General features: G+C 47.0%; 2 protein-coding genes across 4 annotated transcripts; one reads left to right on the forward strand and one right to left on the reverse strand.

Moving 5' to 3' along the window:
* Positions 1-125,476: 125,476 nt before the first annotated feature.
* Positions 125,477-378,395, forward strand: HAP1 (huntingtin associated protein 1). Of its 3 annotated transcripts, XM_069634511.1 has the most exons (18): positions 125,477-125,635; positions 180,353-180,639; positions 243,130-243,324; positions 331,159-331,235; positions 334,539-334,655; positions 340,147-340,247; positions 342,028-342,136; positions 344,376-344,454; positions 345,469-345,599; positions 348,197-348,271; positions 352,246-352,383; positions 355,030-355,100; positions 356,438-356,662; positions 358,858-359,147; positions 364,477-364,695; positions 367,752-367,854; positions 368,926-368,994; positions 375,221-375,358. In XM_069634511.1, the coding sequence occupies exons 1-17, from the start codon at positions 125,625-125,627 to the stop codon at positions 368,972-368,974; spliced, it is 2,277 nt and encodes a 758-aa protein (XP_069490612.1). In that variant the 5' UTR covers positions 125,477-125,624; the 3' UTR covers positions 368,975-368,994; positions 375,221-375,358. The 3 variants fall into 3 exon arrangements, with proteins under 3 accessions (XP_069490612.1, XP_069490609.1, XP_069490611.1); XM_069634508.1 differs by lacking the exon at positions 368,926-368,994 and having other exon boundaries at positions 125,478-125,635; positions 375,221-378,395; XM_069634510.1 differs by lacking the exons at positions 125,477-125,635; positions 180,353-180,639; positions 243,130-243,324; positions 368,926-368,994 and adding an exon at positions 309,263-309,697 and having other exon boundaries at positions 375,221-378,395.
* Positions 378,396-491,648: 113,253 nt separating this feature from the next.
* LOC138520643 (gastrin/cholecystokinin-like peptide) lies at positions 491,649-511,470 on the reverse strand. Its single transcript, XM_069632941.1, has 3 exons — positions 511,457-511,470; positions 505,649-505,864; positions 491,649-492,043 (listed from the first exon to the last, which is right to left on the reverse strand). The coding sequence occupies exons 2-3, from the start codon at positions 505,860-505,862 to the stop codon at positions 491,919-491,921; spliced, it is 339 nt and encodes a 112-aa protein (XP_069489042.1). The 5' UTR covers positions 505,863-505,864; positions 511,457-511,470; the 3' UTR covers positions 491,649-491,918.
* Between the last annotated feature and the right edge of the window lie 65,246 nt (positions 511,471-576,716).

The following is a 576,716-nucleotide window of genomic DNA, read 5'->3' on the forward strand; positions in this document are numbered from 1 at the left end:
GGTAATTCCCATAAAGTTAAAGGCAGCAGCAGTAAATCGAGAAAGGGTAGTTCTTGGGACAGATGATGGGGGAAGAGCATGGAGAATAGTAATAACCCCTAAGGAAGGATACAGACTGACAGATTTGACAGACGATGACTTGTTCAGAGATTGATATTCAGAAGATGAATTCATATTTCTTAAGTCTTACCTATTGGATGAAAATTGAGACAAGAGAAATACCACATAGAATGGCTTTGGTACAAAGTGCCAAGCATTTTATGGGCATCTATTGGGCAAGTGGGCAGTAGTCTGATGTTGTTCTCTGCACCTGGGTTTCGTTTTGCTTACGTGCTGCTAATGAGCCGAATGTCCAAAATTGGGAGAGAAGGCCAACCAATAAGAGGGCCTATGCAATGGTGAGTATACATTGTTGCAGGAGCCAATCCACTGTTGTGCTGCTATAATCTGTATTATACATAGTTAGAGGGAGGTTCAAGGCATGCCTGTCAGAAGTGGGGCAGCCAATGATGTTACTAACACTTACAGAAACTATAAGTAGATATGTACCGCTAACCAATCCCTCCGTCCGATAAGTTCGATTATTTGCCACATAGGATGACGTCATAGCTGACGCACATCGAGGCATTAAGCCTTTGTGTAACTGAAATGTGATCAGAGGCTGTGTGGACTACGATTTGTTGTTCACCAGGTCTACTTTTTTGAACTGATAATGAAGTAGTATTTTGCCATATTCTTTGAGTCTGTCGGTTATTTGGGTCTGAGATCATTTATTATGGTAATCCCACTCTGCGCATAAGAATGCCCAAAGGTGCTACTACACACTATGGGACATGCTCACTTCATAGGGGGGTGTTTACACCCTCTTGCAATGTTTGCAAAGGAAGGTTGGGGGTATTGCTTTCACCTTTTATTTTAATGAGGATGGGTTGTTTGTATCTGAACTTCTTTGGAACCAGATTGATTCCAGTTCTTCTTGCCTTTAGAGCAGAGGTCTTCAAACTGTGGGGCTCACTGCCCTAGGAGGGGCACAGCCGCATCCCAGGGGTGGCACAAGAGCCCAGCATGAAATGTAAAAAACAACATTTAAAAAAAAAGAATTGTTTAGTTTTTTTATAGATTGTGGAAATGGGCAGGGGCACCTCACATGGTCTGACTGGACCATAAAACGGTCTCAGGCACCAATGAAAAAGGTGGCCCGCAGTTGCAAATGGATATTCATTCCTTTAGTCACAGACTATTTAAATAGTACCCAGGAGGGTGTTTATTGTTAAAAATTAAGCAAATTGTGAAATTTAAAGAATATTTATTTTTCCAGCAACAATGGTAAAACTGGCCCACATTGGCCAAATAAGTGTCCCATTTTGACTAGCCTACCCTAGCATTTTGCATTTTTGGTGTGGGCATCGTCCTATTGCCCTAAAGGCCAGTCTGAGACTGGTGGCTCATCCATAATGGGCGAGGGGGTGTCCACCCAGTGGCCCCCTCACCCATTATGGAGGAGCGAAGGAGCAAGCCCAGTGAAACACTCAGCACTCCCTCAGCTGCTTTTTCCAGCTGAGGGAGTGCTCCTGGGCTGGTTGAACTGTCCAAGGGAAACACTGTTTCCCTTGGACAGTTCGGGTCCCCAGCCGCACATGCTCACTGAGCCATGCAATGCAGGGGGCATTTTGCTTCGCCAGCCTTACATAGCTTATTGAAAATGCTGGCTGGGGCACTGCATGTCTGTATGTGCGAGAGGGAGCTCCTGCGCCTCCTCTAGCAAATGGACAGAGAACCCGAGAGCATGGCATGTCAGCACCCACGCGCAGGCCCCTGCAGAAGGCACGATTAAGTTCAGTTAATTTTTATTTAAATAAAAATAAATATAGATGCATGTATGCTTGTGGTATGAGTGAGTGTATGGTGATGGGTGCTTGTATAAATGATAGTGATTGCTGTGTGAATGTGTGTGTGTGTTTGTTTTGGTCCATTGAGCTGAGTTTGGCGAGTGGGGGGTAGAGCGGGGAACGAGGGTTGTACAACAAAGGCATTTTAAAAATGCTTTTGTTCCACAATCCCCCTACCCACCTGCCAAAACCAGCTCTCCTTCTGAGGCACTGTGGAGCCCAAGGGACAGGGATGGTATTTTTTTTACTGGATATCTATCATAGATGTCCAGTCAAAAATACCATGCTTTCCCCCTTAGCTCCCAAGCACCAATTGCAAACTGGCATTTTACCCTTTTTTTTAAAGTGTGCTCTAAAATGCAACATTTTAACACATTATTTTAAAATAATTCCTGGGGGAAACCCCCCTGAATTCCCCTTGATTGGTTCGGGCTCCCTCGCTGCGCTCAGTCGCTATGGCATTTGTGTGGGAAATATTTATGCCCCTCCACTTTAAAAATTCACCAGTTCCCACTGGCTCTTGCACTGTGTTGGGAATAGAGTGGGGGGAGCACATGAACTGTGTTGGGAGTAAGATAGGCGAGAGCACGGGGATAGTGGTGGGAGCTGGGTTCAGAGAGCCCAAGGTCTGTAATGGGGTGGGGAGAGCCCAGGGACTCGGTAGGAGTGGAATGAAGGAGCCCAGCAACTGTGGTGGGGGCAGGTGGGGGGAGACCAGGGACTGTACTGGAAGTAGGGTGCAGTGACACTAGCAATAGTTCATAGCCATTTGTACATACTGTCCATTTGGCATTTTTGGGGGGGGGCGGCCTGCCGAAACTTTGCTCAAGGGGGCCAGGCCAAAAGGTTTGAAGACCACTGCTTTAGAGGGTCCACCACCCACCCGATCAATTCCCAGATTATAGAAATGGGGAGCAAGCCAAACTTGATGTAACGTGTGTCTTATTTCAGCTATGCTGTAACAATGTTAATATAGAATTCAGAATGTATATAACTTTGGGTTAATTATAACGTTTTCTACTTTAGTAGCACTAAAACCAAAGATTTGATGGGTGGAATGTTTCAGATGAATCTGAACCACTGGCATTGCTGTGGGCAACCTTCCACAACACCATTTCTTAGCCCATCTGTGCCATTGCAAAAGGGGTCGAGCCATATGAAAATCAGTCAGGTACTGCCACCAATGGGAGCAGCCCTGCCCGAACTTCTAGGCCAGGGCCCCTCTGCACTGAAACACAAGCAACCCCAGACATGCTTTGGCCTTGCTGGGCCTCCTCAGTGAGGTACAGCTTGGCTGCCTATGGCACAGGGAGCAAGGGACCCATGTCTTGGCATACCCTCTCTCGCTTAGGGAGACGAACTAAAACCCCAAAAGTGATGGGTGGAAGGTTTCGAATTCAGCTGAACCACTAGCATTGCACTGGGCAACCTTGCACACCACCATTTTTTAGCCCATCTGTGCCATTGCAAAAGGGGTACAGCCATATGAAAATCAGTCAGGTACTTCCACCAATGGGAGCAGCCCTGCCCGAACTTCTAGGACAAGTCTCCTCTACACGGAAACACAAGCAACCCCAGACATGTTTCGGCTTTGTTGGGCTCCCTCAATGAGGTGCAGCTTGGTTCCCTATGACGCAGCGAGCAAGGGAGCGACGTCTGGGCATACCCCCTCTCACATAGGAAGACAAACTAAAACCAAAAAAGTGATGGGTGGAAGGTTTCGAATGAATCTGAACCACTGCCATTGCTCTGGGCAACCTTCCACACCACTGTTGTTTAGCCCATCTGTGCCATTGCAAAAGAGGTCCAGCCATATGCAAATCGGTCAGGTACTGCCACCAATGGGAGCAGCCCAGCCTGAACTGCTAGGACAAGTCTCCTCTACACGGAAACACAAGCACCCCCAGACATGTTTCGGCCTTATTGGGCATCCTCAATGAGGTGCAGCTTGCTTCCCTATGGCGCAGCGAGGAAGGGACCCACAACTGGGCATTACCCCCTCTCAGTAGCACTGTCACTATGAATATAATTCTTCTGCACACATATACAATAATGTATCTCTTGTTATGCAGCAATAACTATGCTGCAAATGTGACAAAGTTGCTTTATTAACTGTGCAACTGGGCTGTCACTGATAACCTACCACACAGGCAACAATCTATTGTTATCTGCTGTGTTACTCTGCGATATCCGTACAGTTCTATGGATCTAACAATGTACATATACTAACTGCAACTATGCAAGTGCATTGTAAATGTCACTACGTTACATATGTAAGAAGAGTGTGGGAGCCTGTCTACTGAGAACGAGCATGGTTCCAATAATCTGTTAGATGGCATGTATTTCACTCAGGCGTGTCTACATCATGCTTTAGTTCACGGGACCCTTCAGAGGAGAAATATATAATTTGCATATCATTCTGGTCCCACTCACAAGTGCAGTCCAGCACCTAAATGCTAGGCAATACTCCTCTGACAGCATCCCCAGACACGTGTTTCAGCCTTGTTGGGCCTCCTCAGTGAGTGAAGCTAAGCTTCTCCAAGTTACCCAGGGTAATCCAGATGTGCCCCCCCCTTGCTCACTGTGCTGAGAGAGGCTCAGCTTCACCTCACTGTGGAGGCCAAAACATGTGTCTGGGGTTGCTGATGGTACGCTTGTTAAGAGGAAAATTGCCTGGCATTTCGGTGCTGGACTGCCCTTGTGCAGGGGGAGGGCAGATTCATGTACAAATGGATATTTCTCCTCTGTGAAGGGTACAGTGAGCTAAAACCTGATGGTAGACCCTCCCGAGTGGCCATCTTCCCAGACAACAGGTTATTTGGCTGTGTTCGTTCTTGGTAGATGGGCTCCCAGTCACTTTTGTAAATCTACATATTTAACTGTAATTGCTGCGTGAATGAACTATAAACAAGTACACAAATAACTTAGGTTACATTACAACTTTACTTATTTATAGTGTAACTATATAATGGAAATACTTATATAACATAGGTAACCTCGAGTATAGTAATTGTAACACTCGTATATAAGTAAGAAAATTACATTCTAACTTAAATAACTATTTTAATGTAGGGTACAGGTGAATATACATTAAATGTTTGTTGGTGTAAGTATGCTTAATTTTTAACTTTACAGTAAAGTTAAATATACTGCGTATATATACTAACTACAGCCATGTAATCAATGGAAAGAGTGTACTGAAAAAGGAGTGGAACTTTGGTCTTGGCAGGGGAGAGGGTAGGCAGGAGCATAGTGCAACATGTGACAAGGTGTTGCGGCCGCGGCATTGCAATAGTCTAAGTGATGAGTAACTAAGGATCCCATTACACCTTGACACTGGCACAGCTGGCACAGGGACATGAATGGACAGATCCTCTGTATAGAATGGTGAATATGGTCGTAAAAAGTAGAGGAATGGTAAACAGAAAAAAACTTAAAGTATATGAACACTGCTTCCGACCGTTCCTGCCCACTTTGATCACTGAATGTAATGCATTCAGAATGTATACTGTGGCAGTAAAATCACAGATTAGTCTCATTGAGCGTTGTCCAGGTGGTGTATAAGGTATGGTACCCATGCTGGGTGTCCAGGCCTTGGCATGTGATGAGAGGGTGGTGGCAAAGCAGGAGCAGAGAGCAGCATGGGAAGGAGGGGGATGAGCAAGGCAGGTAGGTGCAGGTAGGTGCGGGCAGGGGGCTTGTTCTAGCACAGGTGCATTTAGTCCTGACATTCCGTAGTTCGAGTAAGAGGTAGTGCAGAAGTGGTAGTGCTTAAGTTAGCTAGGCGTGCCTGAGCTGACCGTTTTGTTGTCATGAATGATGCTGCCCGTAAGGTGTACTCACTGTAAGAGCTGCTGTGGCTGATTAGCACAATGTCACCCTGTAAGTACAGCTTCGGTGTGACTTCATTATACGTGTAACTACATACCTAACAATGACAGCCTAAATCTATCAACAACGTCTTTATATTTTTAGAATATTTTTGTTGCTCTATTATTTGAAACTATACTACATATATGTACACATATATATGTAACTATCGTGTAACTATTCTGTTTGTGCAACTGTTAAAACGCAAGAATGCAAAGTGCAACTGTGCCGTTTTGCAATATATGTGAATATGCTAAATACCCGACTGCCTCTGAATATGTAACTAAAGGTAACTGTATCTTTAGTAGACGGTCAGCAGCCCCAGTTGTGTAACTTTAGTACATATGTGATTGTGATGGAGTGTCCCACGTAGCGTCGGACATAACACGTGTGCTTAATTTGTATACTAAATGAAGTACCAGGGCCCAAATGTTTTCTAGCACTCCTGTGACACTGCTTGATGGGCAGTTCCCCACCACTGCTGCCACCACCCATAGCTGCTCCCCGCAGTGTCCACATGTTTGGGGTGACACTACAGCTCACACCTGCTCATTGTGTTTGATGGATGCACCGACTATCACCACTTCATAACTAAAGTGAGTTTGAGACAATAAGTGCGGGGCTCTAAAATAAGTGCCAGGGCTGAGCACAGATTAGCGCTCTGCTCCTACTTTTTGGGAAAGGGATTTGAAAACGCTTTCCTGTTTTGTTTTTGATGGAACCGTCGTCTGAAGGCTTTGGAATGCTGTTGCTGCTGCACAGGGCGCACGCGCACTGTGTCCGCTTCAGAGGTGACGGCCTCAGCAGTCATTGGAGCACGGATGGATGGGATGTAGGGGGGGAGGGGTTTAGCGCTTAGGGTCAATTTGACAATCATTGACAGGATTATACTACGCCACCTAATGGGACCCTCCAGGAGAGGCAAGGGGTCTATGGGTATTGTTAAAAAAAAAAAAGTTAGCATCTTCTTAATCCAATACTGCCAATCATCGGAGTGGTGACGTGGGCCAGCGAGACTGGGTGGGGGACGGCTTCAGAATGCTGCTCGGCGTGGCTTCGAGCCTAGCCCTGTCGTCTCCGGCTTTCTGCAGCCCGGGGAGCGGGCTGGAGGAATGCAGGCTAATTAGGAGGAGTTTGGGGCATGCCCCCTCTTGGTTATCTGCATTGTACGGCTGCAGCAGGAGGCCCAGTAGCGGATGAGTCCAATCTTTGTGCCTGACACCGGAACAAATGTTTTGTGGCCTATTTTCTGTGTCCTTCTTGCCCCCCCCCTACCCCCCACCCACTTGCATTCCTCCCTGTCCACCCACAACAAAACAAACCACACCACCTCGCCCCCCCCCCCCAACCCTCCAGATGACAGGTCGTGGTATTTAGCTTGTGTGATGGAAAGGATGGCCAAGTGGTGACTCTGTGACATGCCAACTGATCGTCACCCTTTACCACTCCTGGACTAGTGGCCTTCCATTTTAGCAACCATTAGTATCCGGTGCTTGCATTTAGTTCGTTCAACAGAAGTTAGAGAGGACCACAACTCCCAGAATGCAATAGTATCTTAAATTAAGCCCAGGCTGGGAAAAGTGGTGTCCACGTCATGTGGTGCCACCTGGTAACCCCAGTCACTGGGGCCAGTGCTTTAAATGGGCCGGTCCTTCCTGGCCCTCAGTACCTACTCTTCTTATTTTTGAGCATTGGAGTGCCTGCACTTCTCAACCCCTGAAAAAGAGTACCAGTACTCAACTATGTTGTGGGGTGAAAATGAAAGCTTTTCATTTTACTTTATCGCAACTTTGTCCCGGGAGGATAGCTCAGCGGCAACGTGCGTGCCTTGGAAGCAAGACGACACGAAGCAACACGGGTTTGGTCCGCGCTTTGAAACCTCTGGGTGTTTAAGCACATTATAAATATGCAACTAAGACAAAACAATTACCCAACTAAAAAAAAACAATTCCTGTAACAGCGCCTCGATGCCCGCGGGCTGTGTGAGCGCTTTAAAAATGTAAAATAAAAAAAATTAAAAATTAAAGGACTACGCTTCTGTAGCATTTGCTGGGGAAAGCAGCAGCCCTCTCACTCCTCCTCTCCACCACCGGCAGTGCCCATAATGTCGCCTTCCGGGCCCCCCCCTGCAGAACAAAAGGAGGGACAAACATGCCGCCGCTGTGCTCTCAGCCCCCCCACCTGCTACCACTGGGGTCCTTTGATGGAGCTGGGGGTGATTTGGAAAGCCTGGGAAATTGCTTTTTTAAGATGTTTCTTTGTTATCAGCAGTGCCTATTCTACTATCTAAATGTTTAAGTAATTGGAGTTCTGATGGAACTTTTTCACTGAAAACTCGCACACAGCTGCAGTTACCTACCACATTTCTTATTAGGCAATGAATGTGACCAATAGTAAAGCTCCCCTTCTAAAGCTTAATTTACAGATATATCTGCTAGTGTAGCGGTTTATTGAGAAGCCACCCTCAACACGGGGAGTTCCTTCCTTCCCCATTCATGCGGTTATTTTATTTATTTATTTTATTTTATTTTTTTGCATTTAAAAGCGCTCACACAGCCCGGGGGCATCGAGGCACTGTTACAGGATATGTCTTAATTGCATATTTATAACGCACTTAGTACCCATAGGTTTCTAAACGCGGACCTGAAGATCGAACCTGTGTTGCTTCGTGTCGTCTTGTTTCCAAGGAAGCACTTGCCACAGAGCTATCCTCCTGCAACAAACTGTTTAACAGATTCTTTTTTCAGCCCTATCTCAGAAACATATAATGCCCCTTGGATCCCTCTCTCCTGAGCTAAAAATGAGCCAAGAACTAGGCCGGTGTACGGGAAATATATTGGTATTTATTTAAATTTAAAGAAATAGAAATTACCATAAAAATGTCCAAAACCACTTTTTCTGTAGCATAACACTATCAACTTCTCTCAGCATAAATAAATCACAAAAATGAATTAAAGAACACAATCACCATTGTTCACTTTCTGCACATTTCAAATCACAAAATAATTACACTGACCAATAATAACAGCACTTATCATGCAATGTTGTGCAATTTTGATTTTCCTGCAGGCTTTAAAGGCTAGCATTAGGATTTCTAGATTGGTAATGATGATTTCGCCCACACTTTTGGTTTAAAATAAACACAGGGTTATTTATTGGTTTGTTTTTCACCCCCCCCCCTTGCTTTGGTCTATGTGGGGAAGTCAGACAGAAAAATTGGAATGCTTTGGGGAATTTTGGATTTCAGACCCCCCCTTACTGAAAGGCCTGTGCTGGGGTCAGCTGGACAACAAGGATTAACCAATTAATGTATAGGCTATAGTTTTCAGCACATACTCAGAAGTGAGCTTTGTTAATTTAGAATTTTAACAAAATTCCCCCTCTACTGTTCTGCCAAATGGGGAATTCATTAAAATAATAGTTTTGGTTAAATAGGCTAAGGATCTACACAGTCCCCTCCCAACCCCCCACCCACTATAAAGGGAAAGGATTCAAGGCAAGCGGACTCCCCACCTTTTAGTTTCCCAGCGCTCAGTTCTGCTTACATAGAAAGCCTCTGTTTAAGGTTCAGGAAAGCCAGCTGCATCTCAGGACACACTGGAAAGATAGGGCGGGCATCTGGTTACTCCACTCTCAAAAATGGCCTCCCGCTCTCAACCATAGGACCCAGTCAGCTTGGAGGCCTTCCTAGGAAGAGACAGCTCCACCCAGATGCGCTCTCAGCAATCTCCTCTGGTGTCTCCTTACAGCTGTCAGATGGTACGTTTCAGCATCCTTCCTGATGGTCTGTCTCTCCTTTTTTATTTTGTGCGTATCCTGTCCTAGTGCAGTCCCCCTTATATAGCAGTGATAACACCACCAGTTTTACAATCTTGGGGAGGTACCCTGCAATAATCCCTGCCGCTAGGATTGGACAGTTACCTTTCTCTCTCCTACCAAACCCAGCCTCCAAGTCAGGATTGGTTTAGGGGTCTGGAGCAACATATGGCAATTCCCATTTGTCATCTCCCCTTCGTTCTCCTTTCAACTTTTTGGCAAAAACTAGTTATGTATCACAACTTCATAATTTTACTAGCAACTGCCATTCTAAACATGTTTTCTGTTTCAGCTAATCATGAAGAATTAGATAAGCTTACCACCAAACCCCGTATCATACAGCACGGCCATGTGGCATCTTTCTGCCGTTTTCCATAAAAAGCACAACAGTTATGAATATGTAAGTTATTAAGCATATCCCTAATTTCATTTTCCACCCGCTTACCAACTCTCACATTTGTAACATGTTCAGATCAGCAGGAAACGCATCTTAGATAGCCATTACAGTTCCATGAGTTGCACGTGGATGCAATTTATATCCCCAAAATTGCCTGCAAATTACATATAAAATGGTACATAGATGAAATCTATCCGCCTTATGATGGCTAAGAAAAAGGCCTAAATGATAATCGTCCTTTTAAATTAATTGTGAATCTTCATGTGGGACAAATGGCCATGACTCCTGCCTTCCGGCCATTTGTTTTCACTGGGTCAGCCTGAGCCCACAGTTTTTCTTATCAATCTCCTTTGTGTTGGAAGCTTGCCCTTTAAAGTGGGTGCCCCCATTTTCACACACATTAGTCGTGCTCCAGCCAAGGATGACTTTTCTTGAAGTCAATGCTTTCAGAGCCAGCAGCTCCGGAGAACACTGAATTTCGACACCTTTAGCAGAAAATGTTATTGTGGTTGGTCATTAGATGGGAGATGACATCCAGGCTGAGAGTGGGAGTTTTCCTTGTTAAGTTTTGCCTACAGCCAGCAAAAGGGTCTGCCTTGGACTGACATTTTCCATGACGACAAAGTGGCTCTTCAAATGTCGCTGGAGTTTTGTAGGTGAAACATAATATACATTGCTTTGGTGACCCCACACATCATGTTTTGTTTTTCTGAAATTTTTCTGTGAGCAGTGATTTTTTTTTCACTTTTACTTTTTAAAACCGTTTTTTTTTTTTTGCACACACATGTGCAGGCCATTTTCGTTTAAAACTCCTGTTTTCCATGTGACAGGGATCTTTGATTCGTCCTCCCTTAGTACATTAAAATACTGCTTGTCCATTGGTAATGACAGGTTGCCCCCCCTTTCCACATTGCTGTTGTTTTTCAAATAAAAGTAAATAGCTAAGTCCAGGCCGTTTTTGTTTCAGTGTTTAAAATGCCTGCCATTCATGTGAAAGGGACTTCGGTTTGGGGCCTTTAAATGCACCCCACACTAGTTTGATATGCAAAAAAAGAGTCTCATGTAATATAGATATTCAAACTTTCTTGATACAATGCACATAACAACAAACTGGAAGTTTGTATGAAAGGATCTCAGATACCCTACTTTACCAATATGTGTGCTCCTTGGCACACAATGTAATTTTACTGGGCATTGCCTGCAAACACGGTGTACATAAAAGTGTCCAAGGTGCTGCACCAAAACGTCTGGCTTCGTAGCTTGGTGAGTACCTGCACTTCTTTTTTTCCATTTAAAGCACTGATTGGGGCTCAGCCTAGTCTTCAACCATGGCCATGACAAAGGCTTGTGGGTGAATATGGCCCGGAAAAGGCAATGCTCTTGATCCATGCAAAGTGATGCAGGTGTTACTGGGCCAGAATGTGGAAGGGACCATTCAGTGAGTATTGATGGCGAAGGGATGGGGCCATTCAGTGAGTATTGATGGCGAAGGGAAGGTGCCATTAATCGAGTATTGAAAAAGAAGGGAGGGGGCCATTGGGTGAGTATCGACAAAGAAGGGAAGGGACCCATCAGTGAGCATTGATGGAGAAGGGACCATTCAGTGAGTATTGATGGAGAAGTGAATGGACCATTTATTGAGCATTGACCGGGAAGGGAAGGGACCATTCAGTTAGTATTGACAAAGGAGGGAAGAGGCCATTCAGTGAGTATTGACAAAGAAAGGAACAGACAATTCAGTGAGCATTGGTAGAGAAGGGAAGGGACCATTCATTTAGAATTGATGGAGAAGGGAAGGGACCATTCAGTTAGTATTGATGGAGAAGGGAAGGAACCATTCAGTGAGCATTGATGGAGAAGGGAAGGGACCATTCAGTGAGCATTGGTGGAGAAGGCAAGGGACCATTCAGTGAGCATTGGTGGAGAAGGGAAGGGACCATTCAGTGAGCATTGATGGAGAAGGGAAGGGACCATTCAGGGAGCATTGATTTGAGAAGGGAAGGGACCATTCAGGGAGCGGGCGGGTGGATATACGAATGCAGGAAGGATTGGGCTTGCACTGCACAGGTCTGTAAACTGAATCACCCCACACTGCCGCCTGTTGGGATGAGGGAGTGAGCAGAGGACCCATAAACATTGAGTTTTTTTGGTTGCTGCAGATTCCTTCTAAGTGTCTGGGGTCTTAGAACGATGTGGAACTTTCCCTTCCTTTAAGCTGTGGTGGGATCTACAGAGGGGGCGGGTGGTGCTCCAGATGACAGGTGGGCTGGTGCAGTTGAGTGGTATTGCACTCTGTTGCTGATAGGTTTTGGGCCTTTCTATGACTCTGCCACTGGGAGTTTTTCCAGCGCGACTCTGCGGTGCTGTCATAGTCCAGAGAAGGCCACCTTTCCCTTTCCAAATCTGCACTTAGTAGGAGGTAGTCATCCCCACGATGCCCTCGGGCTGTTGTGCACTTTAAAAATACGAACAAATAAATAAATAATAAATGGGTGCTGTAACTTGTGCTGTGTCTTTTTTTGGCCGGATTGTGTCTCTCTTGTGCTTCTGGTTGCCTGTATCACTTTATGCCTTTGCATCAGTGCCTTGAGCGCCGCATACAGTGGCCCCTAGGCAGACGAAATGTCGGGGTCCCCCGCGCAAATTATAAGAATGCTTACGCGGCACAGGCCGTTGCGCAGCAGCGCATCAAGGCCTCTGCCATCCCGGGGCCCCCCTGAAAGGGGTGGGGCCCATAGGCCAGTGCCAACTTGGCCTAATGGATAACCCGGCACTGTGTGCCTTTGTGAACGTGCCATGTCATTGTTTTTCTTTTGATTCGTTGTCGGTTTGCCTCGTGCCTCTGTTCTGAGTTTGGGCCCGATTCATGGAAGTGTTTTATAATGGCACAATGCCATAGGAAAACGTTCTGTGAATCAGGTCCTTTGTGCTGAGTTGTGTACTGCACAGCTGCTGTGTTTCTTTGCATCTGTGCTCTGTGTTTGTATTGTCTGCTGTGCCCTGTGTGATGCATTTGCCAGTGTTTGTGTGCTGCTTGGAATGCACCTTGTATATATGCCTGGGCGTGCTTTATTTGCGTTTACACGTCATTGTCTGGGAGCTCTGGCTTAGATGTTCACTGTTCCTTCGTCTGTGAGCGGTGCCTGTGCTGTGTGTGGGTTCTGTCATTCTTTGCTGGTCTGTATTTAATAACCTGTGTTTGGTCAACGCAAGTTACCCCCTTGCTTGCTCAGCGCCCCCCCCCTCGTCACGGCTGCTTTCCTTTCCCTTCAAGCACTTGAATTCGGGGGAATAACGTAGTTGGCTCTTGTAAGACCTCCTGCAAAGGTTGTGGTTGCTAAGAGAGACCCTGCTTCCAGAACGTACAGCCCCCTTTCATTATCCAGATGCGATCAGAGCTAAGAGAGAGCAAAGCGCTGCTTGTCCCCGAGAAACCAGGCTTCGTAGCGGGGCCATTGTCCCCACCAAAGAGGCAGGAGGTGGAACTTGGAGAGACGGAGAGGGGCCTGAGTCCCTTCCACGGCGGCGGAGGTTGGGGAACACGCAACAGCCATGCCCCTTCCATTGAGGCCAGTATGCATTCCACAGAGCCAGGAGGGACAGGGGCGAGGCGGCGACCTTCCCCAGATATGGGGTGCACTTGAAGGGAGAAGGGGCTGGTGCCCCTACCACAGTGGCAGAAAGGACGGAGAACAGCCATGGCCCCTACAGAGAGGCGGGTGGGACTTGGAGGGAGAGAGGGGTCAATAACCCCTCCCACAGAAGCAGGGAAGATGGCGCGAGTGCTGTGCCCCTCTCACAGGCACAGGAGGATGGAGGCGCGGCCGTGTCCCTTCCACGGAGGCAGGCACACACTGAAAGGATGGGGGGGGGGGCAGTACCTCTGCCATAGACGCAGAGAGGTCGGGGGTGGGGGGAGCATGGAGCACTTGGAGACGAGGCGATGCCCCTCTCACAAAGGCAGGAGGGCCAGACTAGGGGCGCCCTGTCACTTCCACAGAGGCAGGAAGAAGTACGCGCAGTTAGAAAGGGGTCTGTGCTCAACCCACAGAGGCAGGAGTGATGGGGAGGGAGGGCAAAACTATGCATTTCCCGCGTTCCCATTCCCTCATCTCCCCCTCGCTAATTTTCATTCTTTCATCAAACTAAGGTCGGAATACAATTTCGCGCGATATAAAAGCACATTAGCTTAGCATAGATGTATACCTATGTTGTCTTGTTTTATTCAATGTTTTGACCTTTTTGCTATACACATCATTATTCATATATACCCTGCCAGATTCCATTTATTATTCATGTACAGCATAACTAAACCGAAAATTAACCTCCCCCAAACCTGTGTATTTTAATGAAACATGTCCATCTTTATATGCGACTAAAACAAGCCCTTGGTTCAAGCCCCTCCCCACCCCCCCTCCCCGCAGGCATTGGAGTTGCCCAGAGATGGCCCATTTCCACTTAGGGCAGCCTTTGGTTACTGTTGACCTTGTACATGACGATGCGAAGAATCACTATCATTCGTTAATGAACCCCACTTCTGACGTGTTACCCAATGATTGGACCTGTCCAATGACCCAGGCATCTTGTGTTCCCTTTCCACTTGTTGTAAGTGGCACCGGAACAAGACAAGAAGTCTCGCTTCCTGCTTTCCACTACCCAATACTCATGCGTCTTTAGGGTAACCTACTAGCTGCCATGAGAGGATTTCCGGTTCGGCCTGCACCCGGGCCAGTATTATTTTTAAGGACCTCCGATTTCTAATGACTGGCAGATCAGGTCGATAAAGCTTTGTGGGATTGTCTGGCTTTTACTTGTTATGCAAAGCTAGCAAGGGGGTTTGTTCTAATTTGAGATATAGCTATTGGAAGCCATTACAATGGCAGTACGGTGCTATACAATACCAAGTAACATAGGTTTCTTTTAAATCCTAAATACTGGATTAGCCATGTCTGGGCTTGGAACATCTCTTACTTTGTCAGGGTCGTTTTCCAATGAGCTTCCTTGGTCGGTTTCTCCGGGTAGCCCGCCCCGCTGGATTCATCTGTCTAAAGATTTCTTATATCGCGCCACACGCCCGAAGGCCTCAGGGCGCTGCAATTCATGGCCAGTCATTATTCATAGGGCCTCATTCCCAGTTTTTGGTCATTTTGTTGTAATTCCATGAAATGACCACCAACATCATGTACTGGTAGCGCCACTAGGGCCTTCGGAATGACCATTGGATTATGAGTAGTGGCAAGGCACTGCACTCCATGGAGAATTTTTTGATTTTTGATTTACCATGAATATTCGGCCTTTGTAAATGTACAGATTTTATTTTTTTCATTAAAAAAATAAATATATTTTTTGTTCTTAAAGTTGAGGATTTACCTCCAGCATATTGGAAATTCCTAAAGCTCAAGAGCAAAACTGAGAATTCGGTGGAGTGGTCAAAGTGGGGAGTTATCCCGTTACCACCCAAAAAAAGTGTCCATAGGGGGAACAGCGCCACTTTTTAAGCGCACCGCTGAACTTGCAATGAAGCCCATAGGCCCTACCATATCAGCCACATCTGATCTGAACTTGCCTCATTAGCGGCACTGCCTCTTTAGGGGGTTGGGGTGGGGGGGAGGGTTAGTCAAAGCTCAGCAGTTACAGATAGGCCCCTGAGTGGACATGTATCGCCATCCTGCCTGTGTCCCGGCCCGCTCACGATTTTAATTCTTGTCACTCCCTAAGCTGCCTTTTTCCTCTAAGGCTTTTTTCCAGATGTGCTCTGTTGCCACCCGGGAATGTGCGCTCTTGCACTGTGATCTGATGTGAACGTCACCTTTCTCCTCTCTGCTGCCGCCTCGTACCGGTTGGACCCCATTTAAGGTGTGCTACAAAACCTTGGACCCCATGTAAGGTGTTCTACAAAACCTCTAAATAAAATCCAGTTGCTTTAAACAAGTTCACTTGTTTTTTTGGGGAATGTAGAAGTTTTTTTGTTTACTTGCATTTATTTTAGTTTGAGATATGTGAAAAGTTCTTTCGAACTATATCACATTAAATAAATAAAATAACAAAGTTAAGTAACTTGAATCTGTACTAAGGTAGTATCTTGATTGCAAAGACTCAACTCCAAATGCCGGGTGCTAGCTGGCACACTGGAGTATTCTCTTCCCCAGAGGTGTTGCTAGGGGGGTGGGCCGTGGGGGGCTAAAGCCCCAGGTCTTTTGGTTGTAGCCCCGGATAGATGCTCAGGGTCTACAGCCAATAGGCTAGCTAGTCCCCCGCCCCAACCGTACCAACATCAGCATAGACCCAGATCTTTTCCATACATACGTAGCAACACCCCTGTCTTTCCCTATAATTTCTAGGCCTGGCTGCAAAGCCTCTCCCAGAGCGGCGCAAGGGCCTTTGAAGCCATGGTCGGTTGAATGTTCCTATCAGAGCAGTTTGATTTCTTTGATGGATTTAGGTCCTGTGAATGCAGTCTACTTCTGTAAATAGGAATGGCCAGGCCGCTGTGTGACATGTGCAAACAAAGCTATAGCGTGCCCACTCGTCTACCGCAGTAGCAGTGCACGTACACCAGTACGTGGCGGGGGCCACGTCATATGGTCGTCATATTGCAGAGGATTTGTTCCCAGGTGTGGCTCAAGTTCGGTTGCTGCTTCTTTGTGGCTGGCAGGTTCAGAAGCTATATCCCAAACGATCAACTACTCCATGAAAGTAGTTCGCAATCTTCAGTGCACCAATATGGACTATATGTCAGGAACAGGACTGAGTGAAGATGTGTGCGGCCCATTTCAACATGATGATTGGGGCCCTCCCTCAGGGACGTCATTTCACCAAAATGCAAGGGGTAGCGGACCTGACATCACATGACCCTTGACCCCTGATGACATCACAGGAAGTGATAGGAGAGAACAGCTCAGTGGCACATCCACTGAGCTTTGGAGATGCCTATTTTTGGAGTAAATACTACTTCAAGTGTACTACTATTCAGAGTTCAAATTTTGTGATACTTCCTGTGTAGTCAATCGTCCATAGAAGTGATGTAATTTGACCCCACCCCAAAGTCATATCGTGGGAAGCGATGGAACATGACCTTTCACCTGTTGACAAAACAAAAAGTGGCATCACATAGCATTGTACACTACGAAAAATATGCTTACGATATCACTATAATGTGATGTACATTTCATACAAGACTGGATCGCCATATGTATAGTTAATATCAGTGTGTAAAGGCCCATATTACCAAATTACTGTGAATGCAAGCAGACGTCCATGACCAAATGATAATGATGTGTTATTATATAGCACTTACACTTAAGCGCTTTATATAGAAAAAATATACACCCAATATCACCCAACCTGTGTTGATACTCATTTATCGACCTCAGAAGTATGAAAGGCTGAGTTGAGGCGTTTAAGAACAGACTAAATCAGTGACTCACCCCCTAAAGTGTGCCTGAAATAAACCTTTAATGAGTCTAGCAATTATTGTATAGAATTCCAGAATGACACATTATTTGGTATTCCTATTCTTTCTTATTTAGGGCCAGTGCTGAAAGTGTTAGACTCGTGGCACTCCTGTTCTTATTTTTCTTCTTTTTTTTTTTTAAGGGGCCTGAACAAGAAAGCCAACCACTCTAGAAGTAAATAGCCACATGATACTGGCCACTGCCCAGGAGCTTGCTTTACAAAAAGAAAAAGTTTTTTTGTTGTTGTTCTTTTTTTTTCCTTTTTTTTTTAGAGGTCGCAAGTGAGACCACAGAGGTCGCGAGGGAGACCTCAGAGGTCGCAGTTGCGACCTCTGGCAACCCCTAAATGACATCCCTGCCCTCCCTTGCTTAGAGCTTGGCACATAAAGATCGTTCGTTTGTCAAGCAGTCCGAAACAAAAGAAATCCGTCATCTTTGAAATAGTAGGGTGAGCTGTGACACTGGTTTGCCACTGGCAAGGCTCGGGTTCGAATCCTCAGCATGGGACAATAACAAAAAGTGTCTATCCTCACTGTAGGGGTGGTGGTAGCCAAAGGGGTCCCTGCTAGATCAAAGTTTCTGGAGAATGCCGGGGCTCAGCTAGTCCTGGCCTACTTAAAGCCCTGGATGCAACAGACTCTGTGCTGGGACTGCACATTTTTGACACTCACGTGATGTCACGCGATGGCCCCTGAATTACTCCTACCCCATTCTTACAGCGTTTCCGACATCCTCTGCCCCAGACCTACCAGCCCGGAGCAGGACGAGTTGGCGCAGCCAGTTCGCCGCAGGGATGTTCGGGTGCCAGGATGCTTTGGCGCGGGTATTGGCATCAGAGGTGAGCTCTCCCCACAGTATCCCATGAGAACACCATCTACAGTGCCCATGGGTACCTTCTGCACAGTATCCCCTGAGAATGCAGTCCCCCAGCTCACCATCTACAGTGCCCATGGGTACCTTCTGCACAGTATCCCCAGAGAATACAGTCCCCCAGCTCACCATCTACAGTGCCCAGGGGTACCTTCTGCACAGTATCCCCAGAGAATGCAGTCCCCCAGCTCACCATCTACAGTGCCCAGGGGTACCTTCTGCACAGTATCCCCTGGGAATGCAGTCCCCCAGCTCACCATCTACAGTGCCCAGGGGTACCTTCTGCACAGTATCCCCTGGGAATGCAGTCCCCCAGCTCACCATCTACAGTGCCCAGGGGTACCTTCTGCACAGTATCCCCTGGGAATGCAGCCCCCAGCTCACCATCTACAGTGCCCAGGGGTACCTTCTGCACAGTATCCCCTGAGAATGCAGTCCCCCAGCTCACCATCTACAGTGCCCAGGGGTACCTTCTGCACAGTATCCCCTGAGAATGCAGTCCCCCAGCTCACCATCTACAGTGCCCAGAGGTACCTTCTGCACAGTATCCCCTGGGAATGCAGCCCCCCAGCTCACCATCTACAGTGCCCAGGGGTACCTTCTGCACAGTACCCCCAGAGAATGCAGTGCTCCAGCTCACCATCTACAGTGCCCAAGGGTACCTTCTGCGCAGTATCCCCTGAGAATGCAGTCCCCCAGCTCACCATCTACAGTGCCCAGGGGTACCTTCTGCACAGTACCCCCAGAGAATGCAGTGCTCCAGCTCACCATCTACAGTGCCCAAGGGTACCTTCTGCGCAGTATCCCCTGAGAATGCAGTGCTCCAGCTCACCATCTACAGTGCCCAGGGGTACCTTCTGCACAGTATCCCCTGAGAATGCAGTCCCCCAGCTCACCATCTACAGTGCCCACGGGTCCCTTGCGGGACAGCTGGAGAACCTGTACTCATATCCGCTACCCCACCCTGCTCAAGGGGTGGGGTGCAAGCATCCTGTACACATTGCGTCAACACAGCTGGGAAGGAACAGAGAGCGCTGGAAACTGGGGGGCGGCAGCCAGTGGGTCAAAGGGAGGATGCTGGGACAACGAAAGTAGTGACTCCAGGTGGGGTTCTAAATGCAAGAAGACCCCGTGACAGCCCCAATAATCCCAAACAAAGCCTGATTGCTCATACATTCGTCAGGCTTGATATAACTGGGGTGCAATGGGATGGCGATGTGGACAGTCTCCTTATGCTGGTGTTTGGGGCACGGGGGGCCCTCTTGGTTGGGTTTGCCGGGTTCATCTTCCCAGCCTGTGTGTCGGATGCTAATGGACATTATTCGTGCACAAGACCTGCATCTGCTATATCGATAAACGCCACCTAGAACCGAAAAGATGACACCCCCTCCTCCCCCCACACACACACTCACTAATTAAAAGCGTGCATATGCTTCCATCGCGTTGCAACCAGTGCATTCAAACTGCTCAGGCGACACCTGCGGGTACACATGTGTGGCCCCGTTAGTCTGCACACGCCCAGGGATGCAGCGCTGTTTGCTTTGGTGCATGTGGTCATTGTTTACCAGGGATCCCCCGCGTGTGGAGGGCGGGGGCTGGCCCATCAGGTGAGATGTCCACACAGTGATGGCCATATTAGCAACTGAGCTAAGGAAGGCGGTGGGGCTCGCCACGGTGCGCTGCACGAGGACACCCCCAACCCCCTCTAAACCCCTAACACTCGATATTCAGACCTGAAGTCACGTCCGTGTGGTTTCTTACCCCTTGGCTGGCCGTGGACCCGCTGCCCGTGCTCTTACAGAATGCACAGGACAGGTGTATGTGGCAAGTGGGTACCACTGCTCACCTGTTATGGGGCAAGCGTGGCGAAGACGCGTGCTAAGGGCACAGGGCAGGGGAGTTGCTAGGTCTGGAAAAGACCCGGGGCTAAGCTGATGTCGGAACTGTTGGGACTGGGGGATAGCTAGTCTTTTGGCTGTAGCTCCTGAGATTCTATCCGGGGCTACAACCAAAAGATCAGGGGCTATAGCCCCCTTAGCCCCCCCCCCCTAGCAACGCCCCTGGCACAGGTAATGTGGAGACAGTCAAGCAGTGTCCTGCACTGCCTGGCACAGGTAGCAGTGCAGCACTGCATCGGTACAAGTTATGTAGAGTGCCCTCTTCCTGCCACTTCCGCGTCCCTGCTGCCTCTGATCAGGTCAGCGCGTATGTGGCACTGGGGGCAGGTATGGGTGGGCTCTGGGCGGGATACAGCTGCCATCCACCAGTAGTAAGCATGAGTGGGGGGCTGGGCATTTGGTCCTTCCCGTGGGCATGGTGCTGCCACGGTCATACGGGGTCTAGTCAGCAGTGCCCTTGGCATTCTGAGTCCTCCCATGCAGGGAAGTGTGAACCGAGCAGCCACTCCTCCAACTGTGCTCACTCTGTGTCACAAGCTGTGTGATCCTGGTGCACTTCCCGCTGTGCCCCAAGCAGCGCACCGCCTGGGCAGGGTGGGGGGATGGCTTGCTGGCTCTTGCAGCAGTTGCTCACGCAGGCTCTGGTCCGGTCCCACACCCACAATTCTTGTCAAATGCAACAGGTTAACATTACCTGCCGTGCTGCAATTGAAAAGAATTACTCTTTTGAATTTGGCGTGAGGGAGTTTAGACGTGGCTGCAATGTCAGCTGCTTCCAAACGTCCCTCGCGCCAAATCGACGACGCCAGAAAGGCTTCTGCGCCAAAATGGCCGCGCCGAACTGGCCACCGCGCCAAAGCGGTCGCGGCAAACCGGCCTGCGCCGAAACGGCGCCGCCGAAACGGGGTGTACCGTACCACCGCTACCAGGCGTACAGTGGGCCCAGCTATTGTGTGTGGGGGTTGGGTGGGGGGGTTCCATTCGTTCCGTCTGCCTGCCGCTGATGACAGGACCTCGGCTGGTGCTCGAGGGCCCCTCTCTTTTGCCGCCGGGAGTCAGTGGGTGGGTAAAACTGTCAGTGTGGAATTACACGGATTAGGCCCTGCGTGCTATGAATGCGTCGCGTTGCCATGGGAGCGCACGGGTGCTTTTCTTGCCCACGAGGGGCACCGGGCGGCCCCGCTGGATGTGCCGATCCTCACGTATGCACTGGCGCGCTCGCAAACTCCACCTTACCAGGCAACTTAAGACGAGACAGTGGAGCACCACAGATGCGTGTGTGTGTGTGTATAATGTTTCTACAGCAATCCCGGGAATAACCGAATGTTTTAATTTACAAAGGATTCCTGAGGTGTCACTGCCCCTGATCACAGGCTCCATTGGGCCGTTGCGAGAACATAAGAATAAAAACACCGTCTTTGTATGTACACTCCTGGATAGCAGTTATTGCCTTCTCTCAACACTGTAAACGGCAGGTATTGAAATGACCACGTGTAATGTCCTCCGGTTATCGAGCTCTGTGCCTTGACCGGCGAAGTCTGATTTCAAAGCAGCGACCTGCAGGCCGGCCACAGCTGGCAGCTCTCTCGCTGAGGTTTATGGGGAGGGCGCGGGAGGCTGCCATGACGGAGTCCGAGCTCCGTGCCTTGCGTCGGGCGACGTGTGCGGCATGATGGCGAGGCGTGACCTGAAAGGGCCGCTTCTGCTTTCTCTTGGTTTGTGGGGTTGGTCTTCTGGTTTTCTGTACTTCAGTAGTGTTTTGGCCAGCAAAGGCGGCCAGCCATTAACGTTTAAAAGGAGCAGAAAACACAATATTGCCCAAGTAAATCTGAGATGTTGTGAATGCATCTCTTATTTCACTGGCACAGTGCCCTGTTTTGGGAGCCAGTGGAGTGCTTTCAAGGAAGGCTTCACAGGGTCTCGATTTTAGAGGTTGGGGCACACAGCGCTCCAGATACGATTTGGAAGTGGGAGTATTTTACTCCCGATTGTTCAAAGTTGGGGGAACAATTGTTTTTTAGGGAGTAACATGTACATCCAGTTCCCAAAGGGAGTATGTTTTTTTTTTAATTAAGGGCATTTGGTAACCAGATTCAACCTTTCGCACTAAAACAAAGCAACACGATATATATACACAATAAAGAAAATGATTATTTAAAGTCCGTAAAATGATCAATTTCCAAATTCATATGTAATGCGACATCGCAAAATAGTAAAAAGAAATTGCACATTTATTACAATAAAATCATTAATATATTACTTTTAAAATCCTAAGAAATAGTTTCTATATAAAGTAACATGCACACTACCAAGTGAAGTCAAACTGGCCTCATTACGAGGCTGGAGGTAGCCTTGCTGGTTTTACCCAAAAGGCTACCTCCAAAATCGCATCCCGGTCCGGCACCCGCAAATGGGCAATTACTGGGCTATTCCAGCCCAGCTGGACCCGGTAATTGCCCGTTCGCGGGTGCTGAGCCCGGTACATCCCCATTTGAGCCCCATAGGGCTCAGTAGGAACGGGGAGGGTGGTAGCACCGGTACCGTTAATATCCCCTATCAGGGAGTCTTCAAACTATGCCAGAGCAGGTCTAGCTATGTTGGGGATATCAGGGAGTCTTCAAACTACGCCAGGGCAGGTCTAGCTATGTTGGGGATATCGGGGAGTCTTCAAACTACGCCAGGGCAGGTCTAGCTATGTTGGGGATATCAGGGAGTCTTCAAACTACGCCAGAGCAGGTCTAGCTATGTTGGGGATATCGGGGAGTCTTCAAACTACGCAAGGGCAGGTCTAGCTATGTTGGGGATATCGGGGAGTCTTCAAACTACGCCAGGGCAGGTCTAGCTATGTTGGGAATATCGGGGAGTCTTCAAACTACGCCAGAGCAGGTCTAGCTATGTTGGGAATGTCAATGAATCTGCAAAGCCTGCCAGAGGCACCTCAATTCCACCAGTGTACACAATGCAAAGGGTCTGATTATTTTTCGAGGTGCGCTTGACGATGGAAGGTTGTTTGATTTTTGTCAAAATGACAAGATTTCCTTTCAGCGGAGCCGAGATGGCAGCTTCTTGGAGTTTAGTGAACATTGTGTAAATCGGAGGCGCACAGTCCATAATAGTGCAAGAAGGGCATGTGTCTTTTTGCGGTGCGGCCAGTGGATTATGGCCATTATTTGCAAGGTGCCCTAGTGGGGCAGATCTTGGTGTGAGACATGACTTTTGTGAGTCAAGTGGCAGTGGGTTAAGGTCTTCCATGGGTTTCCTTTCAAAATTAGCATCCCTCATATATGGCCCGGGGTCACAAACGCAGAGTGAGGGAGTTAACACCATAGTGTATTGCACAATACAGTCAAGACATATTCTAGGCACTGGTGACCATAGGAAAGGTCATGGTTGTATATAAAGCAGCTGGGCCTTCAATTTTAGTCTAAAGAGCAGCCTTTATGGGGTCTATTGGAGGCCACTGTTGATTAGTGGGGCTAGGGGGCTGGGGGGGCGGTACCGACCTCGTATAGCTGTGATTCTTTTGGGGAAAGCCAGGATTGAATAGGAGCACATAAAGAAAAGAGAGAAAGGGGTCAGAAACCCTATGGAGATATTTAATCATACAAAAAAGGCAGGGCACTTACAAATGAGGCAATGCCTACCGGGAGCAAGTAGACGGACTTAGAGTTTGTGGCCAAACCTCTATATTGAAAGACAGCCATTACAACTACCACAATTGTCATCTTGATAGTGAAGTGCATGGTACGTGTGTGACTGACGCTTGTGTGTGAGATTTTGCTGACTGGCGTCTCTTCTTTGCCTTGTTATGAGCGCCTATACCTCCTGCTCTCAGATAGACGTGCCTGCCTGTGTGTGTCTCTGGCCAACATTTGGCTTGTTTATTTTAACAACTTACCTCATCTAGCCACTATTTTTAGACCTAAGTGAGCGTAAAAAACATTGTATTAGAAATACTTGTACTACTCTGCTATTCTTTGAAGACAAAACTGTAGCTCCGTTCTGGTGCATTGTTTGTAAGCATCTAGATTCGAATTTATATTCTGCCTCTGAATTCACTTTGTCTTACTCTGCACCTATTGTTCCATTTGTGAACTGCTGCTTGACTACAGCGAGCGCATCCCGCTGACCGTGCACGGCTAGTCTCTGCTAGTCTCTGGTTACACGCTGATACGCTGTAACCAGACTCTACAGTAGTCCTTGGGAGCTCCATTTCCCAGATCTCCACAGGGTTCTTAAGACCCTCTGTGGCACTTCAGCACCTGTGCAATGGAGTAGGCATCGGTTTGTGCCAGTTTGTGTCTGGGAGTACGGGGTCGGACTGCCCTAGTGCGGCAAGGTAACAGGGCCACTTCTTTGTTCCCTGCACTGATTGTGTGTTGACTTGCCTCCATACTGTTAATTTCCATCATGTCTCACCTCAATGACCTGTTTGACTCACTGCACGCTGATCGCCTCCATAACATCTATAACGCGGACCGCTCACATAATCACCTTCTGCACCCCTTTCAGACCGGCTCACATCCTGGTATGGGAACAGAGTCTGTAATGGTGGCCCTAATGGATGACATGGCTCTGCTTCAGGACCGCGGAGAGGTGGGTGCTTTGATTCTCCTTGACCTCTCTGCGGCCTTTGATACTTTCTAAAATTGCTCCAATGTCTTCACTGGGTTGGAATCACAGGTGTCCCTTTGAGTTGGTTCTCCTCTTTTTTTTATCCAACTGGTTTCAAATGGTCTCTCTTCCCCCTTTCACTTCCTCCCCCACTGCTCTGAACTGCAGGATTCCTCAGGGGTCTGCCCTCTCCCCTCTTTTATTCAATTTATACATGTGCACCCTGATTACTAACCATGGGGTACACTTTTTCACATACGCTGATGATACAGATTCTCTTTCGTCTCAATGTCCCATCTTCCGACCGACTGAGGAGAGCGGTGTGTCTTCAGTTTAGGTGTGGGACGAGAGTCCCAAGATTATTGGCAAGCCTTCAAGGGGTTTGCATAGTTAATGTAATGCAAAGTTATGGGAATGTATACTGTACCCGGGTGTACTGTACCCATTACCATAGAAGCCAAGAAGCAGGAAGAGCTTTCTGGTTACTGCAAATACACAGTGGAACTGGAGCGACTGTATTTCAATGCCACTGGGCCATGGAATATGTGGAGAGGCTCAGGAGTGCCCCCTATGCACATTCGGCCCTGGAGTACACCAACCTGCATCCCCAATGGGTCATGCAAGGCCGAGGAAGAAAAATGCTTCCAGCCTTGCATGACCCTTTGGGCACAGGGCTGGGGTACTACTAGCACTGTGTCAAAGCCAGCACATGAGTGCATCCTGAACTGCAGCATGCAGCTGAGGAAGTGCTCAGTATTTCAAATGGGCTAGCTTGTTGGGTAGCCCCTCCGTAATGCATGCCGGGTCAGAGACCCATTGCGGATGTTCTGCCCCTGAAATTGTGCCCACAATGTTCTGACCTGGGACTGCTTTTATATGAGCTCCCATCACTAACTGCATGGATTAAATTTTCCTTGGACACAGGTCATCAACCTTTGGCTCTCCAGATGTTTTGGTTTACAATTCCTATAACAGCATAGCCATGGTGAGGGATCTTGGGAGGCATTGTCGTACATATCTGGACAACAATTTGCAAAGTGCTGTGATTCCAGCGGCTCTTGCTGAAGAGGCCATGGCTTTGTCAGGGATAAACTTGAGGCAGAAAGACAGCAAAGGTTCAGGGAAGTGCAAGATAGTTTATCTTCTGAGCACAGCACAGGTTGCATACTTTATTGGCTCAATCAATGATTTAAGATCAAAAGTTCAAGGCGAATGCGTACCAGAAAATACCTCTGTGCAATGAATATAAAACAGCACCTACCTAGGGCTAGACCAGAAAAACCAAATTCAGAGTGCTATGTTATGCTAGTTGCTTGCTTAGCATGTATGCCACCTGCAATCTGTTTCAAAGCCCCGATGAGGTCCAGAAGAAAAGAAAGAAGGTTCTACAAGATAGAAAAGGCATTGTATGAGGGGTTTGTTGGAAGCTACATAAGGGTCAGTCAGTGGTATTGATGCAAACTTTCACAAGATCCTGCCATTTTGAAAGGAATCTCGGAAGCAAAAATCTCTATTTGCACTAGTGAAGGTCCACATCACCAGCTTGTGCATTATGTGGGGAGTAATCAAAGCTCCCAAATCAACAGAACGGAAGGGCCCACTGGGAAATTGACCTGCCATCAGACCATGCCGGTGTCTTTCCTCAGGGGAAATCCATGGAGGGCTAAAACAAAAATGTATTCAGAGTGCAGATTGCAAAAGCACATCACATTGTAGACTGAGAAGTAAACACAGCAATCCTTTTTTACTGAAACTGCAACTCATCAAAAAGGGGTGCACTCTGACCATTCAGACCCACTTTTCAGCAGAAAAAAAGTGTATTTTGTTAATGACTGAAAGAAACAGCTCTGCACTTTCAGCGCAAAAGCAAAGTGAACTCTGTTCAGTAAAACAGTGTGTCAAAGAATAAAACCTGATGTTAGAAAATGCAGTATGTGAGTTTATTTCAGGCAAGGACAGTGCACAACATTCACAGGTGGCTTCCCCCACTGCCAGCCTGGTTTGTGCATCCCAACTGTTTGCAACTGCAATAAAGTGTACTGCCGGAAGGGTGTTCGAAAGCAAACTTTGTCTAGACTTGCTGTCTCTGCATGAAAATTGGCCCTGGCTGGTGCATGACCGAAGAGTAGGGGGGAGGTGTGAAAACTGGGGCTACAATCAAGGGAAGCTGAAACTTTGAAAGAAATACAAGAAATGGAAGCCTTTCAGACCTGAATGATCCCCTTCAGATGAGAGGACAGGCCTTGTGACATCACAGGGCTGGCCCAGCTCATTATCTGCAGTGGGAGATCTCTGTGTAATAAGAGCATCCCCCATTTACGATCTGCAGCCACCAACTTCAAACAACAAAGAGACTGATAAAAACTCTGGTGACATGCTGGCTGAGAGAGAGACAAATGGCTTGGAGGATGCAGAGCTCCTATTTGCATTAACTTAAAGATTTACTAATCATGTAAAAGGACTATTATAGCTTAGGCCTTTTGCCAGCAACCACAAGTCATACAGCATTTATTTATGTGTCATTTTTATATAATTTCCCAACGATTTTTGTGGAAATAAAATTCCTCCACCCGTGACTTAGGGAACTGTAATGCCATTTAAAATGGGTTTCTGGCTGATATGAAAATGTCCCTAATTCAAGAGTTGGTGAACTGGTGTATGGTAAAATTTGGAATGTGGGGAGTAAATTGCGTGTTCATTATTGTTATGCTTTTTGTGTAAACAGTGGAAAATTGCCAAATGGCTGTGCAACCTGATGTCATTTTATTGAATTTCAAGCAGAATATATGTATATTATGGCAGTTACTAATAAAATTATGAAGTTCTGCTACAAAACTAGGTTTTGCCCAAAACCGGACATAGAAACAAAAGGGGATTTCAAAGGAAAGTTGCCATATGTCTGTTCCAGACTATTAAACCAATCCTTAGAGAGGGGCTGGATTTGGAAGGGTAACTGTCCAATCCTGGGTGCAAGAACTCCTGCAGGGAGCTGCCCAAGGTTGTAAACTTGATGGTGTCATCACTGCTATATACAGTGTATGCACTATGAGGAGAGCTCCTAAAAATACCACTGTGAAAGGAGCTGCTAAAATGTACCATCTGACAGCCACAAGGAAACACCAAAAGGATATTTTGCAGAGATTGTCTCTGGGTGGAGCGGTCCATTGCTGGGAAGGCCTAAAAGCTGAATGGGTCCTATGGTGGAGAGCTGGGGAACATCCTTGATAGTGGAGCGACCAGACCCCTGCCTTATCTGTCGAGATGGTATTGAAATACAGCTGCCTTTCCTGAATTTTAAATCAAGGTTTTCAATGTAAGTAGACTTCAGCCCTTTGTAACCAAAAGGTGCAGGGATCTGCTGGCCTTAAATCCTTTGGGCGGGGGTGGGGGCACAACTGTGTTGATCCTTAGCCTATTTAACCAAAAATATGAATTCAATTAATTCCCCAGGGCGAAAGACCACAGAGTGATTTTGTTAAAATTCAAAACGAACAAATCTCATTCCTGGTGTGCACTGAAAACTATAGACTGTAATGTAATTCGGTAATCCTATTTTGCATGTTAACCCCAAATTGTTTTAGAAAGAGTAGTGCCTTTGTTCCTGAACCCTAATTCTCACATCATCCCAATGTTTACCATCCAACTACCCCAACACAGGCCTGTAAGTGGAGAGGGGATCTGAAATCCCAAATTCTTCAATCATCCCAATTTTTCTGTCATACTTCCCCAACCCAGACCAACGTGGGGGATGGGGGTCTTGAAAATCCATTGCTAAATCACCCTGTGTTTATTTTGAGCAAGGGCATGGGTGAAATAGTAATTGCCATATGCATTTGTCTATAAATTGTGTTCACTGACCAGCGCTAATTATTTCTTGAAATAAATTCTGTAGAAAGAAAAGTATTGTAGTTTGTGTTTTTCCAAATCCATTGGTGTGATTTATTTGTGTAACAAGAACTTAATTGTGAGCCACAAAGAAGTTGGCGTGTGTAGTTTAGTGTGATTTCTATTATCTATAATTCAAATAAATACAAGTATATTTCCTGTACACTGGCCTGGTTCATGGCTCATTGGCAGCTCAGGGGGAGGGACCCAAGGGGCATGATATGAGGCTGAGATAGGACTGAATAAAAGAACTGAGATTAACTGTTTATTGTGTGGTACTTAACTTGGGGAGGTGAGAATCTCCCTCTGTTGAGGGTGGCCTCTCAATAAACCATTACAATTACCTCTGGGGTGAAATCCCTTGACAAAAGGTGCATACATTTTCATAGGGAATGTATATTTACCCCGGTGCATCCATGCAGTAGTACCTGGAGCATTCCAAGTACCAGATGGAATTACCAATAACGATCTCAGACCTAAAAAACCAGACAGACGCAAAGAAAATGGCAAAGTACTACTTTATTATCAGCTCAATAAAGTAGGGAAAACTGTCGAACAACCAATCATAGTCCACACACTCACGATAATAATTTGATTATACAAAGGCTTTATACCTCAATATACATTAGCTATAACATTATCCTATGTGGCAACTTCAAAAACCTAGTGACAGGAGGGATTGGTTAAGGGAACATATGTACCTATATATCATATAAGTGTTAGTGTCATTATTGGATGCCCCTTACCTGGTAGGCATGCCTTGAACTACCTCTAAATATGTATAATACAGATTAATTGAAGAATAACAGCAGCAGATTGGCTTCTGCAACATTGTATAATGCACTGCTGCATAAACCCTTATGATTGGTTGGCATTCTCTACCAACCTTGGACTTTTGGCTCATTAGCAGCAAGTAAGCAAAACGAAAACCATGTGCAGAGAACAACATCAGACCACTAAAATTAGTCCATCATCTCTCATCGGTCAGGCCATAAGCAAAGGTCTGTTCTTTGTAGTTGACCTTTCAGATTGTCCTCTTCTCTGGGACTTTTAAGGGAGTGTAGGTACACCACTATCTTTATCTGGGCTTAATGAATAGACTTTGTTTTCAAACCCTGAATCATGTCTGAGGAGACAACGATTTTGTCTATGTTGACCTTTCATTTAGTGCTATTTAATTCAATTATGCTGGGTGCCATTACTCCTCTTGATGTCTGGAGACTTGGTTGCTCTACCTCACATATGCATTCTGCATCCTTGATTGTTCAATACTTGGCACTTGCAGATGTGTTCTTCTTTGCTTAACCGAAGTGAAGAGTGTCCTACGTACATGGCTTATCCTCTTGACTCCCTTTGTGCCTTGCAATCATTCCTTGATGTGGCATCCTTGATTCCAGGCCAATAGATATTCTTTGTTCCTTGCACAAAGCTGTTTTCCAGTGCCTCTTAGCCCTGCACCCCTGGTCTGTCTCTGAGGTAGGTTAATTGGTTTCAACAAGAGTCTGGCGTTCATTTTTTCATCATGGTGGTTTTAACTGCATTGTATTTTCTTCTGCAGCAAGCTTCTATATGTCTTATCTAACTTGCTTTACTGTGTATGTGCATTCACTTCATCTCTTCTCACTTATCTCTTTGGTGCACATGATTTCTTTGTATTTTTGATTGTATGTTTCTCTTTTTACTTCAGTTACAGCTTTTATTTTTTTTAGTATTCATACATCGTTTCAGTGCATCTTTTCGTCTTCTCTTCGTGACGTCAATCTGCCCTTGCCTGATTTCAATTACAGCTCTTTCGATATGCAATGGTGCATGCATTGTTAGCATCCTGGTCTGCTCGCGGGATGCGCTAAGAACGCCTGTTTTACCAGGCGTCCTTAGTGGGTCCCCGCGAGCAGACTCATGATGGGGTGGTAAGGGGTTGATGGCTCCGGCACCTTTACCGGCGCTGTTAACCCCTTACCGCCAAGGTCATAATGACCTCCACAGACTATCGGAAGAGAGAAATCTAACCCCTGGTATAATGACCACCTTCGATCCCTTCGCCCTTTGCGACGGCAGGTTGAGCGCATCTGGTGCATTAATTATTGTCAAATAGCCAGGCAAAATTTTAAACGTAGCACTGGCCTCTATCACAAAGCCATCTTAGAGGCAAAGTAGGCTTTCTATTCCAGACAAGTCGAAACATCTCTTAACCAACCTCAGGAGCTTTTCAAACTGGTTCATTCTCTCTCCTCTGTTCCCTCTGAAGGGGCTCCTGCGTCGCAATCTCTGTGCAACTCTCTTACATTTTTTTTTCAAAGAACATTGTTAACATTCGTGACACTATCCACACCTCCCGGTTTCATTCCTCTTGCAATCCTTCTGCGATGAAGGAGGTTTCACCTAGCATGATTTGGGATATGTTTCCGTTTTGTTCTTTGGGGCACATCGTGGTGGCTGCTGGAAGACTTAAATCTACTGCCCCTACCGATGCTATCCCGTTGTGGGTATTAAAGGAGATGGTGGGTCAGATGCCCCGCTGGTAGCACATGCAGTAATTGACTCCCTCAAATCTGGTCTTATTCCTGCTTCACTCAAGCACGCTTTGGCAATTTGTTTTCCTGAAAAACCCACTCTTGATTCCTTGGTGCTGGCTAACTATCGACCCATCTCTTTGCTACCTTTACTAATGAAACTGATTGAGTTTCTAGTATGCCCTCTTCTGATTACATTCTAGGAGAAATCTTCATTCTTTCACTCTTTTCATTCTGGGTTCCGGCCGGGCCATGGTACAGAAGGGTTTCTGGTCTCAGTGGTGGGTGATCCTGTTCGACTGCATGATTTGGGCCATTCAGGGGCAGTAATTCTGCTTGATCTGTCTGCTGCCTTTTATTCCATTGCTCATACAGTCCTGCTGAAACTCTTGCAGGGTTCATCTTCTGCGGGTTGGTACTGGCATGGTTCTCTTCTTTTCTGTTGGATCAGTTCCAATCTCTCCCTTTACTACCATTCCGCTTTGCCCCACTGCACTTGTTTGTGGGGTTCCTCAAGGCTCTGCCATCTCCCCAGTTTTGTTCAACATCTATGTTCAGTCACTGACAAGGCTCATTGCGTCCAACAGCTTTACTTGCTATGTCTACGCTGATGACACCCAGATCGTGTTCCACCTGCATTTAACATTAACGGAAACGGTTGTCAGGCTCAGGACATTCTTGGAAGCTGTGGGGGATGGATGTCCTTGAACTGGCTGAAACTGAACGGGGAGAAGCCATAGCTATTGGTAGTGGGTTCTCCTGATGCTGCTATTTTCTGGTCCCTCCCTTTTCCGATCTCCTTTGCTAGGCTCCTGCCCCATCCCTGTGCCTGTTGTCAAAGACATGGGGTGAAAATCACATCCTCATTCTCCATGGCTGCCCAGGTCAGCTCTATTTCTCAGGCGGGGCATCTTAAGCTTAAGATACTGCATAAAGTCCTGCCGTTTCTGCCCCCTCACTTTTGGGCACCAGTGGTTTTGTTGTCAGTGCTATCATCTCTTCATTATTGTAATGCACTGTTTTGGGCACAGCACGCGTATTTCATTCAGCGCCTTCAAGTTTTACAAAATTCGGCAACCTGGCAGAGCCAACATCTCCCCTGTGCTGCACTGTCTCTGCTGGCTAAAAGAGTGTAGTTTAACTCACTGTGCATGGTTTTTCGTGTTCTTCATGGGACATGAGCAGGCTGTCTGCAGGCTGGGTTCCGGTTTTATGTTCTTTCGCCATTCTCTTTGCTCTGCTGAAGTTTTTTTGGTAGAGGTTCCTCGCTTCAGATTGTTACCTCTTGTCGGTCGGGCCTTCTCGGTGGCGGGTGCCATGTTGTGGAACTCCCTCCCCCCGGCCCTGCGGAGGATTGATGATTATTTAGCTTTTTTGGAAATCTGAGAAGACCCATATGATTTAGCCTCTCTTGTGCTTGTTGGGTAGCACCCTGATTCCTATGGGCGACCATGCGCTCTATAAGGTTTGATATAAACAATTTGCATAACACACAGAGCAATCCGCGGCCAAGGAGCAGCATTCTTACAAATGAAAATCCCCATTTACCAGCAGACCAGAACTCTCAGATCCAGCAATGAAATTTGCTTGGAATCTAAACCATACACAAGGAAAAAACTATGTGGATCAGCATTCTCTTGCCTAGCTGCTAAAACTTGGGACTCCCTCCCGAGAGGAATACGAAACATGAAGGACCATCTAAAATTCAGAAAACTCAGAAAAGCCCTCAGAAGGAACACACAGATGGCGAGACAGAGGACAATACTAGACCAAGAAAAAGTGCAGGGAGGTTGCGAAACAGCCAAGTAGGAGGGAGACCCGGGTGCCCCCGTTCCCATGGAGGACCTGCCGGAGGCTAGGGAGAGAGATGGGAGAGAGATGGGAGCGTCCTAGGTTGTACCGCAGACAGAGGTCATTAAAGCGAAGGGGATAAAGTGGCAACCTAACAGATAAATCACAGGGCCCAGGGAAGAGGTCCCTCCCGGCAAGGGGCCCAGAGAGACGATGGTGGCTGCACACCAGGATATGCCAGGGGAAAAAGTGGTGTAGACACCCATTAGTCTGAACACGGGGTGGGGGGGTGGAGGAGTCCTGCTGACAACACACAAATCTGCGCAGAATATATTGTAGGGAGACCCCCCTATCAAACACTGGCAGGGACAGACTCCACAGATGGCCAAAGCGGAAGGGATACGATGGAGCTCCATCACTAACCAACCCACTAAATAACTCCTCAGTCTGCTTACACCACTCAAACTATAAATAAGACACAAGCATACCTATACAGCACAACAAACCACGCACATTTCACTGCCCCGAACAATGAATCAAACAATACACAAGCCCGCACAAAAGCACATGACAACTACCAACCGGAAAATCACACTTACTCTCAGCGAAGAGTGTAAACCAAACTGAAGCTGCCCACAGCTCTCTTGTGCTTTTTTCCCACTCAGTCCTACTAACCTACCCTGTTCCTTTTCAGATCAGCCAGAGCGCCAGGGGACGACTCAAGTGGTGATAGTGCGCAGTTTAAATATCCTTTAAAATAAATAAATAAAATTAGCTATTTGCCCAAATATATGGTTGACCATGCTGCCACTTGTTAACCTAGGCGCAGAATTATGACACAGGCAGGAGGATGGAAAGGGGTGGTCTATTTGAGAATTATTTTCCATGGGAGCCAAGCAACTGCATAACAGGGGCGATGTCTACACAAAGGTACAGGCTCTCCAGCGGGCTGCAGGCAAGGCCCAATGACTGTTCAAGCAGTAGCCTCAAAGCTATTCAAGGAACCTACTTACAAATGGACACCCCCCTTACAACAGCATTTCAGGGTCACCCAGTTATCCCTACTATACAAGTGGGGGATTGGGTAGGGTTGGCCCAGAGCCATCAGTGCAGACATTTTGACAGCCAGGTGCTTACTTTGTTGGTCTACATCCTCAACTCTGTTTCTCACCCTCTGTGCTGCGAGCTGGACTGACAGGGCATAAAGTGCTACACAAGAACACGACTTCTGTAGACACTCGAGATATGCACGCAGAGACCTATACAGGTGCAACGTTGCATCAGTGCACCTATCTCCACCTGGTTTTGATACCCGCATACATAATTTGGGGTCTCCTGTTGTTTCCTCTTAGTAAATTACTGTGTGGTAATTTACTTTGCGGAAATTACTTCGAAAATACTACAAAATGTATATGTGTTTGTGGGTTAATGGGTAAAAGGGGGTCGGGAGGGGTTTGGAATAGGGGCTTTAATGAAGGGGAAATGGGGCTTGGGGAGGGACCCCCCATAACAAAATTTGAAGTAACATTTCGAAGTAAATTAGCACAAAGTAATTTTCATCATGGTAATGACATGGAACCTAATTTACATAATTTCAATTAACTCTTTCAATTAACTCCTTCTGCAGTAGCTGTGCTAAGAGACGTGTCTTGAATGCATAGCACCGGAGTGCGATGTTATGTGCAGAGCACTTTTATGCCATCACCTGTCGGGGTAATCTCCCAGGGGCCGGCAGGGACGTCCGCGGTCCTCTGGGGTTGGGGAGGCCCCAACTTCTCCCACATCCCAACAGAGTATGAGACACACACAAGAGCAAAGAGGTACTTCTGTTTATTACATGAAACAAGCAGAGACGGGCTCACAGGTCATAGGCATCCGAGAGACCTCTCGGTCAGGGTGGGCTCGCAGGCCCTTTTTCTAGCTGTATGACGCGGCTAGGAAGACTGGCCCCAAAACCTAATGCCATCTCGGGTTGGCTCCCCGAGTGGTAGGGTCATTATAGGTACATATAGAAGAGACGGTTAGTGGAGGAGATAGGGTCAGGTGGTACGCTTGGGCCGTCTCTAACAATTGTTACACGAAAGTCATTACAAGGGGGCAATTAGTGATTGGCTAGACTATAGTGGCGTCATTATGAGCCCCTCGTATTCTGATTGGTTCATCCACGAGCCCCCAAGCCTGGGACCATCGCTGTTACCAGCTCGCAGTGTACCTGGTGCTGGCAACGAAGTATGACTATGTGTCAGTGGCGGACAATGGAAATGTCTGACTATTGGCTGGTGTGCATGTCTTTCCCATCGCTGTAGGTGTCCAATTTGTCACTTTATTGTTGCAGACTGTGTCCCAGACTTGAGACCCCAGCGCTTCTCTGGCCCTTGGGGCTTGGCATAGTATCAAGTCGGCCTGGTCACGTGTTGTGAGACCGTGGCTGGAGCAGAATTATGAGCATTTGATTTGTATTTCGGCTCTGAGAAGTGTTTATTAGTGGCAGGTTTAACCTTGGCGCGGGGAGCGTGGCATGTAGATTGCAACATGGCGGCCTTGGCTGTGGGCTCTCATTGGGGCTCGTTCTGCGTGATCAGCGCCTTGCAGTTTCATCTGAGATGCTTCGGCCTGGGGAATCTTGCTTTGCCGCCTACCTTGGCTTGGGTTATGGGTGGCGGTACATGGTCAATAATATGGGGTTCGCGAGGGGCGACAGAGTTTCATATGCATTAGTAGATATGTAAGGTTACATCTTCATGGTTTTAGTGGCAAGGAAGCGTCTGCAAGCATGTACACGCGCTCTTCTGGCGTCTTGCGTTTCTGTGGTTCTGTAGGTGACCTATGTGAAACATAACAACAATGCATGTGTGGGTGTAAGTGGTCCTCTGTCATAGCACTGAGTATGTTCTTCGTGTGGGTTGGTGTGTGGGTGTCCAATGTGCTTGGTGGCACGTGTGGTCTTGTCCGTCGGCTATGTCATCATGGCACCTCTAACGATGGCGGAATTTTGTGGTTACTGTCTAATCGAGTTGATCAATATAGTCGATGTCAGTTCCACCTGGGGTTCCTGCATGTGGTTTCATTGACGGGCAGGCTCCGTGGTCGTGTGGGGCATGGCCACAGTGAATCTTGGCATCTGGGGCAGCGGGGAGCAGGTTGAATTCTTCTCTTGGGGGGTGTTTGGGTCGTGACGTCCTAGGCCATGGTCCAGATGAGAATCGGGGGGGAAAGGGTCATCCCATTTTCCCTCTTCAGTCCCCCCTCTGGTCGACCTGTCGACCACAAAATTATCCAGTCTCTTATCTCCTCGCACTCGCCATACCTTTGTTATTCCTACCAAGCGTCCGTACTGGTCCACATGATCTTCAAATGACCAGTACATATAAGCGCATCCGCCGCCGGGTTTACAGTAAACCCGCTTTCCAACATCGCTTTTCGTGTTCCTTGGCTTCTCGACCTTTATTGATGGTGGGTAGAAGTCTGCTTCCACTATCTGCTGGCGCAACTGTTCATGTTCCTTAATAATGATGTCTGTATGTTGGTCGTCTTCAGCTGGCATTAGGACGTGCATACCTATCATTTCTTCAGTTGTTCGCCTTGATCTTTCCTTCCATACCTTTATCCCCATCATAAAAGCCATTCCTAATATTTTGCATCCTATCACAATCTTGAGACCATCTGAGAGCCATGATGGCATCCAGGACCAGATGTACGAGAACCAGCTACCTTCCTTCTTCACCCCCTTCGCTTCTTGTTCCATCCTGGCCAGTTGTGATACTGCCTCAGACAGTGTGCCATTGTCCTCGTTGTTGGCAGGAATGAACGTGCAACACGAGCTCCCAATTTTTGCACCAACATCTCCTTCCATTGCTGTCAGAAGGTCCAGCACATATCTGTTTTGTAGGGCAACCATCCTTATTGTCCTCAGTTCTTCCTTAATCGCGTTGAATACGTTAACTGTGGAGTTTATTGTCATCATTAGCTCCTATCTTGTTATCTGGAGCCAATTCGCATTTGCATATGCCTGTGCCCCTGGATGTACGATGGAGGAAAAGAACATTGCTGCTCTGCTAAACAGTCTGAGTGCTGGTGGGATGTCACTCAGAGCTGTTTCTGACCTTCCCCACAGGTAGTTTCCCATCAGTGGTTCTCCTTGTCTTTCCACTCTGGACATGCGGATAGTGTCGTTCCGTTGCTTGCTTCCTCCCATCTTTACTGACCTTTTCTTCCCTTCATACATATTGGGGAAGTTCTCCAGGTTGACGTGTTTTTGCGGTACTACCAGGGACGGCACGTTGATGTGTACCATAGTGCATACTCCATTCCACAACTGTGGCAAGCTGTGGTATGCCTTCACTCCGCAGGTCCAGTAGCGATCCATCAGAACTGCTGTTCCTGCACCCCCCTCAGGAATCTTTATCGTTCTTTTGCAATCCTCATTTCTCCCAACATCAATTTCTCTGTCATGCTGATAACAGTGTTGGTGCAGTGAGAGGAAGTATTGTTATTGGTTCCTCCTCCTTATCTAGCCATGTGACCAGTGCTGCACTCCTTGTCCATTCATTGTAACATTTATCGTTTTGTTCTTGAACTGTCATCACTGATGACCTCGCCAATGTCAACATCTTGCTTCCTACAACTCCGTCCACCCGTCCTTCTTTAGTGTATACTTTGCCATATATTAATATTAGTGGTCTTTCCCAGCATCCTGGTTCACCAGCAACTTCTTTTGCGTGCCACTCGCATGGTAGGTAGTTCAATGTAACCTCCTTTGTCTCTCCTTTGTCGGGTCCATCCGTTATGTACTGGAGCTCTTGTGTCAGCTGCCACTAGTTGTTGTACATTGGTAGTGTTTTGATAAAGTTGTCTTCATAGGGGTATGTTAACCTTGATTTCTATTTTAGTGTTGCTTTTTTCCCTTGAAATCGCCCTCGTGTTTGGAACAAGGCTAAGTATAGAAGGCCCCACACTGATGTTGCAGGTACCTCAGTTGCCACAAATGTTCTTGATGCGCTCATGGTGTATGGGATCAACGAGCACACATAGCAGTTGTCCTTAGTTGTGCCTTTACCAATTTTGGACATGTGCTTGTACCACATGTTGTTTGAGACGTGCGGATTCTGTGATGTATGTGTCCACCCCATGTGTATCAATAGAAACACTACGTTTATCTCTCTTTATGTTGGGCTCCGTACTACTTGTACGACCTGACACCATGCTCGTTGCAGCTATGGTAGGGGAGATGTTAGTAGAGGGGGATGCCATCGCATAGAAAGCATAGTAGGCCTGCCAGACAGCGGCAGTAATCAGGCCAGTGGTAAAAAATATCTCTATAATTTTTATTACAGTTGCTAATACCACTGGCATACCTCTCTTACCTTTGCTGCGGTCCTGCAGCTACTTTACCTTTAGATGATATAGAGGCCTGCCTGAAAATCTCTCCAAATATGCGTTATTTTGTTAGTATCTTTTAGTCAAGCCCTGTTTACCAAGTAATCGTTCAATGGCCAGGCGATAAGCTGTTCCCAGGCTTTCCTTACCGTCCTATCTCTTAGGGCGGGTAATGCTGCTTGAAGATGTGGGAATGATTGAACTATTATCATAAGGAACATGTTATGATATATGCTTCTGGGGTCTTATCGTGCACGGGCAGCATTTACCCCTGGGCAATGACGTATGTTTCAATGACGTATATTCCTTTCTCTTTTTATTACATATACAACAGTAATGCACAATACATGCATGTGCGAGACAAAAAGGAAGAAACATGCACGTGTTTACACAGTGTGATCTATATTGCAGATTGTTTGACAATGTTCTTTATTAGATGGTGGCTGGTGGGGGTTATTTATTTTGCCTGAGATCTCGTGACCATGGGTGGGTTATGGGTGGTTGGTCGTTTGTTCTTTGCAGTAGTTGGTGTCTGTACTGTGTCTTTATTTTTTTCAGTTGTCGTTGCTGAAACGTTGGCCCCTTCCCTTAGAGGAGGGGGGGTCTGTGCTTTGTAGGGCTTGATGTAATGAATGTGGGTCCACACGTCTTTTTCTTTTAGCTTAATAGCCCTAGGGGCTACTTTTTAGACCAAATGTGGACCTGTAAATCTAGGATTGTTCCAAGTTCTCCTATCATTTTTAAGGAGAACCCGGTCTCCCTCTTTTATTGTCCACTGTGCTTGTTGTTCCTGTTCCTTGTTGGTTGCTTCTCCTTGTTGATTGTTCTTCGACACACCCTGTGTCAGTTCAATCTGTTGAGAGACACATGCGGCACTAGTAACCAAGGAATAGACATACTCATGCATTTCTTCACTAAAAACAGTACTTGTGGCCTGGCAGTCAGTTGTGGCACTTGATGGTGGTGTGAGTGGGAGGTGCATTTGACGTCCTGTCACCACCTCGTGGGGTGTGAGGTGGTGATCTGACCCTGGCCTATTTCGCAGCTCAAATAGGGCTAAAGGGAGGCAGTACAGCCAACTCTTTTTTTGTTGTTTGTTGGATCTTTGCTATCGCTTTTTGCTTGCGGGTGATACGCGCATTCAAACTTATGTTTGATCCCCAAAAGAGCAGTTACATGCTGGAACAGTTCATTGGCAAAGTGTGGGCCATTGTCCGAATGCAACACTTTGCATATCCCCACCTCGGGAACACCTCCCTCACCAAGAATTTGGTTGCTCTGAACGCATCTGCATGGGAGCAAGGACCAGCCTCGACCCACCTTGAAAATGGGCACACCACTACAATCATGTATCTGTAGCCTTGACATACATTGATCATGTCAACGTAGTCAATGTGTAGGTGTAGAAAGGGTCCTTCAGGCCGGGGTATTGTACCTTTGATCACTTGCAGTGTGTGACCGGCCGTAAATTGTTGGCATGTGAGGCAGTTGCTAATAAAATTTGCAACATGTGAGTTTAGCTCAGAACCATGATTCATTTATTCGTGCAGCAATTACTTCTTTCCCTGTATGCGTGGGACAGTGTAATTGGGTCATGGCTGTTTTCAATAGGGCCAGGGGCATCACAACTTTCCTGTTATTATTCTGTCGCCATAATGCATCTGTAGGGGACATGGTGCATCCTCTTTTAAGCCATAGTTCCTTTTCAGCCATTGGTGCTGCTGCCTGTAATTCCATGATCTGTGTCTCTGGGATGTGTGTGTACCCATCCTTCATCAACATCTGTCTAACCCCCCCTTATCTTTTGTTTTTCTGGGAGGGTCCATGTATCGCCAAAATACGCAGCATGTTTTGCATGTGCGTCTGCTGTTTCGTTACCTCTTGATATGGGGTCATCCCCATTAGTGGGGGCCTGACATTTTACCAGTGCTACCTCTTCCAGGTAATTAATGACTTCAATTAGTTCAGCCAGTAGGAGAGCGTGTTGTACCGGGGTTCCGTCTGCTCTTCTTAACCCTCTCTTTTGCCATTTTATTAGTCCTGAGTGTACTGTTGATGTAACATATGCACTGTCTGAGTAAATAGTTACTCTTTTCTCATTGCTTTCTTTTAATGCCCGAATGAGTGCTACCAGCTCTGCTGCTTGCGCAGAGTAGTGTTGTGGTAATTGTAAGCATTTCACTGGAACGTAAGTGCAGTCTTCCCTCAATCGTACTACTGTTGCTCCTGTCTTTCTTATCCCATCGCTCTGATCAATTGTTGATGACCTATCTATGTACATTATCTCTCCCCCTTTTGGGCATTTTCTTCCACTTTCCTTGTGCTTGAGTACATTTCAATTGCCTGTGTGAAGTCATGTGCGTGTTCTCCATCTCCACTTCTTCTGCTATAAATCGGGCTGGGTTAACGTTGCTGCATCTTACTATTTTCAGCTCTGGTCTCGAGAGTATGATCTTGTAACCTGTAGCTCTTTGAGTGGTTAATGTGGATTTTGGCTTGTTCAGTATTGCAAAAAGGGCGTGCTCCACGTATAGTGGGGTGGGGCATCCCATAGTTATTAAGGAGGATTTTTCTACCGCAAATGCTGCTGTGGCTAGGCTCTGTTCGCACAGAAATTGACCCATCATTACAGGGTCCAAATGGCCACTGTAAAATGCCACTGGCTTGTGTCCCATGCTTGTTTTTGTGTCAGTACTGCTTTCATTACTGCAGTATCGCAATGTGAGAATATGTAAAATTGCTCTTCGTAGTTGGGGGTGGCTAGTACAGGTGCAGTTGAAATAGCATTTTTAATTCGTTGAATGCCTCTGTCATCTCTCTTGTCCACCCCAACTTCCTTTCTCCCCTCTGTGCTTCTCTAAGTGCTTCGAGCAATGAATGGTCTTATGTATGAGCTGTAGCCAAATACCCATGCCCTGCAGTAGTTGCAGAGGCCCAAAAATTGCTGCAGTTCTTACTGTCTGTGGATGTGGTGTATTTGTTATTACTTGTGCCCTTTGTGGTGCAATGTTCCTTCCCTTTTGTGAAATTATTTGCCCGATATAGAGCACTTGTTCTTGACAGTACTAAAGCGTCCCCTTGTCAACCTTGTATCCTTTGTCAGCCAGCACTGTGAGCATCTTTACAGTGTCCCTTCTGCACTTTTCCTTGGTGGTGCTGCAGATGATGTCATCTACATATTGCATATTGCAATGGGAAGGCCGGCAGGCTTGGCCGGCCCTCCTCACAAGGCCCACTCCTGGCCCTCCCCACTGCTCACTCTTCCTCACTATTCCTCTATCTGATGGGGATGCCGGAGCAGCTTCAGCTTTCCCCTCCACCTGACCTTCTCTTCACTCTGTGCACTACGATCCCGGCACCCTGGAAGGTAAGCCCTCCACCATTGAACCACTCCAAGATGCGCGAGGACGCTCAAAAACGAACATTTCCGCAAATATTTTATGCGCAGGCTTGTGCTAGATCTGTAAATTGCAGACTCTGTGAGCCAGAAATCGCTCTGTTTCGTTTCCTCTGCTGTCCTTTATGCTCCGTATTGATGTGGAGTGGCCTTTCCAAGATGGCCACTCGTTTTTACTCCGCACTGGAGTGCTGGGCCTGGTGCTGCTAGGGGGCATTGATTGGCTGGAGCATGTAACATCAGGACCAATGTGAAGGCCGGAAGGCTTGGCTGGCCCCCCTCACAAGGCCCACTCCTAAGGCCCTGTCGACCCCTGTCCACCACAGTACGCCACCCGCCCTCACTGGTCGCACGTGTCTGCCTGACCCCCCCTCCCCCCTGGTCGCACGTGTCTGCCTGACCCCCCACCTCCCCCCGGTCGCCTGTGTCTGCCTGATCCCCCTCCCCCCCTGGTCGCCTGTGTCTGGCTGACCCCCCTCCCCCCCTGGTCGCCCGTGTCTGGATTACCCTCCTTCCCCCCCTGGTCGTCCGTGTCTGCCTTACCCCCCCTGGTCGCCCATGTCTGCCTGACCCCCCCTCCCCCCTGGTCGCCCGTGTCTGCCTGACCCTCCTCCCCCCTGGTCACCCGTGTCTGCCTTACTCCCCACCCCCTCCCCCCTGGTCGCCCGTGTCTGCCTGACCCCCTCCTCCCCCCCTGGTCGCCTGTGTCTGGCTTCCCCCCCTTCCCCTCTGGTCGCCCGTGTCTGCCTTACCCCCCGGTCGCCCATGTCTGCCTGACCCCCCCTCCCCCCTGGTCACCCATGTCTGCCTTACTCCCCACCCCCTCCCCCCTGGTCGCCCGTGTCTGCCTGCCCCCCCGGTCGCCTGTGTCGGCCTGACCCCCCCCTGGTCGCCTGTGTCTGCCTGACCCCCCCACCCCCCTGGTCACCGTGTCTGCCTGACGCCCCCTCCCCCCTGGTCGCCCGTGTCGGCCTGACCCCGCCCTCCCCCCTGGTCGCCTGTGTTTGCCTGACCCCGCCCTCCCCCCCTGGTCGCCTGTGTCTGCCTGACCCCCCTCCCCCCTGGTCGCCTGTGTCTGCCTGACCCCCCCTCCCCCCTGGTCGCCTGTGTCTGCCTGACCCCCCCCCTCCTCGCTGGTTGCCTGTGTCTGCCACCAATGTTGACCTCATGCATTTCCTTGCTGCTGCCGCCTTTTAAGATGGGGCTGGCACTCATGTTTATGCCACCAATGTTATCCTCATGCATTACCTTGTTGCTGCCGCCTTTTAAGATGGGGGTGGCACTCATGTTTATGCCACCAATGTTATCCTCATGCATTTCCTTGCTGCTGCCGCCTCTTAAAATGGAGCTGGCACTCATGTTTATGCCACCAATGCTGACCACATGCACTACCTGTGTTGCCACCTCTTAAAATGGGGCTGGCACTCATGTTTTATGCCACCTATGTTGACATCATGCATTACCTTGTTGCTGCCGCCTTTTAGGATGGGGCTGGCACTCATTTTTTATGCTACCAATGCTGCAATGCTGTCCTCATGCATTACCTGTGCTGCCACCTCGTAAAATGGGGCTGGCGCTCATGTTTTTTTGCCACCAATGTAGACCTCATGCATTACCTTATTGCTGCCGTCTTTTAAGATGGGCTGGCACTCATGTTTATGCCACTAATGTCCTCATGCATTACCTTGTTGCTGCCGCCTTTTAAGATGGAGCTAGCTCTCGTGTTTTTTGCCACCAATGTAGACCACATGCATTACTTTGTTGCTGCCACCTCTTAAAATGGGGCTGGCGCTCTTGTTTCATGCCACCTATTTTGACCACATGAATTACACGTTGTCGCCACCCCATATGAAGGGGCTGAACTTCAGGTTTTACTACCGGATTTGACCACATGCCCTTATGTAACCAAGCAAGTATTCTTAACAGCGCCACGATGTCCATGGACAGCTGTGCGCACTACAAATACAAATAAATAAAAAAAATAAGAAATTGCAGCACCGTACTCTCCATTTCTATGTTTACTAAATCCATTTGTATTACTCTGTTAAAGATCGATGGTGACTCGCAGTACCCTTGTGGTAATCTGGTGTGTTTGCACTTTGTGTTGCGGTATGTGAAACTTGTTAAGTCTTGGGAATCAGAGTGGAGAGGTATTGAGAAAAAAGCGTTTTTGAGCTCGATCACAGTGAATCGTGACACCTCTGCTGGTATTCCACACAGTATTGTTGCTGGGTTAGCTGCTATTGAGTACTCTGCCTCTACAATGTTGTTGAGGGGCCTGAGATCTTGTATGAAATGCCAGGACCCTGCCTTCACCTTGTGCACAGGATACACCGCAGTGTTGCATGGTGAGTCTGATTATATCAGTATTCCTCTATTCACTAGGGCAGTTATTGTTTCATAGATCCTTTCTCAGCTTCTTTGGATAGTGGGTACTGTTTCACTCTGGGCAGCATTGCACCTTTCTTTAGCTTTATTTTTACTCCTCCAATGCTCTTTATGCAGCCTACGTGATATGGACTAGTGGTCCATATAGAGGCGGGTACTACTGCTAAATCTTCTTCTTAGAAGGGTACCTTGGTAGGGGTGGGTGCTTCTAGTGCCATTGCCATTTTTTGTGCTACCTCTGTGTAAGACACTCTCACCCAAATATAGACTTTCATCTGGAACACTATCTCCCCATCTCCTGCTTCATCTGAAAATAGCTCCTCATCTGACACCTGTGTTAGCCTGCATCCTTCTGCCAGTGCCATTACTGCTCTCCATGCCTTCCCCTCCCCATCTTGTGCGTGAACTGCTATGTAGTCTGTGGTTGCCACAATGCTTTCTATGTCCACTGATATGATAGCCCCTTCCCTTTCACTTGTTGGTGTTTCTGGAAAGGTAAGCTTCTGGTCTCCTCCACACCTTGCCCTCAATTCTTGGTAACCATGCTAGTGCCATGTCTGTCCCATATGGGAAGAGGTCCCCATCTACTGGCTCTGTCCTCTCTACTGTTTTTCCGCAGTAAGCCTGCAGTATGTGTCATGCTGTGAGCATATTGATGCCTGGTGTGGAGCACACTATTCCCTCATCAGTAAAGGATATAGTCATGTTCAACCTGCTCATAATGTCTCTCCCTAGTATGTTTACTGGTGATTGCTTTGAGTTTAGCAGTGGTAGAGACAGGTTGTGATCTCCAACAGATAAGGAGATGTTATCAGTAAAAGGAACCAGCCCTCGAGCCCCAGTGAATCCAGTGTGCATAGCTTCACCTGACAAATTGAACTTCCCTTCCCTAATGCAGGACCTAGTGGCCCCTGTGGCAACTAGGAATTAAAATATTTTGTCACCTATCGCCACATTTATGCGTGGTTCCTCCGCAGGGTTAGGTGTTAACGATAGGATGGGACACATCAAAGACATCTGTGGCCGGTCCTGTTGTGGGTATAGTGACTGTCCACTCCCTGTGTATGGGTTGTGACCTAGCATTGTCAGCCTCCCCAATTGTGTCTGTTGTATTTGTGTGTCCACAGGTAGTGATTTGTCATCCTGTATTTGTGTGAGTTGTTGTACTGTCTGGATGTTTTGTTGTGCTGTTGCCACTTGCTGTTGTGCTTCTGATCGTTGGTACTGTACTTGCTATTGTTGTGTTGTGTATGTTTGTAATTGTTGCTGAGGATGTGGTGGTGGTGCTTGCTGCTGTATTAGAGGTGGTGTTTGCTGTTGTATTAGTGCTCCTGTCCCTTGCTGCTGCTGTTGGTAAAATTGTTGTCCCTCATTGTAACCCTGTTGCCCTTGTTCTCCCCAGCCTGCCTGTGCCTGTCTTGCTCAGCATGTGCGTGACATGTGTCCTACCAGCCCACATGTCCAACACGTTGGTGACTCCCGTGCTTGCCATGGGTACCCTCATGTGTTGTCTGAATATCCCTGTTGCCCATATTGGTTCGGCCCCTAGAACCCTCCCCCTAGCTGTGGTGCTGCTGGCCCAAATCCCCTCCCTCTCGTGTGCCCACCCCTACCCCAGTAGTTGTTTGTGTATCCGTTCCTCATTTGAGTGTATCCGTCTCCCATCTGTGTTGTGTATTGTGCTGTGCATGGTGGGGGTGGTGGCATTTGTTGTGTCGTCATCTGTGCTTGCTGTAGTGATGCTGTTTGTTGTTGTGTATTGTCTGGTGTCGGTGTGGCCTGGGTGGGGCCTGTTATCAGTGCACCTTCCATGGCATACTTGGACAGTTTATTTTGTACTCTTTTAGCTTCTTCTGCCTTTCTGTCTTCCTCTTTCTGTTTCATCTTTTCTTGCCATAGTCTACAATGGTGTACTATGTTAGCTGTATGTCAGGCCATGCCTTTGCTTCCATCCCTACCAATTTCTTTAATTGTCTCTGGGAGCCCTTGGATCAGTATGTGATAAAAAAATTGCTAGTGTTTTGTCCCACGGTTCTCGTGTCTCCAGGTGCCACTTCTCTTGAATCTCCTGGATGTAATGAACAGGATCTTCATTCTCGCGCTTTTTGCGTGATGTTATCGCCCCTATGTCTGAAGTGTCTGGATACTGTACCCTCAGTGCCTGCCATAGTGCGTGTCTGCAATGTGCGAATGGTGCCCCTTCATGTGATGTGTCGCTTATAGTTACCCTTGGGAAACCCGCCCTCTTCCAAATGTCATCTGCTGTGTCGCCTAGTATTGATATTAACAACCCCTTTACGTCACCAACTGCTAGTTTTTGCCCTGCAGTGTGTTTTTCCATTTCATATATCCATTTCCCGGCCCCTCCGCTCAGTGATGGTAGTCTGCATTTGATGTTTTCTTTGTCTGCATTTTTCCATGGGACATGTTGTGGCCTTGTTCCCCTTCTCTCTAGTAATGGCATTATAGTGTACTCCTTCACTTCCCCTGGCGTTCGTCTGTGCGGGGATGTGTGAGTGTGTTTGCTGTCCTCTTCGATTTCAGAAAGTTCTTCAATGAAGTAATTAATGTGTTGTGTTACTCTATCACCCCTTATGCTCTTGCTCCTCCTATGTTCGCCCACTTTACTCTTCCTGTGTGTGTCCGCTAATTCTTCCGCCCTGGGAGTTCTATGAATCTGCTAACATATGGCATGTGCTGCGCTGGCAGTGTCAGTGGCCGTGGCGTTCTTCCTCCTAGTTGCCTTTTCTTTTCCTTCCCTGTGTCGCCTTCTTCCCGCATCTCGCATTCCCACGATGACCCACAGTCTGTGCGGGTTATGTATAATTTGCTTAATCCCTCCCTGCTTCCATCACTCTGTCCTGCACATGATTCCCTCCTCCTCCTTGCTGCAGAATCCATCTGAAAATGTCAATCCTGGGCCTAGGCATTTTCCTCCCACTGTAACGGTCCCTAAGTCTATGTCTGTGTACTCACCTTTCTTCTCTGTGCCATCCTCCTGCAGTGTTGTTGCTACCTCCTTATTGCTACACACGTACGTCTTGGCCCTGCGTTCCTTGCGCATTTCTCCTTGCGCTGTATTGTTTTTCTTGCCCACTCCACCACCTACCTCCATTCATACTCTTCAAAGTTCATTCATTATTGCGTCACTTGCCTGTTCTAATATCTTTTCTTCTTCCTCTTTGTTGCCCGATATTCCGCCCTCCTTTGCCAGTATACTCTCTATAACCTTCACCTCTTCATATTTTTGTGCGCTTTCTGATATAATCTGTTGGTAGCTCACTACTGGCGCATATGGTGGTGGGCTGTACACAGGGTTAGAATATCCCTCGGCAGCTGCAATCTGCTCGCTTCCCTCAATTCCCACATTGGATACAGCCCTTCTGCCTCTTTCTTCAATTCTTTAGTTATGGGTATCTCTCCTTCACCTTCCTTTTTTACCTCTGCAACTGTGAATGATCCTTCCGATTCTTCCTCACTTTCCTCAGCACTGTGTGTATTCTGTGGTGCTTTGCACCCGCCCTCTCCGCTCACCTTTTCCTTTGTTACTCCCTGCACGGTGAACATCCCTGGTACCCCGGGTGCGCACCCCTGGAACATTTTCTAGAGGTCAAAAACTTCCAGGTGACCTGCTAGTTTCTTCCCCTTATATGTGTTGTGTAGATATGCTAACAGTGAGTGTTGGGTGCACATATCAAAACTGCCGTTGGGCAGCCATGATATCCCTATTTTGTTGTCTGTACCTTTTGTCCATTCAATACTGTACTTTACTATTTTATCTCTGTGTGGTATTAGTGTTGCACAGATGTGTTGGATTGGTGTAGTTAAGGTGCTGGCCCTGAGCCCCAGCCCTGCTCCTCCCTATCCCGTAGTATGTAGACATTTTATAACTTCAATTTCTTAATACCACCGTTACCTGCCCCGTAAATTGGGGTCTTCCGACTTTCCGCTGCAAGGAAAAGCAATTTTTATTACAATAACTCGTGCTCAATGCCACCGCCCTCTCGACCCTTGCAACATCTCTCCGTCTTGTGTGCTTCCCCTTCTGGAGCTAGGGCCTCCTTTGACCCGTGGCGCATGGAGCCCCCTGCGGCTGTGTGCCCCGTGAGACGTGCTATAAGCTGTCCAGCCTTTCCTGTGCCGCCGCTGCCTTGCGCAACTACAACGTACTTCCAACTCCTCCTCCTTCTCCTTTGCCCTCACTGCCTGCGCAGCGTAGGCTCTTCTGACCCTCGTCCCACCGACCACACCACCTCCTTGTGCGGCTCCAGTTGTAGAGTACGGGCCGGTGTTCTCCATGCGCGGCCGCCTCTCCCCCTTCACCTGTCCCCTACCGTGGGTTCCTGTCCCTATTAGGAAAAGAAAAAGGCCGCTGTGTCCTATGCAAGCCCTATGGGTGTGGTCACCAATCACTACAAGAATTGTTACCGGTACGTAAAATTTCAGCAAATAATCAATGTGCGGCACCTTGTTCCCCGTTACCCCTACAGCTGTCTTCCCACCACGTCTGGAGTGGAGTATTCATCAATTACTTTGTTATTACAATCGTACTGCGCATGCTGCGTCACCTCGCGTGTGATACGACCCCTCTCTAGGGGAGCTTAACCAGCCAACTGTCTTCTGCACGGAGAAACAATCTAGCTACCTCCTGCGGAAATATGTCATCTATTCACAGAGCTAAAACACTCAATCAATAGGAATCTTCATCTATTCATTGATCTACAATGCCATCTTATAGTTATGCCACACCCCCTTCTACAGGTGTCTGCGATCTAGACCAACCAGTGCGATCCGTCAATCACACGTGGATGCTTAAAGCTCCACCCAGTCTGATCTGTGGCACTGGAAGGGACGGCCCTTGCATCAGTCCCTGCTACAACTTACATGCTAATCGCAGTTCAATTGCCAAAATATCTCTTTAACACCCTTTAACAACCGCCCGCCACCCAAATTACACATCCTCCCCCCTCCCGCATAACATTGTATTGCTGGTTGTGTGTGCCAAACTCACATCGGGCTCTCGCCTGCCGGTGTCGCTCAAATGTGGACACCTCTTCCAATCAGATCGCCGCCTCCCCTCATCTGGACCACACCTGGACACTCGCCAACCGTGGGCGGGATACTTCTCAATTCGGCTCCCGACGGCCAATCTCTGGATTGCGCTGTCTGGTCGTCTCACAGTTCCACGATGGTCCTGTAGTACTCCAAAGGGGGCAACGGTGGAGGGGGCTGCGTTGCCGGGCCATCTTGATGCAAGCGGCCTCGCTGTGATCTCGCTCAATCTCCGCAGATCTCAGCAGTGCCTCCAACTTGTCGGGGTAATCTCCCAGGGGCCGGCACCTACTTACAAATGGACACCCCCTCATAACAACATTTCAGAGTCACTCAGTTATCCCTACTATACAAGTGGGTGATTGGGTAGGGGGTGGCCCAGAGCCATCAGTGCAGACATTTTGACAGCCAGGTGCTTACTTTGTTGGTCTACATCCTCAACTCTGTTTCACACCCTCTGTGCTGCGAGCTGGACTGACAGGGCATAAAGTGCTACACAAGAACACGACTTCTGTAGACACTCGTGGTATGTACGTAGAGACCTATACAGGTGCAACGTTGCATCAGTGCACATATCTCCACCTGGTTTTGATACCCTCATACATAATTTGGGGTCTCCCGTTGTTTCCTCTTAGTAAATTACTGCGTGGTGATTTACTTTGTGGAAATTACTTTGAAAATACTTCAAAATGTATATGTGTTTGTGGGTTAATGGGTAAAAGAGAGTCTGGAGGGGTTGGAGTAGGGGCTTTAATGAAGGGGAAATGGGGCTTGGGGAGGGACCTCCCATAACAAAATTTGAAGTAACATTTCGAAATAAATTAGCACAAAGTAATTTTCATCATGGAAATGACATGGAACCTAATTTACGTAATTTCAATTAACTCTTTCAATTAACTCTTTCTGCAGTAGCTGTGCTAAGAAACATGTCTTGAATGCATAGCACTGGAGTGCGATGTTATGTGCAGAGCACTTTTATGCCATCACCTGTCGGGGTAATCTCCCGGGGGCTGGCAGGGCCGTCCGCGGACCTCCGGGGTTGGGAAGGACCCAACTCCTCCCGCGTCCCAACAGAGTATGAGACACACACAAGAGCAAAGAGTTACTGCTGTTTAGTACATGAAACAAGCAGTGACGGGCTCACAGGTCATAGGCATTTCTCGATCAGGGTGGGCTCGCATGCCCTTTTTCTAGCTGTATGATGCAGCTACGTGCGTCACCTAGGAAGACTGGCCCCAAAACCTAACGCCATTTCGGGTGGCTCCCCAAGTGGTAGGGTCAGTATAGGTTCATATAGAAGAGACGTTTAGTGGAGGAGAGAGGGTCAGGTGGTACGCTTGGGTCGTCCCTAACAATTGTTACACGAAATTCGTTACAAGGGGGCAATTAGTAATTGGCTAGACTATAGTGGCGTCATTATGAGCCCCTCACATTCTGATTGATTCATCCGCAAGTCACTAAGCCTGGGACCATCGCTGTTCCCAGCTCGCGGTGTACCTGGTGCTGGCAACAAAGTATGACTATGGGGGACATTACGACCCTGGCGTTATGGGTTTAACGGCGCCGTTAAACCCTTAACGCCTTATTACGAGGTCCCTTTGCGGGACCCGACCATAACGGCTGGTTTTACCAGCCGTTAAAGTAGGGTGCCGCAAAGGGACCGCAGTGCTAATTGCGGTACCGCAATTTGCGGTACCGTACTTAGCACCTTCCCCAGTCCCATTGAGCCCTACGGGGCGAAAATGGGGAAGGGCCATGGTGAAATGGGGAAATACTGCCTCGCCAACCTTGGAATGGGACGGTATTTCCCCATTTCACCATGGCGGACCCGTTACAACACCGGCACCAGCCATGGTGCTAATAGCGCCATGGTTGTAATGAGGGCCTATGTGTCAGTTGTGGACAATGGAAATGTCTGACTATTGGCTGGTGTGCATGTCTTTCCCATCGCTGTAAGTGTCCAATTTGTCACTTTATTGTTGCAGACTGTGTCCCAGACATGAGACCCCAGCGCTTCTCTGGCCCTTGGGGCTTGGCATCGTATCAGGTCAGCCTGGTCACGTGTTGTGAGACCGTGGCTAGAGCAGAATTATGAGCATTTGATTTGTATTTCGGCTCTGAGGAGCGTTTTGCAGTGGCAGGTGTAACCTTGGCGTGGGGAGCGTGGCATGTAGATTGCAACATTGCGGCCTTGGCTGTGGGCTCTCGTTGAGGCTCGTTCTGTGTGATCAGCGCCTTGCAGTTTCATCTGAGATCCTTCGGCCTGGGGACTCTTGCTTTGCGGCCTACCTTATGCTGGCTTATGGGTGGCGGTACATGGTCTATAATATGGGGGTCGCGAGGGGCGACAGAATTTCATATACATTAGTAGATATGTAAGGTTACATCTTCATGGTTTTAGTGGCGAGGAAGCGTCTGCAAGCATGTACACGAGCTCTTCTGGCGTCTTGCTTTTCTGCGGTGCTGTAGGTGGCCTATGTGAAACATAACAACGATGCATGTGTGGGTGTAAGTGGTCCTCTATGTCATAGCACTGAGTATGTTCTTCGTGTGGGTTGGTGGGTGGGTGTCCAACGTGCTTGGTGGCACGTGTGTTCTTGTCCGCCGGCTATGTCGTCATGGCATCTCTAACGATGGCAGAATTTTGTGGTTACTGTCTAATCGAGTTGATCCATATGGTCGATGTCAGTTCCACCTGGGGTTCCTGCACATGGTTTCATTGACGGGCAGGCTCCCTGGCCGTGTGGGGCGTGGCCTCTGTGAATCTTGACATCTGGGGTGGCGGTGAGCAGGTCAAATTCTTCTCTTGGGGTGTGTTTGGGTCGTGACATCCTAGGCCATGGTCTGGATGAGAATCGGGGGAAGGGGTCGTCCCATTTTCCCTCTTCACACCCACCCAAGCACCACTCGTGATACCAGTGGCAGATTTAAGGCAAAGGGCCCCGTGGGGAGCACCTGGTGTGGGCCCTAGGTGGGCGGGTCATGGAGGTGGAGCTTTGGGTGGGCGGAGTTAAGTGTGGTCACAAGAGCAGGACGATGGGAAAGAGGGGTGAGGGAGACAGAGAGGGGCAAGGGAGAAGTGAGATGAAGGGATGAGAACGAAGGAGAAAGAAATATAAGTAAAGACAGGGAGGCTGGGAGAGGTAGTATGTATAAAGTAAGTAAAGAGAAAGAAAGATGCAACATAGGATGGAAGAGGAAGTCGTGGGGGAAGGGCGATGGAGTTAGAGAAGAACACAGGTCAGAGAATGCTAGAGAAACATGAAAAACGAGATAGGGCGATGGAGGGGAAGGGAGAATAAGGCGGGCAGGACAAGAAAGAGAGAAACACACTCAGTTAGAGAGCCACAGAGGTAACGAGGTGGGCCCCTGAGGGCAGCCTGTGTGCTGCAGGGGAGCCGTGCAGCTGCTATACGCAGTGCTGCGGTCCTCTGAGCCGGGCCCTGAGTCTCTGACTTACCGGGCCAGGGATGGTCCCTCTCCTGGGGATTCCTTTGGGGCAGCCTCCAACTTCAGGGCGCACATCAGTGCAGATGGCACTGTTCGGGGCCGCAGCCTGTGTTCACTCCATCCAGCCAAAGGCAGGCATTTCCCTTCACTGGTGCAGGTCGTGATGGGGGAGTGGGATGGAGTGAGGCTTTCTCATTCATGACTGTCCCCAGCTCAGGGTGCTTTTCACAAGAAAAGCCCACCAAGAATGTTGTCCCCTTCACGGCTTTGGACTGTAGTGTAGCGCCTAGGGAAGGAAACCTCGGCGCTAGCGAATAAGACAAGACACTTGGCCCCTACTTGGTGTCCTGCCTCCAACACAGCCAACATGTAACTCATACCTGGTGGCCTGCCTCCCCATTCCCAAAATAACAAATGCACACCCTGAACAGTTCTGCTCTTCTTTCACAATTTTAGGCTAAACCTTTGACACTGTGAAAGAAGGGCAGAACAAACGCACACACGACTCAACTCGAACTGGAGTGACATCACAACAGAAAGGGCCTTTTGCTGTGTGGAAGGGGTGGGGCCTGGGGCAGGGGCCCCGTCGCCATTTGTCTGCCTGGCGACCGTTAGATCCGCCTCTGCGTGATACCCCTATACATAGGTAACCCCACCCATCACACTGGCATTCGGGTCAATGAGAGGAACCCACTATCGGAGACCTGGCCTGCAGCCATCCCAGTACACACTACTCACCCCATAGCCTAACTCAGTGCAAACCAGCCGCGGGGACAACCTCGCATAGCACGTTGAGAGCACCTCTCCAACCCCACCTTACACCTGCTAGTCACTGTCCAAACCCTGGTCAGATACCTGAGCTGCGCAACGCCTGCAATTCCCGACAAGGATACAGTGCTGCAAAGTCATGCCACTGGCGCTTCTGCACTATACAAATGCATTGCACAGCAGCACACAATTATCAAACTATCTTGTGGGAGGGGGTAATGGTGTGTGTATCCCAAAATGATTTGTAGGGCGCAATTTATCACCGCACACAATGTATCAAGGCACAAATGTCATTTGGCACAAGCCAAACCATACAAATAACAAATGCATTATACATAGATAAAAACAAAATACAAATATTAAAAACATTTGACATCCAGGTACACTCAGCACAACCCCACACCCCTCCCATTACAATCTGATGCTGCATCAAAACACAGTTTATATTACTGAGATGTCTAGAAGACAGTGGTCGAAGTGAGTGGGAACGGTTGGCAGCTGCGTTCCACTACTTTTTGCAACCATTTTCACCATTTTGGATCAGATAGCAGTTACAGCTTAACGTAAATCTGTTTCAGCATAAATAGCTGCCAACCAGCATGGCTGCAACCCTTGAAAAATGTTTTGCGTATTGGTCTCTTCCTGCCTATTCTGTCCCCCGCCGGGCCGCGGTTCCACTACTTTTTTGAGAAACTTCTAGCACTGCTAGAAGACCATTTCAGAGGAGCCAGGCAGGCACGGGGTGGGGGTGCTTCTCTCTTTGCGCATCCTCGTTCCCACCACACGGGCAGGCCTCCTTCCCGTCCGCGTTGTGCGACAGTTGAGTGAACGCTTCTCCAAAAAATGAATCCAATCAGGACCACGTGAGCCCGCCTGGCCAGAGCCGGCTGCAGAGAGCAGGAGCTGAAACAATAACAAGGTTAATTATTGACTCGTTAATCTGGCCCCGGAGTCCTGAAGCTGCGAGCCTTCTGTTCTGGGCTTTTATTGACTCAATGGCGGATTGAAGCAGCTCTCAAGCTGTCTCTCCTCGCGCGCCACTCTCCTTTTCACTGGCTCACAGGGGCATAGTGAGGAGACTATCGGCCTCATTATGAGTCGGTCGGTCTGGGATGAAAGTGCTGGTATTAACATATAGCGGCACTGCACTGGACCAGTCGACTACAGGTTTGCTGATGGGGCACTGTGTAAGGATAGTGCCTTACCTGCAAAAAACGTCATTACCGGCACCAGTATTGTCGGTGCCGGTTATGACAGCATATTCCCCCATGGAATCCTATGGGACTCCATGAATGGCACTCGTAATCATGCAGCAATGCCGGCGGACCAAATGATGGAAACAGTAATAGCAGTTCCCGGTATCCTGGTGCATTTACCACCAGGATACCGGCAGGGTCAGAATATCCTGCCGGCCCTCCCTCCACTCGGCTCCAGTGGTCGACCAGCCTACGGGGGAGTCTGCAAATTTCCCGGTGGGCCCCTGCACCATGGGCCCTTTTTTTAAGGGCAGTCAGTATTTTTTATATTGCTGCATGCAGCAAACCCAATTAAGATGCAATGTTTGCTTGCATGTTGCAATATGTGGACACTTTGGAAGTAAAATCCACGGCATCTTTTGTTCCCTGTCCACTGCTGCTTGGGATCCCGCCCAGAAACCACATAATTCACGCTCAGCCAGTAAGAAAGGCAGACACAATCAGGGGTCAAGTCCCAAACAAAAGGTGGGGGGACTCATTAACATACCAATTGAATGTGGCATCACCAGAAATTAGCATATCAAGGTGCCCTCTGAAAAAAGATGGGGTCCTGAAAAAAGTGGGGGGACTCTGTGCCCCCCCGACTTGATCCCTGCAGACACTAGGGGCTCTGTACATAATCTTGCATTTAAAATTAAGCTTTGATTACCAGATGCCTCTAACTCACTGGGGAGATCTTGTCACAGTCCTGACTTTCATTTGTCCATTAGTTGCATTCTGGGCATTGTAGTCTCAGGCCACCTAGTTCACGAACTGGACTCAAGTAAATCTACAGTAAAAGAAAAGCCAGGGCTGGAATAGACGTCTCTGATAACAGCCGGTAACCTCATTGCAAATAGCCTGCTACCGACTCTAAGTAACAGGGTAATCTGATTTAGCCACGAATACCACCTGATCTGGGTTTGACCTGTTTGCACCCCTCTGCAAGGTTGGAGGGTTGCCATTTGTCAATGGAAATCCCCACCCAAACACGTTTGCACGCTACCACCTCACGCTCGCTTGCTGGGTCACCAGAAGGATAGGGTGACCAGGCGTCCTGGTTTTGCTGGGACAATTGCCCTCTGTCCCAGGGTCCAGAGACTTTTTTAATTTAATGATCCCAGTTGGATGGGCAGGCGGCTGCGGGCCCGGTTTTTGCCGGAATCCGATCCAGAAATCCTGAAATCGGAGACCGGCGCGACTGTTCCTATGCGTGAAGGCTTTTCACGCCCCTATTTTCTTCCCCCATTTCCTCCCCTGGTCGCTCTCCTCCAATGACAGGAGTGTGCCTGGAACACAACCCCCTCAACAGGCCATCAACATAGAGGTAGGACTACAGTTTTACCTGAGTCCTGTTTGTGTTTTACTACAGTCCTACTTCTATGGACTGTCCCGTTTTTTTATTTTTTTTTATTTTTTATTTGGTCTCCCTACAGAAGAAGCCAACTTGGCTGTGCAGCTGGGTTGAAGGTAGTCAAATGCACAAAAGGCCCCAACATCGGGTACATCCAAATCCTGATTATGTTTGCACCAGCGGGTGACCAACTGGTAGTGTATCTTACCCTTTCACGAGGTTGCATGGGCCAAACCACAGGGATCACCCACTAACCCCAACTACTAATGCAAAGGAAACTAACCCCACCCACCCCACACTGCTGCAGGGCGACCACAGATCCCGGCTTTTGGGTACAATCCCGGTTTATCACACTATGTCCCCCTCTTCCTTCAAGCCCCAGCAAAATATTCAAATGCCCCACTTTTCACGTCAAACATGCAAGGGGACCCTCCTGTGAGGGAGATCCAGTGTAAAGGAGCGCATCTCTTACTGTTGCCAAAAGATCGGAGCGCTCAGAAAAATAAGAGAGACACAAATGAAAGAGTGTGGAGAAGTGAAGGGGTAGAACAGAAAAAAAAGCAACCACTAGAATGAAGAAATAAAGCATGAGTCTAAAAAGACCGTAGAGAAGTGATAGAAAATGTATGTGCACATAGTTCCCGAATATTGTTCCAAGAGGGCCATCATCCAAATGCACCAATAGTGCAGGAGCTTGCTCTTGAGAAAAAAGACCTCACATTTCTCTGTAAAGGTTAATGTTAATGTTAAAGGACATTTGTACCGCGCACTATCACCACTGGAGTGGTCCCCTGGCGTACTGGCGGCTCTGAAAGAGGAAGGGAGGGTCAGTTAGTGGGAGGAAGCGGGATAAGTACAAGAGAGCAGTGATGTGCTGTTGATGGTCACAGCCTGGTAGGTCAATTGGCTGGGCCTGGGGTGTTTGGAGCCAGTAGTCGTTGTGTACTGTTGTGGAGGTCTATGTGTGGTTATTGTTTTGTTGTTGCCGTGTAGTGAAGTTTGTGCGGTTTGTTGTGCTGTAGGTTTGTGGTTGTGTTTGGTTTGGAGTTTGAGAGGTGTTTGGAGAGGTGGAAATTGTTAGTAGAATTGGTTAGTTGGCATCTCTATCCTGAATTGAGGCGCTGGGCTTGCAAAGTCTCTCCTGAAGCTCCTCTGTTTTGAACTGGGCCTATCTTGCACTAAGGTCCCTTTCACACCTGACCCCCACCTCAACCAGCCTCCATCACAACCCCTCCTGCCCTCCTTACCTGCTCTTGTGGCCAGTGCACCTGCCAATGTCCACCACTCCGCTAGTGTGGTGATTGCCAGTGTTTCTGCAATCCAATTGATATTTTGGTACATGGTAGCAATTGAGGTGCAGTGAAGAAGGGATTGGTTGGGATAGTTGACTCTGTCTCAATGGGTGTCACCTGTGTTTTAGTCTGTCCTGTGTCACCTGCCCGGCATTGTGTGAGCTTCCCTGTCGTTTCTAGGGATGTAAGTGTCCTTTCCTGTTCCGTCACCCTTTTTTTCTGTTTCGATTTTTCAGGTTGAGTCTGTGGTGTTGAAGAGCCAGGTTTTTAGTAATTTCCTGAATTTGTGGTGATCTTCAGTGTTTCTGATCTTTTTTGGGATGTTGTTCCAGGCTTTTGTGGCTAAGTGGTAGAAGGAGGTGCCTCCAGGTTTTTTCTTAAGGTATGGTTTTAGTTCCAGGCGGATTTCGTTGCATGACCTGAGGGGTCTCGTTGGCTTGTAGATTATTTTCTTTTGTAGGAATTCTGCTCCTTGTCCGCTGATTGCCCTGTGCGTTATGCACATGGTTTTGAAGGTGATGCAGTGTTTTACTGGGAGCCAGTCTAGTGTTTTTAGGGCAGGAGTGATATGGTCTCTTCTGGATAGTTTGAGGAGTAGTTTGCCTGCAGAATTTTGGATCTGTTGTAGTTTCTTCAGGAGGTATTCTGGTATTCCGTGGTAGAGGCTGTTTGCATAGTCGATTCTTGACATGATGAGGGCGACAATAGTGAGTGTTTTGTGCGTGAAGGAGAGGAAAGGTAGGATTCTTCTTGCCGTATGGAGGAGGAAAAAGCATTTCTTCACTGTTGCGTTTATTTGTGGTTCTAAGGTTAGAGTATTATCCATCAGGACTCCCAGATTTTTTACTACCTTAGATGGTGTTGGTGCAGTTCCCAATTCCATTGGCCATGGGATGGCGGTTTCGTTCTCTTGGTCTTTGGATATGATCATGATTTCTGTCTTTCCTGGGTTGATTTTCAGGTTGTTGGCATTCATCCAGTTGAAGATTTTTTTCAGACAGTCGATTAGAGCTGAATGATCCGCTTTGGAATCTTTGATTTGGTAGATGATTTGAGTGTCATCTGTGTAGTTGTAGCAAGTAATTTTGTATTTTTTGAAGATGTTGCTTACCGGAGTCTGGTAGATATTGAAGTATAGTGGTGACAGTGAAGATCCTTGTGGCACTCCACAGTCAACTCGTGGAGTGGATTTGAAGGGTTTAATCCATACATTTTCTGTTCCGTCTGCTAGGAATGATTTATCCAGAGTAGTGCCATGTCTCTTATGCCTATATCTTCTAGTCTTTTGGTCAGGGTGTCATGGCTAACTGTGTCAAAGGCTGCGGAGAGGTCGAGCAGAATAAGGGCTGAGGTTGTGTTGGAGTCTGTGTTGGTTTTTAGGTCGTATCAGATGGATAGTAATGCTGTTTCCATTCCTCTTGCCGGTCTGAAACCGACTTGATCTTGGTCTAGCAGGTGGTGTTTTTCTACGTATTCTTGAGGAAGTTTATATACATAGGTTTCCAGGAGTTTTGCCGGGTAGGGTATGTTTGAGGTCGGCCTGTGGTTAGAGAGGTCTTCTACATCGCCACTTGTGTTTTTTAGAAGTGGCTTGATATATGCCGATTTGAAGATCCTCTGTACGGGTCCTGTTGCTAGTGATGAATTTAGAAGGTTTCTGTAGTATTCTGCTGGTGTTCCTTGTGTGAGGATTGATTTGTAGATGTCCGGGGGACAGGGATCCATGGGTGATCGAGCTTTCTTGCTGCGTTTTACCAGCAGTGCGAATGCCTCTGCTGAAATTTCCGGGAGGTTTTTGAGTTTGTGCTGTGGTTCTGTGTTAGGTTCTTTTGGTTGTATCTCATGGTTGGTTGGTTGTTCTTGTATGGTTTGTCGGATGTCATTGATTTTTTTCATGAAGTAGTCTGCCAGGTCATTGCAAAGTTTCTCTAAGGGGGTTGGGGTATTATCGCAGCCTGGTGGGTTTCTCATCTCTTTAATGATGTTAAACATTTCTTTTTGTGTGTTGGTGGCATTGGCGATTCTGTCATCATAATGCCTTCTCTTCGCCTTTTGAATTTCCTTCTTGTATGTGCAAATTTGTTTTTGGAACAGTGTTTTTTTGTCTGGGTTGGATTCTTTCCTCCATTCCAGTTCCTTCTTTTTGTTTTCCTTTTTCATGGTGCTTAATAGTGGGGAGAACCATTTTGCCGTAGCTCTTTTTTTTGATGGGGTGAATGGTTTTTGTTAGGAAAGATTTCGTAATTGTAGGTAATTTTCCTTCCATGTGGCAACCCCTAAACTTCTGCCGCACTCCTCTGGGCTTTCGCTCCTTTCTTACGGGGAAACGGACATGCCCTTAAGACAGTCAGTACCGGTGAACGCTGTTTCCCGTAGTTTCTTTTATCATGTTGCAGATTTCGTGCAACATGACACAAGAGGGCACTGTAAGCTAAGTTACAGCTCTCTTGGGTCTCTAGCCTTCTACAGGCCCTAGATACTCGTTTAGGATTGTATCTGATCGGTGCAAGTGATTCAGGGACGGGAATGGTGGCAGCGATCGTTTCTTGTGTTTTGAGCTCCTTTTGGCGTTCTAAGCACGTTTCTCGCGCTTAACCCAAAATGGTGGCCTGGCTCCCAAAATGGCCAGACCACGAGGCTCCTTTGTCCTGTCCGCTGACCGTCTTGCTCCCTTCACCTTCCCCAGGTCGAGCCGACCCGGGGCCTTCCTTATTTGGGCATGTACTTTCCCGCGAAACACGGATGCTTTCGCGGGCTTCTACATGTCTTGTGTGTGCCTCCAGGATGTGGGCTGGGATGTCTGGTCCCAATACACATCCTGGGTGCCAGAGAGTCTAGGGTGGTGTGAATGCCTGGGACCACCGTGGTCTGTGATTGGTCCACGAATGGTGTGAGTGTTGATGAGCGGATCTCCCATTGGGTCCCCTCCATTTTGGCGCGAAGAGAACCGTGGATAAGAGGGGGCTGGAAACACCACTACCATGTCGATCTCCTGAGTTCTCACGAACGAAGGAATACAGGAGCCAAGTATCCTGCAACCAAGAGGCTGGACCGAGGAATCGCTGGTGACCCGCTGAAGGACTTCTCCTCTGTACTGCTGTCGCCTTGTGAAACCCTTTTCACCTTTGATCGAACCAGAAGGCCTGTACTGGTACTTCGACCCTTGGAATAGCGGGAACAGCTATTCTCGGCATCTTCACCATCTCCTGCCAGTAAGCCTTCGGAAGCGTCTCTGGGCCATCCAGCTGACTGACCAGCTTACACGGGAGTCTTGCTCTGTAACCGCCGCCAGGTTGTGTAGTATTTCGAGTCCTTGTCACTCTCACACGCTTCGTACACTTGGCGTTCCCAGGTCTGAAGTGAGTAGTGTACATTTGGCTCAGATACACACGGCCGCTCCGTTGCCCTGCTGTGGTAACAAACTGTGCGGGTTTCTTCGATTGGGACGTCTTTTTACTCAACACGACGACGAGGCGTTCCCTGCTCTTCTGAACCTGCCAGCTACTGAAACGGACGCGGAGAAGCCTGAGTCTGCTTGCATCGGGGACCGGTGAGTAGCATAGCTAGGATCTGGTCGCCCTCCTGCAGGAGCCCATTGCTTTTCCCCGCTGTGTCAAACAGCACCCCTTTTCCGTACTCGCGCTCTGCTTCTGCCCACTGTGGAGGCTGCGCTTGAGTCGCGGAACTTGTTCTTCTTCTTTTGTGCACTAAACTGAACTGCCTGATTTCCCTCGAAGAGCTTCTCCTTTTGCCCGTTGGCACCAGCGCGTGCAGGTACTTTTGAGCACAAGGCTCCACTCTTCGCAGGGCTCGGACTTCCATCTAGTTAGGTGCCTCTGAAGGCGAACTGGGTCTAAGCATTATTGCGCACTGCCTGTTTTCCCTCCCTTTTAGGTGGACTACACATTTCGTGCATATAACGCTTGAGACTTGTTGTATTTGTATATATATTGTGTTGATATGGTATGTGTTGGTTTACTATTGTTATATTGTGATTTTCTCGCTACGGTCATTGTTTTAAAGGCCTTGAAATAAATGTGTATATATTTTTAATATAACAACTGTTTGGAGTAGTTTGTAAGTGATCTTGCTTTGTGTGCTCATTGCGGGCTTTCAGTCACCCTCACCCCTCTTGAGACCTAGTCTTGACCGCCGCGATCGCTACCTTGATTGGTCTGGCTCGTCCAGAGGTTACCCTGTTCCAAGTAATTAGGTTGGCCTTCTGAACTTCTGCGCCACCAGGACAGAGTTCAGAAATCCGTCTTAACAAATTGGTGTACAGCTGTGGGATACGACTGAAGGTATCCAGTGTTGCGCACGAGCTAAGGCATTTCAGGTTATTCCAACCAGGAAACGTAGTGAATTGTTGTAGTATAACTTTAAAAAGGCCATAGTCCTTTCTAACAGTATGGAAACAAATACCTTGTTAACTTTAAATGTTTCCAAATCAGAAACATTGAAAAAGATGTGTGCGGAGAGAGGTGTTTCCTCTCAAGGCACGAAATTGGAAATGATCCAAAGAATCGTGGCGTGGCAAGAAGCGCAGCTTGACACTATAACTTCTGAGGACAGTGCGGAAGGTGGTGGGGCTGCTCTCACTGGTAGAACCGACGGTTCTGCCGCTGCACTGATCCATCGCGACCACGAGGACAGGGAGGACGAGATGTCTAATGTTTCCTCTGCCAGTGCTGATGGGGAGGCTATGCTTGAATTCAAGAAGCAAGAGCTGCGGTTTAGGCAGTAGGAGCTTGGATTCAGCATAGCCAAACTAAAAATCGAACAGGCAGAAAAACAAAAAGACAGGGATCACCAGTTGGAACTGGCCAAGCTTCAGTTTGCAAATGGGTCCAAGGGTCCTGGACATGGGTCTGCGGCCTCCTCTCATCCACGGTTTCCGAAAGATCTGCTCAGTGTGTATGAGGAAAGGAATGACATTATGGACTGGCTGAATGCGTTTGAGTATGCATGCGAAGTTCATCAAGTTGACAATGCTGATAAGATTGCCTGGTTACTCAGCAGACTGCCCCATTCTGGCTGTAGTGCCATTATGGAAATGTCGAAGGCTGAGCGAGCTGATTTCGCAATGTTAAAGCAAACTCTCATTTTAAAGTTTGGGAAGACTCCGGCCCAATATTTGAAACGTTTCAGAGAGTATAAGAAAAAGGAAGGTGGTACTTGGGTATCTTATGTCACTGAGTCCTTGAAAAACTTAACTGGCTGGGTCGAAGGTTATAAGATTTCTACCTTCGAAGGCATGATAAATCTTGTCATGCTGGAACACATTTTTGCATCTTCTTCCCCGGAGCTTAAGCAGCATTTGGCCAATTCGAAGGAGATAGATCCTAAGAAGCTGGCCATTGCAGCCGACTTATGGGTGTCACATCGAGTGTCCCATAAGGACAAAACTCATCCTGGTAAGCAGGAGGAAGGGAAAAAGTCCAAAGATATGGAGGGTGGAGAATCTGCTAAATCTTCTTCTCATAAGGGCCACAAAAAGAAAAATAAGGGTAAGACACAAGAGAACTCGCAGTGTAGTGGAGGTCCGCCTCCGAAACAGAACTTTGGTTACAATAAGCCTCCCTATGTAAACAGACCCAATGGATCTTGTTTTGCTTGTGGAGCAACTGACCACGTGAAGGGGGATCCCCGGTGTAAGGTTAGACCTTTGGGGGTCCACTCCGCTAATCTGGCCTTCTCCTCCTACGAGGAAGAAGAGATTACAGGAGCATCCTTCTCCTCAGACTCATTTCCCAGCGGGATAGAGGCTGAGGTAGTTTTAGTGTCCCTGGGTTCCTGGGAGCCTAAAGTCGCAGAGGCTTATGCTAGGATTCCGGATAATACCAAGCACTACTTTAAAGACAGTGTGCTGATCAAAGGAGTAGATACTCCAGCTCTTAGGGATAGTGGGTGCAGTCGCACTGTAGTGGATTCTACCTTGGTAGACTCAGAGGAAGTTGCCAGAGCTACTCTGATGCCCACTAAGTTGGCTGACGGCCCACTCCGTATGTTCCCAGTAATACCTGTAAATCTTACTTTAAATGGTACAGCAGTCAGGATTCCAGTGAGCATTCAGAGAAACGTCCCGGGAAAGGTCTTGTTAGGTAATGATCTCAGAGCTTTAGGGCTCGTAGGAGACACTGCCGAAAGACCCTACACACGGTCTCAAGCACGGGCAGCATTGGCCAAGACCAATACGCTGCCCCAGCCGAAGGGGAAACCTAAGGCGAAAGGAGTCGACAAGTCAAGACGAGGGAAAGAGAATATTCCCCCGAGCTCGCCTAACCTGCGGTGGAGGAAGTTGGTCAATCGCCCGGGCCTGACGAGGAGGTGGTGATGCCTGAAGTATTTGACCCCAACGATCATCCTGAACTAAAAGACTTGTTAGTTGAAGGAGGTCCTGATAGGGACGAATTCAGTAAAGGCCAACGTGAGTGCCCATCTCTGGAAGGCCTAAGGAGACAGGCCTGCTCCCAGCTTGAGGGTGAACCTCCTGGGACGCATAGGATTTATTGGGAAGGTGGACTCCTGTATAGTGAGCCCACAGAGTCTACCGAAGGAGACCATAGGAGGTTGGTGGTTCCACTTGCTGTTAGGCCCTTCCTCCTGCAGTTGGCGCATGAAGTTCCCGTTGCTGGTCACCTTGGTATGACGAGGACCAAGCAAAGGTTATCCATGCACTTCTACTGGCCCAAGATGGGGGTGCAAGTAGAAAGTCACTGCAGGAGTTGTGCCTCCTGCCAGTTGTCTGGTAAGGTTGGCGCGACAATCCAAGCTCCGTTGGTACCGCTCCCAGTTGTGGGGGTACCATTTGAAAGGGTAGGGATCGACATCGTTGGTCCCCTTGACCCGCAAACATCCTCGGGCAATAGGTTTATCCTGGTGCTGGTCGACCATGCAACCAGATATCCTGAGGCCATCCCATTGAAAACTGTAACTGCCAAGTCAGTTGCAAAAGCTTTACTTGGCATATTTACTAGGGTTGGCTTCCCTAAAGAAGTTGTGTCGGATCGTGGCAGCAACTTTATGTCGAAGTATATGCAGGCTATGTGGAAAGAATGTGGGGTCACCTACAAGTTCTCTTCTGCATACCACCCCCAGACCAATGGTCTGGTGGAACGTTTCAACAGAACGTTAAAAAGCATGATTGGGGCTCTGGAGGAACCTCAGAGAAGATAATGGGATCTTCTTTTACCATGCTTACTGTTTGCCTACCGAGAGGTACCACAGGAGGGTGTTGGCTTCAGCCCCTTCAAACTTCTGTTCGGTCATCCCGTACGGGGACCCTTAGCCATCGTGAAAGAGGGATGGGAGATGCCCACTCCCCCTGTTGCTACCAACGTAGTTGATTATGTGCTAGGGCTCAGAAAACGGATGGTACTTCTAATGGGCTTGGCTAGTGATAAATTGAAGGCAGGACAAGCGCTGGTGAAACATTGGTACGACCAGAAAGCTTCCCTCATCAACTTTACACCTGGTCAGCAAGTCCTGATCATGAATCCCATAAGGCCTCAAGCTTTACAGGAGAAATGGTCAGGCCCTTACACAGTGGTGGAGCCCTGGGTGAGGTTAACTATATAGTGGACCTTGGAAGGCCTGGACAGGCTCCAAAAGTGTTTCACGTGAATAGGCTGAAGGCTTTCATCCCAAGAGTCAAAATCGCAGCACTGCTACTGGCTTCAGATGTTGAGGAAGAGGAGTCTGAACCTCTCCCCGACCTGTTCCAAAGCGGTCCTTCAGATAGCTCCTTTGAGGGTGTCCGAGTGGCCCCTCACCTGACTTCTGATCAGCAGGCTGAGGTGAAAAGTTTGCTTAGGCAGTTTTCCCCCCTGTTTTCACAGTCGCCTGGTTTGACACCTTGGTGCAAACATAACATTGACACAGGAGACAGTGTACCTACCAAAAGTAGGGGGTACAGGATGTCAGACAAAGTACGGTCTTATATTAAGACCGAGGTCAACAAGATGTTAGACCTTGGGGTGATTGAACCCTCTAGTAGTCTTTGGTCCAGCCCTGTGGTTTTGGTTCCAAAGGCAGGCACTTCTGAATTGAGGTTCTGCGTGGATTACAGGGCTCTGAATGCTGTCACAAAGACAGATGCACACCCCTTGCCTCAAACAGATGAGCTGGTGGATACTTTGGTGCCTCAAATACCTCAGCATGTTTGACCTCACTGCTGGCTATTGGCAAATAGCTTTAGCAGAACATGCCAAGGAGAAGACAGCATTTTCTACTCCAGACGGCCTTTACCAATTCCGGGTAATGCCGTTCGGGTTGAAGAATGCACCTGCTACTTTCCAGAGGCTTGTGAATCATGTGTTGAATGGGTTGGACGAATTCTGTCTTGCATATCTGGACGATATAGCAGTTTTCAGTGCCACCTGGGAAGACCATGTGAAACACCTCGGGATTGTGCTCCAGGCTCTTCAGAAAGCACACCTGACCATAAAGGCTAGTAAATGCTAGATTGGACAAGGCTCAGTGGTTTACCTTGGACATGAAGTAGGTGGAGGGAGGATACAGCCTCTTCCCAGTAAAGTACAAGCAGTACAAGACTGGCCTACCCCCACTACGCAAACCCAAGTGAGAGCCTTCTTAGGACTCACGGGGTATTACCGCAATTTTGTGGCAGACTATGGCACCATAGCTGCCCCTCTGACTGCCCTCACAACTCCGAAGAAACCCAAGAAGGTAACTTGGACCGACGAGTGTGAGAAGGCCTTCAATGGCTTAAAAGACTCCTTGTGCCAGGCCCCTGTCCTCAGGGCCCCTGATTATCAAAGACCTTTTATCGTGCAGATGGACGCCTCTGACACTGGGATAGGAGCTGTACTATCACAAGTAGATGAGAAGGGTAAGGAACACCCTATTGGTTTTATTAGCCGCCAGCTTAAGGACATAGAGCTCAGATGGTCCACGGTAGAGAAAGAATGTTTCTCTGTTGTGTGGGCCCTAAGGAAGCTGAGGCCCTAACTCTATGGGACCCACTTCACTGTGCAAACTGACCATAAGCCCTTAAAGTGGCTAATGAACATGAAGGGGGAGAATCCAAAGTTGCTTAGGTGGTCCATAAGTCTACAAGGCTTCGACTTCACTATTGAGCATAGGCCAGGTGTCCAACATAGCAATGCTGATGGGTTGTCCAGAATGTTTAACCAACCTGAACAAGAGACTCATCCAGGGGTGGATTACTTCCCCCTGTCCATAGTCTGGGAGGGGCGAGTGTTAGGAAAGATTTCTTAATTGTAGGTAATTTTCCTTCCATGTGGCAACCCCTAAACTTTTTGCTGTTGTTTTTCACCTTGTTCTTGACTTTGCCAGAGAAGTGCAGCCTTCTGCCGCACTCCTCTGGGCTTTTGCTCCTTTCTTACAGGGAAACTGACATGCCCTTAAGACAGTCAGTACCGGTGAACGCTGTTTCCCGTAGTTTCTTTTATCATGTTGCAGATTTCGTGCAACATGACACAAGAGGGCACTGTAAGCTAAGTTACAGCTCTCTTGGGTCTCTAGCCTTCTACAGGCCCTAGATACTCGTTTAGGATTGTATCTGATCAGTGCAAGTGATTCAGGGACGGGAATGGTGGCAGCGATCGTTTCTTGTGTTTTGAGCTCCTTTTGGCGTTCTAAGCGCGTTTCTCGCGCTTAACCCAAAATGGTGGCCTGGCTCCCAAAATGGCCAGACCACGAGGCTCCTTTGTCCTGTCCGCTGACCGTCTTGCTCCCTTCACCTTCCCCAAGTCGAGCCGACCCGGGGCCTTCCTTATTTGGGCATGTACTTTCCCGCGAAACACGGATGCTTTCACGGGCTTCTACATGTCTTGTGTGTGCCTCCAGGATGTGGGCTGGGATGTCTGGTCCCAATACACATCCTGGGTGCCAGAGAGTCTAGGGTGGTGTGAATGCCTGGGACCACCGTGGTCCGTGATTGGTCCACGAATGGTGTGAGTGTTGATGAGCGGATCTCCAATTGGGTCCCCTCCGTTTTGGCGCGAAGGGAACCGTGCATAAGAGGGGGGTGGAAACACCACTACCATGTCGATCTCCTGAGTTCTCACGAACGAAGGAATACAGGAGCCAAGTATCCTGCAACCAAGAGGCTGGACCGAGGAATCGCTGGTGACCCGCTGAAGGACTTCTCCTCTGTACTGCTGTCGCCTTGTGAAACCCTTTTCACCTTTGATCGAACCAGAAGGCCTGTACTGGTACTTCGACCCTTGGAATAGTGGGAACAGCTATTCTCGGCATCTTCACCATCTCCTGCCAGTAAGCCTTCTGAAGCGTCTCTGGGCCATCCAGCTGACTGACCAGCTTACACAGGAGTCTTGCTCTGTATTTTTTTTTATTTTTAAAATATATTTTTATTTTATATATAAACCAAACGACAATACAACTGAACATAAATAAACACATTTAACAACAAAAAGCACTGCAATCCCCATCCCTCCCCCCTATGAGCCTGTATGGTGTTCGCCATCGGTATCCGCCGTGAACGGGGGGGCGTCATCGCTCTCAGATTCAATTGGAGCCGACCCCGTTCCAAACAGTTCAGCTATCAACAGTTTCCATGCCGCGAGGGAGCACAGTTCCTCCTCTTCCCCTGCAATACTGGTATCCCGCCACACAGCCGTCTCGGCCTCTGCCCATTTTTGGAGATCCCTCCACCAGACCTCCATTCGTGGCTTATGATACTCCTTCCATCCCATAGCAATCCTACGTTTAGCAAGCACATAAGCCAAATCTTTCAATTTCTCGACATGTCTAAGTTTACGCGCTCTGGGATATCCCCCCAGTAAGCAGGCCCAGGCTGAATCCACTTTGAGCGTGACACCCTTTCCTGCCAGCTTCTGCGCCACTTCACCCCAATAGCCTGCAATTACTGGGCACGCCCAGAACATGTGTATCATGTCTGCATTCTCCTCGTCACACTTGGGGCACGCCTGGCGTCCAACATCCCGAAATTTGGATATTCTCAAGGGGGTCATGTATGCCCTGTGCGTTATATAAAGCTGTATTTGTTTAAACCTGGCGTTTCTCGATACTTTTTTATGATACCCCAGGGCTCGCTCCCACAACCCATCTGCCATCGGGGCCCCCATCTCCGTTTCCCATTCCAGTCTCAAGTGCACTAAATCGCTCCCAACCTTCGTCATCAACATCTCGTACAACCTAGAGACCTCATGCCCGCCCTCCGATGTGTCATATAATATCTCCACCGTGGCGTCCGGTTCTTCGGCCAGGGTAGTTTCGGGCCACCTATTCCGGATCTCCTGCACTATCCTGTGATATGTCATATATTGACCCCTGTGCAATCCCGACCCTGCCTCTAATTCTTCGCACTCCAAGATGGTCCCATCCTGCCAAATATCTCCCATGGTGACCAACCCCACTGACTCCCAGTATATCCGGATGATTACTCTGAGCTGCCCATCTTCCTTCGCCAGTGCGACCAATGGGAACTGCGACACACACGGCAAAGGGTTACCCATCATCCGGCAGGCCCGTTTCCACATGTTCCGTCCCAAAGCTAGCATTCTAGGCCGCTCCCTCATGCATGCATTAGTCACCCAGATCACCTCTCGCAGATAAAAAGGGGAGCAATCCCTCCCAAACAGCCTGTTTTCAGGGGTCTCGTCGTCAGAGAGCCACCTGGACACATATTGTAGCTGCGCTGCCACATAATATGCCTCAAAGTTCGGTAGTTTGACTCCGCCCTTCTCGTAGAAGTTCTGCAGCTTCCACAGTGCGACTCTGTTGCGCGTGCCGTGCCACAGGAATTCTCTGCAAACACTATGTAGCCTCACAAAAAACTTCTTAGGAATCATGTAAGGGATGTTGTTAAAATAATGCAGAAGCCTGGGCAGTACCACCATTTTAAGCATAGCTCCCCGGCCCATCATCGCTAGTGGCAATCTTTCCCAGAACCTCATGCATTTCTCGATCTTCCCCACAGCAAGTTCAGTGTTATGCTTGTGCTCTTCCACAGTCGTGTGATACACGTCAATTCCCAAATATCTAAAGGATCTCGTCGCCCACGGGATCTGCAACACTGGCAACCTCTCTACCGGAGTCCCCACATAGCCCCCTAGCGGAAATAGAGTGGATTTCTGGGGGTTTACCACTATACCGGACAACCAGGCATACCTCCCCATCACCTCTAAGACATACTGCAAATTTTCTTCTGGGTATCTTAGGTATAGCAGCATATCATCTGCATACAGGGATATAAGGTGACACTCTCCTCTTACATCGATGCCGACCGGGTCGTATTGCTGCCGGAGGTAAATCGCTAAGGGTTCTAGGGCCAGGATGTACAACATTGAGGACCAGGGGCACCCCTGCCTAGTGCCTCTGCCCAACTGCCATCTCTCTGACACCACTGCACCCGTGCGGACCCTGGCTAGTGGTGCACTGTATAACATCTCGGCCCACCTAACGTAACCTGGTCCCATCCCGTACCGTCTCAGAGCCGCCAGCAGCCAAGGCCACCGAACAGAGTCGAACGCTTTAACCGCGTCCAATGCCACTATCGCCATTTCGCCGTCATCACTGCAACCCCACTCGACCACCCTGTGGAGGCGTCTGTGGTTGTGAGTAATGTTCCTATTAGGGACATAGCCCGTCTGGTCAGGGTGGATCAACTTGCTGATCACTCTACGCATTCTAGTAGCCAGGACAGCTGTCAGGATCTTGCTATCTTGGTTCAGCATCGACAGGGGCCTGTAGGAGCCACAATCATGTCCCGGTTTATTTGGCTTGGGGAGCGGTATTATAATCGCCTCCCTAAGTGACTCCGGCAACCGTCCCATCTCGTACGCTTCGTTGAGCATTTCCAGCATGGGCGGGAGCACTTCCTCCGCATACACTTTATAAAATTCACTGGGGAACCCATCTGCCCCTGGGGCCTTGCTAGTGGGCAACTGTCTCACAATCTCCTTCAGCTCTTCCAGGGTGATCGGAGCATCCAGCTCCTCTCGCTCCTCATCGCTGACCTTAGGCAAGCCTACATCTTCCAGCACTTCGTCTATCTCCTCCTGGCTGCCCCCTCGCCATCTCAGTATAAGACCTTATAGTATTCCACGAATGCCCTGTTCACGCCTTCTTGGGTGTCTACCTCCTCCCCCTTTTCATTGGTTACCAATCTGATCAGGGATCGTGGGGTCTCGCTCTTGTACAGCCAAGCTAAGAGTCGGCCCGTTTTATCTCCCCCCGCATGCAGTCTCTCAATATACTTTCTATAGTTCAAATTACAGAGCCTATCCCAATATTCCGCACACTCCTGTTGCAATTTGGAGACCGCCTCCGCATCTGTCCCACCACCTTTCAACTCCTCCTCCAGCTCAGTCTCAGCTCTATGCAGATCCGCCAGGACTCCCCCCATCAATCCCTTAGACTTCGCAATGGCGATCCCCCGCATTACGACCTTAAAGGCCTCCCATAAGGTGCCAGCCGACTTAACGCTCCCTTTATTCACCTCAAAATAAGCAGTTATCTCTTCCCTCATATCCTCTCTGAAGGCAGGGTCCTTGAGCGCCTCCGCCCTGATGCGCCATGTTGGTATACGCGCTCGTGGGGAATACAGCTGCCATCGCATGACCAGGGGCGAGTGGTCAGAGAGGACTCTCGCCCTGTAGTCTATATGGTCGCACTCCGCAACTATGTCTGGCGTAGCGAAAAAGTAATCAAGCCTCGTGTGCAGTAGATGCGGAGCCAAATAGTGCGAGTATTGCCTCACGCCCGGGTGCTTCGCTCTCCACACATCTACCAGGCCAAAATCCGCCAGCAGCGTCTGCAATACCTTAGCCGCCGGACTGGGCTTAGCCATCTTGTCATCCGACCTATCCTCCCTGGGATTCAACACGCAATTAAAGTCGCCACCCCATATCACCATTCCCCCCATCCCGACACTGAGCTTGGTGCACAGCGTCCTAAAATATGTCGCCGTTTCCTGGTTAGGCGCGTATGTGTTTACAATGCACACTACTTTGTTCTCTACCAGCCCCCTCACCATAACCAACCTCCCATCCTCCTCCACAACCTCCTCAATTAGCTTAAATGGGACGTGTGGCGCCACCCACACCAGCACTCCTCTGGCATAGGCGGAGTACGTTGATCCTACCACTGTTCCCTTCCACTTCCTCCCTACCAGCTCCAGTTTCTCTCGCTTTAGATGTGTCTCCTGTAGCAGGGCTACGTCTATCTTCTGCCTCTTAAGATACAACATGACTTTATTTCGCTTAAGATAACTGTTAAGCCCTCTAACTTTCCACGTTAATATCCTGAGGTCTCCCATGGCCTATCAGTAGTTTCCTCCCCCCATCCGAGGCAATCCCTCCCCACTTTGCGAACACCCAATCCCGGTTTCACCCCCAGGCTCATACAAAAACTAAAACACCCCCCCAAACCCCTACCCCAAACAACTGCCCAGCTCCATCCCTGGATCTCAGGCATCCCTGTGTTCGGTCCTCCTTGGAAAACCCAAATAGAGAACCCGACAGGGTGTCACCCCACTAACAGTGACTAAACTAAACACAAAAAGGGGTGTAAAGAGCGGCTTCTGGAGGCTCCTCTACTTCGCAACCATGTCCGTGCTCACGGACCACGTTTCATAACCACTGACGCACGCATGTTCTCCAGCGAGTTCAATGACTATATTCAAGTCCCAATGTTAGTGACCCGACCGGGCCTACAGCGTTACTTATCTCGTCTTTTATTTTCCACCGGCCGTCTGAACATCTGACTCCTGAGGGCAGTTTTGTGCATCCAACCACTCCATAGCATCCTCCGGGGTGACAAAGAACAGCAGCTTGCCCTGAAAGAAAACCTTCAGTTTGGCCGGATAGAGCAACATGTATTTAAGCCCCGCTTCCCGCAATCTCCTCTTCACCGATCCAAAGTTCATACGACTGCGCTGTACCTGCAGGGTGTAATCGGGATAGGCAGTTATGTTCGCCGCTCCTCATTGTATTGTGCCTCCCTTGCGGAAGTGTTCGAGGATCCTTTCTCGGTCCCGGTAATTAAGGATCTTGGCTATCACTGGCCTGGGCGGGTTTCCCGGCGGCGGCTTCCTAGTTAAGGCCCTGTGCGCTCTCTCAACCGCAAAACCCTGCGACAGGGTGCCTCCCGTGATCTCCTGCAGTAGCATGTTTTCGATAAATTCCGTTGGATTATGGCCCTCAGTTCCCTCCGACAGGCCCACGATACGGATGTTGTTCCTCCGGGCGCGTCCTTCTGCCTCCTCCGCCCTACTCTCCAAATTGCCCACGCGTTGCACCAGGGCATGGAGTTCACGCTTATGCACCGCGCAGTCCGCCGCGGTAGGGCCCATTTCTTTCTCCAAAGTCTCCCTGCGCTCTGCCAGAGTACGCACGTCCTGCCTTAGGAGGTTCACGTCCTCCTGCACTGCCCCAACCTGGAGTTCCATTGCAGTCTTCAGTTCAGCCACAGCGAGCTGGAGCTTGGTCTCCCAGGTCGCTTTCAGGTCTGCGATCGCAGCGAGGACCTCCTGGTTCGCACCCCCGGCGGCCATTTCCTTGGCTTGCGTTTTATCTTTGCTTTTGGCTCCGTCTGGGCCGGGAGGCGTCTTAGCGTATTCGTCGAGCGTGTGCTGTTTGGTCTTCGCTCTCAGGGGCTTGTTAGACATGTCTCCCGTCCTTCTATCCCCGCTCGGATCTAGGGCAGGGTGTCACAGTGCGCTCTTCGGGTGCCCCATCGTTATCTCTGACACAAAGTTCCTTTGTCCTCCGGCTCCCCCGGCCATCTTGTCTATTACCTAGCTAAGCCAGGTCGCGTCTCACCCTTTGAGGCGCACTTTAGGCCATGAAGGGCCCGGGGCACAGTTCCAGGTCACACCGCACGCTCCGGTTACAAAGTATCTTCGGCCAGGCCCTGCTCCCTTCCCAGGTCCGCGCCGTCGGCCTCGCAGGACTGGGTGTCTTTAATGACAACGATGCACCCGAGTCATGCACCTTCACCACCACCACGCTCCAGTGCGACCGTCAGGCGCCCAGATCAATCACCCCTTTGTTCCTTCGTTAGGCGGCGGCGGCCATTTTCTCTTTCATCGCACTCTCGCCTCCAGGTCTTCTTTTAGCTTCTTGTTGCGCTCTCACGGTTCAGGCCCGTATCGAAACGTGTCCACACGTTCACCTGAGATTCATGTACGCAGTCATATCAGTCTCAGCCAAATTACATCGGTCCTTGCACGGTTTTCAGTCGGATAATGTACGGATCTTCGGGAGCCCCCGTACAGACACGTCCTTTCACATGGCTTCCTAGCCACGCCCCCCCCGAGTCTTGCTCTGTAACCGCCGCCAGGTTGTGTAGTATTTCGAGTCCTTGTCACTCTCACACGCTTCGTACACTTGGCGTTCCCAGGTCTGAAGTGAGTAGTGTACATTTGGCTCAGATACACACGGCCGCTCCGTTGTCCTGCTGTGGTAACAAACTGTGCAGGTTTCTTCGATTGGGACGTCTTTTTACTCAACACGACGACGAGGCGTTCCCTGCTCTTCTGAACCTGCCAGCTACTGAAACGGACGCGGAGAAGCCTGGGTCTGCTTGCATCGGGGAACTTGTTCTTCTTCTTTTGTGCACTAAACTGAACTGCCTGATTTCCCTCGAAGAGCTTCTCCTTTTGCCCGTTGGCACCAGCGCGTGCATGTACTTTTGAGCACAAGGCTCCACTCTTCGCAGGGCTCGGACTTCCATCTAGTTAGGTGCCTCTGAAGGCAAACTGGGTCTAAGCATTATTGCGCACTGCCTGTTTTCCCTCCCTTTTAGGTGGACTACACATTTCGTGCATATAACGCTTGAGACTTGTTGTATTTGTATATATATTGTGTTGATATGGTATGTGTTGGTTTACCATCGTTATATTGTGATTTTCTCGCTACGGTCATTGTTTTAAAGGCCTTGAAATAAATGGGTATATATGTTTAATATAACAACTGTTTGGAGTAGTTTGTAAGTGATCTTGATTTGTGTGCTCATTGCGGGCTTTCAGTCACCCTCACCCCTCTTGAGACCTAGTCTTGACCGCCGCGATCGCTACCTTGATTGGTCTGGCTCGTCCAGAGGTTACCCTGTTCCAAGTAATTAGGTTGGCCTTCTGAACTTCTGCGCCACCAGGACAGAGTTCAGAAATCCGTCTTAACATTTTTCAGGGGCGATTTTATCTATTGTATCTGCAATCCATTTGTGTAGTAGTTCCGCTTTCCCGTCTAGGTCAGCTAACTCTAGCTCTGCAGTTGAGGGCTTGGTTAATTCCAGTTCGAATAGGTTACTTTCTTTGACGTGTTTCCAGTTTCTTTTTGTGGTGGCTGTGCTTGGATGAATACTTGGGTGGGCATGGTGATCATGAATGGGATGATGAGGTGGTCGCTCCACAGTATTTGTATCGGCAGTGCCGTGGTGATTTTTTCATTGGCGAAAATTGCGTCGAGGGTGTGTCCTGCCGAGTGTGTTGCCCCTTTGACTTGTTATCGTAGTTTCATGGTAGCTAGTTGTTCAGTCAGTGAGTTATGGGAGTTGATGTGACTGTCTTCAAACCAGATGTTGAAGTGCTTTAGGATGATTAGGTGTTCGTGGTTGATGGCTATGTTGGTGATGGCTTCTATGAAATTGTCGACGAAGGTTGCATCTTATGTCGGTGGTCTGTACACCAGGATGAATGGAACGTTGGTTTTAGGGCTCGTTGTTAGGTGTATTACCATGGTTTCGCAGTTGAGGATGTTGATTGTTTCACCCGTTTTTAATTTCAGGTGTTCTTTGAATGCTATTGAGATGTCTCCTCCTTTTTTGTTTTTCCTGTTGATCTGAAGGCATTTGAGTCGGTTGGAAGGTAGCTTTGGAGTGTGATTTTGTAGTTGTTGTCCAGCCATGTTTCTGTGATGAACAGGATGTCAATGCCATTGTCATCGAGTTACTCGAAGATCTCTGTTGAGTGTTTTGACATGGATCTTGCGTTTATTAAATTGCAGTGTAGTTTGTAGGTCTTGTTGTTTGGACTTTCTAGTAGAGGTCGTCTTCTGATCGAAGTTGAGGTTTCCTTCCTGGCCGAGGTCTTGTTGCGTAGTCGGTTTTGGGGTGTCTGCATCTTTGAAGAGTTCCTCTAGGTTCTGTCTTGGATTTCTGTGTTCATCGGGTCGTCTTCCAGGGGTTGTGTTTGTTGATTGGAAGTTCCTCTTGTTTTGGTGATGTAGGGTGTTATCGCCTCAGTCGTGCGTTTGTTGTATTTTGTGTTCATCCCAGGACGCAGTTCACTGTGGTGAGCTAGATATGTGGGTTTGAGAAGGGTATCTCCTAATTGAAGAGTGGGTTGGGGGGGTGCTGCTAGGAATAACGCCTTATGAGGCGTGGGCCCCTACTTGGAGTATCACTCCACAGTGGATCACTAGTGGGTTTGTCTCACTTCGGGGTGAGTCGGTCAGCAAATCTGGGAGATCTTTATAGTGGGGGATGCGCCTATCAATGCAATCTACTTTCGAGCAGTGCTAATGGAAACAGAGCCCCTGCTAGATCTGGGAGGTCTGCAAAGTGGGTGAGAGGCCCAATCAATGCAATCTAAGTATCACACCATGCAGTCCGGACAAAGAGCGTCTTCTCAATTTGCGCGGCCTATGTAGTGGGTACAGAGGCCCAGCAGTGCAATCTAAATATAGTACAATGCAGTCCAATCACACATGGTGAAATTGGAGACAGAACCTCAGCTAGATTTGAGAGACCTGTATGGTGGGAGAGAGGTCCAGCAATGCAATCTAAATATCATACAATGCAGTTTGGAGGCCTATCAATGCAGTCTAAAAACACACAATGCAATTGGAGACAGAACCCCTGCTAAATTCGAGAGATCTGTATAGTGGGAGAGGGGCCTATCAATGCAATCTAAATATCGTACAATGTCATTTGGAGGCCAGTCAATGCAATCTAAACATCACACAGTGCAATTGGGGGCAGAACCCCAGCCAGACCTGGGAGACCTGTGAAGTGGGAGAGAGGCCTATCAACTCGGTCTAGATATCATACAATGCAGTTTGTAGGCCTAGCGCTATTGCGGGCAGAACCCCAGCTAGACTTGGTAGATCTGTTTAGTGGGAGAGAGGCCTACCTATGCAGTCTGAATGTCATACAATGCAGTTTGTAGGCTTATTAGTGCATTCTGATATCACATAGTTCACTTGGGGACAGACCTCCAGCAAGACTTGGGAGACATGTATAGTGGGAAAGAGGCCTATCAATTTGGTCTAAATATTATACAATGCAGTTTATAGGCCTGTAAATGCGGCCTAATATCATACAGTGCAATTGGGGACAGAGCCCCAGCTAGACTCGGGTGACTTGTATAGTGGGAAAGAGGCCTATCAATACAGTCTAAATAACACAGAAAGCAGTTTGTAGGCCTATTAATACAGTCTAATGTTGTACAATACAATACAGTACAATACATGCATACATGCAATTGGGGACAGAACCCCAGCAAGACTTGAGAGACCTGTATATTGGGAGAGAGGCCTATTAGTTCAGTCTAAATATAATACAGTGTCGTTTGTAGGCCTATTAATGCAGTCTAATATCACAGTGCAATTGGCGACAGAACCCCAGCTAGATTTGGAAGACTTGTATAGTGGGAGAAAGGCCTACCAGTGCAATATAAACATCATACAGTGCAGTTTGTGGGCCTATGAATGCAGTCTAGTATCGCACAGTGCAGTTGGGGACAGAACCTCAGCTAGACTTGAAAGGCCTGCATGTTGGGAGAGAGGGCTATCAACTCAGTCTAAATATCATACAATGAAGTTTGTAGGCCTATCAATGCAGTCTAATATCACACGGTGCAATTGGGGACAGAACCTTAGCTAGACTTGGGAGACCTGTATAGTGGGAGAGAGGCCTATCAATGCAGTCTGAATGTCATGCAATGCAGTTTGTAGGCCTATCAATGCAGTCTAATATCATACAGTGTAGTTGGGGACAGAACCCCAACTAGACTTGGGAGACCTGAATAGTGGGAGAGAGGCCTATCAATGCAGTCTGAATGTCATGCAATGCAGTTTGTAGGCCTATCAATGCAGTCTAATATCATACAGTGTAGTTGGGGACAGAACCCCAACTAGACTTGGGAGACCTGTATAGTGGGAGAGAGGCCTAACAATGCAGTCTAAATCTCATACCATGCAGTTTCAAGACAGGACGAGCAGGCCAGAATAGTCCAATATTAGGCAATGTTTGAATTTTTACTAAGTTAGAGGAAGACGGTGAGAGATGCAGTGCAGAGTCGTCCCCTTGCTTAATATGGGTTTAGGTGGCTTGGATTCTATTCTAGAGTGGTTGCTCTGCACTTGGCCCAGGGCCACTCCTACCTTACTGGTCCTTGTAGTTGATGGTTGACGGCTGGTTACTGGCTTCCCCTGGAGGACCTCAGCAGTGGAATCACCACGCACTAGCAGTGCCGGTAGCTGGCTCGGGAGAGGAGGCTCAGGCAGCCTATCACGGGTGGAGGCAGGGCTTTACGCGGCAGGAGGGAGGAGAGACCAAGCCCCAGGGAAATGGGAAGTGCCTTGCTGCATGCGGGTGCCCTGGCCCACTAAATACAATATTAAGGCAGGAATATGGGGCCCAGGGAGACCCTGGCACGCGCGTTCACCTGGAGCGCCTCAGCAGTGGAATCACTGCGCACTAGCAGTGCCGGTAGCTGACTCGGGAGAGGAGGCTCAGGTAGCCTATCACGGGTGGAGGGAGGGCCGTAGGCGGGAGGAGGGAGGAGAGACCAAGCCCCAGGGAAATGGGAAGTGCCTCGCTGCACGCGGGTGCCCTGGCCCGCTAAATACAATATTAAGGCAGGAATATGGGGCCCAGGGGGACCCTGGCACACACTCTCACCTGGAGGGCCTTAGTACCAGCTATGAGTGTGGCTCCTGAAATGGTTACACAAATCCTAAAATTGCAGTGATGGAGTCTAAGGATCCCTATTTCTAGCGGCAATAAGAAAAATAAAACCCATACGGCTAAACAACGTAGAGATTATCATAGCGGCACTCAGATAACGGATACTTCGTCCTGCGTTGACCAACAATACAGGTGTCTTCATCTGCCTTCCCGCTATCTGACTAACACACCCTGCTCCCCTTTCATACAGAGCCATTCAAGGGCACCAAATAAGACCACTTTACATAATAACTGGGTCGCCAAGCTGTACCCGGTGGTAACATCCCAGGAACCCTCGTTAAAGGGCTTTCCTTTGCTCAGGCCCTTGGCCATTACCACCAGGGACCCAATTATTATTGCTTAATTATTTAAGGGAACATTATACTGGAAGACATTCCAGGCATGGAATGGTTTCTACTGCATCTGGTTACGGTACATCTTCAGGGTCGCCTACTTATCCCTACTATTTAACTGAAAGTTTGTGCCTGTTTGGGAATGTCTGAATACTCCTGAGGGGGCAAATAAATCAACCTCCGGACCAGCCTGTGTGCTGTTAGACCACTACAGTGACGACCGAAGCAGTATAAAAAACTCTTAACGGAACACAACACAGGGCCCTTCCTTCATGGCTCTACCGGACACCAGTGGCCCAGCGGCCCTATAATGCGGAAATAACAGAGGGGGGAGCTGGAACTGTTGCAATAAGGGGAATAATGAAACCAGCAGGCCGGGGACAGACCTATCTGATCCCTTCATGAAGAAGGGTGAAGTGAAGAAAGGTGCTGGAAACCCTAAAAGATGACAGAAAACAGAGACTAAGAGGAGGGTTCGTGAACCTCGGAAGGCCCACAACACCAGGGTTCCAGAACCCCTTGAAACTTACAGTGAAGGACTAAGGAAATCTGGTCCCTGGCATATGAGAGACTCTTCTGTTAGGCACTGTCTTCCCTGAAAGACCCTTCCCTCCATTAAGTTGTGAAGACCCTGCAATTGTCTTTGAGTGATTATCCATTGTCATTAAGTGAATGAAGAGCCTGTTTGCTTGTTGTTTTGTCCATCCTTTCTATACTAACCCTCAAGAAAACTTTGTTTAAAAAAGAAGTTTTGGTCTGCCTGATCAATTGGTCCCATCCCCTTCTGTGACATGTGTTATGTATGTGCTTGAGGAGACAGAGGGTTGGAACTGCATGTTTGAGGTGGTGTTATGCACAAGTAGGATTGATCTAACTGGTAGGATATGGACTGCTATTCTGGGAGACCCTCTGACACTCCCCAAACTAGAATGGGTCTGTCTTGTCAGCTGGATGCTCATAGAATACGGGTGGCAACAATTACATTGGCTCGATGCAGAGCTCAGCGTCATTGTTGTCCTGCGCTTTCCCCCTAACTTGTCACGCGCTTAGTTGCCATCTTCAGATAACCACCCGTTTAATTCCCTTTATTGATATGCAACTGCCCCATGTACCACGGTCACTGAGCAGCAACAGGCAGTCTGCTTTTGAGACACTGGGGACTGTGTATAGCCCCATTGTAACCTTTCAACTTCCTAATAAGAGGGTCACGACCTCTGACCAATCACCAGCTCCAAGGGCAACATGTGTCATCACCTCTGCCCCCTTTTCTTGTCTAATGACTTCCCAGCAAAGAAACACATGGCAGAAATGAGCATGATGACATCACAGCTGGGGGCAGCAAAATGAGTAGAAGCTATGTGGGCGGCCAACTTGTACTAGGTTTCTGCAACAATGCATGCTGTTCTTTCCACTGCAAGCCATGACTTCTGAACTGCGATTGTTTACCAAACTCCTTATTATGAATTCAGTTTCCCTGATTAATATAGCATTCCCACAGTGTTTACTCGTGAATAGTGTTTTTTTTCTTTTTTCGCCAGATTGATAAAACCGCGTTGTGCAGAAGCACGCTACCACAGATAGAGGGTCGGACGGGGCCATATAATTGTCTCGGGCACCAATGAAAAAGTAGCCCACAGTTGCAAATGGCTATTCATTCCTTTTGTGACACTGAATAGTAACCAGGGGGGAGTTTTTTTTTTATATAACGTGTGATGCAAATTGTCAATTTTAAAGAATATTTATTCAGCAACACTGGTTAACTACCAGCCCCACCAAAAAAGTGGCACACTTTGACCAAAATAACTGCCCCACACTAGCATGCTGTGGCTCTGGCTCGGCCATGGCCGTATTGCCCTATAGGCCAGCCCGAGCCTGCATAGTTATGTTACTGCGCGCGGGAACAGATGGGCATTGATATGGTATTAGATGGGCACGCAGTGTTAGCAAGTCTTCTGTCTGCACTTAATTCGTGTGATACTGAAGTAGCCGAGCTCTGCTTGGCAGAGGGTTTTCTTATGGGTACAGGGCTCTGGCAGTGCCCCCCACTTATATGTGCGTTGCTGCTAAAGTCCTGCATGGCACACCTGGAAACATATAGTCCCGGGGACGTGTGCAGCTGGTTGTCCGCTCACTGGCAGAGTATAAAACTGTACCAAGTTTTAGTTTAGCAGCGTGTGCAGCCTTGGTGCAGTGTGAGAATGTGCGTAACCCGGGTGTCACCGAGTTACATAAATGGATAGATTTGAGCAGTGCCTTCGGTGCGCTGGAGCAGTGTGAGGCCGTAAGACCCATGCCTGGAAGCGCGACACGGGCCCGTGTCACACAGGTGGCATTCTGGGTGACAGTGCTACGAGTCCCACCCTGCACTGGAGTTGCGCCGGGCTGTAGTGGCTTTACCTGGCACAAGGTTACACGGGCACGGCACGTTCACAGTGCCCATGTGGGTGAGGGTCTTTTAAGTATAAGCTCACACACAGGCCTAGGGGTAAAGACAGTTGGTGGCGCCGTATCCACTTGGAAATTGACTTCCATAGTTACATTGAGCAGTTTTATGTCGGTCTAATGCTTCCTATCAAAACTGGGAAGTATTGATTGCTCACCACCCACCCAGGCCATTTTAACTACAACTTCCGTCCACGGTAATCTTCACAAAATGGCGCACTGTAAGGGAATGCCGGCTTTGTTCTCTCCACTTTTCTAAACAAGTGGAGTAACTTTGCTGAACATTTTGGGGGGGTTGTGGGGGACATGACATCTAAATGAAAGTGTCCCTGCCACATGAGTGGGACAAAATGGCATGCCACAAAAGTTGGCGTGCTCGTACACACTTGTCCCCCCGAAAATGATGCCCATGCTAAAAGGTATGTTTTTGGAATGCACTTGCTTTATCTGAGTCATACACACTTGTCCCCCCGAAAATGATGCCCATGCTAAAAGGTATGTTTTTGGAATGCACTTGCTTTATCTGAGTCATATGCATTCAAGTCATTTGCGGAGGCCCCAAACCTACACCAGCACTACACCAAGAGAAGCACATCCCATGGTGCTGTCCTAGACCCAGAGCTGGCTAGTCTATGATTTCGGGGGTCCAACCTGGGAATCCCCAGGAGACCCGCGATTTCCTTCACATTTTAATGTAGTTTTATTTAGCATGTGTTGTGTTCTCCCCCCAAGGACCTCTTCTCTTTAAAGTTTGCTGCTTTTCCTCCTAGCTTCGAAGTCACTGCAGTGAAGGGCAGTGAAGTTAAACTGGTGAACTTGATTCTGGACCGCAAACTAACCCTGGTGCCACAGATTTCTCTTCAGTAAAGGGCGCGTTCCATCACCTAGAAGTTTTTAAAAGAACCTAACCATTGCAAACAAAACAAGTATTGGCAATGCCAACAATTTGGGCTTTTGTGTAGGCATGGGAAAGGCACTTGCCACAAACTGCTGCAGTGGTATTTACTGCCCATTGTGGGTAGCATGTGCAAAATGGTGCAAGTACAAAGGTATCGAATAACAGTGCCTGGCAAATACTCCATACTTATGCAGCACAAGCCAAATCTGTTGACTTTGGCAATGTTTGTTTTAAAAGGACTTCAGTGAAGGATAAGCATGGTGCTTATAAATCGAGTGACTGAAGGCAGACCTGGTTGAGACATTTGTATTACACCATTAGCAGGTTTACAGCTCCAATTAAGATATTAACTCTCAGAAGACTGCTTTGCAACAGAAATGCCAGGGTGAATGACGCGCTTCCCCTGGCTTCTTCAGCACAAATCCTGGGCCTGTAGCAGGAGAAATACTCCCTTCTCCCGGTGTTACTTGCTTCAGTTCACAATAGGGCCAGGGGGAATGATGCCCTTCCCCTAGCATCTTTATCACAGCTCTTCGCTCGGTAGCAGGCTAATGACTCCCTTCTCCTGGTGTTATGTTGTAATACGCACGGGCTCGTGCATAGGCATCTTGTGGAATGTTGATCTACGCTCAGAATCAACATTCCGCAGCAGCCGTTGAGCGAGGGGAGCCGTAGCTAGAGGCTGCGGGGTCTCGCCAATAAAGAAACATAAATACAATTACCTGTGTCGATGTAATTGTGTCATTGGCGACGAGGATGGGATTGTGGTCGAGACCCTGTTCCACGCGTGTGCTAGCCTGCTGTCTGGCTCCCCATCGTCTGGGGCGCAGTCGGTGTGGACGGGGGCCGACTGGCGCTGGACCTTCTGGAGCTGCTGCTGCGGGCTTGAAGGCCGGGCGGGTGGCTGCCTGTGAGGTGTGGAGGTCGAGGAACTGTTCGGGCGAGGAACCGTTGCCCCGGATCGGAGGCCGGTGAGCGCACCTGCATTAGCTGTCCGACGGCGGCTGGCCCCGCATTCGTTGTTTGCTGGCAGCTGGTCCAGCCCCGGTGAAGGTTGAGGAGCTGCTCGAGCGCCCAGGCGGGGTGCTGCCGGGCTGCCGCCGGTTGCCTAGATCAGTGCGACTGGGCAGAGCGGGCGCTCACGCCGTCAGGTGCGCAGGACGAGGAACTGTTGCCGCCGGTTGGCCGGGGGCAGTTTGTGTGGTGCCCCGGATCGGAGGCCGGTGTGCGAGTGCACCTGCAGTCTGCCGGCAGCTGGCCCTGTATTCGCTGTCTGCCGGCAGCTGGTCCCGCCCCCGGGGGTGTTCCTGCGTTGGAGGCCCAGCAGGAGCACAGGCATTGGCAGGCACCAGCAGTTCTTCCGGCAGTGAGCGCCGCCCCGATAGTGTCTTCTGGCCCTGTATTCGATGTCCGCCGGCAGCTAGTCCCGCCCCCGGTGGCGTTCCTGAGTTGGTGGCCCAACGGGAGCACAGGCACCAGCAGTTCTTCCGGCAGTGAACTCCGCACCGATAGTGTCTTAGTAGATAACGAGGAGGGGCTGTGGTGACGTCTGCGTGCTCAGAGCTTCCTGCGGTCGCTCCAGGGAAGCAGGAGGGGCTGCAGGAGCAGGCGCAGTGTGCTTTATGAAGCAGCTGTCTGTGGGGCTGGTGGATTGGTAAAAAACAGGAGAACACCATCAGCTACGTCGCCTTTAAGGTGGATCTGGAAGTGTGGGGGCTGGTAAAGTTGGGACATCCCACATCGTTGGATATATTTTTGGTTGTGACTCACCCTGTGCCAGGATTTTGGTTGAGCTGCATATGCGTGGGGGTGCACGCTCACAAGGCCACAAGGGAAGACATCCGGGTGCGGTCATCTTGGTTGACGTGATGCCTACTGACTCAAAGTGTCTCTGATTATAAGGGGCACTTAAAAGTGTGTATGAGTAATTTTGGGTGGGCACAAGGTTTTGGCCAGTAAAGTTGACCATGTTGCATACAGCAGCTAGGCCTCCACCAGCATTTCTGCCTAACCCAGGAGAGCCAGTGGTGCCTTGGGAGCAGTGGGTAGATGCCTTTAAAGTATATTTGCGGGCTGCTGGTGGGGCAAAGTTTAACGATGATGAAAAGGAGGCTAAATGCCAGCATATGGGTGGATCGGCATCCTTTGCCAAATATTAATGAGTTGCTCTTGACGTTGGGTGAGGCTAATTATTTTTCGACTTTTGATTTGTCAACGGCGTATCACCAAATTGACCTACATGTTGAGTCGAGACCTCTTACTTCATTTGTGACTCCATTCGGGGCGTTCAGATTTTGTCGTATGCCTTTTGGTTTGGCTTCGGCTTCGGCAGTATTTCAGAGGCTAATGCATCAGTTGTTTGAAGGGGTGGTGGGTGTCAGCTACTTTCAAGATGACATTTTGGTTTGGGGCAGCAGCAGGGAGCAACATGATGAAAGGGTAAGGAAGGTCATGCAAATTCTTAAAGAGAGTGGTCTAACAGTAAAATTAACAAAGTGTCAGGTGGGGGTGGAGGAGGTCACATATCTGGGACACACTTTGAGTTCACGAGGTGCAAGTCCAAAAAGGGAGTTGGTACAAGTGTTGAGGGATACGCCAGCTCCGGTTAATAAGGATCAGCTAAGGGCTTTCCTGGGTCTTGCAGAGTATTATGTTAAATTTGTGTCAAATTACGCGGAAAAAACTGTGGCCATGAGAGCTCTTATGAGGAAGTGTGTAAGATTTGTATGGTCTGCGGAGTGTGCGGCAGAATTTGAGCTGGTTAAGAGGGAGGTGGAGAAGGCTCCATGTCTGAAATCATTTGACCCAAAAAATAGAACTGCGTTGACGGTGGATGCAAGTGAGGTGGGCCTAGATGTAATTGTGTCATGTTACTTGGTTCAGTTCACAATAGGGCCAGGGGGAATGACTCCCTTCCCCTAGCATCTTTATCACAGCTCTTCGCTCGGTACCAGGAGAATTACTCCCTTCTCCAGGTATTGCTTGGTACAGTTCTTTCTTACTGTTGGGGTTCCAGACCCTTCTCTGGTGGCCGGTGGTTTCCTCGCTACAACTGAGCCCCGGAATATTTCCACTGATGCTCTCTTTTTCACTCTTTGGGTGCCAGACCATTTTCTGATGGTCCGTGTTCTGTAATGTTAAAGGTTATTATACCGCGCACTGTTGCAACCACCTGCCTGGTTTCATTGTTACCACTGCGCAGAGGACATTTTCCTCTCATGCTCTCTTTCTCACTGTTGGATTCCCAGACCTTTCTCTGGTGGCTAGTGGTTTCCTCGTTACCACTGCTTTCTCCAACAGGACTGGATACTGCCGTGCTTGCCACTACTGTCTTTATTGTTACTGCTGCGCTCGGCTCCGCGGCCAGGCTTGACACTTCTAATAGTCATTTGTTCCTTTTTATACATTGTTTTCAGTTCCTCCGATGCGGATTGCATAAGTCCTTCTTAGTTAGTGACTTAATCCTCATGCCTCCCTGGGGCCACCTCGTACCCCTGTTATTACAATGATCATTATGTCTACTATGTTCTTCCTCGTCCTAGAACTTTTGGCTTTAGGCCCTATGTTATAGGTTTGCTGTCAATGTAGTGGCTCTGGACATTAGGGAGGGTTAAGGAATGTTGGGGAGTAATAACAATCAAAGGGCTGTACCCCAGGTGGTCATCCTTACCCCAGAGGGGGAGTCCCTCCCCATGAGGTCCTCCCACATTAAACCACCCCTAGAGGGACAATTGGGTAGCAGCCACACCTCCCTAGCCTCATGGAGAAGGGTTCCCCCGTGGGGAGAATGAACAACACCTTGTGAATCGTCACATCACCTAATAGCCCAAACTAAAACGAGCCGGCCTATTGCTCCACTTTCCACTCAGAGTATGGGCAATAATTGCACTAGTCCTATCCGAGGTGGGCCACACCAAGTGGGTGACAGAGCACGTCACCTACAGAGACTCGCAATGTATCAGTCCCACCTTTGGCTATGGAAAAGATTACTGTTTAAAACCATGTTAAAGATCTTCCATAGATGGACGTGTCTACTGTGAAATTCCATGCTCCAAGAAGAAACAAACTAATGGTCTGGCTCTTTCCATGTAGACTGCCAGACTATGGACAACTTGGCTTGGCAGCACAGGTCACCGGATCATGCATTTCCACATTCACAAGTACTAAAGTCTGGCATCCATCCACAATAATCCTTGAGTACATTCTGCAACCTCATTGTTATTAGCACCAAGGAGCTCATGTTCATCAGAACCATAACGTCAATGGAAGATGTAAAAGCCTTGCCTGAGGCAACCTGCACATCCACCGCCTTCCTTCCTTCCTCCCCCCATACAAATGCTCCAGAATTTGCACCATTATGGATTTTCATGCTGGCACAAATGCTGGAAATCCCTATGGGGTCTTCCGGCTTTATGCACCAGCATAAACCAGGTGGGCAGCAGAGGGATCCATTGTACATGCTTCCCGACATGCTCGCAAGTCGGACTGTGTTTAGTTATAACGGTGAACACTGCTTAACTGCTTACCATGCACTTATCATAAGCAGTGTTCACAATTAACTTTACACGCTGCCCGACATGTGAGCATGTTGGGCAGCATTTAATGGGAATTGTGAACTACACTTTCCATGCGAGCATGGCAAGTGGCGCTCACAATTAAAAGTCAGTTTACTCACTTTGCACAGCTGAGTGACAGTCAAAAGCGGCGTACACGGGTGTATGCCACCGTTTGCCCTGCAAATTTGCCCTCAGCAATGCAAAAGACACAAATTTGGCGGGCGGGGAGCCGTTTACATTTCAGTGCTAACGTAGTGGCTCCCAAGAGTCCACCTTGGTTTGTGGTCCACAAATCAGCTTAACAAAACAGCTGCACATGGGGGGGGGGGGCCAAGGAGCAAAGTGATGATTGTTCAAGTTTTCCTAATAAAAGACAGTCTAAAGAAAATAAGAAATTCATTTCTTTACCCATCTGTCCATCTTCAACAATCAATGATGCTGATTCCAGACACCCTTTGTTTAATGGGACCTAGATGGCAAGCATGATATCATTTACTAGGCTGCGTCTTCAATTTATATTCAGCTGTGATGTCAAAATACACTTTGTTCAGTTCTTACGTTAGCACCAGGTGTGGTAGAGCCAGCCAATCAGCTCCCTGGAACGGATGACTGAATCTGCCAGTATTATCCCTTGTTTTCCGGAGAACCGCCACAGTGCTTCCCCATGCGCCGGGTGCCGGCCTGTCTTCACACAAGTTATATTTTGCCATGCTGCTTCCCTCCCTCTTGCCCGCCCTCCTGCCGTGAGTCTGACTTACCTGTTACTCGGCTTTCTGGCACACCCTCTGTTATGCCGCCTCCCCTCTCTTTCTCTCATTGACATGGTCAGGTAGAAGGAACTCTCCCCCCGAGTAGGGGTGGAGCCGGCCTGGTGGGTCGATGGTGGTTTTGAAATCTGGTAATGGGTGGGGCCATTAAACTCATTGAGCAGTTGATATCCCCTCACCCAATCTCCCCCTTCATCATAGGGGGTCTATTGCTACTGCCTGGGCAGGCTTTTGTCCTCTGCCACTGTGCGTTTGCTGCTGCCACGTCATTTCAATGATTGTTGAAATGCCAGTAAATGCACAGCTCTCTGAGGTGAGAATTTTGATATGCTCTTGCCATTGGAGCCCTGGGCTAGGTGTCACAGCAGAGTGATGCCTTCTGCCTCAAAGTGGGAGGGATTCAGCCCTCCCAAGCCCTAGACTGGCGCCGCCCCTGCTCACGAGCCACACTCACATCACCCCGGTGGACATCTTGGAATGGGCATTGGTTTTTCTTCAATTAAATGGTGCACAGCTATGCATTCCCTTCGATCACAGCCTTTTTGTTTTTTAAGCAGTTACCACTTTCCCACCCTGGGCTGAATTCTTTGGCGCTAATAGCATTAATTGCATCTGCGTTGGGCACTGCTGGCTGATAATGGCCCTGAACCCTTGGGGAGTCCCTAGCTGTAATTGAACATGCTTTGCTTAAGGTGGAGGGCCGTTTCCAGACACGTACACCGACCGCCAAGGAACGTAACGCTGCGATATACAGTTTTCTACCTCAAATCACAAGCCGTAGGTTGATGGGAAGCAAAGCTGCTTACGTATTATCCCTGCACCTGTTTGGAATGTTTTAATGTGCCTTGTGCGCGCCCCCCCATTTTGCAGATTTCGTATAGCTGCCAAGTTGCCCTGTATCATGCTTGACTCCTATGTTTTTCCCATTACGTGCTGGGACTTGTTGGCCCATACTTACAATGAGGAAAGTAAAACTACAAGTCCCAGCATGCAGTGGGAAAACCCAGGACTGGCTCCAGGTGTTACACGTGATGGAGGAAACTTGGCAGCTTTGAATTCAGAAAAGTTCCTTCCAATTCAAAAAATGGCTCCTTGACTGATATCAGCACAGACCCTGTGCCTGGACCAAGAACCGAGCCTAAGTACAGGCCTCACACTCTAGGTGCCATTTTTACAACCAGCCAAGTTCTAATTCTGTCGCTCATTAGTAAAATCTACCAGAAGGCAGCATTGCTGTTGCCTGCTTCCATGCAGCCTGCTAGCCATGAGCTTGATTCCAGGCAGGGTCGACACAGCATTTAATCTTTTTTAAGGTGAATGAAAAATGCGCCATTGAGCTGAATGACAATAACCGGTTGCCCTTTTTTGGCACAACAAGACAATTTGTTGCATGACGGGTGCAATATAAATATTTACATCAAACCATAATGATGTAGGAGTAGGGCGAATGGTACGCTTGATATGTCGCAGCATGCTTTAAAGACAATGGGCCTCATTATAAGTTTAGCGGTCTGTGAAAAAGTGCCCGTAATAATGTTTACTGGCACTTTTTTCTGCCCGGCAAATAGTTGGCTGGAGGTAAATCACGTAATCCCCACCGGCAAAGAGCTGAAGGTACCTCAGGCCACCACCAGCATTGAACGGCTGGTATTTCCGGCACTGGTATTACCGGTGCCTGAAATACCAGCAATTCCCACCATGAAGTCTTATGGCACTCCATGGAATGGGGAATTACCGATATGCCTGCCGCTTGTAATAACCTGGTAATACCAGGTGGCGGAAATGGTTATAACTTTTAAAGTATATTTCACATAATACCGCCTAGAAACGAACATTGGCCTAAGCACATTCGCATTGCATTGAAAATCGCATTTGAATGAACCTGAATAAAACTGACTACGCCGCCATTTTAAAGTCATCCACCATTTTGATTAACTCCTGCTTTCTGTCTCATGTTAAATGTTGTGTTTTTGGCTCCAGCAGAGAAAAATGAACTTTGTACTGTGTCATGTTGCATGTTGAGGCTGCTGAAAGTGGATTTTTTGTCCTACACTAAGAAACCTTGGAGCTAAAGTAGAGTTGAACTGAACAGTAAATTAGATGTTGTCTGTATCAATAGCGTCATCCTCGTTCAAACAGTGGAACAGAATGTTGAATAGCTGAAACTGTGTGCCTTTGCAGAAATCTGTGTGTTTGTTTCTTGAAACTGGATTAACTTTAAGCTTGAAAACAAATGTTACCATTGTATCGTATGTGCAGAAAAACATGTCTAGTGTTTGAGGAAAACATTGAACAAAAATGTATAGTTATTTGAGTCTGTATTAGTTATGTGAAGTGGCTACGAACCCTAGTGAATGTGTAACACGAAGAGGGGCTGGACGATGAGTCCAGGATTATGAGAAAATGTATAAATACTGAGGTTTTTGAGATGTCCAGCACTCTCTCCCCTCACAGTGTCTGCTGGTACACACCGCGAGGCATTAGGAGCCAGATAGCTATCTGACCAATAAACTGTACATGTACTTTTGAACTCGTGACTGGCGTATTTCATTTTTTTGTGGTATTAATCCTTGATATTTCTTTTGATCTTTCAATACCGTTTGGTGGAATCCCTCCAGAATTACTGGTGGTATAGCACAAAACATAGAATGATGTCCAATGTACGCTAGAAATTTGTGGGCCATTGTTGAAAAGGAGTGTCTGCCACATAAAAAAAATAAAAGTTAATTGACCTGAATCTCAGAAATAAAAGAGCACTTTAAACGGCGAACAAGGCCCCATTATTGTTCTCTAATTATGGACCGGAAGCACCCTGACAGGTGCACTTACTGCAGCACCCCACACCAAGTCATTTCTTTCCGGTGCATCAGGTGTGTGTAATGTTGTTTTTTTTAATTTCTTTTCTTTTTCATGTGGGACTGACTTTTCCCCAGCCTCACTGGCCTTTTGGGAGGCTTCAGACAGACAGGGATTCTCCTGATTCACCAGCAGTTCTTTCTGCACAATCTGCGCCTAATCACAAAGGTGCAAAAAAGGACTACAATCATGGCACATAATTCTGTGTGTTGGCGGAACTCACGATTGCTCCTTTTAAATAAAGCACACATCTTGCCCAAACTGCTTCAGAATATGCAAGTAAATGTTTGCACATAAAATATAACATTGTGTGAAAGTATACACCATAAAAAATATATACCAACTACTTTCTCTTTTGTGTTTATTGGTCGCAGTTTATGCCCAGAAAGAGCACCGTGGAGCACGTGGAAGCTCAGGAGCAGGTGACATCATGCTAAGTGGCGAAAAGAGCAGTTTGGGATATTTCCTAAAAATGAAATGTCCTTGCATGTTCTTCAAACCCAGAGAAAAGATTCCAGTAGACTGAGGTCTGGGCAACCAATGACCTATTGATCACATTTCTAGCTAATCGAAGTTGCAACACAAATCGCAATCCGTCTGACTGAAGCAGGCGATGGGTGCACAGCGCTAGAATTTGTGTCTTTAAAAATCTTTGGCCTTTCTGGTGAAACTCAGATCGTAATACCAAAAGGTGATGGCTGGAAGGTTTTGAAGCAATCATAACCACGGGCACAGCTCTGGGCAACCCTCCAGACCATAATGTGCCTTGCGTAATGGCTTGAAACGAATATGCGGAACTACTAGAAACCCAGTTCAACCGTTTCAAAGCTTTTTAGGATAATTTGAGCAGGGTTAAAGCCAAAGTATTTTGGAGACTCTGCACTGTCTTCAGGGTCATTCTCGAAGGGCCTGTGGAGACAAATTCGCAATAGTCTAACCTGGATGTGATATACTGATCGGAAAGGGTCACCTGTGTAGGAATAAAAATGAGGGAAGCAGTCTGCGGAGCGGTCTAACTTGGGCCCAAAATGACTGCACACTCCGGTTAACTCAATGGTTTAAGGCAGGGACCATTGATTGGAGTTGGAATTCTGCGCGTTTTAGGAGGTTGCGCAAGTCGACATATTTTCGGTCTTTGAAAAGCTGACTTTAAGTCTGTTCTTGTCCAACCAGCAACTGGTTGCCGGCGTTCAGAAGGAAACAGGGATTGGGTAGATATATTGCGAGTTCAAACGTAACACAATCTGAGTGTCATTAGTGTAGATGTAAAACCCCTTTCCCAAAAAGGGGAGTAGTGTAGCGAGTGGCTAGAGATGAAGATTAAACAACAGGGTTGTGCATTAAATAATCGTATTTGAAATTATCTCGGAAGAAACAAACGAAAGTTATTTGAACGAATAACACCTTGTTGTTTGCCGCCGACTCCTCCATCCCTCTGCAAAGCTGGTTCCCTTCACTTAAAAACGTTATCCTATCTGCAGCGGGGGACCCCCCCCCCGCCACCCCCATTGCCATTATAGTGAAGAAGGATGCGGGGAACACCCCTGCAACCCTTTTTTCCCTTGTTCGATATAATGGTCACGAATGGTAGAATTGTTTGACATTTTCAGCTGTCCGTAATTTTGGTACAGTGAAAATCGAATAATTCTACCATTTTTCCCCCGATCTTTTATACAGATACCAAACAGCCGCAGGGAGAATATCAGAGCCTTGAGGAAGTTCTGATTATTCAGCTATTCTTTTTGTAGTTTACACATTTTACAATTAAAAAAATAGTATTATGTGCCCCTCTTTTAACCAGTTTAACTTGTCTAACTCTGTCCCCAAACCTTTTCTAGCCCCCCTTCAATCATTCACTACAGGGGTCTACAACCTGCAGTGTCCAGATGGTTTGGACCGTGACTACCAGGATCTGTCGCCATTCGCTATACTAGCCGGGTCTGCTGGGAGTTGTAGGCCAACATATCTGGAAGGGCTGCAAGTTAGTATGCACTTGCCCCTCTACTCTTCCATAGTGGGCACCCTGTACCCGCCAGGCTGCCCCTCCTCATACTTGGCATGGGGGACCCCCATATTTATAACCAACACTAGCCCACCCACAAAATACCCTAACATGCCTTTCTTACAGTCTGTGTTATGGTGGATTGACAGGTTTACCTTCTTGCAGTCTGTCTTTGCTGCTGATATTTTCAGTGGATACCAGACCTAGACTGGGGGGGCCGGTGGGGGGTGGGTGGGTGTGTGTGTACGTGTGTACACAGCACCTTAGGAGGCAGTAGTCCCTGCATGGGCTACCAGGCCAGGGAGGTTGGGTTTACATGGAGCATTTTGGGACATTGAGATTAGGAAAGAGTTGATTTCAAATATTAGGGCCACTTCATTTTACAATAGTTCTATTTCCCCCCATTTAGTCTTCCTTTTTAGTTTTGACTGTTAGGTGGCGCTGTACGCGATGACCATCGTCTGAAATTGTTGACTTGGGAAGTGAAGACACAAAAGAAATGGGATGTGATGAGGGACGCAGTCTTAGGGCGTTTGGGTTTTTTCCTGCGCTGTGACCACCCCTGACCATGCTAGTCCCTATTTCAATTCCCATTAGCTATTTGCGCCCCGCTTCTCCCCCCACCAGCTATGTGCTTTTTAGGTGTTGACAATGTTATTTCTAAGCAGTCTTCTGAGAGGTAATTATTTAGTTGCAGCTGTAAATGAGCTCTTGGGTGATAAACATGCCTGAAACACGTGCCCTATCAGACCATTGATTAATGTGCAATATGTATGTCCTTGCATCTGTTCCTCACACTAAATTCCTGTTCAAAAAATAGCTTTGGCAAAGCCAACAGTTTGAGGTATGTAACATGGATTAGATAGGCATTTTCTAGGCCCTGTTAGCACTGCCAGGATATGCCCCAAGCACTAAGAGCATTTGTCAGCTGTTGCCATTTTATGGCCAGGTAGTACCATTCTGTTATGTTATGTTAAAGATCATTTATACGGCGCACTATCACCACCGGAGTGGTTATGGCAATGTCTGGAGCTTGCCTATCCCAAGAGCACACAAAAGCCAAATCTGTTAGCTTTGCTAATGCGTGTTCCTCTCTCTTTAAAGAGCCCGGCCTCATCACTCCCAACCCCCTCTTTGGCTCCCAGTCCCACCTTCTGTAAACTTCCCACTTTCTGCATGTTGGTACGCTGCTGGGGTCACACCCAGCTGCTACCCCCCTCTCTCCATCTAGTGTACATTTACCTAGCAAATTGGGCTCGCCGGGGGCCCCAGCTGGTTTCGTAGATCACCCTGCCTGCCCTCCGTGTCATGCCTGGGCACGGCTAGCTAATAACTCTGCCCAGGGTGACACCGGGTGCCAGGGCGGAAGTGGGACTGTATTCACTCGGAGCTCATCTGTCCAGTAGTGCACTGGAGGGGGTGGGGGGGCAGATGGGAGGCATGCTAGCAAGGGTAGGGCATGGGGGCACCTGGAATGTGTCGCCAGGATGCGGATAGTTCGAGTCATCTTGTTGCAGCAGTAACTGGAAAGGGCACAGCTGGAGAATGTAACAGCCCAAGCAGACACTGTGCCGGAGCGGGCTGGCTTGTCGCAGCATTGCGAGGTTTCCTGGGCCAGTGGCGTGTCCATGGAGGGGCATGGTGTGGCACGTGCTGACCCTGGAATCTGATTGGCCACCCCATTATCGTAAACTATCATAAAGTGTGTGCGCGCTCGTAGTTTATGCCACCCCTGCTGAGTCAGTGCCCCACTTGGGCCACCCCAGGCTAAAGAGGCCACTGTTGCTTATGGTTCTCTGGCATGCGCCCAGCCGACTCTGTTTGGAACTTGAAGTCTTTCCGTTTCCTGTCTACCCGGAACAACTAGGGGTGGACTGGGGACCAAAAGAGGCCCTGCAAATGCACCGCACACACCCCGCCTCCAACCAAAAAATCACGAGACCACACCGTCGTGGAGGGCAAGGAGAGTGGCACAAACCCACGCATATAGGACGTGGAAAGCGTGTACAACGTTTGCTAATATTGTAATAGCACCGTCGGAGCGGTCTTGCGTTTTGCATGGTGTAGAGCTCGGAAAGTTCGGGGTACCAAAGATTGCAGCGAGGATGAGGTCAAGGGGTTTTTATGTTAAGAGGGCGGGGAAATGTATGGGGCGCAGGGATTTTTCTGTGAAGCCTGACGGACAGGTGGGGTCTCATGTCGCCAGAAAGACGGGCTGGCATCATGAGTTGGTATATTTGGGAGTCCAATGGGACTTCGTGGTTGGTGACCTATACGGAGTGGAGAGACTTCACTTCATTAATTCCCAGGCTGGGCCGAGCCGTGGTGGGGTGCGGGCCCGCCTAAACCCGGCCCCGTGCACCGCCAGGGCCGCCTAGCTCTCCCACACCAGGGCTTTATTTATTGCACTGAGCTGCACACACATCTTTCTGGGCTCCCGGGGCAGTGTTCGGCGAAGGTCCGCGGCAAGAAAACACTTCTGAGAACTCGCGACCTGGGCACGGAAATACAAACTCTGCCCTTTGCTTTCTGAGAAGTCTGTCTGCTTCCGCCGGGAGGTGGGCACCCTGGGCAAGTATATTATTGATCGGAGTTACGCCACGGCAGGGACACCTTGTGAGCAGCTCCACGGGCTGTGCTGGGCACAGCCGTAATTACTACCAGGCACGCTGCATGTGCAGCCATACCTATGCAGCACAACAAACTGCACGCACTTCACCAACTATCCACCCGAAAACCACACCTACGCTCAGCGAACAGTGTAAACCGAACTGAAGCTGCCAACAGCCCATTGCAGCTCTCTTGCGCATTTTTCCCGCTCGGTCCTACTAATTTACCTTACACTCTTGCTTTTCAGATCTGCCAGGGCACCACTCGGGTGGTGATAGTGCTCGGTATAAATATCCTTTGACATAACACGCACACACGCATGCACGCACACCAGCACATACACCAGCACACAGCACACACACACAGCACACGTTAAAAACTAAGTGCCCGCACTGCGGTTTCTGTGACCACCCTATGGCACAGTACTCAAAGTATGGTGCAGATCTCCCTCGGGAGTGGGGTGGAGGGTTGGTGGGGGATAGGGTGGTACCGCTTTCTGAGGACAAATTATGTCATGTGAGGTATGATTGCTCTGTGAGGTTTGTGGGGGCTGTCTAGGGGTTTTGCTTCTGAGTAAGGAGTTCTGGCCTCGCAGAAGATGTGATGGGAGGAGGCCCTCTGCTTAGAACGGAAACAGTCTGAGGCACCCATGGTGTGCATACATTGCAATCGTGACAAAGATGAGGTTAATTGTCGCCCCAGGTACTAAGAGCTGTAGCCATCTAATGTCCAGCTAGCTTCATTATGGCAATGTCTGGAGCATGCCAGCCTATCCAAGAGTACACAAAAGCACAAACTGTTAGCTTTGCTAGTGCTTGTTCTGCTTTACTTAAGAGCCTGGTCTCATCACTCCCAACCAGGCAGGAAAGATAGATCAAGGGCAACGCGTTTATCTTGGAAGCAAGACAATGCAGTGCAACACAGATACAAATCCTGATCCCGCGCTTAGAAACCCCTTGTTGGTATTAAGTGTAAATGAACAAATATAATAATAATTTAAATAAATGAACCCCCCTCTTTGGCTTCCAGACTCATGATTATCACGAGACAGCCAGCGGGGAGCTTAAACACTAAATGTCCACTGAAAAGCTCCAAACCCTTCTTTGTCAGCAAGTGGCTGATGTGGAGGAACCAGTGTTAGAAGGCAATGAGGTGATAACACTTCTGTATATCCCACAGGAATAGAAAATGCAGCTTATAATGTGAGCGCTGCAAAACGTGCATTTTAAGCTCCAGAACGAAAATAGAGAAATTAATGTATTGGTGTGTATTAAGAGTGCTGACTGGCAACATGAGAGCAGTTGATGCCAGGGGGTCCCGCCTGAGACTCAAGGCCCCTTTCATTTAAAATGATTGAAAAGCCCTGACGCCATCCCTGCAGGTGTGGTGGGGCTCTCTGAAGTAGAATAGTTTTCTGTGAGGTTTGATTGGTGCTTTTGAGGTGTGCGAGTATGCTCTGTGAGATGAAAGTTGAGGAAACGATGTTGGTTACGAAAAACTGTTTTGTTGGCACCCAGTCATGTTTTCCAGTGTAGCCCCTCGCCCAATTAGGTCATGGCTAGGAGGGCTACCTTGCTTGTCCTCTAAAGAAAAATAATACAAGATGCAGACATCAGTGTGGGGGTAAAGGCATTGTATTTAATGTTTGTTTGTGTAGTGTGTTTACTTTAGTTGGTATGAATAAATATTATCCCCACCAAAAATATTGCCGTAGATATGGTTGTCTGGAACGGCATCAGGCAATATTTTTTTTGGGGGGGGTCGTTTTTGTTTTTTTTTGGGAGCAGGGGTTGCGGGGGTGTCCCCCGCTCCTTCAAAAATAATGCAGGGGTGGCGGGGGTTTCTCCCGTAGCTTTCATGCCTTAATATCGCTGTAAAAATATGGTGATATTTTTGTATGGCAATATTTTGCGGGGATATTAACACATGGAACCCTTTAGTTTACTACTTTCCTTGCCTGTTTTACTGTTTTACTGTTGTTGGGGTGATCTCCCGGGGCCCGCAGAGCCGTCCGCGGACCTCCGGGGCTAGGGAGGCCCCAACTCCTCCCGCGTCCCAAAAGGAGTATGAGGCACACACAAGAACAAAGTAATTACTGCTGCTTATTATAGTAACGGCAGGGAAAGGTCTCCGTCCGTATTCATCCGGAGAGACGCTCTCATTCTTAGTGGGGCTCGCAGGCCCTTTTTAACGTAGTCTGGCGTGCTGCTCGCGTCACCTGGGAAAAACTGTCACAAAACCTATCGCCACTTCGGGTTGGCTCCCCGAGTGGTAGGGTTAGTATAGATACATATATGGAGAAATGTTATTTGAAAAGGACAGGTCAGGGGGCACACTTGGGTTGCCCCCAGCACTTGCTACAATAAAGTAGTTACATGGGGACCCTTGGTGATTGGCTACCCGAAATGGCGTCAGTGAGGAGCCCCTCGTACTTTGATTGGTCCGCTCGTGAGCCCCCAAGCCTGGGACCATCACTGTACCCAACCCGCAAGGTACCTGGTGTTGGCAACATTGTGCAACTATGTCTTAGTGGCGGACAATGGACAGGTCTTTGCTAGTGGCTGATGATCACGCCTTTCCCATCGGTGTAGGTGTCCAACTTGTTGCTTCGTTGTTGCAACCTGCGTCCCAGACGTGGGACACCAGCGACTTTCTGTCTCGTAAGCTTGGCATCTTGTCAGCTCGGCTCGGTCACGTGTGTAAAGACTGTAGCTGGAGCATAATTATGAGCATTAAATTTGCTTTTTCGGCCCAAAGGGGTGCTGGCTGTGGCAGGTGTAGCCTTGGCACTGAGAGCTCAGTATGTGGGTTGCAACATTGTGGCCTTGGCGGTGGGCTCTCACTGGGACTCGTTCTGCATGGTCAGCGCATTGCTTTTCGTCTCGAGAAGGTTTTTCATCTTAAAGGCTCTGGCCTGGGGACTCTTGCTTGCGGCCTACTCGGGCCTAGTTTTCCTGGGAGGTGATGTATAATTACTAACATAGGTGCCACAGGGTGACAGAGTATCACAAGTAGTAGTAGATGTATATATATATATGTATGATGACATCTCTATGGGGGTAGGGTAGCATGAAGCGCCTGCAAGCGTATACACAAGCTCTTCTGTCCTCTTGCGTTTCTGCGGTGCTGTAGGAGGCCTATGTGAAAAATAACAATGATGCACTCCCGTGAGTTTGTCAGTCCGCTATGTCATAGCACTGAGTATGTTCTTCGTGCGGGTTGGTGTGTGAGTGACCAGTGTGCATCATGGCACGTGTGTTCTTGTCTGTTGGCTATTTCGTCATGGCATCTCTAATGATGTTGATGCTTTGCGGCTGTTGTTCTAGTCGATCTGGTCCATGTCGCAGGCGTCGGCTTCGCCAGGGCATGCTAGTGGGCATGCTCCTCGTGCATGTGGGCCACAAACCCATGGTTCCTTGTCGTCTGGTAAGGAGGTGAGCGGGTCAAACTCCTCTTGCGGGGGTTGCTTGGGCTGTGATCCTCTAGGCCAGGGTCTGGATGATTATGGGGGGAGGGTGTTTTCCCATTTTCCCACTTCAGTCCCCCCTCTGGTCGACTTGTCGAACACACAATTATCCGCTCTCTTGTCTCCGCGTGGACTCCAAACCTTTGTTATCCCTCCTAAGTGTCCGTACTAGTTCACATGATCTTCAAATGACCAGTATATATACACACATGCACCACCGGGTTTGCAGTAGACCTACTTCCCAACATAGCTCTTCGGGTTCCTTGGGTTTTCTACCTTCACAGATGGCGGGTGCGAGTCACTTTCTAATATTTGCTTGCGCAATGTCTCCCTTTCTTTTGTTATTATATCTGTGTGTCTGTTGTCTTCTGCTGGCATTAAGGCGTGCATGCCTATCATTTCCATCATTTCATCAGTCGTCCGAGCTCTCCACGTCCTTAATCCTAAAAGGGCAGCCATTCCCAATATTATGCACCCAGCTATTATTTTAAGGCCATCTGACAACCATGATGGCATCCATGACCACAATTAGGAAAACCAGCTGCCATCTTTCTTCACTCCTTTAGCTTCTTCTTCCATCTTGGTGTGCATCTTGGCAAGCTGTGATACTGTCTCAGTAAGGGTGCCATTATCTGCGTCATTAGCAGGGTTGAATGTGCAACATGATTTTCCAATTTTTGCAAAAACTCCTCCTTCCATTGCAGTAAGGATTTCTAGCACATATCTATTCTGCAGTGCTACCATTCGTACTGCTCTCAATTTTACTTTTATTGCATTAAATCCATTGACGGTGGAATTTATTGTCATCATTAGCGCCCATCTTGTTATTTGGAGCCATTTTGCATTTGCATACGCCTGCAGTCCTGAATGTATTATTGATGAGAAGAACATTGCCGCTCTGCTAAACAGTCTGTGTCCTGGTGGGATGTCACTGAGAGCTGTTTCTGATCTTCCCCATAGATAGTTTCCCGTCAGTGGCTCTCCTTGTCTTTTTACTCTTGACAATATATTTGTACCGTTATTTTCTTTTCCTTCTTCAATCCTCATAGATCTTTTCCTCCTTTTATTCCCTTCATCCATCTTAGGGAAGTTTGCCAAGTTCACATCTTTCTGTGGTACCACTAAGGATGGTACATTTATGTGTACCGTGGTACATAGTCCATTCCAGGATGGCGGCAAGCTGTGGTATGCCTTGTCTCCGCTGGCCCAATAGTGGTCCATTAGAACCGCTGTACAGGCACACTCCTTTGTTATTGTCACTATCCTTTTGCAGTTGCTGTTACTTCCGACATGTTGATAACATAGTGTCGATGCAGTTAGTGGAATATTGATACCGGGCCTTCGTCCTTCTCTAACCAGGTCACCAGTCCGGCTGTCTTAGTCCATCCATTGAAACACTTGTTGTTTTCATCGTCTATTTTCGCTATATTTGGTTTTGTCAGTGTTACCATTTCGCTCCCCACACCCCCGTCTGTCCATCCTTCTTTCGTGTATACTTTCTCATATATTAGCAGCAGGGGTCTTTCCCAGCACCCCATAACTCCAGCAACTTTGCTTGCGCGCCATTCACATGGTAGGTAGTTCAACGTCACTTCCTTCATCTCACTTTCGCGGATTTCTCTGTACACTGAACATACGCCGCTCCGCTCAGCCCACACAAAATGCTTCGATTAACAGAAGCATTGTCATTTTTGGACAATCTAGGTCAGCAGATATCTTCTGCAGTGAGTGTCTCCATTAACTTAGAAGACATTTCCCACTGTGTGAGATGTACACTTGTTTCCTTTACACGGCGCATTTAATGCCGTCGGACATCTATACTTATGATGGATTTTCTCACTTACCCTTGCACTGGATAAGTCTTTGATAAAGATCCTGGGACCGCCATTCTTCCATCACACGTCCTGATGAAGGCCTGCCCACTAAGCTGCACTCCACAGCTCCTTTAGGCCGAAACACTGTTGTGTCGACGATAAACACTACCTGAACAGTGCACAGTTTAGGCATTGTAGTTGTTTGTGACTTTCTGTATATATGTTCATGAATTTGGATTTATGTTCTTTCTTATAACTGCACAACTGATATGATTGACCAAGAGTAGCAGTTTGCTGTTGTTTGTTTTTTCATTGAGATCCATTCTTGCCTACTGGATCATACCTATTTGTATTGTTTTCTCTAATACCCCTTGAGTGCGCTATCACCAGTATTATCCAGATGTTATTAAAACACATTCATGTGAAAAAATGTACTTTCATTGACAATTATATATTTTAGAATGCTGGAGTAGTGTGACCTCTCACCCTGAAATCTTTCGTTTTGTTGATTCAAGTATACCCACCTGGGTTTTTCAGGGCTTTGCCAGGTGCCCTAATATTTAAATTAGTGTGTCTACCAGACACTGGCAGCAAATAGGCCAGTGATAAACAACAAACCTATAATCTTTAATACAATAACTAATATCACTGGCATTTTCCTCTTAACTTTGCTGTGGTCCTGCAGCTTATTATTGGCGCTATGGGTGCCCGGCTGAAAATTTCTGAAAATAGGTGTTAATTTTGTTAGTTCTGTTTATTTAAGCTCTTCCTATCAAATAGTCGTTTAATGCCCAAGCGAAAAGCTGCTCCCATGCGTATCTTAACAACCTATCTCTCAGGGTTGGTAAAGGTTCCTGGAGATGTGGGAATGATTGCTCTATGGCTAGAAGGAAGTGTTGTAATACACATGTATTTTTCTCTTCTTTAAATATTTTGGTCTTTTTATTACATACACAAATTGGTGTGACAGTGCTTCGGGTGTGTCGTCATCCGTGGCAGCATTTACCCCTGGGGAAAATGCAATGTTAGTTACTTCACTTTTCTTTATACGTAAACGGTAACATGCGGCACCTGCATGTGAGAGACAAAAGAGAGAGAGAACATGCATGTGTCTACAAGTGTGGTGCAATATGACAGTTTATTATACAATGTCCTTTATTTAGGTAATGGCAGGGATGGGTTTGGCCAGGGCAGTGTTTTTGTTGCTCCAGGACCTCGTGATCATGGGGGGCTGTGGGCGATTGTCCATTTGAGTCCTTAGGGGTGACTGGAGTTTGGGAGGGGACAGGGGCTGTGTCACCGTTGTCTTTTGTTTTTGTTGCTGCTGCGTTGTCTTTCGTTGCTGTTGCTGCTGCGTTGGCCCTGTCGTCTACGCAAGGGCGGGTCTGATCTTTGTAGGGCTTGATGTCATGCAGGGGAGTCCAAACCTCTTTATCCTTGAGCTTCACTGCTCTAATAGTTACTTTATCAATTTGGTGGGGCCTAGTAAATCTGGGGCTAGTCCACCTTCTATTGAAATTACGAAGGAGAACGTGATATCCTTCTCTTACAGTCCAATGTGCTGTTTGCTCCTGTCCTTTAATTGTATTATCTTCTTGTTGGGTGGTCTTCGACCCGCCCTGTGTCTTCTCGAGCTGTTGAGAGATAAAAGTGACACTAGTAATCAAGGAATTTACATATTCGAACATCTCGTCACCAAAAACAGCTTTTACAGAGTGGCAGTCTGTTATGGCCCTTGACGGTGGTATCAGTGGAAGGTGCATCTGGCGCACGGTCACCAGCTCGTGGGGTGTGAGGTGGTGATCCGACCCTGGCCTGTTTCTTAATTCAAATAGTGCTAAGGGAAGGCAGTAGAGCCAGCTCTTTTTGGTTGACTGTTGGATCTTTGCTATCTCTTCTTTTAGGAGGCCATTGAGACGTTCACACGCCATTCGCCTGTGGGTGGTACACACATGTGAACTTGTGCTTGATGCCGAGGAGCACAGTTATGTGCTGAAACATTTCATTGTGGGCCATTGTCTGACTGCAATACCTCGCACACCCCCCACCTCGAGAAGACCTCCCTCAGTAGGAACTTTGCCGCTCTAAAGGCATCTGCATGGGAGTATGGACCGGCTTCGATCCACCTTGAAAATGGGCATACTACTACAATCATATATCTGTACCCCTGACATACGTTTATCATGTCAACATAGTCAATGTGGAGGTGTAGGAAGGGTCCTTCCGGCCGGGGTATAACACCTTTGATCACTTGAGCGTGTGACCGGCCGTAAACTGTTGGCACATGAGACAATTACTAATGAAATGTGATAAGATGTGTGAATTTAATTCGGGACAGAACCACTCTTCCTTAATTCATGCTGCAATCACCTCTTTCCCTGTGTGTGCAGGATGGTGTAGTTGGGCCAGTGCTGTTTTCAATAAGGCCAGGGGCATGACTATTTTGCCTGTATTGTTTTGTCGCCATAACGCATCTGTAGGGAACATTGTGCATCCCCTTTTGACCCACAGTTCTTTCTCTGCCATGGGTGCTGCTGCCTGTATTTCCATTATTTCATTCTCAGGGATATGAGTGTACCCATCCTTCATCAGCATCTGTCTTGCCCCCACTCTCCCCTTATCTTTTTCTTTTTCTGAGGGATCTATATCTCCCCATAGAACACAGCATGTTTAGCATGTGCCGCCGCTGTTTCATTACCTTTGGAAATGTGATCAACCCCTTTAGTATGGGCCTGACACTTCACCAAGGCCACTTCTTTGGGGTCTTCAATTACTTCAATTAGTTCAGCAAGTAGTAGGGCATGTTGCACTGGGGTGCCGTCTGCCCTTCTAAATCCTCTTCGCTGCCACTTAATTAACCCAGAGTGTACAGTTTATGTGACATATGCACTGTCAGAATATATAGTTACTCTTACGTCATTGCTTTCCTTTAGTGCCAAATATAGGGCCACTAACTCTGCTGCCTGGGCAGAGTAGTGTTGTGGTAGCTGGACACATTTCACTGGAACATATGTCCAATCCTCTGTCAATCTCACCACCGCTGCACCTGTTCTGTGGATCCCATCACTTTGGTCTATTATAGAGGACCCATCAATGTACAGTATATCTCCCCCCTCTAGTGCGTTTTCCTCAACTTTTCTGCTGGAATATGTGTCGATAACTTGTGTGCAGTCATGTACATAGTTGCCAACTTCCACCACCTCTGCTATAAACCTTGCTGGGTCCACGTTGCTGCACCTTATAATTGTTAACTCATGCCGGGACAAGATAACTTCATACCCTGATGCTCTTTGAGTAGTCAGTGTTGATTTTGGTTTGTTTAGAATGGCAAAAAGGGCATGCTCCACGTACAGTGTTGCTGGGCAACCCATTGTTATTGAGGATGATTTTTCCACCGCAAAGGCTGCGGCAGCCAGGCTCTGCTCGCACGAGAAGTGTCCTAACATTACAGGGTCTAGATGCCCGCTGTAAAATGCCACTGGTTTGTGCTCCATGCTAGTTTTGTGTCAGTACAGCTCTCATAACTGCTGAGCTGCAATATGAAAAAATAAAAAAAATATTCTTCATAATTTGACGTGGCTAGTACTGGTGCTGTGGATATGGCATATTTTAGTTCCTGAAATGCTTCCGTCATTTCTGTGGTCCATCTCAACTTCTTTTCCCCCTATGTGTTTCTTTTAGTGCCTCAAGCAGTGGTCCATGTTCAATCTGCTCATGATGTCTCTACCTAGTATTTTTGCTGGTGACTTTTTTGAGTATAGCAGCGGTAGTGACATATCATGATCGCCTACAGATAATGAGATGTTGTCTGTGAAAGGAACCAGCCCTCGAGTCCCAGAGAATCCTTGTGTGTTCATAGCTTCGCCTGACAGTTGAAACTTCCCCTCTCTTACGCACGATCTAGTGGCCCTGGTGTCAGCTAAGAAGGACATTTTTTTGTCACCTATCGTCACCTGTATGCATGGTTCTTCCGCAGGGTTAGGTGTTACTGACAGGATGGGGCACATCAAGGACATCTGTGGGCTGTCCTATTGTGGATATAGTGACTGTCCGTTTCCCGTGTATGGGTTGTGACCCAGTATTGTCACCCTTCCAAGCTGTGTCTGGGCTACAGATGTATCAGTAGATGTTATTGCATTGTCTTGTATTTGTGTCAATTGTTGGCCAGTTTGGACCTGTTGTTGGTGCTGTACGTTTGGCTGTTGCTGCGTTTGTGTTTGTGTTTGCATGTGTGGTTGTTGCTGCTGTTGCATTTGCAGGGTCTGTTGTTGTTGTTGTGGCATTTGCGTTTGTTGTGGTGTAGTTGTTGCTGTATCTCCTGCTGTTGCTAAACCTGTTGTTCCCCCATGGGCCCTTGTTGTCCCTGCTCCCCCAGGCTGCCTGTGCTGGTCTCATCCGACATGTGCGTGACATGTGTCCCACTATCCCACATATCCAACATGTTGGTGGTTCTCGCGCTTGCCATTGAAGTCCCCCCATGTAGTATGTAGTTCTGATACCCCTGCTGTCCCTGTTGATTGTAACCTCAGAACCCTCCCCCTTGCTAGTGGTCGGGTGGGCCATATCCTCTCCCTCTAATTTGCCCTCCCCTCCCTCTGTAGTTATTTGAGTACCCATTTCCCATTTGCATATACCCTCCCCCCATTTGTTGTGTGTATGTCGGGGGAGGAAGCATTTGCTGTGTCAATACCTGTGCTTGTTGTGATGGTGTTACCTGTTTTTGTGTTGTGTTTTGTGTCACCGTTGACCGTGGTTGTGCGGGGGCTGTTATCAGTGCTCCCTCCATGGCATATTTCGTTAACTTCTTCTGGACCAATTTTGCTTCCTCGGCCTTCCTATCCTCCTCCTTTTGTTTCATTTTCTCCTGCCACATCCTACAATAGTGTACTATTGTCAGTTGTATTCCTGGCCATCCTTTAGCTTTCATCCCCACTAACTTCTTTAACTGCCTCTGTACCTGCTCCGGGAGCCCTTGTACTAGTATGTGGTAAAAAATTGCTAGTGTTTTGTCCCACGGTTCCCTTGTTTCCAAGCGCCACTTCTCCTGAATCTTCTGTACAGGATCTTCATTCTCACGCAACATTCATGATGTAATCGCTCCTATGTCTGAAGTGTCGGGAAATTGTATCCTCAATGCTTGCCAAAGTGCATGTCTGCAATTGGCAAATGGTGCTCCATCATGTGCTGTGTCATGTATTGTCACCCCAGGGAATCCAGCCCTCTTCCATATGTCATCAGCAGCATCCCCCAGTATGGAAATTAGGAGGCCCTTCACGTCTCCCACCGCTAATGTTTGCCCTGCAGTGTGTTTTTCCATCTCATATATCCACTTTCCAGCTCCTGCAATCAACGATGGAAGTCTGCATTTTATATTTTCCTCCCCTCTCCAGAAGTGGCATTAAATTGTACCCCCGCTCCTCTTCCTTCACCCTCCTATGTGTACCCTCCTATGTGTGGTTATGTCATTATGTCATTATAGTCATAATTTTCCTCCATATCTGGTAGTTCTTCAATGCTATCAATGTTACAGTTGTTCGCCCTTTTACTTCCTATATCTTTCCTCCCCTTTTTGTGTCCTTTTGGTCCTACCATCGGTGTGCTTGCCTTTTCTTCCTGCCTGCATCCTGGGAGATCCCTAAGTCTGCCAACATATGGGGTATGTACTGGTGTTGGTGTCAGTGGCCGTGGTGATGAGCGTGGTGTTGGTGTGGGTGTTAGTTGGCTTGGCATTTTCCCCATCGTGTCCCTGCTCTTTTGCTCTCCTGCATTTGGTCCTCCCCTTCTCTCGCATGCCCATGGTGACTCGCAATTAGTGCGCGTTTATATAGTTTGTCTAAACTCTCCCTACTTCCATCTCTTCCATTGATGCTCGAACCTTCCTCTTCTTCGCTGCAAAATCCATCCGTTAATGTCAATCCCCACTCTGTGTTTTTCCCCCTACTGTCACCGTTTTTAAATCTATTAAATCTGCATCCGTGTACTCACCTCCTCTATCCTCAGCTGCTTGTGCTGATGTTGATGCCATTTCCTTATCGTGGCGTGTGTATTTCCTTGCTCCATTTTCCATTCTCCTATCTCTTCCCTCCCCTTCCTTCTTTTCCACTACTTCACCACCTATCTCCTCTCTTTTTCTTTTTATTTCTTCCAATATTTCTTCACTTACCTTTGCTAATATCCTTTCCTCATCCTCTTTTCTCCCCTTCATTCTCCCTTTCCTTCTTAGTATACTTTCTATAACCTTCCCTTCTTCATACTTCTGTGCACTTTCATCTATAATCCTTTTTCCACATTCCCATTTCCCTACTTTCTCTTCTCTCTCCTCCTCCTTCCTTCTCATCTCCCTTTGTTCTGCACGTACCATTCTTTCCGCTATTGCCCTAATGCGCTCTCCCTCCTTTTTCCGCTCTTCCTCCTTCAACTTCATTCTCGCCAACTCTTCCTTATGTGCTTTCTTTTCATTCTGCCTTCTCCGTGTCTCTTCCTCGAACTGTTTGAGCAATGCGCTTCGCACGTTTCTCTATTCCGCCAACCTTTCCTCCAATATCTCTTCCTCCTCTTGTGACAATCGCCCTTCTCTTTCTTCACTTACCTCTGACCTTTTCTGTGTCTTTTCCTTCTCTTCCTTATTTGCCCTTTTCACTGTATCCTCCTCTTCCTTAGTTAATGTTCCTCAGAGTTTCAGAAGCACCTGCGCTGCTATCCACTCCTCTGGTCCTACATCTGCAAACCTCCCCAAGGTCCTACTATCATTCCCTTTTCTTAACTTCGTAGTTGTTGAATCTACCGTAACTACCTCCCCGTCCTCATTTTACAATCATCTGGGGGTGCGTATGGTAGGGGGCTGTATGCGGGGTTGGACTATCCTTCAGCAGCTGTTAATTGCTGTCTAGCCGCTTCTCTAAGTTCTGTTAGTGGGTACAGCCCCCCTGCTCCTTTTTTACTGTCTTAACCACTTACGCTCCTTCTGCCCCTTCTTGTTTTAACTTCGCCTCTGCTACGGCAAATGATCCTTCCGCCTCTTCTTCACTTTCTTCAGTGTTGAGCGCATTTTTGTTTTTCTTGTCCCCGCCCCTTCCGTTCTTTTCCTCTTCCTTTACCCTTTTTTCCTCCTTTACCCCCTTCTCCTCTTTTATCCCCTGCACTGTGTACATACCTGTATCCTCAGGTCTTGTTCCCTGGAACATCTTCCAGAGGTCAAAAACTTCTAAGTGGTTTGCTAATTTCTTCCCTCTGTAAGTATTGTGAATGTATGTCAACAAACTATGTTGTGTATACGTATCGAAGCTGCCGTTGGGCGGCCACGGTACTCTTACTTTGTTGTCCATTCCTTGTGTCCACTCGATGCTATACTTAATTATTTTTTCCCTGTGTGGTGTCAAAGTCGTATTTATGTGCTGAAGTGGAGTAGTTAACGCACTCCCCATGTTCCTCCATCCCACTCCTGCCCCCGATCCATAGTACATGGCCATGTTACAACTTTATTCGCCCTGTAATTTGGGGACTTTGACTGTCCGCTGGAAAGGAAAACAATCTGTTTATTACAGTTATTACTTATAACGATGGCCCCGTTCGACCATGACACTCAACGCCCCCTGTGGCGAAGTGCCCTGTGCGGGGAGCCTCTGGCTGCCCCACCTTTCTCTCCCTTCCGTACCTCTCACACCTTCAACGTAACTCCTCCTCCTCCCCTTCTCTGCTCTTTCCCCTCAAACCACACCCTCTACTTCCACCAACCCTCGTCGAGCGCTACCGGCGTTCTCCGTGAGCGGCCGCCTCTTCCCCGTGGCCCTTCCCCGTCTGAGCGTGGCTGGCGTTCTCCGTGTGCGGCCGCCTCTTCTCCCTTTGGCCCCTACCTTCTTGCGTCCTGTGTCCCCGGCCACCCCTGGATGGGCGCGAGATGGGACGCGAGGTGTATCGCAGTGTCCTATACAAACCCTATGGGTGACGTCACCAACTTCTGCAATACACTGTAAGTACAAATTTCAAAACTTCAGAAATGCACGCTTGTTTTCACACAATTATCCCCCATTAACCCCACAGCTGTCTTCTCGCCTCGTCTGGAGCAAGGTAATCCACAATCAATTAACTTAATATAATCGGTCTGCGCACGCTGCGTCGCCTTGCGTGTGATACGCCCCCTCTCCAGAGGAGCCTAACCAGCCAATTATCTTCCCTGCTCGGTAAACAACCTATCTCCCCCTGCGGGAAAACGTCATCTACTTAACAAGGTTCAACACTCAATTAGTAGGGAACCTCATCTATTCATTGATCTACAACGTCAACTCCTAGGAAAGCCACACCTCCCCTATACAGGTGTCCGTGATCTCTAACCAATCTGCGCTCTCTAACAGTCACATGTGGGCACCTGAGGCCCCACCCAATCCACTTTGTGACGCTGTAGGGGACGGTCCTCGCGGATGTCCGTTACACCTCACACTGTCAAGGAGTCCCCCCCAGCCCCTTCTCACCTGAGTTTGATCTTTGCTGGATTTCTTGATCGATGCCTTCTTGCGGATGGATCGAGTCTTGAATAAGGCTGTACGAGTCTCTTCTGACTCCAGCGTGCGTTCTAAGTTCCGGGATGCAAAGATCCAGGAATCCGGGAAATTTTCAGAGTGCGCTACTAGCACACGAGTCCAGGGATCAAGAAAGGAAGGAAAGGGGCTAGGAATGGGGTTGGTTGGAAAGAAGCAAGGAAAACAATAGCGCGAGCGACGTCAGGTCGCTACTTCGCAATAGCATTGAAACGTGTGGAGCCGCGGGAGGCGTGGTCTATTAATAGAACACGCTATGTCCAAGGTGCAGAGCGAGGAAGGTGTTTCACAGTAGACGGCCATGTTGGGAGTACAAGGGAGTGTAAGCCCCGTTGAGACAAGGACCAGGAAGTCCAAAAGGGGCGTGTTCTGTAGTTCATGACAGCATGCCTCCTCCGAAGACCCGTTCCTCCGGGTTTGCCCGGGTGTATAAGGTGAAATCTTCTGAGCAGTCGAGGGGCCTTGAGATTAGAAAGTGGTTCCCAGGTTCTGACTAGGAGGATATACTTTCCATTCAACCAGGTATTGAAGCTGACCCCGTTTATACCTGGAGTCACATATTCAGGATACTTCATATTCCAATTGGTTGTTGACCAGCAGAGGAGGAGGTCGGCAGGATTTCTGGGAGGATTGGGTGTAGGGTTTTAATAAGGATGTGTGAAATACTGGGTGAATTGTCTTCCAGGAGTCTGGTAGTCTGATCCGGTATGAAACTGGATTGATAATTTCCTTGATGGGAAATGGACCATAGTACCGAGGGGCCAACTTGTTTGGCCGTAGATGTCGGGGTAGTAATTTCAAGGACAACCAGACTTGATCACCAATTGCATAAGAAGGACCTGGTCTTCTTTTGGAATCCGCATACCTCTTAGTCCGTGTTCTGGCCCTCTCTAAGTTTTCTTTGGCCTCCTGGTATATGTTCATGAGGGTTTTTATCCAGGAGTCGACAGTAGGTACTGGTGTAGGATGAGGGAGAACAGAGGGTAGAACCGATGGTTGGAAACCTTGGCTACAATAAAAGGGACTGGTCTTAAGTGCTGAATGATCGGAATTGTTGTAGGCGAATTCAGCCACGGGTATCAGGAGCGACCAGTCATCCTGAACCTTGGTGGCGAAACATCGAAGATACTGCTCCAGGGTCTGATTAGCATGTTCTGTGGCCCCGTTGGTTTGGGGATGATAACCAGATGAGAGGGCGCGTTGGATTCCCAAAATGCGACAGAGATGTTTCCAGAATTGAGAGATGTATTGAGGTCCTCGATCAGATATGATCTTGGAAGGAAGTCCATGTAAACGGAATATGTGTTCCAGGAAGATTCCAGCAAGCTCGGACGAGGATGGTAGCTTACACAGGGGTGTAAAATGAGCCATATGAGTGAACAAGTCTATGGTAACTATGATGGTCGTGTATCCTCGAGAAGGTGGTAATTCCACAATGAAGTCTGAAGCAATAAATTCCCATGGCCTTGTTGGCAGTGTAGGTTGCAGTAGAAGTTCCGCCGGTCTCTTATTATCAAGTTTATTTTGACTACAGATAGGTCAAGCTTTGATGTACTGCTGTATGTTGGTCTTCATTCCAGGCCACCAAAACTGTCTTTGTATGAGACGGAGGGTGTTGGTTATGCCACGATGTCCGGAGTGAAGGGTATCATGACAGAGGTTTATTATTCTTTGTTGTAATTTCTGTGTAGGAATGACCAGTGCATTTTCCTTGAATAAATATCCTTCCTTAACTCTTAGGTTCCATGGATTCTTCCTTGAAATATCCTTCCAGAGGTCAGAGGATTGGGTTTGCACTCAAATTTTTTCCAGGAGGTTGACTGCTTGAGCTACAAAGATTGTGCGGGGAAACATCTTAGGATAGGCCCTGTCTTCAGTAGTTACATAGTCAGGACGTCGAGATAAGGCGTCAGCAATCAGGTTTTGTGATCCGGGAACATGAGTGATTTGGAATTGGTACTGGGCAAAGAAGTAGGCCCAACGCGTCTGACGACTGTTCTGCACTCCAACGACTGTAGAATTTGAAGATTCTGAGGGTCCGTGTGGACCTGAACTGGATATCTAGCACCCAGGAGTAGATGTTGCCATTCAGTGAAGGCTTGGCGGATGGCTAACAGTTCCTTTTCCAGGACGGAGTAATGTGTCACACTGGGAGTCAGGGTTCGTGAGAGGTAAGCAATGGGATGTTTCAGTTTATCCTCAAGTTCCTGCTTCAAGACCGCTCCTATGGCGTATTTAGAGGCATCTGTTTCCACTTGAAGTGACCGATTTATGTCGGGTTGGGCCAAGATGGGGGCTTGCGTGAACTCTGTCTTTAAACGTTGGAATGCCTTATCTTGCGGTGTAGACTAGATAAAGGGGGTGTCTTTCTTCAAGAGGGCAACGATCGGCTGAACGATCTCGTAAAAGGTAGAAATGAACTTCCCGTAGAAGTTGGCAAGCCCCAGGAAGGATTGAACTTGTTTCATGGACGTGGGAGCGGGCCATGCCAGTATGGCCTTTACCTTTGAAGGGTCCATTCCAATTCCTTCTGGGCTAAGGATGAATCCTAGGTAGTGAACAGAAGTAACGTGAAACAAGCATTTTTCGGGTTTGGCTAAAAGTTTGTGTTCACGGAGTCGTTGTAATACTGCCTTTATATGTTCTTCATGCTTTAGAGGATCCTTGGAAAAGGTCAATATGTCATCCAGATAGACAATGACGAATGGGAATAACATGTCAGAAAACACCCTATCCATAAAACGTTGAAAAACTGCGGGGGCATTAGCTAGTCCAAAGGGCATGACTAGATATTCATAGTGACCAAAGGGTGTTCTAAAGGCTGTTTTCCGTTCGTCTCCTTCCTGGACACGGATCAAATGATAGGCACCACGGAGATCCAACTTTGTGAATATTACGGCGCCTCTCACAGCTTTCAGGATATACGAGATCAAGGGCAGTGTGTACCGATCTTTGAGGGTGCATTGATTTAAGCCACGATAGTCGAGGCAAGATCTGAGTTCCTTGGTGTCCTTCTTGGGAACAAAGAACAACGAAGCACCCGCTGGAGATTTTGAGGGTCTTATGGTTCCATTTTCAAGGTTGGTATCCAGGTATTCTCGGAGGGCCTTTTTCTCTGGTTCGGAAAGGAGGCACATTCTGCCGAAGGGAATCACTGCTATGGCACAGTCTTCAGGTCTGTGAGGGGGTAAGGCCTGGACTATGGCAGTTGAAAATACATCAGCATATCCCTGATAGGCCTCTGGGACTTGTATGATATTGGAAACCATGAGTGGTGTTTGCTGGTCTCTTAGTGGTTCTTTAGGGGGTGTCGAGGAGGGATCCAGATAAGACAGTGGGACATACAAAACTCTGAGCCTAGGAATAGTGATCCTGCTGTCCAATTGATATACGGATTGTGCTTCTGTAACAAGGGCATAACCAATACCATGGGGTAATGAGCTGACTTAATGATGTCGAATGTAATCCGCTCTTGATGATGGTTTATGGAAAGCTGGATCTCTTTTGTCTGCAAGCTTATGGGTCCTGAAGTGAGGGGTCTTCCGTCGATTGCTTCCACTGGCTGCATGGTGCTTCGTGTCTCGTACAGAATATGATGACTAACAACCCAGTCTTGATCAATGAAAATTCCCATTGATCCACAGTCTACCAAGGCCAGAATGGGATAGGTCTTATTCTTGGAGGGCGACAGGAAGGCCTGTAGTATCACCAAATTGTTTTGTCCAGGAGAGTTCAAGGATGGAATTGATGTGGAGCAAACATCTCTCTCCCGAACCTCTGCTCCATCTAGGATAGGGAGCTGGCGTTTCCCGAACGCCGAGGAGGGGCTAGAGGACACTCCATAACCAAGTGTTTGTCTGAGGCACAATACATGCACAACCCTGTATGAATCCTTCTCATCCATTCTTGTGGGGATATAGGTCCACGGAAGGCTCCTATCTGCATAGGTTCTGGTTCAGAGACTGAGCCTGGGTTTGTGTCCGCCTTGGTGGTACTCTCAAAGGACAGCTTCGGAGGATTACCTCTGGATTTCTTCTTCTCTGCCTTCCTTTCCTGGATACGGAAATCTATTTGCATGGCAAGGTCATTAATGCCTGGGATGAGTTTGGGCGAGCCACTCTGGCCAACTCATCCTTAATCTCCTCATTCAGTCCTCTCATGAAAAGGGTAAAACTCGCTTCATGGGCCTAATCAGCTTCCTTGACTAATTGCTTGAATCGGGTAACATAGGTGAGCATATCCTGGGATCCTTGCTGAAAGTCTAACAGGCGTTCCTGGGCACTATAGACCTGCTCTGGATGGTCAAACATGGTCTTAAGGGCTAGTATGAAGCCATCATAGTCATCTAGGAGAGCATCGCCGGAATTAACGAGGGGCGTAGCCCAGGTTAAGGCGCTTCCTGAAAGGTGGGAAATTATGTATCCCACCTTAGCCCTGGGAGTTGAAAAGTAGTAGGGCTTAAAAGTAAAGTGGACCAAACATGAATCCAGGAATCCGCGAAGGGTTTTTGCCGACCCATCGTATTTGTCCACTATGCCGCCCAGCAACACACTTTCCTTTGTGGCAGAATCACGGGATAGAACTAATTGTTTGAGAGCAGCGTTTTCCGCCTTTAGATTCTGCACCTCGGTTGATAGCTCTTGCATGCCATGCATCAGGTCCTGGACGGCCGCTTCCATGTCCATATCGAGTTTGGTCGGGTGGCATCTCAAACTGTCAAGGAGTTCACCCCCCCCTTCTCACCTGAGTTTGATCTTTGCTGGATTTCTTGATCGATGCCTTCTTGCGATGGATTGACTCTTGAATAAGGCTGTACGAGTCTCTTCCAACTCCAGCGTGCGTTCAAAGTTCCGGGATGCAAAGATCCAGGAATCCAGTAAATTTTCAGAGTGCGCTACTAGCACACGAGTCCAGGAATCAAGAAAGGAAGGAAAGGGACTAGGAATGGGGTTGGTTGGAAAGAAGCAAGGAAAACAATACTGCGAGCTACAGAGCACACGTCGGGTCGCTACTTCGCAATAGCATTGAGAGGCGCGGAGCCGCGGGAGGCGTGGTCTATTAATAGAACACGCTACGTCCAAGGTGTAGAGCGAGGAAGGTGTTTCACAGTGGACGGCCATGTTCGGAGTACAAGGGAGTGTAAGCCCCGTTGAGACAAGGATCAGGAAGTCCAAAAGGGGCGTGTTCTGTAGTTCATGACACACACCTCTACTGCCGCGATACAGTCAAAATCAATTTCCATACAATGTTACAACCTCGCCCTCCCACACAACATTATGTTGCTGGTTGGGTGTGCCATACTCACCAAGTCCTCGTGAATCGGGCCCGCTCGACCGCGGGCACCCCTCCAAAGCGGCTCGCCACCGCCCCTCTTCTGGACCACCTCTGGACACTCGCCAACCACGGGCGGGATACTTTTCAAGTCGGCTCCCGAGGGCCAATGTCCGGATTGCGCTGTCCGGTCTTCTTGCAGTTCTGCGATGGTCCTGTAGTCCTCGAAAGGGGGCAATGGCAGAGGGGGCCGCGCTGCCGTGTTGCCTCGCTGCAGGAAGCCTGGTAGTTATGCTCTTAGGGTAGGTTAGGTAGATCTCAAGCAGAAATCAGCAGTGCCTCCAACTTGTCGGGGTGATCTCCCGGGGGCCGGCAGAGCTGTCTGCGGACCTCTGGGGCTGGGGAGGCCCCAACTCCTCCGCGTCCCTAAAGAAGTATGAGGCACACAGAAGAGCAAAGTAATTACTGCTGTTTATTATAGTAACAGCAGGGATCGTTCTCCATCCGTATGCATCCAGGGAGACGCTCTCATTCTTAGTGGGGCTCACAGGCCCTTTTTACCGTAGTATGACGCGCTGCTCGCGTCACCTGGGAAAAACCGTCACAAAACCTATCGCCACTTCGGGTTGGCTCCCCGAGTGGTAGGGTTAGTATAGATACATATATGGAGAAATGTCATTTGATAAGGACAGGTCAGGTGGCACACTTGGGTTGTCCCTAGCACTTGCTACAATAAAGTGGTTACATGGGGACCCTTGGTGATTGGCTACCCGAAATGGCGTCAGTGAGGAGCCCCTCGTACTCTGATTGGTCCCCTTGTGAGTCCCAAAGCCTGGGACCATCGCTTTTCCCAGCCCGCGAGGTACCTGGAGTTGGCAACATTGTGCAACTATGTGTTAGTGGCAGACAATGGACAGGTCTTTGCTAGTGGCTGATGATCACACCTTTCCCATCGGTGTAGGTGTCCAACTTGTCGCTTCGTTGTTGCAACCTGCGTCCCAGACGTGGGACCCCGGCGACTTTCTGTCTCGTAAGCTTGGCATCTTGTCAGCTCGGCTCAGTCACGTGTGTAGAGACCGTAGCTGGAGCATAATTATGAGCATTAACTTTGCTTTTTCGGCCCAGAGGGGTGCTGGCTGCGGCAGGTGTAGCCTTGGCACTGAAAGCTCGGTATGTGGGTTGCAACATTGTGGCCTTGGCGGTGGGCTCTCACTGGGACTCGTTCTGCATGGTCAGCGCATTGCTTTTCATCTCGAGAAGGTTTTTCGTCTTAGAGGCTCTGGCCTGGGGACTCTTGCTTGCGGCCTACTCGGGCCTAGTTTTCCTGGGAGGCGATGTATAATTACTAACATAGGTGCCGCAGGGTGACAGAGTATCACAAGTAGTAGTAGATATATATATATGTATGATGACATCTCTATAGGGGTAGGGTAGCATGAAGCGTCTGCAAGCGTATACAAGAGCTCTTCAGGTATCTTGCGTTTCTGCGGTGCTGTAGGAGGCCTATGTGAAAAATAACAACGAATCACGTCCGTGAGTGTGTCAGTCTGCTATGTCATAGCACTGAGTATGTTCTTCATGCGGGTTGGTGTGTGAGTGACCAGTGTGCATGGTGGCACGTGTGTTCTTGTCTGTTGGCTATGTCGTCATGGCATCTCTAATGATGTTGATGCTTTGCGGCTGTTGTTCTAGTCGATCTGGTCCATGTCGCAGGCGTCGGCTTGGCCAGGGCATGGTAGTGGGCATGCTCCTCGTGCATGTGGGCCATGAACACATGGTACCTTATTGTCTGGTAAGGAGGTGAGCGGGTCAAACTCCTCTCGCGGGGGGTGCTTGGGCCGTGATCCTCCAGGCCAGGGTCTGGATGAGAATGGGGGGAGGGTGTTTTCCCATTTTCCCACTTCACTGTGGACTAAACCACAGAAAACTATTGGGATTAACAGTCTGGGCTGAAGGGGGTGGAGCAGGAGACAGAAGAGTTGGAAATGTGGTTGGGACTTCTATTTCAGGTTGTCTAGTCTGTTTTTTATGTATTGTCAAAGGCGGTTACTTAGGCAATCGAGCAGACGGAGGGCAAGAATGACCAGGAGTAAATAGCCCCCTGTTAGCCTAGCACACTGGGGGGGCGGGGCAAGGTCGGATAACGAGGCGCAGCCCCATTTGGTCGTCAGCTTCCAGCCTTGGCTGCTGGAAAAGAAAGCACGACGGCGCTCTCCGGAGCCCAACAGTGGCGGCTGTCAATGTGATTCGCTCTGAGAGGGAGGTTGGGGGAGTGAGACGGAAGTATGCTAAGGAAAGGGTTGATAACGAGAAAAAGAGAGCTGGCTGGAGATTAATAAAAAAGAGATCAAAGGTTAACGGGGTGCTGATGAAGAGGAAGACCAAACAAAAGGCGCTGCAGATTGTCTGGGTTATTAAAAACGGGTGTGTGTTTATGGCTGTAAATATGTAATAATAAACAGCTGCCTTGTTTTGCCACAATAAAAAGAGCTTGGTCTGGCCCTACTTATTCAAAGTAATCTACAGAGGACCTGGGAATATGTTGGAGAGGTGGGGGCGGGCATGACAGGCCGCGTATGCAAAGAGCGGCCCTGCTAAGCCGTGGGGCCTGGTCTGTATGACCAGTATAGTCTGGTCAAGCACAGGGCCTGCCAGCAGTTCAGCCTTCATGGGGACACGGCAGGGCGGGCCCAGGACAAGAAAACTCCCAGTAAGCCCCAGCCAATATCGGAGGGCCGGCACGGCAGAACATCGGGCCGCCAAGCCCTGAACTGCTTGTGCAGGGCTGTTCTGGACCAGGCGGCGTGGCCTTTACTGTTGTCGGCCTGAATATGGATGCTCCCGGACTGCAGATGAAAGGAGTGGCCTGGTAGCTGGCAGGAGAGCCGCCTGAAGTCAACTCCGCCCTTCCCTGTGTCACGTGGGAGGGCGGTGAAGCACTAGAAGTCCCGGGCTGCTGTGTCCTTACCACCCGGTTGAAGAGTTGAGTGGGCCTGAACGTGCTGACGAATGAGGGGGCCCACCTTCCAGCGGTGCATGGGTGATGAGGTGTGACCGCTCTTTATGGTGCATTTGGGCGGAACTCTGCAGAGGGAGTTCTAATAAGACGCAAGGAGAGTGGCGGTGAAGGCAGTGTCACCAAGGCAACGGTACGTCGCTTGGGGAGCAAACAAGCACCATAGGTGCAGCATTGAGTATGCAGGGCCCCCAGGGCATCGGGGCTGCCATTAGAAAAGCAAAGGAGCACCGGCTACATGGCAGTGAGTAAGGCACCCCCCTGGGCATGGAGCACAGCCTGAAGAAACTCTTGGCGCGGGGCAGTAAGGCAGTGATTGGGTTTGCCACAGGTGCTGCATGGGGCACTGCCATGACAAGCATGGCTGGCCCGCTCCTGAGAAGCAGCAATCGGGGGCAGACCCCACCCCAGGGCACCACCACAGCAACCCAGGTACTGTGCCTGGCTCCACCAACAGTCCTAGGAGAGTCAGGAGGCGTTCCACCCTCCTCCATCTAGGACCTCATACGACCTTATGAGCATTTCATCAGACCATGAGATCCTAAAAGTTTATTGGTATCACAATAGTTAATCACATCCTTCATATTTCCTCTTCTAACGCAGAAGATGAAGCAGAACCAGGCAGATGATTCCCCTGAAGATGGACCTAAGTCTGAAATGCATTGGACCTGTTGCAACACTTTCTGATTGGATTTTGTTTTTTCTATGTGAATGTTCCAAATCAATTTTTTCATGCACTTTATTGATTTTACAACATGTTGAACTTCCCCACTAACCCACCTACGCCTTTTCTCCCCTCCCCCACACCTCATTTTAATTACAGCGATTGACGAATTTTCATGGGATTGATTTGATCTCATCATTTCGAATTTAATTTGGATTTAACTATTGAATTATCTATTCATAAGGGGTCCCTCCAAGTTCCTGGCAAGGTTGCCAGGACATTACCTCCATATTAGTCAGCTCCCAGTGCAAAAGAGGCTTTCCTTGGTTGCAGGACCACATAACCAAGTGCATTTCTCAACTAGACAGCACACCATTGAGGTGCCCTTTCTAAGTCTCCAGCCTGACTGCAGCAACACACCCACTCAATGTATATGCAGTGTATATATGTGACGGATCAAATTCCGGGGTACCAGTGGTCCAGGGGTGAACATCGGTTTCTAAACCGTCAAGCAGTCCCAAACCTCTGATACACCAGAATGGATCCAAACAGATTGGATTAAACAAGCATACAATTAAAATTATAAACCTTTTCCAATTTTGGTAGTGTTGACGGAACGCCAGGCTTATCTCCTCTAAAGGTTGTGGATTGTTCGTTATTTGCAACACAGCAAAAATACAATTATTACCCACTGATAAAAGCAGTGTCCAGTCAAGGTAGTATAAAAATATCTACTTTGTTATGATCACAGCAGACAGTCTAGTCACACTACTAAATACATCCCACCCGGTAAAGGAATGCAGAGGACAGACAGTTTCTAAGAAGGAAAAGGTGTGCACTCTGGATACTGACAGGAGGGTAGGTGGTATGATTAATAAACACAATCGTTTGTTCAGGCTTTTTGGCTTCAGTACAAAGGAAGAAAAGGGTCTTAAAATGTTTCCAGGGGCTTTCTGGAAAGGAATAGGGGGACAAAACCAAAATGTACCTTTTCTGTAGTTGTTCTTGATGCTCGACAGGGTCGGTCGGCTTCAGGGAGCTTTGCAGGTTTCTGAGAGAGTTCGAGACAGTAGTCAGCGGCGGGTATCAGGCGGCAAGACGGTTCGGCGAGCGAAGTTTGACGAATGGCTGCAGGCTGGCCTTCATAGTAACTTGGGGTCAGGAATCTTTGTCTCAGTGCTGACCGGCGGTTATGAAGCACTGGTTGAGACGTCTAGGGTTGCTTCTGTGCCCGCTGCTTGATGGTGGTAGCTCGAGGCTTGACAGCAGTCAGCGTTGCAGGTGGTTGCAGATAGAGCAGCTGGACTGGCTCAAAAATGTCCTTTAAGGCGGACGACGGTACATACTTGTACTTGTTATTGCACTTCTCCCAGCTTCTTCAATGGGCTTGCTTTGCGCTTTAAGGTGGACGGCCCAGAGCTAGGGAGTGTGCTGCAGGCAGCTGCCTTGTCCTTGGTTACGAGTTCAGAGACTTTCTGGCACTCCCTGTCCATGGAGCGTGCTGCAGAGAATAACAAGGCATGCTGTGTGCTGGCTGGGTATCGGTTCTGAGGCGGCTCCAGGGTCTTCTGAGTTATTTTCTCCTTCTGTTCCCTGGGAGAAGTTAAGGGAGGGATCTTGCTTCGCTCTTTGGATGGATGCTCCAGGCTTTCCTTCACTGCCTGAAGCCGTAAGGCAGACTGTACCTTCAGCTTGTGAAGTCTTCAGATGATCTGCTTAAAGAGGAGCTCCAGCCCTCTTTTAAAGCCAAGTGGGCACAGTGGTTGGTTTAGGCTGAGGCTACCTTAGTGAACCAATCCTGGGATCCCTACCAACAATCTTCTGTATGTGGGAAGTCATTTGCAACAGGAAAAGGTAAAGGAGTGAAATAGGAACAGGGGTATCCATAACTAATATGGCAGAATCCTGCTTTCAACGGTAAGAGCTCTGGGCTCACTCCCTTGTGTCATTAGGTCCCACCCATCTTCCTGGCTGCTGTCATCAGAGTCTCTCTGGTCAATGGTCCCCCCTGTGTGGTTTCATTAAAGCAGCGGGTCTCCCTTGAAGATGCTGAGAGACCAGACTCTCTAGCTTCTTCAAACCACATTCTCTTACCGTATGAATGGGGTACCCTAGCCGGGGTGGCCTCCCTTGAAGATGCTGAGAGACCAGACTCTCTAGCTTCTTCAAACCACATTCTCTTACCGTATGAATGGGGTACCCTAGCTGGGGTGGCCTCCCTTGAAGATGCTGAGAGACCAGACTCTCTAGCTTCTTCAAACCACATTCTCTTACTGTATGAATGGGGTACCCTAGCCGGGGTGGCCTCCCTTGAAGATGCTGAGAGACCAGACTCTCTAGCTTCTTCAAACCACATTCTCTTACCGTATGAATGGGGTACCCGTAGCGGGGGGGCCTAATGCAACAATAGACCCAGACATGTGAGTTCACTGTCATTGATACTGAGGGTGGGTTCTGGCTTCAGGTTGACACAGTTACATATGAAAGGTTGTTGGGTTTGCTGTTTCCTTTGATATCCTCTGCAGCCAACCCCCCTGAGTGCCTATTTAAAGTACTCTCTGTTGGTATGTTAATTGCTGCCACCAGCTGCATGGCCTAACAAAAGAGCAGGGCGGATCCATGGAGCCTTTGTCAGTTTATCAGGCTGTCCATGGCAGGGTGAAGCTTGCCCTCCTCCTCCTTGGGATGACAGCATGCCCTCCTCTGCTGTCACATTCCAACTAAATGTGACAGGGCGTCCTGTGCATGTAGGCTATGTCCATGACAGAGTACATGGGTCTATGCATTTGTCGTTGTGTGAGCATGAGAAAGCCTGTGTGGTTTAGCCCCACACATTTTCCTGAGGCAGGTCTACCATCATCCATTTATTTAAAAATGTCAAAGCACAGGTGAGCCCACGCCCAACATGTGGATGGTCGAATTCCTCACAATATAATTATGCATTTATGTGTGTATGTTATATTGTGAGGAATTCAACCATCCGCATGGTGGGCATACACTCCCCTGAGCATTTTGAAATGTTTAATTAAATGGAATGATGGTAGACCAACCTCAGGAAAAGGTGTGGGGCTTACTCACACACGTTTTCCTCTGCTCTTACCATGACAGACACATAGACCTGTGTACTCTGGGTGGATACAGCCTACAGGCACAGTCCGCCCTGTCATATTTAGTGAAATGTGACAGCAAGCAGTACACTCTGTCAACCTTTCATATGTAACTGTGTCAACCTGAAGCCAGCTTCGACCCTCAGTATCAATGACAGTGAGCTGTCATGTCGGGGACTGCGTGTTTACAGTAGGCTACCCCATTCCAAAGGTACAAGATTGTGGTTTGCAGGAGCCAGAGAGTCTGGTCTTGACACAACTTCAAGGGAGACCTGACACTTTAATCAGGAATCACAGAGAGATCCATTAACCACAGAGGCTCTTTGATCAACAAGAGGCAGGAAGATGGGTGGGACTTAGTATTGCACGTTTTCACCTCTTGACCTTTCTGGTTGCAAAGCACTCTGCTTATGACCTCATGCATAAAGCAGATTGTTGGTAGGGACCCCAGGATTGGTTAATTAAGGTAGGCTTAGCCTACACCAATCACTGTTGCCCACTTGGCTTTAAAAGAGGGCTGAGCCCATCTTTTGGCAGGTCACCTGAAGACTTTGCAAGGAGTAGCAAGAAGAACTCATCATTGGACCCTGTCCAAATGTATAGTCTGCCTTACAGCTCTTTCCAGTGATGGAAGGCCAGGACCTCCAAGGAGGGAAGCAAGGTTTCTAGACAAGTTTGATATATGAAAGTCTTGTCAAAACAGGTTCATCCCTTTTCCTCCACAACTATCAAGGTCCAGATTGACTACCTGGCTCCTGCTATGGCTGACTTCTGCAACCACTCCTTTGCCACTGGAGTCTTCCCCTCCTCCTTGAAGCACTTCCTTGTGACCCTCTTCTTAAGAAACCCTCTGCCAACCCGTCCTGGCCGGCTAACTACCGCCCAATCTCCATCACTCTCTTCCTGGACAAATTCCTGGAAAAGCTAGTCATCTCCAAGCTCAATCTTCACACTGAATCTGTTGGTTGTCTCCACAATCATTAGTCTGGCATCAGAGCTGCCAGAAGAATGGAAACTGCTCTCTTGAACATCCGTGAAGACCTTCTCTCCAACCTTGATTCCAACACCCCCTGTGTCTTCATCTTGATTTCTCCTCTGCCTTTGACACGGTCAACCATGCCATTCTGCTCAACCATCTCTGTGATAACCTGGGTATCACCGGTCTGGCCCTGGCGTGGCTGACTTCCTTCCTCTCTGAGCGACTCTCCCCGGTTCAAATTGGGTCCTTCCTCTCCTCTATCTCCATCTCTACCTGTGGTGTTCCCCAGGGGGCTAACCTCTCTCCCTGGCTGTTCAACCAATACCTGGCACTCCTTGACCACAGCATTCCTGCGCTCTGCCCCAACTTCCAGTGCTATGCAGATGACACTCAGCTCATTTTCAGGCTACCTTCAGCCACTTTTTTGCCCTCTCTCATCTCTGACTGTCTGTCGCCATCCAGGAGTGTTGCGCCGCCAATTATCTCTGCCTTAATGCCAGTAAGACTTAGATTCTCCTCATCGGCACACCCACTCCCTCCTCTCCTGTGACTCTCTGGCCAGCCTCTTTTGGCCCTCCTCCTGCTCCCACCATTGAGGCAAAAAACCTCAGGGTCATCTTCGACTCCACACTCTCCTTCTCTCCTCACATCTGTGACGTCTCTAGGAAGTCACACTACCAGCTGCACCTCCTCAGAGGTATTCTTCCTTTCCTCTCCTTCCCCCAGAAGCTCACTGTCTCCAGAGCTCTGGTTCTCTCTAGGCTGGACTATTAAACCTCAGGGTCATCTTCGACTCCACATTCTCCTTCTCTCCTCACATCTGTGACGTCTCTAGGAAGTCACACTACCAGCTGCACCTCCTCAGAGGTATTCTTCCTTTCCTCTCCTTCCCCCAGAAGCTCACTGTCTCCAGAGCTCTGGTTCTCTCTAGGCTGGACTATTGCAACAGACTCTTTCTAAATCTGCCTGCTTCTACTCTCCGCCCTCTGCAAGTCATCCAAAACAGGACTGCGAGACTTGTGCTTAGCCTCAAGCCCAGGGAACGTACCCCTCCAGGACTGAAATCTCTGCACTGTTTCCCAGTGGCTGCGAGGATTAAGTTCAAAACCCTCTGCATTGTCCACAAGGCCTTCTGAGGCCTGGTGCCTCAATACCTCCAACTCCCTCTTCCTAAATATCTTCATTCTCGTACTCTTCGCTCATCCGCCTCCAACTCCGTCAGGGTCAGTCCTTTCTCCAAGCAACGAGTTGGTGGTAGATCTCTTTCTTCGGCTGGGGCCTCTTTCTGGAACGGCCTCCCTGAAAATTGAGGAGAACCATCTCCGGTTCCGGAAGCACCTCAAAACATTTCTCTTTGCTTCTGCTTTCTCTCCTCATCTCCCCTGCTGAATTTCCTGCCTGAAACTGAATCTGCACTGGTTACCTGGCCGCCCTCTGACCTCGGGCCCAGGTCCCCTCCCCAGCCAGTCGCACACCTGCACCGCCTCCTGGCAACACCGACACTTGGGGACTGTTTTCTGTACCCCTACAGTCCCACTACCAGCACTTGATACCTGTTTGTCTGCACTTACCATTGCACTTGCTACCAGCTGGCCGCACTTTACCTATTGTTATTTATTATCCCATTGACTGCACTGTCCCCTTCCTTACCCCCCCCCCCGCACTTTTCCCTTCCCCTTCCCATGCACTTGCACTATCTGAATGACACCTGGCCTAGTAGGATCGTTGTCGCTGTCTCCCTCTGTTCACCCTCCATTGCCTCATCGCGCCTTGAAACACTTGTGTATAGGCGTGTTAGAAATGACTCATCATATCATATCATATCAAGCAAGATCCCTCCCCTAAACATCTCCCAGGGAACAGAGGGAGATAAAGACCTCAGAGGACCCTCCGGCCGCTCCAGAAACAGTACCCAACCAGCACACAGCATGCCCTGATGGGCTCTGCAGCAAGCTTCCTAGATAGGAAGTGCCATAAGATCTCTGAACCTACAACAAGGGACAAGGCAGCTGCCTGCAACACACTCCTCAGCTTTGGTGCATTTGTTGCTCTGTGAGGTATGGCCACTCTATATGGTGCATGCAGTGCTCTGTAACGTATAATGGCTACATATGGTCCATTTGTCCATTTGGTGCTCTGTGGGGTATGATAGCTCTCTATGGTGCATTTGGTGCTCTGTAACGTTTAATGGCTCTAAATGGTGCATGTGATGCTCTCTGAGGTATGATGGCTTTCTGAGGTGCATTTGGTGCTCTATGCGGTATGATCACTCTATATGGTGCACGTGGTGCTCTGTGAGTTATGATAGCTCTAAATGGTGCATGAGATGCTCTGTGGGGTATGATGGCTCTCTATGGTGCATTTGGTGTTCTGTGAGGTTTGGCCCCTCTATGGTGGGCATTTGTTGCTCTGTGCGGTATGACCACTCTATATGGTGCATTTGGAGATCTCTGAGGTATGATGGCTCCAAATGGTGCATTTGGTGCTCTGTGATGTATGAAATCTCTGGGAGGTGCATTTGGTGCTCTGTGGTGAATTAAATCTCTGGTAGGTGCATTTGGTGCTCTGTGAGGTGTAGCAGCATTCTGTGGGGGCCAATGAGTTCTCTGGTATCTGCACGTGCTCTCTGAGGTATGTCCACTCTATATGGTGCATTTGGTGCACTCTGTGGTTTGATAGTTCTGTATGGTGCATGTTATGCTCTGTGAGATATGACCACTCTGTGGTGCATTTAGTGCTCGGTGAGGCTTGGTAGCACTATATGGTACACGTGTTGTTCTGTGAGGCTTGGTAGTGCTATATGGTGCATTTGGTGCTCGTGAACCTTGATAGCGCTATATGGTGCATTTGGTGCTCTGGGGGGGGTATGATAGCTCCAAATGTTGCATGTGATGCTCTGTGCGGTATGATGGCTCTATATGGTGCATTTGGTGCTCTGGGAGGTATGATGGCTCTGCATGGTGCATTTGGTGCTCTGGGAGGTATGATTGCTCTTTATGGTGCATTTGGTGCTCTCTGTGGCTTGGTAGCGCTACATGGTGCATTTGGTGCTCTGGGAGGTATGATGACTCTGTATGGTGCATTTGGTGCTCTGTGAGGCTTGGTCACGCTATATGGTGCATTTTGTGCTGTGGGAGGTATGATGGCCCTGTGTGGTGCATTTGGTGCTCTGGGGGGTATGATGACTCTGTATGGTGCATTTGGTGCTCTGTGCGGCTTGGTCGCGCTATATGGTGCATTTGGTGCTCGGTGAGATAAATGGCTCTATATGGTGCATTTGGTGCTCTGTGAGCCTTGATCGCGCTATATGGTGCATTTGGTGCCGAGGGAGGATGACGGTTGTGTGTGGTGTATTTGGTGCTCTGTGAGGCTTGGTAGCGCTACATGGTGCATTTGGTGCTCTGGGATGTATGATGGCGCTAAATGGTGCTTTTGGGCTGCCTACGGTGTTCGAATGCTAGTTCTCTGTAATGGATGATAGTCCTGGATGCTTTATGAGCCCTTTGAGGTATATTACGGAATTAATTAGAGAAAGTTGGAGCTCTCCGAGGCAAGATAGCTCACTTGTGCGTGATGAGGCTCTATGACCTACGCGGACCTTCTTGCGACCTGTGATGGGATAGTACCGCTCCTGGTAGGTGGGGGGGGGGCAGGGATGATTGCCAGCACTGCTAATGGAGTTAGTTCTCTGTGAGGTGTGGCAGGGAAGCTGCCATGGGGACTTTTTCTGTGAATCTTGATGGGGCAGCGCTGTGCAGGCGGAGCTGAAGCACCGTGTCCTGGGCAGTGAGTGGTGCTCCCTCCGAGTTATGACGTCAGAGCCGGGCTGCTGTAGGATAGCAAGACCCCACCCCCCTGAGCGGTTGCTCGGGAACCCCGCTTGGCCCCTCCCACCTCCTCCGTCACATGGTGCCCGTGGAAGCACTTTGAGGAGTCCGAGCTCAGCGCTGCCACCGCTGCTGCAGTGGCCGGGTATCGGCGGCTTGGGGGGGGACAGGTGCCCGGGCTAGGGGGCTCTCGTCCGGCACCACCGCACGGCCCCCAGCCGACCACCTTGTGCCATGCATTACAGGTGAGCGTGCGCTATTTGGCTCCCTTGTAGGTTTACAATAGTCTGAGAGGTGCAATATACGGTTTATTAGCCTACAATGGGTCTAGTGTTGTATGGCACTACATTTGAATAGTGTGTGGGGGCGGCTCATTGATTCCAAATTGAGGGGGTGCAGAAAAGAAACACGAGTACGTTAGTTTTCTGGGTGGTGCGCTGCTTTATGTATTTGTAGACCGAGCTTATGAATGGGAAAGATAGCACGGTCGGTTACGCGCTCCACTGCGATCGCTAGTTGGTTTGTACTGTTTTCAGAAGCCGGCTTCTTAAAAAGCGCTGAATGTAATTACATTATGACTGGTCCATCAGCGGGTATGCATAAGGGGCAGGCAATGGGCATGGAGGAGGTGGCTCGGGTCCAGAGGTTAGAATCGCATCGATCCAGTCTGCGCGCAAAACACTATTCGCACTGAATTTTGAAATAATAACCCGCGTTGCCCGTACCGGGTTCGCGAATCTTTATTTTTCGGCCGCCTGCCTTCAGTGGGGGGTCATTCTCCTCGTATCGGGGCCGTGGTGCCAGGTCTCCCGTCACACCGCACACTGGGCCATTGTCCTCTCGAGGCTCCGCATTAACTTTACTGCAATTTAAATGGTGTTCGTGTACGCGTCAAAATGTATAGTCAACAGATGTGTGTGTTTGTAAAAGAAAAAACAAATGAACTCAACAGAAAAATAATCAGCTACATTGACTAGAGCAGAATTACGGTTAACGTGAGTGTCTCTCTCTCTCTCTCTCTCTCCTTCTCTCCTTCTTCTTTCTCCCCCCTCTCTATCTCTCTCTCTCTCTCTCTCTGTATATATGTATCTATATATATATATATATATATATATAACCAAGAACGTTGTGGTGGGTTTGAAAAAAAACTCGTGGCTCTTCTAACCTTATATGTTCCGATGTGTGCGGGATTTCTCCGTTATTAAACACCCCTCTTCTGCACAGGGGGGGGGTCTGCTTCAGGGGTGCAGTCCCCTTTGGAGCAGGCCTGTCTGTATTTTCCGCCTTTCTGAAGCACACAGCTGTCCTCCGCCCCCCGGTTCTTTGTCCTCTTAAGTCTGTTATTTGAAGCTTGGGGGCGAGGAGGGGGCGCATACGATGGGAGAGGCGTGCTTTTTTTTTGAGAGAAGAGGGAGAGTTGTAACAGGTAATTTTTTTACCCGCATCCCATGGAGTGTGCCCGAATGATTTTGGGGAACATTGTCTGGGGCTGGGATGTCAGTGCTTTGTGCTGTCGAAAGAGCCCCGGGGTCCTCCACAGCTCGCACATCTGGATGTGGACGGCCGCCTCGCAGCTGCTGGGTGAGCAGAGCGGGGCCTTTGCTGTTTACTCGTACCCCCGGCGGACTGGTGAGAGGACCCTGGGCATGGCTGCAGGGTCGGACTGGGGCATGGCTGCAGGGTCTGTCTGGGGCATAACATTGCCTCGGGCACCAATGAAAAAGCGGCCACCGTTCCAAATGCGCATTCATGTGAGAGACTGTTTGACTAGTACCCAAGGGGGAGATGGTTAATAAAATGCGATGCAAATTGTGCATTTTAAAGAATATTTATGCAGTAGCACTGGTCAAGACTACTAGCCGCAGAGTGAAGTAACTTATCAAACGGGCCCACATTGGCCTAAAAAACTTGCCCGCACTAGCGTATTGGGTTTTTGGTTTGGCATTGCCCTATAGGCCGGGCCCTACCCTGCATGGCGGGTTTCTGGGGCAGTTTGTGTTGTCGCCGGGGGTGTTGCTGGGCGTGGAAAAGATCTGGAGCTATGCTAATGTTGGGACTCTAGCCCCCGAGCATCCAGGGCTACAACTAAAAGCCCCAGGGCTATACCCCCCCACCCCATGTTCACCCTAATGACGCATCTGGTTGTTGCTGTTTGGTGTGTTTACGGTGTGCGGCAGAACTTTGACAAAGATCCTACTTCTTATGATATGATAGGTTATTTATAACGCGCCTAATACCCAGAGGTTTCTAAGCGTGGACCCGGGGATCGAACCTGTCTTACTCGTAGTCGTCTTGCTTCCAAGGTGAGCACGTTGCCCCTAAGCTATCCTCCCGAGGATAGCTAAGCTTGCCTTGTGTATAAAAAATAAAAAAAAACAACACTGGTGGCCAAATACATGAGCTGTCGCAATTTATTGCACTTCTTTGATTGTAAGTTTTTAAGGCACTGCTTACACATGCCTTGTTAAAGGCACTGCACTATATATAGAATTTTACGGGGATATATTCCTCCAAAGGGTTCAGAGGGAAATCTAATTAACTGTGAGGGCGAAGCTCGAGGTGCCTAAGATGTCACACAGAATTCCGAGATTTGATGCACACAGTCGTTGAAAGCTACCCATCTCTAATGTAAGACACCCCCCCCCCTCTTTGCCCCTGTTTTCCAAACCTTCGCTGTCCCTTATGGAGCAGCATTGCACTGATGTAGTGTGGGGACACCAGGTGACATGTGCATCATAAGGAATACCAAGTTCCCTCTCCCCTCATCACACAGAAACCCCAAAAGTACCTAAAAATTATAATAATAATAATTTGCATTTATATAGCGCTACGAACCCTCAGGAATCTGAGCGCTGCTAATTGTTACTACTCATGGTGTGTGGTGCTCATTTATCAACCTCAGAAGGATGAAAGGCTGAGTCTGGCCCTGCCGGGATTCAAACCTGTGCCGGCAGGCTCTGCATGGATGTCAAAGCGAACGCTCTACTCGCTGTGCTATCTGACCTAGCATAGAAAATAATGTATCCCTCTGCTGGGACGCCGTAGCAACTGCCATGACGTCACAGCAAGAGTACAGAGCATCCACAAATTCAAATATCTGCCAATTGCTTTCAGCCATAGATGGCCTCTTTATCCCTTGGGCCCAATAAAAAGTAACACAACCTGAATCATGCAGACTTCCACAGCCACAGGTAACACTTTTAGAACTGAAAGTGGTGCAACATAAACTTCTGGCGGTAACTTCTTTTTTTCTACACAAGGTTGGTACGCCCAGTGTTTTTTAAATTGAAAACAAAGCCCTTTGAAATTAAAACCCGCGAGTGGCATACACTTTTAAGAATGGCTGTCACAGGATTCGCCATAGTGTGTTTGTGCTTGTTATACTGAAAAGGGGGTGGGAGTTCAGCATTGCTTGCAAGTTATGATATGATATGATATTTTATTTCTATCGCGCTCGTACACAAGTGTTTCAGAGCGCGACAAGGCAAGGGAGGGGAGCAGGGGAGAACAAAACAGCGATCTTACTAGGCCCAGTGACATTGAGAACGCGCAAGTGCATGGGAGAGGGGGAGGGAAAAAGTGCATGGAAGGGGGAGAAGTGGAAAATGCAAAGCAGAGGAGAAACAGATAAATAACAATAAATAAATATTAAAGGCAACAAACAGTTTTAGTGCAGCCAGCAATTTGCAAGTGCTAGGTTAAAGGCAGCAGACAGGGTAGGTCTGATAAGTGCAGGAAGAAAAAGGGATAGGGGCTGTATGGGTACAGATACAGACCCCATTGCAAGGGGTACAAGTTGTCTGTGTGTGTGCCATGACTGGCCACTAAGAAGACGGCAGTTTGTTATGGGTCTGCCCATTGTACACTCGTGGCATCTATCACCTGAAAGGGGCATTGCTGTGCCAGCGTTTCTTTTTAAAATCTCAATTGGGGCATACTGTTTCTTTTCTGATTGGTCATCAGTAATTGGTTGCTTTGCCTTTTCTGTTTGTGGACTGGGTGCTAGGGACACAAGACTACCTGCTGCCCGTGCCATCTCTGCACCCCGGGTGCTGGCATGATGCTATACCAGACTGTTTGAAACTGGGTTGATGGGGGTGCTCATGTCACATGCAGGACAGGGGTCTCTTTGTGTAATACTATTATTTGTGCCTTGTTGTTTTTGTGGATGTTGCCGTTACACTACGTTCTGTTTGATTGTACCAGTACTGACTGTTTCTGAGCAATTGAGTTTTTTTCCATTGTTGGGTTTGTAGATGGTCTGTGTTTTATTGCGCTCTATTGGCATTGCTGATTGTGGGGAGAACATTGGGAGTTATGGTGGTACAGAATTCGGTTTGGTTGTTGCTTTTTGGCTTTTCAGTTTTGCATTCTGTTTGGCTCTTGGGTTTGGATCTCTGTGATGCACTAAGTCCTTCTTGTATTGTTTGGGTTCGGAGCTCTTTTATGTGTAGCTTTGGTTGCATTGCTTGGCACGTGGATGTTTCTGTAAGACAGCGTTCTGTCTTTGTAGGTTTGGGGTCTGTTTTGTTGTTGGTTTGGAAGTGCCTGTCTTTCAGTGTGCTTTGTTTGTGTTGCTCTGAGTTAGTCTTTGTAGGTTTGGAGTCTGTTTTGTTGTTGGATTGGAAGTGCCTGTCTTTCAGTGTACTTCGTTTGTGTTGCTCTGAGTTAGTCTTTGTAGGTTTGGGGTCTCTTTTGTTGTTGGTTTGGAAGTGCCTGTCTTTCAGTGTGCTTTGTTTGTGTTGCTCTGAGTTAGACTTTGTAGGTTTGGGGTCTCTTTTGTTGTTGGTTTGCAAGTGCCTGTCTTTCAGTGTGCTTTGTTTGTGTTGCTCTGAGTTAGTCTTTGTAGGTTTGGGGACTGTTTTGTTGTTGGTTTGGAAGTGCCCGTCTTTCAGTGTGCTTTTTGGGTGGGGTGGGGGGCGGTTGGTTAGTGTTACTTGTTATGTTTGGGTTTGTGTTGCTTTAAATTAGTCTTTCAGGGATTGGGGTCTGTTTTGTTGTTGGTTTGGAAGTGCCTGTTTTTCAGTTTCCTTTTTTGAGTTGTTTAGTACTACTGAGATATATTTGGTTTTGGGTTTTTTTGCTCTGCCCCCCCCCCCCCCCGAGTTATTTGGCTTGTAGCTTCGATGGTTATTCTTGTGGCAGAGAGTTGTTTTTCATTGTTGTTTTTGGCGGGGACCATGCTGTGTTTACAACAATGCTGTTTTCGTTATGGCTCCTTTTGGGGAGGGGTAAAGAGGGGCCCCTTTTGTCTTGCTGGCAGGAGATGTATTGCCCAGTTGGGGAGGTAATCCCGGAAAGCCTTGATGGGATTTCTAGCAGTAATCCATTGAAAGGGGGTTGGGGGCTTAAGAGCGGGAGACGTCTTCACTCCTAAACTCAGGGTAACATCAGGGGTGATCTATTAAGCTCCCGAGAAGCAAGTGCTGCGGAGGGATATTGAAAGAAGTGCTCATTATGAGGCTATGGAACCTGTCTGCAGTCAGATCTCAGGCGTGCAATGTTACCCAGCGCAGCATTGTGGGGGGACGGGGGGGGGGTAGAGGAGAGCCACTGTTGGGACAGCCATGCCGCATCCTGATCTACACATCAAGGGGCCCGCCACACTATTCGCACTGCATAGCTTGCTATTCACAGTGCCGTGCAAAAACTCCGCCGGGGATGTGAAGCGCTGACCTGGATGAAAGCCGGAAACCAAAGACGGCCGGTTTAATTGTTTTCGTTAAAAAAAAAATATCCAAAAAGATTTGGCTTTTTTCTTCATTTTTGAATATTTATTTTGTGATCCTTCAGAATTGTTTTTACCCGGCTGCAATTTCGTATATTTTTTTAAATGTAATATTTTGCTTGTTTCCAGTTATCTCTATTTTTTTAAACCGTTTTCTAGCATTGTGGGTCCCACACACCCAGTGTTTACTTCCTTCAAAAGTATGTTTGTTTCATTTCTTTTTCGGAGGTCGTTAGAGCAGCCCCTGCCCCTCCCCCCCACTTCCCGAATGACCTTATCATGTTGCCTGTTTACATGCCACACCCCTGGAGTTTGAGCCGGTCTCCAGCTTTACACTTAGACTTACTCAGCACTCTCGCAGTCTAGTCTCTCACTGTAAGCCTGGTTCCCATCTTAACATCATGCCACCTGGCACGGGCGCCAGCCGTACCCCTTGCTAGCCATTAGTCCTGGTATGGTATGGTAATGTTTATTTATAAAGCGCCTATACACAGGCAGTGTTTCAAAGTCCTCAAGGAGGGTGGGAACACGAGAAAAACAGTCGCTCAGGGCCCCTGAAATTCTGAGACGATAATGGTCTGCACAGACAGAGTAAGTGAAGATGATACATTTAACAGTTTGGATACAGCAAATAGACCTGACAGCGATTCTACGTTTTTTTCAAGTGCACATTAAGGGGTGAAGACAAGGGGGAACAGACAGACGATCTTCAGGCAGGGCGGTATACAGATCGTGCAAGTGTCCCCCCGCCCCCTGTTTGTCCCCATCACCCCTACTGGGTGACTCTGGCTGCTGGAGTTTATGGTAAACTCTATTGTTTTGCAGGATCGAGGGGAATATAACCTGCTAGGGTTTTGGAGGGGCAACGCATTGCCCCAGCAAGTTGCTGCCAGGCCACCAAAGATTTGAAGACAGGCTGCTACTTTTGAGTGCAAACACCTGTACTTGGTAAAGAATTACCCTACAAGTGCAGCTTTCATTTAAGCCAAGTTCCATCATATCCCAGAATGCCTTGCTTTTAAGAGAGTTTAGGCTTCCATCTTACCACGGCGAGCATACTGCAATGCACTGTGTGGGCAGCATTTCACCAACTGCAAGCAGTGCTTCCCAGGGATCCGGGACTACATGTTCACTGACTGCAATGGACCATTAACCTGCTGCAGTTCCCACCATAGTGTTCTCCCGGCGGTGCAGCTGCTCTGGCGTACATGTTACAGCAGCATGATGGGTCCCCACCCCTGGGTCTGTGGAGTTGAAAATGCGGAGAGTCGAGACGAAAGGAGGGAATAGAAACACAGCCTTGAGGGAGGTGATTTAGGAGATCCAGAACTGGGGAAATACTTATTTCAGTTTTAAGAATGTAGATTCTCACCCATTTGTTCCTGGGGTGGGAGTTGGGTTCTAGGTCCGATAATCTCTCACGTAAAAGCGGCATTGTGAGGGGCAACGTGCTGAAAGCTGCCCCTCGCAAGGTCGTTCTCTGCCCTCCCCCCTTGCCACTTTTTATTGTATTGTATTCGTCATTTATATAGCGCCCTTACGCCATTTGTATGGCCTCAAAGCGCTTTGTGGTTGGAATGCCCTTGGTGACCGCGGTCTATGTCCAAGAGTTTCTAAGAGTTTAAATTAAAAGATGCTTGTGTGCATTTTTGCCAGATAGGACTTAGGTGGGCTGGCTAGGTTCCAGTAAGCAGCTCAGAGGTCAGACACGTGGGTGGGTGCTGTTGGTGGTTCTAGTGCTGAAGATGCTATGTGTGCCCAGCTAGAACGACTTGTTTTCATTGGTTATCGCTGCATACTAATGGCAGAGGTGTTGAGGTACGTCAGGGGTTTCAGTGTGGATGGCTATGTGTGCTGCTAGACGGGAATAGCATAGCCACAGCTGCATTCTAGGGTGCATGGATGGGTGGCCGTGCCTCTGCCCTGTGTCCACAGACTTGGTGTAAGTTATACGTACCGTAGGCTTGGATGGAGTTCGACTGCAGGGTTTTTATTTGTTGTCCAATGTGATTGGCTGGTTTCCGTGGTGTCCCTGGAACTTTAAGGGAGACCCCCGCACCCAGATACTGCTGTGCACCCCAGCCCTCGCCCCATCTGTCGCCCTAGACAATCAATTTCGTTCCCTGTGCCTGCCCTCCTCACAGTACGTCCTCCCACCAGGGAGAAGTACGGCGAGCTCCTGCGCGTCGACATTAGCCCAATGCTCTTTTGTGCATCATCCTTCTTACTGGCGGCCATTGGACCACAAACGGGGAGCTGTAGGTGAAGAGATAGGGTGACAATGGCGGGCCAAACTTTGTTTTCTGTCGGTCTGTGTGATAAATTAGGATGCAAGTGAATAGTGAGTGCTTACTTGATGGGCTCGTGATTTGCTGAGGGGGACTCTTGAAATATGGACACTGTTTACAATTTAAAGACTAATTCAAAATGGCTTCTGGAGTGACGTCCTGAGGTGCCGACAACCAATCAGGATCCAGGGCATCCTAGGAGCAATGACTTGTAAGGCCATCGATCCTAATGACAAACTGGATCTTTGACACCACCCTGAATGCCTCTCGCCACCCTTCGGTTCTTGCACTTCTCTTCCACCATGTTTGCTCGCACTGCTGCTGTCCTCTTCTCCCTATGTCTCCTCAAATATCAGGAGCCCTAATGAGCATAAAAAAGGGACTCTATTCTCTGGCCCACCAGCTGCCAGAGTTTTTCCTTCCACCCTCCATTTTTCTGTTTCACCTTCCAAACTGGGCATACAGGACATCCATTGGAGAAGTCTGTACAACAGGCTCCATTGTTGGGTACGGATAGCTTTAATCCCTTGTGCCGCTGAAAAATAATGGGGGTTGTGGGCACTGCTCCCTCTTTCTGCATCCTCTCCTTTGGATCAACCCCATAAGTTGGGGTACAGAGCCCATAACTCTAGTACAGCTAGCACCACTGGACTCTAGTGCTTAAATGACAAATACAACATTTTATTTCCTTGCAGTATTACGCATCTCTTGAATTTTATTTTATCCCCATAGCTTTGTATTGGCTACTTTTATGTATCCAGTGTTAAGCAAAGGTGTTCAGTAACCCCTTACTCATTCACACGACCAGGGATTCAAAGTCTTGCATACATGAGCTTATTGCTGCAGAGACACTTCAATTTTATAGTACCCTGTTGCTGTCCCTCATCAGCAAATACTTAACTTCCCAGAATTATGTTTCTACTCTGCTCCTCATCTCAGTGCATTTATGCCAGCCATTTTCCATGACTTCCTGAAAATGATACTGTAATGCACATTTACAGTACATTGTACCCACAACGTCACTGTTATCATATTTTTCTTTATATTGGGGTTCAAGCACACACTCAACCTCACAATGGTTTTAGTTTGGGGGAATTAGGCCTCATTGTTTTTTCTTCCTCACATAAGTAACACGTCTGATTAAATGGAAAGTGGTTACTATGAAACCAAAGCTTCAAATACAGGGCCCTCTATCCCGTCCACATAGACAAGAAGATTTTATGAAGGCTTAGTACCATTTCCAAGGTACTCAACCTTACTTTTGAGAATGGGGACGCTCAAAACATTTATTTGACATTTAGTGCAAACAAGCTTTCTTTGCAGTAAATGTCAAATAAACGTTTCACTGCGTATGGCTTGCCTTCGGGTGGCAGCATTGCGGCAGATATGAACTCTGCTTATGGCGGCATGTACCGTACCATTTTATAGAAAGCACTGGTAAATATTTTGTCCCCCGTCACCATGGGGCGAGTGCATTTCTCTTAGGTCCAGTATGTGTACCCTGCAGGTCTAGTGGGATTTTGAAGATTTTGTGAGGCCTGAAATAGAATGCTGACCGATATTCCTCAGTGCTGATCTGGAAGTTCATCAGAATGTATGACCATTTAGAACTGCAAGGAACGTGTAATCTGTTGGGACCACAGATTAGTGGAAAAGTCCTGTGCACCTTTACAGATGGATTAGTTCTGAAAATAGAATACTCTCAGTGAAGCAGTATAGCGAGGTACGGAATCGGCCAAAAAGACAAGACATTAAAAGACTGAATGTCGAGATTTTACTGTATTTCCGATGTTCGAAAATACCGAGCGACCGAAAAGTTGGACCAAATCCCCCATTCGTTGGCAGGGGCTGCGGGGGTGTCTCCCGCACCCGTGCTCACTATATTGTAAGTGGGGGCTGTGGGGGTGTCCCCCGCAGCCAGTCCTGGGGGAAAATAAAAAGGAAAGGACCCTGCAGCGCTGGTTACCGATCACGGAAGTGAAAGGGAACAGGCGTTGCAGGGACACAGCGAGTCGGCAGCAAAGTAAGTAGGGGTTTGGGGGTGTGGGTAGGGGCCAAGTCAGAAATGTTCAGGGGAGAAAAGACCAAAGGTTATTTTGGGAAAACGATGTTTGTTCTTTTGTCCCTCGAACATTTCCATCTCTGCCTTTCAACCCCGATCTGCGAGGTAGACTTCACGTTTCGAGTTGAAGGGCTGTAGGGGCATATGAAGATGGCTTACAAGTGCCTTTTAGCTCCCTCTGAAGGGAGGTGCATGATATGCACTGATGTCCTCAGTACTCCTTACTGCTTGGCATTGAGATACAAGAATACCTTCGACCTTCTGCCCGACCGAAGATAAGACCTAGTGAAAAGACTTTGCTCTCTCTGGATAAGGGACTGTTGGGTATGTTTTTGTGTGCAGGCAATTATAAAAATGATCTCCATTTCAGAGACTTCTGCTTCCTTTGGAGAGAAAAAATGATGCAGTGGAATAAGGCGGTAGAGGCAGGCTGGCTCTCCTTAAAAAGATCTGGGTATACTTGGAGACAAAAACCATCCTTGAAAGGAGGTTCAATGAGGTGGATGACAACTTTGAACCCTCATAAAGGGAGCTATAGTATGGAGGTGTTTGAAGACCACAACTCTCCCTGACGGGAGGTTCAATGAGGCGCATGACAACTTCAATCCCTCTTAAAGAGAGGTACAGTATGGAGGTGTTTGAAGAGCACCACTCTCCCTAAAGGGATGTTTAGTGTGGAGGTATTGGATGACCTCAACCCTGTGCTATATAGATGTATAGGCCTTCTGCGGTGAATGAAGCGAGGTGCAATATATAGGTATTTAAAGAATCCCAGTTCTCTTAGAAGTGGGGTTGAGCATGGAGTTATTGAAATCACCCATGCTCTTCCCGAAGGGAGGTAGTCTACAGTGTAGATAGAGGTATGCAAAGCCCTTCACAGGGGTATATTCCTTGTTCCCTATGCCATTACTGGGCCGGCGGAGTAGTGGCACAGTGACAGAAGATCGGGTGTGCCATGGGAATGTTGGCACCAGTAGATCTCACTTCCGATTTCCCACGCTCCCACTGTTCAGTGCCCTCTGGCAGGCAGCTTGGTTGGCACAAGGCACACAAAGCATCCCCGTGCTGGGTGTCAATTTGAGACCGTGTGCCGCAGGGCCGAGTAAACTGGCCCATTAATTTGATCTCGGATTTAACAAGTGAATAAATGAGAGGTTCATTGAAGACGCGATGATCGGTTTCTCTTTCCCTTTTTCCCTTTTCTTCATCGCCTCATGCCACTCACTCATCCTTTGTCTCCCTCTCAAAGTGACTCGCTTTCTCAAGCGTCTCTCTCTCTTCCACTTTGCTCTTCTCTCATATTTTCCCCTTATTTTACTTTCACCCCCTGCCTCAATATAAGCCCCGCACATTTTCCACATGAATGCCCAAGAGCGACTGGATTGGCTACCGTAGCGAGCACAATGGCACTGCGTCATGTGAAATAATGCACAGAAGGGTCAGTACTGACCATTCTGTTTATTGGCTTAAGAAAAGTGGTGGGAAAGTGGGCATCTGAGATGCTCATCTTTTTACCACCTTTGGGGTTCCCCCAGCCAGGATTTTCCCTATAACTCGGTGGAATGCACAAGTACACACCTTCACGCTAAGGACCCAACTTTATGTTCGACCTACTCTTTTGTGGGGGTGGGGTGTAAACATTAGGAGACTTTTTTGGGAGGTATTTGCTCTAATTTGGTGGTATTTACCACATGCGGTATTCCTGCAGATTTCCTCTTAAGCAGCTTTGCTGATGACATTGCATCTACGCCTTTGCCGCTTTATGCCCCGACCTCGTCTCTAGGACCTTCACGGCCTCTTGACTCTCCACCACTGGATGGCAAGTCAGTGCCATCTGCTCACGTCCTCTGGTACTGAAGCCCTACACCCTGAGCCAATAATCCATACCCTCTGTCCATTTCACCTGACTAAAGCACCTGCCTTCTCAATGCCCGCAGTCTTTGGGGTCCTCATTGACTGATCTGAAGCTCCGACTCCCCATCACTTCTGCTGGTAGTCCCAGCCTGTGCATCAGGAAGATCCATCCTCTTCTCACCAAGCTTTCTGCAAAAGCTCTCCTCCCCACTCTGATACTCGGGTTTCTCAGCTATTCAAGCCTCTGCGTCGGCCTCCCTCTTTAGAAAAGGCTTAACTTTGCAACTCACCCTCTGTAACCCACGTAGCTTCTCACTCACTCACACTCTGCAACCCCTGTTGCTTCTCACCCACTCACACTCTGGTAACCCGCATAGCTTCTCACCCACTCACACTCTGTAACCCCTATAGCTTCTCACCCACTCACACTCTGTAACCCCTGCAGCTTCTCAGCCACTCACAATCTGTAACCCACATAGCTTCTCACCCACTCGCACTCTGTAACCCCTGTAGCTTCTCACCCACTCACACTCTGTAACCCCTATAGCTTCTCACCCACTCACACTCTGTAACCCCTGCAGCTTCTCAGCCACTCACAATCTGTAACCCACATAGCTTCTCACCCACTCGCACTGTGTAACCCCTGTAGCTTCTCACCCACTCACACTCTGTAACCCCTATAGCTTCTCACCCACTCACACTCTGTAACCCCTGCAGCTTCTCAGCCACTCACAATCTGTAACCCACATAGCTTCTCACCCACTCGCACTCTGTAACCCCTGTAGCTTCTCACCCACTCACACTCTGTAACCCCTGCAGCTTCTCACCCACTCACGCTCTGTAACCCCTGCAGCTTCTCACCCACTCGCACTCTGTAACATGCGTAGCTTCTCACCCACTCACACTCTGTAACCCCTGTAGCTTCTCACCCACTTGAACACCCGCCCCACCACCATGATGATGGGCCTCTTCTGACCCACCATTTCCTCCTCACATTTCTGCTTCTGGCTTTTAAATCCATCCATACTGGATCCCCTCCACCATGTCCCCAGCGTGCCTGCTTCGACCTCTTATTAATCTTCACCTTCCACCATTCATTCTAACAACACTTGCACTTTCTCTTGCCCTCGCCTGACTTGCACACCACCTGATACCTCTTCCTTCCTCATCCTTGTACGCTCCTCCATCCTTCCGCCACTGGAATGATCTACCCCCTAAAATCCAAAGCTGCACCAACTTTTAAGTTGGTCTTCAAGATAAGTCTCCTCCTCTGTGAAGTGGGCCCCACACTACCTTGTCACATCTCCATCGCCGCACCCACCCAGCAGAAATCCCTCTCTACTTCCACCAATGCATATCTTATGACAGCTCCCTTCCCTATTCCCCTATTGATTCTTGGGAAGAAAAGGGATTTGTGCCAGAAAGCCCTACCTCGATTGGGAAACTAAATGTGAGGGGGAAACTCCTTTTTCGGGGGAAATCCCGGATAAATGCAAGGGAAAGAGTCCTTCGACAGTGGGTGATACAGTCAGCAGGGCCAATAAGGGAGACAACATGTTTCTTTGGAATGCCAAAGGCCACATTTATTTCAAGTCTTCCATCCCCAAAATGCGACAAAGGGGCATTAATGCATTAAATCATCCATGGTTCACATCATTGTGAAGACATAAACAGCGTCCTACTTACATCATCAATTACATCATCATAAGGTAATCTAGCGTAGGGTGAGTGACCACGCCCACACACCCCACGCCCAAAATGAAACGTGCTGCCACGAGCAGCACACCGGACCCGGGTGGTGACAAAGGAGGGGGAGCACATTGTGTCCCCTCGCTTTATACCTGCCCAGGAAACTAGCCCTCTCTACTTCCAGCACCGGGCAGTGGCGCCAGCACTTGACATCGCCCTTCCAATTGGCACTGAGAGGGTGCCTCCCCCTAATAGTGTCCCTTCCTATTGGGCCGCTTTACTGTTCGGGCAAAGGTTGCCCGGGGTGCTTTCGGAAGACAGAGCATTCGGGGAAGGGTATGTGATGAATCTGATGATGTCATCACTCCTTTCCCAGAGGTAGCCTCTCTCTATGTGGCCAGGGGATGGCACCTGCTATCTGAGCCTGACCCTGGGGGCGGCTATATGAGCGAGGACCACATTGTGGGATATGATCCTCAAGGGGATAACCTGGCATCATCAGAAAAAACACATATCCCCCTTTTCCTTTTTAGGGATGTTCTCTCCCTTCCTCATACCCTGATGGCATATTTTAACTATCTCCCTCAATCCCTTGCCAAATCTATAGCCAATATTCCTTAATACCACATGAAAAACATCATAACTGAAACTGAGACGAGGGAGTGGCAAGGAGTAGTAATGACTATTCCCAAAAAGAACCAATACCAGCCGCATCAATTTCACATGGAAAACAGGTCAAGAACTGCCTATCATTCCCATGTATATGGTAGTACTGGGACGAGGAAGATGACTGGACCGATACAGATCACTGATGCGAGAAGCTGGAGACATGCTCTAGTGGTTTCAGGTATCTAACAAGCAGCGGGACATTTAAAAGGATTACACCTGGAGAATGGCGAGAAAGACTCCCAACTCTGATTGTGGAGCCTGGAAGAAGCAGACGGTCACCAGAAGGAAGCGGCTCAAGGAGACGGCGTTCATAGAAATCCTGCTGGGAGACCAGTCCTGTGTTAGCGTTGGGAGCGAGGGAAAAGGAGAAGTCCCTCTGATGCCACAGGAACCGTAAAGCAGGAGAAACGCCAGCCACCCATGATGACCAGAGAGGGGAAGCAGCGAAGACCACAAGGAACTCCGGAGCAACCGAACAAAGCCGGTGACCCTGTAGCAGGGAGCTGGGACACCGGGGCACTTCACTCGGATCATCATGTACGAAAGCAAGACACTGAGCAAGTGGAAGCAAGCACACAGCAGGGATTTGAGACACTAGGCGAAGGCGTAAACTGATGAATGTGAGAACGGGTCAGGGACCCAATATCTGGGGAAAAGAGAAACTAATTTGAAGAGTGAAGCAATGAGAAACGGGTTACGAAACTTGGAACCCACACCCGATTGTGAAAGATTTGTAAGACATGCGAAAGCCCTGTCAGGAGAGTATACCAGGCAAAGTCAAGTCTGAAAGTGTGTGAAATGAACTGCATGAGAAAAGCCTGTCAGGAGAGTATACTAGGAAAGCCAGGTATAGAAAGAAAATCCTAAAGAAGATCCATGCCCTTAGAACTCTGAATTATATTGAATGTAAAAGAAGCCTGGCACGAGAGTTTACCAGGTGTTCTGCAAGTTTGGCACCAGCACCCAAGTTGTGCCACTATGAAAAGGGAATTACGAGGACTACATGCCCTTGAGATTCTGAATTGTGAACTGTTTGTGGTGTGGAAAGAAAGCTGGGGAAGGGAGTCACCACCTGGAACTGTGAACATTATCCATTTGGAACCCTTTTGTTGGAGCGCCCCTTGTTCTTTGCAAGGCCAGAGACAATGCCCTTAGCACCTTATAGTTACTTTTAGAGTGTGAGGGAGCTGTGATGTCATCACATGCGCGTGACTTCTGTTGGTGCTTGAAATCAAAATGTGTGGGCTCCCACGCTAGTGAGAGGCTTCAGGGGGGATTGCTGGGCATGGGATTAGGGGCTTTAATTACCACCCAAGAGCTCCCTCCCTCCCTCAGGTGTCTCCCACAAGGGCGCTGTTTTCCCATTTTCCCACCCTAAACTAGATTACAGATATCTACAGTATTACTGAATTTGTCAGTATGTAAGTTCTTGGTCAGAGTGACGCAGGTAGAATCAGTGTGTCACTTGCATTTTTCTCCCATTCCATGATTATTGTTAAACCATTTTCCCTCTGGTGGGGGCGGATCAACACTCATTGGTAATGCTTTCTGACAAAAAGCAGAGCCGTCGGTGGTAGGAGCAGGTATCGGGGTATCCAGATGGTGCGGCCCAGACCATCCAATGTTTGGGTGACTCACTTAGGGTTTTTTTTAAATATTTTTTGCCAAGACGTGTCTTGTTGCTGAGTTGGCCCTCCCCCAGCAGGCTTATTAAGGAGTTGGACATTTATATGCATACAACGTCCAAATCATGTTTTCTTTACAACCACTGACGTAGATGGAAGTAGCAATACGTTTTCAAGTCAAGAATGGGGTTACATTTGATGTGCAAGAACCCAGCTCAAATTGTCTGCTGTTTGACTGGTGTGTATGTTTTTTAAAAACATATATGCTTATTTAATTTGAACAAATGCAGAAAAATAACAGTTGCAACTTTATGTTGAATGAAAAATGCAGTAAATGAGTAAATGCAGGCAACATCACCACAAACAGATCTGGGTAAATACAGGAGGAATGGGCCCAAAAAATCACGAATGCCAGGAGAATTAAGTGCCATGTGTCCCCACCCCTTCTTTGTGTGATTGTCACCTAAATGGACTGATGGACTTCCCGGCAGTACAGCGGCGGTGGCAGCGCTCTCGGGGAAGAGGCCACTTATGCTATAAACGTCCTCCGTCTTCTACGTTGCCACAGCGACTTTCATTTAGAGAAATCTGATTCTCCGTCTGGATTTGCGCACGTGCGGAGCCCTGAGGAGACGTTGGAAACAGCCCCTCCCCAGACCTCCCAATGCTAAAGGATGTTGGGGCCCGTAAGTAGTTGAATGCGGGCGGGGTGATAAATGTTACTTTTGTCTGTCTGGGTGAATGGAAGGGTGATCCCGGGGACACCGTTTCGAAGATGGCGTTCGCTATGTTCCCTCCTGGTGGCTGTGGTGGAAACATGGCCTCCGCCAACACTGAGCGGTTCATAACCTGGCGACAGGCTGTGCATGACAAGTAGACCCTCGAGGCCCACCCCATTCTCTCCACTCCCAGGGCAACCCTTTACAGTCCCATTCATTGGTGCGCTCGGGGATTAAGCACATAGATACATGGGTGATAGACCGGGGGCGGAGGGGTCTGCAAATGAAAGAGACGGGCCGAAAGCGGCAACAGCAATGGAACTAAAACCTGTACTAAATAACGGAACCTATGCAATAACGGGAAAGGTTTTTAACACACAACAACTGGCCGATGTGAACATCTGTGGTGGGCAGTTCCATTCTAATTGATCAGGTTGGGGGGTTACTTATAAACGGTGCTGGAAATGGAAATTATTAACTGTGGGATCCCACCTGGGAGAGGGCTATGGGGTGGAGGTCTAGCGTTGTAGGGTATGACTCAGGAGACCCCCCCCCCACCCCAATAAATGAACATTTCCATTTGAGGAAATTAATGAATACATTATTAACAAGTAGAAACTAGACCAAGAAAGAGGAGTGTTTTCTATAATGTTGCAAGGAAATTATAAAAGGAGCACACCTTTTAAACGTACAAAGCTGCAAGTCAATATTTTTGGCAGCGTATAATATTAACAGACGTATTCACAGGGATTAGAAGACATACCTGTGATCTAGTGGGTAAGTCTCTCTACTTCGATCCGGGGAGACATTTTTTGCCAGATCCTGGACCCAGGAAAATCCAGCCCAAGGACCAGCGCTGCGTATAAGCGAGTAGAGCCTAACCTCAGACTGACTGAGTCCAAGCCCAAATGACTCTTTAAAGGAGGTCTGGATATCTCCCGATTTTCCTGTGGGGAAAGTCCTGTTGTGCACACGCAAAGTGAGTTATAATACGCAGAATAATACACCCCCAGCCAGGAGTACACATTTCAGTTCCAAGCTACTAGCCAGGCATGAAGTCACTTGCCACCTCAAGTCTCCACATACACACAGCAGAACACGATTCCTCACCCTGCAAGAGTCAATTACCAATAGCTAGTGCGGGTGCACGCTTTGAGGCCTGCCTCCTACTGTATGCTAGGGAGGGATTAGAAACGTCCAAGAGGTGGCCTGTGCCATTAATAACAAGAGCCTGCCACAGGCTTTATTGCAGTCTGGGGCTCCATGGTGGCTGATCTTTGGTATTGGCATAGTTGACCTAATGCCAACTTAACCTACTCCCATTTGACCATCTTTTTGATCCAACTCGGTAGGTCAAATGGTACACTTTAATAAAAAAATAGTTGTGGGGTAAGGGAATAGGTTGAGGTGGGGGAAGTTGGGGGGGGTTTGAGGGGGTCTCCCTGCACATTAGGAGAGTTGGCATGGGGTCTCCCTCCGCAGTAGGTCAAAAATGTAGGTCACAAAAAATTGGGTCAAATGGGCAGTAGGTCAAGATTTTTAGGTCAAACAACCCATATCCTGATATTCTTGCAGTGAACTTGTGGAGGTAATATGTTCAATCTAATGGGAAAATAATGATGTGTGCCTCCCTCATATGTGAGCAATATGTGTCTTGAATTTATGAAGATGCTGCTGTATTTGGAAAGACTTTCTGGGGGATCTGGGGGAGCATTGCCTCTGTCTGTGAGTTAATGCAACGGTTGCTGTTCCTGAGACGGGAGGATGGACCGCCTGAGGGTTGCACACCCCTCCATGCCACACCCTCTCAGTAATTGGTCACGCTGTTGTCTTACAACCTAAAAGATTCCCTCCCTGCTCCTCAGTCTTATTGGCTGGCCTTACTGTCGCATAACACGCTGTACAAGCAACAAAGGTTGCAATATCCTCATGAAAACAGGCAAAGGATGGCAATATAGCAGACCTGTAGGGTGTTAGATTGTCACTGCATGTGGGAGGCGAGGACTCTGGGCCGTCTCGCTGTACATCCTCCGCATTTCACACACTAAGCCTTCTCCCAAGCAAAGCCCCACCCTCTCTCACTGTGAATTAAAATGAGTTTTTGCATCAGATGATCTGAACAAACTCTTAATAATGACTTTTTTGACATCAAGGTGCAAGGACCTTTGAGTTTTACCCTGCTAGTCTGACCACTCCACTCCCTTACCTTCTGTTACTTACAACATTCATCTTTATGCACAGTCTATCCTTGACTGCGCAGCTCAGGCTCGGTAGGCACAAAATTAACTATCTGGAGTTTGACCTGGGATACAACTTATAGGGATTTTCATTTTCTTTGTTTAAAGCACGGGCCTAGCTCAAGCGTGGCGGAGCGTGGTGCAGAGTGTGGGTAGCCGGCATTTGGGCTGGCATCTTTAAACAGTAGCTGAATACTGTGAGGTCTGTGCGTCGGAATCTGCATCCATTGGAAATAGTCCTTTGTCAGGTGTTGAAAGAGCCATGTTTTGAGAGATTTGCGAAATTGGAGAATTGTGGGGGTATTCCGAGCCGACACCGGGATCGAGTTCCAGAGGATGAGTGCATACAAGGGGAGGAATGTTTGCAGGTCCTCTCTTTGCGGATGAGTTGTGATTCAAGCCGGTTTGACGATTTGCTGCACAAGCAGCGTGTGCCAACAGATATGTGGAGCTTAGCCACCAGGTACGCTGGTGTGCTACTTGTGACTGCTTTGTAGATGATACATGCAGTCTTGAACATTATCCTGGCTTGGAGTGGAGGCCAATGTAGTTTGCATAGGATGAGGGCAATTCGGTCAATTTTCCATGCTCCGGTAATAAGACGTGCTGCAGCGTGGTGGACTGCTTTAAGGGGAGCCAAGTGAGCAGCTGAGAGCTCTCTGAGGAGAGCATTTCCCCCATCGGGTGAGACCACAAGGGCCTGCACTATGGTCCGGAAGTCCTGCGGTCCGGATTCTGAGACAAATAAGCCACCACTCTACCAGAATTGTCCGAACACACTCTTGAGCCCCTTGTGCATCCAACATTACTTTGAGTACTAACTTACATTTCTCTAAACATGTCCTAAAGTGTTGTGATAATTGGGTTGTGCTTCCAGGGCATATCTGCCTCCTCCCTATTGCAGAACCTTGCTTCACCCAACAGCACTGAAGTGCACCCATGCAATGATTTGATGATTTGATTTGATAGGTTATTTATAATGCGTTTCCTACCCAGAGGTTTCTAAACGCTGACCCGGGGATCGAACCTGTGTTACTCCGTGTCATTTGGCTTCCAAGGCGAGCACAGTACCCCTGAGCTATCCTCCTGAGACTATCGCAAAACAATCCCTGCACCCTTCATATGTGTTTTTAGCATCATTTTCTCACTTTCCCATCCTTTTATCTTGCCATTGCTCGTTTTCTTCCCTCCAGCAGACTGTGTTGGAACCCCTCGCTGGGTCAGTGTGCCACTCCACTCACAAACCTAGGTGTGCAGATACTACTACGTGGTGATTTGGTGCAGTATAAAAGTAATTAACATAAGTGATGTCACAGTAGCGGGGTTATGATATCATTGGCCATCATGTCATAATTGGACAATTAGATTATAATGAGCCGGTTTGGCTGTCACAGCTTGGGGGTTCTGTTGATAACCAGAAACTATAATGGCATTCCATATGTATTGGTTTGACAGTTGTTTTCATTACCCAATTAAATAGTATGTGTCGGTAGTGGTTGCATATGGAAGGATTCTGGACTAGGCCGTGTCTTGCTCAGGGTTCAGGCCTGAGCAGTTCACAGCCTGTCTGTTGAACCCCATCTGACAACAGGCTGTAGCCTAGACCATCCTTGGCCCCCTGCAACCTAACTTTGGAGGGTCTCTCTATGCAAAATCACAGAGCGTCAACCCAAAAAGAAATTTGCTGACTCTGGGCGCTGCAAACCAGGGCTGTGCGTGGGCCCAAGCAATGACAAATCAAATCAAAGAGTGCTACAGGGCAGTGTTGGGGTGCATGGGTAGAACTTTGTGTTGCTGCAGTACTGGAAATCCAGGGTGCTATAGGGCAGTGTTGGGGCGCATTGGTAGAACTTTGTGTTGCTGAAGGACTGGGAATCCAGGGTGCTACAGGGCAGTGTCGGAGTGCATTGGTGGAATTTTCGTGCTACAGTAGTGGATATCTGGGTGCTATAGTGCAGTGTCTGGGTGCATTGGTGTAGTTTTATGTTCCTTAAACACTGAAATAGGTGGTGCTATGGGGCAGTGTTGGGGTGCATCAGTAGAATTTTGTATCCGTTCAAAACTGGAATGGCGCTTAGTGGATGCACAGAGCAGTGTCGTGGTGCATTGATGGGTGCATTGGTAGAGCTGTGTATTGCTTTTTAGTTTGGAATAGCAAGGGGTTCTATAGTGTGGTATTCGGGGTACATCGGTGGAGCTTTGTGTTGCTTCAATTCTGGAATAGCAGAGAGTGCTGAAATGTACCTTTTGGGGTGCTTTGGTAGTGCTTTCTAATGCTTCATTACTGGAAGAAGAGGTGGTACTGCAGATCAGTGCTGGCGGGACATTGAAGGTATTTGATACCTTCCAGCCATCACATCTTTTGTTGGTTTGTCTCCTTGAGTGGGACGGGTATGCACAGACGTGGTTCCCGAGCCTGGTGGGCCCACAGGCTGAGGTTACTCCTCACTGATGCTGCCCAGTGAGGCCAAAGCTTGCCTGGGGTTGCTTGTGGTCTTGTGTATCAGGGATGACACCACACCGTTCCGGCTGGACTACTCCTTTTTGGGGTGGGATCAAGCCTGATTTGCATATGGACGTCCCCTTTCTGTAATGGGTTGGCAGGCGAAGAACGATGGTCTGGAGTGTTCCCAGAGCTATGGCAGAGGTTATGATCAATTGAAAACCTTCCAGCCATCACCTTTCTGTTTTGATAAAGTCACCCCGAGTGGGAAGGGTATGCCCAGACGTGGGTCCCGATTCTGCCGGGCCTAGAGACCCAAGCTACTCCTCACTGATGACGCCCAACAAGGCTGAAACATGTTTGGGGATGCTTTTGGTCTCGTGCAGAAGGGATGTGACCTAGCAGTTTGGGCTGGACTGCCCCTTTTGGGGTGGGACCAAGCCTGATTTGCATATGGTATTTCCCCTTCTGTAATGGCTTGGCAGGTGAAGAACGGTTGGATGCAAGACTGAGCAGGCTCCTGAAATCTCTTGCACGGATGCTGATACTAATGAAGGCATTGCATGGAATAAGAATACGCTGGGTGAGCACTTGGAGAACCCCAATAAATATATCCCAGGAACTAAAATGATCTTTGCTTACGTTAAGAAAGCCTCGGAGAGGAGAGATTTGATAGCACGTCTTGAGACAGCAACATCTGAAAATTAAACCATTGCTTACTTTATTTATTTCATGGATGTATGTGTCTTTCAGGCTATTGTAAATTTGATATCTTTTGTTACACAACCCTTAATGACGTCCACAACAAAAAAAGGAGTTGGAATCAGAGAGGATGCTGAGAGGCACTGGCAGCGGGGCAGGTCGAGGGTTGCATTTTGGTTGTGTTACTGCAAACACGGCCTGATGTTGGGGTGTTTGTTTCATTCAGAGCCTAGTTTCGATGCTGTTCACGTTCTGCTCTCCTCCCCATCTGCCCATTGAATACCTCCCATAGGAGGGCAGCACGGACAATAACCAGGGGTGGACTGGCATACAGGGCACTCTGGAGATTAGTTGAGGTTGGCCTCTGTACTCGGGGCCTCTTTAGTGTGGTAATCTAGTTTATTTCCAAATATTCTTATAGGAAAAGTGTTGGGCGCGCTGAAAATGTGTACTATGGGGCCAGTTCGAAAATGATTTCCATGGCCTGTTTTGGTGCCCAGTCCACGCCTGACAATAACCGTTATTTGGGTAAGGATGGGCGGGGGGGGGGGGCGGGAATTTGGGATGGCTGAATAGAGTCAGCCCTTTGTCCACCTGCCCAGTGTTTACTCGCGCATTCCCTCCGCTCTGCGCCTTTGAAATCCAATCTTTGAAATCCAACCGGGCCCAGGTTAATCTGAGGAACGCCGGGCTCGCGTATTGTTCCGCTGGAGACCCGGGCCCAGGTTAATCTGAGGAAACCGGGTGCGCGTATTGTTCCGCTGGAGACCTATCGCGAATGGCGAGACGCCGGCCGTGATAAGATCCCGCCGCCTGGCCTGCGGGAGACTCTAAACGCTGTATAATGGGCCGCGAAAGACCAGGTGACCGAGTTTGTTATTATGCTTTTCTAATGTGAAAACCACCATGCGTCCAACTTCTCTGTGGAGTGGCGTGTTGTCTCCCTGCCAGAGGGACGCATACTTGTGGCTGAGGTAGGGCAAACGGGCAGGGAAAGATACGGGGATGAGAAAGAGGGATACAGGTGTTACGGCCAGAGCACAGGTCGAAGCCACCTGGGTGCAGGTGGCACCCACCTACTTTTTTCAGAGGGCAGACATCGCTCCCCTAGCCCCACTTGTGTTTCCAAGGAATTAAAAAAAAAGTATACATTGTTTCCCGTTTTAAACAGTAAACCCAGGCCACGCGGCTGCACAGCCAAACACACAACCACAAGACCATGAACCTGTACAATGTCTCATATTGGCATTTTTATACAGGGCATGTTTTGTTACATGTTTTTAGATATTTAAACGTAGCCAGCAACTTTATAGCAAAACCTGTTCTATAGGCAAATGCGTATTTGTCCTGCGCACTTTCTTCAGTTTGGTAAGGACAAATTGACATAAATGTGCTTTTTTAAACTTTGGGACACATTCACTTCCTGTGACGTCACTTCCCATTGAGTACTTCCTAGGCCCCCCACTTTTTTTTGGGTCCTGAGCCTTGATACAGCCACAAGGGAGGGCGGCAGCCTGTAAGAAGACTTACTTTGTGGCTATAGCGTCGCGTGCCACAACCCTGCGCCTAGGATCGGGCAGGTAACATCACGTAATGTAGGTTGCAATGTCAACTGTGCAACTTATGTGCACCGTGAATTAAAATATGTTACTATGCGGAGGCCACTGCACCTGCCACCAGTTCGATGTCGCGTCCACTGACCCAGCGCACCTCCCTCTTATCCGCCGTGCCTCTAAACCACTGGCCCATTTATGCTTCTTTGCAACCCATCAATCGCCTTCTATCTATCTTCTCTTTTCTATAGCACCACTAAGCTTTAGGCCTCAGGGGTCCTTCCTCAGAAAACAGTGAACACACAGACGGTCCCAACGCGGCACATGGTAGTTGCCCATGTTGCGATTGAGACATGTATGGGATTTCCAAAGGGCAAATTTAGCTGTGAAGCAATAGAGCACTGGTCAGACTGGATACCCGGGGAGGGTGGGGGTAAGGAGTGAATGGTTTAAGGTTGGGGTGCACAGGTAGCACAGGAGCTGGGATTTATGAAGGAAGCAGGGTTAGTCCTCTCTGCCCATGCAGTGGTCTGCACAGTGCACTGCTAGATTAGGCAATGTAGTGTCAGGCCACGGTGGTTACATGTCTTTATACCAAAAGTAATTTATAACGAATGCCCATATGTCAAATCTTTTATCTTGAAAACTTTTATATTGAATGCATCTTTTCTTTTTGGCTTTTTTCGGGGGGGGGTTCCCACACCCAGACCCTAGTTTCCCACCCCTAAAAACCCATCCCGACTGTTTCCCAAAAATATTTAACCCTTTACCCCCCCCTCAATACATTCACTATAAAGGTTTTCAAGATAAAATATTCGATGTATGGGCATTCAATATAAAGGATTCAATATAAACACTGTATACTGCCACAGTCCTCTGGAATCTCATATCTTCTTCTTTCAGTGCTTTGAGGCCATAACAGTGGCGGTTGACTGCTTTACAAATGTCACAAAACATATCACGGTATGTTGCATAGAAACACTTGGCTTGCTAAGTCTTGAGATGCCCACTCAGCGGGCATCCAATCACCTTGGCTTATATTCAAGCCAATTGGAGCCCAGGGAGCTGCTGTGAAATATTGCCAGGGCGGTCTTCCATCACCAGTGCCTGGATCTGCTCACAGGAAAGCCCAGCTGGACAACTAGTAGAAAATGACAGTCCTGTGCAGCGCTGTACTAGCCAGTGGCCTAACCCAGCAGGCATGCAGTTGCTATTTAAAGACAACCAGCAGCACCCTGCAAATGGAACATTCGGAGCCGGCAAACCTGTTTTCAGCATGTGGTGCCGTGCACGTCTGCAGTATGGAAGTGTGAGAGATGGAAAGTTTTGCATTAATCATAACCACTAGGGAATCTTCCTGCAGGAAGCTTCCATCACATTATGTTTAGCCCATCTGTGTCATTACAGAGGAGGACCAAACATTCAGTTCAGCTAGGACCGCTCCCATTCTAAACAGGGCGACACTGATGGGCATATGGTTAGTCCCCACTTTCTAAAAAGTTCCCATTGAAGCTATCTGGTCCTGTGCCATCAGGATCACCTTGGCTTAGCCCTTGAAAGGGACGAGCAAGTGCAACAGCACTGCTCGCCTCCAGGAAACAGAAGCAGAGACGCTTCCTGCATTTTAACTCCTGATTGGCACATATTTAGTAAGGGACCGGTCATTTGTAGATATGGGAGAAAACACATAAAATAATAGCAGGCTCTCCTTGGCGGAAGCATTGCCAGTGGCCATGACAACCAAAAATACTTCTCAACACTCTGATACTACTCTGCTTCTCAAGCCCCCTACCCTATGGTCCTCGCTTACACTGTTTTAGCCAGACGGTGTCGCCAACATACTAACATATTTGCCAAACCAAAAAGGCAGTACAGGATGAAAGGGACAGATTACATTTTATTTTTTATTTTATTTTTTACATTTATAAAGCGCACAAAGCAGCCCTTAGACATCGTGGCGCTGTTACACATGAATGACAGCCTGTCTCTGGTTCATGGGTTACAGAGAACCTAATAAGACAGCTGACCCCTAAATGGGGTCAGCTGAACACTTTATGGGCGGAGAAGTGTTTTGAGGGTGGCTTGTTTGGAAGTGGCATATAATGCCCGGACCAGGGGTTCTCTGGGTGATAGGCTATGGCAGGCGGAAAAGGGAAAGGGTGTAGACAGACTTGCCTACATTTCAAAAACAAAAACCCGGAGACATACCACGTCAGAGAAGCCACGCCCACATCCACACAAGACTCCGTCCAACATCCACTCAAGACTCTGCCCACCTTCCCGCCGACGTGCTTGAAAAAAACTCCAAACACCAGCCGTGAAGGCAGATGTGGGCAGGATTTGGGATTTTTAGGCAAAACTCCACCCACACCTCCATGTGATTGGCCACTCGTGGTCTGCTTGTACCCAATCTCATTGAGGTGTGGGTGGAGTTGCTGGGATTGGTGAAAATCCCAGAGACTCCATGCTCGTCTCCGGAGACCAGGAGAAGAGCATAAAAACCCAGAGTCTCTGAGGGCTAAACCCAGAGAGTAGGTAGGTCTGGGTGTAGAGCTGAAGAAAAATGGGGTAAGAAGCCAAACTGGGGTGAAAGCCGCAGGCTAGTCTGGTAAAAGGGAGCAGGGAGAGGTTTGTGATAAGTTGGGTGCCTGATGCTCCAGTTAAGCATGGAATGGGAATAAAGGAAGGGGGAAGATCTGGTCAAGGCTGCAGGATCCCAGAATACCCAACTGAAATGGGTGGAAATCCACAGCTGCCAGCATCCAGGATTCTTGTCGCAGCACAGAATGAAACCCGCTGTAAGCTTTTTGTGAACGAATGTGGCAATCAGCCAATTCCCCTTCTGGTTGGGCGCTCTTGCCACACCACAGCGGCGGGTGCTTTCTCCTTCACCTCTTTGCTCCAGCAACTGCCTACACATCGATTGGCCTGGGTAGCTGGTCATATTATTGGCAGGGAAATCAGGTGGTAGAGTCATGGTGCTGGTGGCAGCACAGGATGACCACTTTTGGCATCGTCTTGTGGCACGGGAGAGCACATCTTCAGGAACGCTGGGCAGCACCAAAAGTATGCAGACTTTTACGGGAGTCTCCCGGTGTAGAGAAGGGAGTTATATTCCCACTATCAGTGGCGTGTCCAGACTCTTTTTGACTGGGGTGGCCCAAGTGTGACACTAACTTAGGCAGGGGTGGCATGAAGTACAAGCGCACACGCACATAATGATAATAGTTGAGTATAAGGGGGTGGTACCTGGGGTGGCCAATGAGATTCCAGGGATAGCACGTGCCAACCCCAGGCCACTCCCTGGGCATGCCACTGCCCACTACGTGTATGGCTTCCTGCTTAAGGGCTACCTGGGCCCTCGTGCGCATGGCTACATGTCCTGATGCAGGTGGGCCATACTCTCGAAGCCCTTCCCTGGGCTGGGATAGACCAGCTTCCGGTGATGGCCCTGAGCAGGTGGGATCTCAGGAAGTGACCGAGACGCAGCAGCATTGTCATTCTTCACCTCCACCTGGTGGCAGAGAGACCAATTGCGTCATCCCATTCCAGATCTAAACGGGCAGAACACTCTTTCCCAGTGAGGGAAAATATGTGTAATTGTTTTGGATCTGAATGAAAAAAGAATTAAATCAAAATAGGCTACCACAACAAGGATCCCCCTCCAATCCACTCAGCGCACCGACATGAGGCCCACTCCAGATCCCCAAATACAGAGATCAAAAGGAGGGCCCAAGGATGCAGAAATGTGTTGCCTATGGCAAGGGCTCGAGTCTTAAAAAAAGAAAGTGGGGGACTCTGACAGATGCAGTGGGACATCACGTGACAGGCAATGAACGTAAATTGAAAGAAATGTGCATATTTAATTTAGGGGGGTTTCCCAACTCAAAATGCATAGGACAAATTTGCATTTGATAAAATAACATGTTTTCTTAAAACATTTCTTGCTAAATAGAAAAGGTGCACACATTTTGTGTTAAAATGTGTAAGAAAACATATCCTCTACAGCAAAGAGTAAATAGGAGTTTTATACCATGGTCTGCTAAGACAGACCTTCCAGGATTTTGCGGCATGAAATGGCAAATTTTGCGGCATGAAATGGCAAATTTTGCGACACAAACCTTTATTTATTGCAGCATTTTTGTGGGACATTTTGTATTAACTGGAGGGTGTAAAATTGCCACATTGCAGGAAATAGGCAGAGTGCAAGGCTAGAAGAGATTCAGGATATCATTATTATGTATCTTTTGTATTAATTTAATAGGAAGAGTCCCAGATGTCTCTGGCTTGGCAGAACAGTGTTTGCTTTGGCTACATTTCTGGTTTAATGTTCATGCCTATTTAATAGTATTAACTAAATTGATCATTATCAATTGTAATGCTGAAAATATTCCCCTTCTATGTTCTCCAATCCCCCAAACACCCACACACCTCTCTAACCAACACACATCTCACCAACTCTCCATCACAACTTACATTCCTTAACCTCTCACTCTGTCATACAAATACTCACTTGCTATGTCACACTGTCAAGTCACAATTTGCACTGCCCAGCCCTGCCACACTCCAAATCATACTCCCACCTCACACCTTACACTCTACAATTCCTCCCTCAATATACAGTCCTTCATTCTTTTGTGTTGCTTCTGCATCTTGCATCTTTTCTCCCATTCTATCGCATTCTTCCCTCATCCTTTTTCCCAATCTGCAGCTCACTACCTCTTTCTGGCCAACCGCTTCCTCTCTGCTTTCTGGCTCACTGACCACACACTCCCTCTACTTTCTGTACCTCTGCTCGCCCTCAGATTTCTGGCCCACCGCATCAATGCTTCCTCTGCTCTCTTGTGCAGCACTTCCTCCTCTGACCCACTGCTCTCCCTCTGCTTTATTGCCTATCACTTCACATCTCACCCATCACTCTCCCTCTCTCTCATAGTGTAACCATTTTTTTTTATGTTTTTTAAATGTAGATTTTGACCAAGTTCCTCAAATAATGGGGCATTTAAAAAAAGAACGGAGGATATGCTATTTTTAGACAACCCATTTTTGGAAATGAGCCGGTCAACTTATTCTCAAAGGTGACAGGCGCATTTCCACAGGCTTGAGCTGTAGCGCAAATTGTGCTCTGGCAGCTGCCTTGAATGGTGTTCTGGGTTGTTTGACCAAACTGTAATTATTTCCGGCGGAATTGACCGTAGTCAATTTTTCTGTGAATTGATTTGCACTTCAGCCAAACAACCCAATATGTACCTTTCACCACCACCCGACCCCCTCCCCTACTTAACTGCTTGGTCGCTGCCGCTTCCCCTGCAACCCTGCGGTGCCAGATCCGTCCCTCTAACGCGGGTCGGATCCGACTCCGCAGGATCCCTTTTTCGTTATTTTCTTTTTTTTCTGTCCCCGCCTCCAATTTTGAGGAAGAAGGGGAAAACATTTCTGCAACCACTCTAGACCAAAATACTGAACATGGGGAGCGGGTGACGCCCCCGCAACACATGTTCACTATTTATAAAAATCGATCGAATAGTACTGGACGAAATTGGTCAAATTGTAACATTCGATAGATTTTTGTCATCAAAAGGGACAGTACTTTGCATAGAATCGCTCTCCCGACAGTGTTCTGCAAGCTCCCAGCGCCTTTCACAGGGACAGGCACTCCAGGTGCCTTCCGCTGCAAAATGCGACCCAAAAAATGCATTTTTATCCTGTTTGAGGAACAGAAATGCAAGCGACTCAGCAGCGGTTCATACCTTAAAAGAAATGCATGACAGGGTCAGGAAAGACCCTGTCGTGCAGTGGCAGCCCCACATCCGTGCGCGTATGGTTGCCTACAATTTCTGCACATTTAAAAGTGCATCTTGCTTGGAAATGAGGGATGCGCTTTTAAATTGACAGAAACGCCACTTTATTTGATCAAGGAGGAGAAAAAGGCCATCTGAATGGGCGCGCATATAAAATGTGCCCATTCATGTGTCCCTTGTGGATTGGGCTGCACTTTTTTGGGGCGCAAGTGATTTAATTTCTTGTGTTAAAAAAAAAAAAAAAAAGTTGAGGACCTGGCACCCTGAGGATTCTTTTTTTCAAAACAGTAATTTTTGCAGATTACTTAAAAATAAAAAAAAAGTAAAACATTTTTTTTTTTTAAAGATGCTGTTTTTGCGCAAAACGGCAATTTTTCTGGCATTTTGCACAAAACGGCCGTTTTCGCTGCATTTTGCGGGATCGCTATGAGCTGGAGGGTCTGCTAAGAGATTCTTTTGATCTCGCCGCTAAGTTTGGGATCCCTTACCCACACGACCCGGGTTCGTTTCCCAGACACGACTTTCTTTATTGAGTGACAGCAACACTTTAAAAAAAATGTTTTAATTAGAAAAACACAGGGGGGACCGCGACCAACCTCTGAAAAATAGAGGGCGAGTGCCGTTCACCCGCGTGGTCCCTCGATTTGAGCCCTGCTTTGGGCCACCGGCACCTATGCCAACTACTTTGCCTTCACAAAAATACAAAACCTTTCTGCTTCGATGCGAGACCCTCACGCCCCTAATCGGAAAGCCATGTGGGCTACATTATGCGTGCACTACCGCGTACATGGCACAGGTGGCATGAACAGAGGAAACAGGACTCTATACGTGTGTGGCATTCAGTGAGGTTAGGAACCGTTGGGGATCGGGGTCAGGCGCTGAATGCACATGCGGCAGAAAGTCAATCGAACCCCCATCCCACACCATCAACCACAAGGTTAAGACCATCGAAAACCCTCGTGAGAACAACTGGAATGAAGAGCTCTCTGGGGATGGCCAGTGATCCAGCGGTTCCAGGGGAGACGGCTGTGCTCCTAGGGGAGACCTGGCAGAAGGGAAAGAACTTGGCAACCAAAGACAGGTAAAGGGCCGAAAACAGAGACGCTGTGCACTTGGCACTTTATGCCAGTGCAACTGAGGCTCGGATTGGCCTATAGGGCAATACCCGAACCAAAAACGCAACATGCTAATGTGGGCCAGTTTTTTGGGGTCAAAGTGTACCAGTTTTTTTACCAATGTGGGCCAGTTTGAAGAGTTACTTCACTATGCGGCTAGTTGTTTTGACCCTTTTTTCTGAATAAATATTCTTTAATTTGCATTACATTTTATCAAAAAAAACGTCCCCTTGGGTTTTCAGTCTATAACAAAAGGAATGAATTGCCATTTTCAATTGTGGGTCACTTTTTCAGTGGCGCCCAAGACCATTACTACCCACAGGTGAACAGTAGCTCTCAATTAGGCCCTGTGTATAAATTGAACTGTTCACTTGAACGCTCTCAGCTTTGTCCTGGTGTCATTTTTATTGTAAATGTTTAACGTGAATTTTATCCTTGAGTTTTATCTTTTTCTGCACACTAGACGCACACCCTAGTGTGTAGAACAAATTTGAATCGAGTATGGTGGTTAGGTTATGTTGAATTGTACCGTGCACCGCTACCACCAAAGGGCAGTCTCCAGGGGCAGAACATGTGGTATATTGATTACCTTCCCTTAATTGTGGTTTGGGATTGTTTGGGATATTTGCTGCATGGGGTACATGGAAAGTGCTGCTTGGTGGTCAATATGGGTTATTTACCCCATGCGGTAAATAAATCAAGCAACATTTACCTCCGTTCTTCTGAGCCCCCTTGAATGCAACGTGTTTATTAATCCTGTCATCCACTTGGCCTGTCTGGCTGGGGTCCGCAGAGTGCTGGAGCCATGCGGTGCCCAGAGAAGCCACCTTTCGGCCTTAGAACAAACAGAAGCCCTTTCTTTCAGGGTGGGGGGGTTGGGGCAGCCCAGAGCACTCGCGCTGTTTACGCATGGAGTGCGCCTTTACTGCCGGACAACGAAATAGCAAACGGAGGGGCACCCGCCTTTGTTTAAAGAGCCTTAATGGCCCCGGAAAGGTTTGTGCCCAGACCCCAAGGACTGGTCTGACCCCTCCTCTTGCCCTCTCCCTGTGTTTGTAGAAAGGGGCATTACGGACACTGGGCGCCGATAAGTCACGTTTGCTGCACTGGGTTAACTCTGACTAATGAGTAATTTATTTCCACATCATAACTTCCGGGTCTTTTTGAAATCACCCCGGAAGCAGCTCTGCGTGCAGCCACTTCGAAGGTGGAATAATTAACATCTGGTATGGGCCCTGAAACACCACCCCTGTTTCCGTGTCCTGGTGAGTGCAACTTCTGTGCTGTATATTTCTTTCCCCTAAGCACCAGCCTTTTTACTCCTACCTCCTGTCATACAGTGAAGTGAGGTGTGAAGCTTGTGGGAGCTGCTAGGGCGCGCCCACCCCCCTTCATCAACCTGTCAGTACGTTTTCCTCTCTCAAGTGTAACAGATACACACTTCTAAAACACTTTTTCTGGCACCCTTATAGTAAAAATCATGCACATAACTTATTATTTCTTTTTTGTTAAATGAAAAATAGTACTAGTTCAACAACAATTAAGTTACTAATTTACAAAAAGCAATAACATACGGAAAAATGAAAGAAAGAAAAAAGTCACATGGAAAAACTGCTAGAATCTAAAATAAGGTAACAAATACGTGTGTTATTGCCAAATATCATGAAACCTAAATGCAACCGACCCGCAGTCCACCATCTACGCCTTATTACCAGCAGAGGGAAGTAGACATGTTTCCGTATAAAGCTGACATCAATTGGCTTTCATACGGGCATATTCATGGAGTATGATAAATGCGCTTTCCTTTAGGGCATAGAGGAATTGTATCATTATGGAACCGCTAACTTTTGTTGAGTTGCTTGTATAAGGTTGATAATAAAAGACTGAAAGGTTTGAATTTGCATTTTCTGACACCTGCTCTGGGTTATTTCGATCCGTCCCACATGGTTATCACATATTTTGGAAGCTCGTTTCTAGCACCTTGTAATCAAATGAGTTTCTCCTCTGCTAACTTGTGGAACGATGAAGCAGCTGCACTAATGTCAATGGCTTAGTTTGCAGAGTGGCAGAGAGTCCCACTGCACGTAGACGTGGTACACACAACGGTGGCTTATGTGTTGACACTTCTTAGATCACAAAGTGATTGTGTTGGGCCCATGGAAACCCATCACAGGACCCCCAGCTAATGATTGCCCTCCTCATTAAATGCACCCCTAAAGGGTGGTGGACCTGAGTCAGGGGGCGTTCCTATCCTCCATCTCTATCTCTACCTGTGGAGTTCCCCAGGGGTCTAGCCTCTCTTCCTGGCTGTTCAACCAATGCCTGGCACTTCTTGCCCACCACATTGCCGCTCTCTGCCCCAGCTTTCAGTGCTATGCAGACGACACTCAGCTCATTTTCAGGTCCCCTTCTGCCACCTCTTCTCCTTCTCTCATCTCTGACTGTCTGCTATCCAGGGGTGGTGTGCTGCCAATGATCTCTGCCTTAATGCTAGTGAGACTGAGATTCTCCTAATCGGCACACCCTCCTTTTCTGTTACACTCTGGCCGGCCTCTCTTGGCCCACTTCCTGCTCCCACCTGTGAGGCTAAAAACCTTGGGGTCATCTTCGACTCCATACTTTTCTTCTCTCCTCACATCTCTGACATCTCTAAGAATTCACACTACAAGCTGCACCTCCTCAGAGGTATTCTTCCTTTCTGCTCCTTCCCCAGAAGCTCACTGTCTCCAGAGCCCTGGTCCTCTCTAGGCTGGACTACTGCAACAGCCTCTTTCTAAATATTTTTTTTTTTTTTTACTTAGTTTATTAATAAACTTTTTGAAATACACAATTCTCTTATCAATTCCCTTATTCAATAAAGAAGAAAAACACGAGGATGACAGTTCCCATGTCCGGCCCACAGTCTTATACATCGAGCATGTCAATAAAGTTTATCACCGAGCAAGTTAGATTGACAGAACTCCCACTCAGAATTCTGAACCACCAGTCCTCCATATTTCCATTTATCGGTGCATATTTGCTCAGATGTATCGATCTGATCGAGTTCAATTTGGGACAACCGATTACCAAATGTTTTATGGTTTCGATTTCCTTTAAACAAAATCTGCACCAGTTATCACAGATCAATGAATCTTTTCGTCTTAATAAAACTTCTTTTGTTCGTAACGCATTCATTCTTAGACGAAGAAAATGGTCACAGTGATGTCTTGAGGGAAACTGAACAAGATATCTCGGCATCGTATTTATTTTGTTAGAAGTTGGCCCTAATTTAGGCGCCGACACCATGATTTCCAGACACTCCATGTTTCGTACCCAGGCCCATTCTTTTAGTTTTTTCTTTGCAAGTTGGGGCCATTTTATCAATGTTTCTTTACTTATATTGGCTGCTCGCATGATGTCATGAATTTTTGTGGACCAGGTGGTTAGAATCTGCTCAGATGGTCGCACATCATCCATCGCCAAGATCTCGTAGGCAGGTTCTTTCTTCGTAGTTATCATCTTTCTCAGTAATGCTAGTGATTTCCAAATTACTGTTGTGTATAGATCATCCAGGGCAAGTTCATGCCTTATTACTGAGATTGGGAAGCAATTTGGTAGCTTCAAGACACGTCGCCAGAAATGGCCTTCCAGTTTTGCCCACAGTTTGTGGTCGAGATTCCAACCTGCTTCTGTTCCATAGGTAACACATGGGATTACTTTTTGCAGATAGAATTGCCGGATCGGGGTTAGGGAAAATTTACCAAAAAGGTTGTGAATTCTGGTTCCTTGGATAGCCAAAATATTCATACGGCAGCCTACATTCCTTGACCAGCTCTTTTCACAGATTGAAGCGGGTATCATTATACCTAGATATCTGATTTCCAATACTTCCTCAAGTTTCGTATTTCCAATTTGCCACTTGAAACAGTTTTTCTTTATTCCTTTATGCGTTCTAATTTTCATAATTTTTGTTTTTGTCGCATTTATGCTCAAATGATTTAAGTTCATATATTGATGTCATTTATGTAATAGACGTTGTAGGCCAATCTGCGTGGTGTCTGCTAAGATTATATCGTCCGCATATACTAAGCAGTTTAGGTGAGATCCGTTTAGTTTCGGCAGAAAGCAACGCACATCCTTCAGTGCTGATGGAATATCCGCGATGAATAGCTTAAACAAGCATGCTGCTATGGGACAACCCTGTTTTACACCTCTTTGGGTCTTCATTTTCTCCGACAGAGTCCCGGCTTCATTCAGTCTTATCTGAATGGACGTGTCCGTATGCAATGCAATGATCGGAAACAGAATCTCATCTGGACAATTCCAATTGTTTAATTTTGCCCATAGGGTTTCCCGATCAATGCAGTCGAATGCTTGATGAAGATCAATGAATGCTATAAACAGCTGTGTTTTTTTTCTATAGCATTCAACTTGAGTAAGTTTAACAGGGTCAGGTTGTTTTCTGTTCCAACGCCTTTTGTGAAACCAGTTTGTCTGGGATCTGTGATTCCTCTTTTGTCAGCCCACTTAAGTTTTTTTTGCAAGAAGTTCGCAAACACTTTGCCGATGGTGTCTAGTAGGGCGATCGGGCGATAGTTTGCCGGATCAGCTCGATCGCCCTTCTTGAATATAGGAAATATAATTGCAGATGTCCACGAGGCCGGTATTTCTCTATGCTTTTTAATGTTGGCAAATAAAATCTCAATCAGTTTCGCCCATTCCAGTTTGTTTTGTTTAAGCATAACATTAGAAATGCCATCAGGGCCAGCGGCTCGAGAATTATTCAGTTTTTCAATGGCAGATAAAATGTCATCCCTGGCTTCAGTGCAGTCCCAGTTTACAGACCTTAGGTCTCTCTGTTTAGTGTCTGTTTCCACATCCCCTGCAAAGACATTATTGAAGTGTTTATTCCACTCTGCCTCAGTGACCACATTTGCCATTTTGATCGCTTGGTTGGCCGTGCAATTATTTAGAATTTGCCAAATGTCTCTGCATTTGTGTGATTTCATCATAGTCAACATGACTTCGCCTCTTTCTTGGTCGCGTTGGAACTTAAATGCTTTAGACCAGTTACGATATGTTTGTGTCCTCTTTTTTATCAAGTTGGCACTGTTAGTACCGCCTTGTGCTTTCAGCTTACATATGTCACGTTTTAGACGCTTTTTTTCTTCGTATACTCTTGTGCTCCATTCATGGGTATGTTTTTTCTCAGAGTTTTTTTTCCACAAGTTCGATAAGCTTTTCGGAGGTAACAGCGACACATAATCCACATTGCAAAGGGACAAAGGGTCTACTGCATCTAGTTTCGCCGTGAGACTGGATATCTGAGCGGTAGATAATCGTAGCCTGTTTTTTCCATTATTTAGTTCCAGGGCTTGAGTCACTGCTGACTTTTTTGTTCCTGATGTTATCCTCAGATGTAATACCAACGGATCATGGTCACTGTTTTTAGTGAGGATTACGTTCAGTTCATGAATTAAGTTCCAAGCGTGTTTTGAGACCCATATGTAGTCCATTACCTTTGCAATACCCATATTGTGCCACGTATTTTTAGGTGGCCTGTCTCCGTCCGTTTGACCATTCACCATGTCACAATCGTAGGCCTCCATGATGTTATCCCAGATGATCCTTCTCTCCTGATTTAAGGGACTGTTGGAACAGCTTTTGGTTAATGGCGCGCCCTTCTCGTTGAACCAGGTCAGGTTCATATCACCACATATTATAAGTATGATGTTGTTCTTCTTATACATGTACTTTTGCAGCAGGTTTATTACCGTGACTGTTAGTCTCGTAGTGGTGATCATCGCCGGATTCCAGTATACATTTAGTACTAGAAGTTGTTGAGGCCTTTTCCCATCATGCCCTTTTTGTTGCAACAACGTACATTGCACAAACAAATTTGGGTTTTCGCTATTGAGCACCTTCCAATCACATCCGATTTTCATCATGGTTATCAAGCCGGTGAAAGGGCGTCCGTGTGGATTTTTCCCTGCAGGATTCAGCATTGTAACATAGCCTTCTTTCACTGGCGGGCATCTTAGCCATGTTTCTTGTAAACAGATTATGAGATTATCATTCAACTCAATCGGAAAGCTTTCATAGAGATGCCGGAAGCCTCTCGTGTTCCAGGAGACAAAGGAAATCGAGTTCTGTTCTTTATCAGGGACTAGTTACTTGGAACCTTCACCATATTTGTTGATTTTCCCAGAGTGATGCAAAGGCAATTCAATTCTCAGATGTTTTCTTAATTCATTCCTCCGTTGTTCTTGAGGAGACACCTTATATCCAGACCTGTTTGACGGATTCTTTACATCCAATGGTCTTTGACTTACCGAGTCAGACGGAACTTCCCTTATCTCAAAGCCAAACTGCAGTATTTCATCCTTTGCTGCCAGGATTACATTACGTACTGCTTTGGAAGATATATGAAGATAAACTTTGTCTGCGTATTTCTCGGACATGTATTCAATGATGGCAATGTCATTAGTCATCACAATTCTCAATGCCGGCACCGAATGTAAAAGGCGCATTACATTCCTTCTGTTCAAGTTCACATCAGGATCATCTTTATGGATGTTCGTAATTGCGATTCGTGGGTTTCTGTCAATCAGTGACTCATGGTCCCTTGATCTGCTCTTCTCCACCTCGTTTGATCTTTGTCCGGCTGTACATTTGGGATTCAGGCTTCTCATATTAATAGTGCTACCACATTTGCCTCGAGTGGATGAGCCCTCATATGACAATTTAGATTTTGTCCGTGCGTCATGCATGTCTCCTCTGGACATTTTTTTGTTTCCACAGACCGACTGGGCCCGGTGCACAGAGTCCATAGAGCAAGATTTAGTTTTTAGAATCCAAGGATTTCCCGCCTTTTTTTCCTTAGACGTAAAGGATTCATTTCGGTCAAGATTAGGGGACTCATTTGTTTCTAGACTACTCGTCGAGCTATTTAAAATGTTTGGGTTAATTGTCTCGCAATCATCCTCTATTGAATATGTTGATAAGTTACAAAGATCAATGGATGAGGTTCTAGTTAGGCTTTCTGCTTCTTCCGATTCTAATCTCTGACGTTTTTTTGGGTTTCCCTTTTCATCTGCAACTTCTATGACATCTTTACTTGTTCTTTCGCTCCCTTTAGAAAATATTGGTGCATTATTTTTTTGGATTCTTGTGAAAAGATTCGGTTTGACAGGAGAGGTCAGATTACGTGTAAATTTTCTTGATTTGCTGGCTTGTTGACGAGGATCACAATAATTTTTCTTTTCTTTTCGTTTCTTCGGAGTGTTACTAGAGACCAGCATCTTTTTAAGTTTCTCGATATTTTCTTTCCCTGTAGTTGGGTTTTTTCCCAGTCCATTGAAAGTTTTTGCGGCTCCATTGAAAATCCCGAAAGATGAACTTGGTCGTGATTGGTTAGCACATTTCTTGGTGTCTTGGGACTTAGATTCGAGCTCCAACACTCCTGGCTTGGGTTTAGACGACATAGAAGCTGGCTCAGCAGTCCCTGCTATTTCTGCCTCGTCGTTGGACACGACTGACTCTTTCGACCTCCATTCCGTTTTGTCAGAATGGGCTGTTCCAGTGGTTTCTTTTTCTTTAGGAAGCGGTATTATGGGGACAATTGCCTGCATTGTTTTTGTGCATTCATTGGCCAGTGAATCCACACATAATTTATTTATTTTTTTTTCTGATAACACCGAGGTAATAATTTCAAGATCATCTGTCTCTGTTGGGCGCATCATTCTCATTAATGCGGTTGATTGCTTTAAGCAGGCAGCAATGGATGTTATCAAGTCTTTCTTTTCCTGATTTTCCTTTGCCATACCTTCGTTTACTTGCTTTTGCATCTGTAACAACGCCGTTTTTTCAGTTTCAATATTATTTTGCAACTGTACAATGAGATGTTCTTGTTTAGCTAATTTGTCCACAATGTGGGAAAGCAGCCCTCCATTTGATTGAAGCGCCTCATGTAAGTTTTCATATAATTTGGTGAAAGGTAGTAAGGCAACCGACGAGGCGGCTAGCACATTATTATGTATTTGAAGGGCGGCTGCAGCCGACAGGTTTGATTTGAAGGCTGCCGCTACATCGCCATCTGGGTTTCCATCAACTGGAATTAGCAGATCCTTTTTCTTCTTTGTCCCCGTTTCTCCAGGTCCCACCCTTTTATTAATCATGGGGTTGAGATTTGTCGGGGTTCTCGGGGTCGAACAGGTAGATACAGACTTTGTCTGTGAATTTTGGTAGTTACTGTAGACGCTGTCCCCCCCCTAGGGTCTCAAGCCGTGAGAGTCTGCTTTTGTGATAGCTTGAGACTTCATCCGCATTTCTCTGCACCTCTCCTGGCGCATGATGAAACAATTGTAGAGGAGAAACCATTGTGGCATTGTAAGGGCCGACAGGGCGTGATTTCATGTTATGATTGTCAAAAGGCTCAATTTCAGTTCTTAAGGAGCCTATAGACAAACGTTCCTTCATTGTTTCGAAGTCGACTTTCAGGCGTTCCGTGAGTCTAGCTTCACGCCCTGCTAGATCTAACACCTGAGTCGAATTTGTGTTGCATGCAGGGGAGTTTGCGGAGGAGTTTTGCAACTCAGCAATAGCACATCTCTCTTTCCGGATTGCTTTGGCTTTGTTCAAATTTTTCGCAATTTCTGCACTTGATCTTGACTTGATTTTCGGGTTGTCTGAGATATCTTTGGTCGAAAATCGACCAGGTCTCTCTCTCTCTCAAGGTCGGTGTATTCGCTTCTCATTTCCGCCTCAAGTTGTTGGATATCGCGGTTATTCACAGGGTTCTTGGGTTCAAGCACTGAAGTCTCAATGGAGACCAGCACCATTTCTCTCTCGTGCTCGATGAGTTCGAGGTCCGTCACGTCGCACTCGTACATCGGCCTTTCCCTTATTTCCTCAATCGCATGAGAAGAGGCATTTATGACGGGGGCAAGGGCGTTTCTCTTCAATTCGGTGTGATCACTGATTATAGTGGTTACACTAGCTTCAGCGGGCAGGATTTCCTCCTGGCCGGCCACAGGGTCAGGCAGTGCTGCCAGGGGCAAATCTGTCGCTGACTGTGTAAGTAGTGCATTCGACGGAGGAGTTGCACCCGCTTCCAAGTCTAATGGTAGCACTGTGGGATCACTCGCTAGTTCGGGTGCTGAAGACAGACCCCGTAATATCGAGGTGCAAGGATTACAAAAAGTACTGTTAATACTGCCGGACATCGGTGGTTTAGATAGCGAGTGTGGGCTTGATGGATTTGTAGAGCGGGTGAAGCTCGAACTTAGGTTAGGAGGTATTTTGCCCTCAGTATATAACCCACACAGCTTCTGCTGGTCCCATTCATGACGCTCTGAGAATCCATCTGACGACCCCTCTTTAATCATACAGTCTCTCTGAAAGGAAGTATCGGTCAACAAATTGGATTCTAAAGAGACAACCGCTTCCATTGGCCCAAGCTCATCCAGACATAAGGACTGGGTGCCTTCCACTCTCAGTGAGTCCAACTTTCCGTTGGCTTGCAATGTTAGTCTGGTCATGGCACGGGTCAGGGGCCCTAGCTCTGCCATGATGTCACCTTTCTTACCTTCTCTCCGGCAAGTCATCGGTGGTCGGCCTCAATTTCAGCCTCAGCAGCGTTCAGCCACGGACTGCCGCAGACTGAACTCTGCCCGAACTCCGTGCGCGCTCCGCGCTTCTGGCGAGTTTTTAAGGGCAGTAGGGCTTCTTTTTCTTAAAGGAATAGTGGTTCAAAACACAGGACCTCCAGGTCGCAAAGTGTAGCTGCAGCTCCTCACAACAACCAACCGCACCAGCATCTGCCGCAGACTGAACTCTGACCGAACTCCGCCTTCTAAATATGCCTGCCTCTACTCTCCGCCCTCTGCACCTCATCCAAAACAGGACTGCGAGACTTGCCCTTGGCCTCAAGCCCAGGGATCGTATCTCTCCAGAACTGAAATCTCTGCACTGGCTCCCAGTGGCTGTGAGGATTAAGTTCAAAACCCTCTGCATTGTCCACAAGGCCTTCTGGGGCATGGGACCTCACTACCTTCAACTCTCTCTTCCTAAATATCTTCCTTCTCGGGCTCTTCGCTCATCCACCTCCAACTCCCTCAGGGTCAGTCGCTTCTCCAAGCAAGAAGTTGGTGGTAGATCCCTTTGTGTCTGGGGCCTCCCTCTGTCCCTCTGGAATGAATTGGGGTTGTTTTACCGCGGCAGAAATAACTGCGACGGATATGACCGAATGAGAAATGCATGTAATGCAAAATTGTTCATACATTTCCCATTTCGGTCATTCAAGGTAAAATATCCCCAAATCTAAAGAAATCCTAACCACTGTCCCACCCGCCCCACCACTATACTTACCTTTCGTTCAGTCTCGTTGGTCCCTGCAACAGCAGTTCCCTTTCACTTCTGTGATCGGGAACCGGCGCCACAGGGTCCTTTTTTTTTTTTTTTTTTTTTGTTCTTTTTTTTTTTGGGTCCGCTGCAGGGGTGTCTCCCGCAACCCCTGATTACTATACTTTATAGTATAGTGAGCGGGGTGTTGCGGGGGACCCCCTGCAGCCTTTTTATTTTTTGGTCGGGTCAGCTGAGGGGGTGTCCCCCACAACCCCCGCTCACTATACTCTACAGTATAGTGAGCAGGTTGTTCCGGGGGGGCAGCCCCCGCAGCATATTTTTTTTTTATTTTTGCGTCGGGTCAGATGCAGAGTCAGAAATAGAAAATGGCCTACACCACCAAATAGATACTACAAAATGTCAGACGAACATTTAGTCAGTAGGACATTAAGTAGTATCTATTTTCGGTAATTTGGTGGTGTAGGCCATTTTCTATTTCTGACTCTGCATCTGACCCGACCCAAAAAAAAAAAAAAATTACCGAATCCTCTGGAACAGCCTCCCTGCCTCTCTGAAACTTGAGGAGAACCATCTCTGGTTCTGGAAGCACCTCATGCCCTTCCTCTTTGCTTCTGCTTTCTCTCCTCCTGTCCCCTGCTGAACTCCTGGCTAAAGCTTCACTGGTTACCTGGCTACCCTCTGATCTCGGGCCCAAGTGCACTCCCCGCTAGTTGCACTCCTGCACTGCCCCCGGTAACCCTTGGACTCAGGGTCTTTTTCTATATCCCTGCAGCCCTCTACCAGCACTTGACACCCGATGTCTGCACTTACCCTTGCACTTGCCACCTCTGGCTGCACTTTTATTTATTGTCTTATTTATTTTACTGTTATCCTATGTACTTCACTGCCCCTTCCACCTTCCCTCCCGCTCTTTCCCCCAGCCCCCCTGCACTTGCGCGATCTGAATGTCACCTGGCCTAGTAAGATTGTTGTCTCTGTCTTCCCTCTGTTCCCCCTTCCTTGCCTCGTTGCACCTTGAAACACTTGTGTATAGGGGCGTTATAAATGCCATATCATATCATACTTTATTGTTCTACCCCTGACAATGGCTTTGGAGCCCATCTGATTGGTCACTGGGATTTCATCTGCCGTAGACCCTCTCTAGAGCAAGCTGTCACATATCCTCTCTCTCAGGGTTATTAAAACATTTGCAATACGTTACAAGCAATTATAGTGCATGTAATTTATTTATTTGTATGGAACAAACAAAAGAATATACCATTTTTAAAGTCCCTTTGTGTTCATAGTAATCACAGTAAATTCCTCCCCCCGGGATACAGGGGTTTCCCTGGGTAAGAGTTAGCTGTAAGTGTTTTTACAAATAATGTTTATCCACATTGCAACAATTGAAAGCACGTTTCATGAATACAATACTTACACGTGTTTCAGACTAGTGTGTGTGCTTCTTCAGGATTTTTGTGTTTTATGCTTCCTTGTACCAATGTAGCATTTCACTTTCCTCAGTGGGAGTATTGTTCAGACTATTTTCTTCAGAATGAATTCTTTGCACTTCTCAACAAGTGCCCTTTAATATAAATTGAATGTGCTCTTGTTTTATCTCTTAGTAAAGTTGTTTGTTGTAATTCTGAGTGTTCTGTAAGATTTCCATTCCAGTTCTGTTTCTTGAAATGTTTCTTTAATTTAAGCTCGTTGGCAAGCCTACAACCACAATGTTGTACAGCGCACTTTTTCCAGCATTTAAAAGGTTGTATACCGTGTGGTTTCCAGCATTGAAAATACCACCGTAGAACAGATTATGCCAACTTTCCATGCCCCCCGATTGGCTGCACCTCTCTTCTGGGTGCTGATATAGCCAGGGGTCAAGTCCTAAAAATTAAAGTGGGGGTACTCATCAACAAACTCGATGGGAAGTGACATCGCTAGAAATTTGCATATCAAGGTGAAACATTCACATTTTATTAAATTGGCTTTGCATAACCACCCAAATTGCACAGGACGAATGGCATTTGCCTTTCAGAAAATTAACACACACAGAAAACCAAGAGGGGATATTTTCTTCTAATAGGGTTTTTGAAAACGTTAAAAGGTGTGCATGTTTTAATATCCAAGAACCACTAAAAATGTTTTCTGTGGAACTTGCAGTACCGAAATGGGACATTTCACCTTTAGTTGTTTGTTGTCTTTCATGAGGTTATATACTGCGGTTGTGAAGTGTCTGGCCTGCAAGCCTGACGACTGTGGTTCAATCTCCGAGGTTGGCTTTAATTCATAAGTTCAAAGGGGACATCCAATGTTTCTCATTTTAGCTGGGGGGGACTGAGGCCACCCTCTGAAAAAAGTGGGGGGACTCCTTCCACCCGCATGTACCCTCGACTTTACCCCTTAATATAGCACTAGGATACATTTCGGTGCATTGTCAGTTTTCAGTTGAAGATCCCTTCCTGTCCCTAATATAAGTCAATGGAGTGTTAATGCAGGACCCGCAATGTGCATAAAGTAGGTTAACACGCACCACACCGTGCTAAATATATGCTAAAGGGCATGTGAGTACGACTATCACAGTGCCTTCTATTTCAACAGGGAGTCGGAGTAGGTAAACAACACTGTACTAAATATATGCTAAAGGGCATGTGAGTACGACTATCACAGTGCCTCCTATTTCAACAGGGAGTCGGAGTAGGTAAACAACACTGTACTAAATATATGCTAAAGGGCATGTGAGTACGACTATCACAGTGCCTCCTATTTCAACAGGGAGTCGGAGTAGGTAAACAACACTGTGCTAAATATATGCTAAAGGGCATGTGAGTACGACTATCACAGTGCCTCCTATTTCAACAGGGAGTTGGAGTAGGTAAACAACACTGTGCTAAATATATGTTAAAAAATGTGTGAGTAGGCCCATCACGGTGCCTCGATTTCAATGAGGAGTTGGAGCATGTCCCTCCCTCAGCCCAGTAACATCCCTCGCCATGTTCCAGGATGTCCATAGGTTTTAGAGCAGGCCCCTCCATTAGTGTGTGCAGTGCATGTCGATGTGCAGTTGTTGAAGGGCTCCTTTATTTCCCAGCAGGACTGCGGTTTTGAAGAGCACGTCTCTCAACATCCCTCGTATGTCAGCAGGGAGTTACAGCCTGGGCCTCACTGTATGCCAATGGAGCTCTGCTGTAGTGCCCTCTTTGTGCCCCACTATTTTTCAGTAGGACGTGGGACGTGGTCTTGCATTTGTCCATTGATATCTCTCCTTTGAACCTTCACCTGTCAGCTTGAGTGGCGTGGGCAGACTAGAAGGGCCTGGCGTTCCCCTGGGAAGCTTTGTCACACTCAGGATTGCAGCAGTGCTCCCCCAGAGGCAGGTAGTGAAAGGTGCACTTCCTGCTGCAGATAAGGCCGGGGAGCTAGAAGCGCCACTGATGTAATTAAAATGTTTTAACCAGCTCTGCCTTCAGCCACTCGATTTATAAGCACTATGCGTTTCCTTCATTGAAGTCCAGTTAAAAACATGCATTGGCAAAGCCAACTGTTTTGGCCTGTTAATGAGTATTAAGCATGTGCCATGCCCTGCTGCTATAAGATGCCAAGCTACTCGTACCATTTGGTTCCATGTGATAATATCCCCACAAAAATGTTGCCATACAAGAATGGTCCCTTTTTTGCAGCGTAATTACCATATGCAACCTGTGGAGGACACCCCTGCAACTCCCATATTTTTTTAAAGGGAGCGGGGGACAACCCTGCAACCCCTGCTCCCATTTACCCCATAAATAATGTCGCCTATGCCATTTCCCGGCGACTATATGTATAGCGACATTATTTATGGGGATAATATTACCTGGTGCCTACCTTTTGCATCTGCTATCATGGATGGCCAGGTAATACCACTATGGCAGTGACTGTCAGTAGCCCTTCCCATGCCTACACACAAGCCCAAACTGTTAGCATTGCCAATGCTTGCTTTTAGTTCAGTGGTAGTCCTCTACTTCCCCCTTTCTTTTACCTGCATAAAAACCTGAAAGCGTAGAAGCAGACGAAAAGAGCCCCTCCTCTGGAAACTGTTTTATTAAGTAGTGTCTGAAACTAAACATTGGGGGGGAGAAAAAAGAAAATGAAAGTTTGAAATATGTAACCTGATAATAAACGTTTGCTTACTAAGGAGCCAGATTTCTAAATAATGTCAGTAATTTGTCAGGTGTTTGAAAGGGGAGAGCGAGAGTCCCCCCTTGCTACAATAATCCAACAGGATGTTTTAGTAAGGAGGAGAAAGGCTTTATCACCACAGGAAAAGAAATGGCAAAGGTCTGGATGGCTGCAGGGGGGCGATGTAGAGCTTCGTCCACCTTTTAGGGGGCAATGTAGAGCATCGTCCACCTGTTATCTTTATATATAAAGCTGATTATGTATGTGTGTGTATGTTTGTCCGGCTATACAAATCCACACCGTTGAACACATGTCTACCAAATTTTGCATGGATTCCTCTTTTGTCTGGGGCAAGATCATAGTCTATGTTTGGATGCAAAAATCTTATATGCAAAAAAGAAAATGTGTGTGTGTGTGTGTGTGTGTGTATGTTTGTCCGGCTATACAAATTCACACCGTTGAACCCACTGCTACCAAATGTTGCATGGATTCCTCATTTATCTGGGGCAAGATTGTAGTCCGTTTGGATGCAAAAAATGTACTCCGTAGATACCCTCATTTACTGATTTTCACTCCGATTCACTACAGTAGGTACTAGAAGGAGGCAAAATTTGAAAAGGTGTCGAAGTAAAATTTTCTATATGGTGGTTATTCGTTTAAAATGTATTACTATTGTATACAGTTCGAAACTGTTTATTAAAGCCGTTTTAAAGGTCTCACCCAAAAAGTTCTTGACCCTACCACATTAAAGGGAGAACTCTAGACTGGGTTGCTGACCTAAACTGCATGGTTACTATCACTAAAATAACCCACAACCACGGGCCGACCACCATTTAATTAGCTTCTCTTCCTCAATAGAGCCTCAAAAGCCAAACATTTTAGATATGGCACCCCCCCACCCCTTCCTACCATAGGTAGAAAAAACATAACAGCTGACAAATTACTTCCTCACATTCTCCCCCCCCTCAACACTCTTACCAGCAACTCAGACCCAAATTCGAATTCACTGGTAGAGATCTTCAACAATACCATGACTAAGGCCCTTACCATCATTGCCCCGGTCAAACTCTGCAAAAGCAAACAGAAGGCCCACCTTAATGACTGGTTCACACCCACCTTAAAGAATTAAGACTCCAAAAAATAAAACTACAAGCCTTATAGCGACATTCACCAACGGCTGAGAACAAAGTCCAGCTAACTAACTTTGCCAACATGTACAAAAAAGAAATAATGAGCACTAAAAGGAACACATTTAGTGGCAGAATATCCAAGGCCAACTCCAACACCAAGGAGCTATTTACTATCCTCTGGGAAATGGAGACCCCCATCCCACCTACCGACAATGTCCCAAAGACCAGCAATGGTGCATGAGCTTCCAGAATGCCCTCTCCAACAAAATAGCAACCATCCAGACTAAAATCGCCAACAAAAAAACGTCCCTGCACTCCACCGAGCTGCATCCCACCGTACCTACTGAAACTACTAGTACCGATAGGCCCTTCAGATTCTCTAAAATCTCCACTCTGGAAACGGAGAAAGTCATACTATCTCTGAAGCCCTCAAGCTGCCAGGGTGACAGTTCCCTGGCACAATTAATTAAGGACGCTGCTAGGGACCTAGCGCCGTTCATCTCAAAATTAATTAACACCTCCTTCAAGTCCAACACTGTCCCAAATAACCTTAAAGAATCTTGGGTTCTACCGTTGCTGAAGAAACAGACCTTAGATCCCTCTATCCTGATGAATTACAGACCCATTACCATGGTCCCCTTTCATTTAAAAATAATTGAAAGTAGCATATCTTCAAATTCAGAACCACCTTGAAGCTAACCACTTATTAGGCTCCCGCCTATCTGGATTCAGACCACAACATGGCACGGAAACGGCACTCATTGATCTGAAGACCCAAATCGACGAGCTTAAGGATAAAGGTAAAACAGCTATATTACTCCTCCTTGACTTATCGGCAGCCTTCGACCTTGTGATTCATGTAGTCTTATGCAAACACCTGGCTTCAGCCGCCCATTTCTCAAGTGATGCCATAGCCTGGGTCCAATCCTTCCTAGCTAATCGTACGATGAGTCTTCTCCCCCTCAGCAGCTGAAGACCCGATCCAAACCACCTGTGGTGTCCCACAGGGATCATGCGTCTCACCTACAATGTATAACATCTTTACCAAGCCCTTATTCCACAAATTGGACAGACTCGCTGTCACCTACACTAATTATGCAGATGATACCCAGATCCTCATACCCCTTTTGGGCAATTTTGACAAAGACACGGCCTTGGTAAACTAGATATACCTCCTCATACAGGCATGGATGGCATCACATGGCCTCTGCCTGAATGACGACAAAACTGAGATCTTGATTCTGGACTCTGATGCTAACCTAAAAAAAACTCAGCCCCAGCTACGCCACATTTAATATTGACGGTAACACAATTAAAGCAGTAACGAGGTAAAAACTCTAGGATTGTACCTCGACTCCACTCTAACACTAAAAAAACAAGTTAATGCCATGGCATCTTCGACCGCCAATACCTGTAAACTCATCAGGGCTTGCAGACCCTTCCTATCTAGAGCCAACTGCATTATGCTAGCCAATGCACTAATAATGTCTAAACTAGACTACTGCAACGCCCTTTACATAGGAGCTAACAAATATATCTTGGACAAAATGCAAACACTTAAAAACAACGCCTTAAGAGCAGCCCTGAACAAACCGAGCAGAGAACACATTTCCAACATTAGAAGAGATCACCACTGGCTAAACATCAGTGACGGGATCCTTCTCAAAACTGTATCTTTTACCTTCAAATGCATGAACAATGCGGCACCCCAGTTTCTCTCTGAGAGAAAGACTAGAAAAACCTCGACCCGACTTACTAGATCATCTAACACACATTGCCTAGAAATTTCTAGATTTAAACTAATGAATCTGGCGGAGCCAGTTTCCCAATTGAAGCGGCACTATCCTGGAATGCCCTGCCACAAGCCCTCAGATCCGAACAGTCATACCCTAGATTCAGACACAACGTGCTAAACTGGCTACGGTCAAATGACATTTAACTATCCAACTGCCGCACATCAGTGTACCTGGCCATGTATGATATCCTTTACCTAATGCAGTTGCCTTTCCGCTGATGTAGGTTATAAATGTACTGTATTCATCAAATTCGTCATCTGTACCATTTATGTATGCACTGTCTTCCTGAATATATCCACTGTACCTTTTACATGTTGTAACCAAGCTTCAAGTATCCTTTGTGTCTGCTGCGCCCAGCTGCCCAAGGGTTTGGTGCGCTTTACCAAATAAACAAACATACAAAACAAACAAAGGGAATATTTATTTTTTAAAAAGAATTACATTTTGTTTTATCACGCCACTCCAAATATGGAAAATGGCAGGGTTACAGTTAAGTTAATTCACAAGAAGAGAGCACAATCAATCAATCTTTCTTGGGCATTTTCTCAAATGTGCTGAATCTATTAAGTGACTGAGACATGCCGCACAAAAAACAAACATCACTTGGAAAATCTCCATCTGATGCAAAGTGAAAATCAATCTCAAGAGCTTCTCAATCACAACAAACAGCAGCACTACTTGCAGACAAGAGGACAAGAGCAACATCCTCCACGTCACATGAGACTGAAGAGAAAACTCAGGCAAGACTTACCGACAAGAGGACAAGAGCAAAATCCTCCAGGGAAAATGAGATGCCAGAGCAAACTGAAGCAAGACTTTCCGACAAGAGCAACATCCTCCAGGGCACATGAGACACCAGAGAAAACTCAGGCAAGACTTACCGACAAGAAGGACAAGAGCAACATCCTCCAGGGCACATGAGACACCAGAGCAAACTGAAGCAAGACTTTCCGACAAGAGCAACATCCACCAGGGCACATGAGACACCAGAGCAAACTCGGGCAAGACTTACCGACAAGAGGACAAGAGCAACATCCACCAGGGCACATGAGACACCAGAGCAAACTCAGGCAAGACTTACCGACAAGAAGGACAAGAGCAACATCCTCCAGGGCACATGAGACACCAGAGCAAACTGAAGCAAGACTTTCCGACAAGAGCAACATCCACCAGGGCACATGAGACACCAGAGCAAACTGAAGCAAGACTTTCCGACAAGGACAAGAGCAACATCCACCAGGGCACATGAGACACCACTCGATCAGGACACGGGAGATGCCGGGTACCCCAGCTAGTTATACATAAAGAAGACGATGGGCAAAGTGTGGAATATGTACAAGAAGATATGAGAGAAAGGGCAGGAAAGGGTAATGTTATTTAAACAGGACTAAGTATTAAACTATTTGCAAACTAATTTGAACATATTTTGTGAAAACCTCTGTTTTCAAGATTTTTTTCAAATGTTTGTTAAAAGCTAAAATGTTCCAAACACACGCCTTTGACTTCTGGGACATTGAACGGTCTATTGCCATCCCTAATGGTCTATTGGCACCACTGCAAATGGGTGTAGGGGAGGAGGCGTGGGGGGGATAAGATAGCGTGAGGCCTTCGCACATCTCACCTATTGCACTAGTGTAAGACTCATGTTCTGGGGCCACCATACCCCTGCTCTGGTCTTCGTATTTACTTTAGTTTGTCTTGAGTCAATTTTATTCAATTGACGTGACGCAAGACTACATCTCCCAGAATGCAATTGATGGAGATATGAAAGCTGAGGACTCGGCCTTGGTGTTCCCAATGACAGTGGATGATCGGGTAACCTTACACTAGAAGGGGGTGTATGTCAGTGGAAAAGGAGTACAAGGGCCTTAACTCTTAATAGTACCTGAGGATAGAAGTGTGCTAGGCCATTCCAAGATTGGGACCTGTGATCTTCAAGGTACACACAGGCATTCACAGCAGATGCATGAGCTATGCAAGAGTGTACAAGTGGAAAGAACTCACGCACGTCTTGCCGGGAGTTTGGTGGTGGTCTGGAAATAAGGTGGTCGCTCAGATGCTGTACGGGTTGGGTGAGATCAGGCTCAGACCTGAATTTGTTTGTGGCCCCTGGGTTGGTCTCCCTGTGGTTTGTCAGTGACCACTGAGTACTTGCGTAGGGTGACCAGATGTAAAAAGTAAAAAAAAAAAACGGGACAGTTCAACTAACATAAAAGTAGGACTAACTCTTGAAAGTGGCTGTCAAGGCGCCACACTTCAGTAGCGTTTGGAGGAGAAGGGGGTTTGAGTGTTCCTGTTCAAAGAAACACATATTATAATTAATTTATCACAAACGAACATTATGTTAAGTTCTAAAATGCACATTTCTTCTGTGCGAGATTGTGCATTCCTGTCTGCCAGCTATGTAGACCTACTACAAAAAACCCGGGACCACTGCAGTCTCCAATGGGAACAAAAACACAGTCCCGCCAAAACCGGGACGTCTGGTCACCCAATACTTGCGCCCTTAGTTTAGGATGGCCAACTTTTTGAGACCCTTTTGCAGGACATTTGCCCATAAGGTGGTGATGATCTCACAGCGTCATTCACGTTTGGCCCACCCCTTTTGTAATTCTAACAATTTTTTAATGGCTCTTAACACCTGGCTTTGCCTGATCTGTTCTACGCAGCGAAAAGCACCTTCCCAGAGCTGTTTCTCAGGCCCGGGGAGGATGTTTTCGTTTGCATTTTAAATATTTATTCTGTGGTTAATTTGCACCCTTGGGACTAATGCTGGAGTCAACAGATATCGCTATCACTTCCCATCAACGTTCAATGGCTCGCGAGAGAACTGGCTCTGTGCACTACCGCAGAGTACCGGGCAGAATCAATGCATTACACCCGCAAAGCCGCAACTGCTGACGTGACAGGCCTGCTGCGGAGATGCACTATACGTGCGTCACCTGGAGTCCCGCTTTAATGGGAGGTGGATCACCTTCCATTGAAGCGGGACTCCAGGCGACGCATTTATAGTGCATCTGCACAGCAGGCCTGTCACGTCAGCAGCTGTGGGTGCAATGCAATGCAATAGGCAGGGGTGTTGCTAGGTCTGGAAAAGTTCTGGGCTATGCTGTCAGGACTGCCGGGACTCGGGTCCAGCTAGCCTTTTGGTTCTATCCGGGGGGGGGGGGGGCTACAACCAAAAGACCTGGGGTTACAGCCCCCTAAGCTCCCCCCAGCAACGCCTCTGGCAATAGGACTCTTATTTAGGGTGCCACTTGCCAGCCACTGTTATTCCGATTTGTGCGAAATGTATGTATGTGACCCCCTCCAGGCTCCTATTATAGGAGCGGGTCATATACATACATTTCCCGCCAATCGGAACAACAGTGGCTGGCAAGTGGCAGCTAATCTGTGAGACGTGGATGGATGGCCAGCAATTAGCTGTGGCCTGCAGCGACCGGCCCCAGCCCCCAGCATGCCTAACTGTGCTACAACAGAGCAAGTCGGGGCAACCCGCCTCTCCCAGAGCCTCTCGGCAAACTGCGGGACAGAGCCCCCAATTACGGGAAAATCCCGCAAAATACGGGACAGTTTGCCACCCTACCTTAGCTTGTCTCTCGTTGGTAGGCAGCATAACTGCCTTTTCTTTTTGGCATCCATGATGAAACTGAAGGAAACATATGCCAAATGGATAGTACAGCGTGTGCATTTGAAAGCTACGCTGTCTTCTGGAGCCCTCTAGAGCCTAGACGATATTTGAGAAGCCAGCATGAAACCAGGACTGCATTCAAGGTGGGGAAGCCGCCCGCAGGCCACAACTTGACCACTCAACCGCAGCTCCATTTTTCGCGGGACGCAAAGCACTGTTCGAGCCGAGGCATTGCATTATGTACTCTGTGTTTAAATACGTCAGCGACTCGCCTTCTGTACACAGCGTGGGCTTCACCTAAAGAGGAACACGTATAACAAAGATCCTAGAAAGCTGTTCCTATGGGAATCCAGCCACATGGAAACTCTCACCATGTAACACAACCCTTTAGGGAAAATGGTTCTCATATAAGCACATACACCTTTTATAAAAAAATTAAAAAAAATGTTAACGCTTTAAATTACGAATAGTCACATCGATGGCAACTATTCCAGTAAAATCTGCCCTTATTCACACCCGCTTGTGTGGGGGCAGTGGCTCCAAATAAACACACACAACTCCCGGGAAAGCTCTTTCCATAGTCTCGGGAGGATAGCTCAGGGGCAACGTGCTCGCTTTGGAAGCAAAACGACACGGAGCAACAGAGGTTTGATCCCCGGTCTGTGCTTAAAAACATACGGGTATTAAGCGCGTTATAAATAACCTATCATATCATATCACCTCTACAAAAAGGGGAAATTGTTCCAGTGGAAAAAAAAAGAAATACTTTTTGGGGAAATTGTTCCCATGGGAACACAATCAACCGTGTTGAAACGGTTCTCTAAATCACTCTGTTGTGGTAAATTGTTTCCATGCAAACTCCCCCTGTGGGGATGTTGCGCAACGAGAGAGCGTACAACACTAATGTGTTTCAACAACATTTTATGAGGCCGACTATACAAGGTCATAGGTTGCATGAACGCCCACCAGTACTAGCAAAAGATGCCCGCCATAATGAAGAAATACTGAATAAACTAGTGTCGAGGAGCATCCCCCCTTTACTTCACATAAAACCTCTTCTACATTCCCTTCGCCAGACATGTACTTCTTCGTGCGTTGGCTTCTTACCTTTACGTCGTCTTCATCTTCACATTGTCAAGGTGGTAATGGATATGGTGAGGTTAGCTGTAAGGTTAGGGTTGGGGTCAAGTAAGGGCTAAGGGGAAGGATATAGGTCAGAAAAGAAGGGGGCTGCAGGGGGTTCCGCCCTGTAATGAGTAAGACAGAAGAAGTAAAGGTATGAAGAGGCAAATGTGACTTAAGTGAATATAGAAGAAGTAAAGACATACATCGGTGTCAAGGGTGGGGACGGTGTGTCTTTCGTCCCATGCATCTCACTCGGGGTGTTGGAATACTTCAGCTGAAGTCTTTATCCTACTCTTATGAGTCTGCGTCCCTCGAAGGGCACCATGTTCTCACAACAAAAGTCAGAGGACAAAGGCAAACGGAAAGTTCTTATTCAAATCGTTAATGGTCATTTCGTCTCTAGGCTAACGCTAAGCTACAACACATTTGCACCCAGGGAAGAGCGCTGAGCCAATCAGGTCACTGGAACAGCGGGTGAGAATATACATTCTCAGTTCACTGTTTTACCGCCACCCGAGGCCCTTCCCCGGGTGAGACAATTTTTTTCTTCTTTTTGAATATGGGGAGGCAATAGGGAGCCTCTCCCTGTTGCCTCCTCTCCCAATAACGCCCCCACACCAAACCAAACCGCACCTCTTCTCTCCCCCCTCCCCACTTACCTGCAGTAGTGGAGCTTTATGCTGCGGTCTGGCGCACCTCCAGCTCTGGCCGCTGCCATATAAATGGAAAAGGGACTTACTCCCCTTTCCCTATGGCGGCAGCCATCTTGGTTTCTTTATTTTTTTTGTCTTCTTCATCTGGATATTGGCGTTGCTTGTGCCAGTCTCCAGAAGAAGAACAAACAAACATTTGCACTCCAGATAAACCCCAGGGTGCAAATGGCTTTTACTCCTACTGTGGGGGGCGCAGGGCATGACCAGGAACAGTCTACTGCCATCACTGAGGCCCTTACTTCCCTCAGGGGTACCTTGGCTTGGACTGGCGGGCCGTTGCTGGCCATGGCCGCCCCCCACAGCGGGGGTGAAAGCCATACCATTCCTCCAAATTGGACAGAAAGTCTTAATGAACCTATCCTTTTTAAGTCGACTCCTATTCTAAAAAAACAAACGAACATCAGATGCCTTCCTTGGCAGCCCCCTCCTGGGGCTACTCACAGCTCTGTTTTATACAGGGTCTCTGGTCAACACAGGCTCCTTAAACCCCTCTGCAGCCCCCTACTATCTTAGCATATCTAACGTCTAATTACCTGGAAGTAATTACTTCGAAATTTCACTTTAAATGTTTTTGTTTTTTTTGTTTTAATTCGGGGCGGGGGGCGTGCATCCCCTTCCCCTTCGCTGCTACTCCTACCCCAAACCCCCCTACACCCACTTTTTACCCCTTAACGCACAACTAAATGTATTTCTTGAAGTGATTTCAAAGTAATGACTTTGAAGTACATTACTTTGAAGTAATTACTGTCGTGAAAACAATGGGAGACCATAAGCACAGTCACCTGTTTGTAAAACTGTTGCCTATTTAAGTCTGTCAAACTTTGCTGAAATTTCTTTCCATATATCCTCAACCAGTTATATGAGGCACTGTTCCTGTATCAGTACCCCTACCTGTATGGAAACCGGTCCTGTATACAACACCCTACCTTACGGCAATACTCTTCCCACCCGCATTTAGAGAATACTGCTGCTAAGCAAAGTCTCCCGTGTTTATGGCTATACATATATGCGGGTGCTTCAGTTTTGTATAATATTATGCTTTTGTATTTTTATCAGCAGAAGCATGTCCTAATGCAGTACAGTGTGCAGAGATAAGGGTGTCTGGTTCCATGGGTGTAATTTTAGGGGGGATGACAAGGGTGTTTGTCCCCCCAATTTTCGTGGAACACCAATTTGTTGCACTCATTTGGCAGGGGCCCCTTTCATTTAGATGTCATGTTCCCCCCCCCAACATTTTCAGCAAAGTTACTCCACTGACTGGTTTTTGTGTTGTCCCGGTGATGAATTCCAATAAGTCATTCTAGGTTCTGGCTCGCCTGTCATTGGGGAGCTAGTGGCTGTTATCTTAACTTTATTATTCGGAAGGACAGTTTATACATTTAAGGGGCACCCAGTATGCAATGCAGCCTGGTAATTCATTGGATCCTCTTGATGTTATGTATGCATCTATGTAGCACTTGAACCAAGAAGGTGTCCAAGCCCTTGAGCTTGAACGCTGGGTATCTTCCAGTTGGGTAACCCTTGACTCAAAAGCTTGCAATGTTGCCATGTTGTATGTTCTAAGGTTGGCTATTCATTATATCTTTTTCTTTCGTTCTCAGGTACATTAAGGAGAGCCGGTCGGAAGCCCAACCGGGCGTCCTGCACTGCCTGCCGGACCAGGGCTTGGCACAGTTGTCTGCGCATGGCAGCCTGCTCTACCCGCTGAAGTCAGCCAAGCTGGCTGCCTCCGGTTCTGCTCAGGACGCCGCAGCCAGGACACCACCTGCATACCTTCTGAGCAAGGAACCCCTGAGGGCCTCGTCTCCCGACTCCAAGGAGCCTCCTGACCCGACCGCCACTGGGTGCGAGATCACCAAACAGTGCTGCGATGCCTCCACACTCACAGGTGGGTGTTTTGGTACTGTGTTGAGGTCACCATCTTGGGCACGCAAAGCTGCCGTGCGTGATTTGTGGAGCAGTAACCACATGCCCTGAGGATACTGTGCATCACGAGGTGCCGCAATGTGCTATGCCTACCTCCTGGATGCCCATTCCTAGTCCCTAGGGGATATTCTACAGAATTTCTAAATGGAGAATAACACACAGAACTTTGAGCATTTCCAAGCATCATGTTTACCTCATCTGTGGGACTGATTTAGAAGATATAGAAAAGGGAGGCGCACACAGTGTGAAATGGTGTAGGGCGAGGATCAGGATGCTTCGCGCTCACAGCACTGTGCGTGCAAGTGGCAAAAGGGACCAGTAGGAGGAAAGTGTACCTAGCAGCCCTGCATAAGTTAAGCGAGTGAAAGCAACCTGTAAGAAATGCACCACCACCAGAAGATGGCTTTCCCGCACATCGTCTTGGGAGGATAGCTCAGGGGCAATACGCTTGTCTTGGAAGCAAGACGACACAGAGCAACACAGGTTCGATCCCCGGGTCCACGCTTAGAAACCTCTGGGCATTAAGCGCTTTATAAATAACCAATTACAATTGCAATCTGAGCGTAGCCAAGTGCTCCTAAGTGGGTGTGACCATGGGCAGATGATCCAGCAGCTAAAAAGAATAAAAGGTTTTTTAAATATAAACTGTTTCCTGTAACTGCAATAAATGTTAGTATTCATAATGTTGCGATTAATCAGGCAGTCACTCTCAACTCAGGCAGTCCCTTTCCCCCCCAAGCAAGGTGGCGCACACCCAAAGCGCAAATACAGATTCAACTTTAGTGAGGCCTCCCACTTATTTCACACCACCCCCAACAAATACCCCATGCACCACTAATAAGCTAGGAACCAGGCTGGTGTATAGTAATAATATATATATATATATATATATATATATATATATATATATATATATATATATATATATATATATATATATATGGTTTGACAAAACGGAATAGCAACCAAAAACCTCAACCACCAGCACTGTGGCACTGCATCATATCGCAACTCCAAATTACTTTCTGTTATCAAAACAACATTTTAAAGTATGCAGTCACAACTTACATCAGATGTAATTGCAAATTAACCAGTAGAAAACATTCACAATACAATTGAAACTTTGTTTTGGCTCTATTTGGAGAAAGGCAATGTTTTGAGAAAAAAACTCAATGGGAAAATCGTTTTGGCTTTTATTTGAAAAGCAAGGTTGGGAAAAGGGAACTCAATGGGAAAATCGTTGGAAAATGTAAGGCTTTGTAATTCTGGCTTTGGAATCACTGGGAATGAATGGGAAAATTCATTCCGCACAGTTTGTTCTCCAAGGAAATGCAGGGTTTGGAGATTCTGGGTTTGGATGCAAGGGAATCAATGGGAAATTTGATTTTACCCGTTCCCCATTCTCTTGAAAGGGAGCGTTTAGGATTAATTCTTTTGGGATTCAGGACCCCCCTTCTGGATGGGAGTCAGGGTTTCAGATGAACAGTCAACCAAGTCTTTATTGTCTATACCGGCTCTAACACACTGGGCATGAACTTTGTTAGTTCCGAACTCTAACAACACTCATCCCGTGATGTTCTATATGGGAATTCATTGATTTAACTAAAATTCAATGCGCTAAGGATCAACACAACCCCCCACCCCTCAATGTTTAATGGATAGGATTAAGGCAGGCTGTTCCCAACATAATTCAATTTAAATGGATAGGATGGTTCGCTAAAGTGGAATTCATTTTATTTTGATTTAATAAAATGTGCCAAGAGTCTTCCTAGTACCACTCCCCTACCCGCTATGCAAGATGAAGATTAAGGCTGGCAGTTTCCACCCCCCACACCTTTGATGGCTTTGGAATATATCTACTTACATGTGAGGCCTTGGTTATGTGGCATCCACAGAAACAGCAGGACTCCTCTGAGACAGCACGGATCTGGTCAAGGGCTTCAGTCAAGGATTTCCTCCTGCAGCCAGACTTCCTCTGCTCATCTGATGGGGGTCCCCGCTAGTTTCTAGATTTGCCTGTCACTGTATCCAATGCAAGGATTAAGGCCTCTCTGCTAGTTGTTCCTCGCAAGAGTCCGGCAGTAGACTACCTCCAGGAATAAAGTGGAAAGCCCCATTCTGATACAAAATTGACCCCTTGTAGGGCTGATGACACTCCTACATTATCATAATTCCCACAGTAATGATTGGCTAGCACTCTCCCTTCACCACCCACCAAGACGCCCATTTGCTGCTGATAGGACCAGAAGTTGAGAGGTATGGGTTATGGAAGCTGAAGGAGGAGGAAAAATACATCATCCAAAAATGACAGGTGGGCTTTACCTTTTGGGTTCTGTGCAGTAGGGACCCTAGCCGGCCCATAGGACTGGGTGTGTCCCAAACAGCACTTTAAGATGAGTAGCAGCACCCTTGAGATGAATGGGGATGCAGATTAGTACTCTCGCATCAAGTCAATAATGACAACTCAATAGTTTGGCAAAGGGAGTCTGTTTAATGACAAGTTTTACCTCGATCAGGTAAGTTCGCACTTTTTTGTTAATGGGGGATCAGTGCTCAAAGGGAACTAGAATCAACAAGGATATATACAACAGCGAGACTGTTTACCCATCTTTACGCCACCGTACAATTAGAGTGATAATGCTTGCAAACTAAACAAATATGTTTCCAATGACCCATATTACACACGTAAGATGTGGTAGAGTACAAACTGTACTTATACAAAACAATGATTTAGTGAATTTTCACTACTTAAAGTACAATAAATTCTTTAGGATGTAACATGAACAGATGTTTAGACTTCATTATTTTGTCATGATTTACACAGATAAAAATATAGACTAAAACAAGGTCCACAAATGGAAACACAATATACAATGCACCAAACCACAACACTTAAAAAACAACAACAAGGGGAGTAAAATGAAACAGCACTAATACTAGATCATTTCGTTTCAAACCACGAAACTTAGTTAGCATTTAGTTTCAAAAGAGAAAACCCAGAGTTTTTTCTGTGGGTATCTTAGATTGTTTGCATGCTTCGGCCTGTTATAATGCATTAGACACTATCGCTAGTGTCTTTTAACTCAAAAGTTTAGGGCCATCTTCAGGACAGCGATTTCTTCAGTATCAAACTGTGATTCTTTTTCACCCCTGGGGATGTTAGTGAGTAATTAATGTTTGACAAAGTAGTAATAGATGTGGTAATTTACTCGGGATGTAGTCACATTTAAACAATTTCTGGCGATAGTCTATTCAGAGCCAGAGCACAAGGTCGTGCATGACCAAGTCCCACTTCAAGAAGTACTGCTATATTTTCATGGGAAATGCGCAGGTGAGTAGTTACGTGCTCAAGATATTTTTCTTTCTTTATTTCCTCAGGTGCCAGGAGAATGGATTCTACAAAATTCTATTATAGTGGAGGAGCACCACGGACCCGATTAATTGACTTGGGTAGTGCAATGTGAGCAACACGGGCAGTTAATGCCTTCTACTCAGTGTTATGCTGCCGATTCAATCACCTTAGCACGAGTGCAGGAATGCCTGGGCGACTCCTTTCACTGCCATGTTGCTCACATTACAACCCTGACCTTGGATAGGTGAGGGAAACAGGTGTATATTGTTTCTTGCTATAATTGCTACCCCTCTGCCTAGTCCTAGTTCTCTGTGCTTACAAAAAATAGTAAAATCTTCGGGTACTGCAGTGTCAATAGTGGGTCCACTTGAATCCTGAAGCCACATTTCCGTCAGACATAAAATGTCAATATTTTCCTCAATGATGTAGTCATGTATGCATTGGGTGTGATTGTTTAAGGACCTTGTGTTAAGTAAACTCATTTTTAACTCTGGATTGATTACACCGTTGGATAGATAGGCCTCTCCTTGGTAGACTCTCATCATAAAACTGCCTAGTTTAGAGTTCTCTGATGGATTTTGTGTGTTAATTCCTTGTTCTGAAAGACAGTTAGCTCCTGCCTTCTCTGCCTCTACCTGGGCCGTTGTTTCACAACCTGACGTGAGTACTATTTGTTCAACTATATGGCCTAAGGTATTAGGGGAATTACCTTCCAGTGACCAGATATTCCTATCTCCCCCGGTTTTTTGCACATACTGCTGGAACTTGTCTAGGCGTTGCAGTCTTTCAATTTCAATCAAGAGCTTCATGCTCTTTAAATACCCCATGCCTTACTTGTTATGTGCGACTTCAGCCGCAAAAAGGTGAAGAATTAAAGATTCCGGGCCTCAGATACTGTTGTCGGTGAGGATAGGTGCAGACTGGCTAGCCACTGAAGCACCGGACGTTTCAGTTTATGCTGCGCGTGTGCTCTAGGGAAATGTAGTTTCCCCTTACTGCGTGTGTGCCCAGAATGAAAAAAGCAAGTTCTTATCTCGCTACGTCCACTCGCACACTTCAGTGGAAAATAGATTAGTGGTGTTAAAGGCTTGCAGCTGACCTCACCTCATCACCTGACCTTACCTCATCATCAGCGCCACTGTTTGTGATACTTCATGTAAGTGCATGCATTGTTCCCGGACAGGACACCGTTCAGTGAAAGTTGCCTGTTGGGGAATTTCTTCTGAAGAAAGTTGGCACTACCTGCTTTGTTTGTGTAGCTACCCATCTTTGTTTAAGTATAGTAGTGTCATTATTATTGTTATTAGGGTATTTATTGACCGCAGAGCTAGCTTGTGGGTGGAGCTCTAACAACGCGGGAAAGAGTGTCCTCTCACGTGTGTGCGTGTGCGTGTGCGTGTGTGTGTGTGTGTGTGTGTGTGTGTGTGTGTGTGTGTTTGCGCGCGCGCGCGCGCGCAATAGAGATGGTTTGGGGGAATAGGAGGTCAGGGATGGGGGTCGAAGGGGCTGTCCCCCGCTCAATACACGACTGGGCCTGGGGTGAAGGAACAGTGGCTGATGGGGGGGGGGTGCCCCACACATTATGGAATGGACAGGGAAAGGGTCACGGAAAGGGCAAGATCTTTCCCAGCAGCACCAAAATTGGGCCCAGGCAAGTGGGCTTCAATGGAAACGGCCTGCAGGGAAACATCATAGAAGCGGAAAGAGGGCAATTGTCAGCAATGGATCTACAAGCAACCAGTGGAGGAAACCGTGGTGATCAGTTCACTCAGTCTCCGGTAGGGTGGAGCGTGGAGGATATGGGGACCTAGGTTTTAGGGAGGAGACATTCCTTGAAGAGGAGGGTCTTCAGTTCCCTACTGAACTCTATAATTGAGGGGGCGAGTCAGATGTTGATGGGGAGGAGGTTCCAGAGTCATGGGGCATAGACAGAGAAGGCCTGCCTTCTGTTTTTCCTTGCTGCACCGGTAGAGTTCAAATCTACACATCTCCTTACTTCTGGTGGATCATAGACCTCTGGAGATGTTGAGTTTCTCAGTGAGTAGTGAATGAAATGAATGCCATTCTCTCCATTGCCACAGACTGTTCTGGTCCCCACCACTTTCCATCACTCCTTGTGGGGTTAGCGGTAGGGAACAGGATTGCGAACGGAGGTAGGGGAAATGGCAGAAAAGAAGTGGATAGATGACAGGGAAGGATTAAGAGAAGGGACAGGACCGTTTGGTGACACTGCAGACTCTGCTGTCTCTAGCTTTACCCCAGGCCTTGTGAAAAGGAGGTAGAAAGTATCAGAAAGATGAGTGGGCGAGTGGACTGCAGATGGAGGAGGTGGGTTGTGGGCATGGCGGGACAAGAGACACCAAGCATGGCCACCACCCTGCTCTGCATCGTTCTGTGACACCTTTGCTTTATCTCACCCTTTATGGCATGGACGCAGGTGCTAGCAAAGGGGTGTGTTGGAGGGGGCCGGGGAATGAGATGCGTAGCAGAAAGGAGAGTGCACACTACGAATAATACATGAAAAAGACCCCATAAGAGTAAAAGCGCATTAAAAACACATTCACTGGAAAGGATAAAAAGAAAAAGAAAACTGTTGCTTAAACATGTTATTTTCTTAAAATTTTCTTAAAATAACACCACTTACACTAAGCGAAACCAATCATTTCAATGGTCACAAATAACATAATTTACAGCAGTACATTTAAAAATGTGTAATCAATGTGAATCACAGGTGGCAACAGTATAAAGGCAGCCTGACAAAAGAAAGCGATCATTTGATACACGTGCTCCCAGTGAGTGGCATCCCTGCCCCCACACGAGGGCATACAGCCGCAGAGGGTGCCACACACTGTTGCATGCAGCATTCGCCTCTCCCTTTGACAGCTCGCTCGTGGGGAGTTTAGGAAGGGGTTAAGGACACAATAAGCCTAAACCTTTTACTACCTAGGGGGTACAGAGTATATCACTCTTTGCCAGTTCCTGGCCTTCACACAGGCTGCAATAAGCCTAAGCTTAGCCTTACCTTCAGGGTACAGAGTATATCACTCTTGGCCAGTTCCTGGCCTCCACACAGGCTGCAATAAGCATACACTTAGCCTTACATTCAGGGTACAGCGTATGCCATTCTTGGCCCGCTCCTGGCCTTCACACAGGCTGCAATAAGCCTAAGCTTAGCCTTACCTTCAGGGTACAGAGTATATCACTCTTGGCCAGTTCCTGGCCTCCACACAGGCTGCAATAAGCCTACGCTTAGCCTTACCTTCAGGGTACAGCGTATGCCATTCTTTGCCCGCTCCTGGCCTCCACACAGGCTACAATAAGCCTACGCTTAGCCTTACCTTCAGGGTACAGAGTATATCACTCTTGGCCAGCTCCTGGCCTCCACACAGGCTGCAGTAAGCCTACGCTTAGCCTTACATTCAGGGTACAGCGTATGCCATTCTTGGCCCGCTCCTGGCCTTCACACAGGCTGCAATAAGCCTACGCTTAGCCTTACCTTCAGGGTACAGAGTATATCACTCTTGGCCAGCTCCTGGCCTCCACACAGGCTGCAGTAAGCCTACGCTTAGCCTTACATTCAGGGTACAGCGTATGCCATTCTTGGCCCGCTCCTGGCCTTCACACAGGCTGCAATAAGCCTAAGCTTAGCCTTACCTTCAGGGAACAGAGTATATCACTCTTGGCCAGCTCCTGGCCTCCACACAGGCTACAGTAAGCCTAAGCTTAGCCTTACCTTCAGGGTACAGAGTATATCACTCTTGGCCAGCTCCTGGCCTCCACACAGGCTACAATAAGCCTACGCTTAGCCTTACCTTCAGGGTACAGCGTATGCCATTCTTTGCCCGCTCCTGGCCTTCACACAGGCTGCAAGAAGCCTAAGCTTAGCCTTACATTCAGGGTACAGCGTATGCCATTCTTTGCCAGTTCCTGGCCTCCGCACGGGCTGCAGTAAGCCTAAGCTTAGCCTTCCCTTCAGGGTACAGCGTATGCCATTCTTTGCCAGTTCCTGGCCTCCACACAGGCTGCAGTAAGTCTAAATCAGAATAGGTGTGAAGCTGGGTGCTGTGGGGAAGGTAAACGAGAGCAAATTCCGCCGGGGTAGGTAGCTGTGGAACTGGCAATGTGTAGTTGGGAGGGAGGGGGTCAGTATGGGAGGTTCAGGGGGCACCCCCAGATTCCCTACTGATGCCTTAATATGATTCAGCTTTACTGTTGGGTATTGGGTTGTCAGAAGAGCAGCTGATGCCGGGCATTTGCCCATTTTTCCTGGTGTTGCCATGTCTCCATTCTGGCTGGGGGTGTGCAGAAGTAGGGAGGAAAAGGCCCCCTACCATGGACCTGGCCAGTTGTTCATTTAGACACCATGGGAGAATATTCTGGGGTACGGCGGCTTGGGCCACAGTTTCATAGCCAAGCATTTTTGTTTGACAGCAAGTAATTTAAGGCACAGCTTTGTGGTGTCTGCTGTGTGGGCGTCTCGTTGTTTGCCCATTTACAATGGATATTTCCCCTTTTTTTTATACTAATACTTTGCACTTGAACTCCTTTTAAAAATTCAAGTATTAGGGCTTTTTTTCTCCATATTTTTACCTACCATTTTTTTGTGGCTTTTTTCATTATTATTGATTACATTACTTTTAAAGTAACTTTATTTTTATTTTTATTTCTTCTTTCATACTTCTTTGTTTTTAATATGCAATATTTTAGCCTAGAACCAAAGGGGTGCTGGGATTGAAGATTGGGAGTGTTTATTTATTTATTTACATTTTTAAAGCGCTCACACAGCCCACGGGCATCGAGGCGCTGTTACAGGAATTGTTTGTTTTTTAGTTACATCATTGTTTTTCTTTTTTGTCTTAGATGCGTATTTATGACACGCTTAAACACCCAGAGGTTTCTAAGCGCGGACCCGGGGATCGTGCCTGTGTTGCTTCGTGTCGTCTTGCTTCCAAGGCGAGCACGTTGTCGCTGAGCTATCCTCCCGGGACACCTCCTCCTGTTGCTACTGTGTCCATCTTATTGGTGTGTTTGTGTCTCCAACTGTACCATGTCCTGTTGGGGCTAGGGGTTATGGGGGTTGTGTAGAGAAGCAGGTAGAGTAGGCATATGGGGGGTGAGATGTGGAGGGGGAGGTCCAGTTGCCCCACCCCTTACCATTGTGCCATTCCATAGACCCTTGCTGCAGGTCCAGTGATACCCCCACTCCTTATTGGATGGAAGTGGAGAAGACAGAGGCGGGTGGCCAGGATACAGCAGCAGGGGGTGGAGGGGAACGGGGGGCAAAGGTGGATGATGATCACGTGAGGATGCAGAGGCGTTGCTGGGGTGGGCTGGGGGGGCTGAGGGGGCTGTATCCCCGGGTCTTTTGGTTGTATCCCCAGGTAAAAGCTCAGGGACTACAACCAAAAGGGTAGCTAGCCCCAAGTCCTAACAGCCCCGACATTAGCTTAGCCCTGGATCTTTTTCAGACCTAGCAACACCCCTGTGAGGAGGAAACAGGAAGCAAGTAAACGTATGGAAACGTGCGAATCCGTATCTGATGCCAATTCCCCCTGAGCTGCAGCCCCAGCGCGAGGAGATATGCCGTATCACAGGGCAGAGATTAGAATGCAAATACTCTGCTGGAGGGTACAGTGCACAGGTTACGCTATCCGCACACTGCACGCGACGCATGCAGTCCTTTATTGGATGATGTCGGCTCTTTCACTGGGGAATGCCCATGTGTTTACATTTAGTGATAGAAGCCAGCCTCCGAGTAGCGCCATATTCCTCACGTTGCATCACCATGTCAGCCTTCTCTGCCCGCTTCCCGAGGTGTCTTCCCGCTCTCCCAGGTGTCTGCCCGCTCTCCCAGGTTCCCAGGTGTCTGCCCGCTCTCCCAGATGACTGCCAGCTCGCCCATGTGTCTGCACGCTCTGCCACGTGTCTGCTCACTCACCCACGTGTCTTCCCACTCTACTGTGTCTGTCATCTCCCCTACATGTCTGCTTGCTCTTCTGCATATTTGCTTTGACCGCTCTGCCACGTGTCTACATGCTCTCCCATGTATTTCCATTGACAGCTCTCCCACGTGTCTACCCTTTCTCCCATCTATTTGCCTTTCAGCACATCCCTCCCACGTGTCTGCCTGCTCCCCCATACGTCTATCCACTTTCCTGCGTATCTGCCTGTCCATCCATATGTCTGCCTGCTCTCCCACGGGTCTACCTGCTCCACGTATCTGTCTGCCTGCTCTCCCATGTACCTGTCTGCTCAACCCTTTGATTATTTGTCCCTCGCTAGGACAGCCAGTCCGCTCCCTGTCATACCTGCACTCCTGGTTCGCCCTACTCGCCTGCCTGCACTTCAACCGGTCCACTGTCTTCAGGCAGTGAAGCAGCATGTGCTGAGAGGTCAAAGTGGGCGGGAACTAACTTTTCGGGGCAACCCGTCATCGTGCCCTTACTTTATGTTAATGTTAAAGGTCATTTGTACCGCGCACTATCACCACCGAAGTGGTCCCCTGGCGCTCTGGTGGCTCTGAAAAGGGGAGGAGGGGGGGTCGGTTAGTAGGAATAAGCTGGAAAAGTGCAAGAGAGCAGTGATGTGCTGTTGGCAGCCTCAGCCCGGTGGGTCCGTCGGCTGGGCTTGGGGTGTTTTATGGTCCGTAGTCGTCGTGTGCTGTTGTGCAAGTCTATGCTGTGTGGTTTGTTTTGTTGTTGCATTGTTGTGAAGTTTGTGCGGATTGCTGCGTTTAAGGCTTGTGGTTGTGTTTGGTTATAGTTTGAGAGGTGTATGCAGAGGGATGGAATTGTTAGTTGGTTGGTTAGTTGGCATTGCTGTCCTTGCAATTGTGGGATTCCATCTAGGTCCGGTACATGCTAACAGTCACATTTCTATCTAGATGCCTGCAAGCAGCAATACCGTTCCAGGACAGCTTGTTTGTTTGTTTGTTTATTTATAAAGCGCAGCCAGGCCCGGGGGCATACGGGCGCGTACATTAGATCTGGTTACTGTTACAATTAAAAGCAGTCAAAGGGTTGTGTTACAGTTACAGGTATGTACATACTTAGTGTTGCAAGTGCATATATACATGATCAAAGATGTCATACGTACATAGTCTAAGATAAATACATTAATTACAAAAGTGTGCAGTCAGCAGTCAATCACACTGGGAACAGTAGGTTAGGCTGTCATAGAGTCCATGTTGTGAAGCCAACACTTCGTGTTGTGTTTGAATAGGTTAAATGAAGGTTCTGCTCGCAAAAGCGCAGGGATTGTGTTCCATAATTTAGAAGCTTGTACAGGGAAGCTAGCTCCTCGCGAGTTATGAAGTTTGAATCTCGGTATGAACATAGTGTTAGCTTGTGCTGCTCTGAGTGGTCTTGAGGAGGTGTGAGGCGTAAGTTGGTTGGTAAGGTATGCTGGTGCCAGGTTGGCTCTGGCTTTGTGTGTAAGGGCCAAAGCTTTGAGGGATATTCTGTGCTCGACTGGGAGCCAGCGTAGTTTGCGTCTAGTCTCAGAGATGTGCGCTTTTTTGGGAATGTTGAGGGCGGACCTGATGGCATTATTTTGAATTACTTGAAGTTTGTTGATATTTTTGTGGCTAGTGCCTACGTAAAGGGCATTACAATAGTCTATTTTGGATAGGACTAATGCTCTAGCAAGAGTAATGCAATTGGGTGAGGAGATAAACGGCCTGCATGCAGTGATCAGCTTACAGGTGTAAGCGGCTGATGATGCTACTGCATTAGTTTGTTTGGAGAAGGATAAGGTAGCATCGATGTAGATACCAAGGGTTTTGGTATTATTTGACACGGGGATGAGATTGCCATCTATGGTGAAGGATTTGAATGCATGATTAAGATTTTTGAGTTTGGCGTGGGTGCCAAGGATGATCAGCTCAGTTTTTTCGTCATTGAGGCAAAGACCATGATGTGCCATCCATGCTTGTATTACTGAGTATATTTCATTAAGGGTTTTGCTGTCTGTTTCATAGTTGCCAGAGATAGGAATGAGTATCTGGGTGTCATCCGAGTAATTGGTATATGTGACACCCAGATAGTCAAGGATATCAAAGAGGGGCTTTGTGAATACATTATAAAGTGTCGGGGATACACAAGAGCCTTGCGGGACTCCACAGGGTACTGGCGAGGGTTCAGCAGAATCAGTGGGAGAGAAGACCCTCATGGTTCTGTTCGCCAAGAAGGAACTGATCCAAGCCGTGGCTGTGTCTGAGAAGTGTGCTGCAGTTGTCAAGTGGTGACAGAGAGTTTGGTGGTTGACCAAGTCGAAAGCTGCTGACAGGTCAAGCAGTAAGAGGAGTGCCAGTTTGCCATTGTCTTTCAGGATTTGGATCTGAGTCGTGAGGTCTATTAAAGCAGTTTCCGTACCGTGTCTAGGTCGGAAACCTGATTGCCTAAGTCCTAAGAGATTGTTTGATTCTAAGTAGGCCTGTATTTGTAAGTAAGCTGCTCTGTCCGGTATTTTTAATAAGAAAGGTACAGTCGTTATTGGCCTATAGTTAGACGGGTTGGCTGCAAGGTAGGGTTCACTTAGCAGGTAAGTTAGAAGTGAGTGAGATGCCGTTTATCACTTCAGTGGCAGGGCAAGTCACTATGGCATCGAGCACATAATAGGTGACTGTGCCGAGTGACTTCCGCAGTTGATGGGGGGCAGGCGCCCCAGCGGGTGGTGGGAATACCAAAGGTGTTGATAGGGTCAAATGATGCAGCAAAAGATAAAAAAATGCCGGGTTAGGCAAGATGATAGGCACTGTATACGGTCAAAGTACATTGGGTAATACCCAGAGGAGGGGAGTAGTTCTGAGTTTCTTACCGCTAGACTGTTGGGTAGCAGGAGGGATCAGGGTAGTTGTGTCCAAACAAGCAGAAGACCTGGCCCTTGGCACTGTCGGCACTGGACAGGCTCAGGACAGGAAGGAGCCTTTGTGTTTCCAGCAACTATTTTAAATAATACTTTTGTATTCCATCCCGATTGGGGACTTGAACCTGTGCCCTGCTGATATCAAGCCAGTGTGGCATTGCACTGCACTATCTCTCAGGTGCTGGAAGAGGATTATGTATTTCAATAGGCTGCTTTGGATATAAAACCCATTCCCAAGCAGGCAAAACGCTCAGCTTGATCGTGATCTGCTTATGAATGGCAGTAGGCTCAGACTTGTTAGCAGGCAATGGGAGGGGTGTCTGCGGCTGGCCATGTTCTTTAGGAGTTGCGAACAGAGAGGGTGGTGAAGAGTGGGGGGGGACTGCTTGAAGGTGCATGCTGAGTGGGATGATGACACTAATGCTGATCATTTAAATACATTGTCTTTCATTGTGTTTTCTTCAGTCTTACTAGAACTGTTGTGAAACACAATGTTGCAGGGTGGGGTGGAGGAAAGGAGGTACCCAGGTATGGGGTTTGAATGGGAGGGTTATGGTGAGAATGGGGCAAGGGAGCAGAAAAGGGCAGGGCACAGCTTTGTTTTTACACTTTGACCACTGCATGTGCCAGCCGATTACTGTGGCACTGTGAACTAGTAGCACTAGCTCCCTGAGGCTGGTATATTCTGGAGGTGCTGCCACCCTGTGGGTGGGAATCATTGTGCACCTGTGCGCATAAGGATCTCGGACACCAAAGGCACAGTACTTGGTGCTGAGCTGATGCAAGAATTACCTCTGCTCGAGTGTCTTCTTCAGGTAATCGTGTGATAGTGAGTGATCCTGAAGCATACAAGTGCTGGCCCAAAGAAAGGCATTCTGGGACTTGTAGTGAACTCTTACAATGATAATGATGATGTGTTATTTATATAGCGCCTTAATCCAAAGCGCTTTACAGAGCGCATATTTACATACAATATCACCCAACCGAAATTGGTACTCATTTATCGACCTCGGAAGGATGAAAGGCTGAGTTGGCCTTGCCGGGATTCGAACCTGCGACCTGCAGATCACGCTCAGATCGCAGCTGTGAGCGCTCAACCCGCTGAGCTATCTTACTGGCTATCTTACAAGAGCTGTGCCTAAAGCAAAGTATGTTGGGCCTTGACGTGAAGATCAAACCCCTATGCATCTTAGACTCTGGAAGAAATGTCAAGAGTCACTTATATGGAATAGTTCTTTAAAACTGTCTGGCCTGTAGATAGTGGAATGGGGAAATGTGGCCAGAGAGAGCCGTTCAGCTCATTGTGGCCTGTGTGAGGGCCTGAGGTGGTAGGGAGATTGTAGTGGTTCCAGCAGCCTGAGAGAGGCTGAGATGTTTTAGAAACCCTGAAAATGCATAGAAAGGGATGCAGGCGAGAGGTCAGGAAAAAGCTCTGTGTTTGTAATGTCCCTTAGAAAAGCAGTGGAAGTACGCGAGTTGAGTAATCAAAGCACCGTATTCTGGGAAGTTGTGGGAAATCCGAACAATGTCACGCCCTAGGAATTATGAATTGTGAGATTATAGCCTGTGTGGGGGGGCCAAGAGAAGGGCAGAGAATGGTGTACTCCCTACCCTATAGGTAAGGAAAAGCCTAGGCTTATTGAAGCCTGTGGGGGGGGGCAGGAGCGGGCAGAGAATGGTGTACTCTCTATCCTGTAGGTAAGGAAAAGCCTAGGCTTATTGAAGCCTGTGGGGGGGGGGCAGGAGCGGGCAGAGAATGTGTACTCTCTATCCTGTAGGTAAGGAAAAGCCTAGGCTTATTGAAGCTTGAGGGGGGGGCAGGAGCGGGCAGAGAATGGTGTACTCTCTACCCTGTAGGTAAGGAATAGCCTAGGTTTATTGTAGCCTGTGTGGAGGCCTGGAGCTGGCAAATAATATTATACTCATTACCCTGTAGGTAATGAAACGCTTGGGTGTACTTTTGTGGAGGCCAGGAGCAGGCAGATGATATTATACTCTGTACCCTCTAGGTAAGGAAAAGCTTAGGTGTACGTGTGTGGAGGCCTGGAGCTGGCAAATAATATTATACTCTGTACCCTGTGGGCCAGGAAAAACATAGGCTTATTGTAGCCTGTGCGGAGGCCAGGAGCTGCAAAAACATGTTATATACTCTGCACTGCAGGTAAGGAAAAGCGTAGGCATATTCTAATATGTGCGGAGGGCAGGGGCTGGCAAGGAATGATATATTCTGTACACTGCAGGCAAGGAAAAGCTTATGATATGATAAGTCATTTATAATGCGCCTGTACACAAGTATTTCTATGCGCAACAAGACTAGGAAGGGTAGACAGAGGCAGGGCAAAAGAAACGATTTTACCAGGTCTTGTTTCATTGAGATTGTGTAAGTGTGAGGGGGAGGGAAGAGGAGAACTGCCAGAGGGAAGGGGTAAAGTGCAATGGCAAAAACGCAGTAAGTGCTGCCAGGGTGGTGGCTCAAGTAAGTGCATGGAGGCAGGGGAGTGTAGGATTGCAGATACAGTCCTTAAGTGGGTGGGAGGCCGAGAGGCAGTGCAAGAGGCTACTGGTCGTGCAGGGGCCTGGTACCCGTGAGGTTAAGTGGGTGGCCAGGTAACCAGTAAGCACAGCCTGCAAAAGAGAGAGAGAGAGAGAAAAGAGAGAGAGAAAAGAGAGAGAGAAAAGAGAGAGAGAGGAGAGAGAGAAGAGAGAGAGAGAAGAGAGAGAGAAGAGAGAGAGATTGTGTACATGTCCAAGGAAAAGTGCCGGCTGCAGATGCGGTATCGATCACCCCTCTTGTCCTGTAAGACTTGTTGGACTCTACTTTCCAGCTCATCCAGTGGATATCCGCAATGTCTGACCCATTCTCTTATTCGATCAACAGTTTTCGGGAATACATGCATTGTAGTTCCTTCAGATTTCGCATGGGTCTTCGAAGGGCAACCGCTAATCGAACAGGCAGGCATTGTTGATAAATCTGAAAAGTAAATATCGACATTATTATACAATCTTCAAGAGTAAAGATTTGATACAAAAGTAAATGAATCATACAATGATCAATGCAAGGTTTGTTTTGGTCGCAGGAACTATACCAGTTCATTATGTGCGGCTTAGTATTTGCATAAGTTGCAGAAATGTATAAATGATGTGACTAAAAACTGAACATGGGACTCATCCCTTGGATGTTCTGTATTGCACGAGAAGGAAACATGCTTACATTATAGACTGGACCCCTGAAGGATGCAATTCAATGACAATAGACAAAGATGAAAATAAATAGATCTATTGATAGCATAGCAATGGAAATTCAAGTCAATAGCAATGAGACCAATGAACATAGCACTATTGGGTACTCTACTCGCAAACAGAAAGAAATTTAAAAATCTGTGAAATATGACCAGGATACATGGCCTTACCTTGACCAACAAACAGTTGGATTCAGCAAGCAGAGCAGTATGTTGCGGGAGAATAGGTGGATGGCCACAGGTAGCACACTGATTGGTTTGCTCGAAGCGGTCACAGAAGTTCACGGATAGCACGACGACGAGCAGATTAGCGTAGATCTCAGTGGTTGCCAGGTAGCACGTTCAGGAGTTGACTTGCAAAGCACAAAGATGTTCTCATGAGACATATCGAGTGGTTTTTAAAGTATTAGAAACTTGGGTGTGTTTGTGAATGAATGACGTATGTATGTCGTGGTATTAGGGGGGCGGCCTGCTTGAAGGGGAGGCCTGCATGGAGACACGGGGTCTGAGGAGGCCATGTGACCGATGGCCCCTTGGCGTGGGACACCTTTTGAAGTGTACATGTAGTTTGGCAGCTTGGCCATTTGCGCCCATCACAGCCCCCCATGCCAGCGCGCATCCACCGGTGCGAACCGCCTTTATATCAATATACAGTATATCGCCTTTATATCAATGATAGTATATCGTTGCTTATCAATAACAAATGCCACATACCGGAGATTCTTGTGAGCACAGACCCACACTTCAACCGGTGTATTATAGTGGTCAAGACTGTATAATCCAATGGTAATTGTTAGTATAGACATATGTGTGACTTTTATAGAGACATAACCCACTGAAAGACTTTGAACAAGTGTTATTTAGTGCATGCATTATCGAGAATATGTTATGTTAGCTTAGATAGATAGTGACCACCCTGCTTCACAGAGACCAGACCTTCACCCATTCGGAGCACAGATGTCTGACGTCCATCCTTGAATGGAGACACACTTGATTCATTTACAAAATCGAGACAACCGTTGTTAAAATATATGTGGTGTTTTATTTTGTATCTTATTTTCATGACAGAAAAATACAAGACTTTAAAGATTATACAGGTCAGGTTGCAGCACAGCGAGAGAAAATCCCCTGTACTGACCGCTGTCACTCGGGAACGTTTCTCTAATGGCACGAACGGCACAGGCGGGTATCACTCTTCGAACGCGGTGTCCAAGCCTCCCGTGAAGCCACCATGTAAAGGAACGATAGGCCACCAGCCTGTACCACCTGTGAAAAGGAATGAAAAACTGTTTTTAAATGACCAAGATAAGTTTAATAAACGTTTGTTGTCAATGACAATTCTTGTAACTAATGGCATTTTACACGGACAAATGCTATCTAGACAATGCACACTATTGAACTACTTACATGCGTTACAATGATATGTAGATGTAATTTTGGATATAGTAGAAGAACATGAAATAGGAGTGGCATGACAAGCAGAGTATACTTACTCGTTACTCGGATTACGAGGACGAACAGTTGCTCGAAGTTCGTGCATAAGCAGCATCATTACTCTCAACACGGCCCGTGTGAGGCAGGCTTCCCTGAAGTCTGGCAGCTCGGTGATGCATTGCGGTCGTGGCTCGCCTTCCGTAATGTAGGCCAGGCATCCCGAGTTTTTTCGGCAGCAGCAGTTCTCGTCCTCAGTTGGCATTAGCTCGCACCGATTGCATGTGCACCAGGTGGAGACGCCGTCCATTCGACTAGGCCCAGGCTCTTCATCTGTTGATTCGTCCTGCCAACTGCCGTCCGAATCCCCATCGTTTTCGCGTGCTTCCCTTTCCAGTAGTTCCTCCTCTGTATACTCGGGCTCGTACATGTAGGGCATTATTGTAGCCATTGTGTGTTAAACAAACTAAAATAATTTAAAGCGGTGGTACTGGTATCTGTTCGCACGGGCTACAAGCGGCGCAGGTAGCTGACCAGAGCACTGAAACGAGTCATAGAATACTCAAAGTAACACAGAGCGAGGAATGGAATCGAAAATCGGCTGCTGTGTGTTGTGAAACGGTCTGTTTATACTTATTGAGGAGAGAGGCGTCCTGCCATTTCCATGGCGACACGTCATTAGCTGAAGCGCAGCAAATGTTGACATGAGACGTGCTTTGGCGTTGGGAAATGGGCGGTACGAGTCTGCTGATGACAGGCTCAGGGGCGGGGGAATTGATTTAGTGCCGCAAAAGCAGGTCAGCCAGGGCGATCGGGGAAAAGATAGGATTATCAGAAAATGGTGGCTCCCTGGTGCTTGTTTTCGCGTGCGTTTAATGGACGAAAACTCGGGTAAGGTCCATAGGAAAGTTTTCTAAAATCGAGCCACTTAGGCTTAAAAAAACATGGCCGACCCGTAGGGACAATACAAATTTTTACTAGACCATGCCTTTAGTGCAAATGGGTGACCCACGCAGTATGCTACGACATGCGAGTTCAGCACAGTGTCCCACGGCAATCACAACTGTGAGAGGGGCATTCTGGGAAAGAAGAGAATCCCTGTACCTCGGGTGTGGAAGTGGGATCCCAGAGCATTTGCCAAGGAAGAGAGAGAGACTATTCAGACATCCTGGCAACTATCAATCCCATAAGGTTTCTAGAAGAACACTTGGGTCTCCATCCACTTCTTGTCGATGATTCATCAGAGCTGCTGGCTCTCCTTAGGGGTTGTCAGCTGAGGTTTGCTGCTTGCTTCTGGCAAGAAATGTGTAAACAATGTTATCAGGTAAATTGTTTATCCAACCTACCAGCGGTGGAGCAACAGTGCCACCAAGTGGTTCAGTATGTAGCTACAAGAAATTTGTAGCGCACCCTGATTGGGAATGCAAGATCTTCATTTCGGAGCCCCCCAGCTTAAAACAGAAGGAACACGTGACATTAAAGGGTTAAGTCATGTTTAGCACCGTTTCTTTAAGCTTTGAGGGATTTTCGAAAGAGTTGTAGGCAGAGTGGGATGACAGTTTCCACCTATCCTTTTTTATACTGCATACATTTTTCCTAAAAATATGTTATACATAATACAACAACGTCAAACTACAACATAACAGAAGCAATAGTGAGAGGAGAAATCAATGCAGTGGAAAGAGATCAGGAAGTAAAACATTAAATGTATCTGAAATTCCCAGACATATTTTAAGAAAGGATTCCCTTCGCCCTTAACAGACTTAAACGATAAAGCAAATGCATTGCAAGACACCCTTTCTCTTGCTGACAACAGTAACATACATTGGATCCAAGCTTCAAGCTGTGGTTTCCAAATTCTCCCACTTCTTAAGAATGTGCTTTTTAGCCAACAGTAAGGCTTTATATATCCAGATTTTGGTTCCAGTCGGACAACCTTAAAATGCCCAGAAAAGGCCCCAGTATGCAGATCAATGGAGTATTTGGTAAGGTAGAGCGAACAAACTAATTCCATTCGGGAGAAGACCTCATCCCAATATTGACCGACTTTTTCAAAACACCAGAACATGTGAGTATTTGAATCAACCTCTTTTTTTTTTTTTTACAAGAACAGGAAGAGTCTGACGGCAGAAGTTACATGCTTTACTCCTCCACAGTGACCACCAAAGGCAATGGATGATTCTCTGTTGAGTGTCGCGCCAGTCTAGATCCACTTCAAACCTTTTCATGCTTTTGCATATTACTGACCAATCAGAATCAGAAATTGCCACTTACATCTCAGACTCCCAAGGTATCCCTTCAGGACGATCCATAGGCAACTCGCCAACATCAGAGAGTTGCTTGTGTATTACGGACGCTGAGCGAGAACAGCTCTTTGACGTGGTGTATAAACCAGGGGGGTCATGTATTTTAGCATTAATAGGAGAGCGGTGGATGTGATTATTCCCTTGCAGCGTGTTGAGCCTTGATATGTCCACAGCACACAATTTGTATTTAAATTGCAGAAAACCGAAGTCCACCAATGCATTTCCTTCAAGGATAGGTTTAAATTTCCAAAAGCCCGCTTGCTGCCAAGACCGCCACTGTAACATTTTATTGTCAAATGCTGGAATCTTCCATATGCACGATTCTAGAGATGGCAAGTATTTGTTCTCAGACGTTCGGTTTGCATATTTCTACTCTGCACTCACATGGCGCACTGTGGGAGGAGTCTGCACTCACATGGCGCACTGTTGGAGGAGTCTGCACTCACATGGCGCACTGTGGGAGGAGTCTCCACTCACATGGTGCACTGTGGGAGGAGTCTCCTCTAATCGGCGAATACCATTCATTGTGAGAAGGCAGTCTAAAGGTTCTGGTAGAACTGAGTCCTTCTCTATGCTGACCCACACAGGGGGGATTTCAGAATCATCGTCGATCCATCGGTGAAGGCTCCGCAAAGAGAAGGCAGTATAATACTTTCTTACTTCTGGGAAACTGAAGCCCCCTTTATCCACTGGTATCTTGGAATGGGATCCATGTCCCCATAAGAAATCCTGAAACACTTCCCTAATCTCCTTAAGGACAGCCTGTGACAGAGGCATCGGCAGCATGTTGACTAGGTATAATATATTAGGAAGTACAGCCATCTTGATAGTACCAATCTTTCCTCATATTGTGAGATTTATTTTGGACCACCGTTTACATTTGGAAGACCTTTCCTTACGTTTTATACAAACATTATGTTCCAGCTTGGGAACAGTGTCTTGCGAAACATATCACCCACATGTGTGAATCCATCCTTTGCGCAATGAAAGTCAATACCAGGGACACAACTCCTAAAACACGCTTGAGCAATGGGAATGATTTATGTCTTGGATGTATTCACCCTGAAGTTAGATATGTCACCCATGAGCTCAGACTCTTCAGCACGTAGCCCTCTTCCCTCTTCCTTGCTGCACTTGCACGTTCTGAATACTCACAAAGCATAGTAGGTTTGTCCCTTATACCTTTTCCCCCTCTGCTCTCAAAGATTGTGTTTTTAACGTTTTTCCCACCCTTGCTCTTCCTCTTTGTGGGCGCTTTGAAACAATATTTTCTTATTGTATAATCGCCTAACAAGCAAACAATAAATAAAAGACATAAATATTTTACCAAACCGAAGGAAAATGTCCATTACATTGTTGAAGGAATCTTCTGGGTTGGAAAGGAATAGATGTGAGTCATCCGTATACAGTAAGACTTTAGATATATATTTGTCACACATGATCCCCTGGACATTTTAATTTGTCCAAATCGCCGCCACCAAGGGCTCTATAAATATGTTAAAAAGAAGAGGAGATAAAGCACATCCTTGGTGGGCTCCTTGTTGAATGTCAAGAACAACAGATTGACACCCATTCACCAGAATCTGCACCTTTACCCTACTATGCAAGGCATGATATGATAAGTTATTTATAACATGCTTAATACCCAGAGGTTTCTAAGCGCAGACTCAGGGGTCGAACCTGGGTTGCTCTGTGTCATCTTGCTTCCAAGGTGAGTGCATTGCCCCTGAGCTATCCTCCCGAGACAATGGAATGGAAGAACTGCATAGAAACAGGGCCCAAGCTGAGCCTATCCAGTATGAATTTTAAATATGTCCGATTGACTTGATCAAATGCTTTCTCAGCAGCCATGTTCACTGCAATCAGTGGTTCTAGTGACACTTCCCTCATATTATCATGACTAATGACTAAATCGACCTTGCATCAAGCCATTCTGATTTATTTATTTTTAGTTATTTATTACATTTGTAGAGTGCACTAAAACACGAAGCCTTCAAGGCGCTGTGATCATAGAGGCTTGGTTACAGCTACTTACTAGTCTGGTAGGCGCATTAGACTCCAAGTGAGTTCAGTTCAATTAAACAGAAATGTCTTGAGTTTTTTTCAGAAGATAGTCAGAGTTCTCCATTCTGAGGTGGCGTGGCAGGGAGTTCCAAAGGGCAGTGGCTTGGGCGGGGAAGCTGGAGCCTCCAGCTCTGGTTCTTCTGAGCTTAGGTGTATGCAGGAGGTTGACTTAGGCAGTTCTGGTGGGTCTGGAGGAAGTCAGTTTGTTGATACGCTCTGAGAGGTATTGGGGGGCAGTGTTATTGATGCAGCGGTGAGCCTAGATAAGAGCTTTGAAGAAGATATGGTCTTCCACTGGCAGCCAGCTGGCGTCTCTCCTGGCTTGAGAGATGTGTTCTGATTTTCTTAGGCCCAGGGCGGCACGGAGGGCGTTATTTTGAACAGTTTGTAGTTTTAATAGGTTATATTTGGAGGTACCAGGAGCAGATGGTGAGTCCTGCAATGTTGATGCAGTTGTAGGCAGAGAGGTAAGGGCGGCAGATGTTGGTGAGTTTGCCGGTATATGCTGATGAGGAGGCGATGGAATTCACATGCTTGGAGAGGGAGAGAGTGGAGTCCAGGTGAACGCCCAGGGTTTTGACCAATGAGGAGACAGGAATAGTGTTTTTGTCAATGGTGAAATGGGAGTATTCGGGTCCTAGGTTGGCTAGGTGGCTGGGTTGCCGAAAAGAAGGAGCTCAGTTTTTTTATCATTCAAACAAAGCCCATTGGTTGCTAACCATGTTTGGACAGATTCATAGATGCAGGTAATTTTGCCAGTGTCTTGGTGATGGATGCCGGAGAGGGGGATGAGGATCTGGGTGTCCTCAGCATAGTTGGTTTATTTGATTTGGCTGGAGTCGAGGAGGTCAAAGAGGGGCTTGGTAAAGATGTTGCAGAGGGTGGGGGAGATGCAGGGACCTTGGGGAATCCTACAGGTGATGGTGGTAGGGTTGGAGGAGTGGTTGGCGGCAAAGACATGTGAGGCACGGTTGGACAAAAAGATGAGATCTATTGGCAGGCTTTTGGAGAGAATAGGGGGGCAGTGGAGAGGTGGTTGCACAGTATTGTATGGTCATCCAAGTCAAAGGTCACAGACAGGTCTAGTAGCATGAGGAGAGAGAGGTTTCCAGAGTCACGGGCATCATCTAGTTGATTTTTTAGATCCAGGAGAGTGGACTCAGTGCCGTGACCAGGGTGGAAGCTGGATTGGCAGTGGCTGAGAAGGTGGTGTTTTTCTAGGGGATTTTGGACCTGGATTTAGGCGGCGTGGTCTATTATTTTCAAGAGAAATGGGACGGAGGTGAAAGGCCTGTAGTTATTGGAGGTGGCAGAGCCCAGGGAGAGTTTTACCAGGGGTGAGGGGGGGGGGAGTGATCCACGCTCCTTTGATGGAGGATGGGATGGAGCAGGAGTTGAATGAGGTGTTGATGATGGCAGTGACGAGAGGGAACAGGGGCTCGGAAGATTCTTTGAGGAGGGAAGCTGGGCAGATGTCTGCTCGGCATATGGAGGGCATGAGGCTGTTGAGGAGCAAGGCAACCTCATGGGTGGTGCCGTGGCTGAATTCTAAGAGGGGGGTGCTGCACAGCTGTGTAGCTGGGGGGGGGGCTGAGGCGGGGCGTTGATGGAGCGGTGTTTGTGCTGGATTTTGGTTTGAGGGAGGGACATTCTGTCCAAGAGGGCTTGCTGCATGCTATCTCACTAGGCACCATCTATGGAGACAGTGTAGGGGCAGGGGATCCAGCTCTCAGAGGAAACGGAAGAGTTCATGAGAGCCGGATTGCATGCTTAAAATCCTGGAGGAGTAGGCAGATGTTCTTGTTCTCTGTGGATGGGCATATGAGCAGGCACATTCGCTAGCCTGCTTTTTGGAGCCGAGGGCATGGAGCTCAGTGGTGTACCAGGTGTTGGTAGGAGATGAGGATTTGGGGGAGCATTTTTTTAAGGGTGCAAGGGTGTTCACAGCCGTGGTGAGGGTAATGTACAGGGTGACAAGTTTGTCAATGTCGTTGCCAGCAGTGGTCATTGGGGCGGGTGGGGTTACGGAGGGGTTGGATGCTGTCACTGCTGAGGTTATGGGTGCCGCAAGAGTACATGGGTGGGGGCCAGAGGAGGTTGCGGGGGAGCGGGTTAGCTGATTTCGGGGAATAATATGAGGCAATATTGAGCTCAACCGGGTGGTGTAAACCTTTGCTAATAGTTTGACGGCCACATTGAGCAAGGGTATTGGACTGTCATTTGTACAATTTGCATGATCTTTACCTGGCTTGGGAATCAATGTAATTAGGGTCAATTGCATGGATTCTGGTAAAACTCCTGCATTATAATTGCTAAATAAACGTCCAACAAAATAGGGTGTAGTAAGCCACTAAATGTGCTGTAGAATTCTATTGGGAGCCCATCAGGACCCAGACGTTTACTCCTTGGTGTGTTCGGCATTCCACTCAACAACTAGGCATTGCTTTTAGTATCTCAACATCAGTATCTTGCATAACTGGTAGTCCAAGTCCCTCAAAACATTCTAATTTGTCAGCTTCACTGCCTGAATCCTGAGACTCACATGAAACTTCATAGAAATGTGGTTGCAATTTTGGTCAAATCAACATTATCATCTGTGACAATGGACATAATGCTCTTGCTTTCGTCAACCCTTTTAAGTCTACTGGTCTTTACCGCCTTCTCGCCAAATTCCCAATATGATCATCGAACATGGAACAAGGCTCTCGCAGCCTTTTTGGTCAAACAGCGATCTAGCTTCTGCCTGGCGTAAAGTGCTCCCTATCTATGTCTATCTGAAGGCTAATCACAATTCTTTTTTCCGCCTCTCTCAGAGGGAGTATTGATTTGTCTTCTGATTTTCATTCTGATTTTTTTAAGCTGCGATGAATGACTAATCATTTTCCCTCTGATAGTTGCCTTCATTGCGTCCCAAAAAGTAAAAGTATCAATTACTGAGCATTTATATCGGTTATACATTTCTCTCTTCAGTTTCCCTAAAAGCTATATCAGAGAGTACGAACCTATTCACCCCCCAAACCATACCCCTTTAAACATCTGCCAATAAACATTCCAGAGACATGCTAATATCCACAAGAACCAAAGTGACTATGTTCCACAACTGCCTCTAAAGCCGCCTCATTGCTGAAACCAATGGATTCCTATGGAATCTGCGTGTTTCTGCACCTAGTAAAAGCAGGCTGAATCCATAGGAATTGATCGTAAATGCTGTCTGTCATGGATACATAGCAGGCAGCATTTACACTTTTTGCAACAAAGTTTGAAAGAAAAGTGTTATGTTAATTTCCCCCGTTTGTACATGTTTCTTTTACACCAAGTCTTACAAATGTTGACAATTGCACGGTGGGAACCTAAGTGCAAAGGTTGGCGGGCACTGCTGTGAAATGAGCACTTCATGAAAAATGAGGCCCAATGAAAGTGAAACAGGGTAGGAAATGGGCGCAATAAGACAGAGCGGAGCTCCAGCAAAGTTTGTTTTGCTGGAGTGCTGCCAGAACTCTACTGTGTCCCAGGGTGCAGGGCAAACCCAGCAAACTACCAGTTATGCCCTAGTCACGCTCTCGCAGCCTGTGCTTCCGAAGACTCGGCACACAATACTGAATGCAGAAACTGCCGAAGCCTCACATACGGTTTAGCAGTTACCCACATTGGTATACATGTGTTTCTTTCTGTATCACTATAAGGCATGTTTCAAATTTGAAATTGTGGGCATTCTTATGTTCCCAGAATGCTCTTTGCTTTTCTGCAAATGGCCAGGCTTGGGTTCTATGAAGAGATAAAGTGTTGCGCGACTTGGCCTGGGACCACACGGCTTGGCACTACCCCCTCCTCCCCACACCCTCAGCCTCCATTCTGCTCCCCCATTGAGGAAAGGGTTCCCCCAGTAAATTGCTTCCATTTCCAGCACCCAGTACAAAGTAGATATGGAAAGGTTTGAAACGTGCAGTGCGATATTTCATAGTGTCGGCTTCAGCGCTTGACCAAAAGGATGAGGGTGCGATTTTGGGCAAATCACTTTATCCATCTGTGCCAAAATTTTAAATATACAACTCCATAGTGGTGTGTATATATAGTATTGTCTCAGATGCATCTGGTCACCCCACTTTTCCCATCATATACTGATTGCTTTGAATCGTCTCAGTGGTCCCCATGTGCCACACTGTTCTACGTACATCACCCCACGACTGAAGTGATCCCACTTCAGTAAATGTTCTGCGTGAAATGGTCCCCCTTCACTCTTGGTCCGCGCAAAATCAAATAACTAAAAAAGCAAAATTGAGAATGAATTTATCAGGTGGAGAGAGGGACATTGGAGGTAAATATGAGGCACAGGTATGTTTCATGGGAGTCAGTGCTGCGATAAGAAATTAACAATGTGCTTTTGGTGGAGCAAAGGATTATGGGGAGTATTTATTTTCCATATAAATGTATTTCTAGTGGGCAGTGCATGGGGTAAAGCAGGTGACGAGTACATTTATTTTGATGCAGGAATAACGTTTGAAAGGGCAGCTCCATCTCTGTCAGCTGGATCTACTTGTCCCTTTTATACCCCTTGGGAAGTGTGTATATACCCGTAGGGCCTCACTATGAGTTTGGTGGTAATTCATCAGTAAAACTGCTGATTACCGCCAAACTTGAATAACGTTGCCACCACTTGGTGCCTTGGATTTACCGTGGAATTACAAGTGGTGATAGGGCGGTGTTAGACCCCATTTTTGGATTCCATAGGACGCTGTTGGGATTTTGGCAGAATTACCACCAGCGGTAATTCTGCTTGTAATAAGTCTGCTGATTTTGCTGATGTTTTTGCAGTAAGGTGGAAGATTTACCTCCATATTTTTGCTGGAGGTAAAGCCTCCACTTTACCACCAAACGTTCAGTATAGCAGCGCTGCAATGCGACGGTAATGGAATTGCTGCCACATTACTGCTGTTTTTACCTGTACCCCCGTACCTGTAATGAGCCCCCTAATACCATAGCACATCATTGTACCCTGTCGCTGTGGTCCTTCCGCAAAGGCCTAAAAACCTGGCTTTGCACCCAAGATCGCATCTAACTTAAGGTGTGTGGTTGCGCAGGCAGTCAACAGTTGTTACCTATGCATTCCTGTCTGGATCTTCTGTAATCCACAAGTTATTCACTCATTTCAGATGCTGTCTGTAACTAATTACCGTTCGTTGCATATGACCTGTAACTAACGTAAGATAACGCTGTAATTTGTAAGCTGCTACCCATGTGATCCTTTCATGCAAGGACTGTAACCTGCTGCTATAAGCAACTACTGTAACCGAATTCTTAAGCTAAAAGCACCTATATGCCTTTGGGTTATGTGTGCTATATAATTGACAAATAAATACAAATAAAAAAAACTGGAAGTGTTAATAGTATTAATATAAACATCACATGATTATATAGTGCTTCACCCTGCATTCCTCTTACTTCTAAGTACTATATTTACAGGTTTTAGATGACCTGATTCAACGGTACACATGTTTGCAACCTCCGCAGGATGAAGTCCTCTCTGATGGGATTTGTAACCTGGGACTGTATGTTGTGCACAGGTGTCTGAGCTTCACTCACTGTGTGATTTTATCGGCAGCTCGAATTAAAAACAATTTGGTCTTTAGTAGTCATTTTGGAAGAGTGCTTTACATTGAACGTTGTGATGTAGAATTGTTATGACCCTGGAAAGAAGCCCACTAAACTACGCCGTGGCCTGGGTGCTCCTGCTTTTGGTCCACAGTAACGCGCACCCATGGAGAACAAACACAAAATAAATATTTGGACTCAAAATGATCCCTGACCGCCTTTTTTGATCAATTACTGGATTAATACTGCACCCTTGTCTTAATGAGAGGTACATTCTGCAATTCCCAACTCTTGCCCGCCATCTAGTGGATATAGGTGAGCATTGAAGACATGCTACCCAAAGTGCAAGACTCATGCTTTTGTGGGACAGGATTTTGGGGTAGAATTGACCCGTTTTTTGGTCAAAGTGGGCCGGTTTGATTCGTTATTTTAATTTGCATATAATAGTTTTGTCCAGTGATACTGAACAAATATTCTTTAAAATACAGACTGTCAAACACATTTTACCAAAACAACTCCCTGTTTAGTGTCTGGCCAATCAGCTGGCCGGGAATGAGAGTGTGAAACACTGTTATACACCTGCATTTTCTCAGTGGCACGTGCCCCTGCCCCACCTATCTGCCATATTTGTTGCTGTTTGTTGTGCACTGCTGCCACCAAGCCACCCTTCCACTTCTCCTGACCACCTCAGACCCTTCCCCAGTGCTTGCTCCTCGCACCTGTTGTCAGCCGACCCCCATTCTCCTTGCCTTTTCTCTGCTAGCTTCCCTCAGTCTAGCTGCCTGCCTCGCCTGCATTGAAATCGTAAAGGGACATCATACCAATACTATTTTCCAGTGACGCCATCTTTGTTTGTAGTTCCTTTTTAAAAGAAAGGAGGCACACGTGTGTTGTGCGAAACCCACTTCCTTTAAAAGTTAACACTTCATAAAAGCCTAAATAGTTAGTCACACGCAGGATTGCCCCACGTTTGGGAACGGACAGTGCAGAAAATGGCCCTGAGCCTTACCTGAGGCCTTCGCTACTCTCGAGCCTACCTTTTGGCTCGCGCTGGCGAGTCATTAGCAGACCCGACTGCCGTCAAATGCGGGAGTGATAGCATAATTATTTACCCTTTGCACCACATGAAAGGGGGGCTTGGTTTCTGTCCGCTTTATTTCACCACTGATGACATATATGTTTGCACGTATGTCTATGCTCACATCATATAGCGCGCATATGAGGGGAAACTAGCAGGCGTGCGTTAAAAGGCATTGATCACAATGTTGGGTTCCGGTTCACCCCAATTCATCCATTATGCGACTTTTGTAACTTTTGTTGCATGAATCCTCTTATCCCTAAGTGCCTTGAGGCTGAGCCCTACAGGTCTATTCATTCATTTATTCATTCGTTCATTCATTATGTGCATTTTTCAAAGAATCAATCCTTGTAGGTGGTCTTCAAAAGATGAGCTATTTATCACTCTGTCTTGATATGGGCCAAATCGTCCTCGGGACCAGCCCTCGGGAGCAATAATTACCCAATTCAGCCCAAAATACAGGTTCTATTGTGCTGGGCAGTGATCTCATGCTAGTGACAATGACACCTTCAATAAGTTTTAGTATTTATTCTAAACAGTGAATTTCATATACATTTGGTATTCAAGTTAGAGAAGATTACAAAGCACAAAACTTAGAGAAATGCAAAATATAGAGAAACATAGAACTTAGATAAACATAGAGAAACATAGAGAAACACAGTCTTACGCCCCTTCAATCAGCACTGGGAGACCCTGGCCCTCATAAGCTAGCTATAACAAGCCCCGTTCAGAGAACAGCGCTGCAGGATGCCGTCAAGAGCTCCAATTCCGGGCACTTGATCTGGCTCGAACCAAGTCCACAGGACGATCTCCACCCGAGTCATGTGAGCATGTGTATTTTATAATCTCGTGCTGCCCGTCCGTGACGCACAGTTCCAGAACTTTCCCTGTGCAAAATATAGGCTGGCTCATGGAAAAAAACCCAACTCTGTTAATTTCCACTGCTCCTTCTTCTGAGCCCCTCTCTGGCTCCCTGGAGCCCATCTGCCAAAGCTCAGGAATGTCTTATCAGTGCCTTCCCAGAGAAAAGGAGATTAGCTTGGGGCCATGCAGGGCTACCGTTAGTGAGACAGAATATTCTAAGGGAAGCAGGGATGTATTAACCCCATCTGCAAGCTCTAAAAGGCATGCACTCATAGCTTAGTGTTTATAGCGCTTAAGACTGGCTATCTAAGCGCTATATAGGTGCCATAATGTTCCAAACACTCCAAAAAATACCTATTAGCTACAGAGCTAGGGCCCTCTCCCTGCCTGTCTATCAACAATGCATAATGTGACCTATCACTCATACTAGGCCTGCATATTCCTTGTAGCTCACTACTGCATAATGGAAGTGCTACAACAGACTACTGTCAGCATTTTGGCACATACTTTGAATACACTATTGGCTTTCAGCGGCTAATGCTGTCATCTAAAGCCCTGATTGGCAAGGTTGCAATTTTGTGTATCACTACATTCCACCCCTATTCAACGTGTGTGCGACAAATGCTGACTAATACACATCAATATAGTATTTAGTGCAGTGATAAAGACCTTGGGGCTTTGCAAGAGGTTTAATCAAACTATCTTCTAGCGGTTAGTCAGCGTGGCATGCAAGGTTAGTAAAAAACACTACCTAAACAAAAATGTACACAAAGTGAACAGTGACATATACCCTTTCCAAAACCTGGCCTACACAAAAATACCTACACAAAGTGAACATGGACATTTACTCTAGTCAAAACCTGGCCTACACAACAATACCTAAATAATTATTGTATAACTGATTGTCAGTTAAAAAGCAGCATGCAGTTAGAATGTCAAGGCAATCCAGTGTAGTCTAATCTACAATGCACTATTGCATTTATGTATGGTTATCAATTCTAAAACCTGGCATCCTTTCACTCTAAGGGCCTACCCTCCCCCCTGATCCCAGGGCATTCAAACGTGACTATGGGCTGTGTGATTAGACACTTTCCCCATGTATGTGGAACCCAACCAGAAACTATCTAATTTCGTGAACAAGGTGAACCCATGGGCACCAGGTTATCTAAATAAAAACAATTCTACTAATTTACATCAAGCATGGCATGTGTTATTCATGCAATCAAAAGCAAGCAATTTCATCCATATGTATGCTGGTAACTGTAGCTCTGCGTGCCAGTGTGTGGAGGATGGTCGCCCCCACTCAGTAAAAAGCCAACACCTGCTGATTAAACAATGTTTGCCATACAATGCATCGTGTGTATTTAGCAGTCTTGTTGACCTGCCCTATGGCAGAAAAAATGTCTTCATACCTAAAATTCTGCCATCTTCAGTGGTTGTCAATACTTGTAGCAGTGTTGGGCGTATCAATAGGCCCCACTAGGCCAGAATGTATATAGCAGAGCTGGCATCAGAACCCATAGTGGCTAGCTTATTGTGCACAGTTTCTATGTCACAAACAAATAAAGCTCCTGCAATTAATGAATCTAGCTCCCTAGCTACGCGCACTCTAGTGATGGGCCATAGAAATGGACTCCAATTGTAGCAGCTTGGTAGTACTAAGGAAACATTGCCTCATGATAAATCTATGTCTAAGTGTATCACTGTAATAATGGAGGTGTGCATTACCAGCCTACAATTTGCATGTTGCCTTACTACTGGAAAATCTAACATCTTCACAGTGTCTACCTATTGTGACTTGGAGAATACCCTTCTTCAAGTGGGATATCTACCATATACAATATTAGTTTTAGCCACAAACGCCATACTACCCTCCGGCAGTGGCTGTTTCATCACACCATTGTGTAAAATGCATTTAGTCAAATTATAGTCCATAAAATCTTGGCGAGAACACTCGCTGCATTTCTTGGTCAGAAAAACATCACATTAAACAAATTAAACAAATCTTTGTATCCATTCACTGAAACATTTGGGCCTATGACTTCATAGACACCAGTCATATGAGTCAGTGACAAAAGATGTCTGACAATGTGCCAGGCCAGTACGCTAGCAATTCCATGTGGATACTCATTTGTAGCGCTTTTCCAAAGAATTATTCCAAATGTCTACAATCAAAAGGTGACTCTTTGCATTAGTGTGCTGGAGACAGCTGTCCCCATAAAAACATGAAACTGGTTGGTTTAACAAAAACCGTGTCACACACTGTGTCATAAAATCAAACATCAAGTCAGTCATGGTTTCATTTACCTGCCTTAAGCTGGCTGTAAAGTATCCAGTGTTTCAAAGGTTACCATCTCAAATTAGAGCTCACACACTTGGCAGCATTACTTCAATTAAGGATCTTAACCTACGCACAGGTGACTTTGATGTGCGCACTCATTTTATCTCAAAATAAATTACACTCCTGCTTGCATATTTCTGCTGCCCCAACAATTCATAAATCATTTTCCTGCCTACGTGCAACGTAGAAGTTTTTTTTTTTTCAAAAAGCAAAGCATCTCTGGTTAAAGCAATTCAGTTGGAAGAGCAAAACCATTTTGTTTTTTCAGATTCATCTCAAAAAGTGCATTTAAAAACCATTTTTCAATGTGTTAGCATTCAAGTGCTGTGTCACACAGCTGTTTGTGGTGCATGATCTTACAGTCCACAACTCATTGTCCATAGTCCTTTAAACAAGAAAGGCAAGACATGTCAATTAAGTTATTTCCAGCAACTGAATCATTTGAATGTGTAGCATCAAATATTTGATAACTAGCCAAGTCTGTACCGTGCCAGTTCAGCAAAAGTTATTACTCTATTGGACACCTTTCGCAGGTTGCAGAACAAATGTCCTCATACGTCATGCATGCTAGCAGCATTGAGTGCGGTGCAGGACACGTTTAAAGTTGACTCGCTTTCTCTGAGCACAGTTTGCTTGACTGATCAGTGTCACCCTCAAATTGAACACATCTGCCAATAATGGCACACTATTGTCTTGCTTTTTTGCCTAGGCAAAATACAAACAGAAATGTTAGGATTTCATCAAAAGTACAATGTCATTATTCATCAATATCAGCGTTATCCACCCCTTCCCTGAACACCACCCCTATCTTCAGAAGTCTCACCAGGTAACTACACACTTTATCATTGCTACTGCAATTATTTATCACCCTTCTGCATGTTTCTGGGGGCTTATTTACACTCAACCATACGGGGTGTAACTGCCTAATCACAAACTCATTTGTGCAATGCGATCATAGTTGGTCAATGGTACCTCAGACTGATCTGTGCTTTCACAAAAGCCATATGATAAGTACCCAGGTCGCACAATGCTTTTCTTTTTCACCAAAGCGATCACGAATGCCAGGCGCCAACTTGCTTCCAGTGTCTCATGATCTTGATTTAGTTTGCCCTGCTGGCATCACTCCATTTTTCAAAGGTAAAGTCTTTCAGTCCAATATCGCCTGCAGTTGCACAAGCAGCTTTGTTTATTTTTCTCCATACAGCTAGTGTCTTTCAAGCCTCTGTTTTTTTCACTTATCATTTTTCTCAAAGGGTGTTATAGTCTAAGTCAGTTTCTTTTGTTGCTTCAACAAATCATTCATTCTTGCACTAAGCCGTGAGGCTTCTGGATCATGGCTAATGTGCAGTGTTCATGTTGTACTCCATAGCCCCGCTCTGCATGTTGTCTCTTGCAAAACGGCTAAGCGCTTTTTGTCAGTTTTGCTTCCATCTGGAATGCCATAATGTCTTTGTCAGTTACTCCAGCCCTGGCAATGTAGCTTGCATTTTGCCAGCTGTGTATTTTCTCTTCTCAAAGCGCCTAGAGGTTTCTTCTCCAGTGCACAGCGCTTGACTTCAGTTCACATCACATGGAGCACTGGGATGCAGCTTGCACAGCAATAGCGTTTCACTTCACATCACATCACATGGTGCATGGGAATGCGGTTTGCAAGGCAATGTCTGTTGGAATGGGCAGCTGTCTTTTCTTAGCCCATTCACAGATGCACAAGTTCCCCAATGTTCAGATGTGATGTGCCCGTCTGCCATCCTGCATGCAGCCTTTGTTTTCCTTCCAGTGTTACTGGGCAAATTCTTTACTTCTGATCAGCTCTTCTGTCTTTGCACCCCCTCTCCTCAGTTTTTTGCTCACACTGGGTGTCTCTCACAGGGGATGGAATGCAGGAATGTCATTGTTTATCTTTCGCACAGCAAGCTTATCTCTTTGCTCTATAACTCTTAAACTGTGGCGGCTTCAATGGAAAGGCACTCGTTTCAGACAGTTCATCCAGATTAACTCTTTCTTGCATTAAACAGGAGTGCAGTATTCTGCTTTTGTTTGCCTTCCTGCACCTCGCCCAAGATAGCTTCAAGGCACAAGCTCTGCACACACAGCAAGACTCTTATTTTCAAAAGAGGCACTTTTTCTTCTCATCAGATTCTACTCCATGTAATTTAGCAAAATGTCAAAGCGTCTTTTAGACTGTTTTGAACTGATTAATGTCTCATTTAAAAGCATACGTTTTTTTTTTCTCTTCTTCCTCGTAACCTTGTAGTTTGGCTTCACGAGCTCACTCCAATGCAATGTGCGATCTTTCAAAAGAACCCACAACCCACTAAATCTTTGTGCTATCTTATCACACACAGATTTTTCATTCTGTTGTACCATTGCCAGAATATAACCACTTATTTCAGTGCATTTTAAAAAAAATGCCATATTTAGTGCAGCTCCCTGCACGGTTTTCCTGCAATAACAACCCACACTCTATATTGCTTGTGGGCTGTTAAATGTGTCAACAACATTTTTCACCATGTATCACAGTCAACAGGTCACTATTTCCAAACATGCATCACTTATAAGGCAACAGTACAAATCCATGGCATAGCGTGGGAACAGTCAAAAATACTCCAGGGGCAATTTAGAGGCAATTTAGAAAAATATAAATTGTTTTTTCCCCCCAAACCATTGCAAACTGATTCTGCAATTCCAAATCAATACACAAAAATCGAAAATCCAAATAACATTCACTCACTTTCTTTTTTAATGCACAGCTTAAAATGCAATATTACCATTTTAGTGTGTTTCCTTTAAACAGAATTCGCCACCACTAGCACATGGAATTTACAGTTGCCAAAAGAAAAACAAACCCTTTAGGCTCTCAGCACAGATGTTACTCTTTCTCTTAAGCACGGCTCATTCCCCACGTTATTTTTCAGGAATGTCAACACTTCAAAAGCATACATCAAAAAAGCGAACCTTCGCCTCCGAACATTACAGCCCCCCACTCGCTAGCACACTGGGGCTGAGTCAATGGTTGAATTACTGTTCACAATTTGCATGTCAAATCCTCGCAATTATTTTTCCCTGCCCTCATGACAGAATAGAGATGAGAACTCCGTCTCACTTTGCATTTCAAATTACAACTTTAAACTGGGGAAACCGCATGATAAAATTCTTTCCTAATTGAACATACATCTTTCTTGACCATTCATCGGAGCGCTTTAAACAAAGCCATTTCCCGCTTGTTTATCGCCTTGTACTCCCTGGCTCCATTCCCAAGCAATAAGTCAGTCATGACTGATTTACTGAAGGGAGTCTTAACCACACAAGCTATCGGCCACGGCAAGCCGACACAACGCTGCTGTCTTTTGAAGTCTCAGAGCTGCAGTGAGACCACCAAGGAAATGCGACAGCCTGCTCCTCACTCTGCACTGTGTTCTCTCACACAATTTGTCATTTCACAGCAAGGCACTGCTCTGCACAAATCCCACCGCTGCCACCAAATGTCTTGATATGGGCCAAATCGTCCTCGGGACCAGCCCTCGGGAGCAATAATTATCAATTCAGCCCAAAATACAGGTTCTATTGTGCTGAGCAGTGATCTCATGCTAGTGACAATGACACCTTCAATAAGTTTTAGTATTTATTCTAAACAGTGAATTTCATATACATTTGGTATTCAAGTTAGAGAAGATTACAAAGCACAAAACTTAGAGAAATGCAAAATATAGAGAAACATAGAACTTAGATAAACATAGAGAAACATAGAGAAACACAGTCTTACGCCCCTTCAATCAGCACTGGGAGACCCTGGCCCTCATAAGCTAGCTATAACAAGCCCCGCTCAGAGAACAGCGCTGCAGGATGCCGTCAAGAGCTCCAATTCCGGGCACTTGATCTGGCTCGAACCAAGTCCACAGGACGATCTCCCACCTGAGTCATGTGAGCATGTGTATTTTATAATCTCGTGCTGCCCGTCCGTGACGCACAGTTCCAGAACTTTCCCTGTGCAAAATATAGGCTGGCTCATGGAAAAAAACCCAACTCTGTTAATTTCCACTGCTTCTTCTTCTGATCCCCTCCCTGGCTCCCTGGAGCCCATCTGCCAAAGCTCAGGAATGTCTTATCAGTGCCTTCCCAGAGAAAAGGAGATTAGCTTGGGGCCATGCAGGGCTACCGTTAGTGAGGCAGAATATTCTAAGGGAAGCAGGGATGTATTAACCCCATCTGCAAGCTCTAAAAGGCATGCACTCATAGCTTAGTGTTTATAGCGCTTAAGACTGGCTATCTAAGCGCTATATAGATGCCATAATGTTCCAAACACTCCAAAAAATACCTATTAGCTACAGAGCTAGGGCCCTCTCCCTGCCTGTCTATCAACAATGCATAATGTGACCTATCACTCATACTAGGCCTGCATATTCCTTGTAGCTCACTACTGCATAATGGAAGTGCTACAACAGACTACTGTCAGCATTTTGGCACATACTTTGAATACACTATTGGCTTTCAGCGGCTAATGCTGTCATCTAAAGCCCTGATTGGCAAGGTTGCAATTTTGTGTATCACTACACACTCTAGCTCAGGTTGTGTGATGAATCCTATGGATCCCCATCTGGACCCCTGCCTAAAGTCTCTTCCCAGGTGGTCAAGGAAAGGCAGACGCTTCCTGATCCTGATCTTGGGGATGGTGTAACGTGGGAGGCTCACCTGGTAGGAGAAAGTGCCCAGGGAGGGAAAGAGATCCCGTGCGATGAGGCACAGTATCCTCCTTTTGAAAGGGAATAACGTTTCATATATACCAAAACATACAATGGCTTATTGCCATTATGGCATCTATGATCCCCATGTTAAGTTTAGAAATATGGGTGAACAGGATGCAACATCTTTAAGTATCGCCCTCAAGAAGGACCCATTACACCTGATGTGGATAAACATCCCCCTTACTCCCAAAGGTATGCTGAAAGGAAAGCTGTAAATGATAGCAGGAGTAAAAAGGTGTTCCCCACTGCGATTAAAACCTGGTGAAATGTGTAACCAAAACAGTTCTAAAGTTAAGAATAGTGAATTACTAGTTAGAACTTTGTTGCTCGGGACTCCAAATCCCATCATTCCAAGAGTACTGAGACGAGAAAGAGGGCTGGAGAGCAGTGCAGACCTGAAGGTCAGGCAATTAGGCTTCACAGCCCACGCCTGAGGGAGGCTGAGAGACTTAAAAAGCTCCCGCAGGTGCAGGCAACCAGAAACAGTCATGGTTGGTGGAATAGTAGCCATAGTAGCAGCAGAAGTACCTTCTGGGCCAGAAGGAGGTGGCAAAAGAAAATATGTTGCTGGTGAAATCCACGGAAGTGGGAGGAAAAAAGGAATTCTGGGATTTACCATCGACTTATTCCAGTTTCCAATCCTGAGTTGGTCCTTTTCCCCCCAAAGTCTGAATTGAAGAGGTTGCAAAGCGGGAAGCGGGAAGTCTGTAAGCTTTCCCCCATGTGAACCTAATTGCAGATTTTTCACAGCGAGAAGTCGTTGTCAGCCGAACTCCATGCCTGTGGGGTGGAACCGCAGACAGCTTGCAAAGAGAGTGAATGGTCAAGAAAACACTGAAGGTAGGAGCCCTGCAGCCTCTGACAGAGTCAGAGGAGCCAGTGACTGTTGCCACACGTTCTCAAGCCTTCAGGCAATGCAAGCGTGTAACTGTAACCTGTTACCTTTCACTCACGGAGGAGTGAAATTGAATAAAGCTGACCGGAGCGTGTCAGACAATAGAGTGCAAGAAATGTAGCACTCGCTTATAAGCGAATATGCTGTGGCAGGAAGTTTAAACCTTGGACATTCTTAAAACAGCTTTAACAACGTCAATAATGGTTGTGTGTGCTTAAAAGTGACTTTAATACAAAGACTAAGCTTTGGTAAAGACCTGACAACATTGTATGTTGTCAAACCCAAGTATTAAACCTCTATACGTTGAAAAAGAAGGGAGGAACAAGCATTACCTTAAGTAAAGAAATGAACAAGCATTGCCTTCAGCCAAAATAGACTGAAATATGGGTTCCTTTGGGAATAACCATAGCTACCGGAGGGGCAGGTATAGCATCTTTAAAAGTAGAGTTTGCACATGAGTGACTGGTGCAGGAAAATCAGCTATTGGTAAGAAATGTACATTGTCAAAGCCAATAGTGGTTGAATCGAAAATACTTGGTTGGTGGCTGAACAAAAGACAAGATTGGTTAAAAGATGGCCATAGAAGTAAGGTGGTGTTAAAGGAAGACAAAGACATTGCTTGTCTAGCAGAGTTAAAAGGGCATTGGTGAAAATCCTGTCTTTGCTAGAATGTTGTACAGAAGTGTTGAAAGCTGTTTGAAGTGGATTCTGGTTGCGTTTAAATACACAAGAGTGAACACCGGATGGTATAGGCTTGAAGTAGCTAGGTCTCGCTGGAGAGTAGACCAGACAGAAGCCAAGGTAGAAGACAGGGAGTGGATCACACCGGTGGAAGTTGAAGCTGTTGTGTTTCATGGTGCCAGGAGGAGAGCACTGTGAAATGAACTTTATTTTGGAGCTGTTATGTTTCATGGTGCCAGGAGGAGAGCATGGTGACGTGGACTTTAATTTGAAGCTGTTGTGTTTCATGGTGCCAGGAGGAGAGCATGGTGACGTGAACTTTAATTTGAAGCTGTTGTGTTTCATAGTGCCAGGAGGAGAGCACTGTGAAATTGACTTTATTTTGAAGCTGTCCTGTTTCATGGTGCCAGGAGGAGAGCACTGTGAAATGAACTTTATTTTGAAGCTGTTATGTTTCATGGTGCCAGGAGGAGAGCACTGTGAAATTAACTTTATTTTGAAGCTGTTATGTTTCATGGTGCCAGCAGGCGAGCACGGTGACGTGAACTTTAATTTGAAGCTGTTGTGTTTCATGGTGCCAGGAGGAGAGCACGGTGACGTGAACTTTAATTTGAAGCTGTTATGTTTCATGGTGCCAGGAGGAGAGCATGGTGACGTGAACTTTATTTTGAAGCTGTTCTGTTTCATAGTGCCAGGAGGAGAGCACTGTGAAATGAACTTTATTTTGAAGCTGTTATGTTTCATGGTGCCAGGAGGAGAGCATGGTGACGTGAACTTTAATTTGAAGCTGATGTGTTTCATGGTGCCAGGAGGAGAGCATGGTGACGTGAACTTTAATTTGAAGCTGTTGTGTTTCATGGTGCCAGGAGGAGAACACTGTGACATTAATTTTAATTTGAAGCTGTTCTGTTTCATGGTGCCCTGAGGAGAGCACTGTGATATTAACTTTAATTTGATGCTCTTATGTTTCATAGTGCCAGGAGGAGAAAGCTGTGAAGTGAACTTTAATTTGAAGCTGTTTTGTTTTATTGTGCCAGGAGCAAAGCGCTGTGAAATGAACTTTAATTTGAAGCTGTTTTGTTTCATGGTGCCAGGAGGAGAACGCTGTGAAGTGAACTTTAATTTGAAGCTGTTTTGTTTCATGGTGCCAGGAGGAGAACGCTGTGAAATGAACTTTAATTTGAAGCTGTTTTGCGGCACTGCAAAAGAAGCAGTACACGTTTGCTTAATGAACTTCTTGAACAATTTTTCCTGGAGGATAAGGATCTTCTGTGGGTTGAACTGTAAAGTGGTGGATGTTTCTTTCACCTGCAAACAGACTTTATCAAGAGCTGTGTTGGAACTCTCTTTCAACCTTGGATTTCCTTGTTGTTTTCTGTTGGACCTGACTTTGGGCCTCATCAGGAGTTGGGCGGAGCAGTAAAAATCTGGCGGTAACGATATTACCACTGCATTACCGCCTCAGAGCTGGAGGTGAATGCACTGACATTTTTGCTTATTTTTGGTGCAATTACCACAGCGCAATTACCATCACGATAATTGTGCCGAAAATGCCCCATTGAGTCCCATGGATTCAGAAAAAATGGGGACTTACATCACCATTGCAGCTATTAGCGCCGTACGGTAGCAACGGTGCTGGTAGCGATACCAGCGCCATTGTTGCCTTACCGCCACACTCCTAAAGAGGCCCATTGCCTCATGCGTTATTGTTTATTTTATAAGTGTGAGGACCAGAAATCTTATGTTAAAGTGGTTTTCCTTCGTTTATTTAGGCATGGAAATCCCTGTTAGAGTAGGATAAGAAAAGTGTTGGATTTACAATCTTGGTTTAATAAAATAGCATTGTTTGAAAAACCCTCTAAAATGTGTCCGCATCACATTTCTGACCCTCACAGCTGTCGAGCAGTTCTTTCAGCAGTTCATGTAAGCCTTGCCTGTGAACGCCAGCTACTGTAAAGCACATCGAAGGCGAGCAAACGATGGCCGCTGCCACCTGTAACATTCACATCTGATGTGAAGTTTTCAAAGAGCCAGGAGACTGTAAAAGGATTTGCTGGGAAATGGAGGTAAATGGGGGAAGACCACTAAGTTGGCGTAAATAAAGTTGGATCAGTGGGTTAATGCACTGGTTGCAAAGCTCAGTACTAACATTGTTGACTCCAGTCAGGACAGACTCAACCTTTCACCCATCATGCAGATATAATGAGGGCAGTTTTCTGCATAAAAAAGATAAGAATGAAACACATATTACAGAATGAAACAAATTGGTTTCCATATCTGCATAGTATGATATTGGTGAGTCTAGTAGATTCTTTGCAGAGACAAATGATTCCTTTGCCAATATTTTATTGACTTAATATTATTGCTATTATTGTTATTTTTGATATTACTATTAATAACTATATTATTAATTATATTGTTATTCATTTTAGGTTATCATTACAATTAATTAATATTCCTACCTGCGCTATGGTTGTTATCAGTATTTATCAAGCTAAATGGCCTAAGTCATTGGCAATAATAGTTTTGATAGGCTGAACCCTATTGTAAGCCAATAAAGGAGACTCCTGTGGGTTCCGGAGGCTTTGACCAGGATCAGGCCGGCGCATAAGGCAACGCCCGATGAGACCTGCTTGATTACACATTTTAGTGCTTTTAAGCGGGATTGTGCCTCAAAAGCACAGTTTGCCTCAAAGCTTTCGAAAAATGCCCCCTCGAAACCTCCCAATTTGGAACTCGCGATTGTGGGACCCTTTTATTTTGGTGACAGGGCCTATTTGGTTTTGCTCCAGTCAGATCCTGGTGGCCATCAAGACAGTGTGATGAATTGCCACCTGGAAAGTGTGTGAAAGCCTGTTTACCTTTGGGATTGTGTTAGTTCTTGGTGTGTAGATGTGTGAGGGCTGAGTGAGCATTTTATCCTCTACTCCTCCTTGTACTTCTGCAGGGCAGAATTCGATTCATCACAGACAGCGGCCCCCCAATTAGGAACAGAGGTTCACGTGCAAGCATTGATCCCCAATCCTTTCACCCCCCCCAGCCTCCCCTTCCAATTCCATCCATGCTCAAGACCCCAGTCCCAGGACATACATCTGGCCATTCCTCATTAGGAGTGTAATTTGCTGCATTCGTGAATAATGAAGCTACACAGGGGGAACCCCATGGCCTCATGAACATGAATATTTTTTCGAACGCATGTTTTTCTACAGTTTTATTACATATTTTAACCTGAGACGCTGCATTTTTTGAGTAACGCGACAGAACATTCTGTGTGATTTCATCGTGTAGATTTGGTCGCAGCCAAATACATCGCATTTATTTTTTCTATTGAACCATTTTACTGCAATTATAGGCCGGGGGAGACCCTCTGCAACTCCCCCTTGTGCCCCCACCTTATTACCCTCAGCCATATTTGCGGCAAAATGCGGTTGCAAAAATGCGATGGATTTGTCTGCGACCAAATCTGCAGCGTTTCAGCCTCCCGTTACCTTTTAGAATAGCTAGGAGCACAAACAGATGGCGTACAAGCAAGGCATAATGCCCTTATGCTTTCACTTTGTGCTCCAACCCATTTTCCTGCGGACACCTGGCACAGAAGGGGCGCAGATCAGTGTTCGCTCTGCCATGGTGGCCTTCTCCATCATGTTTTCAGCATTTTGTTTTACGCCTGCATGAGATTTTCATGCAGGCGTAAAAACAAATGGATTTCTATGGCGTCCGCCTTGGTTTTGCACCTGCTACAGTGCAGGAGGATTCCATAGGAATCACTTATAAATGCTGTCTGCAAAGCGTAATTTGCAGGCTGTATTTATTTATTCACAAAATGGAGAGTAACCGCGAAGAGTGCAGGCGAGTTTGCCAGGTATTACTCTTCATGTTTGCACTCTGCTTTGTGAATGTTGCACGTGGAGAGGTGGGTATGGCTCTATTCGACCTTGGTGGGAGATGGCTGTAAGTGGGAACAGTGATATGCTTTTCATAACTTAGAAATACTGAACACGCATCGTACCTGTCTCTGGCGTCCCCCGCTTGTCTGAGTTTACCATCACCCTGGTTGTGCTACTCTAGGGAAAGGACCAGTCCATGAAAGATAGTGGGTATAATAATTTTCCAAACACCTAGAAAGAAACACTGGGGGCCTCATTACGAGTTTGCCGGCAGCCATGGAGCTATTAGCTCCATGGCTGCTGCCAATCCGGGCTCCTTTACTGGGTTCCCAGAATGGGGAATAACCAGGCCATTCCGAGTTTGGAGGGCCCGCTAATTCCTCTCTCTGGGAACCCGGGCCCGGACCTTCCCCATTCCCATCTGAGCCCCCTAGGGCTCAATGGGAAAGGGAGAGGGAGCTAACAATGGGCCGATTACGACCGCCCCGTCGTTAGCTCTCTCTTCCCCTTGCGGGACCCAGTAATGACGCCTGGTTTTACCAGGCGTCCTTACCGGGTCCCGCGAGGGGACCTCATAATTTCGCGGAACGGGTTTAACTGGTCCGCCTCCATTAGCGGAGCCCATTAACCCGTTCCGGCAAGGTCGTAATGAGGCCCTAGGTCAGAATAAGCAAGCAACACGAGGAAAGGCAGACACAGGAAGGCTGGAGTACATTTTTTGAGGCATTGATTGAAATATCTATTTATTTAAAAAATGTTGTCCGTCGCGCCACAAGCCCGCAGGCCTCAGGGCTCGCAAACAGAGAACGGACAGATAGTCATACAAAAATAAAGGTGCATGGCAGAATGCTAGGGAAGCCAGGGACAAAACTCAGAAGTCAGAGGCAGACCATTATATTGATATCTTGACGTTCCACGCCAGTACACCAGCAGTGTACGGCTTTTTATAATAGAAGGGGTACCGCCCACTATGACAGCACTATAACTATTCCTAAGCAACTGCACTAGAAAACAAATGTCCTTTAAAAATATATTTAAAAGTACCCATATAGTGCTCTTTATGTTAACAAAAAATATATACACTATCCTTACTTGGGAGACAGCCTGGCCAGGTCTGTCTCGAGGTCCCTTGTGCTGCAGATAATCTCTTCTGGTGCACTTAGATGGTGCAGGCAGGTCAGCAGCAGTGGCAGTGTGGAGGGGGTCCCAAATGTCTTTTAAGCCGGGCTGCGTATGTCAGTGGCAGCATGAAGGGGTCACGGGTGGGGAGTCCTTGCCAGCCCAGTATGCCAAGAGCAGGACAGTGATGATTGCAGAAGCAGGGGCCCCAGGCAAGTACTTCGATCAGGGGCACGCCTGCCGGCAGTGGGCAGGGGATTCAATGGGGCCCGCACTGGCCAGGGCGGAATCGACAGCAATCATGCGGAGCTCCCCACCTTCTCACAGGGAGGGTTGCGTACATGAAAGCAGCTTGGGCAGCGGCGGTGGCGCTCCCCAATCCCCACGCGGAGTGTACCAAACAAGTGAGCCAGTCCGCAGCAGTGACGTTCAGAGGAGCGCCCCTCCTGGCAAAGGGGTCACCAGAGATGATCATATCTGCGCAGGGTCAACCAGGTATATTTGCTATTAGTTGATGCTGGGCATCAACTGTTCTCACAATGCTCCACTCGCGCTGCTCACCATTCGTTTGTTTTTGTTTGAAGGGTCCTCTCTGAGCGCGGCACACACTATGAGCGACCGTAAAATAAAACAAAACGTGGGTCTTACCAGCCCCTTTTAGGGGCAGGAGTGCTACACACACAGGGAACTCTGCGGCATGTAAGTGCGAATGTTGGTGGCCCCCTACATGCAATTTGCATTTCGTACAAATTGACCTTGTCAATTTTCTGAAAGACTCTGAAGCGTAGAATGGTGCATTTCTCTCTTTTCGCGGCTGTTTTTTAGTGCAGCGCTGCAGGATACTATTTTTTAAAATGTTATTTATTTATTTATTGCATTTGATTATACGCCCAAATCCGGAGGTATCACAGCATAGTTTAAAGTGTTGTGGATCAAACATTCTGGTTACAGGACAAAAAACATCAAGTGCTTAGGACAATAGCACCTACTAATTCCATCACTCTAGTTCCCCCATTCCTGAATAACCAAGCCTCCCGTACAAGGTGGTTAGATTACAGCCGCTTGGTGCGCGGTTTTTACTTTCTACCATAGATAACGCCTGCCGCAGGTCACAGAATCCAAGGAGAAATCTTGGGAGCGACCACCTTCTGCTCTTTACAATGTGTTCTTGTACAGCAGAGGGCGCTGTGGGTCTATGAATTCGAAAAGATGTATTGAGAATTGAGATTGCACAAAACCATACCACGCGCCTCATTACAAGTTTGGTGGTATTTCCGCATTAAATCGCCCGAAATATCACCAACAGTATTAACTGTTACCGCCACTCTGGATTACAAGTAGTGGTAGGCGGTGTTAGTCCCCATTTATTGGAGTCCATGGGGATTTCGGCACAATTACCACTGGTGGGAATTCTGCTGATTTTCTACGGTAAAGCGACATATTTACCTCCAGATTGTTTCTGGAGGTAAATCCTCCACTTCAACACTAATATTGTAGTACGGCAGTGCGGTAATGTGGCAAAACAAAGTTACCTCTGTTTTTTACTGCACTGCCATACTTGTAATGATGTGATTTATTCCAGAATGACCTGATCTGGAGGCTTCAATAGGTTTGGTAAATGGCTTAAATGTATAAATGTTTGTCTAGCAAACCAGGAACATGAATATTAAGCATTTTTACAACACTGTTTACAGGTGTGAAAGGCTTGCATGCCTCTTTCCAGCAGGCAAGGTAGGTGACATCATCCAACAAAGCCTGGGACTGACAATGGGGGGGGGATTGCAGTGCAAGAGAAAATGCAGACCTGGCAGCTTTATAAAATCCACCCCACAGAAAGGGCAGGTCACTGCTTACAAGTGAAAAAAGGGCAGCGCCCCAATAAGCTAAACCCTCCCTCTACAGACATTGCAGCCTTAGAAAAACACACGTGTACAGCACCTGTCTAACTGAGCAAGCAGACATTTGGCAACTATCTGTGTTTACATTTTAAAAAAAAAGAAATATTTGAAAAGAAAAGGTCTGACAAACCACTGCAGAACCCCATCATATGTGCATATGTTCAACTGAACCCAAACGTGCATGATGGACGACACAGAGTCTGCTGGAGGCAGACCAACTTGTATTAGGATAGCTCAGGGGCAACGTGCTCGCCTTGGAAGCAAGATGGCACAGAGCAACACAGGTTCCATTCCTGGGGCCGCGCTTAGTAACCTCTATCATATGATATAGGGCAGAAGTGGCACACTAAAATGCGATGGGATACTCAGATTCATTGTATGACCTATTCCCTGACAAATGTCGACGGGTTTCTGCAAATCAATCACTTCTTGTATTGGTCAGGACACAAAGTATCCATCTTAAGATGTATATTTTGATGAATGAAAGAAGTGGGAAGGAGAGTCGGCTTCTATCCTGAAGGTCCGTAGCTCCAGCGTGGGATTTCCAGGCCAATGTGTGCCCACTGCCGCCACAGGAAGGATTCCAGGTCTGGCTTCAGGTGGTCCTCTTTCTCTAGACACTTATGTTAGCTTGGCCTTGTGGTTTCGAATCAGCAACCACTGTTTTATCGGGTTTTCTGTGTGGTTCCCGACCGTGTGATGTTGCCCATCGTGGCTCTAGGGCCAGGCAAGGTGGCTGTCTACATCACTGGTAATTGCTCATAATGTAGAAAGCAACAAAAATCCACAGATTGAAGAGAATCCTGTTTTCAAAGCCCTGCAACCTCAGAAAAGTCAGAGTGGTTCTTGTTTGTCAACTTGAAACTGATCGACATTAATAAAGATTACCTGTAAGCAATCGGGGCACTGATCAAAGTCCTGTCTACCCTAGCGCCACTCGTTAGTTTTGGTGGGGATTGCATACTGCAGACTCGGGGCCTGATTCATGGAATTCTTTGCACAGTTCAAAGTGACTTTGTACTACTGGAAAGTGACTTTTCACTGCCGACACAAACCATGATTCAGGGAACTCTGCAAAGCGTCTTTTTGTAGTGTAAAGTCAGTGCAAAGTTGTTTTTGCAGTACAAAATCAATTTTGCACTGCAAAAATACACTTTGCACAGTTCCATGAATCAGGGTTTGTGGCGGCAGTGGAAAGTCACTTTTCAGCAGTGCAAAGTCACTTTGAACCGTGCAAAAAATTCCATGAATCGAGCCCTAATTGTCTGGGCAACTTCCTTATATATATATATATATATATATATATATATATATATATATATATATATATATATATATATACAAACAATTGTAACAGAAACCGAAGAAGGACTAATACACACTAGAGAAACTTAGTCTGACTTCTGTGTTGATTAATGTTTGCAGGGAACGTGCACGATCATTATGTAAGGACTGTGGCGAGAAAGATACATGAGGCAGTAATCATTTTTATCCAGGCCTGCTGAAACAAGAGGGTGGGAAAACCTCAGAAACTTAAAATGGTGCTAAGCACAAGCAGATTATTTTGTGGCTAAAAATCAAAGCGACTTGGACTGTCAGCCAGCGTTCACTGGTGCCCACTGGAGGCAAACATTTAATTCAGTCTATTTTGTATAATCCGTAGACACGAGGGCACTCTCATGACCAGATTTGCAATATATACACCTGAAATTCCCAGCCTTCAGAAACAAGGTCAAATCCTGGCTTTTCTCCCAACTGAGTTAAGGACATAATGCCTAGTACGCATACCATGTATCTATTATTCTAATGACCCCCGTCTAGATTTGTAACACTAGACACTGCCCGCTATGCCTCGCATCGCCCTACTTGTATAACATTCTGTTCTAATTTGTATAGTACAATCTAAGTCACTGTTATTTAATATGTATCATTTTGTATATCTCCCACACTCTGTCACCGTATCTCACTGTCATTTCACGAGACCAATATTTTGCTCCTGTATCAATTGCTATATTCCATTTTACGGGACTGCTCCTTGTTCATGTAAATAACTACATTACGGAACAACTGTTTTACATGTAAGCTAAAGCGCTTAGATACCTCTGGGTTTGGTGTACTATATAAGCAAATAAACTAAACGCCAGATTTTTACAATCTACAGACGACCTCATAGAATCCAGCTTCGGGCTTCCAGTTAAGAGTGGACGCCATTTTGGACACACGTGCCAGGCTCTGAAATACTCTTCCTGAGAACGTTCACCTGATGGGCAACTATTTTAGATGTTTAGGTTCGCGGCAGCCCTGAAGACGTTTCTCTCATTGGTCTTGAAGGGTCTGGCAGTGAAAAGATGGCACTTAGCAATAGCTTGCGCAGTAAAAAGCTGTTGTATTCTGCTTGCCGTAATATATGGTGCATGGATGGAATGCATGCATGGACTCTTGGTGTGGAATGAGGTGAAGCTCTGGGCGAGTGTTCTGTGGATTGACAGTTGGAGGATAGCTGGCTGGGGTGTTGGATGCCCAGTGGCTTTTGTGTCCCTGTACCTTTCTTAGAGCTAAAAGGACTTTACTAAGGAACCTACTGGTATACTAGAATAAATTACTCACCGTTATTACTGGATCCTGGTGTGGTACTTGCAGAGAAAGGGAACCCACGACATTTTGGTAACAAGCTGGTCTTCTGCTGCCATCAGGAAAGGCTCAGGAAACCTTTAGGGGGAGCAGCGAATGCATAATCACTGTCCGCCAAAGGTGCATCCATCCTCACCCCAGTTAAGCCAGCAGGGAAGGTGGGTACTGCCAAGAAGAGTGTGCGGTCCCCAGAATCCTGCAGGCCGGGTGGAGTGAGTGTGCCTGTTGATAGGAGCTGGCAGGAGGAGGGGCAGCAGGGTCAATGCTGGCAGGTGGTTAAAGTTCATGGAGGGTGGTGTGCCGAGTTCCCTTTGGGCTGGCAGACGGGTGGTGCTGTTGAAGTTGGTGAGCTCCCACAGGAGGGGGCTTCGGGAGCTGCATGGCGTGTCCCGGCCATACGAGGCGGAGGTGGCGGAGAAGGAGGTTGCTGCAGGGGCCGAGTCTGCGAGCGGCAAGGAGCAGTGCTGTGATCGTGAGGCTGGGCCAACCGGTGTGTCCCGGAGGTTTCATGCGGCCAGGGTCAGCAGATGGGGGGGGGGGGTCATCCCATTGTGTGGGACTAGAGGGGCAGTTTCTCTGTGTGCACAGGCAGGAAACTGTGGAGAGGTCTTTCCCCTCCGAGATATGAGAGGGAAGTGGTGACGTCACGCAAAAGGCCTTTATTACTGGATCCTGCCGTGGTACTTGCATAAAGAAGGAACCCATGACAAAAGCACTATATAAGAGAAGTTATTCTGTTCTCTCCTCCCCTCGCCTCTCCCTTTTCCTATCTCCTCCCCTCCTCCCCTTACTTTCTTCTATGCACTTACTCTATCTGAATTGTCCCTGGACCTAGTATGATAGCAACCTCGTCTGTCGCTCCCCCATCCCCTTACTGCCCCCCCACCCTCTCCAGCATTATCTGAAACATTGTCAGGCCTAGTACGATAGTCGCTTGTTTTGTTCCTCCCGTCCCTTCTGCATACCTCTCCCTCACCTTTTGTTTTCCTCCGGCTCTACCAGAAATGTCGTCAGGCCTAGTATGGTAGTCGCCTGTCTGTTTCCATTTCCTTCCCACTCTCCCCCACCCTTCCGTATCTATGTCTTAGCTCTTGCACTATCTGAAATGTCATCAGGCCGAGTATGAGAGTTAATTTCACATCCTTAAAGTTCATGGCCTGTAAGAATGTCGTTGTATTTTCCCTAGTTCCCTCCCTTGCCTTGAAGCGCTTTGAAACACGTGTGTATAGGCACTATATAAATAAACTATCATATCATCATCATACAAGCTTTATTCAGTAATCTTAGCACATGTCAAGCATTAAGCACAGCATTTCAAAATGATTAAAAGTATACGTAATATTGGTCAAATAAATACATTATAGAATTACCGCTGAAATAGATTTTAAAAAACAGTTACATACCTCCAGCGGTTGCTTTGTCAATTACATTAAAAGCTCTCAATGGCCTTAGCCACGCCCTGTGCAAATACTTTGATACGAAATGGACCACAGATAGAGCTCGCCATTTGTTATGCAAAAATGTAATGCATCAGCTACCCTTCCGATACCATGAAGTCTAAACATGGGTAGTAAATGTCTAGTTCTCAGTGGCATCATGCCCATGGCACAGCAGCAAGAATTGGGAGGCTGATTCAATAGGAGCCCCGCAAATCAAACACTCAGTGGTGTTGTTTGTGGACCAGTTCTTAGCATAAACTGCTATTCTCAAGGTGCCAGCTCTCAGATTTAGGTAAAGTGCCCATACAACGGGAAGTGGGGGAGGCGGTGCGGGGGGGGGGGGTGAGGGATGAAATCATGATTTAGTTTTGAAACCAAAATCCTCCTTAAGATGAAGCTACTGGCGACTGACTGCAGGAGAGGTTAAGGCAGGGTGCTACCATGGACTGCCTACCCTCCTGCACACTCGCCTTCTTGACCAGGTCCGAAAATTCATTTCCTATAGTGCATGGTCACTCCCACAGATTAGGCAAATTAAGTTTTTGCAGCCAGAATGGAACGTGTTTCGGCCACGGAGTGGAGCTACTACCTTCCACAGACATAAAGTCGATCAGCATTGCTCTGTAGTCCAGTACAGCTGGGGAGGTCCACAAACGTGTCCAAAACAACAGTGGCTTCAGGGATATGAGATCTTCAATTGGCCGAAGGAGGCATTCTAAATGCAGAATTATATCGGGTCGGTGAACCTTTTGGCTGCATAAGCATAGATTTAAGAAAGTTATTTTCAGAGACACCCTGGGGAGTAATTCAGTGCGTCCTCTAAGCCGTGTTCTCTTCTGTCAGACTCCAGTCTTCAGGCTCAGGAGTGGCACGAACCAACCATCCCCTCAGCAGTCTGGGCACTTGCAAGACTGACCTTACTCAAGTTACCGAGACTCCAGCGGGGAAAGAGGGTTAGGGACTCGATGGTTGGATAGGTTCAATTGTAGGGTAACCGGTGAGAGGGTTAGGTGAGGGGAAGTGGACAGGGAGGGGAACATCGGATAAAACATTCAATATACATTCACAAGAAACAGTGTATACATATACAGCAGTGAGTCATAGAAGATGGAAATAGACTTAGCTCTGGGGTGAGTACTGGCCTCCTGCCTGCGTACTCTCTGGTCCGGTCGTAATCTGGAGCGTATTACCGCTGCAAGAGAGCATGGAGTTACAACCTTGTGTGTTACTTCACACACACACTCAGAACTTCACTGGCCAGTATGAGCATGCAATTGGTTAATCACACCCTATTGCGTATGCTACAGTTCAGAGCACTTTCTGTTAGTAGTTAGTTTGTGCACGGGTTAATTTGGTCAACCAACAACGCGGTGTCGCCGCGTGGGGCCCCGCACTGTACTGATGAAGCCACAGGGTCGATCCGCCTGTAAACCAAGGAAGCGCGGTATCGGCCGCACGTGGCGTGCAGCGGCTCGAGCACTCTGCTCTACAATATTTCCCCCCGTAGCTATTGCCATGCAAACTTCATGCACTACGCTGGGTTCGGGATTTTCCCCCCAGGGTTACATGCGCGATATGCCAGGTTCGCGGTGCAATGCCCGATCGTGACTTAGCTTTTGTTTGGCAAGGGGGTCAGTAAATGCGGGCGGAGTCCCCCTTGCGCGTGCCCCCAACTGCCTTCCTGGACCTCCGTGGTGGCTTCACCATACGTTCTCCCCTCTTCTCTGGAGCCCCCCCAGCGCGAGCGCTACTTAGCTTTTCTTTGCGAGGGGCCAGAATGGGAGCTGGTTGGGGCGTGGCCCCTCGTGCTGATCCCCGACCTCGGAGCTCTTCCGAACACGTCTTCTCCTGCCGGGAGCTTAAGCACAAGCCCCGTGCCTGGGTTTTCTTTGTGCGCACGCGCGCGCAAGTCCCGCCCCTCTTGGGCTTGGTCTTGTAGTTCTGTGCCCAGGGGGATCTGGGTAATGAAGTCTTTACTGCCTTTCTCCTGCAAATGGGACATAACAGTCTCCTGTGAGGAAGTAGTCTGTTTTTAATGTTGCTAGCCCCTGCTAACCTTGGAGTCTTTAAGTTTTGGTCCCCCTTTGGGTCCGTGCTGGAAGGTTTCATGTCTTGCCTCCTGACAGTACGCACAGAAGGATCTGGGTTTCGGTTTAGTTGGGTGATTTTGATGAAATTCCTTTATCAACCTGGCAGCATGCACATTACTCTCAGGCTCCCAGGATCGCTCCTCCGGACCATACCCCACCCAGTCTACCAGATAGTACAACCCATCCCGTTTTCGTTGGGAATTCAGGATGGCCTTCACCTCATACTCCGGATAACCTTCAACTAAAATGGGGGGGGGGGTCGCGTAGTACGGATGGAAGGATCAGCTGGTTTCAATAACGACACATGGAACGTGGGGTGTATTTTCATTTGGCTGGGTAGGTTCAGTCTCACTGCCACTGGATTGATTATTGCGGTTATACTAAATGGTCCTAAGTACTGTGGTTGAAGCTTACGAGGACCCGGCTTAATGTTTTGCGTGGAGAGCCAAACTCGATCGCCACATTTGTATTGGGGTCCCTTTCTACGCTTCTTGTCAGCGTACATTTTATAAGTACTCTTGGCCACTTCCAAATTTTGCGGTATTTTTGACCAGACTTGTTGTGCATGGGCATGTCGTCCAATTACAGTGGGTAGGTTGTCTTGTGGTGAGTTGACGGCCGTGGGCAATACCCTTGGGTGATAACCGTATACCCCATAAAAAGGTGTATACTTTGTTGACATGTGCATCGTGTTATTGTAGGCAATTTCTGCTAACCACACGTACTGGACCCAGGATGACTCTACACTTGTGGTGTGACAACGCAGGTACTGCTCTAAGCCTTGATTCACCTTTTCCGTCTGTCCGTCTGTCTCTTGGTGATAACCAGAGGACAGACTCACATCCATTCCTATCAACTGGCAAAAAGCCTGGCAGAACAGTGATGTGAATTGCGGACCACGATCGGTAATGACTCGTGTTGGTAATCCATGTAATCGTACTATGTTTTGCAAAAACAGTTCCGCTACTTCCCCTTCCGTGGGCACTCCCTTACATGGAATGAAGTGGCTCATTTTACTCAAGGAGTCGACTACCACTAAAATGGAAGTATAATCCTGAACTGGCGGCAAGTCCACGATTAGGTCCATGGTAACTGTGTGCCATGGTGTGGGGGGAGTGGGTAAAGGTTGTAAGAAGCCTGCTGGCCACTGATGACTTACCTTTTGTCTGCCACATATGTCACATTCAGCGACATATACCCGCACATCACGGTGGAGAGTCGGCCACCAGTAGTGCCGTGTGATATTCTGCTGAGTTTTAGCAACACCCGGATGACCAGCGGTTACTGCATCATGACACCATTGTAACACCTCCTTTCTGAGCGCCGCTGTGGGTAAATACAAGGCCTTACTATAATATGGAAGGCCATCAACGAGCGAATGCTTGGAACCTCTCGTGCTCCATTCTTGCAAGTCTCGGGCCGTCATAGCCTTTAAGACATCTTCAAAGATGTTTGGTCTCCCTATTACTCCTATGATGCGCGTGACTGGTATTATGGGCGACTGTTCAGTAGTTACTTTGGTTTCCGTCTCAGGATAACGGGATAATATGTCTGCCTTTTTATTGTCACTTCCAGGGCGATAAGTGATGAGGAAATCGAAATCAGCAAAGAACAAAGCCCAACGTAATTGTCGTGGACTAAGAGTCTTAGCAGTCTTAATAAATTGCAGATTCCGATGATCGGTAATTACAGTGATGGTATGATGTGCCCCCAGAAGATAATGCCGCCACTCCTCAAAGGCAGTTTTAACTGCCAACAGTTCACGGTCGGCAATAGTATAGTGTGTCTCAACCGGCAATAGTTTTCGAGAATAATAAGCTACCGGATATAACAACCCGGTCTGTGGGTTTTGTTGTGAGAGTACCGCTCCGATGGCATAAGAGGAAGCATCAGTTTCCACAATGAATGCCTGAGCCAAGTCTGGATGCCGTAAAACTGGTGCCGTGGTAAAGGCTTGCTTTAAACGTTGGAACCCCTGCTCAGCCGCACTGTCCCACTGAAAGGATTTCCCTTTTCGAAGTAGTTTGGTAATGGGTGTCACCAACTCAGAAAAGCCCTTAATAAAACGTCTATAAAAATTGGCGAATCCGAGAAAGGCTTGGACCACCCTGACAGTAGTGGGGGCAGGCCAGTCTAGCACAGCCTGTACCTTGCGCTGGTCCATTTGTACACCTTGAGGCGTCAGAAAATATCCCAAAAATTCAACTGTGGTACAATGAAATTCACATTTTTCAATCTTAGCAAATAGGCGGTGTTCCCTTAGTCGCTGGAGAACTGCCTTGACATGTTTTACATGCTCATGTTGACTCGTAGAGTAAATCAAGATATCGTCTATGTAGACTATGGCAAATACATCTAGGTAACCACGCAATACCTCATCGAGGAAGTGCTGGAAGGACGCGGGAGCATTACACAGACCAAAGGGCATCACCTGATACTCATACAGGCCGAATTTGGTTCTGAAAGCGGTCTTCCACTCATCTCCAGCCCGTACTCGTACCAGGTGATAAGCCCCATGCAGATCCAGTTTGGTGTAAATGTTTGCCTTTCGTACCTGATCAAGTAACACCGGGATTAATGGTAATGGGTATCTGTTTTTGACTGCAATCCGATTAATTCCGCGATAATCTATACACGTTCTCAGATCTCTGGTCTTTTTCGGTAAGAAGAAGAGGGGAGACGAAACTGGAGAATTAGAAGGTCTTATAAAACCGCTTTGCAAATTTGTGTCTATGTACTCCTTCAGGTGCCTTGTCTCGGCCTCAGTGAGTGCATACACCGGACTACACGGTAACACCGCCCCGGGTTCTAGGTCTATTCGACAATCGAACGACCTGTGGGGTGGCAAAGTTTCGGCAGACTGTTTACTAAATACATCAGCATAGTCCTTATATTCAGAAGGTAGGGTACTCAAATCAACATCTTTTGTAGCTATTGCTCCCACACTAAAACCGGAATTCTGGCCAGTCTGTGATTCGTGCGTCATAGGAATACATTGCTTTATGCATTTCGGAGACGTGAAGGACACCTGCCCTGTTGACCAGACTACTTGAGGATCATGCCTACTAAACCATGGGAGACCTAAAATTAGCCCGAACTGAGGTGCTGCGATAAGGTCAAACTGGATTTTCTCCGCATGAGTTTGTTGGCAACACAACGTCAGAGTCTGAGTGCTGTTAGTTACAGGACCAGAACACAAAGCAGTCCCATCAACTGCCCTCACAACCTCGGGGGTCTCTTTTCGGCATAACGGGATTCCCAGTTTATGAGCATAGGTAATATCGATAGTTTCCCGTGGCTCCTGAGTCCAAGAGGAGGGTTACAGGGATCTCATGACCCAAAAATCCCAAAACTCCAGACAGAGTAACATGCGAGGCAAAATTAACTAACCCGACCACTGGGGTAACTTCCATTACCTGGCTCGACTGTCCTACCCCCACTACTGCCGAGCCGAGGCGTTTCCCTGAGACTTTGGTTTCGTAGGACATTCTTTCACAAAATGCCCCATGGTGCCGCAATATAAACATAGTCCCTCTTTCCGGCGGCGCTCTTTCTCCTCCTTAGAGAGAGGACCCTTAGTTGCGCCGGTTTGCATTGGTTCATCCCCGGTTGATTTTTCAAATGAACCTGTGGGACTCGAGACTGATCCAAGCGAGCAATAGGTCGTGTGTCACCACGTCTCTTGTCCCCTCGACGCTCGGTCTGACGATGGTCTAACTGCAAGGCCAAGTCCACCATTGCGGAACAATCCCTGGGCTGTGGGTCCACTTGGGCAATGAGGTCTTTTAGCTCATCTCTCAACCCCTGATAGAACAGAGACATCTGCTTCTCACCTGGCCACTCAGCTTCCGCCACTAAGCGATTAAACTGAGTCACATATGTGATCAATTCCCTATTTCCTTGACGTAAAGTTAAAAGTTCACGGTCTTTGCACATGGCTGCCGCCCTACGGTTAAAAATTTTACCAAACTCCATTTGGAACTCCTCCCAATCATAGAGGATCCCATCATCCCTTTGCACCAGAGGGTTTGCCCAGGCCGCTGCATCACCAGACAAATAAGAAATAACAAACGCAGTTCTTGCCTGAATGGCTTGAAACACTGTTGGCTTGGTCAGGAAATGGAGTTTGCACTGGGTGAGGAAAGTCTGGAACTTTTGTGGATCCCCAGAGTATCGTTCAGGGGGAGCTAAGGGCACCACAGGTTCAGGGGATACGTGAAACTGAATGGGACTAGGGGCGCCTGCACCACCTGGAAGGGGAGAGGTCTGCGCTGCCAAGCTGCGCACCTGAGTGGCCAAAACCGCATAATCCTGTCTAGTGGCAGCGAGCTCGGCCTGCAATTCTTGCAGGACTTTAGTGAGGTCCTCCATGACCCGATTGGCCCGCACCACCCAGGAGCCTGGTACACTTGGGCTTGTGCTTCTGTCAGACTCCAATCTTCAGGCTCAGGAGTGGCACGAACCAACCATCCCCTCAGCAGTCTGGGCACTTGCAAGACTGACCTTACTCAAGTTACCGAGACTCCAGCGGGGAAAGAGGGTTAGGGACTCGATGGTTGGATAGGTTCAATTGCAGGGTAACCGGTGAGGGGGTTAGGTGAGGGGAAGTGGACAGGGAGGGGAACATCGGATAAAACATTCAATATACATTTTCACAAGAAACAGTGTATACATGTACAGCAGTGAGTCATAGAAGATGGAAATAGACTTAGCTCTGGGGTGAGTACTGGCCTCCTGCCTGTGTACTCTCTGGTCCGGTCGTAATCTGGAGAGTATTACCGCTGCAAGAGAGCATGGAGTTACAACCTCGTGTGTTACTTCACACACACACACTCAGAACTTCACTGGCCAGTATGAGCATGCAATTGGTTAATCACACCCTATTGCGTATGCTACAGTTCAGAGCACTTTCTGTTAGTAGTTAGTTTGTGCACGGGTTAATTCGGTCAACCAACAACGCGGTGTCGCCGCGTGGGGCCCCGCACTGTACTGATGAAGCCACAGGGTCGATCCGCCTGTAAACCAGGGAAGCGCGGTATCGGCTGCACGTGGCGTGCAGCGGCTCGAGCACTCTGCTCTACAATATTTCCCCACGTAGCTATTGCCATGCAAACTTCATGCACTACGCTGGGTTCGGGATTTTCCCCCCAGGGTTACACGCGCGATATGCCAGGTTCGCGGTGCAATGCCTGATCGTGACTTAGCTTTTGTTTGGCAAGGGGGTCAGTAAATGCGGGCGGAGTCCCCCTTGCTCGTGCCCCCAACTGCCTTCCTGGACCTCCGCGGTGGCTTCACCATACGTTCTCCCCTCTTCTCTGGAGTCGCCCCAGCGCGAGCGCTACTTAGCTTTTCTTTGCGAGGGGCCAGAATGGGAGCTGGTTGGGGCATGGCTCCTCGTGCTGATCCCCGACCTCGGAGCTCTTCCGAACACGTCTTCTCCTGCCGGGAGCTTAAGCACAAGCCCCGTGCCTGGGTTTTCTTTGTGCGCACGCGCGCGCAATTCCCGCCCCTCTTGGGCTTGGTCTTGTAGTTCTGTGCCCAGGGGGATCTGGGTAATGAAGTCTTTACTGCCTTTCTCCTGCAAATGGGACATAACAGTCTTTTGTGAGGAAGTAGTCTGTTTTAATGTTGCTAGCCCCTGCTAACCTTGGAGTCTTTAAGTTTTGGGCCCCCTTTGGGTCCGTGCTGGAAGGTTTCATGTCTTGCCTCCTGACATCTTCCTCCTTCCCTGATTTCTTCCTCCTTTCCCCTCTCCCTTTCTCCCTTTCTGTCTCCCTGTTACCTCTCTAAGGAAAGGCTCTAAGTACCGAGACACAGCGCAGCATCCTTTTACCCCAAATCCCCCACCTCTGAGTTATCTTCCTTCCCCTTCACCCCAGCGAAGGTGCTCGCTTCTGTGCTGCTACTTTTGATGTAGCCGATTAATTGTAATGCAATAGATTTTCCAATCTAATCTGCTTCTTAGGCAGATGCAATCAGATTAGAATGTATTATGCACCTGCAGGATGTGTCCCAGCATGGCGCTCAGCCAGTTATGTGACTGCACTGACACAGCACCTAGTGTCTGGGGTAAACTGTACACTCCCATATGTGATGCGTGTCTCAGGGAGGCTTACAGGTGTTCCCCCCCTGATGTGCGAGGGAGTGCATATGTTTAAATTCTTGAAGGGGAAGGCATGTTCCGGTTTTTCATTTTGAAAATCTGGTCACCCTAATCTTGGAAGGATGTGAAGTCAGGAAGCATAGCAGAGCTGTCACTCTGAAAGGCCCCTTTACCAAACAGCAAGCCCCAAAATAATATGCTTGAGAAAGAAAATGGCCACCCCACAAATTGCCAGATGCAGCCAATAGATCGGCAGCATTCACATTTTTTGTATAGCCCACCCAACCCGAAGGCATCTGGGCGCTGTTCTTAATATAAAACATAATGGGCCTCATTACGACCTTGGCGCTAATGCGTTAACGGCACCGTAAAAGGCTGCGGCGCCGTTAACCCATTAGCCGCCTAATTACGAGGTCCCTTTGCGGGACCCGACCTTAACGGCTGGTCTAGAACAGCCGTTTAAGTAGGGACCCACAAAGGGACCTTCGCGGTAAGTATGGTACCGCAATTTGCGGTACCGTACATATCACCTTTGCCATTCCCATTGGCCCTCATTGCAACACTGGCGCTAAACCATGGCGCTATTAGCACCATGGTTGGTGCCGGTATCGTAACGTGTCCGCCATGGTGAAATGGGGGAAATACCGCCCCATTCCAAGGTTGGCGGGGCGGTATTTCCCCATTTCCCCGTGGCCCTTCCCCATTCCCATTTTTGCCCCATAGGGCTCAATGGGAATGGGGAAGGCGGCAATTACGGTACCACAAATTGCGTTACCGTAATTGCCTGCGAGGTCCCTTTGCGGGTCCCTACTTTAACGGCTGGTCCAGACCAGTGGTTCAGGTCGGGTCCCGCAAAGGGACCTCATAGTAAGGCGCTAAGTGGTTAACGGCGCTGCAGCCTTTTACGGTGCCGTTAACCACTTAGCGCCTGGGTCGCAATGAGGCCATATATTTACAAGAAGCTAGATTATATCATCATCTTAAATTGCAGTCATCCTCATTGTAGATACTGTGCTGAATACCGATCATGACTTATTGAGTAGTTCCTGTGTGAAGATCCATGTTTTCAAGTGTTTTCAGAAGGTGCAGAAGGAAATTTTCTGATCTTAGTGCGGCTGGTAGCGTGTTCCAGTGGCTGGCAGTTAACATCGAGAAGCTGCTGCCTCCAGCTTTCTGCGATTTAAATCGAGTGGTGGAGAGCAGGTAAATATAAAAAGTCACCTAGCCCCTGATGCAAAGATCGCTGGCAATATGGGCATGAATACTTTGACATGGATCATTCAGCAGGTTATTTAAGCCTTGGCACCGAGGGAGGCTGGCATCCTCAGGCTTTAGGAGCCTAGAACCCTGACTTACCTTCCCGAATGACGCCATTAAGGAGCACTTCAGGGGCCTAATTCCCGGTTATTCCATCCCACCACCTCTCTCGCTGGGTTCTACGGTTTTTAGCACTTGTGGGGGGGAAATGGGGGTTGCAAAAAAAGATTGGGAGAAGGCGGGCCTTCCCTCTGCTCTGTGTTCCTTGGTAAAGTGGGCTGGCCTAGGGAAGGTGCAGTGGGAGGACATGGCGCAAGGGACACGCGCCGTCACAGAGAAGGCAAGAGGCAAATGGATGGGGAGCGGATGCAAAGAGTCTGAGGTGGCCCAGACCCAGCAGAAGTAAAGGGTTTAAGTGGGAGGGAGGGAGCGAGGGAGGGAGCGAGAGAGCAGCTGGGCAGGCAAGGGATTTCCCAGCAAATAACGGGTAATAATGCCCAGAATTTGCTCAGAATCCTCATTCCTGATTGGCTGAGGTAAACTGAAGATTCTGAACAGGGTGCTAATTAAGAGAATAAACATCTCCTCTTCAGAAACATGTTTTAGCTTTAAAGAGGCTGGTGGACCTAAGAACCCCAAAAGAGCAAACCTTCCCTTAAGTGTCAGACCAGGTGTTTGGCAGAAGCCCTTTTGCTGCGGCGGTTTGTGAAGCCATGAAGCCCCAGCCGCTCCATGGAGCTCCAAGCATCACCGCCGTGGATGTATCGTGTACCAAGAAGGCCTACGGGCCTCCGATTTGTGGAATATAGACGCCAAATCCAAAAGAAAAACGCTCAAATATGCTGCGGGTAATAGCTTTTAGAGAGGGCAGATCACTATTCCTCTGCTTGCAAGTGTGAATCTTGGTGGCAGCCACAGACGCACATAAATGTAGTAATAATGAGGGAGGCAACGATGCCCCGCCTGCTTTCTGGTTCGCCACTGAGCTGCAAAGCACAGCCAGATGTCTTGCTCAGGCAACCGCACGCGAAACGTAAAGCTGAGCGTGATTGAGTGGGCCGCCCTTCTCTGGAATGCACGTGTTCTGGGAGCCTGGAGAAGAAGAAAATGCACCAAAATGTCACCCTCAGAATTCCGACTCCCGAAAAATTCATTTTTTTTCTTTCCGACTCCCCCCTTACACCATATATATATATATATATATATATATATATGTGTGTGAGGGGGTATGGGATATAATAGTAATATGGGGGGCTGCGGGCGGTCTCCCCCTGCATATCTATGTAGCGTAAAGGGGGTTGGAAAAAACAATTGGCATTTTCGGCCGTCGGAATTATGGGGGTCGTCATGATCACATAGATCCAAGAAGAACATTCCCTCTGGAATGAAACACGCTTCCTGAACTCCTCCATCCCACATCATCCCCCATTGCGGAGCTCACCCGGGCATCTTTTCTGGGTCCACCAGATGTGAATCCGGATCTCGGTGGTCTGCCTGGCTCCCACATGGAATAAGCCTGTCCTCAGCCTGGCTCCTTCCTAACACATATATTGAGTGTGCCAGCAGACTGCAACCTGTAGCTTACCAGATGTTTTGGACCAAGGCTTCACAAGATCCTTCACCCTTGACTATGCTGGCTAGGGATGATGGGAGTTGTAGCTCAAAACATCTGAGGCACCAAAGGTTGCAGTTCCCTAGATCATGCCATTGAGACAAAGGAGAATTGCAAATGAACACGTGTTTGGGTTGTTACTGTTTTCACTGCTTAGTTAAGTTGCTTGTGAGTGGGATTGAGAGAAACCAAGTCCGCATATGGCACTTTCAACCTGAACAAAGTGTGTTTGCCTTAGATGTTAAGTGTATCTGGCATGCTTGGCTTGTTACGGGCAGGTGGTACAGCGACAGCTAGGTTGAAAAGAGGCATCGGCGCCAGCCGGAAGAGTCACTCCCTGCACTGGATCAGATGCCTCGCGTGAGTAGGGGAACCTCCACAGCACTGTCTGCCTCCACATAATTAGAGGCTCTACATTCAAATACGATGTCGGCTAGAAGACTTGATATTTCCTACCAAGCACTTCAAATCAGAATAAAAAAAACAGGAGTTTTGCTGGCCAGAGAAATACAAAAAGTTAATAATGCCAAATTCGAGTGTAATAGTAATTTGCCTAGAAATAGAAGCCAGTCCAGTGGTGATGGGTGAGAAAGTTTACGGTCAGGGAGTTGGATGGGGGAGGAGCAATCACAGGGTTCGAAATTGGAGGCAGCTGGAAGCTCTTTAGCTCCTGCTTGTAGCATAGAACAGCCTGGTTAGTGTGCTCTAGCACCTTGAAGCATCTCATGTGCGAGATGGAATTACCAGTAGTGATCTTGGACCCAAATAACAAGACAGACTCCGAGGATATGGCAAAGTACTACTTTATTATCAATTAAATAAAGTAGGGCAATCTGGCAAACAATGCATTGCAGTCTACGCACTCACCCTTCAGTTTTGATTACACAATGGTTTTATACCTCATTATACATCATTGATGACATTCTATGTGGGAAACTTAAAATCCTATTGAATGCAGGGATTGATTAATAGAATTTATGTACCTATATATCATGTAAGTATTAGTAACATTACTGGATGCCCCATATCTGGTATGTACCCCTCGAAACATCTATAAATACGTAGAATACAGATTATAGCAGAATAAAAGCAGCGGTTGGCCTGTTCAACATTGTGTAGCATGTTGCTACATAGACTCTCTGATTGGTTGGCATTCTCTGCCACCCTTGTACTTTCGGCTCGTTAGCAGCACATAAGCAAAACGAAACCCAGGTGCAGGGAACAACGTCAGATTATTACTCACTTGCCCAATTAGTCCATCTCTCATCGGGCAGGCCAGAAAGCAAAGGCCTCTTCTTTATAGTTGACCTTGCAGCCTGTTCTCTGCTCTGGGAATTTTAAGGGAGTGTAGGTACACCATTATCTTCAGCTGGAGCTTAATGAATTGCCCTTGTTTTCGACTTCTGAATCACATGTGAGGAGACCAGGATTTTGTCAATTTCGTCCTTTTATTTACTGATATTTGATTTAATTATGCTGAGTGTCATTACTCCTTTTGGCCTCTGGAGACCTGATCACTCCATCCTACATATGCTTTTTGCATCATTAACTGTCCAATACTTGGCACTTGCAGATGTTTTCTTCTTTGCTTAATCTAAGAGAAATATGTCTTAAGTACATGGCATATCCTCTTGACTCTCTTTGTGCCTTGCAATTATTCCCTGATGTGGCATCATTGATCCCAGGCCAATAGACTCCTCTTTGTTCCTCACAAAAAGCTGTTTTTCCAGCATCTCCTAACTCAGCCAGGGTCTGTCTCTGAGGTCGCTTGATTGGTTTCAACACAAGTCCGGCGTCCATCTTTTTGTCATGGCCGCTTTAGTCGCGTTATATGTTCTTCTGCAGCAAGCTTCTATATGTCTCAGCTACCTTGCGTTACTGCATGTGTACATTCACTTTGTCTCTTCTCACTTATTTCTTTGATGCATATGATTTCTTTGTATTTGAATACATGTTTCTCTTATTACTTCAGTTGCGTCTTTATTCTTTAAGTATTTGTATATCGTTTCAGTACGTCCTTGTGTCTTTCCTTCATGGTGTCACTCTGCAGCTGTCAGTTTGCACTTACAGCTCTTCTATGTCCAATGGTGTATGCCGACATCCTACCATCTCAGTGCGAGGGCACATTCGATACGGTTGCATGAGTGCATAACATCTCTCATACACTCTGTGCGGTATTATGACAGTACCTGGCGTCACACATAGGGCTCTTCTACTGCTGTTCCAATATGATGGAGTTGAGGGGGGAGTCTGTCAACAAAGTATTTGTCTGCTCTTCTACATTGGATGGACCCCAACCACTAGCAGGAGCTAGTTTTGACTCCCCAACAAAATACTTCCATACAAATACACCTATGTGAATTTAACTCTGTGCATCTGGAACAATCTATAAATCAATATTAGGGCACATCAAGTTGACATTTAAAGTATAAGGGGTTATAAGTAATGGACAATATGTTTCCATTTTATGTGGAAGTTAGATTTCCAGAAATGCTATTTACGAGCTCCTCATTCCCCAGTGGTAGCTCCTGGTCACTGGTTAAAGCTGGATACCCAGGAGCTGCTTTTAGCTCCTGCTTATCCAATCTTAATTTCGAACCCTAATATATATCTTTGGTGACTCTGAAGGTTCAAGGCAATAGAGCTTTCTTTCCTGGACCCCCACCTCAAGAAGTCGTCCATGTATGGAGGCTCACCAAAGGCATGGCCTGTGTCCGGCACTTGCTCCCCAGCCCCTTCCCTTGGCACTTCTCCCCTTCTCCCCTTTCCTCTCCCCTGCACTTGCGCAATCTCAATGTCACTGTGTCTAGTAAGATCGTTGTCTTGTTCCCTGTCCCCATCCCTTGCCTCGTCGCACTCTGAAACACTTGTGTATGGTGCCCTATAAATAAAATATCATATGTCAGAACGCTCAGCAAAGTGCCACGACTTGCATTCACTCGTATAACCTTTACTGCTTTGCTTTCCAGATGTGTCCAGCAGCGGCAATGTCGCCGAGGTGGAGATCATCAGCCTGCTGGCCGAGCAGCTCCCGCGCTACACCCTGCGGGCCGACACAATGTATGGATACGACCACGATGATTGGCTGCATACACCTCTGCTACCCCCGGAGGTGCCACTCAACCTGACCCCCGAGCAGATCGAGGAGACCTTCAAGTATTTCTGTGAGTAGCCCGTGCACGTCCGACCATCCTGCTTCTTAGCTGGACCTCTGATACCCAACCATTCACTTGCAGGAGACCTGGATAGATTGTTTTCTCCATCACCACCATGTTCGTATGTGAGATTTCTCGCTTTGCTGTGTTTTTTTTTCTTAAGAAGATGCAGAATGGTGCAAAGACATAAAAAGGGCTGCTTCACACCGCTGCATCAATCAGTAAAGGCATGTGTGCACCACGGAGAGCTGGCCTCTGAGAAGTATTCTGACAGGGCGTGACACCTACCGAGCTGTGCTCTATGGCTGGGTTACCTGGGTTGGCCCTGAGGGCACTCTCGTGACGGAGGTGTTTGTTCTGCAAATTCTCAACACGCACTCCTGCCCTTTGCCTCTTTTGTGGATACCTCTCCTTTCCCCACGAGTTTCCCTTTGGGGTTCCACTGGTGTTGAGTTTGAGTTTGCAAGGTTCCCACCTAAGGAAGTGCATGGGTCTTCTGTGACCTATATCTGCACTCCTCCTCAAATTCCCTCCCTGTTCTAGGGGCACCATCGTGTGTTAAAAGGCAGCAGCAGGTGAACCGTAAAGTTATTTCTTTGCACAAACAGCTGCCAGCCACAAAGGGGGAGACAGGGTAGGGCTTGAGCGGGCAAGGCACAACCAAAATCTGTAAATGGCCACTCAGCAGCACTGTGGGGGCATTTACAAATGTTGATGTCACTGTGGTGGGCCCAACCACATCAGCTTCAGACCCCACTTGGTAGACAATCCTGGCTACACTGCTGCCAGATTGAGGTGCTTGCAAACGTGACCTAGAGAGACCTGCAGAGCTGGTGTAGTGTTAACCCTCACCCAGTCCAGACAGGAAGTGGAATGTGTTTGACCAGAGTTTGCAGGTCTACCTTTGAGCATGAAGGTCCTTTTGATTAAATGAGTGCTACAGCAAATGCATTCTTTATTTAGACGTTGTGAGGGCTGCTACATGATATGATATGATAGTTTATTTATAACGTGCTTAATACCCAGAGGTTTCTAAGCGCTGACCCGGGGATCAAGCCTGTATTGCTCCATGTCGTCTTGCTTCCAAGGCGAGCATGTTGCTCCTGAGCTATCCTCCTGAGACATGTTCCCCTGCAGCAGCTTCAAAGTGATTGTATGCCTTGCGGATGGTCTGAAGGGGCAGGTTTGGGCTTAATACGGAAAGTTTCCCTGGCTGGCTGATTGGTCGCTTCGTGTGGTGTCTGAAAGAGCGCGGCCAGTGGTGTGTTCCATGATTGTGTAGTTTCCGCACAGAGGAACGTACATCTAAGCAATCTCTGTAGCCATAACAACTTGCTCTCCTGTTCACAAAAGCTGTGAAACATGAAGTTGTACAGGAATGCAGTAGTGCAGCTTCCTCATCCTGCCAGTAGCCACAGCTTCACACTCTGCCAGCCGCTACCCAGCTCACCTCCATGTGCACGGCGACTTGGTCGTATAAGGGAGGGGAAGGATGCCCTTACATTGGTAGGATGTGGGGACAGCAAGAGGAGCGCGCAACGCGGATCCTACCAGAGAAAATAGATCCACTTATTACTTAGACGGCGAGTCTGGATCTGTTTATTAGTGCATTAGTCAATTCGATTCTTAACAGGCAGGATAGCACAAATTATTTTTCTACACCTCAATTATTTATTTTTAATTTTTTTGAGGGTTCACGTATGTATTGTAGAAAGCACGATTACACTCGCATCCTGAATGGATGTGTTATCTTAAAAAAAGGAATAACAAAAACATAATACCTGGGAGGATAGCTCAGCGGCAACGTGCTCGCCTTGGAAACAAGATGGCACAAAGCAACACAGGTTTGATCCTCGGGTCTGTGCTTAGAAACATCTTGGTATTAAGTGCGTTAAACATACGCAACTAAAGACATATTCCTGTAACAGCGCCTCGATGCCCCCGAGTTGTGTGAGTGCTTTAAAAATGCAAATACATAAAAAATAAATAAATAACCCGATATGAAATATCAATCCCTCAGTTGTGATGAGACACAAAACGGTAGTGGCAAACAGACAGAACCTAACGTTCCAATTTTAACAAAACTAAACAAGTGTTCTAAATAACAGCGCAATTGAGTTGCGAAAAACGTCCAAAGTCAACGCATATCACTGCATTTCGGCGGCTTGGTCAGCCTCTGTCGGGGCCTTTTTTCCTGTGTATCTCTTACAGGAAGTCCCGCCTTCAGCATTCATGCTCCAATACTCCGAACCTACAGGAACATCCGCATTCAGTGAGATGGAGCTTAGAGGAAAGGTGGCGCATGTGGTTGCTGGGAGCACAGCAGCCCAAAATAAGGCACCTTAAAGCGACCACACTTAAATACTGCAAGACCCCCAGGATGTTCAACCGGACCTCTTACTAAACCTGAACTTATCAAATCATGTCCTACAGGAGTAAGAACATCCTCAGACCTTCATTATAGAAAATCTAACTTGTTTATTGTCTTTCAGAATTTAATCTTAAAACAACAACTCGTGGATTTATCAATACATCTGCAGCACCTAATCACATCTATGAAGACTTTGTAAAGAAATGTGTATAAAAGTGCCCAAACATTAGAGTAGATGGAAAGATGGACACCTTCACTGCATCTTCCCAACAGTAAATATTAAACATTGACAACCGGGCATCATCAAAGATCAAAATGATCTCAAAATCACTTCGCTTGGCAGTGCAGTTGTGGAGATGTGCTCTATGTTTACATGTCCTTTCATATCCAATATGTTTCTGTCTTCATGCTTTTTACGCTGACATTCTTCAGGGAAAAACGTTGAATCATATTATACAACAATAAACCGCTCAGTTTCGATGTTCATGTAAATCACTTAGCACTTTAAAGATTTAATTCGTGATTGCCTCACCACTTGTGTAGGTGGTTAATCACAGGTTACTCGCTGTGGCAATTTCCTTGAGCGATGTTATCCGGTCTGGAAAGCGATCAGGCTGTTTGTCGCCCAGGACATACATGTTCACACAGCAGGGGCGTTCAAGAAAGGTGACGCATGATACCCTCTCCTTTACATGTCCAGCACCATTGTCCCCTAGGCATGGGCTCTGCCCAACCCTATGCCGAAAGAGCTCCCATACATGTTTCCAGGGCCTTCCCTCTTCGCCAGACTTGGCGAATCATGCTGACCCCGGCCACCTGGTAACGTCCTTCCTAGAGGTGGTAATTAATAAGTGAGGATTTACAAGTAAACACATGAGTGCAAAATAACAATAACAATAACAATAACATGATGATCTTTCTTTTGGCAGTTTCATAGAAATCGGGTTGGTTTTGTTTACTGCGGGCTCTACCAGCAATGGCCACCAGATGCCGCTATTTAAAAACATAAACGCTTGGCAGGCGCCTAGGCTCTATTCTGTTCCGAGCACAACAATAATACATGTTGAAGACATTTGATTAACATTTGCGAGGGAAGGGGTGGGGGGGTGTTTGTTGTCAGGTCATGCGCAATTATTGCACTTCTGAAAGATGTTAGGTCGATGCCGCGACCAGAGAGATTGCAGACCAGTTGGGAGACCCTATCAAACGCACATGAGTGCGGTGACTATCTGTGCAGACCCATTGGTCAGTAAGTGCGGTGACTATCTGTGCAGACCCATTGGTCAGTACTAGCTTGGCATCGCAGTGCTGTCCCTCCATCTCGATGGTGCAGTTTTGAACTGTTGCATTCAGGGGTATGCCGCCCCCCCCCCCCTTGGTTAGTCGAGGTGAGACCCTGCACCCATGAATTGATCCAGCTTTCTGGAATTTGCCGGTTTCGCCAAGGTCATGGGCAGAGCGGTGGGAGATTAGCGGAAAAGGCTAATGCTGGCAGGACGGTCCCCCGCTGTCCAGAGCCCCAGACCCTGATTGAGTCTGTCACATCCTCTAAGCTCTTTGACTGGGCTCAGCAGCAGACACCCGGCCAGCGGGGGCTGCTGAGGCCGGGAACAGAGGGTGGATTGAGGGCGAGAGAGGGGGCGGGGGTTGGACTCTCACTCTGCTACACCACGCCCGGCTGCCTTTGCGGATCATCATGGCCTGCTCGGTTTCTTTTTGTAAATGGACGCTGAGCTGTACCAGGGTGATCTCTGGGCATGCCCCCCTTTTTGAAAGACAAACCCTACCTTGGGTCCAATTCTTAGCATTGAGTCTGCACTGTAATTATTTTCTTTTTGCATCTAATGCCATTCTGTTAAATTACATTTTAGATGTGTTCTCATCAGGGGTGTTGCTGGGTCTGGAAAAGATCCGGGGCTCCGCTTATGTCGGGCTCGAGGCCAGCTCGCCTTTTGGCTGTAGCCCCCGAGCTTCTATCCGGGGCTAGAACCAAAAGACCAATGGCTATAGCCCCCAAACCCCGCTCTAGCAATGGCTCTGGTTCTCATAAATCCCCATTTCCGCCCCATGTCCAACACAAGTGCCTCCTCAACGTCCCAACACCAGCTCCTATCTGTGGGACCTTCTCTAATTACTCTCCACTTTCTCTCTATCCTTATGCTTCTACACCTCCTGGACACCTTGCCGTGGCCTTATTACTATATCCATCCCAGGCCTTTCACAGAGAAGAAATAACCATTTGCATATCAGACTGGTCCCACCTACAAGGAAGTCCAGCACCAAAATGCTAGGCAAGTCCCCTCTGAACGAGAGTACCAACAGCAACCCCAGGCACGTGTTTCGGTCTGGTTGGACCTCATCAGTAGGGTGGAGCTGTGCCTCTCTGAGAATAGTGAGCAAGGGGTCCACGTCTGGATTACCAAGGGTTACCTAGGGTGAAACCCCAAGTTCCTTAACATTTATACAAAAAGGTCTCGGAGCTCTCTACCGAGAAGGAACACTGCCAAATAACCGGTTCTAAGGGAAGGTGCCCACTCGGGAGGGTCTACAACCAAGTTTTAGCTCACTGTACCTTTCCCAGAGGAGAAATATCCATTTGCATATCAGTCTGGTCCCATCCACCTGGGCAGACCAGCACTGAAATTCTAGGCAATTCTCCTACATGGTTTGATCCTTCTGAATGGGAGAAATTCCAAAGAACAGGGTATTTGACCCATGTTCATTCTCAGAAGAGGGGCTCCCACACCATTATTTAACCTATGTAACCAGAGATAACTTTGCAATCTATCTTCCAATTTCCTGGGGGTTGGTCTCTGGGCCAGTCTCTCTCTCTTGTGCTCTCTCTTTTGCTCTGTCTCTATCTCTTTCACTCATACTTTCTCCCAAGGCACCGGGAGGATAGCTCAGGGGCAACATGTTTGTCTTGGAATCAAGACGACACGGAGCAACACAAGTTTGATTCCCAGGATCCGCGCTTAGAAACCTCTGGTAATAAACACGTTATAAATATCATATCATCATGCCATATCATACTCTCTCACTCTCTGACACTCGCACTGTTTCACATTCACTCTCTCTCGCCTTAATTCCATTGGGTCTCTTCTAAAGCCTCCTATCACCGCCTTAACCAAGCCTCCCGGCTCCTTCGTCTAGCCTCCTAATAGGCCCCATCCCTGGGGATAACTTGCAGTTCTGACGTGGGTTTTGGAGTTGCCTAGTCCATCCCCAGGGGTGGTCTTCTTTGTGCTTGCCAAGCCCAGGCCCTGCGCTTTGGGGGGTCTCAGAGCCTAGCAAGACATGTGTGGAGACATTGTGAGGTGACTGGTTAACAGCTAGAGTTCTTACTTGGTTTGGGTCCTGCTCCTGCCCCCTGTGGATATGCCTTTTGCCCCTGCTTGAGGAGCAGAATATGCAGGCGCGGTCGCCTCCATACAGCCATACCACATACTCTGTTCCCTTGAAGGGACAAGAGCTTCTAAGATGACAACGTGACAAGCCCTTGACTCCTGTGCATTGCATAGTGGGCCCCTTCCCCTCCCTATCAGCCATGGGGCCACAAGCACCTGCCTTGTGGTGGCGACCCCACCAACCACCAGTTAGGGCAGGCAGAGAGCTTTGTCACAAGTGACAACTTATAAATGTAACGGTCAGAGATTGCAAGACATATGGTGTAGCTTTTGACCCAGGTATTATCATGGGAAATTACATCATAAGAAGTGACATCAAAGAAAGCAACATCAGCATCACAAGCATGTTCCTTGTCTGGGCCTGTTTTTTTTTCTTCTTAATAATACGGTCCAGATTTTAAATTAATAATAACCACTGGCATTGCTCTGGGAAACTTTCCATATCATAATTATTTTGGTCCTTCTGCACCATTACATTTGGAGCTAGTCTTGGTCCTGCCACCAATGGAGGAATGCAGTCTAACCTGCTAAGCCAAGTGTCCCCTGTTGAGAAAACAAACAACCCCAGACCTGGATCATCCTTGTTCAACGTAATCACTAAGGTGCAGCGTGATTCCCTAGGCGTAGCAAGCAAGAGCCCCACGTCTGAGCATGCGCTCTCGCACTTGGGGTGACAATCTAATAACACGTGAATGGTGAAAGGCTTTGAATCAATAGTAACCGCTTGCATTGCTCTGGGTAGCGTGTCATACCATGGGGTGTAAATCCGTCTTGGCCCTGCCGCCAAAAGGGAGTAGCCCACCCAAACTGCTAGGCCAACAGGACCAAGCATGGCTAGGCTGCTTGTGTTACATGGAGAAAGGATGTGGCCCAGCGGTTCAGAGCGCACTGCTCCTTTTGGTGGGTGGACCAACACCACTGTTTTTCATGATTGCTCCCTTTCTGTAGTGGGGAAAATGGCTAAAATAATGATGGAATAGAGGCAGCAATGATAGGTGTCGTGATTAATTCAAAGTCTTGCATTCATCACTCTTTGATTTTACTCTGCTTTTTCGTCGAGTCGTACATTTCTCATGTACCAACTCTTCTTTTTTTCACCAATCCTTAAGTAGGTCAACGCACCTGTTGTGGAGATTGGTGTACAAGTTGCAGGTCAGCACATGTGTCCTGGATGAACTGGTGAAGCATTTCATCCTTCAGTTGCTGATAAAATGAGCACCATTGAGTTTGGATCATGCCTTCCTGCTTTCAGGTGGAGCAGACCTGCTGGCAGGCTTGAGCCCCGGGGGCTTTCCCCAGTCCTCACGCATGCACATATCCTGGGTGGAGTGAGTAAAGCAGTGTGTGGAAGGTTACAAGGCCTAGGCAATCATCCCCCATGCTCCAGGCCAGTGTGCCCCCATGCACCGTCCCACTCGCGTGCTGGGAAGTAGGCCGGGGCCTCATGGCCACAGGGTTCTATGTCTTGATGCAGAGTAAAAGCAAACTTGCTGGCAACTCTGCACATTCAAGGCTGATGCCTCAGGCAATTTTAATTAATATTTGACAAGTCAAATTAAGATTTGACAAGTAAATTAATATTTGACAAGTCATATTCAGATTTAACAAGTAAATTAATATTGACAAGTCATATAAACTGGACGTCCAAGTGTGTTTGTCTACTACCTAACGCATGGCAAAATGTTTCTAATTTAACTTCCCATGATACATTTGCGTACCAAGGACTCACTCTGTGATATCACTGATGTCACTAATTATGCAAATTAAGGGTGCCTACACATCTTTTACCACCCAGGACCCCACAAATCCTAGCGCCCGCCCTGTGTATAACGTACTGTGCACTAGGCCCTGCTTTATCTTAGCGTAGCATACGCCGATATGACACACTATATATATCCTGGGAGGGTAGCTCAGCGGCAACTTGCCCGCCTTGGAAGCATGACAACACGAAGCAACACAGGTTCGATCCCCGGGTCTGCGCTTAGAAACATCTGGGTGTTAAGCGCATTATAAATATGCAACTAAGAGACAAATTCCTGTAACAGAACCTCGATGCCCCCGACCTGTGTGAGCGACTTGAATATGCAAAATATATCAAATATATAATTCTATAAGTTAACCCTACTGTGACACACTGGAAATGGGGCATTTTGTTGGAGCTTGCTGGGCGACGCTGATCCTTGCTCCCGAGGCCCAGAGCCATCCAAGCCTTGAACCCCCGAATGGCGCGGCTGACCCCTGCGCTGTGTGGCGGAGTGAGAGCACACACTGGCATGGCGATTAATTGACACAGCTGTCGCCCTTGTGTGCAGTCTTTCAAGGAGCCTCCTGGCCCGGCTATAAACGCTCCTCAGCTCCAGCGGCACGCGTTCCCCAGGCTGCTCTGGAAGAATGCGACTTACCGCCGTCCCAACACTGCACCCGTGCAAACAGCACCTGCTCTGTCGACACCCTGAACTTTGGGACACACACATGATAGATAAGGTGTGCTAACATCAGACTCCGGCTTTGCACACGGCTTTTGAGGGAAATGCACAGTAGCTTGGGGGAAAGAAGGTGAGGCGGGGAAAGCAGGGGCTTACGGGCATTGCTTTGACCCTTGACCTTTGCAAACATGACACGTCGCTTCTGCTGCCTCGTTCACCGCGGGCTCCCGGCACTCAACCCCTTGGCTCTGTAGAGGGACAAGAGATGCAGGGCGCAGTTACAGCCCAAATTCATGTCTCTCTATGTATATAATGCACTGTCACAAGTACCCAGAGGACCCTCTATGCAACTAAGTAAATCATGTTTTTATGACCTGTATCAATATGTGCTCATGATCTTGTACAGACGTCCCCATATACACAATTGTAACATCACCTGTAAGAAAAGCGCCCAGATGCCTTTGGGTTAGGCGCGCTATATAAATAACTAACTAAATAAATAAATAATCTTGTCAGTGAAACAGTGACCCCGTGCAATGGTTAGGCCGTGCACAGACGGTGCCTAGGTGATCACGCCATCGCAGGACTTGTTGGGGGTCCAACTTCCGACGAAATGTAGAGCTAATATGTGTCATGCAGTGTTTCCTGGGGAGCTTGGAGAATGTTTACTGCTGTCATTGGCTGTCCTCATAAGTACTTGACTCAATGGTGCATTGATGTCATCTTGGTGGAAGGGGGTCACAGGCTGCGTCTATCCATCTCTGCAGCAGGCACTCGGCCGCTGAGTTATCTTGGCCAATGTAACCTGAATAATAGCGTGGCAGCACGCCAGGGAGGGGATGTTTACTGGTGGCATCGAGCTCTTGGGAGTGGAGTGGTGTACACGTGTTTTCTAGCCAGCGGTGTGAAGGTAGGGTGTTGTTGTGCACGGGTGCAGGTGCGGTCATGGCGCCCGGCACGTACTGCTACGTGCTCACTGCCAATCCAATGCTTGCTTATCGGGTTCTTACCTGGTTGGCGGGAGTTCGGGCTTCGGACGCAAGGTGCAGGCTGGACTTTGGTTTGTGAGTTGAGCCATCATGCAACATTTGCTGTGTTCTGGCGTTTCAGCTGTGCCCGAAAGCGCTCAGAAGCAGCCTGAAAGGTACATGTTGGCGCTTCATAAAATTTCAAGCAAATGCTCCAGAAAGAGCTAATGCCCCATTCATGGAATTTGTTGCACGGTTCAAAGTAACTTTGCACTGCTGAAAAGTGACTTTACACTACTGACACAAACCCTGACTCATGGAACTGTGCAACGTGTATTTTTGCAGTGCAAAGTCATTTTATACTGCAAAAAAGACCATTTCCATGAATCAGGGTTGCTTTTTGTCGGCAGTCACTTTGGCCCGTGCATAAAATGCCATGTATCGACCCATCTTTTTTGTGCTTATCTGTACTGTGGGTTTGGAGGGGCTGGTCTTGTCTGCTTGTTTCCTTTGCACCCCAGAGATCCCTGATGGTGAGGACGGGGAACAAGTCTGCAGCTTGCCCAGTGGCATTGGCAGGTTAGCCCTACAGACCAGGTGGCAGTGCCGCCGGCCTCTCGTCTTACTCCCTTTCCTTCTCTGCCTCCGAGAAGCAAACATTTATGAAATGCCCTCAGAGGATGAGCCTTGAGAGAGGTCATTATGAAGCCTTTCACCCACGCGGGATCACTGGCCAGTCGCCATCCTGTGCTGGTTGCCATTCCCTTTATTTATTTATTTAGCAAGTGCTCACACAGCCCGCAGGCATTGAGGCGCTGTTACATGAATAGTTTTTTTTTTTTAGTTGCGTAATAGTTTTTTTTTGTCTTAGTTGTGTATTTATAACGCGCTTAAATACCCAGAGGTTTCTAAGTGCGGACCCGGGGATTGAACCTGTGTTGCTTCGTGTCATCTTGCTTCCAAGGCGAGCACGTTGCCGCTGAGCTATCCTCCCGGAACGAAGGCACAACTGGCGAATCAATTTGTATGCAGATATTTTTCTTCTCTTTTTCTTTGTTGTATGGAGGGGCATCTTCATTTTAGAGCTGGTTTTGTGCCACCTATAAGCCAAAACTATTGCTTTAGAGTACAGAGAGGAGGGAGTTGGAATGTAAGGCGGGACACAAAGCCTGTGGGGATAATTTGGTTATTTACCCACCCGTTGACAGCCCATGACCCTTCTTATTCCTGCGACCATTGCTACCCCCTCTTCCTGCACATCCCCACCCAAAATACACCCTCCTGGGATCCATTTCAGTTGCTCTATCATTTATAGCATCAAACATTGGGCTTTATAGGGCCTTCCGGCGTAATTTCTAAGCAACCATCACCTTGAGATAAGGGATTAGCTGTAAATTAGCTTCTCGAGTAATCACGTGTGTCTCCAACCACTTAATTTATCAGCAATGTGTGTGTCCTCACATCTGCTCCTTGCAATGAAATCCTTTTAAAAACAAGCGTTAGCAAAACCAATAGTTTTGGCTTGTGTGTAGGTATTAGGTAGGCATTTTCCACACCCTAACATCATAGACCCATGTACTCACGCCCTTTTACAGCTGTTGCCATTTTATGGACTTGTGGTATCATTATGGCAGTGCCTGGTAAATGCCTATCCAATACTTGCACAAAAGCCCAAACTGTTGGCTTTGCCACTGCTTGTTTTCCTGGTGTAAGGGAGGTATCTGGGCAGTATCGACCTCCAATGTGTTGTCATTTTTACATGTTTACCTTTTTTTCGATTGGTCCTTTGTGGGTTGATTAATGAAAATACGTTTTGAAAATGACAAAAGAAGGCAGCTTACCAGAAACATTTCAGTTTAAGCTTCCTAATTAGCTTGCTACTGTGGGCGAAAAAACTGTTCTACGTTAAAAAGGCCGAAATCAAACCGCCACTTCCCCATCTCCTAATCTTTACCCTTATGCTCACATTTTTATTTTGAAAAATAGACATATCTGAGTTTCCTTTCGTCTGTGTGTTTGTTGCCTATTAAGAGCAACGTGGAATTTCCTGGCTCCTTAATCACGACATTTCTCACTTTTAGCAGAGTTTCCTAGCACAGTGTGTCTCTCCTTGCTCCAAAGTCAAACCAGCCGCCTTCCCATAATGCACCAATAATCATGAGAGGATGCCACCTTTCTTCTGCAGGTGTCAGAGGAAAATTTTCCTGGCCAGGATTTTCATTGAAGACCTGCTTGCATTCTGGGAGTTGTAGTTCAAGTCAACTTCAATTGAACTAATCGTACGCAAGCATCTGATAACAAACATCTGAAACCAATTCTGGGTTTTCCTTTTTACACATCGCTGGAAACAAGAGTTTACGTGTATTTTTTTTTTTTAATAGTAAAATGAAAGTACAACTCCCAAATTACACTATTTTGTTTTAAGAAAAGCACAGCAGTTGAAACATTGTTCCCCTGTGGCATGGATTCGCCTGGCCTACCTAGCCGTGTTTTGTATCCCAAAGTCCATGAACAAACCAATGATAAATGTTTGTTCCTCACATGGGCCAGAAATGTTCCTTTTGCAACACGCCAACACGCCTCTTGCATTTGGAAAATGCTCACACAGTCACGGTTTTCGCCCTGTATTCTGGAACTGTTTACAGTTGAAAACACAGCTCCAGTCCCACAATGCCAACAACATCTAGGACTGGGTGAGCATTTTCCAAATGAAACTGAGCATGTTGGCATGCACGTTTAGAGCATCATCGCGAAACATTTGAGAAAGTTTCAACCAGCACACCTGTTTGCTTCGTAATATTGTCTCATACAGAAATTACCTGATTATCATACAAATTCCATACAAACACCATGGAAGGGATATTGAGTGCTATGTACAGGGTGCAAAATGTGCACTCGACTCTAGCCATTGGTGAGTGAAAATTGACTCTTGGCAGGTAGGATATGGTGCACTTGAGGTGGCAAGTCACTTTTTCCTGGCTGGCTGGTAGCTTGCAACTTGAATTTGTGCACCAGTGTATTATTGCTGTTCTTCTTAATAATAGAGCCTTGTCGACTCAGAGTGGGGTCATTATCATAGGATAATGACATGCCGCAATTTGGGACCCAAGGCAAATCCAAGGTCCATAAGTTGGAAAAGGGTCATTGGCCCAGGCAATAATGACCCGCACTGAGGTCGATGAGGCTATTAGTACATAGTGGTCATAGTAATATAGGTTTTGGAGTTGTGGTGGTGAAGTAAAAAGGTTAGTCTATCAGTGAATAAACACACAAACCTTTTGGTAAATTAAATGTGCGTTAACGTTCAAATAGCAAGGCCAGGGACGTCATTTGGGGGTGGCCAGCAGTCAAAGTTGCGACCCCTGTGGTCTCCCTTGTTACCCCTAGAAAATGTAATATAGGTTCCTGGGCTGTGGCCAGCACCATGTGGATCTTTGTTTATGGAGTGGCTGGCTTTCTTGTTCAGGCCTCTTAAAAAAACAGGGGGTTCCACAAGTGTAGCACTTTGAGCAGTGACCCTAAATAAGAAAGAATAGGAACACCAAATAATGTGCCTTTCTGGAATTCTATACGTTAATTGCTAAACTCATTAAAGGTTTATTTCAGGCACACTACAGGGGGTGAGTCACTGATTGAGTCTGTTCTTAAACACCTCAACTCAGCCTTTCATCCTTTTGAGGTCGATAAATGAGTACCAACACAGGGTGGGTGATATTGTATGTATATTCGTTCTATATAAAGCGCTTAAGTGTAAGTGCTTTATAATAACACATCATTATCATTTGACCTTGGACGTCTGTTTGCATTCGCAGTAACTTGGTAATATGGGCCTGTAAACACTGATATTAACGATAGATATGGTGATCCATTCTTGTATGAAATGTATATCACATCACAGTGATATCATAACCATATTCGTAGTGTACTTGGGAACAATGCTATGTGATGCCACTTCCTGTTTTGTCAAGGCATGAAAGGTTGTGTTCTATCGCTTCCCTTGATGTCCCTTTGGGGTGGGGGTCAAATGACATCACTTCATGTGATGTCATCAGAGGTCGTGTGATGTCACTTCCACTACCCCAGGCATTTTGGTGAAATGACGTCCCTTAGCAAAGCTGTCTTTGAAGTAGGCATTTGAATTGGAAACTTGGTACAACTGGAACAGTTTTAGCATGCATGTATTATGTGCTATGCAAAAGTGAATGGTTTCGGGAACACAAAAAGCATAGTTCCATCTATTAGCTTTCCCCTTTGTGCCACAAGTTGTATGACGCTTGCCAAATTGAGGGTGCTTTGAAGCACTTCACTTGTGTATAAGCGCTCTACAAATAAACAATTACAGTTAAAACAAGTTTACTATTTTTATTTTTATTTACCCTTTATTAGTATAAATCTTTATATATATGGATAGTGATGTATGAATGAATGTGTTTAAAATGTGTTGTGTAAAATCCATTTCTTGGATTATACCACAATAAAGTATTATATATATATAAAACAAGTTTTGCCCAAAGAAGGAGTGACTTATTGAACAAAACACATTGCAGTACTGCTTCTTGAATGCAGATACATGCTTTCTGTTGTCTGCTTTTCTGCTTCTGATGTTGGAATGTTTGGAATGCAGTCAATATCAGTAGTTATTGTCTGCATTCAGAGGATGCTCAATTAGGACCACAATGTGCTAATAAAATATATTAGCCAGCAGGAGAATTCGGATCCCCATTCCACTTGCAACACTGATTTCAGGAGTTCCAAAGTGATCAGGATGGGCCATCACAAAGGTCTTTAAACTTCCAGGTTGCTTTACAGCTTGAGGCAACTTCCGGTGCAAGTTTGACCTTTATGCATGTCATTTCCACTTTTGCCTGCGCCCAAGGACACCTTTAAGAGCAAATGAGGCGTATTAATTTGATTTAAAGCAGAATTCAAATGCGGATGAACTTGGAAAAAGCTCTGTGCAAATCTCTTGGTCGCTAACAAAAATTGACTTTGTTAGCGACTGAGAGATCCTGCGCTCCAGACATGTTGAATCCCCTCTGTGTCTCTGCCACCATCAGAGAGGCTGTTCTAAAATTATTCCAGTTTAAGATCCTTGAAGTAATCCGGTATTTAGCACTGCCCACGGAGACACTAATCCTGTGATCCCTTAAGGATGGTTACCAAGAATTTGCAGAATCCTTAGATCTGTTCTGCCTTAGCAAAGACCTGCCACAGGGATCCAGTTGATTCAAGGGAAATTGGGCTGTTGTATGTACTTCCGTATTTAACAGGATACACGAAATAATAATAATGTGTTCCTCTATAGTGCTTCATTCCAGAATCCTCCAGCTTCTAAGCACTGTAATAACAGGGCTTATTAGTCTTTTTTTATTTTTTAAATGTTACTTGATTTATTGCCCTTTAAAGGATGAAAGGCTAAATCACCTGTGCTGGGGGATTTGAACTTGTGAAGTGCAAGCTGCCCTCATATTGGACACCAACCCTCTTCCACCTTCAGCTGCACCAGTTTTTCTAATATGCAGACGGCTGGCCAGGATGATGTAACACTGCAATGATTAGAAAAATACAACACTGAAAACGTTTTTTTTAAAAAAAAAAAAAACATGTGTAGGCTCATATATTGTGTAGCTTGTATAGCACAGGAGAATAATGCACTTGCTGCTGAGAAATGTAGGATTGAATCCCAGTGAGCGGGCATACCCTTTCATCTATCCGAAGCTACTAAAATGAGTACCAAGTCTGAAAATATAGCAGTCTTCTAATATAGGGCCTGATTCAGGGGCGTTGCTAGGGGGGGGCTAAGGGGGCTATAGCCCCTGATCTTTTGGTTGTAGCCCCGGATAGAATCTCAGGAGCTACAACCAAAAGACTAGCTAGCCCCCAGTCCCAACAGTTCCGACATCAGCTTAGCCCCGGGTCTTTTCCAGACCTAGCAACTCCCCTGGCCTGATTCATGGAATATTTTGCACGGTTCAAAGTGACTTTGCACTGCTGAAAAGTGACTTTGCACTGCCAACACAAACCCTGATTCAGGGAACTGTGCAAACTGTATTTTTGCAGTGCAAAGTCCGTGCAAAGTCATTTTGTACTGCAAAAATGACTATGAACTCAACTTGGCCTTGGAAATGTTCTTAACTTTGCAGAATACAAGGGAGTGGATTCACGCTCTGTCTCCCTGCGTATGTGTGGTTCTCATGTTTGTCCAGTTTCATCCCTCTACGTGACTGAAGACCACAAATTTGAGCTCTAGTGTATTTAAAATACTCTTATTTAATGAAACCCTGACGTCTTCCTTGTTTTCATTCATGTCTTCTGAACGGGAGTTTCATTATTTCACACGATTGTAACTACTGTCTGATCTTTTTGCTAGAATGACCTTGGCTTCTTTGGGCTGGTCCAGCCTCGCCCCACAGAGATTCATCTCTGTATTTCAATTGCTTTTTAACTGCGACACACTGGAAAACGGAAGGCCTCCTTTTCCTGATCCAGCTCTGCTATAATACGTAGTGGAATCGTCCATCATTCACTCACATCTATATATGTATACATTGGCGCATGCCGCAACTATTCACTACGTAGCTAGCCTCAAGACTACTTCATCTGCCTGCGTTTCTTTGCATCTGTACACGTGTAAAATGACTTCATATCCATCGTTTCTCCAGCATAAGCCTCTTCATCTCGAGCACGAAATGTTGCTTATCTTTGATACTTTCTTGATGCCTTATAGAATATTTCCATTCCCTTATCTCTGCATCTCTTCTATACACCTCCGTCTGGTTTTGTGTGCCATCACCAATCTGCTCTTTCACTAATTTGTCCCGTTTCTTCTGGGATTTCATTCAAATGGCCATCATACTGTCTTGTATGCAGGTATGGTTTTCTCAATGGGAACCTTGCTTCCAGGATTCTCCTTGGTATTGGTACTCTCACTGGTACTGCTCGTGTTTCACATGCTGGTTCCCAACATATAGGCAATATAGGCGAAGTACTTGAGGGGGGTGGGTACTTAGCTCCTCCTCTACACTTCCCAACTGGAAAGGTGTCCCGCTGGCAGAACAAAGTGCGCTAAGCAATTCCTGCTCAGCACGCCCATTGTCCTGGCAGCAGGACATCGTACCCTTTCTGAACAGGAGAGGTGTGCTGCCAGGACAATATCCCAAGGAGCTCTGGGCAACAGAGGGGCTCTCGCATTGCTCCCTGTCAACAGAGCATTACAATGTGAGCCATTCGGCACTGATGAAAGGAGGGGGGACTATTAGCAGGGACTTTTGTCCCTTTAGTAATGGGGATGGGAGGAAGGATCAGAAGTGAGAAGAGTGCATAATGCTGCAGGCGTTATGAAATAATGACTATGCTTTTAAAACCCAAGGTATGGGGTAGGTGGGTTGTTAGGCTCACATTAATCTGCATGATGCTGTTGTGACTTTGCATGCAGACCTGGGAGAATAAAACTAAAGCCATACTCTTATTGCTCAACATATTGTTATGACAATGTATATAGTGTATAGTTAGTTTACTATGAAAGGCTAATTTATTATGTACTGTGGTTTGTTTCTAAGCATTGCTATAAATAAAGTATTATTTAAGTTCATAAAACGCAGAGCAAAACCTTAATAAACATCTATATCAACTAAACCTGGGAAAAGTGCGTGATCCTGGCAAAACATGTAATCGCACTGTGTCTTATCTGCAGCTCTGTGACTGATTCACTTCATACCATATGTTAATATATCATGCTATTACAAAAAAAGCCTAATGACTATAGAGTTGCTCCATATATAATAATAGTTCAATTTAGGTATTTTGCACCGCAAAGGTAGATGCCACTTGGCCTACTTATGGCAACTTGCACCACACTAATGTTAGACAGACCTGTACCTAATGTTGTCAGTCCTGCTCAGCCCCACAGATAAGGGATGTATTTCCCACTTTTACTCTAAAAAAATTGGCAAATACTCCCAAAAAATAAAAAGAGGGAGTCAAAATACTCCCAACCAGAAATAAGAAAGAGATGTTTAGAATCTTGCGCCCCTGCTTTCATCCTCACAGCTCCATGGATATGTTTGGAGCAGTAGTGCTGGTAGTAGCACAGGACAAAACTACTATTTTAACTGCCTGATGAGAAGAAGTGAACATGTATCTTTTAATGTGCATGAGTAACTAGGTGCAAAGAAATAAATATAAAAAAAATATTTCAGTTAAAACATTTTTACTCATGTATAAAATACTCTCATTAGGAATTGGACTTGCATGTTTAATCCCCAAAAAATCATTTTACTCCCAACTTTAAAAAATAGGGAGTAACATAATCCCACTTCTAAATCTTATCTGGAGCACTGGTCCTGCTAATGTTGCATCTAACCCTGTTCTGCTGTCAGATAGCCTTGTGGAAAATGTACCCTGTCCGCCCATTGATATATCTTGCACCGCACTAATGGTAGACAGCCCTATACCTAATGTTGTCAGTTCTGCTAAGCAGGTTTCGTGCCCTGAACTGCTATTAGACAGCATTGATATGATATGATATGGCATTTATAACGCGTCTATATTGGGGGGAAAGGTATCCAGCTCCGTTAATGATGCAGCCTGCATTGCACTGCTGGCAGGCAGCCCGGCAGTGTGCAAGCAATCAACCAAATGATCAACCAGTCCCACCCATTAGGAGATCTCTAGCCACACCCACTGCTATTGGAACCAATGATCACCTTACCAACCTAATAGTCAAGGCATTGTCGCTGAATTGTGCGCTAGTCATCGCACGCTCCTTACCTGCCCACGCATTACAGATCTACAACCTCGTCACGTACCGCTAGATGTCCTGGCCATCTTGGAAACATGGCTTCATGAAGCATCTGGTCCTTCCCTATTCTTAGCTCTCCCCCCAGGCTACACTATGTACCAGAAAGACAAACTCAATGCTAGAGGAGGAGGGGTTTCTCTCTTAGCTAAAGACTCCCTCCCCAAAGGGCCATTCAATACCTCCTAAGAGGGGAATGGTGACATCCTCTCACTCAAACGGACCACCTCACCCATCAGCACCATCTCAATCCACGTTATCTACCGCCCACCGGGCCCAATACCCACCTTTGAAGAAAACCTTCTCCACATGCAATATCAAGGCTACATCAAGTCATCTTCCTGGGTGACCTAAATGTAGGCCTTAAGTATCCTTTGACTTCCAGGCTGCCTCAGTCTCTAACTCCTTTGACGCTCGATGCTTTAGGCATTGCATTAGCGACCCCACCCACGCGAAGGGCCCCACGCTGGATTGGATTGTAGACCTTCATTGCCTACTATCAGATCCAATTCCCCCTGCCCATGGTCAGACCACCACATTATTGCCTTCCCCATACCACACCCTATGAAGACCAAGCCCACCACCCTAACACTACCACCCTCATTGACATGCAGCTCATGCAAACTCACTAAAGACTGCGTCGTTCCCCTGTTGATTACGCCAAAACTAGAGGCTCCATACTCAAGCGATCCAAACCTTCTGGCAGATCGCTACACCGTGACCCTAACATCCACAGTAGATACCGTTGCCCCCTAACTCCCGAAGAGCTAAACCTGTTAGACACCGGAACTCATGGTCCACCCCTGACCTCCTAGAATTCCGCAATAAAAAAAATGGCTAGCAGAATCAATCTGGAGAAAAAAAAAACATCAGACGCCTCAAGATTGGAGTTCTGCAACGCATCCACAATATACAAACAAGCCATCATCTCTGCAAAATCCACAACCTTTAATTCCAGAATAATCAATGCCAAATCGGACATGAGAGATTTTCACCAGTCTTAGAGAACTTAAATCCCCTGCCACCCCTTTACCAAGGATGAAGCTTGGTGCACGAATCTCACCACTGCTATGGTCAATAGAATTGACACACTACACAAAAACATCCTTACCAACCAAGCCACTCTGCAACCCCACCCACACACCTCAACTACTGCCACCACCTCCACAACCTCCACTCTAACCAACCCGCAGTTTCGTTTCAAAGAGGTTTCAGAGGTGGAATTCCTATCTATCCTAAAGAGCCTAAAACCTTCCAGGTGCTAAGTCGATGTATTCCCAACTTCCATCTTCAAGGACTGTTCCGAAGCCCTAGCCCCCCACATCACTACCTTCCTTAACGCATTGTTTGCTGCAGAGATAGTGCCTGCCAGCCTCAAGTAAGCCTGGGTACCTTCTTTATTAAAAAAAACCTTCTATACACCCAGCAGTTCCAAATAACTGCCAGCCTATCATGACTGACCCATTCCTATTGAAAATCTTAGAGAGAGCAGCCTACCTACAAATCCAGCACCACCTTTAAACAAACCATATCCTGGGAAACCATATTTCCACCCAGGCCATGGTACAGAATCAGCGCTTCTGGATCTAAAAAACAGATGGATGAATCCAGAGATGAGGGGAAGCCTGCCCTTCTTCTTCTCCTCCTTGATCTGTCGTCAGCGTTCGACCTGGTCGGCCACAACATCCTTTGCCACCACCATGGCTAACTTCTCTACTGAATCCACATCATGGATTGCCTCCTTTCTAGAGGGGAGAGTCGTGAGAGTGCTTGTTGATAACACCAGTGCCCCACCAGCACCAGTCCCTTGCAGAGTACCACAAGGTTCCTGCATATCCCCCATGCTCTATAACTTTGTCACCAGACCCCTCTTGACATTCTTGACTCCCTTGGCATAGCCTACACCAACTATGCAGACGACACACAAATTCTCCTCCCCCTCTCGGTAACTACACAGAAGACTCAAATACCCTTGATGCCACCTACACAACCATCCAGGACTGGATGGCAGCCAACCACCTCTGCCTTAATGGTGATAAGACAGAGATACTACTGGTAGGACCTCCTGCAGTGTTAAATAATCTCAATCCCCAATACACAGCCTTCAAAATCAAAGGCATCTTGATCCCCGTCTCCACTTCAGTGAAGACAATAGGGTCCTGATTCACAGAGCGTTTTCCTATGGAGTTGCCCCATTATAATATGCTTCTGTAAATCAGGCCCTAGGTGACTACCTTGACACCACCCTCTCATTGACCCGTCAATTTAACGCAGTTGCCTTCTCCGTGGCCTACGCAAATAAACTGAAAAATGCTTCTACACTTTCTATCCCCAGACAGCTGCTTAACCATTGCACGAGCATCATTGGCTCCAGGCTGGAGTGTTGTAATGTCCTCTTTGCCGGCACCTCGTCCCAAATCCTCTGGAAGCTTCAAATTATTCTGAATAATACACTCTTAACATTCCCAAATGGGAACACTTCTCTGCCGCCAGGAGAGCGGTACATTGGCTACCGGTCCGCGAACGGATCATCTTTAAAAACCACGTTCATTGCTCACAGGTGCCTTTTCAACACTGTGCCACCTTATTTATCTCAGAAAATCACTAAAGTTCACTCGACATGGCCAACTAGGACCCCCTATGCACACCGCCTGTGCCAACCCAAAGTCAGACGTACTAAAGCGGGAGGCTCAAGCTTCCTATCCATCGCAGCCAAGCAGTGGATCTCTCTTCTTCCCACGCTGAGAGCTGACCCTTCATACTGGGTATCCCGGAGATCCTTCAAACCTTGGTTGTTTGCCTAATTAGAGATCCCGCCTTATGCCCTGTTATGTTATGTCTGATCGAACAGACAATTTATTTTGCATTCTGTGTCTACTGCAAGTAACCAGTCTCTGTAACAGCGCCATGATGCCTGCGGGTTGCTGAGCACTTTAAAAAATGAAAACATACATTAATGAATAAACATATCCCAAAGTTACTTCCATGTGCCTCCAAATATCAAAGACGGAGGATGCTCCTTGCAATGTCCTTTGCTGTGAAGTCACTTCTGTTGGTGCAATCCATATGCAAATTAGGAGGTTTGCACTTATTTTGCTGCAGAGCGCCTGGACAGAGCTCTGATAGATGAGTTTCCTCCATCTGGAATGATCCTGCAGTTCTATTTTTTTTGTTACGTTTTAAAATGCCATCTGCCACTAATGTTAAAAGTAGATTGGGGCGGGGGTGGGCGATTTGGGGGCACAAATAAGAATGTATGGAAATGCCTGCACTGGATTTGGGGAGAAACGTAGCAGGACTTTTTTCCTGGCTTTTTTTTACTCTTGCAATGCTGGATACTCCCATGAATGCCCACCTATTCAATAGTGCCAAAACGGAACTTCTCCTCGTAGGCTCCCCAGGTAAATTGGATAAATTAGGAGCAGAATATTAGAATGTCAACCTGGACAATTGTGTTATCAAAACTTTGTCCAAGGTTAAGACTCTAGGCGTATGTCTAGTAGACATCTAAACATGAAGGCGCAGGTGAATAGCCTCGTCTCGTCAGCCTCCTATTTCCTCAAACTCTTCCGCCATCTTTGCCCGCTCATTTCTGAAAAAAATTCAGAAACACTGGCCAGAGCCATTATCTGCTCAAAATTAGACTATGGATGCAGTCTTTTGGTGGGTATCCCCCAGACTGAGATCCATCGCCTTCAGGTAATTCAAAATGGGGCATTGAGAGTGGTGAAGGGCCTTAGCAAAAGAGATCATGTCTCTAAGGCCAGAAGGAGCCTTCACTGGTTACTGGTTGGAGAAAGAATTCGATTTAGGCTTCTTCTTATCACTCAAAAATGCATTGTGGGTCAAATGCCATTATATCTGAAGGAAGCCATAATCGTGAAGCATAAGGGAAGGTCACTTAGATCAGATAACTCAAGTACACTTATTCTATCTCGGCATAAGACCAACAAAACAAGGCAGGGGTCATTTGAAGTAGCGGCTCCCACAGCTTGGAATGCCCTTCCAACTTCAATAAGAATGTTGGTGTCAACAGAGCTTTTTTAAAAAAAAGCTGAAACATTCCTTTTCGCCTAGAGCTTTGCTAGTTGCGATAACAGACAGCTCAGAGTTCTGTTGTATGTGTAGTTCTGTTCCATGTTTGTTAGTCTGCGCCCATCAGCCTTCGGGTACCAGGTGCGCATTACAAATGCCTTAACATAACATAACACCTGCTTACACGCATTCAAAGGCTCTGCCCCTTTTTTTACTTCTACGCATCCCTCTCTTCTTGTATTACACCATTCTCTGGTCAATGCATTCTGAGCAGACTAAGCGCCTGCTGTCCCTGGGTGGGACTTAACGCACCTTAACTATGGCACGGTTTGCTTTTAGACTACTACAGTGGTTTGCTGGTGCAGTACCGAAAAACCTAAAATAATAGAAGCCGATTCCGGTCGTGTTCTATTGAACATTTCTGTAAAGGTGCTAACGTGCTGTCCAAATATTTGTGTCTGTTAAAAATGTTGCTTTTGTTTCCATTTTTTACGTATACATTTCAGGCTGTGTTTTCTTTTCTGAGTGGTCGCAGCTGTGCATGGAACGGGGGACTTCATGTGAACGCCCTGGAACAAAGGCAACCCCAGACACTTGTCTGAAGCGCCTGGGGCTGCCTTTGTTGTGAGTGCAGAGGAAGTGGCCTAGCAGTTCAGGCTGCTCTATCCCTTTCGGAGTGGGGTCAGACTGATTTGCATATGGTGGCTCTCCATGGCAGAGCTGTGCACAAAAAAAGACTTCATCAAAGAGGGGGAATTGCCAATAGTTTACAGGGCAAGGTTGGGAGCGTTCAAGCCACAGCTTACAGACTTTGCTTTTCCCCAAATACTGATGCTCACTATACTCAGGAACTCAAATTATGCCTCACTGATAAACAGGGGTGTTGCTAGTGCTGGAAAAGATCCGGGGCTACGCTAATGTCAGTACTTTCCGGACTAAGGGCTTTGGTTGTATGTAGCCCCTGAGCTTCTATTCAGAGCTACAACCAAAAGAACTGCACCTACAGCCCCCTAAGCCCCATCCCCAGCAACGCCTCTGCTGATAAAGGCAACAAAAACTGCTCTAGGTCTTAAAGCAGACCTTCATTTGGAAAAGGGCCAGGGCCCAAATATTTCCTAGCACTCCAGTGACACTGCAGGTGGGCACCATTGATTGCCACCACCTATAGCTTCTCTCCAGTGTCGACGTATTTGGGGTTACATTATAGCTCGCAGTTGATCATTGAAAATTAACCCGGGAAAGACAGAAATCATGATCATATCCAAAGACCAAGAGTACAAAACTCCCATCCCGTGGCCAACGGAAATGGGAACCGCACCATCACCATCAAAGGTAGTAAAAAATCTCGAGTCCCAATGGACAACACCCTGACCCTAGAACCACAAATAAATGCAACAGTCAAATGTTTTTTCCTCCTCCACACGGCAAGAAGAATCCTACCTTTCCTCTCCTTCATGCACAAAACACTCACTATCGTCGCCCTCATCATGTCAAGAATCGACTATGCAAACAGCCTCTACCTCGGAATGCCAGAATACCTCTTGAAGAAACTACAACGGATCCAAAATACAGCAGCCAGACGACTCCTCAAACTATCAAGAAGAGAACACATCACTCCTGCCCTAAAAACACTACACTGGCTCCCAGTAAAATATTGCATCACCTTCAAAACAATGTGCATTACGCACAGGGCAATCAGCGGACAAGGAGCAGAATTCCTGCAAAAGACTCCTCAGGTCAAGCAACGAAATCCACCTGGAACCAAAAGCATACCTTAAGAAAAAACTAGGAGGCACCTCCTTCTACCACTTAGCCGCAAAAACCTGGAACAACATCCCAAAAGAAATGAGAAAAACCAAAGATCACCTAAAATTTTGGAAATTACTAAAAACCTGGCTCTTCAACACCACAGACTCAAACTGAAAACCGAAACAACGGAAAGGAAAAGGGATGACTAAACTGGAGCGAACACGGACAACTCCCAGAACAGACTGGGAAGCTCCCACGGCACCTGGACGGGTGACGCCGAGTAGAGCGGAACACAGGCGACACCCATGGAGACGGAGTCAACAACGACCCTAATCCCACCCATCACCCGCACTCGCCCCTTAGTTGCCTCCAGGTACCACAGTGGTGTGGAATTGTCAGGATATTGGCAATCGCCACACTAGTTGATTTGTGGATATTGGCAGGTGCACTGGCCGTATGAGTGGGAAAGGAAGACTGGTAGGGCTGCGATGGAGGCTGGTGAAGGAGGGGCCAGATATGAAAGGGACCTTGGCAGGTGCACGGGCCGTATGAGTGGGAAAGGAAGACAGGTAGGGATGCGATGGAGGCTGTTGAAGGAGGGACCAGATGTGAAAGGGACCTTGAAGGCCGGATGGGCCCAGAGCAGGACAGAGGAGCAGGGGTGCTCCCGAACCCCATCTGAGTAGATTACACAAATCCAGGATAGAGATGCCAACTAACCAATTGCACTAACAATTTCCCCCTCTGCATACACCTCTCAAACTCTAACCAAATGCATCCACAAACCCACAGCACAACAAACCGCACAAACTTCACTACATGGCAACAACAAAACAAAAACACACATAGACTTGCACAACAGCACACAATGACTACCGGCCACAAACACCCCAGGCCCAGCCAACAAACTCACCGGGCTGAGGCGCCAACAGCACATCACTGCATTCTTGCACTTTTCCAGCTTCCTCCCACTAACCCCCCTTCCTTTCCTTTTTCAGAGCTGCCAGAGCGCAAGGGGACCACTCTGGTGGTGATAGTGCACGGTACAAATGTCCTTTAACATTAACATTGTGGTTGATGGATGCACTGGCTATTACTACTTCATAATTAAATTGAGTCAGAGACAATAGGTGCTGGGACTCAAAAATAAGTGCCAGGACTGAGCCCTGGAAAACTCCCCCACACGTTAAGCACTGTCTTAAAGCCTCAGAAGGTATACTACCATGGCAAAAGTCTGACCTTAAAATGAAGGACCAGTAATGCCCACCTGTTCAAAGGAAAAGACACGTCACATCTTTCTTTTTTTGGGAGTGCTCTCTGAACCCCTTTCCAGTCCCTCCCCATACGCTCTTATTTTTTCCAAGGTGCACCCCAAACTTACAGCCTGCTCCTGCACCTCTGCCTCCCCGCTGTAAATTCCTCAAGGCATTTTATCTCCTTTCCCCTGGACCTTTATCTGCTCTGATCTCCACCCCCACCGGTCACCCGAACCTTCCGAGCTTGGCTCCCTCCTCATCCTATGTGCAGCCTCCTCTGTGTTTCGGTCCCTGTGCAGTGTGCACCATTCAGTGTTTATGTGACCCGGAAAGCAAAAAACATGTCAGGAGTTAGTTTTTGTTGTGAGTGCGGAAGACATGGCCTGACAGTCCATGCTGGACTCTACCTTTTGGAGTGCAGGGTCAGGCTGCTTTGTACATGCCCTCTCTCAGGAGGGACTAACGTCTTTGCACAAAAGGTGTTGGAATGCAGTTTGATTTAGGGGTTCAGTCTCACACAGCACATCTCTTCACCAGTGCTCGAAGTGAGCGGGAACGGTCGGGAGCGGTGTTCCACTACTTTTATTTTGTTCTTTTTACCATTCCTCTACTTTTTACGACCATATTCACCATTTGTCCATTCATGTCCCTGTGCCAGTGGAAAGTTGTAATGGGAGCCTTTGTTACTAGTCACTTAGAATATTGCAATGCCCCAGCTGCAACACCTTGTCACATGTTGCACTTTGCTTCCACTACCCTCTCCCCTGCCAAGATGACAGCTGGACTGCTTTTTTCGCTACACTTCTACCACTGCTTGCAACTAGCTTCTTCGGTCAAATGACGGAGGAGACTGGCAGTGCGGGCAGAGGCTTAGCCGGGGGACCGAAGAGCTCCAGGTGAGGTGAGGAGAGGAGAGCATGGTCTGGCCAGGAGAGAGATGTAGTGAGAGGGTTGGAGATAGGGATGTTGGCTGCAACACTGTCACATGTTGCACTATGCTTCTGCCTACCCTCTCCCCTGCCCTGACCACATTTCCACTACGTTGTACGGTACAATTCTACCACTGCTCTTCACAGGCTCGCACATCTCCCCTTAGCATCACCTTAGATGTTTGTGAACCCGAAAGCATGCTGAGCAGTTCCCCACTCGAGGAGAGAGTGCATTGCTTGGGTGACTGAATGACTCTCAATTCAAGGGCAGACTGGAACTCAAGCGGTTCATTCTAGCATTAAAGTTCAATAACGGCAGTCATTAATCCCATAACTGCCCTGTTACCAAGAACCCGACTCGCCGCTCCACTGCCTAGCGCCCCTGCACCATACACACCGACAAACTCGCATGTGGCAAATTTGTGCCTACTAATACTACAATTACAGTAGACCGCAGTACCAGAGCACACATCTTTAGCACTACAACACTCCCCGCCCCCAACCTAAGCCAACCCGAGATCCCAGCTGTGTCACCAAACAAACCTTGGGGTTTCCGTTCTGGATAAAGCACATGAGCAGTGTCACCACCACAAACCACATAGAAACCTAAAGGCCCTTAGGACTCAGTACTTCCGGCCTGCACTCATCAACAGGGTTCGAAATTGCTGGGAGCTATTTAGCTCCTCGTTCTAGCCCAGGAGAGCCTGATATTGATATTTTATTTCTATTGCGCTCGTACACAAGTGTTTCAGAGTGCGACAAGGCAAGGGAGGGGAACAGGGGAGAACAAAACAGCGATCTTACTAGGCCCAGTGACATTGAGAACGTGCAAGTGCATGGAAGGGGGGAGAAGTGGAGAGTGCGGAGCAAAGAAGAAACAGATACATAATAATAAATAAATAATAAAGGCAACAACCCATGGCAGTGCAGCCAGCAATTGGCAAGTGCTGGGTTTAAGGCAACAGACAGCCCTGGTTTGCTTGACACCAATGGCTACTAGTAGCTACATTTGGCTCCCAAGACAAATGGGCCATTTCAAATATACCTATGCGACATTAGCTGTGTGTTTGGGAATAAGCATCAGTACACATGTAGAAGACATTTACAGCATAATGTATCATCTAAAATGGTAAACAAGTAACCGTTTGAATCTCACGCAGGAGTTACATTTGGGGCATGCTTTATGAAAGCTCCTGGTTACCTGGTTACTTACTGGGTGATGTCAGATACAGAAGAGCTGCTTTTAGCTTCTGGGAATCAAATCTTCATTTAAATCCATGTGTCACCAATGCAGATTGTGCATCCGCCTTCCCTTCTAGCGCACTAACAACCAAAGCCCCTCTCAGACCACCAGTCTGGCAGAGATGCATTATGCAAAAACACTTATATTACAGGCGTCCCCTGCTCAGTCCAGCCTGGAGCTCAGCAGAGCTGCTGTTACAGTTGTTGTGTACCTGAGCCCAGAGGCTTTGCTAAGGGGACTCTGAGGGGGCAATAGCACCAGGTATTTTGGTTGTAGCCCCAGATAGAAGCTCAGGGGTTACAGCCAAAGGGCTAGCTAGCCTCGAGTCCTGACAGTCCCGACAGTTCCAACATTAGGTTGGCCCCGGATCTTTTACAAACCTAGCCACGCCCTGCCTGGGCCCATGCCCGGAATAATGCGCACCTGCCTTCATAGCTGCTCCCGGCATCACTCCACCTTGCTGTGCTCATTCACCCTCGCTTTCTAGTGTCTCTGTGTTAGCCTTCTTTTATGCAAAGTGCAGTTAGAGCCGGGATCTGCTAAATTTGGCTCTCCAGATGTTTTGGACTACAACCCCCATCAGCGCCTAGCCAGCATAGTCACTGGGTCATGCGTAGCAGTCCAAATTATCTGGAGAGCCACAGGTTGCAGACTCGAGTTAAGAAAGAAATTCTGTCATGCAATAGTCCAGATCATGAGTTCGGTGGTAGCCCTTAAATGCGGCGGCATCGTTACTGACGCTTTCAAAGGTCTGCCCAATCGCGAGTCTGGCGTGTTTACCCGTAGCTTAGAGCTCGGGGAAAACACGCCAGAAAAATTTACATTTTCAGCACAATTACCGCCGGCGGTATTACCGCGCAGTTATTGTGCCAAAAATTCCCCATTGGGTCAAATGGACCCAATGGGCAATGGGGGTTAACATTTAGTGCCCAACTCGTGATCCAGCGGTAATACCACCAAACGGTTGGGTGCTAACGCTAACAAAGTTGGCCGGTATCCCAGCTGGGATACCACCCAACTTGAGATCAGGCCCTGTGTTTTTTTTTTATTTTTCCGCAAAACTGCGCTGAAAAAGAAATCTACGTTTTCTTTGGAAATTGAAACCGAAAGCTTGTGAGATTTCTCAACCCACCAAGCTATCTGGCCAGCAATAGGAAAAGTGAGGCGCTCTTTGTGCTGTCTAAGTTATGAAGTTTCTTAATGAGACAGTTTAACAGGGCAAAATGACAAGGGTGCTCGCATTCAAATGTCATTAATACAATATTAAGGTGGAAACTTCATTCTGAGGTAGGTGTAAAATGATGTTCCCCTCAAACACAGCTGAGGGTCTAGCAGAGCTCATGTTTTTTTTTTCTCCCCCTCGGAGGTTCTTCCTATTTCCTCAGCGACGAGGGTGGCAGCGCTGCCAGCGCTGCAGCATCCAAGGGCCAGCTGCACCCCCTGCTCTCTGCCCATCTGTCCCGGGTAGTGGCGGGGGCGACGGGGGACTTAGTGCTGGACCCCGCCTCCTGGTCCTGACTGTGGATGTGACCCGCAGCACATCCCCAATGGAGTCTGAGACCTCCAGCACACACAGGCAGGCAGAATGAAAACAAAGACCAGTAACGCTAAAACTACACACAGTGCACAGACCGCACACACACACAAACACCCACAACAGGTCTGCAGACAAAATTTGCATTTTGAAATAATGGGAGAATACATACATTACCCCAGTCCCCTCCGCAGACAAAACGTGCATACACCTCAGAGAAACAAACCCGGGTGTCTGACAAACAGAAAAGCAAGCAGTGATACACAACACAGACACAAAGCACAGATACCACTACCCAGATACAGAACTTAGTAGTGCACAGATGCGCAAGTGCCCACCACATAGGTACACACGCATACACAACAGTAGGCAAAACGCACACGAATTCACAAGATCACGATAGCCAGCATAGGCCAGGTTGACCAGACGTCCCAGTTTTCCCAGGACGGTCTGGGGAAATCACCCTCCATCCCAGGAGTTTTTTCATTTTAGAAACCCGTCCGGGATTTGCATGGGTTGGTGGCTACGTTCCCGTTTTTTTCCAGGACCCGATTTCGAAACCCCGAAATTGGGTCCTGGCGCAACTCTTTCTGCGTGAATGGGGGCTTTTTACGCCACCATTTCCTCCCATTCCCCCCCTACAACAGGCCAGCGACATAGAAGTAGGACTACAGTTGTGTTTGTATTTGCGTTAATCCTACTTCTATGTCTATGCCCTGCCCAGGGGGGAGGGGGGGATTATTTTATTTTTTTAATTCTGATCACCCTAGCATAGACTGAGGTGGAGTTACGGAATAGAAACAATACTTTCATAACTGGGGTGACCAGATTTTGAAAATGAAAAACCGGGACATGTTAGAAACATAAAAGTAGGACTAACACCCTAAGCATATTCAACCCCCTCCCCAGGGCTTTAAGTGGGGTAAGAATTCGAGCGGGGTTGGGGGGGGTCCTCATTTTGGGGCGTGGCTTGTGGGAGGGGCGTGGCCTAAAAAGTTCACAAAACGTAAGGTATGCACACAAATATATATAAATGTTACATATTTCTATGTTTAGAAAAGATGGCTTGCATAGTACACACACCATAGTAAGGTACGCACATAAATATATAACATGTATATATATGTGTGTGTGTATACCCTACGGTTTGCCTAGTTTTCAGGCCATCTTTTTAAACATTTTGAGGTTTATAAAAGATGGCTTTGAAAGTACACAATTCAAGCTATCTTTTATGAAGCTTTCACTACGGACAAAATTGTCCGTCAGCAAAGCTTTATAAAAGATGGCTTGAATTGTGTACTTTTCAAGCCATCTTTTATAAACCTCGAAATATGTCGAGGAATCCCCAGGTTCGCCGAGGTTTAAAGACGTGTCGGCGACCCGGGGAAACAAAGGGACAGTAACTGCCTCTGGTGACCCCTCGCGCGAGGGGTTTCCAGAGGCAGTTTCTATGACTGTCGGAAGTGGCAGAGAGGCACAGCATCGCTGTGGTTGGCTGCCAGTTAGCATGACTTCATGGCAGGCCGCATCTCCTGTCGTGGCTGCGGCCATGACGGAATAATGCTTCGAGCCAATGTTACGGTGGGACCGGGAGGCCCCTGGCAGAGCCCCGGCTCAGTACCACTTTTTGGAGACTGCCGGGGCCCACCCCCGGCAGGTCACGGCCCACTTAAAGCACTGCCCCTCCCCTTTCACACACCCCTTCCATGGCACCCCTTGCCCATGGGATCATGCATTAAAATAATATCCCCAGCACATCTCATATATATTAACTGCAGAGTTGTAAAATGATATGTCACTATCGAACTTTGAGGAGCTTTTGCTTTGATTGTTGTTACAGGCTTTGCTTAACCAGTCTCAGTGGCGCAATCAGTAGATAGACGTGGTAATGAACATAAAGGCCGGAGGTTCGAGGCTACTCTGGGGTGTCTAAAAATGGTGATGCTAGAAAACAGTTTGTTGCGTAAAAATGTCAGGTTGCATCACAGAAGTGGCCACACTCCCTTTCCCAAAACCGGTATAGGTATTTTAAATGTAAAAAACTCTCGAGAAGGGGGACAGGGGCCCTGATTCTGGGACAGTCCCAGCAAAACTGAGACGTCTGGTTACCTTAGCCATAACTGGTTACCTTTGTCATAACAAACGCACACAACCAGTCTCACTCTTAAACGCACTGCTATCCATGCAAGCAAGTGGATTTCTGAATCGCATGCATCCCTCTCCAGACCAGGGCCCCTGAAGGGATTTTGGGACCTGGACACATGCATTTGAGCTCCCCCCATCCCAAAAGACAATAAATTAATGGATCCAAGAATATCTGGTCGCCCCTCCACTGAACCCAGTCGCAATCACAACCCATAACTTGACATGTGTGGATGCTACGCACATACAAACATAGACTGAGATTAGAAGAGGGGCATAGTTTCCAATGGGTGTTTCCATGTGAGCCAAGAACCCAGTGGATTTATGGTGTATGATATATAAATGACCCCTATTACATATGGAGCACCACTGTAGCCAGTGGCACAGGTGGCGTCTAATAGATCTCGAGGTTCTTTTATTTAATTTCAACAGTAAGCATTCCGGGGGACTTAAGGTAGTCTGGATCGTGTGGTCCCTATGTCTCCTTCCACCCGAAAACAGGCATCCCTAACCCCACAATGATCCCAGTGTTACACTAATGTACGGTAATCCCTACTGTCTGTGTCTTTATGGACTGATAGGGACAACCTAAAGGCCATGGCCTTCTCTAGCTTACTCCTTGACGTGATTTTCTGAGGAACTCTCCACCTCCTATTACTGGCAGACTTAACACATCCTTTCTCTTTCTCTCTCTCTCTCTCTCTCTCTCTCTCTTTCTCTCTTTTCCACTTTCTCTTCTTCTTCCTACTCCCCAATCTCTCTCTCCTCGGCTTTGATCTTACTGTTCTCCCACTTTTCCTCTACCTCCACTTCTCCCCTCCTGATTCTGTCTCTCCATCTATCTTCACTTTTCCGCTCTTCTCAACTCTTCTCGCTCTCTCTTCCCTCTCCCTTCTCTCACCTCTCTCCCTCAGCACCCTAGCATCAACACCCTATCTTCTCTGTGCCCTGATCTTTCGAAACTTTCTCCACCTGCCTCTTCCTCCTAACTTTCACCAGCTACTCTCCACCCTAACCACTACTACAACTATGCTCTCCCAACCTCACTGTCACACACACTTTGAGAGTTCATTTGATCTTGGCTATCCTCACTTTGAGGAGGACATCGAGTCTCTCGCATATTGCGTTTGCTTGTGGATGATCAGCAGAAGAAAATGTATACTTTATGCTTAATAGAAGTCCTATTTGTTCAAATAGCTCATTAATATAATGTGGTTCATTATCAGATTTTAGCACTTCGCACACGCCCCATCTTGGGACTACTTCACGCACTAGAAACTTTGCTGTGCACATGGCATCATGGTGTGTACACAGACTGGCTTTGATCCCCCTGGGGAAGGGACACACAACCACTAATAGATACCTGTATCCATTACATGTCTGCAGCATATCAACGTAATCGATATGCAATTGTAGGAACGGACCATTCGGTTCAGGTATTACACCTCTGATTGTTCTTAGTGTATGCCCAGCAGTAAACATTTGACACACAATGCAATTCACCATGAACTGTGCAACATGTTCCAATACATTGGGAACAAACCAGTCTTTTGCAATGGTGGCAGCAAGGCTTTCTCCACTTAAATGCATTGGGTAATGCAGCTTCTCAAGCGCGACTTTCAATAATGCTGCTGGCATCACTGGCTTTCCAGTGCTGTCCTGTCTCCATAATGCTTCTGTTGGGGATAAAGAACACCACCTATGTTTCCATAGATTTTGCTCTTCTTGTGGGGCTGTACCCTGAATCTCTAATAGTTGCGTAATTGACAGCATGTTAAACGCCTCTCATACTAACATGCTTCTGTTCAGAATTTCTTTAGTATCTTCAGTATCAAAATTCGAAATTTCAGAAGAATATGAAACTCTTTTGGCTTCTATGTCTGCGGCTTTGTTTACGCGAGACATAAAATCTGTTCGTTTAGTATGTGCTGCTCATTTTATGACCGCTTTGGCTACTGGGAATTGTAGTGCCTTAATGAGACTTTCCAATAGAGACGCGTGTTGCACTGGAGTGCCATCTGCGCAGAGATTACCCCTCCATTTCCTGTGTGTACGGTTGACGTCACATAGGCGGAGCCACTGTACACGTCACTTCCTGCCCTTTGTCTTTTTCGAGCTCAAAAATAAGCGCTACCAATTCTGCCAATTGTGCTGAAAAATTAGACGGTTGTCTCGCACTTGCCACCACCTCAAATTCACCATTTAATCTTTGTATTACAACTGCAGAGCCTGAATGCCTCTCACCACTAGTTTGGTCAATTTTCAAAGGCCCATCAATGAAGAGAATTTCCCCTCCCGCCAGAGCATTTTCTTTCACACAGGGTATATGATCATAAAATTTGACATAATTTGAAGAGTCATGCATATGATCACATTCTTTCACAGGTGCAGCTACAAACGTGGCCAGTTCAATATTTTACACCTTACTACCTTAATTGCTGGATTAGAAATCATTACCTCATAAACTGAAGCTCTTTGTGACGTCAATGTACCCTTGGGTCTCAATAAAATGGCAAATAAGGCATGCTGCAGGTAGTGTCATGGAACAACGCATGGTAATACTTGTGGACTTCTCGAATTGCAACTACGGCAGCAGCTAAAGATTGTTTGCATGTTAAATGTCCCTATATAACTGGATCTAAAAGTGTATACCCTAATGTTGTCCTTTGTGTGACTACTGCTGTCATTACTGACCCATTGGTGTGTGAAAACAAATAAAATCCTTTGCTATAATTGGGGATTCCCAAAACTGGAGCTGTACAAATGGCACTTTTTTAATTCCTCAGATCCTTCCTCCATTTCCTCAGTCCATTCTATCTTTTCCTTACCAACTTGTGCTCTCTTTAGTGCTTGTAAAAGTGGCTTGGTATATGTGCTGTAGTCGAACACCCAGGCCCTACAATAATTGCATAAGGCCAGGAACTGTTGTATTTGCCTCACTGTGTTTGGTTTTGGCATTTGCATGATAGCCTTGGCTCTTTCAGTTGTCACTTTTTCCTTCATGTGAAGTTAACTTGCCAACATACCTAAATCAAAAAAGAGAGATAAAGGGGTGTGCATCTCCAGCATACCCTCATAATAAAGGGATTGACCCTTAACACTTTGAAACACAAAGCTAGTGATAATGATTGCTACCTTTTTTAGGTGTGTCCTATTACAGTACCCAATTGACTTTAGGTAATTCGGGAAAAACCATAATCTGGACACAAATTTACAGAAAAATATACATATTTTATTTTTTATGTGCATACAAATGTTAAGAACACCTTCCGGTGTAATGTTAAAGTGCTTATTCAGTCTCCTGCAATGAAAATCAAGAAGACACATTCACTATACTGAAAGCATGAGTTTATCCCCTTCAATCGGTAAGTAGGTTGGTGATCTTGCTTAACCGTTAAAGTGTCTTGTGCTCTGCTAGTTTTCACACTGGGCCATACCTCACTAGGCACATCTCACTCAATCTCATTCCATTCACTCTAATTATCATTCACTATCACCATCTCATTCCACAACCACAGATTCTGCCCGACATGTTTCTTTCCGATTTAAGTGTCTTGTAACCAATACTCGGAAATTCTTCAGGGGCTTGTGTAAGGGGTAAGTACAACATGCAACATATATCTGTAAACGTAAGAAGACTAAAACCAAGGGTTATTTACTAAAAACATTTCCTTTACAGAAAATTCTTGTCGGAATTATGATTGTGTTTTCACTCCAAGGGTTTGTAGTATTAGTTCCGTCAATCTACCCGGAAGAGAATGGCCAACGTACAACACCTCTTCCTGGCAATACTGTAATTTCTCCTTGTCTACCTTGTATCCCCTGTCTGCCAATATAGTCATTAACTGAACAGACTCTTGTCTACATTCATCCTCGGATTCACTGCAGATCAATATGTCATCTATATACTGAATGTAACAAGGGGGGCCCTGGGAGACTCTCTGCCAGACATGAGTCATGGTTACAAGAGTCTTACCCAGAGTCTTTAGCTCACTATCTTTCACAGAGAAGAAATATCCCAAACATATCAGTCTTTGTCCTGCCCTGGGGCAGTCCAGCACCGAAATGCTAGGCAATTCTCCTCTGAACAAGAGTACCAACAGCAACCCCAGACACGTGTTTCGGTCTGGTTGAACCTCATCAGTAGGGCGTAGCTGTGCCTCTCTAAGAATAGTGAGCAAGGGGTCCACGTCTGGATTCCCCTAGTAACTTAGGGTGAGACCCAAAGTTACTTGAAATATGCAGATAACAAGGGGGGTCCTGGGAGACTCTCTGCCAGACATGAGTCCTGGTTACAAGGGTCTTACCCAGAGTCTTTAGCTCACTATCTTTCACAGAGAAGAAATATCCCAAACATATCAGTCTTTGTCCTGCCCTGGGGCAGTCCAGCACCGAAATGCTAGGCAATTCTCCTCTGAACAAGAGTACTAACAGCAACCACAGACACGTGTTTCGGTCTGGTTGAACCTCATCAGTAGGGCGTAGCTGTGCCTCTCTAAGAATAGTGAGCAAGGGGTCCACGTCTGGATTCCCCTAGTAACTTAGGGTGAGACCCAAAGTTACTTGAAATATGCAGATAACAAGGGGGGTGGGGCCAAGCCTGATTTGCATATGGTCTTTCCCCTTCTGTAATGGCTTGGCAGGCGAAGAACGATGGTCTGGAGGGTTGCCCCGAGCAATGCCAGTGGTTACGATTCAGTCTAAACCTTCCAGCCATCACCTCTTTGTTTTTGCTTTGTCACCCCGAGTGGGACGGGTATGCCCAGACGTGGGTCCCGTGCCTGCTGGGCCTAGAGACCCAAGCTACTCCTCACTGATGAGCCCCAACAAGGGCGAAACATGTTTGGGGATGCTTGTGGTCTCGTGCAGAAGGGATGTGACCTAGCAGTTCGGGCTGGACTGCCCCTTTTGGGGTGGGGCCAAGCCTGATTTGCTTATGGTCTTTCCCCTTCTGTAATGGCTTGGCAGGCGAAGAACGATGGTCTGGAGGGTTGCCCCGAGCAATGCCAGTGGTTAAGATTCAGTCTAAACCTTCCAGCCATCACCTCTTTGTTTTTGATCTATATACTGAATTACTGCACTCTTGCATTCAATGTTACCTAGATCCATCTGCAGGACCCTGTTAAAGATCAATGGAGACTCACATACCCTTGAGGTAAACAAGTTCGTTTTAATCTCTTTTATCTGAATGTAAAGGAAGGAAGGTCTTGTGAGTGTTTGTGCAACGGGATTGGGAAAAACGCATTTTGGAATGCTTCATAACTGCAATGCTAAATTATATTGTCGCAGGATTAGGAACTAATGGAAACTCAGCTTCTACAATTTGATTAAGAGGGCGCAAGTCCTGGATAAATCTCCACAAACCTCCTTTAGATTTTTTTCATCGGATACACCGCAGTATTGCACAAGGATTCCAATGGCACTAGGATTCTCTGATTCATCAGTGCTGAAATAATCTTAAAAATGCCTTCATCAGCTTCTCGAGACCTAGGGTATTGTTTTGCATGTGGTAAAAAGGCTCCTGGCTTCAGTTTTATTTTAACCTCTCCTATTCCCTTCAATAGGCCAACATCATGTGGGTGGTAGTCTAAATGACACTTGGCACCTTGTCCAGGTCTTCCTGAAAGAATGCTGGTAATTGCTGCATTATCACCCTTCACTGTGGGACCTCCCTTTTCTCAATCTTTATCCAGTATGTAATGCTTATAAAAAACAATACCTCATCGTCTATACGTTCATCTCTGAACATAACTTCATCTGTTATGTCAGTCAATCTGTATCCCTCCTCAAGAGCTATCACTCATTGTTCCTCGATGATCTGCCTTCGTCATCTACTCCTTCAAGCATTGCTATTTCTCCTTGTACTATAACTGCTTCCATTCTATAGGAATAGTCTGTCCTTATTCCTCATCCATAGGTACTGGGGGTCTGAATAAGAACTCATAAGGTATCCTCACAATCATCTCAACTAATCCAGGTAGCCATGTTAATAAAATGCTCATCCCATACATGAAGACTGCCAGATCTACCGGGACTCCTTGTAGAGAAACTTGCCCTGTAAATGCCAATATAAACTCTCCTATGTTTAAATATTGTATTCCTCGGAGTGGCTCACACTATTCCTTAATCAGTGAATTATATAGTCATGTTCAATTTCGTCATTAAATCTCTTCCAAAAAGGTTAACTGGCGTCTGTTGAGAATATAACAAGGGGACAGACATATCACATTTCCCTATAGAAACAGGTAACTTATAAGGAAAAGTAACTTAACTCATAGCTCCAGAGAACCCTTGAGAATTCATGGCAATACCTGACCTGACCTGGATATTTTCCCTCTCTTATACAAGAGCGAGTCGCTAAAGTGACAACAAGAAAATAAAATGATTTGCCTCCAATCGTTGCATCGACCCTTGGTTCCTCTTGGGGGTCTGGTGTTACTGATAGTACTGAACACATTATGTCACCCTGTGACCTGTTGTATTGTGGGTACAAATTCATCCCTGTCCCCGTGAATGGGTTCCCTCCTACCACAGTCGACATCCCCTAGTCTAGGTGTTAGTATTTGTCCTGTGTTCTCATTCTGTGGTGTTTGCATAGGAGCTTGCTGCAATTGTCCTTGCGGTGGGTGCATTTGCACTGACCCTTGTTGCTGTGCCTGCTGTGCTTGTGGCGCCTGTGCCTGATAGGATGTGTGATCATGGGCAAAGCCCTCTCGTGTTTGTGTGCTGTATGGCAGAGGATAAGCTGTCCCTTCTCTTAAAGGTTGTCCATTTTTTTGTGTGTTTCCTCGGCTTCTACATACAAGCACAATATGCCCTGTCATCCCACAATTCCAACATACTTGGGGTGGCCCACTGACCAACCCTCCATTATATTCTCCCTGAATGTTCTGGCTTCCACCCAGAGTATTTTTAAATCCACCTTGAGCGTTCTGAAATCCGTCTCCTCTTCCTCTGAAGCCTACAACCCTACCTCGTGGCCAAAACCCATACCCACTTTGATCCATTGGGTGTGCATTATTCACCTGTGACGTGCCCGTTATTTCTTGCTTTCCTACTCCTTCTCCACTTGTCAATACTGTTCCTTCTATAGCCCATTTTGACAATTTATTCTGAACTAACTTAGCTTCCTCAATATTTCTGTTCTCATCTTTATTTTTGTTCTTCTCTTGCAATAACTGACAATGATGCACATTAGTCAGCTGTATCTCAGCCCATGGTTTTTCTTCCATCCCTCTTGGTTTTTCATTTGTCTCTGTACTGGTTCTGGCATTCTCTGATTCAAAATATGATAAAATAGTGCCACTGTTCTTTCCCACAGTTCACGCATTTCAAAGCTACCATTTCTCTTGAATATCCTGAATATAAGCAATAGAATCTTCATCTTCCTTCATTTTACGTGTCATAATTGCACCCATATCTGATGTATCTGGATACTTTACCCTAAGTGCCTTCCAAACATCTGCCCTGCAATTATTAAATGGTGCTCCATCATGTGCAGTGTTTTGTGCTGTCACACGCGCATGTCCCGCTCATCTCCAAATGTCGTCCGCTCTCTCGCCAAGAATAGCTGCCAGTAGACCTTTTATGTCTCCTATGGCCAGCGTGTTTCCTCCTGTCATTTAATCTAATTCGTATATCAATTTCCCAGCCCCCAAAGTCAAACTAGAGAGCTTTTATCTTAAATTATCCTTGTCCATCTGAGGCCATGTAATATATTGCGGTCTTGCTCTCCCCTTCTCTAGCAAGGGAAACTGTGAGAACCCCATCCCATAGTCGGATCCCATTATTCGTTTACCTAATACAGGGATAATCATCCGTATTTGTCTTTGTGCTGTTAACAACCTTAACTTACTCACATAAGGTGGATAGTTTCCTTTCTAAGTACTCAATCGTCTTCTGAGAAGCTCAGGGTATGGTATAGGCTCTGGTGTCTTTTCCTTAGGGTGTTCCAGATCCGACCATCTTACCTCTTTATCCTTCTGTTGGCTTCCCATGGGGACGCACATACCCTCCCCCTCTGTCTCGCAAACTGATTCTCTTTTCTCTTCTGACATTGCTAGACCCCAACTAGTGTGACTATCATCCTCCTCTCCTCTACCTAAATTTAATCTGCTCCAAGACAGTGCTCGGCGGTCATCACGAAACATGTTCTCCTCCTCATCCCATGGTTTAGGTATTGGGGATCGGCTACCACTCCCTCGAGTCCCATACTCACTGTCCTGCCTTATTTGTTGATATTACTTATCAATCCTTTCTCCAATACCTTCTGAATCATATATTTCCTCTTCCTGTGCTACTTTAGATGTTTCTTGATTCTTTTTCTCATCAGGAGAACTTCACCTATCTTGTCCCCTTGCCCCTGTATTTCATCGCTTGGTCTTATTCGTTCTTTAAGAATAAGACTGGAATCAAGACCTCGCTGCCTTCTATTCTGTTTTATCTCTTCATCCAATCCCCTTCTCTTTCTTGCATCCCTTCTTACCCTCTCTTCTTCCTGCCGTCATTCTTGTCTTCTCACTGCCTGTCTTCATTATTCGTCTCTCCTTCTCTGTAATCTTTTTTCCTTCACTTTTTGTGCTTCTTCTTGCTCTCTTTCTTTCTCTCTTTACTTTACTTTTAATTTACAACATTTGTATTGCACACTTGGACCCAAGGGCATTAGGGCGTGGACAATGTGAACAAAAACAGACGTAAAACATAAAGAGGATAAAATGCAGCTGTAAGTTCGTATAGCAGACACGGGGAGTCAGAAGCATCCACAAATGGGATTAAGAAAATAACAGAGTTTTTAACTCTTGTTTAAATGCCATAAAAGTGCCTTGACTTCTTAAGTCTGCTGGTAGTTGATTCCACAGCTTAGGTGCAGAAGACGGTATTCTCTGCTTTCTTTGTACTACTTCGCGGGATGAAAAGAAAGTTCTGACCGCAGGACCTGAGAACTCTTCCATTGACTTTTCGATGATATGACCCTGGAGGTAAGAGGGCATCAGGCCCAACCTGCATTTGAATGTAACGACCAATATCCTGAACTTGGCTCGTGCCTCCACTGGAAGCCAATGCAGAGAGCGCCTAGCCTGTGAAACATGAGTACGGCGAGACAAACCAACCACAACTCTGACCGCCCCAATTTGAACAGTCTGGAGTCTGTTTAGGTCCCTCTTACACAATCCAACCAAGAGGCTGCTACAGTAATCTATTTTAGCCCCTATTATTGCTCTGGCGATGGTTTCAGAGTTTTCCTGTGTAATCAAAGGTCTGAGGTGTGACAGTAATTTAATGTAATACACCGAAGCTGATACCACGCTAGCAACATGGAAGCTCATTGAGAGAGTCTGCAAAACTCTTTTTCAGCAGGTATTTCTATAAAGCTCCCAGGCTGACGCTACACAAAACCTTTGACCACAATGGAAGAAGCGTTCAATTTAAGAGAAGCACAAGCTAATGAATTATTCTTGAGGCATCGCCAAACGGGCCCATCAGCCCCAACACAAAAAACAGCCATTCTCTTAGACATTTATTTGAACAATTGGAAAATTAAGCAAACAAGAGCTGAATAAATGGTGGGAAATTAAAACCCTTAAAATGTACCTGGAAGTAAACCGAATCCCTAGAGGCCTCCGCATATGTATTTTTCCCCCTTTTGAAGAAGATGATCTAATAGCATTTAATGATTGGGTAGACTTACTTAACAACACATCAACAGAAATGATGATAAAACTTATAAACCAGGCAGCAATGACACATGAACGAATCATGAAGGACATAGAGGATACCAAGGAGGTAATAAAAAAATTTAGGGTGTCCGGAAATTACATTTAAAAATTACCAAATTTTGGATGAATACCTCAATAACTATGAAAAAGAACTAAAAATCAAAAAGCAAAGAGCTTTCATGAGAGATGAGGAAGACTATATCAAGAATAGAATATTTACATTCCAGAAGAAATATGATGTCAATGATAAACACCAATTCAAGGAAAAAAAGTCCAACGCAAAAAATGTTTGCCTCAACACCATCCTCTTCTGATATTGAAACCTCAAGTGATAAAGAATTACCGCAAACTGAATCCACACCGATACCAACAATACCAATAAGAGATAATGCATTAAAAGATAAACAAACTACTGAATCGAGGACCTGTCCTTTTTTGGAAGAGGTTTTAAGACACAGGAAAAGTTCACGTATAAACCAAAAAAATACCCGTGGAGTGTCACAACAACTAAAGCAACCTCCAGGTACCTCCCTCTCCAACGCCCCAGAGGAAAGAGGCGAGGAAGCAAAAAACACAAACGAAAATGTAGGAGTGGAAACAATCCATAAAAGGAGAAAATAATGGAAAATAAAGAATTAACAAAGTAATATCAGCAGAGAGCTGAATCTTAAGAACACTGCCAAAAATAAGCACAGTTAAAGATTGAAAGTTAAACCATTCTAGAAAAGGGAAAAAAATACCTTTAGAAAGGTTTAAGAAAGAAATACATTGGTATATGGAAGTAATTGGTAAATAAACCAAAAACAATTTGAAAAATTGGATGCAAAAACCGAATTGAATAAATTGAATGCATTTGCAAAATAAGTCCATGAGGGAAATATACAAGGATTTGCTCTCTTGAAGAACCATTGCAAAGAAGCAATGGGGAAACACGTGTCGAGAGTGGGTTGATATTAAAGCTAACCGCTTCAGAGTAGTAGAAACTTCTAAGAACCTATTTTGTCCATTTGAATTGTTTAAGTGTGGAATGAACTGGGAAATTGCAACTATACATGTGAAACCTCAAATAAAGAGCATCACAGAATTACAACAAAGTATTGAAGACATTTTATTTCAAATTGGTACTGGAATCTGAATTTGTATACTCACCTTAACATAATTAACTTTGAAGGTTGGCGCATTTGAGTAAAATCACATATCTCTCATCAACACAACTAGAGTCTGGTCCAGGACCGCCCTCAACATTTTTACTTTTGATAAAGGGGTGATATTGTCAACCCCAAGCCTAAATGATTTATAATCAGGGTCCAATTTAGCAGTCAAGGCAGAGTTTCCCACAATCATTAGTTTGGTCATGCGTTTGTTAAGTGCCAAGTTGTTAACCAGCATCCACCTTTCTATCAGATTGAAAACTCTGTTTAGTTCCTGTTCATCTCGAGCATGATGGCCAGAAATGGGGACTATACACTGGGTTTTGTCAGTGTAGTTCAAAAACATGACCCCTTCCTGCTTGAAAAGCGAGAAGGACAGGGCCATAAATATATTATACAGGGAGGGGGATGTACTAGCCCCCCCGTGGCACCCTGAATAGAACCGGAAGTGAAGTGGCTTCTGCTTCATCTGAACAAACAATACTGCGTCTATACTGCGTCTATTCTCTAAAAAAGAGGCGATCCAGGAAACTGCCACAGGTGAAAAGTTGGCCACGTCTACCAGTCTAGAGAAGAGGATGCATTGTTCCACCAAGTAGAAGGTGGCAGACTGGTCTAAAGATACTAAAAGAAAAAGCGAGCCCTTATCCATCCGGTCCAGTAGTCTGGACTTGAGCTCGAGGAGAGAAGTCTCTGTTCCGAAATGTTTTCTGAATCCTGATTGATGCGGGTTCAGAATAGGATACTGATTAAGATGATGTGAAATCTGGCCATATTCGTCCCTGTCAAGAATTTTAAGCAAAAAAGGGGAATTAGATATAGGACGATAATTCAGTGTGTCATCCTTTGATAGACCCGTTTTATTTCAAGATCGGTGTATCCATAGTTTGTTTAAGGTCATCCGGGACCTTACTCTCACTCAGTGAGGTATTCACAAAGGTACAAATTGCTTTTATGCGAGGAGGAGGACATGTCTTTATGATTACGGAGGCACAAGAGTCGCCTCTACAACTGGTGGCCTTAAGTTGTTCGATAACCTTCTTCAGTGCCTCCACTGAGATTGTCTGAAAGTTAAATTGGGCAACAGCCTGGTTACACATCGAAGGCTTCTGAGAGCTGCATTCCGCCAAAAATGATAGAGCTTTTTTTTTCTTGTATGTCCATTCTAATACCAATTAACTTGTTGTTAATCCCAGTTTGAAATTGCTGACACCAGAAAGCATCTTTAGTGACTATGTGGTCGGCTGGCAACAGAACTGACTCCTGTTCTTTGAGAATTTTAAAAATCTCTTTCACCTACGCATTAGATATTCTAGTGTTGAAGTTCTTTTTGGATTTCAGTATGGCATGTTTATAGGACTTTGATACGTTTTTGTAGGTTTCTAAGAGAACGGGGCCTGGGGAGGCTTTCTAGGTATAAACAGCCTTCAAAGACTGAGCTTTTTGTTTTCGGAGTTCTTCTGTGAACCAGGGTTTGCTTTTATTACCCTCTTCTTTTTGTCTTTTTTGCTTCAGCAGAGCTAGCGCATTAGAGATTTTAAGCAAATTTGCCACTAGGCAAGAAGACATGAAATGGAGAGGGCTGGAATTCTGAAAGTTAGGTTGATGTTATTCAAAGTCAAGCGTTTCAAATTACATGACAGAATTAAGTCTTTAGGCTTATTCTTTATTTTCAATGGAAAAGGTACTGGGATGGTGAAATGCACAAAGACATGATCCGACCATGGGCATGGAGAGATGAGAACATTATGGCAGGGGACATTAAGGACCAAGAGCCAGTCCAAGGTGTGATGGAGCACGTGGGTGGGGGCATTGACATTCTGCTCAAAACCTAAATCTAGTAATGACTGCTGTAATTCTGCAGCGTTATAATCGTCTGCATCGCCTAACCAACAATTAAAGTCCCCAAGAATAATAAAGTGGGAGGCGAGTTTCAACAGTGGTAACAAATAGTTATAAAGTGCCTCGACAAGGCTTGCATTCAGTACTGGAGGGCGGTATATCAGGAGAAAGTTAATTGTTGACTCAATGTTCATACCAACTTTTATGTGAAGGGATTAAATTCCATCTATGATTTGACTGGGAAATTCCCAAATACAAAGAGCCGCGAATCATGACATAGCCTTTGGGTATAGATAGAGTAAGACTAGGACCCGCAGCACTGGAGACCCAAGTCTCGGTGAATGCGCAAAGATCCAACTTATTCTGCTCAATATAATCTGAAATCTCATGAGCATGCTTCACTGCGGAGCGAGTATTGAGAAGCATGCAGCGCAAATTAGAATAGGAGTAGGCACATGCATCTGAACCAACTGCTGCACAACAGTTCTATGTCCCTGCCTAACGTGTGGAGGAATCGGGTCATAGATATTCAGTTCTGCGGCGAGTACCTGAGGACTTATAGCATACCTCGCCATCTGCCCGACCGCTCCCAAGCTAGCAATCTGGTCCCCTGACAAGGAAGCGATAACCTCTGTTACCTGTGTACAATCTGGTAAGATAAGCGGCATGCAGGGGGGGTACTATTTGATCACCAAATCGACAACTGGAAGGTAAAACAAGAGACATACTTTTGACTTTAGTAGAAATTCGGCCAAGCGATTATAAGACCTGTTTTTCTCGACGGTAATAGCTGCTAGGCTTCGGCTAACCCCATGGTGGAGAGGTATCCGGAAGTGCATCAGTGCGCGTTCTTGTTGCGGACTGGTGCAGACTGGCATTACCGTCCGCACCAGCGCGTTCATGCCGGGTTTCAGAAAATGAACGCTTCCGAAAACTACAACTCCTTCTGGGGAGTGTAGTTCAACCGGAAAGGAGCGTGCAGAGTTGGAACAAACTCTGATTCAAATCGCCCCGAGGTGTAAGAGCAAAGCTAACTGAAGAGCATAGAACGCTTTTCACTGAAATACAAAATATAAAATAACTACTACTAATTACACAGGCTAAAAGCACAGAAATAAGTGAATTTAAAAAGGTGCAATAAAAGTCAAGCAACAATGTTAAAATAATAGTTGAATCTCATATCGCTTTTTCTATCTTTCTTTCTAGTGTCGAACTTCCTTTATTTCTCTGTTTGTTTTTTGTCTTTTTCTTCTTCTATTCCATATATCTGTTCCCGTCGATCCCTGCTTTTTCTTTCTTGCTCATCCTACCTCAATCCCGTTTCTCGTTCCCTATCCTTCTTTTCTTGGTCGTCTTTGTCTTCTCTTTGCCTAACCTCCTTGATGCTTTTCCCATCTAACTTGAGTAATATCTGTCTTCCCATCCATCTGTTCTGTACAAGCGTTACCTCATTAGCCCCTATCCTATTCTCGTGTCCATCTCTTGATTTCTTGGTCTATGTCTGTTGATATATTCGATCTCTTACCTCTTTCTTGCTTATCTCGTATGAACTTACAGGCATCTTACTACCATCTGCTCTCTTCTGCACTGTCATCACTACTGTAAGCGGTGCGTTCATATGTTGGGTTTCTATACCCGCCGTTCTTTCTATTCCTTCAAAGGATAAACTCCTATCTCGTCTATATCTGCGCTCTTCATTTCAGGCAAAGTAAGAGGAGCTGAGGGATCAATGTCCTCCCCCTTATGCTGGTTAAGCATCCACTCCTCCGATGGTGGGTCCTCTTTCTCCTCTTGGTACATTTTCCAAAGTTCTAAAACTGCCAGTCTTTTCTTTAATATCTTTCCTGTGTACGCAGCATGCACATATGCAGTCATGTTTGGTAATACTGCTTTTGACAATGATGACCATGGCATGAACATTTTATCAGCTGTACCCTTTACCCATTCTGCACTGTCCTGTTTGAGCTTGGGAGTATGTATTGGTAATGTTTTTGTCTTTGTCAAAGGTGCATGAGAGGAGTGTCTTCCGTAATGACAAGTCGCAATTGACTGTCGATACTTACAAGATCATTAATAAAATCTCTGTTTATGTCACAGCTTATTGCTCGTCACTTTAATCTCAATACAACAAATATGAGCAAGCACCATCAGTCGCTGCTATATCCTCTTTTGCTTACACAACCTATCTGTCTACTGATTGGCGCCAATCGTTTACTATACTTTAACACAAAACAACATAATTTCCAACCTTTACAGCTTACTACCTCTCAAAGCTTTCCATAACAGATAACACTTGAAACACTAACACATTATACATTAATAACTTTTGTAATCACCTTCCCTTTTCCCATAATGTATTTATATTAAGAGGCATTCCCTCCTCTCCTCCAATTATATTACTCTGCACATGGTTTAAGACGTCACCTTTCATTGTCCTGACTGTGCGTATTCTCTCTCTCAATATTCCGATTGGAATTTGAAACACATTCTTCTACTTCCCTTGAAATAGGTTTATTTAGGCATTCACTCATCTACACAAAATTTCCCGTTACGCAAAAACATCACAATCCAGCCCCTTCATTTTGCCATTTCCCTTAGTCTACTTATATCCGTTAATCAACTCGAGGCCTTTGGTATCGATGACTCCTCCAATCCGACCACTTCACCTTCCATCCGTGCCTGTGGTTACCAAGCAGGGATTTCTTCAAAGAGGGACCTGCCCGCCGTCTCGATTCTTCTTGCAAGTTTATTTCTATCATCCGCTCTCTACAGGAAACTCCACAATCTTTCAGCTAATGGCGGAGGATGCCCGATCGTCCGAAACTCTGGAGTCAAACTAGTTTAGATCTGAAACCATCTGCACTGCTACTACGTGAGTTTATGGCCCTTTGCAACGTACATATATATTGGATGGGATTACACCAGAATAATTCTGAGTCCAAATAACCGGACAAACTCAAGAAGATGGCAAGTTACTGTTTTATTAACAATGATCTAAAACTGGGAGGTTGCAGTGAACATCAACGGACGTACACTCAGTCTCTCAATGATCTCCACAAAAATACAATTCTTATACTCAATTTTGCATCAGAACGGTGTCATACTACGTGGCAATAGTAAAAGACCTATCAAGGGTCATGATTGGTTAAGGGAAACATCTAGATATACACTTACTTAGGAGCTAGGTTTTTTATTGGCTGTCCTTTTATCAGGTGGACAACGTATGCCTACCTCTTAAAACATGTAATTTCAGAAACATTAGATACACAGTTTCTTATTGGTCTTACAAGCTATAAGATCCTTTATTATATGGACTAATACAATTGGTTGGCATGTTTGTGCCATGTCTGAAACATTCGGTTCATTGAGCAGTACGTTAGCCCCGACCCAAGTGCTGGGAGATAGGACATGAAGCTACATCAGCACCCAATTAGCCCAGCATCTCTCATCACCCATGCCTTCTGCCATGAAAATAACTTTGTACTTGGCCTTGTAGAGTATTCTCATCTTTGGAAATGCACAGGAGTGAGGGCACTCGCTGTCACGTCTGGAACACCAAGTTCAAGCTCTATTTCCATCCTAGGCTCACACGACAGGTGACCACGATCTGGTCCGTTTTGCAGTTTTTTAAATGCTCTAAATGAATTAAAACTTTGCATCCTTTGTGTTCTTTCTTGTGCCTTAATGTGGGATGATTCATCCTCTGCACACTCGTTCTTCTTCAGAGGCGAAAGCTGACCTCGATTTCTAAGATCTTGACTTCAGGCCAGGCAGCCTCGCCATGCAGCTCCATGAGCCTGCTATTCTGCTGTGACACAGTTTTGCATTCTCCCTTCCTGGTTTCTGGCTTATTTAATTAATGATACCAATGTCCAGTTTCTGTACAATGGCGGCTTCGCCTGCATTCTATTTAATACTCAAAGCTGGCCTATATGCTGACTTGATCTACCTTCCGTTTCAGCATCTGTACATTTATTGAACTTCTGTTTTTTGCAGCACTTTGTTAACGTGTAATCTTCTTTTCCACATTGATCACTTTACTCCAACTTTTACTTCATCATTTGCCTCTAGGATCCATACATTGACTTAATTCAGTATCTCGGGACGTCGTGCACACTTTCTTATGACGTCATCAGTTCATGTGCTTAGGTCTTTCTCATATTCCTTCACAGAGTTCTTCCTGCAGGTTGTCATGACATCAGGGGCACATTCAATAGGGTTTCCTCAATGGGTATCTCCTTCCAAATACTCGCTGCGGTATTGGTACGACTGCTGGTGTCAGGCAAGGTACAGTCTCATCTCTCCAATACAGCGGAAGTAGGGGGCGGGATCTCCTGCAGCTGTATACAGCTGCTCCTCTACAGAAAAGTGAAGGTAAAGTTGGGGAAGGGAACCTGGCTGCTTGTAAAGACTATTTTGAAGTTGACATAACCTGTATTACCAGAGACTGTGGAAGACAGAGCGAAATGAGTCTTAATGGCAAACCCAGGTTGTAATTGTGGCAGATATACAAGAAAGGCAAAGAGGCTGCCCCTTTTGAAGAGAGATATTCAGAGGAAGAGTGCTGTGCCTACTTGAAGATGTTGAAGTACTTTAAAGTATATGTTGTCGAAGCCTGTCTATAAGTGCAAATCACTAAAGCTGTGGTCATAGTCCAAAACACTGAAGCTCTGCTGGTATATCTGGTTGTCAGTAGATGCAACACTGTAGTAGCCTAAACAAGGTGGAGTACCGTGAGACAAAGGTGACTGTTCTCACAGTAAATCAAGTAGAAGTGAAGTTGTTGAAGTGGAAGCAGCAGCCCTGAGAAGTTATCCAGGCAAATATACCATTGTGAAATCTAAACCTGTAACTCAGGAAATACTAACTGCTAACCAAGGACTGTGTCTCACTGACAGTTATAGAGATTGCATTTCTTTTTAACTTTGTCTAGTCTTCTTGAAGAGATGAGAACGCATTGTGGCTGTAATTACCATTGGTGTTATTTGGTGGAAGTGGAAAGCAGATATTTCACCAGACAGAAAAGATTTGCTATCATTGGAACTTGACTTTGAAACATCAAGAACTAATTTGAGACATTTCTTTTTTTGGTCGAACATTAACAGAATTGACCTTGAATCCTGGGGAAGGGAATTTTCCCATGACATTAGAAGGTTATGATATGATATGGCATTTATAAGGCGCCTATACGCAGTTGTTTCAAGGCGCAACGAGGCAAGGGAGGGGGAACAGAGGGAAGACAGAGACAACTATTCTTACTAGGCCAGGTGACATTTAGATCGCGCAAGTGCATGGGGGAGGGAAAAGTGCGAGGGGGAGGGGCAGTGCAGTACATAGGATAAACAGTAAAATAAATAAAAACAAAGAATGAATAAGGAGTGCGACCAGCTGGTGGCAAATGAAAGGATAATCGCAGACATCAGGTGTCAGTGCTGTTAGGGGGCTGTAGGGATACAGAAATAGCCCCCAAGTGCAAGGGCTGCAAGGAGGGCAGTGCAGGTGTGCAAATGGCGGGGAAAGGACATGCGTCCGAGAACAGAGGGTATCCAGGTGACTAGTGCAGTTTCAGTTTCGGCCAGGAGTTCAGCAGGGGGGAGGAGGAGAGAAAGCAGAAGAAAAGAGGAAGGTCTTGAGGTGCTTCCAGAACCGGAGATGGTTCTCCACAAGTTTCAAAGAGGCAGGTAGGCTGTTGCAGATGGAGTCCCCAGCCGAGGAAAGAGATCTACCACCAACTTGTTGCTTGGAGAAGCGACTGACCCTGAGGGAGTTGGAGGCGGATGAGCGAAGAGCTCGAGAAGGAAGATATTTAGGAAGAGAGAGTTGAAGGTATTGAGGTCAGAGGCCCCAGAAGGCCTTGTGGACAAATTTCCTTATTAAGAAACTGTGAATGTTGTTTGTTATGTTGTATTGCCATACATTTTTCTTTGTGTATTTGTTGCTTAGTGTGAGGGCCAGAGATCCTGCGTTAGTGTTTTCCCTTAGCTTTGGGTAGGCAGGGAAATCCTCGGCAGAGTAGGGATAGTGAGGCAATTTCACTATATTTTTTTAAAGACTAAAACGGCATGTTTTGCTAAATCATCAAACAGTTGTCCGCCTCGCATTACTGACCCTCAGATAAGGGAGTCTATCAAAGATGAGGAATCTGTAGGAGGTGTAAGGGTGTAGAAGTAGGAGTCTGATACAGTGGTTGCATATTTGTTGGCAAAGACTTTTATTTATCTATAAAAGAAAAGGAAAACGTATCCGGTCCTATTTCTTAGAGGGGTTGCCCAACCTCAACAAAAAGACAAAGGACTCGGTCAGGATGTCCAATAAAGTAAAATGTCTGCCTTCCTGTTTCCAAACCTATTTCCGTCCCTTACCCTCTGAGTTAACTAAAGAAACACTGGGTGTTTCGTTGATCCAGAAGAGACATCTCTCATTCTGAATACCAAGGTGAATGTTCTGTTGTTGATGAAAACACAACGAAAAGTTCTTAATGTTGGATATTCTGCCAAATGGGTACAAAACAAAACAAGCTTAGTGGGGAATCATCTTCCCCACTTTTCCCTTTCAGAGTTGGTCATAATTCCCAAAACTCAATTTCCAAGTATCAAAAAGGGGGGTCAAAGGGGTTCTTTCGCCTGTTCTTTCTCCAATTTGCAAAGTTACTCCTAAATGTGGTTCATTATCCTGCCACGACTGTATCCTCTTATTTCACAAACACAGTTTTCAAGAACAAAGGGGAAGTCTCTTCTCCTGCTCTTTCTCCAGTTCACAAGTGTAGTGTCAAGTCTGGTTCACTATCCTGCCAGACTTGACCATAGACCTTCTTATTTCAGAAAATGTTCCTTCTTTTGACAGTGGGTCCTCAACCCCTTTTCAATAATTCTCGCACCTCTCTCATGTGGGTCCCAGACCCTTCTGTGTTATCTCGGGTTCTCCTCGACTGTTTGCAGGACTCAGACTCTTGTTTGCGTGCTTCTTTTGGCTCTAGTGGGTCCCAGACCCTTCTCTCAGGTTTGCTGTGTGCCCACCCAGGCCTGGTTCACTAACCTGCCAGGCACTGGCTCTCAGATGTGTTCTTGCAACTTTTTCCCACATACTGGTATGAGGGGGATGTGCATTACACTCTTCCACAACCGCCTCCTTCAGTCTTCTTTAACTCCACCACCCGCTATGGAAACCCAGGTACCTTTTCTGGTGTTACCGGCTTTCTCATGCAGCTTCACTGAACTGCTTCCTCCCACTGTACGCTCCTCCACGCCTGCCAGTGGTCTCTGTGGGTCTTTGCCACGTTTCCAGGTCTGGTCCCTCTCAACTGGTGTCTGTCTGACCCCGTGGTCTAACTCCTGGTTTCCCCCAGGCCTTTGATTCTCCAATCTGGGTAATGTCTGACACAGCATGTGTGCGGCGAGGCTCCGATACCCCTTCCATCTCTCTGCGGCGAGCCTCCAGCCGGCTCTTAGATCCTACAGAGAGGATCTGTCAAAAAGCATAGTCCTTCTTCCCTTTTTATGTCAAGCTCTAGCTCTTGATGACCGAACCCCGTATGTTGGTTCCACGGTGGGCTTTTGCCTCCTTGGCTATTCTTCTTCGTATCAGTGGCTATGTCAAGTCCATGTGGGTATGTCTCACTCTTCCTCGTCCCAGTATGGTCTGTAAAGATGGGGTTCTCTATACTAAAGAAATACATAGGTGAGCAGGGGACCACAGAGGGTTAAGTGGAAAGAGGGGACAGAGATGAGGGTGCTGTTTACCGTGTTCTCTCAAGATATCCATCACTGGAACCATGGAGGGTTTCCTTCCCCATGAGATGCGTCCACTGAGTACCACCCCCAGGAAGACTATTGGGTAGCAGCATCATCACCCTGGCCTCTTGGGAGGAGCCTCCCCCATGAGAGCATTGACAATACCCTGGGATGTGTTACAGAGGACACAATCCAATTGAGGAACAAATGACTTACCCCTGGCAATGTTCTTTCTGATGGATGTTCCTCCCACTGATTCCTCATCGCCTTCCCACCCTACTCCTCTGACTGTGAGTGAATTTTTGATTACTTCTCTCTTTCAACGCCCTTGCAGTTATCTATTACTCAAGACGGCAGAAAGAGAGAAGAACTAGGAATTTAGGCAACGGACACGGTGCGTGCAATTTATACTATCATCAGCATCACGTCCGGATGTAGGAATGGCAACTGTCAACAGACATAAACTATGATGCCGCACAGCGCCCCCCTGCTGTCGAAAAATGTTCAGAGACTGCAAATCAGGATATGAATATAACAAAGATGATGATAGCCGGCCCCCTTCCTCAAGGCCCTGTCCTAAGGCCACACTCTGAGCCTGTCTGTAGCTGGATGGAGCACCTCTCCCTGTAACTTCTTTTGGGCTGCACCTCTAAAGGAATCCTAAGGACTTCCACTCACCCTGTTAAGCAGCTATGGAACGCATTGCTCCATCCGCCTTCCTTGACTATCCCTGTTTAAACTGCTCTCTTCTCTGTTCCGCAATGCCTATCTGCATCTTCTAATCTAGCACCAACAGCATTACCTCCATATTATGCCTGGTAAATACTGCTCCTCTAATGCTCTCTAAATTCCCTGCCCCAAAAGAAGATCAATAGCTTACCTTTCCACACTCTCTTCTTCGAAATGTGCTGCCATTTCGTGGTGTACTTTCCATCTGTGGAGCCATTTCGTTTTGTATGCTTTAGAGCGCTTTTCTGCAAAATATGAATTTGGGCACGTTTACAGTCCTGTCATTGATTTATAAATCTGGGCACTTCCAGCTTATCCATTGTTGTCTGTCTGCTTGGCCGCCTGGTGTGATTCGACTGTGGCATAGTGCATCTGACCCTCTCCCCGCTTTCCTCTGCCCTCCCCCTTGTTCGCTGCCCCCATGGTGCTCTCTGTCTCCCCTATCTTTCTAACTGTTTTTTCATCTCCTACCCTCCCTCTCTCACAAAGTCTGGAAGGAAGAATCTAAAAAAGGCACTCCTAAAACCCAACCCTGGTCTGCCTATCCCAATCACCTACATCAATGCTTCATCCAGACAGACTATCACTGACATCCTCTTTGCTGTTCCTTCAACTTACCTATGGTCCTCCCATATAGTCTCTGTCCTCACCCCTTTGTCCTCCTCACCCATTACTGGCGGCACTAGATGGGAAGTACTCTTGGCACACTTTGCATCTTCCAAGTGCACCATTAAAGTCTATCACAATGGCATTATCATGCCCCAGGGCTCTCAGCTCAACCTTCGTCTTCTGGACAGGCACTGCACCCATGCACCCCCTTGCAAATCTTTTAAAGGGGGCATCAGCTTCACTTAGCTACTGTCAATTCTCGCTCTGCTATCAAACACTCCTCTGACATCTGTCACCTCCTCGAAGACCTTGACGTCCTCACCCTCACTGAGACATGGTTCAAGGCCAGCTCCGTCACTGCTTTTGACACTCTTCTTCCTGAGGGCTACAAGATCATGTCCAACACCAGATGCTCGCGATCTGGTTGTGGAGTAGCTATGATCTTCCCTGAGTGGGTGCCTGCCTCCATCATCCCCACTCAATCCTACTCTTCCTTTGAAAGCCTAGTCTGCAGGCTGTCTGTCTCCCCTTCTTTCTCTGTTACTCTCGTACCATCTACAGCCCCCCCGGTCCTTCTGCCCTCTACCTCTCTGAATAGTCCGACCTCTCCTCCTCTCTGCTTAACTCCTCCCCCAAACCTATCTTCCTTGGGTCGGGGACTGCAACATCCATCTCGACTCCCCTGATGTGGCCACCGCTCTCTTCCGTGACCTCTGCAACACTCTCTCCCTCACTATCCTCCCCTATGGCCCAACCCACTCTGCAGGGCACACCTTCAATGCTCTCATCTCAACTGACATCCCTATTTCCAAACCCCTCACTATCCCTCTCTCATGGTCTGACCACTCTCTCCTCTCTTCCTTCCTTGACCTCCCCTGTCCCCAGTGCCCCCCGCACTTCCAGTCTCCTTCTCTGTCATTCGACCGATGAAGCATGTATCAGTCGCTGCTTTTGCTTCCTCCTTTATCCCATTCCCGCCCCCTTCTTTGGACGCTCCTTCTGACTATTCTAACTAACCTCCATCTCTCTATCACTAACACTCTGGATATACTTTCCCGTGTGATGAGGATCCGCATGAAGCCTGCCACCAAATGCAACTCTTGGTATGACTCTGACTCAGCCACTTTGAAACTAAAGTGCAAAGCAGCAGAGCGGGGGTGGCAGGCGTCTAGCTCATCCCCCGACAAACTGGCCTGCCATCTACTCCAAAGACAATACTGTCTTGCCATCTGCTCCAAGAAAAGAGCTGATGTCCAATCTCTGGAGCCACCAATAACATGGCTGAACTCTTTAAAACCTGCAACAAACTTGCCAATCCTACCGCAGTCTCCTCTTCTCCTCCTCCCTCCAAGGCCTTATGCTCGGCACTTGCCTCCCACTTTTCCTCCAAAACTCTTGACATCCTGTCCTCTCTGTCATCTGCCCACCCCGCCTCCCACCTTCGTTCTTCTCTTTTGGCTCCCCTCAAACTTCCCGATACTCTCCTCCCTCTCTCCCATTGCACCAGATGAGATCTCTAGAGTTGTCCGCTCTATGAAAGTGTCCTCCAGAACCATCAAAGACAACGACGACACTCTCACCCATGCCTCTGCTGACCTCTGCAACCACTCTTTTGCCACAGACTCTTTCTCTCAAACCCTCGTGCCCCCTCTCTAAAAAGCTACCTGCTGACCCGGCTAACTATCAACCTATCCCTATCACCCCTTTCTTGGGCAAACTCCTGGAGAGGTTGGTCATCCCCCAACTGACCCTCCACACTGAATTGGCTGGCTGTCTCCATGACCACCAGTCCAGTTTCAGAGTAGCCAGTGGCACTGAAACTGCTCTCCTGAATACCCGAGAAGACCTCTCTAATCTGGACTCTAACACTCCTTCTGTTCTGATCCTCCTCGATCTTTCCTCTGCTTTTGACACTGTCAACCTCTCCATCCTCACAAACCGTCTCTGTGATACGGCGCTCATACAACACACCAAACCTTCCATCTGCAAAGGTGATATCTGCCCACCCAACATCATTAAAGACAGTGTTGACTCCTTGGCCCCACTTATCACAGCCTTCATTAATGCATCATTTTCCTCAGGCATCATCTCTACCAGCCTCAAGGGAAACTTGTGTCCGTCCCCTGCTCATAAAACTTTCCCTAGACCCCTCGTCCCCTAACAACTATCGTCCAATCACGACCGTCCCTTTCCTCCTCAAAACCCTTGACAAGGCCGCTCACAATCAAATCCGGCATTTCCTTGAAACCCACTCCATCCTAGGCAAAAGGCAATCAGGATTTCGCAAAGGGCATGGTACAGAAACTGCACTCCTAGACTTAAAGAATCAAATCACTAAAATAATGGACTCTGCCAAACCATCCCTCTTACTACTATTAGACCTATCAGCCGCGTTCAACCTCGTAGATCACAAAACTTTCACCTCCCACCTCACTAACTAAGCCCACTTCTCCACCCAGGCCACCTCCTGGATCACCTCCTTCTTAGAAGGAAGAGCAATGAAAGTCTTCTCAGGCATAGCTAACGCCGCACCCACCACCATCCACTGTGGTGTGCCTCAGGGATCGTGCACTGCCCCTACTCTCTATAAACTGTTTACCAAACCCCTCTTTAACAAGCTTGACTCCCTCTGCATAGTTTACACAAACTATGCCGATGACACTCAAGTCCTCCTCCCACTTATAGGCTCCTACGACCATGACTCGGCAGCCCTTGTCCAAATCTATTCCACCATCCAGGCTTGGATGGCCACCAAAGGTCTCCGTCTCAATGGAGACAAAACCGAAATCATCATCATCGCCCCAAAAGTAACACTGAACAAACTGAACCCTAAATACGACAATTTCATTATTGAAAACACCACCATTCCAGTCTCCCCATCTGTCAAGACACAAGGCGTATATCTAGAAGTCACATTATCCATGGACAAACATGTCAGCGCCATTGCCTCTGCCCACACCACAAAATGTATAAATGCCGTCAAACCTTTCCTCACTAACCAAAATTGCATCTCAATCGGCAGAGCCACCATTGGTGCTAAGCTTGACTATTGCAACGCTTTATTAGCAGGCAACTCTGCAAAAAATCTAAATTGACTTCCGACAGTACAAAATAACATGCTCAGAACGGCCCTCAACATCCCCAAGAGAGACTACATTTCCCAAGCTAGGAGAGATGGCCATTGGCTTCCGGTTGATGACAGAATGACTTTCAAAACTCTTAACATTAACCCACAAATGCCTCAGCCTATCTGCCCCCCACCCTACCTCTCCGAAACCATTAACCGAGAGACCTCCACATGCCCCAGAAGGACACCCGACTCCAACCAATTTAACATACCCAAAATCAAAAGGGCCAAAGCAGGAGGTATAAGCTTCCTCTACCTAGCCCACAAACTTTGGAATGCCCTGCCCAACACCCTGAGAGCCGAGACCTCCCTTGCCACATTCCGTAAAGGCCTCAAAAATACTCTGCTCAATTGATCCACCCGATCTCCTATTGCCTTCCTACCCATTATCCTTTTGTGCTTTCCCTGATTCTGACACTCGTAACCAAGTATGCTTCAATAAATGCTATTGTACCTGCAATTCCTTACTCTTGCCTGTAACAGCCTTGCGCCACTGTAAGCAGAAATGAATAATGCCTGTTCTTGTCACCTGTAACAGATTCCTCACTGTAACAGCGCCACAATGCCTCTGGGCTGATGTGCACTTTAACAAATGCTAATAAATAAAAATAAATACCCTAGGCATCACAGATAGGGAACTGGCGTGGTGTACCTCTTTCCTCTACTAGACCCTCCAAAGTGCAAATGGGTCATTTTCTCTCATCCACTTGACTCTCTACCTTACACGTCTCTCAGGGCTCTATCCTATTGCCATGGCTCTTCAACATCTACCTGGCACGTCACATTTCCAGTGTTACGCAGATGACACTCAGCTCTATTTCTGGCTGCCTTCCCCTACCTCCACCTACTCCTCCTCCTCCTCCTCCTCTCCTCCTCCTTCTCCTCTTCCTCCCTCATACCGGACTGCCTGACTGCTATTCAGGCATGGTGCTCGGCCAATGATCTCTGCCTCAATGCCAGCAAGACAGAGATCCTCCTCATTGGGATGCCTGCTCCTAGTTTCCCCCTCATTCTCTGGTCAGACTCCTTGGGTCCCCCTGCCCCCACCCACTTGTAAGGCTAAAAACCTTGGGATCATCTTTGATTCCACTCTCCTCTCCACACATCATGGACCTTGCCAAGAAGTCCACTTTTCAGGCTTTCTACCTTTCCTCACCTTACCCCAGAAGCTCAATGTCTCCAGAGCCCTGGTTCTCCCTATGCTTGACTAATGCAATGGCCTCTTCCTCAATTTTCCTCTTTCCTCCCTTCGCCCCCTCCAACTAATCCAGAATAGGACTGTGAGACTTATCATTGGCCTCAAGCCCAGGGACCGCATCTCACCAGCCACAATATCTCTTCCCTGGTCCCCGGTAGATGAAAGGATCAAATTCAAGACCCTTTGCATCCTCCACAATGCTGTCTGTGGCCTGGAACCTCTCTACATCCTGCTTTATCTTCTGAAATACCTCCAAGCCAGAGCCCTTCGGTCTTCTGGCGCCAACTCTCTGTGGGTCCAACATTTCTCCAAGCAGAGTGTGGGAGGTACATCCCTCTCCTCGGCTGGTGCCTCGCTCTGGAATAGCCTTCCTCCCCCCTCAGACTTGAGACATATCTTCTTAGTTTCAAAACCTTCTCAAGAACCTCTTCGCCTCCCGTGCTAAACTTCATCTGCCGCTGGACTGGAGCTTGTTCCCTTCAGAGTCATACACGGGCCAGGCCACCTCCCACCAGGCCCCCCCCCCAGCATCCTCTGACAGCACTTGCCCTTGGGCTCCCTTTCCGGGACTATGTTAATGTTAAAGGATATTTGTACCGTGCACTATCACCACCGGAGTGGTCCCCTGGCGCTCTGGCGGCTCTGAAAAAGGGAGGGGGTGAGTTAGTGGGAATGAGCTGGAAAAGTGCAAGATAGCAGTGATGTGCTGTTGGCAGCCTCAGTCCAGTGGGTCCGTTGGCTGGGCCTGGGGTGTTTTACGGTCGGTAGTCATTGTGTGCTGTTGTGCAAGTCTATGTGAGGTTTGTTTTGTTGTTGCAGTGTAGTTAAGTTTGTGCGGTTTGCTGCGTTTAAGGCTTGTGGTTGTGTTTGGTTCGAGTTTGGGAGGTGTATGTAGGAGTGAAATTGTTAGTGTGTTGGTTATTGATTCATGATTGCACGCTTGCTCTAGGCTTGGCAGGAGAGTCGTATGTCAATCATTGAATTACATTTCTTTCTAGATGCGACGCAGGCTAGGTTGAAGATTCCATCTAAGTGCAGCATATGCTAACATTTACAATTTTATCTAGATGTGGCGCATGCTAAGTTTAGGAATTCCCGCTGTGTGTGCACATGCTAACTTTTGCAATTCTATCTAGATGCTATCCCAACTTAGTCCTCCTGTCCACGGCACTCCTTCTCCCCTCCTCTTTCCACACACACTTGGTGCCTCGGCGCAAACAGCACTTTTTATTTTTTTTAATGTTGAAGCCTGTTAAAGTTTTACAGGTCGGTGCAACTTCATAACAGCCTTTCTCCAAAATTCTGGGGTTTTAAGGTTATGCCAGTATTCTCATTTAGGGAGCAGTTGCATTTGCCATATTTCTTTATCGTTAGAACCTGTGCTTGTGGGTCATCTTTTCAGGTGAAGATGAATAAATAGCTGCGTCTCTGATGGGAGGGTGAGCCTAGAGAATCCCACTCCACCAACCCCCTTGGAAGCACATTAGGTAGCGGCTGGACCAACCCGTCCCCCTGTGGCTCGCTCCCTCATTCAAAAGCATAAGGAATTTCTTCAACTCACCACAGGGTTTATGGGGTTCTCAAAGTCTACTTGCTGTTCCGTTTTTTGTGTGCATTCATGGTTTCCAAACCCATCACTCTTCCTTAATTCAAAGTTTTTGAGGTTCATGAACCATATATAACCCCGGCCCAAATGGGGTTAATAAAATATAGAGAGACCAAATAAAATATAGAGAGACCACAAGACACAAGAAGGGGTTTAAAGGTGTTCATTTAATGTGTGTGCTTACTAATGGACTTACCTGAGTGTGGTATGTTCCTCACTATGGGGGACATATGCAACCTTGAGGCTGAAGGACTCCCCTGCCAACCAACGGGGACATTGACTGAACTGGAAAAAACATTTAACGGTGACAGTTGAAAGGAGGGGGTTGAAGAGGAAGATAGAGAAAGCAGGAAGAGAAAGAACACTGAAAAGAAAGACAAGGGCTGTGGTCCCTGGGGCGTTGTGGGCCCCCCCAGCGCCTTCTTTAATGAGCCGGGCTGCATCTGCCAGCTACAGCCCAGTGAGAAGTTGGGCCCCAGGCCGTGTGTGCAGTGCGGCCTGGCAAATACTAATGCCCGGGCCACGTGTGTGGCGGTTCCCCGAGTGGGAGCAGGGCCTGGGATGCAGAGGCCCGCCTGGCAGCCAACCCAGGCAGGCCAGCAGAAAAGAAAGACCTAGGCCGAGTGTGCGGTGTGGCCCAGGTGAAGATGGCACCCCAGTCCGGGGCCGCGCGTGGTGGAAGCCCGAACCGGAGCATGGCCTGATGGCTACAGGCCACCCGTGGGCCGCTCCGAGCGGCCCGGAGGTGAGTGGTGTCCCTGTGCGGCACGGCTGAAGAAACAATATGGCTGTGTGGGAATAAGCCCATCCGCCCTGTGGCCAGGGCGGTGAAGAAAAGAAGATCTCCGACAGCAATGGTGGGGAGCCAAGGAGAGCATCAGCCCCACTGGGCGGCCTGCAGGCAATCCGCTCTCCCCTAGGCTCAACGTGATGTGCGTTGGCTGGGCGCTGACTCGGCCCAGGTGGGCGGAGTCCAACAAGGACTTTCGCCCCTGGGAAACACTGTGACTGAGGAAATAAATTAAAGGACTTGCAAGGCCCTGGAACTTCTGTTACCCTGCATTTTCACTGCCACAGAGGAAATATGGGTTTGTAAGCCAAAGCATGGACTCAAGTGCTCTCAAAAACCTATGAGAGGAATTTGCACGAGTGCACCACCACGGGGGAAATTAGGTCTTCAACAGCCCATGGGGACACTAGGGCACTCAAAGCCCAACCAAGACACAGGGCTGCCAAAGCCACCAATATGCCCTGTGACAGCCACCCGCAGCAGAGCGGGGGTCGGAGTGCATGTGTGCAGAAGGACAGTGATGGCACCAACAGAATGTACTGTCATTTACTGACTTTGTTTTATGACTGATCAATGAGGACTGTGGCCCATCTCCTGAATTAACACCTTTTGTTTGCAGGTTGCTTAGCACCCCATCAGAGCAGCTGGTATGGGATGGCAGGGTGATGTCAATGGGTCAGTTCCTGGTCCGGAGTATTTAGAATATTGAGCATTCCAGGGCCAGGGAAAATAAACAGTGGCTGCACATAGTTTTCTGTATGTTGTGTGTTCACAGAACCAAAACATAAGATTGTGTCTTTCCGCTTTCTTGACTGTCACTTTATCTCTCCCCTTTTCTGCATTATGGCTGCTTTCTGGCACAGCCTTTTAGTGGTTCTAGCCTGCTTTGCAGTGTAGAGGGTTGAGACAGGGCTGATAGTGTGGAAATGAGTGTGAGAAGTAGCTAGGTAGATACAGGCTCTCCTTGTGGGCTGTCTCACCTCCCACTCCCAGGATCCTGACATGTCCCTTGCAGCACAACTGGATATTTCTCTCCTTGTCATGACCCTCCTCAATCGGATCTCACCATGTGCTCATTCATCCTCCCAACTTGAGTCTGATCACGTCAGATTGAGGCCTTTCCCTGTCTTAAGCAATATGGACCCTGTCGAATCTGCACTGTCTTTCCCTTGTGTTGAATGTCTCCTATCCCCTCGTCCCAGTGATCCCCTGCCTCCCAAATTCTGTCCCACTTCTGCCATCTTCTCCTGATGTTCACGTTCATCTTCCCGGCCACTTGCTCCTACCACCTCTTTCTGATATCTTAGCAACCTCACCCTTACCACCCACCTGCTCCTTCTGCTCTGCCACATCCTCTGCCTTTCTTCACCACCTCCTTCAAATTGTTCTGGCTCCACCTGATTCTGAGGATCTCTTTTTGAAGTTTCCACCACCTCCTATCGGTCCCTAGAACCTCTTTCTCATGTTTCATCCACCTCCTCCTCCAAGCATGTTCTCCTTGCTGCACTCCTCCTCTCCAAAGTTTTTTTCATGCACCAACTGCGCCCACAGTCCCACATCCCTCCCTCAGATGCCCACATTGTTTGACTGGGGGCATTGGTTTATGTAGCTTGATGTCCCATCCCTGTGGGATGGCTTTCTTGGAAGGTTTTGCAGCTATGTAATTGAATTGGTGAGGTTGTGGGATTGAGTGGCTTGATAACTAAGAGCAAAGTCACCTTGGGACCAGGCAAGGCTTTCTGTGGTCTGAGGGAGTTGTGGTGCCAGCCTGCATGTTTTTGCAAACTTTGCTTTGTCTGTATTTCTGATTGCTGCAAGTCCTTATTCCTTAACGTGAATGTGCCAGTGTCTGTTACCCACTTTGCTTTTAGTTTTAAATCCCAAGGACAGTGTCCCTCCATGTTGCTTGATTTCATCTTATGTATCAGTCACATGCTTTAAGAGGGGCATTGCCTATACCTTACTTTCTTTTTCAATGTCTCTAGGTCCCAGAGTTTTAAATAGCTAGGGTCTGATAATTTGCTAGAGTGTTTCCAGTTACTATTCCCCAAACAATTTATGGGAACTAAGTGGAGGAGACCATGGGGTCCCCTGTATACCTTCTCTGGGCCCATTACAATTGAATAGTGGGGGTAATATCCATGCTGTGAGTCACCCAGCTAGATTTCAGACCGGGGACTTCAGCTAGCCCACCCCCCATTAAGATGTCACTGCTACAAGCCTTTTTTGCAATGCCTTTAAACCATTGATACACAATTGAATGCCAACTGTGGGTGCTTTCCGGATCTTGAGTGGGTTTAAATGTAATACAAACATGTGGCACAAGGGTCTATGGACAACCTTAATTGAGTCCCTTTCATTCCCTGGTCCTCACATCTTGGCAGCAGTGTTGACATTGGGCCTCTCCAGATGTCTATTTTATTCTGATTGTTTAAAACACGAAATGGGCACAAAGACATACATCTGCTGTACAAGTGCCCTTGTAAATGCAAGGCAAGATGTAGTGGTTCCCACAATATCTTTAAGTTCCTTTCCTGGGGATGAGTGTATTGAGGGTAGAGCAACCAAATGACTGTTAGTGGAACCACTTATCCCCTCTTGCATTTAAAAAGAAATGCATTCTGGATGGTGTTGCCTTGTTTGGTTCCCATTGAATATATTGGGATTCACACCTGGTACAAATGATTTGTTAAACAGAAACCCAGAAGTGGGACATGTTGTCCAAGACAGCTGGTACCATGCAGTGACCCCCAAATTGCAGTGCTGTTCCCAGATGCTATTGGCAGTCTTAAGTTTGGGTGTTCTTTTGATCTGAATTCCCTCTTACATCTTGTGTAAACCCAACCAAGGGACTTTATTTTAGTGCCCCTCATTCAATGTATCATCTATATACCAGGCCCACGTTTTTATATTTTCCATGAATGGGCTGTCAGTATGATACACAGACAGTTTTTCAAACTCTGAAACATAGAGATTTGCTAGACAGGGGCAAAAGTGGCACCCATCGCCGTTCCTGTAGGTAGTGGAGTGAATCTTGAGAGAAACGAATCCCCCCCCTCGAAATACCAATGGTCCTGATCCTGAAATTTGCAGAAATAGCCCTCACCAAGAACTCCTTTATGTGTGGTAAGGGATATTATGAACAGGTATTGGGAACATCGATGGGTATTGGAGGGGAGTGAACAGCAATAAAAAAAACTTTGTAACCTGGCTTAATGAACAAAACAGATTTTTGACGTAATCGGAAAAGATCATCTGTTCACTTATTGGATCTAGAGATACAGACGAAAGGAGTTATCTTGGAGACATCTGTATATAAAAAAAGAAAAACCTGAGGATCGATGCCCCATTATTCGAAAAGGTTGAAAGGCCCTGACACCGTCCCTGGGTAAAGATAAAGATATAAGCAAAGCCTTGAGGAAGCTTTCTTTCCAGTCTCCATTGTGCAATGTCCACTGACATACATGCCACTGTCCACCACTCAGTGCCTCAGGACATCTCTTCAAAGCTCCTCAAAATGCGAGTCCCAGAATCGAAAGGGAAAAAAACAGGACTGCGTAACCTTTTCACACATGGTTATTGGAAACTTGAGATCTCTGGCTTTAAATTTCAAGCAGATCCTTGTGGCAGGTGTGTTAACCAACTGAGCTAGCTGAGTAGTATATATCTTCTATGACATCCACCATGCAGGGCCGCGTTCAGTTCTGATGGGACCAGAGTGTGCATTTTGCTTTCTGCTTAGTTACAGTTTGTGGTTTGCATGTAGTAGGTTTTTTTGGGAGGTTCCATATGAAAACGACCAATGACAGATCACCTACTTTATATGAAAATGTTCTCTGTGGGGCTGTTTGGTGTTTCTTCTGTACAAACAAAACAAAAAAAGAACACCACCTACATTCCATGGCCAACAGAAATGGGAACCGCACCAATTCCATCTAAGGTAGTAAAAAACCTGGGAGTCCTGGTGGACAACACCCTAACCTTAGAACCACAAATAATTGCAATAATCAAGAAATGCTCCTTCCTCCTTCACACAACAAGAAGAATCTTACCCTTCCTCTCCTTCACCCACAAAACACTCACAATCATCACCCTCATCATGTCAAGAATCGACTATGCAAACAGCCTCCATCTCAGGATACCAGAATACCTCCTGAAGAAACTACAACAGATCCAAAATGCAGCAGCCAGACTCTGCCTCAAACTATCCAGAAGAGACCACATCACTCCAGCCCTAAAAACACTACACTGGCTCCCAGTAAAATACTGCATCACCTTCAAAACAATGTGCATAACACACAGGGCAATCAGTGGACAAGGAGCCAAATTCCTGCAAAAGAAATTAACAATCCACAAGCCGACAAGACTCCTCAGATCAAGCAACAAAATCCATCTGGAAGAAAAACCATGCCTCATGAAAAAATGTGCATGCTCCTCCTTCTCCCACTTAGCCGCAAAAACCTGGAACAACATCCCTAAAGACATAAGAAACACCAAAGACCACCTACAATTCAGAAAACTACTAAAAACTGGCTCTTCAACATCACAGATTGAAACTGAAAAACCAAACGGGGAAAAACAATGAAAAGGTTGACAATCTAGGACGACAATGACAACATCCAATACCCAATAAAGAAACTCTTACTACAAAAAGAGAGACAACACTAAGTCTAATAGGATACACACGACATCCATGAGGACAGAACTCAACATCCTTAGCCAACTCCCAGCGAACAACCATCACCCACGCGATAAATGCTACTATAGTTCATACCTGTATAAAGTTGGGTGAGCGTTGGTGCCTGCCACACCATCTAAGCTGTGGATATTGGCAGGATCATGGACGAAGAGAGTTGTGAATGAAGACAGACGCCGCGCATGGAGATAATTGCAAGTGCTAGCATTGGCAAATTCCAAAGGGGGTAGTAGCGGTAACATGAATGAGCAACCGAATAAGAGGGTGAAGCTGAGGAGACCTAACTCATGGAGGGAACAAACCCAGGCTTACAGATGCCACCCCCTACTAAACTAAATTGGGAATACTCTCTGGGCTAGACTGCAAGGGACGCACAAACGCCTGCCCGCCCCACACACAAACAGGTGCCACGTAGACGGCCGGTATACAACTTGTGCAAGGTTATGCATCTGAACGGATGCCATATGGAAAAGGGACTGTGAGCGTCGCACAACCCTGTTCTGGACGCAGACACTGTGACACTCACACACCCCACCGAATTAGAAATGGGGAAATGTAGCGCCTCACTTATAGAGAGCAATGCCAATTAACCAACCCACTAACAACTTCACCCTCTGCATACACCTCTCAAACTCTAACCAAGCACAAACCTACAACACAGCAATCCGCACAAACTTCACTGCATTGTAACAACAACACAAAGCACACATGAACCACCACAACAGAACACAACGTCTCCCACCCCAAGCCCAACCAACGGAATTGCGGGCCGAGGCCGCCAACAGCACATCACTGCTCTCTTGCACTTCTCCAGCTCATCCCACTAACTCCCCCCACGCCTCCCTTTTCTTTCAGAGCCGCCAGAGCACCAGGAGACCACTCCGGTGGTGATATTGTGCGGTACAAATATCCTTTAACATTAACGTAACATTAACAAAAAAAAATTAGAATGGAATGATTTCTGGTAGCACTGAAAAGACTGTGAGGGTGTATGTTGTGCATATAATGGTGGAATTATGCAGGCTTTTCAATTCTATAAAAATACGATTTTATAGCCCATTTCAATATCATTTTAATAGAAGATGAAAGACAGTGGCAGCAGGTTCTGCCACTCTGCGAGGCCTCGGTTGGTCTGAGTTCAGCACCAGGTCTGGCAGATTTTCTAGTGCTTTTTGCCTGATTATGAGGCCCCGCAAAAATGCTGCACTAAATGCAATATTGTGCTTCAAAACTTGCATTTTGAATGCCACCAAATATTTCATCCCGCCATATCCTTGAGGGTCTGGTTAACTTTCTCCAACTTAATAGCACTCATTTTATTGTCCTCAGAAAGTTGCAAAGGGGAGAGGCGTGTCATGTTTGCAACCCAGAAACCACACAAGTCTGCAGCACAAGCATTAACCCATTGGTGTATCCTATCGGCATGCTGGTAGGATAGATCATAGCATTTTGCGCGTGGGACCCCCACATCGCAAGAACCTGTCCCTTGCCAGCGATGCAAGCCTCATATATAAATATATAAATTCAAAGGTTGAGACATTGAGCACCGCTGAATTGAGAAATAGCAGCTAATATAACAGTGCTTAGAAGTGGGAGAAATCTCACATGAAGCGCTATATGAAAACCTGATCGTATTATTATGTCAGACCCCACAGAGTTCTGTAGAGCACATGCCACCGAACTGCCTGGAATGTACCATCCAAAGGGGTGGGCGTTAGAGGAGGGGTGTGGGATGATCACTCTCCTCCAGATACACCCTCCCCCCCCCCCCCCTCCCATTCTGTCCACTCAGATTATGTGCCATCGCTTCCCATCTCGTTACCCCTTGCCCCCCGCCCCCCTGCTGTTGTAATTCGCTCGCCCCATTTGCAGATTGCACGTTCCGTTGAAGGCTTCTGTCCCCGCCCCTTTGCTGGCGTGGGACTTGCCCGGCCAGGTGCACATAAACAGTGTCGAGGCTGTGACTGGGGCACACACAGAAGCACTGGGTGTTCGCTGCTTTCGCGACCGGCCGCGCTGTGTAGAGGTTGGCAGTCGGGCACTGAGCTGGTAGAGGGTTGGGGGCAGAGGTGGTCGTGTGTGGCTTCATTCCTTACCGCCCCTGTACTTTATGCTACTCTGTGCCATTCTGGGGGACATGGTCGTGCCCACCTGTGACCCTACCGCCTGCCTCGGTGGCACACCCTTCCCCGCCGCCCTGCTGGACGTGCACGTCCCACATTGATTCGGCGCTGAGCACAGAGTGGGGGCAGCCAGGGGAGATGGAGTTCTGGGGTACCCTGGGCGAAGACATCAACGGCAATTCACAGCTGGACCGCGCTCTGGAGGAAGGTAAGCAGCGTGGACCCTGGCAAGGGGTGGGTGAGGGTTCACTGACATTCTCCTCCTAGCCTGTGAACTGATAAAGCAGCCTGGTGGGTCGGGCGCTTGCTGCAAAGCATTTTTAGTCTCTGTTGCTCACAGCATTTGGTTTCACCCTTTACCTCATTAACATGTGTGTATGCGTGTGGGGGCGGGGGGTGCCTATGTTTCCCACATGGCCAAGCACTGGCTGTCCCAAGCTGGGCCGTCTGTAGTCCCCCGACCCTCTGCTGTCCGTGGGATGGAAGCGCTGTGCTGTCTCTGTTGTGGTGTACGTGTTAGTGTGACCTCGGGGTCGACCCCTCACTGCACAGCAGCGCCCTGTTCAGAATAACTAAAGGCTGGGTGCGTTCCCTGTAAGGTTGGATGCCACCTGTCCAGGATTACACCGGGGGCTTTTGGGGTGGAAGTGTGCATGTAAGAACAATACATTTGATTTGAAAAAAAGTTGTGAATTAGCGCTGGCATTGGGCCGGATTTGTCCGGATCTGGGGCAGGGTTCGAAACGATGTCGTTCCTGCGAGGAGAGAGGCGACCCTTACCAACACGATCACTTTAACATCTGATCACGGTCGCTGCGAAATAACTTTTTAAGATTGAACTCTATCGGAAGGACAGCTTCTCGGGTGTATAGTGTGCGCAATGTTTATACTTTGCTGGCCGCGTTGTAGTAAACGCCCCCCTCCCGTCCCTGGTGTGACCCCGCAGTAAATAGTGTCTATTTCCAGCACCGATTAGGACAATAGGAGATTTGGGAGAAACGTGTAGACAACAGTTTGGCTCAACTTTTTTCTACGCTTGCACTCCACACCTCCCCTGTCTTTTTCCTCATACAATTGCCTGCTTTCTAATGCACCAACCAAAACAAATCTGTCTACACTCCCCGCCATGCTCGTGGCTCGGGAATTCGGTTACTGGAATAACAGGTGCGCACTCTTTATTGGTGGCCACGCCCTTGTGTTGCCAGATCGCACTTTTTGGCTGTTGTTTTCAGGTCTCCATGCCGGGCTCACACCCTGCACGTCTCCTTTGGCTTCAGGCGCGGTTTTCCCGTGTTTTGCCGCCCCACCTCCTCTCTCGCTCGGGGAGGGGTTATGGAGGCAGAAACCTTTTGCATAGTGAAAATATGTATTAACTTCCTTTAGAGCAGCCGGGAGTTTAAGTGTTTGGCAGGTGCGGGTTTGTTTTGTACCGCCTCCCGAACCCCCGGCTCGGGTTTCAAGCATGTGGAGAACGCTCGCTTTGGCACGCATGCACCCACGTACAGCTGGATTTCTTTGTTTATATGTATCGGTATGTTTACTTCTTTGTAGTAGTGTTGCAAACCCTGTGCACCCCGCCCCCTAATGCACAGGGTCTCGCAGGGGAGGGGATCAGTTTCTTGTTAATATTCAGACGCTCAGATTTGTTCATTTTGATAACCGCTTCCCGGATAGCGCCTTCTCTCCGAGGCATCTTCAAAGCGCTAAAGATCAGCTGTACCGTCTGCACGAGGAATGGGTAAACATGCTATTAATGTAAGTGATCTTAGAGAGCATTTTGACACTCTCACGCGCAGCAAATGCCTCCCTGAACCATTGGTGTTTGCGACGCCGAGACCAGACTCAAGGAGTCTTGAAAGAAAGGTTTCAGGAGACGGCGCACGCATCCTCTGGCGCCATTGGAAGATGCGAGGGCGCTGTGCGCATGTCTGCAGGCAGCTTAAAGGGGCATTTAGCCGGTCCAGGCGAACATGCCTGCAGCTTAAGTGGCATTTAGGCAGCCCATGTGAACATGTGTGCAGTTTAACAGTTATTTAGGCAGCCCAGTTGAACATGTGTGCAGCTTAACAGGTATTTAGGCGGCCCAGGTGAACATGCCTGCAGCTTTAGGGGGTATTTGGGCATCCCAGGTGAGCATGCCTGCAGCTTTAGGGGGTGTTTAGGGAGCCCAGGTGAACATGTCTGCAGCTTTAGGGGGTGTTTAGGGAGCCCAGGTGAACATGTCTGCAGCTTTAGGGGGTATTTAGGAGTCCAGGTGAACATGCATGCAGCTTTAGGGGGTATTTGGGCATCCCAGGTTCAATTGCCTGCATCTTTAGGGGGTATTTGGGCATCCCGGTGAGCATGCCTGCAGCTTTAGGGGGTGTTTAGGAGTCCAGGTGAGCATGCCTGCAGCTTTAGGGGGTGTTTAGGAGCCAAGGTGAACATGCCTGTAGCTTTAGGGGGTGTTTAGGCATCCCAGGTGAGCATACTTGCAGCTTTAGGGGGTATTTGGGCATCCCAGGTGAGCATGCCTGCAGCTTTAGGGGGTGTTTATGTGCCCTGGTGAGCATGCCTGCAGCTTTAGGGGGTGTTTAGGAGCCCAGGTGAACATGCCTGCAGCTTTAGGGGGTGTTTGGGCATCCCAGGTGAACGTGCCTGCATCTTTAGGGGGTATTTTGGGCATCCCAGGTGAGCATGCCTGCAGCTTTAGGGGGTATTTGGGCATCCCAGGTGAGCATGCCTGCAGCTTTAGGGGGTATTTAGGCATCCCAGGTGAACATGCCTGCACATTAAGGTGGCCCTGAGCCGGATGCCTCTGGCAGGCAGTAAGGAAGAGGCCCTGCCACCCCTCTTTCAGGTATGCATAAGCAGGCCCTTGTGTTTATGCGTCCCCCGTCTCAAGGGTCAGTGCTTCATGATCCGTGTGCCACGCCTCATGGGTGCCCCTTGTGCACAGGGTGCCTTCTTCTGTGCCCAATACACGACATCATTGCCTTATGCGCTTCTATGGTCTTCCGGAACTCACCATCTCTTGGTATTTCATTGAAGCGCCAATTCTTACAGCGGGGCGTTCTCCCACCTCGTGTTTCGTTCATTGAAATGAGAATGGTCCCCTTTCGTTCCTCGGTCCTCTGCGCAGAGTGCAGGGGTTCTGAACTCCAAAGATGCTCACGTGTTGTGTGAGCTTTATAAACTCGAGCACATCTCTCCGGGTGTAAAGAGCTGTAGCTATTTGGATGGAAATAGAACAGTGCACGGGGCCTGGGCGGACCTCAAAGCCGGTATGCTGCTCCACCTGTGCGCTCACTGTCCTTTAAAACAATCACGACTCGTTCTTCTCGTTGCCTGGCAACCAACTCGCTGCCTTTTGAAGTTTGGGCACACGTTCCTGGCAGTTTGTGTCCAGTGTAGGGAGGTGTGGAGCGGGTCCTTGTCACTGCAGGGACCTTTACGTTTCGGGTACTCTGGGTAACTTAAGCATGACCTGGCATTCCGTAGGCTCAAGGGCACCCGACTTTGGCTGACTAGTGCCCCTGCACCCGCGGCCTCTTCTATATTCCCACCTTCCTGTGCCTCCAGCTCCATCGCTCTTTGTGGTGGGGTTCACCCTGGGCGGGGCTGCACAGAGGCTGAGTTGGGCTCTTGCCAGGGCTCTCGGTTTCGGTGGCACACGCGGGTGACGTCCCTTGTTTTCTAGAATCCTTGCTAAACTCTTCTGCGAGGCGTGGATGGGTCTGCTACTGTACCCACGCAGCATGCCCACACTGACGAGTCCCACTTGGGTGGCATCAGGTTGGTACACCATACCACACAGCAAGCCACGCCCCGCTGGCGTGGAAGGCTACTGGCGAGCCCCGTGTGGCGTGGATACGGTGGTTTCCTCGTTCATCAGGTAGCCGACAGGCAGCGCCAAGAGGCCATGAAAACGGCACATGTTCCGCTTTGTAAACGCCACATAACAAAGGAGCGATGAATTCACGCCATGCCCGGCCACGGCCCGGTGCCACCCGCATCCCTGACCCCATGGAGATGGACTACCCTGTGTCCGACTCTGTCCCAGCCCTGCCGGCCCGGCCTATGACTGACTCCCCAGGCTCCCAATGGATAACTGTCCCGGTTTTCCAGGATGCCCGCGTGCTTCTGGTGGGACACAATGCCAGACTGCACAACACGGTTCGCTCCACACAACGTGTGACATGTGTACACCCCCCACCCCTCCTCCCAAGAGTGCGCAGGCCCCAGCACAGCTATCGTGTAACCAGGTGCACCCTGGCAGCAAGGCTTTCGGCTCACGCTCTGCAGGGAGCAGAGGGAGCCGCCTAGGGCCATGCACGCTCCGATCTGGAGAGATAAGCACAGGTGCCGATCTAAGCTGGGGTCCAGGAGACGGGGCGGGGGGGGGGGGGGGTGGAGGCCCCGCCCACCAGACTAGTATCACGTACGCAGGGAGGTGCAGAGGCGGCGAGGTAGTCTGGGCATGTTGGACCCTCAGCGTCCCACTCCTGGCTCCCTACCGACTCTCTGCCTGATCTTGTGCGCAGGAGCGCACTGGGAACCAAAAGAAGCCCTGGAAATACGTTTTCAAAGAGGTCCAAAATTAGACATGTTCACGAAGCACAAACCATTTCCTACTAGAACATTTGGGAATAAAATAGGTTACCACACAAAAGAAGCCTAGGGCACAAAGGCCTACCGGGAATTCTCCAGAGTTCCCTATAGGCCAGTCCACCCCTGTCCAGGGGTGGACTGGGAACCAAAAGAGGCCCTGGAAATAATAATTAAAAGTGGCCCCATATTAGACATTTTCAGCAAGCCCAACCCTTTTCCTATGGGAACATGTGGAAATAAAATAGGTTACCACACAAAAGAGGCTCTGGGTGCAGAGGCTACCGGGAAATCTACAGAGTTCCCTGTAGGCCAGCCCACCCCTGGGAGTAGCCATGGACTGCCTGGATGGGGACCAAATGTAGTCTGGCTTTTCATGATAATATCCCCTTTGATCCCCAGTCACGGCAGGATTACGCCCCATTAGCATGGAGTATCGCGGGGGATGGGGTGCATGCGGCGCAGTCTGTGCCACAGGGATCCACGCTCCGCTTGGCTCCTTTGGCCATCAAGTGGGCCTTTTCATGGGCACCAGACCCTTAAACCATCAACCATCCTGCTGAACTCCCACTGGGGGCGGAGCAGGAAAGCTGCCGAACACAGATTCCATGGGAACACGCCAGTCACCGTAAGCCAAAGACTGAGTGTGCAGCTGAGATGGAGGGCAATGGCTGTGGGACCCATCAATGATGGGGAGTTAGGTGGTCTGGCTCGGGATAGGGACTTTTGGCTGCAGAAGGTTTCGTCGAAGAAGGATTCATCAAATTTTTGACAACAGATTTTGCCCCAAATATATGTGGGGGAGGGTTTAGTCAAATACTTAATGTAGGTGTGTTGAGGGGGGAAGGCTGTGGGTGTGTCCCCCCCGCATGTATTTGCGGCAAAATCGACCAGTAAAAACAAAAAACAAGGAAAGGTTTTCGATCATATCACGTAGAACTGTCTGATTGCCGATTGGTAGAAAATATGGCCACGCATTGTACCTAATCCCCATTTCCTCTCTTCAATGCCTGTCCCTAGCAAGTGGAATATGCTTCCATCTTAGATGCAAAGCACCCACCCTCCGCCCACTATATACTGGCATCTGCTGTGCCCAGGGCGGCGCGTGCAGCGCGGCACGTCCACAGTGTTTACTGCGTTGGGTTCGACTCGGTCTACACATCCCCTTCCCAGGCACCCTGAGCACCATGCCATGATGGGGCAGCGCCCTCCCAGCCCTGTCGCCTCGTCAAGACATGGTGACCCTAATTGAAGATAATTGGAGATTGGTCTCCACCAATCCGACCATTAGCCTGGAAATGGCAGGGGGTCTCCAATGAACACAAGCTGCTCGGTGCAATAGAGAACAGAGCAGCGGTATTCAAACTTTTTCCTACCATGCCCCCCCCCCTTGAGTAAAAAGGGCCCTGAACCTCCTAGGGGTCCCAAAGGATGTCCATGGGGTGTCCAAGGCTCTTTAAAATACAAGTAGATTGTCTAGTGCTTATATTTTTCTATTAAAGGCAGCCACTTTAACCCTTTTTATATTAAAAACTGTCATCTTAATCGCTTTTTAAAGAGTCTGTGCTCCCACCCTGGTCATCCTATGGTCCCCTGGGGCGGGGGGGCAGCCCCCAGATTGAAGACCACTGCTATAGAGTTTCTTGGAATATTATCTGAACTGTGCTTAGGTTTCCAGACATGGGCATCCACTGAACATGCCAGGAACCCCTCCCCCCCGCACCTCCCACAAGACAAATCTGTGCTGCAGTGCCTCCAGCCTGAGGCTTGCTCTGGATGTCATCCTCCTGTCTGGGTCAAAGCCTTAAGATTTAGGGTGTAACTGTTGGGCTGTCCTCTCATCCATTAAGCACCACCCCACATATTTACAGGAGACTTGAAAGGATCGTCCCAGCTACTCCCTGAATGTTTAATTTAAACATTTACATACGATTAGAGGGTTGCGATTTATAATTCCCAAGTAAGGTGCTGTGTTGATCCTTACTTAAACAATACCATGAAATGTATTTCATTGTTGACACAGTTCTGCTATTTTATTTTACACGTTTGATGGATTTTATCTTAATAAACTTATTTTGATTGATTGGCTAAACAATAAGCAACCTTCTGTGGTTGGTTGAAAATCATAATCTTGGCCACTCAATTCTGGATTGTTTCGCGCTGTCTAGACTAATCAATGCAATTGGATTTTACAGCATAAAATAGCTGATTGCATGATTTCGGAGAAGTAATGGGAACCCACTTATGCTTGATTCAAGGTTATTTTTCACAAATCTTTACATTTGGTTATAAAATGCAAAGGTATCCGTTGAGGCAACTTTCCACCAACATGTGTTTTGTGCACTTGCCGCTACTTCAGGGTTGGGGCCATTATAGATCTATTTAATAATTATAACTGTTGCCATTGCTCAGATATTCCATATTGAGTTACATTAAGTGATATGTACAGACACACACACACATGCGCACACACAAAGTTTCAAAAACGTAAAAAGTGCGATAACAAAACATGAGTGGCGAACATGTGGTTAAAAAAGAAACCCATTAATAGGAAAAAGGGTTCCGAACACAAACATATGTACAGTGACTAAGGAGACTTAATTCATAATACGTTTAGATTGCATTGCAGTAATCTCTGCTGAATAATACATAGATTTTTCATTTCCTACATTATTTTCTTTGTTATATCATAAATTCAATACCATGTTGTATTTTTTTTAATATCGCCACCGCAAATGTTTTGATTTCTCATCTCGCCTATTTTCTTTTGATATTCGTATTCCTTAATACATGTACTGCAGTGTCACCAATGGAATTGATAAATAGTAACCGGCCATATTTTAATTGGTTGTGCTATATTTTTAGATCATTTTAGACCTAATTATTATGTGTTGTCTCCTCATAGGGTAATTAATGATATGTTTCGCCTATTCACCAGCTGCTTAGTTGAGGCTTGACTTGGTTTTGGGCATCATTATGTGGACAGTAAAACTAATGGTAAATTCAGTAGAAATCTCCTTGTATGTCTTTTCAGTTGGTATGTCCCAACTGGAACCAGTGAAGTGGAATGTCTTACCTCTTCGTGATTATATTTCTCACTCTATATATGGCACGAGGCACTATAGATCAGGGTGTTGCACCTGCAGGAGAGGCTAGAGCACAATTCTAAATCTAATTGCATTATGTAAGTGTCCATTGTTCTGTTGAACTAAGCTGTGAGTGATCTTATGCAATGCGCCCTGATACCTACGGGTCTGGTGCACAATACAAGTAATCAAACAAACAAAACCATACTGTAGCCCACATTTTGGTAAACTTCCAAATGGTACACTCCAGCACCCTAGATCTTACAAAATCGGTTTCCGCAAGATAAAGGTGGGCGATAGGCCTGAACGAGGTGTACAATTCGCCTCGGCTTAGTAGCTTAAAGCGCCTATATTTCAGAGTGCTGTACCTGTCGGATAGCAAACTGAAATTCTTAGTCCACTACTTGTAGCCCGAGTTGTGGTCAGCTACCATAATGTTTCCTTATAAAAGAAAGTTGTTTAATAAGTTTCTTACCCAAGAACCAGGTGGGGCGTCGCCTATGATGTAGGTGGCGTGTTAAGGTGAATTGTATAAACGCCATTCGTGGGTAAGTACACGGCTATGTTCTGGCATTGTGTGTTTGCATCAAAGCATGATAGCACGACTTACCACATAACGTGACGGCGTTACCGCCTAGTTAATTGCGTTCCATATTGGCCCGAGGTCTCGGCCCAAAGTGTTTTTGCTCACTGTTTTCCGTTTGTATAGTACCATTCGTAATTTATGTTGGTTGACCGATATGATGTCAGATACCATAATAGTCTAGCGGGACATATTCACTCCAACACACATTAATGCGACAACACCACATACCAAGTGACGTCACTGTCATTCCATGGCGGCCAAAGCTTTCCTATTGGTTATTTGTGATGCCTGTAATGCTATTGTTACGTTTTTGTATCTCTATGTGCACCTGTGTGCATAACTAAATGTAACTCAATATGGCTCATCTGAGAAATGAACATGATTTTAATTTGTAAATGGATCTAGAATTGACACAGCCGTGAAAAAACAGAAAAGGTGTGAAACGGGCATTTGTCTGAACAGAAGACATTCATTTGGCAAAAGCATGGGAGCCCCTTTACTGAGAATGAACACTGACATGTGTAATGGTAAGGGCTCTAATCGGGAGGGTCCACAGCCATGTTTTAGCTCCCTGCGTGCCTTTCCCAGAAGATAAATATCCATTTGCATATCGATCTAGTTAGGGCAAACAAGCGCAGACCTTCAAGGTGATTCTGCTGTGAAGAAGAGTGCCATCGGCCACCTGTTTCCTGAACCTTGTTGGGTCTCATCGGTGAGGTGAAGCTGAGCCTCTCTAAAGCACAGGGAACAGGGGTTCCTGCCTGGATTACCGCATGTTCTTCGAAATTAGCAACCGTGTGGGAGACCCTAAAACAGGTTCTTTGGCTTTGTTCATACTAAGTCAAGGGGTTCCCATGCTTCAAAAAGAAATGCTTTTATTTTTTATAAACAAATGTAAGCATTGGTAAACTTTGAAATAATCTTGACTGAGTTAGATAACTTCTGATAAGTCATGCAGTCCGCCAGCTTATGTTGGAAAGTCCACCTTTATTGTTGATCGCAGCTTGAAAGAATTCATAGGTGAGCGGCGCAGATTTGAACTTCTAGGCAATCACAGAACGTATCCATTTCAAAGACTCTGATTGGGCGCAGATTCCTGCTAACCCCGTAGGCCGATGCCCAAATGGTCTTTCTGCTCGACCAGAGTGGGTCATTTTCTGTGTCAATGTGGTCCAATTTGATGATTTGGAGGAATGCAGCTGTGCCAACGTGCTTCAAAATGCACTATTTCTCATATATGATCTCGAGCAGTTTGAAAACCATGGATTACAAATGAAAAATAATCTGCGGTTGCTTCTGTTTTGTTTGTTCTTCCTTCGCCTCTTCTGTCTTGTATTGTATTGTCCTGTCTGTTTAGTGATCCTTTCCCCCCCACCCACATTGAGTCCCGCCCCCTGTTAATCCGTCCCACTGTCACTGGTGCCTAGACCCTTATGTGCCCATGCCGGGGGCCAGTCCCTCCTCACCCAGTCTTCCACACTAGCCGTAAAGCACTTGCACTCGAGTCCCCTTCCCCGGCCAGTCTGTATTTGGTCTGCTGCCCGCTCCCTCCACTATCTCCCCTTACCCCTCCCCTCCCCCTAGCACTTTGCGGTCCTGAGCCATCTTCTGCACTTGCCCAGCCCTGGGCCCCCCGCCTTCCTGCACTTCTCCACCTCCTTTCCCTCCTCCCCTCCCAGAGCTGTCCCTTCCCAACTGCACTTATTTCTCACTGCACTTGCACGATCTGTATGTCACGAGGCCTAGTCGGACTGTCCCTCACTGTTGCTATTTATCCTCTTGCTCGCCCCATTGTCTTGTAGCGCCTTGAAACACTGGTGTATAGGCGCCATACAAATGTCCAATAAATAACATAAAATTCCTTTCTTCCTTTTAGGTTTATATTTCTCATATATTGCTTCAAAGAATTCTGATGTTAGAGTTTTGCAAAGGAACTTTTAGTGAATTTCTGCATTTATTGTAACCTTGATACACAAAGTTCTGCCTTTAATTGTTAGCAACTTACATTTTTATCTTGGATTATTGGTTAGCAAGTCTTATAATGGTTATGAACTGTTGATTATCATATTCTGTATTTATCCAAAACAAAGCTTAATAAAAAATTGCTTAAAAAATCACCTTTAAAAAAAAAAACATGGATTACGATTTTCAAATAAGGGTCCGTGGGCATATATTTTGGCCCATTACATCTCTGATCCGAAAGCTTATGGTTGTGCATGAGTTTCTTCACCAAGTTGAAGTCTAGGGTTTGTTGGGGAACATGGGCCCTGGTGCTGTTACACCTTTAGGTGAGGGGGAGAATGGTGGCCGATGGGCTTTTCAGACAGGCTCGGTGTTAGCCTTGTCTTAAGGATACACATTAAAGAACACACTTCTCTCCAGTTGAAACCTTGGTTTGAGGGCACTGGAGCACCTTAAATCCTCGGATGGGGAATGCAGTAGTGGAACAGCCGCAGCCAGCTAACATTGGTCTGAGAAAGGAGGTATTCCTGGCCACCTTCAAAAATGACTTTGAGGACATGCAGCGAAGGACCGTTTTTGCTGTTTGAAGAATGACTGCTTTGTTTGGGTGTACCTGGGAAAGGTGGGGTATGAGGGTATGAGGGTCTAAGGCGAAGGACATGCCTTTCATCGTGGTTACTGCCTGAAGGGCTTAGGGCAGGGGTCTGCAGCCTCGGCCCTCCGGATGGATTACATCTCCCATCAGACCTAACCAGCATAGTCAATGGTGGGTCATGGCAGTGGTAGTCCAACATCTGGGGAGCCACGGGTTGCAGAGCGTGGGTTTATGGTTTAATAACTAAAATAGATATTAAATCACTGGAGATCTTCAAGCGGAGCCTTAAGACACATCTCTTTGCCAGATGCATTATAGTTGGTGGCTTGTTATTCCCTCCGCCCCCCACTCCTCTGGATTCTGACTAGTTAAATTGGGGTTTGTGACTGTGTCTTTTGTGTTGTCGCCCCTGGTTGGGTTTAGTGCCCCTATGCCTTCGGGCCACCCCGGCGCTATTAAAATAAATAAATATATAAATGAAGGTGTGCGTGGTGAGTGACAGTGCTTCCTGATTCTAGGTAAAAGCCATGACTGTGAGGCCTGCACTGAAGGCTGGGTCATTCCAGGTCAGCGTATTTTAGAAAAGTAAAGAACCTGCAACACTATTACAGTTTTGGCAACATAGAACTCCTGCTAATACTAACAAAGTACTCAATATTTTTCCGTTAGAACTTTGTTTAAATTTATACAGCCTTCTTCTTTGCAAACAAACCACTGTGCATGCATTCAGATGCGTATGCCGTGCGTAGCTCATTCCTGCATGCTCTGAAATATGCCGTAATCAAGCCAAGTGGGAGTCTTTATAAACACATTGATATAAGGTTTATCACATAGCAATGTGAAAGCTACCACACTCCTGTTTCAACAACATTTTCAATATATTCCAATCACCATTAGCCCAGCTTGGATTCTGCCGTACACAAAAAACATGTTTCAACACGTTGGCAACTCCATTGCCACCCCATCTTCCTCAGGGCTAGAGATGGGCTAAATAGTGTGTCGACCGGAAGAGAGAGTGATGCCTTCAAAGAAGCACACATCTGTAAATAAATAGGGGAAAAAAACTCATTGGTGGGTGGAGTTCTGAGGTTTATATTTTAATAATATTTTCGTGCAAGGAACACTGAGGCAGCAATATTCTAAGACATTACCTGGGTGGACTTAATTATTCATTAGTTTCGCCTGTTGTTATTCGGTCTGTTTCATCTTTGTGTCTACTTCCTGTTTACTCTTTCAAGGTTCAGGATCTAGCTCAGCGTCTTGCATCAATGTATCTTCCACTCACGTGCATTTATGACAGGCCGTTGCTAGGGTCTTCTACTGCCATTGAAGATAATCTTGCCATCTGCTCTGTTGCTGCCATTATTGGGAATGCTGTCTTCCACTGCCAATGGAGATAATCTTGCCATCACCTCTGTTGCTGCCATTATTGGGAATGCTGTCTTCCTCTGCCAATGGAGATAATCTTGCCATCACCTCTGTTGCTGCCATTATTGGGAATGCTGTCTTCCTCTGCCAATGGAGATAATCTTGCCATCACCTCTGTTGCTGCAATTATTGGGAATGCTGTCTTCCACTCCCAATGGAGATAATCTTGCCATCTCCACTGTTGCTGCCATTATTGGGAATACTGTCTTCCACTGCCAATTGAGATAATCTGGCCTTCTCCTCTGTTGCTGCCATTATTGGGAATTTTGTATTCTACTGCCAATGGAGAGAATCTTGCCATCTCCACTGTTGCTGCCCTTATTGGGAATGCTGTCTTCCACTAGCAATGGAGATTATCTTGCCATCCCCTCTGTTGCTGCCATTATTGAGAATGCTGTCTTCCACTGCCAATGGAGAGAATCTTGCCATCTCCACTGTTCCTGTCATTATTGAGAATGCTGTTTTCTACTGCCAATGGAGATAATCTTGCCATCTCCACTGTTCCTGTCATTATTGGGAATGCTGTCTTCTACTGCCAGTGGAGATAATCCTGCCATCCCCTCTGTTGCTGCCATTATTGGGAATGTCGTATTCTACTGCCAATGGAGAGAATCTTGCCATCTCCACTGTTGCTGCCATTATTGGGAATACTGTCTTCCACTGCCAAAGGAGATAATCTTGCCATTACCTCTGTTGCTGCCATTATTGGGAATGCTGTCTTCCTCTGCCAATGGAGATAAACCTGCCATCTCATCTGTTGCTGCCATTATTGGGAATACTGTCTTCCACTGCCAATGGAGATAATCTCGCCTTCTCCTCTGTTGCTGCCATTATTGGGAATGTTGTCTTCTACTGCCAATGGAGATAATCCTGCCATCTCATCTGTTGCTGCCATTATTGGGAATTTTGTATTCTACTGCCAATGGAGATAATCCTGCCATCTCATCTGTTGCTGCCATTATTGGGAATGCTGTCTTCCACTGCCAATGGAGATAATCTCGCCTTCTCCTCTGTTGCTGCCATTATTGGGAATGCTGTCTTCTACTGCCAATGGAGATAATCCTGCCATCTCCACTGTTGCTGCCATTATTGGGAATGCTGTCTTCCACTGCCAATGGAGATAATCTTGCCATCACCTCTGTTGCTGCAATTATTGGGAATGCTGTCTTCCACTGCCAATGGAGATAATCTTGCCATCTCCACTGTTGCTGCCATTATTGAGAATACTGTCTTCCACTGCCAATGGAGATAATCTCGCCTTCTCCTCTGTTGCTGCCATTATTGGGAATTTTGTATTCTACTGCCAATGGAGATAATCCTGCCATCTCATCTGTTGCTGCCATTATTGGGAATGCTCTCTTCCACTGCCAATGGAGATAATCTCGCCTTCTCCTCTGTTGCTGCCATTATTGGGAATGCTGTCTTCTACTGCCAATGGAGATAATCCTGCCATCTCATCTGTTGCTGCCATTATTGGAAGTGCCGACTGATACATGGCCCACGGGAGGGAGCATCTCTTTAGGGAGTATGTGCATTTGTGGTGTCCAGGGTTTCTTGGCAATGAGTGATGCTTAGCCTCCCGTCGAGTCTCAGCCTTTGAGGCATGAAATTCAGCTTCCCTACAGACGGGTGCATCATTGAAACATGGCTAAATTATGGATGGGGATCAGGTGTCTCTAGGGGTGCACATTTCAGCGAGGCTCTACCCCTAGTGGGTGTTGGACTCCCCCAAATAGACTCCACATCCAGTTGGGCTCAGCCTTCAGGGATTCCCACGTGCCTTCCCCTGGGTCCAGGCTGTCAGTCGGGCTACTTCTCTTCCCATTTGGGCTCAGCCTACCTACCTTCTGTGCTGCTTAGACCTCAAATGTGACTGACCACCCATTAATTGAGGGTATACAGCATCCCATGGGCGGGGTGGGTGGATGGTGCAGACATGAGACAAAGGTTGTCTCTGGTCATTGATGTATTTATTCTCTACAACAAATGTCCCAGTGCTGATCTGACAGAGGGAGGCCAAATAGCGGAGCCTAGGCCATCAGAGCAGCTGGCGTGACCCAGCTAGAAAGGCCTTCTCTACAGCAAATGTCCCAGAGCTAATCTGACAGTGGGAGGCCCAATAGCAGAGCCTAGGTCCTCAGAGCAGCTGACATGACCCAGCTAGAAAGGTCTTCTCTACAGCAAATGTCCCAGAGCTGATCTGACAGAGGGAGGCCAAATAGCGGAGCCTAGGCCATCAGAGCAGCTGGCGTGACCCAGCTAGAAAGGTCTTCTCTACAGCAAATGTCCCAGAGCTGATCTGACAGAGGTAGGCCCAATAGCAGAGCCTAGGTCCTCAGAGCAGCTGACGTGACCCAGCTAGAAAGGCCTTGCCTACAGCAAATGTCCCAGAGCTGATCTGACAGAGGGAGGCCCAATAGCAGAGCCTAGACTCTCAGAGCAGCTGGCATGACCCAGCTAGAAAGGCCTTCTCTACAGCAAATGTTCCAGAGCTGATCTGACAGAGGGAGGCCCAATAGCAGAGCCTAGACCCTCAGCGCAGCTGGCGTGACTCAGCTAGAAAGGCCTTCTCTACAGCAAATGTCCCAGAGCTGATCTGACAGAGGGAGGCCCAATAGCAGAGCCTAGGCCATCAGAGCAGCTGGCATGACCCAGCTAGAAAGGTCTTCTCTACAGCAAATGTCCCAGAGCTGATCTGACAGTGGGAGACGGCTCTCGGAGCAGCTGGCATGAACCAGCTAGTAAGGTCTTCTCTACAGCAAATGTCTCAGAGCCGCTGGCGTGACCCAGCTAGAAAGGCTGTCCTAGAGCTGGTCTGACAGAGGGAGGCCCAATATCAGAGCCTAGACCCTCAGAGCAGCTGGCATGACCCAGCTAGAAAGGCCGCCCCACACTTGTACTGGTCTGGTCTGGTAGGCCCAGAGGCCACTTCGCAGGGACTGGCCTAAGATCCGCGTGCCCACTGTATCCCTGCGAAGTGGCAGTGCACCATTCAACTGTGGCAAAATCAGTGTGGCGTTTCCGCCTCCCCCTCTCAAACCGCACCCCCAACCGCCTCTCAGAAGAAAAAAAAGACAACAGGCTGAGTATAGGTAAGGAAAGCCAGATAACAGCTGTGGTGTGTAAATCTGTTGCTGGCCCTGAGGAAATGTTCATTCAGGATTTTCAGTCTTGGGTGGTAATGCACCAGGAAAGGGGTGGGGGAGGAAGGGGTCAAGGGGTCAAGGGGCGAGAAGGCTTCTGTTTCGCCTGGGGGTGGCCAAGGGCCTCCTTTGTTCGTGGGTGGGGAGGGTCGGAGGCATGCGCGGACCTGCTCCTCTGCAGGTACACCAGCCCTTAACCCCCACCCCCTGGGGCACCGGGGCCTTAGCAGGAGAATAGGCCCAGCTTTAGACTTGTGATGGCCGCCCTTTGTCATGGACGCTGGATGTGCAAGTTTCTTTCGGGGCGGGGCCTGGCCAGGACACCGCTTTCAGCTCCGCTCATAGGCCATTTGCATTTGAGGCACCCGAATGCCCCTGCCAACGGACCCCATACTGTGCCCCAAAGACTCGAAAGTCGGGGTGCACAGAGGCACCGTGTACCAGGCAGGCTCAGAGGCGGGAAGCACCGGCACCGATTACAACGCGGAGCCCGCAGGAGTGAATGAAGACTTTCCATTTGGGAGAGTAGGGTGTTTCTCAATCGGTATTTGGGGGAGGCCTGGGCATGCGCCACGTAGCCTCGCTAGAACTACTCTGCAATATTCAGGGCGACGCTCTAGACCGGAGGGAATCCGGTGTTTAAATCCCTTGCCAGCACAGCAGGATGTAGCGGGTGTACACAGCACGGCCGCGTCCCCTCCTCACCTTGCAGCCCAGCACTGCATGCGCCCATATCACCCGTGTTGCGGTTTCCACAGACGCTTGCCTCGGGCCCGTTCTGCTCCTGGGTGCCTCAAGTCGGGTTTTTAAGCCTTCCTCGGTCTATGGCAGCCATTTAGAACGTTTTTTTTCGACCAGTTGTTACTAAACGGGCCGGCTTTGAAGAAAATATTTAAAAAATCTTGCTTCATCCAGCCCTTCATTGCCAACAATGATTAATAATAATGTCACCTTGTTCTATAGCGCTTCGTTCTGGACCCCTTGCTCTTTTAAGCACTATAACTCGATGTGGTGTTATTGACCAATTTAATGCTACTCCTTCGACCTGTGCCGATTTGCAAAGTGCAGGTTCTCCCAGGCCAAGGGTGAGTGTGTATCCTCTTTTCGCAGACATTTCTCAGGCGCCCCTTTGTTTGATTTTGTGGTGACCCTGTTCACATCGCCTGATATATTAGAGTGGGATGTAGATCAACGTTGGGGATTTGGGGAGGTGGGTGGCTTTGCAAAGGTGCATTAGAGCAGGAGGGAACGGGTGATGGTCCTCAAGTCTGGAATGGAAGGTTTTCCTTTGCCCGGCAGCTGGCCAGTCCGCAGAGTCCATTCTCCAATGTTTCTGATGTAATCTTTAAAGCTAGACCAGGACAGGAGCGAATGTGAAGAAGAGGATGAAGACCAGACCAAAGAGGTTTCACTGAAAGCTCTGTCCTGCTTTCCAGCTAAAAACCACATTGGGCCTCATTGCGGGTGTGGCGGTCCGGAATTAACAGTGGCGGTAAAGCCACCGCCACTTTTAATTCCGGACCGCCCGATCCTGAGTCCTGCAGGCGGGAGGTGGTGTACCCGCCAGGTCTGACCTGGCGGGTTGAACACGTCCTGCAGGCGGGAGGTGATCTTCCCGCCAGGTTGAACACCTCCCACCTGCAGGCGGACGTGGAAACACCAGCACCATCACAAGATGGTGCCAGTGTTTCCATGGCACCCATTCCCTTGAGTCCTATGGGACTCAACGGGAATGGGGATTAACACCATTCCGCCTCCGTGACTCCCGGGAAACCGGGGCTGTAATGCCCTGGTAATTCCGGGAGTCACGGAGGCGGAATGGTAATATGAGTCCGGCGGTAACCAGGCGGTTTTACCGTCGCGGTTACCGCTGGACCCGTATTGAGGCCCATTGACATTTTTAGAAGACCCTGAGTGCAAAAGCATTCTGCATTAAATTCAAACCTGTTTTTTTTTTGTATTTTCTCACATTTGGTTGCATCCCAGGGCAACACATGACACGTGTATCGGTTATTTGGGCTTCACCAGGACCATTTTATAAAACTGTGGATCAATTTCTGAAACTGTTCTTTTCTGTATATCTACGTTGGTCTGTGGTTAAACACAAGCCCAGATATTCGTGTTGCCAAGGCTACTTTGCCGGATGTACTTCCTATCAGATTATTGATTCCTGAATGGGAATCAAGCAGAGGATGTCGTTTGGGAGTTAGAATGGGGGGCAGCGTTTTTATTATCCACAAGAAATTATTGCAGTGCTGGGCTAGGCACTAGGCTTGGGGTTAGATTGAGTTCCAGGGATTTTGGATTATGTTATGTTAAAGGTTCTTATACCACGCACTGTTGCCACCTGCATGGTCTCTTGGCGCTCGGGCAGATATGCAGTGCAAGGGTAAAAAGCAAGAGAGCTTTGATGTGCTGTTGGCAGCTTCTTTTTGGATAAACCAGTCACTGAGCGTTCGCGCATTTTCTGTCGGTGGCAGTCTTGCAGTGTTGAGTTGAGATTTTGTGTGGTTTGGTTTCATGTTGGGTGTTGTGAAGTGGGTGCGGGTTTTGGTGCAGTAGAGGTATGGTTGTGTTTAGTTCAGGGTTGGAGGGTGAGTATGCAGAATGGCGAGCTTTTAGTGCGGTTAATTAGTAGCAATACATTTCCTACCCCCGACAATCTAAGTTTGACCCATTACTGTTCCCAACAATCCATCCGCGTGTGGTAATTGTAATTGGTTATTTATAATGCGCTTAATACCCAGAGGTTCTAAGCGCGCACCGGGGATCGAACCTGTGTTGCTCTGCATCGTCTTGCTTCCCAGTTTCTCTATGCTTCATTTAGTGGGTGCACTGCTAAACAGGGCATGTTTGCACTAGGTTGTGCTGATCTGAATTATGTCTCGTGAATGAGTTCTGCTAGAATCCTTCCCAGGTCAAGATTTTCAGTTTATATTTCACTGCACAATTAGGTTGTATTTTGAGATGGCAGAGTTCGCCACACTCTAGTCCAAGTTAATTGGGCCTCTTTCCCGATGAGTGCTGTTTCGAGAGAGGGTGACACCTGCATATTTTTTCACGCACGGCAGAAATCTTGGTGTCATTGGGCTCCACAAATAAGGCAAGGTAATCCCCTGTGATTACCTTGGGGGGTGCTCAGTGCTAAGAGCACCTGCCATTTCAAAACGAATTGACTCACAGGGTGCTTGCAGTACAATGAACTCCTCATCTTGTTTTTGAACAAATATCTACTGCCCCTCAATTAACTCATGGTCGTCTCAAAAACTGCTCTCGCCTTATTTATCTCTGTTATCTGTTTGTCCTTCTTGCCTTTCCCTTATACAGCTCTGCCTTCCTTTTCTTTCTCAATCATCTCCCCATTTTACCGCTGTTTAGCCTCCTTCCATGTCCCAGCTTGGGCAAGGCCAGCTTTGTTAATGTTGGGCTCGGATCTTGTTTAGCTCTTAATGTTCACGGGGCCTAGAGTCAAGCCAGACATCTGGATCCGAGACAGCCTTGTGGATTATACAGAGGGATTTGAATTTAATCTGTGAAGCAACCAGGAGCCAGTGAAGACTTTTTAGGGCAGGAGAGATGCAGTCCTTAGGCTTGAGGCCAAGGATAAGTCTTGCCATTTTCTGAATTAGCTGCAAGGGTCGTAGAGTGGAAGAAGGTAGATTTAGGAGGAGGCTATTGCAATAGTCAAGCCTAGAGAGAACCAGGACTCAGGTAACATTGAGCTTCTGGGTGAAGGTGAGAAAAGGTAGATTTACTTTGAGAAGGAAGAGCTGAAAGTGGGACTTCTTGGCAATGTCCTTAGTGTGAGGGAGGAAGGAGAGAGAAGAGTCGAAAATGACTTGAAGGTTCTGGCTTCAGAAGAGGGAGCTGGTGGAGAGCCCATGGAAGAAGGCCAGAGTGAAGGGAAGCAGTCCAGAGCAGGGGTCCCAATGGGAAGGATCTATGTTTTGCTGGCATTGAGGCAGAGATCATTGGAAGTGCACCAGGCCTGGATGGCAGAAAGGCAGTCTGGGATGATGGAAGGTGCAAGAGGGTCAGCAGGAAGTTTGAAGAAGAGTTGTGTGTCATCAGCATAACACTGGAAGTTGGGGGAGAAGGAGGAGATGAGGTGTGCCAGTCGAGTAAGGTAGATGTTAAAGAGCTAAGGCGAGAGAATAGAGCCCTGGGGGACACCACATTTAGAGAAGGAAGTAGGAGAGAAGGTGCTCAGGAAGACTTGGGAGGAGCGGTCAGATAGGAAGGAGGTCACCCAGTCCAGTGGCCTCTCCAAGATAACCACCAAGGGTGTCGTGGAGCCTTTTTATGAGAATGCAGAGGTTGACCATGTCAAATGCAGAGGAGAGATCGAGAAGAGTGAGAACAGTAGGGGAGTTGGAATACAGGGATGCAAGCAGTTCTTCACAGGTGTTCAGAAGAGCAGTTTCTGTGCCTCTGTATGCTCAAAATCCAGATTGATGGTTGTGGAGACCACCAACAAGTTTAGTGTGAGAGTTGTGTTGCAACAGGGCCAACTTCTCCAGCAGTCTCCCCAGGAAGTGGGTGATGGAGATAGGGTGGTAGTTGGGTGGACAGGTAGAGTCTGCTGACGTTTTTATAAGGAGGGGGCGCACAAGGGAGTGCTTGCGGGAGGAGGGGAAATAACCAGTAGCAAATGAGTGGTCACAGAGTTCAGGGGCAAGAGCGCCAATCTTGTCCTTGATGGTTCTGGATGAGTAAGGGGAAACCTGTTTGGAAGAGCCCTTCATGGAGCCGACAACTCTGTTGACTTTTTCCAGTCAGACTAGAGAGAAGGAGGAAGTTGAGTGGCCAAGGGAGGCAATGGGTGAGGGATGGGTTGGGAGAGTGAGTGAGTGATAAGGCTCTTCAGGATGTCCTGAGTTTTGGTGGTGAAGTGAGTGGCAAGTACTTTGCAGAGGGCATGAGAAGGAATAGGGGAGGAGGATACTGCGGCAGGGTTAGCTAGTTCCCTGCAGGTTTTGAAAAGTTCAGCCGTGTTGTTTGATGTGCAAGATACTTGTGCCTGAATGTGGGCCCTTTTCTTGGCATGGATGGAGAGTTTGTATTGCCTCTATAGTTTGTCAGAGGGTGAGCCGGAGTTTTGTCACTTCCATTCTGCAGCTCTGCATTTTCATTTCAGGGCTGCAAGTTCGGAGTCATATCAGGTGTTGAGCTTAGAGGCAGGTTTCAAGCAGATCCTCATGACTGGGGCAAGAATGTCAAGGGTGTTGGTGATGGACAGGTGGAAGTTGCTGAGAGCAGTGTCGCTGGTAGAGTCTGATTTGGAGGGGGCAAAGGCGGATAAAGGCGGAAGCGAAGGAAAGAGCTGACACTTGTTTCATCAGGTGGATTTTCTTGAACGAGGTTGGCAGGGATTTTGGAGATGAGGGCACAGTGCCATGGGGGCCCTGGTGGGAGGAGAGTAGAGAGTGGTCTGACCAAGAAAGAGGGGTGACTAGAGGAGATGAGAGAGAGAGAGAGAGAGAGAGAGAGAGAGAGAGAGGGGGGGGAGGTCGGAGTGGATGAGGGTGTCCAGAAGAGTGGGTTGGACCAGAAGGGGGAATAGAGAGGTTCAAAGGTCAAGTATGGATGCTGGGCCAGGGGAGTCCAATCGGTTGTTAAAGTCACTCAGGAAGAGCCGGTTTGAGGAATCTGAAAGTAAGGAGGAACAAATATCATCCCAGTCAGAGAGGAACAGGGCGGTAGCGCCTGGAGGCCGGTAAATGGTAGCAATGGCCAGGGTGGAGGAGGGAGAGATAACCAGGCTCTCAAAGAAAGAGTTGAGCTGAGTGGGTAAGATGGAAGAAGGGACCCACTGAGGGAAGATCTAGGCAACCCACTGTTTTCTCTTGTGTTATGCTCTTCATGGAAATGGTAACAAAGGGGGAAAGTCTGCGTTGTCAACTGGTGGCTATTACCCAGGGTACTTACCAGCCCGACTCGTAGGTGCGGTGGTCCTCTATCATAATCGGGCAGGTGAATCATCTGCAAGTAGTGAGGGGGAGTTGCAGTAAAACTCTAAAAAAGGGGTTGCGTCTATTTCCTAGCCAAATCCTGTACCCTCTTACTATATTCAATGTGATTGCAGCAGACTATAATTATAACCGAGGTAGTTAACTTAACATTGCAAAACACCTGTTTGAAAATGATCAGCTTCCAGCAGCTTCATACAAGCTCGAAATCAATAAGCAATGGGCGGTGCCACGAGTGATTGACACTCCACAGGGCACTTGCTGTTGGTGGGTGCCTTCTGCTAATGTTCTCCATTTTGTTTTCTCTCCACAGTGCTATGCTCGGAGAGGGTTGGCTTGGTGACGAGGACCTACCATGACATCGACGCCGTCACCAACTTGCTGGAAGAGGTTTGTGGTGTTTCTATTCGCTCTCTGGTGGTCTGCCACTTGATGCCCCGTTCCTGGTAACCTCATATGACGCACACATGTCCTCTCCCTCAATTCTAGGAGGTTTTCCCTCTATTGAATCCAAGATTTTCTGAAATAGATACTGAACCGAAACTAGCTGGAGCAGATCATTTTAAATGTGTACAAATACCCAGAAATATGCCCAGAATTAATGCAGGTTCAGCTCACCTGCCCATGTCCACCCGCTGCCCCCAAATCTCTCAATATTGGATACAGATGTTGAACATACATTGTACATTGAATGTCACAATTACTCCCAGCGCAGAATTATTCAGGGATGAGTCATTTATCACTTTGCTCTGTGTCTCTAACCTAGAGATTATGTGCACACCCTGACACCTGTGGTTCTAATCCCGCTTTCCCCACTTGAGCAAGCATGTGTGATCCTGGGCTAATCTCTTCAATTCTGAATTGCCAGTGCTTTGATACCATGTAACTTAAATAATTAGACCTCAACTACTAAAAATAAATCCATATTTACATGTGTAACACACAAGCAGTTACCAGTATGAGTGCACAAGACATGCTTTCTGTGCCATTCTATCTCAAGGGACAAACTATTACAAGAGATTGGGGGTGGGGGTGGGGGTAGTTCTGGAGGAAGGGTTAAACCAGCATGCATTCTCCACAGCATCCCCAAATCCTTAATGGATATAATGAACCTGAAGTTTTCAAACCTGATAGATTTGATCAGTGGTCTCCAACCTGCGACTCTCCAGATGTTGTGGACTATAATTCCCATGATACCTCACCATTGAGTAGGCTGTTTAGGGCTGATGGAATTTGTAGTCCAAAACATCTAGAGCGCCAATGGGTGCATACCACTGGAATTGATGGTGTTTGCCCAGGAAATTGAATTGAATTGAAATTGTTAGGCACTGTTTAGTGCCTGGTTATACCTTAGAAGAACCTGGTTAACTTTTGACTCCCCAGGCCAAATGGTGCCATGCAAACGTCACCATGTGAAATTTACTCTGTGTGTTTGGGAGTGTGCATACAGGATGGTTAGAAGACATGTAGAGCATGATGGGTCCTATGTAGTGGACACAATGGTGGTCATTACGAGGTTGGCGGTAGCCAGGCGGCCGCCAGTGTGATGAATTTTTCGGCACCCGGGAATGGGCAATTACTGGGGCATTACATCCCTGGCGGACTTGGTAATCACCCATTCCCAGGCGCCGGAAAATATTACTCCCCGTTCCCATTTGGGTCCCATTGGACTCAGTGGGGATGGGCAGGACGGATGTACCGGCACCATTCATGAATGGTGCCGGTGCATCCGTCAAGGTCTGCGAGCGGGTGCCTTTCCTCCCGCCAGGTCAGGCCTGGTGGGCAGAAGGGCACCCGCTCGCAGACTCGTAGTTTGATGGTCCGGTAGCAGTGATGGTAGCTTACTGGCACCATTGTTACCGGATCGGCAAACTTGTAATGAGACCCAATGTTGTAGTGTGCATCACGTGTGGAAGTTGGAATTGTGGCACCCTGTGCACAGGCTCCTCGTTGCACAGAGCTAGCAGCTGTGTGGCGGGTGATTCCTCGGATGCAGGAGCGGCTTTGCGCTCTTGCGCCGCCATCTTTCTTTTGATCCCTGCATGTGGGTTTCATTGGCCAACACATGACTGTCTCCTGAAGTGGGAATGATGGCTCTCGTTTTAGGAATTCCTAATTTCATAGTAGCATTTGCACTGGTGAGGATAATCTTTTTCTTGTCACTGCGTGTGCTGATAATTCGCAGGCTTTAATAGATTCTAAAAATGCCAGCTGAAATATTATTACTGGACTCCAGCCAGTTTTGATCCTTTGAATTCCTGGACTAAATCTTTTCTCTTGTGCTTGAAGCAAGCAAAGTGAGTATTAAACTGATCTGAAGCGAGACAGACTGAGACGCCCCAGAGACGGCTGATACCTTTAAAAGGCTGTGTGGCTCGAGCAGTGCCAGTCACACATCTGGCAGTATCTGACATGAGACTGGCCCGAGCAGTGCCAGTCACACATCCGGCAGTATCTGACATAAGACTGGCCCGAGCAGTGCCAGTCACACATCCGGCAGTATCTGACATAAGACTGGCCCGAGCAGTGCCAGTATCACATCTGGCAGTACTGGCCTGAGCAGTGCCAGTCTCACATCTGGCAGTATCTGACATGAGACTGGCGCGAGCAGTGCCACTCTCACATCCGGCAGTATCTGACATAAGACTGGTCTGAGCAGTGCAGTATCACATCTGGCAGTACTGGCCTGAGCATTGCCAGTCTCACATCTGGCAGTATCTGACATGAGACTGGCCCGAGCACTGCCAGTCTCACATCTGGCAGTATCTGACGACTGGCCCGAGAACTGCCAGTCTCACATCTGGCAGTATCTGACATGAGACTGGCCCGAGCAGTGCCAGTCTCACATCTGGCAGTATCTGAGATAAAACTGGTCTGAGCAGTGCCAGTCTCACATCCGGCAGTACTGGCCTGAGCAGTGCCAGTCTCACATCTGGCAGTATCTGACATGAGACTGGCCCGAGCAGTGCCAGTCTCACATCCGGCAGTATCTGACATGAGACTGTCCAGGCTTTTCAGAGGCACCGGCCGGACCTGATTGCCCACCTGCCCCTCCATCCCCATAGGGCAGTGGCATTCAAACTTGTTCATACCGACCCCCCCCTCCCCCTTGAGTAAAAATTATGTTTTATGGCCCCCCTAGGGAGCCAAAAGGATGTCCAGGCTCTATAAAAAGGATTAAGATATTAAAAACAGTCATCTTAATCCCTTTTGAAGGAGTCTGGGTGCCCCCTGGACATCCTTCAGCCCCCCATTGTGAAAACCACTGCCATTGAGCAGTCTGCTGCAGCACAATACCCCATTTAGGCACATGGGGATTTGGGTGTGGGCACGGTCGGGCTGGGGCCATAAAATTGTCTCTGCACCAATGATAAGGTGGCCCACAGTTGCAAATGGCTATTCATTCCTTTTGTGACAGACTGCTTGAGTAGTTTTTAAAAAATAAAATGCGATGCAAATTGTGCATTTTAAAGAATATTTATTCAGCAACACTGCATGATGAAGTAACTCATCAAACTGGCCCACATTGGGCAAAAAAGTGGCTCACATTGAGCAAAAGAACGGGCCTGCACAAGCATTTTGTGTTTTTGGTTCGGCCATGGGCCTATTGCCCTACAGGCCACTCCGAGCCTGTGTGTGAGGCCTGTCTCCTTTGATAGTCACGGGATATCCTTTCCTTTCCTGTCCTTGCAGAAGGAGCGAGATCTGGAGCTGGCGGCCCGGATTGGCCAGTCCCTGCTGAAGCAGAACCGCAACCTCACCGAGCGCAATGAGTTCCTCGAGGAGCAGCTGGAGGTGGCCACGGAGGAGGTGAGTGAGTGCACGCTGGTGACCAGGGCAAGTCCGCAGTGGACGCCGCCATTCCATGAGCCAGCCTACGTCGGCTTCTTTTGGATATTATTGGTAATCATAACAAGGACATTTTGAACTGTGAAGACCACAAACTGATTGCTCTCTTGGTTCAACTAATGGACGTTGCTAAAACCAAAAGAAATGGTACTCCTTTTGTCCACCTTGGAGGAGGAGTTGCACCCCTTTTATTGCTTTTGAAGAATGGAGGGTGGTGTCAGGCACTGACTTGCGGTTAAACATAACTCAGTACTGTAGGCCTGGATTCCACTCAGAAACCATTTCTTAGTTGTCTGTTAATGTTCTGTTTTGCAAAAACAGCACACATTTCACCTGTGTTTCTCTTGAAATTGTTCGTTAGCACCCTGGCACAGCTTCCGTGTAACCCAGAGCAGACTGGTTTAGAGCGTATCCAGAACGGGCAGTTCTTAGGTCAACAGAAGCAGCACCCTAGAGCTGGTCAATATTGACATATTTTCTATACGCCCCAAAAGGGAGCTGCGATGTGGGTGTGATGCATTAAAGGCCCAGTGAGGACTACTGTGTCATCTACCACACAGCCGCCTAAAAACAAAACCTTAAGAGCTAGTTTTCAGGCGAATTATAGAGCAGGTTTTCTGGTAATACTGATGTCACTGGGTATTCGTAAAGTGCCTACTGCCATTGTTATGGCCTCGAAGCGCTGTGGGTTGGGTGGCCTTTTGGCAGATCGTAGTCTGAACAAACCTGGAAATAATACTGTTGCATTGCAGGCATCTTGTGCATGAAAAATAATTGATGTCTTAAGATGCCTTTAAATGTGTGACTCTTCTGCACATGTTTAATGGATGATGGAAACATTCCTAATGCATGTTTCTTCCGTTAAAAGTTGTGCTGGGTTTTACATTCATTCCTAATGCATCGCATCTGTTGGCATTCCACCCCCAGGATGCAATGAATGAAACGGCACACGTGATGTAATGTCAGCTCAGCCATCTGAACTGCGCATGCGTGTGCTGGGCCTCCGCAACCAGTACAGGAGGCGGCTTCTTTGGGTTCCAAGTGGCCAGGTTCTTTCAGGGTTGCCCGGGTGGGATTGCATATGGTTTGACATGCGTGTGCTGGGCCTCCGCAACCAGTAAAGGAGGTGGGTTCTTTGGGTTTCGAGTGGCCCAGGTTCTTTCTGCGTTGCCCGGGTGGGATTGCATATGGTTTGACATGCGTGTGCTGGGCCTCCGCAACCAGTAAAGGAGGCGGCTTCTTTGGGTTTAGAGAGGCCCAGGTTCTTTCTGCGTTGCCCGGTTGGGATTGCATATGGCTTGACATGCGTGTGCTGGGCCTCCGCAACCAGTAAAGGAGGCGGCTTCTTTGGGTTTAGAGAGGCCCAGGTTCTTTCTGCGTTGCCCGGTTGGGATTGCATATGGCTTGACATGCGTGTGCTGGGCCTCCGCAACCAGTAAAGGAGGCGGCTTCTTTGGGTTTAGAGAGGCCCAGGTTCTTTCTGCGTTGCCCGGTTGGGATTGCATATGGCTTGACATGCGTGTGCTGGGCCTCCGCAACCAGTAAAGGAGGCGGCTTCTTTGGGTTTAGAGAGGCCCAGGTTCTTTCTGCGTTGCCCGGTTGGGATTGCATATGGCTTGACATGCGTGTTCTGGGCCTCCGCAACCAGTAAAGGAGGTGGGTTCTTTGGGTTTCGAGAGGCCCAGGTTCTTTCAGGGTTGCCCGGGTGGGATTGCATATGGCTTGACATGCGTGTGCTGGGCCTCCGCAACCAGTAAAGGAGGCGGCTTCTTTGGGTTTAGAGAGGCCCAGGTTCTTTCTGCGTTGCCCGGTTGGGATTGCATATGGTTTGACATGCGTGTGCTGGGCCTCCGCAACCAGTAAAGGAGGTGGGTTCTTTGGGTTTCGAGAGGCCCAGGTTCTTTCAGGGTTGCCCGGTTGGGATTGCATATGGCTTGACATGCGTGTGCTGGGCCTCCGCAACCAGTACAGGAGGCGGCTTCTTTGGGTTTCGAGAGGCCCAGGTTCTCTCTGCGTTGCCCGGGTGGGACTGCATGTGGTTTGACGTGCGTGTGCTGGGCCTCCGCAACCAGTAAAGGAGGCGGCTTCTTTGGGTTTAGAGAGGCCCAGGTTCTTTCTGCGTTGCCCGGTTGGGATTGCATATGGTTTGACATGCGTGTGCTGGGCCTCCGCAACCAGTAAAGGAGGTGGGTTCTTTGGGTTTCGAGAGGCCCAGGTTCTTTCAGGGTTGCCCGGTTGGGATTGCATATGGCTTGACATGCGTGTGCTGGGCCTCCGCAACCAGTACAGGAGGCGGCTTCTTTGGGTTTCGAGAGGCCCAGGTTCTCTCTGCGTTGCCCGGGTGGGACTGCATGTGGTTTGACATGCGTGTGCTGGGCCTCCGCAACCAGTACAGGAGGCGGCTTCTTTGGGTTCCAAGTGGCCAGGTTCTTTCAGGGTTGCCCGGGTGGGATTGCATATGGTTTGACATGCGTGTGCTGGGCCTCCGCAACCAGTAAAGGAGGTGGGTTCTTTGGGTTTAGAGAGGCCCAGGTTCTTTCTGCGTTGCCCGGTTGGGATTGCATATGGCTTGACATGCGTGTGCTGGGCCTCCGCAACCAGTAAAGGAGGCGGCTTCTTTGGGTTTCGAGAGGCCCAGGTTCTTTCAGGGTTGCCCGGGTGGGATTGCATATGGCTTGACATGCGTGTGCTGGGCCTCCGCAACCAGTAAAGGAGGCGGCTTCTTTGGGTTTAGAGAGGCCCAGGTTCTTTCTGCGTTGCCCGGTTGGGATTGCATATGGTTTGACATGCGTGTGCTGGGCCTCCGCAACCAGTAAAGGAGGTGGGTTCTTTGGGTTTCGAGAGGCCCAGGTTCTTTCAGGGTTGCCCGGTTGGGATTGCATATGGCTTGACATGCGTGTGCTGGGCCTCCGCAACCAGTACAGGAGGCGGCTTCTTTGGGTTTCGAGAGGCCCAAGTTCTCTCTGCGTTGCCCGGGTGGGACTGCATGTGGTTTGACGTGCGTGTGCTGGGCCTCCGCAACCAGTACAGGAGGCGGCTTCTTTGGGTTTCGAGTGGCCAGGTTCTTTCTGCGTTGCCCGGGTGGGATTGCATATGGTTTGACATGCGTGTGCTGGGCCTCCGCAACCAGTACAGGAGGCGGCTTCTTTGGGTTTCGAGAGGCCCAGGTTCTTTCTGCGTTGCCCGGGTGGGATTGCATATGGTTTGACATGCGTGTGCTGGGCCTCCGCAACCAGTACAGGAGGCGGCTTCTTTGGGTTTCGAGAGGCCCAGGTTCTCTCTGCGTTGCCCGGGTGGGACTGCATGTGGTTTGACGTGCGTGTGCTGGGCCTCCGCAACCAGTAAAGGAGGCGGCTTCTTTGGGTTTCGAGAGGCCCAGGTTCTCTCTGCGTTGCCCGGGTGGGACTGCATGTGGTTTGACATGCGTGTGCTGGGCCTCCGCAACCAGTACAGGAGGCGGCTTCTTTGGGTTCCAAGTGGCCAGGTTCTTTCAGGGTTGCCCGGGTGGGATTGCATATGGTTTGACATGCGTGTGCTGGGCCTCCGCAACCAGTAAAGGAGGTGGGTTCTTTGGGTTTCGAGTGGCCCAGGTTCTTTCTGCGTTGCCCGGGTGGGATTGCATATGGTTTGACATGCGTGTGCTGGGCCTCCGCAACCAGTACAGGAGGCGGCTTCTTTGGGTTTGGAGAGGCCCAGGTTCTCTCTGCGTTGCCCGGGTGGGACTGCATGTGGTTTGTGATGGTGGGAACCCATGGCCGCTGCAGCTGGCTGGTTTTATCTGCTTTTGCCGAATTTTTTAATCACAGTGGATTTTTTTTTTTTAACGGTTGATTTTGCCGCAAATATATGCGGGGTGTGACCTCCTGCAATGACCCCCCCCAGTCTCCTTAAGTTTAATGATTAGCCTAAACCCACCCCCCCCCCACCCCCCGCATATATTTTTAGCAAGATCCGTTCAACAAAAACTCGATGAAATCTGCTGCGGCAAAACCTCCCATTCCCAGCTGGTGGCCAACTCATCACTGGATTGTGTCTTTCCATAGCAATGGTCTGCCACAAGTGAGTGGCAATGAATGGTCCTGCACAGTGTACAGGCAGATGGGAGCGGATCGGATCACTGGCTTATCATGTGGGTCGCCATGCTTTATCCCACTTGCCACCTTCCACTACCCCACTACCAGAGTAGTGTGAAGCCCTGCAACAAAGCTGGGCAACCTTTGGCTCCCCGGATGCTTTGGGCCTACAACTCCCATGAGCTCGAGCTAGCATAGTTAATGATGAGTGACCACGGGAGGAAAGCTCATGGGCAATGTGCTCGCCTTGGAAGCAAAACGACACAGAGCAACACAGGTTCGATTCCCGGGTCCGCGCTTAGAAACCTCTGGGTATTAAGCGTGTTATAAATAACCAATCATGTCACGGGGTTCGTACTCCAGTACAGTGAGCGCTACAGGTTGCAGACCCCTGCTTTCTCTTCTGGTGCTTTCTGGGGCATAGTTTGGACACTGTGCTCCACATTCAATACCTTCTCTAAGTGGTGCAAACGAGTTTTCTGTGGTCCGAGGTGCAGCGTGTTCGTGTATTCTGTGGAGTTAGCTCTGTGGTCAAGCTGTTCATAGAATGTTCCTGTCTCACACATTTGGCTGATTCTGGATCAAAAAGCAGCCAACTTGCAGAAGGAATGTCTCTGTACAAAGAAAGTACATTCTTTATTTAATTGTTTTTTTATAACGTGCCAAATGCCATATACCCGAGTTCGTTTCTAAGCATAGATCCAGGATTTGAACCTCTGCTGTTCTCCGTGTTCTTGCATCGAAGACCAGCGCGGTGCCCCTGTGCTATCCTCCGTTCAGTAAGGACAAACGTTCAGACTGGATGTGTAACACTGTCATTCAGGTTTATTTATTTTCAGAAGATCTTTTTCCTTAGGGAGAATAGCACTTTGACAGTGTGGATTTTTCCTGAATTCTCCAAAATGACCACCTGACAACTTGCAATGTATTGTGCTGTCCTTGGTGTCTTCACTGTTAGACTTGAGCTCTCAAGTTCCCTGTGGCCATGCGTGAGAAGGTCATCCAGGCCTCATTTTGCTTTGAATTCTGGGGCTTGTAGTTTTCCTAGATTTCCTAGAATGGGAAAGGAAAAAAGGTCAAGTCCCAGAATCTAAAGGGGGAAACACTGTCTGGATGGCCTTCTCATGCATGGCCACGGGAAACTTGAGAGCTGTTAGACCTGCTTTGCTCTGTGTCAAAGGAATACTGGCCCTCGGGAAAATCGGACAATAACTTGACAGGTGTTTGGCCCTGAATGGCTGGTAGGCTACACCATGCCCTAGTCTGAGAACCTGTCAGTAAATCCCCTTTTTTAATAGGTTACTCTGTGAAATGTTTTCTCCCCTGTGTGCAGCCTTGAGGGCTGTTCCCCTTTGTAACTATGATTGGCCCTCCTGCAGATCGCCCAGCTGCGCCACGAGGTGTCCCGGCGAGACATTCTCCTGCAACTGTACTCCAACACCACAGAGGAGAGTGAGCCCACATCCAGCTCTGTCACCCCGTGAGTACCCTTCTGTCTGCTCACTGTGGCACTATGATTTTATGTTACGGCTTTTGATGACCTTGCATAGTGGTCCTCCAGTCTGTGGCTACATCATCTGTAATTGTGACTCTGTGTGGCACTTTGGTTCTCCGTGCGTCCTCTTCTTAGCGTGCGTGGCAATGTGACTTCCGGGTTCGGCAGGGATTCTCTGTGATGTCATGCCTTTGTGCTGGAGCGTGGAATGCTGGGAGAGTGCTCTGCATGAGTGTTCCTGCAATGTCAGTTGGAAGTGTCGGGCTGAGGTATGCATGGGCAAGTGATTTGTCTCACTCACCCTTGCCTTCCTTTCTCCATTTCTGTCTTGTTTGTTTTCCCTTTTCCTTCACTATTGCTTCATCATTCTCACATTACTTGCTCTCCCATTTCCTTTCTTTGACTTATTTCTCCATCCTCTTTCGTGTTTTCTTCTTGTTCTTTCTCGCTCTATTTTCTTTTGACTTTTCTTTCTTGCTCTTTTCCTCTCTTTTTCTCATGTTCCTTCTTCTTTTCTTTCTGCCTCTCTCATTCTCCCCTTTTCTTTCTTGCTCTCTCTCTCGTTTTCAGGTTCTGTCTCTTTCTCCCTATTCTTTCCATCTCTCTTTGTCTTCGCTTTCTTTCTACTTTTCAATCTCTCACTCTCTCTCTCCCCTTTTCCTTCTTTTCTTTCTGCCTCTCTCATTCTCCCCTTTTCCTTCCCCTTTTCTTTGTCTCTCATTCTCCCCTATTATTTCTCCTTTTCTTTCTGTCTCTCTCCCTCTTGCTTTTTTTTCTTTCTGTCTCTCAGCTTGCTCCCCCAATACTCACGTGGCCCTCCCTCCTGTGGCTTCCTTTCTTGCCTTCTTTGTACCTCTTTCTCATCTCAATCGCCTTTATTTTCCGGGCACCCCTTCCTTTCTCCTTCTCTTTCTTATAATGAAAACTGCAGATAGCCCCTTAATGCCTGTAGCTTCAAGGCACTTCACTTATTATTGCAACAGGATGGCGTATGGGATGTTTTGATTGTGGTCATCTTAGCCTTACATAGACAGACCTGATAAACTCATCATGCAGAACCAACCCTTTGCCAATGTTTCCAGTTAGACCCATTGCTTTAAAAACGTTTTTATTTACCACAGTGTCATCAGAGGCACAGCCTCCTCAGCTTAGCCAATGTATTGTATTGTTATCTTCATTTGTATAGCGCCTACTCTCATTGGTATGGTCTCAAAGCACTGTAGGTTGAACGCCCTCGGGGGACCGAAGTCCAAAGTATGAGAAGTTCATCAGTGGGTATAGAATGCTTGTGTGCATTTGACCAATAGGAAAGTGGATAGGGCAGGCCACGCCCCTATTAGCGACCCATATATCGCAGAGGCGTGTAGATGGGTGCTGTCGGGTCTTAATGGAGAGAAAGCTAGTGCAGGAGACTTAATGATATGTGTACAGCTGGATTGCATTTTTCCGTGGGAGATAGCTGCATTCTAATGGAGGAGATATTGTGCGATATGTCTTAAGCTCAGAGAATGATAGCAGATGCGTGCAGGCAGGTGGCCTTGCCTATGGCTTTCTTCCATGAGCATTCACTGTGAAACATTCCCTTGGGCTCGGGTTAGTTTCTTGGTTTCGTGACTGTAGATTCTCTCTTGTGGACTGTCCCCGAGAGTCAGACCTTCAACCACCACAGGTGCCAGGCCCCCTCCCGCTGATTCCTTCTAAGCTCAGGATGGGGCTCTGTGTTCCAACGGCATGGTCCGATATCTTTGCTTTCCTCTGTTCCCAGGTTGAGGCGGAACGCGTCATCTTTCGCGCTGCAGACTGGCTTCCACCTCGACACCCTGCAGCAGAAGCTGAAAGGCCTGGAGGAAGAGAACTTGAAGCTGAGGTCTGAGGTGAGACTTGGAAGGCATGATGGGACAGCAGCTTCCCCAGTCATATATATATATATACATATATATATATATATATATATACATACACACACACACACACACACACTCCATACAAGTCTCTGCATGTCTTTCCGCTCTGTCCCCTCTGGTGCTGTAAAGCTATGGAGCCCCCATACTGCTTTTTGATGTTCTTACGTAACCCCAAAATGTTGCGAAGGATCACACCTCTGTCATTGGTACAAAGGAGAGGCATCTAGAGGGAGTGGCAACTGCAATGCCCAGAGATCTCGGGGTGCGTGTAGGTTACACACACTCATCCGTGGTATACTCTGGGGTGATGGTACCTCCCGGTGCAAAGTGTTTACTGGGAGGCCGGTCTATGGAGCCCTGTGTAGAAGGGACACCGGCTGGTCCAATCTGCAGTCCCCCTGGCCCGTATCCACCCTTTAATCTCAACGATTGCAATGAAAGCCATTTCATTTCAAGGCAATCGTAAATGCATGCATTGAGTTAAATGTGAAATTTGCACAAACTCGGGAGGAAAATGGCTTTGTAAAAATTAAGATGGAATTAAATAATTAACAATAATAGCAACTAAGAAGGGATGAATCAAACAAAGAAGGGAGAAATGTAACCAAAAACAGGCTAGTAGAAGTGGTGGTTCCGTCCTGTGGCGCTGTAGGTACAAGGGATACTGGGGCTCCATCCTGTGGTGGATAAGGGATTCTGGGGTTCCATCCTGTGGTGCTCTAGGTCAAAGGGATACTGGGGTTCCATCCTGTGGTGCTCTAGGTAAAAGGGATACTGGGGTTCATCCTGTGGTGCTCTAGGTAAAAGGGATACTGGGGTTACACCCTGTGGTGCTCTAGGTAAAATGGATACTGAGTTCCATCCTGTGGTGCTCTAGGTACCAGGTATACTGGGGTTCCATCCTGTGGTGCTCTAGGTACGAGAGATAATTGAGTTGCATCCTGTGGTGCTCTAGGTACCAGGGATTCTAGGCTCCATCCTGTGGTGTTCTAGGTAAAAGGGATACTGGGGGTCCATCATGTGGTGCTACAGGTACAGGGGATGGCGGGGTTCCATCCTGTGGCTCTCTAGGTATGGGGATATGGGGTTCCACCCTGTGGTGCTCTAGGTAAAAGAGATACCAGGGTTCCATCATGTGGCTGTCTAGGTACCAGGGATACTGGTGTTCCTTCCTGTGGCGCTCTAGGTACCAGGGATTCTGGGGCTCCATCCTGTGGTGCTCTAGGTAAAAGGGATACTGGGGGTCCATCCTGTGGTGCTCTAGGTACGAGAGATAATTGAGTTGCATCCTGTGGCGCTCTAGGTACCAGGGATTCTGGGGCTCCATCCTGTGGTGATCTAGGTACCAGGGATTCTGGGGCTCCACCCTGTGGTGCTCTAGGTACCAGGGATTCTGGGGCTCCACCCTGTGGTGCTCTAGGTACCAGGGATTCTGGGGCTCCACCCTGTGGTGCTCTAGGTACCAGGGATTCTGGGGCTCCACCCTGTGGTGCTCTAGGTACCAGGGATTCTGGGGCTCCATCCCGTGGTGCTCTAGGTACCAGGGATACTGGGGTTCCATCCTGTGGTGCTCTAGGTACCAGGGATACTGGGCTCCATTCTGTGGTGCTGTAGGTACCAGGGATACTGGGGTTCCATCCTGTGGTGCTCTAGGTACCGGGGATACTGGGGTTCCATCCTGTGGTGCTCTAGGTACCAGGGATACTGGGGTTCCATCCTGTGGCGCTCTAGGTACCAGGGATACTGGCGTTCCATCCTGTGGTGCTCTAGGTACCGGGGATACTGGGGCTCCATCCTGTGGCGCGCTAGGTACCGGGGATACTGGGGCTCCATCCTGTGGTGCTCTAGGTACCAGGGATTCTGGGGTTCCATCCTGTGGTCCTCTAGGTACCGGGGATACTGGGGCTCCATCCTGTGGCGCTCTAGGAAGAGTGTACTGGGAGATCCTCCGTTGGCGCTCTAGATGTACGGGATACTGGCACGCCCACACCATTGAGGTACAGCGGGCCGGGTAGGCAGGGGGTCACCATCACATGGAACTGCAGATGGAGACCATAGAGTGTGGAGGCGGCCCCAGCTGTAGCACGAGGACTCATCCCAAGCCTGAATAGTGAATGCACTTCAGCGCGCAAGTCTAGGGAAGGGGCACCGCTCTCCCCTACCTGTCCCTTCTTATGCACTCATTTGCCTTTCTCTGTCTCTGCCACAGGCCACCACCATCGTGTCGGAAACCTGCGAGTACGAAGATCAGGAGGAGCTGCTGATGCTGGAGTGTGTGGAGCAGTTCTGTAAGCAGCCATCCGCCCTCTGTGTGCTTTACCCTTTCCAATGAAGATACCCCCTGTAGAAAGTATTCTGGGGGGGAGGCCCCTTCCCAGCCCCCATCTGACCTACTCGCCCCCCATCCCGCCTGTGTGCAGAGGGTGCGTGGCATAGACCCATTGTCACTGAGAAGACCACACCAATCGCCCATAAGTTCCCTGATGGTCCTGGTAAGACAGTTCAGTGGGCCATGCTCCTACTGCACTGATCTTTGTGTAGGCAAGTCTATTAAATGAGTCCGCTGTGCTCGGACATGGCTAATAGCGCCCATTATTTAAGCCATACCGAACTGGTGTGGGCATGCCATGAACCAACCGAGCCTTGCATTTGGGGATAACGTCCACTTCCCGGGCGGTAGCATTTTCCCCCAAAGAATGGAAAAAGGATTAAAGGGCATGGAATAACAGTGGTTTCTCAAGCGTTGGCGGCCATGTCGTGGCTTTCCCCATCCAAGACAAAGCACTTACACGTTTTTAAAAGATCTATCCGATTGGCAAAGAAGAAAGGCGCAGCCCACCAGTATATAGTCACGCTTGTGAAGTACGCTGCGCAGCTGGTACTTGCAGGCAACACACACAAGGTTGTATTCTCCCCTGTGCAAAATATTAGGCCGATGGTCTGTGACACACCTCTTACTTGTTCACGTGATGGAGGCCGTTCAATGTCAGTGGAAGCCGCATTAATAAATAACAGTAAATCCAATGCTTTGCTTCTATCCAAAATAGCAACCAGGGACCAGATTGTTCATTCGTATTGCTATACAATCGTGCCACCAAGCGGCTAAAAGTGGAACACTTCCCAATTTTTCTGACTGTGAGACGCATAGTGATATTAAGTTCTAAGATGCCACATTTATTGACCACTTGATCCCCTCGGCCCACTGTCTCCAGGCCCCCACACTCCCAGGTTGGCAATGTTGGCTGCGCGTGCGCATTGTCGGGCTTCCCTTCATGCTCTCCTCGTTGTCTTTCTCTCTATAGCGGAGGCCAGCAGGGAGGTGGGGCTGCTTGCAGAGAAGCTGGCCCAGAAAGGGGAGGACAACAACCGGCAGAAGGAAGAGATCAGCAAACTCCTGGCGCAAATCGTCGACCTCCAGCAGAAGTGCCGCAGTGTGAGTAGGCAGCCCGGGAAAGACTGTTTCTGCCTCATTCCTGATGCTAGTGTGTGTGCCGTCCTAGGCTTGTTCCCAGCACCACCCCCACAACCTCACTACGTCACTACGAACCAATCATAGGCTTTGCATTTTATCTATTCTAATTCTGAAACGCTACTTGTTTGCGTTCTTACTTACAACTCTCCAAATCTGACCTGGAAACACAGCCCAATTATCACAACACTCTAGGGTATTTCCGCCCCGTCCCTTTTGCAGAAGCATGGTCCGTCATGCGGCATCATAGTGGCATGCACCCGTGCTATCACAACACATCCCTCCTCTGCGGCATCCTTTCCTGCCTGCGTTTCTAGCATGCATCTATTTCTTGCTTTCCCGTCCTCTCATCTTCCCCTGGCCCATTTTATTCCTCCAATGGGTAATGTCCGGATACCCCCTGGGGTGGACTGGCAACCAAAAGAGGGCCCGGAATTATTTTTCAAAGGTGTCCCATGTTCATCTTAAAGGTTTTTATACTGTGCACTGTTGCCAGGCGGATCTGTAACGCAAGGAGGGAGGGAGGGAGGGTGGGTGCTCAGTAGGATTGAGCGGCAAAAGGCCAAGAGAGCTGTGACATGCTGTTAGCAGCTTCAGTTCGGAAACACTGTTCGCCGAGCATAAATGTGATTTCCGGAAGTTGGCCACCATGTGCTGTTGCGCACGATTATGTGTGGTTTGTTTTGTTGTTGCAGTGTTGTGAAGTACGCGTGGATTGTGGTGCTGTAGCGGTATGGGTGTGTTGAGTTAAGCATTTGAGAGGTGTATGCAGAAGAGTGAGTTTTTAACATTAATTGTTGGTGAAAGTCTTGAGCTTTCATTCATTAAAGTGCATCACTTTTCCTACCCCTGAAACAATCCATTCAAGTGCATCACATTTCCTAACCCTGAAACAATCCATTCAAGTGCATCACATTTCCTACCCCGGAAAATCCATCCAAATGCATGCGTATGATACCGTTTTAGGTTTCACAATTCTAAATGTGGAGTGTGATTAATTGTAGGTAATTCCTTAGTGCTTGGTACAAGCTAATATTTACAATTCTGTCTAGATGTGACACAAACTAATATTCACAATTCTGTCTGGATGTGAGGCGATCTAACATTTACAATTCTTCCCTATCCAAAACTGCCCAAAATGTTAACTGTGGCTATCTAACCAAATTGGCTTGATGCATCATATGGTAACGTTACACATTGAGGCTAGAATCAGAAGGGCTACTTTATACAGGTGGGGTAAATGCTGACTATGGCTGATAAGCAACAAGTAGATTCAATGCCTGGGGAGTTATTGAGAAATGAGACAGGTGGGGTAGTTAATGGAGTACTGTAATGGCTGATATGGTTAACTAACACATCCAGGCTAAATGCACGATAGGATTACTATACAAACTGTGGTCTGGATGCATCACACAACCGGCTAATCGAGAATATGGTAGGATTAGTTTGGGTTGGTCACTTTTGTGTGGAGCAGTAATGGCTACACCCCATGTCCGAACTACCCTTACCGTGTCAGTCGCTGCTGGTTGACGTCTACTGGCCTCACAGGATAACATGGGCCAACACGGTCTGGAGCTGCTTCTTCAGGAGCTCCCCTTTGTCTTGGAGCCCTTCGCTAAAGGGGCTGCACTGGTGGGATGTGTGATAAGGTCACAATCAGCCAATGAGGGGAGGCGGCAGGCAAGGAGGTGGGATCAGGGGCCGGGAAACAGGTACACAGAGGCGCTGAGCACCAAAGGCAGCAAAATGCAGAAATTAAGCCCAGAAAATAAAGACCAAATGAGAGAGAGTGAGAGTGAGAGAGAGAGAGAGACCACTTATTTCAGCTTTCTCTCCAGCTTTGTGTCTTTTCCTCCAATCACATCAATTCTCTCTCACCAGCTCTCACATACCCTCCTCCCTTAAATCACACAAACCCTGGTGGTCTGCAAGCTCTGCATCATCAGTTGTAGGTGTAGTCTTCATCATCTTCCATGTGTAGTCCTGCTTCCTTTAGGGGTAGGCCTCTTTCACTGTCTCTGTGCTATCTACTTGACCACACATTCTTTCACCCTCTATCTCCTTTTAGGTTTTGGAGGAGTCATCCCACTCTGAGGGCTAGTTCACTGAGGGGGTCTCTAAGATATGCGAAGGACCTATCGCCCATCCTTCCTTTGTTTTGATAACTATATATAAATCGCAAAACTCCTGCAAAAATAATTGTTTAGAACACCTAGGTATGATGCTACATTTTGTTTTCTGAGATACTAAACACTTGTGGCTTCTTCTTTTGCTTTTATATTACTTTGTCTTCCTCCCACACACAATAATTAGGGGTTTACAGAGCTGTTTGGGGATCTGTTTGTAGTATTGTTAGCCATGTCCCCTCCTGTTCCTTCTGCGAGGACACTGTTCCTCTCCATTAGCTCCTTTTTCATTTCGTCCCATGCATTCTCTTCCTAAAACTGCAATTCATTGAACACAATCTCCCAAATGGACTCTACCTTCCTTATTCTCTACCATTAAAATGTGGTTGCTGCGTGCTGTACATTGATCTGAGCGCGTTTCTGCTTGTTTTTTAGTGTTCATCGGAGAACGACGAGCTGCAGCAGCACTTGAACGATGAAAAGGAAATGAAACGGAGGCTGAACACAGAGGTGAGTGGGTGGTTTCACATGAGCTTTGAGCCGGTAGTTACCACCCCTGGCACCAGGGCAGATCCAGGGCCTTGTTTGATTTGTATTGTCTGTGCTCATCTCCTAATAGATTGTCAGGGTCATTTCTTCAGCAGGCTCAGATTGAGGGCTGTACTGTATGGTACAAGCCTGCATTCCGAGCTGCCCGGGCAGCCATAGCCCCTTCCCTTCCTGCTCCTGCTTCACCAATTAGCAGCCGTGTAGTTATCTACACGAGTGTTGATGTCTTTTTTTGTTAAACAATAAAAAAGAAATGTACCCTTGTTGCGCGCCCCAGTGCTTGGCAGTGCTGCTGCCAGCCAGCTCCATTTCCATGCTGATGCTGTTACAGTCATCAACATGGAAAACTGACTTCACTGACAGCAGCACTGCAGGTCGCCAAGCCGCACAACAAAGGTACGTTTCCTTTAAAAAAAATAAAAAATCACTATTAGCACCCGTGTAGAGAACTACATGGGTGCTAATGGGGATATTAAACGCGGCAGCGGGCCGACCCTGTACGTAATGGCCCGCCGCCCAAGTTAAGAGCCTGAGCGAAGCAACCAACAACTGTTTGCCAAAAAAAGGTTTTGGCCACTCCTGGGCGTAAGGTACAGTAGTTAGCACAATCATTTGGAAAGATCACTTGTTTCCCCTGAAAAAAAATGCCTGCATCAATGTTGACCTATACTAGCAACCTATCATTTCCTAGCTTAAATCGCACCCACTTCCAGGGAAAAAAAACAGCAGGCGTTGTAGTCGACTGGCAGTACGTTTGCACCCTCTCACGCCAGGCAGAGGACCAATGAAAGGCTATGTCTGCAACCATCACGTTGAATAGATAAAATGAAAGCAAACCTTTATTAATTAATGTTATGTACTACGGTACGTGCTAAGAATTAATAGCATATTACGCCATGTTATGTTGTGTCTACTTTGTCTTCCACTCGTCCCTTAACTGTTAGTGCTTTTAAACAGCCCTGAGTGTTGTAAAGCACTATACAAGCAAATAATATAACAATTGTTAGCTAAGTGCTTACTGCCTTATAGCATGTGGACTACCATTGACCTGCTTTTTTCCTCACCTAATCCCAGACCAATTTCAGGTGGGCTTTGTAAGGCTATGCAATGTCATTCTAAATGAGGTGACAACAGCTAAGAAGTAGTCTATAAGACATGTGGCTTGTACGTACCACTAGACTGCATCAGTGGCAGCCTAGCGCAAATGGTTGCACTAGTCAAAATGGCCGCCTTATTTACTGGAACAGCAAGACAGTCAAACTGGTGATATACAGTGTCAGCGGCGTGGTGGTTGTGAAGAGCCAGTAAGTAGAGGCACTTGTTTTTTTAAAACGTTTGATTTTATTGTTTAATGCACGGCCTTAGCTCGAGAGCTAGGCATCTTTCAACAGTAGCGCAGTACTGTGAGTCGGGGTCCGTGCGTCGGTATGTGCGTCCATTGAAATTATTTGTTGGTTAGTTTTTTTTATAAAATCCATGTTTTGAGAGATTTTGCAAAATTGGAGAATTGAGTGGGCATTCCAAGCTGACACCAGGGTTGAATTCCAGAGGGTGGGTTCCTTATAAGAGAAGGATTGTTTGCGTCTAGGAGAATGGATGACAATGATTTTTAGTGGTGGTGGCAAGAACTGATTGCAAAGGGGTTTATGCTTCCAAATCAAGCCAACTGTCTAAGGCATACCAACTAAAAGGACCCCACCCATCAGGCAGCCAAGTTTATGATTATTAATATAAGAAATATTTAGTAGAATTTTAATTATTTATCTCTGAAGACAGTGGTGTGGACAAGTCAATGCTTTTTTGTTTATTTTATAGACAGAGTGGCCAGAGATGGGCACGCTGTGGCCAGAAGATGCTCAGCCGAAGGGGAAGGTAGACTGGTTTGATGGCAAACCCATGGCCTGTCTGCACATTTTGTAGAAAGGGGAGCTCCACGGAGGGAGGCAACAAGGCTAACAGTAGCTGCCATTTTGTTTTGGGACTGAAGGTTGTGGTGGTGTGAGATAGGAAAGATGGAATAGGAAAGTGGTGGCCACTGAAGGCACAGGAATGGGCAAGGTGGTCCTTAAAGACAACTCCCTCTGGAGTCCCGAAGCAATTAAGATAAGTAAAGGAGAACCTCAAATTCACTCCTAGTCGTTTCCGCTTAGAAGAAACATGATATGGACTAACTAGGCCCCTGCAAATTTGACCTCTTAAAGCGTGTTAAAATTCTCCAATTCAAATCCTTGGCCCAAATTCTTTGGGGGCAAACTGTAGAAAGCATTTGATTTTAGGGGAAAGATGGATACTCAAAATTGAAAGCAGTAATTCATTGATCCAGGCTTACGAAATCGGTCCAAATTCGGGGTGTGTAGATCTGGCTTAACCAGATATATCTGGATTGGGAATGCTCTCTGGGCCCGATTTGAAGGGACACACAAACGCCTGCCTGCCCCTCATACAGACAGGTGTCATGTAGGAGGCCGAGGCCGAACTTGGTTATGGATATGAATGTGAGTGGATGCCATGTGTGAAAGGGACTGTGAGTATTGGACGACCCAGATCAGGACAGAGACGCAGAGATGCTCCTGCACCCCACCTGGAGAGAATACGGAAATTCAGCGCCTCACTTCTGGACAGTAATGCTATTCAACCAATCCACTAACAATTTCACCCCTCTGCATACACCTCTCAAACTCTAACCAAACACAACCACAAGCCTACAACACAACAATCCGCACAAACTTCACTACACTGCAACAACAAAACAAACCACACATAGACTTGCACAACAGCACACAGCGACTACCGACCGTAAAACACCCCAAGACCAGCAAACGGACCTACTGGGCTGAGGCCGCCAACAGCACATCACTGCCCTCTTGCACTTTTCCAGTTTATTCCCACTAACTCACTGCCCCCCTTCCCTTTTTTCAGAGCCGCCAGAGCACCAGGGGACCACTCTGGTGGTGATAGTGCACGGTACAAATATCCTTTAACATTAACACCCAACAGCCATTTCTCCCACTCTCCTTCTCCCCTCCTCCTGACTAACCCTACCCATCCTTCCTGTTTACAGATCCGCCAGCGCGCCTGGGGACCAATTCCGTTGGTGACGGTGCGCTATATATGTACCTTTAACATAAAATAACATAACATATATCTGGAATGGAAGTAAATGGAATGTTTTTTGCAAACGGAGCAGGTGATTGTAAAAGTGCAGCACCAATACCAGAGTGGGGGACAATACATGCCTCATCCTGGTACACAAAGGTCGGAAATGACACAGCTGGGATCTTGCCACGCCATCACTCATAACAATTAGACGGACAGGAAAGAAAAGGAGAAAGAATATGCCTACTCCATAGGACAACCGGACGCATAGAACAAGAATTATAAGGACTAAGAGACATATAAAAACACACCTCGCACCAACAGCACATGAGGACTCACATAGATCCGATATTCACACCCAAGCTCAGCGCATGATGAAAAGCAAACTGAAGCTGCCAACAGAACATCACTTTTCTCACTTTCCTACTCCCTCTTCACCCGATTGCCCCCCTCCCCCTTCTTGTTTGCAGATCTGCCTGAGAACTTGGGGACGAATTCCGTTGGTGATGGTGCGCGGTACAAATACCTTTAACATGAAACCACTTCATAGTGGATAGCAAGGTTGATCTGTTCCTTACGCTCTTTCAATTTGGGCAGTTAAAGGGAGTGAGACACAGGGTGATGGCGATTTTCCCAGGGACACACAATGTGCACAGCTGGGGCTGGGTGTCGGGTGTTCTGGTTTCACAGTCATTAATTGAGTCATCAGACAATAACACCCCCAATCCCCCGCCGCCCCCGAATGAGAACATGCCTTTTTAGTGTACGGGAATTGGAGTGCATAGCATACCCTCTCTGCGGAGATTGACCCTTGTGCTTTTCTTTCTTCCCCTTGGTAGCTGCAAGACATCCAGGAGAAGTATGCCGAGTGCGACAACATGTTACACGAGGCATTGGAAGAGATGAAGAACCTCCGGAATCGTGGCCTCCCCAACAGCTCCATCAGCCGCTTTGGCCCCTTGAGCATCGTACCGCTGGTGAGTGGTGGGGCACAGAGTCGAGCACGGGCGGGGTTTGCCATTAGTTGGACATTACTGTGGTTTCTGGGCTATCACTGTAAGTAGCAACTCTTCTGCAGCACGATAATGCATAAAAAGAGACTCCTGCTGCAGAACCGATGCTACAGGTAATAGAGAGCTTAGCCCTACTGCAGCTTGGCAGCGATGAAAGCGCCGCCTGCAGCATGGTCACTATGCGCGACCGCAGAAATCATTTTTTTTTTTTATTGCAACCCTCGTTGGCGCGCCTTCCCTGGGTTCACTTTACACAAACGTCATAAAGACACATTCACACTGGTTGGGCTTCTAGGTTTTCTGCTTTCCTGGATGAAATGCACAAAAACAGAGTCAATATAAGGTTTTGCCATCTGCATTTATAGGGACAATAAATAGGAAAACTCAACAAAAATAATCCCAACCTTTCACTCAGTAGATTGCTTGAAGCTGAGGATTAAAGTGGGGCAAGGGTTTGGGGGGAGCCTTTGACAAGATTCATGGCTGGGGTTCCAGGGAGTGGGTGGCATCGTTACTGGCACAATGCCAATCTGAGGAGGACTGTGACATTCATAGTGCTGTGACTGAGCACTGTTCCTGGAAAAAAAAAACGGTTAGATTGGGCACATTTAATGACTTAGTACCTGAAACACACCCGCGATTGGGCAAGATTTCTAGCACAATAATGGTCTTATGCATGCCTATTAGCACAGCTGCGATTGGGGATGACTTCTAGCACAGTAGTGGTCTTATGCATGCCTATTAGCACACCTGGGATTGGGCAGGACTTCCAGCATGGTAATGGTCTTATGCATGCCTATTAGCACAGCTGCGATTGGGGATGACTTCTAGCACAGTAGTGGTCTTATGCATGCCTATTAGTACACCTGCGATTGGGCAGGACTTCTAGCATGGTAATGGTCTTATGCATGCCTATTAGCACACCTGGGATTGGGGATGACTTCCAGCATGGTAATGGTCTTATGCATGCCTATTAGCACAGCTGCGATTGGGGATGACCTCGAGCACAGTAGTGGTCTTATGCATGCCTATTAGTACACCTGCGATTGGGCAGGACTTCTAGCATGGTAATGGTCTTATGCATGCCTATTAGAACACCTGGGATTGGGGATGACTTCCAGCATGGTAATGGTCTTATGCGTGCCTATTAGTACACCTGCGATTGGGCAGGACTAGCACAGTAATGGTTTTATGCATGCCTATTAGCACACCTGCGATTGGGCAGGACTTCTAGCATGGTAATGGACTTATGCATGCCTATTAGCACACCTGGGATTGGGCAAGATTTCTAGCACAATAATGGTCTTATGCATGCCTATTAGCACAGCTGCGATCGGGGATGACTTCTAGCACAGTAGTGGTCTTATGCATGCCTATTAGCACACCTGGGATTGGGCAGGACTTCCAGCATGGTAATGGTCTTATGCATGCCTATTAGCACAGCTGCGATTGGGGATGACTTCTAGCACAGTAGTGGTCTTATGCATGCCTATTAGCACACCTGGGATTGGGGATGACTTTGAGCATGGTAATGGTCTTATGCATGCCTATTAGCACACCTGGGATTGGGGATGACTTCGAGCATGGTAATGGTCTTATGCATGCCTATTAGTACACCTGCGATTGGGCAGGACTAGCACAGTAATGGTTTTATGCATGCCTATTAGCACACCTGCGATTGGGCAGGACTTCTAGCATGGTAATGGTCTTATGCATGCCTATTAGCACACCTGGGATTGGGGATGACTTCCAGCATGGTAATGGTCTTATGCATGCCTATTAGCATACCTGCGATTGGGCAGGACTTCCAGCATGGTAATGGTCTTATGCATGCCTATTAGTACACCTGCGATTGGGCAGGACTAGCACAGTAATGGTCTTATGCATGCCTATTAGCACACCTGCGATTGGGGAAAACTTCTAGCACAGTAGTGGTCTTATGCATGCCTATTAGTACACCTGCGATTGGGCAGGACTAGCACAGTAATAGTTTTATGCATGCCTATTAGCATACCTGCAATTGGGCAGGACTTCTAGCACAGTAATGGTCTTATGCATGCCAATTAGCACACCTGCGATTGGGGATGACTTCTAGCACAGTAGTGGTCTTATGCATGCCTATGAGTACACCTGCGATTGGGCAGGACTAGCACAGTAATCGTTTTATGCATGCCTATTAGCACACCTGCGATTGGGGATGACTTCTAGCACAGTAGTGGTTTTATGCATGCCTATTAGTACACCTGCGATTGGGCAGGACTAGCACAGTAATAGTTTTATGCATGCCTATTAGTACACCTGCGATTGGGCAGGACTTCTAGCACGGTAACGGTCTTATGCATGCCTATTAGCATACCTGCGATTGGGCAGGACTTCTAGCACGGTAATGGTTTTATGCATGCCTATTAGCACACCTGGGATTGGGCAGGACTTCCGGCATGGTAATGGTCTTATGCATGCCTATTAGCACACCTGCAATTGTCTTATGCATGGTATGAGATTACTGGCACCATTGCCAGGATACCTGGCGTCTGTGCAGTAGTACTATACGTTCTTTTGCAAAGCTCATTGAAACGAGGCTCTGTGGGCGTTTTTGTTTCTGCCACATAGGACTCCATAGCTGCCGAGATCGAGGGGACTATGCGAAAGGGGTTCGACCCATCCAACACGTCTGAATACAAGTGAGTATCTCTGGGTTTCCCCTTCCGGGCCAGAGGGGGGAGATGGGGGGGGGGGGGCGAGGGGCGAGGGAACCGTAGAGTGAAGGTTTCTACATTGCAGACTTGCTATATGGATGTGCCCCCCCCGCCCCCCTTCATCAGCACTGCCAGCTCCCCATCACCTGTTGCTACCCAGGCGCCCATTGCATGCTGCCAGCTGCAGAACACCCGCCACGTGCTGCCAATGAACCTCTTCATGCATTGTCTCATCTTCCCACACACTCTTTTAGCAACTCCTCATGCTCCACCCCTGCTGATGGTTTGTGGTTGTGAAGATGACAGAGAAATCGGCAGAGCAAGGCCTGGACTCCTCCCCTGCTCTTGAGCTCTTCCAAATGCTGCTTGATATTTCTGCCAGCTATTTTTCCAGTTGAGACGCAAGGGGCAAGACTACTGCACCAGCTAATAAAATATCAAAACGATCCTCGGTCATAGGTTTCATGTTAATAATAGTATTAATAGGAGGTGTATTGGCCCAACGCGTCTTTATTGCCATGTTGAAGTCCATTATAGCAGGCATCGCATCAACCCCAAGGTGCATTGCAACCATAGTAAGGCTTTAGTCTTATTTCTGCTTGTACAACGACCCTGCTGCACCCTCTGCAGGGACACCCTTAATTGATCTAGGGAAATAGTTACTTTTAATCGAAAAAATGTAGCAATCCACCTCTCCTTTCTGTTTTTTTATGCCACTCTTGCCGCACGCCACCTCTCCTTTCAGTTTTTGTATGCCACTCTTGCCACACACCACCTATCCTTACAGTTTTTGTATGCCACTCTTGCCGCACACCACCTCTCCTTTCCGTTTTTGTATGCCAGCCTTGCCGCACGCCACCCCTCCTTTGCTTTTTGGTATGCCACCTTTGCCTTTCTCCCATCTATTTTTCTTTCTCCCTGAAAAAGAAAAAAACATATGCCCATGCGCTCATGCTTTTACACTGATGCAAAGACATATGAATGGTTTGGCACTGATGCAAAGAAGTGCCTCCAATGTAAAGCCATGGCACACCTTGCAGACGACACAGCCTGGCATTGTTATCTCCCTTCCACCCCCTCTCCTTAACTGCAGGAAGCAGAGCAGTCCAGAACATAACCTCAGCGACTAGTCTTGTAGATTCCCCGCCATGCTGTTCATGCTGTAAATGAACAGTACCTGACTTAATGTTCGCACCTGGGGATCACTATGCATGCAACCTCTTTTATGGCTGCTCAAGGGGTTTTACTGTATTGCTTCTCCCTTCCATTGGTCTGAAATGTTATTAATGGCCCTTTATTCTTTGCCTGAATCTCCATCCTAGGAACTTCTTGAGGGCATTTGAAACCGTGAAAGCGATAAACCAGGCCAGCAAGTCACGCTGCCAGTCTCGAGCCCATTCACCACAGACCTTGCCGGGCTCCTTCGACATGTACTCGGCCCTGCCTAGCACCACCAGCACCCCTCGCAGCAGCTACTATGGTTCAGATCTCGCAAGTGCCCCAGTGCCGGATGACAGGGCCCCCTTGCCCAAAGCGGAAGTCAGCCAGTAAGTACTCCCCCCGTGTGCCTACCTTTCCGCTCTCCTCCCTCTTTCCCTGGGTGTAAAGTGAGGTGACCGCCAGTACTTCTATTTGCAGCTGTAAAAGTTGAGATTACCTCTGCATTTGCAATTTCAAAAGGTTCTTTCTTAAATCCTGCCTACATAGTTCTCCGTCTTTCCTTACACCAAACCGCTGAAGATTGTTAGTTTTCATAGTTGGCGTGCCACCACAATCAACTGTCCCCTTCCTCTGGCCTCTAACCAGCAGGGATGGACACTTCGGAGAAACATATGGTCACAGAGACGCCAGTTCCTCCCGGTTTGGAACCTATCCTATCATCCTGTCCTCACTAACACACCCTGCCCTGCTCTCTTGCAGAGTCACGTGAGCGCCTGGAGACTGCCCTCGGGTGGTAGCACTGTGTGGTATAAATCGACATAACATAACATGAAGCAATCTCCAGGTCTACCAAAAACCGTACTGTCCTGACCCACCAGGTGTCACGGCTTCACCATGTGCCACTAATGACAACTATCTGTCAGTCCTATGCTATGCAGCCTTTCACTATGAATTAGGACCCACAATCTTATCCTGCTACTGATTGTAGCCCTGTGCTGCCTTGGTGGCATTACATTCTTTGGCACCGCTTTTGTGTCTGCTCTCTAGTTTGTGGCGGCTTGCAAAAGTGCTGCCATTCAGTGCTTGCACCTCTTAACACTGCAGCACCCAGGTTACCCAGAGTTGTTCTACACTCTGTCGCAGAGACTGACCTCGAATCAGATGTGCTGTGCTCCACGCCACTGCTGTGTGTCAAGCCATGACGCTAACATCTGTGAGCAAGATGTCGACTGCTGCTGCCTTGCTCTAACGCATGCACAGCACTCGTTGCCCCCGAAATAGGTTTGCGCTATATGAAACACAAATACTGTCTGTCCTGGACCTGTGTTGGCCCTTATTTTCATGGCCGCATCACCATCACTGGTTTAGATGTACAGGAGCAATGCAGACTTGCCTGTGTGCAGTTGGTGGCAAGATATCATTTGTGAGGGAAGGCATTTTTGCCACACTTTTGCCACACTTTTTGCATACTATAGGCCTCTCACCCAACTATATTTGATGTTTACTATCCATCAGAACTTAAGGTGTTAATCCAAGTAGCAAGATATGAACTCCTTGCAAACAGAGCACACAATCAGTCCTGGTTTGTGACTTTTTATATTTCAAGTCTCCCATATAGGAAGACTGGGTCATGCTTAGAATTGTTATCTGGGGTACCGGAGGGGAAACCCCCAACGTTAGCAGGAACTGCAGAGTGTAACTGATGCACCAAGGGAGGTGTTCCTACCAATAATTAATACAATGTTTATTTTGCAATGTATTAATACAAATTTAGTTCAACAAATATTGGCATTTCATTCAAGAAAATTTAGATTGTTAGGTGTACTATTGGTGCCGTGGTGCAATAAGCATTTTTGATTTTTTTTATTTCGACATAAGTCTCAATTTACATAGTGCATAATTTACACAGATTTCAACAAAGGCTTGCATACCCACGGCGTTACAAGAGTGCTAATACAAGTAGCAGTGTGAACTACATTATATATACATGATTCCATTGGTGAAAGACACAAGATAGCACAAAATTATCTAAAAAAATATATCCCCAAAATAAATTTTGCGAGTAGTCCAGAGTGGACGCTGAGTAGCTGCGTTTCGGTGTGAATAAATAGGCTGCCTTCTTCAGGACAGGACTCCCAAGTCTTTTTCAAATCCAGAAAAGCGGCCTACCGTTGGTAGATTCCTCAGCAGTTGATTCATAATCTTATACAGTTCCTTTTTAAAGGGGCCATCTTCTCTTATTGTGAGGGATGCCACGTAGGGAAAAACTGTCGGAGCAGTCTGGAATTTAGGAGGAGAATAAATCTCTCTAAAATTGAGAAACAAATCAGGAAATGATTTCTGAAGACAGCAGCCAAGAGTCACGAGCGTTCAGGAGGTAGAAGTGTAATCTGGCCATTTAGCAGAGTCTGTGTGGCCGTAAATCATATTGAGGTTGGTTGTATAATGGGTTATTCCACCCCTCTCTCCAATTTATCACCCATGAGGCAGTCGAGTAACACTTGTACTGCCATGCCATTGTTCATTCTATTACCCTGGGGGGTTCTATATGCACTGATTGTGATTGTGTTCTTTGTTATAGAGCCGAATGCCAAGAAAAGAGACTGGGGCGGCCTGGCACACCTGGCAGTCATGACCTGGAGGCAGCCCTTCAGCGTCTCAGCGTGGGACTGGAACGAAACTCCACGGAGGAGACCCTCTATGACCAGGAAATTACTTTTGCAGACAATTTAAGTGGGTTTGTGACTCCCAACGAGAGCGTCCTGTCCACCGAGACCAACTATTCGGGCTGCTCGGACCACACAGGGGGATCCAGCCTTTCCTTCGGATCCCGATCCTATGAAAAGCTGCAGATCATCAAACCACTGGAAGGTATAAGATTGGGGATACCAAAAAAGGGCAGGAGGCGACAGAGGGCTTAGGAGTCAAATGAAGGCAGGTAGCTAAAGTCTCCCTGTAGCGCTGTGTTCATCGGGTGGCTATACCTACGTTGAAGGTCCAAGTTATCCAAGTCAGTGTTGGGAATTAACCCCTTAAGTGCCAGGCTATTATTGAAGTCTATGCAAGAAAGGACGAGTATACTCGTCCTTGGCACACCGTTTACGCTCTATACAGTAATATAAAGGATACATCAGGTATTGCTGTATATCTTCCAAGATCTCTAGAAACATTCTAGGCTGCTTACGTGTGATAAGTCAACTCTTACAATGGCGCCTCCAGGAATTATTTTCATCTGTTGGGAGGGAGATATAGAAGAGTCCACAGGCAAAAGTCAATGAAGGGGCATCTATAATTGCTAGTAAGTCATAGGTCATACTTCCTGAACTTTGGAACGCGCACCTGTATACCTTAGTGTGTGCTACATAACTATATTTCTGGGGCTTGTGAATCTGCTTAGAATAGCAACCCCATGTGTCTTCTATAAATATCTGTTTATACATACGTGGGTCTGCTATAAAAACAATTTAACAAGTAACACCACAACTTATTTCTCCCCAGCATGCTCTGTAGGTGTGCCACCATCTCACTGCCCAACCATTCATGAGCCAGTCTCATTCAGCTTGTGAGATGCCAGTATACAATCAGATTCTTGCATATCTCAAGGAAGCAAAGGGCTGCTTGGGTCTGATTCTACACACGTATGTCTGAAGTTGAATCATGACCGTCACATTTAAAAGATACTGATTTAAGACTCGTTTAAGGCTTGTAATTATTGCTGTTAACATTACAGCATGTATTATGATGTTTACTTACATAGCTCGTTCCCCAAAGTGTTACACAAGTGTAACAGATATATGTACACTTTGGGGAAAGCAATATACATGTGACAGATCATTATACCATGTACTATATTATATACAATTATTATTGTGCAACAGTGGTGGCTGCTGTATTTTTTTTTTTAAAGCGGCATACACATTACCCTTCATGTGCGCAGTTAGGGTGCCCTAAACAACCGACTGACGGTTAGGGAGCGTTCTCCGCCAGTACAGTTGTAAAATAATGGGTTAGAATGGTGCATTAACTGGAAAACTTGGGTAAAGAGCAACACAGTTTACAATCTGTTTTGTAGGCTGGCACATGAAAAAAGCCAATAGATGCCAAGTCACTAACAGTGCACATGACATTTCTCCAACACATGTTCATGCCTTTATCCACAATATATGCCAGGTTTCTGATAGTGCTAAAAACAAGTTCATGCTTTCTGTACCCAAATATGTCCAAACTGGTTTTGCCAATAGATGCCAGTATGCCCACATAAGAACATACTCATGATTGTTTTGCCCATTATGCCATTAATGATACAATCAGAAACACGCCCATGCTGGCTGTGCCAATATAGGCCAGTATCCAGACACAAGAGCACTTACGTTGGCTTTGCCCATAATGCAAGAAAAGAAAATGTCCATGCTCGTGAACCAATTTAACCCCCCACCCTTGACTCCAATCTGGCTTTTCCCTGGCCAACATGCCCACACATTAATACATATTCAAACTTATAAAAGATTCTCACTGTCATCTCGTTCGCACAGTCACCCACACAGTACAACATCCACACTGGCGTTACTCCTATTCACAGGCCCACCCATCCACGTGCACACTCACAGAGGCAAACCCTCACATGTATCCATGCATGCATGCATACAGAAACTCAAAGGTTTTTACCTGCTCCAGCAATGACCTCCAGATGTTTCCACATATGCTGCCAGGATTGCCCTTCAGCTCATGTGCATCTTGAAAACGGGGAGAGTTCCCTGATTCATTCATGATGGGCGCAGTGGAGCTAGCACACCACCATCTCGCCACCCTAATACCCCTTAATGCACAGGAGTGTTCCTTACCCAAATATGGCCTAGCAAGCCTTACCACATTCCCACAGGGTCATGCAAGGCTAGCGAAGCCAAATGCTCCCCGCCTTTCATGTCCATTGTGCATGTGTACTGGACGACAAAAGGGGAAGCACGTTTCCCAAAAGTAGGAAACCAGCCCCGGAGCACATCCTCAGCTGCTTGCAGCTGCTGAGGGAGCGCCCTGTGTTTCCACTGGGCTGGCTTGCTTTGCTTTGTTCCTGCAGAACTAGTGGTGGGTCGGAGCCCCATCACTTATTAGCACCCTGTGAGTGGGAGCTGCCCAATCAGAAGGCTCGAAACGCGCGCTAATGCTCCTGATCCAGCCCGCGTTTCAAGCTGCCGGATCGCCGGCTCCCCAGCCCGCCATATTCCCCCACCGCTGTAGCCATTTTGCCCCCTAACACCCACTCCCTTATTGCTGTTGCAGATCATGCAGCTTCTTTCCTGGCTCCGCTTGGCTGCCATGGAAAGGGAAGAGAGGCTCCGTACAGAGCCCTGCCTTTCCCAACCATGGTGGCCATCTTTACACAGTATTTTCATTTAATGATCAGGATGGCCCGCGCGTCCCGTTCTTTGAATGAAAATACTTTTTAACACCCCGGGTTACCACATTGCTAACTAGGGTGCTAATGGTGTTATTAACCCATTTCATGGGCTATACCGGGGGTAACGTACCGGTGCCCTCGTTAAGTGCCCTCGCTTCGCTCGAGTCTTCAATTCGAACTGCCAGGCCATTATCACCTGTCGCATACAAACCAGCCCTATTACCCAGATGTACCTTGATAGCAAATTAGAGGACGCCAAAACACGAGGGAAATGTGAAAGGATTTTTGCAGGTAGTTTTGTGGTGAAAATGTTACACTTCAGCTCACATTAGTCAGCTGAAATGTGTGCACATTACAAATGCGTGTGCAAGAAGGTAACTTGTCAAGATGTGATGTACGGGTCTGGCGCTGGACTTTCTGCTGCTCAGTTCAGCAGATGGCAACGTGGGGACAAGCAGTGCTTTAAGTGGGCCAGCATTCTCTGAAAAATGGGGCTGAGCCGGGGCCCCCGGTCCCACCACAACATTGGCAGAACACATTATCCAACTGCAGCCGCGATGGGAGATGCACCTGCCATTAACTCATGCAAGCTGACAGAAGTGCCATCTAGCTGCAGCGTCACTGTGGCCTGCTGGCACTTCTTTCAGTCACAGCAACCTCCTCTGGTGACCCCTTGTGTGAGGTATCATAAGAGGAAGTTACTATCCTTTGTTACACCACGCCCTCCCCAGGTCACCGAGGCGTCTTTAACCCTCTGCGAACCTGGGGATTGCGTGACATGTTTCAAGGTTTATAAAAGATGGTTTGAAAAGTACACAATTCAAGCCATCTTTTATAAAGCTTTGCCGACGGACAAAGACGCCTCGGGCTTTGTCCGTTGTCAAAGCTTTATAAAAGATGGATTGAATTTTTTACTTTTCAAACCATCTTTTATAAACAGAAATGTTTTAAAAAGATGGTTTGAAAAATATTCAAACCGTAAGGTATGCACACTAATATATTATAAATGTTATACATTTGTGTGCGTACCTTACTATGGTTTGTGTACTATGCAAGCCATCTTTTATAAACATAGAAATATGTTAAATAGTTCTATGTTTATGAAAGATGGCTTGCATAGTACACAAACCATAGTAAGGTATGCATACACATATATAAGTGAATTTATATATTTGTTTGCGAACCTTCCTTTGGTTTGTGTACTCGGTTAGGCCACGCCCATCCTGCAAGCCATGCCCCCAAATGAGCCCCTCCCCCCTTGATTTCTTACCCCACTTAAAGCCCAGGGGACCAGAGTTTTGAATATCTGGGCTATTGGAAAATGGTTTGCTAGGAACGGGGTTTCAGCAGGGTCGGATTGGCCCCTCAGCCTTTCGGCCCGTGGCCCGGCCGAAATCGTCCCTGGGGAGTGGTGGCTGGTTTCTGGCCATGCCTGGGCCGGTTTGGAAGAAAGAAAAATAAATACATTTTTTCACATTTCTTTTTCTTCCAAAAAGCCTTTCATTCTTCTTAGGTCTATAAATGAGTGCCAACACAGGTTGTGTGATATTGTATGCATATTTGTTCTATAAAAAAGAGCTTAAGCGTAAGTGCTATACAATAACATATCATTTGGCCTTGGACGTCTGCTTGGATTCACAGTAATTTAGTGAATGCTATTTGATGCCACTTCCTGTTTTGTCAAGGGGTGAAAGGTCATGTTTCATCGATTTCCGGGAAGTCACTTTGGGGTGGGGTCAAATGACATCACTTCCAGTGATGTCATCAGAGGTCATGGGTCATGAGGCGAGGGGTGAGCCACTTTATTTGGGTGACCGGGCCTATTTCAGTCCGACCCTGGGTTTCAGTCTAAAAACTATGCAATTAAGTGTTTGCTCTCTGGGTTTTCCACAGTGACGATGGAGAGGTTTGTTTGTATTTGCGCTTCATCTAGTGGCTAATTTTATCAACTGCAGTAAGCCTTTTGCTTCCGCATTGGGTGAGACCAAGGATTAGAGCTCGGGGAGTAAACAAGTGTGGTGCTCCAGCAGTCATTCAGTTTCTCTTTGGTTGTTTTCTAGTTTGTAGAACGTGTTGGGGACTGTGACATTGCCTCTGGCTAGATTCCCTATTGCAAATATTTCCTCAACCATGGAGCTAGTGGTAACATAGAACAGCGTTGTTTATTAACGTCTTGCGGAGGGAGTGTTTTGATTGTGACTCTGTTAGGGATGAGGCATTTTCTACAGGCCAGGCCATGCTCTGTGGTAATTTTCCCAGTCATGTTTTCTTCATCCTTCCCTCAGATGGTTGAAGCTGCTTCTAAGGATGTCATGTCAAACCCTTCCTGGCCTCCATAGAGCTGGGAGATATGACCACTTCCAGTGCCGCGCAACAGAACGGCGCATTTGGAGAAAAATGTGTCTCCTCCGCTATTCAACCCGCATTGCAGAAATTACATCAGCCTCTTGGGTTGGGCGACATTCCTACCAAATCAAGAGGGCATAGCTCCAGTCTGCTCCAGGCCCCTGAACCTTCCAGCCAATTAGGAGGCAAACATTTATCATGTGCTCTGATTTGTTGTAATGGCTGTAATTTCAACCAAATGGAGTGCACTTAATTGGCCATCCTCCAAAATGGCTGAAATGTTCAGGGGTGCTGACCACGAGGGTAAAAAAAGGTAAAAATGAGCTCACGCAAACTATGCCTCACCAGCCGGGCAGAATCAAGTTCTAGAATCCACATACTCAGCTCTGCTGGCACCATGTTTGCCCCCTCAGCCCCATTCCCTTCTCTGAAGACCACTCTTCTCTCTGCCTGCTCCAGGTTCAGTAACTCTGCGCCACTGGCAACAGCTGGCCAGACCCAATCTGGGCGTCATCCTGGACCCCCGTCCTGGCGTGCTTACGAAAGACTTCCGTCAGCTGGACGTGGACCTGGAAGAGGTCTACAACCTGAACGACTTTGAGGAAGACGAAGTGGACCTGAGCTCCTTCCAAGCCCTGGCTACCTCAACCCCTTCTAAAAGCAGAGAGAGCACCAGCAGTGAGTATCATTGGGCGCAAGGGTTACCTCCTGGATACAGACCGATAGATGTGTGAAGACGGTGGTTGATTTTGAGCCCATTATTGTAAAAAAAGACTATGTTCTGAGCATGGCACTCCCGGGTTTTCAGAAGAACCAGTGACTTCCCATTAAGATTTATTGTATGGAAACATATCTTGTCTGGTTGACATGAAAACCTGGGTGTATTCATCCACTGAGGAAGGGATCCCACCACCCCTCCTACAGTGTGTAATTATAAAAAGAACCACCTTTGCTAGCGAACTCAAATGCAACCTTATTTATTTATTTTGACCGCCCATATGAGAAGTCTGTAATATTATAGATCTAAATCTGCCTTCCGGTTTGATAACTCAGAGGTGCCTTTGGCATTGGCGATGCCGTGACACAACAGGACCGTTTTCTGTTGCTGCCCTAATCCATTGGAATGTCTTACTTTCCTTTTCAGTGCTCCTGTCCTTCTCTCTCTCTCTCCTCTCTCCTCTCTCTCCTCTCTCTCCTCTCTCTCCTCTCTCTCTCTCCTCTCTCTCCTCTCTCTCCTCTCTCTCCTCTCTCTCCTCTCTCTCCTCTCTCCTCTCTCTCTCTCTCTCTCTTCCCCCCCCCCCCTCCCCCTCCTTGGATTCACAACATTTGAGTTGTTTTCCCACTGTCGTGGAACACTTGCGATAGTTGGAATCCTTCAAAACTTGGGAATCCGGCGTGGCTATCCAGGTCCAGCCATTGCTACCGGCATGCAGTTGGGCCTGCTTCAGCTGCAGCTTCACCTCGAATTTCCCATTCAGAAATTAACCCTGTGACGGCCAGGAACATTCAACACTTGTGAAGCTGAGCAGTGGATGGGTGCAGAGGGATCCTGTAACAGGAAATATACATTCCTGCTTGCGGAATCCAGCCCATCTCAGAGTGGCAATGTTTGAATGTGGCCCGTCTGCAGGGTTGATCTCTGTGGTGAATATTCAATGCTTGTCAATCAGAGAAGCAGAACCAGGGTTCCAGGTAAGCACCTCCCCTCTCTCCTTGCTCCGCTATTGCTTTCCTTCGTTCGTCTTCTGTGCCGCTTCCTGTTCTTGTGGGTTTCCCTCTCCTTTTCGTCTGTGTATGTCTCTCTCATCCGATTGCCTTTGTATATCCCTTCATTCTGTGTCATCTCAACTCCTGCAGAAGACCTCCAAGGATGTGTACTTGTGTTTCCCGACACAAGGTCCACAGAGGCGTAGACAGGGTAGGGCTGTGCGGGCAAGGCCCACCCAAAATCTGTAAATGCCCACTCAGCAGCGCTGTGTGGGCGTTTACACATGTTAATGTCACTGTAGTGGGCCCAACTACATTAGCTTCAGGCCACACTTGTTAGGTAAAATCCTGGCTGCACCTCTGCGCGAGCAACATCGTAAGATGCCCCCTCGGCCCCATACAGATACATGTGCATTATTTATCTTATATAAAAGGGCCTCTGTAGATGTTAGATCTGTGTGCAACCCTCTGATGCAACTGGTTGACCTGACACGACATTGGTCTCACAGTATCGTTTGTTCATTTAAAGTGAGGTCAAGCAAACGCCCATCAGCCTCGGCTGTTCAGCCTCGTGTATTGCTGCCCCAGAGACCCTCTGTTTTATTCTGGCCATTTCTTTTTCACTGCAGTTGTCACATTATATCTGGTTAATACAAAATTGCCCGTTATCCGGCCCTCCACCCTCTTGCAGTAGCAAATACGGTTTGTTTTATAAATCGAGCTGTGGTCACTGGAACATCAGGAGATTTGGGAAGGCTCTAAGGGTCTGTGTAATTCTTGCTCTGAGGTCCGACTCTCTGGTGGCTGTGGGGGGCGTTTGAGTCCAGTTTCACGTGTGCATATGTGATTGGTAAATACCCTTTTTTTAAAAGGGGGCACCTGTTTTCACCAGAAGTTAAAGCATTAAGTGGTTATTCAGGGTCCTTCGAAGCTGCTGGGAGCTATTTAGATCCTAGTTGCCTGGCTAGCTTATAGCCAAAGGCTACCAAGAGCTACGTTTACTTGCCCAGGCCATCTGGGGCCATTCAAACATACATATGTAATATTAACTCTGTAGCTTTGGTACTATTGATAAATGAGGATAGAGGACATTTGGAAAGGAACCATTGTACCATTTCCACAGTTTTCTCCTGTTGTAACTGGTGCCTTGATGTCCCTGGGCTTAGTGCGCTGCTATAAATGCATAAATAAATAAATATAATGAAGACAAATGCAGAGTTTGCATCTCATGCTCAAGTTCGTTTTGTGACGTGCAGTGTGCCAGCTCCAGTCTATTGGGAGATGCCTCCCGGGTGCTGCTTTTAGCTCCTGCTCATCAAATCTGAATTGCCGACCCTGGGTATGCCACAGTGAGTCCCCTCCCAGTACCCACAGCAAGGTGGTTTGATTAGGGAAACTGACATTGTTGTGGACGGAAGCTGCCACCATTGTTCCTGGCAGTAGATGGGTCTTTCATGCCAGAACGTACCTCAGATTATTGCCCACACCCCCTGACACCCGCCATGCCCACAGTTGGCGAGTGTAGCTACCTTGCTGGGCTAAAGTTACTTGGTTGAGCTCAGAAGAGTGGGCTCTATCACTTCGCACGTTGCTAATATTGAGCCAGCACCTGGAGACAGCTTCTGGGAATATTTCTGATACTTGCTTTCATCCGCTGACACCCTGGTGCGTGTTGACCCTAGACTTCTGACCCATGCAGGTGACAGGGGAGACCACGTGTGCAGTGCATGAGAGGAATCTGACAGTTTAGGCTTGCGCCAACCGCAACCTCATAGGACGATTGATCCCAGGGGTGCGCAACGCGCCTTGCCGTCACATCTTTCAGTCTAGGAGGCCTCTGTGCTCTCATGTATCCTTCATCCATGCCCACACTCAACTTTGTGTTGCTCTCTCAACCCCACCTCCCATGCAATATCGGCCCACCAGCCCCACACCGCAACCTATGTCCCATTGTTAGTTTCTGCAAATGTGCCATGCTCTAATCCTCCCCCTTGCATGTTAACCCATTGTTTCATGTGCTTTTTCAGTGTTGCACTCCGTCAATAACCTTCCCCAGACCCCGTCTACGTACACCGTCACCACCTGCCGTATGCTGCAAAAGGCCAAAGATAATACCACCGTCACTCCCAGGTAAGCGGCCCTCTCCTCCCCGGCTCCTCCAGGAGGCTTACAGCTGCCATGCGCTTGCATTGAGTCCGCATCCTTGCCACCCATCTTTTAGTGCTTTCCTCTTCTGCCTGCACTGTTCCGTCACTCCCAGGTAAGCGGCCCTCTCCTCCCCGGCTCCTCCAGGAGGCTTACAGCTGCCATGCGCTTGCATTGAGTCCGCATCCTTGCCACCCATCTTTTAGTGCTTTCCTTTTCTGCCTGCACTGTTCCGTCACTCCCAGGTAAGCGGCCCTCTCCTCCCCGGCTCCTCCAGGAGGCTTACAGCTGCCATGCGCTTGCATTGAGTCCGCATCCTTGCCACCCATCTTTTAGTGCTTTCCTCTTCTGCCTGCACTGTTCCTTCACTCCCAGGTAAGCGGCCCTCTCCTCCCCGGCTCCTCCAGGAGGCTTACAGCTGCCATGCGCTTGCATTGAGTCCGCATCCTTGCCACCCATCTTTTAGTGCTTTCCTCTTCTGCCTGCACTGTTCCGTCACTCCCAGGTAAGCGGCCCTCTCCTCCCCGGCTCCTCCAGGAGGCTTACAGCTGCCATGCGCTTGCATTGAGTCCGCATCCTTGCCACCCATCTTTTAGTGCTTTCCTTTTCTGCCTGCACTGTTCCGTCACTCCCAGGTAAGCGGCCCTCTCCTCCCCGGCTCCTCCAGGAGGCTTACAGCTGCCATGCGCTTGCATTGAGTCCGCATCCTTGCCACCCATCTTTTAGTGCTTTCCTCTTCTGCCTGCACTGTTCCGTCACTCCCAGGTAAGCGGCCCTCTCCTCCCCGGCTCCTCCAGGAGGCTTACAGCTGCCATGCGCTTGCATTGAGTCCGCATCCTTGCCACCCATCTTTTAGTGCTTTCCTCTTCTGCCTGCACTGTTCCGTCACTCCCAGGTAAGCGGCCCTCTCCTCCCCGGCTCCTCCAGGAGGCTTACAGCTGCCATGCGCTTGCATTGAGTCCGCATCCTTGCCACCCATTTTATAGTGCTTTCCTTTTCTGCCTGCACTGTTATTTCTAATTCATTTCATTTTTTTTGTTTGCATCCTGATTCCAGACCACGAAAGTCCTGGCTTAAGCGCTTACTGCAGCTCTTGAAACTATGACAGGGGGGCCTGTTGCTAATGTAAGAGTGTGACCCCAACCCACCCCCAGCTCTTTAGAAGCACAGACTGCAGTCGCCTCAAGTACACCATGTAAAGTGAGGAGTTTCTTCATTGAATCCACCTGGTGTCCTTGAGGTTACTGGAGTCCTTTCTGGCAAAGAGTGGCTCTGGCTGCTAAGTGACTGAGGCAGAGACCCCGCGGTGGAGCGATCTGTGCACAAAACCTGCGGTAGTCTGCATGTAAAGACGTGCCGCGCTGTGTGTTGCGACCAAGAAGGCCAGCCAGAAGCCGCTGCGTCTCACCACAGTTTCCATTTGCGGATACGTGTAGCTTGCCTCGAGTTATTGCCCGCCCCCGCAGAGGTCAAGTGCTGTTTAAGGTCCGAGGTGTTCCTATTCATGTGGACATCAGCGCACGCCATTTGGAATCCAGGAAGACCCGCATCATGCGGCAAAGTTGTACATGCACCACGCACCGTGCTGCCATGCTCCCTATCAAGCGGTGATCGTGTTCTCATTGAAGTATGCCAGAGCCACTGCCTTTGCCATAATAGTTAACGATTTTAACCACTGTTACTAATCACTAACCAGTCCTTTTGACTTCCTGGCCTGCTCTAACATGTTAGCTGCAGATTTAGTCATTAACCAAGTTTTCTATTGTCACGTTCTAACGGCATGGGGGCGGGGCATGCAGGAGCGGGACACCAGTACCTGTCCATTCAAATGTCATAGAGACTTACCTTTTGAAAACCGATACAAATGGACTTGTTGGCGCCATCATGCCTCAGTGATTGTTCGCTCTTTCTTTCTCCAAAAGTCTACCCACCTTTGGCAGCGGCTTGGACGTGATTGGGACGTCCCCTGCACCCGAGGTACTACAGCTCAAACGGCTGCCCCTGCATCCCTAAACGAGCGTTCTCCTGTCCGCACGCGGGTGCAGGATATTGGGAGATGCCTACGTCTGTGGTGACGTCACAACGTCACGTGGTCATCCAGGCCACATAACTCCGCAGTAGGCAGGCTCGAACTGGGGCATTGAATCCATCCAGGCACCAATGAAAAAGTGGGCCACAATCACACATAACAATTCATTACTATCCAGAACAGAGGGTTTGAGTAATAGTCAAGGGGGTGTTTTTTACAAAATATGTTGCAAATAATGCATTTGAACACATACGTGCTTAGTAGCATTGGATACATCTAGTGTAGTAATTTATGAAACTAGCCCATGGGCCAAAAAATTGGTCTGGTCTGTAAAGAAACCCGACTTATCCTGCAATCATGGACTGGCACTTTGGCATTGCTCTATAGGTAGGGGTGGCCCGACAACTATAAGAGGCCCTGGAAGTATTTTTCACAGTGGCCCCATATTGCATATTTGTAGCAAGCCCAATCCTTTTCCTATAGGAAACTTTGAGCCTGGCTCTAGGCTGCCCTGTGGCATTCAAGTTCACCTCTTGGGCTCCAAAACATCAAACAGTAAAAAGGCATGACAAACAATGGGCCCAGATGCCTACAAAAAAAAAAAAAAACACCAGTGACCATGTACATTCATAAAATCAATAGCCAATAACATGAATTGGAGATAAACATGGTGGCTAAGTAGCAAATGGTGAGCGAATCAGGGACCAAGCTCATGATGGTCGAAGTCGAACTCGAGTCTCAGGGAGGGAGCTATACATTAGCTCGAATATAGGGTGGCCAACTCTTTGATAGTCTTTTGCGGGACACTTGCCCCCAAGGCGGTGATGACGTCACAACGTCATTCATGTTTGACCCGCCCCTTTTAAAATTATTATTTTTTTAATGGCTCTTAACACCTGGCTTAATTGAAAAGCAAATGGTTTGTCCTTGGGAGGCGATGGTCCCGTTTTTTTTAACTGCAAACATGACCATCACGACCCCAGGAACAAAGCATTAGATAGCATTTCAATTAAGCCAGGTGTCAGAGCATTACAGCTCGACCTGGAGGCTCAAAAGAGCCAGGGCTGCAGAGCAGCACGGAGAAAGAAAGCAGCAGGCGGCAGCGCCATACTGTGTCCATGGCCACTTCAGTCTGCAGAGTGGCTGTGCTGGAGGCAGGTTGTCCTGACGAAAGTCGGGACAACCTGCGTCCCGCACAGCCACTCTGCAAACGGCGGGACGGAGTCCCTAATTGCAGTATAATCCTGCAAATTCCGGGACAGTTGGCCACCCTACTCGAATACCCTTCATTAATGTTTCTTGATGAGTTAACGGGACACGAGAAGTCTGTTACTAGAAATAGCCCCAACGCAATGATCATCAGTATTTTTATATAGTGCCGTTTCCTCCCACTTCTTAGCACTGTATTAATAGCCGATTTTACCCAATTTAATGGTACTTGATTTTTGGATACCGGAAGAGGTTTGAACTTGCTAAGTGCCAGCTTGCTAAATGGTAAGTGCAGACCCTATGACCGGGCCATCTGGCCCGTCCAGGATCTTCTCCCGGTGAAATTGGTTAGCCACGCCACTCCATGCACCGCACCTTTTTTTTCTGTCTGCTTGTATATGGGTATTTTGTTAAAACACCTCAAACGCCGCAAAACATTGCTTGAACAAAGAGTTGGAATAGAGCAGTCTGCCCTCCTAGGCAAATATGTTTTCCCAGTTGTCAAAGTAAGAACCCCAATTTTGCTATTTATAACCTCATGGTGAGCATGTAGAAGGTTTGCAACTCCTTCATTTTAATATGGAATCTAGCGGTAAAGCTTAAGCAGAGCTGTACTTGTGTTACTTCTGGCCCTGAGCAGAGCGGAAGTCACGCTAATCATTGCTGCCCCAACTTAACCGAACACTGGGCCTCCACGCTCTCCTCTCAGAGCCCTTTCATCTCTGCTGCCCGTCCTTCCGGTCTCAGAGGTTCTCCATCTCTGGGGGAGGAGCTGGTGAATCCCAAATTGGCTAGCGTCCTGAACCCCTTCCTGAGCTGCTTGCAAAGACTTCCATTGGGGTCTGCAACCAGCGGCTCTCCAGATGTTTTGGCCTTTAACTCACCCATGGCTATGCTGGCTAGGGTTGATGGGAATTGTAGTTCAAACATATGGAGACCCCAAGGCTGCAGACCCCTGAAGCAGATGGACATATATCTGGAAAATACAGTGCTTGTCTTTGATTCACTGCAGTATCCTTATTTATAAAGCAACCCCATACCTTTATTTTCATATCTAACATGTTATAGGCCCTTGGCTTGGTCACTTAGTGCAGACCTTTGCAGTGCGCAGTGACAGCGCTGTCACTGGCCTTTCAGGTGTTGGTACATGACCATCCATGTTCCCCCTTTGTTGATTGGAATAGTTCTAAGTGATTTTACCGAAGATTCTATATTCGAGGCATGTTTTACTGAAACCTTTTTACCAATGAAATGCAGAATGTTTTATTAATTTTTTATTTGAGGGGGCTTGCCCCCCCAAGCCCGCCGTTTCCCCATGTTTTTAATACCCCAAGGCCCTCCCCACCTGTTTTTTAACCCCTTAACTCCCGTTTCTTTCTTTCTTTCTTTCTTTCTTTCTTTCTTTCTTTCTTTCTTTCTTTCTTTCTTTCTTTCTTTCTTTCTTTCTTTCTTTCTTTCTTTCTCATTTCTCCCTTTCTCTTTCTTTCTTTCTCTCTTTCTCTCTTTCTCTAAAAAAGTTTTGTTAAAATATGCCTCGAATAAAAAAATCCTCTGTAAAATCACTGGATACTGAACGGGAGTACTGCAAGTAGCCAGCAGGTGCTAGACTGGCACAGATAGCTGGGTTGGTATCTGGCTGCTGACCACTGAGGGAGCATTCAAGCTTGAGTTACCAGTGTCCTTGGATAGTGTCGAAAATCATCTGTTAATTGAAAAAAATAATTCATGGCACTCAGGTCTGGGGGTTCAAATTACTGTGTTTTTCAGCTCAATGAGGCGTGGAGTTCATTGTTGAGGCTGTGGTTGCACACCTGTGTATTTGCATTCTCTTTCATGATGGCTCTTCCTGGTCCAATATCTGAGCACCCATCGTTGTGTGATGGTGCGTGATCAGATGCAAGAGCATGTAGCCTCTAGAGTAGACCTGCCGAACATTCAGTTTAAATGTCAACTTTCCTTTATATATTTATTTTATTTAATGGGACACGTTTACCTACAAACTTTTCACATAATATTTCATCAAGGAACATCGTCCTCACACATGAACCCTCACTTTTATTTGCATAAAACAGGCATTCCATTACATCGTCTTAAATACAATATAAAATAGATGTCCACAATATTAATATACAACTATTTTAGTAGCATTAAAATAAATGTTTAAACTATTTTAACTCCTATTAGTTTCTCTTCTTAAATTCTTCTGACTCTATTAACCACACCCTATAAAACGCCTCCTCACAGTCAGGCAGTATCCCGGCTGTAATTACGGTTAACTATAATTGCGTTAGCACCAACCGATTCGGCACTATTAACGTTGCATCACGGGTTGCGCGTTAACGGTAAATCCCTGTTTGGTCCATTGGATTCAATGGTGCATTTTCGGCACAAATACCAGATGCTAATACAGCCAGCAGTAATTGTGCGCAAAAGAGGGCGCTAAATGTGATTTTCACCTCCAGAAAAAAGCTGGTGGTAAAACAGCCCATTTAGCTCCCACCTCGCCAGCCCTTAAATGCAGAGGTAATACCGTTACCGTTATCGCCCAACTCATAATGAGGCCCAAAGTGCCATATGCAAACACTTATTTCTGGAGTCAAGTCAGTAGCGCCAGAAATCATTACTTTTTTATTGCTTCATATTCTGAGATGCATTTCCCCAATAGAGTCATATATGTCCCAAAGCCATCAAGACATGTCTTGAGATTTCAGTCATGCTCTCTATTTTGCAATTCCCGCAGAATCTATTGGCCACAGAGAGTTGTGATTGGGGCCTGGAATTGCCAGTACAGGTAGTTGATCAATACACGATCGCAGTAAGAACCACCGTGATTCGGTTGAAGGGCACAGCAAAAAAAAGGGCGGGGCAATCTTGTAACTATGAACAATCATTGATATTTCCTTATTTCTTTAGTGACGCCAACTGCTCATAGTTTCACTCCCATATTTCAAGTTTTTCCCCAAACATCTGTTTTGAAAGTGCATAGTTTAAGTCCCAGTTCGGCAACCAACCTATTACTATAAATCATTTAATAGCAGCTTCACAGTAGCCATAATTTCCTATTAATTTCATAACGATTCCTAACTGGGACAGCAATGTACATTTTGGATTAAACATTGCTTTGAGGTACAAGTTACCCAATTGTTTTCGAAGCCTAATATTATTTTCCAAAATGTTCCTTCAAAGTCCTGAGGTCAGTGTATCTCTTTCAGGGACACTGCCACAAGCCCTTAAATAATAGTAGGGCAAAAACATTGCTTGTATAATCTTATCGCACCATCTAGGGAAAAGCCCCCTGTATGCCGTGAGAATTTATCAATCGGCACCGTGAGTTGCAGGGCTTTCCAACTCCTAGAGCTGATCAACCCTTTATAACCTTTACCCGAGTAAATGTTCACCCCAAGATAAGTATATTTTTCTGCAAACGCAATTTGCCCTTCAGTGTCATCAACTGGGGTCGAGGGAGATGCCTACTCGCAAACTGCATCACTTTGGTTTTATTGATGTTGATAATCAAAGAATTCTCACATGAACACAACATGCTTGCAGACCTAGACAACCCAGAGATGGTATGATCAAATACCACAAGATCATCAACATAGGACATTGAGATAACATGAGACCCTCCTCTCCTCGGCAATTCTGACCCCCACCCCCAATCATCCAGAAAGCTCCACAAGATGCAAGTTAAACAACAGGGAGCCCAACACCCCCCCCCTAATTAATCCCCTTATCTGTGACAATAAGGGGCGTGGTGGTTCCCCCGCTGTGCAATCTCACTCGCACTTGGGAAACTACATGCAGAAGTCTCAGCATTCTCAACAGCCCCTCAGGACATCCAAAGGTCCTCAACGTATCCCTATCAAGAGAGTCAAACGCTGCTCAAAAGTCAATATAAACTGCATATAATTCTGGGTATTTCTTGTTCGTAGCTCTCTCAACTAGATAATCAATTAAATGTACATTGTGGGAAGTTCCTCTAAGGGCGCCCATGTACACCATGAAAGTATTGTTTTGTAAAGGGATATTGATTTTTCATTTTGTGCAGTGCTCAGTAAATGGATACTCGTGCATGTATGTTAAAGTCTGTTTTCTCCATTCTTTCTTTTTCAGTCTTTATAATTCCCTTCTTCCCTCTTGTGGGAGCTTTGAGAGCCTGAGCTCAGCGTGCATCGATTGCCAGCCTCCCCTGCCTACACATCCACAGGGTTTGCGGCCAGCGGGCATCAGGCCTGGCGCACCCCTCGGACTTGTGACCCTCATGAAGAAGCATGGGATTTCAGCTGCCGTCTACCCAACTTTAGGCATTGACCTGATGCCAGGGGCCTTTCGGTCTGGGGGGGCTACGTCCGAGTCCTCCACATCCTACCCATGCTTTCGACTGGGGGGAGAATGGAAACCGCATCCCACCCGAACATTTAGAGGTTTTGACTTTGCCGGATCCCTCTTGGAAAAGATGAGGCCAGTGGAACGGAGAGGGAAGTGGCCAGCGGGGGGAGCAAACAAAAATAGCATCTTCAGCTTCAACCTAGTGGACAAGTTGAAGCGGCTGAGGCTTGACAGCGTTGTGGAGAGGGGCGAAGTCTCATTTCAGAAAGCTGCAGAATCCAAGCCGCCTTGGGACTACGACTAGTCATTATCTCGCCTTTACCAGAATTCCTTCAACAGATGGCAACCGTGAGAAAGGCCACCACCTAAATAAGTGCAACCGCATACTAGGCAAGTGGTAACACCTGAAGGCCCTTTGTGCAACCTTAGTTTGGATAAAATTATCCACCCGTTAAAGCTGAAGTTGTGATGGGAAGCATCATGAGAGCTTCTCACATGGCCTGCCCAACTCTGCTGCTCTTTGGGATGGGATGATCATTGCGGTTATCCACAACAGCAGTGACTTCTCCTTCTTTTGGAGGTTGTTTTTTCCCCTTACACACTCCACGTTGCTACCAATCAAAACAAATTGCTATTACGCAAGTACAGTAATGAACTGTAATCCTACTCCAATGAACCCCAAAGCCAACCTAATTCCCTTCCATGTCCTCCCGGCTATTGAAAAGCCACTATTCTCTGTCTGATGAAATAATGGTAACACTATGAACTGGGGTGCTTTTCTAGACGACCCATAAAGGTAAGGTAGATGATTTCCTGACAGCAGCCTTCCGAAAGACTGACCGATCGATGGCCTCTCAAGAACTCTTCAAACGGTTGCACCGTTGGAGTGTCTTTTGGTTGATTACTTTATACCATTTATGAAATGGTGATACAGGGCAGCCCATCCATGCTGCTGGCCAGTCATGCTTCGCGTATAGTTCCATGACTAGGGATGGGGTGGCGGTATTGGAGTAACAATAAGCAAACTAAGAGAGGTCTTGAGAGGGGACTGTAAAGAAGGGAGCAGTTATCAGACTAGCGCTATAGGTCTCATTGTCCGGGAAACACAGTTGGGATAGGGCCATTACAAAGGTGGGGCACACCTTGAGTTGTTGAGATGTGCATGCAAAATCCCAACTGATATTTCCATTGGGCCTAAAAAATAACAAAGACTAAGCTCCTCTTGTGTTTTCCGTCCAGAATTTTGTCCGAATTCTCTGGGACTTTTGTCAAGCTTCTCTACGGTTGGGGTGTTTGGGCATGCCGATGGGAAGTGTTCCTCTGTTAATCCATGTACTGTAAGATAGTGTTGCCGAAGTGAAGGACTCTCACCTCCACCCACCTACAAGCAAGGACTCTTTAAATGCTTGTAAAATTGCACTCCCTCCAGTGATCCGCTGCAGCGCGTCAATCGTGGGCTCCACCAGGGTCCTGCACTGATCCCGGTTTCAGGCCACGACTGGGACCTTTTTATGCTTCAAAAGTAGCATTCTTTTCGGTACTGATCACCTGCTGGCCTCCTCCTCCTCTTCGCCAGCAGTAATGTGCAATAACATCCTATGACATTTTACGCCATAAGAAACAGCAGGAAGAAACCTTTTTATTCTTTGGAATCGGTCTCAATCAAGTGACGCTGTAGCTTGGTCTGCTGGGCCCAGGGTCCCATCGGCCCGGCCAAGTTAGAGCCTTTCCGTTAATGGCAGCTACATGCATTGCGTGCCTCTTTAATGTAAACCTTGGTCGAGACTTTACCCGTATCTACTGAGTTGATCCATCTGAGCTTTTTTTTAACACTGGCATTTAGGATTTCTTTTTTGACCTGGACTTCAATGCTTTTAATGTCATGATCAACTGTGCTCGTGTGATCTGGGCAGTGGGGCAACAAATCCCAGCTCTTCTGAACTGAACAACCAACTGAACAGGATCTATGTGTGCAAGTTATGGAATAGATGTGTGAATGAATAACCTGGGCGTATAGATGGAACAAGGATTGAGTTAAGAAAAGGGTTGTGAATATTTTGGTTGTTCATCAGAAAGTGAAGGATCACGGGTCAAAGCTAATGGAGCACCATGTGGATAGTGGGACCTTCTTGAACCCAAATGGGGCCCCATGAGGACCCTGGGGATACTGGAATGTAACGCATGGCGAGCGAAAATGTGGCCATGCTTTGTAGTCCAGTCGGCAGAAGTGCCATCATGCTGGCTGCAAGCAAAGTGCCTCTTCGTGTCCTGGGAATTTGTTGTCTGGACCGAATCGCCATGAGCATTGGGAGGCCCTAGAAGAACATTTGTTTTGGAAGGATGCTAATGTTCTCCCTGGATCCGCTTTATTGAAACTATAAGGAGCACGCTCCCATCTCAGCTGCCCTGGAGCATGCACACTTAGTCTGCACAGGCAATCTGAAGTCACTCATGTGTCACTTGCTAAATTGCACTGATGAGTAACGAAATATTTGTCTGGCTAGCAAGACTGTAACTTTATTACGTTGTTTAGAAAAGCAATGGTGACCGTCAATCAAATTTAGCCAATATTTTAGACATTTCAATTTAACTTGCCGTTTCAAATGTCTGTTTCTTTTGTGTTTTTGGTTGCGGCAGATACTGGGTGTACAGGTGGGATCTGAGCACGGCTGAATTTTTTAACCTTCGATATTGCACTAGGACATGGGTATATCGGTGAACCCGTAGCAGGTGGTCCCAATTTTGTCTTCTTGAGTAATATTAAACGAGTGACATTGTAGGACTTAACCTTCAGACACCAGGACTTCTCACTCCCCAGCTCGGGACAGATACCCCTTGGGGAAAGTGGTCCTAGGATGGCTGTATGTACATCACTGGATACTTCTGTTTGTTTTTAATGCACCTGAAAATACACTGGATGTAATAAATGTATCTATAAAAACGTTTTTAAACTAATGAATCAAGTGGTTTATGTCTACTTTATTCTTGCAATAGCTATGCAAGGCTGGGGCTCCAAGAACGCCATTGCCTGGCGATATCCAGCACTGTGTGCAGGGACGTCATTTCAGGGGTAGCGGAAGTGACATCACACGACCCTTGACCCACTGGTGACATCACAGGAAGTGATGTCATTTGACCCCACCCCGAAGTGATATCGCAGGAAGCGATGAAACACGACATTTCACCCGTTGACAAAACAGGAAATGCTATCACATAACATTGTACACTCCAAAAAATATGGTTACGATATCACTATATTGTGATGTACATTTCATACAAGAATGAATCGCCATATGTATCATTAAGATCAGTGTGTATAGGCCCATATTACCAAATTACTGTGAATGCAAGCAGACGTCCATGACCAAATGATAATGATGTGTTATTATATAGCACTTACGCTTAAGCGCTTTATATAGAAAAAATATACACCCAATATCACCCAACCTGTGTTGGTACTCATTCGACTTCAGAAGGATGAAAGGCTGAGTTGAGGCATTTAAGAACAGACTACATCAGTGACTCACCCCCTGAAGTGTGCCTGAAATAAACCTTTATTGAGTCTAGTAATTATTGTATAGAATTCCAGAAAGACACATTATTTGGTATTCATATTCTTTCTTATTTAGGGTCAGTGCTGAAAGTGTTAGACTTGTGGCACTCCTTTTCTTATTTTTCTTATTGTTTTAAGGGGCCTGAACAAGAAAGCCAGCCACTCCAGAAGCATAGAGCCACATGGTGCTGGCCACAGTCCATGAGCTTGCATTCCCCCAAAAAAAAGAAAAGACCTCAGAGGTTGTAGTTTGTGACCTCTGGCGACCCCTAAATGACGTCCCTGACTGTGTGGTCCAGAGCAAAGGATACTGGATGAGGTGGTCATATTTTTCAATACTATAAAGTCAATACTGCACCCGCCTCTTTAACATATTTTGGAGCTTTCATGACCACTATGGACCTGTTTTCATGAAATAAGTGGTACATGCAGAGCTAATCAAAATAAGCATGGGCCAAAACATGTTCTTAGAGCCCAAACCATCCAGGGTGAATTTGCACATGTATTACCAGAGTTCAGGGGCCAATGTGCTAGATATGACCATAGCCTAGCCTACACCCAACCAGCCACCACATCCCTGTTCTCCCATCCTCCCGTCACTCATTCTCTTTCCTACAGCAGGTTGAAGTCTGGATACCGCTGGCGGGGCACAGTACGGCTGAACTGGATAGCCCAGCCCCTTTGATGAGCAGCAATTACCCTTGAGATGGATGGGGATGCAGACTCGTACACCAAATAATAGAGCCGACTCAGGAAGTTGACAAAAGGAAGACTGTTTTAAAGTCAATTATCTAAAACAGGGAGCATAACGAACATCAACGCAAATGCTCGATCTTCAAACTCAAAGAATTTAAGAAAAAACTGTACTTTTATAAGAAAAATGTTTCATCAATGACGTCTAACCTACGTGTTACCAATGTCATCCTACGTGGCAGACTACAAAAACCAAACGGAGGGAGTGATTGGCTCTAGGTGAATATCTAAGTATATGATCCATACTAGTCTAAAAAAGTGTAACTATGTGATTGGTTACTTAACATCAGGTGGGCAACTAAGCCCTCCTCTAAAAATGACCAATACGAACGTCACTAAATACACAACATCCCATTGGTTTACACACTATATGACCCCTGAATAAGTAGATCCTCTATAGTTGGTTGGCACTCTGTCCATCTTCAGTACTTTTCCACCTACAGTAGCCGCCTGCAGGCTGGCCGTCCAGATGCTGGTGAGGTTACCTTAACTTTAGCTTCCCACCAATTAGCATATCAATCTATCATCACCTCAGTGGTATATTGTCAATTAGTCCTTTGAACTTCGTCCTTGAGGGTGTTCTTAGCTCTGAGGAAATTAGGGAGTGAGCAGCACAGTCAGCCTCATGCGTAGGTGTGACCATCTCATTCATCCAACTTCATGCTTCCATGTGACTAGAGACCATAAAATCAAGCCTTTTTGTGTATTTAATATTTTATTCCAATAGACCTCTGACGTTTTCCTTGTTATGTTCACTATATCTGAACAGGAGATTTGTTCTTTCACATGATTTTGCATCCAAAGTCAGTTTACTCCAGTTTGATAAGACGTTGGCTTCTTGGGGCTCACCCAAACTCACCTTTCTGAGCTCCGCTTCTGTAATTCAATGTCTGCTTTTTTAACTGCGACACACTGAACTGCTGCCTTTTTGCTAATGACCAACCTGCTTTAATACGTTTAGTGGAAACATCCATAATTCTCTCATTCCTATTTATGTATAAGTTGGTGCTTGCCGCAATCTATTTACTGTAAGAGTAGAGCAAGCTTCACGATTACTTTGCTGCTTGCGTTTCTTCTGCATCTGTACACATGTAAAATGATTTAATATCTTCGTCTGCTTCTGTGGCATAAGTTTCTTCACCTTGAGCCCAAGATGTCACTTATCCGTATTGCTTTCTTGATGCCTTATAGAATATCTGCATTCTCTGGTCACTGCATCTCTTTTATGTGCTTCATCTTCAGCTCCATAGAACATATACTGGCAATGGTTACTGACACTACCATTCATCCTTGCCATTTATTGGCTCTGCTTCTTCAGGGATTTCATTCAAATGGCCATCACATTTCTTTGTATGCAGATATAGTTTTCTCAATGGGTACCTCCGCTCCCATATTCTCTTAGGTACTGGCCCTTTCACTGGTACTGGGGTGAGTCCATATTCTGCTCTTTGTCTATTCAGCTGTTCTCTATACGTCTCATACTCTGATTTCCAGCATACAGGTAAAAGGGGCGGGTCGAATGGGTTGAGGGTACTTGGCTCCTTCTCTACACGGCGCTCCACGGAGTATCGGAGATGCTCTGATTAGAGTACTGTGGGGTTGAGTTGGTGCAGTATAAAGGCCTGTGAAACTAAAATAAAGAAGCACAGAGTATATTTAACTGTTTTATCCTCATTCTCCACCTTATGAGATGTGTAGCCACCCTACACCCCACAAGGAAAACAAATACCATATAATCATAGTTTGACTTATAAAGCGCTTTGTGCCCAATGCTTCCAGATTTGTAGCGTTAAATGACCCAGTCACTTATTACCCAGTGGCAGTCTGAGTTGGCCGACTGGGTTATCAAACCCATGGTGCACACCATCTTGTTCCCAGGGCGAGCGTGGTGTGCTTGGACAATCTACCGGGCTCTGTGTATGTTTTTATTATTATTTTATTCTGTATTGTACATAACATACGCATACAATATTACGACACTTTTCAAATACTTGGTTACAGAAATAAAAAATCATTTTACATAAAATAATCAAGAGAATAAGAATTTCACGTCGATAAAAGAAACATAGAAAAGGATCCTAAAAGGTGAGAAGATGGCGAAATTCCAAATAGTAAAACGTATTGGCTTAACAAGAACTCAACATATAAAATACTGAAAGGCCAGCCCTACCTAAGATAATAGCATTTAGAAAGTTTAACAGTGAGAAAATGTGCGGTATGTTATGAGGAATTTCCGCTCAGCTGTGGTTGTATGGTATTACAGCACTGAGCAGATCTGCCATTGTATAGGGCCATGATCTTATAACTGATGCATTCCATAATCAAGCAGGGTAACGGAAAACTGCGTCAGCGGTCAGAGAAGACTAGAGCTTGTGCTGCCTTGGGCTAGCCTGTGGGTCTATTTATTTTCAGGTTATGGTGAATGAGTGCATGAGGAGTCTCACAGAAGCATAACTCAGCCATGCATGAGCATCTCTGCGTGTAAAAGTTCATGTATGTTCAGTTTAAATCCCATCACGTCCTCGCTCAGACTCTCTCTCTCTTTATCTCTTTCTCCTTTTCTCTCTTTCTCTCTTTCTTTCTCTCTCTTTCTCTCTCTCACCCTCCTAGTGCAGCCGGTTGCAACTGTGGGATTTGCAAAGGTAGGCACTTAATGTACTTTAAATAAGGTGAGTGCAATCAAGATGAAACAGACACATGGTTTATTAGGTAAATATACAATGTTGGGTCAAGCCTCCAAAGTCAAGTCTCAACAAAAAAACAGGCTGGCATCTGCTTTGTGGTCATAGTTAAGCTCTTTGTCTTGCAAGTCTTGCTTCAGGTTTCTCCCTCGGTTGGATGATCCATTCAGTCATGCACCTCTTTCTTGTCTCCCCTGTTGGTGCATTCGGGGTCACCATCTTGTCCTCCTGTCTGTCGGTGAGTGCTTGTACTGGTTTCACAGGCACATGCGTGGTCACGGTTAGGTCTGCACAAGGATGGAAGCTGGAGCACTGCTGTGTTGGCAGTGCACTGAGCATGCTCCATTTATAAGTGGGAGTTTTGCTTCCTTTCCACCTCCTTGCTGCAGGGTCCTGGACTCACTTTTACCAGTCCTTACTCACCCAATAGGGGGGCCAGTGGTCTGTGCCCAAGGGAACCTCTCCTGCATTTTCTTCCTCACCTCCAAGGTCTGCCCTTTGTGAAGGCATCATGAAGTAGACACAGACAACCAAATTAGATTTTAAGAACACACTTGTAATAACTAAAAATGGTGGGTTGGAAAATTGCATAACTTGCCCTATGCCAAGTTGGGATTTCCCTACCTAAATACAAACTAATGATAGTCTGTGTCAGGAAGTCCAAAGCAAATGTCTGTGTCCAAAACCTATACTTTCCCTCACATTTAGCTGTATGCAATGTGTAGGGAGGTCAGCATCAATAAGAAGTGGTCCAATGAAAGTTCAGACCTTCTTCCAGCTCTTGGATGGAAAAGGGTTCTCCCTTCCACAAGGTTCAAACAGTTCACTCTGCAAAAGAGGGGTTCCCTTCCCCAAATGTTCAAGTCTATCAAAGTTCCAAAACAACACAATTCATCAGGATATTCAATGCTCCAAAATAAGAAAATTCCTTGGGACACTTCCCAGCTCTTCAATTTGGTTACCCTTCACCAGTTCACAAAGTTCAGTTCCTTAGTTTCAATTCGCACAGGTTTTCCTTTATTCATTCACCAAGTGGCTTTTCCTTCAGGTAGTTGTATTTGGTGTAGGTGCGGTTATCGGACCACATGGTACACCCATTACAGGTCATGCAACCAACACTCCTTACTTGCATCTGTTTCATACGTATTTTGCCACAGTTTCACCTTCAGAATAAGGCTCAACTCATTCCTTTGGATTGGGGTTGGAAGCCCGTGGTGGAAATGTTCGAGGGAGAAAAGACAAAGTGATTTTCCAAAATTAACTTTGATCTTTTCTCCCCTGAATATTTCAAACCTTGCCCCCTGGCCCATCCCCCTACTTACCTTGCGGCAGAACACTTTTCGCTGTGTACTGCCGACTCGCAGTGTCCCTGCGATGCCTGTTCCCTTTCACTTCCGTTATTGGGATCCTGCGCCACATGGTGGTTTCCTTTTTTTTATTTCTTTTTTTACTTTTTCTACGGGATTGACTGAAGGGAATACCCCTGCAACCCCTGCTCACGGTATAGTGAACAAGGGTGCAGGGGACTCCCCCGCAGCCCTTGCCACCGAATTGGGGATTTGGTTGAACTTTTCAGCCATTCGGAATTTTGAAAAAAAAGTTCGATATTCAGCCAAATCTCCCATTCGAGATTATAAACTCTGTCTTTTTGGACATTTTTATTCCTTTCACTTGCCCTTCAAGCTTCACTGTTTCTTCTTTTCTCACCATTCACTGATATATTATCTTTCACTTGCAATGACCAACATAAGCGTCCCAGTACACTCTCCTGCTAGGAAACTCAGTTTAAACTCCTTTTTTGCACCAGCGATCTTGAATACAGGTTTACTTTTCATAACCATTAATTTCTCTCAGTAATGTGCAAGAATATCTGCTTGAATCTTGGCAATGCTCAATTGACTCTTGGCAATGTTCATTCCAATCATTCACTCATGATTTCTTATTTGGCTTTGCTTATTAGCCTTGCATTCATGTCAGTTTATTGCCAATTCATTTAACTGTTATTCATACTTTCTCTGGTTTCATCACATTTCATTGCTTCATTGTTGTACTTATTCTGTACTTTCCCCAAATTGGCTTAAATTATGGGTTTCACATATTTACAGTCTTTCTTTTTATCCGCTTTTCACATGTAGCAAATATCCCCTTTAAACCCATGTTGGTATGCCCCGGGGCTCCCAGCGCTCCTGGGCAGACTCACTGGTGTTGCTTGGCGTGTCCGACGTGTGGTGTTGAGCTAAAGCATTTTTCATGTTTCAGGGAAGCGTTCTTTGTCCTGCCGATCCTCCCACTGTTTGGTGGACAACTTCTCTCTCGCCCGCTAGTATAGCCAATGTACCTCACTGCCTTTGTGACACTGCCAGCTCCTTCTCTGCTGTGGTTCTGTCAGACTGGTAATATCCACATCCAACGCAGGAGCTGCTGAGTCCCACGATCCCACTAAGATGTCTAGCTCACAACTAAACTGAACAGCTGAGTACTAGACACCCTTGGGGGGAAGGGGGAAAAGTGGATAAAATAACAAATCAGACACTGGATCTTCTATCTTCATCCGGTCTCTGCATGAATGAAAATTGTTAAGCATTAAATAATATTACAAAACTAAACAACTATTATTTTATGAATATCAACAATCCTACCTGAATACCCTCTGCAAAGAGCCCAGAGGATGATAAGTATTTCTATATATTTTTTTTTAGTTTTGAAATAACTCCAACTCTTTTACCCTAAAAGCAAACTTTGGTGGTCATGTTTCATAACTGTGCTGCTGAAAACCAATGAACTGAATGTCATTTCAAGTGACTAAACTGATGGAGGTTCCTTGTGGAAATAAATGAACTTGAAGAAAAGAAAATGTGTTTCCAAACAATGTCAATAAAACTGTGAACACAAACTCCAGAATGTCTCAAGAAGATGAGTCTTTTGAATGAAGCACACTTCAAAAAATAGTTGAAAACACAGAAATAATCTTTTGTTTTCCTTAAAATGATAATATTTCCTTAATCAGTTAATTCCATTTCATTTTCCTCTCTTTATGGAAATAGTTCAACAACCAAAGGAAATACCATTTAATATTGAGTGCAGTTTTAAAGTAAAGTTATTCCTCAAAAAACGTCTTTGCATGTAATGAGATGCATCTGGAAGATTCCTCATATAATATGGTACACAAGTCTTATATATTTTCCTCTTTGTTAAAAATACCTTGGCTCAAAAATAAATATCCTTCTTTGTGCTGCTTTTAAAAAACAAGGTTGCCTGTGCAGTCATTAACTTTAATAGCCTTTAAATATCATGTTTTCATGACTTAATCTCTGATGAATGAGTTTGCCATGTAAAAACACTGGCTTCACAACACGACGTCTTTTAATGAATTAAACATGCAGGCTTACCTTGTTTTCTTTAAACAAGAATGAGTTCACCTTTTTTCGTCATCCAGAATGCGATCTGACAAGGTAAGTGCAGTGTTTGATAAACAGTTTCTTGTGCGCGCGCATGCAATCAACTTTTGACTAGAGCGCCCCTGGTTTTCCAATGTCAATGTTAAAAAAAAGACAAAGCTTTAATCCTTGCACTTAAGAGGAGAAAATAACAGAAGATAAGGCTAACTTTGGCAGTTCAATTAGATTAATTACATAAAAAGTACTTAGCTTATTTTTTGTTTTAGAAGACCTCACAGCGTTTTCTCCCACAGGGAAAATTAATTTCTTTAGAGTAGATGTAACTTGAATGAGTTGTTTCTTTTTCTTTTAGTCTTGAAGATATTTTCTTATGAGTTTTCCAAGGCCCAAAACATAGGAGATAAACAGAAACATGACCAGCTCAGAAAACTAAACTAATGAAAGGCAGTTTAGAATGTTGGGAGTCACACCATTGTCAACCTGCCACCCAATCAGAACTCCTGCCTCTGCCCTCCATCTTGGCTTGGGGTATCTGCAGTACTCTGAATATGGAAGTCAAGGCCCAACCATTTTAACAGTGAAAGGACTATATTTAGTTTTTAAACCTAACAATGAAATAAACAAATAACATAAGGATAATAATTCTTTAATTACCACCTATTTACTATGGAACCTGACAGTACCCCCTCTCCAAGCCCTCCCTCCCGGACCAGGCTTGAAAGGATACTTCCTATGAAATTTGGCGACAAAAATTGGAGCATGGACATCACTAGCAAATTCCCAAGAGCGTTCCTCAGGCCCAAAACCTTTCCAGTCTATTAAATACTGAAGTTTTCCACGACTTCTTCTAGAGTTCAAAATTGCTCTGACCTCAAATTCTTAAGATTGATTCTCCACTAAAACTGGACTAGGAGGAACTCCTAATCTAGTTCCATCAACAAATGGTTTTAACTGACTAATGTGAAATGTTGGATGTACTTTTAAATTTTCGGGAAGTTTCAATCTAACTGCAACTGGATTTATCACAGTCTCAATCTCAAAAGGACCTATAAATCTTGGACTAAATTTAGTTCGACCCTTGATTTTCAAATTCTTGGTAGACAACCAGACTTTATTCCCAACACAAAATTCTGGCCCAGGCTTGCGTTTAACATCAGCAAATCTCTTATAACTAGCCTTACTCAATTGAAGTGCCTTAACTGCTCGTACCAAATTTTCCTTCAAAGACTGTAATCTAATCCCAACTGCTGGACTACCAATGTCTTTCTCTATCTGTTCTCTAAGGAAACGAGGATGGAAACCACGACTACAGAAAAAAGGTGACATAGAAGTAGAATCCTTCATAGAATTATTATATGCAAATTCTGCTATCCAAATTAGATCTACCCAACTGTCTCCTGCTTGCAAGTAACATCTTAAGTACTTTTCCAACTCTTGATTAACACGTTCCACTTGACCATTAGTCTCGGGATGATATCCAGATGTTAATTTAACTTCCACACCAAGACTTCTACAAAAGGCCCTCCAAAATTTTGAAATAAACTGAGAACCTCTATCGGAAATCACCTGACTAGGTAAACCATGCAGCCGAACAATGCCTTGGGGGAAATGCTGTGCCAAACTTTCTGCAGTAACTTCCCCTTTAATTGGAATAAAATGACTTTCCTTAGTAAGTAAATCAACAACAACCAAAATTGTAGAACAACCTTGATCCTTAGGGAGATCAACTATAAAATCCATAGAAATAGTATGCCACGGATGCGGCGGAATTGGAAGAGGTTCTAATAAACCCATTGGTTTACCCACATGTGACTTGGCTCTAATACAAGTCTCACAAGTCTTAACAAAGTTTAAAATGTCACTTCTCATTGTATCCCACCAAAATTCCCTCCTGACCAACTCTAAAGTTTTTCTAAACCCTGGATGACCTGAGAGTTTTGATTCATGACAATCAATCAAAAAATTTTCACGGAGCTTCTCTGAAGGAAGATATAATCTAGTGTCGAAATATGGTAAACCATTTGTAATTTTTCTCACTGGGTCCTGTCTCACCCATTCATCCATTTGTTCAGAAGTCATACAGTCTTGAATTTCTTTAGAAAAACTTCCTTCATCAAAAACTCCCGCCACAATAAAATGTTCAGAGGAAATCACAGGTTGTTGATCAATCTCCATCAATTGTTCACTACCAGGAAACTGACGAGACAAAGCATCTGCCTTTCCATTTTGACTTCCAGGTTTAAATGTAATTACAAAATCATAATCTGAAAAGAATAATGACCATCATAATTGTCTGGGTGTTAAAGTTTTAGCTGATTTTAAAAATAAAAGATTTCGGTGATCAGTCAAAACTGTCACAGTGTGTCTAGCTCCATTTAAATAATGGCGCCATTCCTCAAAGGCTGCCTTGATCGCTAAAAGCTCACGATCCATGATCGTATAATTGATTTCAGCTGAAGAAAACCTTTTGGAAAAATAAGCAACTGGATGCAATTGTCCAGTGTTTTCATGCCTTTGAGATAAAACCGCTCCCATAGCCAGATTGGAGGCGTCTGCCTGAACAAAAAAAGGCTTAGAAGGATCAGGATGTAAAAGCACAGGTCCTGTAATGAAACGATCTTTCAAAACCTGAAAAGCCTCTTCAGCTTCTTCACTCCAAATGAATTTTACTCCTTTCTTAAGAAGTTTAGTAATAGGAGTAATGATTTGAGAGAATCCTTCGATAAATCTCATATAAAAATTGGCAAAACCCAAAAAACTCTGCACCTCCTTAACCTTAGTCGGAGATGGCCAGTCTTTGACAGCCTTGATCTTCTTTAAATCCATCTCCAACCCACCAGGAGTAATCACAAAACCAAGGAATTCAACTGAAGAAGTATGAAATTGGCTTTTTTCCAATTTTGCAAATAAATGGTTTTCTCTCAATTTTTGTAGGACCAATTTTACATGACTTTGATGTTGTTTCGAATCTTGTGAATAAATCAAAATATCATCGATGTAGACTACAACAAAAATGTCCAGAAACTCACGTAGAACTTCATTAATAAAAAACTGAAATGAAGCTGGGGCATTACATAATCCGAAAGGCATCACTAAATATTCAAATAATCCATACTTAGTCTTGAAAGCTGTCTTCCATTCATCTCCCTCTTTTACTCTAACAAGATGATCAGCACCTCTCAAATCCAATTTAGAAAATATTTCAGCTCCTTGTATCTGATCTAACATAACTGAAATTAAAGGAAGTGGATATCTGTTTTTGATGGTTACCTTATTTAGAGCTCTATAATCAATACAAGTCCTCAATGTTCCCTCTTTTTTAGGCACAAAAAATAAAGGAGATGCCACCGGGGACTTGGAATGTCTAATGAAACCCTTTGCTAAATTTTCAGTTAAATACTCCTTAAGGTAATCGTTTTCCTTTTCAGTAAGTGCATAAACCCTGCTACAAGGTAAAGTGGCTCCTGGTTCAAGTTCTATCTTACAATCAAATGGTCTATGAGGAGGAAGACCACCTGCCACTACCTCATCAAAGACATCACTGAATTCTTTGTAGCAATCAGGTAACTCTCCCATAACAGCTCCAATAGTATGAGAGTGAAAAAGAGCTCCAACCTCTCCTAAGAACCTTGCACCCTTAACATCATCAATCTGAGTATCTTCAAGGGATTTACCTTCAAAACAATGTTCCTTACAAAAATTGGAATTTAATTCAATCACCCTTCTGCCCCAATCAATCAAAGGATTATGATGTGTAAGCCAGGGCATGCCTAAAATAATCTTCAATTGTGGAGCATCGATAATCTCAAAAATCAACTCCTCTCCATGGTTCCCTGCCATAATCATTAGTAAGGGAGAAGTTTCATGTGTGATTGGTCCTGAAGTTAATTCTGATCCATCCACTGAACTAACCTGCTCAGATAAAACCTTCTTCACTAAGGGAATACCTAAACTCTTTGCTACTCCCCAATCCATAAAATTCCCAGTTGCTCCTGAATCAATAATCACAGGACCACTACCCACCAATTTCTTTTCAAAAATCAAGGATACATTAATTGTTATGTGAGGAACTGCCGCCTGAAGAGTATTGGCTACTTGATGATTCTTGCCGTCCGGATTTTGTACTTTCTTTGGAGTGTAAGGGCAGTTCCCAAGAAAATGTCCACTCCTTCTGCAATAAAGACAGAGATTATTATTTCTTCGCCTATCTCTTTCCTCCTTAGAAAGAGGTCCTCTAATTCTTCCTGAACTTTCTGAATTTTTTTACATAAAATCTCTATTTACAAACTCCTGCCCAGGTCTATCAAATCTAGGATTAGATTCATTCTCTTGTTTATTGTCTCCCCTCCTACGCTCCAATCTTCTTTCATAGAGGCGAAAATCTAACTGTACAATTAAATCCATCAAGGCGTCACAAGAAGTTGGTCTATTTACCACCCCAGACAAGGCGTCTTTCAATTCATCCCTTAAACCTCTGTAAAAAAGGGATGCTCTCTTCTCTTCTGGCCAGTTACTTTCAACAACTAGAGTCTTAAATTGGGTAATATAACTGACTAACTCTCGATTCCCCTGTTTTAACTCAAGCAGCTCACCATCAACTTGTAAGGATTCCTGACGTTTATCAAATAACTTACTGAACTCCTCCTTAAATAACTTAAAATCATACAAAGCTAAATCTTTTTGTTTAACCAACACTCCTGCCCAACTAGCAGCCTCCCCTGAAAGATAAGATATCATAAATGTTATCTTTGACATATCAGAAGAAAACACTTCCGGCCTACTTAAAAAATGTAATTCACATTGAGTGAAAAATGTTTGAAATCTTTTAGCCTCACCAGAAAAACGTTCAGGTGGTGCCAGAGGCACCGGTAAAATTAAAGACTTTAAACCTCCAATTGCTCCTAAACCAGAATCTCCTCTCTGTCTAGAACCTTCCCTTTCCAGAACTGGAGGTTCCAAAATCTGTTCTTCTCTCCTACCTACCAACCGTTCTTCTGACATTTCCTGAATATGTGTAACCTTAATATTTAACTCCTCAATCTTTTTATTTAAAAGGACATTCTCATTTATAGAAACCCTTAATTCTTCCCTCAACTCCTTAATCATATCCCCCAAGGCTTCCATAATTATTCTGGAAAGTGGTCTCAGCAGCTCAGGCGAAGTTAACTACTTGGGCCTTTCATTCTGTCAGGCTGGTAATATCCACATCCAACGCAGGAGCTGCTGAGTCCCACGATCCCACTAAGATGTCTAGCTCACAACTAAACTGAACAGCTGAGTACTAGACACCCTTGGGGGGAAGGGGGAAAAGTGGATAAAATAACAAATCAGACACTGGATCTTCTATCTTCATCCGGTCTCTGCATGAATGAAAATTGTTAAGCATTAAATAATATTACAAAACTAAACAACTATTATTTTATGAATATCAACAATCCTACCTGAATACCCTCTGCAAAGAGCCCAGAGGATGATAATTATTTCTCTATATTTTTTTTTTAGTTTTGAAATAACTCCAACTCTTTTACCCTAAAAGCAAACTTTGGTGGTCATGTTTCATAACTGTGCTGCTGAAAACCAATGAACTGAATGTCATTTCAAGTGACTAAACTGATGGAGGTTCCTTGTGGAAATAAATGAACTTGAAGAAAAGAAAATGTGTTTCCAAACAATGTCAATAAAACTGTGAAAACAAACTCCAGAATGTCTCAAGAAGATGAGTCTTTTGAATGAAGCACACTTCAAAAAATAGTTGAAAACACAGAAATAATCTTTTGTTTTCCTTAAAATGATAATATTTCCTTAATCAGTTCATTCCATTTCATTTTCCTCTCTTTATGGAAATAGTTCAACAACCAAAGGAAATACCATTTAATATTGAGTGCAGTTTTAAAGTAAAGTTATTCCTCAAAAAACGTCTTTGCATGTAATGAGATGCATTTGGAAGATTCCTCATATAATATGGTACACAAGTCTTATATATTTTCCTCTTTGTTAAAAATACCTTGGCTCAAAAATAAATATCCTTCTTTGTGCTGCTTTTAAAAAACAAGGTTGCCTGTGCAGTCATTAACTTTAATAGCCTTTAAATATCATGTTTTCATGACTTAATCTCTGATGAATGAGTTTGCCATGTAAAAACACTGGCTTCACAACACGACGTCTTTTAATGAATTAAACATGCAGGCTTACCTTGTTTTCTTTAAACAAGAATGAGTTCACCTTTTTTCGTCATCCAGAATGCGATCTGACAAGGTAAGTGCAGTGTTTAATAAACAGTTTCTTGTGCGCGCGCACGCACGCAATCAACTTTTGACTAGAGCTCCCCTGGTTTTCCAATGTCAATGTTAAAAAAAAGACAAAGCTTTAATCCTTGCACTTAAGAGGAGAAAATAACAGAAGATAAGGCTAACTTTGGCAGTTCAATTAGATTAATTACATAAAAAGTACTTAGCTTATGTTTTGCTTTAGAAGACTTCACATCGTTTTCTTCCACAGGGAAAATTAATTTCCTTAGGGTAGATGTAACTTGAATGAGTTGTTTCTTTTTCTTTTAGTCTTGAAGATATTTTCTTATGAGTTTTCCAAGGCCCAAAACATAGGAGATAAACAGAAACATGACCAGCTCAGAAAACTAAACTAATGAAAGGCAGTTTAGAATGTTGGGAGTCACACCATTGTCAACCTGCCACCCAATCAGAACTCCTGCCTCTGCCCTCCATCTTGGCTTGGGGTATCTGCAGTACTCTGAATATGGAAGTTAAGGCCCAACCATTTTAACAATGAAAGGACTATATTTAGTTTTTAAACCTAACAATGAAATAAACAAAGACCATAAGGATAATAATTCTTTAATTACCACCTATTTACTATGGAACCTGACAGGTTCATTCGGTTGTGCTCCTCCAGCTCTCACCCACACTCTCCAGCTGCTTCTCCGGTTCAGAAGGAAGCTCGAGCTTTCCTATGCATAGCTTTCTCAAGCCGGTTTACTTTCCACCTGGCTTTCCGCAGTGATTGCTCTGCATCCCTCGCCAGCTTCTCTGGACTTCTTGGAGTCTCGCTTACACACGACTGCTCTCTCCTTCACATCCCTCACCGGCTTCCCGCACTGGCCTTTAAATATGCCACCAGCTGGATTAGGCACTCAAAAACTAGACTGCACATAGTCATTTCTGTAGTTTCCTGTCAGTCTTTGTTGCATCTTCCTCGTCCCAGTACCAAAGTGGTGTTTGTGTATGTGATGTATGGCTCTAGTGTGTCTCTTCCTTGTCCCAGTACCAAAGTGGTCTTCACTGGGAGATATGTCATGCAAAGGATAGGGACTTGTAATAACCTACACATGCCTAGGGGACATTGGATTCATTAGAAAAGGGGGAGTCCATGTCTCACCCAAGGGTGCCTCATCCCCACTACCCAAGTCTCCTCCACGCAGTTGATCCTGCTTCGCATATCCACCCCCAGGGTCAGGATCAGATAGTGACCACTCGCTTGGTGCTGAAGCATCTCCAGCACTTTGGTTTCAGAATGATGCGGAACCCCTCCAAGGTGTTCTTCATGATATAATTGAGGAATAAGAAAGATAAAGCTGGTGTGGATTCTCAAAGGGCCCCAGAAAGTTGGGTATGCAATCCTTAGGCCACTGGGGGTTCAGACAGCTGCAGGAAGTTGTGGGCAAACATCCTGACAATGAGATAAAGGGTGTTTGGGTGGACAGGAGAAGGAGCGGTGGGGGTGGATGTTCAGTCAGTCTGATCTCACTAATCTGAAATTTGCAGTATCTGCGGAATCTTGCTGGGCAATGATTTCTGCACGAGCTCCCTCAGTGTAGCGGCTATCTAGGGGAAAAAAGTTAGGCAAGCAGTATTTGTCTGATTTTAAGAGCTGTGCTTTCAGGGATAGGGGTAGAGGGCTGTCTGGGATTACTGTTTGCACACATTGCAAGATGTCCCCACAGTTGGTCTCCTGGAGCCAAAAAGGTACCTCCTCAGCCATAGGTTTGAGTGTACAGAGAAAGGCCGTGGGGGCTGGGGATACAAGAACAGAAGAGATGACACAAGGAGAGATTTAGGGCCGAGTTGAGTAAAGAGAGAAAGACTGAGGGCTAAATCGCACACATTTTCCTATGCAGACTGCACAACAAAAACATACATCTGTGTACTCTAGAGGGATACAGCCTACAGGTGCAGTCCTCCCTGTCACATTTAGTTGGAATGTGACAGCCTGGAGTACATGAAAGCATCAAGAGGAGGAGGGCAGCACCATCCTCCGGCCATGGCCAGCCTAATTAAATATCAAAGGCACCATGGAGGGCAGTGAATGTCATGTGTGGTACAACTGTTTACAGTAGGCAACCCCTGCAAGGGGGGGGGACCCCCTTTCAGAGGGAAGAAGTATGTGATTTGATGGAGACAGAAATTCTGTTCTCGCCACTAACTTCAAGGGATACCTGCGCTTTGATCAGGAGCCACAGAGAGCTCAATTAACCAGAAAGACCCTTTGATCCACAACAGACAGGAAGATGGGTGGGACTTAGTAATACATGTTTTTACCCCTTTACCTTTCCTTTTTCAAAGCACTCTGGTTATGACTTCACGCATAACAGAAGATTGTTGTTGGGGACCCAGGATTAGTTCATTTAGGTAGGCTTAGCCTGCACCAATCAATGGGGCCCATTTGGCTTTAAAAGAGGGATAGGATCACTTGAAGGCTTCACTAGAAGGAGGAAAGAAGAACTCATTTGGGCCATGGCTGAAAGGAACTGTCTAACTTATAGCTTCCACCAGTGAAAGAAGGCCAGGATTCCCAAGAGTAAAGCAATATACCTCCCCTAAACATCTTACAGGTAACAGAGGGAGATACTGAATCCAGAAGACCCTCTAGTAGCTCCAGAACCAGTACCCAGCCAGCACACAGCATGCCCTGCTAGGATCTGCAAGCAAGCTTCCTAGGTGGGAAGTGCCAGAGAGTCTCTGAATCGAAACTCTCTCCTTAGCTTTGGGCCATCCGCCTTATGAGCTCAGCGAAGAAGCTAGGAGGAGTGCACCAACAAGCATCAACCAGCATCCACTTTTAAGGATATTTTCTAGGCAGTCGTGGCCCTCGAGCTGCAACCCACTATACTGCTGACACGCCGCAGTCACTCACTCCGTCCAATACGCCTCAACCAGTGCTTCAGACCCAGCAACCAGCACTAAGACAATGATTGCTAACCCCAAGCCGCCATGTAGGCCAACCTGCAGCCGTCCGCCAAGTCTCGCTCGCCGAACTGCCTGATACCCACAGCTGTCTACGATCTTGAACTTCGTCGCAGAAGCTGCAAAGCGCCATGAAACCGACTTGATGCTGTTGAGTACCAAGAACTTCAACAAGCACAAGGTACATTGTGATTTTGTCGCCCTGGTCCTTCTCCGAAGGCCCCTAGTGACATTTTACGACCTATTGCTCCCTTTGTGCTGAAACCAAGTATCCTTGAACTTTGAGATTAATTACCTTACCGACTACCCTCCTGTCAGTATCCAGAGTGCATCTGCTTTCCTTCTTGAAACTGTCTGTCCTCTGTACTCCTTTACAGGGTGGGTTGTATTTTGTAGTGTGCTAGAACTGTCGGCTGTGTAATAATAAAGTAGATATTTGTATACAACTGAGCTTTTGCCCTTGGAAACGTGCATCTGTTACTGGATGGGATTACATCAGAATAATTCTGAGTTTAAATAACTGGACAAACTCAAAAAGATGGCAAGTTACCCTATTAACAATTATCTAAAACAGGGAGGTTACAACGAACATCAACGGACAAATGCTCATTCGCTCAGCGACTTCCGCAAAAAATGCAATTATATACTCTCTTTTTGCCTCATACTGACGTCACACTATGTGGCAATAGTAAAAACCTATTCAGGGTCTGGATTGGTTAAGGGACACATCCACATATACACTCATATAGGATCTAGTATTGTTATTGGTTGTCTAAAATCAGGTGGACAATTTATGCCTACCTCTTCAGACTTGTCATTTAAGAAAAATCAATTACACAGTGTTTCATTGGTTTCTCAAGCTATAACGTCCTTCGTTGTATGGACTAATAAAATTGGTTTGGCATGCTTGTGCCATCTCTGGAACATTCGGTTCAATTAGCAGCCAAGACCCAGAGGCAAGTAGATAGGACATGAAGCTGCCCTACCACCCAATTAGCCCAACATCTCTCATCACCCATGCCTTCTGCCATGAAGTTCTCTTTGTACGTGTCCTCGGAATGCAATGGGAGTGAGGGCACTCGCTATGATGTCTGCAACTCCAAGTTCAAGCCCTATTTCCAGCCTCGACTCACATAACAGAAGACTACGATTCTGCTGCTTCTGCAAGCTTTTAAATGTTTATAATGAATTAAGACATGGCATGCTTTGTATTCTTTCTTGCACCTTAACGTGAGAAGATTCATCCTCCGCACACATGTTCCCTCTTCAGCGTAGATAGCTGACCTCGACTTTTTTGAGCTTCGCTTCAGGCCAAATAGCCTCACAAGGCAGCTCCATCAACCTGCTATTCTACTGCAACACAGCCGTTCATTTTCTCTCCATGGTTCTTTGGCTGACTTATTTCATGATTCACAATGTCCATTTATGTACAATGGCGGCTTCACCTGCATTCTATTCACTACTTGTAGCTACCCTATACAACGACTTGATCTATTTTGCATTTCAGCGTCTGTACATTCATCATGTTTCTGATTTGTTCAGCACTTCTAAGCTATAATCTTCTTCTTTTACACTTGTAAGGTTTACTTGATTTGTTACTTCATCATTTCTCCTCTAGGATCAATACATTGTCTTCATTCAGTGTTTCAGGGCTTCGTGCACACATTCTTATGACATCATCAGTCCATTTTCTTAGCTCTTTCTCATATTCCTTCGGAGATCTCCTCCTGTAGGCTGCCAGCAACTCGAGGTTACATTCAATATGGTTGTCTTAATGGATCCGTCTTCCAAATACTTGCTGAAATATTGGTACAATAGCTGGTGTTGGACAGGACCCGGTCTCATGTCTCCAATACAGGGGAGGTTGAGCGAGGTAGGATCTCCAGCAGATTTGTACGTATGCTCATCTGTACAACCTTGACTGGACAGTCCCTTTTATCATTGGGTAATAATTGTACTTTCCCTCTGTTGCAACTAACCAACATCCACAACCTTGCAGAGATAAGCCTGCTGTTCCATCCACGTTACCAAGAATTGGACAAGGAGGTTTATAATTGGGTTTCCAATCTGTTCGGGTCCCTTCTGGTGTATTAGAGGTGTGGGGCTGATTGATGGTTTAGAAACCGATATTCATCCCTCGACCACTGGTGCCCCAGAAGTTGATTTGTCACAGTTTGCACATGGTGCAAGATGCCCCCAGAGTTGGTATCCTGGAGGCAGTAAGGTACCTCTTCAGCCACTGGTTTGAGTGGAAAGAGACAGGCGGGGGTGCTGGGGATACAAGAGGAGCAGAGTAGACACAAGGATGGCCGGGTTGAGTAAAGGGAGAATGGCTTGGGGTGCAGGGGGAGCAGAGTTGATACTGGGTGAGGGTTAGGGCCAGGTTGAGTAAAGGGAGAAAGGCTGTGGGTGAAGGGGAGCAGAGTGGGTGACGGGAGAGGGTTAGGGCCAGGTTGAGTAAAGGGAAAAGGGCTTGGGTGTGGGAGGAATGGCATACCAACAAGCAGATGAGCTCACCCTGCGGCGCCCCTCACCCTTCAGCCAAAGGACAAGTGGGACCTCAGAGGGGAGAGCAGTGACACCGGGAGGCTGCATTCCTTTTATCCCATGATCAAGACCTTAAAGGTAAGGCATGTGTGCACACGGACATAGAGCCATGTATGAAGGCCTCCCCCATGAACTAACAAGGGCTTCCTGACTGAGGGAAAGTATCCCAATGACACACACTCGAATTAGAGGCTCCCACACAGGAAGGTGCCAGGGGCAATTGATTGGGTCCCACACCTCTCTAAATTAATGCAGCAAGACCCGGTAGGGACCCATGAAGTTGGAAATTTGTTTCGGTATACAAAGGGGGGACGAATCTAAGAATCAAGTGAGGTACATCCGGAGCCACGCTTTAAGTGGGACAATCCTGCTCCCTGAAGGTGGTGCAGAGACTACATACCCATGGTAGTCTGGCATGGCCCTGGACTAGAACTGTGAGTGTGAGCAGGGGGCTGCAGTGTATTGGCAGTGTGACACGACAGAGCCATCCCCCTGCTGTTACCGACAGAGTAGAGCTGCCCGCATCGGAGCAACCACCCATCAGAAAGCTGCGGTAGGGAAGCCGTTGGGGGCCTACAGGGCCAGCTTGACTCTATCTCTCTCAGAACCATGCACCCTAATCAACAAACCCACAATTGGACAGGTAAAAGATTTGAGGGATTGTATAAACACCTAGATGCCAGGATCAAAAGGGAAGGCGACCCCTGCAAGAAAAGGGATTGTTTCGAGATGTGAAGGAGGTCCCGTTAGAATGGTGCTGGTGACAACATTCTGAAGAGATCTCTGTAAGTGGGAGAGAGACATTGTAGAGGGGAAGAGGCCCCAGAAGAGAGGTCAGAGCCATGTTTCTTAATAAGGAGGACCTGACAGTCTGTATTAGAGGTTTGGAGGAGAGGATGACAGCGACTTTTCAAGATCAAATCGGGAGCCTTAAGGAAGATCTAAAGAACTCCCTCAAGGAAATCAAGGAGGGCATTAACACTCTAGGGTACAGGCTAGACATAATGGAACAAGTCCTCCCAGTGGTCTCTAATGAGGTAAAATAGAATTCAGAACTGCTGGAACAAATCTCCATGGCTACGCATAATCTAGAAATTCAAACAGAAGATTAGAAAATCGCTCCCAGAGGTCAAATATCAGGATAAAAGGTCTGGCTGAAAAAACCACTGATGCCGATTTTGAAAACAGTAACACAACAATGCTTTGCGAATCTGTTGGCGGACAACGCACCGCAAGATATATGTATATACCAAATTCACAGGATGGGCGTGAAGAGGTCCGGTCAGGGGGACAGGCCCAGAGATGTTCTGGCTCTGCTCGCCTCAAACTAAATCAAAGAAGGAATTCTTAAGGCGGCTGGTAGTCATATGGACATCACAGTCAATGGATCAAAGGTACTACCTTTTCAGGACTTGGCTGCAACTACGCTACAGAAAAGGAGAGTGATGGAGCCAGTGAACAGTGCCCTGTCTGACAAAAAATTCCTCTACAAATGTACCTTTCCATTTGGTATCTTGTTTACTTGGGAAGGCAAACAGCATAGAGCTACTACATGCTCAGAAGGCCTCTCCATTCTAGGCTTGCAAGAAGATGACGTAGCACCAGGAGAGGAATGACGGGGTCCCCCCAAGCAGGGAAGGAATCCATGGGAATGGTCGGACCCAAGAGAGGAGAGGAGAGAAGCTAAAAGGCCCTCCCACCACGCCGCGAGTAGATGATAAACGCTGAAGGCAACGTAGTCAGAGTAGCCAAGGGCCAAGGGTAAAAACACAGATGTATAATACGGTATGTTGGGGGGGGGATTAGATATTTGAGACAAGAGAGGATGCAGAAACTGCATGGGGAGAAACTGGCCTGGTCGGAGTCGAGTTCCCCGATTAGATCTTGCAATCGATTTGAGGGGATAGTTCTCTCACATTAAGTTCCGGGATTGAACATGGGCGGGTTCCCAAGAATTATTGGGATGAGTCATAGGATACCGGGCCCAGATCCGAATAGGGAAGGGTGGGAGGTTGGAGGGCGTTGGAGAAAGGGGCAGGGACAGGGATGGGGGAGATCACAGGGCTACAGCACATGGATTTACCTGTGCACAAAACAAACACAAAGTTCACATACACAAAACCGAATACAAAATCTTGTTGTCTATAAAAATCTTATCCCATAACATACAGCTTGTGAATACCCAGACGAAGAGGAAGAAGCTAGAAATGCAGGAAAAAAGGCATCTAGCGGACATAATCATGCTACAAGAAACTCGCATTAGAAGGGAGAACAGATCCAGGTTTCCGACTGAATCACTTTTTGCAGATTTATCAAGCCAATGCAAAAAGGGAAAACAGTCTTGATTGGTCTCAAAAGCACATTGGGTAGTACTTGGCACATTGGTAGACTCAAATGGCAGATATATCTTCCTCTGATTGATTGTAGGGAACAAGGATATGACTATAGGAACACTATAGGTCTCCAACCACTGACGGGAAGAGTTCATACACATGGCATTAGGCAAACTAGAATGATTTACAGAAGGAGAGGTACTGTTAACCGGGGATTTCAATTTAGCTTGGGATCCTACAAGAGACAGAACTGCCCGCGTGATTGGTAGGGGGACAGGACCGTCATGTACACTAAAAGAGATCTTTTCGGACATGGCCTTGAGAGGCTTCTGAAGGGTTAAAAAAGGAATGAGATCAGATACACATGCTTCTCACATGTACATCACACATTTTCGAGAATGGGGCACTCCCGGAATGATTGGGTCATTATTAGACATAGAGTTGGATCCGATTTCACTGTCCGATCATGCCCCCATAAAGGTCACGTTGAGGGGATGGAAACAGGGTAACCGACTGTGGACATGGACACTCCCAACAGAGATACTACATGATACGGTTTCACAGGGAACGCTGAGAGGGAACATGAACGACTACTTTCACAGGGAGTGTCCCTGGATAATGTATGGGGTGCTTTTAAAGCAGTGATTAGAGGGGAGGTGATCTCACTTAAAGCACACATATCTAAACAGAGGGACAGTTTCAAAAAGGAATGGGAGCACATACTGATTAAGGCACAAATGGAATTAGCTGAGAAGAGGAGTAGGGAGGGATATAAAAAAAGAAAAAGACGCCAAGAGACAGAACTACTTTGCACAGGATGTGCAGCAAAATATCTACTCAATATAAAGCAACAATAAGGCCAACAGATTACTTGCTAGACAATTGAAAAGACAAAGTTCAAATCGCCATATTGATGGTATAAAACAAAGTGACGGATCTATAGCAACGGATACTAACTGTATTGTAAATTCCTTCTTGACATACTATAGACATTTATAGACATCTGTACTCCATGGAATACCCGAACCGGGAGGCAATAAAGAGGTTCCTCAACAACTTGCAGATGCCAAAAAGTAACATTGGAGGACAGGGAGGAATTAGAGAGAGCCATAACAGAAGAAGAGGTAGAAAACATGATAAAGGTGCTCCCCAGAAATAAGGCGCCGGGCCCAGACTGATGCTTGGCACTCTTTTATAGGACATTTAGTAAGGAGTTGTCTTCCATTTTGGCAAAATTTAATTCATTTCGACATAGCAGGAAAATAACACGGTCAATGACAGAAACGAAGGCGATTCTTGTTTGGGAAACTGAATAAAGACTTGACACTGTGTAGTTCATACCGACTCATAGCACTGCTAAATTTAGATGCTAAAATATATACAGGAATTCTAGCTGCAAGATTGAAAAACATACTCCCTTCTCTGATAGGACAAGATCAATCAGGATTCATAATGGGGAGACAAACATGGTACAACATAAGAAAGGTCATACACCGTATAGGGAAAGTAGCAATTAAACATGTCCCAGCGCCATTGATATCCATAGACAACGAAAAGGCATTGGATAGAGTTGAATGGCCATATTTGAGACAATGAAACACATGGGGTTTGGTCCAAACTTCCTACAAATGGTAGAGGTAGAGGTAAATTATAACAATCCGTCGATACGCCTCTCGATTAACTCACAAATATCCAATGTCATAAACATTGAACGTGGGACAAGGCAAGGCTGTCCTCTATTCCCCCTACTCTACGCAGTCTACTTGGAACCATTGTTATTTTTGATTAGACAAAATCAAGAGATAAGGGGCATCCCTTTTGGAGGGGAAGTGCAAAAGACGGTGGATCAAACAGACAATATGTTAATGTCATTTGTAGAACCCGAAACATCAATCCCAGCACTGGTAGCAATATTGGGAGAGGAAGAGAAGATGTCTGGCCTCAAAATAAACATGACAAAATCTGAACTACTAGAATTGGGTCTATCAAAAAACCAAACGTACATTCTCACCTTTCCGAACATCCGAAAGTAACCTCACATACTTAGGGGTAAAGATAACAAGCAATGTCTCTCATCTTTACAAACGAATTACCTTAAGGTAATAAAGTAAACACTTTACCAACTGGACCCCTCTTAACGTTTCATGGATGAGTCGCATTACCAAAGTTAAAATGGTGACTTTGAGGAGACCGCCAGGGGGCGCGGAGCATGCTGGACGTGTGAGACCAGCGCTCCACCACCACCGCAGGGCCTATCACTTTGAGCCAATCCCCGGCCGGGAGTTTGGAGTAACCCCGACGGGAACATGCGCCCCCGTGGCAGCGGGCCAATGAATTGAGCGCTCCTCCGAAAGTGGGTACAGCCTGGCCCCGATCTGAGGCCCCGCTCGCCGAGCAACAGAGAGGACACCTTTTCGGACGCCGTGCAGCGGAGCCACTGGGGGCGTCACATCTCGCGGTGCCCCAGGCCTGGGCCGGATCCGCCACGGAACCCGGAGCTGCCGGTCGCCGCCTCCGCAGCCGCGGCCCGTGCCCAAAACACTGAGAGGGGGACGCCGGAGCACGCCCCCCACTGTGCGCGGACGCCGAGCGGGCCCCAGAGCTCTGCCCCGGTGGCGTGTGGACATCGCGCAGGGCCAGGGACGAGTGGGGCATCCTGGTGGGAGCCCCCCACCACCAAGAACCGCTCCGGTGCGGACCACCAGCAGAAAATCAGGACTCAGGGAGCCTCCCGACCCATCCCCCGTGCACAGCGGCCTACTCGAAAAGGAGCCCCCAGTGAAGGGGTCCGAGCCCACAATGGGCGTGTGGCAGCCCTCGATGGCCCGAAGAAGGTGAGGAGCACATGGGGGAGAACTGATACTTGAGACTCGGCAGACTGTGTTTGGCCCCCCCTCCAGCAACCTCCGGGCACGGACCAGCGCAACTCACCCCGTAAAAGCTGGCACCGCCTTTCCCCCTGGAGTACAGGGGTCCCGCCGGAACATTTCAGCCGTGACGCATCTGGGGAAACAGGCCCCAATCACAATCTTAGCCCCCTCGTGAGGACCGGAGCCATCACCGGGGTCCCCCCCACATGAGAGCTTGCCTCCACAGAAGCTGGGAGGGCCCAAGACGCCCGGAGGAAACCTCAAAGCATTAAGGCAGGGTGAGAGGCACCCCCACCCCCACCCAAACTCCAAAGAGCACCCAGAGACCGGAGCCCTGGAACCGACCCAGCCCATGTGCGCAATCCGCTCCCTCCAACTCTTCCGCCGGTCCAACGCACCCCTCGGTGAACCACACAGTCACCATGCCCTCAAGTGCCGACCCCCCCACCCCTCGCAGTGCTAACGAAGGACGACCTCAAGGACATCCTCCGAAAGATAAAAGCGATTCGAACGGACATACAAGCCTCTATAGTTGATCTTAGGTGGAGAGTGGAGACGCTCGAGGAAATAATGGAGGGAATGGAAAACAACCACCTTCAAATGGACCTGTTAGACATGAAATACGAAGCGAGGCGAACAGACCTAGAAATCAGTGAGGAGGACATAGCCCTGAAAATGGACGACCTAGAGAACAGAGAACGCCGAAACAACCTGTGCATTATGGGTGTGACTCAACAAAGGGGCGAGACTGCGGCAGACGTGGGGAGAAAAATTCAGGGCCTCATCAACCAACTCTTCACACTCGAGGGAGGGCAAGGAAGTCCAGCTGGAAAGAGCCCACCGAGGGGGAGGTGGAGCGAGGGGCGGCCCAAGGTCCATAGTTGTGCGCTTCCTCCACTACAGAGAAAAAATGGAGGTCCTCGAGAAAGCGAGAAGGCTGGAGAGTTTCTTGTTCGAAGGAGACACAGTGAGGATTTTCCAGGACCTCTCGGCTTTCACTCTTACCCGCAGAAGAGAGTGCCGGCCACTCACCCAGTGGCTCACCAGCCAAGACATAAGATACAGGTGGTCCTTCCCATTCGCCTTGTCTTTCGAACGCTCAGGAGTGGACTATAGAGTGACCAGCGGCAAGGAGGCATCCCAAGTGCTGCAGGTACTGAAAGGGGATACCTCAGAGGAAGGAAACGAGATGGAGGTGCAAGAGCCTCGGAGCGCCAGGAGGGAGCCGGAGGGCCCCTGGTCCACAAAGAAGATAAAGGGCCGAAGGAAATTCAAGAAACTAAACACCCCCACAACGGAAGCCGAAGGGGACTAAGTGGTCAGAGGCTTGCTATTAGAGAAACTGAGAGATTGAATCAAACAGCCCCGGCCAGGGATGCTGATCTTAACAAGGGGACTGCGGTGGATGGACTTGCATTCACCCTGGTGGCTTGCCCGTTGGCAGGCGTCATGATAAAGAGGGGGAGGGGGAGGTGGGAAGGGAGGGAGTTGGGGTTGGGGATTTTGGGGACCCACACAGTCTCAAAACCACATTGGAAGGCGGCAGCAAGCACAGATCCGGGAAGACGGTACACACAAGACAAGGTCCCAATGGCAGACAATGAGAATAGGGGCCGGGCTGAGTCACTGAGAATTGGTGCACTCAATGTAAAGGGTCTGAACTCCCCAGCAAAGCGCTCCCTCTTGGGGAGGGAAATGAACAATGCTAAAATAGATATCCTCTTCGTACTGGAAACTAGAACAGTCACGGGAGAGGAGAGGGCCATCCCGGGAGCACATGTGAGCCAGACCTTCTGGGCATCCGCTCCCACGAAACAGAGTGGAGTCGGGATCATCCTGCAGAGAAACCAGAGACTCACAGAGGTAACCAGGTGGGGGAGGGAGGACGGTAGAGCCATGATTATATCGGGTGACTTGCACAACTCCAGGGTCTCCCTGGCAGCTATCTATTGTCCTAATGTGGGCCAGGTTGAATTTCTCAAAGAGGCGATGGGCGAGATAATGGCCAGGACAGAGGGGCTCCTTATACTGGGTGGAGACTTTAACATGTGGGCAAATCGGGAATTAGATCATAGTGGAGGGGCCATCCCGCTAGGCAGCCGAGGAGGTAGACCCCAGGGGAAAATCCGGGAGCTGATGTGGGGCTATGGGCTTGTGGACACATGGAGGGAATTGCATCCAGAGGGAAAGGGATACACCTTCTACTCAGCGGTCCATGGCACCAGAACGAGAATAGATTACCTTTTCATGGGGCACCAGAACATGAGCCGAGTGGAGTCCTGCATCATCCGCCCGGTTAGCTGGTCGGACCACGATATGTTCTGGGCAGATATTAGTGAATTGGGTCTGAAACCCAGAGAATCCCTGTGGAAATGCAATTACTTCCTGCTAAGGGATGCGGTTTTTAAGGAGGAGATGGAGAAGGCGATCAATGAATATTTTGAACTGAATAACACGGGTGAAGTCAAAATAGAGACAGTTTGGGAGGCAGCAAAGGCGACCTGGAGGGGTGTTCTGATTAGAGAGGGGGCTTCTAAAAAAAGGACCAGGACTCTCCTGGCTCACGGGCGGAGATAATAGCATTGGAGGGATCTGAAGGGAAGAGTGGTGAGGAGAGGGAAAGGGACTTGGGGGATTCAAGAGAGAAAAGGCAAGAGCAGAGAGCATTGGAGATCGGGGAAAATTGTAGCGTGCCTCCAACGCCTGCATCAAAGGTATTATGAGAAAGGGGATAAGGCTGACGCCATGCTGGCGGCCAAACTCTGTGGCCAACAGAGAGATAGATGGGTGTCAAGGATCTCATGCAGGGATGAGGGGACAAAAACGGATCCCGAGGGAATAGTGGAGGAATTCGCTGGGTTTTATGAGACTCTCTACGGGAGGGAAGGAGAAGTGGAGGCGGAGGCACTGGGAGCATACCTCGTAGGAGTAACATTACCTGTGATGGACCCCCCAGAGGCATCAGCCTTAGACGCCCCAATAACGAGCGAGGAGGTTCTCAAGGCAATATCGGGTCTTAAGCTGGGCAGGGCCCCCGGGGAGGACGGATTCACCGCAGGCTTCTATAAGGCCTTTGGAGGCCTAATAGCGGGGTTTTTGGTGGGCCTATTCACAAATATCATGAGGAACGGGAGTGCGCCTCCGTCTTTTGGCAAAGCACTGATAACAGTGATCCTGAAGGAGGGCAAAGATCCAACAGACTGCCGGTCATATAGACCAATTTCCCTCCTGAATGTGGACGCTGAACTGTTCACCAGGATCACAGCCATGAGACTAGACAGCCATATGCCCGTACTCATCCACTCCGACCAGGTGGGCTTCATACAGGGGAGACAGGGGGCGGACACCCTCTGAAAAACCCTGCACCTGATGAGGTAAGCAGCCCTGAAGGGAGACAACCCTGTCCTGGTGGCCATCGACACCGAAAAGGCGTTTGACAGGGTGGACTGGGAGTTTCTACACAGAGTCCTTGTCAAACTGGGCTTTGGCGAGGGAATCAGGCGAACCATTAAGGCCTTATACACAGACCCCTCTGCTAGAGTCACGGTAAATTGTTGCCTTCCATGAACATTCAGCCTTCAAAGGGGGACGAGGCAGGGCTGCCCCCTCGCCCTAATCCTGTTCGCCATGACCATGGAAATACTCACGGAGTACATCAGATGCGCCCCGATGGTCCGCGGTATTGACGTTGGAGGTCGGACCTTCAAGCTCGGCCTCTATGCAGATGACATACTGCTCCACCTGAGGGAACCTACTAGTTCGGTCCCGGCTGCCGTTTGGGTTATTGAACGGTTTGGCCAATTCTCAGGCTTCAGAATGAACATAGGGAAGTCACTGATCTTCCCCTTTGCCCCAGATGCAGACAGGGACCTCACGGAACTGTCCCCCCTGGGGTTTCAAATTCGTACCGAAGGGATTAAATACCTGGGGATCAACATCGTCCGGCCCCACGAAGATCTAAGCCAGGCAAATTACCCCCCGCTGTTTGACAACTTATTCAAAGATATGAGACATGGGGTAAGGGGCAAATCATGTGGATGGGAAGGATAAACGCTGTAAAGATGAACCTCCTCCCCAGCGTCCTGTACGTTTTTCAGATGCTCCCTCTAGAAGCCCCAGAAGCACTCCTTAAAGAAGCCAAAAACGCATAACGAAATTCAAATGGCAAGGCCAGAGACCCAGAATAGGTTATGAAACACTCACCCTCTCCAAGGATAGAGGGGGGGGGTCAGCCTCCCAGATTTATGAACTTACCACAGAGCAGCCCAGCTCAGAACCCTGGCCCCCCACCTCAGAGAGCACCCCAACAAACAATGGGTCTTTCTTGAAAACTCCCTCCTGAGCCCTGTCAAACGCAGGGAAAAATGGCCTATAGTTTGATTTGTTGAGGGCGATTGCCCAAATCTTGTAATTTGTGTACCTATGCTGTTGTTTTAAAAAATCAATAAAAATTAAAAAAAAAAAAAGCTGACTTTACTTAGACTACTTTACCTATTTCAGGCTCTCCCAATCCCGATATTTTTTTAAATGATCAATAAACTTATAACAAAGTTTGTTTGGCGAAACAAATGCCCCAGAGTCTCGTTTAAATTGCTGATAACACCTAGGCATAAAGGGTGTTTATGCTTGAGCAAGCATGAGGAGACATTATGAAGCGCCACAACCAGAAGGGATACGTGAATACTTTACGAATAGCTGAGACAAAATATGGGCACGAATGGACAGAGCAGTAGCGAGAACATCACTGGCAAGTCTGCTGTGGCTATCAGAAAGGGAAAGACCCCAGAGTGCATGACGCAGCGTGGTAAAAAAGACAACGTGACATATGGTACTGACGGCTGAAGAAGGGAAAGCTATCGACGCGCCCTTCCCCACTACCTCCCATATTTGAGAATCCTCAATTGTGTTTGGGATGTTAAAAGGTACATTTAGTCAGTGGCGAAAACAAGAGTGCTTGAAGACAGCAGACATGGCATGGGGTCGCGAGACAGCAACGTTTGAAGAGTGTAGGAAATATATATGCCTTAAAGAGACAGATAGATAGATTTGAATGTAGCCAGATGAGACATTGGCTGATGCAGCCTGAAGTCAGGCAAGCCGCAGTGAGACCACTAATGCACTTCTAAACCTATATAACTGCCCATACGGGGGATCACAACTCTATCAGATAATACAAGCCTGTGGCCCCCAACATGCTTGGCCATATCAAAAAGCCTGGGAGGGGACAATAGGGGAAAACATCCCACAGGAACACTGGGAAGACCTATGGGAGAATATCCCCAAATTGACCAGGTCCATACAGTTAAGAGAGATGTGTTATAAGATGATAACACATGGCACTGTACACCCCATAGGCTACATAAAATGTACACTAGAATATCACAAAACTGATGGAGGGGATGCAATGAGGCAGGGATTCTGGGATGACGTCAAATTACAAATTAAAAAAATGCATCCAGGAATACGTTCTCATTGGGAGGATACGTATGTGGGCTGTTTGGCCCAGAATCATGCCCATTTCCGAAACCATTAAAAAAAGCCTTAATGGTCTTACTTATAGCTGCATGGCTGGGGATAGCCAGACACTGGATATCTTCAGATCCCCCGATGATAACACACTGGTTACATAAGCTGTGGGAAATACTATCAATGGAATGGATAACATATAGGATCCAGGGGGAAGCTGATCAATTCAGAGGGGACTGGGGGGGAATGTTGAACTATTTGAAAAGTGATTTTATGATACAATGGTGCCCGCAAAACATTTGTAAAGTGGACATGATGTGAAGACCTGAGGTTATCTATATGGACAATGAGCTGTCGAAATCACTCAGCTACCTTCGTGAAGAGTTAAGTTTCAAAGTCACTGTGATCTGGGGTGAGGGGTGTAGCGAGGGGGGAGAGGGTGTGTTGTTTGTTGTATTAACCAAAGAAAATGCCAATAAAAATAATTTTTTTAAAAAACTGTTTGCATTTTGACCATGTCCCACTGCCGTTTGCATGGTCTCGGTGCGCTCTGGCAGATCTGGTGTCGCAGCCACTCCGTATCTACAGCATGATGCTGATAACCTGGTTCCTTATGATGAAATTGGGAGTGGTAACGATAAAAAGTAGTGCAACGTTGTTGGTTTCCTTGTGAATACATGGCGGCCAGACGCAGACGCAGAGCTTCCTCCGAGGACGTGTAGAACTCACAGGCATCCAACCCATCTAACGCAGGGCTGGAGGGCACAGCAGAAACACCTTACAATTTGCACTTCGCAAAGCCCGCTACAATGCCACATACATTGCAGATTAGAAATCACTGAGATCCCTGCGATATGTGAAACGACCCCACTGGGAATTTGAAAGTGTTCTGTTTCATGATAACAATTATTGAACAAGGATTTATCCATCGCGGCTAAGTGTGCCTGAAGTGTCATACATTGGGTCACTGTAATGATATCCAAGGATATGTTTCCTCACACGCCTGTAAAGAAATTGAAGAGTTTGTTTGTTATATGAACAAGAATATATGTCATACAGCACGCCATCTTTTAATACGTTGTACCACTAAGAAGTGACCTGAAGACGGGTCTAATAGATCACGTTAATGAGATCCATTCGAGCACTTGCCAGTCTTTTTTGGATCCAGAAACACCACTAAGAGTTGACATACAAGATCAGAATAAAGGAAGAGAAATTAAGGGGGCCATGATATTGTTATAACTGGTATTCCTCACGTTCCTTTACTAACCTCACTTTCCTTTTGATAACAACGTAAGACCTACTTGAGGCAGTAATGGGTTTTGTGACCAATATTTTTGTTGAATATTAAATAATGTTTGCGTTTTATGTGTTTTAGTATGTTGATGAAAGGATTTTTGTAGATAATGATTAAAAAATGTATTATTTTATGAGATTAAGTACCTCTGTCTAAATACATTCAGACAGTTCTCTATCTTGGCTTAGTGTGGACATTCACGCCCGGAACCTGGGAAGGTGGGTAGCTGTTTTGTGGAACCCCTATGTGAATTACATTATTCTGGTCCTCATCCACACAGCCCCCAAAAAAAGAGGACCAGCCAGCTCCTTTGTAGCCTATCTCATACAAAGTTGTCTTACATAGCGCCTTATCATTTTTGTTGACCTTGCCGTGTGTGGCTCTAAGAAAAGCACTGCAGGATTGTTAGTGGGAGTGGTAAATGCGAGCAGGAGATGACCAAGACTATGCCAGATATATACTCCAAGTTGGGGGAGACCATTGCCACCAATGTTAACAAGATGGCTGCCAAGAGCATGGGCAACCTCCAGTTGGAATGAGGTTGAGGAGGATCAAAAAATCAAGGCATGAAACTGAGCAAGGAAATGCTTGCCAGGTTTGCACCTCAGCCCCAACTGGTGGCACGGCCATGGCAGGAGAATGCCTAGAGGGAGATGGTGGCATGGATACAGGACCGGAAGGTCAGTCGCAAGCATATTACACACACACACACACACACACACACACACACACACACACACACACACACACACACACACACACACACACACACACACACACACACACACACACACACACACACACACACACACACACACACACACACACACACACACACACACACACACACACACACACACACACACACACACACACACACACACACACACACACACACACACACACACACACACACACACACACACACACACACACACACACACACACACACACACACACACACACACACACACACACACACACACACACACACACACACACACACACACACACACACACACACACACACACACACACACACACACACACACACACACACACACACACACACACACACACACACACACACACACACACACACACACACACACACACACACACACCCCCCCCCCCCCCCCCTTCATGCCAAAATGTATCTGTCATTTGCACACTTCTATGCCCACATACCTTTTGACACCATACTATCGCCTGCAGGCGCCATGCAGGACACCATGACGGAGAAGGCCACCACAAAGGGCAGTGCACGGCGAGGGGGCAACATCTTCTGGCCGGACCACACAGGAGTCATGGACGCTCTCTTCAATCCTTCCTGCCCTACCACCCTCGCCTTTCAGGTGCCCAAGGTGCCACCAAGTTCACTCCTTAGTCTACGCGGTGGAAACTCCTTTATTTCAAGTCTTGAGGCCTGGGGACATATTGCAAAAGTTGAGTGATGACAAGGTGGAATAGCACCCCCAGGAAGAGACTCCTCCCTGACCGAAGGGAAGGCTATGACACTCCCCAGGCTTGCACATGCATGCAGGTCCTTCATTCGGAACCTCATTGCAAAGTCGCCTACTAGCAATGACGTGACCAGAGACACTGCTCAAGGGATATTACCATAGTCCTGTCTGCTCACATCTTGCTGACTATGCAGATATGAGTGCTGGTATAAACACCAAAAAGTGATGGATCAAAAGTTTAGGTTAAGTCAACTAGGAATGTATTAAGGCAGTTAAGAAAACGTTTTTTACCCAGCCCTCTGCCCAAAGTTCCAAGGGGAGAAATGGGGCATGTGTTTTCATATCCCAGGGAGCACTCGCTCAAACAAAATGTTAATTGTTCCTATCACTTAAGTAATTACTGGGGCAGTGGAAGGGAAGTTCACAGGCAGCCAATGTATGGTTGCAAGGCAAGATAAGTAGATAACCCACCCACCACCTCGAGATCTTTCATGAGGCATGACTGCTGCGTGCAGAACATCTCACCCACATAGTCTACTCTAGCAAGTGGTGGAGCAAGCCACGTGACCCATTCTCACAGCCCAACAGCCACTGCTGCCTTTTTCCGCCTCCTCATCACCATTTAAAGGAGTCAATGCTCCAGGAAGGACACAGTCAGTCCCAGCAATAGGTGGAGCAGGGCGCATGACCTGACCAGCCACTGTTGCCTTTTTGTTCGATTCTATGGGCCTCATTACAAGTTTGGCTGTATCCTAGTGGTAAATCTGCTGGAATACTGCCAAACAGAATTGCTGTTACTGACACTTGGTCTGGTGGAATTACCACCGGATTACAAGTGGTGGTATGGAGGTGTTAGCCCCCATTTATGGAGTCCAGGACTCCATGGGGATTTTGGCAGAATTAACGCTGGTAGTAATTCAGCTGATTTTGCCAATGTTTGCCGGTATGGTGGCAGAATTACCTCCAGCATTTTGCTGGGGGGTTTTCCTCACCTCACCACCGAAGTTATAGTATGGTGATACCTCTGTTTTTTTTACTGCACTGCCGTACTTGCAATGAGGCCCATGTCTTTATATTGCTGGAAGATCTTTTAAATTAAATAACGATTACTAAATCTAGATACTCCAGTAACGATGAAGGTTTTATAACCTTTTTTCACCGACCTAATGTCGCCAGAATCATCACCATTCTGCATTTCCTTTCCTTCTCGAAAGAACTACATCTTGTTTCTCTGTCATGCAGTGCCACCTGATGGATATTTCTGGTATAATAAGACAGAAAGACAGGAAGTGTTCTGTAGCCCTTCCTGCTAAATCACTTTCCTACACAGAAAAAGAGTTACCTATGTTTAAGATTTTAGACCTAAATGTTTACGGGGGGACACATACCCAAACCCTCCCTACTGTCCCTTCCCTTAATACCCCCCCCCACTCAACCACTTATCTATAGTTATTTCGCTAAACAACCTTGAACACAAGATTTTTCCCAGACAAAATGTATTCAAATGGATCTGTGTTATTCTTTGTTTTTTTTTTATTCAGTGTTTTATACACTGAGTATGACTGTATACCTCTTTCTTGCCCTCCATCTCACCATTTAAAAGAGCTAATGCTCTAGGAAAAACAGTTATTCCTAGCAACGGCCAGCGCAAGTCACGTGACCCACGTTCCTGCACCGCAGCTTACCAGTCACTACTGCCTTTTTCTCATGGTTATACTTGATTTCATCGCTTAACACAAATATCGTTGATTAAACAATATTTATTTTGAGCCACTAAAAACCCATCCCAATATATTTTAGGACTGGTGAAATTATATAAACAAACTCCATCTTAGAATATTAGGGGAAAGTGTTGGATAGTGGCTTTAAAAAAAATCGTTTCTCCAATGATGTTTCTTTCCAGTGCTGAAATTACTGGATACATTTTCTCACCACCTGTCTCACTTATTTCTCTCCTCCCCCTAAGATGTCCACCGCCCAGGGTTCTATCTTATCATCCCACCCATTAAAGGCTGCTCCAAAAAAAGACCGCCTTTTTTTGGCTGCTTTGGAGTAGCCTCCAATGAGTAGGATTCTGATGCCATTGAGGTGTCCCCCCCCCCCTCCCTGGACCTCATTGGCATATGCCTCCACCCCATCCCCTACCACGTCCATTCCTCCATCGGGCAGTTTCCCTGCCTGACCATTTCCATACGCCTCCCCCTGACCTGTCCTCCGCCACCACCGCATCCATGACTTACCTGCTCCCCACAACCGGCCATTTCCTTCTTCTGGGAGTGGTATGCAGTCTTCTCTAGGCAGCTTTTCCTGGGTGTTCCCTTTTAGTGGTGACCCATTAAATGCAGCGTGAAGAGCACATACCATGCCCTGACGTCCTCTGCTACGGGCAGACGAGGACATGGGCATCCCCTGTTTGGACCGTTTTTTACCAGAAGGACCTAGAACCTAAACCCTTGCTCATCAAATAGGTAAGCTCCATCCAAATGTACCTCATCCCTGTTTCACCAAAGCCTATCACCACCAAATCCAGGCAGTGCCAATGCCCTAAACGTTCTCCCACGCCTTGACAACACCACACAATAACCTCTCCCACATCTCCCTTGAACCAGCTTACACAACATTATCCTCATTCTCCAGTAAACTAATGCTCGCCAACATTTCATCAGCCCTGGCTCATGCAGCAGACATTGCAGACCTCGTCACTTTCCATTGCCTGAATGAACGCCTCATCACAGAGGCCAGGATGGCCGCTACGTCCACGCTCATCCTAGATTTACTACTCCTCAATGAATACAACATCCAACAAAGAGACAGACCTAACAAGGCAGGTGGTGCCTTGCCATCACCCATAAAAACACATGGCCCTGCACTAGATTAGACGTAGCCACCATCAACTCCTTGAGTGTCTCCTCTTGCCACTTTTTGCTTGTACCTACCAACACCGCCACCTTCCACTTCATCTACTGTCCACCCAAACTCAACGCCGCCTTCATTGGAGACTTCACTGAGCTGGCAGCCACCATGTATATCACCACTCTTCAACAACCTCTTTCTTGGGGACTTCAACCTACATTGCAACACAGAAACTAAATCCATCCTTCGGAGCCACCTCGGCATACTGAGCCTCACACAACACAATAACGACCCCACTCGCAAGAAGGAAAGCGTCCTCAAAGTCATCATCACTGCCATGCCCGCTACCGGCCCAACTCAGCACAGTCATTTCCCAAATGTATTTCACAGCCGTTTTATCACATTTTTCCGTGGTAGTTATTTGGGGGAGTACTGGGTTATGGATTTCGTTTTGATATTTACGGGTAGTTGGGGATTTCAAAACGGATGGTGGGGTGCACGAGAAATGAATGGGGGGTTCACCACTTAAATATGCAACAAAATAAAATGTTGGGAAATGGCCGAAAGTGAATTGGCCTAAAACGAGCTGTACCAGATCCGACATGCCTCCAACTGATTGGATGACCTGGCGATCCCCTTTGACATATACCGCACCAACCAATACAAACTTTCTGAACTGAACCTCAGGCAACAAGAACCTTCCAGTGGAGCCTCTCGTTCAAGACCTTGTCAAACTCATCACCCACCAAACACCCCCAGGCAATTCAAGACTGTACCTCACTCCTCTAAGCACTTCTCCACCCTCTCATCTAGCCTGAACATTCATGCCCCCCCGAAAAGCAGCAACAACTCGAGCTCAATAAGAGAGTCAAGAGGAAACTAGAAAATACATGGTGGCAATCCAACAGTGCACCTGGCCTCGTTTTTCTCAAGTATCTTTGTTCGACTCGCAGAGAACTGATCAAAAACAGCCAAAGCTTCCCACGATCACAACAGCTTAGACTGTCAACAATGATAGCAAATCACTCTTCAAAGCCATTAAACAATGCATCAGCCCACTTCACACATCAACACTACTGCCACCACCATCAAGCCAATAATCCCCACCCAACCCACTACCACCCCCAGGTCAGCATTCAAAATACTTGCCTTGGAAGACCTCAAAGCCACCCTGGCATCCCTCAAGGCAACAAACTGCATAGATGACATCCTTCCACGAGATGCCTTCAAGATGATACCCCCCAGAAACTCTTCACCCCTTCCTAACCATCAACAGCTGCATGCTCCCTCATCCAAGGCATCTTCCTTCAAGACTGGACACATCTAGAAACCTTTAATGAGCCTTGATGAGCTCGACAACTACTTCCCTATCACCTATTTATCTACCCTTCCTTGGCAAGATCCTTGATAAATCTGTAGCCTTGCAACTATAGCAACATGTAGACATCAACAACCTACTCCAAAGCTACATATCTGGATTCAGACCCAAATGTAACATGCTGATTGTAACCATCCGGGTGGTCAGTGATGCCCTCAACTTCCTCAATGATGGTCATCCCTGCCTCCTGGTTCTCCTCAACTACTCAGCTGCCTTCAAGGAGGTTGAAAACAGGCATTCATAGACGATCTCCATCGCTGCATGTGGATCAAAGAAAACGTCACATGCTAGTTTGAGTCTTACCTTTCCAACCACCATCAGTTCATCCAGATTTAATCATCCAAATCCTCATTCCAGCCTAGGGTCCCTCAAGGTTCCATTCTATTCCCTTTAATCGTCAACCTGTTTATGGGGCCCAAGCAACCTCTCCTGGCCTAGTGCAACATCCACATCCACCAGTAAGCTACTTTTTGGACATCCAGCATCTCAAGACCTGCCTCACCCTCGTCCAGTCATAGATGTCCAGCCCCTAGCTGAAACCTGACCCCCGACCCCCCAAAACAGACATCTCACTGTCGATCACCCAGAAATTCAGACCTGGCTCATGGCAATCAACCACAATGGCTTTACACCCAAGGTAACCATCGGTGCCAAGTCCCTTGGATATCACACCGACACACCCCTCTCCTTCAAGGACCACTTAGTAAAGAAAACCCAAATGGCCTGGTGCCACCTCTCCCTCCTTCCGGAAACAAAGCCCTTCCTACCGGCGAACAGCTTGAGATCCACCATCAAGGCCTGGGACCTCTCTCTCACGTGGATGGTGGCAGCACACTCTTGGAAGGCTTCTAATCCTTCTCCCTGGCACCCCTGAAAGGTGTCTCCCACACAACTGCACGGTTAAGCCAGGGACTCCACACATCTCATCACATCGCTCCAGTCCTCACTGGCCTGCATTAGATTCCCCGTCATACCTGCATCACCATCAAATCATGCTGCATTATTTACATAGAGGTCTCCCTCAAGGCTCCCAGCTGCCTCACCGAAAAAACTCAATGCCTGCGGCGGCCACCACTCCACTCGGAGCCAAGAAAACAGGCCTTCTACCCCTATCCTCCCAGAATCTGGAAACACCCACCGACAGAATCATAGTGTACGTTTCTGGTGTATAATATGAATAATATCAGTCTTTGTGTTCTACCCACTGTTGTTCTGTTAGTGATGTTTTGCATTTTTTGTGTTTACTTAATACCTGACTAATCCAAGTTAATTGGAGGTCAGTGGCTGCATGGCTTCACAGATACCGATATTCACCTATTGGCCTTTTAGGTGAGTTTAGAAAAAAAGGTTATTTTTTTTCTATCGAATCCTGAAATTATGCAATTTTTAAGTGAACTTGTGCCAACATTTCTCTGCACATGCAATTGTTTCGCCCTTTTTACGAAGCACCAAGCAGACGGACGGCAGGATCCCGGATTTGAAATAATGGGCTCTAATTGTAATTGTGCATTTTACAGCATACTTTATTGGGTAAAATGATAGAATAAGCCATATAATTTTAAATTGGCTCTACACATGGAAAAAAAACAGTAGAGTCCAGGTCACCAATAGTACACAGGAGCACTTTTTAATATTTTCATCATGCTGCACCAAAAATATATGTCAGTATTTCCATGGTTTATCAATTATATGATGCTGCACTCACAATATACACCAGCCTTGCCACTGTAAAACACTTTTATGGCATTGTTCCTACACATATGCAGGCAGTCCTACTGTAAATCCCCTCACTGATGCAGCACCCTCAATAAGTGCCAGCATTGCCTGGCTAAATCCCTTTCATGAAACTCTGTCCAATCTGAATGTGAGACCTTTGGAGAAGGGCAAAGAAGCACCTCAACCACATAAAGGGTAGCACATGTTATTGGATTCTTGATTTGCCAGATCTTTGCAGCTACGCCATATCTAAAGCACCGCCTTCAAAAAGCAATACTGCACACTTTACCTCTCTGACCTTTAGAAAACCCACTTTGCTGCTGTCTTGATGTCAGTCAATGGTCTGTGGTCTTGGAGATTGGTAACATACTGGGAGAAAGGATGTATTTCCCGGGATGAGTCTTGGTGATGGTCATTTCTACGTGATCTCCTGTCGTGTGCATTGTTAATCCTTCGAATCTGGACTGCCTGAGCCCTGTCATTGGTTTGGTACTTTACCGGACACTGGATATCCTTTCCTCCTTGCTGTGAATCTTAAGGGTGCAATAGGTTAAAGTGAGCCTGTGATTCTGCTTTCTAAAAAGCATAAGCAACTACATCCATAGCGTAGCGCCTTCTTACAAGCCATCTAGATGCTGACTCAGCTTTCAAATAAACTGGATACAAAGAGTTATGTCTCCAAATTCTTTAAATTCCCCCAAATGGGATGCTATCTTTCAAGAAAACAAGATTGATACTCTTTGGATGCATGACAGAGTTCGAACCAGTGGGTGCGTGTGCAACATACTTTCAAGCAAACAAAAGAGGTGATGGCTGGAAGGTTTAGAATAAATCTTAACCTCTGGCGTTGCTCTGGCCAACCCTCCAGACCATTGTTCGTCCCCTTCCAAGCCATTACAAAAGGGGAAAGGCCATAGGCAAATCAGGCTTGGTCCCACCCCCAAAGGGGTAGTCCAGCCCAAACCGCTAGGTCACATCCCTTCTGTACGAGACCACAAGTATCCCCAAACATGTTTCAGCCTTGTTGGGCATCATCAGTGAGGAGTAGCTTGGGTCTCTAGGCCCAGCAGGCACGGGACCCATGTCTGGGCATACCTGTCCCACAAGGGGTGACAATAGCAAAACAAAAGAGGTGATGGCTGGAAGGTTTAGAATAAATCTTAACCTCTGGCATTGCTCTGGGCAACCCTCCAGGCAATCGCTCTTCACCTGCCAAACCATTACAAAAGGGGAAAGACCATAGACAAATCAGGCTTAATCCCACCCCAAAAGGGGTAGTCCAGCCCAAACTGCTAGGTCACATCCCTTCTGAATGAGACAACAAGCATCCCCAGACTACTGATGAGGTCCAACCAGACTGAAACACGTTTCTGGGGTTGCTGTTGGCACTCTTGTTCAGAGGAGAATTGTCTAGCATTTCAGTGCAGGACTGCCCCAGGGCAGGGCAAAGACTGATAGGGTTTGGATATTTCTCCTCTGTGAAAGATAGTGAGCTAAAGACTCTGGGTAAGGCTCTATGTCTGGCAGAGAGACTCCCGGGACCCCCTTGTTATTTGCATATTTTAAGTAGCTTTGGGTCTCACCCTAAATTATCAGGGGAATCCAGACGTGGACCCCTTGCTCACTTTTCTTAGAGAGGCACAGCTCCACCCTACTGATGGGGTCCAACCAGACTGAAACACGTGTCTGGGGTTGCTGTTGGTACTCTTGTTCAGAGGAGAATTGCCTAGCATTTTGGTGCTGGACTGCCCCAGGGCAGGACAAAGACTGATATGTTTTGGATATTTCTCCTCTGTGAAAGATAGTGAGCGTAAGGCTCTCATAACCAGGACTAATGTCTGGCAGAGAGACTCCCAGAACCCCCCTTGTTATCAACATACTTTCAAGCCACCCTTTAATAATCTGAAATGTAACATTTAAAAATTCCATCACCACAGTACTGATTTCTGCTATTAGAACGTACTGATTGTGATAATGACAATTAAATAAATGTACGTCTAGCACTCTTAGTTAAGACCTTTCTGTATTTTAAAGAGGTCATCTATACATTGATATTAGTGGGTAATATGGGCCACACATTTCACATTTTTTGTTGTCCAGCTCTGGGCCTCTTCTTAACACCCCATTTCCAATTTAGCATGTGTTGTGCAAAGAGGGAGCCCATGGCTGTCCCGTGTCTAATATTTATCATCGGACAAAAATACATTATTTTCTGTGGAGAATTGCAACATCAAAAGGAGTATCTGATTCTATTGTTTACAGATCAAAGAATTCCAATCCAGATGCCATAGCCATGGAATATACGCATGTACACAATAACACATGTAGCGTGACCACGATACAGGAGGGTTCCCGAGAGAAATCTCCTAGTTCTAACAGCAGATCAATGATATCCCACGTATGTGACTTAAGGCTGGCGGCAAATGGTTGAGGTGATGATCTGTGCATTCTGATGCTCTTGCAAATAGCCATCGCATTCAGGAGACTACTGATCTCCTGAATGGGAGGATAGCTCAGGGGCAACGTGCTCACCTTGGATCAAGACGACACGAAGCAACACAGGTTTGATCCCAGGGTCCAAGCTTAGAAACCTCTGGGTGTTAAACGCATTATAAATAACCAATCATATCTTATATCATATCAGGGAGTTTCCCAATACTCATGAGCACCCTGAGAAGAAGATGGTTCACACCCACCTCTGGATTATCTCATGGAGAAAAAAAACACATCTTCTTGATCGAACAAACTCTCTTTCAATCCTCCAATATCTCCTGATAGCCTTGCTTAATCATATCAATAGAATCTGTACTAATCTCCTCGTAACAATTAACCTGTAACCGCCTAACCTCTTTTTCTAGATAGAGTTGTTTATCTCAGACTACAACACCTCCAATCATCTGCTTTGATAACAATGGTGGCATCTTCACATTAACTATCCAATGTCTTTCTCTGATCATAATTTAGGTTGTCAGATAACTAAGTCCATTGTTGTTCCACCTTTCTCTAATCAGCTATGACACATTGTTCGAATGCATCAACCTGTATATTATATATAGTTGGGCAAACCCTAGCATCTAGCTTTGAAGAGCCACCTGAAGTCAAGTTAGTTTGTATTGCATATCGTGGAAGATATGATGGGACCTATAGCAGCCAGAGCCAATGCAACTTCATCTTCTGAAGCTGTTAAACTGTCCCCACAAGCCAGACATGACCTATCACCTATGGTAAGCGTACTGTCTGCTCAATATTCATAATACTGCCTTGTTCCGTAACATAATATTTGGCAAGCTTCCATTTTTCTGGTGTATTTAAACATGATTTGCACATGTAGGGCATTTGACTCACCATACAGAGATATTTTCACCTTGTGCCCTCGTCGAAGGTTTGACAACATAGTGAGGCTTCTTATGCGCATGGGGACATGGGTGCCCCATTCCACGCACCTATCAGATCTCTGTGAAAGGCATGCAAGCGGAGTGGATAAATCCACCCACACCTTGTAACCACAGAAGATGTGTGACATGACCCTCCCACCTTGGTTGGCACGGATGCCTACATTCTGAGTAACCAGCCACCATGTGGCAATCAATGTGGGAAGAGGGTTAGGAAGAGGTTGTGGATAGGCAGGGTAATATGGAAATCAGAAGAGGATTGGGGAGAACATTTGGATGGGAAGGGGGATGTCTTGCAAAACACACTAAACCACTCTCTCTTGTTTATTAACTTTCTGTATTACACAGCACTTCATAATTGCATGCACACTTCCACAGTTACAATAAGTATCTTAGTAACCGTTCCTGTTAGCCTGATTCACATCTAAAAAGTGCCCCTTGAGTTTTACTGTGTCTTATTCTGCCTGTCCCACACAATTAGAAATCGTTCCTGATAGCTAGATTCATATCTAGCTCTTGCTGCATTGATTCTCATCTAGAAGGTGCCCTCTAGGTCTTAGAATTGTTCCTGTTGGCCTGGGTCACATCTAGGAAGGGTCCGCTGAGTTATTACTGTATTTTATTCTGCCTGCCCCACATACTGAGATCTTACTGCGTTTATTCTACCTTTACCACACACTTAGAATTGTTCCTGTTAGCTAGATTCACACCTAGAGCTCCCCTCCAAGATATTACTGTGATGTATTTGTTCCACACACTTAGAAATGTGCTCTTGCTGCATTGATTCTCATCTAGAAAATACTCCCTGTGACTTAGAAATTGTTCCCGGTAGCTTGATTTGCATCTGGACGGTGCCCTCTTAGATAAATACTGTAATCTATTTGCCTGTGCTGCTCTCTTAGAATTGCTCCTGTTAGCTTAATCCACACCAAGAAAGTGCCCACTGTGATTGATACAGTTCTAGAAAGTGCACACTGTAATATTTCTGTTATTTAGTTGCCTCTCCCGCTCACTTAGAACTCCCTATTGCATCCCTCTTTCGCCCTCTCCCACTGCCCCCGTGTCCAGAATCTAGACGCAGATTGTACATCCTGGGCCTATACATCTACTGTTACTAATTCACCAACCTCTAGGTACTGCACAGACCTCCCCCAGGATGGAGATCGCAACTCTTGATATACCCACGCTCTAACCCTCTAACCAGGGCTGTCAGAAGATGTGGTGAGGCCCGGGGCAAAACATTTGGTGAGGCCCCCTTACAGTTTTTTGCACTCGGCCAGCGGCGGCATATCCGCACACAGGAGACTTGAGAAATCTACCCTTGAGTTTGTGTGCAGGATCCCAAATATGGTTTATTACTACTTTCTCTAATGAAGAAAGGTTCATGCCAGACTAACTTTTTTATCATATGAATAAATATATATAAGATGGCATGAGCTCTCTACTGCGCCACCTCCAATTCTCTGAGGGTCAATCACTTTTCCAAGCAAAGAGTTGAGGGCAGATCTCTTTCTTCGGCTGGGGCCTCCCTCTGGAAACAGCCTCCCTGCCTCGCTAAAAACGAGGAGCACCATCTCCGGTTCCGGAAGCACCTCAAGACCTGTTTATTTGCTTCTGCCTTCTTTCTTCCTCTCCCTTGCTGATCACCTGCCTGATCCATGCACTGGTCACCTGGTCAAGCTCTGAATTCGGGCCCAGGTCCCTGCCTGTACGTCCTATTGCAATCCCGCACTGCCTCTTGGCTCCCCTGCACTTGTGGTCTGTATCTGTAACCCTACAGTCCCCGCTCTTGCTCGTATTGTCCACCCGTTGGCTACACTTATGAGTACTCACACTTGCCACCAGTTGGCTGCACTCTTGTTTCTACTTTGTTCCTGCACTTCTGCATCCTACCCCACCCTCGGCACTTCTCCCCTCCCCATTCCCTGCTCTTGTACGATCTGAATGACACAAGGCCTAGTAAGATCTGTGTTTTGTCCTACTCTTTTGTTTCTCCCTCCTTGCCTTGTCGCGCCTAGAAACACTTGCGTACAGGCACGTTATAAATGCCATTTCATATAATTAAGGAGCACCCTGCCCCTGTTTGCGCATTAAAACACACATCATACACAGTGACAAATGATGTACAGTGGAGGCTGGTACATTTCTGAACTTAAGAGGCTTAAATGTTTGTTCCAATTAGTCAGGATCAACAGAGCACAGTGAGGGAGCCCAAACCAAAGGGTGGCTTGGGGGGGGGGGGGGGTTCTAACTCCCAAGAAAATGTTTGACACATTGGGTTAAAAGTATGCATTTTATAGCACTTTCTTTGCAAAATTGGGTAGAAATCCACACAGTTTGCAATTGGTTTTGTATGGAAGCACATGGAAATTCCCAATAGTTGCAAATCACAAATTGTGCATAGGAACATTTTCCAATACATTTCATGCCGCCTTTCCACAAGGGATATGCTAGTATAAACATATATTCATGCTGGTTGTTCTAATTATGTTGAAGCAGGCTGCATCAATATTTGCCATTATTACCATGTACGGATTCCCAACCAGTAAAAATGCCATGCCACAGAAAGTATATCCAGGCTGACTGTGTACCATAAGTGTTATTACTGGCTAGATTGGCCTACATTCAAAGTGGGCCAATTTAGCCAAGTAGTATGTTTGCTTTAACCTTGATGCATAGTCCTGTGCATCAAGGGTAAAGCAAAAAGAGCACTGGCAATGCTAACAGTTTGGGCATTTGTGTAGGCATGGCAAAGGCACTTCTGTATTGGTATTAGCTGGCCATTGATAGTGCCAGTGCAAAATGGTTTGAGTACCTGAGCAGCTAATAGCAGTGCCTCGTAAATGCCTAATACTTATACATAAGCCAAAACTGTTGGCTTTACCAATGCTTATTTTTAAAAGAATTTCAGCGAAAGACATGCAGGGTGTTTTTAAATTGAGTGGCCAAAGGCAGACCTGATTAAGACATTTTTATTACACCAGTTACGTGTTTACAACTCCAATGAAGTCATGAACTCTTAGAAGACTCCTTTGAGGAAACACTTGCAGGCACATTGAGGGCAAAGTTTGATGGCTAGCCATGTTTAAAGCTAGCCCAAAGAGTTCCAGTGAGGAGTTGTTTTGGGTGGGGAGGACAGGGACTGGGTGAGAATGCCATAGGGATAAGCATGGCCATGAGAAGTCATTTCACTGTTAGCACCTGCATTCATATCCATACACTTTTAGGTAATTGAAATCGTGATGTGGGGTTAGCACTTGCATGCTAGGGGAGTGATTAGAAGGGAAGTGGTGACATGAGACATCTCATTCTCACAGCAGTCCTTAAGTGTGATGTTTCAGAAATGAAGGCAAGAGGAAGCTGCTTGTAACATTGAAGCTTCACCAGAATAGTCTCATTCGAAAAGTGGAAAGATTTTAGGTACCCCCACACAAGGAAGTTTGCCCCTTCCTCACAGCTACTGACGTTAGCACCTCTCCCAACATTTGAAGTATTAGTCCCCTTTCCCCCCTGACATTTTAACCTAGGTGCACCTCTGATGCCATGAGCCCACCCCTTAATGAAGTGGCCCCCAGGGTGGCTACATTTAGGGGTGGTGCTGAACACACACTCACAAAAAACACTTTCACCCATGCATTCAACCACCAGTTACACAACTCCATACATGCATGTATACATAAAACCAAACACAGCATTGACACAAACATCAACATGCACGCATGCATTCATACATACATACACATATACATACTAATTTAATTTAAATACACATACACACTTAATTTAAAATAAAAAAACACTTACCTTACCTCCATGCACCCTTAAAAAGCATCCACGCAGCCGACACGTAGACATGCTGCCTGACAAGAGAGAACTCCTCTCCCATCAGTCAGCGGGGTCACGCTGAGCAATGTGAACACACTGACTGACAATAGAGAACTCCTCTCCCATCAGGCAGCGTGGTCACGCTGAGCAACGTGAACACACTGACTGACAAGAGAGAACTCCTCTCCCATCAGTCAGCGTGGTCACGCTGAGCAACGTGAACACACTGATTGACAAGCGAGGAGTCCTCTCTAATCAAGATGAACACACTGACTGACAGGAGAACTCTCCTGTCAGTCAGCGTGGTCATGCTGAGCAACGTGAACACACTGACTGACAAGAGAGAACTCCTCTCCCATCAGTCAGTGTGGTCACACTGACAACATAACACACTGACTGACAAGAGAGAACTCCTCTCCTGTCAGTCAGCATGGTCATGCTGAGCAACGTGAACACTGACTGACGAGAGAGAACTCCTCTCCCATCAGTCAGCATGGTCACACTGACAACATGAACACACTGACTGACAAGAGAAAACTCCTCTCCTGTCAGTCAGCGTGGTCATGCTGAGCAACTTGAACACACTGACTGACAAGAGAGAACTCCTCGCCTGTCAGTCAGCATGATCACGCTGACATGAACATACTGACTGACAGGAGAGGAGTCCTCTCCCATCAGTCAGTGTGGTCACACTGACAACATGAACACACTGACTGACAAGTGAGAACTCCTCTCCCATCAGTCAGCGTGGTCACACTGACAACATGAACATACTGACTGACAAGAGAGAACTCCTCTCCTGTCAGTCAGCATGATCACGCTGACATGAACATACTGACTGACAAGAGAGAACTCCTCTCCCATCAGTCAGCGTGGTCACACTGACAACATGAACACACTGACTGACAAGAGAGAACTCCTCTCCTGTCAGTCAGTGTGGTCACGCTGAGCAACGTGAACACACTGACTGACAGGAGAGGAGTCCTCTCTTGTCAGTCAGCGTGTCCACGTTTTCAGCTGAATGACGGGAGGCAGCAGAGCTCACTTCTGAGCCCTGCTGTCTCCCATTATTTTGCTGTTTGTTGCGGAGCCAAACGGCTTCACAAGAAACAGCAAAATCATTGCAGGGGCAGCACAGTCCCCCGTGTGAATAAAGGACACGGGAGACTGTGCTGCCTTCCACTTAGGAGAGGGGGCCGCGAGGCCCCCAGCAAGCGCGAGGCCCGGGGCAGTTTGCCCCCCCTGGACCCCCCTCGTGACGGCCCTGCCTCTAACCATCCCGATCCCTAGCCTCCCCGCTCCCCCACCCTACCCTTCATCCCTCCCACCTTGCAGCGCATGGCCCATGCTCTAGCACCCAACTTCATTACCCCCCCTCTATTCCCCACCTGATCGCAAACCACGTCCATTCCCCTGTACATCAATACACCCAGACACAACCCGCCCACTCTCCCATCATCATCCCACATCCAACTCTAAAATCAGCGGAGCACTCTGGTGCACCAAACAACTGCCCCTCAAGCACTTAATCCCCTCTCCCCTTTCAACCCTAACACATTGACCCCCACTCTCCCTCAGACATCTATTGAGAAAACCCTAATATTCCCCACCCATACACCATGCCCTCTATCGAACTCCCAAGCCAGGGGAGCCCTCTGGTGCTCCAAACAGCGCAAACCCACCTCCACTTCCACTCTATCCTTGAGCCCTCTGAGGAACTCCCTTCCCTCTCTACCAACCACCCAAGCCGCCCACTCCCTCAGCCAACTGCAGAACAAAACACCCCCGACCAACCTCCAATACCACCCCCTCCAACTCCCATAACCCCTACTCGACCCCGCCAACAAACCACCCTCTTTATATCCCTTCCCCTCTCTGAAAGTAGTGCGTCTCACCCTTGCCAGAATGATAGCCTCCTCTCCCTCCCCCTGTGATCCCCCACCCTATCTCACACCCCTATGGTACCAAATCCCACGAAATGCAGAAAACATGACTGGTCCTCTCCCTCAACCCTCTACTCCTCACCACTTCTGCATCAGCCCGCCCTCCCAGACTCTCCTTCCCCTACGCCCCTGCTCTCCCCTTTCCCCTCACCCAATTTGCACCCCCCTCTCTTGACGTCTCACCCTGAACACCTAATCCCCCTTCGCCCCAGACTCATTCCAAACTCTGCCCACCTAAGCCCCCTCTCACCATCCAACCCATTCTCCACCCTCCCAACCCCCCTTGACCAACCCCTTGTCTCTCACATTCCTACCTCGGCTCACCTACTCTTCCCACCCCCCTCGACGTAACCCTCTCAGCAGACACTCGGGCACCACAGGCACCCAGCCCCTCCCGTACCCCTCCTCAACCTGTCTCAACACCCCCGAAAGCTCCTACTACTGTCAACACCCCACCTGGCAGCCATGTTCCTTAAACTCCCACTCCGATGAGCACCACAAAACCCACATCCCCTCATGAAGTCACTTGCATCCTCTTCAATGCCCACTCAATAGCAAGAAACAGACACAGCATTTTTGACCTTCTATCCTCTGACAAGCCGGACCTTATTTTTATCACTGTAACCTAGGCCTCCAACGACTTTGCCCCTGTAGCACACAAAGCGTTCCCCGCTGGATACTCGCTCATCGCCCACAATAGACCCTGCGGAGTTGGCGGAGTGTCAGTCCTATTCAATCATCTTTTCTCTGTCTCACTCGTTGAATCCCAGACATGCACTGCCTCCTGTGAATCCCTTCTAGTAAAACTATCTCAGCCACTGACCTTCACCCACAGCTTCCTCCTCATCTACAGGCCCCATGGATATGACCGACATTTCGCCAACAACCTGTGTGATTCAATATCTAGCACTCAAGTAAATCACCCATCTCTTACACTCCTAGGAGACTTTAATATCTGGTTCAATATCCCCACTAACCCATGACTCATCCGCTGGTTGATCGTCTTGATAAGCACAACCTCTCCCATCATACGACTTGTCCAACTCATTCCGGTGGGCACACCCTTTATGCAATTTTCAGCTCCCATGACCTGGTTTACCTATACCGTCCCAAACCACTCATCTGGACAGACCACTTTACCATCCCTTTCTCTATCCACACCCCTGCCCATCCTCCTACAGCTACCCCGCCCCGTGATCTCAAATGCTGGAACAAAGTCAAGATCCTTCCCGACCTGGCCAAAGCTTTACTTCTTCAACCCGCCCCCCTGCAACGATCCACCCGTCTCTGAAATTTCAGATATAGTTCTCTTGAGCGTGCACCATTCTTGAAGGGTGCAGTTAGGTATATGTTTGGCAGCCTTCAGCTGGTTGAAAGTAAGTCAATTCCCATTTTCTCTAAGGTCCCCCATCCATTTGGTTTCATGTGACAATTTCCCTGCAAAAAAGCCATGTGGCAAAAATGTTGCTGCAAAAAAGCGGTGGTTTGCAGTAACATTATCACTGGGAACCTGCGGGGAGACACCCCTGCATCCCTGTTTTAAAATGTATTTATGTTTCCCCTCGAAGGTGAGCGGGGGGCTGCCACTCTCCTCTTACAAATGGTCATCATAGAAAATGTCAGCAAAGCCTTTGCATGGTGACTATATGTATGGTGACCATTTGTGCGGGGGGGTGGGGTAATATTACCGGATACCATCCATTTGATACTCCCAAGGAACCAGTGCGGCCAAAATAGCATTTTCTTCCCTTCTTTCATAGATATTACTATTGGCCCTGATTCATGGAATTATTTGCTTATTTGCGTGTAAAACAGGGATTTGCGTGCCATTCTGCCCGCAAATCCCTGTTTCACGAATGGAGATTTACTGGCACAATGGCACGCAAATCCCCGTTTTACACGCAAGTAATTCCATGAATCAGGGCCCTTATATTGTATGCCCTGGAAGCTAGGGGTGGGGCCAGCAGGGCATTGAAATCAGGGCTGAACGAATTCCCTCTTTGATGACTCCAGCTAGCGGTCTTGTGCTGCCCATCCTTCGTGCGCTGACGAGAGACGGGGTCTACAGGCAGGCTGAGTGGCTGTCCAGGTGTGAGGGTGCACCAGAAAAGGACAGAAATTGGAGCCACCTCATCATCCCCCACATGGGCCATGCCAAAAGAACAGGACGCACTTGCCCCAACTCCCTCAGCCTCCGTAGGTACTATCTGGCTTGCTGCATCCACTGTCAATCTCAATTACCCGGTCCTGGGTGCGGTTCAGGTGGAGGCTTAACTAGAACCCCTGGCACCTGAGCAGCCTGTAGGGTCCTTGACAAACCTGCAGCTTTTAAGGGGCCTCCGAATGCTATGGTCATGAAAACGTCAACACCACCTCTTAACAGAAGTAGCTAATGTCTACTGGTGCCCCTTGGCGATGACCAGCCCTGTACTCCTGACAATGTATTGCCTTTGCGCCATCTAGTTCTGTAAACCTAATCTTCAGGAGCCATCCGCTTTGGAGATCACGTGCACCCTCTGGCCAGTCTGACTACACAACTCTCCAATCTCTGATCTTGAAGACAATGCAAAGTCTACAGTACCTCCACTATTGTGCAATTGACCACAGTACCCAATTGACAACAGTTGAATGTGCAATGACAAATTGTACAGTATTGGCAAAAATGAGTTGGTGAGAGTGCACAGCTTGTTCGTATCCTTTTCTTCTATATTATTGTCTTTAGGACTTTAATTTGCAGATAATTAGTAGGGTGCAGCCCACTATGCAGTGCCACTGTGTAGGGCACTCAAGTGAAAGAAAGAAAGAAAGAAAGAAAGAAAGAAAGAAAGAAAGAAAGAAAGAAAGAAAGAAAGAAAGAAAGAAAGAAAGAAAGAAAGAAAGAAAGAAAGAAAGAAAGAAAGAAAGAAAGAAAGAAAGTTAGAAATACAGACAGACCTAGGCTTGTTAGCCTTCGGTGTGGGCCGCACACCCTTATTTCCCACTAAGGGTTACTTGTTCTGAAATGCATTAGCCATAGGGTTATTGTTTGCCCTAGTCTCAGTACTAGCCTAATTGGTGAAGTGACCCAGTTACCACAAGGCTGTTTTGAAACAAATAAAAATATGTATTCCTTGGATAAATAAAAGCATTTGATATATGTTGAAGTTTGCTCTAAATTAATACAAAGATGCAAGCAAATTGTTTAACCCTTTTTGGGAAATAAGGGTGTGCGGCCCACACCGAAGCCTGACAAGCCTAGGTCTTTCTTTCTTTCTTCAAATTGTACAGTATTGCCAGAAGGGAGCAATTGTGGCCAATTCAGAACAACGGAGTCATCCATTGATCAGGCCCTCACTGGCATGGCGGTCTTCTGCATGTAGGCGTTACTTTTACGCTCATTTAGAACCATGAACGTGGAGTAGTGCAGTACATGGTTATGACATGCTCATATAATGCTGACAGCGATTACATCATTGTGGAACATGATCTCAGTTCTCATTTATTGACAATGCAAGTCCAGTCGTGCGAAGTAAGATGAGGTGGTTGCCACAGTTGGGCTTCACGCCTGGATTATGAATGCAGAGGTTGTGGTTGTGGAGTGTGCAGATTGATCTGTCAGTCACCCCAGGAAGAGGGTGGCCTTTGATTTAACAGGAGGAGAGTGTCCATCTTTGTGACATGGGTGGAGGCTGCTTTCTTGGCCAGCAATGGCATGGGTTCTGGGGCCTGGCAGACCTCTAATGCTTCCTCGGGTGAGTCTTCTCGTGTCAGAGGCTGAGAGTCAGTGGGCCTCATTATAACCTTTGTGGTACGGGTTAATGGGCTCCGCTAATAGAGGCGGAACCGTTAAACCTGTGCCGCGAAATTACGAGGTCCCCTCATGGGACCCGGTAAGGACGCCTGGTAATACCAGGCGTCATTACCGGGTCCCGCGAGGGGAAGAGGGAGCTAACAACCGGCCGGTCGTAATCGGCCCATTGTTAGCTCCCTCTCCCATTCCTATTGAGCCGCATGGGGGCTCAAATGGGAATGGGGAAGGTCTGGGCCTGGGTTCCCTGAGGGAGGAATTACCAGGCCCTCCGAATTCGGAATGGCCTGGTAATTCCCCATTCAGGTAACCCAGTAAAAGAGCCCGGTTTGGCGGCAGCCATGGAGCTAAAGCTAATAGATCCATGGCTACCATGGCTACCGCCAAACTAGTAATGAGGCCCAGTGGGTCTTTCTAGCTCGGCTGGGGACTGCTGAGGCGTAGGCGGCAGTGTGGCCTAAACAGGACCTCACATACAGGTAAAAGGCATTTACCATTTAATGGAATGCGTCTGTGTGGCAGCCAAGATGGCCATCAATGATGTGTGAAATGTCCAACACAGGGGCACTGACTTTTGCCACTTCCCCAGTGATCAGTAGTGCACATGTCCGTCAAGCCTCTTTGGGCTGAAAGTGCATGGTGCTCCACAACTCCCTCTATTGCTGGTGGCAGGTTCCCACCCACTCCTGTTGTGCTTCACAAAACATTGCCACAGTCCTGGGAAATGGTTGGCCTGCTGTTGTGTGGTTTGCTGTTGCAGGTTGCCTGTTACTTTGCTTTGCTGGACACTGGAACTTTGCTTGGATGCAGGTTTGGGAGACGGCTGTGTCCTGTGTGTTGACTCTTCACTCCTCACGCTGTCATCCACGTGGTACTGCACCTGGAAGCGATACTCCACTTAGTCCTAGAGACAGCTGTCCTCCGCAAGCACCTCTGGGTATTCTGATTACTCTGGAGCACGTTGTAGATCCATTGTTAGATTGTTTACGTGTACTCAAACGTTGTCCTCCTGTTGGGTGGGCAGAGTGACATTCCTGGTGCCCTTTATAGCCCCCTGGGATTTGCACCATCTCAAAGTCCTGCAGCAATACAGTGTGTCTTCGAGTGATACATGAGTTGGCTAGTCCTGTGGCTCATCGTTATACCTGTCACCTGTGATCACTGCACGCTGAAGGAGACAATGCGCATGTTCAAGTTGTTGTTGCAATCGCTCGGTTAAAGGACTTTCATGCTGCCTGATGACTCTTTACTCAGAAACAATAGGAGAGCCGAGCCCTCCAGCCCTCCCCTGTTTCTGAGTACAGTCATCAGGCATCCCGTATAGTTGAAGCAATGGTTACATGGGCTGTCAACAGGTGTCGGTTGAGAGAAAAAAAGAAACGTTGATGTTTCTTTATTTTTTCAAATCCAAAGTGCTGACACCTGCAGGCAGCCCAGGTAACTATGCAGTGCTTCGGCCACACAGGCTGCCTGAGGTATAGGCGTGGTTTGGGGCTAGACAGGGGTGGGCCCGGCAGGACCCCAGCTCGTGAGCCCTTTCTGGAGACTCAAAGGGCTTGGCCATGGCTAGCCCTGACCCACTTACAGCCCTGCAAATCCCACACAGACACTCTGTTGATTGCAGGGCAGAGACCCCAAAATCGGGAGCCTCTCGCAAAATACGGGACGGTTGACCACCCCAACATAGATCTTTCTCATGGCTCTAAAATCGCGCGCTGCCTCATAACATCTTGCAGCCTCTCGCGCTGGAGCCAAAACTCTATGCCCACACTCTTGTGTTAGCAAAAGTCGGACACAAAGCTGGTGAGGTGTCAAAAAAAGGGTCAGGCACTCTCTCTCATCAGCAAAAAATCTGCACCTGTTGATTCAGAAACAGGAAATAGTGTTTTGGGCAGATGAGAAAGACACCCATGTCCACAAAGCAAGCATGTCATTCCGTCCATCACCTGGACTTTAAAAGTCATCCCGACTGCCATTTTGTGTTGTTTTGCAAAGCATGATAAACATAGAAGTTGCTCTTCACAACATCACAGACGAATAAAAGCAATACATTATAAAAAGACATGCTTATTTTATCCAAATAGTATATCTATAACCTGGTTTTGTCTCTGGTAATTTTAACCATAATCATTTCTTTCTATCAACCGAAAATTCACAATCAATCTATAACCCAAAATCTCGACTTGGGAAGTATTTTTGCAATGCATGTTAGAAATTCCAAACGATAAGCATGTTGTATGTGTATTTATTCATTGTGTTTAAACGGAACCAGGTATATTCATTCACCTGACCAAAAAAACATTACATACACAAATAATCACTGCCCCAAATAAATCCCAAAATGCACCGAAACCAAAAGAGGAGGGCTCGGGCGACATGGAGTAAGACTTTCTTTTGTTCTCCCAGGATCCGAAATCATTAGATCAGGGATTTTTTTCCTACATTGCTTTCTCTAATGGAACGCTGATCTCAGACTTCGGATTCCTCACCATAAATTACCTCTTTGCTAAATGAGGCCGATCACACAAGCTGCCACTGCCAAAGCTAACACCAGACTAGCGCCACTCCTCAGGCGTATGTTGCTCAACGTCAGATCTCTAGCCGCCATGCTTCCGACATACTTGACCCCCCATCACTCTCAACAAACCTGACATCTTAGCCATCACAGAAACATGGCTGACCCCAACAGCTTTCCTTCGCGGTCACCGCAGTTTATGCCATCCTAAGCAGCGATAGAACAGGTAGAAAGGGTGGAGAAGTAGCTTTCATCTACAAGGACAGTCTCTCACTCCACCAAGTAAATACCACCCAGCTCCCCAACTGAGAATCTATCTCAGCTAAACGTAACTGTTCGACAAATGCAACCATCAACTTTCACCTCATCTACCCCCCTCCAGGCCCAATCCTAACATTTGAAGAGGACCTCCTCCAACTCGTATCCATGAACCTCAAGCCTTCCACACAACTCATCACCTTGGGGGACTTTAACCTCGGCTTTAACTACCTGGCGCGCATTTACGGACGTTCATTTCACAAGTGCTGTTGTGGCTGTGTGGCTCTAGGACTTTTACTGCTTGGACAACTCTTCATAGTCTTTGCTGTGAAAAATAACTGGACAAGGCTAAACCCTGGCCACCCAATCCCTCAATCCCATATAATCAGAGCGTGCACGCATTTACGGAAGTGCATTTCACAAGCGCTGTCGTGGCTGTTGTGCCGGTTTGGTGATTTTGTGACTTGTATCATATTGCACAGCTGGTAATTTCTTTTGATGTAATCTGATATTTCGTTGGAAAATAATCATTTTATTTGTATTTTACTAAACATTCTAGCAGTTGTGCTGTGCAACATTTGTTTACTTATCAGTTGGTTTTAATTTAACAGTCAACATATGCCAGGTTTATATACCCTTGTTTCAAATATGCCACCTACGAAGGAACTTGTGCACGTGTTTGATGAGTGACATACCACCCCTAAACGCACAACACATTCGATTAACCTTTCAAGAAGTCTGAACGCGACAAATCGGGTCCGCCCGGACATGGCAACTTCCAGAGACGTTGCTAGGGGGTGGCTAAGGGGGGTATAGCCCCTGATCTTTTGGTTGTAGCCCCAGATAGAATCTCAGGAGCTACAGCCAAAAGGCTAGCTAGCCCCCAGTCCCGACAGTTCCGACATCAGCGTAGCCTCGGGTCTTTTCCAGACCTAGCAACACCCCTGGCAACTTCTGATATTCGTTGATTCTGCTGTTTCGAGAGTGTTTCATGCGCAAACCCGTTGACGACTGAAAATATTGCCCCCCCCAAGTAGAGATCGACTTGTGTACACCCGCAGACTCCATCGTAGAGGCAGGTTTTCTGCTGGACTCTGCTCCGGCAGAGGTGACCGCCCCTTCACTGGTGTCAGTAAATGAGGTTCTCGTGGAGGCTCAGGTGCATAATGCCCTTATTCCTTCCCAGCCCAGCATAGCCGGAGTCTCCCTCTGGCAATGCAGATGGTCCCTTTGGATAGCAGTCGCACAGGGTCGCACTCTAAATCTCCCTCTTGTGAACACGATTTACCAAAACAAGATCGAAACGAGGAAAAGAGTAGTCTAAGCCCTCCTCTTAATAAACCTTCCTCCAGTGACTTGTCGCAATCACCTGCAATGTTTTCGACGTCGGCAAGGGACTCATCAGTTCTATCGATATCCTTTACACAACCAACTCCAAAGAAGGCAAGAATTTCCTCACAGTACATCCTTGATACTATTGAAACAGACTCTCATGCAGGTGTGGAAATCACACTGCAGGCAATGAACACAGCTCTTTACTCCCTAGCCAAGCTGTATGAAACCCTCGACAAGAGGCTCCATGACCAATCTCACCTGGTATTGCAAATTTTGCAATGACAGGGGGAAGAGGCAACTAGAGCAAGGAGGGTCAGAGATACTAACCAACAAGCTGTTTTTGATGGCCATGTCGTGAGCATGACCAGTTCTTATAATCTGCTGTGTAATGATAGTGACGGGGTAATTTTGGCAGCGTTAACGAGGGGTAGCGCCCCAAGGGTGCACCACAGATAAAAGAAAGCAGCAAAAAAAAGAAGAGAACCAGAAAAATTATAATCACTTGGGCTTCAACGCATTGAAGCTGGCAGGAAACGTATTGCCGCATCTTCCCTAGCTCACACGGAAATGATTTTTTGCAGATCCTGCTGCAATATCCTTCTATAAAATGTTCTCGGGCCCAAAAAGGAAAAAAAGCTGCTACAGATGTCCTTAAAAAATAAAAGTAAAAATATCAAGCAGTCATCTGCTGTGAAGCGACCAAGCTCTCGGCATTTCATTAATATGATATCCTTCCTAAACCCAACTCCCAAGTGGCAAGCACAGCGGTTGTAAAGAAATACACTAAACTAGCTTGTAATAAGATCGAAGCAAGCATGAACCAAAACAATTCTAATCAGTCTATTCCAATTGTTGGAAACCTATAGTATGAACTGCTGGATTCCTTATTGAGAGTAGTTGAGACGGATCAGAGTGTTGTGAAATCAGCCTTGAAATTGCAGGCTAATTTCTCTTTGGTACATGAAGTTTTGCATAGAGATCACGAGGAAACCAGCATGCCTGATACATACTTCCCCACTTTAAAGCAAAGACGAGGGGAAACTGCAAGATAAATAAATCTCTTCATGACACGTCTGCCATTACAACGACCTGCATGCAAAGGTCAAGTGACCATCACGCACCCTAGCATAGAAGTAGATAAAGCTGCAGCTCGGGCCACCCCTGCAAATAGACTCTCAGGAAAGGCACGGATGGCTCATGGGAGTGATTCACAAAAGCGATCAAATCAGAAACACTGTAATTGACCAGCTCACCACCTGATCCTGCAGTGTAGAGGTAAACCCTTCCTAGATTATGATCTAAATAGGTCTAGCGTGTTAAATATCATGGGTGATATGATGCTCAATCAGCGCTCCATAGAATCAAGCTTACAGGCTCTCAAAATGTGAACAAACCTAACATTCCATCTTACAACTCTAATTAACAACTCGCTATTTTGAGGTCACAGTCATGCACCTTTGCCTCGTGGAATACGCCAAGTTATAAGCTTTTAACATCCATCGATTCAAATCCTCTTAATGAGTCTGACATAATAGCGTTGCAGGAAGTATGGCTAACTACACCTCCAGTTTTGGAATATCACAGTTTATCCCTAATTCCAGATAAACTATCAGTCAGGGGAAGACCAAAGGCTGGTTTAATGGTGGCAGTAAGAGTTTCAGCAAATCTGCAAATAATCCTGTGGTTATCTTCTAATATGTTCCTCCAATGGGTTAAAATGAAATCTCCCATTCTCACTGCAGCATTGATAAATCTACATAGGAACCATGTTGAAATTGCAGATGATGAATGTTTAAGAGATGTAGAAACCACACTGGATTGTATAGCTTCCGATCCAACTATTCAATACACAATCTTGGCAGGAGACTTTAATATTTAAGTGTCTCACAAACTCAATTACTCAGTTGACACCATTGGCGAAACGCTGGTCAGTTCTGATGGAAGGGAGACAATTATTGATGGTAAACAGTGCTAACCTGGGTGATATTCCACCCCGGAATAGATGGCACAGGGGTAAACAGGTAGCATTAATAGATTATGTGGATGTGAACAGAAACCTGTTCTCAATTGTCAAATCTTTCCAGATAAAACCTCAGATGAATAGCGACCATGACTTGCTATTTCTAACTTGGTCCTATGATGATTACAAAGTTAAATCTCAGACGTCATGTTCCTGAAATTTATCTGCTTCTAATGCAAAAAATCGTTTTAGATGGACTCCAGATTTGCTGAGAGACTTAAACAATGAATGACTTTACCCTCCAAATATCTTGTATCCAGATCTTGCCCTATCGAGCGGCCGGTATGTTGCAGTTCTGCAAAAATATAAACACAAAACTAGTTCTAACAACAATAGCAATGCTAGTCATCTGCATGCATACGACCAAGAATTAGTCACAATGAGATCACAGTACCAATGCAAATAAATGCGCTCTCATGAAGCTGTCATCAGATTCCACTTATCAGAATTTAAGAACTCTTAAAAACAGATATAAGTACTGGATAAGAGCCAGGTGGGCGAGATTATACCAACAAGATGCAGAGATTATGTTGCGATCACCAGCATCCAAAAATTCTGCACTCATTTGGGGGTTTTTAAACCAGGCTCATGGCGAACAACAGATAGGTGTCCAGTTAAATGCTGTCCCCGAAGAAGTCTGGGAAACATTTTATAAGTCTCTCTATGCGGAAAAAAATCTGCCCTCCCTGAGCGTAAGTCATGGTCCAGATGGACAATACGATTTCAATTTTGATGTCGAAGACATCTTATTTCACATAAGTAAACTGAGCACGTCGCGTGACCCAGGCCCGGATGGTCTCTCCAATCTTATGATGAAAAAGCGTGGGCCACAATCTTAATGATAATATTCAAACAGATAATTCACAATGGCAGAGTTCCTTGCTCATAGCAAAAATCGATAGTAGTGCCATTATACAAGAATGGGGATTGCCAGGCATCGGAGAACTACAGACCAGTGACCCTACTTGATGTGCCAGGGAAGTTGTTCGCCCAAATAATCCTTAAAGAATTTTCTTAATGGATATTTACAACAAACATATCAGATCCCTTCCAGACGGGCTTTTGTCACTGGCTTGGGCACAACTGTAAACCTCTCAACTATGCATGGAATTAAACTTCATGAAATGTAAAAGAAACAGGCGCTATATATGTCCTTCATAGATTTCCAGGCCGCGTTTGATTCAGTATCTAGTGAACCCCTGAGAGAAAATTACACAAGGCAACATGCCCGATATCATTGCAGTATTGGATTGATCAATTACATACTAGCACATCAATTCAAATTCAGTCATCTATAAATGGAACCCTCTCAGCCCCTATCCCGACATATAGGACCCTGAAGCAAGGCTGTATTTTGGCCTCGGCCCTTTTTCATTTCTTTATTTCCAACATGAGTTTCTCGTTTACTGAAGTGGTTTCTGATTCTCTGAAGCTTGGCGACCATCCGATCCCCTCGCTGTTTTATGCAGACAACCTTGTGTTGCTGGCTAAAACACCCAGGGGTTTACAAGCGCTATCGAAGCAGCTAGGCTAATATGTGGAATTGAACCATCTTACGATTAACAAGGAGAAATGTAAGATCTTGATAAATGCCACTAACCAAGATAGGTAAAAAAATCTATCCAACATGGGTTCTTCAGAACAATCGCCTGATGATTGTAAGTGACTATAAATACCTGGGTCTCATTACAAATAATCATCCCTCGGATGTACCCGGCTCAAGCCCGAATGATCCAGGCCAAATATGGTGAATTCTCCCTGATACCTGCAATAACGTTATATAAGCAGAAAGTGGTTCCCACATTAATATATGGTGTGGAAGCAACCATATTGGTCTCGTCTTGAGGGCTATTTTGGGAGAAATGTCCTGAACTTACCTCAGAGCCAATCAATTTGCTCAGTCAGGCACAAACTAGGTCTTGTATCTCTGAGTCCTTTGTACATTTGGAGGATGCTCTCTTTTTATCGTAAATGCCTTCTGCCAATGAAGGAGAATTCGATTATGAGCATCATTTCATCATATATAACATGTACACCTCATAAAAAAAATATATATGTGGAGGTTGAAGATACAGAATTCCATGGAAGCTGCTGGTGTGTCAGAGTTTCTATTAAAAAAACAATCCGACGAGAGCAAAACCAGTATGATTGGATTATCACTAGGGTGAAGTGTATGAAATGATACCTATTTAAAGAGCATACTTTCCTCCCCGAAAAAGTAAACACTGTAGAATCATATCTGGTTAAGTTTCCGGCTCCCATGTTTAGAAATCGGTATTTAAGATTCAGGTTGAACCTATGGTACACTAACGATGTGCTGGCAGCGCATACACTGATTGCCAAAGAGGGCAATTTCTGCAGAATCTGCACGACCCATGAACAACCTGACACCATCAAACATTTGTTGACTGAGTGTCCCAATTTGCTAAATTTAAGGGGAAAGTATTTTCACCATTTCTTTCATGAATATTGGTCTATTCTTTTCGATGGTCAACGAACCTCTTTGAAGTTAGCCATTGTGATGTGAACTACTTGGAGCTGTTAAATCTCTCAGGAAGTTAAAATGTATGATACACAAATAGCATGTTGGAGAGACTTTTTGAATTTCACGATATAATAATGATCTGTTGTAACATGTTGATGATTTTTTAATTGACTGTTAATTTCCTTTATATCTGTTTTTAGGATTTGCAAGAATATAATGGGTATTGTTGAAATGTAAATGTAACATTTTTGTATTTCTTTTGTATAAATTGAAAGGGTGACTTGCTCAGGTAATTCAATAAATGTTTCTTTTTTAAATACCTGGCCGATACAGATGCCTCAGCCCTGTCCAAATCCACAGTCGCCCTAGTATGTTCCCAGGGCATTCTCCACCCTACTCACACCCAAGGTCTCACCCTCGACTGGCTGTTGGGTCAAGGTTTTAACATAGTTATCCACTCCATCGCCACCTACCCTTGGTTAGACCACTATATAATTACGTACTCCATCCCGATCCCAAACAAACAGTTGACAACCAACACAAACACAAATACAGTCCCCCTTACCACTTCTACTCTTGCACGAAACACCTGTAACCTAACCAGTGCACACCTCCATCAACCATCCACTGCCTGCTGTACAGACGCCACCATCCTAGTGGATCACTATAACACTTTTGTAGGTAATGAAGTCGACTCCTTAGCCCCGCTTAAAACCTGCAAAGCCAAAAAATCCAAACACCACAACACGTGGTTCACCTCCGACCTCTGTGCCTTACACACACACAAAAAGGATAGCTGAAGTCGCCTGGCAATAGGACCCTACCACTGCAAACAAAGCTGCATTCTGAGTCATCGCCAGTAACTACAAGCAGAATATTCACTTAGCTAAAGTCACCCTTGCATCAACAGACTTGACAAGGCACCTTCTTGCAGATGCTGACTTTTCATAATCCTTCAGGAGCTAGAAACTCCCGTCGACCATCCGGCCTTAGTGGAAAAAAACAACACATGGTGTGGCATCGTCCAAGACACCTTCACCATTGAATATCACACAGCTCCAAGTCAGAATCTCTACGGAACACTCCTCCACAACTGTGTAATCACCACCGCCCCTCACCCCATCACGCCCACAAACACCCCTCTCTTCCAGTTCCAACCCATCTCAGTCCCCTACTAGGCCTCTATTATCAAGGGTCTTCAAATATCCCGATGCAAAGGGGATATCTGCCCAGCTTCACTTGTTAAAGACTGCACTGAACCACCGCTCCGTTTAATAGCTGCCATCACCAATTCACCCTTTCTCCCTGCTCTGTCTCAACTGCCCTCAAGGAATCCTGGATGTGTACATTACTTAAAAAACCTTAGACCCAATGACCCCGACCAACTACCACCCCATAATCACTGTCCCGTTCCTTCAGAAAATTATTGACAGAGTGGCCTACTTCCAAATTCGAGATTTTCTCGAATCCCACCACATCTTAGGCACTAGGCAATCAGGCTTCTACCCCCAAACATGGAACCGAGACAGCCCTTCTGGATCTGAAAAAAATATTGGATGTTGCAAATAATCCCAGAAAGCTCTCCCTCCTTCTCCTCCTCGACCTTGCAGAGGCCTTCCTCCTGGTCAACCACCAGACACTTTGCCACCACCTCACGACTGCTGCGTATGTTTCTCCTGACACGACCAAACGGATCACATCCTTCCTTTCTGACATGACCTCGAGAGCCTTTTCAGGCAATGCAATGGTTGACCCCACACCTATCTCCTGCAGTGTGCCCAAAGGCTCCTGTGTCTCACCCACCCTTTACAACATCTACACAAAGCCGCAATTTGACTCCCTCAACTCCCTTGGCACATCATACACAAACAAAGCTGATGACACACAAATTCTCATACCGCTGTCGGGCGATTACACCCAAGACACGATCAAGACAAATTCTATTTACATGAACATTCAAACCTGGATGGCCGCTCACAGCCTCTGTTTAAATGATGAAAAACCAGAGCTACTACTTATTGGCTCCCCAACCCGCCTAGCCAAACCAGCCAACACCTTCAAATCATTCACCATTGACGGCCACAAAGTTCCAGTGGCTACCACAGTAACATCCTTTTACCTAGATGCCATGACTCAGCAATCAACCACATCACCTCCACTTCAGCCTACACCACCAAGCTCACCTACGCAAGCAAACTGTTCCTCTCTACAGAAAACCGCCTCACTGTTGTTAACAGCACTCATTGGCTCCAAGCTGGACTATGGACTATTGCAATGCACTACTCTGTGGAACCTCAAAAAAACTTGAACAAACTACAGGTTACACAGGACAATGCCATTCAGGTGGCGTTGGACTTGGGTAAACATGCCCACATCTCTGAAGTTAGGAGATCTGCTGACTGGCTCCCTATTACTGAGAGAATCAAGATGACAACTCTCTCCATCACCCATTGCTGTTTATCCAACCATGCACTGACTTACCTTAATCAGAAGATCAATAAACAAGCTCCTATGAGGCCTCAGTATTGCTTGACCATACCTAGATACAACTGCAAAATAGCAGGAGGTCCCAGTTTCCCAGTGTGTGCCCCTAGCCTCTGGAACAGTCCCCCTGCCCCCTGCTGTGTGGCAAACTATCAAACCTGACTTACAGAAAGAATCTTTAAACACACCTCAACTAACCGCTTCTCTGCTTTCTCTCCCTGTTCATAAAATCTGTATGTAACTAGCGCCTAGATGCCCACGGGCTTTGCATTTGTGCACTGCTATAAATAAATACATACATAACTAAAAGGCACATCAAAAGACAATCAATCTAGTGGGTCTTGTCCTATTAATTACAAACATTATTAAGATGTAAAGCAGAACAAAAAACAAACAATGGGCCTCATTCCGACTTTGGCTGTATTTTGTCAGTAAATCCACCAAAATACTACCAAAATCAGTTACTGTTACAGCCACTTGGTCCTGTTGGTGTACCAGGGGATTACAAGTGGTAGTAGGATGGTGTTAGTCCCCATTTATGGAGGATTTTTGTCAGAATTACCAACAGCGGAATTACTAAATGGTAATTGTGGAATTTCAATGGCGGAATTTTCTGAGTATTACCTCTGCTGATTTTTGGAGGAAACGTCCAGAATTTACATCTAGCTGAAGGTACATCCTCCACTTTTCCTCCATAAATCAACAGACTGACCACTCGGAAAATTCCACCATTGGAATTCCACAAAAACGGGAAAAATTGACATTGTGCGCGCACGCACGCGCATGTGTGTGTTTTGTGTGTGGCCACGCAGCGCGCGGATATGTGTGTATTTATATATTTCCAACCTCTTGGTAGGTCAAGCCATGTAGAGAACATGCTGCAATGTCTGACATCTATAATGTGCGTGCATGTGCATGAGAAAAGGCTTTTATTTAAGTGATTGAGTTCCATTGATGGAGCTCGTCTACGCAAAGTGAGCCTTATTTATGAAGATTTGCATTGGGGCAAATCAGGAGATGTCCTTCAGAATCTTAGTTTGGTATTTGCTACCTAATTCCTGTTTTACAAAGCTAAAAACTAGAGCAAATGTGGGGATACTTGGTGCATCTCTGAGATGCTCATGTGCAAATGTGTGGGGGGGGGGGGTCACAGAGATTTGCTCCAGAGGATCTCTGCTATGGCCAAGACATGTCCAGATTTGCTCCAGTTTTGTGAATCAGGTTTAAGGAAACCGGTGCAAATCTGGGATATTTGCAGCATCTCCTGATTTACTCCATTGGCAATCTTTGTGATTCAGGCCCAGTGTCTTGCTTGGATCTATGTAGTCTGAAAATGCCAACTTAGTTTTAATCGAATTTCGAAAATGTTTTTTTTTGTGTGTACTTTGTTTGATGTGGCGGAGACCCCCCACAGCTCCCCTAAAATCCCCTGCCTTATTGTATTCCTTTACTCCCCATCTATTTATTGCGAAAGAAAGTACGAAAAGACCAAAACATTTGATCGCAAAAAATCGTAATTCTCAGCCTCGTTACTAAGTCATTCGTTTTTTCGAGGCGATACCTTTTTAAGACATTTTAAGATAATAATCTCAAGCTCAGCCAGTTTGCTGATAGTCTCCAAAAAAGTGCTTCGTTTCCACAATACTGGGATATCGCCTCTTTTTGGTGGCAGAGACCCATGGGAAGAGGAGTCTGCCACCCAGGGGTGGACTGGCCTACAGGGTACTCTGGAGATTTCCCGGCGGGCCTCTGAACCCTGGGCCTCTTTTGGATTTTATTTTTACATTCTCTCATAGGAAAAGGTTGGGCTTGCTTAATATGTGTAATTTGGGGCCACTTTGAAAATCATTTCCAGGGCCTCTTCTGGTTCCCAGTCCACCCCTGCTGCCACCTGTTTGTTTTTTGAGCATTGCTTGCTCATGGAGCATTTTCCCAACGCCATTTGCTGCTGAAAATGCCAAAAGGCTGACAGGAAGGAGGCCACCTGTGTTGGAGCTATTGTGGCCTGCAGAACAGTCACTGCTGGCTTTGGTGCTGCTGTCAAGGTCTTAGAACTCTGTACACTCAAAGTGCATTTCTTCAGTTGTTCGTCTGCAGCGCTGGCCAATGGGCCGGCTCTCGGTGGATCCGAGATCTGGCATCAGATGTGTAGCCGGATCTCTGGATCCGGCCAGCCTCAGCCCCAAGGAAAACCCAAACCAAAGTGCTTGCAGCGCTACTGTAAGGAAAGGCGGGCGGAGTTGCACACAGCACATTGGCGCCATGAGCACTCTTCTGGCTCCGCCCCCTACCTATGTCACGGCAGGCGCCAAGGCAGACCCTTGCGAACCTGCCGGCTCGCCTCAGTGATCTAATGTGCTCTATGCAAGCGTACTGTGCCCAAAGAGCCTGTATGCACAGTGCGCTTGAACAGAGCAGATTCTGATCGCTCAGGATCGACGACCCTGTGATAGAGTGTAAAGCGCACAGTGCGCACAAAGCAGAATCCATTTGGAAAACCAATTCTCACCGACCCTCCCAGCTTCGCGGGTTCGGTGATCATTGCCTTTCCGAAATGAATTCGGGTATTTGCAGTTTTGGGGATGTCAACACGGAAGTTAATGCTTTGCTCAGAAAGCTGGCTTGAAAATACACAAACCATAGTAAGGTATGCTTACCATGGTTTGTGTACTTTTCAAGCAATGAAAGAAACTGCACACTTTTTACAAACAGTTCCTTTAATCGGAGTTCAAGTGGCAGCTCCCCCCCTCTGAACTCCACCTCCTCTGAACTCTGCCACCTCCTCCAAACTCTGCCCTGCGCCACCCCTTGTGGGATCCCCCACCCAATTCTTTCGATTTCCAGCACTGTTCATCTGTGAAAAAAGTCCTTGCCAACCAAGGGAAGTACCTCAGACATACAGCTATTTGTGAATCCAACACTGCCGCGCCCCTGGAAAGGGTGTCAACAACACATGACTGAAGCCTAAGGACAGCCAATGAGAATCTCCCTGGCCAGCAGATGCCTTGTATGAACCGCATGCCTTTATCTATGCCATGAGCATTAGCCATCATCACGTCCCAGGACCAAGTCTTTGTTAGTCTGGTAAAACATTTTCTCCCAGAGTGTTTAAATGCTCTAACTCTGCGCAGCACTGGTAGACGCTGTCCGGATCGTGTGCTTGTCAAGAGTCATTATGATAACAAAGTAATGCGCTAGGGTGGGGGGAGCTGTGATGCATAAGTCCTTCTCAGGCATTTCTCTGCACTTGACCTCCAATTTCATGCACAACCACAGAGGTTAAACTGCCCATGTTTAAGGGTGCCCTTATTAATGCCAGATCCCTCACCGCACATGCACTAGACATAGCTGACCTCATCACCATGTCTGACCTTGACTTCCTAGCTATATCCGAAACCTGGCTTCATGCTGCTTCTGGCCCCTTACTAGCGTTGGCTCTACCGCCTGACTACGGCATCACACGATGTGACCGCCCCACTGCCCACTCTAGAGGTGGGGGTGTAGCCTTCATCCGCAAAAATGCGCTTGACCTAAGAGTGATACCTGATGCCAAACTTGCATCAGCTGAGCTGCTGTCAGTCAAATTAGCACTCAGCCCCAATCAAACGGCCACCTTGCACCTTATTTACAGGCCTCCGGGACCAGAACCGTCCTTTGCCAGTGAAATCTCCACCCTCCTCCTGGACAATACTAAAAATAAATCACAAACAATCATCCTAGGCGACCTGAACTTAGGTCTTGGTGACCTAAAGGATCCGGTGGCAACCGCCTGGAGAACATACTGACTGATCTTGGCTTCACCTTGCACATTCAAGAACCTACCCATTTCAAAGGGAGAACTCTTGATTCTTTAGCTGGCTCCAATTGCATCATTAAGGTTCTTAGCAACACCCCTTGTTTATGGTCTGACCACCACGTTATAACCTTTAACATTGAAGCAACCCCACGCATCCCGACTCCAATAGCCCCAGCACTCCCGACTAGAAGCAAAAAAGATATAACTAAGGAGAAACTTCTCCCACTGTTACTCCCAACCCTTGATGCAGCCATCAACACCTGCTCTGACCCTGCGTCCTTAGCAGACACTTACAACCAAACAATGCTAACGGCTATTGACTCTATAGCACCTATCAAACTTAGGAAGGCCAAATTACAATCTCATCTTAACTCATGGTTCACCCCACAGTTAAGAACTCTCCGCAAAGCGAAACACTGTGCCGAAAATCGATGGAAAAGCCATCCCTCTGACGAGCACAAAGATGGTTTCCTTCTTGCCTCACTCTCATATAAAGATGCCATCATCACTGCAAAAAAGGAATCTCTCAACAACCGCATTATTCAAGCTGACTCGAACACTAAGGAACTCTTCAAAATCCTAAAAGAGCTTGAAACTCCAGTCGCCCCCCCTGACACCTGCTTGAAAGATAGTAAATGGTGTGCTAACATCCAAGCAGCCTTACTAAATAAAATCTCCACACTACAAGCGAAAATTAAAGATAAGCAGGACAGCCTGAAGCGTGATAACCGCGCTCTTTCCCCTGCCAAGGCCCTCTCTCCAGATACTGCTAACACCACTCCATTTACATTCTCACCGCTCACCGTCGTTGAGGTAGAAAATATAATTCTCAGAATTAAACCATCCAACTGCCAAGGTGATCCATGCCCAGCCCCTATTATTAAGGACTCGGCCCCATTCATCACGGCCTTCATTAACTTGTCCTTCAAAACCGGTATTGTCCCGGATAACCTGAAGGACGCTTGGGTGATCCCTCTGCTCAAAAAACCATCCCTCGACCCACGCATTCCTACCAATTTCCGACCTATCACAACAGTACCATTTCTGCTTAAGATTTTAGACCGTGCTGCATACCTTCAGATTCAAAACTATCTGGAATCCAATAACATGCTAGGTCTACGACAATCTGCATTCCGCCCCAGACATGTGACGGAGACTGCATTAATAGACCTCAAAACCCAAATCGAGGTCCTAAAGGATCAGGGCAAGCTAGCAATGCTATTACTTCTCGACCTTTCGGCTGCTTTTGATCTGGTCAATCACCAAATACTTTGCAAGCACCTCCACTCCGCTGCTAACTTCTCATCCTCGGCTGCAGCCTGGATCAAATCCTTTTTGAGCAACAGATCCATGAGAGTCTTTGCCCCATCCGCAGCTGCCGACCCTTCCCCAATTCACTGTGGCATACCTCGGGGGTCTTGTGTGTCACCTACACTTTATAATATCTTCACAAAACCACTCTTTGATGTGCTTGACTATATGGGTGTCTGGGTACACTAATTATGCGGATGACACCCAGATACTCATTCCCATCACTGGTGATTATCTAGCTGACACCAAGGCCCTCAATGACGTCTACTTGATCATCCAAGCTTGGATGGCCCAACACCAGCTGTGCCTAAACGATACAAGACAGAGCTTCTGATCTTAGGCACTGCACAACGCCTGAGCAGACTAGAACCGACATATCAGTCATTCACCATAGACGGCAATAACATTCGAGTCTCAAAAGACACTAAAACATTAGGGTTCTACCTTGACGCTACATTATCATTAACCCGACAAACGAATGCTGTCAGATCTGCGTCTGCATACACATGCAAACTCATTGCAGCCTGCAGACCTTTCCTTACTACCTCCAACAGTGTCACACTAGCGAGAACCCTCATCATGGCTAAAATCGACTACTGCAGTGCCCTCTACCTAGGCACCAGCCAAGAGAACTTGAATAAACTCCAAACTACCCAAAACAATGCCATTCGTGCCGCCTTAAACATTCCTCGTAACCACCATATCACAGAAACGAGAACAAAGTTAAAGTGGCTACCCGTCAAGCAAAGAATCTCACTCAAAGCACTCACCATCACGCACAAATGCTTGTCTAACAAAGCCCCCATCTACCTCGGCAGTCGACGGTCGCGACGCTCGACCTCCCGTCCACCAAGAACTGCCCAGTCCCACTGTCTAGCCATCCCTAGATTTAAACTGCAAAAAGCAGGGGGTTCAAGCTTCCCGGTCCTAGCGTCCAAGCTCTGGAACTCCCTCCCTGCTACAATCAGAGCTGAAGAGTCTTTTTACACTTTTAAAGCCAATACTAGATCCTGGCTTTTCGACCAGCTTTAAGTCCCGCACACTGTATTATTTGCACAGTATGTCCTGTTCATATCATGCAATGTTATTCCTTTGTAAATTCATGCTTTGCTATTCCTGTATATATGCATTTCTGTAACCTTGTAGAAATTGCTCCCTGATGCCTCCGGGCCTGTGGGTTTGCGCGTTATAAATAAATAAATAAATACCCTGGGGCAGTGTGGCTTCTTTTAAATTTGACTGACCACCTTCACCATGCCAGGCTGCACAGGAGTGCCTCATCACTCATGCTTCAAAGAACGCACTCCAGCAAGTAAAAAAGAAGAGAGTGTTTGAGAGAGAGGTTCGGTGACCTTGAGCCCCGTCTGCCCGGTTCCATGTGTTAAAATTGCTGCAAAAATGGCCGTGGACACAAAATATCGTGGCAAAAAGGCTGTGGTTTTGCCGCCACAATCCATGTAAAAGGGTTGTATACGAATTGTTCGTTTTACAACTGTTCGAATGACAATTGACCTTTTCACAATTGACCGAATTGTGAAGGTCAATTGTACCATATATGTTGGGGGAAACCCCCCACAACCCCCCACCCAACGCCAAACCCCCAACACCCCTATATATATATATATATATATATTACCAAACCGTTATATATATATTTGGTCAATTGTGAAAAGGTCAATTGTGACCCTTTAAATTCGGTCAATTGTTCATTCGAACAATTGTAAACAAACAATTTGGGTAATACCTGTAAAGGATGTGGGGGATACCCCCGCAACCCCTGGATCCATTATATCATTTAAGTGGAGAGGGGGACACCCTCGCAGGCTCGCTCCCCTTAAATGGTATAATGGTGTACACCTTTACCGGGTGAAACCACGACATTCTTGCTGTGATTTTATCACTGCATACCATCTGCCCATGGACATGTCTCAACACACCTGCGGTCTGGACAGTGCCTCTTCATTAGCATCCTCACTAGGGTTGGGGCCAGACTTGTGTTTGAGTATGGCTGTTTCACAAGCTCCAGTTTCAGGTAAGGGGTGCAAAGGGGGAGTTTGGATTACTGTAATGCCACCCTATTGGCCCAACCTACATACCTCCTCAACCAACTGCAGATATTGCAGAACACGGCAGTTCGTCCAGCCAAGAAAATTCCCCTTGGCCGGCCTGTTTCATCAGGTCGACGGGATCTTCACCGGCTCCTTATTTCATCACGAATTCCGTTTAAGTCTTTGGGCCTCATTACAACTCAGGCGGTAAGGGGTTTACGGCAGCGTTAACAGCGCCGACCCTTACCGCCTGAGTACGAGGTCCCCTAGCGCCATGGTGCTTTTAACACCTGCTTTTAGCAGGTGTTAAAATCCATGGCGCTAAGGGACCATGGAGTTAATTACGCCACCGTAATTTACGGTGGCGTAATTAACGCCTTCCCCACTCCCATTATGCCCTATGGGGCAAAAATGGGGAAGGGTAAATGGGGATTGGGGACTTACCGCCCCGCCTAGGTCGGAATGGGGCGGTAAGTCCGCCAACCACCATGGCGTAAACGTAGTTTACGCCATGGTGGTAAAGTCACGGCCCAGGCGGTAACTTACCGCCTGGGTCGTAATGAGGCCCTTTATGTATTATTTAGTGAGCTTTCCGTAGAAAGGGTTGGCTGTCACTCCAGGAAAGGTTCTTGCCCTACCAACCAAGATGGACGCTGTGTTCTGCCTCCACCTTTTTATACCATCTTATCGGTAAGAACAATGTGGTGGTAAGGCCTTTTCGGTGGCTGTTTCGAAACTCTGGAATGTCCTACCCTTGTGGCCTTGCCCTTGTGTTGAATTTAGGATTTTGATCTATTTAGGGCCAGACTTAAAACTCATTTGTTTGCCTAAATCCATGCAGACACAGTGCTTGCCTACCTGCAGCTGCCAGCGTCTTGAGGCCTTGCATGATTTGTTTGCACTATACAAATGCAGATAGATAAATATAAGGTGGCAAATCTGTGCCTATCCAGGTACTGTTTGGATCCGGCGAGGGGAGTGGGGGGAGGGGGGCAGATTGAATTGGGTTGAATTGGATTGAAAAATGCTATGCTAAAAATAGCACTGCCTTGTAGAAGACATTTTCCTGAAGCAGAGACTTGGTATTTGAGCTAGTTTGCATAATCACAATGCATTGTCCTTCCTGAGACTATCTTGGTTCGGGGACATCACTTCCTGTTGCCAAATCTCCAGCTAAAGGCCACAAGAGACTCCTCTGGGAACACAAATCAGGATGAAATCAAATTAAGATCTTGAACAGGAAAATTATGGAGGAGAGGTTTAAAGGATGGTCCGGAATGTTGGGCATGTGTTCAAGAGAGTGGTACGTTGGAACATATGTTGTGGGATTGCGTGAAGGTTTGTGGGTTCTCGAGCGATATTGATGAAATTTGTGAAGAGATCCTGAATGAAACAATTGGTTTTAATTTCGAGACACTAATTTTGGGGAATGATTCCATCTTAGTTGATCTCACTCAATGCCAAAAAAGTGGTTATTTAGAGGGGCTGCAGTGGGTAGGAAAATTATCCTTAGGAATTGGAAATCTGCTGTTGCATTAGAGAAAGAAATGCGAGATTTGGCGGCTGTGCAGGAAAGTTTATATAGAAAATAGGGCAAGAATGGATTGTTTGCAAAGATATGGGGGACATTTTTGGAATTGTATTGATTTGATTGTGTAGGTAACGATATGTGTACTGCGGGTTAGGGTGGGTCTTACTTCTATGCTACTGTTATTTTTTTTAATGTTTATATGACTTTGTATATAGCTTATGTAAATATGTTGTTACTTTTTACATAGATGTTTTCTTTACATTGAAAATAAAGTTTCAAAAAAAGAAATCAGGATGAAATCGCATCATCCCAGCCACACGGGGGACAAACTCAGAGAGAGCAACCACTGAATGAGTAAGCGATCAGGTGACAAGATGTGTGACATCACCTCTTAACTTTCCAGGGGTGTCCAGCCTGGGGTTTCTCTGTAAAGGGTGGAAGAGTAAAGGACAAAGACCAGTCATTGACCAGCCTCTTTGCCACAGAGCCTTTGCTTTTGCATGCCTCCCTGCTGCACCTGTGAGTAGCCCTAGCTTGCAAACTACTGTGCTGTCTCCCCACATGACAGTACTCCCCTATAATCCATTTGCGCCTACTGCTCCGCCTACTGCTCCTCCTACTCACCTCTCCCTACTCTTTCTCCAATCATGCTACAACTTCCTCCTTCCGATCCCTATCATAAAACTCATGTCTCAAAACTCCCACTACTCCATCTCTCTTCCACCTCCTTCCAACAAATAAAGCTGACAAGCTAACCATACCTCCCCTAACACCTATCCACTTCACCCCTCTTCCTCTAACACTCAACTTCTATACTCTTCCTTACTGTATTGCACTCTGGAAAGCTCAGTCTGTATGCAACAAAACACCTTGTTTCAATCACGTACTACCTTCATGCTAGCTCTCCTCCCCTCGATTGCCTTGCTATCACTGAAACTTGGATATCTCCACCTAACTGCTAACCAGGTGGCACTCCATGACTGTAAATTATCCTTCATTCACTCTCCTGGTCTGACTGGCAGAGGTGGGGGCGTCGGACACCTACTCCCTTCCCACCTTATAAATCTCCAATGCCACGTCCTCTCCCACCTCTTTTGAATTCACCATCTCTACTAGTGCTCTGCCTCACTCGGTTCACATCATCTCCATCCATCGACCTCCTGGTCCTACTGGACCATTCTTTGATGTTCTTGGGAAACTCTTTGATTCTCTTTCCACTAAACAACACCTCATTCGCTTAGGTGACTTTAACTTTCCCACTCCAAACACTTCTCAAAAATCTGAACCTCAGGCTTTTCTTATTGACCACGCTCTCCACTCTACCCACACAAAAAGAGGTCAGGGTGCCCCTCTGCAAGAAAGAACACGGCATGATAACTTGTTCTGTGGGAATGTACCCACTCAGTGTCTGAAGCCACATGTTTTAGCTCGCTGTACTTTTCACAAAGGAGGAATAACTATTTGCATATCAGTCTTTGTCCCACCCACTTGAGCAGTCCAGCACCTAAATGATATGGCAATCCTCCTTTGAACAAGAGTACCAACAACAACCCCATACATGTGTTTCGGCCTAGTCGGGCCTCATCAGTGAGTTGGAGCTGTGCCTATCTGAGCAAAATGAGCAAGGGGCCCACGTTTGGATAACTCTAGGTAACTTAGGGTGACCAACCGTCAAGTTCCTTTTACACACAAAAAGGAGTTCAGGGCGCCCCTCTGCAAGAAATAACATAACTCTTTGGATCACTTATTCATCTCCACCTCTCTCTCTCAGCCACTAATACTACTGTCACATGATCCATATATGATCACTCCATTGTTTCCACGGCCATTTCCTTTCCACCCTCTGACATCTCTTCACAACTTACTTCACATATTACTTAACGAAAATCTAAACCTTCTGCTATTCCTCCCTTTCTCTCTGACCTACAGTTCACACACTCCCCTTCACAGCTGATGCCTCTTCCACCAACACTGCCTTCTCCAGATTCCAATTCCTACTATATGACTCATTCTCCTCTCACCTCCCACTGCTTACTTTCACACCTAAGTCTCAGCGTCCTCAACCCTGAGTCACTCCATTCATACACTCCCTCTACACAGGCATGCGTCGGCTGCTGCACAAATGAAGGGGCACCCACTCACATAAGGACGCGCAACTCTACCTCTCTGCCCTGAACTATCTCAAGTTCTCTCTAGATGGAGCCAAAAGGGAATTCTACCTCCTCCCCATTGACTCTCACTCCAACCATCCTCGCTGGCTGCAGGGCACCCAAATCTCACTTCACAAACCTCCTTAACTTATGACTATCAACTCCACTCTTTTAGCTGAAGTCCCTCACTTCACACCTACTTTCTTGTACCGTCACCAGGATGGATGGCAGATGATTGAAAACAGGGCTAGGTTTAAATTTCTTCTCCTGGTTCACAAATCTATCTCCGGTAAGGCACCACTGTATCTATCCTCCACTATCCAGCTCTGCAAGCCTTCCCGTAATCTTCACACTGCCTCCTTAATTACCGTTGTGGAACCTCACCCTCCTTGTGCTTCCTCTTCCATCCACTCTTTCTCTCTTCTTGCTTGACTTGTACGAAATTCACTTCCCCCGGACATTAGAGAAACACTCTACACTGATTTGTCAAAATCAACCCGAAAGCCTACCTATTTGCCTCCGGGTTACCCTCTTAACATACCTCTCGTCTGCCCCCAAGGTAACCTTTTCCCTCACCACTAACCTGCCTCTGTCCCTTGCTTTCCCTGCCTCCACTCTAGCCCTTTATGCATCAGGGTCACTTTGCTAACACAGCTGGCCATTCCGCCTACCTGCACTTAAAAATGTCTATTGTTGATTGTCCTTAATCTATGTACGTCCACCCATGTATTGTCCCTGGTGACTGTTCCATTCACTCCCCTCCACAACCTGGTTGGAATGCCACTCGAACTCAGCCCATTGTAAGAAGCTCACTGATTCCAGCCAAATCGGATAGCTTATCGATTGTATGTTCTTTTGTGATCAAATGAGCATTGTTCTTCCCTGTGTATAAATAAACAAATAATTCTGGCTGTGAACTGGAGGTGACCTTCCAGGAATGGCTACTGGGTGGCACTGTGCCGTGTGTAATGTGACTAAAATGGATTAATCCACTTTCAGATTTCAGGTTTGAAAACAGGAATTTCCAAAACATCACCTGCAAAGCCTTTCTGGTTGTGCAGCCGTGTGGATTTTGACGTGGCTGGAATATCTGTTTGACTGATGACTGCTCTTGGACATTAAAGTGCGTAGCAAAGTTTTTTTTATTTTGTTCCGTTTTATTTTGATGGAATTGTTTAGACTGTTACTTAGTTCAAGCTTTAAATAGGTTTAGCCCAGTCGCAGACCATTTGCCTCTATTTTAAAAGTGCTTTTCCTTTCAATGGGAGCAGGGACATCCCTTTTCCTCCATGGAGCCTATGAGTTTAATGTTAATGTTAATGTTAACGTTAAAGGATATTTGTGTCGTGCACTATCACCAGCGGAGTGGTCCACTCTCTTAGAGGAATACGTTCCCTGTTCACTGGAGAACTAGTTAAAGAGTGATAGTTCATTGGGTTTAGCCCAGCCCCACTTGCTTGCATTCATGGCTTTGTTGATAGCGGTTAGGATGCAGCTAACAAGCAGCGGACACTGCTGTCACCAGCACCTAAACAAGGTCATAGCAATTACTTTTTTGTAACATATTTCTCTCTTGGAGACCATTGTCATGTACATTTATATAATTGGAACTGCAGTGGAAAATGTTCAACTGGATGCCCCCCACATAGCTCCAGCTACCTGCCTTCTTCCAAGACAATTAAATTGACTCAACGAGTAAATCTCTTTTTGAAAACTTAGTTTATACCCATGATGTCTACTAGTTTGTCATTTAAAAAGGATTGTTTTTATGAACATATTGAAATGTTATTAACATCATGCATTACAAAAAGATGTAAGTTTGTTGCAATCACTATACAAGGATGACCTTAGCACATAGTTTTGTTTATTGTGTGTCTTTAACTGCTGAAAAGTAAAGGTGTAAAATAGAGGTGATTTGTCAGGCTCCCATTAATTTGTATTCTGGAAACTAAAGTGTTCCATTCAGGATTATGACAAATAAAACCATAATGATACTCTTGACTTAAAAGTCAAGACATTCTAGAAACGTTTTCATCTTGTCTGGTTGCTTTACTGTGTGATTTGTATACTTTGCAAGTAAACTCTAAACGATGCCATTTTTGGAGTTCTTCAGAGCAAGTATTTTTACCAGCAAGAGCTTGGAAGACGATATGGGTAAAGCAAACATAAGTATGTTCTTGACATATTGGCACAGCCAGCATGGACATGTTTGAACACAACCAGCATGCTTGTTTTGACCCTGGAAGAATACTGGTAAATATTGTGGGCAAAGGCATTATGAAAATGTTTTTGAAAATGGCCCTGTACACTGTTGGTGAGTGGTGACCTGGCATCTGTTGGGGTTTTTAATGTGTTACCCTGCAAAACCAATTGTGTGACTTTTAACACATTTTTCACAAACATTTACTGTGAAATGCACCATTTTTTTTTTATTGTTTTATAAACCTGCCTTAGTTGGCTAGGGCTCCCTCTCTGCGCTCGTTCTCTTAGGCACATTCATGGGAAATGTTTACGCCCCACCGATTAAACAATGCACCTTGTCCGCTGGATTTGGTATGTACACAACAACAACATAAATTGTCCCAGTAACACAAATGCAATCAGTTCCCATGGCTGTATATAGCACAGTAAATGAGAGTGAGACAGGCCGAAACCCTCACTCTGCCTCTCAGTCTCTCTCACTCTCTTTCTTGATGCAGCCCCCCAGTGAGAAACATAACCTGACTGGCTGCCCATGGGTGACAAGGACCTCCTTCTGCCTCGATGGGTGTTGTATGAGGGCTCGGCCTGCCGTAGAACATAGGTGCTCTGCAAGCCTATGGACTGTGACCTGGAAATTGCAGTGTGCAGTGTGCAGATGGCCAGTCGCCCCTGCATATATAGAGTATGTTTGGAGATTAGATGATGCAAACTGTGCATGAGACAGTTGGTGTTCTTTTGGTACTGTGGTAGTCAAACCTTTTTATGTTCAGCCCCCCTTTAGTAAAAATGTGGCAAGCCCTCCTTGGAGTAAAAATATTGGTGCTGTGCCCCGCTCAGCATTCGTATCCTTTTGGGAGATCCTCATGCCCCCTCCCCCTCCACGATATCCTTCAGGTCCCCTAGGGAGGCCATCCCCACAGTTCAAAGACCACTGTTTAGCATCATTTAATCCCTTCTGTGATTAGTGTTGACCTGAGGGCCACTGGGATTGGGTGCAGCATTTCAAACACTTGGGTGGCCAGACTGTCGGTGTACTGTTATGTGGGAATTGGTAATGATATGATATGGCATATATAACGCGCCTTTACACAAGTGTTTCTAGGCGCCACAAGACAAGGGAGGGCAGACATAGGCAGGGCAAGACAAATGATCGTACTAGGCCTTGTGACATTGGGATCGTGCAAGGGGGCGGTGGTCTAGAATAACCAAGTCCCTTCTACCTCACTGTGCCTTGATGTGTAAGCACATGAGGATATCACGGTGGCATCTGGCCTGTTGCCGGGTCATAGGATTGTCCTGCCTGGGTAGTTGGTGCCAATACCTGCCAGCGCAAACAGATTTATGGAACTGAACTGCCGCCTTTCTCCAGCCATCTCATGACCCAAAGACCTGTCCCACAGGGAAGCTCTCCCCCATTGCTCTGTTATGGCTCTTTGCCCGGGAGGATAGCTCAGGGGCAACTTGCTCACCTTGGAAGCAAAAATGACACAAAGCAACACAGGTTCGACCACTGGGTATTAGGCACGTTATAAATAACCAATTACAGTTAACTGAGACCACAACCACATTTTTAGAAGTATTATAAATATATATAATCTATTTATCGTAAGAAGCGCCTCCCCTACTGATGGCTAAGGGAGTGCACTCTGCTGAGGAGGTAGCCAGATGAGCTGGAGTTTCCGTGACTAGACGTGGACCTGCACTCATCCCTACCATAATAACGGAAGGAGTCCCTCTGTAAAGCGCTCTGTTGCTCCTCGGAGCTAGGTCAGTGCTCAATAAATACCATGATAATAATAATCAAGGTGATTACCATGGCGACACAAACCTTTACCTTTCTCCTCTCCATCTAGCTCGCCCCCTTTAGACCAGGTCTTGCGCTCTTTGGGTACGTTATCTGTCGTGGCCCCTTGCTCCTGCTGCTCTACCGTCTTAGGCCGGCCTGTCCTGTATGGCTTGGGGTTGTCATCGCCCCTGGAAGAGACTATGGAGTGAAGGCTGGTGATGGGCTGGGGAGCTTTGGAGTTGCTCTGTCTACCTCCTCAGGGATCATAGACTGGGAGGTGGCACCTGGTCCACAAGGTCGTCTCAGCACCCAGCCTCCAACCTGGTAATCCGTCACAGGCTTTGAATTTGATTATAAAGTAGCACAAGGTAACTCTCACCCTGGGCATGATCAAGACACCCCTTTATGCAATCATACTGGGGATTCCTTGGCCATGTGATTATTGCGACGGCCGAAAATGGCAACTTTTTTTCTTTACACCACATACACATGGGGGGAGACCCCCGCAGTCCTCCCTCCATATTAATATTATACTCTAAACCCCCCACATATATATGTGGTGTAAGGGGGGGGTTTAAAAAAAAAATGGCTTTTTCGGCTGTCGCAATTCCCAGGTTGACATTTTTGTACAATTCCTGTTATAAGCAGTATATTAACTGGTCAATGAAAACTGTTCTATTTTATTCAGAGACAGGGCCGGCCCTAGGATTTGTGCGGCCCTGGGATGCATAAGATGTGTGGGGCCCACTTATTAGCTTAAATTATTTCACAGAATGAGTCTTTACTATACAAAATATCATGGGCAGTTACAATAAAAACACGTTGCCATCAGTAAGGCAGAAGAAATATACAATGTGACGTCCAGTATATGCTTTGTCACTGTTAACATTTACCTATATGGCAATATAAGGAATTAGGCTTTATTTTGAGGTAGCAGACAAAATGAGAAGGGAGCGTCATTAATGTACCCTCCCCACCCCCCCTGAGCCTTTATTGGAGGGGGTGAGCAGGCCACAAATGTTTGGTGGGGTACAGGAATTGAAAGGGGAAGTAGGGGATCCCTTAACAGAATGTTGCAATTCCAACTGATCATGTTAGCGACTGTGACTGTTGCTGAAATGTTATGTTTAGATATATCTTCCTGTAAATCATATGGCTTGTTTCGCATTCCTGCTGCAAAATGTTCTGTAAAATGTGATGTTTCAACTATGGGATGGGTACGGCTTCCACGCATCACTAGGGGTGGGAACTTCTGGCCCCATAGCCAAAATCAAAAGCTGCCACTTATGAGTATATGCACAGTAAGTGTACATATCTTAAAGAAAGATATACAAGTTTGATTCAATTGACCTTTCAGGAAAGTGCACCCGACAAAAGAGCATTGGCATTTAAAAAAAACATTAACATTAATAAACACCAGAAAAATAACCCGAGAGGGGAGATTTCGCAATAACTAAGCTGGCAAAATATAAAAATTGGCCACCTTTTAATCCCAACAATCTATAGTGAAATATTCTAAGGGGAAAAAAAATCTCAAAAAGAGTCCTGTTTTGATGACAGTTTTATGTGGTCTTGTGGGTAAGTGTCTGCACTTGGACAACCTGGGCAACATCCTTGTAGCCAAACACTTGAGCAAGTTTGCCGGACTCAAAAATACCCAAGTGGGGTAGCGGCCACCCTCAGAAAAAAGTGTGTCCACCCAAATGTATCCTCTACTTATGCCCTAAAAAACAACACATGCCACAATGAGGGAAAATAGCATCTCCAGGATTGCAACCTCTTACCACATCCTGGGCATATATTAATGACTTGCTTGCCTGCTCATCGTTTGCCCTCACCCCCATGTTTGCCTTTGAACAGTACTATGTTTTTTTATAAATATGACTTAAAAAGTACACACACCATAGTGAGGTATTCACACAAATATAGAAATCCTTACATAAACATGTTGGGCAAAAATTGTTCAATTGTGACATTATTCTCCTCTTCTTGAATGGGAGGCTACAAATACCAGCTTGCCATTCAGCAGAAGGCAAAACATGGCCTTTGAGTTTTGAAAATGTACTTTCAAGACTTTGACTATTGTCAGAAAAGGTTTGCTGTTTGTGTTTCAATGTTTGATAAATACAGGTTTTATATATGGTGTGATGAAAATATTACATACTACCAAAAAAAACATTTTTTGTTTTGTTAAATATGAACATCTGAAAATTATGTAGTTAGTTTAAAAGTGCTCTGTCAGATATATTTTAAGTGGCATGGAGGAGGGTGAACATTTAGGCAGCTAACTGGTGCTTTGTGTGTGCTTTTAGAATAAAAATGACCGTTTGTATTTCTTAACAATGAAATACCTTGCCCAGAACAATAGTCTCTTAAATGAGCTGTTGGGGTAATTTCCAGGGGCCGGCCGAGCTGTCCGCGGACCTCCGGGGTTGGGGAGGCCCCAACTCCTCCTGCATCCCAACAGAGTATGAGGCGCATACAAGAGCAAAGAGTTACTGCTGTTTATTACATTAAAAAAGGCAGGGACAGGCTCACAGGTTATAAGCATCCGAGAGACCTCTCACTCATGGGGGGCTCGCAGGCTGTTTTTTTCTATCTGTATGATGCAGATACGTGCGTCACCTAGGAAGACTGGCCCCAAAACCTAAGGCCATCTTGGGTTGGCTCTCCGAATGGTAGGGAAAATATAGACACATATAGAGAAGACTGTTAGTGGTGGAGAGAGGGTCAGGTGGTACGCTTGGGCCGTCCCTAATAATTGTTACACAAAAGTTGTTACAAGGGGTCAATTAGTGATTGGCTAGACTATAGTGGCGTCATGGTGATTTGTAGTTCGTCTCTGAGGGCTTGGCACTTGCAGGTGCAACCTTGGCGCTGGGCTCGCGTTATGCGAGTTGCAACATTGTGGCCTTGGCTGTGAGCTCTCGTTGGGGGCTGGTTCTGCATGGTCAGCACTTGTACTCTTGTCGCTGAGAGGATTTTCATGGCGAGGCTCCTGTCTGGGACTCTTGCTTGCGGCCTACTCGGGCCTAGTTCAAGGGTGGCGGTACATAATCCATAGTATGGTGGTCATGGGGCGACAGAGTGTCACAGGCAGCACTAGATGTACATGGTGGTGTCGTCCTGGAGTTGGGTGGCGGGGAAAAGCGTCAGCAAGCATGTACACGAGCTCTTCATGTGTCTTGCATTTCTGCAGAGCTGTAGAAGGCCTATGTAAAAATAACAACGATGTACGTCAGTGGGTGTGTCAGTCCCCTAAGTCATAGCACTGAGTATGTTCTTCGTGTAGGTTGGTGTGTGAGTGACCAGTGTGCATGGTGGCACGTGTGTTCTTGTCTGTTGGCTATGTCGTCGTGGCATCTCTAATGATGTGAATACTTATGGCTGTTGTTCTAGTCGAGCTGGTCCATGTTGCAGGTGTCGGCTTGAGCCTGTCGCGCTGGTGGACACACTCCCCTTATCTTTAGGTTTCTGAACCAGGGTATTTTGTCATCTGGTAGGTAAATGAACTCCTCTCGTGGGGGATGTCTGGGTCATGATCCCCTAGGCCAGGGTCTGGATGAGATTGGGGGAAGGGTGCTATCCCATTCTCCTAATTCAGCTGTCAGAAGGTCCACCACATATCTGCTCTGTAGGGCTACCATCCTGATTGCCCTCAGTTCTTCCTTTATCGCGTTGAATCCGTTAACTGTGGAGTTTATTGTCATCATTAGCTCCCATCTTGTTATCTGGAGCCACTTCGCATTTGCATATGCCTGCACCCCTGGATGTATGATGGAGGAAAATAACATTGCTGCTCTGCTAAACAGCCTGTGTGCTGGTGGGATGTTACTCAGAGCTGTTTCTGACCTTCCCCACAGGAAGTTTCCCGTCAGTGGTTCTCCTTGTCTTTTCACTCTGGACAGGCGAGTAGTGTCGTTCCGTTGCTTGCTTCCACCCATCTTTATTGACCTTTTCTTCCTTGTATTCCCTTCGTCCATTTTAGGGAAGTTCTCCAGGTTGATGTGTTTTTGTGGTACTACCAGGGACGGTACGTTGATGTGTACCATAGTGCATACTCCACTCCACAACGGTGGCAAACTGTGGTATGCCTTTTTTCCGCAGGCCCAATAGTGATCCATCAGAACTGCTGTTCCTGCACCCCCCTCAGGAATCTTTATCGTTCTTTTGCAATCATCATTCCTCCCAACATCAACTTCTCTGTCATGCTGATAACACAGTGTTGGTGCAGTTAGCAGAAGTATTGTTATTGGTTCCTCCTCCTTATCTAACCATGTGACCAGTGCTGCACTCCTTGTCCATTCATTGTAACATTTGACATTTTCTTCTTGAACTGTCATCACTGATGACTTTGCCAAAGTCAACATTTTGCTCCCTACAACTCTGCCCACCCATACTTCTTTAGTGTATACTTTGCCATATATTAATATTAGTGGTCTTTCCCAGTTTCCTGGTTCACCAGCAACTTCTTTTGCGCGCCACTCGCATGGTAGGTAGTTCAATGTAACCTCCTTTCTCGGGACCGTCTGTTATGTACTGAAGCCCTTGCGTCAGCTGCCAGTAGTTGTCATACATTGGTAGCGTTTTGATGAAGTTGTCTTCATAGGGGTATGTTGACCTTGATTTCCATCTTAGTGTTGCTTTTCTCCCTTGAAATCGCCCTTGTGTTTGGAACAATGCTAAGTATATCAGGCAATCTACCGATGTTGCAGGTACCTCAGTTGCCACAAATGTTCTTGATGCGCTTATGGCGTATGGGATCAAGGAGCACACATAGCAGTTGCCCTTAGTTGTGTCCTTACCAATTTTGGACATGTGCTTGTACCACATGTTGTTGGAGACGTGTGCGGATTCTGTAATGTATGTGTCCTCCCCATGTACATCAATAGAAACACTACGTTTATCCCTCTTTATGTTGGGCCCCATACTATTTGTGCCACCTGATGCCGTGCTCGTTGCAGCCATGGTATGGGGAGATGTTCGTAGAGGAAGATGCCATCACATACAAAGCATAGTAGGACTGCCAGACAGCAGCAGTAATCAGACAAGTGGTAATAAATATCCCTATCATTTTTATTACAGTTGCTAATACCACTGGCATATCTCTCTTACCTTTGCTGCGGTCCTGCAGCTACTTTACTTTTAGATGATACAGATGCCCACCTGAAAATCTCTCAAAATATGCGTTATTTTGTAAGTATCTTTTAGTCAAGCCCTGCTTACCATGTAATCGTTCAATACCCAGGCGAAAAGCTGTTCCCACACTTTCCTTACCGTCCTATCTCTTAGGGCGGGTAATGCTGTGTGGAGATGTGGGAATGATTGAGCTATTATCATAAGGAACGTGTTATAATATACACGTATTCTTCTCTTTAAGTGTTTTGGCCTTTTTATAACGTATGCAAACCGGTGTGACAGTGCTTCTGGGGTGTTATCGTCCGCGGGTAGCATTTACCCCTGGGCAGTGATGTATATTCCTTTTCTTTTGTTACATATACAATAGCAATGCGCAATACCTGCGTGCGCAAGACAAAAAGAGAAGAAAGCATGCACGTGTTTACACAGTGTGGTGTATATTGAAGATTGTTTTACAATGTTCTTTATTAAATGGTGGCTGGTGGGGCTGGTGGGGGTTCATTTGTGCTCATTTATTTATTTTGCCTGGGATCTCGTGACCATAGGGTGGGCTACGGGTGGTTGGTCGTTTATGTTCTTTGGGGTATCCGGTGTCTGTACTGTGTGTCTGTACTGTGTCATTGTTGCTATCAATTGTCGTTGCTGAAGCGGTGGCCCCTTCACTGAGTTGAGGGAGGGCCTGTGCTTTGTAGGGCTTGATGTCGTAGATGTGGGTCCACACGACTTTGCCTTTTAGCTCAATAGCCCTAGGGGCTATTTTTCCACCAAATGCGGGCCTGTAAATCTAGGATTGTGCCAAGTTTGTCTATAATTTTTTAGGAGAACCTGGTCTCCCTCTTTGACTGTACACTGTGCTGGTTGTTCCTGTTCCTCGTTGGTTGCTTCTCCTTGTTGATTGTTCTTCGACCCACCCTGCGTCCGTTCGATCTGTTGAGAGATAAAAGCGGCACTAGTAACAAAGGAAGAGACATACTATTTACATTTCTTAACCAAAAGCAGTACTTGTGGCCTGGCAGTCAGTTGTGGCCCTTGATGGTGGTGTGAGTGGGAGGTTCATTTGACGTCCGGTCACCACCTCATGGCGTGTGAGGTGGTGGTCTGACCCTGGCCTATTTCTCAACTCAAATAAGGCCAAAGGGAGGCAGTACAGCCAACTCTTTTTGGTTGTTTGTTGGATCTTTGCTATCTCTTCTTTTAGGAGGCTGCTGAGGCATTCGCAGACGTCATTTGCTTGCGGGTGATACGCGCATGCAAACTTATGTTTGATTCCCAAAAGGGCAGTTACGTGCTGGAACAGTTCATTGGCAAAGTGTGGGCCATTGTCTGACCGCAAAACTTTGCATACCCCCACCTCAGGAACACCTCCCTCACCAAGAATTTGGCTGCTCTGAACGCATCTGCATGGGAGCAGAGACCAGCCTCAGTCCACCTTGAAAATGGACACACCACTACAATCATGTATCTGTAACCTTGACATACATTGATCATGTCAACATAGTCAATGTGTAGGTGCAGGAAGGGTCCTTCAGGCCGGGGTATTGTACCTGGGCGAATGTGTTGACTGGACGAGTGTGGAGATTGGACGAATGTGTAGATTAGACGAGTGTGTATATTGGACGAGTGTGTAGATTGGACAAGTATGTAGACTGGACGAATGTGTAGATTGGACCAGTATGTAGACTGGACGAGTGTGTGGAATGGACAAATGTGTGGAGGGAACAAGTGTATGAGGGGCGGACGAGTGTATGTGGGGTGGACGAGTGTATATGGAGCAAATGAGTGTAAGTGGAGCGAATGAGTGTATGAGGTTGCCGATGAGTGTGTGGAGCAGACGAGTGTGCGGAGCAGATGAGTGGCAGATAAGTGTGTGGAGCGGATGAACGAACGGAACAAACGAGTGTATAGAGCGGATTGATATGTAGAGCGGATGATTAGGCTGAACGGATGAGTATGCTGAATGGATGATTACGTAGAGCGGATGAATAGTACATAAAGCGGTTAAGTATGTAGACCAGATGAGTGTGCAGACCAAATGGGTGTGTAGATCAGATGAGCATACTGAGCGGACGAGCATACAGGATGGATTTGCAAACACAGCGGACGAGTACACAGAGCAGATGAGTGCGTAGGCAGACAGGAGCACATGTGCGGGGTAAACTGGAGTGCATGCACGAGGAGGACAGGAGTGCATGCGTATGCTATACTTGAGAGCATGCATGGGGCACACTAGAGAATGAAGGATAGACTAGATCACGCAAGGTGAAGCAGAGTGCGTGAGTGTGTAGGGCAATCTTGAACGCCTGAAATGAACAAAAATGCATAGAACGGACCTGACGGCTCAGAATTGCGTGTCGTACATAATACGCTTTGGAATGCAGGGAAGTTTTTGAAAGAACATACTTCAAATCACACCCCACGCTTACTCTCTCCTTACACCACCACTCAACTAGAACACAGAGATAATATGACACCATTCGGTATAACTGTTCTCATATCAACATCTGCCGCTCACTCCCCATCACTGTAAGTAAACATTGCTGGTTTCACACCCCCAGCCAGGTGTTCTCCTCAGGCCTAACGCTGCCACACTCGGTCTGGATAATTCCAACCAGAGCGAACACATACTTCTGATCTCTCAACCACCACACCTACCGCTAACAAGCAGCTACCACATGAATTCCGCACCAGCTGCACACATACCTGGTGCGCACACGCACCTTTGACTCTCTCTACTGACCTGAACTTCGGTTCCCAAGGGCGTTCAACCTACCAGCGCCTTCAGACCATACCAATGGTACATAAGGCGCTATATAAATGCAAAATAACATAACATAACATAACTTTGATCACTTGCACTGTGACTGGCCGTAAATTGTTGGCATGTGAGGCAATTGCTAATCAAATTTGCAACATGTGAGTTTAGCTCGGGACAGAACCATGATTCTTTTATTTGTGCAGCAATTATTTCTTTCCCTGTATGCGTGGGACAGTGTAATTGGGTCAGGGCTGTTTTCAATAGGGTCAGGGGCATCACAACTTTCCCAGTATTATTCTGTCACCATAATGCATCTGTGGGGTACATGGTGCATCCTCTTTTAAGCCATAGTTCCTTTTCTGCCATTGGTGCTGCTGCCTGTAATTCCGTGATCTGTGTCTCTGGGATGTGTCTGTACCCATCCTTTATCAACATCTCTCTAACCGCCCCCCTTATCTTTTTGTTTTCCTGTGAGGGCCCATGTCTCGCCAAAATATGCAGCATATTTCCCATGTGCGTCTGCTGTTTCGTTACCTCTTGGTATTGGGTCATCCCCATTAGTGTGGGCCTGACATTTTACCAATGCTACCTCTTCCAAGTAATTAATTACTTCAATTAGTTCAGCCAGTAGGAGAGAGTGTTGTACCGGAGTACCGTCTGCTCTCCTGAACCCTCTCCTTTGCCATTTTATTAGTTCTGAGTGTACTGTTGATGTAACATATGCACTTTCAGAGTATATAGTTACTCTTTTCTCATTGCTTTCTTCTAAGGCCAAAATTAGTGCTGCTAGCTCTGCTGCTTGCGCAGAATAGTGTTGTGGTAATTGTAGGCATTTCACTGAAATGTAAGTCCAGTCTTCCCTCAATCATACTACTGCTGCTCCTGTCCTTATCCCATCGCTCTGATCAATTGTTGATGACCCATCTATGTACATTATCTCTCCCCCCTCTAGAGTATTTTCTTCCACTCTCCTGGTACTTGAGTCAATTTCAATTGCCTGTGTGCAATCATGTGCGTGTTCTCCGTTTTCCACTTCTACTGCTACGAATCGGACTGGGTTAACATTACTGCATCTTAGTATTTTCAGCTCCGGTCTCGAGAGTATCATCTCGTAACCTGTAGCTCTTTCAGTGGTCAGTGTAGATTTTGGCTTGTTCAGTATTGCAAAAAGGGCGTGCTGCACTTATAGCGTGGTGGGCATCCCATTGTGATTGAGAAGGATTTTTCTACCGCAAATGCGGCTGCGGCTAGGCTCTGTTTGCACGGGAAATTACCCATCATTACAGGGTCCAAATGGCCACTGTAAATTTCCACTGGCTTGTGTCCCATGCATGTTTTTTGTGTCAGTACTGCTTTCATTACTGCAGTATCACAATGTGAGAATATGTAGAATTGCTCTTCGTAGTTGGGGGTGGCTAGTACTGGTGCAGTTGAAATGGCGTGTTTTAATTCGTTGAATGCCTCTGTCATCTCTCTTGTCCATCCCAACTTCCTTTCACCCCTCTGTGCTTATCTAAGTGCCTCGAGCAATTGTCCTATGTATGAGCTGAAGTCAAAGACCCATGCCCTGCAGTAGTTGCAAAGGCCCAAAAATTGCTGCAGTTCTCTGACTGTTTGTGGCTGTGGTGTATTAGTTATTGCTTGTGCCCTTTGTGGTGCAATGTTCCTTCCTTTTTGTGAAATGATCTGCCCGATATAGATCACCTGTTTTTGACAGTACTGCAGCTTCCCTTGTCAACCTTGTATCCTTTCTCAGCCAGCACTGTGAGCATCTTTACAGAGTCCCTTCTGCACTTCTCCTCGGTGGTGCTGCAGATGATGATGTAATCTAAATATTGCAGCACCGTACTCTCCATCTCTGTTTCCTAGATCCATTTGTATTACTCTGTTAAAGATGGATGGTAACTCGCAGTATCCTTGTGGTAGTCTAGTGTGTTTCCACTTTGTGTTGCGGTATTTGAAACTTAAGTTTTGTGAATCAGGGTGTAGAGGTATTGAGAAAAAGGCATTTTTGAGGTCGATCACAGTGAACCGTGACGCCTCTGCTGGTATTCCACACAGTATGGTTGCTGGGTTAGCTGCTATTGGGTACTCTGCCTCTACAATGTTGTTGAGGGGCCTGAGATCTTGTATGCACCGCAGTGTTGCATAGTGACTCTGATGGTATCAGTATTCCTCTTTTCACTAGGGCAGTCATTGCTTCATAGATCCCTTTATCAGCTTCGTTGGATAGTGGGTACTGTTTCACCCTGGGCAGCATTGCACCTTTCTTTAGCTTTATTTTTACTCCTCCAATGCTCTTTATGCAGCCTACGTCATATGGACTAGTGGTCCATAGAGAGGCGGGTACTGCTGCTAGATCTTCCCTGTAGAAGGGTACCTGGGTAGTGGCTGGTGCTTTTAGTGCCATTGCCATTTTTTGTGCTACCTCTTTGTATGTCACTCTCAACCAAATATAGACGCTCATTTGGACCACCATCTCCCCATCTACTGCTTCATCTGAAAATAGCTCTTCATCTGACACCTGTGTTTGCCTGCATCCTTCTGCCAGTGCTATTACTGCTCTCCATGTTTTTCCCTCCCCATCCTGTGCTTGAACTGCAATGTACGTTGTGGTTGCCACAATGCTTTCTATGCCCACTGATATTATAGCCCCTTCTCCTTCACTGGTTGGTGTTTCCGGTCTGAAAAGGTAAGCTGCTGGTCTCCTCCACATCTTGCCCTCAATTCCTGGTAGCCATGCTAGTGCCATGTCCGTCCCATATTGGAAGAGGTCCCCATCTACTGGCTCTGCCCTCGCTACTGTTTTGCCACAGTAAGCCTGAACTATGCGTCGTGCTGTGAGCATGTTGATGCCTGGTGTGGAGCACACTATTCCCTTATCAGTAAAGGATATAGTAATGTTCAACCTGCTCATGATGTCTCCCCCAAGTATGTTTACTGGTGATTGCTTTGAGTATAGCAGTGGAAGAGACTGGCGTGATCTCCAACAGATAAGGAGATGGTATCAGTAAAAGGAACCAGCCCTCGAGCCCCAGAGAATCCTTGAGTGTGCATCGCTTTGCCTGACAAGTTGAACTTTCCCTCCCTAATACAGGACCTAGTGGCCCCTGTGTCAACTAGGAAATAAAACGTTTTGTCACCTATCGCCACCTTTTTGCGTGGTTCTTCCGCAGGGTTAGGTGTTACCGATAGGATGGGACACATCAAAGACATCTGTGGGCTGTCCTATTGTGGATATAGTGACTGTCCACTCCCTGTGTATGGGTTGTGACCCAGTATTGTCACCCTCCCCAATTGTGTTGTATTGGTGTGTCTGCGGGTAGTAATTTGTCATCCTGTATTTGTGTGAGCTGTTATATTGCCTGGACGTGTTGTTGTGCTGTTGCCACTTTTGCTGTGGTTGTTGGTACTGTACTTGCGTTTGTTGTGGTGTGTATGTTTGTAATTGTTGCTGAGGAGATGGTAGTCGTGCTTGCTGTTGTATGAGAGGTGGTGCTTGCTGTTGTATTAGTGCTCCTGTCCTCAGGTGGTGTTGTTGTTAGAATTGTTGTCCCTCATTGTAACCCTGTTGCCCTTTGTCTCCCCTGCCTGCCTGTGTCTGCCTTACTCTGCACGTGCGTGACATGTGTCCTACCATCCCACATGTCCAGCACGTTGGTGGCTCCCGTGCTTTCCATGGGTATCCCCCAGTGCTGTCTGAATATACCTGCTGCCCATAATGGTTCTGCCTCCGGAACCCTCCCCCTTGCAGCGGAGCTGCTGGCCCAAATCCCCTCCCTCGTGTGTGCCCACCTCCCGGTAGTTGTTCATGTACCCGCTTCCCATTTGAGTGTATCCACCTCCCATCTGTGGTGTGTATTGTGCTGTGTATGGTGGGGGTGGTGGCATTTGCTGTGTCGTCATTCGTGCTTGCTGTAGTGTTGCTGTTTGTTGTTGTGTAGTGTCCGGTGTCGGTGTGGCCTGGGTGAGGCCTGTTATCAGTGCACCTTCCATGGCATATTTGGACAGTTTCTTTTGGACCAATTTCCCTTCCTCTGCCTTTCCGTCTTCCTCTTTCTGTTTCATATTTTCTTGCCATAGTCTACAATGGTGTACTATTGTCAGCTGTATCTCGGGCCATGCCTTTGCTTCCATCCCTACTAATTTCTTTAATTGTCTCTGCACTGGTTCTGGGAGTCCTTGGATCAGTACGTGATAAAAAATTGCTAGTGTTTTGTCCCATGGTTCTCGTGTTTCCAGGCGCCACTTCTCTTGAATCTGCTGGATGTAATCAACAGGATCTTCATTCTCACGCATTTTGCGTGACGTTATTGCTCCTATGTCTGAAGTGTCTGGGTATTGCACCCTCAGCGCCTGCCATAGCGCATGTCTGCATTTTGCAAATGGTGTCCCATCATGTGATGTGTCGCTTATAGTTACCCCTGGGAATCCCGCCCTCTTACAAATGCCATCTGCTGTGTCACCTAGTATTGAAAGTAACAACCCCTTTACATCACCCACCGCTAGTTTATGCACTGCAGTGTATTTTTCCATTTCATATATCCACTTCCTGGCCCCTCTGCTCAGTGATGGGAGTCTGCATTTGATGTTTTCCTTGTCTGCATGTTTCCATGGGACATATTGTGGCCTTGCTCTTTCTAGTAATGGCATTGGAGTGTACTCCTTCACTTCCCCTGGCGTTCGTCTGTGCGGGGATGTGTGAGTGTATTCACTGTCCTCTTCCATGTCAGAAAGGTCTTCAATGAAGTCAGTAATGTGTTGTGTTACTCTATCACCCCCAATGCTCTTGCTCCGCCTATGTTCGCCCACTTTACTCTTTACTCTTCCTGTGTGTGTCAGCTAATTCTTCCATTCTGCGTCCTGGGAGGTCTCTGAGTCTGTTAACATAGGGCATGTGCTGCACTGGCTGTGTCAGTGGCTCTGGCATTCTTCCTCTTAGTTGCCTTTTCTTTTCCTTCCCTGTGTTTTCATCTTCCTGCATCTCACATTTGCAGGATGACCCGCAGTCTGTGCGTGTTATGTATAATTTGCTTAACTCCTCCCTGCTTCCAACACTTCATCCTGCACATGATCCCTCCTCCTCCTCACTGCAGAATCCATCTGAAAATGTCAATCCTGGGCCTGGGCATTTTTCTCCCACTGTAACGGTGCCTAAATCTATGTCTGTGTACTCACCTTTCTTCTCCGTGCCCTCCTCCTGCGGTGTTGTTGCTACCTCCTTATTGCTACACGTGTACGTCTTGGCCCCCCGTTCCTTGCCCATCTCTCCTTGCGCTGTATTGTTTTTCTTGCCCAGTTCACCACCTACTTCCGTTCATACTCTGCAAAGCTTATTCATTATTGTGTCACTTATCTGTTCTAATATCTTTTCTTCTTCCTCTTTGTTGCCCCATATTCCGCCCTCCTTTGCAAGTATACTTTCTATAACCTTCCCCTCTTCATATTTTCGTGCGCTTTCTGATATAATCTTCTTCCTCCATAGTCCCATTTCTCTGTCATTTTCTTCTCGTTCCTCTTCTTTTCTCCTAACCTCCCGCTGCTCCATGCGTGCCACCCTTTCTGCGATCGTCCTTATGCAGTCCTCTTCTCATTTCCTCTGTTCTTCCTCTTGCTGTTTTAACTCTACCTTGTCCCCCTTGCTTCCCTTCCTCCTCTACTTCCTTTCCCGCTCTTCCTGCTCGAACTGTTTGATCAGCGTGCTCCGTGCTTCCCTCAATTCCACTAATCTTACCTCTAACATCTCTTCCTCCTGTGTCATTCTCCCTTCCTCCTTTCTACTTACCTCGCACCCCCTCTGTGTGTATTCTGTATCTTCTTTACTTACCTTCTTTACCGCCTCTTCTTCCTCCTCTGTTAATGTCCCTCGAAGCTTCAGTAGCACCTGTGCTGCTATCAATTCGTCCGGTCCTATACTTGCTAGGTCTAGCTGCACCCTTTTTCCGCCTCCGGTGCTTACCTGTGTTTGTTTCGTTTCTGCTGCACTCATCGTGCCCACCCCCTTTTGGTAGTTGTCTGTTGGCACGTATGGTGGTGGGCTGTATGCAGGGTTGGAATATCCCTCGGCAGCTGTTAATTGCGATCGGGTAGCTTCCCTCATTGGATACACCCCTTCTGCCTCCTTCTTCACTTCTTTAGTTATGGGTGTTTCTCCTTTACCTTCCTTTTTTACCTCTGCAACTGTGAATGATACTTCCGATTCTTCCTCACTTTCCTCAGCACTGGGTGCATTCTGGGGTGCTTTGCACCCGCTCTCTCCGCTCACCTTTTCCTGCTTTACTCCCTGCACGGTGAACATCCCTGATACCCCTGGTGCGCACCCCTGGAACATTTTCCAGAGGTCAAAAACTTCCAAGTGACCTGCTAGTTTCTTCACCTTGTATGCGTTATGTAGATATGCTAACAGCGAGTGTTGGGTGCACATATCAAAACTGCCGTAGGCTGGGCCATGGTATCCTTATTTTGCTGTCTGTCCCTTGTGTCCACTCAATACTGTACTTTACTATTTTATCTCTGTGTGGTATTAATGTTGCGCAGATGTGTTGGATTGGTGTAGTTAAGGCGCTGGCCCTGAGCCCCAGCCCTGCTCCTGCCCCTATCCCGTAATATGTAGACATTTTATAACTTCAATTTCTTAATACCACCGTTACCTCGCCCCATAAATTGGGGTCTTCCGACTTTCCGCTGCAAGGAAAAGCAATTTTTTATTACAATAAATCGTGCTCTTTGCCACTGCCCTGTCGATCTTTACCACAATGTCTACATCTTTTGTGCTTCTCCTTCCGGAGCTAGGGCCCCCTTTGAGCCGTGGCACGTGGAGCCCCCTGCGGCTGCATGCCCCGTGAGGCGTCTTTAGGCTGCCCCACCTTTCCTGTGCTGTCGCTACTTGGCACACCTGCAACGTACTTCTAACTCCTCCTCCTTCTCCTTTGCCCTCACTGCCTGCGCAGCGTAGGCTCTTCTGCTCCCCCTCCCACTGGCCACACCACCTCCTTGTGCGGCCCCAGTTGTAGAGTACGTGCTGGTGTTCTCCGTGCGGGCTGCCTCTCCCCCTTCACCCTTCCCTTACCGCGGGTCCCTGCCCCTATTACTCTTGGAGGAAAAGAAAAAGATTGCAGTGTCCTATGCAAGCCCTATGGGTGACGTCACCAACCACTACAAGAATTTTTACCGGTACATACAATTTCAACAAATAATCAATGCGCGCCACATTTGACAACCTTGTTCCCCGTTACCCCTACAGCTGTCTTCCCACCACATCTGGAGTGGAGTATTCATCAATTATTTTGTTATTACAATCGTACTGCGCACTATGCGTCGCCTCGCGTGTGATACACCCCCTCTCTAGGGAAGCTTAACCAGCTAACTGTCTTCCGCACTGAGAAACAATCTAGCTACCTCCTGCGGGGATACCTCATCTATTCATAGAGCTAAAACACTGAATCAATAGGAATCTTTATCTATTCATTGATCTACAACGCCAACTCATAGGAATGCCACACCCCCTTATACAGGTGTCCGCGATCTAGACCAATCAGCGCGATCCATAAATCACATGTTGATGCTTAAAGCTCCACCCAGTCTGCTCTGTAGCACTGGAAGGGATGGCCCTCATGCCAGTCCCTGCTACAATTTACACACTAATCACAGCTCAATTGCCAAAATCTCTCTTCAACACCCTTTAACAACCACCCGCCACACAAATTACAATTCCTCTCACCCCCGCACACCATTGTATTGCTGGTTGTGTGTGCCATACTCACATCGAGCTCTCACCTGCCGGTGTTGCTCGACTGCGGTCACCCCTCCCAATCAGCTTGCTGCCTCCCCTCGTCTGGACCACGCCTGGACACTCGCCAACTGCAGGCAGGATACTTCTCAATTCGGCTTCCGACGGCCAATCTCTGGATTGCGCTGTCTGGTCGTCTCGCAGTTTCACAATGGTCCTGTAGTCCTCCAAAGGGGGCAAGGCCGGAGGGGGCCACATTGCCGGGCCACCTTGACGCAAGCGGCCTCGCTGTGATCTCGCTCAATCTCAGCAGATCTCAGCAGTGCCTCCAACTTGTCGGGGTAATTTCCCAGGGGCCGGCAGGGCCGTCTGCGGACCTCCGGGGTTGGGGAGGCCCCAACTCCTCCTGCGTCCCAACAGAGTATGAGACACACACAAGAGCAAAGAGTTACTGCTGTTTATTACATAAAACAGGCAGGGACAGGCTCACAGGTCATAGGCATCCGAGAGACCTCTCACTCATGGTGGGCTCGCAGGCCCTTTTTCTAGCTGTATGACGCGGTTACTTGCATCACCTAGGAAGACTGTCCCCAAAACCTAATGCCATCTCGGGTTGGCTCCCCGAGTAGCAGGGTCAATATAGACACATATAGAGAAGACGGTTAGTGGTGGAGAGAGGGTCAGGTGGTACGCTTGGGCCGTCCCTAATAATTGTTACATAAAAGTTGTTACAAGGGGACAATTAGTAATTGCCTAGACTATAGTGGCGTCATGGTGAGCCCCTCGTATTCTGATTGGTTCATCCGCGAGCCCCCAAGCCTGGGACCATCGCTGTTCCCAGCTCGCGGTGTACCTGGTGCTGGCAACAAAGTATGACTATGCGTCAGTGGCGGACAATGGACAGGTCTGACCATTGGCTGGTGTGCATGTCTTTCCCATCGCTGTAGGTGTCCAATTGTCACTTCATTGTTGCATTCTGTGTCCCAGGAGTGAGACCCCAGTGCTTCTCTGTCCTGTAGGGCTTGACATTGTATCAGGGCATTGTATCAGGTCGGCTAGGTCATGTGTTGTGAGATCGTGGCTGGGGCAGAATTATGAGCATTTGATTTGTATTTCGGCTCTGAGGAGCGTTTAGCAGTGGCAGGTCTAACCTTGGCGCGGGGAACGCGGCATGTAGATTGCAACATTGCGGCCTTGGCTGTGGGCTCTCGTTAGGGCTCGTTCAGCGTGATCAGCATCTTGCAGTTTTGTTTGAGATGCTCCAGCATGGGGACTCTTGCTTTGAGGCCTACCTTGGCCTGACTATGAGTGGCGGTACATGGTCCATAATATGGGGGTCGCGAGGGGCGACAGAGATTCATATGCATTAGTCCATATATAGGGTTACATCTTCATAGTGGTAGTGGCGAGGAAGCGTCTGCAAGCATGTACACAAGGGGCCTCATTACACGGAAGGCGGTAATGGTTAACGGCCACCGTTAATGGTAACGGTGACCGTTAACCATTACCGCCTTACTACGAGGTCCCTTAGCGGGTTGGTGCTTTAACGCCTGCTTTTTGCAGGCGTTAAAAACCAACCCGCTAAGGGACCTCGGAGCTAATTACGGCACCGTAAAATTGCGGTGCCGTAATTAGCGCCTTCCCCATTCCCATAGAGCCCAATGGGGCAGAAATGGGAATGGGGAAGGGCAATGGCGGAAGGGGGATTTACCGCCCCACCAACCTTGGAATGGGGCGGTAAATCCCCTTTCCGCCAAGGCGGTGCCGGTATTTTACCGGCATGAGCCATGGCGCTAATAGCGCCATGGCTCACCGCCTTCCGTGTAATGAGGCCCAAGGTCTTCTGGCATCTTGCGTTTCTGTGGTGCTGTAGGTGGCCTATGTGAAACATAACAACGATGCATGCGTGGGTGTAAGTGGTCATCTACGTCCTAGCACTCCATATGTTCTTCGTGTGGATTGGTGTGTGGTGTCCAATGTGCTTCTTGGCACGTGTATTCTTGTCCGTTGGCTATGTCGTCATGGCATCTCTAACGATGGTGGTATTTTGTGGTTACTGTCTAATCGAGTTGATCCCTATAGTCGATGTCAGTTCCACCTGAAGTTCCCGCCCGTGGTTTGATTGATGGGCAGGTTCCCTGGCAGTGTGGGGCATGGCCACAGTGGATCTTGACATCTGGGGCGGCAGTGAGCCGGTCAAATTCTTCTCTCGGGGGGTGCTTGGGTCGTGACGTCCTAGGCCATGGTCTGGATGAGAATCTGGGGAAGGGGTCGTCCCATTTTCCCTCTTCAGAGCCATGACGTGTAAATCGCTGCTGCTTTAAAAGCTAGGCTAAAGCCAAGAAAGTGATTAGCTGTAATTATAGAGACTGCTGCATTTAATCGGCCACTGGGAGGGGTATTTGTCTTCAGAGCATCACAATGGTTTGTGAGGTGACACCTTGGGCTCGCTTGGGAAAAGCGCGAATCATCCAAGGAAGGAGCAAATCCCCTCTTTAAAATATTGTGATCTGCGATGGTCGAGGCAGGCACTGGTGCCTGCAGGGCCCACCTTGAGACCGGCACCTTGTGCCACAGCATACACTGCAAATGGCTCGGGCCGGCTCTGTTCAGACACAGGCCCTTGGTCTGATGTCGAACCGCAAGTGCTGTAACTCAACCCTATCTCTATAGTAAGATATTGTTCTCTGATACATATCAGAATATCTGGTCTCTACTCCTCTGTGCAAAGAATGCTCTGATGATATGCCCAGATTCACTGCTCAACCAGCACACCAGCCTTAGAATTATGCACTATTTGCGATGGAAGGAGACCTTGTTACTTACCAGTGGATATCCGAGCGGATATCCTTCTTTCTGATCTGTTACAAAGCTCTGACTGCATATACTTGCAGGGCGTGGTCTTTCCACCTGCCCTGGCACTACATGTAGAACGCATGAGGGAAGCCCTTCTCATTAACAGTCAAACCCTCTCTATCCTGGACTTGAACAGTTCCAGACCCATCAGAACAAGGTTGACCTCTTAGGTTATGTAACCAGTGGCCAAGGCAAACAAATTGACCCATGTCGGAGACGTTGATTCTTTTCATGAGACCTCATGAGGTCTAAACAATACAATGATTTCTCAGTTTTGAGAATGATCACCACTTTATTGCCAAATGTTCCTTTCATAGAACTGGGAAGCAGACGACGCATGACCTTAGATATGACATCTGCCATTTAGAATATATGGAACAAGTGACTGGAAAGGATTAGCGATAGGACCAGCTATCTTAACCTATCTTAACCTATCCCCTCACTCTAGATAAGCGGCCCATCGGCGCAACCTAGGGTTAGCTACCACGTATGGGCTTAGTTGAGTTTTGTTGGAGGGCAAGCCAGGGAAGAGCTACACTATCGGTAACGATAAAAGCAAAAGTAATTGTGAATAATGACCTGAGATCTGATTGTGTGATACGGTAACAAGGGGAATCTTCAGGTGTGGAACCCCTATTAGTCCAAAACGTGCGTTTCTGGTCTTCTCATACAACTGCCATTACTTGCCTTTTTCCAAGAGAAGAGGACATTTGTTTGGAATTCAGTTAACAAGCGTTATTGGGGTTGAAAAAAGAGTTTTGTTTTATGTCTTTGTGATTCCTCAAGAGCATTTGTTTTTGAACCTGATACATCCCATCACACCACAGGAGCGCCCAGTGTTCAAAGGCTGCAGACATCTCTGCTGTCACCACTCGATTATGTTACTGGTCATGGGAACTGTCTCCAATTATTCAAAAGAAGCTCTTGCTCTTAAGGATCCTTACCTAGAATGGCAACATCAACCTCATGGGCATTGTGGCAGTGATTCACACAGACCGTATATGTATGGTATAGGTGTGGGTATGTAAGCACCACAACCTTTTAGAACAACAGGGACGCACAACAGGATTGTTTCCCCTTTTTGACTTCAAAATCTCATACAAAGATGTCTCAGAAAAAAGGCTGATGCATTTTCTTGATTCTTTGTCTTGTTTTATGCATCCCAAAGACTTAGAAACACTTCTGGTAACTAAAGCAAAACGTGCGTTGCCACCCTTTTCATTTCTGAAATGGAGGCCTCCCATGTCCTTGGCAATCCACTGTCAGACTTCATGATGGATCTGACAGTTTCAGAGGGCTTTTGCATGCATCATGGTAGTCATGGAGGTTTTCATCAATGTGGCCCGTCTTCTCCTGTTTTTCACAATGCATATAAACTGCACGGCCTACCAGAAAAAAGGTATCTTGGACTATTGCTCAGAGTACCTTTCAGCTTCTGGACACCGTTCTGTAATCATCTCGACGTGCGAAGAGCGTTTAGCTCTCATTAAGGTATCTTGGACTATTGCTCAGAGTACCTTTCAGCTTCTGGACACCGTTCTGTAATCATCTCGACGTGCGAAGAGCGTTTAGCTCTCATTAAGGTATCTTGGACTATTGCTCAGGGTACCTTTCAGCTTCTGGACACCGTTCTGTAATCATCTCGACGTGCGAAGAGCGTTTAGCTCTCATTATCATCCGCAGAACAAAAGATTCATAGAAAATGATAATCAGACCTTCTCCACTGCTTGTTTTGGGAGGATAGCTCTGGGGCAATGTGCTGCCCTTGGAAGCAAGACGATGCAGACCAACTCAGGTTCGATCCCGGATCGTGCTTAGAAACCTCTTGGTATTCTAAATAACCAATCATAATTATAATACATCAATACCCTAAATACAAGTAGAAAATACAACGGGGCGCTGCAACTCTCGCCTACAATAACACTGTCCATAGGCTGCGTAAGAGATGCCTGTGCCAAACATGTATTACAAGACACCAAATGGTCTTAGAAAAAAACTGGTCTCCAAGAGAAGAAAACAGGGTCCAGATATAAGTGACATGATTATGTGTGTCGTTTCAACCACACTCATGATCTACCTGCAACACTGGGTACTCATTCGTAATGGTGCTTTTGTAAAGGAGTACAGATTGTATGAGTGGCAAATTGTCTCCATTTGCCCGGGTTCTGGAAGGCGCATCCAGTGTTTCACGTCTTAAACCCTTTCTCCTTGCTTACTGAATTCATGGACAGAGCACATTCCTGCCCTGTACTTAATATTCTGAACCCTAATATGGGGTGCAAGAGCATTGCGATTGCAAATGGACAAGGTGGTTGCCAGTTTGTTCTTGTGGGTTTACAGGGCTAAACTGGCTGCAATTAATCGTGTGAGCCTGCCACTGATGGGCATGCCTTGCTTCTGATTCAAAGTTTCTATTAAGAATGCCCTTGTAAAGCCAGGGGCTCTCCTCAATATTTGTGGAGAACATGGCGTAATAGCCCATGCCATTCCTCACACCTACCCACGCGATACCAGCTTGTGCATCGACAGTGTGTCTAATGTCTTCACGTAGCCCTCTCGAGGAGCCGAGATCATGGAGTGTTATGTTTGTGGTGCCAGGTACAGTGCAATGCTAGAGCGCTTCCACACGGAGGCGCACCCTTGTCAGGAGGACACTTTGCCTTGGTGTTTGGGCCTCCAGGAAAAGCAGCCATTCTCTGTTGGACGCCATCTTGTTTTCACCTGCATGCTCTGGGGAGCTGCATCTCCCAGCACGTGTGCTGTGAACTTCATCCAGATAGATTGACAGGTCAAAGTTTCAAACAAGGCTCATCCAAACCCTCTGTTGAAAGAGTGTGCACCCCCTTCTCTGTTTCCCATGAGCATCCCTCTGTTTCTTGATATGTGTTCTTCCATGCCTAGTTGCAGTCCTTGTGTTCATCTTGCCCCTTGCTCCACACTGTTGGGGGTTTGTCCACACCCCCATGCGATGCCCGTAAGCCCCCAACCCCACAAGGACGACACACACACACACGTCCTTGCTGTTCAGGCTTCCCAGTCGCTCTGCCAGCGTTCGGGAATGCCCCCTTTATTTATGCTGCACGTGGTGGCGTGCAACGTCACACCGCCGCGTGCGCGTCCCTGTAAAAGGGGCAGCGCCACACTCCTCCTTTTTCGGGAGGACACACAAAATACTAGAATAATACACACTGCAAACCACGCAAAATTATTAACAAAAACCGATCAATACAGTTTCCCCACTGGCCCCTTTATTATCAACCACCCGGGTCCCCTTACTCAACACTCCCTGGACTCAGGTTGATCCAACACTTGTCCCAGCACGTAATCGCTGAGGTAAGCGGGTTTCCCTCGCCCAGCCCTCTGGGGGTACCTCCCGCTTACCTCCGGCACGGGTAGTCTTTCCGACAACGCCCCCCGGACAGGGGATTCGGGCGTGCTAGGAGGGCCTCCTCCATCGTCCGGTATCTCCACCAATTCAGGTTCCAGAGGGGGTTCAGTTCTGGGATCCCCCAGCTTCTTAAAGAAACTGACATTCCTGGTGATGGCAGACCTTCCGTCCGAGGCAGATACCATAGACCCCTTGACGGCCACAACGTCCAATGGCTCCGTCTCATAGGGGAGGGAGACTTTCCCGTGGGGGTGACGATTGCGGAAGAGCACTTCATCCCCGGGCTCCAGCCGCTGCGGACGAAGCCCCATTCGCAGGTTCTCTTGCTCGATCCTCACCCGCTGGTCCGCCTCGACCTGTTGGTTGTCAATCATCCCCGGCTCCTTCTCCCCAACCTCAGGAAGCAGACCCCGCGGGCAGCGCCTGAACAACGCCTCCGCCGGAGCCACACCCGTGGAAGCATGCTGGGTGGTGCGGTACACCTACAGAAACTGATAAAGAGCTCTCTGGAGGGACTGTCCCTGTCCTTGGGCGATCCTGAAGGTCTTGTTGAGTGTCCGCATTAGCCTTTCCGCCTCTCCATTTGCCCTGGGCCACAACGGGGTTATCTCCCGGTGTCGCACTCCGCAGCACTCCATCAGCTACGAGAACCTTTCACTCTGGAAGGGCGCCCCGTTATCAGAGCACAGCGTGTGGGGGAACCCATGGGCCGCAAACATTTGTTCCACGCCGACCACCACATGTTCGAACGCCACAGCCTCCACAAACTCCACTTCCGGATATCTCAAGTACTCGTCGACCATTACCAGGAAGTGGGTGCCCATGGTCGTCGATCCAAAGTCCGCATGGACCACTTCCCAAGGTCGTGTGCCCCGGGGCATCGCCTCAATGGCAGGTTCCTTCTGTAATGGGGATGCCGCTTGACACCACACATAGGCCGCTACAAAGTCGTAAACCTTCCGCTCGAGTTCCGGGAACCAAACCTTCAGCCGCAGCCTGGCCTTGGTCTTCGCAGCGCCCTGGTGTCCATGGTGAGCTAGACTGATCACTTCCTTCACCTTCAACTGGGGGACCACTATCCGGTCACCTCGGAGCAGCAGGCCCGACGCCGAGAATGACAGTTCCTCCCTGACCTTCTACAGCTGCTCCAGTCCGGTCTTGGCTTCCTGGGTCCGCCCTGCTAAAGATTCTAGCAGTGACTTCCACGACCCTTGTTGCATGGACTGCTTTAGGATTCAAAAGCATTTATCTTCGGCAGCTGCCGCTTCTAGCTCCGCCAGGGGCATGGCGTTGGGAGTGGCCGCCTCCACCACCATTCGCACATGATCGTCAGCCTCCTCCGAACAGGTGTCATATTCCACTCCCGGGTGCCGGGAGAGATAGTCTGCTGCGCTGTTGGCCCCAGGTCTGTACACCAAGGTGACTACATACTCCAGAAGGGCGAGCATCCACCTCTCGATACTCGCCGGTGGCTTTGATGATGACCCTGCCAAAATAGGAAGCAGGGGCTTGTGGTCAGTCACGACCGTCACCGGCCGCCCCAGGACATAGAGCCGGAAGTGCCTGCAGCCCCAGAGAACTGCCAGTGCCACACGCTCAATCTGGGAATACCTTTGCTCAGTTTCGTACAGAGCCTTGCTGGAGTATGCCACTGGCCGGACACCCCCGTCACGATCTATCTGAGTCAGTACAGCGCCCAGGCCAAATGGACTGGCATCCACGATGATCTCCGATGGCAACGCAGGATCGAAAAATGCCATCGTGTCCTCAGCCGCCAGCGCACCCTTGATGTCCTCAAACGCCGCCTGTTCAAGCAGGCCCCAGTGCAGGGTGGATTCCTTCTTTGTTAGTGCCCTGAGAAGCTCAGATCTGGAGGCAAGGTTTTGAATGAACCGCCCACAGTAAGTGACCATACCAAGGAAGCTCCTGACCTCAGACACTGACTCGGGCGGTTGCGCCTTCTTAATGTCCTGAACCTTCCTGGGGTCCGGCGATACCCCTCCCTCTTTGAATACCAATCCGAAGCACTCAATGGAGGGGCGCAGGAATTCGCACTTATCCCTGTGAACGGTGAGTCCCAGTGACTGTAGTCTCTGGAACGTCTTCGCCAGCTTCCTCAGATGATCCACCTCCGTCCTTGCAAACACCAAGATATCATCACTGATGTTTAGTACGCCCTCCAGATCTGCGAGGGTGCCTCTGATTATATTCTGAAAGACCTCCGCTGCCGAGGACACACCGAAGCTCAGTCTTTTGTAGCGGAATAGTCCCCGGTGGGTGGTGAATGTGGTGATGTACCTCGATTCAGGATGGAGGACCACCTGATGGTAGCCCGCCCGGAGGTCCAGCTTGGAAAAGAAACGAGCCCCCTGCACTTCCGCAATAATGTCATCAATAGTAGGGGTAAGATGCCTCTCCCTCTTGATGGCTTTTTTCGGCAGCCTCATATCTACACAGATGCAGACAGTCAGGTTGCTTGGGCTTTCTAGCCACAACAATCGGGGACACCCAGGGGGTCAGGCCCTCTACTTTCTCAATGATGTTGAGGTCCACCAGGTTGTCCAGTTCCTTGTCCACCTGTTCACGGAGATGGAACAGCACCCTCCGGTGTTTCAGGGTGATGGGCTGCACAGAGTCATCAATATGCAACCTCACGGGGTCGCCGGTCATCCGCCCAGTCCCGTTGAAGAGAGCGGCATACTTCTCGAGCAGGTCGTTGATGTCCTCGAGGTATACCGGGTACGCGAAGCTGACAATTCCAAGAGCCTCAGCGGCAGCACAGCTCAGCAGAGTGTTGTTGCTTACTGGCATCACGTAGAATCGGGCTTTGATCTGCGAGCCCTCGTGCTCCACCTTCGCCACAAAAGCCCCATCCAGTGGGATCGGCTCCAGTCCCCCAAACGCAAATATGCAAGCCTTCGGAGGTAGTAGCTTGGGGGGCGAGTCCATGGCATCATAATGTCCACGGGCCATCACATTGACCGATGCCCCCGCATCTACGAGGACCGGGACTGGCAAGTTGTTGACCTCCACCACACACCTCGGTTGTCTCTGGTTCTTTCCTTTCAGGATTCCCATGCTGGAGACAAAGAAAATGTTCTCTTCCTCTTCCTCCTCTGCCTCCTCCACTTGGGCATCCTCCTCGCCCTGGTCCACCTGAGCTACATTTGGCGGGCGGCTTTGGCGCTGGAACCCGGACCGGGCCGGGCCTCTCGGCACCATTACGGGCAGGGCTGCCTTGCACACCCTCAAGAAATGGTCAGGCAGTCCGCACCTACCACATGTCCTCCCCGCCGCCGGGTGAGGAAGATCATATCCACACTTCTGGCAGGATTCACCCGCTCTTCCTGCTCTGTCACAGGGGCCTGCCCCCAGTCTTCTGACTCCTCTGCCACCTCGCCACATGGCACACACCTCCTCAGACTTGACTGAGCGGGACCCCGCCTCCATCCTGGCTGCCCGAGCCTCCGCCACCTCATGGCACCAGCCCAGCTCAAGGATACGGGGAAGAGTGAGTCCCGGCTCTCTCAGGACCTGTCTTCTGAGTTTGCCCGAGGAGCACGCCTGGATCAGCATAGTTCGTATCATGTCCTCTGCGTCTCCCCACGCACATGCCAGCGAGAGATGACGCAGGCATCCATAAAAGGTATCCAGCGTCTCATCTTCCTTTTGTTTCGCAGACAGCATCACAAACCTTTCATAGTCCGAGTTGACGAGAGGCAGAAAATGAGCCTGGAGGGCAGTCTTGGCTGCGTCATAGGAGCCATCTCCCGGTGGAAGCACCTCAAAAATCTCTTGGACCAAAGGCCCCGCTGAATACAGCATAGTTGCTAGCCTGCTGTCATCATCTGTCACTTGTGCAGCTCTAACATACATGTCAAGGCGGTCGACCCACCTCTTCTATCTGGGCCCAATAATGGATGGCGGGCCCGATACGTCGAACTCAGAGATGGGCTATAGGGCCGTATGGGCACGTGCCTGGGCCATGATGAGAGGCCCTTGCTGAGCAATCTGCTGCACCGCCGGCGGCGCCTGAGGCAAAGGAGCTTGCCCACCTGCTTGGTCTTGAGGGAGTTGCTGTGGAGATGCTATCTGTGGCTGCACCGGAGGCACAGGGACCTAACCCCTTGCTGGAGCTAGGGGAACTTGTTGAGCCGCTGCTTGTCCGCCGTCTTGGTCTTCAGAGTCACTCATGGGCCTGAGTGCACAGGCACCCTCATCTTGGACTTTGGGGGCTGCAACTCAATCGCCCACCACCACAGCACAGTTCTGATGCCCCACCCAGGAAAATGAAAAGTCCAACCTGGGGGAGTATGATGATGGTGCAATGCCTCTGGCTCCAGGCCGCCTCCTGCGCCCACACAGCAACTGGACCTGACGAAGAACCAGAAGAATAAACCAGAATGGAGGGTCCACCACTGCAGCACTCCTCACTGAGGATGAAGAAAGAAGTCTCAGAACCCTGATGATGAAGGGGATGAAGATGCACCTTGACCCCAGCTGCAGTCCCAAAAATTGAGCCAAAGAAAGAGAGCTGGGCTATGCAGGCCCAGCCATTATAGCCCCTGTCCTAGCTTTACACTCGATGTAGGGGACCCAAATCTTGAAGAAAAATAAAAAGTCGGGCATGGGCATGCAGGTATAACTGCCTGCTAGCAGTGTGTCCAAAAATTAGGCCTGGATGCCACTCACCGCCCAAACCGGAGCTCAGTGAAGTTCCACAGCTTCATTGACAAAATGGCCGCCAGCCGCCTGTGCGATGCACGGCCACGGCACGAAACGAAATGTCAGTTGATTTCGTTTCAGGGAAAAATGATTCAACTTCGTCACCGCCGGGCCCAGGCATCATCATCCACCCGTCGCAACTGTTGGGGGTTTGTCCAGACCCCCCATGCGATGCCCGCAAGCCCCCAACTCCACAAGGACGACACACACACACACACGTCCTTGCTGTTCAGGCTTCCCGGTGTCTCTGCCCCTATTTATGCTGCACGCGGCGGCGTGCAACATCATACCGCCGCATGCGCGTCCCTGTAAAAGGGGCAGCGCCACACACACTATCTACAGTTTTCTCCTTTGCTGCATGTTTACTCCTGTTCTTTCACTTTCTACCTTCATCATCTTTCTAGTGGGTATTCCTCTTATGCCACCCTCCTGCTTCCACTGCGCTGCCACCACCGGTGGAAGTGCATTACAAATCACTTGCACACAGTAACACTGGTTTATTTGTTTTTTTAAAGTGCATAACTTTAATTCAAAGGCTCACGAACAGTTTCCTGGACACGTTTTCTTTCTCCCAAGCCAAATGTACAATCAGCTCGGCTTGAACGATCAAGTGCTGTCCATTTCCTAAGTACAGGCCAGGCTGAGATCACCCACAAGGACTCGCACACACTTGGCTCTGCAACCAGCACCTTAATGACGCCCTCCTCACCCCCGCAAAAGCATCTCCTTTGTTATCAGAGGTTGATCCGTTACTATGCGTGATGGTACATTTCCAACGGAGAGACCTGTACAGCTACAGAGCAAAGCGGTGACACATAAAGTGAGTAACAAAATCACACATCTCTTTAAAAGATGTGTTTATATCCATATCTACCAGTTTGGACAAAAATGTTTGCTTTATCATAGCCAAATATTCTTAACATCATGAATAACAATTAGTTGGACGCCTGTGACAAAGAATCTCAATACGTAACAGAGTTTATCACACAACATGTTTTTATGCATGTCTTTAAAGCTCTGAAAGTATACTGTGGAGATTTTTCAGGCTTGCATTATTTTGCATTCTGGGATTTATAGTTTTCCATTCAGGATGAGGAAAATATAGCTGCAACGATATTATTTTGGCTAAACATGTTAAGACGGATGTCTATAATGATTTACATGTTGTGTATTTATTTATTCCTATTTGTAGAGCGCTCAACAGCCCGAGGGCATCGTGGCGCTTGTTACAGAGAGTGAAGCAGAGCTTAGTTACAAGACGAGGAGCATATATACAATTGATTTTACATATTTTACATTATACATAGAGAAGACAGAGGAAAGAGAGGGGGGGGAAGTATGAAGTTGGTGTGGATGTATGCATGGGGTGAATGTTAGTTGAAAACTGAGGTTTTCAGGTTTCTCCGGAAGGCTGTGAGAGAGGCCTCGGCTCTGAAGGCAGTAGGGAGCTCATCCCAAAGCTTAGGGGCTATGTACGGGAAGCCTATCCCGCCTGCTTTTGCCCTGTTGATGTGCGGAATGTTGAGTAGATTTGTGTATCGTGTTCTGGTGGGCCGGGAGGAGGTGGTTCTGAATAGAGTTTCTGATAGGTATCAGGGTGCCGTGAAGTTGAGGCATTTGTGAGTGGTAGTGAGGGTTTAAAGGTAATGCAGTCTTTGACCGGGAGCCAGTGAGCTGCCTGTCTGGCTTGAGAGATGTGATCTCTTCTCGGTATGCTTAATGCTGCTCTTAGCGAGTTGTTTTGGGTGATTTGCAGTCTGTTTAAGTTTTTTGTGGATGTACCTGCTAGAAGCACATTGCAATAGTCCAGCTTAGCACCTATAGTTGCTCTGGCTATTGAGAGGCAGTTTGTCTTGGTTAGGTAGGGTTTTATGGCATTGATAAGTTTGGTGCTTAGAGCGGAAGCAGAGACATTGGCACTTACTTACTTGCTTGTTCATAGATAGGGTGGCATCAATGTGAACCTCTAAGGTTTTTACAGACGATGAGACGGGAATGATGGAGTTATCTATGTTGAAATTAGTGTAAAGGCAGTCTAGTTTGGCTAGTGTAGCCTTTTGGCCAGGAATAAGGATCTCTGTCTTGTCTCCATTGAGGCAGAGGCCGTTTGTCACCATCCAAGCTTGGATTGTGGCATAGATTTGGTGTAGAGCCTTTGCATCTTGGTCGTATGAGCCCGTTAGTGGTAGGAGTACTTGGGTATCGACAGCATAGTTTGTATATGCAATCCCAAGTGCCCTTTACGGAACTCAGACTGTCTTTTTCCTAGGATGGAATTTGTTTCCAGGTACAGTTGGATCTGGCTGTGAGCTGCTTTGTCCAGAATTGTGAGAAGATAGGGGACGGTCGTTATAGGCTGGTAGTTGTTAGGCTGGGCAGGATCTAGCGTGGGCTTTTTCAAGAGGGGGCGCCCCCACAGCTCTTTGAGGCTGTCAGGTACGATGCCTGATTTAAATGAGGTGTTGAGGAAGGCCTTCAGGAGATGGGCAAGGGCCTCGGCACAATCTTTGATAGTCTTAGGTGGGTAAATCTCGCCTTTGCATAGCGATGGTTTAAGGTGTTTGAGGAGGTCTATAACTTCAGATTCTGAGATGTCCTTAAAAGAGAATTTAGGGGGATGGGATACTTTGTGTTCGTGGGGGGTTTGAGAGGGCTGGTTCTGACTCAGTGGAGCTTTATAGTGATCCTGAATTTTCTTTTGGAGGAGGTCTATTTTGTTCAGCATTGCGGCTTGTATGCTTGCGCACCAAGCGTCATCTTTGATGATTTCGTCAGTGCTGGTGGGAGGTGCAGTGAGTTCATGGAAGATATTGAATAGTTCTTTAGTTTAGGAGTTGGCATTGGATATTCGCAGATTGAATGAATTAGATTTGGCAGTGATGATGGCCTCTTTATACTTCAATGCAGTCAATTTGAAGCTTTCTTTGGATGCGTCACTGGGGTTGGTCTGCCAGTTTTTTAGAGCAAGACGTTTGTTTGAGCGCAGAGTTTGGAGCTCTTCCGTGAACCAAGAGTTTCTGTGAAAGGCCTTTTTCTCCTTCTTGTGTTTGAGTGGAGCTATAGAGTTCACTACATTGGTGAGGGTGTCCTTAAAAATATCTGCTAGAATGTTGCGGTCCTGCGAGAAAGGTGGTAATAGGCACAAGGTGTCAAGACAGGGATGGAGGTTGTCCGCTGTGAGCTTTTTTTAACTTCTTGCTTGCGAAGCAGGGGCATGTGTGAAAGTTATGGTACAGGTGTATCTTGCAAGTACACTCTGTAAAACAGTATTGAAATCTGAAACTTAAATATATGTGCCGACTAAAGATTGGAAGGTATGTGGTCAGTTTCCTACATTGCAGAATGGGTTCAAATCCCTACTTTACTGTTTAACTCAGTGTGTGATCCTGGTCAAATCATTTAATCTCACTCTGGCATACATTTTGAAAAAATTGAATCCTTATATGTGATTAAGTTCACTCTTTTTGAAAAATACATCCTTACAATATGGCAGATTGGAGGGAAAGCATCTTATACGTTGGTGCTCCTGTGTTAGAGGTCCCAAAGACTGTTACCTAGGATAACATTATAGTTTCACTGGCGCGCCCTGGTCCCATATCACTACATTTGACAGGCAGAGATATGGGCCGGATTCATGGAATTTATTGCACAGAAAATAAGCTATTTGCGCGCAAACATGCTCCCAATCTGTGTGCGCAACTCTGTTTGTCGAGTCATCTAATCGAATGCGCAGCACTTTTCCTTCACTTGAGTGGATTTCACGCTGGCCTGGCATGCCGTGTGAGCCGACGAGGAACTTTCGCAAGACTCCAAGCAGAGGGTGGCATGGCCTGCACAGAGGGCTGGGAAGGGGGCGGAACACCAGAAATAGCGACTAACTTGCAAAGAAGTGGGAGTTCCAATGGACGGCCTGAATGCAGTCCATTGCATGTTCACTATCACGCTGCAAGAGACGTATTCATAGGGTTGATCGCACAATGTCTTGGCTGGGAAATGCCAATGCAAGTCCTTCATAGGATTGTCACCCAAAGGCTGGCGTGAGTACACTTGCGTGTAGGATTTTTAGCAGGCAGGTGGGATTGCATGTCACATTTTGGGATGCGTGTACTCAATAAGGGTTGCAATCTAACGATGGGGTGCACATAAGCTGTGTAGCAGGGTGCAGGAACCTTTTTATATGTGTTTGCATGCACATTTCCAGAGTTATTGCAAAGTTACAAATTTTCATACGCATGTTGTCGGGGTGCCGGTTACAGCCTGTGCAGGCTCCACGAGTAGCAGGCCTGCTTCCGTGGGACCACAAGCTCTGTTTGAAGGGTGCATGTATTTGTGCCCAGGGGAGCGTGCAAACATAGCTGATCTGGCAGCTTACTGCTTTGTGTGTGGGCGTGTCGGGGGAGTTCCAGCCGTGACTTGCGAAAATGGTAACTTTGCGCTAACAATTCCATGAATAAGAATTGCACGCATTTTCTTTCTGCATGCAGGCTTGCGCAGTGTCCATCTCGGTGCGCGGCCCTTGCACGATTTCTGCGCGAAATTCCATGAATCGGCCCCATAGTCTCACCAGCCTGTCAGTCCACCAGAGTTTCTAGTATAGTGGACTAACTCTGGTAGAACCAACAATAATTTTCTCCCCTATTGCTTCCAGCTACTGATGTTGCTTGGTCAACCAGAGTTCTGTCCGACAGGAGAATGAATGTCATGCTACATTATTACATCTTTTATAGCAGGAGCAGGTCTTCTGCCTTTTCACACGTTCTCTGAGCTTCTGGATCTGCAAGAAGGAGGGTAGGGGTCTAATGCAGTAGCAAAGAGAGCAGGGCTAGGTTGCTTTTTTACAATGATGTGTGCAGATCTGAAAAGACTGTGCAGTGTACGTTTTAGTATTTTGCGAGCTGTCTTGAGCAGTGGTTAATGTGCGCTCCAGGTGCTACAGTAATTGTTAGTATGGTTGTTTATGGGTCTGACAAAGCAGTGTTTAAGGAGTGTGGGGTGTTGTGTTGGTGTATCTGTGGTGAATTAGTCTGGTGTTTAGGGAAATGTAGTGTAGACACATGCCTTCAGATGGTGTATGTTCCACTGTGTAACCTGTGTTGATTTGGTTTGCAGGTTGTGTTTCACAATGTATATTGCCTGGTAGGGTGGGAGCAGAATGATTTTTTGAAGTAGTTATTGTTACCCTATCTTTTTACAGTCAGTGCCAAATTTAATTGCACAGAAACAGCACTCAAGTATGGGAATGTGGGGCTTTCAAAGTGCACTTTGGTCAGCAAGAGCACACAGAAAAAGGAAGCATTGTGCTTCCATTTATTTTTTCCAGTGACTCACCAGGATGCCACAGGAGCGATGGGCCGGTGAAGTAGCTCACAGGGGAGCCAAGGATCAGAGGAGAGTGACTACTGGAGCAGCTAAGGTCCAGAAGGCAACTGACCAGAGAACTTTGCGTTTACCTTCGTTTTGGATATTGGGTAGCGCTTAAGTGCCATGTTCAAGCCAAAAGTATCGCACTATTGCAAAACTATCGAGTCCCTCCTTACATGTCATCTCCTTCCTAGGAAGGGGATGACATGTAAGGAGGGACTCACAGCTTGAGGTTGTCATTTGGATATTTACCCACCCGTTCACTGCCAGCTGTGGCCATTCCCACCCACTTCCTGCCCCTCCACACCCAGAACACGTACACCTGAAGCTCTTTCAGCTGGCTCTACCAAGCAGTAACATCAAACCTTTGCCTATCAGAGCTATTTCTTGTAGCTGAGTCTGCTGAGAGTGAATTTGCTTTATTGCAACTGTAAATGCGAAACTGCTGGAAAAAAAAGTCTTAACAAAGTGCGCCTTAAACCTCTTGATTTATATCTGCTTCTTACTCTGGGGTCCCGTTTAAAAAAGCATTGGCAAAGCCAGCAGTTTTGGCTTGTGTATAGTTATTAGATGGGTATATGCCAGGCACACTTTCGTACACCACCACTGAACTAGAACACAGCGATACTATGACACATTCGGTATAGCTGTTCTCATAATAACACGTGCCACTTACTCCTCCTCATCATCCTAATTAAACACAGCTAGCTGAGCACACACCGCTAGCCTAAGCGTCTCCTCAGGCCTAACACAGCCAGAAATCAGTCTGGGTATCAACCCACCGGAATGAACACATATTCCTGACCCCCCCCCCCGACCACCACACGTACTACTAAGAAGCAGCTATCATGCAAGTGCCACACCAGCTGCACAGATAGCAGGTGCACCCACGCAATTTATGACTCTCTCTCTCTCTCTACTGACTTGAACTATGGTTCCCGAGGGTGTTTAACCTACCAGCGCTTTGAGATCATAGCAATGATACATAAGGCGCTATATGAATGCAAAATAACATAACATAACATGCCTAGCTAGTCACACTATTTCCCAGCTAATGCCATTTTATGGCCAGGTAGTACAGTTATGGCAGTGCCTAAAACAATGGCTTTCCAATTCCTACAGAAAAAACAAAACTGTTGTCTTTGGCAATCCTTACGTTCAATTGAAGTGACTGCAGTCAGATGGGTATTGGCAACTATAAAGTATATTGTCTTTGTGGTGCAGGTATGGGCTTGTCCAAAGTATTGAATTTCTGTTTTGCCCAATTACTGTTATTTAAAAGACAAATGTATTAAGAGAGAGAAAAGGATACATTAATAATTTCAAATACATATATTAAAGCAACCCCATCATAGCTGGACTGATTTCCTGTGCTATTCATGCAAGAAAAATGCATGTGTTGGTACTGACACGGTTTAGAGCCCTGTGCAGTTGTAATGTAATGCCAATCCCAATATGTCTGTTGTGTTTTGTAAAATCTGTCTTTTAGTTTAAGTGAAGATTCACAATTAACACTTCTAAACATGCACTAAAGAGATATGTGTGTCATATGGTATCTTGTTCAATTTGTACGCAGAGTTGCATTAAAGATTTCTATATATTAACCTGCTATTTTGGCATTTCTGCTGGGGACCAACGTAGGGCCATTTTCTTTATTATTCCAGGCAATGTCTAGTCTAGCCAATGAAAATAGCGAATCAAAGGTCAAGACTGGTTCTGCCTCTCCCGCCATCCCACTCCCTCATTTTTGGATGCAGCCAGAGTACCACTAGATCTTTTTCTCTACTTCCGCCAATGCGCTTACACTGTCCCTAAGGCGCCCTATCATCAGACGACACAAGTCTTTGAGGCCCAGAGAGTGGTGCCCACCCTGGCTTCCTTTGTCCATTCACAGGCCGCAGGAGAAGGTGAATTCCTTGAGTCGCCGAAGCACAAACATACAGTCACTGGCGATACATGGAAGGTGAAGACAGCACATTCGAAAGCATATGCTCCTTGATAGATATACCTTTTTGGGATATTGTTTAAACAATGTGGCCCCTGATTCTGGAAAATCTTATGAATCTGACATGGGCATCATATAGAGGAGAAACGCCTGCATCTGTAGTCTTTGGTGATTTTTTCACAGCAGCAAGAGCCTGCTGTAGGGAGAATGAGATTTAGGAAAACTGCGCCCATCCCTCTGGCCATCTAGTTAAACCCTTTTCCGTGACCAGCAACAGCAACGACACCGGATGCGGTGGCAGAAATTTAAATTGATCATCTGTTTATGTACTTCTCCACTTCTCTCCCGTGTTAGCTCCGCCACCCGCGGTTGCCATATTAATCCACGCCTCACTGCCTTAACTGCATTGTCCTATATCGGTGTGCGCATGCCTCAACTTGAGTGCGCTTCTAGGCACATTGCTCGCTACTGCTGCTCTTGCGTCTGATGCAGTTCCGGTTTGGCACCAGCATGTGTGTTTTAGCCCACTGCCCACTGAGCGAGGCGGCTTCAGCAGGCAGACGAAGCAACATTAGGTGGGCAGGCATTGCCTGAGCCATGTGAGAACAGTAGTCGCAGTCATAAAAACCTGGCTCTTCAGCTTCAAACGGGTTGGAAACGACTGAACAACAACCATGCACCATGAAATAAACACACAACAGAAAACACGAAATGGGGAGTAGGCCGGAGTGGAGGGCAGGGGAGAACAGAGGGATCTGACTTGGAAGGGTGGTTTCAGTCCTGAAGTGTGTCCATCCGGATAGAGGGACAAAGGTGGAGACAGGTGAGGGCGATGTGTCACACTTAATCGGACCACCGAGGGTGTGAAACTCGTCACACATAAAGGAATACGGATGGCCGCAGAAACCAGGCAGCTCACGGACAGACCATAGGACACAGGCAATACATTACTCCGGGAGTAACTCGTGGGGGTGGGAATTGCGAAACTCTAGAATGATCGACAGGGGACGGGATATGTATTACATTTAGTCAGAACAGCAAGGGTAGGAAATAAACTGCCACTAAAACCTCACGCTTCTGCATACACCTCTCAAACTCTGAACTAAGCACAAACATACCTCTGCATCGCCACAAACCGCATGTACTCCACAACACCACAACAATGAAACAAACCTCACATAATCTCGCCCAACCCCACATGGCGGCCAACAACCGAAAAACACACCTACGCTCAGTGAGCAGTGTATCCCAACTGAAGCTGTCAACAGCACAGCACAGCTCTCTTGCTCTTTTTCACGCTTAGTCCTACTAACATACCTGCCACCCCCCCTTGCATTACAGATCCGCCAGAGCGTCAAGAGACCACACAGGTGGCAACAGTGCGCAGTATAAGAACATTTAACATAACATAGAAACTGCTGATCTGTTAGAAATGTATCTGGCGCTATCTGCTGCGCGTTGCAAAGTGTACTCCCGAAAGTGTGAGAAGCTCCCCGATTGTCTGTATACTCTATGATGAGAAGCTTTCATTCCATGTTGGAATACTGCATACTGTTACCAATGTACGGTTCATGATCCACGCCTACCATAGAAGAGCCTATAGAAACCCTGTAAGCCTGTGAAGGGGGTTGCTGTCCTGTCCTGTGGATGATCTGTGTGCTGCTTTGCTGACTGCCATTAAAGACACCCACCAATCTACCTGAAGAGTCTGTGGTTTATGTTCCATGACACTATCCTGTCTTATTAAATTCGCTACTGGAGATGATCAGTCTTAACCTCAACGCTAGCTGTCCCGCCCAAACACCACCATGCTGAATGGGACTCTAACCACAATAGAACTTCACCTGCTGCCACCCTGATAACCCCGTGCCATGGCACCCAACTACCACCTCCACCCCAGCGAAACACTTCAGGCTCTAAAGGGAATGGCAAGCAGAACAATTACATCAAAATAATTTATTACAATAATTTATTCCAAATCAACATAAAAAGTAGTTCTTTTTTTCCTCCATTCTCTATATTCTCTTTTCTTTGCATTCAGTTGGATTTGTGAAATATTGAAGACAATTTTCAATTTTATCTTGAGAGTTGACTATGATACAGGAGCCCTGACACCTTTTGGGGATTATGCCCACAAGACCAAGAATGATCTGTACACATTTCTGGAGTGAGGGTTGGGGGAGGGCGGAGGGGGGGCAAGAGATGCCTCTTTCAGGAGTTTCGAGGCAGGTCGTCCACGTTCCTCCGGCCAAAATCCATCCAGCCTTCGTAGTCCCGGTCATGCACAGGGTGCAGGGGCGCCAGCTCGTGCCAGAAGAGGTCCTGGTTGGATAGGTCTGTGGAACAAGAGCACAGGACACTGTGGTGAGCTCATAAACCCCTTCAAATAACATCATTCAGAATCAGAGGCGGCTCTGTGCTGGGTGCTTGTAATAGCCACACCGCAAATAGAATCAATCCTCGTGCTTCTAGAATAGTGGTAAGATCACACCATTGCAATATATAATTTTAGGGCAAGAAAGGCACTCCCAGCACATCTAGCCCACCCATTTCCTGCCAAGGGGGTGTGGACATGGGCGTTATATTAGGGGGCAGGGGTGCTTTTTCCCGCCCGACTTTCATGGCACACCATTTTGTCCCCATTCATTTGGCAGGGGCACCTTTTCTTCAAGTGTAATGCCCCCCGCCCCCCAAACATTTTCAGCAAAGTTACTCCACTGTGTGGGGGGAATGTCAGGTGCATGCCACTAGCCAGGCATGAAAAAAGTAATTTGCCCCCTCAATTCTCCACATGCACACAGCACACCATTTCTTACTCGCCACGCGTTGATTGTCACTTTCCAATTACTAGTGACTACCGCTCATTTTGAGGCCTGTTTTGGCAAAGTATTGGGACACTTACATGATAGGTTTAGGCCTTAACAGCGAAGAGTAGAGGAGAAGCAATTGGTAAGATACTTTGGAAAACAATCAATCAATCAATAACAAAGCAACACTCTGAGTTTCAAATGCAAAGATGTTCACTGTTCAGACTAAGTGCATTGTCCTATAAGACCTCAGTGGGGCAGCTCTGCTGTCTTTGCTGTTACTGAGAGCAGTGCATTAATGATAGCTGTGCAAGAGCAGTGCATACTGAAGGGCGTGTCTGATCACACAGCATCAATGAGAGCCGTGCTCCGAGGTGCTACTGAGAGCAGTGCATACTGAAGGGCGTGTCTGATCACACAGCATCAATGAGAGCCGTGCTCCGAGGTGTTACTGAGAGCAGTGCATACTATAGACGTGTCTGATCACACAGCATCAATGAGAGCCGTGCTCCGAGGTGTTACTGAGAGCAGTGCATAGTGAAGGGCGTGTCTGATCACACAGCATTAATGAGAGCCGTGCTCCGAGGTGTTACTGAGAGCAGTGCATAGTGAAGGGCGTGTCTGATCACACAGCATTAATGAGAGCCGTGCTCCGAGGTGTTAGTGAGAACAGGGTATACTCAAGGGTGTATCTGATCACACAGCATTTGTAAGAGCTGTGCAACCCCAATTATAGCTCTGTGTTCTAAGGTGTTCCTGAGAGCTATACAAGCAAAGAACACGTGTTGCTGTGTAATGCCATATTGGGAGTTGCATAATCTAATGGTCTCCTATCTTAAACCATGCTATGGGTAACCGATGAAATACTTGACCGGCGGAGGCCTTACTTAGAGCAGTGAACCATGACTGGCGTCGCTACTCTCTAAGGTGTTACTCAGAGATGGGTTACTGATGGGAAGGGTCCTTGGCGAGTCAGCACGCAGAGCCTGAAACCGGTGATGTTATCTGCTGTACCTGTATGTATAATGTAACCGGAGGAACAGCTCTGCAGTCTAGGCCATTACTGAGATCTGTGTAACCTGGACCATTGCTTGCAATCTCTGGTGAAGGCCAGAGTAATGTAACCGGAGGAACAGCTCTGCAGTCTAGGCCCTTACTGAGGTCTGTGTAACCTTGGCCATTGCTTGCAATCTCTGGTGAAGGCCAGAGTAATGTAACCTGAGGAACAGCTCTGCAGTCTAGGCCATTACTGAGATTGGTGTAACCTGGGCCATTGCTTGCAATCTCTGGTGAAGGCCAGAGTAATGTAACCTGAGGAACAGCTCTGCAGTCTAGGCCATTACTGAGATCTGTCTAACATGGGCCATTGCTTGCAATCTCTGGTGAAGGCCAGAGAAATGTAACCTGAGGAACAGCTCTGCAGTCTAGGCCATTACTGAGATCGGTGTAACCTGGACCATTGCTTGCAATCTCTGGTGAAGGCCAGAGTAATGTAACCGGAGGAATAGCTCTGCAGACTAGGCCATTACTGAGATCTGTGTAACCTGGGCCATTGCTTGCAATCTCTGGTGAAGGCCAGAGTAATGTAACCTGAGGAACAGCTCTGCAGACTAAGGCATTGCTGAGATCTGTGTAACGCGAGGTATAGCTCTGCAGTCTAAGGCATTGCTGAGATCTGTGTAACCTGAGGAACAGCTCTGCAGACTAAGGCATTGCTGAGATCTGTGTAACCTGGGGAACAGCTCTGCAGTCTAGGCCATTACTGAGATCTGTGTAACCTGGGCCATTGCTTGCAATCTCTGGTGAAGGCCAGAGTAATGTAACCTGAGGAACAGCTCTGCAGACTAAGGCATTGCTGAGATCTGCTTATCCTGGAGGACAGCTCTGCAGTCTAAGCCATTACTGAGTTCTGAGTAATCTGGGCCATTGCTTGCAATCTCTGGTGAAGGCCAGAGTAATGTAACCTGAGGAACAGCTCTGCAGACTAAGGCATTGCTGAGATCTGTGTAACCTGGAGGACAGCTCTGCAGTCTAAGCCATTACTGAGTTCTGAGTAATCTGGGCCACTGTCACAAACAACCCCTTTTCCACTTTCAAACGGTCCAATGTATGTCCATGATGTCCGCTGATTTGACAGACTCAACAAAAAGATTTGTTTTTATGACAGCTCACATTTTCTTTTTGCGTACAATAATGAAGTCGCCTTCTTTACTACACACTTCTGATTTCTGTTCTTCTTTAAATCTTGATAGTACAGTTGAATACTTCAGATGAGATTTCTTTATATTGTGCTCCTTGTATGTATATATCTGTAATTGTTTTTTTTAAAGCGCTTAATTCTGAACAGATTTTTCCAGTGTTACTCAGTGTCATCTTGTTTCTATGACGAGGCGTTGCCACTGAGCTATATTAGTTGTTGTGTTTTTTTTCAGTAAATATCATATACCTGATTTTATGGAATACTGTATGTTTATTCTATGATTTTATTTGCAGCACAATAGTACGCGTTCTACTTAAGATCAAGATATGTTTGTGTCACGTTTGTTTATAATGTGATTTGTGCACATTTAAGTTAGCTCAATGAAACAAGTTATTATCTTAGCTGTTAAAAACACATACATTAAACGCTATTTGTCTTAGAGCTGAAAAGATGTGGTCAGTTTTCTAAAGTACAGACTGGACTCCAATTCCAGCTCTCCTCCTAATTTAAGTGTTTTAACTTGGGTAACATATTTTGGGCCTGATTGACAGAAGTGTTTTATAATGGCGCAATCCCATAGGAAAATGCTCTGTGACTCAGGCTCTTTATCTTACAATGCCATGTCAAACAAAACCTGTAATATTTTTTTGTTATGGGAAATGGGGAGGCCGGATGCCACGTATGTGTTTTAAGGGGGAGGCACAGCACCACGTGAGGATTTTGTGTAGTGTGGGGTGGGGAGACAGGGTGCCAACTGTAGGCTTGTGTTGTGGGGTGGGGGTCCAGGGTGCACATATGGGTTTGTGTTGTTGGGATGCAGGACTTCAGTATGTGTCTATTCCTAGCTCAGCTTTGGGTAGGCTCTACTGATGATGTATATGTCTCTCTCACTTCTAGGGGCAGGAATTGGGATAGATATTGAAGGGTGGCCAAAGCAATGAATATGAAGTCAGTTCTGATACCCTTGAGGTGGACAGAATGGGACCGGTTGGCAAAGTGTATAGATGCACAGTCAATTGGTGACCCTTGATGTTCTTGCTAGTGTCTGCTCTGCTGGAGTAGAGGATGTAGCGGGAGGTGGTTCCAGGTTTAATTAGAAATCAGAGCTGGCCATTGCTGGAGTCAGAGTGGGTAGAGGCTGGTGGAAGGGCAGGAATGAGGGCTGTCAGGCAGGCCTGTTCCAGATCTGGTAGGCCTTGAATTAAAACAGTTCTAAGGGGTACACAGTGCTATTTTAAATAATCTTGTGGACAAAATGTGCTGTGCCAAAGTGAAGTGCTGCTTGATAGTCTGTTCATTTCTTTTTCCTTCTATTCCCCAGGCTTCAATAGGTTGTAACGGCCCGGGACATGAGTAAATAGGTGTGATAGAAGTGAGGGTCTTCAACAAGGGTCCCTAAGCCATTGCCACCATGTGCAGCTCAGGAAATAGGTGATTGATGTTATTAGAACACTACATTTCTAACCGTTGTGCTGAGAGTAATGCATTTTCTAAAGTAACAAATCCTCACCTAGCATGGCCGCCATTAAAATGAAAAGCGGGGCTCTTCTTCCATTTCAATGGTGCCAAGGGTTAGGGTGACCAGACGTTCCAGTTTTCCCAGGACAGTCCCGGGAAACTGCCCTCCGTCCCGGGGTCCCGAGAGTTTTTTAGTTTATAAACCCCATCCCGGGATTGGATGGGTGGGTGGCTACGGTCCCAGTTTTTGCCGGGAACCGATTCAGAAATCCCGAAATTGGACCCAGCGCGACTCTTCCTGTGTGTGAATGATTTTTGCACCCCTATTCCCTCCCCCTTCCCCTACCTAGCTGCTCTCATCCAATGAGGAGTGTGTCTGTGAACATAGCGACATAGAAGTAGCACTACCGTTTTTATCAGAGTCCTGTTTGTGTTTACTGTAGTCCTACTTCTATGTCTATGGCATGCCCCTTTTTTTTATTTTTTTTATCTGGTCAACCTACCTAGGGTGGGTGGTGAAGAACAGGGTTGTGCGGGGGTGCCACACAGAGGCGTTGCTAGGGGGGAGGGGCTGAAGGGGTTATAGCCCTGTGGCTTTTGGTTGTAGCCACCAGGATAGAAGCTCAGGGACTACAACCAAAACGCTAGCTATCCCTGAGTCCCGACAGTCCTGACATTAGAGTAACCCCGGGTCTTTTCCGGTCCTAGCAACACCTCTGGACTGCACAAAGAGAGTTAAGTGTAGGCCATAAAGGGTGGAGGCATGGGCAGTAGAGGGGGAAGAAAGTGGCTGGCGAATGATATGATATGGCATTTATAACGCTCCTATACACAAGTGATTCAAGGCGTGACGCGGCAAGGGGGGGGCAGAGGGAACAATGATCCTGCTAGGCCAGGTGTCATTCAGATCGCGCAAGGGAGAGGGGAAGGGGAAAAGTGCAGGGTGAGAAGGGGGAGGGGACAGTGCAGTAGAAGGGATAAATAGAATCAATATACAATAAGAGAAGTACGGCCAGCTGGTGGAAGTGCAAGGGTACGTGCAGACATCGGGTGTCAAGTGCTGGTGGGAGACTGTAGGGACTCAGAAAACAGTCCCCAAATGTGCGGGTTGCCAGGGAGGCAGTCCAGGAGTACAGCGGGTGAGGTGGGGGACCTGGCCCCGAGGTCAGAGGGTGGCCAGGTAACCAGTGCATTGGAGGGAAGATGATGGTCTGGTGTGGGTGCCAGTAGCAGCGAAATTGCTCAGAACACAAGCCTATATCAGAAGATGCAGCCTGCACTCTGAGCAACCTGATTGGCTGATCCCCCCTGCCCGGTGTACAAGTAATGGGAAGAACTCGAAGGTTGCAGGAGCAGGCAAGCAGGCCACCTCCGCGTTTGATCCTTCCAAGAGGAATGGAATGAGCACCATAGAGTTAGGCAGTAACTCAAACTGTTCATTTAGAGCCAAGGGAGAATTCAGTTTGAGGTGTGTGCAGTTCAGTGCTCAAAATTGTTATTCGCCTTTGAATTGTGATTACTGCCATTCGCGTGCCGGTTTTAAGCAGTGCCAACGAGGAATGTACAGCATATTTAGATATCATTCATGTACATACCACTGGGTGGCGCCGTTGTACATATATTGACAAGCACGTATTCTAACTTCTGTGCATAATGAATGAAGTGCACACGCCTATCTGCATGCACTTTTAAATTAGCCGGGCACTTGCTGCAGCCATATAAATGGCATACAAAATACAGAACTCTATGCAAATATTCTGGGACTCTTCTTCTAAACAGTGCACATTGCACTGAGGAGACGGTTAAGGTGTGCGCCTACGTGCAGTGTAGTCTTATGTGTGCAATTTGCATCGCTTGCACTCCAAAATGCAAACAGTGCACGCAAAACCCAGAGATCAGGGGTTTACGAGAATGATGTCAAAGCGTAAATGCCTCTCGCCATGTCGACATTCCTGTGCAAACTGGTATAGTTGCACCGGCATCAAAATTAGATGCTGGTCAACTTTAATGTTGCTCGATGCCCCTGCTCCGCCTGCAAAAACCATGCAAATCCCAGGAGTTGCATCAAGTGTAAAACCATGCGTACGCCCTCAGCACATTACGTGATTCGAGACTCCGGGTACTTGGAAAAAGCGCTCCTGTGGGTTTACGAGAAAAGAGAAAAAGTCTCTATTGAACCCCAATTGCAGACACAGGGAAACACGAATATTGCATTCTTGCAGATTCATACTCTAGAGTAATAGAGCATGTTTTCAATGACTGTTCTATTACTTCATGTGGAGTCAGTGATAGGTTAACGCACTGCCCCAGCCTCCTTCTTCTGACGTTCCCTTCCTGACCTCCAGGAGCCTTTGCCAAATAAAGGACACGCAAAGGAGAAGCAAATGCAGCTCTCCTTAGTGGATCTGCATCCTTTGGCTCTCTAGATGTATTGGACTACAACTCCCATCATCCTTAACCAGCATAGTCAATAGGCAAAGATCATGGGAATTGTAGTCCAACACATCTGGAGAGCCAAAGGTTGCAGACCCCTGCGAGATGAACGACCACTTTTAAGCACCTGGCTTCACGGAAAAACGCTGACGTCTAGTCACTTTGCAGCTTCCAAAACACACCTCTAAAAGATGGCCAGACACGTTTCTTTCGGTGCAATTAAGTTTCCCTCTGGGTAAAAAGGGGCCTACTCTGCCATCTAGTGCTAAAACTGGGTAAAGGCAGAAGGTCAATCCAGCATTTGAAGGCTCACTTTGGGTAAGGAGTAACATGCTTCTTATTTAACACTTTATTTAAAGTGCTTTTATATACTATTATTATTACTCAACCAAAATTGATACTCATTTATTCAACGTCGGAAGGATGAAAGAGGGAGTGTAAGCTATGCTGGGAGACCTGCAGCTCACACAAAAGTGACAGGTAGAGGCTAACTAGCTGAGCTACATTTGGCTACATTTTCTAGTTCAGCTGCAGACACCTCACAGGGTTTTGCTCCTGCTGCACAGATATGTCATCCCGTGTCCTTCACATCTTTCCGTACCCTTTTAGTATTATCTTTCCGTACCCTTACCTTCTAGTATCATCTTTCCGTACCCTTCTAGTATCATCTTCCCGTACCCTTCTAGCATCATCTTCCCGTACCCTTCTAGCATCATCTTTCCGTACCCTTCTAGTATCATCTTCCAGTACCCTTCTAGTATCATCTTTCCGTACCCTTCTAGCATCATCTTTCCGTACCCTTCTAGTATAATCTTCCCGTACCCTTCTAGTATCATCTTTCCGTACCATTCTAGCATCATCTTTCCATACCACTCTAGTATCATCGTCCCGTACCCTTCTAGTATCATCTTTCCGTACCCTTCTAGTATCATCTTCCCGTACCGTTCTTGTATAATCGGTCTGTACCCTTACCTTCTAGTATCATCTTTCCGTACGCATCTGGCATCATCTTTCGGGAACCCTTCTAGTATCTTCGTCCCGTACCCTTCTAGTATCATCTTTTCGTACCCTTCTAGTATCATCTTCCCGTACCGTTCTTGTATAATCTTTCTGTACCCTTACCTTCTAGCATCATCTTTCCATACGCTTCTAGCATCATCTTTCCGTACCATTCTAGCATCATCTTTCCATACCCTTACCATCTAGTATCATCCTCCCGTACCCTTCTAGCATCATCTTTCCGTACCCTTCCAGCATCATCTTTCCGTGCCCTTCTAGTATCATCTTCCCGTACCCTTCTAGTATCATCTTCCCGTACCGTTCTTGTATAATCGGTCTGTACCCTTACCTTCTAGTATCATCTTTCCGTACGCTTCTGGCATCATCTTTCGGGAACCCTTCTAGTATCTTCGTCCCGTACCCTTCTAGTATCATCTTTCCGTACCCTTCTAGCATCATCTTTCCGTACCCTTCCAGCATCATCTTTCCGTGCCCTTCTAGTATCATCTTCCCGTACCCTTCTAATATCATCTTTCCGTACGCTTTTAGTATCATCTTCCCGTTCCCTTCAAGTATCATCTTTCCGTACCCTTCTAGTATCATCTTTCCATACCCTTCTAGCATCATCTTTCTGTACCCTTCTAGTATCATCTTCCCGTACCCTTCTAGTATCATCGTCCCGTACCCTTCTAGTATCATCTTCCCGTACCGTTCTTGTATAATCTTTCTGTACCTTTAACTTCTAGCATCATCTTTCCGTACGCTTCTAGCATCATCTTTCGGGAACCCATCTAGCATCATCTTTCCATACCCTTACCTTCTAGTATCATCCTCCCAAACCCTTCTAGCATCATCTTTCCGTACCCTTCTAGCATAATCTTTCCGTACCCTTCTAGTATCATCTTCCCGTACTCTTCTAGTATCATCTTTCCGTATGCTTTTAGTATCATCTTCCCGTACGCTTTTAGTATCATCTTCCCGTTCCCTTCAAGTATCATCTTCCCGTACCCTTCTAGTATCATCTTCCCGTACCCTTCTAGTATCATCTTCCCGTACCCTACTAGTATCATCTTCCCGTACCCTTCTAGTATCATCTTCCCGTACCCTTCTAGTATCATCTTTCCGTACCCTTCTAGCATCATCTTTCCGTACGCTTCTAGCATCATCTTTCCGGAACCCTTCTAGCATCATATTTCCATACCCTTACCTTCTAGTATCATCCTCCCGTACCCTTCTAATATCATCTTTCCGTATGCTTCTAGTATAATCTCCCGTACCCTTCTAGTATCATCTTTCCGTACCCTTCTAGTATCATCTTTCCGTACCCTTCTAGCATCATCTTTCCGTACCCTTCTAGTATCATCTTCCCGTACCCTTCTAGTATCATCTTTCCATATCCTTCTAGTATCATCTTCCCGTACCGTTCTTGTATAATCTTTCTGTACCCTTACCTTCTAGCATCATCTTTCCGTACGCTTCTAGCATCATCTTTCCGGAACCCTTCTAGCTTCATCTTTCCATACCCTTACCTTCTAGTATCATCCTCCCGTACCCTTCTAGTATCATCTTTCCGTACACTTCTAGTATAATCTCCCGTACCCTTCTAGTATCATATTTCCGTAGGCTTCTAGTATCACCTTCCCTTCTAGCATCATCTTTCCGTACCCTTCTAGCATCATCTTTCTGTACCCTTACCTTCTAGTATCATCTTTCCGTATGATTCTAATATTTGAAGGAAAACCTTGCACCTCAGAATGTCAACTTAACTGCTATCTCAGTCTCAAAAATATTCCCCAACCCCAGACACAGTTCTTTAAAGGGAAACACCAGACTGTCAAAACCCTTTGATGCCATTCTTGTTTCCTGTGGGTAAAATGCTTCTTGCCCAGCCATCGAATGGTAAAATTAGGTACTGGTGGACACAGGCTCGTTGTTAAACATATAAGTGTCGCTTTGTACATTGTGCAAATTGCAGGGTGGGGATCGCCAGCGTGTGCACATGACTGAACTGTACTCTTCCCCACATCCAATTATCCTTGGTTGCTTTATAAAGTTTAAAAAATATGCATCAATCCCGGTGGACCCTGTTTTAAGGGTATCAGGTAATATTATCCCCATACATATGGTCACCATACGTAATGTCACTGGGAAAAGGTTGTGGCGACATTATATATGGGGACCATAGATTTATACATGGGTCATGGGAGCGTGAGTTGCGGGGGTGTCCTCCGGCCCCTTACAAAAAAAAAGCTTTTGGGGGGTTGCGGGGGTCTCTCCCGTATGTTCAATGTAATCATGTCTCTGTAAAAAACAGCCATTTTTCAGCGACTTTTTTGGCAGGTGTCATTATCACATGGAAGCGTTTTAAGTCCATTGTTTGCACGTCCCGGTGCAAACAAGTGTGAATGCCTCCCAGCAGGTTCCCAGGCTGGCACACGTTTGACTGGGATCCCTGTGGAATCCAATGCATTCATTCCAGCATCAAAATCAGATGGCGTTGTTAAGGCGTTCATTTTTGGCACGGGAAATGGATTGGGGTTTGGGGGATGCCCCAGGTCTGCCTTGCAAAAATAACAAACCTCCCCGGAGAGTTAAAGCAGGTGTACAGCCACATGTACATGTTTTACGCATGGTTTTTACACCTATTTTACGCTGCTACTCCAATGTATTGGAACATCGCCCAGTACAGTATGTCACGTTCCACCAGACGCAGGCTCATTCAAATGCAATCATTCGACTTTAGATAGCTCACTAGGCTGTGTAACTGCTCCAGACTTAACTATAAAACACGGAAACCCAGGGTCGACAGAGAACTATTGAGGTAGGTTAAAATGCTACCGCTTATTTCAGGGCCATAAGATCACTTTGTCTGCGATGTGAGTGTATTATTATGATATCTTTGGGACCATTAGCTCAGTGAGTTTTGGTGGATGCAGCCTGCCATTGGCTGGTACAACGCTAATTTATAGAAAAAAAATATATATATAGTGGTGTGGGAAAAAATTGGCGGTAACGGAATTACCAAACACTTTTCCTGCTCTGCCATACTACCACTTTCTGCCAAAAATCGTCAATATCGGTGAAGTTACCACAGCGATAATTCCACCAAAAATTCCCCATAGAGTCCAATGGACTCTCAAAATATGGGGATTAACTCCACCGCCGCCACTTGAAACCCGGCAGTGATTCTGCCGGATCAAGTGGTGGTAACAGTAATTCCATTGGTCAGTATTCCAGCAGATTTACCACCGGAATACCGCCCAAGTCCTAATGAGCCCCATTCACCTGTTTCAATGGTACACACACAGAGAGGAGGGTTTAGAAACCAGTGCCCATTCACTCATTGGCCTCTTGACAAAATGAAAATAACAATCTAAGTGTCCTTCTAGACTATTTTTTTTTTTAAATAAAGTGCCAGTTCTCTGATTTTGCTCACGTCTGCGATTGTGTTGTTTAGTGGTTGGTTTGTACTATATCATTTTGCCAGTTACTGTAAATCGGAGTTTCTAAGAGGGCGTGAAAGACTGTGAGTCAATGGGCAGAGCGAATGGCCATGTGGGGGGAATTGCACAGGTTGGCAGAACAGAACAGAGGGCAAAAGAAAGGCAACTGAAGGAGAAGTTTAGAGAGAAGCATCTGGGGGGGAAGAGTGAAGAGAATTAACGCGGGGCTAAAGAGTAAGCAGGCAGGAAAGAGTATGAAAATATTGACAAATGATGAAGGGGTTGCAAAATTAGAGCCGCGAAGGAAAGGGCAGCCAGCGGAGGGAAGCAAGTATGGGAGGGAGGCGAGTATTAAAGGAGATCTAGAAAAAAGCGATGTGTAGCGATTTGAAAAGGGATTGATGAGGGAAGTGAGTGTAGGCAGACAGGCCCAGGAAAAAGTAGGAGCAGTTATCAAAACAAAAGAATGTGAAAGTAAGAACACTGTTGGAAATAGAAAAATCTACTCTGGATACCCAACTCTTGGGCGCCTGCAGGAGTGTCCGGAGTGAGGTGGGTGGGACAGGGGTCGAAGTCATGCTAGGCAATTGATAGGCTTGTATAAAATGTCTACAAAACACTGGGTTAAAATAACACTGTTTTGGAGCGATTTCTCGAAACGTATCGAACTCACATAATATACCCACCTGACAATATATACATCTCTACAGTAATATGTTGAGCAAAAAGAATATGATTGTAGATCTATATTTTCCATCCTGAATGGAAGCTTACAATTATGAGCATACAAATTAATGCACAGCTCTCAACTTTCCCGATGCTTTGCATTGGTGTATTTCTTATCATTCTGGGACTTGTAGTTCTGCCTTTTCAATGTTTAATCTAGGGCTGCAAGTCCCAGAAAGCTAAGAAAATACAGGACTGGATGTTCCTCTCAAACGTGGCAAGTGGTAACTTGAGAGTTCTAAGTAATGTGAGTCTAAAACATCTCCCTATGGTTTTACAACTGTAATGTTAGGACTGGAAGAAAAACAGTGAAAGAAAACGCATGATACATTTGCACTCCATAAAGGTCATGCCATAGCCGATCCCTAATACCCACTCACGGCTGCGTCCACAGCCATTAAATGTTCAAAGCGCCTTGAGGGCTTAAAAGCAAATAAATAACGAAGCAGGGCTGTTTTGGTCTCAGAAGTGGTGGGAACAGCTGATCACTCTGGGTGCACTGTGAAATGGCGACTTGATCACAGGCTTTTGTTTTCTCTGGGTCTGGGATTCTGGGGAGACCCCTTTTGTAGCCTTCCAGATCCAGGGAGGTCCGGCCCATTGCCAGAACGTAAGAAAGAATACGAGTCTGGGTGCCCTGGAAAGCTGGCAAAGGTGCATATTATGAAAAGGTGGAAGTGGCAGAAACAAGAAAGTGAGGAAATGAGTTCAGAAAGATAATGGAGGACCAAAGAAAGCACAAGGGCACATACGGCGCAGAAGAGGCAAAGAGAAGTAGGGACAAGATGGAAGGAGCCGGGCAAGGCAAGAAGAAAAAAAAACGATATTTAGTTTTTTGAGGAGCTGAGATAAAGACAGTGGGTCTCATTACGAGTTTGGAGGTAGCCATGCCGTTTTTAGCACCATGGATACCCCCAAACTGGGTACAGGGTCCGGCAAAAGCGGACTTACTGGGCCATTCCAACCTTGGAGGGCCCGGTAATTCCTCATTCAAGGAACCCGGACCCAGTACATCCCCATTCCCATTTGAGCCCCCATGGTGCTCAATGGGAATGGGGAGCATGCTAACGACAGGCCCGTTAATGACAGGCCCGTTGTTAGCATCCTGGTCTGCTAGCGGGTCCTGCTAAAGACGTCTGGGCTGACCAGACGTCCTTAGCGGCACCCGCCACCAGACCTCGTAATGATGCAGTAGAGTGATAACGGCGTCTGCAGCTCTACCGGCGCTGTTCTCATTCTACCGCACTCATTGTAATGAGGCCCAGTGTGTTAATAACCCGGGTTTGGTGGCAGATATTGGAATGTGAAGGGGGGCTGTGAAGAAGGGGAGAAGGATCAGAAAGTCATCTGCATAGAAGTCCCAACCCGAGTCGAAGGAAACACTTCTCTCTGTAGGACCCCTGTGTTTGTATTTTACTGTAATGATGATTTAATAACTTTAAAACAAATTCTGACTTGATATGAGTAACACAACCCAAAATAGGTGTGATCCACCCAGCTGTGTCAAGCCCAGCAGCTTTTTTCCACTATGTAATGTAATTTGTTATTTGTATAGTGCCTTTATCTCATTGGTATGGCCTTAAAGTGCTGTAGTTGAACGCTCTTTGGGGACCGTAGTACAAGGTTTAGGAAAATTGATCAGAGGAGTTAAGGATGTGTGTGTGCATTTTGGCCAAAGCAAAGTTGGGTAGGGGTGTGCAAGTCCCGACTAGCAGACCCATGTTGAGCTGGGAAGTGAAGGGGTGCTTTGAAGTTGACAAGAGAGTATGTGACAGTAGTAGAACCCATTATGTGTCCAGCATACGTGTATGGCTACCACAGTGTGGCCACCAACAGTGGCAGCCTGGGCACGGCACTGTGCGGGCTCCTCCTTACCTGTGAATGCGTCAGGGAAGGCCTTGAGCAGGTAATGCCTCTGCTCCTGCGACAGGGAATTCAGGAGGTCCCGCCGACTCAGCTCTGAAGGCGCCGCTGCGTTCCTCGGTGCCACGGCCGCGTCTGATGCCTGAGGTTCTGACATCATGGGCATGGAGAGGCAGGAGGCCACTAGGATGGCAAGCAGGATGCACATGGAAGCCTGGCTGGTCATGTCTGTAAAAGGGCAAGTGGTAAGAGTTCAACTCAAATATAAGGCAGAATGTTACTGGCATCATGTCATGGGGATCACCTTTACCCAGGCCTGGCTTTCAGCCACCACAACTATGCATGCTGGGACTAAAATAGTAGTTTTGTTTTTACATTATATGGCACTTTTTCTACTACTCTTCTTTAACATGGCAGAGGTGGCCAGGACTACAAATACATGGTTGTTTTCCCCTAAAAAAAAAACTGTTCTGTGCAGTTGTGTGATGAGACCTGTTGTATTTTCTTTCTACACTGGTCGTAGAATGTAATGATGGCGCACAGTTCAGATTTTCTTTTTAACAAGCACATGCATGTTGGGAGTTGTAGTCTTGGTTCACTTCCATTAGGCCGACGTGTCAGATTACAATGGTCTGTAAAACAAATGCCTTGGACTGCAAGCATGGCTCGCAGGAGACATGGGCCATATTGGTCTCCCTATAGCGTGCAATATTTTCCGGGGGCCACACAACAACGAATGTAAATTCTTCCTAGTGCTAAAACATACATTGAGACGCTAGAGTAATAATAATCAAATAAAAACATACAAAAACAAAGATGTCCTCTTGGGGCTATCAACCCCCCCATTGAATAATGTTTCTGCAAAGCTACAAGGAGCAGGCGAATGTTCACTCCCGAGGCAGGATAGTGCAGGATGCTGCTGTGCAGAGACAGTGCAATACCAGCACTTCCTTTTAACTCTTCCTTGCACGGAGAGTGGATCAAAGGGTTGGAACAAAATGGACTGTTTCACAAATATAAAGAGGCTGAAGCCTGCCAGAGGATATGATCAAAAACATTAACAATTTGGGGGAGGGAGGGCGCTATTGTGTCACCCTGTGCTTTCAGAGAGTGGGATGGCGCATGGAGTCTCTTTCCTCAGTGTAGGATCTCCACTAATCTGACCATGTTTGGAAGAGTTTGGTGACCTGCCCTTCTCTCTGCATGATCGGGAAGAGTAGGGTGACCTCCACTTCTTTCTGCGTGATTGGGAAGAGTAGGGTGACCTCCACTTCTTTCTGCATGATTGGGAAGAGTAGGGTGACCTCCACTTCTTTCTGCGTGATTGGGAAGAGTAGGGTGACCTCCACTCCTCTCTGCGTGATTGGGAAGAGTAGGGTGACCTCCACTTCTTTCTGCGTGATTGGGAAGAGTAGGGTGACCTCCACTTCTTTCTGCGTGATTGGGAAGAGTAGGGTGACCTCCACTTCTTTCTGCGTGATTGGGAAGAGTAGGGTGACCTCCACTCCTCTCTGCGTGATTGGGAAGAGTAGGGTGACCTCCACTTCTTTCTGCGTGATTGGGAAGGGTAGGGTGACCTCCACTTCTTTCTGAATGATTGGGAAGAGTAGGGTGACCTCCACTCCTCTCTGCGTGATTGGGATGAGTAGGGTGACCTCCACTTCTTTCTGCATGATTGGGAAGAGTAGGGTGACCTCCACTCCTCTCTGCGTGATTGGGAAGAGTAGGGTGACCTCCACTTCTTTCTGCATGATTGGGAAGAGTAGAGTGACCTCCACTCCTCTCTGCGTGATTTGGAGATTAAGGTTGTCCCCCTTCCCTACCCATGATTAGGGAGGGTAGGGTGACCTTTCCTTCTCTCTACCAGATTGGGCACAGTAGGGTGGTCTCCACTACTCTGCTCATGTTTGGCAGATTAAGGTGACCTCCACTTCTCGCTGCCTGATTGTGAAGTGTACGCGGACCTCCACTACTCTGCTCATGTTTGGAAAGGTAGGGTGGGTTCGCCTTCCGTAACCAGGATTTTGGAAAGTAGGGTGACCTCCACTTCTCTCAGCATGACTGGGGAATGTATGGTGGTCTCCACGTCTCTGGTCAAGGTTGGGAGACTAGGGTGACCTCCTCTTCCCTATCCAGGATTAGGGAGAGTAGAGTGGGCTTCAGGTGCCTTGAATAATCTACCCACTTCTATGCGATCCAGAGGAATATACAACATGTTCCGAAAAATTCTAAAAAAAACCCTCCTCTTTGGGTAAATATGACTGTCCTATTTTGTCCCGTCCTGTCTCTGTCTACTTGTGCACCCTGATTCCTGTGGGCTATGGCGCCCTATAAATAAACAAAATAAATAAAAATGCATGATTGGGGAGTGTAGGGTGACTCCCACTTCTCTGGTCATGTTTGGGAGAGTAGGGATGAGTCAGCTTCCCTGTCCAGGATTTGGGAGAGTAGAGTGGCCACCACTTCGCTGGTGATGTTTGGGAGAGTAGGGTTGAGTCCCCTTCCCTGTCCAGGATTTGGGAGAGTAGAGTGGCCACCACTTCGCTGGTGATGTTTGGGAGAGTAGGGTTGAGTCCCCTTCACTGTCCAGGATTTGGGAGAGTAGAGTGGCCGTCGCGTCTCTGGTCATGTTTGGGAGAGTAGGGATGAGTCCCCTTCCCTGTCCAGGATTTGGGAGAGTAGAGTGGCCGTCGTTTCTCAGGTCATGTTTGGGAGAGTAGGGCTGAGTCTGCTTCCCTGTCCAGGATTTGGGAGGGTAGAGTGGCCGCCACTTCTCTGGTTATGTTTGGGAGAGTAGGGTTGAGTTCCCTTCCCTTTCCTGGATTTGGGAGAGTAGAGTGGCCGCCACTTCTCTGGCCATGTTTGAGAGTAGGATGCAAAACAAAAAGGTGATGGCTGGAAGGTTTGGAATTACTCCTAACCTCTGTCATTTTTCTGGGCAAACCTCCAGGCCATCGTTCTTCGCCTGCCAAGCCATTACAGAACGGGAAAGACCATATGTAAATCAGGCCTGGTCCCACCCCAAAAGGGGCAGTCCAGCCCAAAGTGCTTGGTCACATCCCTTCCACACGAGAACACTGATGACACCCAGCAAGGCGAAACGTGTTTGGGGATGCTTGTGGTCTCGTGCACAAAGGTATGCGACCTAGCAGTTTGCGTTGGACTGCCCCTTTAGTGGTGGGACCAAGCCTGATTTGCATATGGTCTTTCCCCCTTTGGAATGTCTTGGCAGGTGAAGAACAATGGTCTGGATGGTCGCCCAGAGCAATGCCAGAGGTTAGGATTAATCCCATACCTTCCAGCCAGTACCTCTTTTGCTCTGCGTAAGTCACGCGAGTGGGACGGGTATGCCCACGTTCCCGTGTCTGCTGAGCCTAGAGACCCAAGCTACTCCTCACTGATGAGGCCCAACAAGGCTGAAACATGTTTGGGGATGCTTGTGGTCTCGTGCAGAAGGGATGTGACCTAGCAGTTCGGGCTGGACTGCCCCTTTAGGAGTGGGACCAAGCCTGATTTGCCTATGGTCTTTCCCCTTTTATAATGGCTTGGCAGGCGAAGAACAATGGTCTGGAGGGTTGCCCAGAGCAATGCCAGAGGTTAGGATTAATCCCATACCTTCCAGCCGTCACCTCTTTTGCTTTGAGAGAGCAGGATGACCTTGACTTCTGACTGCATGATTGGGGGAGGAGGGTGGACTCCCCTCCCCTATCCAGGATTTGTGGGAGTAGGGTGTCCTTCACTTCTCTCTGCATAGTTTTGGAGAATGTGATAGTGTCATGGTTTGTGAGAGGAGGGTGGACTCAACTTCTCAGTCTAGTTTTTGGTAGAGTAAGGTTGACTCCAATTATTCTTGGAGAGCAGCATGGAGTCTGGATTAGTACGATGGCCTCTGCTTCTCTCGACATAAAGTTAGACAGTGGTAGGCACATGGCTAGGCGCTGTGAGGAGCCTGGAACACATGAACTCACCTCATGAGGATCAATGAACACATGGTTATATAGAATTAGGAGCCGGGGACACGTGGTTAGACAGTATGAGGAACCTGGAGCACATGAACTCACCTAATGAGAAGCAAAGAACACATGGGTAGGCAGTGTGAGGAGCCAGGCACCCATGGGTAGGCAGTGTGAGGGGAAAGGGACACGTGGTTAGGCAGTGTGAGGGGTCAGGCACACATGGATAGGCAGTATGAGGCACCTGGAGCACATGAACTCACCTCATGAGAACCAACGAACACATGGGTAGACAGTGTGAGGAGCCAGGCACTCATTATTAGGCAGTGTGGGGGGTCAGGCACACATGGTTAGGCAGTGTGAGGGTCCAGGCACCCATGGTTAGGCAGTGTGAGCTGTCAGACACACATGGTTAGGCCGTGTGAGGAGCCTGAAGCACATGAACCCACCTCATGAGGGGCCAGAAGCACATGGTTAGGCAGTGTGAGGAGCTTGGGGCACATGGCGCCACCTCATGAGCAGCAAAGAACACATGGCTAGGCCTGTGTGGGGAACCAGGCACACATGGTTAGACAGTGTGAGGAGCTTGGGGCACCTGGTTAGCCAGTGTGAGGAGTCAGACACGCATAGTAAGCAGTATGTGGAGCCTGGAGCACATGGACCCACCTCATGAGGAGCCGGAAACACATGTTAGGCAGTGTGAGGAGCCAGGCAAACATGGTTACATAGAATGAGGAGCCGGGACACATGGGCCCACCTCACGAAGAACAATAAGTGCATAGTGTGAGGAGCTTGGGGCACACGGGTGGGCAGTGTGAGGAGCCTGAAGCACATGGACCGACCTCGTGAGGAGCAAGGAACTCATGGTTGGGTCTGTGTGAGGAGCAAGGAACACATGGTTAGACAGTGTGAGGAGCTTGGGGTACATGGACAAGCAGCCAGAGGCAGCCTGGACGCTGACAGAGGTGGGTAGACAATGGGGGGCGGGGGGTGGAGGGCGTACACTGCCAAGCAGACTGTAGCCTCCGGCACCCTAAACCCCACCTGCTCTAACCACGCGCCGTTTTCTCAGGCAAGTTCCCGGCGCCGTAAGGCGAGTGCAGCGCTGATTGGCGCAGTAGAAAAGCTCCATAACACAACACAACCCCAAATAGCTGGTACGGTGGGTTATGCGATGAACCCCAAGAAATGCACGAACAGAAAAGCACATCATCACAGAAAAGAGCAAACCGGCTAGAACACAAAAGGAGGAAAGCGAGGAACGAACAGATCGGAATTCAGAGCAGAGTTAAGAAATAAAGAAGGAAGTGGTGAAAAATACACGAAGCAAGCACGTGTGGCAGCACGGATAGAAGAAGCAAAAAGAAAAAAACAAACACTAGAAATGGCGAATGTGTGTAAGGGGATTCTGTAGCGCAGCGCTGTCCAGAAAAGACATTTATTTTAACTGTTAGCAGATACGAGGGTGAAGCATCTGCATTTCAACATTATGTTTTCTTGGATTTGTATGAAAGAAAAAATGGATTAAAAAGCGACCTGTGGAACGGATAAACTGCCCTTCCATCTATAATCTTTTATAATTCTTCTAAGCACGGGGTCGGGATTAGAAACGGCGCTGAGCTGCGCTGTCTTGCATGGCAGCTTCCAAGGGAAACGCGTTGCCCCTGAGCTATCCTTCCTCCACGTTCCTGCCTGTCACTGGGACCGCCTGAGTTCTTATTGTGCGTTTCCTTACCTCTGTGAATCCCAAGCCCCGGGGTCACTGCGGAACAGGCTAGAGGCCAGCATGAATCACTTCTGCCCATGTGCTCCCCAGTGTGCCACGCTGCCCGGGGGGGGGGGGGCGAGGGGGACGAGGGCTCCTTACCTGCGAGAGTCGGGCTCGTGGCAGCTTCCAAGGGAAGCGCGTTGCCCCTGAGCTATCCTTCCTCCCCGTTCCTGCCTGTCACTGGGACCGCCTGAGTTCTTATTGTGCGTTTCCTTACCTCTGTGAATCCCAAGGGCTCCTTACCTGCGAGAGTCGGGCTCGTGTCGGCGCTGATGGAAGCTGTGGTGCCGTCTCGCAGTGCCTCTCTCTGCTGCCAGCCTCCGGGCCTCTTTTATAAGGCTGTCGCGGGCTGGCCAGTCTCCTCCACCTCCCCTTCCTCGCCCACGTGCGCGCCCCTGCTAGCCCATCCCCATCCTTACCTCCCTCAGCACTGACAGACCTCAAGGCGTCACACGCCAAAGTTTCCCCAGTTACTGGTATTTTTCCAGCGTGTTCTGTGTATTTCCTGCAATTGCTCAAACATCAACACAGGTGTATTTAAAATAAAGGGTCCCGCGTGGCACCATATACCCAACATTGTATGCGCTACTATTAAATGAACATGTCTGTTACACAGGTGTTCTTTTTACTGGTGAAAATCCTGTTCTTGTTTAATGTTATTATAAGCGGGGGTTTATTTAAGTGTTTCTTAACGCTACGCATCTAGAATCTGGACATTTGAACTGGACCTGGGAGTGCAGGGAATTCATAGGAAGGGCCGAGCCGGGGGTCTGGCCCGGCTCTTAGTGAAAAATAGGAGCCGAGCCAGGGAAATGGCTGCGCAAAATGAGGAGGCGCCTGTGACAGGGACCTGGGGGCAAGAAAAGGGGCTAAAGTGGTTGGGGTCAGCAAAAGGGGCTAAAGTGGTTGGGGTCAGCCAAAAGGTTTAAAGGGGCAAGAACATGGGTTGAGGGACAACAAAGGGGGCTAATGGGGCTGGAGGCAAGAACAGGGGCTAAACAGGACTGGGAATATAAAAGGGGCTTAAGGTGTTAGGGGCAACAAAAGGGGTTAAATGGGGTGGGGGTCAAGAAAAGGGGCACAACTGGTCTGGGCAGTTATAGGCGGTGAGGGGCCACAACAGGGGGCTAAATGGGACTGGGGTCAAGAAAAGGGGCAGCACAGGTCTGGGGCAGCTAAAAGGGTTAAGGGGCAACAGAAGGGGTTAAATGGGAGTGGAGGTCAAGAAAAGGGGCAACACTGGAGTGGGGCAGATAAAAGGGTTAAGGGGCAACAAATGGGGATACATGGGGCTGGGGTCAGCAAAAAGGTTTAAAGGGGCAAGAAAATGGGTTGAGGGACAACAAATGGGGCTAAAGGGGGATGGAGGCAAAACAGGGGCTCAACAGGACTGGGGCAAAAAAGGGGCTCAACAGGACTGGGGCAAGAAAAGGGGCTTAAAGAGTTAGGGGCAACAAACGGGGCACAGCTGGTCTCGGGCAGTTATAGGTGGTGAGGGGCCAGACAAGGGGCTAAATTGGACTGGGGTCAAGAAAAGGGGCAACACAGGTCTGGGCAGCTAAAAGGGTTAAGTGGCAACAAAAGGGGCTAAATGGGACTGGGGGTCAAACAAGGGGCAAAACAGGTGTGGGGCAGCTAAAAGGGTTAATGGGCAACAAAAGGGGATACATGGGACTGGGAGGGGCAACAAAAGGAGCTAGTGGGCAACAAAAGGGCTCCCTTTCCTTTTCAGATGCACCGCCAACTCTCATAGCACCACCAGGAAGTGTTCCAGTCCTGCTCCAGCCAATCAGTGAGTGGCTGGGAAGGGGCCTGCAGGCAGGCGCACTCGCTCCTGTAAGTGTTGACAGCGGCTCGTGGCCGGCCCCTGCTTTGGGCAGGCACTGACATGAGAGGGGGGGTCAGGCCAGAGCCCTATGTGGGGCTTGGACCAGCCCGAGCCCCGCCAGCCTCTCCCAGCTCTAATTTGAACGCACACCAGTGCCTGCACCCTGCATCAGCTATTGGGCCACGTGACCCCCCCCCCCACCCTCCCGGGGTTTGACCCAACTTGCTTCAAATGGGCACATGGTGGCCAGATTCCTTCCACCCCCATCAAAACAGAGTATTTTATAGATTTTTAAGTGCGACAAATGGGGAAAAAAGGGTATGCACAGTTGGAGCCTGGTGTTATTCATACCTGCGACTGGCACGCCCCTAAACACAGCTGAGTGTGTCTGTTCCCTCGCTCCCCGTGGCGAGCCACCGGATCAGCCCCACTACTGAGCCATCTAGGTGGAGGTGGGGCCCTCCAGTTGGTTGGTCCTTGGCATTAACCTCCACAGCGGAAGAGACTTTGCGCTCGAGTTCCATGATGCCAGTCCTTGAAGCACAAAAAGAGCCACAGGCAGTTTCCCTCCCCACAGCCCCTCTCTGCCCTACAGTCACTCCCCATGCCAATAGTTTAGTGGTGTAGGCAGCCCTGACAGTGCCACCCAATGGCCAAAACTAAAAAGAACAGACAGAGCATCATGCACGGCAGCACCGACAACCTGCTTCAAAGCATTATCATCCTGGAGTTCAGAGGGCTGAGGCAGTGAAGGAGAAAGAGCCTTGCCCAAGATCACACAGTGTTTCAAGAAAGGTGATTTGTGGGCTAAAACCTACATATCCTGAAGCACTGGCTAGTGCTCCTTTGGCAAAGATCACAGCAAGGGTTAGTGGGGAAGCGGGGATCAAGATATGGGCAGGGACGTCAAAAAGATTTTTTTTTGCTTTTTTTTGGCTAATGCAAGCTCAGGGGCTGTGGCCAGCAACACGTGGCTCTTTACTTCTGGAGTGCTATATAGGCCCCTTGAAAAAAAGAAGAAAAATAAGAACAAGAGTGCCACGAGTCTAACACTTTCAGTACTGCCCCTAAATAAGAAAGAATAGGAATACCAAATAATGTGTCTTTCTGGAATTCTATACAATAATTACTAGACTCATTAAAGGTTTATTTCAAGCACACTTCAGGTGGTGAGTCACTGATTTAGTCTGTTCTTAAACACCTCAATTCAGCCTTTCATCCTTCTGAGGTCGATAAATGAGTACCAACACAGGTTGGGTGATATTGGATGTATATTTTTTCTATATAAAGCGCTTAAGTGTAAGTGCTATATAATAACACATCATTACCATTTGGTCATGGACGTCTGCTTGCATTCACAGTGATTTGGTAATATGGGCCTTTACACATTGATATTAACTATACATATGGCGATCCAGTCTTGCATGAAATGTACATCAAATTATAGTGATATCGTAACCATATTTTTCATAGAGTACAATGCAATGTGATGCCACTTCCTGTTTTGTCAACGGGTGAAAGGTCGTGTTCCATCGCTTCCTACGATATTACTTCGGGGTGATGTCATTAGGGGATCAAGGGTCATGTGATGTCACTTCCGCTACCCCTGGCATTTTGGGGAAATGACGTCCCTGGATCTGGATCTGGGGATCAACCACTGGTGAAAGGTTGCTGGTCTGGGGGAGGGAGACGGGCTGTGAGGGGGCAGGGGTAGGTCTGAGACCAGATGTTTGTGATTTGTCTGATAAACCATAAGCAGTACTGCTGAAATATAACCCCATTAAAAAACTAAAATAAAATACATTAACTGCAATCCATAAATCACACTGAATAATTAGTAACTCATATTTGTTAAACTCTCATATAACCCGGTTTGTACTAGCCCGGGGCAATAGTGCATTTACAAAGGATTGGATCAATAGGACAGAATGTGCCATTTTCAAGGCCATAATGGCCCCTTTACGGAATCTGTCAATTTTAGTTTGCGCTATTGGTGCTTGCAACACTTATAAGCCGAAACCTTTGCATTAGAGTACAGACAGGGAGAAATGGCGTATGAGGAGGAACACAAAACGTGTAGACGTTTTTTGGTTATTTGCCCACCCATGGCAATGCTAATCCTTATGGCCCTTCCCACCCAGTTTCTGCCCCTGCCGGCCCTAAAAAAACACCTCATAGGAACGATTTGAGCTCTCTGTAAGCAAGCCTTACCATCAAACTTTGCATTTGAAGTGCCTGTCAGTGATTTTTTCAAAGTAATCTTCTGAGAGTTAATGACTTAATTGGAGCTGTAAACCCGCTACACATGTAATTAAAATGTCTTAACCAGGCCTGGCTTGATTTATAAGCACAATGCGTGTCCTTCACTGAAGTCCTGTTCAAAACAAGCATTGGCAAAGCCAACTGTTTCGACTTGTGTATAAGTGTTAGGCATTTGCTAGGAACTGCTATTAGAAGCCCATGTGCCAGCTACCATCAACGGCCAGTGAATATCACTACAGCAGTGCCTGATTAATGACTTTCAAATGCCTCCACACATGCTTGTTAACTAGTGCTACTGTCCTAATGACATTTACATTGACAATTACCCACATATTTCCCCCCAAAATGTGTATCCAGATATCACACACACACACTTTGTGAAAGTGGGGAAACATGTTTTGGGTGCCCTGGTCTATGTTTGGTCTCAGTCTGATCCAACGTGCGGCCATTCCATCCAGAAATATTCTAAAACAAATTGCAAAGAATGCATCAAGAGGAAACAAGTGATGACAAACTTTAAAAGAAAGCGACCAATCAGGAGCAACACCGCTTTCTCCTGTGGGATGTTTTTATCCATGCATCCGAGCCCTACCTCAAAACTGTGCAGTACTGACATGGAAAACATCATGATGGCCAGAGCTTCCCAGAAAATGCCCAGGGAAGTGCATGAAGAATAGGCTGCCACTCATTTTTGCCGATGTTATGGGCACAGAAGGGCACTGCCTAAAACCACCATTGGACTACCCACACAGTAGTCTGAAACCATTGGGAATGGCAATGCTGATTGCCAAAAGCAACCTAGAATTGTGGGGAATTCATTTTCTTAAATCCCAAAAAGGGGTGCAGTACCAGAACTCACCACTATCAGAAAGCCGGCGTTTTAAAACCACCAGATTTTGTTTAAAACTGAATAAATGAACCCAAGGCAAGCCAAAGAAAGACTTACTGAGAGGTGGATACAATCTAAAGTTATATTCTGAAGTGACTTGAAGGTTTATAACAAGACTGGCTGAGCTGTGGATTTCAGCAGTTTAAGTAAATTTGGACTGAAAGACACTAAAAACCTAAATGTTTAAAAGAAATGAGTGACCTACTTTTGAGTGTCACATAGGTTGCAATTGTTTAAATGTCATAGTTTTAAACTTAGAATCAGCATCCTAGCTGCATATGTAAAAAAATTGTCTTGACTTAAACTGGGGAACAAAAGTGACATTAGCTGGGGCCTGGCTTAAGGAACTGAATTCTGCCCACCAGCTACCCCCGACAGGAGATGAGACTTGCACAACAGCTGTGTTCCCAGGCCTAGCTGTCCTTTTGCTGCTCCCACCAAAAGGGATATGACACTTCCTTGATTGAATTACTTGGGCTCTGCAGGAAATTGAACAAAGCCCTGTCCTGACTCAGGCAAATGTTTTATTATGGGGGCCATAAATGGCTTCCTCTTGAACAATGGGCCTTCCAGGGCCCAGGCAGATGGTTTATTGCAGGGGTAATAAAAATGGCTTCCTCTTGGCAGAACTGGAAAAACCAGAAATTCAACCTTGTGCTGGGGGAAACCACACCCCTGTAGTCAGAATATGGTTTTAGAAAAAGATGAATAACTCATAGTACGGACTTGTCATAATTATTTAAATGATACCATAATTCTTGTGATTTTTCTGCCCACATTTTAAGAGGTTTTTAGAACCGGTGGCATGATCTGGGGGCAAACTAGCAGTTAAGAGGGTATTACTTAAAATGTATGCATGTTAAAAATCTGACACTTCATCAATTAATGTCCATACTCCTTGCGCACATGTGTGTAAATTTGGGGTAATGTCCGATATTGCGAAACCAGTTAAAAAGTGCAAAAGTTGCCGTTTCTCAATGCAAGCTCTCAGGAAGAGCAGATTTTGAACAGGGGATACCTCCTGTGATATGTGATGGGTGCATGTCATTTTAAACAAATGTGTACCTCTGCAAATATGTCTTTTGGGCCAAAATATAGATTGTGTGTAATTTGACAGGGGTGGGTTCTCTGTACCATAAACAGACCTCATCATGATGACACTTCATTTCATTCCCCCAATCAAGGGGAAGCGGATGAAGTGGCCAATGACAAGTGGAGAGGGGTAGAGCCTAGTGATGCTGCACACACACCCATTTTCAAAACACATAAAAGCAGACAGTCAGGACAGATAGAGACCTTTCAAATCCATTTGCTGCGGGACGCTCTGCCGGGAAAATCCATACTTTACCTCCATCAATCTCTAGAGAAAGCTGTGCAGAAAGATCCAGACTTCAAATCCATCAATCTCCAGAATCCAGAGAGAGAGAGAGCTGACCCAGATCACTGTGAAGTGCAGAGACCAGACCAGAGTCCAGTCTAAAACCTGACCAGATCCGTGGCGAGGCCTATTTAAAAATATATTGTGAGTACCTAGCAGAACTGTGCAGAACCAATCTCTTAGTTAAAATACTATAATTCAATCTATTTTAATCTAAGTAGAACTGTCTCCTAACTGTCACCTGTCATTTGTAAAGCTGTCACCTGTAATTTCTAGTTGCTAGCTGTCATTTGTCATTTTGAACTTTAAAATTTCAAATCCGAAAAACTACCTTTATTTAATCGTTCATAACTCCGTGACCGTTGGTGCTAGAGACTTGCAGTAACTTTCCTCTGAAAGCTGGGAATCGTAGCTTTCCTACGAACCTAGAACCGCATTCCTACCCCCGATACTTTTGCCGCAATCGCGAAAAACGCACTCGCGAATTTTGCCGCGATTTGCAAATTTCTCAACGTGTGAAAACAACAGTTTTCTTGCTTTCAGTTGCCAAAAATTCGTTTAACCTGCTAGTTACTCCTAGATCCTTGCTAAAGTGAGCCTGGACTAATATTAACTTGACACCACTCACCCTGAACCTCTAGAGGGAATTAAAAGCATTTTAGCATATTTTTCACTTCATTGCCAGCACATATAAAAGCATTTTGGGCCTGTGTGTAAACTTCTGTAGTCTAAGCTGCTGGGGTGAACTGAATTACAGTGGATTGCATTTCTGAGAACTGTGTGCTTTCCTTCCATTTCCTTGCATTGCATAAAGGGGGGAGGGGATTGCCAGAGAAAAGTGATTACATTGTTTTGTTGAAATCATATTGAGTATTTTCTGTGTTGCATTTTCATTCAACATTACATCCATCTGAACTTATATAAAGCATTCTCTACCACCTTATTCTTCTGTTCCTATTCACAAGTGTGCCAGTACCAGACTATCCATTATTGATTACTGCTCATATTAAGTGTCATATTCAATTATTAAATTATTATAAAGTGTGATATATATATATATATTGTTTAAATTATCAAATAAACCTTTTTAACTTGCAAAACAGAACTACTTCTTGGCTCAGTGGGGTCAGGAGGATTCCAAGAGAGGGGTGTTATATAGGGGTAGTCATCCAGAACGCATGAACTGGACATAAAGATATATCAATAAGGGTTTCCATTCATTATCCCAGACTAGGCATTGACTTAGCTGTAGTGTTGAATTGAATCCTCTTACACTCCCCACAACTCCAGCCCCAGAATTTAGTCACAGCTTTTAAACACCGCTCCCAAATCTCATTTAGTCCTGTTCCAGCTCTCAAATCAAAGTGTATTTAGTTAAATATAGTAATGTTCGGCATTTCAGCTCGCCGGGCCTTCCGGCACAATCCCAAATTTCTAAATGTAAGTATGGTGCCTGCAACTGTTGCCTTTTTTGGTTCAGAGTGTGGTTTAGAGGGAGCACTACCGACAGATATGCCCCAAACATTGTTTTCATTCTAACTAAAATCTCAACCCAACTTCCCACCCCACTTCACAACCCAAATTATTGTCACTATATGACACTTGCTCGCTACAGCCGACCAAATCATGACCATATATTTCAGGTGAACAGTGCATTCGGAGAGATGTCTTCTGTTGGGAAAGTCTCCCTGTGACATCTTCTCGTGACTCAGAGGTCTGCAATCTTTGGCTCTCCAGATGGTTTGAACTACTGGACAGGGAGGTTCCATTGCTGCAATTGCCATCGAAAGAGAATTCATCACATTGTTTTCATCGAGTTGTGCCACAAATGTATGTGAGGGTGTGGGTTAGGGTAATATAAAAGGTAGAGGGGCCTTGTGGTTGGCGGTGGGTGGCTCTCTGGGGTCTCACCCTCTCCCCCCGCATACATTTGCAGCTCGATGTCCTAAAAGAAAAAATAAATGGATGAATTCTCCTCCGATTAAAAAAAATCGATGGAATCACATGGATCTTTCAGCTCTAACCCCCACCTGCACAGCCAGCCGACTCAATTGGGAGGGATCAGGAGAGTGGCAGGCTAGAACACATGGGGAGCAAACGGTTGCAGCCCTCCCCCCAATCATTCCAACCCCACTTTATGTGTTGAGTATGTCAATGCACTTACTCTATCGGAATTGTCCCTGGACCTAGTATGATAGCAGCCTCATCTGTCGCTCCCCTTCCCCTTACTGTTCCCTCTGCCCCCTCACTCCAGCACTATCTGAAACGTTGTCAGGCCTAGTACGATAGTCGTTTGTTTTGTTCCTTCCCTCTATTTCTGCACCCCTCTCCCTCACCTTTTTGTTTTCCTCCAGCTCTACCAGAAATTTCGTCAGGCCGAGTACGATAGTTAATTTCACATCCTTGCTGTTCATGGCCTGTAAGAATGTCATTGTATTTTCCCTTGTTCCCTCCCTTGCCTTGAAGCGCTTTGAAACACATTGTGTATAGGCACTATATAAATAAACTATCATATCATATCAATGGGAACTTACCACACACCTAGTTCCAATCCCGTGAATGGGAATCAAATGCCAGCCATTTATCAGGAAGTAAAGTAGACTCGCTGGCACCAGCCAAGCTCTGAGAGTGGAGCAGGCGTGGCAACATCCCTGTGCGTAGCATCCCCAGATCTCGGAGCCTGGGGCACAACCCCCCAATTTCATCTTTGTAAAGGAGAGTACACTGCCCGTTCTTGGGCTTCCCATTTCTGTTGTGCCAGCGCTGGTAGAGCCCGACTAACAGGCGATATATAATGCCCCTTGTGTTACATTACATCCCAAAGTGTGTTTGCAATGTCCCAACCCGACCTTTGGACCGCAGTCCCGAAGTCACATTGTTTGTCACTGCACCTCAAGACAGAATGGCTGTTGTATGTGCATTTGTTGCAGTGCGGCCATTCGCAGCGTAAAATACATCCGGGCCACACAGCTCGGTATGTTTTGTTCAGTGAAAAAAATGAGGATTTTTTGTTTTTCTGGTAGGCAGCATTTACACTAATAGGTTTATGTTTTTCAATTGTGGCTCTCAGAAAGTCCCCATACCCTGATCTGCTCCAGTCCCTGATATCCCAGCAATGGAGCATCCTGCGAGCCCCCACAATGGACCTCCATCAAGACTTACATAATGCACCCTACACCAGTAGCATTACATCCATGGAGCTCTAGATCTTCCAAGGAACATATTTCCCGACCTGCAGCATGCACTTGCACCCCAGTACAGTATCACCCATAGGGTCCTGAAAATTAGAGGTGGGGCAGCTAGAGAGTTCATGGGTTGAGTCAAGCCAGTGCTGAGCCATGCGGCCTGTCTTGGCTCTAAGAGCCAAGTGCGAGTCGGGCCGGCAAAAGATGAGTGTCTTGCCATCTGTCTCCCCACCCTCAAACACAAAACCCATAACTGCCATGATAGCTCTTCAGCAGAAATCCAACACCTCACATTCTCCTCCCTGCCCCCCACAACTACAAACCCATACCTAAGATCCTGCCTCCCTGCCCTTCTAACAGAAAACATATACATGGCATCCACGTTTTGTAAGATAAGGCAAAGTGAAATTAAATTATTTGTCCAGGGTCACACACTTTCTGAAAGATGGGATTTGAACCCAATCTGCACTTAAAATATTTGCCAACATATTTTCTCATCTCTACCTGATATAAATGTATGTTAATGTAAAGTTTTAAGAAGATAAAATAATGCACTGTTTCATAAAGATGACTTAGAATTACAAAAAGCACAATACAAACCAACCTGACAAATATATGAATCTTATGTTAAGCAAAAAAGAGTGATTATAGCTTTATTTTCACCACACTGACATGAAATCTACCTGTATCCAAATGCAAAACTATGTCAGCCTAAACATTCCCCTGTGTTTTGCAACTGTACTTTCAAGTCTTAGACGCACAACAAGACAATTGCCTGAAAAGGTCAGCTACTTGTAGTCATTGTTTCATACAGTCTTGTAATTAGTTATTGTGGACTAAAACCCTGGGGGAGTTATCCTCAGTCTTTCAGCAGCCACTGGTGGGAGCAACAGGCAGCACCAACATGTCATATAAATGGTGGGTGCTTGTGAATGAAAATCAAAGAGCTATGTGGACGCTGGGAAGCCTTGTGTCTAGGCAAGCCTCCCCATTGACCAGGAGCAGTGTGACCGCCTACCACCTCATTCACAAAATGGGTAAAACTCGGAGATGCCAATGGCCACTGTCCATAGCCTGGTGACTGGGAAGTGTAACATTAATTTCCTGGCAGGCGCCCTATTTAGTTAAGGAAAATGCCCCAGGCAAAACCTCCTGCCCATCAAACAATGTAGTACATCATCTATTTCACTTCTCTGCTAATAGAGAGGCATGGCTCATAAGTGACACCGCAATGAGCAAGTTGAGAGATACTTCAGCCAATGGTATACACATGATAACTAATCAATATTTGTATTATTTTTGGAGCTAATACTGTAGTTTCATACACCATATAAACGTGCTCTTTGTGTAGTGCACATTTAACACAATTGCTAAGTCGCCAGATTGTGGTGCCAGTGGACACATCACCCATTTAGGGAGAGCGATTTGTCCAGGATTGCACAGATTGGTTAAGTGTGAAAGTCAGGTTTTCTGGTTGCAGAGTTAGCAATCTTGCATGTATCAGACCACACATTCTCCCATTGCATCTTTAGCCTTGCACCAACATGCAATTCCTGGTAAGAGATACACAAATTACTCTCTGCAAGCAGATGATGGCAATCATTTCTTCTAACGCTCACTGGGTGGCGCTGTCAATTTAATTTCCCCAGTGAAAGTAACACAGGACGAGGTGGGCTGCTTGGCTCAGCTGCAGTTGGGCTTTGCCAGTCGAGCCAGAGACAGTTATTTGCGGTACACCCCGTTTCGGCGCCGCGGTTCGGCCCAGGCCGATTCGCTGCAACCAGTTCGGCGCGGCCAGTTCGGCGCTGGGATGTTTTGGCGCGCCAGCGCCGAACCGGCCGCCCCGAGCTGAATGAGGGTCCTGTAACTGAAAAAGTCCCCGTGCACTTGTCCCCGTGCAGCCATAGCAGCTTCTGCCAGCCGAGAGCCGGGGCAGCAAGATTTATCGCCAGTGTCAGGAGGACGCAAGACGTGGCCACCCAGGGAAAGGCATTCCAGACTGGGAAGGGAGCACGTAACCCCGGGAAACCGTAGAGACACTGTGAATATTTTGGGCAGTCTTCCTCGGAAGGGCCTGTTCTCTCCACTTTTGTCACAATAGTAGAGGCAATGGCAACGGGAGCATGGGTAGTTATGAATTCCCCATGTGCAAACTTCTATTGGGCGGGCAATGTTTATTTATTAAGCGCCTATACAGAAGGCACGTAAGGGAAAACACAATTTGCGAACAGCTTTGTGAGAGCTAAGGTTGTTTGCAGAAGCCTGGAAGAGCTTTTAAGCTACATCCCTGATCTTTGGTCATTTCGCGGGCTGCCGCGGCCGGATCCTTGTTCATTTCTGTGCGGCCAGTTAGGCGCGGGCTGCCGCGCCGAACTGGCCGCGCCAAATCGTCCCGCGCCGAATCAGCCGCGCCAAATCGTCCTGCTCAGAGTTATTTGCCTCTAGCTTAGCCAGAGCTGACTGTGGCTCCCGCATCTCTACTAAGAATGTACATCTAGCCGTGTTCTGATGCACCTTGTTATTCTAGCACTGAGACATCTCAATAGGGCTTAGAAAGAGTTCTAGCCTCATCTTGCACGCACCATAATATCCCAGTACTGAGCGCACAGCCCTCGCAATGCACCTCTGTCGTGCTTGCAGTGTGTACTTGTACCTCACCACTGAGACACCAATGGAGGTCTCACAATGCACACTTAGTAACATGCGCTGTGCACTAGACATCCATGAAGCTCACAATGCACCTCCTTCTTGACTTGCTGTGCACACAAGTAGCACTCTGACAATGCACTGCTAGCTAAACTTGCAGTATGCACTAGTGTACCAGTACAGAGATATCAAAAGAACTCTGGCTTTGAACCTGTGCCGTGCACTGTTACCCAGTGCTCGGGCATGCACACGGCTCTCACAATGCCTCTCTTCGCTGATTCGCAATTTGAATTAATACAGATGCACTATTTTGACGTATAATGCATTTTTGTGGCATGCTACGACTTTTTTTTATACTTAAGCCTTTTACGGGTTTTCATGCCTTTCTAGGCCTAAAACGATATTGCAGGGGGGCTTACAAGTCACTAGGACCCGCTTGGGAGGCCATGGGACCAGGACCACTTCAAATACTCTGCAATGCTTGTCTATAGGGATCAACAGTTTAAAGCCAGGCTTCTGGGTGCTTTACTGCAGTTTAGACAGTGAAATCTTGCATCCCATTGCTTCTTCAACGTTGACACGGTTTGAAGTGAGGGCTTCCAGTGCATCGAGTTGGCATTTGAGATGATCAAGTCAGCGGTCAAGTCTATATCAAGATGTTGCTTCTTCTGGTTCAAGTAAGCCTTCGAGATGGGCGACTCAATGGCTTCCAGCGGGTAACGTTGAGTCAGTGTTCAAGTTGGCATTGAGACAATGCTGCTGCAAGGTTGAGCTGGCATTCTAGAGTGAGTTGATGGTTTCCAGTGGGCTGAGTCCACATTCAAGATGTTGATTCGGTTGAATTGAGTCAGCGGTTGAGACACAGTAAGTTGGTTGGTTCCACAGAGTCAGACCAGCAGTTAAGTCAAGTTGAGGCAAGTTGGTTGGTTTCAATGACTGGAGTATAGCTCAATATGTAGCTCAAGAAGCAGGTACGCAGTTTGAATTGCTCAGAGTGCCAAAGGCAGCACCAGAGGTCCTGCAGCAGCTTGTAGAAAGTTGAGCTGCCTAAAAAAACAGATCTAGATGGAAAACAGGCTTTTGGGTGTTTCTGTCCTTCCCTTTGATGAGAGACCCATTCCAGGTGTTAGGAGGCAAGGTGAGCTTTTTTCTTCTGACCTTCTAAACAAGGAAGGTTTGTAGAAAGCACTTGCAGGGTTCCCTCACCTCCAGTGAGCAGGTCCTGGGTACCAGTGGTCTCAGTTGCAATATGCCTGGCCAGGACAGCTGGTCATCCACATATTCCCTTGGGGTAATTAGGGGCAAGTGTTGGCTCTCCCTTGGAGCTCACTGTCTTCATCTCTTTGGAGAAGTCTGAACTGCCAACATAGCCCCAAGTGAATCCTTCATCAGAAACTGTCCGCTGAGGGAGGGTCTCACTTCCCTTATTTAGGGAAAATGCCACAGAAGATTTGTTCATGGCAAGCCTTTTGTTAAGGGTTCAATCCAGGCTGCTTTAGCAAGTATCCTTTGACTTCTGATGTTATACCCAGAGTGCTCTATCCGCAGGAAGTGAGAGGGGGCAGGAAGTTTGAAGCCCTAACGAATTCCAAGGTGGTTGGACCCCTCTGGACTAAAGCTCCATGCTGAGCTACTCTAACTCCACCCATTGATCTGTTTGCCTACAGCAAAATGGCTCCAGTAATTAGCACCCTGGTGAGAGGTGGCATTTGTAATGACTGTACTGTCTCCCAGGTGAACACCAAGGGAGTGTTTCTGTCTCCCTGGAGGAGGTAACAAGCCTTCTCAGGGGGATCAAAGTGAAGACGTCCTGGGTGAACCCACAGGGTTGTTGTGGGTGCAGCCAACCCAGACCGCTTAAAACACACTCGGTCCCATCATGAATGTATCACTCAACTCCAAGCTGACAAAATGGCTTAAGTTGTTTGTGGCTGTATAATTGTTTAATCCCAGTAGCCACCCTCTCAAAATCAGACATGGCTTATATTTATTTTCATCAACGTCTACCAGGCTTCTGGGGCACACAAGTATGATATTCTGAACCATGGGTGCTTGTAGTTAAAAAACACCATGTCTGTTGGAGCCTTGGTTTCTAATAGCTGTGTTCAGGAATGCACATGTGACCTTTTGAACCTTCCCTGTTGCCACAACAAGGCAGCTGCTGAGGGATATCAGGTGACTGTCTCAGCAAGGTACATGGGAGTACTATGCATGTTGGCATGGTGCCTTTTGAAAACAGGGTCCGATTGGCAGAATCCACTTTCATAAACCAAATGACTAACATCATTCTATTGCTAGAAATCAGAAAAGCTCTGTTTATTTCACCATCGCAGATTGCATTCCAGCACAGGGTGGTACCAGCGGGTACCCCCTCTCCTGCACACACTTATATCATTCAAACACTACACCTCTCCCAACAGCTTGTCACCACAGAGCTCAAAGGCAATCCCAACCTGCTTTCGCTTGAAGGGCACGCCTCATTATAGTAAAACTGAGCAGGATACATACTCCCTTCTGGTTACACATGCCCCAAATGCCCTGCAATAAGAGGTATGTGGGAAGAGAAGCAAAAGTAAGCACTAAGAGTGGGTATGTCTCCATAAAGCCTATGAGGGCAAGACAATTGATACATGTTGGCAATGTTCGCCAGACACTCTGCCTGGTGAACAAGCCTTGATAGGACATTTCTCTTAAGTAAATGTCAACAGACATGCTAGTAAAGTTCCATGTCAAAAACACAAAGTCACTCACAGTTCCTGGGCAGGCTCTCTGCATGGGTGAGCTCTTGGCCATGAAGAATGATGGAGATGATTCTTAGGAAACTGTCAACTTCTTCCTCCTCCTCTGTAGTGGGTGGATTTTCAGGCACTTATCAATGTAGCCCCAACCAAGAGCACAATGTCTCTGCACGTATCCATGTAGTCCATGCCCATGCTCCATTGTAGGGAAACACCTAGCCCAGAACATTCCGGGGAGCCTCAGGATCAGCAGCCACTGACCTCAGGCCTCTGTGCAAGAGTTCATATATTGGTGATGATAATGCCAATTGCAAGAGATCTACTTTTGGTGTCACCGGCTAGCTTTAGCTTTAGTTGCTCTTCATTGGGGGCGTAGACTTATTCTCCAACAGCTTTCAGATCCAGGTCAACCAGATCTCCAATAGTCTCGAACCATTTACTTTGACCTTTATTCATTGTAAATCAATGCCAGTGTTACACTCCGCACATTAGTGTAATCTGTACTGCACTCATTCATAATATCTCATACAGAACATTTTTTTCATACAAAACATTGTCCAACGCCACCCACTGCTTCTCCGTCCCATGAAGTGGTCTACCAGTATCCTCAGGTGGGAAGCCTTGTAATATGTCTCTAGATCCGGGAACCCCACGCTCCCGTCCTCCTTGGGCCTAGTCAGCACCTCATAAGAGATCCTATGTTTCTTGCCCACCCAGAGAAATCGTAGGAGGGTCCGTTTTACCTCTGTAAAGAATTTCTTGGGCACCTGCACAAGGAGCATTTGGAATAAGAACTTGGGGAGGATCACCATTTTCACCAAGATGAGGCGTGCCATCCATGAGAGCCCCATTCCCGCCCACCTTGCCACGTCCCTCTTGATTGCTGACCAGAGAGGGAAAGGTTATTAGAGAAAAGGTCGTCAGGGTTATGCGTCACTTGAATACCCAAATAGCGAAACCCGTCCCTTTGGATTCGGAAGGGGAGCCCGCCCATGTAATCCATCTCCGTGTCCGGTAGATTACCCGCTATGAACGCCACCAACTTCCCAAAGTTGACCTTGAACCCAGAGAGATCTCCATAATGTGCTAGACTTTGTAGTATCCGGGGCACCGTCTGGGACGGTTTAGTGATGTAATGCAGGGCATCATCGGCAAACAAACCAACTTTGCAGTGTAAGTCCCCTATTCGTACTCCGCTAATCGTTTCATCATTGCGAACGGAGATCGCCCAGGGCTCCATAACCAATGCATATATAAGGGAGGACAGAGGGCACCCTGCCTCGTGCCCCTTCCCAAAGGGAATGCCCCTGATTCCATCCCGTTCGCTACCACCCTAGCTGAGGGGGCAGAGTACAATGACGACATCCAGCCTAGCCACCTCGGTCCCATCCCCGGAGACGAGAAGACCTCCCCCATAAAAACCCAGCATCTAACCCTATCGAAGGCCTTTTTTGGAATCTAGAGCTAGTAAAATGGCCCCCTCGTCACAGACCACCCTCAAATTGAACACATGAAAGGTTTTACGCATGTTGTTATACTAGCATTTTAACATACGTTTAGTGCAAAACCATGTAAAATTACAAAAGAAAATATGTCTTAAGAAACAAGGATATTGTCTCTAAAATGTTCAACAATATCAACTTTTTTATGATTCTATGTGCATAAATAATATGTACAAAGTAAGGAATACATAAATGTACAGAAATGTAAACATTTGGTAGATCACCCAAGTGTAAGTATCACCAGTTGTACAATGTTCAGTATTTTAGAACCTTGATAATGTACATATATTTAAGACCTTCTATTCTAGTAATGTTTTACTTTCTCAACCCGTTTCGAGTAAATCCCACAACTCTTCTTCAGCAGTAGGCAATTCTCACTTCCTGCAACCATCTATTGAAATACAGAAATCTGTTTTACTATACATAGTCAATTCTCACCCTTATTTACAAAGTCGTTTTACAATAGAATATTCTTACAAAAACTAACCTCCACAATCTGGAGTAGAAATTGAGACCAATATAACCTTACTATATTATATTCTCCCAAATCTTGATAAACAAAGCCTCAAACTAATCCAGGTTAGCCACAGACTATTTAGCTTCTATCTCACTGTTATTCCTCTCGGTACAGCTCAACATCTCACCATCAGTCCTTTACAAAGGGAAACTCCTCAGTAGGCATGAACCATCTTAAAGCCTTCTTGGTACAACACTTTAGCCTGTTTATTAAATGCTGGGAAAAGGTTATGCTTATATATGGGCAATGCAGCTTCTACTGGTGTTTTGCTTGTGGTACCATTGTTGGGAGAGCTGCAGAGGATGGAGGAAGTATGCTGGTTAGCAGAAACTGAGTAGATAAGTGGGGAATCATGGGAATATTGTGAGAACTTAACATAACATTTTAAGTATAGTGGATGGAACTGGAGTGTTAGTAATTTTAAATCTTTTAACACACAGGTACAAGAGTTGTAATAAGAACTCTTTAAGGGTTCACTGTGATTTTAACAAAAACAGTAATATCTAAAACTTATAAAATGACCCTTAATTACTGAAAATAATACAGAATTTGTATTCAGGGGGCCTCCCTAATCCCCCCCTTGTTTCCCTATGATAATAACCCCACCCCAACCCCCACCCATTTTCATCCCTTACCCCACCACCAATATATATTTAATAAGGTAATCAGTGTTTTTCGTTATTTAAGATTTGATTAAGAAGTTATTTGTTATTTCATTTTTGTTAATATCACTGGATACCCTCTTTAAGATATGAGCACTTCTGAATCTGGATAGACTGATATTAATAAGGGCAGATAGTTTGTGCCCACGGAGGGTTTTCCCTTTGTAAAGGATTGGTGGTGATATGTTGCATATAGATTGATAGATGATGACCCAGCTCAACATTCCTGGTCTTGCTTTCTGGAATTTACTACTGAAGAGGTGGCTAGGGCGATCGGCCAGTTGAAATCAGCCGCCCACTCAGATCCTATTCCAGTAGTGGTGCTTCAGGAGATTCTTCCTGCAGTGATTACGTGGATTACAACGGAAGTAAATATCTCTTTTAAACAAGGTAGTAATCCCCTAGAGCTTAGATTGGCTATTGTTCTTCCTCTTCTAAAACTGTCTTCATTGGATTCTCTAGTTCCTGCCAACAATCAGCCTAATTCTTTACTACCCTTCATTACGAAAATAATGGAATCTTTGGAGGCAGCTCTTCTTTCATTGTTCTTGGAACAATCTTCTGGCCTCGATCCCTTTGAGTTAGGTTTCCAACTGGGGCGAGGTACCGAGAGTGTCCTGGTGTCAGTACTTGATGGTCCTACCATGCTGGTCAATCAAGGTGGTGTAGGAGCTCTGATATTGCTTGATCTATCAGCAGCCTTCGACACAGTTGACCACGCCATCCTCCTTGCTCATCTAGCAGCAGCATGCCTCGCGGGTACCATCCTTGACTGGTTCTCCTCTTTTCTATCTGATCGGGGACAGTCACTTTCACTGGTCAGGTTAGATCATGACCAAACAAGTGTCTGCACGGTTGTGCAAGTGTCTGGTGACTGTGAAGAGCTGGATGGATAGCAACTGGCTAAAACTGAATGAGTACAAGAAGGAGGTACTGGTCGTGGATTCCTCTCCTAAGTCTACTCTTTGGGCTCCTTCATTCTGGCCGTTTGTTCTAGAGGATTCTCCTATCCCTGTGTCCACAGTGAAGAACCCAGGTGTCGATTTCCCCTCCTCCCTGTCAAGGGCTGCTCGGGTGAGTGTGTGTTTGTAAGATGAGCTTCTATTCCCTGAGGGTACTGCAGAAGATATTACCTTTTCTTCCGGCTACTCTTCGCCCTCGGATAGTGGCATCCCTGATTACTAGCCGCATTGATTACTGCAATGCCCTCTATTTGGCCCCGCCAAAAGACCTGGTCCAAAGGCTGCAGTGTTTGCAAAATATGGCAGCAAGGGTTGCCACAGCATCTCCTTGTGGAGCACATATCAGTCCCATCCTTCATTTCCTTCACTGGCTGCCTGTGGCTAAAAGGAAACAATGTTAAGCCCTTTGCCTGGTACACCGGGCCTTCTATCTCCATGGGGCAGAATATTTGCAGGATACATCTATGCCTTACACTCCAGGCCATCTGTTGCGGTCAAGTTCGGCAAATTTTGTGGTCATCCCCAAATTTCGGGTTGACCTGGGTTGGAGGTCGGGCTTTCTCTGTTGTGGCAGGAACCCTGTGGAATGAACTCCCAGTAACTCTTCGGAGCACAGAGAATCACCTTCAATGTTGCTGACTTCAAAAAACACTCCTTTTCTAAGCCAACTTGATGGTGATGCCTTTGTTTCCTAGCGCCCAGATACCTCTGGGTGAACATGCACTCTAATAGAATTCCTAACATAACACAACACAAAATAGATGTACTGAGAGGACTGACTGTGAGATAGACGCTAAATAGTCTATGCTGAAACATACGTTTTTTCTGTTTTGGCAAAGTGGACGAGTTGGATTTGCCTAAATCTTTGATTATCAAGTTTTGGGAGAATACAATATAATAAGGTGTTATTGGTCAAATATTGTACTCCAGATTGTGGAGGTTAGGTTTTGTATGAATATTCTGTTTTTAATGACATTGTAAATAAGGGTGAGAATTGATTACATATAATGAAACAGATTTCTGTATTTCAATAAATGGTTCGAGGAAGTTAGAATTATCTACTCCTGAAAAAGAGTTATGCGATATATTCGAAATGGGTTAGGAAAGTAAAAGATTACTAGAACAGGACATCTTACATATAAGTACATTACCAAGGATCTACGATACTGAACATACTGTATAACCGGTGATAATTACACTTGGGTGATCTAACGAAATTAGTGTATTTATGTAAATTGAAGATTTTCTTATTTTTTAGGAGTATTATTTATGCACAAAGAATCATTAAAAAATTTATGTTGTTGAACATTTTCGGGTCAAAATCTTTGTTTTTCAACACGGACAAGTCATCTTTTTTGTTGTAATTTTATATGGTTTTCCACTAAACGCATGTTAAAATTCAAGCATAAATATACTGATGAAAGAAAGGAATTTCTCTCGGATTTTGTATTTAAAAATCTATGAAAAATTTTGAACATTTTCTATCTGAGATATTTATTATGAATGCGATACTGATTACCCTAATTTGTGAAGTGCAACATAGGCATTGATATTTAATTTAAGTCTTGGCTGTAGACTGACGAGTACCTGCACTGATGACTTTGTTAAAACATTTCTTTGAATGTTTTATTAACAGTGATACAAATAAGGTTGTGAATAGAACATATTTTGAGTGCATTATGGGCCCATATACTCGTTGTTTTTATTCATTGCAAACCCAAATGGCTCCAGCTACCACCTTCTGCTTCCCTATTTGATATATAACTTGCCCCCCATCCTGTAGATACCTCGCAGTTTGTCCTCCTTCGCCTCTCCTCTCTCCAGGTGTTATCCTCCTTGCATTCTTTAAAATCTCTCTGTTACCAGAGGAACACGCTCTCACTTTCTTGTCTCCTTTATTCTCCTTCCAACTCCCTTTTCTTTCCTTTCCCCTGCTCTTGCCCTGTCCATCCTCATTTTTCTCCAGGTGTTCCCTCCTCTCACCATCCTCTCCAGCTCTCACCTTCCGCTTTAAAACATCCACACTCTGTCCATGATCTGGCCCTTTCCTTATACCCTACCACTGCTAGGACTAGAGTCCTTAGTTGGAGAAAGTGGAAGCACGTATTCTGGTTAATGGTCAGGGTGATCCGACTGCCTGGGACCCGCTCATTCTACCTCCTTCCCATGTATGAATTTATGTGTCTTTTATCAGCCCGTGGCTTTGCAAACAGAGAGTATAAAGTTGCAGTCCTCCATCTTGGAGTCAGGTGGCCTGACTCCAACATGGCATTGCCTCTGATAGGTAATGCCTGGTTCTACTGCCCACACGTCTACCTGCCTCGATTCCCTGTCAGTGACTCTCTGAATTCCAGGACTGTTGAGTCTTGCTTTCTGTTCTACAGACTGTATTCATGACTTTGTTTAGAACATGTGATGTTATTGTGAAACACCTGTGTATGAGCGCGATAGAAATGAAATTTCATATCATATCATTTGCTTTGAGTTATACTGTGGCTTGGGGGATCTCTCTGACCGGGTTTTGCTAGCTGTGCCCAGCCTGTATCAGTGCACCCTAGCAAACAGGACCACTTCTATATATTTCTGGGCCCCATTATATGGCACCAGCCTGGCAGTCAGTAAGAGAGAAGATCCTCCATGATGACATCACTGAGCAGGGAAGACCAGTGGGTGGTCTTCCCAGGCACCCATATTCTCTCTGCCTCCTCTTCCTGGTCCAAAACCTGCGACTCCATCACAGAGTAGACTAGTTCTTGCAGAAAGACAATATAGGGCTGGATGATATAAGTTAAAGGAGTAATTTACTGTAATCAAGCTAGAAGAGGTTGGTCATGTGATAAAGATATGGACTCCTAGATCACCCCCAAAAAGAAAACTAAGGTCCTTCGATGGAGGTGCTTTGAAGGCAGAGCTACTAGCCACGTGCATTAGAGTTGTCATTTGAAGAGGTGGGTCCAGATAGCACTTTGAAAATGATATTTTCTGCAGGGGGTGGATCCAAATTCTCAGGGTATAGTCAGGGAAGGGATGCTACTGACTTTGTCGCCGCTTGAATTTTGTGGCGTTCATTTTTTGGTTCAAGAGAGCCCCAAGAGATGGTAGGTGTGTCCATCAGCTGTTCTGGGGTGCGTGGGTGTAAGCACTTGTATGTCAGGCAAATATTTGTGAATCCATTCGAAAGAGTTTTGGACCAGGGTGCTATGATCATTTTGTCAGACGCTAGAGATGAGACACATGTTGGACTGCTTTTAAGGGCACAAAGCAGTATTTAGGTGGAGCAAAGGGCTTCACGTTAATCTAATCTGGTGAGCCTCCAAGTTTGCACTGGTGATCATAGATAATGGGGGGACGGGGAGTTGGGACAGGGAGTTGAAAGTTATATCCTTTTAAACACTTTTGGATGTGCTGACCTTGCTGGAGTTTTTGGTCCAGGGTAAAACCAAGTGATTTTGTATTGAACACCAGAGTGGGTGAACCTCCTGCAGTTGTGTGGGCCACATTCACATGGAGATGGAGATGGGAGGTGCCTGAGTGGATAACCAGGATTTCTGTTTTTTTCAGTGTTGGACTTCAGGTGGTGACTGTTCATCCACGATTTTAAAAAAGAAATCCCTTGGAGAGCTTTCTATGTATATGTGTCAGGTTCAGCTAAAACCTTCAGGTAAAGATCAGTAGCATCTGCATCTTGATGCATGGAGAGGCCCTGGGTTTTGGTCAGAAGCTCCATATAGATGCAGAATAATGTTGGCAGGAGAACGAAACCTTGTGAGCCAGGTATGGCAGTGAAATCAGGGGAGCGTTGAATTCTTGAATATTCACCAGTTGGGCGCGATCTTTAAGGAAAACAAAGAGTGTAAGAGCATGTCTGTCACTAACCATGCATAGTTTCAAGGTATTATTAGATTTAGATGGTATTTCTACCGAAATGTTAATCAAATAACCTACCTTTTCTCTTAACTTTAGGTTAGGTGAGAACTGAGAGAAGAATTATAAGTTAGGATATTAAAGCTTGGTTAAGAAAGAGAGACATAGAAAGTGTGGAAGAGAATGTAATGGGGCATGGAGAGGGAAAGACTGAAAACCTGGCATACAAAATATTTTCGGCGATTATGATTTATGTTATTTATCCGTCTTTACAATTACAAATAAATACAGAAAAATATAATTCAATTACAAACACATACCAATTCATTTAAAATACACACATTACTCCATTTAAAACATATGGGAACTCCTTGTAATGAAGCTTGTAATTTGAAGGCGGGGAGCCGTTACGTTAGCACTGAAACGTAAACAGATCCCTGCCACCAAAGTCTTGTCATTTGCATGGTGGAGTGCAAAAGTGAAGGCAAAAGGCAGTGTACCAGTGTGTTCGGCGCCTTTTTCCCTCAACCTGTCCACCCACGGTGAAAAGTGAGTATACGCTGCCTCTCATGCTCGCATGCCAGGCAGCGTTTATTTTTAATTGTGAGCGCCACTTGCCATGCCCATATGGCAAGTGGCGCTCACAATTAAATTTAAGCCCTGCCGACATGCTTGCAGGGTTTAATTGTTCTTGTGAACACTGCTTAATATGTGCACATGGTAAGTAGTGTTCAGAGTTGCAAGTAAATGATGCCTGGAATGCAAACATGTCGGGCAGCATTTAATTGTACACACTGCCTGCCATGCCAGCATGGCAGGCAGGTTGTACAATGGATGCATATAGGGTCCACCTGCTTTAGGCTGGAGCATAAAGCCGGCCAGATGCCTTAGGGACCTCCAGATTTTGCACCCACATGAAAGTCCATGCTGGCGCAAATGCTGAAGTATTTCTATGGAGGAGAGGAAAAAAGGCACCTCCTCACCACCATACAAATGAATGAAAATTGGGTGTGTAGCAACAAACATGCGTAAAGTGTTTGTTGCATTACGCCCGATAAACATACAAAATGGCTTTTGTAGCACATCATTGAACAAGCAAACCAATTTAGCAAGAGAAATTACTGACCTACACGTAGAGTTGTCCACACATGACTCAGTTTGTTTTTGAACATTGATATCAAATGTTAGCAGCTGTTATACAATCTCAAAGGGGCATTATGGAAAGATGGCCACAGTCTCCTCTTTATCTTACTTTGAAGTGACACAGATATCATATGCTAGTTGCATTCGATTTGTGCTTAATTGATAATGCAAAAGCAAAACGTGAAATAGTGCACTGGAAATCTTATTGCTGCATGTTCATATTAAAAAAGAGACTTCATTGAAGAGAGTTTTTTGGGGGAGAAAACCTCAGCATTTACCATTTAAAACCCTTACTCGACCCAGCCCTACCTAATAACTATCGACCCATCACCACAGTCCCCATCCTGTTAAAGATACTCGACAGAGCAGCATATGTTCAAATACAACAACACCTGGAAGCAAACCTCATCCTTGGAGTCTATCAGTCGAGCTTCTGCCCAGGCCATGGTATGGAATCAGCACTCCTGGACCAGAAAAAACAGATTGACGAGATCAGGGATGAGGGTAAACTTGCCCTACTTCTCCTACTAGACCTCGCCGCGGCCTTTGACTTAGTCGACCACAACATACTATGCCACCACATTACCACGGCTGCCTCCTCCCCAGAAGCGGAAACATGGATCAATTCCTTCCCAGAACACAGAGTAATGAAAGTCTTCTCTGAAAATGCCTGCGCCGCATCCGTGCCTATCAGCTGTAGAATCCCCCGAGGGTCATGCGTTTCACTGACTCTGTACAACATATTCACTAAGCCACTCTTCTACCTACTGGATTCCCTATGCTGACGACACGCAAATTCTCCTCCCCCTCTCTGGCAACTGCACCAATGACACTGCCACCCTGAATTCAACCTATTCCACCATCCAAGCCCTAATGGCGACCTATGGCCTCTGCCTCAACCACAAGAAGACTGAACTTCTCCTTGTTGGGCCTTGATTCCATGCTAAATAAATTGGAGCTGGCTTACTCAACCATCATCATTGATGGCACCCAAATACTAGCAGTAAAGACCTTAGGAGTCTACCTAGATACTACACTATCCCTGAACCGCCAAGTAAATGCCATTTCCTCCTCAGCGGCCTATTCAACCAAACTCCTAAATGTCGGCTGACCCGTCGTCTCCACTGACAGTTGCCTAACTATCGCTTGTGCAGAGGTTGGTGCGCGATTAGACTACTGTAATCTACTCTTCACCGGTACCTCTGCGCACAACGTACAAAAAATACAGACCATTCAAAATAATCCCTTGCAAGCTGCCCTGAACATCCCAAGATCTGAGCACATTTCAGCCGCCGGCAAAACAGTACATTGGCTCCCCATTCGAGAAAGAATCTCATTCAAGACACTCACAATCACTCATAGGTGTATATCCAAATCTGCTCCATGCTACCTGGCACAATAAATCACCAAGAATCATTCAACCAGGCCTACCAGAACCCCATACACCCACAGAGTTGTTCAACCTAAATTCAAACGTGCCAAAGCAGGAGGGACTAGCTTCTCAGTCATTGCTGTGAAACAATGGAACTCCCTCCTACACACGCTAAGAGCACAGGAATCCTACTGTGCCTTCCGCAGAGCCTTCAAAACATGATGGTTTGCCCAAATCAGCTCAACATGTGAGCCCCTAGTTAAAAGTTGCACTGTCATTACATCCATTCTTTATGTAACTACAATGGGCCTCATTACGAGGTTCGAGGTAGCCATGGCGCTATTAGCGCCATGGCTGCCTTCAAACTCGTTCCAACTCTGCCCTGGTGAATGGAGCAATTACCGGTCCATTCCAAGGTGTGCAGGACCGGTAATTCCCCATTCACCAGGGCCATTCCCCATTCCCATTGAGCCCCCATAGGGCTCAATGGGAATGGGTAAGGCGCTAATAATGGTACCGCAAATTGCAGTACCGTTATTAGCTCCAGAGTCCCTTTGCGGGTCCCGTCCTTAACGCATGGAAAAACTCGTAGTAGGGCGGTAAGGGATTACCGGCACCGGTGGACTTACCGGTGCCGGTAATCCCTTACCTCCCACCTCGTAATGAGGCCCAATGTATTTGTCTAATCATCACTGTGTTCACTGCCTCCGGGCCACATGTAACCGTTCTCTCTTCAGCGCCCCGATGCCTTAGGGTTTGTGTGCGCTATACAAATGCAAAACAATTATTAAATAAATAAAAGAACTTCACTAATAAGAAGGTGAGGGCATTGAGAGGGCATTGTTAATCTATGATGTCAGATCCTCTGGGACCCCCCATTTTATGTTCTGTATGTTCACCCAAACTCATTAGCAGACTCACACCGTACCATCTCTCATGTAACAATGAGAGAAAATCATGAGAAATGGGCGATTCCGCTCTCATTCCATTGAATCTACTACAATGGAGACTGCGTCAATTTGCCATTTAAGAGAGAGGCCATTTATCAACACTGCAGTGGAGTAAAAAGTTAATCTTGTTACAAAAATGACAAGAGCAAAACTCAATTTCCCATTAATCCAAGCAAGAAAATGTGATTAGCGCGCATTCCAGTTCAGATAGCGATTGCGGGAAGGTTGGGGGAGAGGGTGGGCGCTCTGCTACAATCTCCGATTCACATGCATCATACGTATATTGTTGAAGGGGGCGGTAAACACAGGTTGGGGAAAATGAAATTAGGGCTATGACTGTGAACACATCCATAATGATAGAGACATTTGGCAAGCATGCTTTAGGGTCAGGCATATTGTTGGCATAGTGTGAGGAACGCATGCAGGCATTGAGCTTGCTGCGTGCACAATAAGAGTGGTTGTATTCATCCTCACGTTCTCTCTCTCTCTCTCTCTCTCTCTCTCTCTCTCTCTCTCTCTCTCTCTCTTTCTCTTTCTCTTTCTCTTTCTCTCTCTCTCTCTCTTTCTCTCAGTCGCTAAGCAGGAGGTCTACTGTCACTAGCACACATGATCTCTAATCATTGAACTGCTTCTGGAAAATGTGTAATCTGATAACAATGTATGGATAGTTTCAATCTAAATGGCTGGAGAAAGTGATGGCTTAGTGGGTGGGGGCCAGAAATAAGGCAGAATTAGTAGACTAGTAAAAAGGGTCCAAGAAAGGGCAAGAGAGAATCCCTAAAAGATAAAAAGAAACAAAGGAAATAATATGATATGATAAGGCATTTATAACGTGCCTATACACAAGTGTTTCAAGGCGCTACGAGACAAGGGAGGGGGAACAGAGGGAAGACAAAGACAACCATCTTACTAGGCCAGGTGACCTTGAGATCGCACAAGTCAGGGGTTGGGGGAAGGGGAAAAGTGCCAGAGGGAATGGGGGAGGAGGCAGTGCAGTACATAGGATAACAGTAAAATGTTAGAATAAATAAAGCATAAAATGAAAAGTGCAGCCAGCTGGTGGCAAGTGCAAGCGTAAGTGCAGACATCAGGTGTCAAGTGCTGGTGGGGCCCTGTAGGGATAGAGAAAACAGTCCCCAAGTGTTAGGGTTGCCACGGAGGCAGTGCAGGTGTGCAACTGGCAGGGGAGGGGACCTGGGCCCGAGATCAGAGGGTAGCCAGGTGGCCAGTGCAGTTTCACTTTCAGCCAGGAGTTCAGCAGGGGAGAGGAGGAAAGAAAGCCAAAGCAAAGAGGAGGCAGGGAGGCTGTTCCAGAGGAATGCCCCGGCCCAGGAAAAACATCTACCACCAGCTCGTTGCTTGGAGAAGCGACTGACCCTGAGGGAGTTGGAGGTGGATGAGCAAAGAGCTCGAGAAGGAAGATATTTAGGAAGAGAGAGTTGAAGGTATTAAAGCCCCAGGCTCCATAAGACCTTGTGGACAATGCAGAGGGTCTTGAACTTGATCCTTGCAGCTACTGGGAGCCAATGCAGAGATTTCAGTCCTGGAGAGATACGATCCCTGGGCTTGAGGCTAAGGACAAGTCTCACAGTCCTGTTCTCGATGAGTTGCAGAGGGCGTACAGTAGAAGCAGGCAGATTTAGAAAGAGGCTGTTGCAGTAGTCCAGCCCATAGAGAACCAGAGCTCTGGAGACAGTGAGCTTCCGGGGGAAGGAGAGGAAAGGAAGAATACCTCTGAGTAGGTGCAGCTGATAGTGTGACTTCTTAGAGATGTCAGAGATGTGAGGAGAGATGGAGAGTGTGGAGATGAAGATGACCCCAAGGTATTTAGCCTCACAGGTGGAAGCAAGAGTAGGCCCAAGAGAGGATGCCAGGGAGTGACAGGAAAGGAGAGAGCAGGTGTGCAGATAAGGAGAATCTCGGTCTTACTGGCATTAAGGCAGAGATTATTGGTGGGACACCACTTAGCAGACAGAGATGAGAGAAGTAGAAGAGATGGCAGAAGGGAGCCTGAAAATGAGTTGTGTCATTTGCATAGCACTGAAAATTGGGGCAGAGAGCGGCAATGCAGTGGGCAAGAAGTGCCAGGTATTGGTTGAACGGCCAGGGAGAGATGTTAGACCCCTGGGGAACACCACAGTTAGAGATAGAGATAGCGGAGAGGAAGGACCCAAGTTGGACCTGGGAGGGTCAACAGAGAGGAAAGAGGTCAGCCAAGCCAGGGCCTGATCGGTGATACCCAGGTTGTCACGGAGACGGTTGAGCAGGATGGCGTGGTTGACCGTGTTGAAGGCAGAAGAGAGATCAAGTAAGGGGGACACGATTGGAATCGAGGTTGGAGAGCAGGTCTTCACAGATGTTCAGGAGAGCAGTTTTCATGCTTCTGGCAGCACTGAAGCCAGACTGATGGTCACGGAGACAACCAACAGATTCAGTGTGAAGATTAAGCTGGGAGATGGCCAGCGTTTCCAGGGGTTTGACCAGGAAAGGACTGATGGAGATTGGGCGATAGTTAGCCGGGCAGGACGGGTCGGTGGAAGGTTTCTTAAGAAAAGGGTGCACAATGTAAACAATGAAAGAAAAAATGGGAAAAGAGAGAAATTAATCACGAAAGAAGGCAAAGAAAAGAATGAAAATGAGTTGAACGAAAGAAAGAAAACCTTCTCAATAAAATATAATTCTGACCATATGTTTATTTTATTTTATTTATTGGCCATTTGTAAGGCGCCTATACACAAATGGTGTTTTATGGTTCCACAAGATAAAAAAAAGGGGGGGGACAAGGGAGAAAGATAACAATAATGGTCCTACTAGACCTTGTGACATTCGGAACGTGCAAGTGCAGTAACAAGAAGTTTGAGTTAGGGGGTCTGGGGGGTGTTGGTCTACTACGCAGGGTAAGAGGGCAGAATGCAAGTGAAAGGGGGTGAGTGGAAGGGGGAGTGAGTGCTAAGGGGAGGCCAGTAGGGCAAGTGGCAGGGATTGCATAGGGTGCGGGGGTTGAGGGTTCCCATGCTTAGTACGAGGAGAGGGGTGGATTCGGAGGGGGGGCTGGTGCCCTGTAGAACTAAGAGGGAACCAGGCAGCCAGTCGATGTGGCATTCAGGGGTATTAGTAGGGCAGGGGGAGAGGGAAGGACAAAGAGAAAAGGAGGGTCTTGAGTAGATTCCGGAATTTAAGGAGATCCAGCTCAAGCCTGAGAGGGTCAGGGAGACATTCCAGAAGGAGGCTCCTGCGGAAGAGAGGGATCTACCCCCACTCTCTGCTTAGAGAAGCGTCTGATCTGCAGAGAGGTGAGCTAGAGGACAGAAGGGCTCTAGCAGGGAGGTATTTAGGGAGAGAGAGTTTGATGTAGTGGGTTCCAAGGCCCCAAAAAGCCTTGTGGATGAGGCAGAGTGTCTTAAACTTGATCCTAGGACCAACCGGGAGCCAGTGAAGAGATTTTGGGGCTGGAGAGATACAGACCCTGGGCCAAGGATAAGTCTTGCAATTCTATTCTGCATTAATTTGAGGGGGCGAAGGGAGAATAAAGGGGGATTGAGGAATTTGGATTGCAGAAGTGCAGCCTAGAAAGGACCAGAGCTCTAGAGACATTGGGAAGGTGAGGAAAGGGAGAATACTTCTGAGAAGGTGAAGCTGATAGTGGGCCTTTTTGGCAAGGTCTGCGATGTGAGGAGAGAAGGAGAGAGGGGAGTCAAAGATAACACCAAGGTTTTTTGCCCCACAAGAGGGTGAGGGTAGGGGATCCATAAAGGGCGGCCAGAGGATAGGCGGGGAGGAGGGAGCATGGGTCCCAATGAGAAGGATCTCAGTCTTTTTGGCATTAATGCAGAGATCATTGGCAGCACACCATGCCTGAATGGCAGTTAGATTGTCAGGGATGAGAGAGGAGGAGAAGGCAGTAGAGGGAAGCTTTAAGCAGAGCTGTGTATCATCTGCTTAACACTGGAAGTGATGAGAGAAAGAAGAGATCAGGTGGGCCAGAGGGGTAAGGTAGATGTTGAAGAGCCACGGCGAGAGGATAGAGCGTTGAGAAACGCTGCAGGTGGACATTGTGATAGGAGAGATGAAAGGGCCCAATTGAACCTGGGAAGGTCAGCCGGAGAGGAATAAGGTCAACCAGTCCAGTGCCAGGCCTGTGATTCCAATGGTGTAACAGAACCGATTTGTCAGGGTGGCATAATTGACCATGTCGAAGGCAGAGGAAAGATCCCGAAGGATAAGTATGGATGGAGAGTTGGAGTCGAGATTTGAGAGCAAGTCATCACAAGCGTTCAGCAGAGCTGTTTTCGTGCCTATGGCTGCTCTGAAGCCAGACTGGTGGTCATGGAGACAACCAACAGATTCCGTGTGTTGGATCAATTGGGAGATGACCAGCTTCTCAAGGAGTTTGCCTAGGAAGGGAGGAATGGAGATAGGGCAGTAGTTAGCAGGGCAGGAGGGGTCAGTAGAGGGCTTTTTGAGGAGAGGATGCACAAGGGAGTGCTTGACGGGTAGCAGGAAGGAGCTAGTGGCAAAGAAGTGATTACAGAATTCAGCAAGGCTGGCACAAGGGAGGCAATGCTGTCCTTGATAGTTCTGGAGGAGCAAGGGAGCACCTGTTTCGAGGAGACTTTCATAGAGCAGACTTGTCTAGAGACTTCCTCTAGTGCTATGGGCGAGAAAGAAGAGGGTATGATGGAAGGGCACCGGGGGGCCAAGGGAGGCCTGAGAGCTGGGAGGGTTGAGGGAGGGGAGTAGAGGAGAGTGAGAATAGGATGTGCTGAGTTTTGGTCAAAAAGTGGGAGGCCAGTGAATTACAGAGGGACAGGGATGGCAGGGGAGAAGTGGAGACTGCAGTAGGATTGGCAAGTTCCTTGCAGATTTTAAACAGTTGGCCGGTCTTGTTAGTGGCCCCAGAGATGCAGGCTTGGATATGGGCACTCTTCTTCGAGCGTATGGAGAGTCTGTATTGGCTTTGGAGCAGGCGGCAGGCCAGTCTGTCAGAGGATGTGCCTGATGCCCGCCACTTGCGATCAGCCACTCTGCATTTGTGCTTCTGAGAGGCAAGGTCGGAGTCACTGTGTTGCACTTGGAGGCAGGTTTCATGCAGATCCTCATGACAGGGGCAAGCATGTCAAGGGTGTTGGTGATAGGTGAAGATTAGCAAGGGCAGAGTCAGTGCGGGAGTCAGTGGCAGATGTGGTAGGGGGAATGAAAGTGGTGGCAAAAGCAGCAACTTACACTTGTGTCATCGGTCGAATGACAGAGAAGGAGACTGGCAGTTCAGGCAGTGGCTTAGCCGGGGGACCTAAGAGATCCAGGTGAGAAGACAAGGGAGTATGGTCAGACCAGGAGACATGTGTAGTGAGAGGGTTAGAGATAGGGATGTCTGCTGTGACGAGAGCATCCAAGGTATGTCTGACTGAGTGTGTCAGACTGGAGGGATGAAAGGTTAGGGAAAACAATTCACAGAAGCTATGGAAGAGACCAGTGGCCTAATCAGGAGAGTCAAGGTGAATATTGAAGTCTCCAAGGAGGAGAAGCTTGGAGGTGGAGGCAAGAAGAGAAGAGGTGAGGTCAGATCACTCCTGAAGGAAGAGGGAGACCGGACCAAGAGTCCTGGAGATGGTGGAAAGAGTCAACAAGAGGGATGGAGAGACACTAAACCTGCAGACGAGGCATTTGAAGGAAGTGTAGGTTTCAGTGGAAATGATAGCAGCAGGAACCCATTCAGGGAAGATCAAGGCCACTCCGCCTCCAGACCGGTTAGGCCTGGGCTTAGAGAGGATCTTTAGCCATCAGTGAGGGGTGTGTCAAAAGCAGTGACAGAGCTGGAAGTAAACCACGTCTCAGTGAGAGCAGGAACATCAAGGTCAAAGTCTTCTAGAAGGAGACAAACATCAGACGAGTGTTTAACAGCAGAGTGAGAGTTGAGGGCAGCTATTTGAATCTGTATATCACCTTTGACGGTCATCGGAGGAGGGGTACAGGGATGTGGTACACCTGTCAGTGGATGAGAAGGAGCAGGAGGGGTGGCAGATGGAAGAGTGGCAGAAGAGGGGAGGAAGTTGATGAGAAACAGAAGGAGGAGGTTGGGCTGAGAGCCCTGCGACATGACAGTGTCATTCTGATAGACCTTGAGGATGCACCTAGAGAATGAGAAGCATGCCAAGAGTACTTCCCTTTTGGTGCCACCATTAAGGGACAACAAAGAGAAGGGGGAGTGGGCAGAGACCATGTGGGGAGACCATAGGTCCAGAGAGGGAGTGACAAAGAGGATGTCTGTGACATCCTGCCTGGACAAAGCATTGGTGTAGGTGTTGGCGATGGGCAGGCCTGGATTGGAGACTAGGAGATCTTTTTGAAACCATTTCCTTCCAGACATTGAGAGACAGGTAGGATAGATGATAGGGTAGCAACTAGAGTAAGTGGGAGAGATGGAGAGCACCATGGAGGGAGAGAGCAGAGAGATGGAAAGGGGGATTAAGAGAGGCAGAGAAATGGCAAAACACGGAGAAACTGCACAATGCACGACAAACCCACCAGGCAGACTAGCAGTGAGACAGTTGCAGACAAATCAGGTACATGAGACATCCCAGGTCACCTAAAACATGGTGGGTAGCTTCCTTCAAGCAGATTTAAGGCAGGCGGTGGTCACCCATTCACAAAAGGTTTCACCAGCCCACTGCCACTGTGCCAATTTGTCAAGCCACTCAGACCGGGTGAAAATTCAGAGACAGGAGAATTACAGGGCAGAGGGGGGGCGGGGGAGGGTGTCAAGTAGTTCTTAGCTGAGTGACATGAGGCTGAGATGGCGCAAGGTGCTCGGAGTCAGAGGCAGCAGGGGCTCACGCTGCTCCTGCAGCACATGGAAAGGAAGCAAGGTCTCATGTGGGACGGACCCCGCTGCAAAATACGCACAAAAAGCCTTGCATCACCTGTCACAAGGCATTTCTTGAAGCAAGGGCATCCAGTCTTTCTAACTGGACTTAGGGCACCATACCATTGGCATCTAGCAACTGCGGCACAACACTGCATCGTGGCAAATTGTACCTCTTAATTTGCCATGGATGAGAGGCAAAGGTGTGTGTTTAGGCCAGTGAAGAAAGCTACACATCAGTGCCAACCTCAGCCATGTCACAAGATGTTAGCAACAATCCAAAAAGAAACGCTTGCAGCCTGCATCACTGTATGCAGTGCTTAATTTGTGGGGGTGGTTGCCGGTGCCCAACACCGGCACTCTTTTTTGGGCACCGGAACTCATGCAGGACCAGCGCACTTGCAATTGCTTTGTTTGTTCTTCCACTTCGCTTTGCTTCGATTATAAATCATTGGGATTTGTCATTCTGATCTCTCTTGTGCTTGCAGGTTTCAGGCCATGGCTGGCTGGGCCTGGGAGGGGCCAGCAATAGCAATGAACAAACTGTTACAAACAACAGCCAATGAAAACTACCATTCTGTTGTTACTATGCAGCATTTGATACATTCTGTATAGTAACACAGAATGTGAAGTTTTCATTGGCTGTTCTTCTGAGCCAGTGAAATTACATGGTGACGTTTTATTGTTGCCACAGGAGGCAGCGCAGCGCCACCTTCATTTCACGAGTTACTGTGAAGTGAAGGTTTTGAGGCGTGGCTTCGTCAGTCCTGACTTGTGAGAGAGAAAGCCTGTCCTGCTGCACTGCGTGGTGCGGTCTAGTTGCTTCCTGGGGCCCCCTCTGCCTGCTTTTTCATTTGTGCGGGTGCCAGTGTGCGCTCCCGGCCCCCCCACCCTGAGGCCCGACAGGAGACCAAGTCCCAGCCGGCAAAGCAGGTAAGTCACTTGTTGAGTGCGGTGCAGCCTGAGCCTGTCACAGTCAAGTGATCAGGCAAGGAAGGTCCAGGTCGGGCCCGGGCGGCGGCACAGTGCCCTGGTGGTGTCCTGACTGCCAAGGAGTCAGGACTCCACCAGGGGGCCGTCCGCGCCCGGGCTTCTGTCTGTGTGACCTGTGTGCAGTGTGCTGCTGACTGCAGTCAGTGCCAGGCCCAGGCCAATTTCTGTGACCTGGAGCTGCTGACTGCCGCAGACTTAGCCGGGTGACTCTGCCGCGGGTAGCCGGGCCTGTGGATTGTGCCCAAAAGTATGTTTTTTACTTTTTTCTTTGAAAACCTGACCTTCCGTGTGGCCGATGGCCGAGACGGCGCCCCTCGGAAGGTAGGTTTTAAAAGAAATAACTTATTTTGAGTGGCGGCTGTGGCCCATCACTTCAAAAGTGATGGGCCCCAGCCTCCCAAATATATGTTTTTTCTTTTAAAATCGTACCTTCCGTGGGGCCGCTGCGCCGCGCACCTATTTTTGTCATCATCAGGCTTAGCATGGCCGTGGCGGTGGTGGCCCCACGGAAAGTAGCCTAAGTGATTGAGGCAAGGCAGGGCAAAGCCCAGGACCAGGCGGGCACGGGCGGCAACGTGGTCCCACTAGTGTCTGTCACAAAAGGAATGAATTGTCGTTTGCAACTTTGCCCACTTTTTAATTGGTGCCGAGCCCGACTCGAGACAATTGTATGCCCCAGTCCGACCCTGGATAGCATTCATCTAAGCGAAACATGAACTGTGAATTTTTCCTATGTGTTTCCGTTCTTCCTTTTAATGTTAGCGGCCTCATTAGTTCACAAACGAGCTTCAGCGAGGGGAACCGGAACGGTGCACGTATTGGGCCGAAACCGAACCGGCTGCACTTCGCGAGAAAAGCCCATGCAAAGACGAACTTCTGAAATGCCATTTCAGGCTTAAAGATACACACATGGAAAGTAGACGGGGATAAACGTGGTGCACATGCCCACTAATCTGTCGTCATAAATAAAAGTACTAGTTGAGTATTCATGTATAATTCTCAACCGTCTTTTGCTGTCATTTTTTTACATAATTCCAGCGCATGTTTTCTATCCTGATGTGTGGTTTATACACCAGATGTGGCCCCTAACCTGGGTACAATACGCTCCGAGCATGTGCTCCGAATGAGAGCACATGCAATCCTCAGAGAGGAATCCTCAGATGGGGAGGAGGATGTCTGTTACACCCCGCAGTTTAGTGAAGTATGTCAAGAACATGGCATTGGGAAGGAGATATCCGAATATGCATTCTCCTCCGGCTCCTGAATATTGGGTGACAAAACATATTTAGTTTTTTAATATGTGTTAAGGTGGAAAGAGGCCCTAAAGCAGAAGTAGCACAGGCCGTTGATTTCACAACAATGTCTTGCAGAAATGACTTTTTCCAAGTTATACAACACCATGCTCATGCTTGAAGGAAGGGTGAAGGGGGATGCATTTATGAAATCTGATAACTGATAAGGGCTTGAGAGTAAATTGATTACATAAATACCTGGATGAGATGACTGAAGAACGGGCTGAGGGGAGGGTGCTCTTCCTGGAGGTAACCGATTAACAATACTTGGTGTACTTTAACAGACTGTCAGATGGGGCAGAAGGGGTAGAGACAAATACAGTGCAACAGTGACTGAAACAGAATGCTTTTTTATTTATTTGCATTTTTAAAGTGCTCACACAGCCCGGGGGCATCGAGGGGCAGTTACAGGAGGAGCATGTGTTAGTTGCGTATTTACTACTAGCCTGTACCAGCAGTTGCTGCAGCGCCAAACATGTGGCATGGAGCAGCAGCAGTGTGATTGGCTGGTGGTGGGCCGATCTAGGTAGGTCTAGCACTGAACTGGCGCAGCCAGTGCGCCCGCGCTGAGATTGGTGCCGCGCCTGGCTGAGGGCAGAACCGCGTCTGCACTGCGGGCAGCGCCGCGCCCGGCATTATGGGGCCAATATTTTTTGGGCACTGGCACTTATTTTTTTACAAATTAAGCACTGACTGTATGGGACCCCAAATTGCTTAATGCTACCTAAGGGTGCCATTTGCAGTGCACAGTGGTTACAATGAGGGTCTCCTGCTTTCCCCTTGTGCTTCAAATCAGGCTGCTCCCGGACATACCGGCTCACCCTTTCCCTTGCTGTGGTCTCCTCGTCGGAGCGCTAGGTCTTCACACTGAAACTGTAATTGAGGCGGTTGCCATCTTAGGATCAGGCTCCCCGCTCTGAGCCCGAGGGAGAGCTAATCACCTGCTATTCCTCACCCCCGCCACCACAACATCCCACTCCTGCCCGCTATAAGTACTTATAATCCACCCCCCCACCCCCCGATCCCGGGGACGGTGCACTGTACCTTTCTCTCCCTGCTACAGTCAGGGCCGGCATTGGCACCCCTGTATCACTGTTACTTACAGTTTCACCCCCAGCATGCTCTGCCTCTGATTTTAAGTTGTCAGGGCACTCTGCTGCTCCCATTGATGGTAAAGTGACCGTAGAGGATGTCTGAGCTGGAACGCTGTCTACCGTCAGGAAGCACCAGGTTTATTTCCACCTCTGTCGGCTTCGTAGTGCTGGGCTTCACTTGCTGCAATGTTGTTTTTGTTTTTAGCTCCTGTCCGCCCAGATGAAGCTTATCTCCAGTGATGCAGCACCAGGTCCCAATGAGTTGAGGATGCCGCAGGCCGCTCGGCCTCTGCGTCAGTGGGTCGTTGTGTTCGGGACGAAAATGGCTGCCTTGCCTCGCTTAACTATGTGCCAACAACTGCTTCTGCCTGTATCTCGGGACTGCACCTCGCTCTGTGTTCCGCCCCGTCTCAAGGAGTTTCAGAAGGTCTCCTTCTTTTCCCTGAAAATTTTCGGCGTTATAGAAGGATATTTACAGGATAATGTACAGCCGGCCATGGAGCTCCTCAGACACACATCTTTCACGTCTCTCAACCGGAAGCACCTCCTGTTTAACCTGAGAGCGACTGAAAATGTGTCTGTTCTTCTAGGAGGTAATTGGTTCAAGCACACGAGTGACACCAAAGTCTCAACCGGGAATTACATTTTGTTCACCGGGCAAATGTTGAAATAGATTGTGTGGTCCGCAATAACTCTTTGCATTGTTAGGTTTAAAACAATGATTTAAAATGCATGTTATCAGCTGTAGTTTAAGACTTAGAATCCACAAACGGGATGTGCTTTTAAAATGTCCAGAAACGAGGGTCATATGCTTGCAACTGTTGGGAATAAGCCCAGGGGGAGGCACAAATCATGACAGGGTTATTTCTGACCATGTCATGAATTTCTTTTGTAATCTGGCAGCTGTGGGTTAAATCACTCCAGCATTTCCATTCCCCAAACAGGGATGGAAATGCTTTTCTTTGTTCAGTCATTTCAGCGAGATGAGCCCTTTAATGGCCCGTCTCAGCTAAATGCCTGACATACATTAGGGTCTAATGTATGCAACGGGGTTGGACAGCGCATCTTTACGCCACTGCCTGCCCCTCCAGAAATGCTTAGATCACCTTTGAGAATAAAGTGACCCGTGCATTTCTGAAAATGGTGCAAATGAAACGAGCTCATTCCTTGTGCTCCTTTTTAATTAGTGCTATTGTTTTTAGAATCTGGCCGAGTGTACATCTTGTACAGTTGTATATGAATACTGTATGGCACTCAAATATTGACTTACAGTGACACTTACTCGTCTTGATTTGGTATAGATCTAATTCTTGGGACGTCCCTATTCTTTGGCTGGACAATTCAATGAAGATGGGATCGCCCTATTCTTTGGCTGGACAATTCAATGAAGATCTTGAGAAAGAAATTCCAGCTGTGAGGGATTCCCGGAAGTCCCTGCTGCCATACATACACACAAAGATTTACAAATAAGATCCTTAAAATATTCTGCTTGTCTAGCCAATTAATGATTGCTAGGTGTATGTTGCACAAAAAGCTTTCGCCTTACCAGGAAGCAATGAATGGAGGCACGGAACAAGTGAGCTTTTATTTGTTTCTGTAGTCAGGACGTTTCTAAGCAATTCAATGTAAATGGAAACTGGAGAGTACTGGGCAGATGACACCATGTAGTGACTTTTGAGTGAACGCTACTCTTCCGGAGCATGTGACTTTGAGGTCCACGTTCACCAACAAAACTGAAAACCTGCAGACTGGGGACACCACACCAGTGCCCCCAGTAGCTGGTGAAAAAATTATCTGAGCACCCAAAAGTTCCCCTCATGCTGCAGAGTGAGGCTTTAATAATGTCCTTATGATTAATAATGATTAGCCCTAAGAGAAGCCATTTGATGTTTGGAGAAAAATTGGTTGCAATCATTTTGTCCTGCAGAAAGCTGCAAAATGTTTTAACTGAAACTGGTAGACACTTATTTTAGGCATGTGCTTCATAACTGCACTAGACACCCAAACCATATATATGGTTCTATGGCCTGTTTCTAAGCACAAACAGATTAAAGGGCATGTAGATATGAACCTGCTCCGCTTTAGGCAATTGTTACAACAAATGGCCCGCTGCAAATTATCGTGTAAGTGGGGTCAAAATGCCATAAGATATGATATGGACCCTCGAAATTCACAATTCAAGGAGTTACATGATCACACCGTGCTGATCTGTTTGTTGTCACTAAGTGTTTAAGTAAAGAACAGCCAACACGTCCCAGGAGGATAGCTCAGGGGCAACATGCTCACCTTGGAAGCAAGTCTACACGTAGGAGCACCACAGGTTCGATGCCTGGGTCCGCGCTTAGAAACCTCTGGGTATTAAGCACGTTATAAATAACATAACATATCATATAATAACACGTGTTTCGACCTTCACAGTCTTCTTCGAGGCCTCATATACTTGTAGAGTGGTAGATACCCGCAATTAGGACAGATTTACCAAGCCTGTTGGCAGTTTAATCGAGGAGCGTGTCCCTCCTTTCTGTGCTGGAAAGGAGGGACACCGAAAGGCCTTCTGTGTAGTATTGCATGATCGCATGATATGATATGATATGATAGTTTAGTTATATAGCACCTATACACAATGTGTATCAAAGCGCTTCACGGCAAGGGAGGGAACAAGGGAAAATAAAATGACATTCTTACAGGCCATGAACAACAAGAATGTGAAATTAACTATCGTACTCGGCCTGATGACATTTCAGGTAGTGCAAGAGCCAAAACACAGATAGGAAGGAAATGGGAAACAGACAGGCGACTACCGTACTAGGCCTGACGACATTTCTGGTAGAGCCGGAGATTAACAAGAGGTGAGGGAGAGGACCAAAACAAGCGACTATCATACTAGGCCTGACGACATTTCAGATAGTGCTGTGGGGGGGGGGGGGACAAGTAAAAGGAGGGGGAAGGAGACAAACATTTGTTGCTATCATACTAGTTCCAGGGATAATTCTGATAGAGTAAGTGCATAGAAAAAAGTAAAGTAATTGGAGTGGCTTTATAATTCGTGGCAGAGAAGAGTAGTCGGCTAAGACTGGACACGGTCCTCGACTAAGCTGCCAACAACAGTCTATTTTTAAGCACAGCTATTGGTACCACTGCATGAAGTAAATTAAGCAGAAATACAAACAATACAGCTTTCAAGGAAACCTTATTTGTTTTAAGTTTGTGATGTTGTACTTCGCTGGATAGGTCTATTGCAACAACCTCATAGGTTTATTGGTGGAAACACAAATGTATCCATCAGAATATTGATAGACAATAGAGCACTGCACACCCTAAGGTTACCTCACCTTCACAATGACAAGGGCTGGATGCGGTTGTTCCTACACTGGCGCCGGTGTCAATCGTGTTTTTAGGCATCTCTTCTTGTTGTGTTACCACTCATTAGCCAAGTGAAGAGAGACTAAACACGCCCCCAGAGCTGTGGTACCTGAGTACAGGAACTGCCCATGGCATCTTGGAGAGTATTTCCTACAGAGACAGAACATATTTGCAATCAACCACCATCCCTAGTTAATCATCAGACATTTGAAGTGAACAATACCAGCCTCTGGTTGAAATGACCTTTTTCACTTGATGGGAAATCTAGGCCTCCCATATTATCACTCCTCTCAAATCTGTGAATACCCAACCTGTACGCATATTTAAAACTATTTGCCACCTGCCACGTTGTACATATGCCATCTGCTGAAGGCTGCAAAGGGAAGAACGTTTATGTTATGGAAATAGCCTCACCAAATGGCAAACACGACCCTTTCTGAATAGAGCCCCCTCAAGGTCCCAAGCCACTTTAGGCACCAATCAATGAATTCTAGAGTAAGCTTCATCCTCCTGTCTCGCTGACGACATCTCCCATGCCCTCGCGGGGGGACACACACACACACACACACACACGCACACACGCACACACACACACACACACACACACACACACACACACACACACACACACACACACACACACACACACACACCCCCCCCCCCCCCCCCCCCACACCCCCCCCCACCCCCCCTTGACATTCTACCGCACTAACATTGGAGTTCTCTGATCTTCATCTATCAAACCATATTTACACATCCCTCTCCATAATTGTGCTCCGAAGCTAGCATTTGCATACTCAATTCTCCCTCGGGGCAAAACTCTGAGACTCCCAAATCTATGCGACTGTGATAGGCACATCTTAACTGTGCATGTTCAGCAGATCTGAATCTGATATGAATCCTGTTATCTTCATCAGTAGTGTAAGGGTGTAGAAGTAAGGCTTAATAACAATGGTGGCATCTTTATGGGCACAGACCATTATTGATTTAAAAAAGGGTTGGAGAAATGCCTCTGTATCCCTAAAGCTAAAAGGGGGTTCCCTGTCTCAAAGAAAACTAGTGAAATTGCCAGGATGTCCAAAACTAAAAAGTCTGTGCAAGGATGACCTCTTCCCAAAGTAAAGTGGTCATGGAAGCTCCAACCAAGAGAAAAGTTCCCAGTCTCTCTGGTAATCCAAACTGATGAAAATAAACAATGTTCACAAATATAAGGCTCCAAGGCTAGGGTTGTGCTCCTTTCCCCTAGACCTCGTCTTATCTTACTTTCCTTCCATTTGGGTGCCGGTGCCCTTTATCCTTTTAGTTTAATGTCACTGGGCATTTCTCAGGGATAGGCTTCTTGGATTCACAGTTCTTTATCCTACCAACAGTTGTTTATCAAGTGTAGGATTCCTTCCATCAGTTCCAGGGTTGTAGACCCTCTTATTCTCAACCTTTAATGTTGGTGCAGGTCCCAGACTCGGAATATTCTAAATGGCTTGGTTCACTCTTCTGCCAAGCAAGTGTCCGATCCTGGGCTGTCTCTCTTTCTCTTTACGGCGTCACAGACACTCTTATTCTTCGTTACTTTAAACTTTGGTCTCTCATATGGGTGCGGGGTCCCAGACCCGCAGTGTAGCCTTGTCTCTGCTTGGTTTTCTCCCTTGCCAAGCATACAACTCTTCCGTGTTTGCTGCATGTACAATTAGGGTCCCAGACCCTCTTATTCTTGACCTCTTATATTGGTGCGGGTCCCAGACTCACAGTGTAGCATTGTAGCTGCTTGGTTTACTCCCCTACCAAGCATACATCTCTTCCATATTTATTTCATTTACAATCAGGGTTCCAGACCCTCTTATTCTCGACTTCTTATATGGGTGTGAGTCCCAGACTCGCAATTCGTTATCATATCTATTTGGTTAACTCTCCTGACAAACATATGATTCCTGTTTCTTTATCTTGGTTATTCTCGGGGACCCAGACCCTCTAATACCTTAACTTTCATATGGCTCAGAGCCCCAGATCACCTTATTCCAGCTTCTGCTTTCTCCCATTGCTTCCCCGGACCTCTAGCACCTCTCGGTAACCCACGTATCTGATTGTCTCTTCTATGCAGGTACCAGTATCTCCCTAGCAGCTGGGTCCCTTCTCGAGGCTCTGGTAGCATTCAGGTAACCAGTGAGATTTGCAGCGGCTATGCAGACATCTGACTCTACCCAGCGGCGCATTCTCTCTCTCGCACTTTGCCAGGGCCAGAGGCACCTAGAGGTTTGGCTTGGTAGCAGCCCAAGGAGTCTTTCCGTCCTGAACCACATTCAGGGTTCTCCTTCTCCTCCGTTCACGGTTTGACTTTTCGCTCTCATCTGTTCGCCTGATGCACAGCTCCCACAGTTCCTCCTTGTAAAATATCTCTTTTCTAATGCCCCAGGTGGGTTTCCTTTGAACTCCTGCACTGGACTGTTGTACTTCTTCAGGCAAATCACATGCTGTGAGAAGTTAGAATGCTTAAGTCTGGTTCTCTAGATTGATCCTCAGACTCCCAGTCGTCTTCTTCTTCACAGTACTAGTTTTAAAACCATATGCAAAATACTTTGAATTCTCTGGTATTTCAGACTTGTCAAGTATATTAGGTTGAATTGCCAACAGAAAACATTGTCTCTATATAGATAGGGGGAAGGGGGATGTAATATTGGAGAAAGGGTTGAGTGTCTTGAAGTGGGGTCATACCGCATTCTGAGAATGTTCGTCCACAATCCCATAAGGGGATTCCTTCCCCATGTGATTCTGCCTTGGTGCACCACCCTCAGGGGGACCTTTGTACTGTGGACACACCGCCCTGGCCCCACTGGAAAGGTCTCCCCTAGGGAACAAGTAGTTAGTCACAGTAGTCAGTACTACCACCTTGCACCAGAACCCCAACTTACCCATCTACCAAAAGAACACCCCTTCTGTAGATAATTCGAATCGCTAAACAACCAAAACACTGCCCTTGTCACATAGCACAAATTTCCCCCAAATAGTTGGTCAACTTTGTCAGTCTCTGAACTGGTTGGCAAGAGCTAAGTTAGTTAGTGCTGATTTAAATGATGGGTTCCTGGGCTATGTAGAGGTGCAGAAGAAGGAGGCACACACAAAGGTGGCATGTTTGGGGCTAAAGACTTTTATTAATTATGAAAGAAAAGAAAAACCTACCTGTCCCTATTCCTAGGAGGGGTTTCCCTGCCTCCACTAAAGAGATAAGGTGACTGTCAGGATGACTGTCAACTAAAAAGTGTCCACCGTCCTCTGTCAAGAAACCTTATTTCCGTCCCTTACACTAGAAACTAAAGAAAAGACAGTACTGTTCTGGTCCCAGCAGAATGACTGCCTTCTCCTTGGTTATGGTTCCTGGATCATTAAAGCAACTCCTGAATCTTAGAACAGTCTCGTGTCTCACACATTGTCAGCGGGAATGACTCCCTAGCCCTAATGGTAAAGTTCCAAAGACTACTTCTGTTCTTCTGGATGGGTCAGTAGAATGTCAGTAGAATGTCTCCCTCTCCTGCCATCTGGTCTCAAATAGCCTGGTGGAATGACTCCCTTCCCCAGGCTTCTTAGACCTTACTTCCGGTCTGGGTTACCCAGAGAATGACTCCCTTCTCCTGGTATCTTTTTATCAGTTCCTTACAACCAGGGGGAATGAATCCCTTCCCTGGTCTTTTTTCACTTGGCTTCACACCTACAACACCCAATTCAAAGTGTACAGAGGGTTCATGGCACTGGCTTCACTTTTTCTTTGATTTGTCTCTCTTGGGCCACTACTTTGCCAAGTACTCCGACGAGGAAGATGACTCCGATCAATTTCTTCGTTTGGGTCCCACACCCTGGTTTCTCTTCTTCTTTGAACTGGCCCACATGGTTTACTTCCATGTCAAGTACTGCCACGAGGAAGATGACTCATATAATTTTCTTGTTTTGCCTCCCAGGCCCTGGTTTCTCCTTGTCTTTGAACTTGTCCACTTGATTCACTTCCCTGCCAAGCACTACTATGAGGAAGAAGACTTGTACTTTGTTTAGGGTCCCTGTCCCTCCTTCGGCTGTCAGTGGGCTTTTCTCCGCCACTGTCATGAGGGACTCTCCCTCTCAAGTTCTCTTTATGGTGTTTGGGGTCGGATCAGCAATGCAGGTTTGAATCTACTGCATTCGGTGCACAGCACACCTGCAGTCTTCCACGGCTGCCTGTGACCAAATGTTTAGTCAATTGTCGATCTTTATATAATGTTGCCAGCAATGTCTGGGCCCATTGTACAAGTTCTTCATCTCTTTCACGGGTTCTATCTTAATTGCTCCTCGGGGCCAACTCTTCCCAGTACTTGGATTACCGAGGGTCCTGTCATTCTTCTTCGTCTCAATACTTTCAAGAACCTTAAGGTATTCTGCCTTATAACAGTACATAGGTCTACTGTCTGCAAAGAGATTGGCAGAGGAAGGAGAGGCTAGAGATTGTGGAGGTGTGATTTTATCATAAGGACTGTACCCTAGATGGTCATCCTTAATCCCAGAGAAGGACTCCCCCGCCCATGAGATCATTCTGCATTATACCACCCCTAGGGAGACTATCGGGTAGCAACCTTACCACCTTGGTATCATGGGAAAGGGCTCCGCCTCAAGGATAAGTGATGACATCTAGTGAATTGTCACAGCTACCACAGCACAGTCTGTGAACAATTTGTGAAGATTCAAGATCAATCACATTAAGCTTTCCACATTGAAAGTCAGTGATTTATTGTACATGGAAACATGAAAGTGTTGACCTCACCTCCTGAAAGCAGACAGGCCACCAACGACCCTTTCCCGTGGACATCAAATGTTCAAATCACTGACTGCAAGGATCATTCACCAGACTTACATCAGAAACCTCCCATGCTAGTGGAACTTCCCCTCTAATGCTGTGACATCCATTCCTCCCTTTCACCTTTCCTAAACAAATATACAAAATCATACTGCTCGCTCCTGACACTAATGTATGCAAAGGGGCTGGGCAGTTCATCTTTACGCTATTGTCCAGTTCATCCAGAAATGAGAATGTCACCTTTGAGGTGATCTGTGCATTTCAGCAATAAGCGCAAATGAAAAAAGCGCATTCTCTGCACTTTCCTCGTTTACGATCTTTGTTTAGAATTGCCCCATAAGAATGTGTACATGTTAGTTACTAATACGTTGTCTACAAGATCAATATTACTTCCATTTCACTCACTGGTGTGCAGGGACACACCTGTGACCTTTGTCAAATTTCAACAATTCAGCATTTTTTTTTTAGAGAAGTCAGTTTTGCGCTCAGGCTGTCCTTGTAGTCAATGACTCGCACTTTATGAAAAACCTCTGCTAATAACCATGTATGGTCTGAAAAGGCCATGCTCACCAGTTGGGCAGTGTAATTGTGCTGCAGGTATCCATCAGGGGTCTTCAACCTCTGGCTCTCCACATGTGTTTGACTACAACTCCCATGAGCCGTTGCCAGCATAGCCAATGGAAAAGAGGCAATGGAGTTGTGGTCCAAAACTTCTGGAGAGCTTCCGGTTGTAGAATTCTGATGTAAAGTATACTGAATGGTCTTAGTGAGGTGGCACTTGTGTACTGGCCTTTGATAACTACTCCCTGGGGACTACCCTTTTAAACCAAAATTACAGTCAAAAGACACAAAGTGGATAGTGCCATAACAGGGACATTTTTGCCACAACTCTTGGGCTTAGCCTTTGTGTTAGTGTAGTGGGAGCGATCTTCTACATTTTGGGGTACGCCATTTATACACAGCACGTCAAAAGTAACTAAACTAAATCACTACTTAAAAGAAGTTTGCAAAATAGTAACAATGCTTAGCAAAGATATCTTGAAGGGTGTGTGTGTGTGTGTGTGTGTGTGTGTGTATTTCTCATAGTTACACAAAGAATGCAATCAGCAGCAAACACCTATGCATCCCCCTAGCTGGTGAGCGGCCTGATATTTGGAGACGTACAATGTCATTGCACGTGTCCTGGAGGAATGTCGCCATCATACTGAGGGTACATTGTAGTGTACGCAGGAAGGTGAGGGTGATGTGTATAGCGTATGCAGTGGCTGCTTGGGGTGTGACAGAGCTCATAAGGGTTCAGAGGACCAGGCTGCTGGGTCTACAATAGCGTTAGTTATTCTCTGGTTTTGTTAGTTATTAATGTATGTGTCTACTGTGCTTAGGGAAGAAAATAGACCATTGGTTTTAATCTGAGCACAATCCTTTCAAAGAAGGAAAGACATTTTCAGAGACAAAATGATATGTATTCCTAGGAAAATAGGTTGTTTAAAAAAGGGAATAATTAAGTTGCACTAGCATTGTAAACTGACTCTATTTTTACATTTTACAATGTACATTTTTAACGATCACTTCCTGCATAAAATGTAGTCATAACAAAAGCATTCACTTGTCTTACTGAACAAAGCATATTATCAGCAGAAGGTTATCATTTCAAGATGGACAGGACGCTCTAATTGAACTCTTTAAAAGTATCCCTAGGGGAAAGAGGACAAATAGCATCCATGATGGAACCTGGCTGCATAAAATCATTTTTAAAACATAAGAATGGCCAAAGGTCTTTTTATTGGACAAATATCCTAGTGACAAAAGGGTTATATTCTTGAATCACTAAGTACAAAATGCACAATGGGCTTGGCGCTCATTACATTTTTCACAAAACTCACTCTAACATTAAAGTCTTTGTAAACATGAAAAATATATAGTCATTCAGGCTGCCTCAGAATATGGATGTGTGGATACATTGGCTGCAACATCTGTCATTCCAGAGCCCCTGTTAGCTCTTAGACTAAGATCGGCTCTGGTATATGTTCTTTTAAAAATATGCTCCATCTGATTTAGGACAATTGGATAGGCTGAGACCGTCCGGCCTGCCTCATTAGGCCTGCTGCCTAGGCTGCACCCTCAGCTATGTGGCAAGCATGGATGTCTAATGTGATGTACTTCTGTAACGAGGTGTGTGCTGTAGCAATATACTGTTTGAGAGTGACATGTGTGGAGACTATCCTATGGACATGAATCATGAGCGCCTGTGAAGCCAGCTGAGTACGGCTACACAAACGTCAGTCCTAAGGGTCAGCTATGCTAAGAACACCTACTACCAAGAGGTGGGAGATGGTGAGGGCACATCAGAAGGGTTTTATGGGAAACTGAAAGCTGGGTTGCATCCCTAATGCCATCGGGCTGCACAACAGATGAAGGAGTGAGTCCAAAGTAGTGCTAGACCTCGTCGTCTACATGGTGCAATGGCAGACGTAAGAAGCCAAGTAAGGATGGGAAATGGCTTTTGCAAGCTTTGATGGAACAGTGATCTGAAATATGACCACAAAAGCAATGAAGGACAGGGCAGACCCAGAACAGAGCACAAGTGAGCACCAAGAACCTTCCTATAGCTCCTGGTAGGGGTGTTGCTAGTTCTAGAAAAGACCCAGGGCTAAGCTAATGTCGGAACTGTCGGGACTGGAGGCTAGCTAGCTTTTTGTTTGTAGCTCATGAGATTCTATCCGGGGCTACAACCAAATGACCAGGGGCTAGAGCCCCCTTAGCGCCCCCCACCCCCAAAGCAACGCCTCTGGCTCCTGGAAAGAGAAATGTTCACACCAGAGCACTTACTGCTGGCTGGAACTGACTGACAGCATACCTGTACAGGAACCGTGTGACCAAAGGAACTATGTGGAAGGAACCTATGGGAGCACCTCCCTAGGACAAATGTCTGAGGCACATGGGGCTGAGGCAGAGGCATGCGGATGAAGCTAAAGCTTGAAGAAGCACGCGCAAGGAAACCTTAGAGGGTCCTGTGGGTGAGAAAGGGCTGATCTGCACTGGGGTGGGGGAGCAAGTGCTATAACTCTAAGGTTGGGAGAAGAACAGCCCTCCGCTGGAGTTGACCCTTCGAGCCTACCATGTGGTAGGACCAGGGTGGGAAAACATAGGCCAGTGCCCATGGGGGGGCGTGAGAGACCGACCACAGCAGCAAGAGGGGTCAGTATCGTGACAAGGAAGAGTAGGACTAGGAGTAATGAAGATCATGGGTAAGTAATTGGAGCATTACCTTCATATCCTTCCTTCGTCCTGGTAACAGTACCTTCTCAAGGAGGATACCAAACATTAAAGATCGGACAGGAACAGGACAATACCCCTAATAATGTAACGCTCAAAAGTCCCGGGCAGATCGAAAGTGACTGTCAGGTGATGAAAAGACCATGCAAGGGCAGAACCCAAATGGAGGGGCCACTCTACAAAATACAGAGCCATCAATACCATGTCCAGAGAATTAGAGGCTGAGGTTCCCAAAATTAATGGGGAAGAAACGCAGAAGGAGAGAGAAGCTTAGCATAGAGTGACAGCTGAGAAAGAGCCACGGCCTGAGACTCCCTTCAGTAAAAACACCCTAAACACTAGATGATTCATGAGGATGGCCCAATCAACCTCCAGGTGAGGAGAGAAATATTTTGGACATGAATTAATGAAGTGGAAGGGCCAAGATTACTCCAGAGGCACCAAGTGAGCCATTCATTGACACTCGGGAACTGAGCTCATCCACAGAAATGTGTGCTTTCTAGGAATAACAGGGTTTAGCAGTGTTTTGACTTGTAGGACCACTCTTATTTCTAAGCTCCTTATCCAGTGAATTTTGCAGATTTCCTTCCAGGAGACTTTCTGTAATTTAGGCACTTATTATTATTATAATTGCATTTATTGAGTGTGTAGACTTAGCTTCGGCAAGCGAGGCAGCACTTAACAGAAATAGGTGGAGAACACGGTGAGGAAAGCAGAGAAACAAGGGAGCGGAGAGCTAACAGCAGGGGGGCAGAGGGCTGGGAATTCAGCAGCAAGAGATCTACAAGAAACTAGGGGAGGAAACAGTGGGGAACAGATCACCCAGTGTTAGGTTTTAGGGAGGAGTTATTCCTTGTAGGGGAGGGTCTTGATCTCCTTCCTGAACTGAAAAAGCAATGGGGCGAGTCTGATGTTGATGGGGGGAGGTTCCAGAGTTTTGAGGCGTAAACAGAGAAGGTGTCGCAAAACTGGACTATTCGGAAGTCTTCTCAGGGGTCCTGGAAGCAACTCACCTTCAACCCACAAGAAACTATCCAGGAGGCCGTTTGAAAACTATCCTCGAGGACCCTTCCTTAGAGGCAGGAGTTCTATGTGACACAGCCCCTACTCTTTGGTTCAATTATTCAGGAGCTGCTTAGGGGTGAGATATGGAATAGTCTTTAGCATAGAGAAAAACTGGATACAGACAATAGGGACACGGTAGGTAGGATTACCTGAGGTCTGCTCGACTCAACCTTGTAACCTAGGTAGCGTCTGGAAACATCAAAAAGGCCCTGAATTAATAAAGAGGAACAAGAATTGCTAAATACCTATAGGGGATGAAGTACAAAACATACTGAATGTTTTGGAAACCTCGGAGGGCCCTTGACGGTGTCCGGAGGGACTGAACATCCTTCATTCTAATTGTGGTGTACATGTGACACCCGTGATGATAGCGAGGTGCGCAACCCATGGTTTAGAAAAAAAGGACCCTACCGCATAGTTGCACATCATGCAGCGTCTGTCTTTCAGGACGGAGGATTCAAGGATCCCTGTGCTTGTAACCCCGGCTGGTAGTTGCAGGCCACGCCGAGCCTCCACAGGAGCCGGTAGGTTCTGATGAAAGAAGGTGTTGTGGAGGGACGTAAGTGGCCCAGAGGAGACAGTGAGTATGTCTGGGGAGGGCTGAACAGAAGGCCTGTATCCTGGTTCTTTCCTTTCTCGCACCGGCGGAGTTCAGGTCTGCACATGTCCTTAATCCTGGTTGATCAAGACATGTATAGTTTCTCAGTGAGGTACCTTGGGGACTTCAGGGTGACCGCCTTGTACATGATGCAGCAGGCAATATGAGTGTGTTGGCATCAATTAATCACGCTGTGTCGGGTGTGGTTTACAGAAAATCTATTTATTAGGGAACACTGAGAAGGAGCTCCCAGCATGAGCAGCAAAGAAATATCCATTAAGTAATTAAGTATACCTTCACCTTAATGTCATTAGTAGGGGGTTGTGCATGGGGACAACTGTTCTGGGCAAATGTTTTGCAACGTATCCCTGATGGGTGGAACGTACCAGTCTGCTTTTAGTTACAGCTTTGCAAGGAGATAATAGGGAGAAGTACAGTGCATGGGGAGTGGAAAAACAGACAGCAGCGAAGGTTGCTTTGCCTAATGTTTGTTAGGAAGTAGGTAAACACTTTGATTTGTGTAGGATCTTAAGGGGAGACTTTTTTGAGATGATATGCTTGCCAGGTGGCCTGACCTGGAAGGGTCTTGATCGGGTAGTTCAGTAGGTTAACAACACGTACAGGGGCTTCTGACATGAGAACATGGAAACAGCATTTAGGAGATTGGCGTGAAAGAAGTGTCCAGTTGGAGAGCAGCCACCTGTGCTTGCACTATGGCAGCTCATGAGCAGAGCTGAGCCGCTTGAAGAGTTGGGGACCCACAATATTGGAATGGTGTCCACAAGGAGGAAAGACAATCTGAGACCCTCACCCTCTCTCTCCCTCTTGATTGCTTCTAGAGAATGGCGAGTATGAAGCAGCCACTCTGATGGAACGGAAGCAGCCTGGCGGCTAGACCTGTACGCCTACACACACCTGAGACAAGCGGTGTCCAGTCACGCCCCTGCCCCATACTCGCACTCAGGGGTGTTGCTAGGCCCGGAAAAGGTCCGGGGCTATGCTAATGATGGGACTGTCCGCACTCGGGGCTTGATAGTCTTTAAGTAGCCCCTGAGCTTCCATCCAGGGCAACAACCAAAAGGCCCAGGGCTATATCCCCCTCACCCCCCCCCCCCCAGCAACGAGTCACACTGTACATGCAGTCCAAGGAATGCTGCAGGCTGTGGCCTCTTGCGTCACATCCCTCACAATATGAGGTCTCTTGGCCACACATTAGAACCCTGTGAAGAAACAGCCCTTCCGCTCTACCTCTTTGTCACCTCCTCCACCCAACCTCGGGGCCCATAATATACACCCTGGATACCTCTTTTTTCTTCTGTCTCGACAAAATCAAATCATTCAATAAGGGTCCTGCTGTGTCAGCGCTGTCAGTTGGACTGAAATATTTACAGGTGTTCACCCACCGATGCCCACGGCAGGACCAAATACGGCCCTGGGAGGCGTGGGAAGGGAGAAAACGTGAAGATGGAATTTCTAGGGGGGGGGGGGGGGGCACTAACCTGGCAAGGCTTTACCCAGATGGGCTTGGCTGCCATTGGGTGTGCTATTGACCTTACCAACACCCATATATAAAACACCCACCGCTGCTAGACATCAGTGGTTGGCATGACAATAGCATGTCAACAGACAGCACTAGAGAGACGTTTCAAAACGTGCTGCAGGCGATTATTCACTAAAAACTGTAAACTGTGAACAAAACTAACTGTAAACTGTACACAAAACTGTAACAAAACTGTAAACTGTAACAAAACTGTAAACAAAAGGGGTAGCAGTCTACAGACTAGTGGAGCCACCAATCCCTACTTCAGAACGGTGCCCTCCAAAGGATGCTTCACCGGCATGCAGAGAGCATGGTGTACTCTAATTCTCTCTTTGGCTTTTTTTTTTAAATTAAAAAGGGAATCTCGTTGAAAGTAAAAAAGCAACCTATACATTTAGATAACTGTGACTTCCATGGGCACGTTGGCAATGTCAACTGGCATACACATAAATATAGATGCATAATCACTTTTAGATATGGTGGCCTATGGAAAGCTACAGTTGTGCGTGACACTTCCTTGGCTGGTTGGTTGCTGGAGTTATTCAACTGTTTGTGGAGTAGACTGTCTAGTCTGGGGTTCACCCAGAACAAACCAGTGCGCCCCACCTAGGAATCTCCCTTTTGACCTCTCTGGGAAGGTTTGGCACCTTCCCTAGAAGCCAGGAAATTCCCCCAGGAGTCAGCTGGGAACCAGTGCTTCAAAGGTGAACCCTGTCAGTACAATGGACTGCTCCCACCGGGCTGTTTATGAATGGAGTCCCTCTGATATGATATGATATGGCATTTATAACACGCCTATACACAAGTGTTTCAAGGCGCGACGAGGCAAGAGAGGGCAAACAAGGGGGACATACAATGATCCTACTAGGTCAGGTGTCATTCAGATCGTGCTAGTGGTGGGAACGGAGGAAGGAAAGTGCAGTACATGGGAATAGATAAGAGCAATAAGTAAAGTGGCGGCCAGCATGTGGCAAGTGCATGAGTAAGTGCGGACATAAGCTATCGAGGTCTGGTGGGGGACTGTAGGGATACAGGACAGTCTCCAAGTGCGGGGGTTGCCAGAAGTGCAGTGCAGATGTGTGACGCTGGCGGGAGAGGGACCTGGACCCGGAATCACAGGGTGTCCAGGTAGCCAGTGCAGTGCCAGTATCAGCCAGGAGGTCAGCAGAGGGGAGGAGGAGAGAAAGCAGAGGCAAAGAGAAAGGTTTTGAGGTCTTTCCAGAACCAGAGATGGTTCTCCTCAAGTTTAAGGGAGGCAGGGAGGCTGTTCCAGAGGGAGGCACCAGCCGAGGAGAGAGGCAGAGAAGACCAGTAGAGGGTCGTTTAGAGTGGCCCAGATGGTTAATAACCAGCAAAAGAAGGGTTCCGCCATCTTGGTATATGGCAGGGCAATACATTTGCTGTGCCCCCTCCCTACTTCCTGCATACAAGGCACTCTGGGTATGAATCACCAGGTAAAAGATACTGCACACAACAGCCATACTAAGGGCCCTTATAGAAGGCTACCAGGTATTGTCTTTTGGACTTCAGAAGAAGAAGGATTTTGCTGGTAGTGTATTGCTTTCCAGTCTGCCTAAAGTCCCCTGCCATAGGGGTGAAGAGAAGGATTCCAAGGAATGAGCAACCCCTTCCTCTCAGCCAACCCAGAGAAACATTTGGAGACATCTGTATTTTGGAAAGCCTGTCTGTCTGCTGAGACAATGGCACACAGGAATATGCCTACTGGAGGTGGCACACCTACAACTGTTCTCTGACAACATTCCTGGCTGGTATAGGCAACATTTTGAAATCAGGGCTCCTGGAACAAACCCTATTCTGCCCAGGAGGGCTTCTTGAGAAACAAAGATACAAGTGAATGGGTCGGTGAAGACTAGTGCACTCCCTTCCTGTTCAGACACTGTAAACAATGAAAAGACTTTGAGTATTGCACCTGGGTATGGCAAATTCTAATTTATATGTAACAACATATATTTGAATAATGTTTGGTACAAAGTAAAACATCACACGTTTACGAATAAAGTCATTCAGAATATCACAAGACAATAAACAAGTCAACAAATTACTTGTGCAGTAAACAGAGTCCAATTCTCTACTGTCGATATATAGCGACAAGAGTTAAAAGTGAACATTTAGAACAAAGATACGAGAGGAATGTGTATACAAGACAGTGTAGATGCAGTTGTAACACTGTGGTTAAAAATGTGTCTACAACAAGGTGTTTCAGCCATCTATAGGGGCTGGACATGCCTCATATCTGCTATGGCCTCCATCAGGACGGGGGACTGTATGATCGGGATGTTCAGAAAGTGCTGTAAGAGGTGGAAGGAAGTACAGTCAGGGGAGTGCTGAGCTCAATGTATTTGTACAAGGCGATGAAATCACTACATGTGTCAGACATAATTACTGGACACAGCTTACCTGTGGGAATGAAATGGCCACAGAAATTCTAATGGGAAAACTCTCATCAGTCAAGGCCAGAGTGGACTCCTGTTGGTGAATAAAGAATAGGTGACCTAAGTATTGTCCCCTAATTATCTATTCATAAGTATAGCACATATGAATTATGTACAAGCAATCGCCTGAATGTACTTCCTTTCACCTCTTACAGCACCTTCTGAACATCCCGATCATACAGTCCCCCGTCCTGATGAAGGCCGTATCAGATATGAGGCATGTCCAGTCCCTATAGACGGCTGAAACACCTCAGTGTAGACGGATTTTTAACCACAGTGTTACCAATGCATCTACACTGTCTTGTATACAAATTCCTCTCGTATCTTTGTTCTAAATGTTCACTTTTTGACTCTTGTCGCTATATATCGACGGTAGAGAATTGGACTCTGTTTACTGCACAAGTAATTTGTTGACTTGCTGTTTATTGTCTTGTGATATTCTGTATGACTTTATTCGGAAACGTGTGATGTTTTACTTTGTACCAAACATTGTTCAAATAGATGTTACATAAAAATTAGAATTTGCCATACCCAGGTGCAATACTCAAAGTCTTTTCTTTGTTTACAGTGTCTGAACAGGAAGGGAGTGCACTAGTCTTCACCGACCCATTCACTTGTATCTTTGTTTCTGGTATGGGCAAAAGACAGATGCTCCTTTCCTCAGAGACCCATTGCAGGGTCTCACAGAATACCAGTGGTCTGCTGTTCGACTAGGCCGAACTGCCGGTGAGGCTACTGGTAACCAAGACTCAGCCCACTGGAACGGGTAGCCTTGCACATGCTCTCTGGCAAAGGTCCTGGCTCAGAAGGGTAGAAGAACTCACCTTATTATTTGAGACCATGGACGGGTCTCACATGAACAAATGGGCAAATGATCAGTTCTGCTTCCAGCCTCCAACCACTTGTGAGCTACGCCGGCCTGGACATCACCTGCCTGTCAGTGGCGTCGCCAGGAATCAAATTTAGGAGGGGCACAGAGGGGGCCAAAGATAAAAGTAGGGGAGAACATGGTCACTGCTCATCTTAGGTAGGGGGGGCATAAAGGGGGGGCCCTGGCCCCCCCAGTTCCCCCCTAGCGACGCCACTGCTGCCTCTCTCAAGCTTTATGTGCCAAATGCCATTCTCACTTGTTAAACCACACTGCATGTTGAGCCCAGCTGACCTATGCACCAGCCCGATGCAGAATTGCTGCCTCAATAATCTCCTGGACTCTGGCATCGATGCTGTTGAGCACAAAGAACAAGCCTACAAGTTGCCGGGACGAAATCATGACGAGGCCCTGGGGGCCGGTTCCTGAAGCCCACACCTGGGCCAGACTCCGACCCGGCCATGGACTTCAGGAACCGGCCCCCAGATCCTCACCAGACACGTAAGTTGCAAAGGATCTGTAATTTAAACTTACAGATCCTTTGCAGCCGTGCCGGCCCATGGCGGATGCAAAGAATGGTAACACCAAAGTGTTACCTTTCTTTGATGAATGCGGCGGCTCGGTGACCAACTACCGCAGCCCGCGACACCATGGCGCCAGTAGCAGTCAGTGTTACAAAATACAGGGAGTGAGTGGCAGGGCTGGGTGGGTCCGGGGCTGCCTCAGCCCGGCCTGCTCCCTCCCAGTGATTTGTATTACAGACTCAAAGCTGCTCTCCGCCACACGCCACCCGCCAGTGCCGCCAGAACCGAGTCTGCAAGGATGCCCGGCCCCCAACCCGAGGTAAGCGAGGTAAGTGTGATGTGGTGCCCCTAATGTAATTGCTGCCACTTATGCCGATTATCACTCTGATGGCCTCAATTTGTCATCACTGTCAATTTAAAAATCATGCTCCTGGTGCCCCCATCTGTCAGACTCTCCACTTACAAACTTTCCTAATGCTGGTGGTGCCTATAGACCTATGTGAAGTAGGGCGAATGGATGCCGAATGGTGTGTACCTGAAACAGTCTTGTCAATTTGTGGTCCTGTGCGGTCCTGTTGGGTTGACTGGGCCTGGCATATTGTGTGGTGTGCAATAAACCAAGTTTTAGATCTGTCCTCTGGTCTGCAGGTCTTTTGGTTTTTGTTTGGTGCTGGTGGTTTGTGTCCGGAATCAACATACACAGCAATCGCAGGTAAATGTCAATTTCTTATTCAGAGCAGTGACTTTCTGTTTGAGCAACTTAACATGGCTTCACTAATGGGGTAACTGCTACACCTCCCCCCCCCCATAAGCTGTACATAAGACCTCTGGAAGCCACAGCAGCGTCATGACCATAGGACTCGCAAACTCTCGGTCAGGCTTTGTACTTTGGGCTTGATGGTAAAGCAGGGACTTGAAATCTATTTAATGTATAGATGTACGTTTTTGCATCTACTTCCACTTAAGAACACTTATCCAAAATGCTGCCAACTGCCCAGCACACAGCACGAACAATTGTGTTCTTTGCAACTGGTTATTGAATTGGACAATGAATAAACATAACGCACCTTCCTAGCAGAAGTGGTGCAGACCTTAATGAGCCATTCAGACCTATATGTTTGGGGTTAGAGCAGGAGAGAATATGGTGACTTATTGTGAAGGGTACTCGTGGAAATGGCCAGATTGGGTGGCCTGACTATACTGGGACCGAGGTCATGCGATATTGGTCTGCAGGGATGCTAATCATATTTTATAATGAAAGCTGTGACAATCTGTAGCTGCTTGAAGGTGGCTTTAGGGCCACCAGTGCTATATGCAAACCTTAGTAAGATCCCTCAGCAGGTTCTATCCTGCAGCGAGTGATCGATGTGTGCAATCTGCAGATAATGGCAAGGCAGCAGTCTCCCTTCAGTCATCTGAGAGACCCATAAACAGTTGCATTCATACTTTACTTAATGGACAGCCGCTGTATTTTGTATCTGTCACCCATAATGTGTAAGCAGGGGAAAGGCGCTTGCCAGGCACTGCCGTGGTGGTATTAAATGGCCATTGATGGAAGCAGTTGCAAAATGGTGTGAGCACGTGGACATCATAGCAGTGCCTGGCAGATACCTAATACTTACACAAGCAAAAACGGTTGGGTTTGCCAATTATTGTTTTTAACATGACTTCAATAAATATAACCAACTCCGCATACCCATCATAAAAAGATCCAAAGCTGGCGCCATTGGCTTCCCCCACATAGCACCTAAGCTTTGGAACGCCCTCCCCAACTCACTCAGAGCGGAACCCTCTCTGTACTCCTTTAGCAAATCCCTAAAAACCACACTATTCACATAACCACACTACACATTCCCACACCCTAGCTACCCTCTTCCCTTTGAACATTAAGGTGTATTGTAATGCAACCTGTCTGTAATGCAATTTCTATGTAACCGAAATTTTATCCATAAATACAAATGACCATGTAACCACTAAGCCTTCCTCTGTAACCAGCATTGTATATCTGTAACAGTGCCACGATGCCCTAGGGCTGTTGTGCGCTTTAAAAATACAAATAAATAAATAAATAAATAATTCAGTAAAGGACGGAGATAGTGTTATAAATCAAATGGCTCAAGTCGGAACTAGTTAAGACATTTTTGTTACACCAGTAGCGCATTTATATATTCAATTAAGTCATTAACTCTCAGAAGACTGCTTTGAAAAAACACTGCCAGGCCCTTGGAGTGCAATGTTTAATGGTTAACGCTTCATTAAAGCAAGCACAAGTTCCCATGAGGCAGTGTTTCGGGTTGGGAGGGGCAGGAACTGGCTGGTCATGGCCATGGGTATTAGCATGCCTATGGGCAGTCAATCAATGGGTGGGTAAATACCCAAACAACATCTACATTCTTAGGGCCCCATCCACCGCCCAAAGGACACAAAATGTGCTTGTAGCACATACTGCCGCCATCGGACTCACCCGCACTCTGAATGCCGCTGGACCTGCCTCCACCAAGCCCCTCAGCCACCTGTACATGCAGTCGACCACCCACCATTTTATCCCAATATCACTCGCCAGCACATCATACATGCAGGCTACTAGCCACATGAAACCAGAAGCTCTGCAGCAGCATGGCACACAGCACAAGACCAGGCCCACCCCCCATCGTGACCGTAAAGTTGTGAATTCACGCGATTCACGGATGATGGTTTGAGGGCCACTTTATTTGAGGCGAGGGGTGGGACACTTTTTTTGAGGCGAGGGGTTGCCCACTTTTATTTAGGTGTCCAGGCATATTTCTTGTCCCAGTCCGACACTGCTTGCTAGCACTGAAAAAGATTGCTACAGGTATTTCTCTTCTAAAAATGCTTGTAGAGAGGGAAAAAATGACATGCATATATACTAATTTCTCTGAAGTATCGAATAGAAAACGTCCACATAAAGCTCAAACAATATGGATGAGAGACATAAATGTTTTCTTTGATAATATCGGTTTTGATATCATTTACCCATTCATCTTCCTTGTGCTATCAAAGAGGTTAAGCAGAAGGCTTCAAGTTGGGATAAAGATTTAAATGTGAGAGAATTGGGTGGGAAGTCGACTTTTGTGAATTACATAGAGCAGGGATTCCCCATAGATGATCCTTTCAATTATATTATTAAGCTAAATGAACCTAATATTTGAGGGTTTATCCTCCAGCTCTGCTTGGACCAGTGTCCTACTCTATTCTGTGTGGCCGATTGGACTCATATCCCTAGGGAAGGAACGGCTATGAAGATTGTGACAAATGGTTATAGAGACTTCCAGGCATTTACTAACTGGATGTCCTAAACTTATGGATGTATAACGGAAGGGTTATGGAGGATTTAAGGGTATTAAAAACATACAAGGTGATCAAACCTGGGCGTATATTTATTTATGAGAGAATGTATTACTGAGTTTTAATGTGTATCACATCTGGCAGTCTCTGATTAGAACTCAAGACCGACCTCTTGAATAAATATCTATGTCTCAACACCTAGGCCATATCGTCGCCCCTGGCACCCTGACTGGCTAGATTCCACCTGCCCCTTTCCTCCCTGCCTCCCTGTACAGCTGTATCCCTGTGCCCTTCCGTATCCCCCCCCCCCGCAGTACATCTGTTCTGTTGTTACCTCTGAAAAGCACTCTGTTGCTTCTCAAAGCTAGGTCTGTGTTCAATAAATACAATAATAATAATAATAATAATAATTGATAAACTGTTATTAATGTTCTTGATAAGATCGTGTACGCATTCTAAAGTTATAAGGATTTATAATTACTATTTTAGGAAAAATAATCTATACAATTATTGAAACATGTTTTAGACTATGATGTTTTGAATATATATTTGTTTGCATATGTTTGTTATAGCGATTTAGTTATGATGTTCTAATGAATGCAATGGAGTTGTGTATTCTTTTTTTCTTTCTCTATAGTGCTTAAGGTTTATATTTAACCAGAAACACTTAAATAAAACAATTAAAGTATTTGTATTAGTTTGTTCTTTAAGTTTGATTCAAGTTTTGTATTTTTACAGGCCCTTGATTGGACATTTCCTTTATTTTGATACTTAACATACTATTGTTGTTTTGTATGCTTCTGTGAGGACTCCAACTCCTCTTAAAGCATATAGCCTTCACTCTGGCCCATGCTGTCTTAAAGAGGCGTAGGAGGTATAGGATTCATGTTTTGCCTGTTACCCCTTTATGATGGAGATCACTGCTGGTTTAGTAGTAGCGTGGTGCTGTGGAGGAATTTCAATTACTACTCATCCCTGTACTCCTGCAAAGCAGTAGCCATTTCGTCACAACCTCATTTTTAGTTTGCATGGAATTTACACCTGATTTCTTTCAAATGTCAACCACTTGCAAGTATCTATAACTAGTAACCCTTTGTTGCTTCCCAGAGTTAGGTCTGTGCTCAATAATTACCATACTAATAATCTATTATTAAAGGGCTGGCCAGAAAGGAAGAACATACTAAGGAGTACAGATATCTAAGCACTCACCCGACGAGCCTCACAGCCAGTTAGTAGCCAGTAGATTACTCCCACGCAAAACAGAGCTATGCGTGTACATTGCACGTCAAGTACTATCCTTGGGGGAAACTGATCAAGTACAGTCATTTAGGAATGCATGCATTCTGTAGGCTCTACAGGTAGTGAGGCCTTTCATAGGACTAACAAAATAAAATAAACACAAAGATACTATTACATGAACTTTCTTCAAATGAAGCTATTTTACATTATTATAGTACATTTCAAGATGGATTGCAGTCACCATGAAGTGTCACAATGAAGCTGTATGGCCTGGGCGGAGGGTGGTCATTACTGCAGGATAATGCCTGTCCCCAAGTTCTCACCTGAGGCGATGCCGAGGACATCAAGTTAGGGAAGGGAACTATCCAAACTGATAATGCCACCTCCCAAAAACTGTAAGGCTATTTGCAATTTTGCATGATAACATAAGACACCCACTCCCTTCTTCCCTGCTGCTCTCTGGCCAACCTCTCTTGGCCCTCTTCCTGCTCCCACCTGTGAGGCTAAAAACCTTGGGGTCAGCTTCGACTCCATACTCTCCTTCTCTCCTCACATCTCTGACGTCTCCAAGAAGTCCCACTACCAGCTGCACCTCCTCAGGGGTATTCTTCCTTTCCTCTCCTTCCCCCAGAAGCTCACCGTCTCCAGAGCCCTGGTTCTCTCAAGGCTGGACTATTGCAACAGCCTCTATCTAAAGCTGCCTGCCTCTACTCTCCGCCCTCTGCAACTTATCCAAAACAGGACTGCGAGACTTGTCCTTGGCCTCAAGCCCAGGGATCGTATCTCTCCAGGACTGAAATCTCTACACTGGCTCCCAGTGGCTGCAAGGATTAAGTTCAAAACACTCTGCATTGTCCACAAGGCCTTCTGGGGCCTGGGGCTGCAATACCTTCAACTCTCTCTTCCCAAATACATTCCTTCATGGGCTCTTCGCTCATCTGTCTCCAACTCCATCAGGGTCAGTCGCTTCTCCAAGCAACAAGTTGGTGGGCGATTTCTCTCTTCGGCAGGGGCCTCCCTCTGGAACAGCCTTCCTGCCTCCCTGAAACTTGAGGAGAACCATCTCCGGTTCCGGAAACACCTCAAAACCTTCCTCTTTGCTTCTGCCTTCTCTGCCTCTCTCCCCTGCTGATATTCCTGGCTGATACTGCACTGGTAACCTGCCCACCCTTTCTGATCCTGGGGCCTGGCCCCGCCTTTTGCACACCTGCCCTGCCTCCCTGGAATCCTTACCTCCTAGGGACTGTTTTCTGCATCCCTACAGTCCCCCTACCAGCACTTATGTCTGCTCTTACCTTGCACTTGCCACCATCTGGCCGCTTTTATTATATTTATTCTTCTATCCCATGTACCGCACTTTCCCCTCTTCCCCCAGGCACTTTTCCCTTCTCCCCACCCATGCACTTACGCGATCTGAATGACACCGGGCCTAGTAGGATCGGTGTCTGTCTTCTCACTGTTCCCCTTCCCTTGCCTCGTCGCGCCTTGAAACACTTGTTTATAAGCGCGTTATAAATGCCATATCATATATCATATCACATCAAGTAGCCTATGCAATGGAAGCTGTTAGGCTGCTGCTGAAGTGTTAATGTTTGGAATGAGGTCAATAACAGAGACTGCTGATTGCATTCTAGGGATTCTGGTTGGTTAAGTGGAGCTTGGGAATGACTTCCATGTGCTAATAGGAGTTATTATCATGTGTATTTATGCTCATTTTGCTTGCTGACTTCAGAAAGTAGGCTGGAGTTGTCCGCCCTGGGGTTGAAATTACGGCTGAATTATGCACACACATCTATAAGTGCTAAACCCCTTGAGCGGTCTTACTGGTTGTTTAAAAAGATAAATACAAATTTCGTTACTTGACAAAAAAGCAAGATTTATTTCCCCCAAGTAGCTCAAAAAACTGTTTAAACCCTCCAGATTTTTGCCCACAACCCACAAGCGAGCGAAGGGGCTGAATACTTTTATATTCTAGGGCCCAATCAGACCCCAGGAATGAACAGTATTGACTCAGCATTGGAAGAATGTAGACTAGACATTAGAAGGGATGAGTTGGAGATTAGATGTGTGGGATACTAAATTTGAATTCACATTTGGTTTACCATAATTTTGGTTTGTCTCTGGCGGGTACATTTAGGACGTTTTGTAGAAACCATTTGCTGCTAAACAAGGAGGCATTTAGTAATGTACATTTGCAACCTTCTATTCATCATATCAATTTCTCCTCTAAATGGGTGAATTCTTAATGGTATATAACATCTCTCTCGATCAAACTTTTAAAATATTTTAGTTGTGGCTGTGGATAGGGTGAAGGCACCAAGGAGTTTTTCCACAAGCTTCCTCGGGCTCCACTGTTCACTGTGCATCATAAAGGGATCATAGGAAAAAAACAGAAGAGGAGGCGAATTTCCTTCCATTAGTCAAGGGATGTAGGGCTTCATTCCGGGTGTGGTGGTATTCCAGGAGTATATCCATGGAGTAATACTGGAAAACCTGGTTACCGCACACGTCACTCTGTCAGGTGGTGGAGTTAACCCCCACTTTAGAGACCACAGGACTCCATTAGGGATTTGCAGATGTATTCCAGGCGGTAATTTCTCCCGTGCTAAATCCACCAATTTTTGGTGTTGAACTGGCAGCAAATCCTTCACTTCAAAGTGAAACTTGAAAGTTGGTGGTGCTGTAAATCTGGCAATCTTTCTGCTACTGCCAAAAAAGTGGCAGTAATGGAATTACCTCAAAAGATTTACTGCATTGCCATACTCACAATGAGGCCGAAAGGGTTGTGCTCCTTCGACCAGGCACCGGAAGGAGTGATGACAACCATAATACCAAGAGTGGTCTAGAAAGATGGATTGTTTTCCATTGGTGTGACGTCACAGCACTGCCAACTAACATTCGTTTTCCAACAGCGTGAGGCTGCAGCAGTGACAAAGTACTTACTGCTCCTAAAGTTGCCACACTTGGCTAAGGCAACAGCCACTATATCTCCTGCCACATTATTGCGGTGTTGCTCTGTATAGATTGGCACCGACTCACAGTGCAGAAGCATTGCACGAGTGTCATCACTCCTTCTCCATCACTGTTGTAAGGTTGGGGGGTGCTGCAAAAGGGGAGAAGGAAACAAGAGGGGTGCAAACTAGCCTGTTTATTTAGGGTGGTAGCTGTCCATTTCACTACCCCATTACAGAGGTCTTCAGGGGAAACCGCGGGTAGGGAAATGGGGCAGGATCAATATACCACATAAAATGTAGTATGAGCCAACAGCTGTACCTTCTGTCTCTTAGGTTTCAAGTGGGTCTTGGACCCCTCACACTCAACTCTCATTACTGGCGCAAAACCATTGAGCAGATCGGGGTCTAGCTCTAGTTGGGCTATATCGACTCGACCTTTCTAACCTCGCTGTTGACAAAGGCCCTGCAATTACTACCCTGAAGCATCTCATTGTTAGCACCTGCGATCATATGCATGCACTTTTAGGCAATTGAAATCGTGATGTGGGGTCAGTACTTGCATGCCAGGGACGTCATTGGAAAGGTGGTGGGTGGGAGGGCAGGGGACCGCTCATCCTCAGAGCATTCCTTAAGTTTGTTTCAGATCTGAAGGAGAGAGTTAACCGCTTGTAACATTGAAGCTTGACCAGGAATCTCATTAGAATGCGTAAAAAAAAATTAGATTCCCACCACAAAAGTAAGTTTGCCACTCCCCCCACAGTCTCTAAAGTTAGCGCCTTTCCCAATATCTTAAGGGTTAGGGCCCCCTCAGAAATATTATCATCGGTGCACCCCTCTCATTGCTGTTGGGGTAATCTGAATACTCCTTTGGAACATTTTCTCAATCTTGATAGTGTACCATGCAAAGTTCTAACACAGGACGTGAAACCTAAAATAAACATTTTGGGATTTGAGCCATGTCCTTTTCTAGCGCACTACAAGCAGTGCGTCTACAGACTGAACTTCTGAGCGCTAAATAATGCTCAATTTGACCTCGGGAGGACGGTGAGGGTGGTAAAATACCATTCGCACTGGGCAGTGTAAATTCGTTTACTGGCCACTGCCTGGCCTTCCTTGAGAGCCACTGTATCCTTCCACTCTGCAGTCGTCCACTCAGGCCGGGCCCTAGATCCGCCCAACAATCACGCAGGGAAGACTCTCTCCACCCACGCAGCATAAGTACCAGATCCCCTTTTAATTTCTTCCTAACCTTTTCAAAAGGCCATCTCATACACCTGAGAGACGGGCACTTTAGCATCGCTTCCTGAAGACATGATATGGCCATCGGTGGCAATCAATAGCAGCCTGGCCTCCTTAGCGCGGATGCACACACCGGCGCAGGCAGACAGTCTTGCAATCAATGAGTCCCCCCGTAAACCCATCGAGGAGTCGCTTAATTGCTTAGTTTCGCACTCAAATGCACCATTGTTTTTCCAAACAGTTGCGCAGAATCGCAGCGGTTTTACGACCCCTTCCATCATACACGGGCAATTTGCCACAGCGACAATAGTGGGCGGAACAAAAGGTCACTCAGTCACGGGATTTTCCAGTTCAAATACAAACTGGCAGCTGGCTCCCACAAGGAAACTTTAACTGCGTTTGGTTTCCGTTAGGCGGGAAGCAGTTGCTGCCACCAACTCGCCAGGCGCCACCCTTGTGGGCTGATGTGTACCTGCTTATTGTGGAAGGGGAGTATGACGGTAAAGGCTCTGCCGAAAAACACACACAGGCCACCAGATGCGTAGTCACAGTGCTCCACTCGTGACCTCCCGTCGCATGGGGCGTGACGCCCTCTTTATTCACAGGACGTGCTGATGCATCAGCACGGTGCTTATTAATGGCACCATAACACTGCCCCTTTTTCATAACAATAAACAACAACATGACAATTTTGCATATTTAACATTAACTCAAAACATGAAAGCCCATGACCGGTACTCATCCATCCAGGATATAGTCACGCAGATATTTAGGATGGCCTCTCGAAGCTCTGAAAGGGTTTGTCCTACTCTCTTCTCGGGTCATCGGCATGCTCCTGTTGGGATCTTCCTCTGTGTCATTATCATGGTCCCGGCGATCTCCACTGTCGCTTTCTTCCTCACTTTCATACGCACGCAAATTGTCCCCTGTCATGGGGATCAATGTTCCCTCTAAGCTGTGCGCATGTGCGCTTGCCCAGCTTCCTTCTGGGTGCCGCTCAGAAGATTTTTAGCAGCGCACACAGGCAATTCTCACCTATGCAAAAAGATTTCATAAGGCACAAGCCACAGCAATTACCTGACATTTTGCTTTCTCTTAAAATAATGAACTAGTCATGATATTCTGATTTAATTAATTTACATTACCCTAGTATGCAAGCGGGACCTTTAAAAAATAAAAACAGAATGCAGCCACAAGAGGTAAAAACTATTATGAAAAGGTGGCTCCATGAAAAATCTAAGCTATGCTTGCGCAGATTAACCAACTGCTGCTCTCTCCCCACCCACAAATCCTATGCTTCAGTCTACAATGTGCTTACTCTAACCTCTACCCCAAAACATATTTAGATATTACCAGACAACCTTTACTCTTCCTCTCTTGGCTCTGTGAAAGGTTACTAGACATGTACCTGCATCCACTTATTTTATGTTCGTTGTAATTTGAATAGTGATCAAGAACCAGAATGTCTGTTACTCATCGTGCCTTATAAAAATTTCCTTTTTGGAAGGCCTTCCAGCGACTACCCTGGCACCCTTCAGATGTGTCCTGCATGCTGCAGCACGATTCATGAAAGGACTCTGGAAATTCAACCCTGACCCTGCTCTAACTGAACTGGCTCCCGCTGCAAGCCTGTATCATCTTTAAATCCTGTTGCATAATCTACAAGGCTGTCGCCCTGAAGTCCCCCGAGCTACCTCACAGAGAAACTCAGCATCTCCAGAGGCCTGCAATCCACCAGAAGTGAAGGTCTGAACTCTTGATGGTGCAGGAAAAAACAAGAAGAACAGCCTTCTCCGATTATGCTTCAAGACTCTGGAACCTCCTACCATCAACATCAGACTTACCCCATTGCTGCTAGTGTTCAGGAAAGAGCTCAAGACCTTCCTCTTTAAGGAATGGCTCCTCCGTAACACAAAGGTCTGCACATTCTCCACTCCCCGTCGTACCTGAGACTCTGATCTGCCCCCCACTGTCTCCTCCCCTGG

Source organism: Ambystoma mexicanum, chromosome 13 (assembly GCF_040938575.1).
Source record: "Ambystoma mexicanum isolate Mex_15411 chromosome 13, UKY_AmexF1_1, whole genome shotgun sequence".
NCBI classification, from domain to species: Eukaryota; Metazoa; Chordata; class Amphibia; order Caudata; family Ambystomatidae; genus Ambystoma; species Ambystoma mexicanum.

Excerpts from the sequence above, each read along its gene's own strand:
- HAP1 (XM_069634508.1), top strand. Across the intron at positions 331,236-334,538 it reads TCACCAACTTGCTGGAAGAG|AAGGAGCGAGATCTGGAGCT; the intron begins GTTTGTGGTGTT and ends CTGTCCTTGCAG. Across the intron at positions 344,455-345,468 it reads GGAGTGTGTGGAGCAGTTCT|CGGAGGCCAGCAGGGAGGTG; the intron begins GTAAGCAGCCAT and ends TTCTCTCTATAG.
- LOC138520643 (XM_069632941.1), bottom strand. The coding sequence starts at position 505,862 with ATGACCAGCCAGGCTTCCATGTGCATCCTGCTTGCCATCCTAGTGGCC. Across the intron at positions 492,044-505,648 it reads CTTCCCTGACGCATTCACAG|ACCTATCCAACCAGGACCTC; the intron begins GTAAGGAGGAGC and ends CTTGTTCCACAG.